This window comes from Ochlerotatus camptorhynchus, unplaced genomic scaffold, assembly GCF_037179485.1.
Source record: "Ochlerotatus camptorhynchus isolate MF236.1 unplaced genomic scaffold, CSIRO-AGI_Acam_v1.1 ptg000248l, whole genome shotgun sequence".
NCBI classification, from domain to species: domain Eukaryota; kingdom Metazoa; phylum Arthropoda; class Insecta; order Diptera; family Culicidae; genus Ochlerotatus; species Ochlerotatus camptorhynchus.
Window position 1 is genome coordinate 564,322 of NW_027040738.1, and position 487,587 is coordinate 1,051,908.

General features: G+C 42.0%; 8 protein-coding genes across 9 annotated transcripts; 6 read left to right on the forward strand and 2 right to left on the reverse strand.

Moving 5' to 3' along the window:
* Positions 1-4,661: 4,661 nt before the first annotated feature.
* Positions 4,662-34,929, reverse strand: LOC135704811 (histidine--tRNA ligase, cytoplasmic-like). Of its 2 annotated transcripts, none has more exons than XM_065226329.1 (3): positions 34,751-34,929; positions 5,479-6,747; positions 4,662-4,902 (listed from the first exon to the last, which is right to left on the reverse strand). In XM_065226329.1, exons 1-3 carry the CDS (start codon positions 34,838-34,840, stop codon positions 4,699-4,701), a joined length of 1,563 nt encoding a protein of 520 aa, XP_065082401.1. In that variant the 5' UTR covers positions 34,841-34,929; the 3' UTR covers positions 4,662-4,698. The 2 variants fall into 2 exon arrangements, with proteins under 2 accessions (XP_065082401.1, XP_065082399.1); XM_065226327.1 differs by lacking the exon at positions 34,751-34,929 and adding an exon at positions 6,830-7,084.
* Positions 34,930-36,229: 1,300 nt separating this feature from the next.
* Positions 36,230-46,443, forward strand: LOC135704783 (RING finger protein 141-like). The gene is made up of 2 exons (XM_065226285.1): positions 36,230-36,571; positions 45,329-46,443. The coding sequence occupies exons 1-2, from the start codon at positions 36,414-36,416 to the stop codon at positions 46,053-46,055; spliced, it is 885 nt and encodes a 294-aa protein (XP_065082357.1). The 5' UTR covers positions 36,230-36,413; the 3' UTR covers positions 46,056-46,443.
* A 15,522-nt stretch (positions 46,444-61,965) lies between these two features.
* On the forward strand, positions 61,966-79,626 carry LOC135704810 (protein SPT2 homolog). The gene is made up of 3 exons (XM_065226326.1): positions 61,966-62,171; positions 77,416-78,907; positions 78,941-79,626. Exons 1-3 carry the CDS (start codon positions 62,103-62,105, stop codon positions 79,273-79,275), a joined length of 1,896 nt encoding a protein of 631 aa, XP_065082398.1. The 5' UTR covers positions 61,966-62,102; the 3' UTR covers positions 79,276-79,626.
* A 22,968-nt stretch (positions 79,627-102,594) lies between these two features.
* Positions 102,595-104,737, reverse strand: LOC135704784 (sin3 histone deacetylase corepressor complex component SDS3-like). The gene is made up of 3 exons (XM_065226286.1): positions 104,317-104,737; positions 104,146-104,227; positions 102,595-104,082 (listed from the first exon to the last, which is right to left on the reverse strand). Exons 1-3 carry the CDS (start codon positions 104,552-104,554, stop codon positions 102,915-102,917), a joined length of 1,488 nt encoding a protein of 495 aa, XP_065082358.1. The 5' UTR covers positions 104,555-104,737; the 3' UTR covers positions 102,595-102,914.
* An 11,257-nt stretch (positions 104,738-115,994) lies between these two features.
* Positions 115,995-117,047, forward strand: LOC135704785 (small ribosomal subunit protein eS10B-like). The gene is made up of 3 exons (XM_065226287.1): positions 115,995-116,088; positions 116,404-116,847; positions 116,934-117,047. The coding sequence occupies exons 2-3, from the start codon at positions 116,404-116,406 to the stop codon at positions 116,967-116,969; spliced, it is 480 nt and encodes a 159-aa protein (XP_065082359.1). The 5' UTR covers positions 115,995-116,088; the 3' UTR covers positions 116,970-117,047.
* Positions 117,048-141,232: 24,185 nt separating this feature from the next.
* On the forward strand, positions 141,233-443,128 carry LOC135704807 (serine-rich adhesin for platelets-like). Its single transcript, XM_065226324.1, has 10 exons — positions 141,233-142,153; positions 268,809-269,231; positions 281,547-282,222; positions 370,405-370,826; positions 370,909-371,048; positions 412,089-412,773; positions 441,488-441,609; positions 441,668-441,933; positions 441,992-442,083; positions 442,148-443,128. Exons 2-10 carry the CDS (start codon positions 268,932-268,934, stop codon positions 443,093-443,095), a joined length of 3,651 nt encoding a protein of 1,216 aa, XP_065082396.1. The 5' UTR covers positions 141,233-142,153; positions 268,809-268,931; the 3' UTR covers positions 443,096-443,128.
* LOC135704828 (uncharacterized) lies at positions 217,218-230,327 on the forward strand. The gene is made up of 2 exons (XM_065226343.1): positions 217,218-217,298; positions 229,977-230,327. Exons 1-2 carry the CDS (start codon positions 217,218-217,220, stop codon positions 230,325-230,327), a joined length of 432 nt encoding a protein of 143 aa, XP_065082415.1.
* A 17,443-nt stretch (positions 443,129-460,571) lies between the features above and the next one.
* On the forward strand, positions 460,572-485,355 carry LOC135704786 (sodium channel protein Nach-like). The gene is made up of 3 exons (XM_065226288.1): positions 460,572-461,212; positions 484,155-484,658; positions 484,737-485,355. Exons 1-3 carry the CDS (start codon positions 460,572-460,574, stop codon positions 485,353-485,355), a joined length of 1,764 nt encoding a protein of 587 aa, XP_065082360.1.
* The last annotated feature ends 2,232 nt before the right edge of the window (positions 485,356-487,587 follow it).

The following is a 487,587-nucleotide window of genomic DNA, read 5'->3' on the forward strand; positions in this document are numbered from 1 at the left end:
GGAGTGGCGTCTGTAACAGAGTCGGACGGTGAAGCTAAGCGTGACGGTGGGAATCTGAGTCAGTTCTGGTGGATTCTCGATTCAGGCGCCTCCGAACACATGCTGTAGTCAGCGGATTGCCTTCGAGACGTGGTGAAGCTGGACAATCCGGTGCCAATCGTGGTGGCCTCCGGGAAGGTCGTGTACAGCTATCACTCTGGCACGGTAAGCATGGTCTCGATGGTCGGAAAGCGTCAAATCAACAGCGTGGTGAATGACTTCCTGTACGTGCCGGAACTGCAGTACAACCTGTTTTCCATTCGGCGCATCGGCAAGCTTGGGATGCGTGTGACGTTTGGAAGAGAAGCACGGCAGCGAAGTGGTTGCCACTGGTAAATTGTCCGGCAAGCTGTACGTGCTGAACGCCACCGTGAAGCGTGGACCAGTGGATGGAGCGCTGGTAGTCTTGCCGGTGAACGAGTACGAGCTGTGGCATCGGAGGTTCGGCCACATTGGCAAGAGTGGTCTGAAGACTCTGGTGCGCAACGAGATGGTCAACGGCATGGTGCTGAGGAAGGACGCATTTCAAGACAACGAAGTGTGCGAACCTTGTGTGCTTGGGAAGCATGCGAGACAGCCTTTTGGAGACGTACCAGTTCCGAGATCCAACAAGCCGTTGGAGCTGGTACACAGCGACGTGTGCGGTTTCCTGACCCCGACAGCCTGGAACGGAAAAAGGTATTTCGTTACATTCGACTGGCTATGCGGACGCGAACTGGGCTACGGATATCAACGACAGGCGTTCGGTTTCGGGAATCCTGTTCAAGCTGTACGGAGTCACAGTCTGTTGGAGTATCCGGAAACAGAGCACCGTATCCTTGTCGTCGACCGAAGCGGAATGTTCCGCTCTAGCAGACGCAGCGTGCGAGGCCATTTGGATCGGCAAGGTCTTGAAGGATTTAGGTGTTGCTCGAACCGCAGTCGCCACTTTTATATGAAGATAATCAATCAACCATTGCTATCATGGAATCAGCCGGACCTTCGAAGCGTTTGAAGCACACCGACGTCAAGATACATTTTGTGCGGGAATGTGTAGCTTCGAAGAAACTTGAAGTTCGCTACATTCCAACGGGTGAGCAGCAAGCTGACTTGTTGACGAAAGGTTTATCGACGATGCCGTTCCGGAAGCACTGTTCGAGTATCGGAGTTTTCCCACGATCAGTTTGAGGAGGGGTGTCAAGAACGAGCAAACCGATCGTAGTAGCTCTATTAAGATGTGTTAGATCGTAGTAGTCATGAGTTTGAGTTTGAAGTTAAATAAAGCATTCTTCTAATTATCCTTCGACAGAAGTAGTCGTCTTTCCATAACTATCTACTATCACGACATCAGTTTGCAAAACTATGGGGATTTCAACATTCTACGTCTGCACCACACCACCAACAGGCCAACGGTAAGGCGGAGGCCGCTGTAAAAATCGCCAAACAGCTTATCCGTAAAGCGAGTGAGTCAGGACAGGATCTTTGGTTCGTAATTCAACTTTGGAGAAACACACCCAACAATATCGGAATTAGTCCTGCATCCAGATTGTTCTCACTGACCCGACACACAACGAATCTATTGCAGAAAGTCGTGGAAGGTGTTCCAGAAGCAATCAGGAGGAATCGTCCAACTTTAGGCACAATCATCTAAGGTCTGGTCTCCGGGATTCATCAGTAATCAACTTAGTGATCGATCATACGTAGTTAATGTGGGACTAAAAACTTCACAGATATTTTCTGCTCTATTGCTCTCTCGGATGATGTACGTTGGAATACTGCTGTGCAGTCTGGAGCCCGAACTACAATAATGGGGCTGAACGAATTGAATCTGTGCAACGACGTTTTCTTCGCTTCGCGCTCCGTAGGCTGCCTTGGAGATACCCACTTCATCTTCCAAGCTACGAGAATCGGTGCCAATTGATCAATGTCGAGCCCTTACGTAACCGAAGAGATGTTTTCAGAGCCTTAACCATCGCCGATACTCTGCAAGGAAGCATCGACTGCGAAGCTATTCTGCAACAAGTAAAAATTAATGTTCAACCTCGATCACTACGCAACGATCTAATGCTGAGACTTCCACTTCTTCGAACTAATTATAGCTTAGGGATCGCTATTTACGGCTTGCAGCGAGCGTTCAACCGAGTAGCATCGATGTTCGATTTCCACTTGACATGGAATATGCTTCGCCGAGGATTCTCTGCCTTTTTTGCTGATCGAAGGCGCTTGACGACCAACCGCTAAGTGTAAAATTTTAGGCTTATACATTTTCAGTTGTCGACTCTTATGACAATACCTATTGGCAAAATTGGGGCTGTTCTTTCAAATAAAACGACTGACTACTTCTTAGAAGTGCAACAAAATTAGGTGTAATTCATAGCAAACGGTTTCATAGGTGAGTTATTACGAGTAAAAACATTATCGAAGCAGGCTACAATATATTTCACTGCCAGAGCCTAACGTTGGACAACAGGAAAACTCAACATACGACACCAGTGGGAATAAATGCGGGAATATTCACGTAAACAGCTTGTTTATTTGTAGCTTCGGGAATCGATACATTATCGCTTTGATGGAATAGGCTCAATGTGATTAGAAGGATGAGAAAATGGATGTTAGTACGACGCCTTGTTCTCTGAAGAGTTTCGAAACTTTGCCAGTAAGGTTGGACTTCATTTCACCGAAATAATTACGTTCTGTGTGTTCGATGAATGTAAGTTTGAGGTTATGTATGAAGTTTCCGAGGGTTTTATGTCCAGTCCAGTCGAAACTTAGTTCATGTTAAGAGACGCGTGCAGTCCACAGAGGAATCAAAATGCAATTATTTTGGGGGTCAGTGAACTACGCCGTTTCTCTCCCAGAGTCTTACAGGACTTTCTTTGAGAACCCTTTACAATGTTAGGAGAATCTAGTTTGAAATGTTTTATTAATCCACTTAAGTTACCAAGCTATCAGCTATTTGAGATCATCGTTTAAAAGTGTTACTCCTCATTCATAAAACGACCAAGTTGGACCGAGTTGGAGCACGGAACTATGCTCGAAAAGCTTCCCTGAGACTTGGAGAACCTGTTAATCACTTGAAGTGATACGATCCAGCGTCCACCAATCATCGACAGAATGATTCTTTTGCAACGGCCACTCCCTTACAAGGTTTGTTTACAAAACTGGGGTTGCGGCCTTTTCAATTGTTGGTCGGCATATTCAACTGTCTTCAGTGTGAAATATTTCAGACCACGAATAATTGGCTGAGGCTTCAGTAGGCTTGGGGTGAGAATCGTGTAAAGTTCAAATAATAGATCCCAGAAGATCCGCTGAGAATTCTACAACCACCCCTATTCTGTATTTCGTTCGAAACGAAATTCCTATACAAAAAAATATTTTTTTGTATGAGAATTTCGTTTCGAACGAAATACAGAATAGGGGTGAACATCTCACATCAGAACCTACAAGCCTACGTGTCTTTGGGCAAGATAACCTGAAAGAATTTTAGAATGCTAGAAAGCACATATAATTTACCCGAAGAGGGGCCAGTTTTGGCACTAGACAGTTGATTCATAGTGCAATTTCACTGGTTCTGATCAATCACGGAGTAGCAACCATTTGATATGGGCAGTCAGTCGGTGCTCCAGTTTTTGGTCCTAGGTCCTAACTCAAATTTGAAATATATTTTCATTGTATTATTTGCATAGATAGTGTGAGGTGACTCTCCATTTGATTTACACGGAAAGTCACCTCACACGAATAAGGGGGTTTATCTCTCTCGAAAACTTACAAAAGCTCCTACTAGATTGATAGCGCACTGCGTCAACCTAAGATTTGATATGACTCCCTTCGAAAATAGGCCTTGCTTCCACGAAGGAGATCTGAAGATCCTTGGAGCGTAGCCATTTTTCGTCAGAACTAAGGCAAACATTTCTCCACCTGCTTTCTTGTCTCTGGCAAATTGCGTACTGCCCTCGGTGCTGCCTAGATGGTGTTTACTCTTTTTCGAATTTTGTATCGATTAGGGCTTGAAAAATGTTAACACTGAACTTGCGTGCTCAAAACTTGAACACCGATATTTCACATCCCTAGTAGGCGTTGAGCTTCGAAATTTCGAAGTAGTTTCCCGCTAAATTCCCTCACGTTTTGTAAGGGAACATAATATCTCTTATATAGACATTGTTAACTACAGACATGAAATTCTGATATCCAGGATGCCACGAATAATTAGTGGATTAGGTCAGTGACAATTGTCACTTCACTGTCTCCTCACCTCACACGCCGCGCAGAACAGACCTAGATACATCCACCCGAGCTATACGAGTGGCGCTGATTTCTGGTCGCTCAAATTTGCCAGAAGTGGTGGAGGTGGTCTGCTCTAAAGCTAGATCACCATATGACTCGTCATGCTGAAATCTCCCCTCGTTGCCATCAACATACACATAGGAACTAGGTTGTCCAGCAAATTCATTCGACGGAAAATCGATGCAGTCTGGCAACACTTCCCTTTATGCTTTGCAATTGCATAACTACGATAACTGCACATCACAACTGAGTTGCCATTTCTATTCAAAGCTGCGAAGAAAATTAAGCGTTCCAAGCAAAGGCATTCAACGGAAATTCGATATATTCCTCGAACGCATCTTTCCCCCCGGCATCACATAGCAAGTTTCCTGCTTCTCCCGGACAAAACTATCGAGCTCAAACGTTCAACCGTTTGCGGATCTCCTCCGCTAGCGATTCCAGTGGAACTTCATCCTCCTTGCGGGTTGCGATCTCCCTCAGCTTCACAATGCCCCGCGCCAGCTCCTCGTCACCCAGGACGATCGCGTACGGAATCTGATTCTCCTCGCAGTACTGCAGCTGGGCCAACAGCTTCGGATTCTGCTTGTACGGATGTTCCGCCTATGGATCGAAAACAAACCGAAAGTTTCAGCACATAATAATACCAGTACTCGACCTGAGCAGTTCCAGGCCAATAGCGAAAAAATACCTTCTCCGATTTGCATGAAGATTTGCGTAATTGTTTGTTAAATGGGCAATGATTTACATTTTTGCTAAAATTCGGCCATTTTGGATCTTGTAAAATTTTCAAAATGAAGTGATAGATAATTTTCCGTTTCCGTGCTAATTTTTTTTAAATTTTCAGATAGGCCCTTTTGAAAATGTTGCAAGATCCAAAATGGCCGAATTTTAGCAAAAAATGTGAATCATTGCCCATAAGAAACAATTGTGCAAAGTTGAATGCCAACCGGAAAAAACCAGCTTTTCCGATTCGTCATTTCTCGACTACTTTTTCGAAGGGACGTATCAGCTTTTGTAAACAATGCATTTGATCGTCGATTTGGCGTAACACCACTATCAGGTAGGGTAAAGTTTCTCCAATCAAATGCATTGTTTACAAAAGCCGATACGTCCCTTCGAAAAAGTAATCGAGATTTGGCGTGGAACTGCTGCTCACTTACACCTCTCGAAACGAACCTTAATGCCGGCATCCCACAGCTTGTTCAGCACTTCCATCCGCTTCAAATGCAGTCCCTTGTGCGCCGAAGCCACGTAGACCTCGATCTCCGTCGTGCGGATCTTCTTCTGCTGGTTCTTGGCTTCCAAGATCGAGAAGATCCGCTCCACGCCAATCGAAACTCCCACGCAAGGGACCTGTTTCCGCTTCGGATTGAACATACCTACCAGATTGTCGTACCTTCCGCCACCGGCAACCGAACCGACGCTCACTTCCTCCTCCTTATCCTTGCCCTTACCCTTACCACCAGCACCGCCCCCGTTCAGTACCGGTTCCGCCTTCAGCACCGCTTCGTAAATCACCCCCGTATAGTAATCCAACCCTCGAGCTAAACTCAGATCGAAGATGATCTTATCCTTCAGCCCGAAGACATCGCAATACTGCAACAAAAGTCGCATATCTTCGATACCCTCCATAGCCGTCTTAATGTTCTTCAACTTCTCGTCCTCGGCCAGTGTATCCACCAGCTCCGCTCCACCGTTCATCCGCACATACTCCCCGATCCGATCAGCTATCTCCCCATCCAGACCCTTTTCATCGATCATCTCCTTCCGAACTTCCTCCCACGGCGTTTTGTCCAGCTTATCCACCGACGAACAAATCGTCCGGAACTTATCCACCGGAACTCCGCACGCCTCGAACATACCATCCAGAAGTTTCCTGTGATTCAACTTGATCACAAACTCCCCCACTTCCAACTCGGTCAAAATCTCCACCACCACCTTCACGCACTCCGCATCCGGTAACATCGGATCGTACGTTCCGGCGATGTCGAAATCGCACTGGTAAAACTCCCTGTAGCGTCCCTTGGTCATGGACGGATTGTCTCTCCGATAGACCTTGGCAATGTGATACCGCCGGATGTTGAACACATTTCCCATCCCGACGAACCTCGCAAACGGCACAGTCAGATCGTACCGCAGGGCCAAAATCTCCCCACCCTGATCCTTCAGATCGTAGATCAACTTGCTGTCCTCGCCGTACTTTCCCGTCAGCACCTCCTTCAGCTCAAAGACCGGCGTGTCGATCGTTTCCGCTCCGTGCTTCTTGAACACGGTCTTAACCCGCTCCAGAATGTCCAACCGGAGGGCCATCGCTTCCGGGCCATAGTCGCGGGTACCTTTGGCTGTTTTCAGTGTGATATTCTTGTTGCCACGCTCCGGCTCGCCTTCATCGAGATTCAGCAGTTGGGCCTTCAAAGCCAATAGCTTTGCAACCTCCTCATCAATCTGCAAATAAGACCAAAGATAATGAAAGCGAAATTAGTGTGCAGTTCGGACAGTACCAAATCAGGACGAAGGTGACGCGAACCTGAACGATTTGACGTGAGTTGTCGTCGTCAGTGGTCGATCGCTGCAGCGAACAGAAGCGACAATTTCGGTGGCCAACGGTGGTGTTGATCCGACGACCAACGACAGACGCTGAATAGTGGGCACGATCAAGCCGTCCAGCAGCAGCGGTGGTGGGTTTGGTGATTGATCGTTGAAGCATGGTTACTGCGGAGACGCCGCCCCGACGCAACTGACAAAGCATGGCGTTTCTTCGGTTTTGTTAATAAAGTAAATTAAAGTGATGCGCGACGGTTACGCCCGGCGCTTCCGCTTCCAAGTCCGACAAATCGATTATTCCTCTTCTGGTGTTTTTTTTTTTTTGTTTTTACTGTACACGAAAGATTCAATAAACGCGATCGCGACGCGAGTCTAACGTGTCTTTTTAACTCTATTTGGCATGAGGTGATTGACTTCTTACTGCAGTTTGAAGGAGAGGCAAGATTTGCGATCATCATTGGCAAAAGTTGAAGCGAGACGCATAGAAGAGAAAGAGAAAATTGAAATCAAATGAGCAAAGTGTATTCTTGGCGGCGCGAGTGTCGGGACGATTAACAAGCGGCGTAAACTTTCTTAAAATTTGATTGCATGCTAAGTTGTTTTTTGGTGAGTCACAATTTTTTTTTTTTCACAATAACACATTTTTTTGAAATCAATAACTTTACGCGAGTTAAGACAATACATCATAAGCCAAAAGCAGAGTACTTCCCACACAGACACAACACATAAGCATTTTCATTTAATTCTTTTAATTTGGAGTACTGCCCATAAAAGCATAGCAGTCGCATCTTGATAGCATGATTTCCTGTTCACATGGGACTGTTATGCGTTTATGGGTAGATTCAGGATAGAAACTAGGGACACGCAATATTCTAAGTTCACTGCAGTTTTGTAATTGTAATTGTAATTTATTTAGCTTACGATACCCTGTTGGTTGTACCATGTTGTACCCTTTGTCAAGTCAAGGAAAACATATTTATAAAATATGAACTTTGGAAGCTAGAGAAAGTACAAGTTTTACATTTGATTTAATAACCCCGAAGGGCAGCCTTAAAGGCGGAGATGTTGTTTGATGGCTATCGACAGGTTATTCCAGGTGAAGGCACCGTCGACGAGCACACTTTTCTTTTCGGAAGTAGTGTGCCTCGGGATGGTGAAAGATAGAGCTCGATCCATTTGGCCCCTTTGAAGGTGTTGTAGCAGGTACTCAGGTAGGGATCCCAAGTACCCTTGCCGCATGAAACAGCTAATGCGGTTTCGGTAGTTGATTGCTAGTTCGTATCCTAGGGTTCCGTTTCGCACCGCGGCCGTTGATTCTCTATGCTGCAAGCGGTACACAAACCGAACTGCTGCCTTGAAGCACCGTTTCAGCCGTTCTTTGTACGCCGAAGACAAGGCGACAAGCCGGGATGATACACGACGTCGCAGAATGTGAAAAATGTCATGACGACAGCTTATATGAGCTTCTTCCGTGTTGGTAATGATAGTACAGGAGCGAATTTCCTGAATGTGTGCAGCGTTCCGAGTACTTTCGCAGTCACGTTGTTCACCTGAGCAGACCATCGCATGGTTTTGTCCATGTGCAGCCCTAGATTTAAGACTCTATCGGCTGCAGCTATGATTTCAGAGCAGAATACCTACAATGTCGGTGTTTGTTTCTACCGAGCCCTCCTTGCAAAAAAATAATTGTTTGTATTTTCTTCGGGTTGGGGAAAAGCGCGTTTCATCGTGCCCAACATTCGATAATCGCCAGGTCCGAGTTAACTGTTGCAATAAGTACATCAACTTGGTTCTTGGGATCTGAAATGTATATTTGTCTCTGCATAAAGTTGATATTGACACTTCAAATCCCGTGGCAGGCTATTGATGTACAAACTGAAAAGGAGAGCGCTCAGACAGGAACCTTGTGGTGTGCCATTGGTGACTGGATGCTCGAAGGACGATACATTGCCGAATTTTACGGTTTGGCTACGGTGACGAAGAAACGATGCAATCAGTTGAACGGCTTCAGATGTAAAGAAAAATTCATCGTGTAGCTTATCCTTCAGCTTCTGATGGTTTATACAGTTGAAGGCAAGTGAGAAATCTATCAGAACCATAACAGTACATTGATTACCATCAAAGCTACTGTAGATGTCATGGGTTATCTTGGTCAGGGCTGTTGTTGTGCTGTAGCGTTTCCTATACCCAGAATGATTCTTTGCTAATAGCTGAGGGTCTTGGAGATGACAGGAAGGACGGTGATAGATCGGAAGTCCTTCGGTTGTGTGGGGTTCGCTACTTTCGGAATCGGAGTGACGACTCCTTTCTTCCAGATGGCAGGAAACGAGTTGTTATCAATAACTGCATTACACACATTCACCAGTAGCGGCAAGATGAACGGGCATAGTAACTTTACGAAATATATTGCGATGGCATCTGTACCTGTGGCGTTGGTTTGAATCTCCGCTATTCTTCCTTCAACTTCTGTAGCATCAGTGTGTCGACAAAGTAGACGGGTGGACAGTACAGCCGGCCAAACCACTTCCAACGCTAACCGCCCGTAGAAGACGTGCACACGCACTGGTCACAAAACGGACTCTTGGACAGGAATTCAGCGTAGTCGCAGGTAATTTGCTGCATAAAAGATGGCGACGATGATGCTAACATGTTCGTTTTAATTAGGCACTTTTCAAATCGGCTTGAGCCAGGAACAGTGATCAACCGGTCGCTACACGGACCGCACGGAAAACGACTGAATTGGAACGAGAAAGAAGCGTCCCGATCCGAGGGTGAGTTTCACGGCACAAGTATTGTCTCTGCCGATATTAATAGAAAGCCTTTTCAGGGCGCTTTATTTTTCCACGGTCTCAAGATTCGGGAAGTGCGGGAAGGCCGACTGACGTCGACGGAATTGGACCACTCGATGGTCAAAGACGGTAGTGCGACGAGGACCGACTACGGAGCTCCGTGTGACGGCAAGCGATTGGACCGCTCGACGGTCAAAGACGGAGGTGAGACGAGGACCAACTACGGAGGCCCGTGTGACGGCGAGCGTTGGTACCGTGCGGCGAGTGACCAACAGGACGTCGGTCTCAGACGGAAGCGTACGACGATCGTTCGTCGAGTTGCCGACTAGACGCCGGCGGGAAGCTAGTCAATCGCGAGCCCCTCAGTGGCAACAACGACGGCGAGCAGGAGAACATGTGAGTACGTTCCAATGTACGTAGTGGGCGGAAGCTTTGCGACGCCGAAGAAAGAAAGGAAAAAAGAAGAGTTATGTTGTTTAGCAAGCATTAGACAGGTCCAGGAAGAGTAACAAGAGTAGGAGAAAGAGAGAGAGAGGAGCAGGAGCTAGGAGGGGAAAATATGTGGGCAATGAGAATACACGTTTGTTAACAAGTTATGTTCTCATGATTTTGTTTGATTTGTTGGTGCACATTGCCTTAAGTGTTTGTGATTAGTCCGCCCTATGGTAGTTCTGCTCTACCGCAACCGGGGAACTGTAACACTGGCGCCCAACGTGGGGCTCGAACCCACGACCCTGAGATTAAGAGTCTCATGCTCTACCGACTGAGACTCTTAATCTCAGGGTCGTGGGTTCGAGCCCCACGTTGGGCGCCAGTGTTACAGTTCCCCGGTTGCGGTAGAGCAGAACTACCATAGGGCGGACTAATCACAAACACTTAAGGCAATGTGCACCAACAAATCAAACAAAATCATGAGAACATAACTTGTTAACAAACGTGTATTCTCATTGCCCACATATTTTCCCCTCCTAGCTCCTGCTCCTTGTCCTCCGCCTTGGTTATTGGCCCCTCGTTGTTCGGCTGAAACAGTTGCTGGTGCTACGGTTTGAAGTTGACGATGACCATCGCAGAAGAAGCGATTGAGTTGTTCTGGTTCAATTTCATCCATATCGTTTCTTTGCAACCGAGATAAGTGAAGCAGCTCTGTCACGTTTACGGATGTAGTCGCACCAATGTTCGTCACCTTTTCTGCGGTTCACATATCTCATGGTTACATATCTGAAAATCGGCTTGGAGTCTAACAGTATCAATAGCACGGAAATCTCTTACTATAACTCGTTGCGCTTACTGTTTTCTGATTCGAACATCAGATATTAGGAATATTGTCTCGTGGTCAGAAATGCTATTGGCGATTGCTTTAGCAGCAACGATGGTTTGTGGACAGTCAGTTACCATGAGGTCAATAGTAGTAGCGGTCCTATCCGTAATCCTAGTAGGTGTTGTAGGGAGGACAGAGAGGTTGAAAGCGTCGTGGATACGACTCAGTGCTGCATGATTCCCTATCGGATGTGGCACAGTCTCCTAGCAGGAACAGCCTGTCGAAAACAATCTCCTGTAGGTCGAAGAGTAGTTTTTCATATTATCTCGCAAAGTTCTGGTTGCCTACGTTGGGATTGTAGATGACGGATGTTCAGGTCATGTATTCTGGTTTGGACGACGAGAAATTCGAACCTCTGTCCGACAGGAACATCGGGATTGAGGGTAGACTTAAGAATTGGTGTAGCTTTTATCCCTTTAAAAACATACAGACCAAGCCCTCCACAGCATTTACTACCGCGGCCTTTGGTTGATGGTAGACAATGCTTAATTAAGTTGTAACTTGAGCTTGCTTGAGCTTGAGCTTGATTGACCGCCCACGGTTGCTACTCTGTTACTGCCAGATCAGCTGTAATTACACAGAGAACCAATAGCAGTGCTGCAAAATCTCGACAATACACGGTAATATTGACAATTTTGCTTTGGTCACTCATTTGAGCTAACAGTCATAGTCAAGGCAAACCATGTCAATTGTCAATGACAATGCTGTCAGTGACGAACATGTGTAGATTTTTATATTAACCAAAATTGTAACAAAATTTACTAACTTGAGCAACACAATTACATGAAGCCGTTAATGTGAACAAGCATCTACCTCCTGAACTACTTGGTTAACAATAATGTGACACAGAATGTATGAAATTACACTTTTTGTTACCAGGTGAATCTTTGTCATTGACGAAAAAATGAATGAGATTTTGACGAAGGTTTTTTTGAGGATCAAGTCTGTCAGTGACTATGTGAAGAACAATTTTGTCAATATCGCGCGAAAGTCTGTCAATGACAATGACAAATCTCAGCACTGACCAATAGACGATGCTTGGGACTAGCAATCATCCTCAATGTGTAAAAACTGGTGATCTTAAATTAGGCAATACCAGCGCCGGCCGCGCCCGAACACAGGTCAAGAAAGGAATGGGAAGGATTGTGTTGACATGACACTCGCTTTGATGGAAGCCGAGAACACCTCTGCACTTCCACGAGGAATCACTGGGATGTTGGATAAGAGGGTTGGGTTTGCAGCAGGGTTCGTTCTGGTAAACGATAAGCTGAATTGATGTCCAAACGATCATATAACGCGAAGGAGCTTGGGACTAAACCTACGGTCTTCTGCTCAGTAAGCAAAAACGTTTGCCACTAGGCAGACGAGCACCTTTTTAATCACCGAGTTGCTGTTATTACCATGTAGTCATATTAACAAATAAAACGATTGACGAATCTTGAATGTGGATGGGCCTGAGATTAGACTCATGATGTTCTGCTCATTAAGCAAAAACGGTTGCTCTAAGGCCACCGAGCCCCTCATATCACATAATACCGTTGCTCAAATTTTTGTATCCATTCAAACCCGGAACCAACGACAACAACGAGTTTCGCAAAATACACGATACACAAGCGATTTTACCATTTCAAATCCGAAAACTAAAAACTACGAAAAAGTACTTAGGCCTTCATTAAGTTCCACTTTCACGCGACGTTCAATGACATGGTCCTATCCAGGATTACGTCTGAAAAATCCAAATCTGGCCAACGCCCACCCTAAACCTGTTCTAATCCACCTGAAATGACTAACGAATGGAAGACTTTCACTACCCAGCCATGTAATAGTCTCATTCCGTGCCTTATGGCAACTTGATGATTCTATTGCGTTCATCTTTTGCCACCACCCAGGGGAGACTTGGTCCTGTACCCAATGCTTAACTTATCTCCATTCCACTCAGCTACTCGCAATTCCTTGTGATATAGTGGGCGGAATATTATTATATGAGACAATTCAATGCAGACGTCTTTCCAAATTTGGCAGATCGACAGGTAATCGGTGAGTTACCAAGATAGTTGCTATTCAACAACTCGACAACGTCCCATCGTCAACGCCTGCTATGAGAATTTCCCATTGCAGACGTCAACGAAATGACGTCATCGAGCTATCGATCAACTACCCTGGTTATCGCCTGGTACCTTATAGCACGATGCTAGGAGGCGAACCGGAAGAATCGATGAGCTACCTCTCCCCCCTTTGAGCTTAGTTTCTGTAACGCCGAAGAAGTGGTACTGATTCCTGTGTAGTAGAAGTTTCATGCCATCGATGTGGCATTCAAGGCCACGGACGTTAAGATGGCCGAGTCGCATGTTGGTGTAACTGTTATTTGGCATATTGTAGGAGGTTGTGTGTATCGTTAGCGCGTTGGTAGTTACTCTTGGAAAGAACATTCGGATTCGGCGTCGAAGAATATCGAAGATCCGTCGAGATGAGAATCTGTATTAAGCAGCTTGAGGAGATGATCGGTGTCTACGATTGGGGTATACTTTTTCTATCCTGGGAGTCGAATAGAGTGCTATCGTTCTTGACGAACACAGACTGGATTAACTTCTGCTGTTTCATTCTTATTGCCAGGTTTCGAATCCGGAAGCTTTTGATGGATAGCATTATTTTAACGGGAGTCCGGATTTCAAGTTACACAATTTAGCTTCTCTATGTTTCTGGATATTCCTCAGAACATCTGATTTTAGTTCGACGTTATCGAATGCCACCAGGATGGTTGGCGTGAGTGATCGATCGCTCCATTTGGACGGTTTCACGGGTAGACGGAAGCAAGCAGTTACATGGGACATGACATCTGGGGTGCCTAGGAAACACAGGAAATACTGTACGATGGACCGAACGTTTTAGCCTACTTGATACGGTACTTTGTTGATAGCGATACGACAGCAGTTGACACCTTGCGAACAAACTCTGGCAAGCCTAACTCCGGATTCGATCGCTTCAAGTTTCTCTACTACTCCCTCGACTAGTTTCGTAGATGCAACCTGTTTCTCCAGTTGGGCAGCGACGGTGTAGTTTATTTTGGATCCTGCCAAATTGTTTCTTCGTTCTGTTAGAGTGTTAAAGTGACTATAATAAAAAAAAAGAAAATGAAAGAAAAACATATCGAGTGGAACAATTTCAGACAGGAATCGCAACACATCCATCCGATTTCAGTGTCCGTCTTCTTAGCTCGTTTTCTTGTCCTTTTCTTCCCTTCTGGAGGCTCCTCCAGACCGCAGGTTCCACAGATACCATCGCTCATTGTGATACAACCATTGCGCTAACAATTCATTCTATATTTTTATCGCTGCATATCTGTAATAGGCAGCTGATGAATTTACGTTTTCACAGAAAGTTCGCACTGTCCCTCTCCGATCCAGCAGCTGGGTACCCCGACGGTGGTCAACCAGGAACGACTCGTTGGAGACCCCGACGGTGGCCGCAATTTCCAACGACGAGCAATAAAGAACCCCGACAATGGAACTTTGCTCGATGACGACACAGTGAGGTTAGGTTTCGTTTAGGTTTCACTTCGGCACTAGTGGCACGTTATTCGCAAGAATTGAAATCAAATGCGGCAGAACTAGCAGCTGGGTGCCCCGGCGGTGGAAAACCAGCTCTAATAGTTGGGAGCCCCGGGTGGAAGCAGTTTCCCAACGCCATACAACAAGATGCCCCGGTGGTGGCAATCTTGCTACGTATATTGAGTTTAGAGATGGCGGCTGGAAGGTGAAAAACTTCCTCGGGTCGACCGAGAAAAGATTCGTCGATTCCCTTCGAACTTTTACGATTTCCGACCTTCCTGTTTACGGTATATTTAGTCGTGATCGGACGAGAAAATTAAACAAATTTTTAGCAGCAAGCAATAGTTTTATACATTTTTTTTTAATTAGTGCGATAACTATTTGCACATTGGTGCAGTACGTTAATTACTTTGTACGTTTATTAATTACAGTCAAAGTTTCTCATTTAAAGTACGTTTTTAACATGTTCAGTTAGGGGCCGTCTCAACCACCCGGTCCGGTTGGCGAATTAAAACGGTTCCTGCGGAAAGCACTAGACGCGAACCTCCTCCCATATAACCATGGCAAAGGAAGAAAATCGACGTAATTGTTGACGCGCCCATATGGAGAAGTCATGGGTGTGACGATAGAGAGTAGAAGAACAGTCGCGTAATTTACAGTGAATAAAAAGAAAGTTATTATTAATCACAAACGTGTTCTTTCGATTCCATTCGTATCCGTTCGCCACAGAAGTATTACGACAAAGGTAATTGCTATTTATTAGATATGTTTGCAAACAGTGACAGATAGCGGACATGAAGATCCAGTGGAGGTGCCGGGCAGAGGTGTTATATCGTAAACAAATGGGAAGTTTCAAATTCGCTGTTGTCGCCGTCGTAGTCGCACAGCGTTCGTATGAGAAAATGGAAGAGTTGCCAGTCTTCTTGATTTGTTGTCTTCGGCTTAATCCAGTTTGTGTTTTTTTTTTCATCGATTCGGTCACCCGAAAAGCAACGTCGCGAATTTATTTTGCGCAAGCACCTGGAAAATCCTCAACTCTTGTAACGATCAGGAATTTTGCATAAATTTGTATATAACTTAATAGTTTTAAATTGTTTGAATTTAATTCATTAGTGTACGAAGTAGGGGCTACAAAATGGTGAAGGAGCGATATACCCAGCTCCGGTCCTCACAAGTTCCTACCTCACGCCTCCACGAGTCATATGATCACAAAAGACTGCCAGCTGAAACATGGACACATCTGGTTCGCGTAGCCTGGGCAATGTTGTCAATCCGACAATAGCAGAGTGAGGAGGTGCGACGCGAACACTGGCGCGGTAACCATAGCACGGTGGTATAGGAAATGCTGCGCCAACCCGAGCGATTGTTCACCATGGAGGTGCGGCTCAAACAGCGTCTGACTGGCATCCAGCGGCTGAATAAGAAATGCTCTTGACCGGAAGCCAGCCCTATCACGGCGGGTAGGAGACCTTAGGCCAACCACCTACTGTCTCTGAAACCTTTACAATTGTTACAGAAACCAACAGAGAAAGACATCGAACTGATTTAACGGCAACGACTTTTAGCGCAAAACAACGGACACGAATTGGATCATGGAATGTATTGACGTTAGCCCAGCAGGGTAAACTGGCACAACTCGCCAACGAGGCGCGACGTATGAAGCTAGAAATCCTGGGACTGAGTGAAGTTCGTTGGCCAAACTTTGGAGAACACAAACTGCCGTCGGGACAGGTACTACTATACTCTGGAATTCGAGGTGAAAACGCTCCCGGCCATCGTGGAGTTGGTCTCCTACTTAGCGTCCAGGCAAGTGCTGCGCTCATCAAGTGGGTGCCTGTTAATGAGAGGATAATCGTTGCCAGATTTAGAACACGGGTTCGTAACCTTACCATAATCCAATGTTATGCGCCAACCGATGCTGCCGAGCTACAGGACAAGGAGAATTTTTACAGTCAACTGAATGCCGTCGTGGATAAGGTTCCAAAGGGTGACATCAAGATCTACACTGGCGACTTCAATGCGAAGATCGGCTCCGACAACACGGACTATGAGCGTGTCATGGGACGCCATGGTCTCGGCGAAATGAGCGAGAATGGTGAGCTGTTTGCAGAATTTTGTGGCAATAACGACATGGTGATCCGGGGCTCGCTCTTCCCTCATCGGCCAGTGCACAAAGTCACGTGGGTTTCCCGTGATGGACATACCGAAAATCAGATCGACCACATCTGCATCAGCCGAAAATGGAGACGGAGCCTTCTTGATGTCCGGAATAAACGCAGCACCGACATCGCGTCTGACCATCACCTTCTAATCGGTGAAATCCGCCTAAGCATGGCGCGGATCCAGCGACGGGAGGAGAGACTCAACACACGCCGACTTGAAGATCCAGCGGTAAAAAGGTCCTTTGTTGAAGAACTTGAGACTCGAGCTGCGGACGTTCCAGAAGGTGGCAGCGTAGAAGAACAACCCTAATAAAAAATAACCATAAACGAACGATAACCCAAATCATTGAACTATTCCATAAATGGTTTGGATGATACCCAGAACACGTCGTTAAGCAAATTAACCATACAATTTTTATTAGGGAATGGACGGCCATCAAGAATTCCTTTATAGAAACAAGCGAGAACAACTTGGGTGAGCTGCGCACCCAGAGGAAAGAGTGGATCACAGATGAAACCTGGCGGAAGATTGAGGAGAGTAGAGAAGCAAAAGCCACTATAGAGCGGGCGAGAACCAGAGGAGCCAAGAACGAAGCCCGTCAACGGTACTCGGCTCTAGAGAAGGAAGTCAAGCGCTCTTGCAGACGGGACAAGCGAGCGTGGGTGAACTTCCTGGCCGACGAAGGGGAGAAAGCCGCAAACACTGACGATATACGCCTCCTCTACGAGTGGAGCAAGGATGAACCCGAGGATGCCAGTGAAGGACACGACTGGACAATTGCTTACCGACCCCACTGACCAGCTGAAACGCTGGTTTGAGCACATCGAACAACTTCTTCAAGTTTCGACGGCCAACCAGCCATCAACATCTCGGCATGATCCGCCTAGGGTGCGGCGCATCACTCGCGTCAATTCCGAGGCCCCATCACTGCAGGAGATTGAAGCAGCTATCCGAAGCATGAAATCCAACAAGGCTCCAGGGGTCGATCGCATATCAGCAGAGATGCTCAAAGCTGACCCCATGCTATCCGTACAAATGTTGCATGAACTATTCTGTAATATCTGGGACACCGCGACTTTTCCGGCCGACTGGATGCAGGGCATCTTAGTGAAGGTCCCAAAGAAGGGGGATCTGACTGTGTGCGACAATTGGCGAGGCATCATGTTACTGTGTATTGTTCTCAAAGTTCTGTGCAAAGTTATCCTGAATCGGATACAGGAGAAGATCGACGCGACTCTCCGACGGCAGGATTCCGTGCCGGAAGATCTTCTGTTTACCATATTGTCACGCTCCGCATCATCCTGGAGCAGGTCAATGAATTCCAAGAGTCCCTTTATGTGGTATTCATTGACTACGAAAAAGCTTTCGACCGTCTCAATCACGAGAATCTGTGGGGCGCCCTGAGACGCAAGGGAGTCCCGGATAAAATCGTCAACCTCATCGAAGCGCAGTATAAGGCTTTCACGTGCAGAGTTCTGCATAACGGAGCCTTGTCCGACCCTATCCGGGTAATCGACGAGATCATGGTAGGTGCAATTGACCGTGTACCGAACCGTGGGCTGCTTTGGCAGCCTATCACCATGGAGCATCTCAACGACTTCGATTTGGCTGATGATGTTGCTCTACTAGCACAACGGCGCTCTGATATGCAGAGTAAGCTCAATGACCTAGTCGAACGCTCCTCTGCAACGTCAACAAGACCAAATCGTTGGATATCAACACGGGCAACCCTTCCAACTTTACGGTAGCGGGGCAAGGAGTGGAGAAGGTCGAAAGTTTCCAATATCTTGGCAGCCAAATAGCGTCGGACGGCGGGACCAAGAGCGACATAGGTGCACGAGTCACGAAGGCTAGGGCTGCCTTTGCGAGTTTACGAAACGTATGGAGATCCAACCAGATAAGTCAACGCACCAAAATCCGAAATTTCAACTCCAACGTGAAATCTGTGTTGTTATACGCCAGCGAGACGTGGTGTGTATCAGCGGAGAACACTCTAAAGCTGCAGGTCTTCATCAACCGATGCCTGCGGTATATAATTCGTGCCTGGTGGCCTCACAACTGGATCTCGAATTCCGAGCTCCATCGTCGATGTCATCAGAAGCCGATAGCAACAGAAATTCGTGAGCGAAAGTGGAGGTGGGTCGGCCACACACTTCGACGGGGCGGAAACGAAATCTGCAAGCAAGCGCTGGATTGGAATCCGGCAGGAGATCGCAGCAGAGGCAGACCCAGGGGCTCAATCCGGCGGAGCCTCAATAAGGAAATTAAGCAAGTCGATAGGAATCTGACCTGGGCCCAGGTCAAGGCAAAAGCGAGCAGCCGCCCAGGATGGAAGTTTTTCACGTTGGCCCTTTGCACCGCTGGTGGTGCACAGGACCCTTAAGTAAGTAAGTAAGTAGGAAGTAGGAAGACACAAGAATTTCTGCTGAAATCTTTCCTAAGAGGGGTCCATTAAATTTGTTGCAGATTTCCCGGTATATAGAGCAAATTACCGATATCGAATCTCAAAAGCAAACACAAGAAAACAATGCACCAACTCATAGCAACGTACATATATCTATTTTACACTGGTTTTATTGACTTCCACGTCCCAACATGATATTCCCACTTTCCTATCTCCTTCTTCACTTGCTATTCTCTACGTTTCCTAACTACAACTTGGCTTACATTTCAAGGACGGAGTTACTATTCACTAGCCGCTCGCTTCGCCTAATCCTGCCACACATCTGATTCGACATCCTGCGGCTCACCGTGTCCGTCTCGCTAACGGGAATCCAACGACCAATCCATAAATTGCGAACGCATCCGGCCCACGCCCTTGCAGCGCCGATGATTTGTTCGCGATTGTCTCTCGCATACGTCGCTCTTCAGTGGATGCCTACGTGTGTCGGGTTCCTACCGGACAATTTGCTGGAAGCTCAGTTCCGCTTGCTTTCGACCCTCTTCTTGGCGAGTCACCCGAAGCACCGTCGACCTTTGGAAAAAGAATGACAAGGAAAAAACGACCCCCTTCCCTTACCATCCGTCAATTCTCAAGTGCGACAATGTGTTACTAACCCGTTGTGGGGTCGTCTATTCTGTCTGGTTGATGGGCCTGTTTTTGTTCGTTAGGGATTCGACGTATGTACAATGAGCTGGAACAAATTCAGCTATTAACTTCCATTGCATCTTTTATATAATTGGGCTTACTTGTGCAGTTCCGCTCCGATGGTCGAATAATGATGCGATCGGCGACGGGCAGCGGGATTGATTTTGTGCTGTGTTTTTGCTTGCCGACTAATTATTCTTATCACATAGTTCATGAATAATTACAAACGTAACAAATTTATAGATAATGTAGGGAAAGGGACAGCCGCACGATTAAACGAGTCAAGTTATTTTTCGTGTCTTTTGATTCACAATAGGACACGAAGGGTTTCGGGAAATGATGGACTTCCGATTCGTTCGAGCTCAACTTACAGGAGGTCTGAAATGGGTGCAACTATCTTGCTGTAGCTTCTTATAAAACGCTGATAAAAGCTCGCCAATCTCAGCAAACGTCGAATGTCCTTGACGTTCTTTGGTCGAGCGTAGTTCAGAATCGGCGCTATCCGAGCGTTATCGATGGACACGCCTTCGTCCGTCAGAAGGTATCCCAAATAGGTCACTTGTTTTCTGCAGAATCTACATTTGTCTAGCGATATCGTCAGGTTCGCTTCAGTCAGTCTTCGTGGCGATGACTATGTCGTCTGAATAGACGAATACGTTGGGTTCGAGGTCGAACCCAATGACCCGGTCCATAAGCCGACACATATATAGAGAGAAGCTAAAGACGTCTGTTTTTGGTAGTGGTTAGAGAAGAACTAATTTTATTTAAGACGTTTACAATTAAGTATAAATGTCAAGGCTAACAGCTTCGCTTCAACACTCCTCATCAAGCCGCAGAGATTCCCATCATCGTACGGCTCTCTTCAAACTTCGTCCTCTGCAATGGTTTGGTTAATCCATCAGCGATCTGCTCCTCCGTGCCAACGTAAACCAGTTTCACCACACCACGATCCAAAGCGTCCCTGATGTAGTGATGGCGTATGTCGATATGCTTCGTGCGAGGATTATAACCACCACTCTTGGCGATTGCAATACAGCTTTGGTTGTCGCAGCGAATTTCCATTTCTCCTTCTTTGTTGAATAGCGCAGAAAGTCCTCGCCACCAGAACGCTTCCTGTGCCGCAGCCGAAACGGACATTTATTCCGCCTCACACGTCGATAGCGCCACCGTAGGTTGCTTCTTGCATGACCACGAAATAGCGCCGCCTTGAGCCATGAAAACGTAGCCGCTGGTTGACTTACGTTCGTCCGGATCGGCTCCCCAATCCGCGTCGCAGTAGCCGACTATGCTTGAATCGGCATAAAGACACCCGACAGCTTCCTGATACCGAACATCCTTCATAGCAGCAGATTCCTCGTTATCCTTCGGGCTCGCATCCTTGGAAAGTGTCTCGCTAGTGTTCATCGATACCTTCACTGGTTTGCACCGATCCATGTTGAACCGCTTCAAAATCGTTTCAATGAAGACTTCTTGATTTAACGTTATCCTGTCAGTTGTTCTGCCGATCCGGATCCCAAGACAGTGTTTCGCAGGTCCCAGATCTTTTATCCAGAAAGTGTCGCTTAGCTGTTGCTTCAGCATATTTTTCCATACGTTTCATCGTAGTCGACCCCCTTTCACTGTGAGTAGCCTTTGATGACCAGCCGCGACTTGTGCCGTTGAACTCCTCCTGCAGCATTACATTTCGTTTTGTACACCCATTTGCAATTGATTGCCTTCCTTCCCTTCGGTAGCTTGGTGAGGGTCCAGGTGTTATTGTCCACCAGTGCGTCGAACTCCTCTTGCATGGCACGCTTCCACGCATTGCTATCGACCCGAGCCAATGCTTCTTGATGAGAAACGGGGTCGTCTCCGAATTCGCCATCCATGCCAGATGCTAATGCCGCTAGACCATCGTTGTCGCTCGGTCCACCAGTGCTATCGTCAACGGGGAAACCATGGAAGTCGCTCGATTCATTGGAGATTGGCTGTGAAAGTGAGATACCAGGAAGGCCAGTACTATCAACGTGAAAATCTTTATACTTAGCTGGAAGCACGTGCTCCCGTCCACTGCCCCTCAACATCTTTGACCGAGGTGGTTCTAAAGTTTGTCGCAGAGGGAGCACAAGGTCAGTCAATGTGGATGTGTTGGTATCGTTATCACCGCTTGAATCATCTGCTTCATGGTTCTCGTTTTCTGTATCCGATTCGCAAGGACGGCTCTTGATAGTTACCTTCTTCTTCAGGTCATATAGACGATATCTCTTGGTTTCTTCATCGAATCCCGTGGGATTTGGGGTCCCACTTGTGTCGTTTCTGCTTTGGAACCTGGACCATGGCTTTCGTTTCAAAAACACGAGCATGTGAAAGGTTGGCTTTCTTCCACTCCACGCTTCTTCGGGGGTCACACCATGACCACGGCTAGGTGATCGGTTGATCAGATAAACAGCTGTTGACACAGCCTCGGCCCAGAAGCCTTTCGATAGCCTGGATTCGAATAGGAGACACCGCACTTTCTCCACGATGGTCCGATTGGCGCACTCGGCCAATCTGTTTTGCTCGGGAGTGTAATCGTTGGTCGTCTCGTGTCGGATGCCCTCTTTCTGCAAATAACCTTGGAAACCATTGTTCAGATACTCCTTACTATTGTCAGTCCGTATTGTTTTCAGCTTCTTGCCGCTTTGACGTTCGGCCATCACGTGGAAGTTCTTGAAAACTGCTAACACCTCGGCTTCTGATTTCGTTTTCAGGAAGTACACGAACATGCGTCTAGTTTTGTCATCGATTAAAGTAATGTAGAACCGATTACCGCCAATCGAATTCATCTCCAGCGGTCCACTGATATCCGAATGAACCAGTTGTAACACCTCCGACGCACGGGATCCGCTTTTTGGAAACGGCAATTTCGACTGCTTTCCCATACGGTAAACGCGACAGTCAGCAGCGCTAGCTTCAACATTCCTGTCGCAAGGCCACCAGAAAGCTTCTTCAAATTTCCGACACCAAGATGACCCATGCGTTTGTGCCAGAGATCGAGACTTCCAGCAGCATTACACGACAAAACCTGCGTGTTATTCGCCGTCTGGTCCAGCTTGAATTGATTGTTGGAGTGGCTCCCGGTTGCCACCAGCTCGTCGTTTGCGTTGTGCATTTTGCAGTCATCGTTGTTGAAAGTTACGGAATACCCCTTCTGCACGATTCTGCTGACCGAGAGAAGATTCGCCGTCAACCCAGGAATAAGCTGCACGTCACTCACTGCAACGTTTTCTTGAGCATCCCTGCACACCGACCGACAACGGTTGCTCTTGAAGAAGTTTGATCTTGACAAAATCGCCGGTTATGGCAACTCAAGAGTTTTCCAAGGCCATAATCATGGGTCGGTAATCGTCCGGGAGGCCAGCAAACAAATTCATGCCAATCCAGAGATCCAGAAGCTTGAATCCGGTGCCGTTCAGCTAATGCGCTGTCGAAATTACCTGGTTCACGTATTCTTCCATTGATAAACACGAATCCAGATCCGACTTGATGAGCTTGTGGAGCAAACCGATCTGCCGAGAAAGTCCTTTGCAGCTTCGGCCGATTCCGCGTCCTCAATGTGCACATAGATTAGCGGATCGAGAAGCAGGATCAGTTTCAACCGCGCTCGCAGATCCTTCTGCACATCCACCGGTTCGAATGTTCCGTCTCGTTTTTGCTTCGGCTTCACTGCATCCAAGAGTCCTTCCAGCTGAAGAAAAGTTTTCGCTGCGAACTTCCATGAGGACCAGTTGTCCCGTCCAGTCAACCTCTCGATGGGAGGAATACTTGAGGAACCGCCTTGAGAAACTCCGTTGCAATTCGAACTTGTACTCATTTTTCTATCTTCTGCCACGACAGACTCATAACCTGTAGAGAGTAGCTAAACGCTAAAGACGTCTGTCTTTGGTAGTGGTTAGAGAAGAACTAATTTTATTTAAGACGTTTTCAATTAAGTATAAATGTCAAGACTTGCTTCGATTGCTAACAGCTTCGCTTCAACAACATAGTAAATGGAGCGTTTGTCAACCCGAAAGGACAAACCTTGAAGCGATACAGTCCCTTCGGAGTCCGAAGGGCCGTTTAGTCCCGTGATTCTTCTTTCAGGGGAATCTGAAAGTATGCATCTTTCAGATCCACTACCGAGAAATATTTTGCCTTTCCCAACCGATGAAATATCGCCCCCATATCCCTCATTGGGTAGGATTCCTTTTTAGTCAGTGCATTTATGCTTAGGGAATCTTAGCAGCATACGCGTAGTTTACCGTTCGACTTACGAACGGGAACCAGAGCACTAGCCTAATTCAAAGGTTTTTTCGAAAAGTTGTACCCTAGGATCAAGCTCCTTGCTATTTGTGGTACAATCAACGTCGGAATAACCTTCGTGACTCCCGGAACTCTATCGGTAACTGCGCGTATCCCAAGCTTTCGTGGACCGTCTTATCTGCGGTCACGATCTTAACTGGACTCTGATGCAAAGTCGGTCCATTCTTCTCCGCTATGTCCACAATGCTGGTTACGTTTACGCTTGCCCCTGAGTCTAGAAGGGCGTCGTAGTCCTTATCAAAGATCCTCACCGCTACGTGTGGACACAATGTCCGTGTGAACCTTAACCTCACAACCGTTCTGAAGTGGGTCGCTAAACGGTACCAACTCCGATCCTCCAGGAACATTGATTGCCGGAATGCTGACGTTCCCTGCTCCACATTCCCTACCTAGTTTCCCGAGTTCGAATATTTTGCCCGATTGTCCCTCGAATGGCTTTCGCACGTATACACTTCGCGTTCTCCGTTGTAGTTTTCGGGTCCCGTCCGCTTGTTGAAAGTTTGAATGTTGGGGAGAGTAGTCCACTTCCAGATCGGGGCGACGTCAAGTGACGAGACTGCCCATGAGGATAGATTCTCTTTCGTAGCGGTCTTTTTGGTATGACCGACTCTCTGAGTGATTATCAAAAAAAATAATTTAAGCGGGGAATGGTTGTTGCTCGTGAACATTGCAGAAGTCTGTCAAATCCACCTCAAATTCACTGGACCTCACCTGCTTACACTCATGGATTTTAAATATGTGAATTTGGCTCCAAACATCAACAAACCATCGTTGCTTGTTGTCGTTTGGAACCAGCTATGCGAGCTAGGCGACAATAGTTCGTATTTGACAGTCACCTCCTCCCCTCCCCCCTTGGTGTTCACTGAAAATGAACAAATGACGTAATGCTCGCGTAACTTTAGAAAAGGGCCTTTCAACTTTTACAAACAACTTGTTAGGTCCTTTTCACGTGAACCGAAGAACGTCCACGCAAACCAAGAGCACTATCGGGAAGGGGAAAATTTACCCTTCGACACAAGAATTTCAGATCTTCACCTAGAGGCGAACATTCCAAATTTAGATTTTAAAATTGATGACATAAACACTAAATAGTTTTGTGCAGAAATGCAACACATCTGAACATGCTTTGATAAGCAATTTGTATATAGTAGTTGTAGGTTAGTTGTAGTTGTAAATAGTAGTTATAAGTAGCCTTTTTTCAATTTCAAACAAACCAATTCCACCAAGGTGGAAATGCTCTTAACAGGCTCGATAGGACTAGGAACTTAAATAATAATTATAAAAAAATCAAATTAACTGAACATGAAAAGGCATCTGTGTCACTTGATATTTCAAATATATAAACCACACAAATACAAGAAATAAACATCATCATTCTCTGCTTGACCGTCAACCAGGTCAGTTCGGTTTTAGCTCGCTCTCTCGAGTTATTCGGAAAGTTCGTTGCGATAGTGTTCGCGCTCTCTCTTTCGCGATGGTTGGTGAAGCACCGCACGACTCCAGCATGGGGAAACCGCCGGGTGGTGACGCGGCTGCAATTCCGACCGGAAAACGAACCCGCCGACGCTCAGTTGGTATCGAAGAAACTGCTGGCGAACCACCGCTACGCTGCGCTGTTCTGGAAAATCCGGAGTGATTTGAGATTTGGGCGTAATTGCATATGTAAACAAACACGTCAATCACCGATTTCTCGCGAATAGAAACTCAATCTCGAAAACTAATAACGCTATGAGGTAGAGGAATGATTCATCTATCATTTGGTATAGTTTGTTTATGAGATTGAGCTTTAATTCAAGAGAAATCGGCAATTGACGTCTTTGTTTACAAAAGCAATTACGCCAAAATCTCAAATCACTCCGGAAATGGCAATGAACCGCAGGTGGAAAAGAAAGAGAAACTTTCGCCCTTCTTTGTGAAGGGGTTCCCGCCCGGATTTATGGAGAAAATAGACTATTATATTGGTAAAGGTTTTAACGGCGCCGGTGGTGTAGTGGTAAGCGTGATTACCTCTCACCCCAACAGGCCTGGGTTCAATCCCAGTCTGCGCCGCCGGGATGTTCTGAGGCATAACATCTCTGATCACGCTTCCTTCGGATGGGAAGTAAAGCCGTTGGTCCCCGGTTCATGAGTTGATGGGTCGATAGGTAGGGTCCAGGTGTGGGAGCTGCCTTCCTGGCACGTCGGTAGCATTGGTGCTCAGCACGGAAAACAAGATCGACGGAAAAAACAAACCAAAGGAATTGGTAAAGGTCTCAAATGTACTATCTGCCTTTGCATTGAAGCACACAACATGGCGGTTCAAGCGAGGGTTCAAGTCCTGCTGGACAAACTGAAGGTAGAATATTTCTCCCACGATCTCGAAGCCAGTTGTCCCACAGCTGTCTACAGCAGCAGTCGAATTTTTATTTCGGTGTGAACCACGCGATAGCCTGTTACTCGCTATTATATAGTTGCTCTTTGTTCGTTGCTATCAGTTTGTGCCTTTTGTTGCTACGGTGCAAGATGTGTGAAGTAAAAAACACCATCAAGTTTAGCTTCAGCCATTATGATGCTAAACCAAACATCGGAGAGATTGTAAATTTCGCCAAAGCACTCGACGCGGATCCGGCTGAAATGGAAGCTGTTTATCGCATTGGTGAGGAAAGGGGAGTCTTCATAAAGTTCAAATCAGAGGAAGCGATGCTCCATGCTCTGACATACAATTCGGAGGATTTAATCTTCCATTATGCGAATGGAACGACGGCAAAGGTACGCATGTCGCATGCTGGTGAATTTATCCAGTATGTGCGTGTGTATGACTTGCCACCAGAGGTACCGGACAACGAGCTGGATAAAGTGCTGGGGAAATATGGAAAAATTAAACGCATCATCCGGGAGAAATTTCCATCTGATCTGTGCTTTGAGGTACAGGGATACGCGGTATATACAGGGTGTTTGGTTCCGGGTTTTACATATTTTCAGGGTAGATAGGGCTCCTAAAGTTATGAAAAAATCCCCATGAAACATAGGGTTGGAAATGACTGCTAAGTGAGTTATTCAACATTTTATGTTTTTTTGTATTGCCAACTTTGGTTAGCTATATTTTTTTTAATACTAATGTGGTTTTCTGATTTCAACATACCAAATGAAAGATTAAAGTATAAGCTATCAATGATCTTTGAAAAAGAACTTGATTAAAGTTAATTATCATACATTAAAATTAAAAAGTATGTTGAAAGTACCAAAAAAACTGGTGAAATTTCATACATTTTAGTGTTTTTAAGTTGAAAATTTTCATTTCTGTTTATTTAGTTGTTCTACAAAACATTTTCCATGCAGTTCCCTACATTTGTGCCTTTGGTAGTAACCTTGTAGGTTTTATGGTTTCTTCGTAATTATTGATTTTAAACAGCCAGAAAAACTTGTGACGTTTTCATAAAATGCTCTATAGTCACCCTATTCGGTCGTACGTTCGGCTGTTGCAGTGGACTACGCACATGAAAATTTGGTAGAATGTTATTGTAAATGTTTAGCTACATTCTTAACTTTTGATTACCGCACATCTCCTGCGCCGAAAGAAAACATAACTGCGGAGATGTTCCGCGGTATCGAATATTGCTCAGTCTCAGCAGAAAACACAACGAGAGACACCGAATCAGCGAATTCTGAGAGCGGAAGGGAGAGAAGTAGGTAGTGGTAATAAGTCGATGTCCTTTTTATTTCATAGCACTCGCAGCTCAGCTGCGGTGCTGTTTCGATGGAGGAGCGTGGAGCTTTGCTGCTTCTGTATACACACTTAGATTTTTTTACAGGAGTTAGTATTTTTACTGGATTTTTGGATTACTGACTCGGTTAAAATTCAAATGACTGTTAATCGTAAAGATTCAATAAAATCGATTTTTTCATCATTACACGGGGTTAACAGAAGTTAGTCTGTAAATTTTCGTAACACATTTTCTCAACTTTGAATTTTTTTAATTTTACCGAAGAGTTCCGCAATTCAAAAACTCGGTAAAAATTACTGACTCGATAAGTGTGTACTGATGTATGGTTGGTGAAGAGGCTAGCATGTGGGGGGTATTCTCGGGCTAGTGAATGCCACCCATCCCCACTTATAATTCAGTAATGCACTATTTATTCATTTCTGTTTGATATGTTTACAAAGTTTGCAAACAGAAATGAGCATTGCAGTGTAGTTACCAATTTTCCAAGTCATAGACTTCAGATAACTGTTCAAAGTCCAATTTTTTTTATAACGGAATCATGAACAAAAAACCAAATACCACTATGACAAACGTGATCGGTCTGAAGGGATCTTTACACAGAAATTGTTTTAAGGTGATACGATCCAGAACCTCGGGCTCTGGTTCCACTTCGCTTTTTCCAGGAGTCCATTATCTGCTACCGGGAAACATACAATAACAAAACTGTGATGACAATTTAGTGCCTCAAATCACAATAGTGCCCGAGATAAACTCCCTAGAAAACTTGAAGTGGCAGTGAAATGCCTATGATTTGTGGATACTTAACCATACCATCTTAAGAACTCAGTCACAGTAATTAAATGATAGCTTTCTATGCCAACCAATGTATGAATCTGTGTTATTACAAGCAGAGTATTATGCACAGGGAAGTTGAGAAAATTTCCAACCTGGGAATGGAACATACTGAGTTCTTAAGGTGATACGATCCAGCGTCCACAGGCACTTTCACTGCCACTTCGAATTTTCTAGGGAGTTAATCTCGGGCACTATTGCGATTTGAGGCACTAAATTATCATCACAGTTTTGTTATTGCATGTTTTCCGGTAGCAGATAATGGCATCCTGGAAAAAGCGAAGTGGAATCAGAGCCCGAGGTTCTGGATCGTATCACCTTAAAACAATTTCTATGTAAAGATCCCTTCAGACCGATCGCGTTTGTCATAGTGGTATTTGGTTTTTTGTTCATGATTCCGTTATAAAAAATATGGGACTTTGAACAGTTATCTGAAGTCTATGACTTGGAAAATTGGTAACTACACTGCAATGCTCATTTCTGTTTGCAAACTTGGTAAACATATCAAACAGAAATTAATAAATAGTGTATTACTGAATTGTAAGTGGGGATGGGTGGCATTCACGGGGCTTTACTTAGCTCAGTCGGTAAAGGCGCAGCTACAAAGCAAGACCATGCTGAAGGTGGCTGGGTTCAATTCCCGGTCCGGTCTAGGAATTTTTCGGGTTGGAAAATTTCTCGACTTCCCTGGGCATAGAAGTATGATTGGACTTGCCACACAATCATATCAATGCAAAAATGGTACAGGCATCGAAAGCTCTCAATTAATAACTGTGGAAGTGCATCTAGAACAATAAGTTGAGAGCACGCTATAAAGCTAATATGCGATATGCAATAAGCTTGAAATGCGAAGAAGAATAAAGAAAAAAAGAAGGGTGGCATTCACTAGCCCGAGAATACCCTCCACATGCTAGCCTCTTCACCAACCATACATCAGTACACACTTATCGAGTCAGTAATTTTTACCGAGTTTTTGAATTGCGGAACTCTTCGATAAAATTAAAAAAATTCAAAGTTGAGAAAATGTGTTACGAAAATTTACAGACTAACTTCTGTTAACCCCGTGTAATGATGAAAAAAATCGATTTTATCGAATCTTTACGATTAACAGTCATTTGAATTTTAACCGAGTCAGTAATCCAAAAATCCAGTAAAAATACTAACTTTTGTGAAAAAAAATCTAATAGCGAATTCGTTTATTATTCAGTTCCAACCTGGATCGGGTATCAGGATTGGGTCTGCTTGTTTTCTGACAAACGTCAGTTTGCTCGTTTGTTTTTAAAACCTAGCTCAGGTTGAGGTTCGCACTGACAAAAAGTTCGGTTTCGCACTGGGTTGGAACTGGTTCCAACTCCGATAATAAACGAATTCGCTATAAGTGTGCATCCAGAAGCAGCGGAGCTCCACACTCCTTCATCAAAACAGCACCGCAGCTGAGCTGCGAGTGCTATGAAAGAAAAAGGACATCGACTTATTACCACTACCTACTTCTCTCCCTTCCGCTCTCAGAATTCGCTGATTCGGTGTCTCTCGTTGTGTTTTCTGCTGAGACTGAGCAATATTCGTTACCGCGAAACATCTCCGCAGTTATGTTTTCTTTCGGCGCAGGAGATGTGCGGTAATCAAAAGTTAAGAATGTAGCTACACATCTACAATATCATTCTACCAAATTTTCATGTGCGTAGTCCACTGCAACAGCCGAACGTACGAATGAATAGGGTGACTATAGCGCATTTTATGAAAACGTCACAAGTTTTTCTGGCTGTTTAAAATCAATAATTACGAAGAAACCATAAAACCTACAAGGTTACTACCAAAGGCACAAATCTAGGGAACTGCATGGAAAATGTTTTGTAGAACAACTAAATAAACAGAAATGAAAATTTTCAACTTAAAAACACTAAAATGTATGAAATTTCACCAGTTTTTTTGGTACTTTCAACATACTTTTTAATTTTAATGTATGATAATTAACTTTAATCAAGTTCTTTTTCAAAGATCATTGATAGCTTAGACTTTAATCTTTCATTTGGTATGTTGAAATCAGAAAACCACATAAGGATTAAAAAAATATAGCTAACCAAAGTTGGCAATACAAAAAAACATAAAATGTTGAATAACTCACTTAGCAGTCATTTCCGACCCTATGTTTTATGGGAATTTTTTCATAACTTTAGGAGCCCTATCTACCATGAAAATATGTAAAACCCGGAACCAAACACCCTGTATATGGATGTGAAGAAGGAAATCCCCACGTCATTGTATTTCTTCAACCGCAAAGGAAATATATTTTATGATGGCAACAAAGATAAATGTTTTCTGTGCAAGGCGGACGGACACCGGAAGCTTTCCTGTCCCAAGCGGAAGGCTCGGAAGGAACCGGAGAAGCAACTAAAGGAAAAAGGAAAGCAAAGTGAAAGAAAACAAAACAGCAGCAGTACGTATGCTGGTGTAGTGGTGGAAGGTGCGTCGTTTGTCATTAGCGACCAGGAAACGGACACGGGGTTGGAGATGTTGAATGAAGATAACGAAATGGACGAGACGACCCCGACGACCGACGAGAGTAACGGAGAGCATGCAACGGGAAACGATGTTCAGATGCAGCAGCAGCGATCACGTTTCGGGTTCAACGAAAATGAGGAACAAATTCGGGAAAGAAAGAAGTTGCGTGCACGGGAGAAGATCGCTTTGTCGCCGCTTCGATCGCCACCCAGGAAAATCCTTTAATAATATGCATTTGCACATCTTTTGTTTGTATTTTGAGTACCAAAATTGGTATTCCATGTTACTCGGCTCCGCTAAGTTATTCTTTTAACATTTGAGCCTGCCAAATAAACAAAATGAAAAAAAAAAAAAAAAAATCTCGAAGCCAACAAGCCGCTCAAGATGGTGCCGCGTGGCCTCCCGGACATGGATATCGTCAAACGTAAGCAGCAACCGCTGGATCTCGCAGCTCCCCCCCCCCCTCCCTCCGGGACTATCAAGGCGTCACGATGATTTACCACCACCGAACGAAAACACAGATGCTCTGTCTGTTCACAGCGGAGCAACAGATCCCCGGATCCAGCTTGCCACACGATTGTGCAGTTACGAAACCCATTACGACCAGATTTACACTCTGGGCCTTTTCGTCATTGCGTATGGCCTTTCAAGTGTTGAAGCTAGAGTTTGTTGAGTTTCTCAATAAACGAAACATCGACATTGTCGTAATAATTGAAACCCGAAATTACCATCTACCTTCCCAATTTACGGCTCGTGAGGCTTGATCGAACCAACTCTGGAGGAGGAGGAGTGGCTATTGCCGAGCTTTCAGCTGAAGATTATCGAATCCGTAGGGGTTGAAGTTTCTACTCCTGTCGGCCCCATCACCATCGTTGCGGCTTACTGCACCAAACATTGTCAAGCTAACACGACGCGACGACGGGAAAACTTCATCATCGCTAGTGACCTGAACGCCAAACATCAAGCTTGGGGCAACAGTCGGCGCAACCAAAACGGAAGCATCCTGAACAATGACCTACAGGAAGCGTAGTACAACATCTTGAGTCCGAACACTCCCACCCGGTTGAGTCGGTCCGGTGCAAACGCTACCATCAGACACTTGGCCAACAACATCGCTCAACCTATCACCTACCAGGAACTCAGCTCGGACCACTATCCGGTGGTGGCCGAAGTTGGTTCTTCGGTGAACCGATTCGAAGCTTCCCGGCGCAACTACCATCGTTTCAATTGGGCTCAATATCAACACTGCATCGACTGCAATGTCCAACCGGAGACGTCCGAAGACGTTGACCGGTGTCTACATACCATCGAAGAGACGATTTCCCGGGCCAGGGAAAAACAGGTGCCCATTATCCAGACAGGTGAGTAACACTCTGAACCTTGACAGCGCTACTAAAGAGCTCCTTAGACTTCGTAACACCATTCGTAGGCAGTACCAGCGTACTGGTCTGCCTACCTTGAAGACCAATTGAAATCGATTAACAAAGATCATTCAGGCCAGGATGGTGAATCTCAGAAATAACGAGTAGGGGAAATGTATGTAATGTCGGCCTAAGTGTCCCTAATTTGGGCCCATACATAAATTCAGCAATCGACTAAATTTTCAATAGCAACCAAAAATATCCATTAGTACCGTCCCAATGCGTTCATCTATTGATTATGAATTGATAAATTGCAGATTTTTAGCGATGGGCCCAATCTTAGATCCATAGGCCAACATTAGAGCCATTTCCCCTATGTTAATCAAATCCGTTCTCTCCCAGATTGCGCAAAGCCTCTCTGGAAGCTAACCTTAAAAAATAAGTCCAGACCCATTCCACCACTGATTCCACTGAATTGACCCGATGATTCAGTGGTTCATCTGAAGGCTGCTGTGATTGGCTAACACTTCGTCAGCTCCCACTGCCGTTGCTGAAAGCGCAGTCAACCTTCATTTGATTCCCAACAACTTCCCCGATCAAATCTTCCAAAACTATGATGGCCCCAGGTTTCGATAACATCTTAAATCTAGAGCTAAGACATATGAGCTCTCGATTCTATGATTAGCTTGCACTGATTTTCAATCAGTGCCTTAGGCTTGGCTACTTCCCCTCGTGTTGGAAGTTAGCTAAAGTGATACCTATCCGTAAACTTGGGAAGGATCCTTCCTCTCCCTGCAGCTACAGACCTATCAACCTTCTCTCAGAATTATCAAAGCTTCTTGAAAAAGCAATTTACCGGCGTCTTCTAACATCTGCCGCCGAAAATAACATCTTACTCGAGGAGCAGTTTGGTTTTCGACAAGATCGGTCGACTTCTCACCAACTGACTCGAATAAGCAATATTCTCAGGCGGAACAAGTCTGTATCTAAAACATCTGCCATGGCATTGTTAGACGTTGAAAAAGAATCCAGTCCAGGCAATCCTTATTTTTTACAAGAAGTCCTCCGCATAACTGCCTTTGAATACCCATAAGAATTCATTTAGATTTATCCCTAGCAATCTGTAGGAATTATCATCGACATTAATTGCATAAAGCCGAAGCAAGGCTAAATTCTAAAAGGCTTGATAATTGTTCAAAAATGTTGATGATTGTTTTCAAATCTGACATCAAAAATAAGGGAGCTCCCTTAGCTCAGGCGGTAAAGGTGCAGCTACAAAGCAAGACCATGCTGGGGGTGGCTGGGTTTGATTCCCGGTCCGGTCTAGGAATTGTTCGGGTTGGAAAATTTCTCGACTTCCCTGGGCATAGAGTGATTGAACTTGCCACACAATTATCCTGATGCAAAAATGATACAGACTTGAAAGCTCTCAATTAATAACTGTAGAAGTGCATCTAGAACACTGTGTTGAGAGCACGCAATAAGCTTGAAGAACGAAGAAGAAGAAGAAGAAGAAGATAATCAAAACTGAAAACTTACGTTAATCCAAAAAGGATTTCGTAAAAAATCGAAACATAAAATTTTAAGAAATTTCAAGAATCAAGTGGACATAAATTTCAGTGTAAACCTTACCCAACACTAGTTACGTCACTGGCAAAGAGTTTGATCCAAGGTTAGGAAATTGTCTGTCTCATGATTATTATTTCATAAGGATAAGCCTTTCTATATGAATCACATTTCAACTTATCTAATTTCTTAGTGAATAATAGTTACCGAGTAGAAATTTAATTGGCTTGTTTGCTGCGTTCAAACAAGCAATGTCTGCCATTTACAGATATTTCTACCCCATGAATGTGGAGATCTGAGCTCTCAAACTCGCTATGTAAGGGAACGAAAAACCAATAATTATAATTATTTTATGATTTCACAAGCAATGTATTTCATAATGTTGAACAAGCTTAATTACCTATATACCCTTTGGAAAGAGACTACCGGGACGTAATTGAAAGATAAAAATTGCTATTACATTATTGCAGCATATTGCACGAAATTTGATTCCACTTTAAAATTGGAGCTCTCTTGCATGCACCAGTTCCATTCATTGAAGAAAAGCCTGGCACAGTGAAAGCCAACAATTGAATTGAAAGCGAAGCGAAGGTGAACGAGTCCACCTTTTTCCCCCCAGCTGATCCCGCATGCTTGATCAAGATACCGAAGTGGAATCCACGTTGTCAAACCGGAGGCTCGTCACCAATCAAGAACTTCCCCCCAGATACTAACCTTAGATTTCGGCTCCTTGGCTGCCTTTAGCTTGCGAACCAAGTCTCCCTGGGCGGTGATCTCGGCCTGCACAGTTTCCCGACCGGTCATCACTGGTTGCACACGTACTCCGTTCTTACGATTCGATCCGAATAAAATGCAATGATTTACAAATCAAAAGCGATTCAGAAAGGCAGTAAAATTCAACATGCGCTAGCGACAATCCAACGTAAACAGCGAACGTCGACTCGATACTGTTGGATCGAGATTGTATAGACTCAATGACATTTATATAAGGTCTGGGCCAACAGGCAGCTTGCTGGTGTTAGAAGCAAAAATGTTGTAAACATTGCTGAACATCTGCGAACAGATAGAAATACGTCACTGCCAACAGCTGTTTCGTGTAAAAAGATAAACATTGCAATAAAATACAAACACCACTAAACATTTGCACATTTCACTAACACCAATAAGCCCTTTGGCCCAGACCTTATATAAACGCCATTGGTACAGACTGACACTATTGGCCTTTGACAGCAATTGGCGTTGACGGCGACTCTGTATATATAGCTCTTTACTTCTATGAGAAAATCCATAAGCAAACGTCAGACTGTGCGTGAAACATGGCGGACTCTGTACTATCCTTTCACTCAACCGAAAATTCACATAAGAAACTGTCTATATTTGCTGGAAGAACAAATTTTTCGACGGTGCCGTCAACGCCATGAGCTGGATTACCGAATCGGTTATGTTGTGTGAGTGAAACCCTGAAGATACAAGCAATTAGTGACGTCACTAATTGCGTTTACGTTGATTTTTTGGTTTACTAATCCAACTATATTTCACAATCTGGTGAACCTCTCTCTGTGCTCCTTGGGCAGGGAGGGCTGTTCATTTGGTTTACGTTCACGCACGCACACAGTTTTCCGATGTTTTGTATTGGTTCGAGCTGCACATGACTTGTTCAAAACTGATTTATTCTTTAAATTCCGTTATAATTGCTTATCTTTTGACAGATACGCGTATTTCGTCTACTACTTGCAGACTTCATCAGTGCCAAGTACTCAACTGGCACTGATGAAGTCTGCAAGTAGTAGACGAAATACGCGTATCTGTCAAAAGATAAGCAATTATAACGGAATTTAAAGGAAATAAACCAACCCACTCAAAGCTCTTCATAAAGGGATTCCGTTAAGAGGTCCGACAAATTTAAAGGATTGATTTATTCTATTGAATTTTTCTAACCTAACTATATCTTAAAATGTCAATACATTTAATTTTTTGTAATAGTAATTTGATCTTTATTTAGTTGAAGCAACAACTTTTAGTGAAAATTGTCCATCTATCATGGTAAATGGTATCCTTTGCAAACAATACTACGGAAAACCAAATGTAATGAACACGTAATCAAGAACATAAACACGTCGAGAACGTCAAACCTAAAAGTGACATCAGTATGCTCTATACCACTGCGCTGATAACAGACAGAAAAGAATCCATCGGAATCACCGGAACACAAAAGCTAGTGATCAGAAAGTAGCAAAACAAACAAGCATCCATTTACGCTCTCCGTTCCGAAACGCTGCATTGGCCAGTGACCGGGCCGTATAGTGCAATAACAGGGCCAGTGAGAATCCACCGCGTAGCAGTCGCCGCCGCTCCACTCTCCAATCACCATCGTGCGATGGGCCAGCAGGTGTCGAGTCTACCGCAGAAGATCCTGCCGTGCGATACGGTGGACTCGCTGCAGTTCGAAATCAAGAAGCAGGCGCAAATATTCTCCGAAATCGGAAGCCTCACCTACGAGGACTTTCAGAAGTGTCTGGCCGATCTCAACAGTTTGTGAGTATATCTGCTATCGGTGTTAATCAGTCGCATATTCGTCTGCCTGAAAATCTTAATAAAGATAAGCAACCAACCAACCAGTCGTACATTGCAAATTAGGTGGTACATACTGATACTATCATGTGCAATTAAATTTTGATAACGCAATTCGACAGTGAGCGTTCATAAGGGCCTGATTGGATCGATTCTCTTTGTCAATTTTCTCTTTTGTTAATTACTCGCTTGGATTTACCTACATTTCTCGATGCGTTTGCTGTTGCTTTTGATAAAATCTATTACAGCACTGTATTGGGGTGAGGGGGGGGGGCTGAATTTTCCCATGCTTGGTTGGAAGTACTCTGAACCCCTCGTCAGAAGTTCTCTCGGGATTTCATTGATCTTCTCATCGGAAATTCTCTGAATTTCTCGTTGGAAGTTCTCTGAAGCTCTCACCGGAAGCTATCTGAACTACTCACCGGAAGTTCCCTGAACTTTACGTTGGGATTTCTTTGAACTTCTCGTTGAACGTTCACTGAACCTCTCCTTGATAGTTCTCTGAATTCGTCGGAAGTTGTCTGAATGTTTCGACGGAAGCTCTCTGATTTTCTCCTCGAAGTTCTCGGAACTTCTCTTTGGAAGATCTCTGAACTTCTAGTAAGAAGTTCTCTGAACCTCTTGTCGGAAGTTTTCTGAACATCTCCTTGGAAATTATTTGAACTTCTTTTCGGATTTTTTTTCTGAACTCTGTAAAAAAAAGTCTCTGAACTTCTCCTCGGAAGTTGTCTGATCGTCTCGTCGGAAGATCTCTGAACCTATCCTCTGAAGTTCTCTGAACTTCTAGTCGGAAGTTCTATGAATTTATAGTGGAATGTTCTCTGAACTTGTCCTCGGAAGTTCTTTGCACTACAGAGATCTTCCGACGAAAAGTTTAAATAATTTTGAAGGAGAGATTCAGAGACTTTCCCTGAGATTATTTTCGGAAGTTCTCTGAACTTCCTCTGGAAACTTCCCTTTTGGAAGTTCTCTGAACTTCTGCTCGGAATATCTATGAACTTCTCGTCGGAAGTTCTCTGAACCTCTCCTTGTAAATTCTTTGAACTTTTCGTCGGAATTTTTCTGAATTTCTCTTCGTAAGTTCTTAGAATTTCTCGCCAGAAAATCTCTGAACTTCTTCTCGTAATTTCTCAGAAGTTCTATGAACATCTCGTCGGAAGTTCTCCGAATTTCTCATCGGAAGTTATCTGAATTTCTTCTCAGAATTTCTCTGAACTTCTCGTTGGAAGTTCACTGAACCTCTCCTTGATAGTTCTCTGAATTCGTCGGAAGTTGGCTGAATGTTTCGACGGAAGCTCTCTGATTTTCTCCTCGAAGTTCTCGGACCTTCTCTTTGGAAGATTTCTGAACTTCTAGTAAGAAGTTCTCTGAACCTCTTGTCGGAAGTTTTCTGAACTTCTCCTCGGAAATTATTTGAACTTCTTTTCGGATTTTTTTCTGAACTCTGAAAAAAAAGTCTCTGAACTTCTCCTCGGAAGTTGTGTGATCGTCTCGTCGGAAGATCTCTGAACCTATCCTCAGAAGTTCTCTGCACATCCCGTCGTTCTCTGAACTTCTAGTCGGAAGTTCTTCGAATTTATAGTGGAATGTTCTCTGAACTTCTCCTCGGAAGTTATCTGAACTACAGGGATCTTCCGACGAAAAGTTCAAATAATTTTGAAGGAGAGATTCAGAGCACTTCCTACTTGATGTTCAGAGACCTTCTCAGAGATTATCTTCGGAAGTTCTCTGAACTTCCTCTCGAAACTTCCCTTTGGAAGTTCTGTGAACTTCTCGTCGGAAATTCTCTGAACCTCTCCTTGGAAATTCTTTGAACTTTTCGACGGAATTTTTCTGAATTTCTCGTCAGAAGCTCTCTGAACTTCTTCTCGTAGTTTCTCAGAATTTCTCTGAACTTCTGTTCAGAAGTTCTCTGAACATCTCGTCGGAAGTTCTCCGAATTTCTCATCGGAAGTTATCTGAACTTCTTCTCAGATTTTTTCTGAACTCCTCCTCAGAATTTCTTTGACCTTCTCGTTGGAAGTTCACTGAACCTTTCCTTGATAGTTCTCTGAAGTTGTCTGAATTTTCCGACGGAAATTCGCTGATTCTACCGTCGGAAGTGCTCTGAGTTCTCGGATGTTTTCGGAACTTCTCCTTGGAAGATCTCTGAACTGCTAGTCGAAAGTTCTCTGAATTTCTCCTGCATCTTCAACTACTCCTGCCAGTCGCTTGCTTGTTGACGGCACGGCTTTTCATGGACTGAGCCAGATAAACCTTGTTCCCAATTTCCAGTCTCGTTTTCTTGACTTGGTTTTTGTTAGCGAAAGTGCACTTCTGGACTGTGTCGTCGTTGAAGCGCCTGATGACATCGTTCCTCTTGACAATTTCCACCCTGCTTTGGATATATCTATCGCGAACGGATCTCAAATTCGTTTTGATGAAACCATGACTTCCACTCGGCTCAATTTCCGGAAGACCGATTTCCGTTTGCTGAGACGTTCCTTGCCCGGATCAACTGGAACGTGTTGAATGACCTTGATATCGATACAGCAGCCGCTCGCTATAATAGCCTGTTGCGCGACTGTGTTTGTGCTTCAGTACCGAAGTGCCAACCTCCAAGAAAACCGCCTTGGTCTAACGCTACTCTCCTCAACCTGAAACGAGTGCGATCTAGAGCTCTCCGTGCTCTCACTCATCGACGATGTACCCTTACCAAGCGAAATTTTTCAATTGCCAGCAATGATTATCGCCACTACAACAAGCTTCTTTACAAGAGGTATGTAATTCGTATTCAACATAATCTGCAATGCCACCCCAAGGGATTCTGGTCGTTTGTGAATACTAAGAGGAAGGAAACTGGACTGCCGTCAAAAATGTTTCTCGGCAATGACGTAGCATTGACAACTGAGGACAAATGCAGCCTATTTGCTAGGCACTTCTTAAGCGTCTTCTCGAATGACTCCCCATCGCAAGCAGAAATTGAGCGAGCCGTCCGTGATGTGCCAACCGACGTCGTAAACATGGATGTTTTTGCCGTAGATGTACAAATGGTTCTCTCTGTGATGAGTAAAACCAAATCATCATTTTCACCAGGTCCGAGTGTTATTCCATCTGCAGTCCTAAAAAAATGCTCCGATATCTTAGCTGCTCCGTTGTCCTTGCTCTTCAACCTGTCACTTCGTCAACAGAAATTTCCCGCACTATGGAAACGGTCTACTATGTTCCCTATTTTCAAGAAAGGAGACAAACGCAATGTGGAAAACTACCGTGGGATTACCTCGCTTGGGGTTGAATCTAAGGTGTTTGAGTCGCTGATAAATGAGAGATTGTTTGCTTCCTGCAAGCATTACATAAGTACATGTCAACATGGTTTCTTTCCTGGCCGCTCCGTGGAAACTAATCTCGTCAGCTTTACGTCGTTCTGTATGGAAAATGTATGCAAGAAACTTCAAGTGGATGCCATCTACACTGATCTTAAAGCTGCGTTTGATAGAGTTGTGCACGACGTTCTGCTAGCAAAGCTTGAAAAAATTGGATGTTCTGTTTCCTTCTGCAGCTGGCTTAGCTCGTACCTCGTGCAACGTGAAGTTACTGTATGCATTGGAAACTACTCATCGTACTGTTTCTCGAACAGATCAGGAGTTCCACATGGTAGCACTTTGGGACCAATGCTCTTCTCTTTATTTGTGAACGATGTAACGTTTATTCTACTACGAGGAGGTAAATTGTTTTTTGCCGATGACTTGAAGATTTATCTAGTCGTTCGAGGCTATGCCGACTGTTTAGAACTACAAAACCTTCTTGAAATCTTTAATGATTGGTGTGAACGTAATTTTATGGTCCTGTGCGTCTCAAAGTGCTGCGTAATTAGTTTCCGTCGAACTAGGACTGCCATTTTGTTTGATTATAACGTTGCTGGAACTGCAGTTCAACGTGTCGATCACGTTAAAGACCTCGGTGTCATGTTGGATGAAAAGCTCACATACACTCGCCACTTCTCAACCACGATCGACAAAGCTAATCGACAGCTTGGATTCATGTTCAAGATATCTAAGGAATTTCGTGATCCTCTGTGTTTTAAAGCCCTTTACTGTTCATTGGTACGCTCACTACTGGAATTCGCGTGTGTTGTCTGGAATCCCTACCAGGCTGTATGGAGTGGACGATTCGAAGCTGTTCAACGCAAATTCGTCAGATACGCACTGCGCTATCTTCCATGGAGTGACCCGCTGAATTTACCACCGTATGCTGACCGCTGTCGTTTACTGGGTTTGGATACTCTTGCTAAGCGACGAAACATATCGCAGGTCGTCTTCGTTGCTAAAGTTTTACTCGCAGAATATGATGTTCCTGAGTTACTGGCCAAAATTAATCTGTATGCTCCTGCCCGAACACTCCGTCCGAGAACCTTGCTACATGAAGTAGTACATGCAACAAACTATGCTGCAAACAGTTCCTTTGTCGCCATGATTCATCAATTCAACGAAGCCTCTGACCTATTTGACTTTGACATCAATGCCTCGATGTTTCGTCATCGTTTGCTGTTGGCCAATTTTTAATTTTTAATGAGTGACTACATTTAGATTTAAGTGTTTCATTGAGACTATCAAGTCAGATGGACTATAATAATAATAAATAAATAAATAAGGAACTTTTTGTCTAAAGTATCTGATCGTCTCGTAGGAAGTTCTCTGAACCTATCCTCACAAGTGCTCTGAACTTTTCATCGGAAACGCTCCATACTTCTAGTCGGAAGATCTCTGAACCTATCGTCACAATTCTCTTCACATCTCATCTGATGTTCTTGTCGGAAGTTTCATCAGCTTTGTGATCCTATCGTTCCCTTCAGTAGCGTTTTGAACGATTTTACAGCGCTCTCCCACAAACCTCCGAAGTTGGGTGAGCGCGCCGGAATGAAACGAAATTCAATAATGTCTTTCGCTGCTTCTCTGAGCGTGGTCTGGGAATTGATGGTTGATGAAGAGTTTGCGTAGTTTTTGGCTTAGTCGCACGTAATGATGACAGGTTTTCCACTTCGAGACGAAAATCGCTTGAAGGAAGCTAGGAGAGCTTGTGTTGTTGGGGAGACGAACCAGCCCAGGGCTGAAAGTCTCCTTGATAAAGATATAAAAAAAAGCTTGTGTTGTTAGGTCATCCACTAACTCCAGGTGCACAGCTTTTGTGACTAGGCAAATGAAGACCACGACGAAACATTTCACAGGGCGAGTACGGCGCTGAGGATAAGCGACCAGAAATGGACCACAAAGGTCGATGCCAACACGTTGTAAGGGAGTGGTGTTACCCTCTCCGACGGAAGGTCAGCCATTAGCTGCTCATGAACCTTCGTTTTGGTACGAAAGCAGCGTACGCAATCGTGGATTACTTCATTCTGACACTCATTTCTATCCTTAACGAAATTTGGTACGAACTTCTCAACTAGGGGAAATGGCTCTAATGTTGGCCTATGGATCTAAGATTGAGCCCATATGCTATTTATCAATTTTATCTAGATGAACGCGTCATTGGGACGGTACTAATTGATATTTTCGCTATCGCTATTGAAAATTTAGTCGATTGCTGAATTTTTGTATGGGTCCAAATTATGGGCACTTAGGCCGACATTACCATAGAGGTAACTCTAAGACCAGAAGGTCCCGAAGAAACGAGCTCAACTTTTTGGCTCAGCTCTGGTATCTTCGGTCCCAAGCTAATCGATGCACCCCTCGAAACATAGGAAAATCCACTAACCCCTTATTTTATCTGTCAAACTTTCATAGTGAATCAAAACAAACATACACGGCGAATGAGAACGACCCAAATTTGAGTTTAGTTCACTCATAATCGCCAAAAGTGCAGGAACTCAGCGATGAGTAAAATTTGTCTCATGGTTTGCTGTGGAAAACCTAAAAAATCTGCCGGAAAATGAAAAAATTGACGAAAATTTTATTCAGTCCCGGAGTAGTACCAATAGACTGAGTGAATCCAATCTTTACTTTTCTCAAATTCAAGATTTTTTCCCTGGAAAATCCTGGAAAAACCTGGGAAAACATGAGGCAAATTTACTCATCGCTGAGTTCCTGCACTTTTGGCGATTATGAGTGAACTAAACTCAAATTTGGGTTGTTCTCATTCGCCGTGTAGTGTAGTACTGGAATTTATACTAGAATGGGATACGTTAGTCGATTTGCTTGGGACCAATAGGCTAGTCAAGTAGTGAGCCAATTTTAAATCGTTAGTTTCGTATTGATTGTACATCCATTTTGTTGAAGAAAGCGTTCTCGCTTCAATAAATTTCTTAATTCAGCACTCATCACTGATCACCTTCAAAACTTATCAATCAATTGCACTGACACAAAACTATCACAGGATTGACAGATCGACTCGACGTTCCACTTAAGGAATGACCAAAGCAGAGAAACGACCGCAGGGAACTTTAGACCGCGTAGAAAAATACGGAAACTCGATTGATTTTACGAAACGTGTTTATTATTGCGTAAAAGCGAATAAGGAATAAGGTAAACACAAAACCCAAGTTAATACATTTCAAAGTGTTGATAATGTCTCTCTTTGCTTAAGTTCAGTGTGATAGCGCCTCTGACGTAACAGCCACCAACACTCCTGCTCGCTGAACACTGAATTTCCTGCTCTTACTGCTTTCTGATGAGCCCGAGACTCTTCGTGAACTGACCAATCTTCATTGGCCTTCGTGAAAATGTCGGCAATCATGTTTTCAGTGACGCAGTGTTTCAGCTGAATAATTGCTCTAGCACACAGATCCGGAGCATGATGTAATTTAATGTTAATGTGCTTACTGTGCTTGTTCTGCCGCTCCAACGAAACAAAGTCGATGCAGCTTCGATTATCCTCAAAGATAACTGTAGCTGCCTGCTGCTTCTCACCGAGTTCATCCAGCAACCTGCGTAACCAAACCGCTTCGGAGAGAGCGATGTACTCGGCTTCCATCGTAGTTTGCGGCTCGCCCAACTAACCGTTGCATGACCGACTTGAAATAGGAACCCGCTAGTAGATTTCCTGTCTCGCGAATCTCCCACCCAATTCAGGCTCAGCTCGTAGTCCTCCGTTTCGATTAAGTGCCGTACCACCCCCTTCTTTGTTGACACATACAGGAGGGCACCTACCAAACTATGGTATTGTTCATTGTCAGATAATGCCTCGCTGTCCTGCTTCCAGTACCCAACATCCAAAGGGTACTTCGACTGCTTCGCTTTACCTAGCCCAAAACGAACAGCAATCTCGCGAATGAACGCTCGTTGACTGAGGCAGAACACTCCACATTCATCTTTCCTCGCCCGGATGCCGAGGAAATAACCGACCTCACCAAGAGATGTGATATCGATTTTCTCCCGCAAAGCCGTCTAGGCTTCCATTAAGTAGGCATTCTTCACATCTACGTGCCGCACATGATACTTCCGGTGACCTGCGACAGTCAGAAGAACCGTCAGTGTCGTTTGCATAGCCACCGGTGCGAACACCTCTCCATAGTCAACGCTGAGCGAAATCTTGGGCAACTAGCCTTGCTTTAAATAGCATCATCTGCCCACGCGAGTCCTCTTTCTCCTTGAAGACCCTTTTTGAGCTTACGCTTGTCGCCCCGTAGGTAACGGCATGAGAGACCATGTACCTTTGGATAGAAGAGACTGGTATTCCTCGTCCATTGCTCCGACCCACTCCGTTCTGTTGACACTGCTGATCACTTCCTTTTAGTTTTTTGGTTCACTCTCACTCAGTCGCGCCACGCCAACAACGTAATCCTCCATACGCTTCGGCAGCGCACCAGAAGTCAACGGCTGTGATCTTCGTGGTTCGTCAACGCTTGTGTCTTCATCCAGGTCAAAGTACCCCTGATCGGTTGTATCAGTGTCGCTCAAACCGTGAAATGATGGTTCTTCCTGCAGACTCCAATCAGCGCCGCTTCCGGTTGGCCTTGGCTTGACCTCCGCTTGCTGTTGCGAAGCATCCAGCTCTACATCCGGTGGCACTGTGTCCAAATCAAGCGACAACTCTTCCACTTGTTCCGGAACTCGCTCCTCCTGAAGCTGCGAACCTAGCTCCAAAAACTTTGCGTCCCGACTGACGGTAATCTTGTTCGAATGACCATAGCAAAAACAATAGAATTTCTGGCCAAAGCACACTACTGACATCTAATACGCATGCAAAAGCTATGAATTAGTTCGTATCTGATCTATTCTGGACAAATTATTTTTATCTAGATCAAAAAATCATATGGTTTTGACAGTTCGGATTACTGCACATTTAAATCGGCCGTTCATGATTTTCGGGCATAAGTCAGAATTAAATGTCATGTCGATTTGTCGTTGATCCAAGTTCAATTGATCTCGTAGAAGTGCAGTGAACTTTGTAGTAGTGCCACCGACAAACCAACATGAATGATCATACAAATTACAAAGAAATTTCTGATCAAAGCACCAAACTGACATCTGCCGCCGTGTTCACGGAAAATATTTATCCTAGCCACGAACACGCATACAAAATCTATTAGTAGGTTCGTGTCTAATCTATTTCGGACAAATTATTTTTATCTAGATAAAACATTTCTATGGTTTACATTTGAATCGGCCGTTATCGATTCTCGACCAAGAGTTAAATTTAAGTTTCATGTCGGTTTGTCGGTGTTAATAGACCCTCTAACAAGCTTCGGAGCATGCCCTTGTCTTCTACTAAGATAACACCAAATATCGCATTCCGTTTCTCCCGCAGATCCCGCAAATGCCTGGACCCGAACGGTAAGCAGCTGGTGTTTGCCGTCAAGAAGGGAACGGACAGTAGCGTCCTGTGGAAGGGTACGGTGCGCATTGCCTGCGTCAAGGTCGATCCCACCACCAAGAAGGTCGAGTGCTACAAGCTGCTGAACCTGAAGCAATTTCTGCAGGTATTCCGCACCTTCCAGACCAATCTGCACGCGATGGTGACCGTTGAGACGCAACGGATTCGCACCCCTAACTCCAGCCCAACGCACTCCAGCTCCACGTCGACGACCGGGCGGAATGGCAGTTCGTCCAGCGGAACCGGTTCGTTCGAACGGCCTGACATCAGCCCGCAGACGCCAAACGCGCTTGTATTCCCCCAGGCGGCAACCACGACGGCATCGATTCTGATGGAACAGGTCGATGCCATCAGTAGCGGCAGCGCCGGTTTTAGCTGTGAAGACGGTCTACGCGGTGCCCAAGATTGTTACCTTGAGTGTAACGAGTGCTGCATCTGCTTGGAGCGGAAGCCGGAAGTGTCACTTCCTTGTGCTCACAGCTACTGTACACCGTGCATCGAGCAGTGGAACATTCACCAGAAGAAGTGTCCCATCTGTGATGAGGAGCTGGCCAGTACCGACGAAACTTGGGTCCTCTCGGAGATGCCCGAGGCGGAGGAGATCAGTGAGGAAATCTGCGTCACGCTGATGAAACTGTCCGTCGATGAGCGCAAGAAGTGAATGCAATTGAGCTCTCTAGTTTGCAGTGGGATGGTTCAGAGAGGAATGATTCTTCATTGTTTTTCAGGGAATGAGTACCTGCATTGAAGTGTGTGAACCGGAAAGCGTGATGTGATCGATCAGTGGCACTGGCTGCCACGGCTGTTGGGCATTGTGATTTGTGATGTGTAATTTGTAGATTTTATTGATTATTTTAAGCCATTGTTTGATACAGTTTACTAATTTAAGACCTTACTAGATTGACATATGAAATCAGTTGCAAATGATAATTAACGGATAATCGAATATAATGACGATAAATGTTATGAGTAATTCATTCTATACACCCTACAAATATCTTGTAATTTCATGTGCTAATGCTTGATAATAAAGTATCATGAGAATAAAATGATCGCATCTCATTAATGAACGCCGATATTGCAGTCTAATAGTAACGTTCAGACTATGCCTGATATCATGTAATATAGGCTGTCTTGCAATGAACACCACGGCTGGTAGCGAGTAATGCTGTAGAAAATTGTGATGTTGGTGACCATGTTGAAGAAATAAGTGACCAAATAGTGACCTATTGTTGTAAAAAAAAGTTACTTAAGAGAAGAAAGGTAGTCGATCTGATGGCACACCAAATAAATATTTGATGCCTCAGACTTATTCAATTAGTATATCATTAACACTTATGTACGATATGCACCTTCAATCGAAAGTTTATGACCAGAGCGGACGAAAGGTTTGAGACCATCGAAGTTCATGGAAGAAGAGTGTCTGTCAATGTGCTGCCCATGCGGATTCTCCATGATATTTCCGTAGCAATCGAACCATCGGTGACGTAAAATCTGTTGACATACAACGACCAGAAAATTCCGATAGCAGGTGAAGTTTCTCGACAATGCCTCATCAAAGGTTGTGAAGGAAGACGTCACTCCAGCGCGAGGCCGCAAAACTTGCATTGTCCTTCATCTTTTTTAGGCCAGGATTAACACTGTTGAAATAAACGAAAGTGATCTGTACGAAGGCCTGGGATGTTTGCGAAATTACGTTTATGATATTGATCTCGTCGGTAATCCAGCATGGAAAATCCGACCATCGAGAAACGTACCCCACAGCATCAGAGAGGATGTTGAGAAAGAACTTTCTAGTGTGTAAATATTGGAAGTGATTGCAAAGATAAGATTGTTCGAAAGAAGGGAAAACTGCTGATCGCAGGTTAATCAGAATCTCTTAAGAACCCACTTACAACAAATTAGAAAATCCCTGCACGTTTTAAACATTCTAGTCGGTTCACAATCTTGGATTGTACAAAAGGTTTCTGACAGATACAAGTGAGTGACCGCACATTAAAATGCCTCACGTTTGGAACGCCGTGGGGCCGTTATCGTTGTTAGCTACTACCATTTGGCCTGGCAGTGGCTCCCGAGGTATTCCAAAGCAGTATGCTAGAGGCGTTGAATGCTGTATGGATGATGTATTGATTCATGCCAGGAGCTCAAGGGAGTTGCAGGAAATTACAAGTATTGAAACGGATCCATACTGCAGGACCAAAGTTGAACCGTGAGAAGTGCTTGTTTGATCCGTCATCAGTAAAGTCCTTGGGACACATCCTGTCGTCCGACGGATTAAAAGCAACTGATGATAAACTTGACGCAATACGGAATCTCCAGGAACCTACTAATAGGCAGCAGCTGCAGAGAGCTCTAGGCATGATTACGTACCTCGGTAAGTTCATTAAAAACCTGTCAGAGATGAAAGGTTGGAAAGCAAGAGCGTTCAATCTTAGGAAAGAACGTTGCGTAGAATTTCTCCGCCCATACTAGCCTTCTACGACGTCAATGCACCTGTTACGTTGTCGATGGATGCTAGTTCGAAAGCGATGAGAGCAGTGTTATTGCAAGGTGGTCAGTTAGTCACCTACTTAGCAGTAAAATTCTTCTTTATGTTTGATTTGTTATGTCGTTTACAATTGCTAATACAGGGCAAGAGGTTAGCCGGAAGGGCTCTTCATCTTTGGTGAACTTTTTGATTTTATGTTGTACATGTTGTGTTTTACTGTGTAATGTTTTTCATGTTTCTTCTTGTGAAGTATGTTGTTTGAATGTTTTAATTTGTTATTCTACCTACTTAACCTAATTTAACCTAATGTGCCAGATCCCTGACGATCTGTTGGTCGGATCGCCTACAGTAATCTCTGAACCTTGCGATGGAGGCAGCTCTCCGTAATTCTAGTGTCTGACGATCAGCCAGGCGGTGGACCTCAGAGTTTCTAGTCCGTGGTGGACTGTTGAGGATCATTCTCAGGATCTTGTTCTGGATTCTTTGAAGTTTAAGATGGTGGCTTTTTGCGCAACTCTCCCAGATTGGCATCCCGTATTCTATTACGGGAAGGATGATTTGTTTGTAGACAGCAAGCTTATTTTTCAGGGACAGGGTAGACCTCCTGTTGATGAGTGGATACAACGATCTTATCAAGATGTTGCACTTGGTTTTGGTTTTGTCAACGTGCTCCCTGAAAAGAAGCTTGCTGTCTAATGTTAGCCCGAGGTACACGACCTCTTTGGACCATTTCACCACTGAGCCGTTTAAGCAGATCTTATTATTTTCAAACGGAACAAGTCTGGGAGATTTTGAGTGTGGAAAGATGATGACCTGGGTCTTTGCCGCGTTGATACGGATCTTCCAGCTGTTGAAATATTCACACAGAACGTCCAGGCCTCTCTGAAGTTTGGCAGTCAGAGCACCGATGACCCTACCCTTGTAGACGATGGATGTGTCATCTGCGAACAGAGACAACGATCCACCATCAGGGAGAGCCGGCATATCGGAGGTGAACAAGTTGAATAGAATGGGGCCAAGGATGCTTCCTTGTGGAACTCCGGCTCCGATGTTGAAAGCATCCGATGTGATGCTATTTAGAGAGACTCGGAACGTCCTGTCCGATAGATAGTTGTTTATTATCTTTCTTCACTAGGAAGATTGGAAGACCGTACTGCTGCAATTTGAACACAAGGCCATCATGCCAGACATTGTCGAACGCTTTTTCAACGTCCAACAACGCCATGGCAGATGTTTTCGAAACAGACTTGTTCCGTCTGAGAATATTTGTCACTCGAGTCAGCTGGTGGACGGTCGAACGACCTTTCCGAAAACCAAACTGTTCCTCGAGTAAGAAGTTGTTTTCATCGGCAGATGTTAGGAGCCGGTGGTATACTGCTCTTTCGAACAGTTTTGATAACCCTGAGAGAAGGCTGATTGGTCGATAACTTGAAGGTGAGGACGGATCCTTCCCAGGTTTCCGGATGGGTATGACTTTAGCTGACTTCCAACACGAGGGGAAGTAGCCAAGTCTGAGATGGTTGTAGAGTCTGGAACTGGATGTTGTCGAAACCTGGGGCCTTCATGTTTTTAGATGATTTGATATAGGCCAACAGTTCGTCAGCCGTAATCTCGGATTCCTCTAGAAAAATGTTAGGAATCTGATGAAGATTGGTTGCATTTTCAGCAACCTCAGATTCATGAGGGCTGACGATGTTTTGTCCGAGATTATGGGAGCTGACGAAATGTTGACCTACCGCTGCAGCCTTCTCTTCAGGAGTTATCAGATGAACCACTGGGTCGCCGGGACGATCCAGTGGGGTCAGTGGTGGAATGGGCCTGGGCTTGTTTTTAAGAATTTTCGTTAGTTTCCAGAAGGGCTTTGCACAATCTGGGAGACAGCGGATTTTGTTAGCAAAATCTTGATTTCTGAGGTCCACCATCCTGGCTTGGATGGTTTTTGTAAGACGATTGCAATGGGTCTTCAAGACACGCAAACCAGAACGCTGGTATTGCCTTCGGATGGAGTTACGGTGTCTGATGAGATCTTTGGTAATTCTATCAAGGTTCAGAGTATTGCAACACTGGCACGTGTTGGTCCCTGGCCCGGGATATCGCCTCCTCGATGGAACGCAGACACCGGTCAACGTCTTCGGGCGTCTCCGGAAGGACACCGTAGTCGACAGTGGAGTCGTCACAGTGTTGGAACTGCTCCCAGCTGACACGATGGTAGTTGCGTCGGGAAGCTTGGAATCGGTTGACAGATGAGCCTACTTCGGCCACCACCGGATAGTGGTACGAACTCAGCTCCTGATGGGTCACAGGTAGCGATTGTGGTTGTCTCCCATGTTGCTGATGAGGATGTCAATGGTGGAGTGAACACCAGATTGGCTCAACCGGGTGGGAGAGTCCGGCGCTAATATGGTGTAGCGAGCCTCTTGCAGGTCGTCGTTGAGGATGGTACCGTTTTGGTTGCGTCGACTATTGCCCCAAGCCTGGTGTTTGGCGTTCAGGTCGCCAGCAATGATGTACTTTTCGCGCCGTCGAGTTAGTTTGATGATGTCCTTCCGCAGGTCTGCTGCCGATCCGTCCCTGATGGTAATTTGCTTGGGACAGTACGTCGCAATGATGGTGATAGGACCGACAGGAGTGGAGACTTCTACCCCTAAAGCTTCGATGGTTTTCAGCTGGAAGCTCGGCAGAAGCCGACAGCAGATGTTTCTCCTTACAGCAATAGCAACTCCTCCTCCCCCGGAGCTGGTTCGATCTAGTCTTAGAAGCCGGAATTCAGGAAGGTAGACGTTTACCTCCGGTTTCAGGTGGAGTTCGGTGATAACGGCAATGTCGATGTTTTGTTTGTTGAGGAAGTCAATGAACTCGATGATCTTGCTCTTGAGCGAGCAAGCGTTCCAGTTGGCGATCTTGATGGTTTCACGGTCCATAATTTTCGATGAAACGTGATGCAGCAAGAATCTGCTCGGTTCTGGTTCTGCAGGAGCGCTTGATGATGATCGCTTCTGCCATGATGGTAATAAGTTCCTCTGTTGTGAGTAGCTCTTCGTTTTCATGCGATGGTAGGGCATCATCTCGACGCCACGATAGACCCGGGGGAGGGGACGAAACCGTTGCCGCAAAGGACTGACGGCTCGGATTAGCCGGATGGTTTGGCACCTCAGCAGTTGGCGGGACCGATGCAGCAGCAGCAGCAGCCAAACGGTTGTTGAGCAGTAGTGGTGGAAGAATCGGAATCGGACGCCGTTGGCTAATGGCGGGGAAATTCTGCTCATTGCGTGCCGGTACCTTTTTCCGACCCGGCTGGTTCTGCGTGGACGACCTTTTGCGGATTTCCATGAATTCCGCACGTTTCGGACAAGACTTGCTGGTAGCTCGATGTGCTGCACCACAGTTGGCGCAGTGTGGATCGGCGTTCCCCATGCTCTCGCATTCTTCGGGTGTTTGAGTTCCAGATTCAGGATGTTGTCGAAACCTGGGGCCTTCATGTTTTTAGATGATTTTATGTAGGCCAACAGTTCGTCAGCCGTAATCTCGGTTTCCTCTAGAAAAATGTTAGGAATCTGATGAGGATTGGTTGCATATTCAGCAACCTCAGATTCTTGAGGGCTGACGATGTTTTGTCCGAGATTATGGGAGCTGACGAAATGTTGACCTACCGCTGCAGGCTTCTCTTCAGGAGTTATCAGATGAACCACTGGGTCGCCGGGACGATCCAGTGGGGTCAGTGGTGGAATGGGCCTGGGCTTGTCTTTAAGAATTTTCGTTAGTTTCCAGAAGGGCTTTGCACAATCTGGGAGACAGCGGATTTTGTTAGCAAAATCTTGATTTCTGAGGTCCACCATCCTGGCTTGGATGGTTTTTGTAAGACGATTGCAATGGGTCTTCAAGACACGCAAACCAGAACGCTGGTATTGCCTTCGGATGGAGTTACGGTGTCTGATGAGATCTTTGGTAATTCTATCAAGGTTCAGAGTATTGCTCACCTGTCTGGATACTGGCACGTGTTGGTCCCTGGCCCGGGATATCGCCTTCTCGATGGAACGCAGTCACCGGTCAACGTCTTCGGGCGTCTCCGGAAGGACACCGTAGTCGACAGTGGAGTCGACACAGTGTTGGAACTGCTCCCAGCTGACACGATGGTAGTTGCGTCGGGAAGCTTGGAATCGGTTGACAGATGAGCCTACTTCGGCCACCATCGGATAGTGGTCCGAACTCAGCTCCTGATGGGTCACAGGTAGCGAGATGTTGTCTCCCATGTTGCTGATGAGGATGTCAATGGTGGAGTGAACGCCAGATTGGCTCAACCGGGTGGGAGAGTCCGGCGCTAATATGGTGTAGCGAGCCTCTTGCAGGTCGTCGTTGAGGATGGTGCCGTTTTGGTTGCGTCGACTATTGCCCCAAGCCTGGTATGATGTACTTTTCGCGCCGTCGAGTTAGTTTGATGATGTCCCTCCGCAGGTCTGCTGCCGATCCGTCCCTGATGGTGGCTTGCTTGGGGCAGAACGTCGCAATGATGGTGATAGGACCGACAGGAGTGGAGACTTCTACCCCTAAAGCTTCGATGGTTTTCAGCTGGAAGCTCGGCAGAAGCCGACAGCAGATGTTTCTCCTTACAGCAATAGCAACTCCTCCTCCCCCGGAGCTGGTTCGATCTAGTCTTAGAAGCCGGAAGTCAGGAAGGTAGACGTTTGCCTCCGGTTTCAGGTGGATTTCGGTGATAACGGCAATCTCGATGTTTTGTTTGTTGAGGAAGTCAATGAACTCGATGATCTTGCTCTTGAGCGAGCAAGCGTTCCAGTTGGCGATCTTGATGGTTTCACGGTCCATAATTTTCGATGAAATGTGATGCAGCAAGAATCTGCTCAGTTCTGGTTCTGCAGGAGCGCTTGATGATGATTGCTTCTGCCATGATGGTAATAAGTTCCTCTGTTGTGAGTAGCTCTTCGTTTTCATGCGATGGTAGGGCATCATCTCGACGCCACGATAGACCCGGGGGAGGGGACGAAACCGTTGCCGCAAAGGACTGACGGCTCGGATTAGCCGGATGGTTTGGCACCTCAGCAGTTGGCAGGACCGATGCAGCAGCAGCAGCCAAACGGTTGTTGAGCAGTAGTGGTGGAAGAATCGGAATCGGACGCCGTTGGCTAATGGCGGGGAAATTCTGCTCATTGCATGCCGGTACCTTTTTTCGACCCGGCTGGTTCTGCGGGGAGGCCCTTTTGCGGATTTCCATGAATTCCACACGTTTCGGACAAGACTTGCTGGTAGCTCGATGTGCTGCTCTCGCATTCTTCGGGTTCGTGTTGTTTGCCACATTCGTTGCAGCGATGAGCCATGTGGCAATTTTTGGTCCCATGCCCAAACATGAGGCAGTTTGAGCATTGGGTGACGTTACGGGGGCGAGGTTGGTAGCGTTCCCACTTAACCACGATGTGGAAAAGCGCCCGAATACACTGCAGGTCCTTCAAACACGTTGTGTTTCGCTCGAGGTGGACCAAATACAGCTGGTCACGGTACTTGCGGGAGGCGTCGTGCCGATTCATCCTGAAGACTTGCGATGGCCTTAGGCCGTTCTTCTTCAGCTCATCCGACAGCGCGGCGATTTCCATATCGGGCAGACCACGCACGACCACCTTGAGCGGCTTGTCCTCCTCGATGTCATGAGAGAAATACTCCTATTTTTTCTGCTTCAGCAGCACTTCAACGGCCTTGTAGTCCTTCCTTGCTGGTACATCAGCATGATGCCTTCAAAGCACAGGCGCATGGTGCACTTCAAGAAGCCTTTCTCGATGTAGTATTCGATGTTTTCCCGAAGTCCAAGCGGGAATCCCTTGACAAAAAAGGGTGGTAGTTTCTCCTTCTTCTTCATCACCATTTTTCAGAATGGCGTACCGGTTGTTGGACAGCAGCTTTTTCGAGGCCGACTGAGCGTTGGCGATTTCCTGACGGGAACGCTTCCCGGACGCGCTTGCAACCGCATCACCACGCGGCGGTTTTCCCATACTGGGATCGAACGATGTTTCACTTATCACCGCGAAAGGGAGACGCGAACGGACTGTCACAAAACTAATACTCAAGAGAGAGATCGGACGAAACCGGACTGGACTGCTTGACGATCAAGCAATGAATATATCACCTAGTCACCTACTTTCGAAGTCGTTAAGTTTAACAGAACTCAATTATTCTCAAATAGAGAAAGAGGCTGCAGCAATTCGTTTTGCATGTCAAAAATTTCACCATTACATAGACGGCAAAGAACTGACCATCGAGAGTATAGTAGTATAATCCACGTGACGTCTATTTAAGAGGCAAGGGCATACCAATCCCAGATATACTATGCCGGGACGGCCTGAATCAACATAATGATGAGTTTGATGAAGAACTCGAGGTCACGTCACGATTGATCATGAATTGCAACTACTGAAACAAGTGATAATTACTGGTTGGCCAGATCACCGAGACGATGTAAATTCTGGTGTTTCCGCGATGAGCTTGCGGTATACGAGGGAATAGTGTTCAAGGCTCATCAAGTAAATTTTCAGCCGCAGGCTGGTTCATCTCCGGGAGCCCCAGAAAGGGGCTTCCCTAAGTACATAGTTGAGAGTTTGGAGAACCCAGAAGGGGTTCTTCTAGGGGTTGGTGGGGCTCCAAAAGGGAGTCCCCTTAGTAAGTAGTAGTTTTTTTTAACAGAGTTCATTACAGTTCCTGCTTTGGTTCTTAGCGTGGTTGCCGGATCATGGTGTGAATGGCGGTGGTCGTTGTCGAAGGTAGTCAGGTAATCGTCATGTGATATCCAGGCTCATTCCAGTGGTGTCCATGTTCGAGGCGTGGTCATTTTGTATATGTATATTGATTATATTTTATAGAACAGTATCTTTTAGGAAAACTATTAGGGCTGCTTCCGTGGACGGGTCGTTAGAGAGGGCGTTACGTATGCTGTTCGGTATTCCATAGAGGAGCCGGATGTTATGGAAGCAGGGACATTTAACAATCAGGTGTTCGACTGTCATAATCGTGTTGCAGGAGTCGCAAAACTTGTGTCCGGATCGAAACCGGAATAAGACTTGTTGTTCCCATCGGCTCGTAATGTCATTCCATTTGGAGGAGTCGCCCTTTATTTTTCTCAGGAACGGTCCACTCCCGGGCCCAGGCGTCTCGGAGGGATGCTTTCACCCATTTGTTTACGTCCGGACTGGGTACAACTGTGGTGGCCATCCGGCCGGAGCGACCTGTGGCAGCGAGATGATCTGCTTCACAGTTGCCCCGGATACCGCAATGGCCGGGTACCCAAACAAATGAGGTGTTCGGCGGCGCGGCCTTTTGGATCCCTTGTATCCAGGGGTGTCTGGATGTTGCTGAATTCAAGGCGTATAAAATGCTGGCGGAGTCTGTTAGGACACATATGGGTTTATTGGCGGGTGTCGTTGTGGCGTGCTGTGCTGAAGATAAGTCAGATACACAACTAGCATTACTTTACGCCAGGAATACGCTGAGGTCTACTGGATTGCCTGCCCCATTGTGAAAGATTAATGGGAAGATTTTTACGCAAAAAATTACCGGTCACTGATGAGAAGCTGCAGCCCTAGCTAATCACCGTAGTTTCACAGGCATTGTCAGATGTACGCCGATACACAGAAAAAAATTCTGAATTTTAACTGTCGCGTAAAATCTTCCTTCGTACAATTTTGTGCTATACTTGGCATAAACAGCGAAATCGTTTGCAAGCTTGTATACAATATTGCTTATTTATGCGATATTGCGCTTAAATTTACACAAAATATCGCGTAAATTTATGCCAAATATAGCGTTAGTTTTATGTGCGCTATATCTCGCAGAAATTTACATGAATTTTTCGAACGGTGTAGAGGAGCTGTGGAATCAAGTCAATACCAGCCAGGAGAACCAGTATTGCTTCAGAATCTTCTTCTTCTTCTTCTTTCCTTTATTTTACGTCGGTCTCTGTTCAGCAATCTAGTGCCAATCACCGACGGACATCGATTGCCATCCATTGAGGGCAATCGAATGTGCAGGAAGGCAGCTTCCACACCTGCGTAGGAAATCGCACCCATTTAAACACACATGGGCCGGGACCAACGGCTTTAGATTTTTATGCCTCATAAAAATCCAGGCCAGTGACAAGGCCTATACCAACAGCAGCGTTTGACAGTAGGCAGCATGTCCCGGGCTCAAATCGTTTATTTTGCTGTGCTGGGCCCACTGTCACTGTATAACATGTTGGCTACGTGCCTGCCACTGGGCTGGAAAAATCCCACCGACCTCGGCTGGGATTGAACCCATACCCATAGGGATGAGAAAGCAGTCACGCTTACCACTACACCACAGGCGTCGGCACTTCAGTCTAGTCTAGTCTAGTCTAGTCTAGTCTAGTCTAGTCTAGTCTACACATACACAGCCAGTACTTGAAAGAATCCTGGAAAATGATACATCTATCATTTTTCTTGTCATTATTAATGCCTGCTGCACATCAAGGATGTGAAACAAACAATAAAGCGGCCAGGCCTACTGTGTAGCGTTTAGTTAATTTTTGTGGAAGTGAATGTTTACCATGTCTACTTAATAAGTATAGACAGTGGTTAACATTTAATCCACAGGTAATCAAAGAGCGGGGACATACCGTACCAACCGCTCCGTATGCAGGATTTGAGAATAGACTATATAAATCGTTGGGAGTGACAGAGCTAAGAAAGTTAATGTACACTCCTTGGTTGTCCGATCTCCTGGGATGGAACACAGGTATTTACCCCTTGTGTTCGAGCGTACAGTCCTCCCTCCGTACAAGCGTGGACGGCACCGCCCATCCACTGCCATCCCTCAATCGATCCAGCCGACCTCAGTCGAAGGACAACAGAGAGCGGTGTGCGGACGTAACCCATACGGAGGGAATGCTGTATTCGCCTAGGTTATAGCGCCCTTGCTCGCTATTCGTTATTCGCTGTCTACAATGAGAAGAAACAATGCATGAAATTTATAGTGAGTAATTTTATAGAATATATATATATATATATATTTGACTTAAATTGATATATATATATTAGCCGTCACGATTGAATGCGCATGTTTAAACAACGTTGATCCAGGTACCTATCATATAAATTTGCCTATAATCTAGTTATGATTATTGTCAATAATACTTACATTTCGATAAAGATGATGCTGCCTACTTTACCTGTTATGTGATATTTATCATCACAGAGTCCAACCTTGAATCGCAGACCAGGTCCACTAACAAAACAAGGGGTTTATGGTCTTCTTCTTCTTCTTCAGGTTCGCTCACCACCCGGAATGAAGGCACGGTGCGGTTTGTAATATCAAACAGTGTTACATGCAAACGAAAAAACGAAAAAGAGATACAACCAGGATTAGTTTTTTAAAGTAATAGTTTCATCTGAATACCCGACTAACCATATCTCAGTGACATTGTACCACTCTGCACCCACACCTAAAGCTATTTTGTGATTATATGGTTACTTTGGTATTCACATGAAATGTTGTGCAAGTACCAGAGGTTCAACAACGCCCAACTATGGACAGCTCAATGTTAATACCATTTACTCTTTGAATCAGCTTACACCAACATGATAATCTACTTAGAAACATCTAAGAATGTATAGAGATAAAGTTCAAAAATACAGTTTTAACTGATGGTACTTTATAAACGTCAAACTGTTCAATATTGGACCCTGCCAACACACGGCGCCTGCACGACAATGTGGGCCGTCAGAATGGTTCATCGGTTGCGAAGTGAAGTGCTTCTTAAACTGAAGCGATACATTTCTCAATATTTCAACGTTATCCTAACGTAAACTTAATATTATCACCCATATGCCTGTCCACGCCCGAAACCCATCCACTACACAAAATCAAATAAAAATGTTTCTGTATGGCAAACACGTCCAGACATAAACGAGAATATGGGCGTATATCTTCACTGTAACAACTACGGGTAATCATCGAAAATACTTGCATTTTACTCAGGCACTTTTGAGCAAACTGCAATCACTCTCTCATACTCGTAATGTGCCTACACCACAGGCGTCGGCACTTCAGAATCAAAATACCAAAACATGAAGACCCGAGTGAAGACCAGCAACAGTGATGCATTGTATCGACGGAAGAATGTCGTATGCTGTAACCGTTGTAACCGACGGAGAAACTGTACCACAGACTGTACTGAGGAGAAACACCCACCATTTGCGACCAGTCACAGCAGTAGAAAACAAGGAGCGTTGAAGCCACGACCCGTACCAGGAGAACAGTTCGCATCCACTAAGGATGTTGCTTCAGAGATCAAATGGTTGGAAAGCAACAGCGAACAACACACGAAGTATTCTAAGTATAGTCTGGTGATATTTTCTAGATAATTCAGAGAAGCGTTCCAAACGAATTTCTGGAATAATACCATGAGAGTTTCGGAAGAATACAAAGCAAATGCTGAGGAGAACTCTACGTGAATTTTCATGAGAAATCACCGTTGAATATGGAATGAATTATTCTGAGGTATTCTGAACTACTTGAATGTCCCCAAAAATTTCTTAAAGTTACCCGCATAAACAATAACCATAAGAAGCGCCTAACCACCAATTCGGGATATCATCCCAACTTTATGTGGGATAGTCGTACCATCTATGATATCGTTAGAGTATGGTACCCGTTCATTAGGGTAATTAAACTGCCCTGAAGTGCTTTTGTAGTCTGAGAAACTGATGTGATGCTCACAATACTTTTCATACAATTTTTAAGCTTCCCTGATTTTTTTCGGACTTTCTAAAGTTTCCTCAATTTTCCTAACGATCATGGATCTTCTCTAAAGTTTTAATGATTCGCTAAAGCTCTCGAAGTTTCTTTAAAATGTATGCAATTTCTCTAATGTTAACGGAACTGTTCTGAGGTTCTCTGTTCTTTCCTGAAGTTCTCGAGACTTCAGTAAAGTTTTTGCAGTTCTTATTCAGCGTGTTGTACTGCTCTGAATTTGATTGAACTGTCCTTCCGTGAACTTCTGAACTTATGTCAAGACCTCAAAATTTTCTAAACATCTCTGAAGTTCTCTGAAAATCTGGGAACTTTTTAAAATATCCGGCCAATTTTCTGACTAAATTTTTTTTGAAATGCTCCCGCATTTTGCTAATGTTCATGAAAATTCCTGAAGCTCCCGGATTTTCCTTTAAGTTCCATAGACTTTTATCACCGACAAACCGACATGAATGACCATAGCAAAAACGATAAAATTTCTGACCAAAGCACACTACTGACATCTGGCTCCGTGTTCGCGCGAAATATTTAGCTAAGCCATCAACCCGCATGCAAAGGTTAAGGCCCAAGCGCAATGTGGGCGGAAGCGGAACGGAAACGAAAAGTTTGACAGTTGTCACAAATGACATCAAAAAGCCTAACCGAAGTCGATTTGGTTCTAACTAGTTTTCAATCCGACAAGTAGGCTTACTTAAATCGGGCTTTTCCGCTTCCGCTGTCATTGCGCTTGAGCCTTTATGAATTGGTTCGTGTCTGATCTATTCTGGACAAATTATTTTTATCTAGATAAAATAATCATATGGTTTTGACAGTTCGGGTCACTGCACATTTAAATCGGCCATTTACGATTTTCGGGCATACGTCAGAGCGAAGACATCATATCAAGAAGACTGGCAACTTTGCCAGAATCCAAGCGATAGATACAATAGCGCTGCGCTTGAGTGAAGGTGGAAGCAACGCATAGAAAAATGAGCAAATACACAAACCTTTCTTCTGATCATGTAATCACAGACAGGTAGTACCCGAGGGGGACGACTCTATCTACGATGCAGAAAATATTGTGTTTTGCTGTGGCTAGCTGCGCGTACGCTGAGTAGATAGCAAGAAGATTTATCACGATTTTGAAGATTTCCTGCAAAAAAATGATGCGCGATGCAAGTAGATGCGAGAAATGAAAGAAGATTTTTCGAAGATTTATTCGCTAGTGTGAGATTTTTTGAGCATCTAGAATCGAGATTTAGATGTTTCGCCCCTCTCGGTAGTACCATAGAGGTAACTCTAAGACTAGTAGGTCCCGAAGAAACGTGCTCAGCTTTTTGGCTCAGCTCTGGTACTATCTTCGGTCCCAAGCTAATCGATTCACCCCTCGAAACATAGGAAAATCCACTAACCCCTCATTTTATCTTTCAAACTTTCATAGCGAATCAAAACAAACATTGTGTAGTAGTAGAATTTTAACTAGAATGGGGTACGCTAATCGTTTGCTTGGGACCAATAGGCTAGTCAAGTAGTGAGCCAATTTGAAATCGTTAGTTTCGTATTGATTGTTGGTAGTACCAACAATCAATACGAAACTAACGATTTTAAATTGGCTCACCACTTTAGTAGCCTATTGGTCCCAAGCAAACGATTAACTTACCCTATTCTAGTCGAAATTCTAGTACTACGCAATGTTTGTTTTGATTCGCTATGAAAGTTTGACAGATAAAATGAGGGGTTATTGGTTTTTCCTATGTTTCGAGGGGTGATTCGACAAGCTTGGGACCGAAGATAGTACCAGAGGTGAGCCAAAAAGTTGAGCACGTTTCTTCGGGACCTACTTGTCTTAGAGTTACCTCTATGGTAGTACCATAGAGGTAACTCTAAGACCACTGGGTCCCGAAGAAAATCATTATTATTTTTGGCTCACTCAGTACCAGAACAACGGTCCCAAGCAGTCCCAAGCTATTTCACTCACCCCTGCATGTTCTGCATGAATCCACACACCCCTGATGTTATCTGTCAAACTTTCATAGCGAATCAAAACAAACATAGTGTAGTAATAGAATTTCAACTAGAATAGGGTACGTTTATCGTTTGCTTGGGACCAATAGGCTACTAAAGTGGTGAGCCAATTTAAAATCGTTAGTTTCGTATTGATTGTTGGTAGTACCAACAATCAATACGAAACTAACGATTTTAAATTGGCTCACTACTTGACTAGCCTATTGGTCTCAAGCAAACGATTAACGTACCCTATTCTAGTTGAAATTCTATTACTACACTATGTTTCATGTTTCGATCATATATTTTTCAAAATTAAAGAACCCAATTTCATTGAAGATATCTCGGTTCTGCGCTGAAATAAATCGAATTCTCGTAAACACCTTTAAACTTCCATGAAATACTCTGGACTTCTGTGAAGTTCCTGAAATATTTCTGAAGTTTTCATAATTTCTCTGAAGATCTCTGTACTTTTTTGAAATGCTCGGAACATCTTATGGTATCTCGATTTTTTTTTGCAGTACATCGTGGAACTATCCTGAATGTTTCTAATCTCACGATTATAGATCTTTAAACTGCTCCAAAAGTCTGGACTAAAGTTAAGCGAACTTCCCTGAAGATCTCTGAAATTCTGCAAAGATCTCTAGATTTACCTTTTCTGAAGCACTGCCTAAAAATGTCCACAATTTTCTTCTAGTTCTCTAGCTTTCTGTAGTTCTCTCACACCGGTGAAGTTGTCTGAAATTATAAGAACTTCTTGAAAATTCCACCAATTTTTCGGAAGCTAATAGAATTTCTTTGATATTCTTAAAGCTTACAATAAGTTGCCCATATTTCAGGACGTTAACTTCCGTTATGTTCCCGTAGTTTACGCAGCTTCACTGAAATTCTCAGCATTTCCTTTCAATCCTCATAACTTCTATAAAGTTCGTACTATTTTTTATAGACTTCATGAAAGATCTCTAATCTTTTAAAAAGATAATTACAAACCACCCAAGCCTACTAATGCAAAAAGTGCAAAATAATGCTGATTAATATAAAAATTAATGCCGTATATCAGCCTTATATTGCAAAAATCGTAAATTCAAAATTAATCCTGATTTGCTGAACGCACCCTATACTCGTTTTAATCACCTGAATCCACAGACAAAACCAAAACAAAGATGCTGTCAGTGTTCATCCGAAACGTCCAAAACTGCACGCACGCACTCACACACACCCATCCAAATCAATCTGTCAAACTCGCTCGACAAGGCTGATGCACTTTCGTTGTTCATTTCTGTGCCTTTTCTTTTTGTTCACGCTGCGTGCAAAAAATTATTCATCACCCCAGTGTCAATCTTCATTTTCATCATGGCTTTACGTTTCCAAAGTGTGTCATAGGAAAAAACACGATTTCCGCGTAATATCTGTGAAATTCGGTACGGAAAGTGATCGCAACTGCGCGGCGGTGGTTCCGGACATCCGCACGAGATGGATTTCGGCAAATTGCTGAGCGTGGCTCAGCGCAATGCCTCCAATTCGGAGCAGAAAAATTCCGAGGTATGTAGACGGGCGCGAGCTGCTCTGTTCGCTAGTCGAATCTCTCGACTGTTCCAAAAGGAAACCTACACGGTCATGTTGGATGGGTGGAAAGGGATGGGGGCGGTGGGAGGTTTGAGTTCACAGATGGCTGGGGCTAGTAGAAGGGAAAGAGGAGTACAACTTCTCCCTTCTGCATACACCGAAGTCTGCTGGGGATGATCAAATCTGGTCGATCGGTAATGCTCGGGGGAAGGTCACGAGAAATTCAAATAGATCTGGTTTGGCTGCAAAACGAAACAGTGTTTGCTCTGTTTGATAAAAGATCATTGCTACGTAGTCAGTTTATCGTACAGGAATTTTCCAATAGATGACAAACTGTCGCACTAAAGCATTGTGTGTATAGACACTAGTGCGTGTCTTCGTTGTTGTTTTAATACAAAGTACGAGTGTAATATGTATTAACGACTGAATGAAGTCATTGTCAGAAACATGGGGCTGATGCCTCCCACTCTCCTTGCTCTCTTGATACTTATTGTTTGTATCGTTCCAGCTGTTACGATCCAAACATCCAGCCATTGATAAAGATTTTATTGATTTTAGCAGCAATTTTATTGCACTGGTTGTGATTTGGTTATTCGTATGAGTAATTTTCCATATCTTGAACCTATGTTGAAGAAAGCTTAGGATGTGGATTACTTAACATATGCCTCTAAGACAGGGTTGTTAATGACGATAACGCCATTAACTATACCCTGCTCTGAAAGCATCTTGCGACTTGCCTGTGATCTTTTGAACAAGCTTAGGAAAATTTTGATACTTGATTTCAATGATGGTCGTCTGTGTTCTACGTGCTTCTGAAAAACCATTGACAAAGTCCAACTCAAGCACGTAGATTTGCTCGGCGGTTATCAAATTGTGAGTCTTCGATCGTATCTGTTTGATTGCAAAACTCTTCGGTACGCTAGTATTTGTTCTATTCGTCAACGATCTTCCTTCTACCTCAAATCGGACGAACATATGTAGGTACGCTGAAGATCATCCAGAGCTATAAGATTATACCTGGAGGGCAATTTAAAAAAAATACAAACAAACTCGTAGGTAGAGAACCTTTGGAGCAAGTTTAACGGTCAACACATATTAGAATGTTCCACTCCAGTCTAAGGTAGGTCAATAGAATTTTTGGAGTAAGTTTAATCAGAATCCAGGGCAGATCTAACCCGTACATACAGAGGGATTTTAGGGTAAACTCAAAGTACCTCAAAAGCAAGTCAAACAACTCCTGCGACAAGCTCATCGACTATCCAGGGATAGCCATACCCTCTTGGCGGGAAGAGTAAGTAAAGCGCAAGTCTAGAGAACCTTCAAAAACTTCCCAGAGCACAGCCAGGGAATCTACAGAGTAAGTCCAGGGTAGGTTTTGATCAAATCTCAAACGCAAAGCTCAAGAGGCTATCAACGAATCTTCCGGACAAATTTAAAATACTTCCAGATCAAATCCGGAGTTCAGTGTATACTATCTCCAGGAAAGTCCAAGAATCTCCTGGATAAGTCATATGTTGGTTCCTGTAAGGGTTTTGTATGTTTCGTAACTAATAGTAATCCACGCCAACTGACGAATCGATTTTATTTTGCCCTCTCCGAACTCCATGAAATTCACAAAGTCATTCGATAAAGGAAGTGTCCTCTTTCAGATGCTGGTGTTAGATTGCGACGATGTGTTTTGATGCTCGAGAAATTTACGTTAAAAGCCATTGTTTACGTTTGGCTGTTCCGCCTTTGATAGATTCGAGGGCAAATAGCAAAACAAAACGTAAATTTTTGACTCAACCTTCGCCGATTTGCATGAAACTTTGGATAGTTGTTTATTGTGGGCAATCATTCACATTTAGCCATTTAGAATCTTGCATTTTTTCATTCAAAATGGCGTATTTGACATTTTTCAATAAATCGTTGCACAAAACAGTCACGGAAAAATATACCCAGTAAATTATGTTTAGTAATTTTGAAAAAAAATCTAATAAAGTGTTTAAATTTTAAATAACAAAAATGTCCTTGTTCAATATTTAAGATTAAAAAAAAGGTTACGAACAATGCAAACTTTTGAAATATTCAAAACCTTGGGCTAGGGAGTAAATCATTCGGCTACATCTTGCTAACACCCACAGAAACACACTTCAAACACCCTTCCGCCGCATGCTAAGCAAATTGTTTCATCAATTCTGGCACCACTGAAAATAATGTTTACATTCGATTTTTATTTTGTTGTTGCGAAAAAAAACGAACTGGAAACTGTCGTCGCCGGGGAAGAAAAACATTCTAGATCTGGATTGAAAACCTCCAATTCGAAGAGAAGGAAATACGAAACCGGTTGGGATGTCTTGGAAGAAAACCAAGACAAACGCAACGGAACAGTTTCTGATTGTACACTGATAGGCACAATGGGTAAGTCACTCAGCACATTGTGCCGGAATTAGATTCGACACAATCTTGTTGGCATTGGATTGTTGTAAATAAAATGGGAGCACTGTTCGACAACTGTCATTGAAGTTGTTCACAACATTTCGTGCTGTTTGACTGTATATCAAACAACATCTGGAACATCCTCTAATTGAATATTCCAGAGGAACTCAGACCAGCTGTTCACTTATAGATTTAAATTCGAAATGTAGGTTCTAGAGTGGGTTCAAGATTAAGAGGCAGTTAATCAGCGTTGACGTTGTTATGATATACTTTGTGCGACACTCACGACTCTTGAAATTCTGAGTTTGACTACTTTCAGGAATAATGCTGCATTGATTCTAATCTAAATAAGAATACCAGAAGCATGACTGTCGCTATTCCCGGCCACGCCCATCTTTACCATAACTAGGGATAGGGAAGGAGATGTTGATGTAGTACTTACTTAACGAGAGGCCACCGACTTAGCGACACTCTCATATGTGCTACGGAGTTGGAGGGTTGGGTAGGGTATTCGGTTAGGATTCGCCTCAAGTTGGCCATGCAACCAAACGCAAATATTGTTTATGTATTGCTCATTGAATCTCTCGATAGCCGACTATCGAAAGAAAATATTCATTTTGTTTAGTGATCATGCATTTTAAGAGTCATGATGGAGAGCTTGGCATTAAAACCATGATTTTCTGCTCAGTAAGCAAAAATGATCCCTCCAGGGTCATCGGGCATCTCACAATCCACAGCGCGTCGTACGATTAAGTTCTCTTTTAGTATGTAACGAACGATTAAGATACGCGATAATTCTTGTATTTTCTACGGTTGATGGTTAATTCAAAATATATGAATTGTACTGCCAACGACGACGAAAATAGCGAATTTGGAGCTTACTTTTTGCCTAGGATAAAAACACCTTGGCATCTCCATTGGTTCTTCAATTCTTGTTCTTTGTTTTGCGGTGAAAGTTCTTGCCGTAAAATCAGTTCGTAATATTTCTCTGTTGGGTTCTGTTCTCCATGGTGGACGCTCGGGTTGGCGAAGTATTTCCTCTAATATTGTCAACACTGATTCCGCCATCACTGCCAGTCAGATTACTGTGATCCCTCTGCCCGATTGTCAAGTCCCGTCCCAGATTGCAGCTTGCTCTACGATCAGCACAATCGGCACACTGACAAAAAAGATGACCCAAGACTGGTGTGCGGAGCGGCTCCAGAAGAGATAAATTAAAGTAAAAGAAAAGCATTTTAATACTTAATGTGTCCTCCTTTGACCTTCAGGACCTGCTCTCCACCAGGTTCTTTAGGTGCTGTGGATCTAGCGCTCCCCAGGCGCCATGCAGGGCTTCATAATAGTTATTTTTATTGGTAGCGCCAGTTTTGTCAACCCTGGAATCGAGAATCGCCCACAAATTCTCGATGGGGTTGAGGTCCGGGCTTTGTGGAGGTCATTCCAGCGATTTGATCCGACAAGACCGGAAGAAAGACTTGGTCTTCTTGGCAGTATGCTTCGGGTCGTTGTCCTGCTAAAATACGAACTTCTCTTCAAGGTCCGTCTGAATCAGCGAAACCTCCAGATTTGGTCCTACAGGATGTTGATATAGGAATCTGCCGTCATTATCCCGTCGATTTTCACAAGGCATTCCACCCCACAAAAACACCCCCAGAACATCACATTTCCACCTCCATGCTTCACCGAGCCTTGGATGTGGAGCTCCTGAAGCTCCTCACCCGATTTGCGCAGCACACGAACCAGCCGGTTTCGGTTAAACAGCTCGAATTTTAATCCGTCCGTCCAGAAAACCGTTTTCAAGAACGCTAGGGGCTTATCAGCATGCTCCTTAGTAAAACTTAAGCCGTTTGCCTTATTTGCCTTGCTGATAAATGGGCGCTTCCGGGCAAGTTTGCTATTCAACCCCTGTTCTACGATGACGCGACGAACAGTTCGACAGGAAACTGATAGCTGGAGGGTTTCCTGGATACTCACAAGACGCGTCGCGAGACAAGACACAACACATATCGTTCTTTACCTTTCTGTCGACCGGCTTCGGGCGTGATGTTGTCCATCTACGGGACAATGTCCGACTGATTACTCAGGATGTTCATACGTTGTTCCGTACACGTCCAATAAGAAGAGAAGAGAAGCTACTGGATTCTCAGATTTGTCAGCTTGAAAAGGCAGGATATATTGGGGGCGATGATGATTCCCATGCGTTTAGATGGGAAGCTTTTCTGACGGTTTTGACGAGTTTTGCACCTTTCCAGTCAACGTTATGGTCTAAGCTAATTGTGTGTACCGCAACATTGCTCTAGAAGGTGTAATGCGACGAGCCGGGCTCACCAGCCGGGGTACGATTTTCACGAAATCCGGTCAATTTGTATGCTTTGCGGCCGACATGGACATTATCGCAAGAACATTTGGAACGGTGGCAGAACTATACACCCGCCTGAAACACGAAGCAGCAAAGGTCGGACTGGTGGTGAGTGCGCCAAAAACAAAGTACATGCTAGTAGGCGGAACCGAACATGACAGGATTCGTCTAGGAAGTAATGTCACGATAGACGGGGATACTTTCGAGGTAGTGGAGGAATTCGTTTACCTTGGATCCTTAATGACGGCTGACAACAATGTGAGTCGTGAAATACGAAGGCGCATCGTCAGTGGAAGTCGTGCCTACTACGGGCTCCAGAAGAAACTACGGTCAAAAAAGATTCACCCCTGCACCAAATGTACCATGTACAGAACGCTAATAAGACCGATGGTCCTCTATGGACACGAGACATGGACTATGCTCGAGGAGGACCTGCAAGCGAAGTGTACTAAGGACGATCTTCGGCGGTGTACAGGAGAACGGTGAGTGGCGGCGAAGAATGAACCTCGAGCTTGCTGCACTTTACGGTGAACCCAGCATCCAGAAGGTGGCCAAAGCCGGAAGGATGCGGTGGGCAGGGCATGTTGCAAGAATGCCGGACAACAACCCTGCAAAGTTGGTGTTCGCTACTGATCCGGTTGGCACAAGACGGCGTGGAGCGTAGAGAGTACAGATGGGCGGACCAGGTAGAGCGTGATCTAGCGAGCATTGGGCATGACCTAGGATGGAGAGCGGCAGCCGCAAACCGAGTATTGTGGCGTACTATTGTTGATTATGTCTTATCTTAAATGTGATGTTGTACAAATAAATGTATGTATGTATGCTAACATACTTTGATCGTCACTAATTCGATGGTTACTACGCCAACATCCTCCTTAACCGAGAATGCTTTTAACTCCAATAGCACGTCTTTCGGTTTCGAATTTGGGAGCCGGAATCACCTTGGTTAGAAGATCCGCCACTTGCTGTTGACTGGCCACGTGCTGCAAACCTATCATGTGCTCCTCAATTTTCTCACGAACGAAGTGATGACGAATATCAATATGCTTGCTATCTCTCTTTCAGCTAGATGTATCGCACTCTTATTTTCACAACACATCGTGACCTTCTCAGAAACGCCGGATAACTCCTGTCGTAGTCCTCGCCACCAAAATGCTTCCTATACTGCTCCAGATACTGCCATGTATTCTGGTTCCGTTGTTGACAGGGCTACTGTGGATTGTCTTCGGCAATTCCATGAAGTTGGTCCACCTGGCTTCATAAAAACGTGACCAGTAATGGACCGTCACCTCTCGATGTCGTTTCCCCAATCCGCATCACTGAAGCCAGCTTGCTGTAAATTATCTTCATATCCTTAGTACCTTTAAGGTACCGCAAAATGCGCTTCGCCGCTGTCTCGGTGTGGTTTCCCCGGATCACTACAAAAATGGCTGACTACATTAACGGCAAAACTAATGTCCGGGCGCGTGCATTGCGCTAGGAACTGTAAACCTCCTACCAACTCTCGAAATGGAACTCTCTGCATTTGCTCTCGTTCATCCTTGGTGCTTGGACTCATCTGTTTAGTCAGCTTCTGGTTGTGGTCCGCCGGGGTTGCTACTGGATCACAGTCCTCCATGCCAAATCGTTCTAGTAGCAAATCAAAATATTGCTCCTGATCTAAACATACATTGCCTTTTCACCTCATCACTCGGATTTCAAGGACTTTGTTGGCCAATCCGCTGTTAATTGCTTCTTGAGCTCGTTCACCCATCGCTGGTTGTTGGAAAATATCATCGACATACACTGCTACAATCAGGATCTGCTTGTTTTCAATTCTGAAGTATGCACATGTGTCGAACTTGGACCGCGTCAGTCCAAAATTCTTCAGTTCACTATCCAATTTCTGGTTCCAAGCACTGCTAGCTTGCTTTAGTCCTTATTGCGCTTTCTTCAGTTTGCAGATGCTCCTTGGATTAGCAGAGTTGACAAATCCTTCCGGTTGCACCATGTATATTTCTTCCTCTCCCAGTTCACCTTGCAGAAAGGCGGTAACTGCATCCATCTGGTGAATTTTTTGGTCCAGCCTGGCAGCTAATGACATCAGATAACGAATGGTAGCATACCGGACCACAGGCGAGTAGGTCTCTACGTAGTCGATACCGCTCGATGGATCCGTCGGGATTTGTCTTCAGTTTATACACCCATTTGGCAGCGAATTGCTTTCCTCCCAACTGGCAAATCGGTGAGCACCCAAGTCTGGTTCTTCAACAACGATTGATACTCCGCAACCATGGAATCTTTCCAGCGATCGCTTTCCTGGCAAGAAACTGCTTCTTGGAACGTTTGTGCCTCGACATCGCCTGGTACCATCGCATAACTGTGAACTTTGGGGGAGTATCATGAGGAAGAATGCTGAAACCCAAATGAAAATTTTGGTACTTGCCTGGAGTTGTGGCATCATCTGCTTGCAGAGTTTGTTTTCTTTACCATCTATGACTTGGTCATTTCTAGCCTCCATTTTGTTTTGCACAAGCACAACCATTTCAAAAAGTGCCTCTCGCATCGAGGGATCTGCTTCGCTTGAAGTAACTTTTTCTTCATCCAAGAATATGACATCACGAGTAACTGTCCTGTGTCTTGAAGTTGACACTGTAGCCTATGAAGATGCAACGTTCTGACTTTGAAGCACCATGACGTTGCTTCCAAAAACACGTAGGTGGGATAAGTCTGGACATTTACCTGTGAACTTTTCCTCGGGAGTCACTGGTAGACCCTTGGTCGGTGAACGATTAACGACGTAAGAAGCAGTGGCTACTGCTTCTGCCCAGAATCGCTTTTCAAGCTCGGTATCGAACAACATGCTTCTGGCGCGATGCTGTCTCCATTGGTTCCACTAAAAACCGGTTCATCCGCTCTGCCAATCCGTTCTGCTCCGGATTATACGGAACCGTAGTTTCATGGTGGATTCCAGCGTGAAGAAAAGTACCTCCGCATCGCACGATTAACGTACTCCTCTTGCCGTTGTCCGTTCTAATTCGGTTTATTAGCTCACTTGTCTGGTTCTTAGCATACGACTTGAAATCTTCAAAAGTTTCTAAAACATCCACCTTTGATTTCAGAAAATAAGTAAACACCTTCCTGCTAGCATCAACGATAAACGTTAGGATGTATCGGCTTCCTCCTAACGATGCTGTCTCCATTGGTCCACAAAGATCGGAATGGCTCAACGCGAGCAACTGACTAGCTCGGTGTCCTTTCTCCTTGAACAGATGTCGGTGATGCTTGCCTTGTATCAAATACATCAAATCAAGAAGACTGGCAACTTTGCCAGAATTCAAGCGACAGATACAGTAGCGCTGCGCTTGAGCGAAGGTGGAAGCAACGCAAAGATAAATGAGCAAATACACAAACCTTTCTTCTGCGGTTGTAATCTTTGCTATCAAATTCGTTCAAAGCATTTACCTTTAAGTGGAAGATGACGCGATTGAGAAAATGGAAGAGTTGCCAGTCTTCTTGATACGTTGTCTTTGCTTGTATGCACGGAACGCATTTCAAAAAACTCAGTTTCGAATTTCATTCCAGTTGGCATATTTCTGAGTCGCTTCATGCCGTCTGCCGAAAGATGCCCCAATCGTCGATGCCACAATTGAAAACTGTGCTACATGGAATGATGGATTCTTCATTAATTTCAGCATGTACAGACCATTCGAATGCTGTCCAACCGCTACTATCTGCTTCGCGGGACTAATGACCTTACACGAATCTGCATCAAAGATAACCTGATATCCACTCTGGCACATCTTGCTTACACACAGTAAATTCAATGCTAAATCTGGAACGCATAGCACATTACTCATGGTGATTTCACATGACTATCCTACCTGTTAGGAACGATGATAAGTGGACTGTATTTTTTCTATAGGTAACTGTTTCCCGGATAGATGAAGGGAGATTTGGTTTTCTCTCGCGCAAATCGAAACACTTAATTTTTATCGAAACATTCAACACCGTTTATTCTCGGAACACTTTTTTACTCGGGACAATTAGTTTAACGTTTACTGTAGTTTTCTTTACCAACTATATTTGAGCGAGTTTTTATAAGCAAGAAGCTCCAGAATGTTAATTTCCCTAGCTTATATAGGTTTGGTTAGTGGGAAATTACTAGCCTTTTCTCTGTCTAATCGTATACTCATCTTTATTCCGCGTAACTCGTCTAATTTTGATTAGTCATATTCGATTTTCTTCATCAGTGGTCGTCAATGGATGTTGCTACGCTGGAAATAGGTCGACTCGTTCGGGACTAGTTGATTGCGTCTCGTACATTCTCCCCCCGTTGAAAGGGAGCTTTCAACACCTTATTACCATCGGTACTGTGGACTTATCGAAACTTCTCGGGACTTCGCCTTCACTGTTATTGATTCAAGTTGCTTGATTCTTGCGGTTGGTTGTCCTTGATCGGCAGCATACTAAGTCGTAAAACCGACCGCTTGTAGACACCTCGGGCTGTTCTCACTGTCACGACTCTAACGATGTTATCGTTACCAGGAAAAAGTTGCTCAATTCGCCCCAGTAACCATTGTTGAGGAGGAACGTTGTCTTCTCGTACTATCACTAGCTGTCCTGCTCTCACTGGAACCTTGGTGTGCCATTTCGATCGTTGTTGGAGTTGATTGATGTAATCCACGTTCCACCTGCTCCAGAAATGCTGAACATATTGTGTGATTCGATTCCATCGGGACAGGGTGTGCATGTTTTCATCAGTCAAGTCAGGTTCAGCAATAGCGTTGAGTGGTCGGAAGATTAAGAAATGACCAGGCGTCAGAGCGTTATAATCGGTAGGGTCGTCCGATAATGAACAAAGTGGTCTGGAATTTAATGTTGCCTCTATTCTCGTCAACACTGTGGTCATTTCCTCGTAAGTCAGTATCGCTTCACCAAGGGTTCGACTTAGATGGTACTTCAGCGATCTGACTCCAGCTTCTCACAAACCTCCAAACGATGGCGCACGAGGAGGAATGTAGATCCACTTAATGGTCTTTTCTTCGACAAATTCTTGTAGTTTCCGCTGGAAGGGCTGCGAGTTGAAGAGTTCGTGCAGTTCCTTTAGGTTGTTGTTTGCTCCAACAAAATTAGTCGCATTGTCGGACATTAGCTTGGCACACTTTCCTCGTCGGGACACAAACCTTTGTAGCGCAGCGATGAAAGCAACTGAAGTCAGGGATCCTACTAACTCCAGATGAATTGCCTTTGTTGCTTGGCACACAAATACGCAAATATAGGACTTCGCACGGGTCGTTGATCGAATTGTTGGCTTCAGGTACACCGGTCCACAAAAATCCACCCCTGTGTTGTAGAAAGGGTAGACTAACTCTACCCGGTCCAATGGTAGGTCGCCCATGTACTGTTGCAGTTGTTTCGGCTTGTGACGAAAGCATCGTAGACAGACGAATCGTTTTACAGAAGTCTTACCACGCTCAATCCAGAATGTGTCCCGAATCATCGACAGAGTTAGCTGGTTGCCGGAATGTAGGTTTTCACGATGATACTCACGAATGACGGCTTCCGTAAATTTGTGGTACGGAGGTAGTATGCACTGATGCTTCATGTCGAAATTACAGTTTTTGTTCCGCAGTCTACCGCCGACACGTAAAACTCCATGCTTGTCGATAAATGGTGAAAGGTTGATCAGTTTGTGCTTTGAGTCGATCACCTTTCCTTGCTGCAACTGGTGGATCAGCTCGGAGTAGGCCTCCCCCTGCACTAACTTCACCAACTGTTGTAAGGCGGCTGTCTTCTCCGCATTACTTATCTCCTCTGTTCTCGGAACTTCAGGCTGCTTCTTCAGGATACTGATGAATCTCTGTATCCATACCATAACACGAACCATTCGTCGATAAGAGCTGATGTTCACGAATACAGGGAATGATTCAATGGGTTGCTGGACACTAAGGTTGACAGCTACTCGAATTTCAGAGATTTCTTCAGGATCTTGGAACTCCTGTGGCCACACAGCTTCAGTACTTGACAGGAACTCGGGACCATTCCACCACAAAGATGAATTTTGGAGATCCTTTGGCATCAATCCTCTCGATATGATGTCCGCTGGGTTGTCGTTGGTGCCTACGTGACGCCACTCCATAGTCGATGTCAACGCCTGGATCTTTGTGACACGATTTGCCACAAATAGCTTGAGTTGTTCTGGACGTCGATTGATCCAAGCAAGAGCGATTGTAGAATCGCACCAGAGTACGGTTTGATCCGTAGAAATGTTTAATGATTTAATGGTAGCAGTGACTAATTGAGCTAAGAGCAGAGCACCACATAATTCCAGCCTGGGTATTGTAAGATCAGGCTGCGATTTTTTTGGGTTTGTGGATTTCTTGATAGGGGCCACACGTGACTTTGAGCATACTAGCGATACATTGACCTGACCGTTTTCTTTAGTGGACCTCAGATAGATGCACGTACCGTATCACAAAAACCATGGATTTGGATGGAGACCGATGCAAATGGCAGAATGCAACGCCTCACCTTGACCTCTCGTAGACACTCCAACTGCGACTTGAAATCTGCCCATTTTTCGATGTCTTCTTTGTCAGCATCCTCATCCCAATTTTTCTCCTTCTTCCACAAGCCTTGCATGATGAGTTTCACCACGATGATTACTGGCCCAGCCAAGCCAATTGGATCGAAGAACTTTGAGATGCTCGATAATATATCCCGCTTCGTAGTCTCCGATTTGCCGACGATGATGGAATCAACGTTGAACATGAAAACATCTTCGTCAGGTTTCCAAACAATTCCAAGAGCCTTAACCGATTGTTTCTCACCAACCAGCAATTTCTTCTCAATGCTGTCCTGAGGGAGGGTTTTCAGAAATTCACTGCTGTTCGAGCACCACTTGTGAAGCTCGAATTTGCCGCTTCCAAAAAGTCCGATGATCTCATCTTTCAGCTGGATCGCTTGATCGAGTGTTTCTGCTCCTGTTAAAACGTCATCAATGTACGAATCTTCAGCTACAACCTTCGCCGCCCAAGGAAAACGTGCTGCTTCGTCGATACAAAGTTGCTTCACTGCTCGAACCGCTTGGAATGGTGCACTCGCTAGTCCGTAAGTCACCGTTGTAAGTCGATACACGATTGGATTTCTTATTTCCTTGGGTGTCCACAGAACAAGTTGAAATTGTTGATGCTTATCTGCAGTTAATACCTGTCGATACATTTTACCAACGTCTGCCGTAAACGCAATCTTCGGAACTCGGAACTTCATCGATATTTCATTTAGTTTGGATTGTATCACCGGTCCAACGAGCAGGTTATCGTTCAGTGATTTTCCGTTGCTAGATAACGCTGATCCGTCAAAAACAACGCGGCATTTTGTCGTGCTACTGTCCGGCTTCTCGACTGCATGGTGAGGAAGGAAGTAATCGTGTCCAGGTTCAGATACGTAAGTTTCCAAAGGACCAACTTCCACCATATGCCCTAGACTGATGTATTCATTAATGAAGTCCTCGTAATCTCCAGCCAGCAGCCAATTTTTGCTTAGTCTCCTGTCTAGGGTTTGAAGTCGTTTCAATGCCATCTGCTTCGAATCACCAAGATTAGGACAGCCTTGCTTGAAGGGTAATTCCACCACGTATCGACCATCCTCCTGACGACGGTGAGTCTCGATGAAATGTTGTTCTGCTTGATCTTCTTCAGTCGTACACTTCGATTCAGTACCACAATCTTCCACTTCCCAGAAACGCTTCAGCAATTCATCCAGATCCTCGTTTGTGACCAAAGCAGAAACTAGTGGCTTCTTGACTTCCACTTTTCCACCAATCACCCAACCAAAAAACGTTTGTTGCACAACACGGCTACCATTTAGCAGAGGAATCCGGTTGTTCTCCAAGATCTTCGTGTATACATCCATACCAATCAAAACATCAATTTTATTTGGGATGTTGAAAGATGGATCCGCCAAAATTAGATTTTCAGGAATCATCAAGGTATCTACCTCAAAACCTTCGAGAGGAAGATCTGCTGTTATCCGCTTAGTAACGAGACATTCGATTTCGGTCTCGTACCTGGAGGTGGTAGAACGAATCGTAGCGTGAACCTTGTACTGGACAGCAGAAGTTTTACCGCAGACCCCAGAAACATGTACATCTCCCTTGGTTTTTCTCAGCCCAAGCCGCTGAACGCAGTCTTCGGTAATAAAGTTGACCATGGATCCAGAATCCAAGAGCACTCGGACCTTATGTAACTTCTTGTGGTAATCTTCGACGTAGACGACGGCAGTATTGAGCAAAATTTGACGACGAATCGGAATGGAACGACAAGTTTGGGAAACGGTGGTATTCGACACAGGAGGTTCGGATGGCATCGGTTGTTCACGTTGACCTTTGGGCAGACACCCTTGGCAATGACGGCGTCTTCAGTGCTGTTTGCGACATTGATGTTGGCCGACATACTCTCTGCTTTCCTCAAAAGCTCCTTGTTCCGGCACAGATGCGTTGTTGCACTGGAATCGAAAATCCAATCGACATCGTCTTTTGTCGACTGCACTGCGTTGAATGCCGCGAAAAATGCAGCACGGGCTTCACCTCGGACTTCCTTTTTCTCACTAGGCTTTCTCTGGCATTGTGACGCATAGCGTTCTTGTTTCTTACACCGGTAACACTTGACCATTGACATGTCCACCGATGTCTGCTCCGGTTTTGAATTACTGAAGAACGCGTCCTGCAGTATGTTTGCCTTGACAATGTCTGCCGTATGCTTCATTCCAGATGACTCCAATCCCAGTATCATCGGTTCGTACTGCTTCGGTAGGCCCTTCATCAGCAGACTCGCCAACCAAGTATCGTCCACTTTAAATCCTAACCACCGAAAGCTGGTGACTCGTTGTGAAAAGCTCGTTCACGTACTCCTGAGTCGTTTGACATAATATTATGACTTCATCATCACGTTCAGCGCCAACTAGTCGAATTCCCGTCAGCCGTCTCAGCAGACCGATCTTCCTTGTGGATCCGCTGTGTTCGTAGGTTGTCCCAAGCTTCTTTTGCTGTTTTGGCACTAGTCGTCCGTACTAGTTCGCAGATCTAGGAGTCGATGCTCAGGCATATCGTAGCTAGAGCCTGCTCCGTTCATTTCCTTCAGAAAATTTCTTAGCGTTTGAAAAAAATCTCAATTTGTTTCCTTAGCAACTGTTTGGGCCCTAACCTAATGGGACAATTGATGAAACACGTTTGGTTGATAGTGGTGTGAAAGATGAACTAATTTATTTAATTAACATAAAGTGCTGACGTACTTTGATCATCACTAATTCGATGGTTACTACGCCAACAAATTCCAACCCTTTTATCCAACATCCTAGATATCTCGTGGAAGTGCAAAAGTGTTCTCGGCTTGCATTAAAGCGAGTATTACGTCAACATATTCCTACACATTCCTTTCTTGACCAGCATTCGGAAGTGGCTGAGGCATTGAGGCTGATTGCTAGTCCCAAGCAACGTCTATTGGTTCTCTGTGTAATTACAGCTGATCTGGTAATAACGGAGTTGCATCCACGGGCGGTCAATCATGCTCATGAAAGCCTTAAGAAAGTTTCAAGAAAATTCAGCGCAGAATTCCGTAATAGCTCCGTACAAAATTTTGAAAAGGACTCTGCTGAACCCTCACTTAATCTAGCGGTGCATCGGAGATAAGTCATATAGATCTGTAGGTTATGTCTTAAGTCTCCAAGGCAAGTTTATCAACTGCTGACCCATTTAAAGGAAAACAGTTTCTTTATTAAAGAGGCTTTCTTCCTTTGGCTGGTTCGTCTTTCAAGCAAAGTAGGTCTAAGAGAACATCCATAAATGACATAGCTTGACGCCCCCCTCGTAGCGTATTTGGCTATACTTAATACATGGTCGGTCACAACTTCTTCTATGGATCTTCCGTAACGACGAATTCAGATTACCAAACCTACGTTCCTGGACGAGAACTCCTGGGTATTTGCAAAGTAAATCCAGGTGCAAAGTACCATAGTGTCTTCAAGCTAAGCCCAAAGGGGGTGCGGCTTTGTATTAAGAGTACAGTTAAAATAGTCTCTAGTATGTACCTACTAATGCGGAAGTCGTCAGTACAAGTCCTTAGCGCAACGAAGGCAAATCTAGATCCTGTTACTAAACTTCCAAGTACATCCCCGGGGCAATGCCCAAAAAGCTTACAAGAGAGAATCTTCGAGAACTTTCTGCTCGAATATAGAGTAATCCGAAGAGTTTAAGGACGGATCCAGAAGTTCATTGGGCTTTGAATACGGAGATATTTCAAACCAAAGATGCGACCCGTAATACCTTCTTAGGAAATATTCAAAGTCCAATGAACTTCTGGACCTTAACATTCTCATCAAGTCCTTTTGACTTATTCCTGAAGTCCGTTTCCTTCTGCAGACTAAACCACACTTTCCACATTTCTCTCCCATTTTCAATTCCAGTCCCGCTACTACTCGACCAAGTTCGCCCCGCCCAAGAAGGAGAACAAGGAAAAGAAGCTATCGGCCAACATTCAGAAGTTTCTCGCCAAAAAAGAGGAGGAGGAGCGCCAGAAGACCATCGAAGAGAACCGCAGACGGGAGGAGCTGATGGCCAAGCGGGATCCCAAGGCGAAGCGGAAGATCGAAAAGATGTTGAAGGTGATCAAATCGGCCAACAAATCCGTGCTGGACGATGCCGTCGATCAGAACGACACGGCCGTGACACTGCAAGGGCCGGACCAGCCGGACGAGGACGACTACGGTTACACGTCCAACGTGGCGTCGCAAATCTATCAGCAACTGATGGACAAGTACAAGAATAACCCGGAGGAGAAGAAGTTCAAGGATGGCGCAAAGCGGACCATGTCCAAAGAGGATATGGACCGGGCGAAGGCACGAGTGAAGGACGCACTGAACAGAGTTCAGGAAGAGGAGAACGCTCCTAGGACCAGGAAGCGAAAGGAAGGCACCGAGGGAAGCACCAGGGATGAAGAAAGTGGTAGTAGTAGTAGTAAGAAGCTGGTAGGTCCGGACAAATATGACCCGGAGGAGGATCGAAGGAAGGAAGCAGAAGCCAAAGCGAAGGAGGAAGCAGCCAGGAAAAAGGCTCGCAAATCAACCGGACCTGCGCCTCCGGACTTCGCCACCCTGCTCAAACTGGCCGAACAGAAGCAGTTTGAACCGGTTAAACCTGAAGCTCCGGTCGAAAAAGTCAACAAAAAGAAGGAACCGGACCGTCTCATGACCAAGAAGGAGAAACGAGAATACGAGGAACGGCAAGCTTATCTCGAACAGAAGAAAATTCGCGATCGAATACGAAACGATGCTCGCCTATCGGAAAAAGAGAAACAGATCAAACTGGCACAGTACGATGCATTCAAAGCCGGAAAGGCACCACCGGCAGCGAGTGTCAGCAAACCCGGAACAACCACTACAAATGTAATGGCTCCAAATGGCAGAATCCCCAAACTGAATTCAGCTGGCTCTGGAAGGCCTGCTGCTGCCACGCCGTCAAAACCGACGAGTTCCTCCTCCAGCACAACACCCAGCAGTACCAGTTCGAAGCCGCCAGCTTTCCGACCGGAAGAAAAGCGGCCCTCGTCACTCCAGAAACCTACTTCCGAACCGTCGTCATCAAAAAGCAAGCTCGAAGCTGCTCTCATGGCAGCCAAAAAGCCACCAGTCAGTGCCCAACCTTCTTCCATTAGGAAACCGGTATCATCTGCCCATCAAAATGGAACTTCTAAAATCTCATCGACCACGTCGTCGAAGCCTGCTGCGCCAACCGCAAAATCCGCACCCTCATCGACGGCCAACGGCCAAAAGACTCGACCATTCCCACCGACTGACGTCCAGAAGACCCGCCAGTTCCCGCCACCGGACGTACAAAAAACGCGACAACTTCCTCCCCAGGATATGATGCGGAAGCGACCGATAGATGCCCGCGGTGGTGGTGGCGGCGGCGGCGGCGGCGGTGTCGGTGGAGGAAGAGGTGGATCGTCATCGTCCAAAAAGCGTCGGCCCGTCATCGAGGACAGCGACAGCGAGTACGACTCCGAAATGGACGACTTCATCGATGACGGCGACGAGGAAGAGGACTACTCGTCGCAGATCCGTGCCATCTTCGGATACGACAAGTCCCGCTACCGGGACGAGGACTTTGACGACCGGGAGATGGAGTCCACCTTTGCCCAGCAGATGCGCGAGGAGTTTATCAGCAAGAAGATCGGACTGATGGAAGATCTGGAGGATATGCGTATGGAGGAGGAGGAGAAAAAGATGAAAGCACTACAGAAGAAGAAAGAGGCCAAGCGGAAGTGAGAGTTGGTTGGTGGATTATTTTGATTAATTTTAACCTTTAGGGGACATCTTATTTATTTTTTAAAATATCATTATGAAGAGCTCTTTAGTTGCGTGGGTCACCTACAAGTGAGTGCTGCTAGTTCTAGGTGGTCTTTTAGAAGGCTTATTTTTTTTTGCAACAAAATGATTGGCGGATTTATCTACCCCCATTAAAAAAAAGTAGTGCAAACGTTTAGATTGAACATTGTGACATTGTGAGAGACTATTTTTGTCTTGAAATATTTTTTTTTTGGCTAATATGAAAAATTTCTCATTAGAAGAATCCTTATAAGCAGACGAAAGTATATAAACGGAATAGTTGCAAATGATATCCAGCTGGGAACGAGCGTTTTCCTTGCTATTGTGGAAAGAAATTCCAAGTTTTGTTTTCCGTACTGAGTACCAATGCTAGCGACGCCAGGGAGGCAGGTCCCACACCTGGACCTATCGACCCATCAACTCATGGACCGGGGACCAACGGCTTTACTTCTCTTCCGAAGGAAGGCGTGATCAGAGATTTTAGGCCTCAGAAAATCCCGGCGGCGCCGACTGGGATTGAACCCAGGCCTTTTGGGGTGAGAAGCCACTACACCACCGGCGCCACTAAGAAATTCTTAAACGACCTACACTCTAAAAAATCTTCACGTCTGATTTACATGAAATATCACGTACCTGATCTGTATTTAGAAAATCTAAAATGTTACGTGACGTTAGTAACTTTGACCTGAAATACACGTCATGTCCCATAAAAATGTTGGTGAAATTGACCGTATATTCACGTAAACAGATTTAGTGTATTTGTGTTTGTGTGTTTGGGACTTCGATATTTCTGTGAAATGAGATTTACGTGATTTTCATGTACGCAAAAAAAAATTCAATCTGGCGTCACCGAGCGTGGTGGAAGAACTCCTCAAAGATTCAAAATTCCTCAGCGCTTGCTGCAAATGTTGGACGGTAATTAGATTCTTTTACATTAATTTATTTATGATTACATGTAGCCTTTTTCAAGTTTTATAATTTCAGACGGTGACATCAGCATTTTGAATCTGCAAACAGGTGTTAATATTTTGTCAGAAATAAAAAACTCATACACGTTTCTACCTTATCTAATCATCTAGTCAATATTTTACAATTTTATGAGTAAATATAAGTATTAATTTAAACACGTGAAATTTATATCTCCCCGATAAAATTGCATAATATTGACTGCTTCTATATATAATGCCCACAAATTACATGAAAAGCATTTTAAACAAAACGGAATGTCACGTAAAAGTTACCAGATGTCCAGTAGTTTTCACCGCGATTTCACGTAAGCTGAACGTGGAAATCAGGTCTTATTTACCTGACTAATCACGTAGATAATTGAAGCTGAATTTTATCGGCTATGTGCAATTCCGGTAAAAGTTACGTGAAAAATAGGGTGAACGAAAACCACCTATGTTTTCACGTCAATCGGACGTAAAAAATTTTCGGTTTCGTGAAACTAGGACCAGGGAAGCCGGTGTTGCAGAAAACAACGCTGGGCTGGGTAGTCTCCGGAAGAGTTGGTCTGCGTCAACCATCTAATTCAGCAGGCGTCGCTCACGTTTGCAGCATACAATCCTCACTTCACTGAAACAACCACTAGGGACGAGGATGGTCGGTTTGTTGTTACATTGCCGAAGAAGTTGGAGGTTTTGCATCAACTTGGCAAATCCTACGATGTAGCCAAACGTCGGCTTTTGTTGCTGAGTCGTCGTCTCGAAGTAAATCCTTCACTCAAATCAGCTTATTCGGCTTCATTGAAGAATACCTCGAGCTTGGGCATATGGAGGAAGTTCCCAACGAGTCATCAAGTCCGTCGTTTACATACTTTCTTCCACACCACTGCGTGGTTCGTTCAGATAGTCTTACCACCAAATTACGGGTTGTTTTTGATGCTTCGTGCGCCACGGACTCAGGAATATCCCTCAATGATGTATTGATGGTGGGTCCGGTAGTGCAGGAAGACCTAGTCTGCATTACCTTACGTTTCCGATTTCCAAAATATGCCATTATCTCTGACATTGAGAAAATGTATCGTCAAATCTGAATGAACTTCATTGACCGACTTCTTCAGCAAATTCTGTGGCAAGACAAACCTGGTGGATCAATCCGGGTCTTCAAACTCAAGACTGTCACGTACGGAACATCCACTGCACCCTACCTAGCCACTAAGTGTCTTCAAGAGCTTGCCAAACAAGACCAGTCGTCTCATCCACTTGCCGCAAGGGTTCTCGCCAACGATTTCTACATGGATGATATGATTAGCGGAGTTGACGACGTGGACGAAGGAAAAACTCTATGCACTCAGCTCCTTGAGTTGTTGCAATCCGCCGGTTTTAGTCTCCGTAAATGGTCGTCAAATTACCCAGAAATTCTGGAAAGCATCCCCGCTGAGCTCCGCGACGAACGTTCCGTTCTTGACTTAGATTCCACTTCATCGGTTAAAACCCTGGGACTCAAGTGGACACCAACCTCCGACAAACTCGGTTTCCACGTACCGAAGTGGAATGAAGAGGGTGCCATCACCAAACGCTTAGGACTCGTAGGCCCTGTCATCGTACTCGCTAAATGCTTTATGCAAGAGCTCTGGGAAAGTAAGAAGACCTGGGACGAACCGTTAGAAGAAGAACTGCAACATCGCTGGCTGCAGTTCAGGGGCGAACTTGCAGCTGTTGAAACCATCACTGTTCCACGGCGAGTCATATCGATTTCCGAACCTATCATTCTCGAAGTACACGGTTTCAGCGACGCTTCTTTACGTGCGTACGGAGCCTGTATTTATTTACGTGCAGTATCATCCAGTGGGGAAATCTCTGTTCATCTCCTCACTTCCAAGTCGAAGGTCGCTCCTCTGGGAAATAGTAAGAAGCAGAAGAAACTCAGTCTTCCACGCTTTGAACTCCCCGGTGCATTGCTATTGAGCCACCTCTTCCAGAAAGTACAACAAAGTCTGAAATTGAACCTCAAATCCTTCTCTTGGGGTCGATTCAACCATTGTGCTACATTGGTTGGCAGCGACTCCTTCACGCTGGAAGACATTTGTGGCTAACAGAGTCTCCGAAATCCAGCACCTAACAACGCATGGAGTTTGGGGAAACGTATCCTGATTAGAAAACCCCGCAGATATTATTTCGCGTGGAATGCTGCCTACTCAACTGATGGAAACTGACCTTTGGTGGCACGGCCCTCCCTGGCTTCAGCAAATCTCTAGATTCTGGCCGTCACACATACGTACATCCAACGACGATTTCCTAATTGAAGATCTGGAGGAACGATCGATTGCTCTTCCAGTACAAAGTCAGCCGCCAAACCCAATCCTCCGTCTACGATCGTCGTTTCCAGCATTAGTTCGTCTAGTGGCACATCTTCGAAGGTTTATCCACAACTCTAAGCGTGCGAACCGGCAGAATCGAACCACAGGGTTTATCAAAACATCAGAACTTCATCAAGCAACACAAACTCTCGTCCGTATAGCACAATCCGAATCGTTCCAAGAAGACCTCCAATCACTTCGGACTAGTGAACATGTAAAGACAAATTCAAAGCTAAAATCTTTGCATCCAATCCTCGTCAACGGGATCCTGCGCATCGGTGGCCGGCTTCTAAACGCACCTGTTTCAGAAGACCGGAAGCATCCGATGATCCTCGCCACGCATCATCCACTAACTGAACTCATCATGGCGTCCTACCATCAGAAATTGTTACATGCTGGACCGCAGCTGCTGATAGCGAGTGTCCGTGAGAAATTCTAGCCACTACGAGTACGCAACCTGGCGCGGAAAGTAGTGCACGATTGTCTGCAGTGCTTCCGTTGCAAGCCCACTGTAACCGAGCAGCTCATGGGAGACCTACCTGCCAAACGCGTTACTCCAGCTTTTTCATTTCTCAACACTGGTGTAGATTTATGTGGCCCGCTCTTCTATCGACACGCTTTGCGAAAATCGGCTCCTGTCAAGTGTTACGTTGCAATATTCGTATGCCTTGCAACAAAAGCGGTACATGTTGAGCTTGTAGCTGACCTTTCGACTAACGCTTTCATCACTGCACTGAAGCGTTTTGTAGCCCGGCGTGGCAAACCAGCAGTGATCGAATGCGATAACGCAAAGAATTTCCTGGGAGCATCAAGGACGTTAGCGGAGCTCTACGAGCAATTCCGTTCACAACAACATAAACACGCTGTCACCGCTCACTGTGCTGAAGAAGGAATTAGCCGGTGCCGGTGGTGTAGTGGTAAGCGTGACTGCTTTCTAACACCCCAATGGGTCTGGGATCAATCCCAGCCGAGGTCGGTGGGATTTTTCTGAGGCATAAAAATCTCTGGTCACGTCTTCCTTCGGAAGGGAAGTAAAGCCGTTGTGTTGTTGAATGGGTGCGACATCCTACGCAGGTGTGGAAGCTGCCTTCCTGCACATTCGATTGTCGTCTACGGAAGGCAATCGATGTCCGTCGGTGATTGGCACTAGATTTGGAAGCCCCTAGTCCCTCTAACACGGTCCTGCCAGTACCAGCCAGCGTTCTTCACAGTCGTCCTGGTCCTGTTGTTAGTAGGGGTTCGGGGGTCTTCCAGCCTGCTATGCCAGGCAAGTACAATGATAACTCTGAACATTCACCGCCTGACGCCATTCCGAATTTCAGCACTGTATCGGTACTCTCTAACACTCGAAGTGTGGGTTGCACCACTGGATTCTCCGATGCAGCCCCACCTTCTGCTGCCTTTGATCATCGAAGCTGCCCTAATGCTGTTATCAGAAGTGAAATTAGGATGCCCAAAAGTTCCCTCTCAGGCGAGGTGTACACAGATTCTCAACGTCTTGCTAGTACTAACCAGGACGTCACTATTTACTATCAGAACGTAGGCGGGATGAACTCGAACGTTAAAGACTATCGTATATCCGTATCTGAAAGATGCTATAATATTATTGCTCTCACAGAGACTTGGCTCGACTCCCGCACGATCTCCAATCAAGTGTTTGGATCTGAATACGAGGTTTTCCGTTGTGATCGTAACCCCCGCAACAGCCGAAAATCAACGGGAGGTGGTGTCCTCTTGGCTGTCGGTTCTGAATTGAAAGCCAGAGCAATTGAAAATGATCTGTGGAACAGCGTAGAGCAGGTCTGGGCAGCTGTGGACCTAGCGGATCGCACGTTGTTTGTATGTGTGGTCTACATACCTCCTAACCGAGCTCGAGATATAGATTTCATCGACGCCCACTGTCGTTCAATTCAAGCTGTCTTGGAAAGCGCAACTGCTATTGACGAGGTTATTGTCTTGGGAGACTACAATTTACCTGGTATCTCGTGGCAACCATCCCATAGCGGTTTTCTGTATCCGGATCCAGAACGATCAGTGTTCCATTGTGGAGCCACTATGCTTATTGATAACTACAGTACGTCTACGTTATCGCAAATCAATCATGTAGTCAACGAGAACAACCGCAGCTTGGACCTTTGTTTCGTCAGTTCTCAGGATGTCGCTCCATTCATCTCCTGTGCACCCGCTCCACTAGTGAAACCAACTCCACATCACCTTCCTTTGATTGTGACTGTGGAGAGCAAGTTACTTCACGATTTCGACGAAACGCCCGTTGCTGTTTCCTACGATTTTCGAAAAGCAGATTACCGCAGCATCTCAGTGTTGCTCTCCAGCTTGGACTGGGAAAACATCCTCGATCATCACGATGTTGAGGTAGCCGCAAGAACGTTTTCACACATTTTGGCGTATACTGTCGACAGACATGTCCCGAAGATAAGTCACCAGAAAACAGCTCATCATCCATGGCAGACTAAGGAGCTCCGTAGACTGAAATCTACTAAAAGAGCTGCACTACGCAAATACACCAAGTACCGTACGTTCCAATTAAAATGCTATTATGTTCGACTAAACCATCAATTCAAACGGATCAGTCGCCAAAGCTATTCGCGATATCAGCAGGGAATTCAGCGCAGGATGAGATCACATCCGAAATCCTTTTGGAACTATGTAAACGAGCAGCGAAAGGAATCCGGTCTTTCATCGTCCATGGTGTTCAATGGCGAAGTAGGATCCATAAATCAGGCGATTTGCCGACTGTTCTCTCTCAAATTTGCCGATGTTTTCACTGACGAGAGCCTATCTGACGAATATGTTAACCTCGCAGCAAGCAACGTTCCAATGCACGGCGATACATTAAATGGCATCGACATCAACGATATGACTATTTTAAGAGCTGCTTCCAAACTGAAATCTTCTTGCAACCCTGGACCCGATGGAATCCCGTCCGTTTTTCTCAAGAAGAATATCGATAGTCTATTGACTCCGCTCTGTCACGTGTTCCAATTATCGCTTCGCTGTGGTATTTTTCCTTCTTGCTGGAAGTTTGCTCACATGTTTCCTGTTCACAAAAAAGGAAACAAACGAGATGTCAACAACTATCGTGGAATTACCTCACTGAGCACCGTATCGAAGCTTTTTGAACTAGTCATAATGGAACCGCTACTTTCTCACTGCAAGCATGTTTTGAGTGATGATCAGCATGGCTTCATGTCAGGTCGTTCCACCACCACCAATCTGCTATGCCTCACATCTTATGTAACTGATAGCATGGTTGACCGAGCTCAAACGGATGTGATTTATACCGATCTGTCAGCAGCGTTCGATAAGCTAAACCATGCTATTGCTATTGCTAAACTAGACAGACTTGGGATCAATGGTAACCTATTACAATGGTTTCGATCGTATGTAACCGGTCGCCAACTGATGGTTGCCATAGGCGATTACCGATCTGATACTTATCCTGCTACATCGGGGATACCCCAGGGTAGCCACCTTGGCCCTTTGATCGTCCTGCTCTACTTCAACGATGTGAATTATGTGCTTGACGGACCTCGACTATCGTATGCTGACGATCTAAAAATCTACCTTCGGATTCGTTCCATTGCCGACTGTCACTTTCTTCAACGCCAGCTTCATGCTTTTGCTGACTGGTGCACCTTGAACCGAATGGAAGTTAACCCGGCGAAATGCTCAGTAATCTCCTTTTCTCGGATAAAAGAACCAATCATCTTCAACTACAACCTATTGGGTTCAGCAATTGAACGAGTGAGCCACGTGAAGGATTTGGGAGTCATTTTGGATTCGCAACTCACATATAAGCAGCATATTTCGTATGTCGTTGATAAAGCTTCCAGAACACTAGGCTTTATCTTTAGAATAACCAAAAACTTTACTGATATTTATTGCCTGAAGTCATTGTACCAACAATCAATACGAAACTAACGATTTTAAATTGGCTCACCACTTTAGTAGCCTATTGGTCCCAAGCAAACGATTAACGTACCCTATTCTAGTTGAAATTCTATTACTACACTATGTTTGTTTTGATTCGCTATGAAAGTTTGACAGATAACATCAGGGGTGTGTGGATTCATGCAGAACATGCAGGGGTGAGTGAAATAGCTTGGGACTGCTTGGGACCGTTGTTCTGGTACTGAGTGAGCCAAAAATTATAATGATTTTCTTCGGGACCCAGTGGTCTTAGAGTTACCTCTATGATTGTACTCCTCACTGGTCCGATCAGTCCTTGAATATTGCTCAGCAGTTTGGAATCCAAGCTACAACAATGGTGTTGAAAGAGTCGAATCAGTCCAGCACCGATTCTTACGCTTCGCCCTTCGGCGATTGCCTTGGAGAGATCCTTTCCGTTTGCCTAGCTATGAAAGCCGATGTCAGCTGATTGGTTTGGAAACTCTTTCGACCCGAAGAGACGCTGCAAGGGCTTTACTTGTTGCCGATACATTGCAAGGGAGAATCGATTGTCCTACTATCCTCGAAAAAATCGATTTGAATGTACGACCACGTGCACTAAGAAACAGTCTTATGCTGAGACTTCCCTTTCGTCGCACGAACTACGGAATGAATGGAGCAATAAACGGACTGCAGCGAGTTTTCAACAGAGTTGCCTCAGTGTTCGATTTTCACGTACCACGTCAGACGCTTCGCCGTAGTTTCACCTCGATATTTTCGGGCACAGGTAACCGTGAATAGCAGTGTAATGTTTAAGTTTTAAGCACAGACAATCATGTTGTTTTTTTGTATTACTTAACATCATTGGGGCTTATTGAATCCTGTTGATGGAATCAATTAAATAAATAAACAGAGACCGACGTTAAATAAAGGAAAGAAGAAGAAGTAGGAATTTTCTTCAAATTTATTCCCCCACGCTCTCCCAATCTCGGCGACCTTTGGGAGGCCACAGTCAAGTCTTTTAAAAAGTACTTCAAGGCGACAATCGGAACCACCATTCTACTCAAGGATGATCTAGTTCCAAAGGTATATCAACCAAAACATCTGCTACGTCTGAGGTCCGTCGCCCTATCATCAACCAAGCCACCGCAAGTGCAAGAAGCCATTCCCGTATCCAATTGAACGAAGCAACCAGTCGGCAACCGCCGAACGAGAAGATATCGATGTCCTACATGTCAACAACCGAAGAGACCAGCAGCTCGAACTTGTATACGAAGAAGCACGTGTTACGAAGATTTGTTTATGTTTGAATTAGATCCGATAATCGACCGGTCCACCTAGTAGTTAAGATTCAGGCATAACATTTGATAACGGCACAAAAGCATTTGTAAACAAACTTTCTAAGGCCCTTTACACTCGAACCAAAGTACGCCCACGCAAACCAATACCACTTTCGGAAAGGTGATAGTTGCCCCTATCCGATGATGTTGTTGGTTTGCGTGGGTGTATTTTGGTTCGCGTGTAAAGGGCCTTAGAAAGTTTGTTTACAAATGCTTTTGTGCCGTTATCAAATGTTATGCCTGAGATAATAGGGTCTTTTGAAAAACAACCATTTCAACGGTGGCCGGGTATGTTGAGAATTTAATTATATCCCAATGAAATACCACAAACGAAGTGACAGACGGCTAAGTGGCGAAGAAATCCATTAAAATAATGTGGTTCACTGTAATAGAATTTTCTTGGAAGCTTGTGCCATCATCCACCAGATGGGGTAGTTTTTTTGTTTTGATTTGAACAAAGTTGATTTTGTGTATAATGATTCTTTGACAGTGTGCAAAGATAGTGTGTGGGCTACAAAATGGTGAGTGACAATCTGGAAAGAGCGATATACCTAGCTCCGGTCCTCACAAGTTCCTACCTCACGCCTCCACGAGTCATATGATCACAAAAGACTGCCAGCTGAAACATGGACACAGCTGGTTGGCGTAGCCTGGGCAATGTTGTCAATCCGACAATAGCAGAGTGAGGAGGTGCGACGCGAACACTGGCGTGGTAACCATAGCACGGTGATAGAGGAAATGCTTCGCCAACCCGAGCGTCTGTTCACCATGGAGGTGTGGCTCAAACAGCGTCTGACTGGCATCCAGCGGCTGAATAAGAAATGCTCTTCCCCGGAAGCTACACCTAAGATGGCAGCCCCATCACGGCGGATAGGAGACCTTAGGCCAACCACCTACTGTCTCTGAAACCTTTACAATTGTTACAGAAACCAACAGAGAAAGACATCGAACTGATATAACGGCAACGACTTTAAGCGCAAAACAACGGACACGAATTGGATCATGGAATGTATTGACGTTAGCCCAGCAGGGTAAACTGGCACAACTCGCCAACGAGGCGCGACGCATGAAGCTAGAAATCCTGGAACTGAGTGAAGTTCGTTGGCCAAACTTTGGAGATCACAAATTGCCGTCGGGACAGGTACTACTATACTCTGGTATTCGAGGTGAAAACGCTCCCCGCCATCGTGGAGTTGGTCTTCTACTGAGAGTCCAGGCAAGTGCTGCGCTCATCAAGTGGGAGCCTGTTAATGAGAGGATAATCGTTGCCAGATTTAGAACACGGGTTCGTAACCTTACCACAATACAATGTTATGCGCCAACCGATGCTGCCGAGCTACAGGACAAGGAGAATTTTTACAGTCAACTGAATGCCGTCGTGGATAAGGTTCCAAAGGGTGACATCAAGATCTACACTGGCGACTTCAATGCGAAGATCGGCTCCGACAACACGGACTATGAGCGTGTTATGGGACGCTATGGTCTCGGCGAAATGAGCGAGAACGGTGAGCTGTTTGCAGAATTTTGTGGCAATAACGACACGGTGATCGCGGGCTCGCTCTTCCCCCATCGGCCAGTGCACAAAGTCACGTGGGTTTCCTGTGATGGACATACCGAGAATCAGATCGACCACATCTGCATCAGCCGAAAATGGAGACGGAGCCTTCTTGATGTCCGGAATAAACGCAGCGCCGACATCGCGTCTGACCATCACCTTCTAATCGAGCCAGTGACGGGAGGAGAGACTCGGGCGGCGGTTCAACACACGCCGACTTGAAGATCCAGCGGTAAAAAGGTCTTTTGTTCATGAACTTGAGACTCGAGCTGCGGACGTTCCAGAAGGTGGCAGCGTAGAAGAACAATGGACGGCCATCAAGAATGCCTTTATAGAAACAAGCGAGAACAACCTGGGTGAGCTGCGCACCCAGAGGAAAGAGTGGATTACAGATGAAACCTGGCGGAAGATTGAGGAGCGTAGAGAAGCAAAAGCCGCGATAGAGCGGGCGAGAACCAGAGGAGCCAAGAACGAAGCCCGTCAACGGTACTCGGCTCTAGAGAAGGAAGTCAAGCGCTCTTGCAGACGGGACAAGCGAGCGTGGGTGAACTCCCTGGCCGACGAAGGGGAGAAAGCCGCGAACACTGGCGATATACGCCTCCTCTACGATATCTCACGACGCCTGAGTGGAGCAAGGATGAACCCGAGGATGCCAGTGAAGGACACGACTGGACAATTGCTTACCGACCCCACTGACCAGCTGAAACGCTGGTTTGAGCACTTCGAACAACTTCTTCAAGTTTCGACGGCCAACCAGCCATCAACATCTCGGCATGATCCGCCTAGGGTGCGGCGCATCACTCGCGTCAATTCCGAGGCCCCATCACTGCAGGAGATTGAAGCAGCTATCCGAAGCATGAAATCCAACAAGGCTCCAGGGGTCGATCGCATATCAGCAGAGATGCTCAAAGCTGACCCCATGCAGGGCATCTTAGTGAAGGTCCCAAAGAAGGGGGATCTGACTGTGTGCGACAATTGGCGAGGCATCATGTTACTGTGTATTGTTCTCAAAGTTCTGTGCAAAGTTATCCTGAATCGGATACAGGAGAAGATCGACGCGACTCTCCGACGGCAGCAGGCAGGATTCCGTACCGGAAGATCTTGTGTGGACCATATTGTCACGCTCCGCATCATCCTGGAGCAGGTCAATGAATTCCAAGAGTCCCTTTATTTGGTATTCATTGACTACGAAAAAGCTTTCGACCGTCTCAATCACGAGAATCTGTGGGGCGCCCTGAGACGCAAGGGAGTCCCGGATAAAATCGTCAACCTCATCGAAGCGCAGTATGAGGCTTTGACCCTATCCGGGTAGTCGCTGGTGTGAGACAAGGATGTATACTATCACCGCTACTGTTTTCATCGTAATCGACGAGATCATGCTAGGTGCAATTGACCGTGTACCGAACCGTGGGCTGCTTTGGCAGCCTATCACCATGGAGCATCTCAACGACTTCGATTTGACTGATGATGTTGCTCTACTAGCACAACGGCGCTCTGATATGCAGAGTAAGCTCAATGACCTAGCCGAACGCTCCTCTGCGGCGGGTCTCACCATCAACGTCAACAAGACCAAATCGTTGGATGTCAACACGGGCAACCCTTCCAACTTTATGGTAGCGGGGCAAGCAGTGGAGAAGGTCGAAAGTTTCCAATATCTTGGCAGCCAAATAGCGTCGGACGGCGGGACCAAGAGCGACATAGGTGCACGAATCAAGAAGGCTAGGGCTGCCTTTGCGAGTTTACGAAACGTATGGAGATCCAACCAGATAAGTCAACGCACCAAAATCCGAATTTTCAACTCGAACGTGAAATCTGTGTTGTTATACGCCAGCGAGACGTGATGTGTATCAGCGGAGAACACTCAAAAGCTGCAGGTCTTCATCAACCGATGCCTGCGGTATATAATTCGTGCCTGGTGGCCTCACAACTGGATCTCGAATGCCGAGCTCCATCGTCGATGTCATCAGAAGCCGATGGCAACAGAAATTCGAGAGCGAAAGTGGAGGTGGGTCGACCACACACTTCGACGGGGCGGAAACGAAATCTGCAAGCAAGCGCTGGATTGGAATCCAGCAGGACATCGCAGCAGAGGCAGACCCAGGGGCTCATGGCGGCGGAATCTCAATAAGGAAATTAAGCAAGTCGATAGAAATCTGACCTGGGCCCAGGTCAAGGCAAAAGCGAGCAGCCACCCAGGATGGAAGTCTTTCACGTTGGCCCTTTGCACCGCTGGTGGTGCACAGGACCCTTAAGTAAGTAAGTAAAGATAGTGTGTCATTTTGTCATCTTTTTATGCATTTCAGTTTTGAGTAGAGTGAAAGAGATAGAAATAAAACATTCTAATACATTTGGCGAAAATGCTAGTACAATACAGTAGTAGCAACAATCAATCCGAAACTAACGATTTTAAATTGGCTCACTACTTGAGTAGCCCATTGGTCCCAAGCAAATCGTTTAACCATAGAGGTAACTCTAAGACCACTGGGTCCCGAAGAAAATCATTATTATTTTTGGCTCACTCAGTACCAGAACAACGGTCCCAAGCAGTCCCAAGCTATTTCACTCACCCCTGCATGTTCTGCATGAATCCACACACCCCTGATGTTATCTGTCAAACTTTCATAGCGAATCAAAACAAACATAGTGTAGTAATAGAATTTCAACTAGAATAGGGTACGTTAATCGTTTGCTTGGGACCAATAGGGTACTAAAGTGGTGAGCCAATTTAAAATCGTTAGTTTCGTATTGATTGTTGGTTTAACGTACCCTATTCTAGTCAAAATTCTAGTACTACACAATGTTTGTTTTGATTCGCTATGAAAGTTTGACAGATAAAATGAGGGGTTAGTGGATTTTCCTATGTTTCGAGGGGTGAATCGTTTAGCTTGGGACCGAAGATAGTACCAGAGCTGAGCCAAAAAGTTGAGCACATTTCTTCGGTACCTTCTAGTCTTAGAGTTACCTCTATGGTAGTAGTGTTGCCATGTGGTACAATCCAGTAGTAGTGGTGTTGCCATGTGGTACACTGAAAAATTGAAATAGCAGGTTAGTCACCAAAGTTTTCGAGCCGCTCCGCCTGTCACTTCGTTTGTGGAAATACTCTATTGTAGTACTAGAGCCCTTAGCAATACTGATCTCTCTCTCTCTCTAGATTTCCTTATCACCGAATGATCACACGAGTAACCGTAGGTAGGGTTTTTAATTGTATTCGATCATGAGCATCTCATATAAAGGTTATACAAGAGCCAGATCAGTCTCAGTCGCAAATAAGTAGCCAAACGAAAAGCATCTACTCCGATATCAGTTCATTATATTGAAGCGAGCAATAAAGCAAACCTTTTTCTTACACCGAGACCGGACCAAATAAGTTATTTTTCGGTACAATTTCACTTTTTTTTTTAATCTTAGTCCAATAATTAATCGGAATTCATCAATTGTACGTCATTTTAATTAATTAAGAGTCATTTAGCTGGCTTCTTTTTCCATAATATGCCAGAATTCGTTCCATAATGTGTGGTGCTTCATCAGCCAAAGATTTTACAGTAGCGGAGCTCCAACAACCGATCTGAGAAAAAAAGTTGTTTTAGTAATTCTGAATGAATGAATGGCTTAGTTGCCATCGTTCGTGGTCTTCCACATGGATTGTTAGACGATCTTCCATCAAATCATGAGATTCCTATGGTGAAGGAATTTCATTCATCATCTGGTTCAGAAGCAGTAGGCTGCCAATCTATTTCGGATCGCGGTCGGTAGAGTTTTCTGATGACGAAACGGAAAAATCGGAAGATTTTATACAAGCAGAATTTTTCGAAGGATACGATGAATGATGTTCCAGATCGGTATTTATTATCTTATTAATTCAAGGTAGACAAGACTGAGAACATCCTATCTTTTTTCAGGAGCCTTCGAGTTACGATCAATCGGCAAAATTTCATGACAACATTCGTGTCAAAGACATAATGTTTATGGCACTGAATTTTTACATAAGGCACAAGCTTACCCAAGGAGGTTTGGAAGACTTTATGAATATGTTGAATGTTTTCACCATAGGCAAAACTTTTCCTAATGGGATATAAGCCGTTTATGATTTAAACAGTCTTTTTTTTTTCAACAATCATTCGAAAATTTTATCATTTCTTACTATTTATGCACAGGATGCCTCTAATGATCGTCACTTAGAAACAGAAAATAGTAAATAAACTTATATTTTGGAATCATTAATCCATATTTTATGTATTGATAGTAATTAAAACTGACATTGTTATAATTCTGATATGATGAGAAACTTCGCACAAACCCCTTTTCACTAATATATCAAAATATAACACACGTTGATATAAATATCAACCATTGATATAATTGTGTTATGCCCTTCTGATCGGGAGGCCGACATCACATCCATTTCCCCAACATGGTTAATTTGAGAAAGCGTTGCTGCGCTGTAGTTGTCGAGAAGGCTAATAGCTCCTGCGTGAAATGCCATCTATCCGAGCTATCGTGAACTCCACGAAACGCCTGGCAGATTGAAGTTACCCAAAATGAATATCTCATCAACTGGAGTGGCACTTTCGATAACTGTGAAAACTGACCGATGAGTATCGATGAGTTCATTGTCCCGGACTCGATCAGGTGGAATGCGCAGGTGATGGTCACCCAGATTGATGGCTGTCCAAACCTGCTCCACATTGTTCCATAAGGCGTTCTTGATGGCCTTTGCCTCCCACCCGCCTCGGACTTCAGGTGAATCATCCTGTCGTAAAACGATCACTCCTCTATCAGATCCTTGGCTTTATTCGATTCTTAAGGAAGGGAAGATGCTGAATCTTACAGTGCAGGTACCTGTAGACATTCACCCTGATTTCGTTTTGAGGTCGTATCGACTAAAAGTTGTAAATTTTGCATTCCCGTTTTCAAACAAATCGTTCGGCAATGTACTTCGGTAGGCCCAGGCCTTCTAGATGATCAGTAGTTCAGTTGATAATTCTCTCACTAGATGGAGCTAGTGTGCATATGAACTTCCTGTATATGTCCTATCTAGAGTCTCTCCATATAGAATGTTACTGTCTTCAGCAAACTTGTTCTGGTGACCAAATCCATCCAGATGATGGTCAGATAAGTTTAGAATTATCTCACTACGCAGCGCTAGTGTGCATTAGACTGATGCAAAATTTGACTTTTTCGCTCCACAGTGCTTAAATGGTTTCAAATCGGGTCGTGATCAGCCTCCAAAAGTTACCACTCATTTGGTTAGAAACAGACTTCGCACAAACCATTTGAAGTTTACATGTAAATTACTATGGGAAATCTCAACTTTTTGTTAATTGCCTTCTAGTCTTTTTTTCCATATTGAGCTGCAAAACAGCTCGATAGCTATTCTTATAGAAAATTTTCTCAGCTACAACTTTGCTGAAGATCGTTTCTATGTCAAACGAGACAGGAAATAGTTATTAATTATTTAAGAGATTGGTAAACTTATGACATGATCAAGCAGCTGCTCTGTAAGCAACACTGTATTTTGCAGTGTGACATAGTAGCCATAATTTTTGTGTCCTATTGAACGCCTCAGAAACACCAATTTTGCCTGCTGAGCAGTTGATTGAGCATGATCATAAGACATCAGTGCATTGAACCATCAATAACTTTCGATCCTAGCATTTAATCAAAAAGTGGTCTTCAGCAAAGTTGTAGCTGGGAAAATTTCCTACAATTAAAGTTGAAAGCTTTTGAAGCAGACCGATATGGTGAATTATTAGATATACATGAACAAAAATCTTGGTTTTACCATAGTAATCCCATACAAACTTCAAATGGCTTGTGCCATCTCAGTTTCTCACCAAATGGGTTCAAATGTTGAGAGGTTAGTCAGGATCCGATTTGGAATCGTTTAAGTATTGTGAAGCGAAAATTTCAAATTTTGCATCACTCTAGTGTGCATGTTGACTTCCTGAATATACTCTCATCTCCTTTAACAAACTCCCCTGTTGGGGAGGGATGGTGAGGGGAGAGTACTGTTGGGTCGCTTTCGAGAAGCATTTTCAGTGGGTCGTCGTACGGCATTCTTACGACGTGCCCAGCCCAGCGTAGTCGCTCAATTTTTGTAGTGTAGACGATGGATGCTTCTTCCAGCAGCTGGTACAATTCATGGATCTGTGGCATCGCCCAGCAACACTGGTCAGCCTGGCTTCCATCGGGTCGTCGTCAAAGAAAAAGAACTCAAGCTGTCAATCTTTGCTACGCAGCTATCAACGCGCGAACGTGGTTGTTTTTCTATTGAAAGTAAAAATAAAGATTTTAAGTATTTCGTAACTAATCGTTCTTTATTCCGTGTCCGATTATTACATTGGTGACCCGCGACGTCGCGAATCTAAAAGTTTCGGTCCGATTTCACGGTTATTCGCCGATATTTGATCTCAAAGCCGAAACTAACCTCAAAATGCCGGACGATAACGGGAGCAACGCAGCAGCATCTGTCGCGGTAAAACTACCGGATTTTTGGAAAACTGATCCGGCTAAAGGCTGATACGGTCAAAATTTGGTCAAGGGAAAACGCGTGTAAATCGGTGAAATCGTTTATTTAAAAAATCAAATTAAATTTCTTTTTCAAGTTCAATTAGTATAAAATTCAGGAAAAATATTCAGTTAGGCTTCCGCTTTTCCAAATCTGAATTGCCGGGCCTTACGCTTGACCCCTGCCATCAGATTTTGTACAGCCACCTTGTCCACCTTCTTCGCCGCAGAAAGCCAGTTTGCCTTGAACTGCTGCTCGCCCTTAGCAGTTTTTTTGGTCTTCTTTAGGTTCCGCTTGACAATAGCCCAGTATTTCTCAATTGGGCGGAGCTCTGGCGTGTTGGGAGGGTTCTTGTCCTTGGGAACCACCTGCACGTTGTTGGCGGCGTACCACTCCATGGCCTTTTTACCGTAATGGCAAGATGCCAAATCCGGCCAAAACAGTACGGAACAACCGTGTTTCTTCAGGAATGGCAGCAGACGTTTATTCAAACACTCTTTCACGTAAATTTCTTGGTTGACAGTCCCGGAAGCTATGAAAATGCTGCTTTTCAAGCCACAGGTACAGATGGCTTGCCAAACCAGATATTTCTTTGCGAACTTTGACAGTTTCATGTGCTTGAAAATATCTGCTACCTTTCCCCTTCCTTTTGCCGTATAAAACTCCTGTCCCGGAAGCTGCTTGTAGTCGGCTTTGACGTAGGTTTCGTCGTCCATTACCACGCAGTCAAACTTCGTCAGCATCGTCGTGTACAGCCTCCGGGATCGCGCTTTGGCCGTCGTATTTTGTTTATCATCGCGATTTGGAGTCACTACCTTCTTGTAAGTCGATAGTCCGGCTCGTTTTTTGGCTCGATGCACGGTTGTAGACGATACACCCTGCTTATTTGCGGCATCTCGGAGAGAGAGGTTAGGGTTTCGCTTGAAACTACCGGCAACTCTCTTTGTCGTCTCAGCGGCTTCCGGTTTTCGATTTCCCCCCGATCCAGACTTCCTGGCTGTCGACAAACGTTCCCCAAACACTTTAATTACATTTGTAACGGTTGATTTGGCAACTTTTAGCGATTTTGCCAACTTTGCGTGCGAGTAGCTCGGATTTTCGCGATGCGCTAGCAAAATTTTGATACGCTGCTCTTCTTGCTTGGACGGCATTTTGACAACTGAAGAGTGAATTTCAAAATCAAAATAGGAGCAACATTCTACACACACACACACCTTCAAAATGAGGGGTGTTCAGGTTTTTTAAATGCAAAATTAAAAGAAATACGTCAAGTTGATATTGACCAAATTTTGACCGTATCACCCTTTATGTGGTTTGCGCAATCGGAAGCGCAATTCCACCTTGCGAAAATCGTCAATGTTGAAACCAAGTTTTACCACATCGTGGCCAAAGTGGATCAATCGGTTATATGTCACATAGCCGATTTGGTAGCTGCTCCTCCAGCGGAAAACAAAACAGTGAAAGATCGCCTAATTGCTCGCTTCGCCCTGTCTGCTGAATTGCCTCAGGCTAAAAATCTCTAAAATAAAGATTTAAAAAAAAAAAAACCTGTCTGCTGAAAGCCGCTTCGAACAGCTGCTGGGGGCCCACGATCTTGGCGATATGCGCCCAACGCATCTGTTAGCAAAGATGAGAGAGTTGTCGACGGGTTTGGGCGTGGATAACAATCTGCTCAAAATGATTTTCATTCAACGCCTCCCGGCAAACATTCGACCAATTCTCACATGCCACGATGGTACCATCGAGAAGTTGGCTGAAATGGCAGACAAGATCACCGACGCCTCCAACGGTCAGTCCTCCGCAGTTGCCATGGTGCACAACGAACCAACGTACAGCAACAGTGGTGAAAGGAAGCTAGCAGAGCAGATCGAACTTCTCACAGCGGAAATCCGACGCCTGAAGGCTCCCAACCCTGAGCGAGGCCGTTCGTTTTCGCGAAACCGAAGTGGTTCTCGTTCGTCATCACGATCCGGACTGTGCTGGTACCATAGGAAATATGGAAACGATGCTCAGCGGTGCCGAGAACCGTGTTCATGGAGCTCAAAAAACTAGCATCCTCCCCACCATCATCGGCGGTGGTGGCCGGAGTGTCGGAAAGTCGCCGAATGGTAATTTTTGACAGGACGAACAATACACGCTTTCTAATCGACACTGGATCGGACGTCACAATATTGCCTGCCTCCAGAAGAGATCGATTGAACGGTACCGTTATACAACAGCTCCACGCAGCCAACGGAAGTAGAATTCGGACATTTGGAACGAAATTTATTCCTGTTGACCTAGGATTGAGACGAAGATTCACCTGGAATTTCCTCGTTGCTGAAGTGACGATGCCAATAATCGGTGCTGATTTTTTGGCGCACTTCGGCATACTCGTCGATTTGAAAAACCAAAAACTGATAGATGGCCAGACAGGATTGAAGTCTTCTGGAGGTATGATGACTGCTGCTCTGCACAGTGTAACACTTGTTGGTGCCGATCATCCGTTCCACGATTTGTTAATGGAGTACCGGGAAATAACTCTGCCATCGACGCTTCGTTCTGTCACGCAGTGTGACGTAACCCATCACATAGTTACTCGTGGACCACCCGTGGCGTCTAAAGTTCGACGAATGCATCCGGACAAAGTTAAAGCTGCTAAGGAAGAGTTTCGCCTTATGTGTGACCTAGGAATATGCAGACCATCGAGTAGCAGTTGGGCAAGTCCTTTGCATTGTGTGCTGAAAAAGAACGGGAAATGGCGTTTCGTTGGTGAGTACCGTCGCTTAAATCATATCACTACACCTGACCGTTATCCGGTACCGCACATCCACGATTTGCTGCATTCGCTTCATGGTAAGTCCGTTTTCACAACTCTTGATCTGGAGCGAGCGTATCATCAGGTTGCGGTGGAGGAAGCAGACATTCCCAAAACGGCGGTCATCACATCGTTTGGCTTGTTTGAGTTCACCCGCATGCAATTTGGGTTATGTAACGCAAGTCAGACGTTCCAGCGCTACATGAACCGAATCTTTGGTGATCTTGATTTCGTTGTTGTCTTTATAGATGACATATGCATCGCTTCTGAATCCCTTGCTCAACACCAGCAGCATCTACGAATAGTGTTTGACCGCCTACGCCAGCACGGACTCGTTCTAAATTTGGGTAAGAGCGTGTTTGCCCAAAAGGAAGTGGAATTTTTAGGATACCTGATCAGCAGTGATGGAGTGCGGCCGCTCCCGTCACGCGTCCAAGCCATTATGGACTACGAGAAACCGACAACAGTCAAGGAACTCCGTCGCTTTCTGGCACTCGCCAACGGCTACAAACGCTTCGTTCGTCATGCATCCGACATCCAAGCTGAGTTGCAGAAGCTTATTCCCGGGAACAGGAAAAACGACATACGTAAACTACAGTGGACAGATGCAGCTTCATCAAGCTTCGAGCGTTGTAAAAATCATTAGCGGAGACAGCACTGCTTCACTATCCTGACTCGTCGAAACCATTAGCTCTGACGATCGATGCCTCAAATATTGCTGCGGGGGCTGTCTTGCAGCAGCTAAATGATCAGAATTGGGAACCACTCGGATTTTATTCCGAAAAATTTTCGATGTCCCAAACGAAATACTCTACTTTTGGCCGTGAACTGACTGCGATGAAAATGTCTGTGAAATATTTTCGGCACTTCCTTGAAGGACGCAACTTCACGATCTTCACTGACCATCGCCCACTAACATACGCGCTAACAACCGATTCCAGCTCTCGGCTACCGCATGAAGAACGATACCTACGTTTCATCTCGGAATTTACTACGGATATACAACATGTCAGTGGAAGTGAAAATTACGTCGCCGATGCATTGTCTCGTGTGGAGAGTATACTAGCGACTACTTCGGTGGACTATGAAGAAATCGGACGAAAGCAGAAAAACGTCGCGGAGCTTCAGCAGTTGATGCAATCCAAATCTACTTCGCTGAAATTTGAAGCAAAACGGATGAGTGGTTGTTCTCAACCGATCTACTGTGACGTCTCGACCGGAAAACCACGACCTTTCGTTCCAAGTACTCAACGGAGAACCATCATGGAATGCCTACATGGAATTTGTCACCCAGGAGCACGAGGCAGCAGGAAGTTAATCTCCGAGCGATTCGTTTGGCCAGCTATGAACCGTGAAATAAATGAATTTGTCAAACACTGCGTCGACTGCCAACGGTCGAAGGTGCATCGACATACCGTCTCTCCGTTGGGAAAATTTGACCTACCGAAGGCTCGTTTCCAACACCTTCATATTGATCTGGTTGGTCCTTTGCCGCCGTCACAAGGATACCGCTACCTACTGACCATGATTGACCGTTTTACCAGATGGCCCGAAGCGGTTCCACTTGTCGATATGACTGCAGCATCTGTGGCTCAAGCACTGTACTCAACATGGATAGCAAGATTTGGAGTCCCAGAAAACCTGACAACCGACCAGGGACGGCAATTTGAGTCCGATCTCTTTCGGGAGTTAACGCGAATGTTAGGTGTTCACCATATTCGTACGAATGCCTATCACCCACAAGCGAACGGCATCGTAGAACGTTTTCACCGAACATTGAAAGCATCGATAATGTGTGTAAACTCTAAGAATTGGTACGACGAACTTCCAATGATTCTTCTGGGACTAAGGGTGGCATTTAGGGACGACCTGCAGTGCTCGGTTGCGGATATGGTTTACGGTCAGGCTTTACGGATTCCTGGTGAATTCTTTCAGTCTGCACCTGGAGATATCGACCGATCGGAGTTTGCCCAAATGCTTCACCGTACGTTCGACAATATAAAACCGCACGATACTAAACGTCATGGAGAACGACAAGTTTTTGTCAACGCCAATTTGAAAACATGTACACATGTATTTGTACGAGTGGATTCTGTGAAGCGACCGTTGCAGCATCCTTATGAAGGTCCATTCAAGGTAATAAGACGAGATGATAAGTTCTTCGACGTACTTATTTCTGGAAAACAGCAGCGCATTTCAGTCGACCGAATAAAAGCGGCTTTCACTTGTAATCCGGATTTGCAGAAATATCCTCAAGATGATCATCGTACGAAAGTTACACAATCTGGACATCGTAAGATTTTTGGTGTAACTGGAGGGGCCCTGTGGCATCGCCCGGCAACACTGGTCAGCCTGGCTTCCATCGGGTCGTCGTCGAAGAAAAAGAACTCAAGCTGTCAATCTTTGCTACGCAGCTATCAACGCGCGAACGTGGTTGTTTTTCTATTGAAAGTAAAAATAAAGATTTATTATTATTATTATTATTTAGCTTTATTTAGGAGGCTTTCAGCCTTAGGCTGGTTCGCCTCCAATAAAAATAAAGATTTTAAGTATTTCGTAACTAATCGTTCTTTATTCCGTGTCCGATCATTACAGATCATTCACCTCCTACACGTTTTTTCATCTATCTGCACTCCACCGTAGATGGTACGCAACACCTTCTGTTCGAAAACGCGGCGACGGAAGTCCAAAGTAGGCATGATTCCCTGCCATGCGTTTTTGAATTTCTCCGCTGGAATCATATTCGGCGGTCACCAGTGAGTCCAAACACACGAACTCGTGGACCACCTCGATGTCGTTACCGTCAATCTGAACTCGGGCTGGAAAGGCTAACATTGTCTTCCCTAGAACCTCTTCCTCTCCTGTATTTCGTCTGCGATGCGTTGATGGCAAGTCCAATTCGCCGAGCTTCAGTCTTCAATGTGATGTACGTTTCCGCCATCGTTTCAAAATTCCGTGACACGATGTCGATGTCATCGGCGAAGTTAAGGAGCTGAATGAACTTCCTGAAGATCGTGCCACTCGTATCTATCCCAGCTCTTTTTATCATACCTTCTAACGCGATGTTAAATAGCAGACACGAAAGTCCATTCACCTTACCTTGCCGTAACCCCCATCGAGGTTCAAAGGGACTCGAGAGTGTCCACGATACTCGAACAACGCACATCACTCGATCCATCGTCGCCTTGACGAATCCGTACTCATGCATAATCTGCCACAGCAGATCTCGATCGATTGTGTCGTATGCGGATTTTAAATCGAAGAACAAATGATGTGTGGGCATGTTGTATTCGCGGCATTTCTGCAAAACCTGGCGAATCCTGAATCCTGTATTCCTGAAAACTAAGTTTATAAATAAATATGAAAGTTCCTTGAGAATTTTTTAGGTATAAAATTCATTTAGATTACATGATTTCCAGAAAGTAGACTGAAGCTCGATATCTTTTTTGCCCAACAGAAACGGACGTCGTACCCGTCAAGGGCCGACAGGGAAAGCGACATATTACCCAAGCGCGGATTGAGCTATTTTTAATAGCATCATTTGGTGGAAACTACTAGCCACTGCAAACTTCATATATTCTTCGAATGACACGAAAAGCATTTGTCCTGATGGCCATCATAACAAAAAAAAGTCTTCAACCTCCACGACGACGATTTCCCTATGAAAATCAGCAGTACTTTCAACCCCTGTCTGGACTTTCACAATATTACCTTCTGCAAGAAAACAACAACCATCTTCAATACAATTTAAAACATACTTATTCTTACTATTATTATATTATAGACCATTGACACGGCAAAACTGCTTTCTTTCTTCTCCTCCTCCTCCTCCTTCTCTTGAATTCCCCCCTTGTTTTCAACCCCGATTATTGTGTTGAAGTAGCAATTTTTAATCCGTTGAAAGTAGGCATTGTGCCCTTAACTTAGATCGATAGAAAAGAGTGCAATAATTGCTTAGTTACCTATTATGCATCTGTCATTGTTTAGTGAAAGCTATTCCGATCTGCATCCCCTTTCCCCTCCACACAGCAGAGGACAAGACCGGCAGAAAAATACGATTAAAAGATTGAACAAATTAGAGAAAAAAAAAGCGATTCAGACCGTAGTAGGTAAATGAGATCCATTTGCAGCGCGCTACTTACTCACAGCCGGGTGGGAGGACTCAGGATTCAGTTGGCACGTCGCTTGATCGAAACCTTGCCGCGGCTGAGCTGGTTGGTGAAAATGCGCACCTTCTGACCGTCGGAGGTTTTTTTGACCCAGATCGCTTCGCTACCGATGGCGGAAATGTTGGCCGAGAAGCGCGGAATATCCTTCCCCTCGACGTAGACCGGTTGGCCCCGATGGAACCAACGGCGCTCGTACAGGAGCTTTCCGTCTTCGATCTTAGTCTCGACCAGCGGTGTCGGCGGTGGTGGCGGAGGCGGCGGTGGCTGCTGTTGCGGCTGGGGCTGTTGCTGGACTGGTTGCGGTGGCTGCACCGGCGGTTGGGGCGGTGGATTGTTTGGCGGTTGTTGACTACCGGATGGCGGAGGAGCTTGCTGCTGCGGTTGGGGTTGATGATTGTTTTGGTTGAGGTTCTGACTGTGAGTTGGAGTTGGAGAAGGAGCGATCGTTGCCAGCTGAGAAGGAATCGGATGCAGGGAATTCAATGTCGATGAGGGAAGGGTGGAAATACTGATCTCGTTCGTGGTGCTGGAAGATGCTGCTCCGGTTGTGGTGGCCGTGCTACTGTTGTTTATTTGGTAGCTGTTGGCTACTGGGCTGACCATGCCAGTGGCCAGTGATGTGCTGTTGGCATTCTGACTGGAACTACCGTTGCCAGCATTGGAGGTGCTGTTTGTGTGTGTTCGTATGGCGTGAACCGGTTTCCCACGGCTGATCAGTTTGAGATCGTTCTCGACCTCTTTCTCGTCCAGCAGAAGGATCAACTGTCCGGTCGTCGGCTTGCGACGTTTTTCCGGAACCGGAAGTGGTTCGTTCGGTCGTCGTCTCAGCTTTCTAGTCACAGTCGGTTTCACATCAATCGAATCCCCAGTCAGTTCCATCGTAGCCCGTTCGCTTTCGATCATCTTGCGACGGTCCTCAAAGTCCGTCACCAGATTCTCCTGCAAATCGTTCTTCTTCTCCTCGTACTCCTTGACGGCGGCATTCTTCTCCAGGATGTAGTCACGCTCAACGCAACTGATCAGGTACTCCCGGTAGATTTCGTTCAAGCGGATCCGCTCGTTGTACTGATGCTCCAGTTTCTTCACCCGCCGGACATACTCCGGATGCGTTCCGGCACGCAGCTCCTCCAGCTGCTTCTTCAGCGACGCCAACTTGTCCTGGTACATTCTGTGGAACGGCCGAAATAATAACAACGGAAATTTTCCAATTAAAAATCCACAAAATACTCACTGCTCTTTGATCTCGATGGGTTCGTCAATGTTCCGATGGTTGCTGCTGGAGCCCAACTCTGTCTCGCTTGCCTCCTCCGTATCTACCAAACAAAAACAAACCATTTTCCCTTTGTTATTGCATCATAAAATCCACTTAAAACTCAAAACAAAAAAGCCCAACGGCACAAACCTTCCCCACTGTCGTCCATGTTCTCATCCTCGGCAACCGGTCCGTCGTCGAACAGCAGTTCCTGCTGCTGCTGGGTCTGTTCGTTGTCCACATCCTCGAACTCGTCGTAATCCGGATGGTGCTGCTGCAGATTGTTGTGATGCGCCGGAGCGATACTGTTCTGCGTGGATCCGCTGCCGCCGATGTTGTTGTTGTTCAGATGGCTGAACGGCGATGGATGATGGGACGAAGAAGACATTTTCACTTTGGAGGACAAACACTCAACTTTTAATTTCACCACCAACGACCGACACTGACGGTTGTTGCTTGATTTCCACGCAAATCGGGAAAAGGAATTACTGAAGCGAAAATGTCGACCTCGGCCAGAATCCGGGAACGGGAACGAACGGAACGAAACTCTTATTTTCTCGCGACCGATATACTACTCTTCTTCTGTGTGGTATGACGCGCGTCCAGAAAGCAGGCACCCTCTGTCCTTTTGTAAATCGGATGACTCTGGATGACAGCTTTTTGAAAGCCGCTGTCCGGGATGAATCCCTTCCAGTGCGGATGAATGACAGTGGGATGAATTTTCCCAAGGAACAGCTCTACGCGAACGCAAGGTTTGTGTCGAAGGAAACGCACAGTTTTGAACAGTGCTGCTAGCTTTCAGGTAGAACGAATGAATCAGAGGATTCGAAGAGTTTAAAATGACGTTTCCTGCACTCAGAAGCTAAGTGAAAGAGGAGACAATGAGGGGACTTCTATGAACCAATTTTCTGTCAAACGCGAACCAGCGCCTGATTGGTCGGGCGAATGTATAGAAACCCGAGAATTGACCACTTTGTCAAGCAGTTTTGGCGTGACTTTCTACCAGCGTTTTCACAAAACTGGACCAACTAATTTATATTTTTTTATGAAACGCACAAACGTTGGCTACTTTTCTCGTGATTCTTAAAGAAAAAATCTCAAAATAATGTTTTATTTCAAAGTTCGAGTGGTAGTAAATGATGATAACCCAAATAGTCGAACTTTTCCACAGATGTTTTGGATGGTAAGGCACTCTGCCACCTTGTGTATGTGCTTATTGTGTTTCATGTGTGTTTTTGGGTGTTGGAAGGTGTTTCTGGGTGTTTCATCATGTTAACCGAGCTGTCAAAACTTCAACCGAAAAAATATATTTACTGGCAATCATATCCTCAACCATAACAAAACGCTGATAATGGCAGGTTCTCCTGTGACTCCTTTGTTTTGTTGCAGATGTGCAGATTAGTAATTGAAACGGGAATCGGCCCTCTCACTGCAGGAGAAAGACGAAATGCGTGCCTAATATCAATATTATTGCGTCCAGGGAACGGTCGAACACAAGATTCTTCGTGAAGCGAAAAATGTGGAGTTCGAGAATCGGCAGGTCAAATACATGAGTTTCAGTGCTCATGCAGACGCGAAAAACATCATGCAGCTGACCCAGTAGTGTGAACCCCAGGGATGAAGCTAAAAAGAAAAGTGCCAAGCCACCAGATTCGAAGCGTAGACGCGTCACCCACGAGTTGTTGGTGAGGTAGTATAACAAAACCTCGCTGATAAGCGTCGATTCAATCTTCAACGAATGTGGAATCAACCGTCACGTAATAAGGTAAACTTTATGCCATTTTATCATGGTATTCAAGTGAAATGTAGTTTTAATGCTTGTTTCAGATTCATTGCGAAGGTGAAAATTGACGATCCGGGACCAACCCTGCGCACAGTTGAGAACAAGATTGAGAAGCTGTAGAATCTGCTAAACGAGCGCTTCGCGGGATGGACCGTATCGATGAATGAGAAGGGCTCAATCAATGTGGAATCGGTGAATATTAAGATCGAAGGCGACGTGCCGATAGCCGTACCACCGGAATCGGCTTCCGTTCCACCACCACCGCCAGGCATTTCAACGAAGCATAACATTTGTAGCGTTTTGTGGTTAACCAAGATGAAGATTTAAGAAACTACATCCTCGGCAAAGCCTAAACACAACAATTCGTACCTATCGGCAAGACGTTGTTGACTTTTCTAACAAATATAAAATTTATATGGAAGCCAAATAAAGCTGGGAGTAACTGGAAGAATATTTTTTTTTTATTAACTGTTCCAGGTGCTTGTAACACAATATTCAAACGCATGCATTGGTTGACATAGAAAAAGCCCTTCATTCGGAATTAAATTCGACGTCTTGTTCCTCGGCGGACCCAAGATGCATTAGCGCCCTGACTTGCGCTTTTTTACGTGCTTTTAAGAACGGCTTAATGCCATTTGTTCACACAATATCCGCAAGATCCAGAATGCACAGGATCTTCGCCTGCATGAAACTAAACTCATGTGGTCGATTCGGCAAGCTTTCGATAGATGGTCCACCAATGGCTGACTTCTCTGCCACGTCCTGTGCCATCTCTCGCATATCTCTCTGAATAAGTTCGTCGTAGATACAAAACTACTGTTAATAAACATAACAAACGAATGCTTGATCGAATGTAAACAGTCATGAAAGTGGTGCCAGAATTAATAGAAAATTCTGGTGGAATTGTGTTTGGATTGTGTCGAACTGTGTTTTTGGAGTGTTAAACACAAGGTGGCAGAGTGAGTTACCCCTTGATGGTACCATAGAGGTAACTCTAAGACCAGAAGGTCCCGAAAAAACATGTTCAACTTTTTGGCTCAGCTCTGGTACTCTCTTCGGTCCCAAGCTAATCGATTCACCCCTCGAAACATAGGAATATCCACTAACCCCTCATTTTATCTGTCAAACATTCATAGCTCATCAAAACAAACATTGTGTAGTAGTAGAATTTCGACTAGAATGGGGTACGTTAATCGTTTGCTTGGGACCAATAGGCTGGTCAAGCAGTGAGCCAATTTAAAATCGTTAGTTTCGTATTGATTGTTGCTTTCATGGCCGCGGATAGCTTCCACGCCTCCGTCGAAAATGCAATGCGACGAGATTCACCAATTACGTACCCGGATTTCAAAACCGCTGTTGGAAACGCTAAAGGAAACGTTGAGGTATTCGACATGCTGCCGGAACATTTTTTCCCCAGTGTTTTCAACATTTCACAATACATTCTCGCCCGTAATACATGCTTTCACAATACAGGTCAAACCTCGCCCGTATATCGACAATATTAGGCATGTTGTCGTAAAAAAAGGTTTATGGAATTTGCACTACAGTTGCTCAGTAGATGGCAGTGACCTGAATAGCTGCAAGATATTTACAAACAAGCAGGAAAAGCTTATTTCGGCTGATGGCTTCAATTTGGAAGACCACTTGAAAAGGAAGAGTCAACCTCGAGGAATCGACTCTGAAAGGAAAAGCGAACTACTGAAAACTATTTTACCATTGTTGGAGGAAGAAAAGAAGGCATTCTGGATGGAACTACCCCAAACCGAAAGAGAAAAATGATTGGCAAATTTTGAACTTTTTTTTTGTTACGTATAATTTTGTTTTGACATTATTGTTCTTGTTATTTAATCTATTAATTTATAATATCACTAAGAATGACACTGAAATACAAAAAATAAAATAAAATAATCATTATAGACTTTTTTTTAATTCTTTATTAAATAGATTTTTAGCCTTAGGCTAGTTCATCTCTAATCATTATAGACAACCCAACTAACAATTTTAGCTGCAGATAAGCTTATACAGCCAAAATTTGCCTTATGCAGCTAATTTTTGCTTGTACAAGCTGGTCGGCAGCTAAAATTGTTTGTTGGGAATTGACATTATTATTCAACTAGTATTGCAATAATGGGACTCATATGCGGTTACTTTTAAGATAGGACAAATCGACTTGATATTTTTTTTGACTTTTTCTAGAACAAAATACTAAATTTTATAATTACATTTTAAAATACGATAAAAAATAAGGCCAATGCTACATCTAACTCAAAAACGACGAAAAGTCATTTGGGACTGATATGCGGTTACAGGCAGAATAGGCTAGTCAAGTAGTAAGCTAATTTAAAAATCGTTTGTTTCCACCGGTTGCTTGTAGCGTGCATCATCTTTTTGCAGGAAATCTTTATCGTTATCAATCTTCTTTCTATCTACTCAGCGTGCTTGCAGCTAACTACAGCAAAACAAAATCTTTCCAGCATTTAAGATAGAGTCATCTCCTACTGTGTTACCTGACTTATAACGATGACGTTTGACTCGTCTAATTTTGTCTTGAATTTTGTATAGCATTTGCAATGTAAAATTAGACGAACTATACGTTGTATTCGGGGTACTCGTCGAGGGGGGCGACACATCTAAATCTCGATTCTAGATGCTCAAAAAATCTCACACAAGCGAATAAATCTTCGAAAAATCTTCTTTCATTTCTCGCATCTACTTGCATCGCGCATCATTTTTTTGCAGGAAATCTTCAAATCGTGATAAATCTTCTTGCTATCTACTCAGCGTACGCGCAGCTAGCCACAGCAAAACACAATATTTTCTGCATCGTAGATAGAGTCGTCCCCCTCGGTACTCGTATACAACGTATATTCGTTATAGGTCAGGTAACACAGTAGGTCACCTCACTCGGAATTTTCCGTAAAATTAGAGATTAACGGTTCCAAGATCAAAATTCCGCATAGAAATGTGCCGAATCTTCAGAATTAATTTTTTTATTCAGCTGTCAGTAAACGAAATTGCAAAACTCACACCAGTAAATCAAATTGATTGCGTTATTTCCATGCGTATACCAAGCTCGCGTATTTGTTTTCGAAAATGTGAAGTGAAAAATGTACGATAATATTGCTGATTGCATCTGAAACTGGACTGTCCCAAAAATGCAAAAAGTGTGATAAAAGTGCACGTTTCCGTCAAATCGTTTTGATGTCTTGGGAGCACTTATTGCTTGCATCATAAGGAATAAGTGCACCCAAGACACCAAGACGATTAGACGTAAACTTGCAGTTTTATCTCACTTTTTAATAAGTGAAAACGCGCTTATTAGTCCAATTTGGAATGAAACACGCAATATAAAGAGCTTTTAAGAAGATTCACGAATGGTTGGCCGGGCGGTGATTATATTGCACATTTTTTTGCACTCCTCTGCAAAAAATAATTTAATATTAAATTTTGTGTACAGGTTTGAAAATTGAAAAACCAACTTATTTCAAAGCAATATTTTTGGTTGATAAAAAAAACTGTCATTCCACATCGAACGCTCGACTGTTTCGGTCAAGTATTGCTTGCACTCCGTAATCGGTACTAGTTTTTTTCCCCTATTGAGGTTTTTTTTTTCAATCCGCTTTCATACTGAGTGGTGTTGTAGTATACAACAGTGCAGTGAGCATCGCGGAATTGTAATTGCCGCTCAATCGTTCGAGAAAGGAAGCAGTCATTTCCGGCCGAGTCCGGCAGATGAGCTGTACATCTCTAACCAACAAGTTTCATCGCATCACGAAACGGCAAACTCAAGGTCATCGAGTTCACCAGCCGGCGAGCCAGCCGGTGCTTTGTTGCAAACACTCGAGGGCAACAATAGAACGATCATCACCATCATTCTCACATCAGGATAGATCATCGTCATCAGCCACACTCCGTGCGCTTGTGTGGAGAGTTAAGTAACAAACGGTTATCTTCCGTTCTCCGCAACCTGATTAATCTCCATACAGTGTTGATTAACTTTTCTGACACCTTTTTGTTTTTTCCTGAAAAAATTTTCATTTTTTTTTTCTCTTTTTTTTTCATTTACTGTTTTTTTTTTCAAGTTGATTAATCTCCCTATAGTGTTGATTAACTTTCCTGGCATTATTTTTTTCCATTTTAAAGTTTTTTTTTTTTTTTGCTTTGTTGGATTAAGTATTATTTTTACCGTTATATTTTTTGGATAAGTTTATTTTTTTTCTTATTTTTTTTTTATTTATTATTTTTTTTTCTCAACGCATATATATATATATATAAATATATATATATATATATTTCCTTTTTTATGTCGAAATCTGTTGCGGAGGTACTTAAGACCCCGCAATGGATGAAACCAATGATGGCGGGGGTATTTCGCTAGCAGATATCTCCGATGATGAGTCTGTTAAATCTCCATCATTCGAAAATCTGCTTCTCACTGAAGAGGAAATGGATACCTCAGGGGATTCTACATCGGACCCCAAAACGAGCACTGGAGCTTACCCAAAGGTGATGTCTAAACAACAACCTCCTTCACCCCCTGTCCCCCCTTCTCCACCATCGCCCCCTCGTCCACCTGTTCCCCCTACTCCAACCGTTCCCTTAAAAATTTCTGCGACCCCCCGCCATAAAGCTTACCCAAGCGACTCAAAAGGTCCGTGGGTTGTTTTTTTCCGGCCCAAACAAAAACCTTTGAATATTTCTCGGATTTCGAAGGATCTGACAAAACATCTTTCGGCCGTAACCGATATCTTTAAGGTAACGTCAAACAAACTGCGCGTTACCGTTGATGACCTGAAACAGGCAAACCGGATTGTTGCCTGTGAGCTTTTTTCGATCGAATATCGAGTCTACGTCCCCAGTTGTGACGTAGAAATTGAAGGAGTGGTCACCGAATCGAGTCTGACTTGTGAGGATTTCCTGCAAGTCGAATCTTTCGGCATTTTCAAAAACCGTGCCCTCCCGAAAGTCAAGATACTGGACTGCATTCAACTGCAGTCAGTGTCGCACATAGGCACAAAAAAAAAGTATACCCTCTCAGATTCGTTTCGTGTGACCTTTTCAGGATCGGCATTACCTGACTACGTCACAATTGGGAAGGTTCGACTACCTGTACGCTTGTTTGTACCGAGGGTAATGAATTGCTTGAAATGCAAACAACTAGGTCACACCGCGGACTTTTGTTCCAACAAACCGCGGTGCGATCAATGTGGGGAGGAGCATACGGAGGGTCCTTGTCATGCTACCCCAAAATGCGTTTACTGTAAGGATGCTCCGCATGCTCTGAGTGATTGCCCGAAGTACAAACAGCAGGGAGAAAAACTAAAGCGGTCTTTGCAAGCTCGCTCTAAGCGCTCGTTAGCAGAAATTTTAAAAACGACCGCTTCATCTTCCCAAACCACCCCAAAAAGCAACAACACATTCCACCTCCTGCCAGATGATGATCAGGGCTCTGACTCAGAGGTGGGTGAGAGTAGTCCTTTTGTCTTTAATGGCAACACGAGGAAGCGGTCCAAAATAAACGTCACCCAAAAACCTCGTAAGGCCTCTCGTATGGACTACCAACCTACCTTGACAAATTTAAGAGGTAGCGGAAATGTACCGAAACCCCCACCACCGGGATTTAAATCTTGTAATTTTAACAAGGACTTTCCGCCACTTCCGGGATCATCTAAAACCCCAGATATCCCAGTTTTTCAGCCAGAAAAACAGCTGAATAATCAGCAAGAACATGATGCCATGTTCACGTTTTCTGAAATTGTGGAGAGCATCTTCAATATATTCAACGTCTCTGACTCAACTCGGAACATTATTAATTTAGTGCTTCCATTCGTGAAAACTCTTTTGAAGCAACTAGCTTCTAGGTGGTCCTTCCTTGCATCGATCATATCCTTTGATGGATAATTTTCCGAATGAGGTCGGGGATATGATCTCTGTTCTTCAGTGGAACTGTAGAAGTCTTATACCGAAACTTGACACATTCAAATTTTTAGTTCACAACTCACTTTGTGATGCATTTGCTCTTTGTGAAACATGGCTTTCTTCAGACACCGATCTCCCTTTCCACGATTTTAACATTATTCGCCTTGATCGAGCAGATTCGTATGGAGGGGTGCTTCTCGGGATTCATAAGCTCCATTCCTTTCATAGAATCGATCTGCCTTCCGTGACAGGCATTGAAGTTGTCGCATGTCAGGTAAATATTCGAGGTAAAAGCCTCAGTATTGCCTCAGTATATCTTCCTCCAAGAACTGCGATTTCTCGCCAAGGTCTCTCAGATATCTGCTCAGCTTTATCTGAGCCTCGGTTGATATTAGGAGATTTTAACTCCCACGGTACAGGCTGGGGGGAACTGTACGATGACAACCGCTCAACCCTGGTATACGACCTTTGCGATAACTTCAATATGACATTATGACAATTCTAAACACTGGGGAAGTAACACGAGTGGCCAAACCTCCAGCAAGAGAAAGTAGATTAGACCTCTCCCTCAGTTCGAGTTCACTATCGTTGGATTGCTCGTGGAAAGTAATTCAAGATCCCTACGGTAGTGACCACTTGCCAATCAAAATTTCTATTACCAATGGTTCATCTTCCACTCGCTCGGTTGACATCGCGTACGACCTCACGAAAAACATCGACTGGCAAAAATTTGCGTCCGCGGTTCTCGGTGGTACTGATTCGGTTGACATACTCCCTCCACTGGATGAGTACTCCTTTTTATCGCGACTTATCGTTGACTGCGCTCTTCAAGCACAGACGAAACGCGTTCCGGGTGTTTTCGTTCGCAAACGACCTCTCACTCCGTGGTGGGATAAGGATTGCACCGACGCGAACAGCGAGAAGTCCGCCGCGTTTAAACGCTTCCGCAAACACGGTAAGGTCGAGGATTTCGAGCGGTACACCGACCTCGAGAAAACTTTTAAGAGCTTGATTAAAGCCAAAAAACGCGGTTACTGGCGTCGGTTCGTCGATGGTTTGTCGAGAGAGACTTCGATGAGAACACTCTGGAATGTCGGCAGGAGAATGCGCAACGCGTCATCACCGGTCAACGAAGACAAGGAGTACTCAGACAGTTGGATATTCAGCTTCGCGCAGAAAGTTTGCCCGGATTCGGTGTCGGTTCAAACCAACGTTCGTGATAGTCCGTCGGGTAGTAACGAAATAGATTCTCCGTTTTCGATGGTGGAATTCTCACTTGCTCTCCTCTCATGTAACAACTCAGCTCCAGGAATGGATAGAATCAAGTTCAACTTGCTCAAAAATCTCCCAGATGTCGCGAAGAGACGCTTGTTGAACTTATTCAATCAATTTCTGGAGCACAACATTGTTCCGGATGATTGGAGGCAAGTAAGAGTTATCGCCATTCGAAAACCCGGTAAACCCGCGTCGGATTATAACTCGTACCGTCCCATCGCGATGCTGTCCTGTATACGGAAATTGTTGGAGAAAATGATTCTTTTTCGTCTAGACAAATGGGTCGAGTCGAATGGTTTACTTTCAGATACGCAATTTGGATTTCGGAGAGGCAAAGGAACGAGCGACTGTCTTGCGTTGCTTTCAACTGAAATTCAACTGGCCTATGCGCAAAAACAGCAAATGGGTTCAGTTTTCTTGGATATTAAGGGGGCTTTTGATTCTGTTTGTATCGATGTCCTTTCGGATAAACTCCACGATAGTGGGCTTTCACCAATTATGAACAACTATTTGAGCAACTTGTTGTCTGAGAAATATATGAGCTTTTCTCATGGAAACTCGACAACTTCACGAATTAGTTACATGGGTCTCCCCCAGGGCTCATGTTTAAGCCCCCTTCTTTATAATTTTTACGTTAAAGACATTGATGGTTGTCTTGATGAAAATTGCTCGCTAAGGCAGCTTGCAGATGACGGCGTTGTGTCCGTTATAGGGCCAAGTGCACCGGACCTGCAAGGACCATTGCAAGATACCTTAGACAATTTGTCTACTTGGGCTATGAAGCTGGGTATCGAATTCTCTCCGGAGAAAACTGAGTTGGTTGTTTTTTCTAGGAAGCATCATCCTGCACAGTTACAGCTTCAACTAAAGGGTAGAACAATCACTCAAAGTATATCTTTCAAGTATTTAGGTGTCTGGTTCGATTCCAAATGCACATGGGGAAAACATATTGCGTATCTAAAACAAAAATGCCAGCAAAGAATCAATTTTCTTCGTACAATTACCGGAACTTGGTGGGGAGCACACCCGGAAGATCTTATCAGGTTGTATCGAACAACCATCTTGTCGGTTCTAGAGTACGGTAGCTTCTGCTTTCAATCCGCGGCGAAAACACATATCTTGAAGCTGCAACGAGTTCAATACCGTTGCCTCCGAATCGCGCTTGGCTGTATGCACTCGACGCATACGATGAGCCTCGAAGTACTCGCGGGTGTTCTCCCACTGACAGATCGTTTCGCTGAGCTGTCTTTCCGGTTCCTCATCCGTTGTGAAGTATTGAATCCTTTGGTAATAGAACACTTTGAGAAGCTGCTCGACCAAAATCCTCAAACAAGATTCATGAGTTTGTACTATGAGTACATGACGCTGGAGGTTGGTCCTTCTTCATTAATCTCCAATCGTGATTGCTTCCAAGCCTTCTATAGTTCCTCTGTAAATTTTGATCTGACCATGATGCAAGAAATCCATGGAATACCAGATCACCATCGGTCGATGGTTGTTCCCTCAATTTTTGCAATCAAGTACCACCATGTAAGTAACGATAAAAGATTTTTCACAGATGGGTCAACCATAAATGCTTCCACTGGATTTGGTGTATTTAATCAATTTCATAGCGCCTCCTATAAACTGCAGAAACCATGCTCCGTATACGTTGCGGAACTCGCAGCTATATTTTACGCAGTAGAGCGAATTGCCTCACTACCTTCTGACCATTATTTCATTTTTACGGATAGTCTTAGCTCATTGGAGGCTATTCGTTCAATGAGGCCGATGAAGCACTCCTCGTATTTCCTGCCTGAAATACGATCTAAACTGAGTGCTTTATCTAACTGCTCCTATACTATCACCTTAGCTTGGGTCCCATCTCATTGCTCAATTCCGGGTAATGAGAAAGCGGACTCATTGGCTAAGGTGGGCGCTATGGAAGGCGATATTTTTGAGCGACAAATCGCCTTCAACGAATTTTTCTCCATTGCTCGCCAGCAAGTCCTCATCAGTTGGCAACAAAAATGGAATGATGGTGAATTGGGAAGATGGTTACATTCTATTCTCCCACAGGTGTCGAACAAACCATGGTTCAAAGGGTTGGACATGAGCCGCGACTTTATACGCGTTATTTCAAGGCTTATGTCCAATCACTGCTCGTTAGACTCGCACTTCTATCGAATTGGGCTCTCAGGCAGCAATTTATGTGCGTGTGGCAGTGGTTATCACGATATCGAGCATGTTGTTTGGTCGTGTACCTTACACCGTGTTGCCAGATCTGAGTTATCCACATCCCTCAGGGCCCGAGGAAAACAACCCGCGATACCCGTTAGAGATGTCTTGGCGAGCCGAGACCTTGACTATTTGAATTTAATTTATGTGTTTTTAAAACGGATAGATTTGAGGATTTAGAAGTTAGTGTCATCTTGTGTTCTCCCAAGTTGTTAGCTACCCATCGGTGTACCCCCATGTTTGTCTTTTTCATCAGAGTGTCGCCTAGTTCGAGATCAAGAGCACATTGCTCTCCAAACCTTGTGTTCACAATCCCTACCCTGCCATCCATTTGTTACAATTTGTTACCCCTAACCTCGAGATAGCCGCGAGTAATCGGCCCCCGCTTTACTAACGTTAGTTTTAAGTAATTTTGTTATCTAAACAATGAATATCGGCTCCGCAAAGCTACAGCAAATGAGCCTGGAAAAATAAACGAATTATTAAAAAAAAAAAAAAAAAAAAAAAACTGCTCGAAAATCATTATAACTTAACCACTTAAAATAACCACCAATCCCACTATCCACCAGCTCGCACCGGAAACGCACTTTGCGTTCTGTTGGTGCGTTCCATCTGTCAGTGTCTCTCGGGCGAGCGAAAAAGCTGTCACCATCTGTCAACCCTAGTGAGCCTTCGCTCTTTCTCTTTCCGGCAATTGTATGGAATTGTTGTAACACATTTCGTGCAAGGTGAATTTTTGTGATTTTTTCGTGAAAAATGGCTTCCAAATCGTCGGAGATTAGTGTAAAACAGTGTTCGGACGCACGGTTAATGAAAATCGGTGATTTTCAGTGTGATGTGTCGTGTTATTCCCGGTGAAAAGCGGGTTCCAAGTTGCAACCGACTGCCGTCCGATCGTCGCCCACAGAGCAGTGTCAATATAAGAGCTCAGCTCTTGTGGGGTTCATTGATTTACACTAACCTCTTATGTTTTTTCCGAACCGAACAACTGCAGAAGAAGTCGAAATGGTTCTAACGGTACTGTTCTTGTGTTCTCTCGATAGATGTTTATGCCCAAAGCCCATCGCGTCGCCATCTATGAGTACCTCTTCAAGGAGGGAGTCCTAGTGGCCCAGAAGGATTTCTATGCCCCGAAGCACCCGGAGCTGGAGAACATCCCCAACCTGCACGTCATCAAGACGATGCAGTCGCTGAAGTCGAAGAACTTCGTTAAGGAGCAGTTCGCTTGGCGCCATTACTACTGGTATCTGACCAACGAGGGCATCGAGTATCTGCGCTCGTACCTGCATCTGCCCCCAGAGATTGTGCCGTCGACTCTGAAGCGTGCTGCCCGTTCGGAACCACAACGCGCCCGTGCCGCCGCTGGACCACGCTCCGGCGATGGCCCCAAGGGAGGCGAGGACCGACAGGCCTATCGCCGTACCCAGCGCGAAGGTGGCCCAGACAAGAAGGGCGATGTCGGCGCCGGAGCCGGTGATGTGGAATTCGTAAGTTGCTTTTCATTGTTTACCATTTCTATGTGTGGTGGAAGGCCTAACCGATTGTTTTCCCTTTGCCTCTTTCCTAATTTTAGCGCGGAGGATTTGGCCGTGGAGCGAGACCGCAGTAAGGCACGGACAGTTTCCATCTGTGTATATTTAACAATAAAAAGTATGATCTAAGAAACACACATTCGCTACAAATGGAATTCAGTGTTGATGATTTTGGAAAGAAACATTTTGTGAAGGTTGTGAAAGCTCGTTGAGGCGGTAAGTATTGAACAATGGTTTCGTTTGGATCAGTTCGGATTTGTAGCTGCACAGGATATTGTTGTTTTCCTGTTCACATTGCTTTAATAGTTAAGGGCATGTTTGATCAGCTGAAAAATGCTCAGAATTAGCAGGAAACGGTCTGATTGTTTCCCTTTTTGCAAGTTATGTTTAAACGTATATAGACAACATCTTATCCAGCTTAGAGGTCTTTCGCAGGGTTGGTTACTTGTTCTCTCACTGCTGTAATTCGACTCTAACTGCAGCTTCCATCACCGGATTCAACGTAGACCGATGGATAGGCGATGAATATTTCAGTATTGTGTGACAAGCAGTGAATAAGGTTTGTATAGGAAAAACGTGACGAAAGGGGAGGGGTTTAATGTTTCTGAATCTCGCGTGACTTAAGACCCAAGCGAATGACAGCGGAAGCGGAACGGCAGCCCGATCTAGGCAAGCCTACTTGTCGGATTGAAAGCTAGTTAGAACCAAACCGACTTCGGTTAGGCATTTGTGACAACTGTCAAACTTTCCGTTTCCGTTCCTCTTCCGACCATATTGCGTTTGGGCCTTTAATGCTCAATGTTGCATGCTCCCTTAAAAGTTCTGAGTTGAACTCTTGAATAAGAACTTCTTAGGATAGTTCCTTGGGGATCGTGAAGAGAATTCCAGAAGAGTTCTAATTTTGCGGCATTTTGAGAAAATTTCTAACCGAAACACTCGAAAGAAATTCAGAGAATAAGTTTGGGAATTATATCGATGAAACTCTGATGGATATTCCAAGGGTTTACGAAAATTTCAGAGGGAGTTCGGACTAAGGCATCCCAAGAAAAATTTCAATTTAATTTGCTTAACTGTTCGGATTGGGAAGGAAACACGTCCTGATAGCAGCTTACACGCAACTTCAAAGCTGTAATGTATTTCAACGATAATTTCAGTATTAATAAAATATAGGTTAAACTTACATTTTCGTTTTCTTCTTCCTTTTTTATCCGAAACAAAGTATTCATTCAAGTATTCGTAGTGTCCTAGATTTATCAAATTCATTAGCTTAGCTTAGCGATTTTATCGTAGGTGGAACTTACTTATGTTTATAATTAGTATCAACTTGCAGGAACTAATAAATCATCCGTATTATTAGCGATAGTATCTATAATAGATTTCCGTAAGAGTATTCACATAGTATTTAAGATAATTGCATGCTTTATTTATAATCACCTAGTCCAGCATAGCAAATTCACTTTAACTAATTAACACTTTAATTTTATCAACTGTAGGAATAACTTTTAGTAATAATTTAGGTTTAATTCAATTCACATCAACCATTCAATCATGTTGGGTTTATGCTCCATGGGACAGTTCTGGACACGATGTTATGTTCCTTGAAGTTTCTCCCACTGACGTCTATGAGTTCTGGCGTCGACTGCTACGGGCGGTACCGAACTCACCCAACTGTTGTCCGAATCAGCCTGTCCGTGAAGTTCCGGACCGTCTCCAGGTATCTGAAGATCCAGAAGTGCTAACTTTACTGCAGGTCTATTGAGTAATCCGTTCTTCGTCTGCACAACTGCTCGCCGAACTTGTCCATCCGCTGCCTTGGTCACGTCCATGATCCGTCCTCTTAACCAACCGTTCCGTTTGCCTTCGTCGACGACGAGCACGAGATCCCCGGGTTCTAGAGGCTTGACTGGTTCGAACACACTTAAATTTTTTCGCCGAGATTCCAACAGCCGAGTAGTTCTGCAATTTATTTTGCTGGGATTCAGTAAAACAATTTCCGAGACTCAATGGGGCGGTGGTCACTGCCCAGAGGGTCCTCAAGGCAGGACCATATTAGGCGCTTCGTTATATATCTACTGGCCAATGATACATCGATTGCAGTTTCCGTTTGCCCCCGCATAAAAGTGGGCGTTCCATCGTTTAGAACAACTAAATCGTAGTCTTCAGCTATCCCTGCGCAGATAGTTCCTCTGGAGTCCCGAGACATCTCGACGCCCTCGCTGGCGTTACGATCAGGCGGATTGGGCCGCATTTGAAACGGCCATAGAAACAAGTCTAGATGTCAATAACCCGTCTAGTATCGATCAACTCACCACCACTATCTTCGACGCTGCTAAAGGTTCCATACCTAGGACTAGTGTCACCCCCGGCCGTAAAGCCCTGCATTGGTGGTCCCCGGAGACCAGGGCAGCTATCAAAGCTAGAAGGAAGGCAATGAGAGCAGTGAAGAGACTTCCGCCTGATCACCCAGAAAAAGGAAGAATGATAGCAGAATATCGGTCAAAGAGAAATAAATGCAGACAAATCATCAGAGATGCCAAACGCAGGAATTGGGAAGATTTCATCGACGGGATCAATAGTAACCAGTCTACTACCGAACTGTGGGGTAGGGTAAACTCCCTAAGCGGAAAGAGAAGAACAAAAGGAATAGCCATCAGACATGAGAACGGGTTATCGAGAGACCCCTCGGTTGTAGCCGATAAACTTGCAGAATATTTTGCCAGCCTTTCTGCCATCAGTGGCTATAGCCAACTTTTCATCAGAAGCAATGCTGCCTCCTTAACGTCATTAGATAGACTTCCCATTCCACAAGACGTCTCCTCTCTACCGATCAACCAACCTTTCTCCATGTTGGAGTTAAGCTTTGCCCTTGCGAACAGTAATGGTAAATCTGCTGGCCCTGATGAAATTAGTTACCCATTGCTGAAACACCTACCACACAGGGGCAAGCAGATCCTTCTTTCACTTCTGAACCAGAACTGGACCCAGGATGTTTTCCCAAAGCAATGGAGACACAGCTTGGTAGTTCCCATACCAAAGAATGGATCATCCTCGACGGATCCAAAGGACTACCGGCCTATCTCATTGACAAATTGCACTTGTAAAGTTCTGGAACGTATGGTCAACCGCAGACTTACTGACTTCCTTCAAGACAACAATCTGTTGGATTGCCGACAACATGCCTTCCGTAAAGGTTACGGAACGGGAACCTACTTTGCTTCCCTCGGTCAAGTTCTAGATGACGCCCTACAAGCCCAACAGCACGAAGACAGCAGCTTTGGACTTGTCTAAAGCTTATAACAGGACATGGACACTAGACCTGTTCATTTTAAACGAAATGTTCGGAATGTAACGGGTCAACCGTGATTACTGTTCGTCATGTTAATTTGTACTTCTGTGTAAATTTTCAGCAAAATCGGTGATGATTTTGAGGTGCTTCAAGTTAATTTTATGTTTTTAAGGTAATTTACGGCTTACAATATTTGTATCTCGAGACTGAAATAACGAAAACTGCTGTAACAACTTTCATAGCAAAGTTTAATGTGTCATGTATCAACTTTGTGACCAAAGGTTGACTATTAGAAGTGATTTTATTGAAGTTTGACTTAGTTTCATGCTCGAAGATATCTTAAAAAGTGAAGAATTTTAAAGTATTTGTTCTACGAATTTTCCACCCGTATGATATAAAAATGTGTAGTGTACGGCATAATGTTCCTCATATTGTTCTAGAAGTTTCATTCCAACATAATTTTCGTGTTTATTTCATAGATTGAGAGATAAAAATCAGAAAAGAGGCCGTTTTAGCTAAAATTCACAAGACAACAGAACCAATAAAAGTCAATTAGATTGACAGAACATAGTTGCATTGCTTTTCAATGACGACCGATGACTGTTTCATTGATATATGATTTTTTCATAAATATGAATCCTCAGTAGACGTGTTTTTTTTTATCAAAGGCAAGACCGCCACCTCAACTTCCAAAAACATTTTAACACGGTCCGAGAAGATTGTCAATCAAGAATACGCCTATTACGCTTGATAACGAACCGTCGGAATCACAATAACAGCGATACTGCGCTCCGAGTTTCCACGGCCATCGTAACCAGCAGACTGTTATACGGTATAGAGCTCACCTGCCGATCTTCAGACGAGATGATGCAGAAACTAGGACCAACCTACAATCGCTGCATAAGAATAGTCTCTGGTTTGCTACCATCCACGCCGGCGTCGTCAGCGTGTGTCGAAGCTGGAGTGTTACCTTTCCATTACATCATGGCCATAACCACCTGCTCGAGAGCTTTGAGCTTCATGGAAAAGACATACGGAGATGAGGAGGGAGTGTTCCTCCTAAGGGAGGCTAACAAACTCCTTCAGAAACTGGCTCATCAGGAACTCCCACCGGTAGCTGAATTAGACCGGATCGGAGGCCAAGGATGGGACTCTTCCAAACCGAAGGCCAACTGGTATTTTCAATGTTCTTATAAAGTCGGAGAAAGTCAGGCTGGAGTTATAAGTACTTTCAATCGTATGAAAGCGACGACGTTAGCTGAATATGATTTAATATACACCGATGGTTCCAAGGCCAATGGCAGAGTAGGTGTTGGTGTGTCAGGAAGAGATCTTGTGATACACCAGCGGCTACCAAACATGTGCTCAGTCTTCTCGGCTGAGGCCATAGCTATTCATCAAGCAGCGACCAATGCAAAGGCAACTTATACTGCCATATTATCAGACTCCGCGAGTGTCCTTAAAGCCCTTGAAACGGACCGTATACGTCACCCATGGGTACAAATGATCCGGGCGACAGTGAAACCTAACACTCTTTTCGTTTGGATTCCCGGACACTGCGGCATAACGGGCAATGAAAGTGCAGATAAGCTTGCGGCCTCAGGTCGAGATTCGCACCTACTCACCACACAGGTACCCTTTCAAGATGCCAAAACCTGGGTTAAAAACATAATTTCGGTAGCTTGGGCAGTACCATGGCAACAAGAGAGAGACCTTTTTCTTCGTAAGGTCAAAGGTGAGACTACCAAATGGAATGACCAAAATAATAGAAAAGATCAACGAATCCTATCTAGGCTGCGAACCGGCCACACACGAATTAGTCACTTCCAGTCGGGACGATACGATCAAAGCCTATGCGATTTTTGTGGGATTCGGCAGTCTGTCGAACACATTATTGCTGTTTGCCCTCAGCATCAAGATTCGAGAAGAATATATGGACTAGAAACTGGTATAAGAGATATTATTGCTAACGACCCTTCAACAGAAACAGCTTTGCTCTGTTTCCTTAAAGACACAAAACTGTACGAACGAATTTAGCTGACATCAACCACGGGAACTTCTAAACAACAACAAAGTGCGCCAGTACAGGACTACGATTAAGGTTTTTTGATTAACAACTTTACTGACTTGATGAACAACGCAACTAAACCTGACATTTCAATTTATGGAACTTTAAAAAATTATTGTTATGAAAACATATGTTTATGCTTTGCCAAGGGGGCCTCCTTCGATGCCTCTTCTGTTAAATAAAGAGACGAACCAGCCTAAGGCTGAAAGTCTATATAATAAAGACAAAAAAAAAAAAAAAAAAAAGAAATTGCCGAGACTCAGAAGACAAATATGATTTTGCTGCAATGTCAGCAAAAGTAAATGCCGAGGTTATCGGCTGTTGGAGATTTTACCGAGCTAGATTAAGTGTGAACCACTTGGTGCGTCTCGTAATAGCGGGCAAGTACTCACGTATCCATCGACACCAGAACTGGTCCACCAAGTGCTTCGCAAGGCGCCAACTGTCCTTCAAGCTGCTGCCGACTGAGTTCACCGAAGTTGCTGGTTGGTACCGAACAGCAAGAAATGATTCGGCGTTAGAGCTTCTTGCTCCGTAGACTCCAGCGGAATGTAGGTGAGCGGCCTGGAATTTACAATCGCCTCCGCTTCTGTGACTACCGTCTGTGATGAGGATGATCTGCAATCGCTACTTTCATTGAGCGCACCATGCGCCCCCACAGGGGCCTGGCTAACAGCCATGTTTTTGATGCTATAATCTGCCCTTGTCTTTCTGCTTCTAACACGATTTCCCGTCCCTTTCCACCATGTATACGTCAGGCGGGCCGTTTTTAAATAAGGCCCGTGATGTTGCCTACTGTCAAACGTATAGGATTGATATAAGGTTGCCAGCCACCTGCGCTCCCACGATCCGCCCATTTTGGGTCGCCGAATTTGTGAACGTCACCGCGCAGTTTTCATGGATATCCTGGATCTCCTTGGTCAACAGGTTGCTGGCCCTCAGAAAGTTTGTTCCGTTGCCACTGTGTAAGGACTCCGGGGAACCTCGACGAGCCACGAATCGCCTAATCGCCATGATGTAGGACTGAGTTGACAGACTATACACCAACTCTACGTGTATGGCACGTGAATAGCGCCACCCACCTCTTCACCAAACTGCGTCCTTGCTTAACCTGTATCAATAGAGCTAATAAACTATAGAGAAAGAATAGCTCTACCGTCGCTGCCGAAACATCTTTTCCTTACATCTGATAGAGACACAACTGTCAAAGCGTGAAAAAACTATGCAGTTTGACAGTTCTGTACCCGGTATTATTCAACATCGGAACAAAGGGAACACCAACGCTATTCTTCCTCTACAGTATATTAGCTCTATTCCTGTATCGGTCCGAAATAGTCCACTCCAGTGTGCGTGAAGGGTCTAACTATTCCCGTGACTCGCATCTCGGGTAGTGGCGCCATCATGGGTGATTGTGGAACAGCCTTCCTAACACTACAGGTCACACATTCCCCCTTATTCTGCGAGTCACGTGACTCTCTCTCACCGGTGAGGTGACAATTGTCACCTCGTGTGAGGTGACTCTCCATGCAAATCAAATGGAGAGTCACCTCACACGAGGTGACTATTGTCACCTCACCGGTGAGAGAGAGTCACGTGACTCGCAGAATAGGGGGGATTGCTTCGATACCTGGCGCGTCACGTTTCGCAATCCTGGTATGTAGAACCGTTGACGCATCTCGTTGTGAACGGTCTGTCCGTTGCCATGCAGGATTCGCCGATGATAGTCCTGCACGAGAAGATGGACCGCAGCGTGCTTCTTCGGTAACAGGATCGGGTACTTCATATCTGTCGAGACGGCTCGCGCCGCGGTGAGCCTACTATTCATCCGAATGACGTCGCTCTCATCTACGAACGGTGACAGCCGGTATAGCTGACTGGACTTCGGAATTGAGACTGGATTGCTGGGGTTCTTCTGGTTACGTTGCAAAATTGCGTACTCGTCAGGATACATTTCTGCTTTAACCTGCCGCCAGAGCAAGTTTTCTGCATCACGCAGCTCCTTCTGCGTCAAGAGATCCGGTTTGGACTCCTTTTCTCCTCCCAATCTGCGCACTGCTCGTAAAACGTAGGCTGTTGTCCTCAGGAGTCGATTCCAGTACGAGAATCTGGACACGGCGATCAACGGTTGAGGCGTAGTTCCATGGAACAAGAATTCAGTTCGCAAATCGATGTCAGTTTACTTCTGCTTCTGAGACGGTTCCTTTGGCTTATACAGAAACTCTGGCGCACTATACCAAGGGTTCTTCGGATCGAAGTTGGGTCCGTCTTTCCATTTCATGGCCGCGTCAGCAATGTTCAGTTTGGAAGGCACGTGGTGCCACTCATACACGCTAGTAGATGTGAGTATCTCTCCCACTCGAAAGGCCACAAATTGGTGATATCGTCGGCTATCGGATCGTAACCAACACAGGACGGTTGATGAATCCGACCAAAGGAAGCGTTTATTAACCTGGATATCCATGAGTCGAGCAGTCTTGTTCCGATCATAGCCGCTTGTAACTCCAGACGTGGCACGGAGAGGGGTTTCAGCGGAGCGACTTTTGTTTTAGCCGCCACCAGCGTGCATCTAGGAGAACCATTGTCCACGAAGCGAAGATACAACACAAAAAAAAAGATTTTAAAAGCGCTAAGTATGAATATTTACACCCTTTTTTTCTCAAAAACAAAAGAAGCGCTGCGACCGGATCAAATTTTCCGTTCCATTTTTAGCTTCATGGCCAAAGTGAATCCAATGATGTTTCAATACGTTAGTACGAAATTAGAATCCGTAGGCCGAGTTTGGAATCACAAGAAGCCGAGTTAGATTTTTCACAATATCTCAACAAATTATGACTCTTTATCAAATCTGACGGTACGTACCGGAAAGGTAAATAAATTTGGAAATCATCGATAGTAGCAACACTCCTTTCTGTAGTAGGCCAAATATTAGATCTAAATCCTACTTGGGTTATGAAATTCATGGTGTTTTGAATAATGAACTTGTTAAATGGTAACTTTATGATTTCCATAACAAATCCTTATGTTATCAGGAAATTTCCAACTTCCAGTTTTTAGACATGTCTCCATACAACTTGAGTAGAAGTGACTATAGATATATCTTTCTCTCTGAGTTATTCTCATTGGTCGTTCGGTTCTAATGGAATGCTTATAAACTTGTTTTCCTCAATAAAGAAAAAGATTTAATTTCACTTTCCGCCACACAAAATGCTAAGCGTCCTATTGCTAATGTAATCTATTAATTCATGCATAATATAATCAACCGTGCCGTTCTCTGGCTGATATGCTGTTCTCGCGTCCCACTCGTGTGTCCATTATTTACATCACAGCAAGCGCAAAACATGCAATTTTCCGTTACCACGGCAGCACAGCCATGCTCGCATTCAAACATCACTCGCTTGCCTTACATACCTTCTAGGCATGTACCCTTCTACATACGTACGCGAGTGATTCAACGATGGTGATACTGATAAGGATTTGATCAAATTTTCCGTTTTTTTTTCTAGCGGGAAGCCCTATTCCGTAGACGTTTTTTGTGTGTACCAACGACGGGGCCTCCGATAGCCTAGTCAGCAAATTTACGGTATTGAACAAGCCGGAAGCGGCGGGTTCGATTCTCGGCCCGGTCATGGGCATAGAGTATCACGAAATCATGCATTGGTCAACATAGAAAGCTCTCAATTAATTACTGTGGAAGTGCATCTATAGAACACTCTAAGTTGAGAGCCGGCAAAACGCTCGCTACAGTAGCGTAAATAGCCTTGAAGAAGAAGAAAAAGAACTCGAACTGACGACAGGAAGATGGTTCACGTGTTGTATCAGATTGGACTAAATTGACTTTTGCCCTGTGGCAAGCGAACCAACCGATCCTGAACCTGATGATGGTGAACTATGATTAGGTAGGGTAGAGAACTAGTACGGCATAAGTGCTCATTTCTGTCATATCGAACAGAAACAACAAGTATATCAATAATTTCGACGTGAACGAATCAAACATCAAGCTAAAACACAACGCATTTTCCTGTGATTATACAGAAGATCAGAAAATTTCAAGAATATTTTAATAACTTCCAGCGAACTTCCGGAAAATTCTTAGAATTTTAGAGATGATCAGCAAATTTCACGGAAATTCTAAGAACTTCAGAGAACATCAATCAACTTCAGAGAAAATCAGCACACTTTCTGAGGACTTCAGAGAAGATCAGGAATCTTCAAAGAAAATCAGAAAACTTCAGAAAATGTCTAAGATCATTATAGAAAATCAACATAAATCAGGAACATTCTGAGACCGTCAAAGAATATCAGCATACTTCAGAAATATTCTGATACGTTCAGAGAAAATCAGTGAAGAAGATCAGCAAATTCAGGAAAATTAAAAAAAAAATAAATCAGCGAACTTCAGACATTTTCTGAAAACATTAGAGAAGACCAGGAATTTTCGGAGAAAATCAGCAAACTTCAGCAAAGTTCTGAGAACTTCAGAGAAGGTCACACAAATTCAGAAAAATCTTGAGAGCTTCAGGAAAGATCAAAAAACTTCAGGAATATTCTTATAACTTCAGAGAAAATTTTTGAACTTCTGGAAAATTCTCAATGCTTTAGTTCGGTTTCAGATTTTCGATCAGATTTTACGAAAATTCTAAGAACTTCAGAGAAGATCAGCAAACTTCAGAAATATTCTCATCCTTTCAGAAAATATCAGTGAACTTAAGAAAAAAATCTGAGAATTTGTAAGAAGATCAGCAAATTTCAAGAAAATTCTAAGAACTTCAGAGAAGATCAACCAACTTCAGAGAAAATCAGCGAACTCCAGAAACTTTCTGATGACTCAAGATCAGGAATCTTCAGAGAAATTCAGCAAATTTCAGAAAAAATTTTAAGATCATTATGGAAAATCAACATAAATCATGAACATTCTGAGAACTTCAGAGAAGATCAGCAAACTTCAGAAATATTCTGATACGTTCAGAGAAAATCAGTGGACTTCAGGAAAAATCTGAGAATTTGTAAGAAGATCAGCAAAATTCTAAAAACTTTATAATATGAATAAACTTCAGGAAAATTTACAGAACATTGGAAAAAATCAGCGAACTTCAGACATTTTCTGAGAACTTTAGAGAAGACCAGGAGTTTTCAGAGAAAATCAGCAAACTTCAGGAAAGTTCTGAGAATTTCAGAGAAGGTCACACAATTTCAGGAAAATCCTGAGATCTTCAGGAAAGATCAGAAAACTTCAGGAATATTTTTATAACTTCAGAGAAAATCTTTGAACTTGTGGAAAATTCTCAAAGCTTTAGAGAAGTTCGGTTTCAGATTTTCGATCTGATTTCACGAAAATTCTAAGAACTTCAGAGAAGATCAGCAAACTTCAGAAATATTCTGATCCGTTGAGAGAAAATCAGTGTACTTCAGAAAAAATCTGAGGATTTGTAAGAAGATCAGAAAACTTCCCGAAAATTCTAAGAACTTCAGAGAAGATCAACAAACTTCAGAAAATTTTCAAAAGAAAATCAGCAAACTTCATAAATTTTCAATTAGAGATGCTCAGAAATCTTAAGAGATAATCATCAAACATCAGACAAATTTAGAGAACTTCACAAACAACTTCAGGAATATTTTGATAGCTTCAAAAAAAATCAGTGAACTTCAGAAACTTTCTGTGAATTTCCTATAAGTTCAGCAAACTTCAGAAATATTCCAAGAACTTTAGAAAAGATCAGCAAATTTCTGGAAAATCCTAAGAACTTCAGAGAAGATTATAATGCTTTAAAAATATTCAGATAGCTTCAGAGAAAACCTGGGAACTTCAGGAAAATTCGGAGAGTTTGAGAGAAGTTCACAAATTTCACAAAAATTCTAAGAGCTCAGAAAATTTAAAAAATATTCCAATAATTTCAGAGAAAACCAGCGAACTTCAGGAAAATTCGGATCAACTCGAGAGAACTGCTGCAAATTTCTCGAAAATTCTAAGATCTTCAAAGAAGATCATCAAACTTCAGGAAAATTCTGATAACTTCAGAAAAGATCAGCGAATTTCATGAAAATTCTGCGTATTCTAGAGAAGGTCAACAAATTTTTCGAAAATACTTAGAACATTAGAGAAGATCAACAACCTTCTGGAAAATGTCAGAAGAAAATTAGCAAACTTTCTGAGAACTGTAGAGAAGACCAGAAATCTTCAGAGAAAATCAACAAACTTCAGGAAAATTTAGAGAAATTTTCAAAAAAAAACTTCAGGAGTATTCTGATAACTTCAGAGAAAATCAATGAACTTCAGAAATTTTCTGTGGGCATCCAAGAAATTCAGCGAACTTCAAAAATATTCTGGGAACTTTAGAAAAGATCAGCAAATTTCTCGAAAATTCTTAGATCCTCAGAGAAGGTCAATAAACTTCGAAAAAATCTGGTAACTCCAGAGAAGATCAAAGATTTTCCGGAATATTCTGATAACTTTAGGGATGATCAAAAAACTTCAGGATTATTCTGATTGCTTTACGATACTTCACGAAAATTCTGAGAACTAAAAAGATAATCAGCAAACTTCAGGAGAATTCTGAAAACATTAGAGAAGATCATCAAACTTCAGAAAAAAAACTGAGAACTTCAGAGAAAATCAGTGAGCTTTAGAAAAGACTAAAAACGTTTAAATTTTGCTGACTAGACCAACAAAAAATACCCATACTGCACGATTTATATAAAAGTCTAGTAAAAACTGCTTGGCGCAAAGTGGCCAATCTATGTATATAAAATTCCTTATGGACTCGGAAACCACTGAACCGATCGGTGTGAAAATTTGTATGCAGGGGTTTTTGGGGCCGTGAAAGGTTCTTAAATGTTTCGAGACCCTACAGATTATCACAGAACGCATAATACCTATGTAGATGTACATGCATTCTTCTCAAAAATAAAAGAAGCGCTCCTAGAGAATCCATTTTTCGGCCTTCATCCGTATGCCAAAGTGAATCCAATGACGTTCCAATGTGTTTGGACGGAATTGACTTTTGTATGACGGAATTGGAATGTAGATGCAGAGTTAGATTTTTAGCAATATCTAAACAATGTGTGACTCTTTGTCACATCTAAAGGAAAGGTATATACATTTAGAAAAAGAGGGATAAACTGCGGGCTGTACTTAGCATGACAGAAATTAGTTCTTAACCCTATGTGGAATCAAAGAGAAGCGTATCTCTCTCAGGGTATGCTCACATGCGGTTAGAAATTGTAATCTGAGACGAAAGTTTCTGGGAACTGATGAATTGCTTCGACATTGATTACGGGAGGTTTTTTTTTCGCAAGTTCTAATCAATGAACAACAATAAAGTGCCACGCATGGGAGACATGATGGTAGTGTATTATTACGAGTGCAGCCAAGCAAATTACTGTTATTTTCTCCATCAAGTGCGATAGCTTTCCCCGAAGCTCGAACCACTGCTGAGTGTTTTTCCACGCTACGTTTGAAACATGGGTGGGTCACACATACACACACACACACATACACTCACAATATTCGATAGATGCTATCCATCATTTTCCTACAAATTGTCTGGAATGAATTTGCTCCGGTCCTGATTGCACGATTGCGTGACATATATGCGACGGCCGCAGAGTTGCAGCCCGTTGGGGTGACCCAATGTTTGCACTGCATGATGAGCGTTTGAACTGACCCAGCTCTTCACTGTACATATGCACATATTCGCTGCAAACACAGCTTTTTGTGCAGATTATCAGTAGATCTATATTTCGTTGATATTTTTCATATTTTCCGGCCTTGAGCTGAGCTGAACCAGCTATATTGGCTGTAAATGCGCCGTGCAATGCTTCTTTGTGCCTGATCATCTTTTCTGACTTAAATATAATATAATACCTTATTTATTAGCGCATTTACGGTTAAGATTTAATTTCCGTCATACTACACACAACCTCTCTTTTTCGAACGGGTTTGAACAAAAAATTTAATGTTTTTATCAAAGATAACTTCCAAATTCAGTAACCTTTCCATATGCACCGTTAACCAGCCAAAGGCAGGAAAGCCTCTTTAATGCATAAAACCTTGGATAAAACTAACTAACGAGCTGGCATCACACGTTTTGACAAAACGTCAAATATTTGGCAAATATTGGGTTTGTATTTGTCATTCCATTTATTGGACGATTTGTCAAATAGTGTGATGGTCTTTTTTATTTTTGAAATCATGTTTGCTCAAAACAGCAAAATAACTAATTTGATACTCTTGAAATTCTTGAGTAGCAAACAACATCAAATAATCGTCGCTTGCTGTGATCATACTTTACCCCAGGACTAGACGATTTATGTGATATGACACATCAATTCAAATGCATTTGAGATTGAGAAGCGAACGATATCCAGCGCAGATCTTTTGAGAGTTCTGGATCAAGTCCAGTAGAGTAAAAAATGGTTGCGATGCGGCTTATCATTTTACACGAATTTAATATGAGAAATCAAACTAAGGTACCTACCGGATGCCGGACTGATTCCCCTGAAATCTGATTCGGATCAAATAAACTGGAGAAAAGGATTTATTTGATGCAAGCAAAACGAGCTCGGAGGAGTTCATAGGACTTCTCGGATAGTTGTTACGATGTAACAACTATCCGAGAAGTAAGTAAGTAAGTAAGTAAGTAAGTAAGTAAGTAAGTAAGTAAGTAAGTAAGTAAGTTGTGTACACGAAACGAAAATCAATTATTTAATTCATGTGTTTCACTTATACATTTTTGCCAAAGCATCAGCCTTATACATTCCATAAAACAAACCACATAGGTCCTATTAGAATGCATAAAAGGTATGTGTGACCGTTTATACATTTCATTTGACACATGATCTTTATTAACTTTTTGCAAGGCGTCTGCTTATTAGTTGACTTATACATTTTATGAATAATCAGCAATGGAAATTTGCCAAAAGGTATAAGGAGATTTCTATCCGTGTAAGCCTGTTAAGTACGTTATTTTGAAAATGTACGCTACTACGTAGAAGAATAAAACTGGCTCTTGCTCAATGCACCTCATCATGAACGGCAACGGTCAATTAAAAAAAAAAAAACGGTTACTACAGGCGAAAGGCCTATTCGAAAAAAAGCACCGCTGCTCGATTGTTGCGAAGTAGCGCGAGTGAAAAAAACGAACGCACACAAGCAAGCCACGGAACAGGCGAGATTGGCAACAACAGCAGCAGTCAGATGGTGTTTTGCTAAAGTGGACAAAGCGTCAACAAGAAAAAGTGTAGAAATTGCGGTGAAACTCGCAGCCATTTGCTGTGTTTTCTGCGAGGGCGATTTTTGGCATCAACGGAGCTTGATTCTGCAAGCGAAACGTTGGGTTTGGATGGCAGCTTTTTCGGTGTGGGAAAAACTTCACGTAAGCGGAAGAGAACCAAGAAAGAAACTAATAGCGAATTTGTTTACCATCCAGGTTGGAACCAGTTCCAACCCGTACGAACCTGAGCTTATTGTCAGTGATTGTGAGAGTGTGATCGGCTTGCTAGTTGTGAAAACGCGCGAACAAACGACGAACGATACAAACGACTTGGGCACTTGGATCCCGATCAGCGTTGTGAACGGCAGCAGAGTAGCTGAACTCCCAATCGAACCAACTCTACAAATTTTGCGCAGTCGGTAGGATCATGGTGAGTATAATTGAACTGGAAAATGAAACAATTTTTTTATTCGATTTGTGGAGTGAAACGCGCAAGGAAATAATCTGGAAACGGGATAGATTAACCGAGGGATTAAGCTATTCCATGCCGAAACGGAATTGAACAGTGTGAGCTCCAGCCAGTTCCGAAGCCAAAATACAACCCAACAAACAATTGAGAGCTCTTATAAAACACCTGAGTTGATCAAACGTTGAATAATAGCTTCCAGAGTTGAACAAGAATGTAGTTGTATTGCCATTTGATTAAAAGTTTTAAAAGCTATTGGAGCACTCCTAAATGATTATTTACGTTCGGTTTAACTATATGCTTTATAAGACCTACGATAACTTTTATAGCACCTTAGTTAAACTGATTCACAAAAGCTATACAGAACGTGGAATAAACGCATCACAACAAACCATTGGGAGCTCTTATACAACACCTGAGTTGATCAAACGTTGAATAATAGCTTCCAGAGTTGAACAAGAATGTAGTTGTATTGCCATTTGATTAAAAGCTTCAAAAACTGCTTGGAGCACTCTTAAATGATTGTTTACGTTCGGTTAAACTGTTTGACAGGAGCTTCTATAGGATGTGGAATAAACGCATCAAAACAAACCATTGGGAGCACTTATACAACACCTGAGTTGATCAAACGTTGAATAATAGCTTCCAGAGTTGTACAAGAATGTAGTTGTATTGCCATTTGATTAAAAGCTTCAAAAACTGCTTGGAGCACTCTTAAATGATTGTTTACGTTCGGTTAAACTGTTTGACAGGAGCTTCTATAGGATGTGGAATAAACGCATCAAAACAAACCATTGGGAGCACTTATACAACACCTGAGTTGATCAAACGTTGAATAATAGCTTCCAGAGTTGTACAAGAATGTAGTTGTATTGCCATTTGGTTAAAAGCTTCAAAAACTGCTTGGAGCACTCTTAAATGATTGTTTACGTTCGGTTTAACTATATGCTTTATAAGACCTACGATAACTTTTATAGCACCTTAGTTAAACTGATTCACAAGAGTTATACAGAACGTGGAATAAACGCATCAAAACAAACAATTGGGAGCTCTTATAAAACACCTGAGTTGATCAAACGTTGAATAATAGCTTCCAGAGTTGTACAAGAATGTAGTTGTATTGCCATTTGGTTAGAAGCTTCAAAAGCTGCTTGGAGCACTCTTAAATGATTGTTTACGTTCGGTTAAACTGTTTGACAGGAGCCATATAGGATGTGGAATAAACGCATCAAAACAAACCATTGGGAGCTCTTTTACAACACCTGAGTTGATCAAACGTTGAATAATAGCTTCCAGAGTTGTACAAGAATGCAGTTGTATTGCCATTTGGTTAAAAGCTTCAAAAGCTGTTTGGAGCACTCTTAAATGATTGTTTACGTTCGACCAACCACAATTTTGTTGCTAAGAATAGCACAAGTGATAGGCATGTTTATATAACCATAAGGCAATGATTATTCGTCTGCAAGAGAAGTTACTCAAGATGAGCTTGATATACTTCTCTCATATGATCAAAATATGTATTCAAGAATAGAGCAGATGGAAACAGAAGCGGCTGGCAATCCGGGATCATGAGTTCGAATCTTGCTTCGAGAAACCTTTGGTGGAGTTAGAGGTAAATTATATATAGGTGTTATTAATAAATGCAAACATTAATTTAAGACATATATCATATAATCAACGATAACATTTCTAGATAAATTCTCTCGATTAATGATTAGAGAGATTAATTGAAAGAATATCAATCAAACATTAAACAGATGCTTGTTACTACTTCCTCCATGATCACAGAATGTGAATTATGGCATAATTACATATTTTTTCAATGTGCACAAATAAATTAAATTAATAAAAACTGTACAAGCAATTATTTTGGTGTACCACGACAATTGTTAAACTAATTTTAATCTGTGAATATTGTGAGTACTTACACAACGGTTATTAAGGAGTCATTAAAAAGTGCTATAAACGCTTTTCACCGCTTGCTGTATAGTGATTATTTAGGAGTCATAAAAGAGTGTAACAAACGCCTCTCAGGTTCAATCTCTAATACATTTCGAAGCAGCTGTTAGGAGGTGTCTACAAACGTTGTATTAGAGCTTTCACCAAAACAATAAAGCTTGAGTTTAAATATGTATCTATAAACGTTGTATAAAAGTTGCTTCTACTCCTATACCGCGTATACATATAATGCTGTAGTTGAACAGGTTCTCCAAACCAGTGTAAACAAGAGTTTTACAGAAGTTGTAATAAACAAATTGTACAGTTATTATTCAGCATGCAGTTGAATAAAATCACAATGGAAGCGTTTCTTCAACAAGAAATTGATTTTGGATAAACGTTTTACTGAATACGTTAGACAACACCTTTGTGTTGCAGTTGTATAGGTTCTCCAAACCAGTGTAAACAAGGGTTTTGTAAAAGTTGTGGTGAACACATTGTGCAATTATTATTCAACATGCAGCTGAACAAAATCAAAACGAAAGCGTTTCTTCAACTGGAAATTGTTACTTGGGAAGCTGATGAAGGAGATGAAGGAGGTAACCAGCGATTTGGTAGACAGTGAACAGTTCGGCGAGACAGGCAGGGTGACAAACGTTCCATGGGTGAATGCAAGCGATGCGGCAGCATCGCGAGAATGTTTTGTATAAGGTGCGACTTGCAACAACTGTGGACAGCGAGGCCACTACGCCAGGAAGTGTGGTAATCGTAGAGTGCAGCGTGGAATCCGCTCATCGAAACGCGAGCCGAGACGTCATGGCTTTGGAGAAGCGAACTCCGTGAACGCATCGGAATCATGGAAAGAAGAAGTTCCTCGCCGTCCAAACACCGATGACATCGCTGAGGTACATTGATTTCTTTTTTTATTATAAGCAATTCTAACGGCTTAGTAAACTTCTTGAATTGAAATAAAGGCTTAAACTACAAATCATATTTTTTTTACATTAGGTGGAACCACAAGCCCTCAATAGTATGCCAGAGTGACAATGTGCCAGTGAAATTTACTATTGGTCTTCCATTAACGCCATCACCGAAGATGTATGGAATGAGTTGATCACAAAGAAAGCAATAATGTTTAGGAAGAAGTACCATGATCCTCTGAACGCGTCGGCTATTTTTGGAACTTGGATATCTGTAAACCCAACGAAGCCCAAGAGCTTTGCGGAATTCTTTGTGATCAAAGATGAACAAAAGTCTCTTCTAAGAAAGCGAACATCAGAGGATCTGAGGGTTTTGAAAATCGGGCTCGATGTTCTTCATGTAGAGCGACACAGCGAACCAAGTACCTCGCCTAACCTAGCGTCTTGTGGCCCTGCCAATATTCGCACAGATTGGACCGTATATTATCAAAACGTCCGAGGCTTGAGGACAAAAACTAACGCTCTACTCCATTCGCTGCTTTCTTGTGATTTCGACATGGTGGTATTCACTGAAACCTGGCTTCATACCGACACTACGAATGCTGAACTCGCAAGAAACTACACAATCTACCGCTGTGACCGGAATTCTCGCACCAGTGCACTGCGACGTGGCGGTGGCGTCTTAATTGCCGTGAAATCCGAGCTGAAGTGTAAGGCTGTGCATCTTGTGGGCGTTGAGAGCCTCGAACAAATTGCTGTTCAAGTCGATTTACAACATATATCGTTCTTCCTGGGCTGCATCTATATTCGACCAAACAGTCAGCCCGACATTTACACCAAACACGATGAGTCCGTGCAACAGCTCCTTGGTATGGCGAACCCTCACGATACAACCATACCCAAGTAACAATTTTGGTTTTATGCGAGTTCTGTAGACCATGATTTAGACTTGTAGAATGCTATAAAACCTCTATAAAGCTTGCAATGTTACTTGGGTAGTTGTGGGCGATTACAATCTGCCAAATTTAGCTTGGGACTTCGATGAGGACCTCAGAGGATTTCTGCCTCTCAATGTTTCATCAGAACAGGAACTCGCTGTAGTGGAGTCCATACTGTCTGCTAGATTGAAGCAAACCAACGATCTGGGGAACACGAATGGTAAGCTTCTTGACCTGGTTCTCGTCAGTGACTCCGATTGCATCGAGCTGTTTGAACCACCCTCTGCAATTATGAAAGTTGATTGTCACCACAAGCCGTTGGTTCTAAAAGTTGACTCCCGTTCGAGAGATCATCCGCTCCCGTACGCAGCAGCCCGCAGTGAGTAGAATTTTGCACAATGTGATTTCGATGTTGTTAACACGAGGATTGCCGCCTTGGATTTGGTACAAATACTTAACCAACCCACCATTGATGCCGCCGTCTCTTTATTCTACGACAACATCTATAAAGTAATTCAAGATACTGTTCCGGTGAAGACACGAAAATCTTGTTTGCAATTCCAACAACCTTGGTGGAATCCGCAATTGCGTAATCTGTGTAACCGTCTTTTCGCTGACTTTTTCAGAAGTGTTTTCGAACCCGATCAAACTCCTCCACCGCAGCAATACATTGATCAGCTACCAAGATACGACATTCACCTGCAGCAGCTCATCTTCAGTCAAGACGCTATTCTCAAAGCCCTTTGCTCAGTCGATCCATCGAAAGCTCCAGGCCCGGACCGTATTCCACCGTCTTTCGTCAAGAACTGTTTGGCATCGTTGGCCACTCCCGTTATGTCTATTTTCAATCGATCGCTTAAGAATGGTGTTTTTCCGGATGCCTGGAAGCTCGCCTCAATTAAACCAATCTTCAAGTCCGGTAACATGCACAAAGTGGAAAATTACCGACCTATCTCGATCCTGAACTGCTTGGCCAAAGTTCTCGAAAGTCTTCTGCATGAGAAGTTGTATCCAGCTGTTCAACTCATAATCTCAGAGTTTCAGCATGGATTCATGAAAAAGCGCTCGACAGTCTCTAACTTGATGACTTACACGAACACTCTTATAGGTTGCATCGAGAAGCGTCAGCAAGTGGACTCCGTTTACATCGACTTCTCTAAGGATTTTGACAAAGTCCCTCACGACCTAGCCATTATGAAGCAAAACCGCCTTGGTCTTCCACCGTGGATCGTTTGTTGGTTGAAATCATAATCATAATCATTATGGATGATAAATCCAGGAAGGCTTTCGCTAAGGTACGTGATTCCAGATCCAAGGTATTCAATATACCATCGGGGGTTCCACAAGGGAGTCACCTAGGACCGCTCATTTTCGTTCTGTTTATCAACGACGTGTGTGATATGCTAAGTTCCTGTAAGTTGATATATGCGGATGATCTTAAGCTGTACCGTATGATCAAACCGATCGTGGATTGTTGCGCACTACAAGCTGATATAGAACGATTGTCATCCTGGTGTCAGATGAATGGAATGCAAGCCAATGCTGCCAAATGCAAAGTGATTACCCTTACCCGCTCTCACTCTCCGATCATTTTTGATTACTCTATGAATCAATCGCCGCTGGAAAGGGTTAATGCCATTAAGGATCTTGGGCTCATCTTGGACAGCAAACTACGGTTTAACGAGCACATATCCATGACAGTTGCAAAGGCCAACTCCATGCTAGGATTTTTGCGCCGCAATACTGCAAAATTCGACGACGTGTACGCCCTGAAAGCACAAACGAAGTGACAGATGACTAACTGGCGAAGAAATCGATTAAAATAATGTGGTTCGCTGTAATAGAATATTCTTAGAATCTTGTGCCATCATCCACCAGATGGGATAGCATTTTTGTTTTGGTTTTGCACAAAGTTGATTTTGTGTACAACGATTCTTTGACAGTGTGGAAAGAGTGTATCATTTTGTCATTTGTTTATGCATTTCAGTTTTGTGTAGAGTGAAAGAGATAGAACCAAAACATTCTAGTACATTAGGTGAAAATGCTAGTTCAATCCAGTAGTAGTGTTGCCATGTGGTACACTGAAAAATTTCAATAGCAGGTTAGTCACCAAAGTTTTCGAGCCACTTTGTTTGTGCTGAAAGCGCTGTACTGCTCTATGGTCCGCAGTGTTCTTGAATATGGAGTACAAATTTGGGCTCCATATCATGCTGTTCATGTACTGCCCATCGAGAGAATCCAGAAACAGTTAATAAAGTTTGCATTACAACGTCTGCCATGAACAAATCCAGATAGCTTACCTCCGTACGAGCATAGATGTGCGCTTATTGGACTGCAAACACTAACAAATCGCCGAGTCTTTCTCCAGAGGATGTTCATAATTGACATGATTAGTAATCATATTGACTGCAGTTGTTTGCTCGGGAACATCAATTTCCACACTCCAGCTCCCCGCATAAACGCGAACCATAAATTGACCGTACCTAAAATGGTTAAAAATTGTTTATAATCCCTGCTAAACTTTAACTGAAATGGCTATGGAACTTTACACGAACGTTTAATGATAAAGTTTCAACCTTATGTATTATGGTTTTTTGGAACTGGACCTTACAAATAATGGGTTGTTAAGAACCATTACCGTTCCAAATTCTTGTTTTCTCCATACATTTTCGGAAAGAGAACTATATTAGAACCTTTTAACTTATGGTTTGAGAACTTTAATGGTAATGGTTATGGTAGTCAGTAAGGTCCACGAATGGTTTTGTAACATCTATCAACTTTATGTGGAATATATCGCGAATTGGTTGCCTGTAATTTACTGATTACCAATTCACGATATATTCCACGTAAAGTTGAGCGATAATACAAAACCATTAATGGACCTTACTGACTACCATAACCATTACCATTAATGTTCTCAAATCATAAGTAAAAACGTTCTTATATAGTTCTCTTTCTGAAAATGTATGGAGAAAACAAGAATTTGGAATGGTAATGGTTCTTAACAACCCATTATTTGTAAGGTCCAGTTCCAAAAAACCATAATACATAAGGTTGAAACTTTATCATTAAACGTTCATGTAAAGTTCCATAACCATTTCAGTTAAAGTTTAGCAAGGATTATAAACAATTTTTAACCATTTTAGGTAAGGTCAATTTATGGTTCGCGTTTATGCGGGTCGCCGTCTCCGAGGTCAACCCGCCAACTAAACCGTTTCCGAAATTTCCTGGTATCCAAGTGAAGTTATCCATTGATCATACAGTACCACCAAAGAAGATCGCATATTTGAGAGTCCCTTCTGCTTTGGAACAAACGGTTGACGATAAAATTCAAGTAATGCTCCGCAGTGACGTAATCGAAAGAGTGAAAGGTCCCGCCGAATGGGCAATTCCAAAGGGCAAGGATGATGTTAGAATATGTATTAACATGAAGCATCCGAATGAAGTCATCCAGCGGGAGCATTATCCTTTGCCCGTCATCGATACTTTTGTGAACAAGCTTAAGGGGTCCACATTTTACTCACTATTGGACGTAACATCTGCGTACCACCATGTCGAGCTTCATCCCGAATCAAGAGGCGTAACAATATTTATGACCGGAAAGGGTTTGATGCGGTTCAACAGCCTAGCGTTCGGAATCAACTGTGCACCCGAAATTTTCCAAAGGATTATGGCGGAGTTACTTGCCGGTATCGAGGGTGTTATCGTCTATATTGACGATATCATCGTATCGGGCAGGAACAAAGAAGAGCACGACAGGCATTATCAGCAGGTTTTAGCGGTGTTGGAGAGTAACAATGATACGCTCAACAAATGTAAGTGTGTCTTCAGAGTTGAGAAACTTGAGATCCTGGGTTTGAAGTGAGCGCGTTCGGTGTAAGTCCATCCGAAGAGAAAATAACGGCTATCAAAAACATTCGGCCACCGTCATCCAAGGAAGAAGTCCACAGCTTCCTGGGACTTGTCAACTTTGTCGGTCAATTTATTCCAAATCTCTCTACGAGAACAGAATCTTCGAGGAAGCTCCTTCGGGGTAAAGTAGACACATTCGGTGTGGATCAAATGAATTCCTTCGATGATTTGCGGCACAAGCTGTGTAATAACGTTCGCAAACGGCACTGGCCATTGTATGGGCGGTTGATTTTTTTTATCTGTATCTTTTCGGCCTCTTGAGTATATATACGAAGGGAAACATCGCGATGGAAGACGTGCGTGCTCAGGAGCAGAAGGTTGGGCACTCCGCCTGCAGCCGTACGATTTCGAGATCAAGGTATATTCCTGGATCGACGAACATTTCAGATGTACTATCCCGTCTGGTGATTGAGTCCGATAAACCATTCGATGAGTATGCAGATCACTTCCTGTTTGCAGTAGGTAAAGGGCCCTTGGTGATTACTTTAGATGAGATAAGGCAAGCAACGATTAAGGCTGTGGACACGCAATGTTGGTCACCGGAATTGTTTAGATACCAAGCTTTTGAAAAAGAACTCGGTGTGATGTAAGAGGAAGAGAAGACAATACGGGGGCGAAAACGAACCACTTTTCTGTCAAACACGAACCAGCTCGTCATTGACCGATTTAAAGTGCGTAAGATAGAGATAAAAGAGTATGAAGCCAGTTGTCTCCTCTTCCTCTTTGGGTGTGATCGCCGGCATTATGATAAGAGATGACAGGATTATTCTCCCAACGTCAGAGAGCATTGAAAATTGTACACCGAGGCCATCCTGGAGTGGTTGCGATCGTTGCGATGCGAAGGAATATAAGCGAGAAAATTTGGTGGCCATCCGGATTACAAAAGACTAAAAAACGATTTTAAGGTGGTCCTGACAGAAATTCAATTATATCTCACAAGGGTTATGCCATAGAACTTGGTGTCTTCAGCAAACGAAATATTTATAACTCTACAACTTTACTGAAAACATAAACCAATTACCTCATAGTTACAAAAAGTTAGTTTTTCTAAGTGTAATACCACCTTAATGAAAATTCCAGTGCATATTTTGAAAGATGCAGAATATCACTTCAAGCAACTTCTTTGAGGACACCTAGGTGCTAAATCATCGGAAAAAGTGAGATGCTTGCCCTTAGCGGAGTGGTCATTAACTTGGAGAATGTTGGAGAAATGTGTCATATCTAGAGCACGTGGAATGTCATCAACAGGACAGTAACAGCTGATTCGGTACTAAGTGCATGAGCACTCACAGCCTAGAAGAGGCAACCACTAACCAAACGCAGCAGGTACACATTCCCACTCGCAATCCTTATCAATAGCGAGCAAATGCAGCATGTTATAGCTGCGGACAATCCAAACAAACATTCCTCAGGTTGCCATCAGTGACCACCACGACACGCCGATCCGGCGGACATCGGCTCTGGGCTTCGTGTCCCCTGCAGTGGGAACGCATGCGCGCCCTCAAGCTTCGGGTCGGAAGCTTTCCCGAGGGAAAGCTCCGTTTCTGATAAAACCAAGCACGGCTTCGGGGTTCGCTCCAGTTCGTCGGTGAAGTTGCTCGGATACGGAAGTTCCCCCCTTGAAAAGTGAAAGACTTGAACGCGGTGGAAGGAGGCGTGCGTGGTTTTCTTTCTACACACGTAGGGAAGTGTTCTTCTTGCTGTCGGAACGGGGATAAGTGCAAATATAGCGCATCCAGATCGGCAACGGCCGGAGAGGATATATTTATTGGCAAACACATGTGCGTGCAGATGTGGCCCTGTGTGGGAGCCCCGCTGAAATTATTGTGTTATCGGCCAAAGTGAAGAATAGTGTACATTTATAGGACGATCAAGAGGCGGAGGTGTGGGAGGTTCAATCATCTGTTGTTTTATTTTTTTTGCTGGAAGGAAACTTCCTTCGTTCATACGGGGACCACTAATTGTCTGTCGAATTGCAGCCTGTTGCGTTGTCCGATGTGTTATTGGTGTTTGTGTGCGATGGCCTAAATTTAGGCCAAAAGGTTAGGCGAAATCAACCAAGTGCACCGGGGGAGGCCGTGCAGCGCCTACTGAGTGATTGAACAAACTACGACGCCACGCTACTTACCTACTGTGTGTATAAGTGCAACTTGTTTTTCCTCCTCGGTGCAGTGAATATTGAAAAATGGAAAATTGCGCGTGTGAAAAATGTGAAACCATTATTAGTTATTGAATCAGTTTGTTCAACGTTCCGCTCTTCGCCTGCCTTTTAGTGTGCATTGCACTGTGTCCAGCCTATCTGTGTCTGCTTGTTTGCCGCGCCAGTTCAAAAAGGATTACAACTAATCGCATTTGATGGGGCAACACCAGTAGTGTTGGTTGGCCGGTGTATCCTGGCTCGCTTGGCCACAAAGGGAAAAGCCACGTGGACTGTGGACGACGAGACATTCGCCTATCGACGGGAGAGAAGGATTGACATGCTGAAGAAAACGACAGTAGTAACAACAACAACAACAACAACAACGTAAGTGCCTTTCTTTTCGTTTTTCCTTTCTTCTTGGAAGGCTCCGACACGGGTTTTGCGACGATTGTGGCACATTGGGGACGTGGCTCAATTTGTTCGAAAAGTATGACGATGTGCAGTGAACTGAATTGCTGATTCCGCCACGGCAAGATGCAGCAAACAGGGGAAATATGGTTCGTTCTGGGTGAGGAATTCATTTCCCGGAAGTCAATTCCTAAAGGAATTTTAACCATTTTTGTGGAGAATGAGAAACCTTGCTATTGAATAACCCCTTGATAAGGGAAAAAGATGTAATGTCGGTCTAAATGCCCCTAATTTGGGCCCATACATAAATTCAGCAATCGACTAAATTTTCAATAGCGACCAAAAATGTCCATTAGTACCGTCCCAATGACGAGTTCATCTAGATAAAATTGATAAATAGCAGATTTTTAGCGATGGGCCCAATCTGAGATCCAGCCAACATTAGAGCTATTTCCTCTATATCCCTATTACTAAACACAATCAGCCACAGGGCTACAACAGATAATGCCAACTGTCTGGCATAACGTCTGCTCGGGCCACGATTGTGCAGTGAAGTTAAGCATGGACTTTTTTGCCGTAATGGTTGAGTAATGCTGAGCTAGTATTGTTGATACAGTGTTCATTTAGTTTAAATTTTAGCAAAAAAGTGAATCATTGCCCATAGCAAACAATTATGCAAAGTTTTTTTTTTACAAATCGGAGAAGGTCGAGTTTTTTTCGATTCGTCATTTGACGTGGAACTGTTCAATACCGTCAAGTTTTGCTTCGGGAATGGAAGAGCTAAACCCACCATGGGCGAAGAAGCTAACTTCGTGAAAGCACTGGATGCGAATCCTGTTCAAATGGAAGCAACATACGGGAAAGCTGTAGAAAAATCCTTTTTTCATAAAGTTTAAGTCCAAAGAATCGTTGACGTTAGTTTGGAAGTTTTAATTTTCCATTATGCGAATGGGAAGGCAGCGGATGTAAGCATGTCGCATGCGGAGAATTATGATCAATATGTGCGAGTTTATGAGAAGTTTTTAACCACGTTGGTGCTAGAGAAATACGGTAAAGTGAAGCGCGTCAGCCGGGAAAAGTTCCCAGTTTCGACAAGCACATTGGGGTGCTTCTACTTAATTTTGAGAAAAGTGATAAATTTATTATAGGACACCCTCTAGCTCGGTTCAATATACCAAAATATGAGTATGCACAAAATGGTAATGAATCATGAAGATTTAGAGATCACGCAGAATTCCTCAATTCGTAAATTTTTACTGAGTACCTGATCCTCTAATGTTTTAAGGTTAATACGCATTCTTCCATTCAGGCTACTTCAAGTTATCATAATACTATTCGAACATTAACTCTAATTTTCACTGAGCAGCTGATCCTCTTATCCTACTATACTTATAATATCCCACCGAAAAAAGAATAAAGAAAAAAAGTGAAACAATTATAAATGAACATACCAATTAATTCAATAGTGTTATTCCACTCGATATATAATTCTGCTATTTGAACAGTCTCATAATTCAAATTTCTGATTGGCTCATAAGTTCACAATGAAATTATCAAATTTATAATTATACAAAATTATATCTCTAGTAGTTAGTTGAATGGTGCTACGTCACCACCTAAATGTTTTAAATATTCGTATTGATTTCGACATTTGACACCGTGGTCAAGCCTCACAAAGCTCTAATCTAATGATTAGACTTGAGATCGATATAATTTAGTTGGTATACTGTCACTTAGCAAGCTCACAGAGCTTGCCAACCTTTTTAATAAATCTTGAATTACTTACTTCAATCGTGATGAACAATATACTTCTTTTAAGCGACTAGAAAATCGCTCCGATCAATCGAAACAATTTTCTATATTCAAACTGTTTCGAGCTTTTTCGTCGCAAGCTTCACTGTTCCTGGAGTATGAATCATAGGCGTAATATCGAAGTATCAAATGCACGAGAATTTTGATAACCATATTGAATCACCTTTTCGAGGCTGCTATGAATTTTCTCCGAGGATAGTTTTACCAACCGGTGGAAACTAACGATTTTAAATTGGCTTACTACTTGACTAGCCTATTGATCCCAAGCAAACGATTAACGTACTCCATTCTAGTCGAAATTCTAGTACTACACAATGTTTGTTTTGATTCGCTATGAAAGTTTGACAGATAAAATGAGAGGTTCGTGGATTTTCCAACGTTTCGAGGGGTGCATCGATTAGCTTGGGACCGAAGATAGTACCAGAGCTGAGCCAAAAAGTTGAGCACGTTTCTTCGGGACCTTCTGGTCTTATAGTTACCATAGAGGTAACTCTAAGACTAGTAGGTCCCGAATAACCGTGCTCAACCTTTTGGCTAATTTAAAATCGATAGTTTCGTATTGATTGTTGGTATTACGTCTAAAATAGACGTCACATTTAGTTTGACATTTCGTTGTCATAATTGGTAAGGGGCACTCGAATGGAATATTAAGTGTCAATAGAAATAAATTTGAAATTATTTTCATTTCGCTTTGAAATCAAGACTTGTATACGTTTTTAGCGAAATCGTGAAACGTGCGCATTCTAATGCTGTGAAAATAACAATAACAAACTTGACACTGCTTCAATTCAATGCACGTGAGTTTTGTTTTGAAATTGTTTTAATTGCAAACAAACGAAATTATCAATTCTTTATTAGATTCAAGCGATTCGAAGAGATTCTACAATATCCTAACAATCTTCATCGTCATCGAAGCTTTCTTTCTCTGGAAATTTTTTGTCCAGAATCGATTATTGATAGGACAACATCTAGTAGTGATTGTTTCCTGTTCCGGTCGATTCCACACGCTTGTTATTTGAATTCCAAAGTAGATTTCAAGTCAAAGCTATTCGAGGTCACCATTTTGAGTTGCTTCTGCGCATTCTTCTGAGTCGCCATACAAAATCAAATAGCTTCCTTTTCGAAAGGTGACCTGTTTGATATTATCCATGCACGGACGAGGATGCATGTTGTTCAGCATGTACTGAGATACTTTCAGGCGTGTTCCAAAAAAAATCCTCTGGATGCATGTCCAGCACTGCCACGAGTGCCACGTTCTTCACTGCAACTTGCAATACATCCTCGAAGTCGGGGAATGTCACCAGTGGTCTGGCTTTCATGGCTCTCTTAACTGCCGCAGTGAAGAAACAAACTCAAGTTTTCACCCTATAACCGGGAAAGATCTTGCATATTTGCCAACGGGAGCAGAGGTCTGATTAAATGCCAGCAGTCGTCGCGAAAAGATGATTGTTTTGAAGCCTTCAAAAGTCTGGGAAGCCTATTGCATGCTCTCAACTTAGTGTTCTAGATGCACTTCCACAGTTATTAATTGAGAGCTTAAGTGATCATCAAACAGTATGCAGGATGGACAAGTATCTTGAGTGGTCTCAGGATGACCTGACGTTTAACGATGTTGGACTGCAGTGACACATATCTCACATTCTTCCTTCTCCAATTGTACTAGCGAGATTTTTCATTTCCCGCATTTTCTTGCAGTAAAGAGCATAAAAGCCCAAACGCAATGTGGACGGAAGCGAAACGGAAACGGAAAGTGTGACAGTTGTCACAAATGACATCAAGAGGCCTAACCGAAGTCGATTTGATTCTAACTAGTTATCAATCCGACAAGTAGGCTTACTCAGATCGGGCTTTTCCGCTGCCGCTGCCGTTCCGCTTCCGCTGTCATTGCGCTTGGGCCTTAAGTATTTAGCTTTGAGTTCGTGCGTTTCCTGAAAATTCTCGTACATACACGGTAAGAAAAAGTACCCAACGGAAAATTCACTATTACCTACTTTTGACTAGTTTGTCTCCTTTTCTCCTTCTAATGTTGTCAAAAACGGAGGAGCAAAATCACCCAACAGGGGTAGTAAAGTGTGGGAACCCAACGTTGAGTATAATCATATTTACCTACTGTTGGGTACAACTAACTTACTTTTGGTTAAAAAGCCAGTGGAAAATTCCATACGAATTGCACACAAGTAAATGAAATTTACTTTGACCCGCTTTACCTACTTTTGGGTTCCTGCCCTATAGTGCCGAGATGAGTGAAAAGAACTTAATTTTGGGTACTTTTTTCTAACCGGGTAGACTTCTCAGTTAGATCTGATGGAAGATATAATCTGTTTGGGGCGTGCTTTCTACGGTAATGTGACACTGTTGGGCCGTACGATAGAATGTGCTTTTCAATAGCGTTACGCTTTTCCGCGTTACGTTTGTACTTTCCCCGCTGTGATTTCTTCAGCTGATCACCTTCAACGCAACGATAAATGATGTTGCTGTGGAAGTAATTATATGCGTAGAATATCGGCACTACTATGATAAGATAAAATGTACTCACCCAGAGTTGTCACCGTAAACGAAGGTGTTTCAAAAGAACTTGTGACAAACTTTAACAGAAGTACCGTTGGAGAAAACAAGTTGAAACACAAAGCTCTTGAATTTTCTAGGCTCATCTTCGCTGTACCTACTGTACCGGCGTTTTCTTGATTCAGCGTCCATAACATAGCGGTCAACTTGATCCGATCGTCTTTGTATATTTCATTCCATCTTGCAGCCGCAATCAGCAAATTTTACTTGGGAAGAAAGACGACGCTTCTTCGCAATTTTTTCTCGCATTGAGTTCCTTTTTGGTCCATTTTCATTTTTTTTGTAGCCTCACCAACAGCAGTGCAGCTTCTTTATCGGAGTTTATGTCGCTTTCTGCCTCTGAATCTTCTATAGATTTAATGTAGTTTGCCCACGACTCTGGAAATTTCTTAGTGGGGAAATGATCGAGAACCAGGTCGAGAACACTACCATTGGATTCAAACCCAGCAAACTTTCACACTTAGAAAAAATAACCGACTTCGGTAATTCATTTACCGAATTCTCAACAGCCGAACGGTCGGTAATGTAATGTAAAATCTGTAAACTGAATCAGCAAAATTAGCTGTCAAATCTACCGAACGATCGGTAACTTTTACCGAAAAAATAAGCTTGATTTGTAATCGACTTTACCGGAGAACTGTAATTTTGGAGTCGATGTGGAAAATCAAATTTACCGAAAGATCTGTAGTTTTTTAAAAGGTTACCGACTCAACTGTTATTCGCTTGATGAAGACGCAGTAGGCTCTGCCCGCGAACGGTTGGTTTTGTTTTCGCTGGCGCTGATAAATTTCATCTGTTTTTCGCATATTTTTTAATTGTACCAAATCAAACAAATATTAGTTTTCGCGTGTGGATAAGTGAATTATTAAAATCTATCACGTCTTAAGAAGTTTTTTTTTTAGTGATATTGGAAATTAACGTGAAAAATCTGGGACAAGAATTTGTTTTGAGTAGCTGTGGTGCTGTGGTGTCGCGTCGATCGGTTTTTCATTTCGCTTGTTTTTGGTGCTTTGCCTACCTCCCAAGAAGAGTTTTACCGGGTATTTTTTTTTCTTTTCTTGGTGCTGGCGTTCTGCCTTCCGGAGGAAGCACGCGAATGAGGTGTCAAGCAAAAATTCGGTGCAAATGAAAAACTTCGAATGTGATACATAATGTCGTGTTGGGTTGTAAAAACAACGCGGAAGATTTTTTCGATTACCGCGAGTGAACAAACCGGTCCTTTTTCGGAGGCAGAATTTGGTGAGATCCATCTGATTTATAATCAATCATAAATGCATATTTCCATATGTTACTAAATACGCGCCAGATTTCAAAACATCACATTTCGAAATCTGGAAGTGTGTTTGCAGTACCATTATTCATATGATAACGGTAGTGTTTACATGAGGGGCTTATTGTATGTGAAAGTAACCTCGGAATGGACGTGAATTACCAGGCATTCTGAAATGGGTTGCTGAATCTGCAGTAGAGCTATCGCTTTCTAACTCCCGGATTAAACTTGCTTCAAATTATAACATCAAGGATTGTTGTAATCAAATTTCTTCCATAATACCACTGCCGGCCAGTGGGGGTTAGATTGAATACACACACACACCGACTCAACTGTTATTCGCTTAAATATTGTTTCAAGGTATTTTCTTGGTTTTATCAATTAAATTAAATACATTTTTCCTTATCCTTTATTTTATTTTATTCTTACCCAAAACTTACTCGTACCACTGCGGTCACTGCACTCCATGCACATATTTGGCTCCGGTTGTGGTCAATGTATTTAAGTTGAAAATTGCTGACGGTATAAAATTTCTTTTTCATGTGGTTATTGAGATGTCGGTGCAGTCCGGTAACATAGCCTGGAACTTGCGACCGACAGAAAAAAAAAACAAGCAATAACATCGGCCATCTGTTACAATGGGTGTTTATTTAGATAACGAAATATCATTACTTACGGAAAATATCTACGATATCTACGATTCGCTCATCTTTTGGCGTTGCAGCTGGTCCATAAAAGCCTCCATCATTTCACTTTTTGTTTTTCATGACAGTTTCCACTTACAAACTTTTTTTTTTTAAGTTGAAAACACATTACGGCGGATTTGACGTTTCTCGCTGTGAAAGCTACTGAACTCGATAATGGAACGCTTTGTTTACCGAAACTTCAGTGAAATATTTCACCGAAGTCGGTGATGAAGCTGATTTACAGATGTGCCGGTAATTTTTTTTTACCGTTTTCGTTGAATTGAAATGAAATCACCGAAATTCGGTAATTTTATTTATAGTTTTCAGCAATAGAGCGAGAAAATACCGAAACATCTGTAATTTTTAGGATTACCGATCTAAGACTAAGAGGAAGAGGTGGCAATTGGCTTCTTCCTCTTTTATTTCTATCTCTATCTTTATCTTTATCTATCTCTATCTCTATCTAACGCACATGAAATCGGCCAATCAGGAGCTGGTTCACGTTTGACAGAAAAGTGGTTCATTTTCGCTCCCGTATTGTCACCTCTTCTCTTAGATCTAAGACGGTATTTTTTTTTACCGAACTCAGGGTCCCTGTTTAAGTGTGTTCGTCATCGGACATTACACCATCTGAGACACTAGGAGTTTCACTTCGAACCGGTTCCTCATCGTAGGATCTATCGCCACTTCCGTTAAATTTTAAATAATCGAGAGCAAACATTTTCGAAACGTTACACTCTAAAAAATCCTCACGTCCGATTTACGTGAAATATCGCCTAGCTGATCTGTATATAGAAAATCGCAAATGTTACGTGACGTTAGTAACTTTGACCCGAGGGGGGCGACTCTATCTACGATGCAGAAAAGATTGTGTTTTGCTGTAGCTAGCTGCACGCACGCTGAGTAGATAGAAACTAGGGGGACGACTCTATCTGCGATGCAGGAAATATTGTGTTTTGCTGTGGCTAGCTGCGCGTACGCTGAGTAGATAGAAAGAAGATTTATCACGATTTTGAAGATTTCCTGCAAAAATATGATGCGCGATGCAAGTAGATGCGAGAAATGAAAGAAGATTTTTCGAAGATTTATTCGCTAGTGTGAGATTTTTTGAGCATCTAGAATTAAGATTTAGATGTGTCGCCCCCTCGGATAGAAAGAAGATTTATGTCGATTTTGAAGATTTCCTGCAAAAAGATGAAGCACGATGCAAATAGATGCGAGAAATGAAAGATGATTTTTCGAAGATTGATTCGCTAGTATAAGATTTTTTAAGCATCTAGAATTGAGATTTAGATGTGTCGCCCCCCTCTCTTTGACCTGCATTACACGTCATGTCCACTAAAAATGTTGGCGAAATCGACCGGTTATTCGCGTAAACAGATTTAGTGTAAATATTTGTGTTTGTGTGTTTGGGACTTCGATATTGCCGCGAAACGAGATTTACGTGATTTACAGGTACGCAAAAAAGTCAATATGGCGTCACCAAGCGTGGTGGAAGAACACCTAAAAAATTAAAAAAAAAATCCCAGCAGCTTGCTACAAATATTGGACGGTAATTTGATTAATTTAAATTAATTTATTTATGATTATATGTAGCCTTCTTCTAGTTTTATAATTTCAGACGGTGGCATCACCGTTTTGAGTCTGCAAACAGTTATTAATATTTTGACGAAAATAAAAAATCTTATAAACATTTCTACTTACCAAGTAGTCAATAATTTGCAATTTTATAAGCAGATGTAAGTATCAATTTAAACACGTGGAATTTATATCTGCCCGGTGAAATTGCATAATATTGACTGCTTCTACATATAAGTTCCATTATTCTCATTCAAAATTCACGTAAAAATTATGTGAATATCATTTCAAACGAAACGGAATATCACGTGAAAGTTACCAGTTTTCCAGTAGTATTCACCCTGATTTCACGCAAGCAGTACGTGGAAATCAGGTCTTATTTACCGGAATAATTACGTAGATAGTCGAAGCTGAGTTTTGGTCGGCTACGTGGAATTCCGGTAAAAGTTACGTGAAAAATAGGGTAAACGAAAACCGCCTATGTTTTCACGTAAATCGGACGCGACGATTTTTCAGAGTGTAGCACCGACCACGTGAACCGTCAAAACAATACACGTTTTTTTGAAGCTACTCAGTGACTTGGTAGATCGCAATCATTTTCGCAATAATGACTAGAAAGTAAGCATTTTTTAGGGAATCTGGGACTACCCATTAGATGAGTAAAATAAACCCATTTATGAATAATTACAACTACAAAAATAAGTAGTAAGTATTCATTTTTGAGTACCAAATACTCATAAACGGGTAATATTTTTACTCATTTAATGGGTAGTCCCAGTCTCCCTCTAAAATACTTACTTTGTAGTCAATATCGAGTTTTTTATAGTCATTATTGGGTATTTTGCGGTTACCGTGTAGGGATTTGTCAAATTTGATTCTGGGTAAATGATTCTGATATCATTTTTTCCGAGGGGGCGACACATCTAAATCTCAATTCTAGATGCTCAACAAATCTCACTCTAGCGAATCAAACTTCGAAAAATATTCTTTCATTTCTCTCATCTACTTGCATCGCGCATCATCTTTTTGCAGGAAATCTTCATAATCGACATCAATCTTCTTTCTATCTACTCAGCATGCGCGCAGCTAACCACAGCAAAATACAATTTTTCCTGCATCGTAGATAGAGTCGCCCCCCTTGATTTTTTCCCAAGTTCAAAATGGCGCACTTTGAAGTTGCGAACAGGCAATTTTTACGCAGTGAGTTTAAAATTAGTTTTTATAAGTGAAACAGTTACGCGATGACCTGGATGGTGAAAGCTATCGGATGCTAGTAAGAACATTTATTTTTCATGGTTGCCAAAACAGCTTTTTGTGCATCCGCTTATCTATGGAATCTATAGTATCTATAGTATCAATAGACTTCTCTGACGTTTGGGAGATGCACAAGTGTTAGTGCAGAACTTTGGGTAAATTCAAAGGATTTCTTGCACTAATACCTATAATTTACCCAAAGTTCTGCACTAATACTTGTGCGTTTCCCAAACGTCAGAGAAGTCTATAAATACAGAATTGTCATTCTCACAATGCTTTTTTTTATAAATATTCTTCCGCAATGGGTAAGGTTTACTCAGTTGACGAATGTCATAATCTGGGTAACTGTTACCCAGTTTCCTCTATATACACGTGCTTCTCGGTAACACCACTAAAGAAGCTTTTTTTAAGGCTTTATTATAGAGATTTTTAGCCTTAGGCTAGTTCATCTCTAAAACCACTAAGGAAGCCACCCTTTTGCAGCGGAACACTTTCGTGGCATTCTTCAGTAGGTACATAACCTTTGCCACCTCAAACCGTGCATCCATGTTGTCCCGGTTTTCTGCCAGGTAGCCATGTGATCTCCGCAGCCGATTTTGATTCCCGAGTGTTCTAGCGATTTCAACATTAGCAGCAACTTGATCCGGCGGCTGTAAATTCAGAATGCCATCAGATGTGTTTCGATGCTATCTTCCGGTCGGGTCAGTTTGTTTAGCCAAACTGCCTCTGGATCATTGCTTTTGTTTGGATTCCACTGATTGTTGTGTTGTTCCTTAAAACAAAACATTCAAACTGTCAAATTAACTGGGTTGCCGAACATGCCATTCCCAAGTAACATTGCAAGTTTTAACAAGGTTTTAAAGTATTCTACAAGTCTAAATCATGGTCTACAGAACCCTCATAAAACCCAGATTGTTACTTGGGATTATTCACAAGCAAACTAAAGGCACTCCGATGATTGGCACCCTTGACACTGCTGTCACAGCCAAGGTTGCAAAGACTCATTTCAGCTAAAACAATATTTTTCTAAATTATGAAATAATTAGATGCCATGATCAAATTTTGAATTGGTAGGATACAAGAAGAGGTTGCAAAGAATGTGTTTGACATATTAAACCTGTTTATTTCACTTCATGAGAGTCACAATCAGCGATTTTTCACAAACTCACTCACTCACTCACTCACTCACTCAGCGATCAGCAAATCGCTGATTGTGACTCATAGAAAGCAAAATTTACAGGTTTTATGTTTCCAACGCATACTTTGTAACCTCTTCTTGTAAGTTACAAGTAAAACATGCCATCATACCATCTTTTGGTTTTATTATTCCGAAAAACATTATTTTAGCTGAAATGAGTCTTTGCAACCTTGGTCACAGCTGCGGCACACGGAGAAAAAATGGCATAAAATAAGTGTGTAGAGTGACCATCCCTTGATTAGATTTTAAATATCCCCAAATATGTTTTTACAGTATTTACCGCTTGTGCGTAGCCATTTTTTCTCGCTTCGTAGCTGTCACATTATAAAAAAGTCTGCTTTGATGAAGCGGGTAATGAAAAATTATTCCCAACTGCCATGATGACCTGGAATTTGCCAAATAATAATAATTATTGATGAGTGTATCGAAGAATTGTCGTGACTTAAAGCACTAGAAATAATAAGCACTTATTATCGTGCTGAAATACGTCAGAAGACTGATTTATTTTCGTTTGACTTTCTGTACTTTGATCAAACTAGATTAATTTATCTGTTTCTTATAGCGAATTCGTTTATTATAGGGGTCGGAACCAGTTCCAACCCAGTGCAAAACCGAACTTTTTGTCAGTGCGAAGCTCAACCTGAGGTAGTCTTTAAAAAACAACCGATCAAACTGACGTTTGTCTGTAAACAAGTAAACCCAATCTTGATACCCAATCCAGGTTGGAACTGAATAATAAACGAATTCGCTATTAATTTTCTATAATTTGTCAGTGTTCGTTACTTCCTTCTACTTTATCCGTTCTTATTTCCAACAGATACAACCGTCAATTATTATGTTATTGAATTCTCATGTGACTTGCACTTCACCGATGGCACGCACACATCCGAAAGTAACAAAAGAAATTCAGGTAGTTAGTCTGGAATATTATTGACCATTTGGTGAGATGTTAAAATTTTAACGAGTTTTTGCTTTTCCGAAAATGATGCACTGTTTGTGGTATGTCGCATAATTAAGATGTTCCGAACAGATTTGTGGAACCGGTTAACCGATTTTAAACAATACTACAACAATGATTGTGCTTCAATAGCATTCTATGGGACCATAATAGGACTTAGATCTAATTTTGGGCCTTTCTAAGCACAATCCGCCCTTTTGCCTCTATTTTTCGAGTGTATTTTTTTTTCACAAACTGGAATGTTTTCACTGCATATGACTTCTAAATTTATTTACCTTTCCGTACGTACCAAGGGGTTATCAACTCTGCACACTGTGCCAAAACACAGCACGGCACAATGTTTGGCACGTTAGGGCACACTTTGACTAGTAGGAGACAAACGATATAATATAAAATGGCATCACAATTGGGTGTTGACGTTTTACCAATCGTTGCTAAGGTTGACGTAGAATACTTTTTTCACTCAAAAGTGAAGCTAGTGAGAGAATTTGTTGTCATATATAAAACTGGTAAAACAACGATTCAATCAAGAATTTAAGAACGACAAACCGGTTTCGAGGATCGCTCCGAAAAATCTGTAAGTATTCTCTGAACCTCGAATCTCTTTAAATCTAGCAAAACTCATCCGATTCACAGCAAAATTCCCAGTGGCTCGTGATTTCATCTAGAACAGCTTCTATTCGGGATTTACTTCAATCTAGTTTATCCACACCATGGCCGGTCGAGAGGGTCTTGTCAATACGGCAGTTAAGACGGTTGAAACTTGTTACCTCTCGTGACCGACACGGTTGGTCAAAAGCTACCTATGGTGCAAACTGGTTGGATCCCGCGATCATTAAAATCAAAAACAATCCTGGAGACAATGAACGTCAGTTTATAAACGTTCGCAGTCATTGGCCTCAATTGATATTGGCTACGATGGGATATCCACAGGACTTTATAGGGATGTTCATATAATTTTGAATGAAGTCCCAGATTGCGCTTGGAGATCTCTATAGCGCTTGGCACAGCTTTCGGCACACCTCAATCTTTCGGCACGGATTAAGGTGTGCAGAGTTGAATACCCCTTGGTACGTACCGTAAGCTTTGATAAGAGAAACAAATGCTTGAGATATTGTTAAAAATCTAACACTACTTCTTGACCCTTAACTCGGCCTACGGATTCTAAATTGAATTCCCTTCGGCATATCGGATGAAGATAAAAATTGATTCGGTCGGAGTGCTTCTTTTGTTTTTGAGAAAAAATGGGTGTAAGCTTTCATATCACGCGTTCTCATTGGCTTCGTTCAGTAGCTCTTGAACTAAAGTGCAATTTCACCTTACTAACATGATAGCACACCAAAGTCAGATTTATGGAAATTTCTCTCGGATAATAAATATGGGAATTGTGTTGAAACTGACATGTACAGGTAACAAGCAACTCGACTCATCATCTAGCTGTGCCGTGCGTAGCTCCGTAGCCATGATCTTGTGGTGACTGATTCATGTTATTGGCTTTAGATTTACTTCTAAAACCACAACTATCTTGTGTTGTGTACCAAACCAAACCAACCAGACCAAACCAAACCGCATCCATGTGGCACTAAACCCAGCCCCAAAGCTGCCATTTCCAATACATTAACCTCGAATTAGAGAAATTATTCCAGAGCGGCGTTCGCTGCTCGTTCGTTCCCAAGTCTTATTATCCGACTCAGTGGAAATAATTCCCTCCACTCATGTATACCTATGTAGTCCTATCTATCTTACTACTCGTTTGGTTGCCGTCGACTAACTCTGGCAGCCAACTACGCGATTCCCCACCTTCCTGTCTTTGATCTCATTCCGCCCGCAGTGCTGTTCGGTTTGGTCCGACATAAATTGCCAACGACTGTGTCGACTCCCAGGGGACCCATCCTGGGCCGGGTCGGTAAACAGATCCTTAATGGAATATTTTACGACGGTTAATACCGACTTTCCTAAAACAAACGCGCAGATGGTGGCTAGCGTCGGAAAGCAAGAAACATGACAATGCTCTCGGTTTCGTTTTTCGCATTACCCTAGTAGACTGTGACTATCGGTGGAAGACAAAGTGCTCATCATCATCGTCCCTTGGTATAAATAAACTGCCTACTAGATCCTGCTCTTTCCTTCTTGACCGGGAGTCGGATTGCATACACTTAGTGATGAGGCAATCAAAATGTCAACCTCGTTGCGCCCGACGAATAAATTGCTATCTACAGATTTAATCCTACCATATTTGCCGCTGATAAATTGCACTCGTACTTTTACTTTGGCCCAAGCTTTGGTCCCGTTCCCGAAGGAGAGAGTTTTAATTAGCGGTGTTATTCCACTAAGACCCTACCATACACTCACTCGGTAGGGCCCTTTCGGTCCTGGACTATTCTGGGGTACACTGATAACCGTTCCGCTTAGGAAAAAGGTCGGCTGCGTCATTTAAAATTATGTTTTTATAATGCCACAAAGTCCAATCGTAGTTCACTGTGGCAAAGAATGTCATTCATCCAGAACCTTTTTCCCATGCCAACTGCGATCCCGGCCACAATCGATTAGGCAGTCTCGGTTGCACATTCTAGGGGTGGCAAAAAAAAAACAGCGTGGTGTCGCTGTTTGTAATCGTGCTGAATGCGCTGGTTGGGAAAAGTTCGACTTGAGCACGTAGCAGTCGTTTTCCATCTCGGTCGGGTGCACAGGTACAGACATGTACCAAGAAATAATGCAACCGAGCAAGTGCCTGTGAACAACAATATCGAACTCGATTGCTGTTAATTGATTGCGAAACGTGCTCCGCCTTGGCTGGACTGAGAAAAATGTGCACTGGCGGCTTAAGGTTACTTTTTCGCTACACTAAATTTGCTTCTGGCTGAGGTATGTTTTTTTTCAAACACCACGTAGTGTTTGACAAATGCATTATGAAAACCGATGAATTTTCTATTTTTGAGTTCATGTGGGAGAATTGTTAAACATAAACTATTGGAGTTTGTCAATAAGCACGATTTGACTGTTGGCATTTCTTGATACAGTAATTCTCGCGTCACTTTTCAAATAGACTAATGTAACAAATGTAAACAAATCGAGTTAAGCGATACAAACTATTGCTCTTCTATCATTGTATGTGATACAAAAAACATCAATCCAAATTTACTTTCATTTATTTAAGATAATCATTGATCAAAAATTGTCCAATGTACAGTTTGAAATGATGGGTACATGATTGTTACTCATTTTCGAAAGGCGGGGCCAATCTAAAGTTAGGTAGTATACTCTGAAATCTGTGAAAGGGAATCTAGTATCATGTAGACAAAACGTCCAATGTAACACTCATTGATTATGTCATTGAGAAAAATCGTCCAATGTAACATGTCCGATATTCAACTCGAATTATCAAAACGTCCTATGTGGTTTTTACTATGTTGTAGCACGAAATTCAAAGTAAAATTGTGATTTTACCGTTTCTTATGAATTTTCAACGTTATTAATCACTGACTACATTAAAAATAGTATTGCAAAATGTATTGTTTTTAAACAGTTACAATAATAATCTGTCGAACTTCAACTTCGATTTTCTCAAAATGGTGGATATGTTAGATTGGTCTATTTGAGAAGTGACGCGAGAATTCATCGGTTTTTTCTTTGTTCAACTCAACCAGACAACACTGTCGTTGATGGTTGACACGAAATTTTTATCGTCCGCTTATTATTTATAAATTAGTTGCGTTTCAACTCAATTTTATTTTCAATAATTGTATCTTTTGATAGTGATAACGTTGCTGCTGTGAACTAAGTGGTGAAATACTATTAGACTAATCTTACTTAACATATAGTAGCTACCCGAGCAAAGCTGAAGATCAAATTGAAATCAAAATTTGCTGTTATGATGTAACTTATTTTGAATACTCCAGTTGATCTCATTTTGGTTGACTTAACGGTTAACACAGCAAAAATGAGAGCAAAATTTTACACTGTTGAAGCAAACGGAAAACTAATCCTGCTTTCAATGAAATCAATTTGATTACTGATTTTGCATTCATAATGTTTAACTGAATACGGGCCTGGAGTAAATGGTTACCATTCATGTTTCTCAAGCTGAAAGACTTGGGCTCCAATCTCACCCCGGGCAAGTCACGAATGACCTAAAATGTGTTAAACAAATCAAATAAACAATAATTATTAGTTCAACGACAGATGAATTTCAATTAAATTTTTAAAAAGACGTAAACAGCAGAACTTCAAGTTAAGTTGCTTTCATTTAAAAAGTCTTGACTGCATAATGAAAGCACAATATGATATCAGACTTATGTCGCAACATTTGAAATCAAAATTAGTTTTCATTATGATAGGAACTGCACACTTTAATATCGATTTGCTTTCATTTTGTTAACCAACTTTGCTCGGGTAGTGCAATCGTTTCCGAAAGGGGTCCATTGTTTGGCTGTTTGGTCGTGCATCCACTTGTGGTTGCTGCTGTTGCTGTTGTTGCTGTTGTTGCCGTTGTCGCTGTATTGAGTAAAGGAACCCACTTGGTGAAATTATTTCGAATAGAGTAGAAGTTCATTGTGAGTACACCTATAGATACATTTTGTGATATCGTAGTTTCTTCCAAGAGCTTTTCGTGCTACCCCTTGCCACCTAAACGGATACTTGACAAACGAAAAAGCAATTGTTGAAAACCAGTCTGGTTCACATTTTGGTCTCGCTCCCGTGACAAGAGCATATATTTGTGATACCCATTGCCTCCCAAACGGCTACTTGACGAACAAATTGCTTTGGTTGTGGTCAGTGTTGGCAAAATCAGAAACTAATTGATATTTTTCCGCACTCATGCACTCGCAATATCACGCGTGATATTGGAACAAAATATCATGCTTGATATTGATTTTTCAAGCTCCTTTGATATTGCGAGACTATTCACAACGTGCAAAAATCAAGCTGAGAGTTGTCTCGACACAAAAATGATTCCATTACACATCGTTTTCTTAGAAAGAGAAGAGAAGCATAGTTTGCTATCTCTTTTTAATCTTCTCCGATGGCAGACGCGAAGGGACTGCTGCAAGCCGTTATGGAAGTTTCGGTTGCATTCGGGTGTAGATCAAAAATCATGAAACTCAATCGCACCACAGTTTGGTGAGATTTGGAGTTGGTGAGTTTTGTTAGCTTGATATTCCGAGCTGCGATATCACAGCTTGCAAAATCAAGCTCAGTTGTTTGTTTGTTGATTTTTGTCTACGAAAATCAAGCGTGATCTTGGGCGTTGGGGAGATTTGATTTTTTGATATTTTCCCAACACTGGTTGTGGTTGAGTGAGTTTAGTCTGGTAGGCTGGAAAGCAAACTTCAACGTTCGTTATATTGAGTAGCCGTGGGAGCTGAAATTCATCTACAGTAACATCTGCTAATACTGTTGTAAACTTGATACTCACACTAAGTTAAAAGGGCAGTATTTTTGATTCAAAGCGCTTAGCAACACATGTCTGTTATTATTCTAGTACTATTTCTCCATTGACTCAGCTTGGCCATAGTTGATTTTGTTGTGGCTTTTACTGATTTGTTTGAGTGCGTTAGTGTTGCTTTCATAGTCATTCGTTTGTTTACATTTTTTGTTTATATATAGAATTTAACTTCAGCTTGCTTCCCATAGTCGTTCTCAATGGATAAGGATGATGAATTTGTCTACACCTTTTGCAAAAAAAAGAAGTCGATAGTTCAAAAGTTTTAACGTGCATGTACTGCTTTTCGAGTGCCCACTTCAAATGTAAAAATATTGTTGGTAATGCGGTGCGTCGTTTGAGAGAAACCAATTACTTTTGTTCATCAGATTGTTCTTCGATCTACCAGCGAATTGTAACGATGCAGAATAGTAATCATTCCCTGGTGGCTTCTCTTGCTGCGGAGATGAAGGCAACCATTTCAGCCTCCGTCGCTAAGGAAATGCAATCAGCTACAGCTGAAGTCAGGCAGATTACTGCCACAATCGAAAAATCCCAGGAATTCTTATCTGCTAAGTTTGATTGAGATTGTTACCGATTTTAAGGACCTGAAGTTTAGCGGCGCCGGTGGTGTAGTGGTAAGCGTGATTACCTCTCACCCCAGCAGGCCTGGGTTCAATCCCAGTCGGCGCCGCCGGGATGTTCTGAGGCATAACATCCCTGATCACGCTTTCCTTCGGAAGGGAAGTAAAGCCGTTGGTCCCCGGTTCATGAGTTGATGGGTCGATAGGTAGGGTCCAGGTGTGGGAGCTGCCTTCCTGGCACGTCGGTAGCATTGTTGCTCAGAACGGAAAACAAAATCGACGGAAAACAAATCGAGGAAAAAAAACAAGGCCTGAAGTTAGAAAATGAAAAGGTAAAAGGTCAAATAGGGGAATTTACGTATTCTCGTCAACCTAAGCAGCAACCTTCTTTCTATAGCCTTTTTTCTCTAAGAAACGCACACATATGCAGTATTGGTTTGTTTACGATCTTTTGCTGCCAGCTGCTCTAACAATTTCAGTCGAAAAAATTGTCAAAAACTGTTTTGAAACGCTTTTACAAAGCTCCAATCTTCTCTAGTGAGAGCGAGTATTGTCGGCAACCAGTTTTTCTTCGGCAACCGTTCCATTTGAACTGCATGTTAATCTGCTGTTCTATTATCGGCAACTCGAAATCAGCTACAATTTGTAGTGCGTGTGTTTCATTTCAAGAAAACCTTGCTAGATTGCTTTTTCTCAGTGGTAAAAATATAGTCAAATTGAAGCTGAAAGCATAAAGAGTCGTTTGCATGCATTCAGCGAAGTGTTTTCGTAAGAAAATCCAGTGAAAATAGTGTTTCAATTTGGGTTGCCGAAAATAGTCTGGCATGCCGAAGCCGTCATTTCCCCTAGATCATTTGAAAAAGTCACAAAATTTGTTGCAGGGTAATGTTCATAAGCTGGAAGCCAATGTCGACAAGTCAGACAAAGCTGCCATATGTAATATTTAATGCAGTAGTATGGGACATCCCAACCACTCCCGATGAAAATGTGCCCCGGCCAATTCAAAAACTACTCCTGTGTTCAGGGCTGAGTGAATGTTCTGGACTTGTGGCATCTGCTGAGCGGATGTTTTTATATAGCAAAACTAGTAGTGCTCTGGTTCCTATCAGAATTGTTTTCCGTGATAAGGATTCGAAAGAGGTAGTGTTAAACAAGAAAAAACAATTTGGAAAATTATTCTGTGATTATCGACTGTGATTGATGCAAAATTCATTGTTAACGGAAGAGCAATGAACGTGACCTTGCGTGATGAGGTAACTCCGCTTGCTCTGGAATTACTCAAAGATCTTAGAGATTCCCAAGAACTGCTGAATATAAAGTACGTTTGGGTGGGTAGTGGTGGCGTCATATTGGCTAAGAAAGATGACAATAGTGTCGTGACCGGACCGAGGTTTCCAGCCTCGGTCACGGCTACACGAATCTCGGTTGCTACGGCCGCTCCGCTTTCATTACTGCTGCTCTGGGAGGGAGAAGCAGATAGCACACACGGAATTCATTGTATAGTTGTTCTTCTTGTCATGAAAATTTGTGCCGTTGAAATCAAATCAAAACAGGCTTAGCAAAATAGCGTACTTTGCTTTGAGCGTGTAGTGTTTGTTTGAGATTGTTCAGTGTGCAGTGAGAAACTGTACTTTTCTGTTTGGTATTTTACTATGCCACTAGATGTTTTGACAAAACCTTGGCTAATGGTATCTTTCAATATTGATTTGTGTGTATTTTGAATGAATTAAAAAGAAACGGTGTCCCATTGAATAAAATAGCTGGAAACGACAGTTTGTCACAAATTACTTTACGCAAGATTTCAATACCGCCTTGTGCATTCTTGTTCAACTGTAAGAAAAGCATCATAAAATTGCTTGGCTCCAAATGACAGTTCGTGACAGCAGCCGTCTGGCTATTGCGGTCTCGATTGCGGTATCATCTGCGAACAGGAAAAACGCGCAACCGTCTCCAAGGGGAGGAATGTCGGAAGTGTAAATGCTGTAAAGCAAGGGGCCCAGTAGACTGCCTTGCGGGACTCCTGCTGGGATGGAAAACGTGTCTGAAAGACAACCATTCAACGATACCTTAAACGACCTTTGCTGGAGGTAGCTACGGGTGATTTTAACCAGATGTAATAGAAAGTTGAAGTTACAGAGCTTGTATACAAGCCCATTGTGCCAGACATTATTAAACGCTCTCTCAACGTCTAACAAGGCCATGGCTGTGGACTTGGATACAGCTTTGTTACTTCGCATGTTATTCATCACCCGCACTAGCTGGTGATTGGTGGAGTGCCCCTTTCTGAACCCAAACTGTTCCGGAAGGAGAATGTTATTTTCCTCGACAAACTTGAGCAAACGATTGAGAATGAGTTTCTCGAACAATTTGCTCAGCGCTGAAAGGAGGCTGATTGGTCTGTAGCTTGAAGCTAGCGTTGGGTCCTTCCCGGGTTTGCGGATAGGTATGATTTTCGCTGTCTTCCAGATACTTGGATAGTAGAGCAGTTCCAAGCATCTGTTGAAGACAGCAGCCAGCAGAGAGTGAACCTTCATGCTGAGATTTTTCAACACTAGGTTGAATATTCCGTCAAACCCGGGGGGCCTTCATGTTTTTGGTACATTTCAGCGCTGAGCAAATCTGTTCCACTGTGATTCTATCCTCCGGAGGGATGGCACAAGGGGAGGAATCAAGGTTGAGTACGCATTGCTCAACCTGAACTTCGAGCAGACTTTGGATGTTGGAGCCAAGCAAGTGCGATTTGGCAATATGCTCACCAATCGCATTTGCTTTCTCCTGAGGGGTGATTATGAGCCGATCGTCATCATTTTCATCTTTTAGTGGCGGAATGGGTTTAGGGTGCGTTTTTAAGACCTTGGCAACTTTCCAGAATGGTCTGGAGCGGTCGTCCAGATTCTGGACAAGCCGCCCGAAACTTTCGTTCCGGAGTGAGACCATTCTGGAAGCAATCTCCTTGTTCAGATCGGCCATTTCACGTTTCATCGCTTGATCTCCAGTCCTCTGAAACTGGCGTCTACGAACATTTCTCAGGCGAATTAAGAGTTGGGTGTGGGAATCAATAGCAATAAACTTACCCCTCACAGGAACTCGTCGGACGCACGCCTCGTCAGCCACGGTTATGGCTTGGTGGAGTCCCTTCAACGCTCGGTCGATGTCCTCCACGGTGTCAAACGGCGGGTTGTCGATGATGTGCCTGTCTACCACGCGTCCAAACTGGGCCCAGTTTACGCGATGATAGTCCTTGCGCAGGGTTGAAGCAGGAACCACGTTGCAGCCCAGCTCAGACACCACCGGTTGGTGGTCGGAACTGAGTTCGTTCAAGGCTACCGGCTTGGACAAGCCGATATTTGTCAGGAACAGGTCTAGCGTCGATGGGTTGCCCGCCGGTGAGATAAATGTTGGCTCATCCGAAAACCAAACGGAGTACAGCCTATCCTGTGAGTGGTCGAACAGCAGACGACCGTTCTGGTTCTGCCTGTAGTTAAGCCAGGCCTCATGGCGAGCGTTTAGATCTCCTCCTACTACGAAGCGGGAACCGTTACGGGTGATGGTGGAAAGGTCCTTCTTGAATTTAACCGCTAGTCCACTGCTGGCGGCACACTGTCGAGGGCAGTAGACGGCGATGAACTGGACGTATCCAGTCGACGACTCCACCTCCACACCAAGGGCCTCGATGATAGTGGTGCGGGTATGGGACAGAGTGTGGTATTTTATTCCTTTCTTGACGACGACCGCAACACCCCCCCCCCCCCCCGTGGAGCTGGTGCGATCAAACCGGATAATGTTGTGGTCAGGCAACCAGAAGCTGTCGCCGGACTTTAGATGGGTCTCGGTTAGAAGGCCCACGTCGATGCTGTGCTTGCGGAGGAAGTCGGTAAGCTCAATCTCTTTTGCTCTTACAGAGCAAGCATTCCAGGTGACGATACTTAGCAGTTAAGACGCCATACTGGATGATGAACTTACCGAGCAATTGGATCTGTTCGGGCTTATTGCGGCACTTACGAAGAGCACCGGATATGTTGACGAAGATTTCCATCAGTTCATCCGCTGAGAAGAGATCGGGGTTGTTGTTTTGCGCTGTTGGTTATCTCCAGAATCCAGGGGGATGGAGAGCTTTGGCCAGCAGAATCACCGGAAGTTGCTTGAGCGGAATGCACCCGCGAATTCACTTGCCTTTGCTGAGGAGCACGAAGGGGCGGGAAATCCTCCGTCCGAAATGCCGGGACTTTGTCCTTCTTGCGTCCTGGTTGGTTGTTAGTTGCCGCCTGTTTTCGGATGCGTTTGAAGTCCTCGCGTTTGGAGCACTGTCTGTCGGAACCTTGATGAGCACCACCACAGTTGGCGCATTTTAACGCCACGGCTCCATCCGCAGGGCAGTTGGAAGTGGCGTGTTCTTGAGCGCAATTGCTACAGCGTGGCTTGATGTTGTAGTTGCGAGTGCCGTGTCCAAAGTTCAGACACCGTTGGCACTGGGTCACATCGCAATGGCCTCCACGGTATGGCTCCCATCGTACGATTATGGAGTAGATTGAGTGGATAGCCTGCAGCGCATTCAGCGTCACCGTTCTCTTCTGGAAGTGCACCAGGAAAAGACAATCCGGGTACGTCTTCACGTTTTCGTCTCGCTTCGTCATCCGAAAGACAGCGATTGGGGCCAGCTTGTACCGGTCCTTGAGTTCTTCTTCGATCGCCTTGGGATCAACATCCGGTAGACCCCTGATGACTACCTTGAAGGGCTTTTCACCGGGGATGTTGTACGTGAAGTATTCCGCATTGGAATCCTTCAGGAATTTGACTGCGATTTCGTATTCCGCTTTCGTCCGGAGCATCACCTTAGTGCCGATCCTGCTGATCTTGTACTCAGCTGCGATGCCCAGCGATGCGAAATCGCCAATGAGCGTCTTGAGTGGCACTACCTTCACCACCAGTGGAGGAAGCTTGACTTTCGCCAGAATTCTCGGTTTCGACGGCGTCGCCGAAATCACCAATGTCGCTGGCGTTCGTCGCGGTAACATCGTCGCGTCCGCTCGTACCATTGGACTGTCCTTGGTTCTTCTTTCTCTTTTTCGTCCGCTTCACCGGGACTGGGTTGGTATTTTCAACATCGGTGGGTAGAGTAGCGTACCTATTTGAGGTAGGTACCGAGCTGCCCTCACCACTGTTCTTCTTCTCCGCTTGGTCACGAAGTAGGCTCCGAGAGCGCTGTCTTCCCATCACGCGATGCGACCGACACTACTGACGACGCGACGTGCAGTACATCCAACCGGTGAACACTCGTGTTTATTTCAGTTACCATGGAGACGTAATTTGAGATTAGGCCCGGTCCCTTTCAAATTGTATCATTATTTATGAACGGCCTTATATTTGAAATGACGTTTCACATTCATCTAGTGATGTCCGATTTTCATTCGAATAATCGTTTAATCGATTAACGAACCGAAAAGTAAACTATTTATAATCGGTTAGATCATGCCGATATAAGCATTAACATCTCCACAGGATCATCACCGATCGTTTCAAACATGTGCTGCACTCTCATTGGTGGGTAAAATGGCAGCACAGCGAACAAAAAATAATCGATTAGTTGTTGATCGAGTAATTAAAAAATGCGACATCTCTGATTTTGGTGTGATTGTTTTGATAAAAATGAGCGCAAAATTTCATCTCTTCCGAGGGGGCAGCAAAACCACAAAATTACCTTGAATACGGGGATTGGATCATTGGATGAAAGGGACCGTGAAAGAAGACACTTAAATAGAAAGATTTTCTTCCGACAGTTTCATCTTAGTATTCATCTTTGGTATATCTGCGAACGTTTGTAACAAACTATAGATTTATCGAACAACTCGACAAAGCGAGCAATGACCGAACTGAACTGCTTGACGTTCAAGCAGAGAATGATGAATATGTGATCACTTTTCCTCATTTCAGTGCCAACATTTCAAAGGGGCGTAATTGCTTTTGTAAACAATGACTTTAGCCATCAATTTCTCGCGAATGAAATCTTACCTCTTCAAAATAACAATGCTAGCTGGTAGAGGAAACATTCCTCTACCTAATGGTGTCATTATTTTTCATGAGTGAACTTTTATTCGCGAGAAATCGATGGCTAAAGCCATTGTTTACAAATGCAATTACGCCCCTTTAAAATGTTGGCACTGATTTATTCAGCACTGCTTGCTGTGTCAGGATTTCCTTTCACATCTGTCATGCTTCACGCTAATTTAGCTCAACTCAAATGGAGTGTTGCATTACTTGACACAACTCTCAAGTATTTTATTTATTTATTTTATTATTATTATTATTATTCCGCATCAACCTTATCTACCACAAATAGCAAACCAGAATTGGTAAAAAACAGAGTAGATCTTAGCCGTGTCAAAAGTCTTTTTATGAAACCTGCACGTGAGAATGAATTTCCTTCGCCCAAGCGGAGTTTAACACCAAACGGAATGTTATTATCACTGATGGCTTCCTAATTTATTTACCTTGCCGTACGTACCGTAAGATTTGATAAAGAGAAACCAATCGTTTAGATATTGTCAAAAGTCTAACACTGCTTCTTGACGTCAAACTCGGCCTACGGATTCTGAATTCGGCCTAACGTATTGAAACGCAATTGTAACGCCAGTGAATTCACTTCGGCCTATCGGATAAAGATAAAAATTGATTCGGTCGGAGCGCTTCTTTTGTTTTTGGGAATAATGGGTGCAAACCTTCATATCACGCGTTCTCATTGACTTCGTTCGGTAGCTTATTAACTAAAGTATCGTACCAAACGCATTATTGACTTGTTAACTCTGAAATCATGGATTTATTTGAAGTTTTCTGCTCGATAGGCCCAAAATGGGTGATTAGGCCGAAGCAGTTCTCTACCCTACACATTAATATCAATTTGCGCTCTTTGTTTTTGATTTCTGTTATGTTTCTATGTGAGTAAAATGGATTCTACACCGAATATGATTTTGAATAAATATTATATTATATTGCATGATTTTCATAAAAAATGCGATGTGGATGGCACTAACCGTTTGAATATAATTCAGTGGAATGTTAGAGGGATAAATGATTTTGAAAAATTTGATGAGGTGATTTATTTTGTGAATGACTGTAAAATCGATATTGATGTTATTGTTGTCGGTGAAACTTGGATGAAGAAGGAGAATAGCAGTATTTACAATATTCCAGGCTATCGCGCATGTTTCTCATGCCGTGATACATCTTCAGGTGGTTTAGCTGTATTTGTAAAAAGTTCTTTGGATAACAAATTGATAGATAGTCAAACAATCAATGGCCTGCATTACGTCCATTTAGAGATCAAGTTCCGGGGCCATATGTATAACGTTATTGGTACTTATCGCTCACCTTCGTTTGATTACAACGAGTTTCAGAATATTTTAGAAGGCTGGCTATCTAGTGCTACTCCGTCTAAACCTTTTTTCATTGTTGGTGATGTAAATGTCCCAATTAATCTGCAAAACAAGAACGTAGTAGTTAGATAAAAAAAATTATTAGAATCTTACGGCTATGTAAGCACCAATACTTTTCCAAAACGTCCAGCAAGTAACAATATTTTAGATAATTTTATTTGCCCGATCGAACTTGCTGTGAATCTGCAGAATTATACTATTTTCAGTGATATTAGCGACCATCTTCCTGTTATTTCGTCCCCCCCTGAGTAATGGAAAGAGGCAACAAGAACTGAGAATAACATTATCGATCGTGTTAAGCTCCAACATAAATTTTCATGTTTTTGAATGATCTTCAAATTACTGATGATGTTGAAGCTACTCTAAATATTCTGATTGCAACCTATAATAAACTGTTAACTGAGTGCACCAGATCATTCACTAGAATTGTCAGAGTAAAAGGTGAGCATTGTCCTTGGATGACATAAAGCATTTGGCGGCTGATCCAAATAAAACATAATTACCTCGAAAAAGTCAAAAGCAATCCTAATGATGTGCATGTTCGTGACATGCTGGTTCATGTTTCTATAAAAGTGAAAACTGCTAAGCAACGGTGCAAAAAAGAATATTATGAAAACATAATCAATAGCTCTAGTCATGTTTGGTCGCAATAAAGATAGTGAAAAAATAAAATTACGAGCTGATGGGATAATCTTGGACTCAGATCACGATGTTGCTGAAGTTTTCAACAGCTTTTTTTCTGGCATTGGCAACAGTTTGGCCGAAAAACTTCCAAAGAACAATTTCGATTTTTTGAAACCTGTAAAGTGTGTTATAGGTATGATAATCTTCCGGCAGATTTGATGAAAGCTAACATTGGTCCACTCTCTAAGATTATTGCCAAGCTCTTCAATAGCATAATAGTAACTGGATCTTATCCTAATGTTTTAAAAATCGCTAAAGTCACGCCAGTGTTTAAATCTGGCGACACTCATGACCCTTCTAACTATCGACCAATTTCAACCCTGTCAGTTCTTAATAACATTTTGGAAAAACTTTTAACTAGCCGGCTTCTAAACTTTTTGTGTTCTAATAATGTTCTGTATAAATTCCAGTACGGCTTTCGGGAAGGCTGTGGAACAATGACTGCTATTACCGAACTTATTGATGCGTTGATCTGTGATGTTGACCGAAAAAAGATTGTTGGGGGCTTATTCATCGATCTAAAAAAAAAAGCATTTGATACCATTAACCACGAAATTCTTCTGAAGAAACTTGATCGATACGGGATTAGAGGAGTTGCCAACGATTTGATAAAAATCTATCTCTCAGATCGAAAACAATTTGTAGCAATAAATGGTGTTTGTAGTAGCTTACGCCCGGTTAATATTGGAGTTCCTCAAGGAAGTAACATAGGTCCTTTGCTGTTTTTGATATATATCAACGATTTGGGAAATTTAAAACTTCTTAGAACACCAAGACTTTTTGCAGACGACACGGCTTTATTCTATCCTCGTTCTTGTATACAATCCATTGTTAATGACATCGAATCAGATCTGGAGAGTCTTAGAGAATATTTTAACGGCAATAGTCTTTCTCTGAATCTGACGAAAACAAAGTACATGGTTTTCCACTCGTCACGGAAAAAAATCTCGCAATACCCCGATCCATGTGTCGGAAATTTGTGCATTGAAAAAGTTGAATCATTTAAATACTTAGGGTTGCATTTAGATTATTGTCTTTTATGGGATACTCACTTAAAGCATGTATCTAGCAAAGTTTCATCTTTATGTGGCCTCATGAAAAGAGTACGCTGTTTTGTGCCCAATGAATCATTGCTGCGATTTTATTACGCGTGTATTCATTCCATACTTCAATACCTAATCAGCGTTTGGGGTCATGCTGCTAAATCAAAACTAAAAAAAAAAAAATCAAACGTTGCAGAATAGATGTGTTAAAGTAATCTTTAATTTACCTCTCTTATTCTCAACAGTTTTGCTTTATACTAGTTCATGCCACAGAATTATACCCATTCTAGGTTTGCGCGATTCTCAAACAATTTTGTATGTGCACAACACGTTACATAACCGTAATTTTTTTTCATTCCGTCCCGCACGCTGAGCCGGTCAAGTCGCATCGGTCTCGTTGTACGACACTAGTATTTGAGTTTTTGAGTTTTTCCCCACGCGAGGGTTTTTTCTCGCCAAAGTTAGTTGGCATAGTATTAAGACAACTAGTGCGCGAGTGAGGAAGCCGTTAATCATACGCCGAGCGCTTTGATTACGGTCCAGCTTTAACATCAACATCTGTAAAATCATCACCATCACCACTATCGGCTCATTGATAGCAACAACGAAAGCACGTTAAATTGCCTACCGAGGCGACCGAGGCATACCAGCTGCAAGGTTATCGACCCAACAGCCGTTGGGGCATACAATAGCATCGCACCAGTCATCTGCCGCCTCAGTGCAATAGGTATACCGTGTCGCTTTGTTTTCACCAGTATCGCACCTCCCCGCATGGTCCAGTATTAGATTAGGTTGGGTCATAATTAGGGTGATCCAAAATCTTGTAAATAGTATATATCTATAATTTTTTTTTTCTTGTACTATTTTTAAGTAGAGTATAGTTAGGGTAATCCATTTTTTTTTCAGTATATATATATATATATATATATATATATATATATATATATATATATATTTCTTTTCTATTTTTTTTCTTGTTTTTTTTTCTTTCTTTCGTATTACTCTTTAGTAGAGTAAAACTATATCAATTTTTTTTTAATTTTTTTTTTATATTTTTGATATTATTTGAAATTACTGTAATTATTTGTAAAATATTTACACAAAAACACCATTGCGGCGATATTTAACCGCATTGGATGAAAATGATAAAGGCGGGGGATGGTCGCTTTCCATCTCAGACGACGAAACTCTTAATTCCACCTCACACGAAAGTCTCGAGGAAGTTGTGGAAATGGAAACTCTTGACGTTCCAGTTGACTCGCTCTCCAGCAAAAATACTGAAGCCTCGAAAAACCCATGGGTTGTTTTTTTCCGGCCCAAACAAAAACCTTTGAACATTCCGAGGATCTCTAAGGATCTAACAGCACATTTTTCGGCCGTTACCGATATTTTCAAGGTAACACCAATAAAACTGCGCGTTATCGTTGATGACCGGAAGCAGGCTAACCAAATTGTTGCGTGCGAGCTTTTTCATTGGAATACCGAGTCTACATACCCAGTAGTGATGTAGAAATTGAAGGAATGGTCACCGAAGCGAGTTTGACTAGTGATGATTTCTTGGGTCCCGATTCCTTCGGAATCTTTAAAAACCGTGCTCTGCCGAAGGTCAAATGCAGTCAGTATCCGTAGTAGGCTCCAAAAAAACTTATTCCTTGTCAAACTCGTTTCGTGTGACCTTTTCGGGTTCAGCGTTACCTCACTACGTCGCTATAGGCAAGGTTCGGCTGCCTGTCCGTCTGTTTCTACCTCGGGTAATAAACTGCTCGAAATGTAAACAACTTGGTCATACATCGGACTACTGCTCGAACAAACCACGCTGCGATCAGTGTGGCGAGCAACATCCTCCAAAATGCGTGTACTGCAAGGAAAGCCTGCATACCCTGAGTGACTGCCCCAGGTATAAACAGCAGGGAGAAAAACTTAAGCGGTCTCTGCAAGCTCGCTCGAAGAGAACACTAGCAGAACTCTTGAAGAATACCGCTTCATCTTCTCAGACCACACCAACAAGCAGTAACACGTTCTCCATTTTGCCAGTTGATGATCTAGACTCTGACTCAGAGGTCGGTGAGGGTAGTCCGTTTGTCTTTAAAGGCAATACGAGAAAACGAGCAAAAAAACACAACACCGAAAAGCCTCGTAAGGCCACTCGTACGGACCATCCTTCCACCTTGGAAAAATCAAGAGGTAACGGAAATGCACCGAAGCCCATTCCACCGGGTTTTCAACCTTGTAATTATGACAAGAGCTTTCCGTCACTTCCAGGATCATCTAAAACCCCAGATGTCCCAGTTTTTCGGCCAGAAAAGCAGCTGAATAATCAGCAAGAACATGCTCCCATGTTCACGTTTTCTGGTATTGTGGATAGCTTCTTCAGTATATTCAATATCTCTGACTCAACGAGGAGCATTATTAATTTAGTGCTGCCAATGGTGAAAACTCTTTTGAAGCAACTAGCTTCTAGGTGGTCCTTCCTTGCATCGATCATATCCTTTGATGGATTATTCTCCGAATGAGGTCGGGGATATGATCTCTGTTCTTCAGTGGAACTGTAGAAGTCTTATGCCAAAACTTGACACATTTAAATTTTTAGTTAACAACTCACTTTCTGATGCATTTGCCCTTTGTGAAACATGGCTCTCTTCAGACATCGCAAGATCGATTCCACGATTTCATCATTATTCGCCTTGACCGCGCAGATTCGTATGGAGGGGTGCTTCTGTGGATCAACAAGCTCCATTCCTTCTATAGAATCGATCTGCCTTCGGTGACAGGCATTGAAGTAGTTGCATGTCAGGTTAATATTCGAGGTAAATGCCTCAGTATTGCCTCAGTATATCTTCCACCGAAAACCGCGATCTCTCGTCAAAGTTTCGCGGATATCTGCACGGCTATGCCGGAGCCACGGTTGATCTTGGGAGATTTTAACTCTCACGGTACAGGCTGGGGGAAACTGTACGACGACAACCGCTCAACCTTGATATACGACATGTGCGACTTCTTCAAAATGACAATTCTAAACACCGGGGAAGCAACACGAGTAGCCAAACCTCCAGCAAAAATAAGCAGATTAGACCTCTCACTTTGTTCGAGTTCACTATCGTTGGATTGCTCGTGGAAAGTAATTCAAGATCCCTACGGTAGTGACCATTTGCCAATCAAAATTTCTATTACCAATGGTTCATCTTCTACTCGCTCGGTTGACATCGCGTACGATCTTACGAAAAACATTGACTGGCGAAAATTCGCGACCGCGGTTCTTGATGCCAGTCAATCGGTTGACGTACTTCCTCCGCTGGACGAGTACTCCTTTCTCGCGCGTGTCATCATCGATTCTGCGCTGCGAACACAGACGAAACGTGTTCCGGGTGTTTCCGTCCGCAAGCGACCTCCCACCCCGTGGTGGGATAAGGATTGCACCGACACGATCAGCGAGAAGTCCGCCGCGTTTAAACGCTTCCGCAAACACGGTAAGGTCGGGGATATTGAGCGGTACACCGACCTCGAGAAAACCTTTAAGGACTTAATTAAAGCAAAAAAAAAAGCGGTTACTGGCGTCGGTTCGTCGATGGTTTGTCGCGAGAGACTTCCATGAGAACACTCTGGAATGTCGGCAGGAGAATGCGAAACGCGACATCACCGATAAATGAAGACAAGGAGTACTCGGACAGGTGGATTTTCAGCTTCGCGCGGAAAGTTTGCCCGGATTCGGTACCGGTTCAAACCAACGTTCGTGATCGTTCGTCGGGTAATAACGAAATAGATTCCTCGTTTTCGATGGTGGAATTCTCACTTGCTCTCCTTTCATGTAACAACTCAGCTCCAGGAATGGATAGAATCAAGTTCAACTTGCTCAAAAATCTCCCAGACGTCACGAAGAGACGCTTGTTGAACTTATTCAATCAATTTCTGGAGCACAACATTGTTCCGGATGACTGGAGGCAAGTAAGAGTTATCACCATTCGAAAACCCGGTAAACCCGCGTCGGATTATAACTCGTACCGTCCCATCGCGATGCTGTCCTGTATACGGAAATTGTTGGAGAAAATGATTCTTTTTCGTCTAGACAAATGGGTCGAGTTGAATGGTTTACTTTCAGATACGCAATTTGGATTTCGGAGAGGCAAGGGAACGAGCGACTGTCTTGCGTTGCTTTCAACTGAAATTCAACTGGCCTATGCGCAAAAACAGCAAATGGGTTCAGTTTTCTTGGACATTAAGGGGGCTTTTGATTCTGTTTGTATCGATGTCCTTTCGGATAAACTCCACGATAGTGGGCTTTCACCAATTATGAACAACTATTTGAGCAACTTGTTGTCTGAGAAATATATGAGCTTTTCTCATGGAAACTCGACAACTTCACGAATTAGTTACATGGGTCTCCCCCAGAGCTCATGTTTAAGCCCCCTTCTTTATAATTTTTATGTAAAAGACATTGATGGTTGTCTTGATGAAAATTGCTCGCTTAGGCAGCTTGCAGATGACGGCGTTGTATCCGTTATAGGGCCAAGTGCACCGGACCTGCAAGGACCATTGCAAGATACCTTAGACAATTTGTCTACTTGGGCTATGAAGCTGGGTATCGAATTCTCTCCGGAGAAAACTGAGTTGGTTGTTTTTTCTAGGAAGCATCATCCTGCACAGTTACAGCTTCAACTAAAGGGTAGAACAATCACTCAAAGTATATCTTTCAAGTATTTAGGTGTCTGGTTCGATTCCAAAAGCACATGGGGAAAACATATTGCGTATGTGAAACAAAAATGCCAACAAAGAATCAATTTTCTTCGTACAATCACTGGAACTTGGTGGGGAGCACACCCGGAAGATCTGATCAGGTTGTACCGAACAACCATCTTGTCGGTTCTAGAGTACGGTAGCTTCTGCTTTCAATCCGCGGCGAAAACACATATCCTGAAGCTGCAACGGGTTCAATACCGTTGCCTCCGAATCGCGCTTGGCTGTATGCACTCGACGCATACGATGAGCCTCGAAGTACTCGCGGGTGTTCTCCCACTGACAGATCGTTTCGCGGAACTGTCCTTCCGGTTTCTTATCCGTTGTGAAGTAATGAACCCATTGGTAATAGAAAACTTTGAGAAGCTGCTCGACAGAAATCCTCAAACAAGATTCATGAGTCTCTATTACGAGTACATGACGCTGGAGATTGGCCCTTCTTCATTCAATTCCTCTCGTGTTTGCCTCCAAGACTTTTATAGTTCCTCTGTAAATTTTGATCTGACCATGTTGCAAGAAATCCGTGGAATACCAGATCACCATCGGTCGATGGTTGTTCCCTTAATTTTTGCAAACAAGTACCACCATGTTAGTAACAATAAGAGTTTTTTCACAGATGGGTCAACTATAAACGCTTCCACTGGATTTGGAGTATTCAACGAATTTCATAGCGCCTCATATCAACTGCAAAAACCCTGTTCCGTATACGTTGCGGAACTAGCAGCCATATTTTACGCAGTAGAGCAAATTGCCTCACTACCATCTGATCACTATTTTATTTTTACTGATAGCCTTAGCTCGTTGGAGGCTATTCGATCAATGAGGCCGATGAAGCACTCCTCGTATTTCCTGACCGTAATCCGAGCTGAATTGAGTACTTTATCTAACTGCTCCTATACTATAACCTTAGTTTGGGTCCCATCTCATTGCTCAATTCCGGGTAATGAGAAAGCGGACTCGCTAGCTAAGATGGGCGCAATGGAAGGTGATATTTTTGATCGACAAATCGCCTTTGCGGATTTTTTTTCAATTACCCGTCAGCACGTCCTCACCAACTGGCAACAAAAATGGAATGAGAGTGATCTGGGAAGATGGTTACATTCTATTCTCCCACAGGTATCGAACAAGCCATGGTTCAAAGGATTGAACATGAGCCGTGACTTTATACGGGTCATATCAAGGCTCATGTCCAATCACTACTCGTTAGACTCGCATTTCTTCCGAATCGGGCTCGCAGGCAGCAATTTGTGCGCTTGTGGTAGTGGCTATCACGATATCGACCACGTGCTTTGGTCATGCACCCTACATTGTGTTGCTAGATCCGCATCCCTCAGGGCCCGAGGAAAACAACCTATGCCTCGAATATTTTAATTTAATTTATGTGTTTTTTAAAAGGGATCGATCTGAGGATTTAGTAGTTAGTGTCATCTTGTGTTCTCTCAAGTTGCTAGGTCTCCATCGGTGTACCCCCATGTCTGTCTTTTTCTCCAGTATGTCGCTTAGTTCTAGATCAAGAGCACATTGCTCTAAAAAACCTTGTGTTCTCAATCCCTACCCTGCCACCCGTTTGTTACAATTTGTTACCCCTAACCTCGAGAAAGCCGCGAGTAATCGGCCCCCGCTTTACTAACGTTAGTTTTAAGTAATTTTGTACCCAAACGATGAATATCGGCTCCGCAAAGCTACGGCAAATGAGCCTGGAAAAATAAACGCATTAAAAAAAAAAATTGTTTTTTTGACTAGAGTTAACCTCCAGAGAACTAGACATGCAAATGAGTTACTGAGAAGCAGAGCATGCACGAACTTGGGTCTAGGTCGCATCACAAACTACGGTCCATTAAAGTTCAATATACTTCCCATAGACTTGAAAGCAATAATGAACAAAATTCTCTTTAAAAGCAAGCTGAAGCAGCATATAATTATGAACGTGAATGAATATATTCTCTAAAAGTGTCTACCATTTGCATATGTAGGTTTTTCTGGCTCCTGCTATTTTTTTTTCCTGCATCACTAATTATAGTATAGTTTAATAAGTTAAATTTTTTATGTTAAGCCACAAACGTTATAACTCTTTAAATTATTTAGAATTTTCTGTTGAGTAAGTGAATCCCTTTAAAGGAACTATGTTCCACTGGGATTTACATTGTTTTTAATTGTAGTTTTTTCTCCGCGTTTTCTTTGTTTTTTTTAGTAAGTGTCCATTACCAGGGGGCTCTCTGTGCGAGCTTCTTGGTGTGGGGGTTAGTGGAGGGGATTAAAAAAAAAAACCAATGACTGAACACCGCTGAAGTTGGAGTGCATCGAGTTTGGTTGGGTTTAAGGTGATTCAAATATGACGTCCAAACAAGGGGTAGGTCACTCCGCACACCAGTCTTGGGTCATCTTTTTTGTCAGTGTGCCGATTATGCCGGTCATATAGCAAGCTGCGATTGTTTGTAATGGTTTGAAATTGCAAGGATAAATCGGATTGAGGATGACGCGGAAAGGGGCGGGTGTGCGAAATCTTGTTTTTTGTGTTCATAGGATAATAAAAGTTCTGTGATTTAGGGTTTTATAATGCCCTCAAAGGCAGACCAGAAACCTAGCCTTAGGTGATGTGAAAAGCAACGGTCTATCAGGAGCCGGAAAGAGTTGGAACCAGTGGGGAACATAGCTAAAAACCAACTTTAGAGGATGATGAATAGACTTCTGTAGTTTGTTTTGTGTGAGTTTTAGCATTACTTGAATTAAGGGTATTAATCAGTAACGTCCCGTAACCTCACTTTTTACCTGTGGTCCAACTTTCAAAACCTGATTTAATGCCATATTCACACTCGTATATTCGTTAAACGCCATGATCATTGAAATTGAGCTTTGTTTGCTAGCACACAAGGGCAAGCAAAGAGGAAGGAAGGGTTGAGAAAATGTCATGCTTCACTTATCACTCGGGACAGCTTGCGATAATAACCGCTGTTGAAAAACCTGGAACTTTTCCTCACTCAACGTAGACTCGTACTAACTGAAACTCCACCCGCAATGTCCGTATGTCGGAACGGAAATGTCCATCCTACTCAGATTTCGAAAAAGAAAACAATAACAAGCGCTGCTAAAATACCGGGTTGCCAAACAAGGCAGTATTCACAAACAAACAAAAGTCAGTTCAATGACTTCTCGGCACTGCCGGCACAGCTGCGGCACAGAATGACCACCCCTTGGAGTTGCTCATATTTACTCAAAAATGAACAAAGTAATCTCGTATTTTCATCAAAGGAAGTTCTGGAAACAACCGCCGTCTGACAGAATGTTTTGTTTAAATATTAAGTTTTCATGCGCTAAAAGATCCAAGTTAGATTGCTCTTGTCCAGGTCAGAAGATACCTAGGCCTCTTTTGCTTTCTAGGAATTGATTATCTTCGAAGTTTTTGATGATGTGGCGGGGTGATTTCAAGGAAGTTGAAATTTGGCCTAATGTTATGAGATCATGAAAATTAATACCCAATATCTTAAAATCGGTGAAAGAGGCTTCCCATCTTTTTGAATTAGTTTCAGACAGGAGGAAATTCTGCATTAATAATAATTATTTATAATTGAGGTGTACAATGACCAGCAACACTACACACTTAGAAATACCTAATTTTACACGTGACGGAATCCATCTTTGACATAAAGGATGAGACGTAAACAAACATGTCATGTAAAATTAAGTGCTCCGAGATTGAAAAGTTCGGTACTCGACGAAAAGTACGTTTGATTGAGCTGAGTTTTGGGTCTATTACGACTCAATTTTATGTCAAAAATGACGCTCGTATATGTCAGTCTCAGAACACCTAAATTTACATGAATTTTTTTAAGTGTGTATATTAACAAGCTTCCACAACGGAAGAGGGATATCAATCCCTGAGAATATTTAGCTAGAAAAAGTTAGAGTAATGGTCACCTGTTACCAGAATCTTCCGTTGTTTCCCGTAGTACTCTTGGATAAAGATAGTTGAAAAGGGTGAACAGAAACGGGTTAAATTTTCATCGTCTGGTGTTGTTGTATGTTCATTCCAGGTCACAATAGATTAGTTCTGGCTAACTTCAAAGTTGACTCTATTCCGAAATTTAAATGAAATTTGTCAATGAGCGATCTTCGAAGGGATTCATCTTGTTTTTTTTGCATGCTAGAATTGTCCAGAATCCCTCATTTGGATTGACTGGAGTCCTCCCAGAGATTGTCCAGAATCTCCCTGGAATTGTCCGGAATCCTTTTTGCGATTGTTCATCCATCGGACTAGACAATTGAAATCCGTCGGACTAGAGAATCAGTTTCCGGATTAGAAGACAAACTTATTCTTAGCTCGGATCTCTTTTGCAACCAGTACTTCGTCCAATGTTATGCTTTGTTAAAGTCTGGAGATAAATACCAGCGCCGAACAATAACTAGGTCTCGCTCAGGATCATCCACTTTTGCAACCTTGCTTGGCGTTTCCGGTAGCGACAATATCGGTAATCACGGTTCACACGGGCAAAATTGAAATGAATCGTGACAACATCACATAATCACACTGGAAGCAAAACCGCTAGTTAACTAAAATGAATTCCTCCACGAGTGCCTGAGAAAAGATTAGATTTGCTTTAAGGAGCGATTTTCCCTTGGAGACTTTTGCAACCATCATTCAATAACAGTTCAAATTTCGAAATGTAGCTGACGAAAGTTCACAAAAGATTCACTGCAAGACGCCTAAACACAACTTGAGGTTGCCTACATGAAATAAGGAACGCATTTCTGTGTAAGAAAAAAGTTACTTTGATATAATCGTTAAAAATTCAACATTACGCCTCTGCCAAATAAGGCACACAATCATTCATCAGTGTCACACGGAATATCGAAGCAGGCCAGTTAACGTTCCGCCGAGGAGCGAACCAAATGATCCATCTCGTGGAATGCTACCTTCTTCGTCTACTTGGAGCAAGCAAGCGGACGGACGCGTCGGAGAAGTTTTGAACGGCAGCTGACCATCCGGTCCCCCTTGGGTGATGGATATCGATTACTTCCAACTTAGTTGTTTACGTTTCTCTTCTAGGATAACACTGATCGAAGTAGTAAAAATATTGAACTGGCAGCAACCGGAGGGCTGAACAGCTGAACAAACAATAATGCCAGGTTTACATTAGGGCTAGGTCATAATGCTGCTTAAGTTGTTTTTAAAGCATTATCAGAATGATTTTCAGCCGTGGGCCAAGTTTGTGCTAATCAGCTGCGAAAAACTGTTTGCATGATGCTGATAAGCACTATTGAATCAGCACCAGTGTAAACCGGGCAGAAAGTTGATGGTGGGAATGGGCAGCAGAACAGAAGTTGAAAGAAAATTTTCTTCTTCCCATCAAGGTACGAGTGTGAGAGGAAAACTCTTCCAAGGGTGAGGTGGGCACTGGCAGGCAGTGATAAATGATTTCCTCCACGTGACACGACCTAGAAGGATATCGAGTTCTCTTGTTGTTTTGTCTGTCCGATATGGTGAAACACTTTTACTGAATGCCATTGTGTGACGAAGGTATTTCCTTTACGGTTCGGTTCGAAGAACACAAGACAAGGAATGAGGGCATTACTGCTGCTTACTGCTGCCGGCAGACGGTTGCTAAATCGAATCGTACACATGCTTTGATGTCCGTTATGGACGGATGTCGGTCCGGTTCGGTCTTTGTGCCGGGGGGGACTTCATTTTTCTTTGTGGTGAACAGCAGCTGACAATCGAGTAAATTGATGGAGACGATTGATCGGAACCGATGACGCTGTCTGGAGCGATAAAAAGCTAAAGAAAAATTCCGATGATGTTTTAAAGCGGTTGAAGCAAATTTCCGGGTACAACGCAAGGATTCATCTTTCCACAGCAACGTAGCTCGTCGCCATCTTCGTTCAACTCAACGCCTCCTCTTGGGAGGATTACCATGCGGAACCCTTTTCAAACATAATTCAACTTGACGGTAGGCAATATTGTTTCATTTACCGGCACTTACGTCCTATTTTGTTCCGTGGGCGGAGTAGATCGTTTCCCTTTGGGAATACTTAATTCGAAAACGCAACGTTTCCAGCGGGTTGTGGAAAAGCCGCACCGAGAGAAAGGTAACGAACGCATAACTTCGTACTCAATTACAAACGAGATGCTGCCAAGAACGACAGTCGAATTGAATTGGATTATTGAATGAAACTGTTGAACCTGCTGAAGTATTTTCGGATACAGAATATTAACAGCAGAGGAAACCTAACGCTTCTAACGTACCGTGTTTTCCCTGGCGTGAAACGTCATTCAAAGTGGACGCTTGGTAGTTTGTAGTTTCGATGGAGCGTTTGATCGCAGCATGTCAGTAGTTTCAACAGCATGGTTGCAAAACGGTATGGAGTTCCATGTTTACAAAAGTAATGTCAAAATCTGTAAAAACTAGTGAGGGCCTACGATAATGCCTTGCTCAGACTACAGATGAAATTTTTCTTGTCGGCGTGGTATAATAGAGGAGCAAGCAACCATTGCGTATAGACGGCTTCTAGCAACACTGCCAATGGAAACAGGACAGTAACTGCTTGGCTGCTCCTAGAAACAAATTGTCAGTCTGTGCGTGAAAATTGTCGGTGCTGTCATCGTGAATTTAGTTGAAAATAGAACGTTGTTAGGTGTACCGTGCTCTGCTCTATTGAGGTTAGAAAGGCCTGCCAGAAGAGAGGCGTTTTTCCGCTCGGAAGCATATTTGCTAAATCTTACTTGTCAATGCATTTTCAAATGAACAAGATCCGTGTTGAAAATTAATCACATTTCATTGGATATCATCTGGCAATGGAACGGAATTGCGAGAAGTGTAGGTAATCAGCTTTGCAAATGGAATGTAACGTATAGCAGCAAGATAGAATCGGCAACGCGAATACGGCAGGATCTATTGAAATGCACGTATGGTAATAGTATGGCGAAAGTGTGCATTAGTTCCACTTCCTCGAATGGAATAATTAACCTGCAGTCCGTTTTAGGAAGGAGATGCCATATGCATTACCTGATAGGAACGTACGTAGCTGTTTTGTTCGATGTTTCTGAAGATTATATGAGTTATATCAGTTTCTGGAGGTCCGTCCACGGTGCATTCTGATTGAGCGATTCTTTAAATTTCTGTGCATTTTGCATAATTTGAGGTTTAGTTAGCGTAATCAAAACTGCAACTGGCTACCCAACTAATAATTTAAACTGCAGATTAGCTAATACAGTCTAAAATTTGCTTATACAGCTAATTTTTGCCTGTAAAACGTTTCGGTGCTAATTTTTGGTTCCAGGGCACTATCGAGCACAACGGGAACACATAAACATTGTTCGTCAGTTCTTTCAGAATTAATTATCTTTTTTTAAGGCACTTTTCTGACACTTGTTAAACGGTAGCTCACACTTAAATGGTTCAATAGTCACAAATTTATTATTAAACAGCTAAGCTACAATTATTTAAAATACACATAAATACAATTCACTTTCACTTTCATCGTTAGTTTTGTTCTGCTAGTTCACTGATGACGATGATGGTCGATGACGCCGTTGAGTTGTCGACACGAAAAGAGAACGAGCACGATGACAAGTCGGCCTTTTATAGAGGGTTGCTCCATTTTGGCAAGGTAGGCCTGATAGAGCGAGATCGACAATGCACTTTTCCGCCGGGCGCCATGATCGACAAATGAGTAGACTGGTGCTAACGGTCGATGAAGACCCACACACAAGGGGAGCGTCAATAGAGTTCTCTACCACCGTTAATATTTGTAAGCAGTTTCACTAATACAAGCGTTTTACTGGTTGAAAATATAAAACAAACAGCTGTCAAGTCGAACACTTTGACAGCTGATTTCGTGGTTGAAAATAATAAACAAATCGATTGTACACGGCTTCACTAGCAACGTTGTATTGGTGAAATCTTGCGGCAAGAAGTCAATGCACTTTTCGTGCGATGCACGAACAGAAGCTAAAATTGTTTGTTTGTTAGTGGAACAAACAATAATTATGAATGCCTTCTTCAGATTACAGCATGGTTGACGTAGATTACGGTAAGCTGTTTAGTGAACTTCTCGTGTTAATTTTTCTTGATATTGATTTAAAGTACAGTAGAAGTAACCTATTATATCGGTCCTATGTACAAATTTTGGATTTTATACAAGTAAAACTAGGCCAAATTCGTGACCTCATGAAAATGCGTATACATTGTCCATTACGTTTGGTCCCTAAATTGCGATGAGATATGATTATTAAAATTAGGAAAATGACGAACTATAAACAAGTCCCTCACCTTAATTTTTGATTTCTGGAGGGTTGTGAACAGGGTTCTGCATTTTCGAAACAAAGAAAAGAAAATGAACTCTCCACAGAATCGCTTTATTGGGAGCAATATCATTTTCGTGTAAGTTAATGTGTTTCATGCTGTCGAGTTACGATGAACATTGCTCCTATTAAACATGACTTGGCTATCGCTTGTTTCGTTCGTCAAGATCATCAGTTCATTTCATTTGACGCAATGAATGACTCGAAAACTGCTTCCTTCGTTTTTCCACTGTCACTTCAATTCGGGTCTCATTCGGCTTGTCACGCGTTGCGTCGTCAGGCATCAAGATATCCGGATAGTATCCGTTCAATATCGGTTGCCGATAGGAATGGCATCCGGATTATATGGAGTAATAAATTGTTATTGCTATTGTTATTAATTAAATTAACGAGGCCATTCTGAAGTCCAAGATGGTGCCCATCGGGCTGAGGAAAAGTCTCAACTACCCTACAATATAGGTATTTTCGGAACGGGAACAACGAGTAGATGCCGACATTAGATATCCAATGCCATTCTGAAGTCCAAGATGGCAGCCATCGCGATTCAAAAAAGTGTCAAATACCTTACAATATGGGTATTTTCTAAACGGGAATGACGCGTAGATGCCGAAAATCGATATCAGACGCCATTTTGGATGATGTCAGAGATCGGGTTTCACAAAAAGTGTCCAATATACTAAGGATCTGGGTATTTTCAGAACGGGGACAACGCGTAGATGCTGAAAATCGATATTCGACGTATTTGTAGGGTATTCGACACTTCTTCTGAAATTGTAGGCCACCATCTTAAATTTAGAAATTACGTCGCACATCGATTTCCAGCCTCTAGATATCATCCCAATTCCAAAAACATCCAAATTGTTCGGTATTTGTCAGTGTTTCACACTTTTTGTAAACCAAATCCGCCATCTTAGATTTTAAAATGGCGTCAAACATCGGTTTCTGGTCTCTATACGTTACTGGGATTTTGAAAATATCCATATTGATGGGTATTTGACAGTATTCACCATTTTAGATTTCAAGATGACATCGATTTTTGGCATCTACGTTACATTCCCGTTTCGAAAATACCCATATTATAGGGTATTTGACACTTTTCCTCAAGTAGAAATCCGTCATCTTGGAATTTTAAAATGGCATCAGATATCGATTTCGGGCTTCTAGACGTTACCCAGATTCTAAAAAAAACGGTATGTATGGGTATTTGATAGGATTTCTCACTTTTTCTTAAACCGGAAGTCGCCATCATGGATTTCAAAATGGCGTCGTATATCGATTTTCTTTCTCTAGACGTCATCCCGATTCTAAAAATACCCATATTTGACAGTATTTCCCACTTTTTCTGAAACCGGAAGCCGCCATCTTAGATTTAAAAATGGCGTTAGATAACGGTTTTCTTTCTCTAGACATCACCCCGATTCCAAAAATTCCAATAATGATGGGTATTTGACAGTATTTCCCACTTTTCTGAAATCGCAAGCCACCATCTTAGATTTCAAAATGGCGTCAGGTATCGATTTTTATTCTCTATACATCATCCCGATTCTAAAAATATCCATACCGATGGCTTTTTGACAGTATATCCCACATTTTCTGAAATCGAAAGCCGCCATCTTTGATTTCAAAATGTCGTCGGATATCGATTTCTGGCCTCTAGACGTCACCCCGAATAAACAAATTTTTCCAAATTGATGGGTGAACAAACCACCCGTTATTGATAAATTTGACATCCACGTGCAAAAATCTATGCGCATGCACAACAGAGTGAACCGAGTGAACAATCAACAAAAGTAAAAAAAAACTACACGAATTTGGATCGACAGCTTCGCTTAAATGCGAAAGTAAATTCATTTTACAATGAAAGGCGAAATAAACACTAGCCAAACCAAAACAAACAGCATGAAAACAGATCGAAAGTGGTTCTGTTGATGTTGAATGGGATCTGCTCGAAAAGAAAACAGCATGACTTTCAATTGAAAGTGATGGTCAGGCATGGTAAATCATTTGCATTCATTTTGTGCATTCATTTACATTCATTTGTCCCTAACTTTTTTCATCAACAGAATTCCACAAAATGATGTATTGAATTTTTGTAGGCTTTGTTATTAGCTAAATTTTTTGTTAACAACTCAAATTCGTATCTCTTATGCATGACGAACCAGAGCGAACAGAAGCCACAACTGACTTTCAGTGAATGTATTTTACATTCACTGAAAAACAGTAACAAGTTCTGCCCGCTCTAGTTCGTGATGCATAAGAGATACAGATTTGAGTTATGGGCAAAAGTTGTAGCTAATAACAAAACCTACAAAAGCTCTTTACACCATTTTGCGGAATGCTGTTGATGAAAAAAGTTAGAGGCAAATGAATGTAAATGAATGCATTAAATGAATGTAAATGATTTTCCATGCCTGGTGATGGTTGACAGCTTCGTCGTCACATGACGATTTTCGATTTTCGATTGAAAGTGACATTGTTGGGCCCTGGTTGTGAACCTGATCCTGTTAACCTTCATACTGAGATTTTTCAACACTAGGTTGAATATTCCTTCGAACCTGGGGGCCTTCATGTTTTTGGCGCATTTCAGCACTGAGAAAATCTGTTCCACTGAGATCCTATCCTCCGAAGTGATCCCGAACATTTCTGAAGTGATTCAGTGCATTCTTAAGTAATTCAATTATTTCCGAAGTGCGAATGTGCGTCATCAGAATACGAATCAAATCGAATGTGCGTCATCAGAATACGAAAGTGAGGAGCCTGAAGTAGTGGACGCGATAGAGGCTAGGCCTACCACAGAGATCGAAGACCAAGCCCGAGAAAACAACCAACAATATCGAGGACAGCACCAGCGAATCAACAACAGACGACACAGGCAACAGTAATCGAAACAAAAGGGAAATATGTCAGAAGAAAATTAATTGAAGCCCCCTAAAAGCATTCATTATTACCTGGAGAGAGAAGCAGATAGCACACACCAAATTGATTTTATATCTGTTCTTCTTGTCATGAAAATGTTAGCCATTGAAATCAAATCAAAATAGGCGTAGCAAAATCACCTTTTTTGCTTTGATCGTGTAGTTATTGTTCCAGAGATTTTCCAGTGTGCAGTGGGAAAATGTTCTTTTCTGTTCTGTATTTTTTATGACACAAAATATGTTGACAAAAAACCTTGGTTAATGGTATCATTCAATATTGATTTGAGTATATTCAATAAATGAATTTAGAAAACAGTGTCCCATCGAATGGAAATGACAGTTTGTTATACATTAATTTACGCAAGATTTCAATATCGCCTTGTAAGAAAGGCACCATCAGACTGTTTGGTTCCCAACGACAGTTCGTGACAGCTTGATTGTGGCTCCTTTTGACGTTCATATTTTTCGAGTCTGCTTCTCCCTCCCCAACATTATTACCAATAAGCTTTGCTAAAACAATATGGCTGATTCCACATCTCCATTCTTGAAGCGACGCAACCATGCCTCCAATATCAAACACAATTCCTCCTATTCTGATGGATACCGTGCGCCAATTTGGATAATGTTTTAATTCCAGCAGCAGTCTGGTAATTAAGTCACAACAACCCATATTAATCCTGTCCACATCACGCTTTTGTTCTGCCGACAGCGCCTATTTTAATCAATATGGAAACAAATAGCAGCGCGTAGAACAATAATCAAAATCCACTCGCATCCCATTCAAAAGCTCCGAACCTCTCCGGACCAACCACACTCGAACGTTGGCATATTCGTTTCAATTTTCATTTTCACCTTCCATCGCATCGTGGTCTCCATATTTCATTTTGTTTATGGCCGGGTTCGCTAGAGCACGCAATGGAATGAAATGAGTTCCGTTTGAGAGCAGCCAGCGGTAGACACTCAGTGAAATCCAATTCCATTTGCTCCCATCGCCATTTACCACAGTCAGCGGTCGGACTCATCCTTAGCTTTCCCAATCAGCGTTGAAACACTGCCCAGTTCTACCACACCCGCACATCTCCGGGTACTTCCAGGTATATATGTATGCAAGCTATCTCCCTCGCCAATAGAGACCCGACAGCTACAACACTATTGAAAATTAATTATTCATCCGTTTCCTGCTGCACCACTTCTCGTGCGGTGTCTGCTTCCGCTTTAGTGTCAACCAACTTTTCTTCCGAGAGAGGATAGCTTTTCCTACTGCGTGTATACCACACTATACAAAATTAATTAAAAACAATTACACTCTCTCGCTTTCGTTCCCCCATCTGGGATCCGGACCGGAATCGTTTGACTGCTTCACACTAATTTTATCATGAATTTCACGATTTGATTCCCATTAGTGTAGGTTTTCACAACATTGTTGTTAAGCTGTATGAAATGGCTGCGTGGCGTAGCAGGCTCTGGCGATTCGCTGATTGCTGCGATCACAATAAATTTCACACGGCTTGAACGTGGATCCACGTGAACTTTGACCTACATGCATACATATGAACTGTGATATGACGACGCGTTTCCCATTTCCATCGCGTGCTATGGCGTCGTCGAAGGGATTATCAATTCTGGACCCGCACGCTCCTATGATTGATGACTTGCGTGTGTGCGTGTGATTGTGAAAAGCACAATATGTACCGGAAGATGCTGAGGGGAGGGAGGAGTAGAGAATACCTATCGTGTGAAATTCAGCAAACGACGCCGCCAACGCACCTGGTGATGTGACTTGCTTTCTGATTTTGCCAAGTGATCCATCAAAGTTTTCGATTTGTGCTTGGGCGGAATTTAACCTAGATTGATATTGATGTGTTTGTTGTATTGCAGTTGATTGTTCAACAACTCTCCGATATAGAAACGTCCACTGAAACAGTGATGCCATACCGATTGATCACTTCATCGTATCAAATGCCACTTTCAGGTTGGTTGTTGTGAATGGGACATGTTTGTGAAAAGAAATGGGTAACACCGATTTCCATAATAAGAGACAGGGATGCCAGAAGGTTTAAGAAAAAGTCTTCAATCAGATCGAAAATAAAAATTCGCCGACGCCGGTGGTGTAGTGGTAAGCGTGACTGCTTTCTCACACCCCAATGGGTCTGGGTTCAATCCCAGCCGAGGTCGGTGGGATTTTTCTGAGGCATAAAAATCTCTGGTCACGTCTTCTTTCGGAAGGGAAGTAAAGCCGTTGGTCCCGGCCCAATGAATGGGTGCGATATCCTACGCAGGTGTGGAAGCTGCCTTCCTGCACATTCGATTGCCGTCAATGGATGGCAATCGATGTCCGTCGGTGATTGGCACTAGATTGCGGAACAGAGACCGACGGTAAATAAGGAATGAAGATCGAAAAAATATTTTCATTTGTCTTCACCGCCACTTGTAAACTTGGTTTGTGGGGCGTGGGACTCAGAGGTGGTAGGTAGAAACAAATGCCACCCTATCTGATTGCCTCTTAAAATATTTATTCAGGATTTTTAAAATTTCAAAAATTCCTGAATTTTGTCTAAGGGGCTGTCTATTAACTACGTAAGTTTATCGACAGCCCAAGGGGTGTTCACTCTACACACTTGTTTTGCGCCAAATTTTTTCTCAGTGTACCTCAGTGTGCCGCAGCTGGCACGGCATTGCCGAGAAGTAATTGAACTGACTTGTGTTTGCTTGTGAATAATGAATTGTTTGGCAACCCGGTATTTTAACAACTCTTGATTTTGTTTTGTTTTTCGAAACCGGAGAACTCAATTGACGACGACGATTTTGGGCGGCCGGAGCCGGAAAGCGACAGCGGTCAAGAAAGTGGTGGACACTTTGTGCTAGTCATGACTGTCGGATCTTCGTAATCGAAAGGCGCTAAGTGCAAAGCCATTGCAAGCGACGGACACACGAAAAACACCAACGGAAGATCAAAGCCATTAAGCAGCTGTACAAACCGCCGACGGTAGAGGAAATCAATCGGTTGAAGGAAACGGAATATTTCTACCACTTGAATCTGTTCCGGCTGCAGGTGGAAGAGATGCTAAGCGAGGTGAAGGTGAAATTCAAGGTGTTAAATTATTTTGAGCGTTGGTTGGATGATTTTCGGAAGTTTTTGAGGACGGTAAAAGATGCGGACAATGAACGATCTCTGAAGGATGTAGATTAAGAAGGGGTTGATTTTCCACTGGCATTTCCCGACGGCTCGCATGTTCTCGCCAAGGAAAGCTTCAAATTCGTTCAGCAACGGATCGTGCACCATATTGGATCCAGTCATTTGGGAACATCTTATGGCAAGCCACTGATAGTAGATTTACTGCTGGAGATCCCGGACAAGTGTTTCCGAAAGAAAGATTACCTCAACTTAATTACCTTAACTCACATGAAGCGGGCACATTTCCTGAGCCATCTGGCGGGTGGAAGCATTGGACAAACAGTCGAAGTATTTTTTGGCCAGTGGGATGCGCTTCATTCCGGGTTCATGATGCAATCCGGGTATTCTTCTCGAATCTTCGAGATCAGTAGCGTGCCCATGCCTGTGAAGAGGAAGGTATTTTTGCTACTGAATTCCGCCAACGTTACAAAAGATTTAAAATTTACTTTAGCCAGTTCCACCAACAATCAATACGAAACTAACGATTTTAAATTGGCTCACTACTTGACTAGCCTATTGGTCACAAGCAAACGATTAACGTATCCCATTCTAGTCGAAATTCTAGTACTACGCAATGTTTCTTTTGATTCGCTATGAAAGTTTGACAGATGAAATGAGGGGTTATTCGTTTTTCCTATGTTTCGAGGGGTGAATCGATTAGCTTGGGACCGAAGAGAGTACCAGAGCTGAGCCAAAAAGTTGAGCACGTTATTTCGGGACCTTCTATGGTTCCACCATAGAGATAACTCTAAGACCAGAAGGTCCCGAAGAAACGAGCTCAACTTTTTGGCTCAGCTCTGGTACTCTCTTCGGTCCCAAGCTAATCGATGCACCCCTCTAAACATAGGAAAATCCACGAACCCCTCATTTTATCTGTCAAACTTTCATAGCAAATAAAAACAAACATAGTGTAGTACTAGAACTTCGACTAGAATGGGATACGTTAATCCATTTGCTTGGCACCAATAGGCTAGTCAAGTAGTGGGCCAATTTATAATCGATAGTTTCGTATTGGTTCCATCGCCTAGCGAGTGCTGAAAACTCTGCAGACAATCGCAACCCTCGGATTCCTTACGGACAACATCCAGCACAGAGTCCACCAGTTCGGACCCTTGGCGTAGTGTCCTTTGACCCAGTTGTTACCAGCACCGGACTTCCCGGTCGGAACAGCTGTCCAAATGGTCCCGCCCGGACCGAATCCATAGCTCCCGGCTCAAGGTTGAACCGCTCGCTCGTGGGACGTACTTTCCTCCGGTCACGGGAATCAGAGAAACAACTTAAATAATGGATCTGGAGCCGGTAATGCTGAGATTGATTCAGTGGTGTTGCTATGCAAGCGATTGATCTGATTTTTTCATGTACCTAACAGCAAAAAAAAAATGTAATATCGATCAACGTAATTCAAGCTGATGTATGAAATAATGATGTAATAGCAAAAAGCAGATACAAAATTACATCAATGGATGTAATTTTGTTCGCAAAATCGATGTACATCATACAATGTGATATTACACAACCGATGGATTGACCTGGTTGCGGCAGTTTCGATGTAATATTCAACAACTTTTTTTGCTGTGTACTTCTTCGGACAGGCAATAGGATGTGCGCTGACTGTACTTTGTAACCATGGGTGCCAAACACCGCCAACGTCTGCGCCCGGGTGTGCCCAAGTTTGATTTTGGCACACTGTGTAGAGTGACCAACCCCTTGGGACAGCCCTTAAGATCGCAGCTAATTATCCAAGTCCTGAAGTTAAGTTTGTTGTGTAGATTTTAAATTTTGTTGACTTACAGAATCATATTTTTTTTTTCATTGAACCTTATGAGCGATATTGACCTAATATCGGAATATTTTCATGGTTTTTGGACTTCAAGGAAAACCCATCATTTATGACTTTATCTAAAGTATTTCGATGAGAGTTTCAGAAGAGTTTTGAGACTTATGTGCCAGTTATTGAGAGAATGGATAAATGTAAAGGAATTCTGAAGAGTATTGAAATGTAGCTAAGGAGAACTTCAACAAAAATATAAGGATTGCTGTAAAGGTAGTTCTAAAAACTTTCTGGTTCCTGCTGAAACACTAGAATAAAGGAGAGCATCGAATTAATACCAACAATCAATACGAAACTAACGATTTTAAATTGGCTCACCACTTTAGTAGCCTATTGGTCCCAAGCAAACGATTAACGTACCCTATTCTAGTTGAAATTCTATTACTACACTATGTTTGCTTTGATTCGCTATGAAAGTTTGACAGATAAAATCAGGGGTGTGTGGATTCATGCAGAACATGCAGGGGTGAGTGAAATAGCTTGGGACTGCTTGGGACCGTTGTTCTGGTACTGAGTGAGCCAAAAATAATAATGATTTTCTTCGGGACCCAGTGGTCTTAGAGTTACCTCTATGTTAATACTAAGAGGAATTCCAATGTAGCTCTGAGGAGAATTCAAAAAAAAAAAAAAAATCTGAAGAGAATTGCAGGAGCTTTCTAAAGGAATTATGTAAGCATGATTTTACGGTAATTTCAGAAAAATTGAAAACATTTAGGGAATGATAACTATGAGGCGAGTTTGGGGGTATCTTATAGCGAATTTCAAAAGAATTCTGAAAAGAACTCCAAAGAAATGTGGACTAGAATTTCAAGATGTATACAAAGGGTGTCCACAGTTAAATTGCATCACTTAGAAGTACTCGCCAAAAATAAGTCTCTCAACCGATTGTCATGAAATTGTCAGGAAATGTAACACCATAGAGGTAACTCTAAGACTAGAAGGTCCCGAATAAACGTGCTCAACGTTTTGGCTCAGCTCTGGTACTCTCTTCGGTCCCAAGCTAATCGATGCACCCCTAGAAACATAAGAAAATCCACGAACCCCTCATTTTATCTGTCAAACTTTCATAGTGAATCAAAAAAATTTTTTTTTGTAGTACTAGAACTTCGACTGGAATGGGGTACGTTAATCGATTTGCTGGGGATCAATAGGCTAGTCAAGTAGTGAGCCAATTGTGTGGAACATTGTGTGATTTGAGAAACGGAATCAGTCGTTTCTTCAGGCACTCATTCATGAAGACTTGGCCATTTACGGTTGCAGTTGTTACGAAAGGCTTGCGCCGTTTTCCGCACGAACAAATCGCCTGCCAAATCAAGAGTTTCTTGAGGAACTTCGACATTTGTTGTTTCATGAGGGACTCTGAAACATCGAACTTGTCTTTCGCAGTCACATAGTGGTATCATGGAATTTATTAATGTCTAGTATATTCTACAGATGATTACAGAATAATTATCAAAGTTTATCATTCAAGTTAGTCAAGAGACCCTGACAGTCTCCATCTATACTCAATGTCTCCGAAGTGAAACAAAGGCCATACAATTGACAGCGAATGGGACCACAATTTTCCTTAGAATCAATTAAACCATTGGCAATCCGGTACTATTGAAAAGATATGAATGTGTGTGCAAGAGAGCCAGAGTTGACAGCGAGAAAATTGAAACTTATTTCCCGCAGCATGGGGATCCAATATCTTTGCGGAGGAAAATGAATGATCTGCTTTGCTTCCCTCACCCTAGTCGTTCCCATTTGCACATTCCGAGTAGATTGAGTGTACATTGCTCGCCGTTTCCAAGGAGCATATGCTTCAACCTGGTAGTGTTGGAGAATCCACGCTAGCAAAAAAAAAAAAAGGTATGCGGAAAAGCATTTACCCGCGTTCAACGTGGAGCAAAACTTTGTTGCCTATCGCCATCGTTGCCGGTGCCTATAGTTGCGAGAGAAATTAACTTTTTTTTCATTCGTTGAATGAAGACTCTCGCCGTGAATGGTGATGTGAAACGACGCTGAAGTTGAGAAATGAGTCCACGGCGCGGGGCGGACGGGTAATAAATTGATTTCTGTCTGTACTCTTGTCGGGTAAGACGAGCATCAGAGGGGTTTTACGGGGCGAGGCGAGTTACCTGACAAGAATCAGGTTTCCAACGGTGTTGCCGCGCCCGGCTATCGTCAATCGGATCGCGTAGCGAGTAGCAAAAATGGATGCAATATACCGGAAATAGTTCTCCCGTTGGGAGCATGATTGAAAAGCCAAATTACAACAATCCCGGTTGTTGAATAAGAACGGTGCGGATTAATCATTCGATTCGAAATGAAAAGCCCTCAGACTTCGGTAATGGAGATTGAAAACCAATGGCATTTAATGAAGCATAAATGTCACTCAAGACCTGCTGTGATTAATATGCATTGTTTATTTTTCTGAATATCATCCAGTTATGAGCAAAGTTATGGGTGTAATTGACTTTCTCACAGCTCCATCCATCTCGAATTGGCTCGGACGGCAACTAGTCAACAAGCTGTCGGTAATAAATGTACCCAACACATGAAACAAAACAAGCTTCATTTCCATGATCCATGCTCCATGACGGTCGGACGATAGTGTAATTGGTTCTAGTCCTACTAGATTGTGTTCAGTGTATACTAGGGTGCTTCGTTTTGGAAAATGTGTTAGATTTCTTGTAGGTCACCCTCCAGTTTGATTCATAACCCCAAAATATGAGTCTGTGCATAATATGTTAAAAATTGATAAAGGTTACTGAGATCCAGCAAAATAAAATGTCGAGCTGCTCGGTGGTGCCCATCTCGGCGAAAAATCTAAGTGTGTAGATTTACTTGGGACCAATAGGCTAGTCAAGTAGTGAGCCAATTTCAAATCGATAGTTTCGTATTGATTGTTGGTTTGGTACTACTTCGGACATGTATTAGGACGTGCGCTGCTGGAGAATCCAACTCAGTTTCGTGATATTTGTGGCTGGTCTTGGCAGAAAATTCACGGTTGCGGTTGTATGACAAATTTTGTGACCAACAGTTCTTTGACACATGCGCTGCGTAGGCGCAGATATAGTACAAGGTAGCCAGTCACTTCAAAGAGCTTGACAATTTCTACTCATGGGTGCCAAACAGTGCCAATGAGTGTGCCCAACTGTGCTTTTGGCACACTGTGTGGAGTGACCAACCCCTTGGTTGTATCGAACGAGGCGAATCCATCTAACTGCCCGGAGCTAAGTCCTATCGAACGATATTGCGCTCTCATGTTCTGTCATGTCCTGGCGGTTTTTGGTACAAAAACAACGTTATTGTCTCTGTACCAATCCAACGTCGATCGCGCGTAATGGCATGATGCCAGGTCCGGCCAAAATAATGTCTCACCTCCGTGGGACCGCAGGAAGGGCAACAGACGCTTCTGGAGGCACTCGGTGCGGTAAATTTCGCTGTTGATGGTACCCATTGTGATGTTCCGGTTACTTAGTTTACCGCATTGGCATATGTCCTGCCAGAGCAAGTATTTTGTGGCGAATTTGTCCACTTTCTTCTTCCTTAAGTCTTCCGGAACATCAAACCGTGATTTGGCAACGTAGAACTCCAGCCCCGGTATCTGCTTTGCGTCTGCCTTGATGTAGGTTTCGTCATCCATAGCCACACACATCGGTTTCGTTTACCACTCTCGATACAGCTTCCTTGCACGGGATTTGGCCGCCGTGTTTTGTTGATCACGCCGGTTCGGTGCCTTCCGGACCTTTAATACACGAAGCCCAGCTCGTTTCATGGTTTGCTGAACGAACCAGGCGGAACACTTTGCCTTCAGAGCCGCGTCGCGAATCGAAAGGTTCGGATTACGCTTGAAATAATCCAACACCTTCCGGGCCTTCACAGGGTCAGCTGTCTTCGATTTTCTTCCACTTCCAGCCCGCCGCTCGGTCGTCTGGGACTCCTTAAACGATTTTACCACCCGAGACAGACACGGCGATTTTCTTCTTGTTTCGATGACATCTCAATAACCACTAAACCGATTGTTATGAAATTTTGCACATGTAAACAATTCACTCCAAACTAGTTATACTCAGATTTTCATCAATTTTTACCCACAGATAAAAAAGTTACACACGGATAAAAATGGTGCATTTTTTTTTCGAGTACAAGCCTTCTGTTGATTCGGTGGATGTTCTTTAAGGTCATTTAGTTACAGATGTAATCATGGTGTATAAAACCATTTTCAGGACATGCTGGTTCATTCGGGACAGAAGGCGTACAAGTGTGAAAACTGTGGAAAATATTTAAGGCAATCGACTTTAGATTCACGTTAGAACCCACTAAAGCTTTTCAATGAGAAGAATAATCCAACAACCCACATGCGAACTAATTCACTCGTCTGCAAGGTCTATCGAACGTAGTTTCATCATCCAACAGGACTGGCCAAACACGTCCAGATTTACTGTGCAGATCACGTGAAGGAGCACAATAATAACAAGCTAGATCTGCCAGGAAACGTTCACCTAACTACTTGGAGTTCAATTTGACGGCGTTTCGTGTCCTTGTGTGGGATCTGGATCATAACCATGACTGCTATGTGGATATTCCGCATCGGTTCCTTACAGTTTGCTATAGGATAGCGATTCCACGGTGGACTGTAAAATAAATATCATTCTTTGGAATGAATCCTGCTCCTGCTTTGCTCGATTTTGTAGAGTACTTTTTGCACCCTTTCAAATGTTCAATCGCCTCAAGCAATATTTAAAGATTTGCCTTGTCTTTGTCGTTCTTATCCCGAACCAACAGCTTCACCGACGGAATGCCCTCCTTACCGTCCTTCTCGATCTTCTTCTTGCTGGCCAGGAAAAAGATGGACTTTTCACACAGCACCGTAATCGTATCGGTCAGCTCGTATCCCAGCAGTCAGGCCAAAACATTCAAGCTGTCAGAAATACCGGGTTGCCAAATATACCATAACAGTCGTATTTTACAAAAAAATCGCAGCTTGCTATATGACCGCCACAATCGGCACACCTGCGGCACACTGAGAAAAATGTTGACCCAAGATTGGTGTGCGGAGTTACCTACCCCTTGGCACAGACTCATATTGTGGGTTTATGAATCAAACTGGAAGGTGGACTGCAATAAATCTAAACGTTTTTTTTTCCCAAAATGAAGCACCCTAGCGTATACCCTACAGTCAAGCAGGCTACTACTAATCTACTTCGAGTGGTGGGGAAAGGCATCAGCAATCTGAGTCGGAACGGAAAAAGAAGGTAGCCGGTGGCAGCCTGTAAGGACGAGTGTAATTAAATCAATCAAGTGGCATGAAAACGGCACAGCTCTCCCATCCCAATCGGGGTTTTCAGCTAAACGGATGTATCACAAACAGACAGACGGACGGTCCGCCAGACAGACACAAACCGGAAGAAAGAGCCGCAATGATGTGCGAACTTGATTGTACACAATTGTTCTGCTCCTAGCTACTGCCGGTGCCCGGACGGGACCGGCTGGTGGGAGTGTAAGTGATAATTTAATTATCTCCAAGTAGCTGAAGCGATGATTCCGAACTGTTTGCTCGAGCTTTGTATGTGAAAGGGATTTATAATTGAATTCGGTAGATGCTAGACTTTGCCGTATGGGTTCCAATTAAGACCCAGTCGGGTTCCATTTTTGAACTCATCTACCACGTTGTGCAGGACTAGAAAGTGAGGTTAGAAATGCATATTGAGGTTTCTTAATGCTAATGTTGGAGCAAGTTGTGGAGATGAAAAGATGTCACGGGTAATATAGACGGTATCAACTTGGTAATGTAAAAAGACCTGGGATGCATCCCACGATCAACAGTGATAGTGAGTAAAACCGAACCCCTTACCGGGCAACATATAAACAAACAACGACCGTCTCGAAAAGCAGTCATCAGTGTTTTTCTGGATCGAGCATACGATCAGGGGCGGGATGTGCTGTCAAATCGACTTACTGAAAATCCATCAATGAGATGTAAATATGTAAGGCTCAGGCGATGGATTAATTTTGAAGTTTAATTCAAAATTTTCATCATCCTTCCCCAGGACAATGGTTTTTCGATCCGGATCGTAAACAACGGTCTCGACGCGGTCCGTCGGTTGCGAAAGTGCAAAATTTAATACCCAACCATCCCTCGCGGGCCTTCCACGGAAGCCACAATCCCCAGACCGTCTTTTCCTCTTATTCCGCTCTTGCCACGTTCTGTTGTTATTTAACATTTCGAACCTGATACCTGTTGAGCTCCTGGGGAAGCACCCTTTTCCGAGCAATCTTTCGCAAGAAGAAGTGTAGCGACTTCTGCCACGCCGGTGAAACTTTTGCAACATTGCAACGGGAAGACACCAAACGGGGTTCGTCTTTAATTAAATTATCTCATATTTCAATGCAACGTGCCGGTCTCGGTTGCAGCGGTGTTGCTATGCAACGACGACGACGACGCCTACTAACAGTTGCTTCCGTGATTCTGTTAGCGCTGAAGACTTTAATTACTTCACGCCAAATTGAATTTGTTCGAAATGTTTTTCAAACTCAAGCAGCAACGTCACCTCCGGTGTCCGGGATTTAAATTGAATCGCTGAAAATCACGTTTCTCTGGCATTTCTGAATGAGGTGGTGGTGGTTCGCCGGGGGAGCCCGGACGCCATGCTGCCATGTCCTCTCTGCTGCAACGTCAGAGGCAGCTCAAGCGACTAAGAATACAATTTCCGTTCCCATCACGGACGGATGTGTCCGATATGGTGCGATTCGAAAATAGCTTCGAGCTGGGAAAAAGCGCTTCAAGTGGCCATTGAAAGTTTAAAGTTGCTTCAAGTTATGTGGTTTCTATCGACCAGTTTCCCCTTCCATTTCATTTACCGTCATCATTTCAGTTTGTAAGCACATGTGCCCTGAAAACACTACAAACAAAGCAAAACAAGCATTACGAGCAAACAGCCAGCCAGCCGATCACAAAAAAACAAAAACTTTTCCAGCTCAATGAATGGAAAAATTAGAGCATGCAAGGGGAAAGGCATTCATTACACTGTTCGTCGTTTTGATAGAGGGCACCTTTCTAAAAGAAAATGACACAAGGTTTTCCACTGATTGCTTCCAAATACAAAGCATATTAGAGCATATCCACGCCAAATAGCAAATCGGTTGGTCATGACTCTCTTCGATTTGAAACTCTTTGCACATATGTTGGTTGCTACTCAAGATGACATTTTCCATTGAAAGATTGAAATTTTTTTGCGGAATAATTTTTTATAAGGGCCTATGTAAAAAATTGGTTTTATTTTTTTTCAAAAAATCATAACTTCAAAACCGTAAATTTGAACAAAATGTCATCTGAGACGTATCTATAAAAAAAAAAATACACTGAGAGAAAAATCACTGTTAAATCCTGTTTCAAAGTTTAGTTGTGAATATTCACAAATTCGTTTTTTAAAATAATTATTAGTGAAGAAAGCTGAAGTTATTTTCTCAAACTGGGGTAGAGTGTTAGGTGGTAAAATGTGCTCAGGATGTGTTCGACGGTGTAGGGTACCCCGTAGATGATGCAGTTTCTGCGGAACGGCAGGCCACCATAGTTATAGTGGAGTTTGGTGTGCCCGGACCGAAGCCGCGAAATCACGCGTTGATCCCTCAGGTTGTCCTGTTCACTCCATGCTTAAGTTGACCCTTTTACTTTGTGGATGAAGGCAGTTCTGTTGCGAAACCACTCGGCATGATCCACCGTCTCACGTCCTGTAGGGGTACCTTGTCGGTGAGTCTGGCCCAAGCAACACATATCCATCAAAATAGGTTGTTGTAACTTGATTGTGACTGAAATAAGGTGCATTCAAGTAACCACAACTGTTATGTAACAAGTGTGTTGCTAGGGGGGACCCAATGTCCCGGTGGGTGTTTTGGTGCTTCCGAGGTGATCGCTTGAACGACGCTGTGTGAGTCGGTTAAGATAAATATCGGTTTGTTGGCTGGCGTCGTAGCCGCACGGAAGATCGCTGCAGCCTCGGCCGAGAAAACACCGAGCAATGTGGAGGAAGACTGCTGCTTTCCGCAGTACCGTCTCCGAAAATCCCGATACCTACTCCGTTTATCGATCGGGAGCCGTTGGTGTACCGGAGTACGCTGTCGGCATAGTTGCACCCAAGTAACTCGGCGACCGACCTGTGCAAAATCACGGATGTATCCCCTGCTTTGAAGCGGTTCTTGATCCGGTTGTCCAATTGGATTCGTGAAGAGTGCCAACTTTTCTCTCCATGCCAATGGATTTTGGCCACTGGGGGAGGTCGATGTCGGTGGCCGTGCGGAGGACTCTGTTCCCTTCGTCGAGGAAAAAGATCTTATTTTTTCCGGAGGTCTTGGCGGAAAAGGCGGCGGTTTTTGTGGCAATATTTGCATTTAAGCAGAACCGGAAGAAGACCCGCTTCGGCAACGCATATTCATCATTCGCTGCCAGACTGTTGAGCAGTTCAGTCGATTTTTATTCTCTCTCGTTTCGTTCGTTCGTTCGTTCGCAAATCGAATTAGTTCCGCGTTGTGTAGTGACGCTCTCGCTGACCCAGCCATGGGTAAGAAATCGCGGGGTAACGCGAGTGCCGGTTTACCGGGAAAACAGCCTTTCCCAGGAGACGGCGCGACCACCGAGCCAGCCTAGAAGAAGCAGAAGAAAACCCCATTGCCCGTCCCGACGGCCGTTGCGGACCCACAGCCGGAGCCTCCCGGAACTAAACGACCCAGACCTGAAGACAGCAGCGCCACCGCATCGGCAGCAAAAAAGCTGCTGAGCAACAATCCGTTCTCCGCCCTGCAGAACGGAGCCCAGCCGCAGTCGGACCCTGAGACGGTGCCTAAAAAAGTTAAGTTGCCACCCTTCTATGTGAAGGGCTTCCCTCCCGGGCTATGGGAGCAGCTGGATTTCTACATTAAGCAGGGCCTTCGCTGCACCATTCAACGGTGCACGGAAGGCTACAAACTGATGGTCCCGGCCGAAAAACACTTCAACGCAGTTCAGACCCTCTTGGACAGAATGAAGCTGGAGTACTTCTCCCACGACATCGAGGCCACCAAGCCGCTGAAAGTGGTGCTGCGCGGGCTCCACGACATGGACACCACCACCTTAATGGACGAGATTAAGGCGAACGGCCTCAAGCCGGTCGAAATCCACAAGATGACCCGCAGCAAGGCCATCAAGTATCGTGACCAGCTCTACCTGGTCCATCTGGAGAAGAACTCCACAACCGTGAAGGATCTCCAGACGACACGCACAGCCCAAGTAACCAAAAGTTCCGCATTCAACGATTAAAATCACTTCCAAGTTCCGTAAAGTTCAAATAAAGCTCCGACCGAACCTTCAAGTTTCATTAAGCTCAAATAAAGTTCCGACAGAACTTTCAAGTTCCATAAAGTTCGAATAAAGTTCCGACAGAACTTTCAAGTTCCATAAAGTTCAAATAAAGGTCCGACAGAACTTTCAAGTTCCATAAAGTTCAAATAAAGTTTCGACAGAACTTTCAAGCCACATGAAGCAATCCGCACATAACAAAATTTAATGTACGTAAATATTAAATGATCAGCGGCCCGAATAAATCATAATTCTTATATTTATGCAGTGCATCAACATTCTATTCAAACTTAAAAAAAAATAATTAAAAAGTTATTTCCTGGATTCGAACCCGCGTATTCGGCATGCGATCTACGAACGCTAACCACTGCGCCACAAATTCGTTGGAATAGAATGCGGGCAAACATCAATTTAAAATTCATCAAGGTGTTGTGTTTCGTATTCAAGTCAGTCAGCTGGCACTGAAAACTCCAACAGTAGGCGGGACAACAGCTCATTTTATTATATCTCAGATGATGCAGCGGTTCATGCTCAGGGCTCTCACGCAAAAGGACTGGGTTTAATTCTTCAAACAGCTCCAATTCTATTACTAATGCTGATAAATCAATACACATTAATAATAATACCTGCCTTTAGAAATAACTTTCATAAAAATGCGAACTGGTGTAGATAGGACAAAAACCTTTTTGAATTTATTTTCTGAAAGTTCCGTTCAAGTTCCGCCAGAAGCTGCTTAGAATGCTCTTCAATTATGATATCGGAACTTTCAAGTTCTTATCACGACTTAAAAATGAGGCTGCTTAGAATTCTATAGACCACCACCAACCAAGCTGCTTAAGCCACAAATAGCCTTTAATCAGAACTTTTAGTTACTTGGAACTGTTCAACATCGTAGTGAAGTGGGAGCGGTATAAGCCGACCCACCGTGGCGTCACTCAGTGCTCGAACTGCCTATTGTTCGGGCACGGCACCAGTAACTGCCGCATGGCCACCCGCTCCATCAAATGCGGCAAAACCACAAGATCCACGACTGCGACAGCATCTAGGAAGCCGCTCCCACATGCGCCAACTGCGGTGCCGCCCACAAGGCCACGAGTAAGGCCTGTCCGAAACGGGCCGAATATGCCGAGATCCGGAAGAAGGCCTCGTCCAACAACCAGCCCAGTCGCAAGAAGGTTCCGGAAAACAACGCGCAGAACTTTCCTCCGTTATCACCGGTCCAACCACGGCCAATTCCAGTGTTGCCGCCGCTCCCGCTCAACCAACAGTTGGCTGCTGCCCAGTCGGCTGCCGCTGCAGTACCCGGTCAAGCCTCCGGGCGATCGACGGATCCCCCTGCTCCGGGATTGGCCGGAACAACCGGCGAAGCTACAGACGATTCTCCGCTGTCAACGGATGAGATCGTCACACTGTTGGCGCAGGCCATCATCATCAAGCGCACCTGCGCTACAAGAACACAACAGGTCCAAGCTATCATCTCCTTCGTCGCTAATTATGGACCTTGAAGCCATAAAGATCGACAATTGGAACGCTCACTCCGTAGGGGCGAAAAACATTGAGCTTGCAGACTTCCTCCGCAAGCACGACATCGACGTGGGTCTTCTCACCGAGACCCACCTCAAGACCGGTGACAGCTTCTGGCTGCCCGACCACAGCATTGTCCGGCTTGATCGCACCAGCTCCAGGGGGGCGGTGTCGCGGTCATCATCAAGAAAGGCATCAAGTACTGCACCCTACCCCACTACCGCACTTCCATCATCGAAGCCGTCGGCGTAATGTACCGTTAGTAATGGTACAGCACAGCAGTTCAAGAACGACCTTGCCATCATAACCCGCACCAATGCCCGCTTCGTAATCGGAGGGGACATGAACGCCCTGCACGAGGCCTGGCGGAACTACCAGCAGAACCAGAACGGCCGCCTGCTATTCGACCATTCCCAGCATGGTCTCTATTCCGTCTGGTTTCCGGACGAACCAACCTTCACATCACCGGCGGGCAACCCATCGACGCTGGACCTGTTCTTGGCAAACACTGGATTAGCCAAGCCGGTTGCCGTCAACGACCTGAGTTCGGACCATCAACCGGTGCTGACCGAGCTAGGCTGCAACGTGGCCCCTGCACCGTGCCTGCGGAAGGACTACCATCGGGTCAACTGGGTCCAGTTTCGGCGCGTGGTCGACCGCCACATCGACGAGAACCCGCCGCTTGACACAGTGGAGGACATCGACCGGGCCCTGGAGGGTCTCCATCAAGCCATATCCGTGGCTGACGAAGAGTGCGTTCGGCGAGTTCCTGTGAGGGGTAAGTTTCAAGCAATTGATTCCCACACCAAACTCTCGATTCGGCTCAGAAATGTTCGTAGACGCCAGTTTCAGCGGACTGGGGATTGCAGCGTAAATACGAAATGGTCGATCTGAATCGGCAGATGGCTTCCAGAATGGTCTCAATCCGGAACGAGAGTTTCGGGTGGCTCGTTCAGAACCTGGACGACCGTTCCAGACCATTTTGGAAGGTTGCCAAGGTGCTGAAGTCTCACCCCAAGCCCATTCCACCACTTAGAGTCAATGACGAACGGCTTATCACCAACGAAGAGAAGGCCAATGCGATTGGGAAGCACATTGCCCAGTCGCATTTGCTTGGCTCCACAATCCCAAGTCCACTTGAGAACCAGGTTGCGCAGTGCGTCCAGACGTTAGATGCCTCCCCTTGTGCCGTCCCTCCTGAAGAACGGATAACAGAGGCTGGCTGCCATCCTCAACAGATGCTTGGAGCTGCACTACTTTCCAAGAATCTGACAAAAATCATCCCGATCCGCAAACCTGGGAAAGACCCTTCACTACCGTCAAGCTACAGACCCATTAGCCTGCTCTCAGTGCTGAGCAAGCTATTCGAAAAATTGATCCTCAGCCGACTGAACAAGTTTGTGGAGGAACATGACATTCTTCGTCCGGAACAGTTCGGGTTCCGTAAGGGGCATTCCACCAATCATCAGCTAGTGCGGGTGATGAATAACATCCGAAGTAACAAAGCTGTATCCAAGTCCACAGCCATGGCCTTGTTAGACGTCGAAAAGACGTTTGACAATGTCTGGCACGACGGACTTATATACAAGCTTGGTAACTCCAACTTTCCACCATACCTTGTGAAAATCACCCGTAACTACCTCCAGTAAAGGTCGTTCAGGGTGTCGTTGAATAGTTCCCTTTCGGGACAATTTCCGATCCCAGCAGGAGGAAGGGAGTCTGCTGGGACCACTGCTTTACAGCATCTACACGTCGGACATCCCTCCTCTAGGAGACGGTTGCGTGTTCTTTCTGTTTGCAGATGACACCGCGATAGCCGTCAAGGGTAGGATGCCTCGTGAAATTACGAACAAGCTCCAACGATGCCTTGACACCTTTACTGATTATGCCACCACGTGGAAAATCAAAATCAACGCCTCGAAAACCCAAGCGATCATGTTCCTTCACAGACAATCATTAAAACTTAAACCGTCTCCCTCCTGTACCGTAATAATGGATGGTACAAGGGTCGAGTGGTCCACTGATGTTACTTATCTCGGGATGTTGTTCGATGAGAAGCTCCTGTTCCGCTCGCACATAGAGAAAACCCTAGTTAAGTGCTCCGCCTTGGTTAGGTGTTTGTATCCGCTCATTTGCCGCAGATCTCGCCTCTCAAGGCAAAACAAACTGGCAGTCTACAAACAGATCATAGCCCCCGCGATCTTCTATGCCGCCCCGGTGTGGGAATCGTGTGCTCAGACCCACAGGAACAAAATTCAGGTTGCACAGAATAGAGTGTTGAGCATGATCCTAGTTCGTCCATTCGACACAAGAATAGCAGACCTCCATCAAGAGGCAGAAATTCCCAAAGTAGATTCCAAAATTGAGGATATGACAACCAAATTTATCCAAAAATTCAATCTTTCTGAACATGCTTTGATAAGCAATTGGTACATAGTAGGTTAAGTGTATATAGTAGAGTAGGTAAGTTTTAAGCTGTAAATAGTAGTATTAAGTAGTTTCTCTTCAAATTCTAAAAACAAAACAAACCAATCCCACCAAGGTGGTCGACCGTGTACTAAGTCTAGGACTAATTTTGCCCATACCTAAAGATGAAGAAAGCAATTAAATCACTTAGAAAAATGTATATGGTAATCATCCAAGTTGAACTGTATTGGGCGGACTACTTTCGGAGAATAAAAACACCGGAATTAACGAATTCTAAACCGCGTACTTTATTCGTGTCTTATCTTACAGAGATCTGAATTTGGAATGAATGAAAACAGCGCTTGGCGCGCAAAAGAAAAAAAATAGCATTGGGCGTTAAAAACAAAATACATCGAGTACACACTGAGAAATTGTATACCTTATCATCCCTGCTCAATTTCTGATAGTTGAGAGGTTAAGTTCCCCCCGCAATCGACAGAATGGCCCACCTGGTAGTGACTTCGTCATGATGTCTGCTACTTGCCGCTCCGTCGGAATGTACTCCATTCGTATGCGTCCCTGCTGAATCATGCTTCTGATGTAGTGCAACTTCACGTCAACATGCTTCAGCCTACCGTGGTCCTTTTGATCTTCCACCACCTTTATGGTAGACTGGTTGTCCTCAAAGAAAGTTACAGGAACAGCAAACTTGTAACCTACTTCCTCCAGAAGACGGATCAGCCACACTCCTTCACAAACCGCTGTGCTGAGCGCGACCAGTTCAGCTTCAGTGGATGACAACGAAACAGTTTGTTGCTTTCTGGTCAACCAAGTCGTCACGCAGCCGAACACTTTAAACACGTAACCCGTCACCGAACGCCGGTCGATGACACTGTTCGCCTAATCCGCATCGCAGTAAGCCGCAACAATATCCACATTGTTATCACCTCTGTACTCCAGTCCTATGTCAACAGTACCCTTAATGTACCGTAGAAGCCGCTTCAAATGTGTCCAGTGCTCCTCAGTCGGACAACTCTGGAACTGACTGTAATAGTTGACTGAAGCGCAAAGATCTGGACGAGTTGTTAAGGTTACGTACATTAAACAACCAATTAGCTCCCTGTACGGTTTCGATGTGCGCTGCGACTCTTCTCCTTTCTGGAGTTTCAGGCGACACTCCATCGGTACCTTGCTTGGTTTGCAATCTGCCATGTTGAATCGATTCAACAAACCTTCGAGGTACCTGCGCTGACTAATGCACATGATCCGCTTTTCGACGTCTCTTTCAATCCGCATACCCAAGAAACTGGAAACTTCGCCAATATCGGTCATGTCAAACTCCTTAGAAAGACAAGCTTTGATGATTTGAATCTCCTTCAGGTTGCTTCCAATGACCAGAATGTCATCCACGTATAGGATCAGGTAGATCTTCCGCTCCTTCTCACCTCGCCAATACAGACACTGGTCACTGCTGCTCCTCTTGAACCTTAGCCTAGCAATGAATCGATGGAAGCGATCATTCCAAGCTTTCGACGCCTGCTTGAGGCCGTACAGTGACTTATGTAGCCGACAGACCAAATCTGCTCCTTCCGCAAAACCCTCCGGTTGTGAGATGTAGATTTCCTCACTCAGATCGCCATTGAGGAAGGCCGTGCGAACGTCCATTTGGTGAACGAACATTCGCTCTTGATTAGCCACAGCCAACATAGTTCGCAACGTGTCCAGTTTAACTACCGGTGAGTAGGTTTCCGTGTAATCAAAACCATACCGCTGGCTGAAACCCCTCGCAACAAGCCGAGCCTTATATCGATCTGGACCACCTCCTTCGCCTGGCTTTACCCGGAACACCCACTTGCACGAAATCGGCACTCGACCTTTCGGTAGCTTCACCAGTGTCCAGGTTTTATTCCGCTGCAAAGAATCCATCTCGTCCTGTATTGCCGCTTGCCACTTCAGCCAATCCGGCCTCTTCTTCAATTCCGCGATGCTTCCCGGTAAGTTCTCGACATACTCCATTGCACCTAGAGCCACACCAGCAAACATCATGTCGTAGTCCTTCGCCCACACTGGGGGCTTCGAGATGCGCCCCGAAGATGTCACACCAGTTGTCTCACCACCACTTGCTTCCTCAAGAGTATCATCACCTTCTTCCGCCAGAGTTTCATCGCATGAATCAAACACTTCGGACGCTTCTTCCCGATCAAACTCGTTCTCACATTGTTCGTTTTTACACACTTCTTGTTGTCCATGTCCATTTACACCTTCTTCGTCGGAGTCCCCTTCATCCTCAACGTCCGCAATCACTGAGGGGCCGATGACTCTTTCAGTCCACTTAATGTCTTTCATAAAATCACTTGCCCTCATTTTCGATATCTCGTCAATAATCACATCCCGAACAGTCACGATTCTCTGCTCCTCGGGATTCCAAACTCGATATCCGTTCGTTCCATATCCCACGAAGACACCTTTCCAACTCTTCTCGTCGAGCTTTCGTCGCTTTTCTTTTGGAATGTGGCAGTAGGCCATGGATCCAAACACTCGCAACTTTGACACATCAGGCTTTCTTCCCTTGAACAGTTCATACGGTGTCAGTCTCTGACCGATAGCGCTGGCCGGACTCCTATTCGCCAAGAACGCAGCAGTTTGGACCGCCTCTCCCCAGAAATCGCGGTTGATTCCGGAATCGAACATCATTGAACGAGCCTTCTCAACTAACGTACGGTTCATCCGTTCGCTAGTGCCGTTTTGCTCAGGGCAGTAGGGCACAGTGAATTCCATTTTGATACCCTTTCGCTGGCAAAACGATCGCATTTCCTTGCAGGTATACTCCCCGCCGTTGTCGGAACGAAAACGGGAAATTTTCGCACCAAACTTCGCTGTCATCTGCGCTTCGTATTCCTCAAACCGCCGAACCACCTCGTCTTTCGAATGGATTAGATATACCACCGTGAACCTGGACCAATCGTCGATGAAAGTGACGAAATACTTATGGCCATTCCTTCCTGTCGGCGTAACTGGCCCGCAGACGTCGGAGTGTACGAGCTCCAGTACCCGACTCGACCGCCGCTCTTCTTGCAGCGTGAACGGATTTCTCGTTTGTTTAGCTGCTACGCACGCCTCACAAATCACCATAGATTTATCGCTACCGCTTTCTTTCAGGTTATTCACCATTCCATTCTTGATGAGGCACGACAAATTGCGCTCCCCGAGGTGTCCATAACGACGATGCCACAACTCTGTCGCTTTACTAATCTGACCCGAGAAATAAACGGAACTGCACTCAGCTTTTGCTGCGTAAAAGTTGAGTTCGTAGAGCTTATCACGCCTCTGGCCGGTGGCAACTACCTTCGACCCTCGCTGGATTTCAACTCTACCGTCCTCGAACACGACTCGCATACCTGCAGCTTCGATCTTGCTAATGGAAAACAAATTACAGCGCGCTTCCGGGATAAAAACCGCTCCTGCCACCGTCGCTTTGACAGTTTTTCCACCAACCACCGCCAACACCGGAACATCACCAGCGTACTTCGCAGTTACCCACTCTCCACTCTTTGCAACGGCGATCCGCATCGGCTGCTTCAACGGAACGAGCTTCGAAAATAATCGCCGATCATTGCAAATGTGCTCCGTGGCACCGGAGTCGATGAACCACTGGATCTTGCTCTGGTTGCTTGACATTTTGTCACTGGTCAGAAACATCACACCGTCATCGTCCTTTTCAGCCACCTGCGCTTTTCCGGAATACTTGTTCTCGGTCTTCTTCTTATTCGGGCAGTCACTCGCCTTGTGGCCTTCCTTCTGACAGCTGAAGCATTTGAAGATCTTCTTCTTCTTCGCTGGTCTCCGCTGCGCACCGCCAGAGAAAGCCGCTTCACTTTTCACATTGCCATTAACACCGCCACTTGTCGCCGTTGTGCTCTTCCGTTTAATTTCCTCGTCGAGCAGCCGGCACTTCACAAAGTCCATTGTAAGATGCTCCTCCGGCTGCGACTCGATCGAGGTCACCACCGCTTCGTACTCGGATCCCAACGACAACAGCAGTCGGCAAACAACATCAATATCATCCATCGTGCCACCAGCGTTACGATACAGACGAATCAAACGATCGAATCTGATGAAATGATCCTGCAACGAACCTCCCGTGTACCGAAGATCGTGCATCTCGCGATTCAAGTGTAGCCGCTTCGCAACGCTCTTCCGCTCAAAAATCCTCACCAGCGCATCCCACATCTGCTTGGGAGTTTCACGTCCTTGAAGGTGCTCCAGCTGGTCATCGTGTATACGTGATACTATCAACGATTTGCATTTTCGATCCCGCTTCTGGCGCTTTTCCAATGCCTTGGATTTCGTGAGTCTAACCTCCGTCGAATCGCCCGGCTCGACCTTGAGCTCCGCCACATCGCCCACTTCCGTTTCGATGCACTCCACCAACTCATGCTCTTCCAGCAAGGTGAGCATCCGGAATTTCCACGCGACAAAGTTCGACCCGTCGAAAATGGCGACACGAATGGTTTCCTCCCGTTCCAAGCTCATTTTTCCGCACTTACGACCGAAAAACACTTCACTCGACCAAAACACAACCAGGAATCGTTCCTGGGCCCATAACCTATTGGGCGGACTACTTTCGGAGAATAAAAACACCGGAATTAACGAATTCTAAACCGCGTACTTTATTCGTGTCTTATCTTACAGAGATCTGAATTTGGAATGAATGAAAACAGCGCTTGGCGCGCAAAAGAAAAAAAAATAGCATTGGGCGTTAAAAACAAAATACATCGAGTACACACTGAGAAATTGTATACCTTATCAAACTGAAATAAAGATCATTTAAAGTAAAGACCCGCGGCGTCTGCTGGAGTGGATGGCAGGAGACCAGATATTATGTGGATGTAGCTGTTGTAGACCGGTGCTAGGGCTCTAACCAGCTTCTCGGAGACAATACAAGTAATTTCCGTCCCCTAAAGGAACCTACTGTCGATTATGGCTCCCGCCACCCGGAACCGAAAATCGCGGTTGTTGGATCGGTGAGGCCGAGAGATCGCTATAACGAGGTTGAGTCTACTGAGGCAGTCCTTTTTGACCTGTTGGGAATGCTGGTCGAAGGAGAGCGTTCGGTCGATCAGTACGCCAAGAACGCGAACTGTTTTCCTGGTTGGAATGGCTTGGTCGTGGATCGTAACTGGAGTGCTATTGACTCGATGATGAGATGGACATACGTGGCATCGGATGCTCTTCCTGGCGGACAGCTGAAAACCCATCGATTCGATACGTTTGACGACGGTAGAGACTGCCGCTTGCGCTTGCCGTAGGATTCGGATATAAGTGGGACCGGTGGCCACAATCAGCACATCGTCAGCGTAATCAAATATGTAAATGCGCCTAGGTAGCCGGTCAAATACCCCGTTTATTGCCACCAGAAACAAGGTGACTGCGATAACGGAGCCTGTTCCTCACCAATACACGGAACGACCGGTTGGTCAAGAAGTTTCGTATGAAATACGCCCATATGCCCCATCAAGCCCCAGTTCGTAAGTTTTGGCGTCCACGTTCGGTTGAAGGCCTTGGAGATGTCCAATGAGATGATTTCAACGTGGTGTTCCTGGTCGTAAGCTTCCTTGAGGACGTCCCCCAAAGTGGTAGAGTACGTGGAGGTACCGAAACCTTGTCGAAAGGCATGTTGTCGGTGGTCGAGCAAGCTGTTGGTCTCAAGGAACATCTTGAGTGGACGGATGCAGGATGTGAGAGCGATCAGCCGACGAGACTCTCGTTCCACAGCGTCGGGTAGGTATCCGATACCCAGAGTTGGTTGAGCTTCTCAAGCATGCAACACTTGCCCTCAACTACAATGGATAGTAAGGAACAGCTACGGAGAAAACGAAAAATAATGTGGAGAAGATATCCTGAAGAAAGAAGATGGTAAACAGAGAAGACGATGAATATATAGAAGAATTAGAGATGAAATTTATGGAGAAGATGTGGAAAAACAAGAGATGAGCAAGTAGAAGATGATCAAGAACGAGACATAACGAGCAAACGATAAGAAAAACTAAGCGAAATTGTAAATTGTACTATAAACACTAATACTCACCCTCCCATCACTCTAAACACAGCCACAAACTCTCAAACGAAATTGCTTCAATGCTCCATAACTTTTTAAATTATTTGATAATAGAACTGATGTGTTTTGAATTTCATCCTTCTAGTGAAAGAGTGTTCATAAAGTTTTGCTGGTTTATGAAACATATAAATGAATGTCTCAAAAGGAAATTTAAGGAATCCATGACTGGTTGAAAATTTCTCCGTATCATTATACATTTGTTTAAGTTTGTTAAATTTAATTGTGCAATGAAATTCTTCTATTATTTGTAAATTATCACGCAGTGATTAATATCCTTCCTCCTTCAGTAATAAACAACTTAAAATGTTCCTAGTCCAAGACTTAAAGAATTTTCTAACATTTCGAGTTTTCGGAAGTTCAATCTGAAGTTCCTTTACATTATAGAGTAATAGCATAGAAGTAACTGTAATAGTAACAGTAATAGTAAGGTAATAGTGTACTCGAAAAAAAGTGAGACAAATTGATTAGTTTGTAACTTTTTAGCGTGTGATAAAATTTGATGAAATTTTGACTGAAAATAATCAAGAGTGTAATGTTTACGGTGGCAGCATTTCATCACAATCCGTCAGATTTCTGTCGACTAACAGAGTTTCTCCATAGAAGTTCCTATCAACTTAATTATTTTTGCCCAATATTTGAAACACAAGTCGCTTAAAGCCCAACCAGAAAACAACAACGGGCTCCAAACGGACAAGTTGATCTAACCTCATTATCATCGGAGCATGGTCTCCTCTCACCCGCTGCAAGCAGCCACTAACTGAATCAGTTCAGTAGTGCTGACGGACGGGAGACTATTCGAACCGAAACCACTTTACGCCTCCACGTCACGCCGCGCCAAAATCGACGAGAAAGAAGAAATTAGGTCGACAGCTGGCTGCCAAGTAAGAACCCAATTTCCGCTGTTATTCTATTGCTTCATCATCACCGTTGGCCATGCCGTGAGTTGTTTTATTATTGCATGATGAGGGCAGACAGCCGCATAAACGGCCGAAGCTATACAAACTATGGGGTCGCTTGGTCGTTTGTTGGATCGTTGAAGGGAATCGCCCCGTAGCCTACTACCACGTCTTCGCTTCTTACCGGGGTGAGTGAGCAGCTGTCAAATTGTCAATGTTCAACACAGGATTGAAACTAATAACATGCTGTCAGATGAATATTCATGTCAATCCAAACATCAAAGCGCAACCACAAGTCAAAGTTTTGCCGAAGAAGTATGCAGCAAGCTGGATTCAATCAGCAACATTGAATGAAATTAGAAAAGTGCATCCTAAGATCGTACCGGTTATTAAGTTCTAAAACTGTGCAAATTTAACTCAATTTCGCCTGAGCTCGTTCGCAAAGGGAGAACCTATCACACTTCCACATGAGAACGGAAGCACGAAGCTGCTGGTAACATAATATTTGCATGCACAATGGGGCTGCCGAGAGCAAGCTCAGTTAGCCAGTTAGTGGTTTCCAAGGGGAAATAAACTAGCTGTTAGCAGCTGGGACTCGTTTGATCTCACCTGCATCCCATAAGGCAAGAAGTCTTGGGAAGAAGAGTTTCCCGGTACAGAGCAAGTTGCAAATTGAATCATCCGCATTCTGATTTTTCGTTTGCACTGATTTGAAATGTCACACTCTCTGGACGAGAAACGGGATCGATGACAAAAGTTTAAAATCAAATTAGGTAGCTCTCTTCATCGTCGGTGTTGGCCGTCGTTAAATTGGATTATAACTTTACGAACACCTACTGTGAAGGAGTAAAAGAAGGATTTTTTTTTTCATTTTAACATACTAAAGTGAACCTCTTCACAAGGAAAGTCACGTCCTACCAATGGAATTCCATACCAAGAATGGCTACTTCGATTTCCATTTATTGTCCGTCGTAAAAGAAGAATGCTCGGTCAGCATCCTTTTCATGGTTTGCTTTTCGGTAAGAAGGAATCTCATAATTTCGTACCGGTTGAGTTGAGGTCTTACTTGTGCCGAACAATCAAAGAGTGAACACCCCCGTCAAAAAGCAACCCGAAACCGCATTCTGGCAGATTAACCTCCAAGCAGATACCTATCGTCTTTGTTTGCCACAAAGGAAAGTGGATACAATCGTGTCCACCCCCTTTGGTTCGGACAAGTTTGCACTCTCCAGCACGAACTCATTAGCCTATTCATTATTTGACGGGAGTTTCTGCGGTGCTCGTTGAGTAGGGGAGCTGTGGGTTTGACGGACAGTTTGTTGTTTGGTGGTCAGACTTTTGAATAATTGATTCCTTAATTTAGGGCATTTAATGCATGTCATAACATTCGCCCTTGCATGAGAACTGCCAAATGGAAAATTTGCACAGAACTAAAACAAAATTGCTTGCTAAGATTTTATTACTCTAAACCAATAAAACTCCTCCACAAATATGCACTATTCTATATCTAGTTCACTTCTGCATTGTTTGCATCATATCAGATCTTGGCCACTTCACAGGACACACCCGGAACATGAACGGTTGTGGCTAATGTGTTACTAGCTCCTTAATATGACCACTAATGGTCGTGTTCTTGATTGCTCCTGTGACGCATGATGAGTTTTGGCATATATTAACTACGAGAGAGTGTGGCCAATGTGGCCCTGTCCACATACCCGCACTTCCCCTAATTTTAACTAGCCACTAGAAAGAAACCCCACGAATGACAAGTCACGTCATGGGGATGTAACTACTTTGGGAAAAATAGCTTATATAATAAAGTTTCGAACGGAGATAGGATGTATCATCCATCACCAGTTGAGACGTAATCTGAACCCTCCGAATCTCGCTGAAAACCTATTTGCATTCCTGATTGAAATGAATGTCAAAGTTGAAGGACATATTTTAATAATTTCAATACACAGCCACTGAGATCAACCTAAATTTGAGTACAGTTTACTCATAAATCGCAAAAAGTGAATGAATTTACCTCATGTTTTTCTGTGAATGAGGATAATTGACATTCGACTCTATCTGCGATGCAGGAAACATTTTGTTTTGCTGTGTTTAGCTGCACTTACGCTGAGTAGATAGAAAGAAGATTGATGACAATTCCGAAGATATCCTGCAAAAAGATGCGAAAAATGTTTTCGAATATTCATTCGCTAGTGTGAGATTTTTCAAGCATCTAGAATTGAGATTAAAATGTGTCACCCCCCTCGAGTATTTGTTGGTACTATAATTGGTTTTATGATTCAATTAATCTGCAATCTCTGTCGAAATCGTCTGCACCATTGTTACCTCCCAGGCCGCTCCGAAGGGAATTCTCTCAGGAAGGATATTCGCAGAGCACGGGGTCGTTTATTCTTGAACACTGTTACGCAACTTCAACCTTGGCAGGAGCCACACAATTGTCGGTGGACAGTTCCTGAACGAATAGCAACCAATCAATTTTTAGAAACTAGGTGGAGATGATCCAAAGTAGCGGTTCTAAAAGCGGACCAAAAAGAGCGAGGCTTGTATACCCCTTTGTGGGCACGAGAATCGAGAACAAAGAAAGAAGGAACTTAGGGAGTGCTTTCTGAAGTAATAGTAGCCGACAAATATGTTTACATGCTAGATTTATTCGTCCCACAATGGGCTCTAGAGAGAGTTTTTAGAGAGACATTCGGGTGTACTTGTGCTTTTTTTTTGATGACGATAATCTACGTTGGCATGCATAGACGATGGCGGACGAAACGATGAGCGGGCCTTCCCAGGGCAACTTGCCGTTGTCCGGCCGATCCGGGGTCGGTTCAATCAGTGGTGGTGAACGGGGGATGCATACCGTAGGACTAGCGGCACCAGTTTGACACCAGCTGGCAGAGGGCGTCTCGTCTGACCACCGGGGAGCCTAGCCTGGTTCCACAACACCGTCTTCGTTGCTACCACTGGTTGAATCTGGGCACGTGGTACGATGACTTGTTGAAAACGGCCGAGCGGTGCTCGAAAATCAACCTTTTGTGGAGATCCACTCAAGCTTCGTCTGAACACCAACGTGCTTTGGGCGTCAATCCGTGATCGACGGATGAAACTTCCGCAATTCTGGCCTATTCTGTGAAGAAATATTCTGCAGGAATCGATCCCGAAGGGGGGGCAAGAAAAGGCCCGACTACGGACCTTTTCTTACATGTTCGCACTTTTCGTACCGTGTATCGACGGCTTAAGCGTTCGGACGATAATCCGTTTTCAACACTGTTCACTAAACACAGCCTACTTTTAACGTGTTCGAGGCTTTCTGCTCACTCACACGAAGCACTTCTCTATTGTAGGGCTTACAACGTTAATTTTACAACCGACGCGCACTTCCACTCTCTTCAGTGGTCACCGCCATCGGTCATCTATTATATATTTTTTTGCTTCTATAGTTCGAAGACCCGAAGTTTGTAAACCAGACTTCGTAACAGTTGGCAACCATTCCGACCAGGATGTCGATTAATGCTAAACCGTTTGGAGTCCGGACTCAAACCGCTGTCAATAAACGACAAAGGTGAAATGCGTAACGGGTGCTTTTTGAACGGACAGAGGAGTTTCGGCCACCAGTAAGGCTGTCCAATATTTTAATGGGATTTGGGAATTGGTCTAAGGTGCTCACTGGCAGGAGGGCCAATTGAGATGAGGAAACTTGTGGAGGAGCCCACAAGTAACTATTAGGAACCACTGGTTACACCATCTCCCGTTGAAATCGTCTGGAACCTTCATTGACAGCATCTGAAATCTGCACCGAATCGTCTAAAACCTACTCCATCACAAACATTAATTTGCTGAGATTCAGCCAACACATATTATTTTGCTGAGATATCAAGTAACAAACACATATTTTGCAGAGATATCAGCAAAAATAAATTCTGAGGTAATCCACTGTTGGAGATTTTACCGAGCTAGATTAAGTGTGTATTCCGTTGAAATTGTCTGGAAACAATGTAAAAATTGCATGGAATCTCTTGGAACTTTTGACAGCATCTGAAATCTCCACCGATATCGTATGGAACCTTATCCATCACAATCGTGTGGAATCTCTGTCAAAATCGTCTGGATCCTTCTTCGTTGGTTTCAATCAAGGATCAAGGTTTCCAGCCTCGGCCACGGTTATAAGAATGAATGGTGCAGCTTTTACGGCTGCTGCTGCTTCCAATCCTGCTGCTGTTCCTGATCGTGAGCAAACTCTGTAGAACAAGTCGGAACAGCATCTAAAATCTCATTCAGTAGTAGGTTAGATTTCAATCACCGGAGCAAAACCGGTTGACTCATCTTTTGACAACTCCATACTATAGTCGCTATATTCCTCGCTATATTCATAGTCTGGCGGATAGAATCTCGGGAACCAATTGAGCTGTCAAATAGCGGAACCAATCGAGCAAATCACGACCAACAACAGAAAAGAGCACATCAGCTATTGCGAACAAAACTTCGGCAACCCCTTTCTCGTGACTCAAGGCTCGCCTACGTAAACTAACACCATCTTTGGGTTGGTGAAAGTTTCCCCTATCCGATGATGCCGGTAATTTGCGTTCGATTGGCGAGGAAAGAATAATCCACGTTTTGTTTATAAAAGTTCATAGTACCTTTTCTATGAATATAGCGACTATACTCCATACAGCAGGCAAAAACGAGTGCGATCTACCCTAAGAGGAAGAGGTAACAATTGGCTTCTTCCTCTTTTATTTCTATCTCTATCTCTATATTTATCTATCTTTATCTCTATCTGACGCACATGAAATCGGCCAATCAGGAGCTGGTTCACGTTTGACAGAAAAGTGATTCATTTTCGCCCCCGTATGGACGAGTGCACCGATGGATTTGAGTTCACTCACTCGAGAAAAAGTGACACAAATGTTCATTATTAATTATTCATGAACATTTACTGTTCATGATTAGTAAACATTGCCCGCAGCTTGTGTCACTTTTTCTCGAGTGAGTGAACTCAAATTCATCGGTGCACTCATCCATTGTTGCATCTTCTCTTAGTCTTTATCTATCTCTATCTCTATCTTACGCACATGAAGTCGGCCAATCAGGAGCTGGTTCACGTTTGACAGAAAAGTGGTTCATTTTAGCCTCCGTATTGTCACCTCTTCTCTTAGGATCTACCCTATTAGGTTCTGCAGCGTGACGTCACAAATGAACTCAGTGTTAAACGGCTGAACCTTTTTGACAGTTCAGTGGTACTGTTTACAAGCACTTAGTCGTTTTTTAGAAAAAAAATTTCTAAAGTTTCTGAATTTTAACTTGAAAGTTGTCGAGGAACAGCGCGTTGCAAGGATGTTGCTCGTGAACATTGCTGAAATGCTGTGTACATCTCACTGCAGTCTGAAAAATTATCGAGAAAATCCACCCAAGAAAAAAAATCGACTAAGTCCATGTAAACAGTACCACTGAACTGTCATCAGATTGAGGTTAACCCCGACGGTGCAAAACCTAATTAGGTTCTGCAGCGTGACGTCACGAATGAACTCAGTGTTAATCGGCTGAACTTTTTTGACAGTTCAGTGGTACTGTTTACAAGCACTTAGTCGTTTTTTCGAAAAATATATATTTTAAAATTTCCGTATTTTAACTTGAAAATTTTCGAGAAACAGCGCATTGCAAGGATGTTGCTCGTGAACATTGCAGAAATGTGGTTTACATCTCACTGCAGTCTGAAAAATTATCGAGAAAATCCACCCAAGAAAAAATCGGCTAAGTCTACGTAAACAGTACCACTAAACTGTCATCAGATTGAGGTTAACCCCGACGGTGAGGAAGAGAAGACAATGGACGAGTGCACGGATGCATTTGAGTTCACTCACTCGGCAAAAAGTGACACAACAGCGGGGCCATGTTTACTAAAAATGAACACATGAATAATACTCACGTAACATTTGAAACGGGTCTATCAACTTTTGTAAATAATTTGTTAGGTCCTTTTCACGAGAACCGAAGTACACCCACGCAAACCACTGACTACTCCAGAACAATACACTATCCTTCATTTTTTTTTCTGTTTTAAACGTGTCGAAATCAATTTTTCTAATTGATGAATTTACGTTACGGTCAACCAGCAGATGGAAATGATGTGAAAATGATAATGACGTTTTGCTACCTGTCAAATCGTATGAATTTTTTTTAGTACATCATCACTTTTGTGGTTTCGGATATCAAACCTAGGTGTCGCATGCACTTGTGCAGTTTCGCGTAAATTCATCAATTCTAATCTAAAAATCTGTGACTCTCGGTAGGAAAAGTGAAACATCGGTAGTTTTGAACCTTTCATCTGTGAATCGGTAGGCACCCCGAAATTCGGTAGGTCTGGCCACCCTGGCCTGATGGTCGGGCGAACGTATAGAAACTCGAGAACTTTTACAACAGGGAATCTAATTTCTTGTATTTTGACAGCCGACTGCGTCGCCTATAATGAAATAGTTTTTGCACGGTCGTTTCCGCCTGGGACGGACTTGACAATTCAGTGCCAACATTTCAAAGGGGCGTGATTGCTTTTGTAAACAATGGCTTTAGCCTTCGATTTCTCGCAAATAAAAGCCCACCCTTCCAAATTACCAATGCTGGCTAGTACAGGAAACATTTCTCTACCTGCTGGTGTCATTCATTTTTATGAGTGAGCTTTCATTCGCGAGAAATCGACGACTAAAATCATTGTTTACAAATCCAATTACGCCCCTTTGAAATGTTGGCACTGAATTAATTATATGATTTGAATAGTAGCTATACTGAAGATCCGAGAGATGTCACCCCTTCATTAGTAGGAGTATCATTTTTGCAGTACGGAGAATATCAGAAATTCCACGATTTGTGACTAAACATGCTTTCACAGAAGGAAACAAATTAACGAGTTTTTACCTTATCACCATAGTAATGTACTCGTGCAATTTTTGTGCATCTAAAACTGCTCATAAAGAAGATAATGAATAAAAAATGAAAATTTCCATGCATTTCCAAATGGTTTCCCACCATTCCCATACATTCGAAAGTAACTGGCCCTCTGGATGTGGATGATGTCAAAAACAACAAAACATTATTAATTGATGAATTTAAGCAAAGGTAAAACTGGCCATGTGACACCTAGTTTTCAGATTTGAAATTACAAAACTGATGATGTACTAAAAAATATTCCATACGATTTGACAGGCAGCAAAACGTCATTATCATTTTTCACATCATTTCCATCTGCTGGTCGTTCGTCACTTAAATTCATCTACCCGAGCGATTTCGAGCCAATTTGCTGTCAAATCCGAACCAGTTTCTGATAAAGCCCTCTAGTTAAAGTATGGACGACTGTCACCACAAAACTGAAAAAAAGCTGCTCGAATCCAGCAAAGCGGTGCATTTTGACGGTTCGATTCTGGGGGTAAGACAGCTATCAATCATGAGTAAAATCGGAGTTAATTTTGAGTAACTCTGAGTAACTCGTGTTGCTCAATACCTTATTCACATAGCAACCTGATTGTTATATTGAAAACAATGTTGATACCGATGCTGTCAAGCAAAGTAAGTTGACGTGCTTTCCAGTTTTCAATGATGAATCTCGATGTATGTATTAATTAAAAAAGGAAAATGATAAACTATAATCTATAATCTTTAATATTTCAGAGATATAACTTTCGACTGTATGGGTGTTTTATGCATGTTAGTTGGTAGAAGCAGAATGTGTGTAACAGTTTATATGGACAAAGGACTATATCCTGGGTGGTAGAATCTAAAAAAGTGCCAACAAACTCCCAATCCATGAAGTGGGATGAGGAGAAGATGAACGTCGTAGATGGCCACCTAGATAAGCCACCATTGCCTTATACTGTATGAAACTAATGTTCTGCTCGACAACGACTCAGCAGCATGAAACTCTACGAACTGTGTCGCACAGTCGGTGCACTACCGGGAAAACTGGAGGGACTTCGTGTACTCAAGCTTTCAAATGAATTAAAACCCGGAGTGGATCAACTTAACCATTATATTGTCCAAACATTCCTCAATACACTTAGGAGTGAGTAGTGTCGTGTGTGGGATACGACAACTACGACAAATGCAGTCCAGCGAGCGCTCACTGAAATTTCAGAACGATTCTGGCGATAGTGGACGATGAATGGCTGACTGGTCTATCAGCGAATGGCGGTCTGACTAGCGCGTCTACCGTTCGTGGGCTGTCGTGCAATGGCGGTTTGGTTTAGCGGTGTGGTGTTTTGATAATTGGCTGGTATGATGGATTGTGGAGCTGGTCCCGATACACAGGTGCTTCCTTCAGACAAAGCCGGTCCACGACGGCAAGGGTACAGTCTGTCAAACCGGGAAGGGAATCTCTCCTTAGCTATTAGGCCCGTCTGCTCAAAAGCGGTGTCCAGACTTGATGAAATTTCTCAAACTCACTGGAGGTTTTAAAGAGATGAACTAGCCATATGGCTAAAAATCTCTATAATAAAAAAAAAAAAACTGGATGTTTTAAAATACTCTTGCCCTGTAACTTAGGCCAGCCCTCGCCTAGAGTGAGATGTGCAGTGTACGGTCACCTGACTAGATATCATTGCGGAGTATGAACTGAAAGATAAGATATGGATTGGCGGGGAAACTACTGTTTGTTTTTGTTGGGGTTTTCTTCGGCACGTACCACTGCTACCTTGCTGCTGATGCCGACGATCTGGCGACGAACAGCAATTACTCGCTGCTACTGCTGTCGACGAACGGTGACTGGTGTCTTCCGAACCAATGGGGAATGGTGGTTTGACTGCACGCCGGTTTGACGGGGCTTGTCATTCGTGTGTGACTTGGAAGCCTTCCAGGCGTCTTCCCTCGTTGGCTAAAATTGACACGGCCTATGACGATATCGGAGTGACCGTGCCAAAGAGGGAATGTTCCTTTTCGGTTAGAGGTAACATTTCCGAGTTTCAAACCTCCAGTCGGACCAGAGGTTGGTATTGGTCTCTGATTGTTAAGCGAAGTGAAGCTTGATCTGAGTTTCTGATCAGTCCAATATGGAGGTATTTGGTGTATAACACACGAACGCCTGATACATGTAACCGTTCTGTTACAAACCTTCAACTCGATGTTTTTTTAATCGTACCATGTGAAGGAGATCACCGCCAGGCTTGATAGGGCCTCACTCACGAGTCTTAAATGAGCCGAGCGTAGCATTTTTCTGAGGAGTAGAATTCCTACTCTCAAATCATAGTATCTAGCCTCGCAGCTTGTGCGGGAAGGGGGGTAAAACGGGAGTGAGGTTTGCTGCCACTCATTGTCATGTTTTCTATCACACGCTCTTGCTCTCATCCTGGGTGAACTCTGAGCTTTTTGCCTTGAACAAAAAAAGTCATCCGGAGCATCTCACGTCAAATTATCCTTCGCTTGAGTCTCTCTCACCCTCTCTCTCTCGAGGATTTTTAGTATACTTCTTCCATATTGCTGGACTTGTTAACGAAGTCCCTTGGACTACCAAGCAATAAGTAAACCCTGAGACCAAGCTCGAGGAGTTTCCTGCTACTACACTTGCCGGTACGAACGAATAGTTAAACGTTATGACTTTAGAACCTACACGGGAAAAAAAGAGTTCCCATATTCGTGAACCACAGCCGTGAACCATAGTTCACGGTGTATATTTGAGAAAATTTTGTTCTGGATAGCTGGCCGTGATTTTTAGTTCACGGTCCGTTCCCGTTTTCGGGAACGGATTTTTTTCCGAGTAGTTGTACTTTTCACTATATACCTTAACATTTATGTTGGATTTCCTAATGTCTGAAATTAGTTCAACAAGATAAGAGGGATCTTTTACAGACTGTGCAAGCTATTTATGTTCACAGGGCAGAAAATTCTCAAATATCTGGTCGACTACCAACATGTAGTCCTGAAATAACACCACCACATCATCAAAAATCTTCAACGACAACACTTTAACCAATCGATTACTGGTCTGCTTTGAATCTTTTAATGCTTGAAAACTGTGTTTATATTGAAAATATAATAATATGCTGTCAGACGATATTTTCTTTGATCAGAAAATCGAGACTACTTTGATTATTTTTGAGTAAATGTGAGTAACTCAAATTTACTCGCCGCAAATAAATTTACTCTGAGTACAGCTGTCTTGCCCCTAGCTTCGATTGGAACAACTTTTGACAGACATCCATACTTTTACTGTACACTCAAAAAATATTGAAATCTAAATAGTATAAAAGCTACGCTAAATCTCAACTCTCCGTACCGACGCAAAGGTCGGTATAAAGGGAGAGAATGCAAACTTAGTATAAAAATGGTTTATGCGTGCCATAGTATAAAATCGAAATATTCCTACAATGCATAGATACGGTTTATTCGAGAGAATGTATTTTTCGCTTCTTTATTTCATTTATGGTAAATATTATTGTTTTCAAATGAAAATAAAAATTGTCTCAGGAAGCTTTTTTCATTACTTTATTTTTTATTAATAATATTTAAAAAAATACTTACAATTTCGATGCTGCCCAGCAGATTACAGGCGCAGTAGAAATCCGCTGGGACAAAGACCTTCACCAGCACAAAGCTCCGAAGGGAATCCAGATGTTCTTATTCCTGTCATTTTAGTAAACACTGATCGAATTCCACTCCGTTATTTGGACTTAGTATAATTTTGACGAAAATTTTAATCGAACCAATGTATAAATTTTGAATAACCATAAAATGCATAAAATTTAATCTATATTCGTTTTGTAATACTTTTGAGTGTAGGGCTTTAGTTTATGATTGGTCGATTTGACAGAAGCAATCGTGGAATAAAAAGGACAGAGGGATCGCATCAATCTGGCTGGTAGTGATGCCAGCATAAATGTGGCGTTGCTAATTGTTTATATTTGCGAAAGGAAAGTTGAAATATTGAGTGCACTGCGTGTTTTAAGCGATGGATATTATTGATTGTTCATGGTTGTTTTTATTTTGTTGAGCAAAAAAGGATGTACAAGCTGCTAAACTGCGGTAGAATCTCCGGATAAAATCCAAATTAAAATAGAAAAAAAAAATACTTTCCTGGCATCATTGGTCAAATCCTTGGGGCAAGACAGCTTTCGATCTTGAGTACAATCGGAGTTAATTTTAAGTAACCATGAGTAACTCGCATTTCTCAACAACATTTACACATAGCAACCTGGTTGTTGTGTTGAAAACGATGCTGTCAAGCAAAGATAATTCAGTGGCAACATTTCAAAGGAGCGTAATTGCATATGCAGATTTGTAATACGTATTTCAACATTTTAGGCGGAGCCCTTTCTAACTAAAGTTTAACCGAGAAGATATTTCGGCAATGGAAAGGCAATTGCACTTTCGTATAGCAGGCTGCAAAACATTAGCAACCACACAAGGGGCGATCCATTTATTATGTCACGCTAAATTGAGGAAAAATAACCCCCCCCCTCCCCTATCGTGACGTTTTTCCTATACCTCATGCATTGTTTGCCACAAAACGATAACCCGGGTGGGAGGGCTCCCCCCTTAGAGCGTGACATAATATGTGCATCACCCCTAATATGGATTCTGATTGACAATCACAAGAAGGATTCAGGACAGGCCCAGAGGGATTCTGGACATTCCCTAGAAGACTGTGGACAATCTTTGGAAGGATTCCAGTCAATCGAAAATGGGATTTATGATAATCTTCCTTCTGAACTAGGCTAGGGGTGATTCCAGATAATTATCAGAAAAGATTTCATACAATCTCAGTACGGCTTCCGGACAATTTCAGAGAGGACTTCGGGCAAACCCAACAGAGAGGATCCCAAACAATCGCAGAAGGGATACCGTACAATTCCAGGGAGATTCCAGGCCATCTCAGGGAGGACTACAGTCATCCCAAATGGAGGATTTTGAACAATTCTAAGTAGCATGAAAGAAAAGAGATGAAGGGATTCCTGCATCCCTTCGACGATCGCTCATGTAGGTGTCGGAATAGAATCAACTATGAAGTTGGCCAAAACTAGTCTATTGTGACCTGGGATGAACAGCTACATAAAAGACCATATTCGCTAATGTTCCATTTGTGCTAAATGTGAATTACACAACAACACCAGGCGATGAAAATTTAACCAGTTTCTGATCACAATTTTCAACTGTTTTTTTTCTAAGAGTATCAGGGGAAACAACGGAACTTTCTAGTGACAGTTGAACACGTCACAGACTAAAAGAAACCAGTTGTTCCTTAGGATCTACCCACTAGCCTCACAATAGGTAGTGTATAGATTACGGAACAAAGATCGACGTGAAATAAATGAATTAAGAAGCTCTCTGAACTATCAACATATTTTGTTGCCGACCTCATCATGATCCATTAAAGCACACAGACAGTATTATTCCAATCTAATTTGCCATGTAAATAAATTCCACTTCGCAAACACTATAACTGGAAGCACAATTGAATTGACCACATTTTCAATTTGTTGAGTGTTAAAAACCACTGGGCACGCTCGTAAACAAGGGGAATATTAACATAAATCATAAAACTGGATTTTATACCCTTTCCATCACACTGGGACGTCGACTTCCGTTGTAATAAATGAGCTCAGGTTGATTGAATAGTATCACGCTATCATTTGTGTGTTTGTTTTGGGTAAGAGGGCTGGTCTTGAATAAAACCTGGTAATTACGTTGAGAGAGAGAGAGAGAGTGAAATTCACGTTCAACACTCATAAAACGCACAAAGTGACCCATGGCAACCCATGAAAGCCCGGATCTCAACCTCCCACATAGCATGCCCAAAATGGTTTCTACACTCTGATTGTCATTTTATCACTTCAAGGAAATCGATAAATTTAGCACTGCAACCATGGCGCTACTAATCGCCCTAACTCGCCTAGGTGATTATCACCGCCATGGCCAGGCTAAACCAAACAGTGACACCAGAAGAGCTCAAACGCCTAATTATAGCACGCGACACGTCGTCGGTCGGAGTCGTTATTCGCTCATAATCGATCGTTATCGCACTTCCGACCGACCTTCCTCCTTCCCAACGGAATCCTTTCCGTGATAATGATTTAATAACTCCACTCATCAATATTATCATTACTTGGAAATTCCACTACCACGTGGCTACTGCTGGTCGCAAATTTGGTGGGTCTAACTTTTTGTTTTTCACCTCGCCGTCGCTTTCGTGGCATAAGCCTTATCGTCATGTGTTTAGTTTCCCACAGTAAGGAGCGGAAATTAGGAAGACCGTGTTGTTGGGAAATCTTTAGAGCTTCAGATTGCAGTCTGTGGGGATGATTTTTGTTTTTCTCTCTATCTTATCAGACATTTATCACTGATAACATGACACTGGCAAATACGCTGCTGCCGCTACATGGAACACGTTTTAATGGTATCATCGCATGTTGCGTTTGTTTGCATAGGGAAATTGCAAAAGCATTTTAGCTGCATTAGTCAGTGCAGTAATGGAGCAACGAATATGGCTGGTATAAACCAACAACAACTTGCATTTGGCTTAATCCTTTGTCTGGTCCATCATGTATTTTTTTTCTGCTGCTCGTGCACTTTCTATACCGTCTGTTTGACTATCTATTTGTTCGACAGCAATTCTGGTCACCACAAAATTGAAAAAAGTTGTTCCAATCGACACGAAACGAAAATTAATTATTTTAGTCATGTGTTTCACTTACACATTTTTGCCAAAACATCAGACCTATACAATCCATAAGACAAACCACATAGGTCCTATAAGAATGCATAAGCGGTATATCCGGAGTGATTTGAGATTTGGGCGTAATTGTATTTGTAAACAAACACGTCAATCGTCGATTTCTCGTGAATAAAAGCTCAATATTATAAACAAACTATACCAAATGATAGAGGAATCATACCTCTACCTCGCAGTGTTATTAGTTTTCAAAATTGAGCTTTTATTCGCGATAAATCGGCGATGGACATGTTTGTTTACAAATACAATTACGCCCAAATCTCAAATCACTCCGGATATGTGTAACCAGTTATAGATTTTATTTGATATATCCGGAGTAATTGCTATTGTAAACAAGTATGTCAATCGCTTATTTCTTGCGAATAAAAGTTCAATCTCGCGAACAAACTATTCCAAATGACAGAGGAATCATTCCTCTACATGAGTGTGTTGTTAGTTTTCTAGGCTGAGTTTTTATTCGCGAAAAATCGGTGATTGAAATGTTTGTTTTCAAAAGAAATTACGCCCAAATCTCAAATCACTCCGGATATGATCTTTAGCGGCTGCTTATTAGTTGACTAATACATTTTATGATGATGGTTCCACCTCTTACCCCTACAAAGGTTTGAGCTGGACGACTTATCTTTAAGATAATTAAATATAAACATTTTAACCAGGTTTGCAAACAAAATCGAGCTGGTTACAATTACATTCAAAGGTGTAACTAGTTATCAAGAGTCCAAGTATAATTCTCGACAATACTTCCATTTACACGTGACCTGGGATTTACACATTTAAGCTTCCGCAGTGCCAGGACTATATCCAAGGAAACGACTTCCAACCAACTCTTTACTAATTCAAGGCTTTTGCCACAATTTCGACGTATTAGTAATTTATACCTGTATTCCGCGCGCGAAGCTCAAACCATTGTAGATTACTCAAAGCTATTTTTACTATTACTACTACAAAATCAAAAAAACTAAAAATTCGTCATCACCATCGATGCAAACAATATAGTTTTTTGTATATGCTACACAAATTACTAAAATGTCTTTATGACAGTCTCCATGCAAAATAATCCGTTAGAGATAACTTCGTCAAGATACATGATTTATCCATTCATAAAAATTTAACTGCTCAATAAACAGCTTTTACGTGTGAAATGCAGCGTCTGTTAAATTCTGTAAGTTTAGTTGCACGCTTGATGTGTCTAGGCATCGAATTGAAAACATTTATGCCTTTGAAAAATAATGATTTTTTTTTTATTAATTAATTTATTTGTACACGCTCAATCGAATAAACTTTACAGAGCCAAGTTATCATTTGCGTTATACATAATTGATGTCTTAAATCTAGATTTAAAGGAACTGAACCGATTACTCGCGGTCATCTCGAGGTTAGTAGAGATTTACAGTTTTATGGATGGGGAGAAGGAGGAGGAGGTTTGAGTTATGATTTACGATACAAATATTTCATTATTCCTAAAACATGAACTTATTCCTATTCAATTTGGTATCCACAGTGTAATTATACAATTATTACAGAAACAAACATTGAAAAAACCCACACGAACAAAACAAAAACTAAACACAAGGTTAGTCAACCTTACAATCTAAGGTTAATATTCTTAATGAAAACATATACAAGTTTCATAAACTCCAGATCGCGTCTACCCAAAATATCTCGAACTGGAACATTAGGTTGTCTATCTCGAGCCCGAAGGGAATCGTACAGTTCAGATCTGAAGCCGCGATGCTCAGCACAAGACCAAATAATGTGATCTGCGTCCTGGTCACCTTGTCCACATTCACAGAGATTGCTGTCCCCCAGCCCAACACGGAACAAGTGAGCGTTTAACGAGTAGTGATTGGACATGAGGCGAGACATCATACGAATGAAGTCTCGACCCACATCCAACCCCTTGAACCAAGAACTCTTCGACATCTTAGGGATGATCGAATATAGCCATCGTCCCAAACTTCCTTCGCTCCATTTATTCTGCCAGCTGACGAGTGACTGTTGACGATAAATGAAGAAAAATTCATCGTAGGCGATTTGTCGAACTTAAATATCGCCTTCCATAGCGCCCACCTTAGCAAGTGAGTCCGCCATCTCATTGCCCGGAATCGAGCAATGAGATGGGACCCATGCAAAGGTGATGACAAAAGATCTTAAAGATAAAGCTTTTAGAAGCTCTAGTATTTTCATGAGAAAATACGAGGAGTGCTTTACCGGCCTCATAGAGCGAATATCCTCGACAGAACTGAGACTATCCGTAAAATAAAATAGTGGTCTGGTGGAAGTGAGGCGATCGTTTCTAGCGTATAGTATATAGCCCCAAGCTCAGCAATATATACGGAACAGGGAGCTTGAAGCATTCGAGAGGCGCTATGAAATTCGTTATAAATACCAAAACCAGCGGACGGCTCTATTAGTGATCCATCTGTGAAGAACGATTTTGCGGAATCAACTTGGCCAAACTTTGCAGCATAAATTGACGGAACAATCATTGAACGATTGAAAAACAGTGGTGAGGATAGCTCGGTACCTACCTCAAATAGGTACGCTACTCTTCCCACCGATGTTGGGGTTACCAACCCAGTCCCGGTGAAGCGGACGAAAAAGAGGAAGAAAAGGGCGTTGCAGCTGAGTTTAAGCTCGGCAGGATCGGCACCAAGGTGATGCTGCGAACAAAAGCGGAGTACGAAGTGGCCGTGAAATATCTGAAGGATTCCAAGGCGGACTTCTTCACGCATGACATCCCCGGTGAGAAGCCCTTCAAGGTAGTCATCAGGGGTCTACCAAACTTCGACCCCAAGATGGTCGAAGCTGAAATCAACCGGTACAAGCAAGCCCCAATCGCTGTATTCCGAATGACAAGGAGAGACGAAAACGTGAAGACGTACCCGGATTGCCTCTTCCTGGTGCACTTCCAGAAAGGGACGGTGACTCTCAATGCGCTGAAAGCCATCCGATCGATCTACTCCATTATCGTACGATGGGAGCCATACCGTGGCGGCCATCGTGACGTAACGCAGTGCCAGCGGTGCCTCAATTTTGGACACGGTACCCGCAACTGCAACATCAAGCCACGCTGCAGCAACTGCGCTCAAGAACACGCCACTTCCAACTGCCCTGCGGATGGAGCCGTGGCGTTAAAATGCGCCAACTGTGGTGGTGCACATCAAGGTTCCGACAGACAGTGCTCCAAAAGCGAGGACTTCAAACGCATCCGAAAACAGGTGGCAACTAACATCCAGGCCAAAGCTCTCCATCCCCCCTGGATTCTGGAGACAACCAACAGTGCAAAACAACAACCCTGATCTGTTCTCAGCGGATGAACTGATGGAAATTTTTGTCAACATGTCCGGTGCTCTTCGTAAGTGCCGCAATAAGCCCGATCAGATCCAAGTGCTCGGTAAGTTCATCATCCAGTATAGCGTCTAAACCGCTAACTATCGTCACCTGGAATGCTTGCTCTGTAAGAGCAAAAGAGCTTGCCGACTTCCTTCGCAAGCACAGCATCGACGTGGGCCTTCTAACCGAGACCCATCTAAAGTCCGGCGACAGCTTCTGGTTGCCTGACCACAACATTATCCGGCTTGAACGCACCAGCTCCAGGGGGGGGGGGGTGGTGTTGCGGTCGTCGTCAAGAAAGGAATTAAATACCACACTCTGTCCCATATCCGCACCTCTATCATCGAGGCCCTTGGTGCGGAGGTGGAGTCGTCGACTGGATACGTCCAGTTCATCGCCGTCTACTGCCCTCGACAGTGTGCCGCCAGCAGTGGACTAGCGGCTAAATTTAAGAAGGACCTGTCCACCATCACCCGTACCAGTTCCCGCTTCGTAGTTGGAGGAGATCTGAATGCTCGCCATGAGGCTTGGCGGAACTACCAGCAGAACCAGAACGGTCGTCTGCTGTTCGACCACTCACAGCATGGGCTGTACTCCGTTTGGTTTTCGGATGAACCAACATTCATCTCACCGGCGGGCAACCCATCGACGCGACCTGTTTCTGACGAATATCGGCTTGTCCAAGCCGGTAGCCTTGAACGAACTCAGCTCCGACCACCAACCGGTGGTGGCTGAACTGGGCTGCAACATGGCTCCTGCTTCAAGCCTGCGCAAGGACTACCATCGCGTAAACTGGGCCCAGTTTGGACGCGTGGTAGATAGGCACATCATCGACAAACCGCCGCTTGACACCGTGGAGGACATCGACCGAGCGTTGGAGGGACTCCACCAAGCCATAACCATGGCTGACGAGGCGTGCGTCCGACGAGTTCCTGTGAGGGGTAAGTTTATTGCCATTGATTCCCACACCCAACTCTTAATTCGCCTGAGAAATGTTCGTAGACGCCAGTTTCAGAGGACTGGAGATCTGGGCAAAAAACGTGAAATGCCGATCTGAACAGACAGAATGCTTCCAGAATGGACTCACTCCGAAATGAAAGTTTCGGGCGTGTTGTCCAGAATCTGGACGACCGCTCCAGACCATTCTGGAAGGTAGCCAAGGTCCTAAAAACTCATCCCAAACCCATTCCACCTCTCAGAGTCGAAAATGATGACGATCGGCTTTTAATCACCCCACAGGAGAAAGCAAATGCGATCGGCGGGCATGTCGCTTGATCGCATTTGCTTGGCTCAAATATCCAAAGTCCGCTCGAAGATCAGGTTGCGCAATGCGTTCAAAACCTAGATGCCTCCTCTTGTGTCGTGCTTCTGGCGGATATGATTACAGTACAACAGATTTGCTCAGCGCTGAAATGCACCAAGAACATGAAGGCTCCCGGGTTTGACGGTATATTCAACTTGATCTTGAAGAGACTCAGCATGAAAGTGCAGTCTCTTCTAACCGCTATCTTCAACAGATGTTTGGAACTGCACTACTTTCCAAGCATCTGGAAAGTAGCAAAAATCATACCAATCCGCAAACCCGGTAAGGATCCAACATTGTCTTCAAGCTACAGACCAATCAGCCTCCTTTCAGCGCTGAGCAAATTGTTCGAGAAACTCATTCTCATTCGTTTGCTCAAGTTTGTCGAGGAAAATAACATTCTCCTTCCGGAACAGTTTGGGTTCAGAAAGGGGCACTCCACCAATCACCAGCTAGTACGGGTGATGAATAACATCCGAAGTAACAAAGCTGTATCCAAGTCCACAGCCATGGCCTTGTTAGACGTTGAAAAGGCGTTTGACAATGTTTGGCATGACGGACTTGTGTACAAGCTTTGTAACTTCAACTTCCCATTACATCTGGTTAAAATCACCCGTAACTACCTTCAGCAAAGGTCGTTTAAGGTATCGTTGAATGGTTGTCTTTCAGACACGTTTTCCATCCCAGCAGGAGTCCCGCAGGGCAGTTTGCTGGGCCCCTTGCTTTACAGCATTTATACTTCCGACATTCCTCCCCTCGGTGACGGTTGCGTGTTCTTCCTGTTCGCAGATGATACCGCAATAGCCGTCAAGGGAAGGAGGCCTCGTGAAATAACAAACAAACTTCAACGATGCCTTAACGCCTTTACTGATTATGCTACCACGTGGAAAATTAAAATCAATCCCTCCAAAACACAAGCGATCATGTTCCTCCATCGGCAATCGCCCAAACTGAAACCGGCTCCATCTTGTACTGTAATCATGGATGGCACAAGGGTTGAGTGGTCCGCCGAAGTAACCTATCTCGGGATGTTGTTTGACGAAAAGCTCCTATTCCGCTCGCATGTGGAGAAAACTGTAGTCAAGTGTTCTGCGTTGGTTAGGTGTCTCTATCCGCAGATTTGCCGCAGATCCCGCCTCTCAAGGGTGAACAAACTGGCCGTCTACAAACAAATCATAGCACCTGCGATCCTCTACGCAGGTCCGGTGTGGGAATCAAGTGCACAGACTCACAGGAACAAAATCCAGGTCACTCAGAATAGAGTGCTGAGGATGGTTCTTGATCGTCCTATCGACACTAGAATAACAAATTTACATGAAGAGGCAGGCATTGCCAAAATTGATTCCAGAATTAACGAAATTAAGACTAAATTTGCACAAAAATGTAATTTATCAGAACATGCTTTGATAAGCAATTTGTATATAGTAGATTAGGTGTATATAGTAGTTGTAGGTTAGTTATAGTTGTAAATAGTAGTTATAAGTAGTCTCCTTTTTCAAATTTAAATCAAACCAATCCCACCAAGGTGGTCATACTTTAAAATTGGCTTGATAGGACTAGAAACTGTAAATAATAATTAAAATCTCACTGTACTAAAGTTGAAAAGACGCATCTGTGTCACTTGAAAAATTCATACATGTAAACCACACAAACACAAGAAATAAAGATCATTTAAAGTAAAAACAAAAAAACTACAATGGCTCGTACTAAGCAGACCGCTCGCAAGTCTACTGGCTCCTCGCAAGCAGTTGGCAACTAAGACCGCCTGCAAGAGCGCTCCAGCCACCGGAGGAGTAAAGAAGCCTCATGGCTACCGGCCAGGCACCGTCGCTCTGCATGAGATCCGTCGTTATCAGAAATCGACCGAACTGCTGATCCGCAAGTTGCCTTTCCAGCGTCTGGTCCGTGAAATTGCCCAGGACTTCAAGACCGATCTGCGCTTCCAGAGCTCAGCTGTTATGGCTCTACAGGAAGCTAGCGAGGCTTATCTGGTCGATCTGTTCGAAAATACCAACCTGTGTGCCATCCACGCCAAGCGTGTCACAATCATGCCAAAGGACATCCAGCTGGCTCGTCGTATCCATGGTGAACGCGTTTAATTTTCCCGTCGAAAATCTTACCAAACCGGCCCTTTTCAGGGCCACTAAGTTCATGTAAGAAAAGAGTTAGAGTAGATTTTTTAAAGAACTACAAAAAATAGTTTTCACCATTAAGTCACGGCTTTTTTTCTCATTGATGGCGCTGTTCCATTGATAGTAAGATAGAAATTTGAAAAAGTGGATGGAACGCTTTGGATGCATATTATGGTCACAAGAAATCATTCATTATCGTTTAGTTTTTTCCTAGAAATTTTTAATGAATAGTATTTTCTTGCAGAATGTTCAAAGGGAAGGAATTTTTATGCAAAATATGCTTCAAATGTTAATCTTCCCTTCCCCACCAAATGTTACACAGTGTCATCAAGGTACATGGAATGTTGAGATATTGAGAGTGAATTTTCTCTTTCAAATTTTAATGTTTTGGCTCTCTGGGGATTGGTAGTAAAGCGGTTGAAAATGTATGGGAATAAACCTTTTTTATTTTATTCTAGCTTATTTAACAAAACGTTTCAGGAAAAAACTGAACGACAAAGTCCGTAAACGATTTCTTTAGGTTGTCGTCAACTTTTTTTTGGGAAAGCTAAGTGAAATTCACATGGATTTCATGCATTACATATGTGATATATTTTTTGAGTGTATCCCCTGTTTCCAAGTTTGGTACAAGATAACACTCTGGAGAGCATTTTGTGTGGTCGTTGGGAGCGTGTGGTTCTGAGTATGGCGATTAGTGTGCAACATATTACGCAATTCCATCCTCCCTATTCACACGCGCCCGAGAATCGCAGGCGAATGCCACTTCGACTTGTTTCGTCTACTTACTACTCTCTGACGACTGTGCTAGGGAAGCAGCATATGCATGTAGGTAATTGGTGGATTTGTTAGTTAATTCGACGCTTTTGGACAATGCTGGACATTTATCAGTTTTTCAATATTTTCTTGTTGAAAATCAACATTCGGAAGCGATGCGTAGCCATATTTCGGATCGATTGGTGATAAAATTATTGAAATTGGACTAGGGGCAGCTGAGTTATTAACGTTCAAAATCTTTCTTAATTTGTTACATGTTCCATTTTCGGTTTTCACAAAGTGTTCCCCCATATAGAAATCAAAGACGTAGTCCTACGTCAAAAAATTACACCAGATTTTTTTTTGTATTCACCAATGGGGTGCAATTTTTTAACCCAAAAATTTCATTGAAGTTTGTCCCTTCATGCACCTTTGTGGTGCAATTTTCAGGCAGCATCTCAAAGGAATTGACGCAATAAAAGGGTTTCAATTTTACCTTCAAATCAAGTTATCAAGAAATCTAGATATTTTTTATCATAACTTTGAAAATGTGGAAATAAAAATCTTATTTATAAAAGGTGGGGCAATTTTTAGTCATCATTCAGTGCGGACGCGTTTTCAATTTGCTCGTAGCCACGTGCGTTTTCGTGGTATAGCACATTCTGTTTTTTTGCGTGTTCTTCGGTTTTTTTTTATTCTTGTGTGTTATTTTTGTCAAAATGAACTGCGAAATTTGTTCACTGGAAACTACCGTCGATACGGAATTGTGGAGCTGCATCGGGTGTGCACGCTCATTTCATGCTGCCTGCGTGGGAGTCTCAGTTCAACGTGGTTCTCTACGGAAAAGGGACAAAAAGATTGATGTTCAATCCTACGTGCTACCGTGCTGCAGTTCTTGCCAAGTGCTCGTCACGTTGGAATTTGATCTTAGATTGCTAATTGATCAGCAAAAGGCCTTCGAAAAACAACTGGATACCAACACGCAAGTTTTGCATCGACTTGCAAGCCAGAACGAAAAATCTGATTCAATTCTCGAAGCGATAGCAGTCCTGGAAAGTTCACTGTCCACCATAATAGAATCGGTGTCAACTGTAAATAACAACACAACGTCGAAAGTAAAAAATGCGGTGTCGACATTGTCGCGCGGTCTTGAAGTCAGCTCTTTAAACAAATCCGATGAGGTCGCTGGCATTAAAAACCACCTGACCTCATTATTCAATATATCCATGGAGACAACGAGAAACCGTATCGAGGACTATGTTCGTGATCTTACGGGGGATTTGTCACGTGAGCTGACGAAAATATGCGATGAAGTGACAAATTTGAGCAGTCTAACCATGGACATGGCTGCTCAATGCACTGAACGGTGTTCTACATCAAATGTGTTGACTGGAGAGCAATGTCTTGCGGACGCAGTTGGTGGGGACATTTTAAATGAAATTAAATGCCTTGCCTCTGTAATTAATACTATGGACGCACGTTTGCCGTCCCCGCCCAGCCTAATGGGCGAATTGAACAACAAAAACAACCGAAATAACAATGATGCCGCCGACTCCGGTTGGAGGGTTTTGGGCGACAGGAAGGTATGGAAAGCTGATTGGACGGAGTACGATGCTCGAAAATCGCGACATCTGAGCCAGCAAAAATTGGCTGCAAAGGCTAGTAAGCGGAGGAAGCAGAAAAGGGCCTACCAAAAAATGTTCAACAAAAACAACAACTCACACAATCGTAGCAGAAACAACAACAGCAACAACAAAATCAACCACAACAACTACAACAGAAACAACGACGACTACAACTGCAACACCAATCACGCCAACTACAATAGAGACATCTCCAATAACTATAACAATAACTATAACAACTACAACAATAACTGCAACAATAACAACATCAGCGCTCAGGGTAATCACATAGTAAGCAGAAAAAATGGCAACCACTTGCTTCCGCCTGACAGAGTACTTCTTGCGGCAGCGAAAGATCAGTTTTCGCGACCGCCGGTTAACTATCGGCCTACAATTCAATTTCGAAGGGGAGAGATATTGAACCCGTACCCGACGAGTGCTGAATTTCCACCTTCTATAACAGCACATCCAACCAACCGGTCAACTTCAGCTTCATCGTATGAGGCGTGCTCATGCAGGCACTCGTGTTTTCAACACAATTGACGCACCCTTTGGAGGAAGAAAATGTGTTTCTGCTTAATCTAATGCTCTCTTCAGAAGTAGTCTGTGACGTACCGGATGCGGCTGAGAATGAAATTGACGAGGATCACGACGTTTCGCAGGAGATGAACCTGACGCACTTTTCTGAGGCAGACTGTGACGAACCGGATGTGACTGGTAATGAATCTGATATTTTTAATAATATTCTAAGCTCTGACGAACAAACAAAAATTTCATCTGAAACACATTCTACGGAAATTGTGGTATATTGTCAGAATTTTAATCGTATGAAAAGCGCAACAAAAATGAATGAAATTTATAAAAATATACTGAGTTCCTCTTTTTCAGTTATTTTGGGCACTGAAAATAGTTGGAACGAGAACATTAAAAGTGAGGAAACATTTGGAAATGATTATAATGTTTTCAGAGATGATCGTGACTTACTCGAAACCCAAAGAATGTCAGGTGGTGGAGTTCTTATTGCTATTTCTTCAAAATTTATTTCAGAACTTATTGTTTCATCGAAAGTAAAAGAATTTGAGCATGTGTGGGTAAAGACAAATATAGCTGGTGAAACTCATATTTTTGCCACAGTCTATTTTCCCCCAGACTACGCTTGTAAGTCCTCGTATGAAAAGTTTTTCCAAATAGCTGAAGAAATCGTATTTCAATTTCCCCCTGAATTCAAAATTCATATTTATGGAGATTTCAATCAACGCAATGCTGATTTTATTCCTGATTCAGATAATGAGAGTTTTCTTCTCCCAGTCATTGGGGAAAACGAAACATTACAATTTATTTTTGAAAAAATGGCGTCTTTAGGATTAAACCAAATAAACCATGTAAGAAATCAACAGAATTGTTTCCTAGATTTCTTGTTAACGAATATACATGAAGATTTCTGTGTAAGTAAATCTATTTCTCCTTTATGGAAGAATGAAGCATTTCACACAGCAATCGAGTATTCCATATTTGTTCATGAGAGTCAACACCCCAACGACAGTGAGTATGAAAATGTGTTTGACTACAAAAATGCTAATTATGATAATATTAAAACTAAATTCAATGGACTAAATTGGAAAACCATTTTGAAGGATCAGGTATATGTTGAATGTGCCGTGGAGGTTTTTTATAAAATTCTGTTTGACGTAATTCACGAGGAAATTCCATTAAAAAGGAGACGACGCAATTATTCCTCCAAATATCCGGTTTGGTTCACTAATCATATCATTAACTTGAAAAATCATAAACAAAAAGCTCACAAATTATACAGAAAACATAAAAATCGTGATAATCTCGAAAAGTATTTAAGGATTTGTGATCAACTCAATGATGCAATTTCTTTGGCACTTTCTGAGTATAACATAAAAACTGAGAATAAAATTAAATCATGTCCAAGAAACTTCTTCAATTACGTCAAAACTAAAATGAAATCGTGCAGTTTTCCATCAAAAATGACATTGGATGAAAAGGAAGGTAATAATTCTGATGATATATGTAATCTTTTCGCCACTTTTTTTCAAGAAACATGCACGAAATTTTCAGATAATGATCGTGATTATGAATATTTTTCTTATTTTCCTGACTTTTCAACTACTGTTGGCGTTAATAACATTTCGGTTCATGATATTTGGAATGGCCTACGAGATTTGGACGCCACTAAAGGTTCAGGACCAGATGGAATCCCACCTACTTTTATGAAAAACTTAGCAACTGAACTCACAACCCCTTTATTCTGGCTGTTTAATATGTCGCTTGAATCCGGTATATTCCCGAAGGTATGGAAAAAAATCTTACTTAATACCCATATATAAATCAGGTAAAAAATCCGATATTCGAAATTATCGTGGGATTGCTATCATTTCGTGCATTCCAAAACTCTTCGAATCAATTATAAATAAAAACATTTTTGGCCAAATAAAACAAAGAATAACTAGTGCACAACACGGATTTTTTAAAGGCCGTTCAACCACCACAAACCTTTTGGAATTTGTGGACTTTGTATTAAATGCAATGGACAGAGGTAACCAAGTAGAAGCTCTATATACAGACTTCAGCAAAGCGTTTGACAGAATTGATATCCCAATGCTGATTTTTAAATTAGAAAAAATGGGAATTGAGATGGAGCTCATCACCTGGATTAGATCGTATTTAGTTGATCGCCAGCAAATTGTAAGATTCAACGAGAAAACATCTAAGCCAATTCATGTCACGTCAGGGGTTCCCCAGGGATCACACCTAGGTCTCCTTCTTTTTATTTTGTACATTAATGACGTCTCTCTTATTTAAAAAAAAAAAAAAAAAAAATCGGAGGCGAACCAGCCTAAGGCTGAAAGCCTCCTAAATAAAGCTAAATTAATTAATTAATTATTTTAAAAAATATCAAGGTACTTATATACGCTGATGACATGAAGCTATTTTTAGAAATAGGAAGCGATAACGATATGAATGTGTTTCAGAATGAAATACATGTTTTTTACAGATGGTGTAGTAAAAGTTTATTGAAACTAAATATCAAAAAATGTAATCTTATAACGTACAGTAGAAAACTAAACAAACAAAATCTTTGTATTACATTAGGTAATGAAAATGTTCAAAAATGTGAAAATGTAAGAGATTTAGGTGTTATTCTAGATTCTAAATTGACATTTGTGGACCATTATAACACAATAATACATAGAGCAGGCAATATGCTTAATTTTATAAAACGTTTCGGTCTCCACTTTAAAGATCCTTATACAATTAAATCACTTTACGTTGCTTATGTGAGGTCAATTTTAGAATATTGTAGCGTTGTTTGGTCACCCTATATGAAAAAGCATGAAGAACGAATAGAGTCAATCCAAAAGCAATTTTTATTATACGCATTACGTAAGTTAGGTTGGACGGCTTTTCCTCTCCCGTCATATGAAGCACGTTGCTTGCTGATCAGCATTCAAACATTGAAAGGACGTCGGGATTACGCAAAGATTTCTTTATTAAACAATATCATTTCGCAACGCATTGACTCAGCTGATCTATTGTCAAGGTTAAATTTGTATGCACCTTCCCGACAATTACGCAATCGACAGTTGTTCGCAGTAGATCGCCATCGGACCAATTACGCTAAATTTGGACCGGTAAATCAGATGATGACTGTTTATAATCATCATTGTGAAATGATTGACCTAAATATGCCCTCAACAGAATTAAAAATATATTTCAGAACCCTGCGAAGTCATAGAACATAAGTCTTAATGTTAATATGTAGTCTACGATTTGATTGATTGACGAATAAATAAATAAAATAAAAAATAAAAATTGCCCCACCTTGCCTCACCCTGTGCACGCCAGTGGGATGTGTACTGTCACTTTAGATAATTACATTTCACCCCAACAGTTGCAATGAATTTAATGCGCTGTTCTCAAACAAACCATCCCGTTTAAAGCTTCACATGTATTCCAAATTTCGTAGCTCATTTTGTTGGATCACATTGGTGGAAGGAGATTCTCTTATTCCCGTGGGTTTCGCGTAAGTTACGTCCAACCCTTTTTGGCCCTTCATACAACAGTATGTTGAATGGAGCCGCATGCGGGGCAAAACCCAAGCTAGAATGGTGGCTTCTTACGAACATACATACATAGAACGCGAGATATTGATAGCGTACTACATGAGAGCGGAAAAATATCATTTGACTCATGATTTTGCCAACACTGATGACGGCCATTTGTGAGCTCTGTCAGTCAATCAACTGAAAATGCTACTATCGTTTGCGAATTGAATCCTTCAAACGGTCACGTTTGCCATCACCGAGATAAGACAGGTAGAAAAGTACATTTCCTTTCGCCACAATTCACAACCATTTATTTAGCCAGTCACAATCATCGCATAAATCTTAGTAGAAAACATTATCCCCCCAAGGGGCACACCATAACGTTTTGATCCCGACTCGTTGACATCCTGTAGGACATCTGCCGCAACAGTCACGCTCTTTAAGGTGATCAAAAAGTCATGAACATCATCAGCCAGCTTCCCATTCCACCGTTTAGGTAAGTGTGCGAAAAAGCGTGCCCGTATATGAAAGCACGTGGCAGTCGGCGGACCAGTAAATAATTCGCCTTATCGAGAAAAAGAATCCCGGAGAAAAAAAAAAGCACCACAAAAACTCCAAAGAAACGCGTTGAAAAGTGATTTTCACGTCCCGATGGTTGTTCGCTCTTGTTGATGATGTTGTGATGGGCATCCTCTGACATCCCGCCGCTGTCTGTTTGCTTTGCAGTCTCGTCGTCGCTTTTCGAAAAAGCGACTAAGCGGCTTCCGTTCGGTTGGTTTTTCATTTCGTTTCACCGCTTTTTTTTGTTATTTCTATAGCTCGAAGGCAGCAAACGGTATTCCATTGAAGGCAAACAATCCTCGTGGCGCGGATCGACATCAATTCGATTTGTTTTGGCAAGGTTCCGTTTCTAATGATTCCGTACGTTTGGCGGATAACAGCAAAATATAGGAACCAATACTCTGGGGCGTAGATAGGTTTCGAAATAGGTGGGGATAACCATTTCAAAATTCCTCTAAAACAAATTCAAGAATACAGTCAACTCTCTACAACTCGATATTTTCTATGACTCGATGGATTCAGTGGTCCCTTCACCAAACGGAACACAGCCTTAAGGTTTGGAGTTAAAGCTTGGACATTTTTTAAATGCCCCTTTCTGGCTACGCCTATTTATATACATACAATCGCTGACATTTGCAGTTTAATTTATTTTCCTAACGATTTCGCAGTAAGCTGGGCACCTTCGACGATTGGCAGCGAAAATCAAAGGATTTGGGGAAAATTTATGGCATATCGACACGGCCGATGAGATCAACATAAAATGGAGGGGTTTTTCCCATAAAATTGCAAAAATGCAGGTTACTCATAGACTGAGTAAAATTTGCCTCTCATATTCGAAAAGTTTTTCCTGGAAAATCGAGGAAATTTTTCTTAGTCTATGAGTAAGCTACGTTTTTGCAAACTTGAGTGAACGAAACTCAAATTTGAGTTTGTTTAATCGGTCGTGAACGGGAGCAAAAATGTGCCATCGCCAGCGGAACGAAGTAAACAAGCGTTCGGAGAAAAAGGCCTCCCGTCGAAGTGGGCTGAAGAGTGAATACATCGAAAAGGAGGAAACCAACCATAACAGGGCAAGTAGGTATATGCAAATCAATCGAATGGTGAAGTAAAGACGAAAACAGTCGCAAAACCTGGGCCTGTGACACTGCTGGGAGAAGGTCAATGGGACTGGGAAGTGTTGATTTTTATATGATTCTGGGAGTTCTCACTTGCCTTTTTCTGGCTTTTGCTCTGGGGTGTCGTTACTTATGAAAATAGATTTGATAAACGATAATTTGGAGGAAGTAGGATTTTCTTGGCGCAATCAAATGCCAGATATTTATTGCTAGATAAAAATAAACTCGTTAAAATATGTTTTACATCATTTTTCAGCGTTGATTGAATAATATTTTCTGCTCAAAATAAAATTAAGGGTTGTGTCTCTGATAGCACCTTACAACCCGATTATGTATTACGAGCGACGACTGTCAGCACCAGTCAGAAGTTCCAGTGGAAAATGGACAATTAAGAGCTGGTTACTCACTGATTTTTCATATGTGCGCCCGACCGTCTCAAATTCATGTGTCCCCTTTAAGGAGCCACTAGAATTGTAATTTCTAATCTAATCTAATCTAATTTAATCTAATCTAATCTAATACAAACGCAGCCAGTACGAGAAAGCATGTTGGAAAATGATTAGGTTAGATGAGGTTTAATCATTTTTCTTGTCTAATTGATGTTTACAGCATATCTGAGATATGATATAAACATCAATACGGCCAGGCCTACTGCGTTGTATTTGCCGCAAAGATGATTCTTGGAAATGAATGGGAACATTTCTTGAATCTACAGGATTGGAAGGATGCGTGGACATACCGTAACGCTCCGAGTTACTGTGTGTAGTTGTATGTAATGTGTAAATATTTGTACAATATTCAAGAATCAAAAAATAATGCAATGGAAGGATCTTACCGATTTTTTTCCTATGTTGGTAATGATTCGTTGGATGCATCCGCTCCTTGTTTATCATGGGGTTTGGGATGCAGTTCTTCTTCATTGCTCGTGGTTATGTTTAGTGATGTGATGGAGATCATTTCTTTCACTAGAAACTACTACTCCTGGCTGATCCGCCAGCCTTGCATCGAGCTGGAACCGCAAGCAAGCAAATCAATTGCCTCCTCGCTCGAATCCTTCGCTGTGAGTGGTTCCGATACATACGCGCCCATTTTGGCTTGCAGGCAGCAGCACTTTGCAGGAGAAAATTTTCACGTTCGATTTTAACCTACTTCCACTGGATATCACCTCCTGGACTTATTTTGTAACTTCCGGCTTCCGGGTCGTTATGCACTTGTAACTAAACCCAAACGGACACGATTCAAGAGCGTACATTAGAAAATTCAGCTGAGATCTGCTTTTTCGCAACGTTTCACGGCGGTGGCGAAGGAAGAAAACTCGGTTTGTTCACTCGCGGTAATTTTAAAAACTCTTTCGATCCTATTTTTTTTAAATAACCAAACACAGCATAAATAAACACACGCGAAATTATTGAAAAAGTTTTCAGGTGTCCAAAATGCACCAGCTAAAGGACTTATTGCACTAAATTTTCAATAAACATTTCGGAAAATAAAGCAGCAGCAAATTCAAAACACGTCAGTTTCAATGCACGGCCTACCTCGATCGGGGCCACTAGAATTGCAATTTGGGAATTTACAAATTCTCCTATTGGACTGGGAGCTGTATTAGTTCAATATGATCATGCTGGGGTTGCCAGAGTAATATCGTGTGCTTCAAAAGCATCAACAGATGCGGAGAGGCGATATCTTCAAATCCAAAAGGAATCATTAGCGATGGTGTGGGCAGTTGAAAGATTTTCATTTTACCTGTTGAGCAAATCTTTCACCATAAGAACGGATTCGGAAGCGAACGAATTAATATTTGGCAGAGGAATTAAAGCAGGGAAGCGTGCTGTTTCTCGTGCAGAGGCCTGGGTTCTCAGACTTCAGGCCCATGATTTTAAAGTAAAACACATACCTGGTCGTTCTAACGTTGCAGATGCATTATCTCGTCTTATAAAGAGTACACAATGTTACGAGCCATTTGATGAGGACAACGACAAACATATTCTTTACGCTTTGGACGCAGGCTCACTAGAAATCACATGGAAGCCATAGAAAAATCTTCAGAAAACGATGCTGAGATAATCGCTATACGATTTGATCTAGATAAGGGAAGATGGCCAGAGAATTGTAAACGATTTGAAGCTCATGCGAAGGAATTCCGTGTATTGGAACCGAAGGTTTTCAAAGGAGATCGAATTGTTCTGCCAAGAAATCTACGACACGTGGTTCTTCAAACAGCTCACCGTGGACACATAGGATGTGCAGCAATGAAGCGAATAATGCGAGAATTTTTTTGGTGGCCAGGTATGAGTAATGAGGTTGAAACGTTTGTTAAAACCTGTAAAACTTGCCTGGTTATATCAAAAAAGAGCCCACCAATACCGCTGGATAGTCGATGGGGTTTACCTCTAGTGCTTCAGAGCGATAATGGTCAACGCTTTATAAGTAAGGAATTTATTGAATACTGGCAAAATAAAAGAGTTAGTGTAAGGAAATCCATTCCTCTTAGTCCCCAATCAAACGGAGCTGTTGAACGTCAAAACCAGGGGCTAATAAAAGCAATAGCTGGGGCCAGACAAGATGGTCAAAATTGGACGAACGCTCTACAAACTTATGTCCTCGTACATATTACAGTCAAACAACATTCAAGATTGGGGATTACACCATTCGAACTTCTTGTTGGATGGAAGTATAGAGGAACTTTTCCGGCTCTTTGGGAATCTGAATCTGGAAGGTTAGATCGAGATGAAATAAGGGATAGAGATGCAGTAGCGAAGTTGGACAGTAAGAAATATGCAGACAAGCACAGGGGAGCGAAATAGGGTTAAATACCCCGTTTCCGGCCTATTAAGCATAATCCGCACTTTGTCTTTCTTAATCTAGATCAGTTTAGCACCAAACGGAATGTTAGTATTACTGATGGCTTCCAAATTTATTTACCTTTCCGTACGTACCATAAGATTTGAAAACGAGAAACCAATCGTTGAGATATTGTCGAAAGTCCAACACTGCTTCTTGACGCCAAACTCGGCCTACGGATTTTAAACTCGGCCTAACGCATTGAAACGCAATTGAAAAGCCAATGAATTCACTTCGGCCTATCTGATGAAGATAAAAATTGATTCGGTCGGAGCGCTTCTTTTGTTTTTGGGAATAATGGGTGCAAACTTTCATACCACGCGTTCTCATTGACTTCGTTCGGTAGCTTATTAACTAAAGTATCGTACCAAACGCATAATTGACTTGTTAACTCTGAAATCATGGATTTATTTGAAGTTTTCTGCTCGATAGGCCCAAAATGGGCGATTAGGCCGAAGTAGTTCTCTACCCTATTCCGATATAAAAACTGGAGATAAAGTTGTTGTTGCTGTACAAAGGAAAACCAAAACAGAACAGAAGGTGGAAAAATTGTTGTAAGAAGTGAACGTGGGGTTCAGTGTGCTCGAAACATTCAAGATGTCAAGCTAGCGTCCTATGAAGTCCAGTCAGATGATGTTGGAGAATCAGATATGATCCACCATTCTTCAAGAATTAGTAATCAAGATGAATTGGGTATAGATCAATAACAAATATAGAAGTAGGTATCTTTAAAAAAGAATCATGTCTAATATAATTTTTCAATTAAAATAGCTACGGATGTTCCAAAAGATCATAATTTGATCAATACTGAACACAGTTTGAGCAATCTTCTACCAGACGAGGTAGTGATGTGAAGCCTACTAATAGACCGAAGAGATCAATTCAAAAACCATCTAAATTTAATGACATGTTCTTGCATTGTGTATATGAATAAAGAGTAGATAAGGAAAGGGATGTAGAGAATAGGACAAATCAAGATCAACAATTGAAAAGGCCTTGTTAGGTACATTACAAAAACCTTCAGATGCGTTCCTTCCGAGCGCCCCCCGTGTAGCATAACTTCTCTTGCTTTCGGTTGTCTCTCTTGGATGTCTACACGGGAAAGCTATTGATACTGAATTGTAACGCTTCTCGATTAGATACACACATATTGTAGTTTTTTGGTGATATGTTTTGCCTTTTGCCGTTGTCGTAAAATTAGGAAAATATAGTTTACATTTTTGTTGCAATAAAGCCTCTCTTTTCTTTTACATTTTGATCGCGAGTGTTTTCTTTTCAATAACGTTTCTCGACAATTCCACGGCCATAAGCGCGACTTTATAACGAAGTCAAGAAACAGAAGTTTGCAGCAAAACGGGTGTCCATGGTGCGTTCTTGAAGGGTCCGAACATTGGTGCCGTGACCAGGATTGTGCCGCGGGTAGTTGCTTGTTGGACACCATTTTTCTTCCAACGTGTTCGCCAAAGCTTTTGTGCACGGAGTGCTTAACGTTTTGAGTAGCAAAGACCTGGAGAACAGTTCATCAACCCTTTTGCTTTCGTGACTGTTGGATGGTGTGGTCTTTGTATCGCACACTGCTTGGGACAAATAATAGCAACCTTGCTAAGTGATTGCTATTGTTGGATGGTCACGATAAATTTGAGTTCACTGGTGATCGATTAGGCGACAGATTCGACCGAGAGTCTGGTACTGGATTATAAGATCAAAACGGTGGTCTTGTGCATTGACGATTCAGCGTATAGCTTGTTACCGGAGGCGCGTATTTTGATACATACGGTTGCAATACATGGCCTGTCGAACCAGGCTCACCCGGTGAGTACTGAGCTGATATTTTACTGCTTCGACGGATATATTGCAACCAATTTCTTGCTTCTCGGTTTCCGCATTGGATGAGTTCTGCTACATTGGAAATCACCGCAAGCTGCTGAGGTTATCGCCAAAAACCTCAGAGTTTGTAGTGGACTCTAGACGGAGAATCCTGTTGTTCCTGTTGGGAGATAAATAAATACAAGGCCTAATTAATTAGGCTCACAGGTGAGCCTCTCTCCAATAATTGTATCCCTCTGTTTTGTGGTGCTGTGCTTCGTACTTTCCACAGTTTCGCCGCCGCACTGATACGCTATGGGGAAGAAGCTGAAGCCTAAACTGCAAGTGCGGGACAACATCGTGGACTTTCTCCATCGCACGGCGCGGTTTCTGAAGCAATACGATCCGGCTATTCATGCTCTACAGGTGCAACCTCGCATGGACAAATTAGACGAGAAATGGGAGGAATTCGAGGACGTCCAGATGCAAATAGAGGAAATGGAGGAACATGAGGAGAACGCGGATCAACACAAGCAGACTCGGTCAGAGTTCGAGGAGTTGTACTTCCAGGTAAGGGCAGGGTTGAAAGCGAAGTTGCCATCCACCACTCCCTCACCCTCCCCTTCTACCTCCACTAATACACGTGTGGAGGCATGTGCTGGTGTACAACTACCAAAGATAAATTTGCCAGAATTTAATGGGGAATTCGACAAATGGTTGCCTTTTTTCGACACTTTCAAGTCGCTGATCCACACCAATCCAGATTTGAGCGGGATTCAGCGCTTTCATTACCTGCGAGCGTCTCTAAAGGGTGAGGCACTTAAGGTTGTTGATACATTCCCAATGAGTGAAGCCAGCTACGGTGTTGCCTGGTCTGCTTTGACCAAACGTTATTCGAACGTTTATTTACAGAAGAAACGGCACGTCAACGCTCTTCTACAGTTTCCGAAGATGAAGAAAATTTCTGCAAGTGGGATCCATGATGTTATCGATACTTTCGACCGGCACACAAAAATCTTGGATCAATTAGGGGAAGTGACTGCAGGCTGGGGAGCGATGCTGACACAGCTATTAGTATCGAAGCTAGACGACGTTACGCAGAAAGACTGGGAAGAGTACGCTTTGAAAAAGGAGGATCCTGTATTTTTGCACGTGATGGAGTTTCTGGAAGGCCAAACCCGCATTTTGGATGCAATAGCGGTTGATCAACGTCCCGATGGCCAACGTATTCTACTTTCCAGTCCACTCGCCCCGTTCAAGAAGCCAGCTCATAAGTTATCGGTTCACGTATCATCGGAGACTTCGTCGTCGAAGTGCGTGTCCTGTGGCGGTACGCATTATATCACCAACTGCCCTTCTTTTGCGAAGCTGACTCTGGATAAGCGGTTCCAGGTCGTAAATTCCAAGAAGCTGTGCAGCAATTGTCTTTGGCGTGACCATTACAGTAGAGATTGCACATCTACTTTCCGCTGTCGTACGTGTAGCAAAAAACACCATACTTTGCTCCATCCGGGATTAGCGGCAACTAGTACTGGGTCAGTGGTCAGAGATCAAGTCCTTGAACAATCGCAAACGGGCGGTTCCAGCATTTCTACGGCAGTTGCAGTTGGGACTCCACAACAATCCCTTCAAAGTTCTGTAACTTCAATCTACGCAGCTAATGTTGCATCAGAGCTACGCGACGTACATGTGTTTCTGTCGACAGTTCTAGTGTCGGTGAAAGATTGTAACGGGCGTTTGCACACGGCGAGAGCACTTCTTGATAGCGGATCGCAGGCGAATCTTATCTCAGAAAGGCTGTGTCAGGTCTTGAAGCTACCAAGGAAAGGCACTAGCGTGCCAATATCAGGAGTCGGTAGCGCGCGGATTCAGACAAACAGTTCTGTGTCTGCAACTATTATTTCGCGTATAACGGACTATGCGGTTCCGATGAGTTTCTTGGTGCTGAAGAAGGTGACGGATGATCAGCCATCGACGACTATTCCGATCGGTAGTTGGAATCTCCCCTCTGATATGGTCCTGGCGGACCCTGGTTTCAACAAACAGGCTCCAATAGACATTCTACTGGGTTTGGAGTATTTCTACGAGTTCCTGTTATTGAATGGAGGTCGGATCCAAATTCAGCGGATAGGTGAGGGTCTACCGCTCTTCGTTAATACCGTATTTGGGTGGATAGCAGCTGGCAAGGCGGATTTGGGCAGTCTGAACCCAGTTCCATGCTGCCACGTGTCGGTTGACCCGACTCTAGGTGAGAAGATCGAACGGTTCTGGAAAATTGAAGAGATGCCAGATGTACCACGGCGGACCAAAGAAGAGCAGGATTGCGAGGAGCACTTTGAAGCTACTTTCTCTAGAGATACCACGGGGAGGTACGTTGTGCGTCTGCCAAAACGAATGGGATTTGAGCGGATGGTCGGTGAATCAAAGGATATGGCTGTGCGAAGACTGGTGCAACTAGAACGGCGGTTGGACAAGAACGAGGAATTGCGCAGGAGTTACAACGAGGCGATGCAGACGTATTTAGACCAGAAACATATGGTGATGGTACCGGAGGAGGACCTAAAGCGTGATAAACGGCTCTCTTGTTACCTTCCTCATCATCCGGTAATCAAAGAGTCGAGTGCGACCACGAAAGTTCGGCCAGTTTTCGACGGTTCGGCTAAAACAACATCCAACTACTCTCTGAATGATGCTTTGATGACGGGTCCAGTGATTCAGGATCCGTTATTCGATCTGGTTCTGCGATTCCGGAAGTACTTTATCGCTTTAGTTGGTGACATTGAGAAGATGTACCTGCAGGTGAAGGTACATTTTGATGACGCTGCTCTTCTGCGGATTTTGTGGAGATTTTCGTCAAACGAGCCCATAGCAACTTACGAGATGTCCAGGGTCACGTTTGGTTTGGCGCCATCATCGTTTCTTGCAACGAGGTGTTTGCAGCAGCTAGCGCACGACGAAGGTAGTCAGTTTCCACGAGCGAAAGCGGCGCTTTTGAATGATTTCTACATTGATGATTTTATTGGAGGGGCAGACTCAGAAAGCGAAGCTATATTGTTGCGGCAAGAGTTAGAGCAGTTGATGTCTAAAGGTGGTTTTAGACTACGAAAATGGGTCAGCAACGCCAAGAGTGTGTTGGCGGGTCTAGCCGCAGATGAATTGGGAACTCAATCCTCACTGAATTTCGACCAGGAACTGGTGAAAACCCTAGGAATTAACTGGCAACCAGGGCCAGATTTGTTGGGTGTAGACGTATCGGGTCTCGCTGTAAACGGACAGTGGACAAGGCGCAAGGTTTACTCCGTCATTGCTCAACTATGGGATCCTTGCGGTTTCACGGCTCCAGTCATCTCGTGGGCAAAGATTCACATGCAGCTATTGTGGGTAGCCTCTCAAGGTTGGGACGATCCATTGTCGCAGGACTTAGCTAGTCGCTGGACGGATTTTTATCAGCAGCTGCCCAAACTCTCGGATATCAAAGTGGACCGGCACGCATTCACGAATCATCCAATTCTGATCCAATTTCACGTCTTCTCGGATGCGTCCGAAGCAGCTTACGGCGCGTGTATCTATGCTAGATCCATCAGCCAACTGGGGCAGATAAAGGTGGAACTCTTGGCGGCAAAATCTCGTCCAGCTAGTTTGAAGAAGACTACTCTCGCAAGGTTAGAGTTATGCGGTGCCTTCATAGCAGCAAAACTATATCGTTCGACCGTCAAGGCACTCGGGATGAATGGAACCGAAACTTGGTTCTGGTCAGATTCGACAGTTGTGCTATCGTGGCTGAAGCGGCCATCGTACGTGTGGCCAACATTTGTTGCGAATCGTGTTTCGCATATTCAGGAGCTAACGAAAGGTCACCGATGGAACCATGTCAAGGGCACGGAGAATCCAGCCGATCTTGTGTCTCGGGGAGTAATGCCAAAGGATCTCGTCGATATGCAGCACTGGTTCCATGGGCCACCCTGGTTATCCTTGCTTGATCAACATTGGAATACCGAACAAAACTTGAAGTACAAGGAACCATCGGAGGAGTTGCTGGAGAAAAAGAAGAACGTTTTTGTGGCGGTGGGTTGTCCACAACCTCACCCACTTTTGGATAATTACTCATGCTATTGGAAACTTTTGCGGATTACGGCGTACTGCATAAAATTCATCCGTAGCTGCCGTAAATCATCTACAAAAACTCGGAATGTCAGCGTGAAGGAGCTGCAGGCGGCCAAGTACGCATTGGTACGGTGTGTTCAGCGGGAGCCATTCGCTACGGAGATCAAAGCCCTCGCCAACCATCGACCCGTTCCTGCTCACTCACCCTTGAAGCTGCTCCATCCGTTCCTAGATCAACAAGGCATAATTCGGGTTGGTGGCAGGCTAAATCTCGCCGATGAATCATACGCCGTCCGACACCCTATGATTATCCCTAGTAACCACTCTTTCTCGCGGCAGGTAGCTGTCGCATACCATAACCTGTATTTATTTATTTGTAGTTTGTTACAGTCAACAGGTTAAAATACCCAAATGACAATTAAAACTTAGAACTATCGCACTATTGCTACTGTGACATAAATCTCAAGAAATTCTGCCTATTGGACGCACGTGAAAAACTAAAGTCAAATACATGTTGACAATGATTGAACACACGGCACATGCTACGAACTGGCTCATTCAAACCATAATTTGTCCTGGAAGTATCGATGAACAAAAAGGCGTGTGTACGTAGCTGACGTCTCCTAATGTTTATGTTTAGCTGTGTAAGTAGCGAAGGGCAGTCGATGAGAGACGTTAACAGATCACTGACAAAGCAAGCTTTTGCAACATCACGTCTAACACTGAGTAGGTCCAGATGAATGAGTTTGCAACGACTCTCGTAACTAGGAAGATCCAGACGGTCAGTCCAGGGAAGGTGTCGTAGAGCATAACGGATGAATTTCCGTTGAATCTTCTCAACGCGTTGAATTCCATTTTGGTAGTATGGACTCCAAACAACGGAGGAGTATTCAAGTATGGGTCGCACCAAGCTGCAGTACAAGGCCTTTAAGCAGTATACATCTTTGAAGTGCTTGGCAAAGCGAAATATGAAGCCTAGCTGGGAAGATGCTTTCGAGATGATGTATGTCAGATGAGCGTTAAACGTTAGCTTCGAGTCCAAAAGCACTCCCAGGTCTTTAACCAAGGATTCTCGTGCTAGAGACACTCCGGACAAGCTGTAGTTATGGATGAGCGGTGAACGTTTGCGAGTGAAGGAAATCACTGAGCACTTGGATGTGTTTAATACCATACGATTTCTTCTGCACCAATCAGCAAACGTTTCGAACTGATGTTGTAAGAACTCGGCATCGTCTAGTTTCTCGATGATCGCATAAATCTTGAAGTCGTCTGCATAGGATTTCTTGTGACACCTTAGAACTGAGTTGACGTCGTTCATAAACAACAAAAACAGAAATGGCCCCAGATGACTTCCTTGCGGTACACCGGATGTAACAGGAAACGAAGTTGAAAACTGGTTGCCGAGCCGTACACGCATGTTACGCCCCATCAGATATGAACGTAGCCATTTGAGTAGCCTAGCATCAGCGCCTAATTTATCATACTTGGCCAGAGCGATTTCGTGGTTCATCTTGTCAAAAGCTGCTGACAAATCCATGTAGATTGCGTCAATTTGGCAGCCACGCTCTATCGAGCGAGCAAGAAATGAAGTGAACGTGGTTAAGTTTGTGGTAGTAGAGCGCTTGGGCATAAAGCCGTGTTGATCTTCCGAGATGTAGTGCGAGCAGCCGTGTGAAAGGAAGTCCAGAACAATCAGCTCGAAGAGTTTTGAGGTTGCACATAGAGCGGCTATGCCACGGTAGTTTGAAACTGTTTGCTTACAACCTTTCTTATGTACAGGAAACACGTACGATTCCTTCCAAATAGTCGGGAACACGCCTGATTCCAATGAGAGGTTGAACACAGTAGCGAGAGGTGCTGAAAGAGAGTGGATGCATTTATTCAGCACTATAGACGGGATACCGTCTGGGCCGACTCCGGTAGTATTTTTCAATCGTCTGCTAGCGGAAAGCACCGTGTCACTTGATATCGGAGGAAGTTCACCAAGCGGAGGAAGTACAGGCACATTACTCACGGCATCAACAATATCCTGCGGGCTAGTTGGGTCATTGCAAAAAACTCCGCTAAATTGTTTCCTAAACAAGTCAGCGATGTCGTCAAGGGCAGAAGCTTCTGTGTCACCATTACGCATAGTGGAGGGAAGTCCCACTTCTTTCCGCTGGCCATCTACGTATTTCCAAAAGCTTTTAGGATTGAGTTTGAGACTTCGCTGCAACCTCTCTTGATAAGAATTGAATAGGCGTTTGTTAAGGATCTTGTAGCGTTTGTTTGCTTTGGTGTAGCGTGCTCTGTTTCTTGCGGTTCGGTGTCGAATGAACTTCCTTAAGGCACGCCTTTTAGCCGTTTTGAGACGTTTCAAGCGTGTGTTGCTCCAGATTGGGAAAGCCTTCTCAGGGTTGGTCTTTGTCGGCACGTACTGGTCAATAGCGTAGAATACGATGTTCGAAAGGGTCGACGCCGCCAAATCGGTGTCACAATCACGAAACGTAGTGTTCCAGTCTATACTCGATAGGAAAAGATTCATGCCATCGAAATCAGCTTTGTTGAAATCCAAAAGCACCTCTTCGGTAGTATCCTGAAACTGGCAATTAGTGCAGTTGTTCAGAGACAGCAGTAGAGCTGGATGATGCATGCAGTCTTTGACTAGAGGATGAGGAGCTTGTGTTACAGAGCAATTGGGTCGGAGGTCTTCACTGACAAATGCGAGGTCTAACATGCGGTTGTTGCTATTAGGTACCACATTTATCTGCTGCAGGTTAGCGGTGCTGTATCCATCCAGAAGACATGTGGTTGTTCGTCCAAAATTCAAATAACGGCAATCGGGGTACGAAAATCCATTCGAATCGACTCGCCAGCTGATTTCACGCAGATTGAAGTCGCCGAGGATGAGAATATTGTCTCTAGCGTCCATACGTGAGACGACCCAATCAATCGCGCAAAGATGTTTGTCGATAAGTTCATCATCGTTGATGCGGTCCGGAGGGAAGTAAACGACACAGACGAAAATGCACATGCCCTCGAACGATAGTTGCACCCACACTTGCTCGATTTCAGATGTGCTGGGTGGATACAGCTGGTGACTTTTCAAGCTGGAGCGAACCGCTAGCAGAACACCTCCACCAGTACGCTTATGGCTGTTGAGCGGGGAACGGTCTTGACGGTAGACGGTAAACGAGTCGTCAAAAATCTGCCGAGAGGTTGTGCTACTATTCAGCCAAGTTTCGGTGAAGGCATACCAGTCGTAGCAGGCATCAGAACAGGCAAGCTGATAGTCTACTATGGAGGTGTTGATGCCACCGACGTTCTGGTAGTATCCCAGCAGCGAACGGGGGGCTTGGGCTACCTTACCGGGACGTTGAGGTTGGGAAACCCCGTCATCATCACTAGAGACAGGACAACCGTGAAGAGCGTAGGCTGCAGTTGGCTCCACGAGCTCAAGGGCGCTCATCTCAACGTGGGAAGAAGTGCGTCCTGCTGATGTTTGATGGTGGTCGTTCGTATAAGCTGAGGGCTGACATGTTGACATAAGTGGCGGGCTGACCTTCGTAGCAGTCACATGTTTGCTGGAACAACGGAAGTCATCAGGAAGTGAATGCTCTAACAAATTTGAATACTTGCCTTGAGAAGCAAGTTGGAGAACCTCTTCAACAGAACCAGATACAGGACCACGACGGCTAAGATGAGCGCAGGCGGCAAGAGGCAGGACCGATCCGGTCTGAGAAGAGGTCTCCAAGTTGCTATATGCAGTGCGTCGTGGTGCGTCGCTCCATTCTGGCCCCCGAATGACGCTCGCTCAAATACGGCAAGAATTTTGGCCCCTACGGGGTAAGGCACTGGCAACTTATACTTTCCGAAACTGCATTCGCTGCTTTCGAAGCAACCCTGTCCCTTTATCCCAACCACCTGGTCAACTCCCAAAACCTCGTACAACTCCCACTCGTGCATTTGCGGTCACTGGTGTGGATTATTGTGGTCCCGTCTACCTAAAGCCCGCACATCGTCGAGCAGCTGCGCTAAAAGCCTACATCGCAGTTTTCGTGTGTTTTAGCACGAAAGCGGTCCATCTCGAGCTGGTAGGGGACCTCACCACGGCTGCTTTCATGGCGGCTTTGCGACGATTTGTATCCCGTCGAGGGTTACCTACTGAGATCCACTCGGACAATGGTCTGAACTTCCAAGGGGCTAGCAACCATCTACGAGAAATTTACGACCTTCTATCCGATCCAGTTGCAACCTCAGAAATCGCTAATGAAACTTCTAAGCGTGGCATCGTTTGGAAATTTATCCCACCAAGAGCACCAAACTTTGGTGGCCTCTGGGAAGCCGCCGTGAAATCTGCCAAGACGTCATTGATCCGAGTCTTGGGCCAACGAAAATTGTCGTTCGAAGACATGACCACCATTCTCACCCAGATAGAAGCGGCCATGAATTCTCGTCCGCTTACGCCACTGTCGGAAGATCCTGATGAGCTAGACGTGCTCACTCCCGGACATTTTTTGACTGGATCATCTTTGCTGGCGATTCCCGATCCGGACTACACAGAGGTTCCTACAAACCGGTTACAGCACTACCAGGAACTGCAACAACTAGTACAGCAGCATTGGAAGCGATGGAGGCGAGAGTACATCTCACAGCTGCACAACCAGAATCAACGATTCCCTCAAGCAACCCTGCTGAAGGTGGGTCAAATGGTGGTCCTGAAGGAGGATGGATCCGCAGCCATCGAGTGGCCTCTAGCTCGAATCATTGAAGTCTATCCCGGTCCCGACAGTGTAATCAGGGTAGTGAAGGTACGCACACCGAACGGCGCCATCTATAAACGACAGGCGTCACGTATCTGTTTGCTGCCATTCGAGAAGGCCTTGACTGGGAAGCCCACCAACACCTGCTATTCTCAACCGTCAGGTGCAACCCCGAAGGATGTAAACGCTGCAAGCCCGGAAAGCGCAACGTAGTTCCTCAGAAGAATACAGTATCATATTGTGAAACTTCCAGCATCTTTAATCTTAAGCAGCTTAGTTAAGATTTTTGAATTCATAAATCCCTTAACAGAATTTAGGTGGCCGGCATGTTAGGTACATTACAAAAACCTTCAGATGCGTTCCTTCCGAGCGCCCCCCGTGTAGCATAACTTCTCTTGCTTTCGGTTGTCTCTCTTGGATGTCTACACGGGAAAGCTATTGATACTGAATTGTAACGCTTCTCGATTAGATACACACATATTGTAGTTTTTTGGTGATATGTTTTGCCTAAGTCAGTACCAATAAAAACGCCAAGTCGATCGGTCACCGTTGTCGTAAAATTAGGAAAATATAGTTTACATTTTTGTTGCAATAAAGCCTCTCTTTTCTTTTACATTTTGATCGCGAGTGTTTTCTTTTCAATAACGTTTCTCGACAATTCCACGGCCATAAGCGCGACTTTATAACGAAGTCAAGAAACAGAAGTTTGCAGCAAAACGGGTGTCCATGGTGCGTTCTTGAAGGGTCCGAACAGGCCTCAACTCCATTTTGTAAACAAACCTTGTAAGGCCGATTTATCGCGAACCAGAGTCCGCCAACGCAAACCTACAAAATAAACAGGTAGGGGAAGTTCTCCTCTACCCGATCGTGTTTTAGGTTTGCTAATGTAGATTTCGGTTCATGAGAAAATGGCCTTACAATGTTTGTTTACAAAATAGAGTTAAGGCCTTTTCAATTGTTGGTCATGAAATATATCGGTTGTTACGCTGAAATTCATTAGAGATCGATAGTAGGCGAAATATATCGTTTGAGGTAAAGAAAATGATCGGTGAAATCAATAGTAGGCTAGTTGATAAAAAGGACACAATAAATCAGTCTTAAGAGTGAGTTCGTAACGAACGGAAGCAAAAAATTAAAAATCGTCTATTTAGCGAAAACTAGAAAAAAAAGAAAAAAGGTTCCAGATAAAGCCGCTTGGAAATGGATGGTCCAGAAATCGAGTCCGGTCACGACAATGAACAATGTGGTTAACAAACTTAAGATCTCTGAGTTTCCCAGGAGATCTCTAGAACTAGCTTTCTTGAAAGTTTCCGAAACTCTTCTAAAATTATGCAGACTTCTCAGATGGCTTCTTAACATCTTTGAGGTTTTTTGGATATCCCTGAAGTCATAGAACTCTTTAAAAGTTACGGCTCATGAATCCGCCTTGCAGTTGAAGCTGATATGCTTAAAATGTTACAGATATTCCGTTACTATCCCGCAGTCTGCTCATGACACTTCCCCGAAATCCTCGGTGTTTCCTTTCATTCCTCGGAACTGCTTCCGACATTTTTTGTGAACCCTTTTGAAGATCTTTAATCTTTCCTGAGGTTTTCACTGCTCTTCTGATAATGTTCTGTATATCCACTTTCCGCAAGATTGCATGCAATTAAAAAAAAATATAGGTCTCCAGGCCTACTTTCAGAAATTGACCATTTTAACGGTGATTTCGAATTTCCAGAGAACCATTTTCAGGCCACCCAGTAGCAGAATCGATATGGCATATTTTCTCTATGCAGATGATTGTGCACTCCAGTTTTTTTTACGACGATTCAAGAAATAACGGTTTAAAAAAATCTATTTGATGGGTTGAGTTCGATCATAAAGTTTGATAATTTTTCAATGGTGTACCACCGACAAACCGACATGAAACTTAAACTTAACTCTTGATCGAGAATCCATAGCGGCGGATTCAAATGTGCAGCGATCCCATCTGTCAAAACTATAGAAATTTGCTATCTAGATAAAAATAATTTGCCCGGAATAGATTAGACACGAATCAACTCATAAATTTTGTACGTTTTTTCGTGGCTAGGATAAATATTTTCCGCGAACACGGCGGCGGATGTCAGTTTTGTGCTTTGATCGGAAATTTGATGATACTTTGTATGGTCATTCATGTCGGTTTGTCGGTGGGTGTACCATTGATATACAATTAATAATTTGATACCGAAAATCTCTGGATAAATTTATCGTTGAATGACATATTTGCCATGAATGCTTTTGATAAATATGCGTTTGAAAACTTCTCCATTTTCGTTACATGTCTCATTTTCAATTTTGAAATGTGATGATGATAATGATGATGATGATGATGATGATAATGATGATGATGATGATGATGATGATGATGATGATGATGATGATGATGATGATGATGATGATGATGATGATGATGATGATGATGATGATGATGATGATGATGATGATGATGATGATGATGATGATGATGATGATGATGATGATGATGATGATGATGATGATGATGATGATGATGATGATGATGATGATGATGATGATGATGATGATGATGATGATGATGATGATGATGATGATGATGATGATGATGATGATGATGATGATGATGATGATGATGATGATGATGATGATGATGATGATGATGATGATGATGATGATGATGATGATGATGATGATGATGATGATGATGATGATGATGATGATGATGATGATGATGATGATGATGATGATGATGATGATGATGATGATGATGATGATGATGATGATGATGATGATGATGATGATGATGATGATGATGATGATGATGATGATGATGATGATGATGATGATGATGATGATGATGATGATGATGATGATGATGATGATGATGATGATGATGATGATGATGATGATGATGATGATGATGATGATGATGATGATGATGATGATGATGATGATGATGATGATGATGATGATGATGATGATGATGATGATGATGATGATGATGATGATGATGATGATGATGATGATGATGATGATGATGATGATGATGATGATGATGATGATGATGATGATGATGATGATGATGATGATGGTCCCACCTCTTACCCCTACAAAGGTTTGAGCTGGAGAATTTATCTCTAAGATAATTAAATATGACAATTTAACCAGGTTTGCAAACAAAACCGAACTGGTTTCAGTTACAGATATAAATTCCCTCTAGAGTTTACAGTTGTTTCACAGCGATATGAATGTGGAAAAGCTCAGGCATCCACCTCTTAGCTCGCCTTTATGTCCACCTAAAATATTCATAAGTATTACAAACAATCAAGAGTTAATGAACAATCAACCAAGCATCCTATTACACTAGCAACCCCGCAATCTGATGCTATCATAATTTTCAGCAATGTCAGGAATGCTCACGATCCCCCAACATTTGCCAGAAAACTTACTACTAACTCAAGGTATCTTCCAAATAAGCTTCAAAACTGCATTTTTTTTTTATCAAATGTCAAATTCAGTCCTCTATATCCGTAATACGCGCGCGAGGCTCAAACCTTTGTAGACTACTTTTTTTTTAATTAATCTCCATCATCACCATCGTGGCGAACAGAAATAGTTTTTGCAGTGATATAATAATTATTAAAACAGTCGTTATGACAGCTATCCATATAAAATAATCCGTTAGAGATAACTTCGTCAAGATACATAATTTGTCAATTCATAAAAAAATCACTGGATAACTGTTCAACAGACAGTTTTAACGTATGAAATGCAGTGTCTTTTAAATTCTGTAAGTGTTGCTTAACGGTTTTATATGTCTAGGCATCGAATTGAAAACATTTATTTCTTCATAATATAATGAATTTTGTGAAGCACAAGTCAAGAAATGTGGTGTTCTTATTTCAACCGCGTTTCTAGTATTATATCTATGAAAGTCACTTCCTCTTTCAATTCGATCACACAAATATCGAGGCAGCAAACCGTTAACTACTTTAAAAATGAACACCATAGTCAAATATACAATTCTTTGCTTCACTGACAACCATTGTAAGGCGTCTAGCATCAAAGTTGAGGAAGTGAATCTATTACATCTCAAAATCAAACGCATTATTTTACTCTGCAAGCGCTGTAATCTCGATATTTGTGTTGCATTGGACAGAAATAAAATGGATGGGCAAAAGTCTAGATGAGGAGAGATGATTGATTTGTATAGCTGTATTTTACTGGCAAAAGTTAAATCGTTTTTCAGTCGACATAGAATTCCATACTTCTTGCCAATTGGCAACTTGTCAATGTCAGTTTGTCATCAATAATCACGCCAAGATATTTAATCTCCTGAACGCGATCAATAGTCTCATCATCAATTACAACAGAGACGTTCTCATTTACTCGATTCCGTGAAATTACCATAAATTTAGTTTTACTTGTATTCAATTTCAACTGCTTATACTTCAACCATCTACTTAGAGAACGCAAATCTTCATTCAAGTGTAAAACGGCATCATCTAAATCCTTAGCTGCAATGAATAACGCAGTATCATCTGCAAAAAGATTATTGTCGCAAAATTGTAAAACACGTCGCAAATCATTAATATACATAATAAATAACAGGGTCCCTAATACACTTCCCTGGGGCACTCCAAGGTTATTCCCCACGGGACTGGAAACAGAATCATGACAAACAGTCCGTTGAGTTCTGTCAGACAAATAGCTTTCAAACCATTTATATGCAGTACTCGTAATTCCAAAGCGCTTGATTGATCTCAACAATAAGGGCCTATAAATTGTTTCAAAAGCGCGTTTCAGGTCCAAAAAATCGTATCTTTACACTCCCAGTTATTTTTCCACTTCGCTAATACCAAATTCAACGCGGTTTCACAAGAATGACCTTCCCGATTTCCCGATTGTTCTGGTATCAACAAACTATTACTATTTAAATACTCCAACAGCTGGCCTTTAACAACAAGTTCTAAAATTTTCTCTAATGTGTGCAACATGTTGATTGGACGAGACTCTTCGGCTTTAATCGTTCCAGCAACTTTTTGAATAGGAACCACTAAGGATTCCTTCCAAATTTGTGACACATGTCCAGTTTGTAATGATTCATTAATAAGGTCCAGCAAGATGTGGCCAATGACATGAAAGTAATCTTGAATAACTGTAGCATTAACATTATCTACTCCAGCCGATTTTCCTAATGAAAAACAAATAACTCTAAGTTCCTCCAATGTAATTGGGTGAAAAACTTCAAATCTACAACTACTAATAACTGGCTGTTTTATTTCGTCAGGTTAATCAATGGATTGATTAATCAATGAAACGCTGTCTACAAAATAATCATTAAACTTAGCTACAATTACTTGTTCTGACTGTTCTAATGTGCCAATAAAAGTTATGGACCGCGGTTTGCAATTACTAGGTTTTAATAAAGATTCCAAAATTTTCCATAACTTCTTGCTGTTGTTTTGATGCTGATCAATCTTCCTTTGAACATATTCACAACGAGTTTTCTTTATCGATTGTGAATACTTATAACGCGCGATTGTGTACCTATTCCAATGATTGTCATTATTTGATCTACAAAATTTTTTGTACCATTTGTCCCTTTTCCGTTTAAGACGCAAAAGATTCAAATTGATTGGTACATGTTTTGGTTTTCAAAGCGTTATTAAGAACAGCTGTAGATTCATTTAAGTTACCAGCCGCGAATGGAAAATCCACGCTCCTCTCAACAAGATTCGAAACAGCCTGTTTCGAATATTTCCTCCAGCACTTCAATTTTACAAAATTATCGTTATCGTTAACATGGTCTAAGACATTAATCACTAAAGTCTCATGATCGGTTACTTTCAAATCAGTATCCGTAACTGAACAAATGGAATCAAAATTGGACCAAACGTGGTCAATTAAAGTTCTACTGTGCCTGGAAATACGCGTATATTCAATTACCGTTTGCTTTAAATAAAAAAAAAACTCAGCTAAACGCTTCAAATGATTCGAATTATGGTTATCACGCCAATTAATATTAAAATCACCAGCCAATATATTTAATTTACTAGAATCAAGGAATGTCTCAAACCAGTTCTCTAAAACTTCAACAAAACGCTGGTCACTAGAACTGGGAGAATGATACAAAACACCATAATTACCCATCTTCATGCCACGTACAACTGTAATGCCCAAGAACCAGTTGCCATCAATAACTTCGTTGGTACGAAGGTTGAATTGAACTGATTTTTTGACATAAATAGCAACACCGCCAGTGTGTCTAGAATGTGATAAACAAGCAGCAACAATATATCCCGGAATACTATACTGATCAAAAGCTTCAGTTTCTACAATATGAGTTTCAGATAAGAAAACTAAAAGAGGACGTTTTTCCTCAACAATCTGACGTAATGCTACGTAGTTTGTTGACAACCCCGCAATATTCAAATATAAAAAATCGAATTGATTCACATTCCTGGAACTTGGCTGCTATTTATTGAAACGCAAGCTGCTTTTCTTCTGATCAAAAAGTCTTTTATAAAGCAAACATTCCGAGCTAAATGCGGCATGGTTGACGTTCAAATTCATTTTTCGTTCTTTATTCGTTTTCAAACAATTAATACATTTCAATACAGTTGAAGTACACTCCGACGTTTTGTGTTGTTGGCTGCACCTAGAGCATCTATCACAATTTTTGCAATCCATGCTCTTGTGCCCAAATTCTCCACATTTGAAGCATCTCAAAACATTAATCACGGGAACTTTCGAGCACCGATCAAACCCTACATTTACTTGTTTCGCACATAACAAACATTTATACGTATCGACATCGACTTCAACTACAACACTAAACTTGTTATAAGTGAAGCGTGGATTTTCAAACATGTTCACTACTTTAACATCATTTATAGCGATGTCTTCATTTTGACTTTTTAAGTAGTCAATGAAGACATCGGAGGAATACTGATCGCTCATGCCCACTATTTTCAATCTTGGCACCGAAGTGGGAACAACAGCACTATATTTTTCACCCAGATTGCTTTCATTACCATTTTTATTCAGATCATTTAGATTAGCTCCTGTTGCACACTCAACAATAATGGAGCCATCTTTACCATTCCTGAAATTACTGATTTTGTGTGTTTTTGGATCTAACTGTGTTTTCAAAAACTTACGAGTCTCTTCGCAAGCTTGTTTGGGCTCTTTTGGTTTAATCACAATGACCGGACGAGTCTTACGATTACTCTGTTTGTTACTGTTACTGTTAATGTTACTGTTACTGTTACTAATATTTTTACTTTTACTTGCACGACTATGTCTTTTTACAACATCCGCAAAACTCGCATTTTCTTGAAAAACATTATCATCATTATCACTATTACTATGTGACCCTAGTATAGTAAAGAAAAGCGTAGTCCTACGTCAAAAGCCATGCTAATAAAAAGCGCTAACTCATTAAAGTTCTAATCCATGATTATCTCCTCGCCTTCTGCACATTCATTTCACATGCATTCATGTGAAAGACAAAATCTAGTACCAAACAATAATCAATTGCCATTTAATTCAGCAACACATTAAGTTAACCACAAAATATGGATCTCATTTCGCACGTACCCGCACCGAGTCCTGCCTGGCATAGTTGTACGACCACCCACCCCCCATGCAACTAGGTACGTGTCAAAGCAAAAACTCTCATGGCATACTGATGTCGTTCGTCGTCGTTGGCTGGCTCTAATGTACCATCTTGATTGAGCTTACACCGCACCGCTCGAACGGCATGCAAGCACACATGGAACATTGCAAATCTCGGGCAATTTCCATTCCTGGCGTGCCATAATGATAAATGTATGACCTACTGTGTGAGCGTTGATAAGTATAGAACGCACATAAAGGCGTGAGTACCACGCCATCGGATTACGGCACTACTGGCTGCTGTCATTTTCACTTTGTGTACATTTCATCAAGTCATCCTAGTAGGCACCCGCATCGCAGTTTAACAAATGACGAGTACTAAAAAAGAACGACCAGCACGATAAGTAGACGAGGGGGTCTTCTTCTTCTGCTTCTTTGGATTTATTACGTGCCTACTGGCACTTTACGTCGGCCCTCAAAACTTAGAGCACTTTTACAGTTGTTAATTGAGAGCCTGTAGCATTTTTGCATTAGTATTATTGTTTGGCAAATAATATTATGCTCTATGCCCAGCTTCCTTGACCGAACCGGGAATCGAACCCAGCTGCCTCCAGCATTGTCTTGCTGGACTAAGGGAGGCCCCCCTAAAGAAACTCGGTGGTGTGGGGAGTAATTATGTTGGATAAAGTTAATTTCTCTTACATGTCGACGTCAGCAGCAATGGGGAAAAACCCTCCGGGGTATCATCATTCGTCGGTCGCTGGCAAACGACCGGAGGAAGAATGAATTTTAAATATTTCCAACGGGTAATCCGATAGAAGTATGTGCGCGTTCCTACGAGGTCGATGCTGGATCCAGACATGCCGTAATGCTGAAGCGTAATCAAATCATGGTGGAACGCAGATCGACTGGTTCACCAGATCACGTTGTCTGATAAACCATGCGATGTGATGTACATGCGGGAATGCTTCGTCATGGATCTGATGAAGCTCTTGGGATGAGAGAATACGGGATTAGCTTCCCTTGCTTGTAGTATGTTATTTTTTTTTGCTCCTCCTTCCTTTCGGACCGGGTGGTAGATGATATGGTGTATGACAGACAGATAGGATGAAAGGATCGTTTTCTTTCGTCCATTAATTGGATTCAGACACTCAATTGGAATACGGCCGCCGGTAAGAACATTAGTAGTTGAGGTTAGATGGAAAATTTTACGATGAACGCAATTCAAATATTGTCCTTCGGGGAAAACGATTTCCGTCAGTAAATAGTAGGTTTGTATGAGGATTGCGAGTCATGCTGTTTATATTATCCAAATAATTTATTCATGTTGACCAAACTACCCCTTATGTGGGCAGACATTTTCCATCCCTGGAAAAACTGAGTTTGATTTATTTTCCATTCAATATCCTACTGTTAGCAAGATGCCAGATCTCAAAATAACTGTCAGATAAAAAAGATTCGGTACCGAAAATATCTTTCTGAGCGCAAATAAACAAATGTGATTCATCGTAATTGAAAAACTTTTCGCTTTATTTGCAAGCGCTTTTGCAAACTTTGGGCTACACTGGACGCGAACCAGCCCCTTTGAGCCTTAATAAAAAAAACTTAAGTTAACTTATTAATTTTTTCCATGATTTGTTTTCCCTGCTGAGCACCAATGCTACCGACGCCAGGGAGGCAGTAGTAAAGTAGTAAAATTCTTCTTTATTTTGATTTGTTATGTGGTTTACAATTGCTAATACAGGGCAAGAGGTTAGCCAGAAGGGCTCTTCATCTTTGGTGAACTTTTTGATTTTGTGTTGTACATGTTGTGTTTTACTATGTAATGTTTTTCAATTTTCTTCTTGTGAAGTATGTTGTTTGAATGTATTAATTTTTTATTCTACCTACTTAACCTAACTTAACCTAACGTGCCAGATCCCTGACGATCTGTTGATCGGATTGCCTACAGCAATCTCTGAACCTTGCGATGGAGTCAGCTCTCCGTAACTCCAGTGTCTGAAGACCAGCCAGGCGGTGGACCTCAGAATTTCTAGTCCGCGGGGGACTGTTAAGGATCATCCTAAGGATCTTGTTTTGGATCCTTTGGAGTTTGAGGTGATGGCATTTGGCGCAACTCTCCCACATTGGCATCCCGTATTCTATTACGGGAAGGATGATTTGTTTGTAGACAGAAAGCTTATTTTTCAGGGACAGGGTAGACCTCCTGTTGATGAGTCGATACAACGATCTTACCAAGATGTTGCACTTGGTTTTGGTTTTGTCAACGAGCTCCCTGAAAAGAAGCTTGCTGTCTAGTGTTAGCCCGAGGTACACGTCCTCTTTAGACCATTCCACCACTGAGCCGTTTAAGCAGATCTTATTATTTTCAGACGGAACAAGTCTGGGAGATTTTGAGTGCGAACGGAGACAACGATCCACCACCAGGGATACCCGGCATATCGGAGATGAACAGGTTGAATATAAAGGGGCCAAGGATGCTTCCTTGTGGAACCTCGGCACCGATGTTGAAAGCATCCGATGTGATGCCATTCAGAGAGACTCGGAACGTCCTGTCCGATAGATAGTTGTTTATTATCTTCACTAGGAAAATTGGAAGACCGTACTGCTAGGCCATCATGCCAGACATTGTCGAACGCTTTTTCAACGTCCAACAACGCCATGGCAGATGTTTTCGAAACAGACTTGTTCCGTCTGAGAATGTTTGTCACTCGGGTCAGCTGCTGAACGGTCGAACGACTTTTCCGAAAACCAAACTGTTCCTCGAGCCAGATGTTGTTTTGTTCGGCAGATGTTAGGAGCCGGTGGTAGACTGCTCTTTCGAACAGTTTTGATATCCCTGAGAGAAGGCTAATTGGTCGATAACTTGAAGGAGAGGACGGATCCTTCCCAGGTTTCCGGATGGGTATGACTTTAGCTGACTTCCATCACGAGGGGAAGTAGCCAAGTCTTAGGCACTGATTAAAAATCAGTGCCAGATGGTTGTAGAATCTGGAACTCAAGTGTTTGAGTTCCATATTCAGGATGTTGTCGAAACCTGGGGCCTTCATGTTTTTAGATGATTTGATAAAGGCCAACAGTTCGTCAGCCGTAATCTCGGATTCCTCTGGAAAAATGTTAGGAATCTGATGAAGATTGATTGCATTTTCAGCAACCCCTGCCTCGTGAGGGCTGACGATGTTTTGTCCGAGATTATGGGAGCTGACGAAGTGTTGACTTATCGCGGCAGCCTTCTCTTCAGGAGTTATTAGATGAACCACTGGGTTGCCGGGACGATCCAGTGGGGTCAGTGGTGGAATGGGTCTTGGCTTATTTTTTATGGATTTTCGTTAGTTTCCAGAAGGGCTTTGCACAATCTGGGAGAGAGCGGATCTTGTTAGCAAAATCGTGATTTCTGAGCTCCACCATCCTGGCTTGGATGGTTTTTGTAATACGATTGCAATGAGTCTTCAAGACACGTAAACCAGAACGCTGGTATTGCCTTCGGATGGAGTTACGGAGTCTGATGAGATCTTTGGTAATTCTATCAAGGTTCAGAGTATTGCTCACCTGTCTGGATACTGGCACGTGTTGTTCCCTGGCCCGGGATATCGGAGTGACAGTGGAGTCGACACAGTGTTGGAACTGCTCCCAGCTGACACGATGGTAGTTGCGTCGGGAAGCTTGGATTCGGTTGACGGATGAGTCTACTTCGGCCACCACCGGATAGTGGTCCGAACTCAGCTCCTGGTGGCGAGATGATGTCTCCCATGTTGCTGATGAAGATGTCTAGCGTGGAGTGAACGCCAGACCGGCTCAACCGGGTGGGACAGTCCAGCGCTAATATGATGTAGCGAGCCTCTTGCAGGTCGTCGTTCAGGATGGTGCCATTTTGGTTGCGTCGACTGTTGCCTCAGCGATGATGTACTTTTCGCGCCGTCTAGTTAGTTTGATGATGTCCCTCCACAGGTCTGCTGCCGATCCGTTTCTGATGGTGACTTGCTTGGGGCAGTAGGTCGCAATGATGGTGATAGGGCCGACAGGAGTGGAGACTTCTACCCCCTAAAGCTTCGATGGTTTTCAGCTGGAAGCTCGGCAGAAGCCGACAGCAGATGTTTCTCCTTACAGCAATGGCCGCTCCTCCTCCCCCGGAGCTGGTTCGATCAAGTCTTATAAGCCGGAAGTCAGGAAGGTAAACGTTTACCTCCGGTTTCAGGTGGGTTTCGGTGATAACGGCAATGTCGATGTTTTGTTTGTTGAGGAAGTCAACGAACTCGATGATCTTGCTCTTGAGCGAGCAAGCGTTCCAGTTGGCGATCTTGATGGTTTCACGGTGCATAATTGTCGATGAAACGTGATGCAACAAGAATCTGCTCGGTTCTGGATCTGCAGGAGCGCTTGATGATGATTGCTTCTGCCATTATGGTAATGAGTTCCTCTGTTGTGAGTAGCTCTTCGCTTTCATGCGATGGTGGGGCATCATCTCGACGCTACGATAGTCCCGGGGGAGGGTACGAAACCGTTGCCACATAGGACTGACGGCTCGGATTAGCCGGATGGTTTAGCAGCTCAGCAGTTGGCGGGACCGATGCAGCAGCAGCAGCAGCAGCAGCAGCAGCAGCAGCAGCAGCCAAACGGTTGTTGAGCGGTAGTGGCGGAAGAATCGGACTCGGATGCCGTTGTCTAATGGAGGGGAAATTCTGCTCATTGCGTGCCGGTACCTTTTTTTCGACCCGGCTGGTTTTGCGTGGAGGCCCTTTTGCGGATTTCCATGAATTCCTAACGCTTCGGACAAGCCTTGCTGGTAGCTCGATGTGCTGCACCACAGTTGGCGCATTGTGGATCGACGTTTGTCTTATGGAATGTATAAGACTGATGTTTTGGCAAAAATGTATAAGTGAAACGCGTGAATAAAATAATTGATTTTCGTTTCGTGTACTTGACTAGCCTATTGGTCCTAAGCAAATCAATTAACGTACCTCATTCTAGTCGAAATTCTAGTACTACACTATGTTTGTTTTGATTCGCTATGAAAGTTTGACAGATAAAATGAGGGATTCGTGGATTTTCCTATGTTTCGAGGGGTGGATCGATTAGCTTGGGACAGAAGAGAATACCAGAGCTGAACCAAAAAGTTGAGCACGTTTCTTCGGGTCCTTCTGGTCTGAGAGTTACCTCTATGATATTACCTCCGCTTCCCCTTATAATCACATTTCAACTAAGGATAAGAATAAAAATCGTTCAGAGCGAAAACTTTGAGAATTCATGTTTAAAACTGAAAGTAAAGGGTGTCCCACAACAAATTGCATCACGGAAAAAACGCTGTAGAAAATTACCCATTGGGTAGTTTCTCTTGAAAATGTTGGGTAGAAGTAGTTTAGAGTGTATTTTTATCGCTGTCAGTTTTTCGAAAGTTGGAAAAAATAGCGTGACTGCTTTCTAACACCCCAATGGGCCTGGGTTCAATCCCCAGCCGAGGTCGGTGGGATTTTTCTGAGGCATAAAAATCTCTGGTCACGTCTTCCTTCGGAAGGGAAGTAAAGCCGTTGGTCCCGGCCCATGTGTGTTGAATGGGTACGATATCCTACGCAGGTGTGGAAGCTGCCTTCCTGCACATGTGGTTGCCGTCAATGGATGGCAATCGATGTCCGTCGGTGATTGGCACTAGATTGCGGAACAGAGACCGACGTAAAATAAAGGAAAAGAAGAAGAAGAAGAAGAAAAATAGCGTCACCCGAAAAGTAACGTCGCATATTGATTTTGCGCAAGCATCTGGAAAATCCTTAACTTTCTCATCGGGACATCGGAAAACAACTCGGAATCGTGCAGTCAACGGTGAGTCGTGTGATTAAACTCTGGAAGGAGAAATGCGGTCAGAACGGATGTTCTATTAGTGATCAGGATCACAAGCGTGTCGTGGAAGCGTTCAAGCGGAATCCCAATGCTTCGGTCAGGGATGTGGCCAAAAAGTTGAATCTGTTAAAGTCTTTCGTTCAGAGAGCCAAGGACCTGCAAGGTCTGCATACGTACAAAGTGCAGAAGGCTCCAAATCGTGGCGAACGGCAAAATACGGTGCAAAAGTCACGGGCCCGGAAACTGAACACCCAGATGCTGACGAAGCCTCATTGTATGATGAGACTTACGCAAAGGCGGACTTCCGGCAGCTTTCGGGGCTATTGTTCTTCACCGCCCAGCACAAGTTTGATGTTCCGGAGCAAGTAAGGAAGCAGAAACTTTCAAAGTTTGCTAAGAAATACATGATTTGGCAAGCGATCTGCTCATGTGGCAAATGAAGTGCGCCGTTCGTGACTACCGGAACTGTAAACGGGGAGATTACCTCAATGAGGGTCTACAGAAGCGTCTGCTTCCTCTGTTGAAACAACACGAGGGCCCTACGATCTTCGGGCCGGATCTAGCTTTGTGCCACTGTTCAAATGTTGTGCACCGGAACTAAGGCCCATAGGAAAATACTGGGCTATTATGAAGCAGGCACTACGGCAGCATCCCAAGGAGGTCAAATCTGAGGAAGACATGAAGAAAAAGTGGGTTTCGTACAGAAGAAGCAGCAGCCAGATATTGTACAGAACCTAATGAGTGGAGTTAAGCGTGAGGTGCGAGCGTACGGTTATGGTATTGAAGTTGATTGAAATAAATATGCCTAAAGCTTACTAAGTTTGAAAAGGATCGGTCAACTAGGCAATTTCCTACAGCATTTTTTCCGTGATGCAATTTGATGCAAAATGATGCAAAATCGGGAAAAAAGTTGACAAGTTGACGGGGGTAGACAAAATCGGGAAAGCACTGTACTCCATTGCAATTAACTAATCAATCGTCATTTTTCGATTGGTTTTGCTTGAATATATAAATTTACCATACTCTATATGGTTGGTCACGTTTGAGTAGCAATCGGGATTAAAAGTTAACGTTCCGGTGATTTGCTGTCACGTCAATAATTCCGACAGTACACAGCACATGATCAAAGCCAGCCATCCGGAAAATCTGTGAATGATGGTTCCTATTGACAGCTTTTGAAGTGGAAAAAACGCTGAGAATCAAGCCTTTTACGATTGGCAATGATTTTCAATGTTGTTTGAAGTATGATGTATGCTTATAGTTTAAATTGAAATGGTAAGGGCGGATTAATCACGTTAATGAATAGTCGGATTACATTTATCATTTAAACGTACCTTTAGAAATTTATTGATATAATAGATGTAAACTAGATAATATTTATAGACAAACCTCGAGGCCGATAAACAGACAGAACTAATATTAAACGTAAACAATGGCTTGTAGCGCTGATGTTCCGCAAATCGAAACACCCACGCAATCTAACTACAGCATCTGATACTAGAGCAAACTTCCTTCACCGGATGACGTTCTATGTCTGCGATGTGCGCTATAGAAATCTGCGTTCACAGCCATTATTTACTTTTGTCTGTTCCGGCTATTTCACATGTTGGTTTGGGATGGTTTGTTTACGAAACAAGATTGCTGTTTAATGATCAATGGTCAATGGTCAGCTGAAAAAATAAAAGCTCGCTTCATCCAAATCCAAGCGCTTTTAAAACAGTTAAATTTTTCTGCTTCGAAGTAAGTTGCAGCAAGAGTACAAAGTACAAAACTACACCCAACCGGGTAATGTAAGATTCTATTACAGATTTGTATGAAAAGTATGCAGAATTTGCAATGTTCGTGACATTAACAGATTCTGTAATGTGGTCGTCGGAAGATTTTTCGAACAACTACAACTACTCACCTTCACACCGACCGGCACCGTTGCAACCCTTGAAGACGAAATCACTTTCCAGCCTACCTATTGATGCTATCAACTCCCACGCCGAGACCACCTACTACGATGCCGGTCTACTAAATAGCAGCAGCAGAAGCAAGGCTTGTTTCAATATGTAGACACAGCCAGTCTCTCCGTCCGCCAGACAAGTGCCCTTGAGGAACTCCTCTATTCACACCGGTCTCAAAGTGCGCTGCAGTGGTGCATTTCAGGTTCTCATCGCTTAGCTACAATAAACTGGTTATTATCCATCTCCCGCTCCGGGAAGGGGGCACATCCGTTTCAAACTAGCAAACAATGACGACGATGTTATGACGATGATGATGTCGACGATGATAGGTGTGTTCTTGAACTTTGCCAACGTACTCTTGTCGTTGGTTCCTGAGCGGAGAGAACTTTTTGACTGGTGTTGTCTGGCCTCTGTTATTCCCCCTTTTGTATCAACATGCCAAACGGATTGAAAGGAGGTCAAGTAGGCGTTCTCCGACACCTTCCGTTTCTAGCGAAATGACACCTACTGGTTCTACTAATCTACGTAGCTATGCCAACTATGATCAACCGCCGTGCCAGCCACCAAGCGTCTCCACCATTTTGGACGGCAGAGAAGGAGGCTCATGATGGAAGACATCAAAGCTTATGACTCGTTCTGCTAGATTCACCAGCAGCGGACTGGCGAACGATGCTAATTAATCCTTTATCAGGGCGGAAAATCTTGCCCACCGGGGGGGTTTCCGTAAATGGGTTCAAGTAGGAATGAAAGAAGCTGGATTTTTTGCGCTGGTTTCTGGAAAAAAAAAATAACATGAAAGAAGAAAGGCATGAAGTCAGAGATGTTGGCCTGCCGCTTGGTTTCAGCATAATATGGGACACTCGTCGAGTGCTGGTGCTGCTGGTGATAATTAATTGCATTAGGATGACAGACACGTCTTGTTATGGGTTGCCGCTGGCGTAGGCGAGCGTCTAGGGGAAATTAAGTGTGAAGCTATTTCGGAGACCGGGGATTTATGATGATAGGTTCTGCTAATTAATGAGACTTGTGGCTGACAAAGTTCGGTGACTACAATTTTAAGATAAATTGCCTCTATATCGCTGAAAAATTGCGGAAGAAATTCATTAATCATGCTCGAAAATGAACTATCTGCAAGCATCATTACCCTGAATTAAAAAAAAAACGAAGCAGGCTGCTAATGAATATGTTTATGCAAATCGGCGGCCTACTTCGGTTTTGTGTACTGCCGCGGGCGCGTGTAATACTGCTAAATCGCGATAATCTCCGGCAGACAGCAACCGAAAAGCTTCCTGATTACAACAATAAAACGCTCGCAATCCCTCTCCCCCCTTATTGCATACATAACCTACACATCAACGCCAATATAGCGAACGCACTCACCTACAATTTCCGTTTTTATTTCTCTTGTTTCATATTCGCCACCACAGCGACAAACAGGAGCAGCCAGTCCCGTCGACCCGTATTAAATCAACGTCATCAGGGCTGGATCCAATCCAATCCGACGACGCGCGATAATGTGAATGTGAGCGCTTCGGGAAGTCACACAGGAGATGACCATCATGGACGGTGGCAGCGGGGGTGTTAGGCAGCAGCAAAATCAACTACAACTACAACAACAACAGCAGCAGCAGCAACAACAACAACATCAACAGCAGCATCAGCAGCATGAACAAACAGCGAATCAATTCGGTAGCAACGGATGTTCGCCATCGATTGGATCGTCTACTTCCGGTGGGACCGGGTCCGGACAGTTCCCCGCCTCGTTTCCGGACAGTTTCAAAGACTTTTTCGCCATGCTCAACGAGGAGGACGACCACGTCGATGTGTTCTCCAACATACTAGAGGATAAGGTAAGGACGAAGGGTGGTGTTATTGATGTTATGACGCTTTGCTACCATAGACAAAGGACGCTTTAATGTTGGTCATTGCACACGCATTTAGCGATTTAGGAGTGGTTAAAGCACCTGAGAGTTCCCTCAACATTCCAACTAGAGTAAAAACCTGTAACTTGGATTGTTACCACAATCGTAGAGGGTGTGCACGATAAGAAAAAAGTACCCAACGGCCAGTTCACTTTTACCTACGTTTGACTAGTTTGTCTCCTTTTAATGTTGTCAAAAACGGAGGAGCAAAACCACCCAACAGGGGTAAGTAGTAAAGTGTGGGAACCCAACGTTGAGTACTAGTGCAAAATCAGAATTTCACACAACTAAATGAAAACTACTTTGACCCGCTTTACCTACTTTTGGGTTCCTGTACTATAGTGCTGAGATGAGTGAAAAGAACTTACTTTTGGGTACTTTTTTTTTACCGTGTGGTAAACAACTAACAACTCAGGGGAAACATGTCAGAAGGGTATAACTCGAAACGTAAACAATGACTTTGAATGTCGATTTTCGCACACCCACGGAATCTGACTACACCAGCTCATAGAACGAGCATTTTTATATCAGATGATTTAGTTAGTTTGAGTGGGTGTGTTGTCATTCGTAAGAAACCGACGATCCAAGTCATTGTTTACGTTTCGAGTTAGACCCTTCTGACATGTTTCCCCTGAGCTGTTTTTTTTTTTTTAACTTAAAAGTGATATTCAGTGCGTCTGGTGCAAGGGTGTCAAATTCACTGTATTCTACCTTTAGACTAACGACGCGTGTATCCATTTATGGTGTTCCAAAGCTCCAAAAGAGCGCTCAATTGAACACAATCTGGGACAGGACTTGACAATCAGGTAGCGATTTCGAGCCAATTTGCTGTCAAATACGAGCCAGTTGCTGATTGGTCGATTTGACAGTAGCAATCGTGGAATAAAAAGGTCAATGCCCCAAGTAACCAAAAGTTCCGCATTCAACGATTAGAATCACTTTCAAGTTCCGTAAAGTTCAAATAAAGTTCCGACCGAACCTTCAAGTTCCATAAAGTTCAAATAAAGTTCCGACAGAACTTTCAAGTTCCATAAAGTTCAAATAAAGTTCCAACCGAACCATCAAGTTCCATAAAGTTCAAATAAAGTTCCGACCGAACTTTCAAGTTCCATAAAGTTCACATATAGTTCCAACAGAAGTTCCATAAAGTTCAAATAAAGTTCCGACAGAACTTTCAAGTTCCATAAAGTTCAAATAAAGTTCCGACAGAACTTTCAAGCCACATGAAGCAATCCGCACAAGTCTTTATTAGTAACAAAATTTAATATACATAATTATTAAATGATCAGTGGCCCGAATAAATCATAATTCTTATATTTATGCAGTGCATCAACATTCTGTTAAAACATAAAAAAAATTAAAAAGTAATTTCCTGGATTCGAACCCGTGTATTCGGCATGCGATCTACTAACGCTAACCACTGCGCCACAAATGTGTTGGAATACCATGCGGGCAAATACCAATTTCAAATTCATCAAGGTATTGTGTTTTGTATGCAAGTCAGTCAGCTGGCACTGAAAACTCCAACAGTAGGCGGGACAACAGCTCGCTTTAATATATTTCAGATGACGCAGCGGTTCGTGCTGGGGCTCTCACGCAGAAGGACTGGGTTTAATTCTTCAAACAGCTCCAAAACTACTAATGCTGATAAATCAATAAACATAAATACCTGCCTTTAGAAATAACTTTCATAAAAGTGCGAACTAAACATAGAATTGGTTTAGAGGGCAAAAACCCTTTTTAATTTATTTTCTAAAAGTTCCGTTCAAGTTCCGCCAGAAGCTGCTTAGAATTCTCTTCAATTATGATACCGGAACTTTCAAGTTCTTATAACGACTTAAAAATGAGGCTGCTTAGAATTCTAAAGACCATCACTAACTACGCTGCTTAAGCCACAAATGGCCTTTTATCAGAACTTTTGGTTACTTGGGTGGTCAACTCCGTCAAATACCACACATTCATCAAAAACATCAGGAAGAGTGAGAAGCTGGATTGTCAAGTCCCGTCCCTGAACAAAATGACTGACGTGGGCGGAGGTTAGGATGCTCAGTGCTCTTCAAGCTATTTCAAAACTACCCAAATTTGGGTAGAATCCACCCAGATCGGTCAAAACTGAACCTACCTAAAAATGGGTAAACTATGTTGGGAGTGACAAGTTGACAAATGGACAACATCGACATGAATCCAATCTACTTGCCATGAAGAATCAATATGTTTTTCCTCCTCGGATGAGCGATACGCGGAGCCACTGGTTGCTCACCCTGCTTGAATAATCAGGATTCGTTCAACAAATATTATGACAATCACCTGGGGATCCACGATCTCAAATGCACTCGGCAGCTACATCGCCGAGAAAACGCGAACTAAGCAGCTGATCATCTTGAACAACGGATCGCACACACGAATGGACCCAGCAACTGGTTCATCTTCAGCTATAGATACCTCGATCTATTCAGAGGTGCTAGCTCACAGATTTAGCTGGTGAACTCTTCCGGACACCCACAGCAGTGACCACTTGCCGATCACCGTCTCTTCACCTTAATGCTCACAGGTCACAACGAAGCGGATTGGTCATCGTTCGAACGGCTGACTTCCCGCAGCATCAAACCAGACGACGAGCTTGGCGTTGATGAGTTCGTCGGTCGGGTATTATCAGCAGCATGCATCCCTCGAACATCAGGACGAATTGGTCCCAAATCGGTACTGGAAGTGAAAACAGCGATTAAACCGAGGGGGACGACTCTATCTACGATGCAGGAAAGATTGTGTTTTGCAGTGGCTAGCTGCGCGCACGCTGAGTAGATACAAAGAAGATTGATGATGATTCTGAAGGTTTCCTGCAATATGATGATACGCGATGCAAGTTGATGCGAGAAATGATTGAAGATTTTTCGAAGATTGATTCGCTAGAGTGAGATTTGTTGAGCATCTAGAATTGAGATTTAGATGTGTGGCCCCCTCGGATCAAGCGGCGCCGAAAACTTCTGAGAGCACTGAGCGCATCAGAGAAGCAGGATTAGACACGACTGATGTTTTGATGCAGTTTCAGAATGCGAAGGCAGCGGCTAAGAAGGCAGCTAAGGAACGTTCATGGGAGGACTTTGTCGCAAAAATATCTCCGAGCAGCACAAAGGCAGAAATGTTGCGGACGATGAACACCCTGAGAGGTAAGCGGCAGCTCAACAAGGCTGTTTTTGAACTACCCGATGGTTACACGGATAAGTCAGAATAACTGACGAAGCACTACTGCGAGAGATCGGTGACCTCTAGCTATCCCCCACTGTTCCAAGCAGTGAAGGAAAGAGCAGAACGGGATCACGTGGACTCTCTTCCAGACACCAACGACATCTATAATTCGGACTTCACCCTTGAAGAGCTTCTGTTCGCACTCGACAAAGGACGTAGTGTCTCTACAGGTCCTGACTCGGTAAGGTATCCGATGCTCCGACGTCTGCCTGTATCCGTCAAGATCGCGTTACTGGAGCTTCTAAACAGAGTCTGGTGTGGTAGTGGTGTACCCTATCAGCTGGAGAACCGGAATAATAGTGCCGATTTCGAAGCCGAATTCATCTGAGTCTGGTCCTGCAGCATGCCGGCTATCACTCTGACTAACTGTATCGCGAAGGTACTGGGCGCTTTTAGAGCTGGGCGCGGGGTTGAAACTTACTTGGACATCATGATGAACACTGCTTGATAGCATCGCTCGAGCTATCGAAGACATATGATACCACCTAGAGGTACGGCATTTTATGCACTCTGCGCGGAAGTGGCAGATGCCCACCAATGTTTTGAACAGTTTCTTCGCCGACAAAACATTCCGGGTGAACGTGGAAGAGCATTTATCGAGTGAAATGCCAATGGAAAACGGAGTTCCCAAAGGGTCGGTGTTATCGGTCACGTTGTTCCTCGTCGCGATGCAGCCAATCTTCAGAACGGTGCCTCATAAAGTCTGGAACGCACGAAAATTGGTCAACTTCAAATTGGTGTATTTCTATTAAAAATTCATAAAAAACCTGAAATGCTGCATTTGGAAGTTGAGTGTATATACAATGGTTGCTATGATGAGTTTTCACCGTTTGCTCTCCAGTTTTCAAAATGACGTCCAAGCAAGAGGAGCAGCGTGTCAAAATTTTGCTCACCCAGCAAGAGATTCCGACGTTCTAACACGCCAAGTTGGCAAAATTGCTGGATGTGGCCAAATAGACCGTGGCAAACGTTTTAAAAGTGTTCGGGGAGCGTCTGTCGACCGCCAGGAAGCCTGGAAGCAGCGGCAATCGTAATCCGGACGAGGCAGCGACGACGAAGAAGGTGGCGGTGAAATATAAGCGGAATCCTAACTTCTCCAGCCGGAACGACGCTGGAAAGCACAATGTCTCTCATAGTAAAGGGTGATACGGTTAAAACTTGGTCAAGGGAAAACGCGTGTAAATCGGTGAAATCGTTTATTTAAAAAATCAAATTAAATTTCTTTTTCAAGTTCAATTAGTATAAAATTCAGGAAAAATATTCAGTTAGGCTTCCGCTTTTCCAAATCCGAATTGCCGGGCCTTACGCTTGACCCCTGCCATCAGATTTTGTACAGCCACCTTGTCCACCTTCTTCGCCGCAGAAAGCCAGTTTGCCTTGAACTGCTGCTCGCCCTTAGCAGTTTTTTTGGTCTTCTTTAGGTTCCGCTTGACAATAGCCCAGTATTTCTCAATTGGGCGGAGCTCTGGCGTGTTGGGAGGGTTCTTGTCCTAGGGAACCACCTGCACGTTGTTGGCGGCGTACCACTCCATGGCCTTTTTACCGTAATGGCAAGATGCCAAATCCGGCCAAAACAGTACGGAACAACCGTGTTTCTTCAGGAAAGGCAGCAGACGTTTATTCAAACACTCTTTCACGTAAATTTCTTGGTTGACAGTCCCGGAAGCTATGAAAATGCTGCTTTTCAAGCCACAGGTACAGATGGCTTGCCAAACCAGATATTTCTTTGCGAACTTTGACAGTTTCATGTGCTTGAAAACATCTGCTACCTTTCCCCTTCCTTTTGCCGTATAAAACTCCTGTCCCGGAAGCTGCTTGTAGTCGGCTTTGACGTAGGTTTCGTCGTCCATTACCACGCAGTCAAACTTCGTCAGCATCGTCGTGTACAGCCTCCGGGATCGCGCTTTGGCCGTCGTATTTTGTTTATCATCGCGATTTGGAGTCACTACCTTCTTGTAAGTCGATAGTCCGGCTCGTTTTTTGGCTCGATGCACGGTTGTAGACGATACACCCAGCTTATTTGCGGCATCTCGGAGAGAGAGGTTAGGGTTTCGCTTGAAACTACCGGCAACTCTCTTTGTCGTCTCAGCGGCTTCCGGTTTTCGATTTCCCCCCGATCCAGACTTCCTGGCTGTCGACAAACGTTCCCCAAACACTTTAATTACATTTGTAACGGTTGATTTGGCAACTTTTAGCGATTTTGCCAACTTTCCGTGCGAGTAGCTCGGATTTTCGCGATGCGCGAGCAAAATTTTGATACGCTGCTCTTCTTGCTTGGACGGCATTTTGACAACTGAAGAGTGAATTCCAAAATCAAAATAGGAGCAACATTCTACACACACACACCTTCAAAATGAGGGGGGTTCAGGCTTTTTAAATGCAAAATTGAAAGAAATACGTCAAGTTGATATTGACCAAATTTTGACCGTATCACCCTTTACTGTGCAGCGGGTCAAGAAACGAGCCGGGTTGTCAACGTTTAAGAAGGTGAAGGTGGCGAACCGAGATTACAAACAAAACACGTCGGCAAAGCAGCGGTCCCGAAAGCTGTATACGAATCTGCTCACAAAGTTCGACTGTGTCGTCATGGACGACGAAACTTATGTGAAGGCGCATTTCAAGCAGCTTCCGGGACAGGAGTTTTATACCGCATCAGGAAAAGGGAAGGTGGCTGAAATTTTCAAAACCATCAAACTATCGAAGTTTCTGAAAAAAAATATCTCGTCTGGCAGGCTGTATGCACGTGTAGTCTAAAAAGCGGCATTTCAATTACTACGGAAACCATCAATCAAGAGATCTACGTCCAGGAGTACCTGGAAAAGCGGCTGCTACCATTCCTAAAGCAACATAATAGATCTGTGCTGTTCTGGCCGGACTAGGCGAGCTGCCACTATGGAAAAAAGGCAATCGAGCGGTAGGATGCGAACAACGTGGTTGTGGTACCCAAAGACCACAACCCTCCCAACAGCCAAAAGCTCCGCCCTATCGAACGGTATTTGGCCTTGATCAAACGGAATCTAAAAAAACTAATAAATCCTAAAAAAAATAATGGAAAGGGTTAAGTGGAGGCACAAACCAAACCAAAAGAATAAACGAACATTTTTTCCTTTAAATATATGAACTCAACTACCAAAAGAAAAATAATATGATTTTTGTGATATGAATTTTGACTGAAAGAAACGATTTTTTTGTCGACCAATTTTTGCGCGTTCCAGTCTTTACTGTCACCGTGCTCTTATATGCGGACGATATTTTGCTGGTGGCACGGATAAATAAGGAGCGACCCCTTTATCGCGATCTGCAAGCCGCGGTGAAAGCTATCGATAAGTGGGCAAAGAGCGTTGGGTTCGAAATATTAGCTACTAAATCGAACATCTTCTACGGCAGTCCCAACACCCGTTGAGAACTTAGCAGCAATATCTGCATCGATCGTGAAGCTGTACCGAAGACGAATAGTTTGAAGGTCGCTGACTTTCAAGCAGCATTGTAAGACTGTGAAAACTACATGCGGCTCAAGGCTGCGAATTCTTAAAATGATTGGGGCTAAACTTTCACGAGGGCAACGCGAGTCTCTTCTGTGTATCGGATTGGCAATCGTTACGTCACGCGTTTTCTACGGCATCGGACTCGTCAGCAGAGCGAAGGATTCGGTTGTGCAAACTCTCGCACCCATCTACACGGACCCACCGGACACGTTTCGCCAATCGAGTGTGGCATACTCCCTAGCCACGCATTTATAGGACGTGATCATCAAGATACAGTGGAGGTCATCAAGATACAGTGCGTCCCATCGTTCAGGAGTTGCTGGCAAACCGGTTTCACCGTGCTACGAACCGTGCAAAGAAAAGAAGATACAGCAATAGCAGAACCGATGAAATCTGGACCGAAGCAGTAAAGAAGCTAAGTGTAAACTTAACAATTAACACTAACACCACATAATAAAACACATTGTACACTAACATTTTGTAAAGACACAAATGCATCAGCAGATGTGAAGTGTCGGCTCTTTAATAAAGAAAGATAAGATAAGATGTAAAGTGTCGGTAATAAACAACAAAACAACAAAACAAATAAAGAATCACTGACGTCATTAAAACTTCAGGGTTGCCAATCTCATAGGATACTCGATTAGCACGCTTCGGCACATCTAAAACATTCGGCACAGTTTGAGTAGAAATATGCCATTTTAAAGTGTTTTCGGAGGGGTTATTTACATTTGCGTGCCTAACGCCTAAATTTGCATAGATTTCAAAATTCAATTAACTCTAAAAACATAATTTCTCAATCTTTTCCTTCACAACAAGTTGCATTTCGTCGGGAATCTATTGAAGTTTTTGAATCCATCTGAAAACATTTAGATTAATACATGGTTCCGGAGTTATTCCGGTTCCCGTTGGGGTCACTTTTGGTCGGCATTCGGCTTTACTGTTCTGTAATAAGTATACACACGATGAACATCATGTTTTTTTTCTCTCAAATGATGTAATTGAACCAATGGCAGCTACACTGACGTTCCACGGTCACATTGGGCATCCCGGAAATGTTCCTGTGTCCCCGACAAGAACCAAAACCTATCGTGCGACACATCAAACTTCATGATTTTACAAATCTTGGCCGGTAATGGCCTTATTGAGAGTCCACGGTCACACTAGCCCTCCCGGGCATGTCCTGGAGCCCCTGGGGAAGTGGCCAATTCTCAGTAAGAACAAAAACCTATCGTGCCACGTATCAAACTTTATGATTTTAAAAATCTTGGCCGGTAATGGTCTTACTGAGAGTCCACGGTCACACTAGCTCTCCCGGGCATGTTCTGGTGCCCCCGGGGAAGTGGCCAATTCTCAATAGGAACAAAAACCTATCATGCGACATATCAAACTACATGATTTGACAAATTTTGGCCGGTAATGGCCTTATTGAGAGTCCACAGTCACACTAGCCCTTCCGGACATGTTCCGGTGCCCCCGAGGAAGTGGCCAATTCTCGACAAGAACCAAAACCCATCGTGCAAAATAAAATTCATGATTTTACAAATCTTGGCCTGTAATGGCCTTAATGAGAATCGACAGTCACACTAGCCCTCCCGGGAATGTTCCGGTGCCCCCGGGTAAGTGGCCAATTCTCCACAAGAACCAAAACATGTCATGTGACATATCAAACGATCCCATTGGCCCTCCCGGGTATGTTCCGGTGCCACCAGGTATATTTTCAATTTTTAGACAAGAACCAAAATTCGTCGTGCAACATATCAAACTTCATAATTTTGCAAGGCCAGCAATGGTCTTAGACAATCCACAGTCCCATTAAATTGGACCTTCCAGGCATGTTCCACTGCCCCCAGAATTAAGAGTGGAATAACTATGAACAACAAAATCAGGCGTTTTTCTGGGTCCTGACCATGTAATGCGTGATTAACGAAAATTTTAAGCGTCAATTCTTAATCCGTTGAATTAAATTTTAATAACCTTTGCGGACTAATAAGAGTGCTTTTGAGGACATTTATTGTGTATCTTCATGTTGCAAGAATGTGATATTAATTCATGCTGAACATTGCATTAGGTCCCAATTAACATTGATCGATTCTCTTCGTCGACTTTCTCTTTCGCTAATAACTTGAGCACATAACGGTTTATTGTTGTGTTTGTCATATTAGATGCTAGATAAAAGCTTCTTTTACCGATATGTATGTTGAAACTACCTGGGAACGTCTTAAAATGGCCGTGGGAAAACAAAGATAAAATCGACAAAGAGAATCTGTCAATGTTACTTAGGACCTAATGCAATGTTCTGCTTGAATTACTCAAGGTCTGACCCAACTAGCATCAACTCAAATTAGGTTCAGTGGTTATCGAGATATGTGGACTCTAAATAAGGCCAATACTGGCCGAGTTCGGCACAAGCATGAAGTTTTATATGTTTCACGACGGGTTTTGGTTCTTGTCAAGAATCGGCCACTTACCCGGGGACACCGGAACATGTCCAGGAAGGCCAATGTGATCGTGAACTCTCTATAAGACCATTACCATCATATAAAATGTTATATATCACACGACGGATTGCGGTTCTAATCGGGAATTGTCCACTTCCTCGGGGTACCGGAATATATGCGCGAGAGCCCCAATTTGATGGTGGGCTCTCAATGAAACCAAAACTGTCAGAGTTACATTAAGGTGTTTCGCTGTGAGATCCTTATTCTCGTAGCCACTTCTAAACTTTGACTGTAAAAATATTAGCTTCTACGGTACGTACCACAAAGAAACTGTTACTCCACGTTTGCTGTACTGCAGCATACATGAAGTAGCAATTTCAGGTGAAATGGGGCATTATTTTCCGATATGTGTGTAATTGAAAATTCGAAGTGGAAGTGCATGTATAGCCTACGTGGTGGCCATTTGAGGACTCTACAAGGAATCACTCTAAATCTTGAAGTTTGATGTATGGCGGGTTATGGTTCAGATCGAGAATTAATAATTTCCTTGGGGCACTTGTACATTGCCGGGGGCACTGGGACATTCCCGGGATGGCGAATATAACCATGAACTATCAATTAGACCATTACTGACCGAGATCAGAAAAATTATGAAGCTTGATGTGTCGCACGAAAGGTTTTAGTTCTAGCTAAGAATTAGTCACTTCTCCGAGGTCACCGCAGCAAGGTCAATATGACTGTGGGGTTCTATAAGGTCATTGACGGCCGAGTTTTGAAAAACCATGAAGTTTGATATATCGCAAATCGGGTTTTAGTTCTTGTCGAAAATTGCCTACTTCTTCGGGGCACCGGAACATGCCCGTGGGAGCTAGTGTGACCTTTGACTGTCAGTAAGGCCATTACCAGTTTTTTTTGATCTAGTTGAGAATTGGCCACTTCCCCGGGGGCACCGAAACATGCCCGGGAGGGCTAGTGTGACCGTGGACTCTCAATAAGGCCATTACCACCCAAGATTTGTAAAATCATGAAGTTTGATATGTCACACGATGGGTTTTGGTTCTTGCCGAGAATTAGTCACTTCCCCGGGGGCACCTGAACATGCCCGGGAGGGCTAGTATGACCATGGACTCTCAATAAGGCCATTACCGGCCAAGATTTGTAAAATCATAAAGTTTGATGTGTCGCACGATAGGTTTTGGTTCTTGTCGAGAATTGGCCACTTCCCCGGGGACACAGGGACATTTCCGGGATGCCCAATGTGACCGTGGAACGTCAGTATGGCTGCCATTGGTCCAATTACATCACTGATTATCCTCATGAAAAACCATCGGTTCCTCCGTCTCCCATCCCAGATCCTTAAGAAGCCTTGTCAGCCATATTGCATGGCACGCCACATTGCACAAAGCCATCAGCTCCACTTCCGTTGAGGACAACGCCTCTGTTTGTTGCTTAAAGGGTGTCCACGATGAAATTGCCACACTATGAAATTGCTCTAACTTTTTAACCGTTGGGTAGAATTTAATGAAAATTTGGGTGGATTTAGTTCATAGTGCATTATTTACATCCTGCAAGTTTTAAAGTCCTGTGATCAAAACTCGCGGAAATGGAGTCGAAAGAACAGCTCGTGCGTGATAAAATCTTGCGCATTCATCACGAGAACAAGGATCTCTCGCATCGTTCCATCGCTAAAACGTTGGGAATCGCGAATTCCACGGTGTTGCAAGTGATTAAGCGGTTCGAGGAACGGTTGACCACCGATCGGAAGCCCAGAAGTGAAGGAAAAAGTATTCCGTACAACACCAAAAATCACAACCGCGTAGTTGGGGCCTTCAACCGAAATCCGAACGCCTCCGTTAGGGATGTGGCTAAGAAGCTGCACCTAAGCCGAAGTTTTGTCCAGAAGGCCAAAACTAAGGCTGGGCTTCGAACGTTCAGGCCCCTAATCGCGACGAGAAGCAGAACAAGTCCGCCAAAACCCGTGCCAGGAAGTTGTACCTCAACATGCTGACGAAAGTTGAATGCTACATCATGGACGACGAAACATATATGAAGACCGACTTCAAACAGATCCCCGGCAACCTGTTTTTCACGGCCAAGGATAAGTTCAGCGTTCCGGAGCATGTCCGCACTCAGAAGATGTCCAAATTTGCGAAGAAATTCCTGGTTTGGCAAGCCATCTGCACGTGCGGGAAGCGGAGTGCACCTTTCGTGACCCAGGACACGATGAACAGACAGGTGTACATAAAAAAGTGCCTCCAGAAGCGGCTGCTTCCTCTCCTGAAGGCCCACAACGTCCCAACAATCTTCTGGCCGGATTTGGCCTCATGCCACTACTCCAAGGACGTGCTGAAGTGGTATGCGGACAATAAGGTCAATTTCGTGCCGAAAATGTTCAACCCTCCCAACACTCCGGAGCTCCGCCCCATCGAGAAGTACTGGGCGATTATGAAGCAGCACCTTCTTAAACGACCTAAGGTAGTGAAGACAGTCGAGGAACTGAAGAAAGTATGGGTTTACATGCAAAAAACGGTTGATTCACAGGTTATGGCCGGGGTTAAGGCCAAGGTGCGGGCATTTGCGTATGGACTGTAAATAAAATACGAGTAAAATGGTAAAATGAAGTTTAATAGTTATTTCTCAATCCCTGAAAATTTGATGGCAATCGGATGAAAACTCGAATTTTGCGAATCAATTTTGTGTGTGGCAATTTCATCGTGGACACCCTTTACGCGTCATCCATCTTACAGTGCGTTTACGGTTGCATAAAATAGGGGAAATGGATGTAATGTCGGGCTAAATGCCCCTAATTTGGGCCCATACATAAATCCAGCAACCGACTAAATTTTCAATAGCGATCAAAAGTATCCATTAGCACCGTATTAGTGGGTTCGTCTAGATAAAATTGATAAATATCAGATTTCTAGCGATGGGCCCAATCTTAGATCCATAGGCCAACATTAGAGCCATTTCCATTATGTAATGCTTTTTGAACCAACAAAATTCGACATTCAAACCAACCAAATTCGAGTTTATTCATGCGTGTGTGACTCTCCCTTTCTCCCTCTTTCCAGGACATCCCCCGCAGCACAAAGTGTCGCTACAATCGGTCTTCCAACGCTGCCGCCGCCGCATCCAGCGGAAGCAGCACCAACACATCACCATTCATCGCCTCCGGCACCGGTCCGGCTCCGCATTCCGCCTCGTCCTACAGCGGAAATCGGTCCTTCGGGCTGGGTTTCGCTACCGCCAACAGCAACTACAACTTTGGCCGGTCCAGTTCGTTCCGATTGCACCGGAACAAACCGGCCTACACCGAACATCGGCCACCGTCGGCGACCGTCGGGTTCCATTCGCTTTCCGGAAGTAGCAATCAACACCAGCAGCAACAACTGCTAATCAACAACATTCGCAACCAGCTGGGTGGGTCCGGTAGTGACATCGGGTTCGGTGTTGGAAGTGGTGGTGGTGAAGAAGACCAGGGTATGAAGAATTTAAGTTTGATCAAGAGTGCCATAGTGGATCGGTCGCCATCGTCGTCGGCACTGGTGGGGATCGCGGGCAGCGCGGGTGTCAGTGGAGGTTTGACAGTGATCGGATTTCCCGGACCGGCATCGATCAATCGGTCAAAGTCGAACTCGAAGATCGACGATCGGTCGCCAACGTCGTTCGAGATGCAGAACTTCGAGTATTGTGCTAAGGGCGGCGGTGGGAGTGGCAGCGGAGCCGGTCGGAATTACAAAATTAGCGGTAAGTCTTGTTTTGTTTTTTTTTTTGTTTTTATAAATTTATCGTGACATTCTTGGATGAGCCCCATTTTCCTGCCATGTAATCGAAAATGTCGGCGTTCTAAAATTGGATGGTGAAAACGTGTGCCACGTGAAAACGGTGTAACATCTGTACTAACGAGCAAATTTTGCCTGTTGACTTTCCTGCGTAAGAAGCTTGAATTTGCATGTTGTAGGCACTTTTGTGTTGTTCTTGTTGGAGACTGGAGAGCAATGTCAAGTAGCGTTGATGGTACGCCGGTGGCACCGGAGAAGGTGAAGTGCCAACGTCGTCGTCAGCATCGTTATTTTTTTCTGCACCGATACCGATGCAAGAGTACGGGAGGGGGGTCGGTTTCCGTTAGCAGAAGCATAAAGGATGAGAGCAACTTCCGATAATTGAATGGAAAAGCGGTTTATTGATTGCGAAAGATGCTGATTCAGCACAACAAGGAGAAAGGATACACACCGGGTGGATTGGAGTCGGATTTCTGCTTTCGTCATATTTCAAGTGTGCTTTATTTGCTTTTGAGATTGATGAGGCAGTTTCAGTTGCTGATGATCAATAGTCGTGAATAATTTGATTAGAAAACAGAGGAATTTGTTTGGTGATTTAAACTGTTGGCTTTCGATAAACGACAAGATGAGGTTGTCAAATATTGAAACAGGGAATCGAAGATTTCAAGTGGCATATTTCAACAGAAGAGTAATCACTGTTTGAAGGCGCCTCGATTTCAAACAAAAGACAGATATGCTGCTTATTTCGCAATATTGTGGTGGGTGGATGGGGTTGATTTATTGCACTAAAATGTTACCCCTCTGTTTTGAAAGTTTGCCAAGGAAATGCCGTGGATAAAATGTATGATAGTCATTTATTTAAGTAGATTTCGGCACCAATTTACGGCCTAAAACTCAGAAATTGCAGCAGCTTGCTTTCTATAATAAATAGTTGATAGACTTCAAATAGAAGTCAGGACCGAGAATAAATCCCACAGCTCCATTATTAAGCAAAATTCATCCACCTTCCATTTGGCCCTGCGAGCCGTTCGAAAGCAACCGTTCTTCTACTTTGTTGATTAAATGCCCCAGCGCGCAAATAAAACTGTCCATTCTGGTAAATGACGACCGTTTAATGTATCGGAATAATCCTCCACTCTGCGCGCGGACGACGACGACGAATAACGACAATGACAAAGCTAAAGAATTGGTTTCACATTCTCCGCTACAGGAATACTTCTTCAGCCCAGCAAAATAAACGAAAAGACCAAAATTTATATTCCCATCGAGAACAGAGAGCTTTTGCTCCTCATTAAGGTCAAAAGCCATCATCAGCATTGGTGGTTTTCTTGTGTCTGTGTCTTCGCTCCTTGAGGGACTTTCCTAGCCCTATTGTTGTGATGACGTCTCGGATCTGTTCTAGTCAAGAATTGAAAAGGAAAAGCAAATATTAACTTCAAGAGGAGGACAATCTTTCTCAGCTGAAGCTGCCTGCCCCTTGCCTGTCTGACCTGCAACCCACCACCATTACCAGCGTAGGATATTACTCTTGCTGGGAAAGTGTCATCCGAAGGACAAACCGTTCATTACGGTTACTGCATCTGCGTAGGACATTTCCTTCCCGCCTTCTGATGTTGCTGAGAAAGGCTGATCCGAAATAATTTCCGACAAATCATAGAGTGGGCAGTGAATTGTTATATCGATTGCTTGCAAAGGTCATCCGATATTTTAAATGCCAAATGACCCTAGCAGAATGCCAAATTATGGCAGCCCTTACCTTGCTAATCATGACCGAATTATTGTGTGACGACTGTTAATCGTAGCGACGTTTCTCGCTGGCATCACTGGTCATCCGAGTCCGACTAGCGCACTCGTTTTAGTGCTGGCGCCACTATATCATTATTGTGACTGCTGTGATTCCGTTTCAGTATTGGGGAAATATAAAAAAAACCAAATCTCACCAATACCCAATGTCACGCTTGATTTTCGTAGACAGAAACCAACAAGCAAGCAACTGTGGATGATATTACAAGTTGTGATATCGTAGCTATGAATATCAAGCTAACAAAACTCATCAGCTACAATTCTAGCCCAAACCGTGGTGAGTTTGACCTGACACTACCGTCACTGCTGGCAGCAGTAGCTTCGTGTCTGCCATCAGTGAAGAGTGAAGAGAGATAGCAAACTATACTTTCTCTTTCTAGGAAAACGTTGTGCAACGGAATCATTTTTGTGTCGAGTCAACTCTCAGCTTTCTTTTGAAATTTTGTTAATAGTCTCACAAAATCAAATGAGCTTATAAAATCAATCATCAAGCATAATATTTTGTTCCAATACCACGAGTGATATTGAGAGCGTAGGAGAGCGGAAAAAAACATCATGTGGTTGATGATTTTGCCAACACTGCTCCGTTTTGATTTATTTTGCTTCAAGAATGTTTTTAGACCGTTTCTGGCCTCGGCACGTTGGATGTTACTCGTTGATGTTCCCAATGTTCTCAACACTCAAACAGAGGCACTCTTCTTATTGGGGGCAGCTTGGGTGCTCTTCCGGTCCCGGTTTCCGATCAGATTTCGGTGAGTCCTGCTAATTATCCTCCTCCCCCAATCTTCCAGATGATGGTTCGGGCTGGTCCGATACTTACTTACTTCGCCAATTTCCTGAGGGCTTAGTCATGATATTGGAACATGACCGTTGGACGGCGGCCACATCGTTTTTCCGGATGCAGCTTTTGATCCTGTTGGTGAGTTGCTGGGTGTCCTTGACCTTCCAATTATACTCCGGCACTGCGGCAAAGTTGTCGGATTCCGGTCTTTTGGCACATATAATGTTGGCTTTCCGCAGTACTTCCGGGTCATCCAGCGGCATTGGCATCTCACGGTTTGGATTTGCTCATCAGTGTACTCTGGGGATCTGATTTTTTTTTCCACACACTATTTCCTCCTTCTTTAGAGTCTTGCAGATGTGTGACTTCTAACTACGGAACCTGCTGGCCGCTTCCCGTTGACTTACCGAATCCTTGGTGTTGAACATGTTGTGCGGCGAACGAAGCGTCTTCTGATTCATTATCTTTGTTAGACGACCATGCCAGGATACGATATACGGTGAACACCGGAACATTTTCCCTCATAAAATGGTCCACCGTGTACTTTTTTCCACGATCTTCGTTCGCTTGAAAGAACGAACAACTGAACAAGTTAGAGTGAACTAAAGCGTTTCTGGCAACAATTTTCTGGCGGGTGTAAGGATTCATTCACCTAAGGTGACATTTCTCTGCGAACATGTCTATTCTGTTGAAAAAGTATTGGAATCATTCTCATCATTCTCACGTACCTGCGACAGAAACGTAACCGTTACATTTGATAACAGGGTAAACTTTACGCATTTTAATAGAAATTAGTTGATATGACCACTGCAGTAGCTCTATCAAACATAACCTCTCCTCTAGCCTGTTATTGATTTTTGAGTTTGCATTGTTGGAAAAATATATAACTACGGAATACGACATTGAAATAACCAGAAAACGGTACCGTTACAAATGCTAACCATTTATTAAGATCTGATTTTAAATTAGTTCTATAAATTAGAAACAACAACAAATATTTGGCATTGTGAAAAGCGTCGCAGAATATCTCGATAACCACGAATTAGGAGAATGCAAGACCAACAATTGAAATGGCCTTAACTCTATTTTGTAAACAAACCTTGTAAGGCCGTTTTTTCGCGAACCGAAGTCCGCAAAGGCAAACCAACATAATGAACAGGTAGGGAAAATTCTCCTCTACCCGATTGTGGTTTAGGTTTGCGAATGAAGGTTTCGGTTCGCGAGAAAATGAACTGATAAGGTTTGTTTACAAAATGGAGTTAAGGCCATTTTAATTGTTGGTCTTGAATGTTCAAAGCTCAGTAACTAACAATATAGGTACTTACTAACTATAGCTGCTGGTAGCATTCGCCATGAAAACAGTTCCATATCTGTAAAGTTTTTAGCATCAGATTGATATATTTTAAGTAACGGGTGTTCAATAAAAAATGAGATTTTTTTCAGTCAAAGCTAGTAAAAAAAACGAATTTTTGTTTTCAACGATTTCAGTATTTTTTTTATTAAAGTCATAATGTTTATTCTTCAAAAAAACGTCAATGAATATTGGAGAAGGGGCCCTGTTCAGCCGTACGACGCAACTTAGTTGCGATGCTCTCACAAGAGCGCTGGACTTCAGTGCCGTCATTCTCATTTTTTATTGAACACCCGTTATTAAAAATTTCACTGGCAGCGCAGCAATCTCCTTTTTATACCTGCGCCATTTTTTAATTCCGGTAAAATTTGGATTAGAACTATTTACCCAGAATCTGGGTGGATTTTTCTCATCATAACACAACTAGTTTACCCAGATTTTGACAACTCCTTACTAGATACAAGAATGGGTGCCATCCACCCAGTCACTGGGTAGATTCAGAAAAGCGTGTAGAAGTGTGTATGAACACAGTTGTTGGAAGCCTTTCATCATTCATTTACAACTTTGAATTTTCTTGAACCCTATCTGGTTATCACTTAATGCTAGATACGAAAAACGCCACTCAATGTTTATTGCAAAGAAACAAACACAAGGATTTGTGGATGATGAGATTAGAGCCACTGAACGAGCGAAGTGTATAAGCCCACGCACAATTAATCATTTTGTTCGACCATTTTCCACAGAGATGGCGCAGTTCCGCTGGTAGGAAGTGATAAAAATCCCAATATATTTCTAATTGAGAGAAGTGGGAATAATTTGCTTTCGGTGCATATTCAGGTGACAAAAGTGAACGACAACCTAATGAAATTAGTCAGGGACTTTGTCGTTCAGTTTTTTCCCGGAAATTATTGTTAAACAAGCTACAATTAATTAAAAATGATTTTTCCTCATACAGTTTCACCTGCTTTACTTCCAGTTCCCAGAGAGAAAAAAATTTCAAATTTGAGAGCGAAAATTTGCTCTCACGACCTCAATCTCTCAACATACCATGTATTATGTTGACACTCGATTTGTGATTTCCCTTTCACAGATTATACAATAGAGTACCTGTCACTACAAAACATGTCTGGTACCTCTATATATGCATTTACTTTAACATTTGAAATCCCTCCTTTTTTACATATTCTGCGCAAAAGATAATTTAGGCCCCGCGCATAAAAATCGGCGGGGAATTCTGTGAGGGGTGAGCTATTTTGTGTGCAGAATGTGTTAAAAAGGAGGGATTTCGAATAATAATCTAAATGCATATATAGAGGTACCAGGCACGTTTTGCACTGCAGTGTCCTCTGTGAACAATTAACGGAAAACAGATTGTGTGTAGTTTCCGATATATGGCACCGCAAACAACAGCAGTGACATCTGATGGAACATGAATACAGAAGCTTGACAAAATGATTAATTGAGCCAGTTTGGATCCGATCCGGCAAATCTGACAGTTAGTCCGGATCAATTCAAGCTGAACATTGCATTAGATCCTAAGTAACATTGACAGATTCTCTTCGTCGACTTTCTCAAGGCCATGTAAAGACATTCCCAGGTATTTTCAGCACACAGATCGATAAAAGAAGCTTTTATCTAGCATCTAATACGACAAACACAACAAGAAACGGTTATGTGGTCAAGTTATTAACTAAAGAGAAAGTTGACGAAGAGAATCGATCAATGTTACTTACTGGGCCTTAATGCTTCCATCAATCATGTCCTTAAGATCCAAACCTGAGAATCCCATATGTCAAATAAAATGCGAATTCGTTTAATTCGGACCACCGGTAAGTCATTTTGTTGGCAACTGTCAAACTTTTCGAAGTCGCTCTGCTAATGCAAATTTTAGCAACAGTCCATAACTATAATGCCATTTTACAAAGATGCTTGAATTTCTACGAAGTTCTCTGAATTTCTTCGGCGCGTTCTGAATCTCTAAGAAGTTCATTAAACTTCTACGAACTCCTAGAAGAAAGCCAAAAGAAGTTCAGGGAGCATTCCTGAAATTCAAGGAAATTCATATAATTTTGGGAACTTCGTATAGGGTTAGAAACAAAGGCGTAGCCACAGGAGGCAGGGGGGGAACTGTCCCCCCCCCCAAGCTCAGCAACACAAAGGCTTTCGGTGAAATGGCATTAGGCCAAATTTTCCATAGTAATTTTTTTTTTCGCCCCGCCCTAGCTCGAAACCTGGCTACGCCCTTAGTCAGAAACATTCGTATAAGTTCAGGAATCATTTTAAATACGCTGAATAGTTCACGAAACTTTGCTGAAATCAGAGAAAAAACTACAGAACTTGCACGAGCGTATTTTCTGCGTGAAGATCTCCGAACTTCATCGAAGTTCCCTGATATATCTTCTAGAATGTTCTCTAACATTATTTCCTGAACACTATCTCTAAACATGTACGAAGTTTCCTATCATTGAAGAACTACGAAGTTCTCTAAATTTCTTCGGAGCGTTCTGAAGCTCTAAGAAGTCCATTAAACTTCAACGAAGTTTCCAGAGCTTCTACGAGTTCGTAGAAGGAACTTGGAAGATGTTCATGAAGCATTCCTAAAGTACAGGGAAGTTCATTGAATTTAGGGAACCTCGTTCAGGAAAATTCTTATAAGATCAGGGATCCTCTTAGCAGTTGACGGAACACTGTATTCAACTAAACTGAAAATCAGGGCAATTGAAAATCCTACAGGGAACTTGGTAGAGATTATTTTCGGTACGAAGATCTCCAAACTTCATCGATGTACCCTGCATACTTAGATTATTTAACAGGAGTTAGTATTTTTACTAGGTTATTAAATTACTTTAAAAGTCAGTTAAAATTCAAATGACCGTTATCCGTAAGGAAGCAATGAAATCGACAAATTTTATTTTATATAATTAAATAAGGTTAACAGAACTAAGTCTGTACAAGTTCGGAATAAATTTTCTCAGTTTTGAATTTTCCACAGATTCTTAAACTTTTACCGATTAACCCAGTAAAATCTTACTGACTGGATTAGTGTGTGACGTTTTATTAAATTCTTTGAATTCCTACAAACTCTCCGAAGCTTCTATGAAGCTCCTCAAAATTCTTTAAAAACCATGAACCGAGCCATGAACTTCTACGATGATCGCTGAACTTCTAGAAAGTTGCATGAGCTGCAATAAACCTACAATATTTTTTAAGAAATTTTGTTGAAGTTCAGGTAAATTCATAAAAAATCCAAAATAGAGCTCAGGAAACTTGTTTGAAGTTCAGCGAACATGATGTTTCCATAACTCCTGGGACTTCAGCGAAGTTCGGAAAATTTTGGAGGACGTCATAGATTTACGAAGTTTCCTTGAGCTTCTTGGATGTTCATTAAAATGCAATCCTGAACACTCCTCTGAACTTATACGAAGTTTCCTTTCAATAAAGAACTATGAACTATTACAAAGTTGCTTGAGCTCGTACGCAACTATAAAGACCCACGCACATTGCTTCCGGTAGTTATCACGACAAACTGACAGCTAAATCTATTGTCTAATTCTCAGATTTTCCGCAACGGATCACTACCGGATGAAATTTGCTGGAGCTTTTCAACGCTTTTTGACATTCTAAGATATCCTCCGAGTTTCTATGAAGTGCTCTGAAGTTCTGCATATTTCATAGAAGTTTCCCAATCATTAACGAAAATCTCAAAGCTTCTAGAAAGAACCCTGAAATTCTACATACCATGTTTCTTGAACTGTTTCCAAGTTCCCTTAACTTCAAAAAAGTTATATTAAATTCTACGATGTTCCCTACACTTCTTAAAAGCTTTTTGCACTTCATAAACTTTTGCGGACTCGGTAGATTTTCCACAATGCTTTTTCGATTTTTGCTTAATTTCCAAAGCTTTCACGAAATTACCTGAACTTCTATGAAGCTCCCTGGAATTCTACGAGGCTCACCGATTTTCTACAAGGTTATCTGGTTGTTGTAGAATTTCTCTGTTTTTCTTCTAGGAAAGTTTTTACAAGTGCCTCTACCAATTGCCCTAACATTTGCACAAAGTGCTTTGAATTTCTACGAAGATCTCTTAATTTCTTCAAGATTCAAGAAATACCTAAAACACAGACAAACAGACGTTACCAAGGGGTAGGTCACTTCGCACACCAATCTTGGGTCATCTTTTTTATCAGTGTGCCGCAAGTGTGCCGATTGTGCCGGTCATAGAGCAAGCTGGGAATGTTTGTAAAATACCCATCCCCGCAACCTGGTATTTCTGACACCTGGTTTTTTAAGCAAGGATAAATCGGATCGAGGATGACGTGGGAAGTGGCGAGTGTGCGAAATTTTGGTGTTTTGTGTTCATAGGGTAATAAAAGTGCTGTGTTCTAGTGTTTTATAATGCCCTCAAAGGCAGACCAGAAACCTAGCTTTTCGTGATGTGAAATGCATCGGTCTATCAGCGGCCGGAAAGAGTTGAAACCGGTGGGGAGCATTATAGGAAACCGACTATAGAGGATGATGAATAGACTTCTTTAGTTTGTTTTGTGTGATTTGCAACATTATTTGAATTAAGGGTACTAATGGGGTCTGATTAACTGCCTCTTTCTCTAGAGCCCACATTAGAACCTACATTTCGTATTTAGATCTATAATTGAACTGCTGGCCTGAGTTCCTCAGTCAGTCAAACAGCACGTAATGTTTTGAACAACTTCAATGATAGCTTGAACTGAATTGTAGCATTGTTGAACTTGTATGTAGCATTGTTTGAGACTTGGCAAGCAAGTTTTTTTTTCCACGAATAGCTCGCGAGATGTCGTTCTATGACGATATTTTCAAAGAAAATGTATTCAAATAGTTACGTCTGTGCCTAACATTTTCACAAGGCGTGAGGCAGCTTTACTCGGAGTTGCGGAGTTGTTACCTAACTCAAAATTTAGTCGACCTTCATCGATCTTTCTGTCTGTATACTCCTCGGCTTACTCCGTTTACCGGCATCACATATTTGGCGTCTGTCTCACTTGTAAACAAAATAGAATTCTCACGTCACTTTTCAATAGGTGCTTTATACATTGATCGATTCTCTTCATTGACTTTCTCTTTGGATCACCATGGTCGTCTTAAGATATTTCCGGATATTTTCGACACACAGATCGAGCAAAGAAGCAACAGTTTGGTATCTAATACGACAAAAAAGACAGGAAACGTTTTTGTAGCCGAGTTATTTACGAAAGAGAGAGTCGATTTACAATGACAAGATGTAGCAAACGTCCGTTTCGGTTCGGATAAAAGTTTACTTGAGTAAACCCGTGTAAGTTAAATCCGCCCAAAAGAGCACAGGGGTAATCAACTCTGCACACCTCAATGTATGTCGAATGTTTTAGCGATGTCGAAAGCTGTGCCATACGCTGTGCCGAAGCGTTCCAATCAAGTATCCCATGATTTTGGCAACACTGAAGTTTTATTGACATCTGTGATTGTTTGTTTGTGACTGTGAGAAAGAAGCGCGATGAATTGATGGATTCAACCTAAAATCACTGCTGCAGTACGGAAATTCCATCCGAATAAGCTAGCTGAGCAACGTAAACCAAATCTGTTCCTAAACTTGGGCCGTTTATCACCAACAAAACACTGATTGTAGCCCTGGTGGAAGCCGGTTCCGAAGCACAACTCCGGCGGATCCTCATAAATCCGGAAACGCTCGTCAACCGCAAGTACATTATGGCATAGTTCGAGTTTTGGGTGACTTCCGGCAAGCTGGACGCGGGTCTTCGTCCGTTGTGTTGATTATGAAGCAGTAGAACCAACAATCAATACGAAACTAACGATTTTAAATTGGCTCACCACTTTAGCAGCCTATTGGTCCCAAGCAAACGATTAACGTACCCTATTCTAGTCGAAATTCTAGTACTACGCAATGTTTGTTTTGATTCGCTATGAAAGTTTGACAGATAAAATGAGGGGTTATTGGTTTTTCCTATGTTTCGAGGGGTGATTCGACAAGCTTGGGACCGAAGATAGTACCAGAGGTGAGCCAAAAAGTTGAGCACGTTTCTTTGGGACCTACTTGTCTTAGAGTTACCTCTATGGTAGAACCAACAATCAATACGAAACTAACGATTTTAAATTGGCTCACCACTTTAGTAGCCTATTGGTTCCAAGCAAACGATTAACGTACCCTATTCTAGTTGAAATTCTATTACTACACTATGTTTGTTTTGATTCGCTATGAAAGTTTGACAGATAACATCAGGGGTGTGTGGATTCATGCAGAACATGCAGGGGTGAGTGAAATAGCTTGGGACTGCTTGGGACCGTTGTTGTGGTACTGAGTGAGCCAAAAATAATAATGATTTTCTTCGGGACCCAGTGGTCTTAGAGTTACCTCTATGGTAGAACAGCGATAACCACTGCGAAGCGACAGTGGAACTGTTCTATCAGCAGCAAGAGGAAGTCTTTCCCTACCCAATGAGGATGTTGGTTTGCGTGGGCGAGCCTTAAATTTCAAGAAATCGTCAAGAGAAGTCATTGTTTACAAAAGCTTCTAGGCCCTAATACCAGCTCTATCTAGATATCTAATTGATGATCACGTGAGAAGTGGCGGGTGTGCGAAATATTGGTGTTTTGAGTTCATAGGGTAATAACAGTCCTGTGTTTAAGTGTTTTATAATGCCCTCAAAGGCAGACCAGAAACCTTGCCTTTCGTGTTGTGAAAATCATCGGTCTATCACCGGCGGAAAGAGTTGGAACCGATGGGGAGTATTGTTGGAGACCGACTATAGAGGATGATGAATAGACTTCTTTAGTTTAAAAAATATAAATAACCCTTTTTGCTGTTTTATTTAAGTATTTCGCTAACAACCCAATTTAATTACATCATTCTTTAGTTTGTTTTCTGTTAGTTGCAGCGTTATTTGAATTAAGGGTACTAATGGAGTCTGATTAACTGCCTCTTTCTCTTGAGCCCACTCTAGAACCGAACCAACATTTCGTATACATTATAAGTGACCTGCAGGTCTGAGTATATTCAACTAGAGGATGTTTTTGAATATACAGTCAAGCAGCACGTAATGTTCTGAACAACTTCAATGACAGTTGTCCAGCAGTGTTCCGATTTTATTTACAGCAATCCAATACCTACGAGATTGTGCCGAAGGCGTGTCGAAGGTAATTTCTGCACAATGTGCTGAGTGACTTACCCCTTGGTTTCGGCACAGTGTGCAGAGTTGATTACCCCTTGGTATGCAACTCGTTGTATATTTCCACAGAAGAATTTGATTTTAACTAAAACAAAATATCCAGTAAGATTAAACTACTACAACCAGTTCGAACATATATCTTGCTAACTATTTCCAATTGGCAACTGGAATATGCTTATTAGTGTTTGCAATTTGTTTCGAGCGCACATTGTGCACTGGGTGCACATCCAGCCGGAAGGCGGCATAACCGGAGCGCAATAAGTGCTAGATGTTTGTTTGGAAATTCCTCTTCGCTGCCGCATGAACGTCGCTCTCGCTCAGTGCCAGCTAATGCATTATTTCGACAGTCTTAATTACCACCTGCGGGGTTGGTTGGTTGGTCGATTGGTCGGAACGGAACCGCATCGACGATGATGACGAAGAAAGGACGATAATTATGCACTTTATAATCACTTGTATTAACGATGGCAGCCACGCGCGCGGTAGCCTCCTGCTCCGCCTTGGCCATTTGACCCACATGGAGGATCCTATCAGATTGAGCTCCGTTCAATCAATGTTGACGTTGGTAATAATGGATTTCCTATCTAATTAGTGGAACGCATCGAAGTAGGCTGCGTTTCTATATCCTCATGCACAACAGCACAGGAGCATGCAGCACAGATCGCTCAGTCGACTCAGTAAGCCTTGAGACCAGGGATGCCGGGTGTATTTTTTTTTCCTGGATTTGTTTTCCGTCGATCTTCTTTTCCGTGCTGAGCTAAGAGAAGAGGTGACAATACGGGGGCGAAAAAGAACCACTTTTCTGTCAAACGTGAACCAGCTCCTGATTGGCCGATTTCATGTGTGTAAGATAGAGATAGAGATAGATAAAGATAGAGATAGAGATAGATAAAGATAGAGATAGAGATATAAACAAAAGAGGAAGAAGCCAATTGTCACCTCTTCCTCTTAGGTGCTGAGCACCAATGCTACCGACGCCAGGGAAGCAGCTCCTGGACCCTACCTATCGACCCATCAACTCATGAACCAGGGACCAATGGCTTTACTTCCCTTCCGAAGGAAGGCGTGATCAAAGATGTTATGCCTCAGAACATCCCGGCGGCGCCGACTGGGACTGAACCCAGGCCTGCTGGGGTGAGAGGTAATCACGCTTACCACTACACCACCGGCGCCGCAATGCCGGGTGTATTTGGAAAAGAATCTTCATCGAGATGAACGAAATCGAGCTGAACATTGCATTAGATCCTAAGTAGCATTGATCGATTATCTTCGTCGAGTTTCTCTTCCGTTAATAACTTGAGCACAGAACCCTTTCTTGATGTGTTTGTCATATTAGATGCTAGATAAAAGCTACTTTTATCGATCTTTGTGCTGAAAATATCTGGGAATGTCATGGCCGTGGGGATACAAAGACAAAGTCGACGAAGAGAATCTGACAGTGTTACTTAGGACCTAATGCAATGTTCAGCTTGAAATGTCTTTACATGTCTTCACCTAAGAGGAAGAGGAGACAACTGGCTTCTTACTCTTTTATCTCTATCTCTATCTCTATCTACCCCTAACTCTATCTTACACACTTCAAATAGGCCAATCACGAGCTGGTTCGCGTTTGACAGAAAAGTGGTTTGTTTTCGCCCCCGTATTGTCTCCTCTTCTCTTAGGTCTTCACCGCAACTATTCAAATTTGTTATCATGGAGGGGGGAGGGGTTGATTTTGAAATCTTCGTACCTAACAACATTTTAGCATCAGATCAGCTTATACAGATAAATCCAAGGGGCAATCAACTCTGCACATTGTGCCGTAACACATCGTGGCACACTGATCGGCGCGTCATGGCACACGATGACAAGAATGACACAAAATCTATCTATCTATCTATATATATAAAAATGAATTTCTGTCTGTCTGTCTGTCTGTCTGTCTGTCTGACTCTTATAGACTCGGAAACTACTGAACCGATTGGCGTGAAAATTTGTATACAGGGGTTTTTGGGGCCGTGGATGGTTCTTATGATGGTTCAAGACCCCTCCCCCTTCTGTAAGGGGGGGCTCCCATACAAATGAAACAGAATTAATTAATTAATTTAGCTTTATTTAGGAGGCTTTCAGCCTTAGGCTGGTTCGCCTCCAAAATGAAACAGAAATTTCTGCATAACTCGAGAACTAATCAAACAAATGGAACCAAATTAGGCATGTGGAGGCGAGTGTGGAGGTATAAGGAGATAATCATAGGGGGTAGCCCCTTAGATAATAGGGGGGGGGGGGGGCTACGTACAATATAGCATGCTTTTTTTTAAATCGGCGCATAAACTCAAGCTAATATTGAATCCCGAGCAAGACCGGGCACACTCAGCTAGTATAATATAAAATGGCATCACTGTTTTGTGTTGACATTTTGCCAATCGTTGCTAAGGTTTACTTCAAAGTAAGGGGGAAAGGATTTTTTTGTTAGTGCCATTTTCCAGTGAAATTGTCCCCAAATCATAATAAGAGATTGTATAATTGACGAGACTTTGTCCTTATGTCTTCGGGGGGATGAACCTCTACAGATAGTCCACACGGCTTTTGAGAGATACCCATTGTTTCAGGGAAGTCCAAACGAATTAACTAGAATTCAGTATTAACTTGATGCTCATAGGATCCGGACCGAGAGTCAATTGTATAGGAAAGAAGCATTGCAGCGATAATGTAAGATGTTAACAACACCCCGATGCCGAACGATCCTACAATTCTTCAGATGTATCTGCAATCGCAGCTGTTTCTTCCGGTACGATTGATGGTTTACCAATCAGTCAGCCGTACAGTTCAGCACCTGTTCGTATCACCGATGGCAACAGCCACATTAAGAAAGATGCTGCTAACAGAATTGTGAGGGTAACTACACCGGAGGTAACAGAGCCAATCTGAATCGCGGTCTTAATGAATCCAATCGGAACCGGCAGCAATTTCAGGGAGATTAATATGCGATTCCAGCATGAAAAAATATGATGGAACAACAGGTAGATACAAGGAGGAGGTAATCATCAAACGACTGCAACCAGTATCGAGATTCTGGACCGACATTTGGATAAACCATGGACGAAGTAGTTTGAGTCAGACGAATTTAGTACCTAACCACGACTGCTGACACTTGGAAGCTACTGCAGGTCTATTGCTGCTACTACTACCGCCGGTGGGCATTTTAAGTCGAGTCCCTCCTATTTTTCAGATTGTAGCATGACGATACTGCAGACAAGATTCATGTTCCACTTTCCGGTTGGGTTCTTGATTTTGGCAAACGTCTGCCAGAAAAACTCACAGTAGAGAACTGCCTTCTCCTTGACGAACAGCTTCTGCCATCGTGCACCCTTCTCCTTCTCGCGGAGGGGCTAATCTTCGAGTGGCACTTCCTTGCAGCGGATGACCGGCAACCAGCTCGTTGAGTATTATCACGACTTTTTGTCCGTCCTTGACTTGAAAATGTAAACACACAATCTCAAAAGTCATAAGCGCAGGTTAGCCAAACCCATGGGTTACTTAGACTGTTAGCTTGATTGCCACACTTCGGCACGTTCAGCACAACACTTGACCTAGCTTTTGGCACAGATAAAGTATTCGGCACAGATTGGTATATCCAGAGTTGAATACCCCTTGGATAATAAATCTATATATATAAAAATGAATTTCTGTCTGTCTGACCCTTATAGACTCGGAAACTATTGAACCGATCGGCGTGAATATTTGTATGCAGGGTTTTTTGGGGCAGGGAAAGGTTCTTATGATGGTTCGAGACCCCTCCCCCCTTTGTAAGAGGGGCTCCCATACAAATGAAACAGAATAGGGGGTAGCCCCTTTTTTCTCAATTGGCGCATAAACTCAAGCTATTATTGAATCCCGAGCAAGGCCGGGCACACTCAGCTAGTATGTTATAAAATTGAATCTCTACAGAAGTTCAGAGAAGTTAAAGAAAAATCATTTGGTTTCAGGGATCTTTGTAGAAGTTCAGGGAACGTTATTTTATTTATTTAGTTAGTTAGTTAGATAGTTAGTTAGTTAGTTAGTTAGTTAGTTAGTTAGTTAGTTAGTTAGTTAGTTAGTTGGTTAGTTAGTTAGTAAGTTAGTTAGTTAGTTAGTTAGTTAGTTAGTTAGTTAGTTAGTTAGTTACCCTAGTAGCACACATGTTATTGAACAATTGTGGTTACTTGTGTGCAACTTATTCCAGTCACAATCAAGTTGCAGCAACTTATTTCGATGGAAGTGTGCCGCTTGGGTAGTTAGTTAGTTAGTTAGTTAGTTAGTTAGTTAGTTAGTTAGTTAGTTAGTTAGTTAGTTAGTTAGTTAGTTAGTTAGTTAGTTAGTTAGTTAGTTAGTTAGTTAGTTAGTTAGTTAGTTAGTTAGTTAGTTAGTTAGTTAGTTAGTTAGTTAGTTAGTTAGTTAGTTAGTTAGTTAGTTAGTTAGTTAGTTAGTTAGTTAGTTAGTTAGTTAGTTAGTTAGTTAGTTAGTTAGTTAGTTAGTTAGTTAGTTAGTTAGTTAGTTAGTTAGTTAGTTAGTTAGTTAGTTAGTTAGTTAGTTAGTTAGTTAGTTAGTTAGTTAGTTAGTTAGTTAGTTAGTTAGTTAGTTAGTTAGTTAGTTAGTTAGTTAGTTAGTTAGTTAGTTAGTTAGTTAGTTAGTTAGTTAGTTAGTTAGTTAGTTAGTTAGTTAGTTAGTTAGTTAGTTAGTTAGTTAGTTAGTTAGTTAGTTAGTTAGTTAGTTAGTTAGTTAGTTAGTTAGTTAGTTAGTTAGTTAGTTAGTTAGTTAGTTAGTTAGTTAGTTAGTTAGTTAGTTAGTTAGTTAGTTAGTTAGTTAGTTAGTTAGTTAGTTAGTTAGTTAGTTAGTTAGTTAGTTAGTTAGTTAGTTAGTTAGTTAGTTAGTTAGTTAGTTAGTTAGTTAGTTAGTTAGTTAGTTAGTTAGTTAGTTAGTTAGTTAGTTAGTTAGTTAGTTAGTTAGTTAGTTAGTTAGTTACTTAGTTACTTAGTTAGTTACTTAGTTACTTAGTTAGTTAGTTAGTTAGTTAGTTAGTTAGTTAGTTAGTTAGTTAGTTAGTTAGTTAGTTAGTTAGTTAGTTAGTTAGTTAGTTAGTTAGTTAGTTAGTTAGTTAGTTAGTTAGTTAGTTAGTTAGTTAGTTAGTTAGTTAGTTAGTTAGTTAGTTAGTTAGTTAGTTAGTTAGTTAGTTAGTTAGTTAGTTAGTTAGTTAGTTAGTTAGTAAGTTAGTTAGTTAGTTAGTTAGTTAGTTAGTTAGTTAGTTAGTTAGTTAGTTAGTTAGTTAGTTAGTTAGTTAGTTAGTTAGTTAGTTAGTTAGTTAGTTAGTTAGTTAGTTAGTTAGTTAGTTAGTTAGTTAGTTAGTTAGTTAGTTAGTTAGTTAGTTAGTTAGTTAGTTAGTTAGTTAGTTAGTTAGTTAGTTAGTTAGTTAGTTAGTTAGTTAGTTAGTTAGTTAGTTAGTTAGTTAGTTAGTTAGTTAGTTAGTTAGTTAGTTAGTTAGTTAGTTAGTTAGTTAGTTAGTTAGTTAGTTAGTTAGTTAGTTAGTTAGTTAGTTAGTTAGTTAGTTAGTTAGTTAGTTAGTTAGTTAGTTAGTTAGTTAGTTAGTTAGTTAGTTAGTTAGTTAGTTAGTTAGTTAGTTAGTTAGTTAGTTAGTTAGTTAGTTAGTTAGTTAGTTAGTTAGTTAGTTAGTTAGTTAGTTAGTTAGTTAGTTAGTTAGTTAGTTAGTTAGTTAGTTAGTTAGTTAGTTAGTTAGTTAGTTAGTTAGTTAGTTAGTTAGTTAGTTAGTTAGTTAGTTAGTTAGTTAGTTAGTTAGTTAGTTAGTTAGTTAGTTAGTTAGTTAGTTAGTTAGTTAGTTAGTTAGTTAGTTAGTTAGTTAGTTAGTTAGTTAGTTAGTTAGTTAGTTAGTTAGTTAGTTAGTTAGTTAGTTAGTTAGTTAGTTAGTTAGTTAGTTAGTTAGTTAGTTAGTTAGTTAGTTAGTTAGTTAGTTAGTTAGTTAGTTAGTTAGTTAGTTAGTGAGTTAGTTAGTGAGTTAGTTTGTTAGTTAGTTAGTTAGTTAGTTAGTTAGTTAGTTAGTTAGTTAGTTAGTTAGTTAGTTAGTTAGTTAGTTAGTTAGTTAGTTAGTTAGTTAGTTAGATAGTTAGATAGTTAGGTAGTTAGGTAGTTAGGTAGTTAGGTAGTAAGGTAGTTAGGTAGTTAGGTAGTTAGGTAGTTAGGTAGTTAGGTAGTTAGGTAGTTAGGTAGTTAGGTAGTTAGGTAGTTAGGTAGTTAGGTAGTTAGGTAGTTAGGTAGTTAGGTAGTTAGGTAGTTAGGTAGTTAGGTAGTTAGGTTAGGAAGATTAGTAAGGTCATTCCATGGCAGGTGACGAAGTGCGTAACGTACGAATTTTCGTTGGACGGCTATGATTCCATTTATTCCTATTTTGATAATACGGCGCCCACACACAGAATACTCGAGCGTTGAACGCACTAAAGCACAATACAATGCCCTCAATCAATACACATCCTTGAAATGTTTACCAAATCGGAAGATGAATCCCAATTGTGGCGAGGCTATTGAAACGACGTATGATACTTGATGTTTGAATGTCTGTTATTCACAGAAAGGCTTTATTTATTTCTCTTTTCAGCTTTGTCTTAGACGTCATTTATCGCAAAATTAGAAAGACGGCATTTGGAACAAAATTAAAACATCCAAACTGGCCGAATTTTTGAAAAAAAACATGCAACAGACAATTATGCAAAGCTTTATGCAAATCTGAGAAGGTCGAGTATTTCCGATTCGTCATTTGACGTGAAACCGTTCTTTACGAACTCTTATCTCGCTTATTAATATCGACTCTGGTTCAAAACTTACCATTCAGCATTTTTTTTTTTAAATGATTTCGATGCAAACGCTTCGCTGCACCATCTACGTTAAAATTTGAATGCAAAACGCCAATTTCCAAATTAATTAATGATTGTCCAAAAATACAAAATGATTCATCTCGTTACAAATAAATGCAATTAGGTACCATGCCAACTGGCAGCGCCATTTTTCCGTTTCCGCATTGTCCACACTTGTTAAATAACAACAACGACAAAGTAGGCGCCAACTGTGGTAATGCCAATGCCTTAACATAGCTTGCACCCAAGCAGCAGTGGCTCGTAAAATTAAAAAAGTAAGGAAAGCTGTTAAGAACAGGAAACGGTATTCACAGCCCTGCGAAAAGGAAAACGAAGTAATTCCAGTCCCATGGAACGGGTTCAACAATCGAAAAAGAAAAGGAACGTGGAAGGTGACACGTGGTGACGTATACGAGGATGAGGTTAATGTGTCGTTCCATGGGTTTTCCGGTTTGGCGGCAGGGAAAGGCCATTAAAAACTGTGCTCTTTTGATGCTTTCTAGACCGGTCGTTCGTATTCAGTCAGCAACAAGAGCCGGAGACCGCACTTTGAATGAATGTAGGGAAAAAAAAAAATGAAAACACTTGAAGGAACCCTCGTTGTGAAGTAAAATAGAAGGCAGCGGGTGAATAGGGACTTGGCTAATTAAAAATGGCTGTCTCGTTTTTTGTTTTCTTTCACGGTTGATGATAATCGGTGGGAATCTGTGAAAAGTGCCATGACGCGCTCGGTGAATTAATTGCTTTATTCGCCTACTTGAATCGTTGAACGTACACATAAGCAAAGATGGATGATTATGAGAAGCAAAACTGGCACCCCTGTTCAACTGTCAAAATGGGCGAAATCAAACAATCAAGAGCTTTTTCAATCGCTTTACTCCGCTCGGTCTAGTCAAAACTAACTTTCGGAGCAAGATTATCATTTAAATTCCAGAACAACATGTGAAAAGGGCATACAAGCTTTTTGTAAACAAACCTTCTTATGCCCTTTTCTCGCCACCCATATGACACCAACGCAAACCTTTAACATCACCGTGTAGGGGACACTTTCCCCTTCCCGATGATATTGCTGGTTTGCGTGGGCGATCCTCGGTTGGTGAGAAAAGGGCCTACAAAGGTTTGTTTACAAAAAGCTTGTATGCCCTTTTCACATGTTGTTCTGGAATTGTGTGTTAAAAATTAAAACTGCCATCACATTCGGCAATCGTAACTTTTAATTAGCATCAGGCGGACGGATGATGTACCAGGCTACCGTTTAATGTTTATGGCCGGAGAAATACAGTTGCGGCATGATTAAAATGGGCACATGTAAAACCTACCACCCGAATGAGTTCACAACACTGACATAAAGTTGCACAATGGACACTGAGAATTTTAATTACAAATTTCTGGCCCTTGGCGGTCGCTGGTGTAGGTGAAAACGATACTACATAAGCATAGTTGCAACAGCCATTGCACATTTTTATTTTTATTACCCTTGCAGGACAGCCCGGACTGGTGTCGCCCGACCGGAAACGGTCGTAAAATGTCACAGCGTACATTTTTGATCACGATGGTGGTGAAAGAGCCATAAATTAATGCGAAACCAGTGGCTACTAAGTATAAGTGATGGTAATAAAAGCAGAAGTGTTGATTCAATGGGTGCGTGAAAGTTTTACGATGCATACTTTGAGAAACATTTTAATTTAAATGTCGGTGAATGTTGCCGAGATCGGCGGGAACATTTCAACTGAAGCTTTTCGCCGTATTTGGAGGCAGGCATTACAGAAGAGAAGACATTGGCTTCACTCTGTGAAGTTTATGTCGTGAGTAAGTTTTGGCACGATATTACACTTGCAATGGCTTGTTCAGACTACAAAGCTATAACATTGACATGAAAAATTTCATCAAGATAGGCTTTAATATAACACATTATAACTGCTGAGTCTGACCAGTGTTTATGAAACAAGAAGGCAAATGGTGCCAGAATCAAATTTAAATTAAATAAACAATAACACTGTTCGACAAACTGGGACATTTCTTTCTAGGACAGATTTTTTTTGCCATATTGAGCAGACCACGCCAAATGATGAATCGGGAAATGTCGACTTTCTCTGATTTGCATGAAACTTTGCATAAGTGTATGCTATGGGCAATGATTAACCTTTTTGCTAAAATTTGGCCATTTTGGAGCTTGCAAAATTTTCAAAATAATGGCTTTGTAATTAAAAAAAAAAAATGTTGCACTGGAACGGTACTTTTTATCAAAATGACGTCTGTGACAAAGTTGTAGAGGAAAGAATTTTTTTTTTTGAAACAAATACAATGATTTTCTTTTATAATTTTTAGTAAAAATTAAAAAAAATATAACTTGAAAATCTAAATGTCTAAAAATGTCCCTGTCCAATTATTATTTTTAAAATCATGAAAAATGCATTCCTTTTAATATTTAAAATATTTAAATTTGGTGACTTATTTTTAAAACGTTTTTTGATGTAATTTACACAAGAAAACCAATTTTGAACCATTTTAAATCATTTTCTATGAAAAAAAAATATAAATTAGCGTACTAACAAAAATATCAAACATTTGAACAAAAGTTCTTATTATACGATTGTTGTCAGTTTTCAAGTGTCCATGGTTTGGAACATTTCAAAAATTCACATTTTTTTCCTTGGTTTGTTTTTCATCAGTCTTGCTTTCCGTACTGCGTACCAATGCTATTGATGCAAGGAACCTTGATAACTTGATAACTTTAAAAACATCTGAAATCAGTGGTTCAAAGAGTATACATTTTTGAAAAAAGTCATTTTTGAAAAAATCGATTTTTTTGACCATATACCTAGTTGGAAATGGTTCCCAAGGTCAAGTTTTTCTTCAAGTCCACAAGCAATTTTTGTTTTGTTTATTTTCGCAGAAGACATTATTTTTTTCTACAACTTTGTCTTAGACTTTTCGACCAGAAATACCGTTTCCGTCCTACAATTGTTTAAGAAATTTCGAGGACGCCATTTTGAAAATTTTACAAGATCCAAAATGGCCGAATTTTAGCAAAAATGCCCACTTAAGTGGACCCTACACGTTTGCTTTTATTGACAATAATCGTATTGTCAATACATTCTATATTGACGTCAATACATCGGTATTGACAATAATTCTGTATTCAAATCATCAATATTATTGTCAATAATTCCCCTTCGCGACAATATATTGATGTGTGTGGGGTTTGCTTAAGGATCAGTGCTGCTAAAAATTATTTCATGTACACTCAACCAGCCATGGAAAAAACATCGAACCCTTTTGCAGTTTTGCCTACAAACACACCACCAAGACCATTGAGTTTTACGCTCGTTACCAGTGCTCGATAGAAAACACCAAACGTAGCGAATAAGGCACCGATACCGGTGCCCGTGCATAATTGTTTGCACCGGTGTATGGATGCTTCGGCAAACACCAAAGCCGAGTGTTTCTGTCTTCGGAAATACCGGAGCCACGTGTTTCTGACTTCGGAAACACCGGAGCCGAATGTTTTCGATTTCGGAAAACACGCTTGCTGCTCGTAGGAATTTTCTGTGGTCGACTTATGAAAGATAATCATCTTACACAAGGTAGCTCTTATACGCCTTTAGCAACTGAGGGCTGGTCAAAGCATCGGTCTCATAATGCTAGTGTCAATGGTTCGATCCCAATCTGCCCTCGTCAATGTTTTTGTCAACATTATGAAATTCATTTAGATTTCTTTTGGCTAACATTGCGCAATCTTATGAATCTTTTGAGCTCAAGGGATCATCTACCTTACTTACCTTACCAATCAGGCTAAGGCCTTGTTGTCCTCTGCTGTCCGAAGAAGTCATCTCCACTTTACTCGATCCATGGCCACAGTTCGCCAGCCTCGTAGTCTGCGAAGGGTCCGCAGGTCACCTTCTACTTGGTCGATCCACCTTGCCCGCTGCGCGCCTCTTCTTCTTGTTCCTGTTGGGTCGCTTTCTAGAACCATTTTCACTGGGTCGTCGTGCGGCATTCTTACGACGTGCCCAGCCCACCATAGTCGCCCAATTTTTGCAATGTGGACGATGGATGGTTCTCCCAGCAGCTGGTGCAATTCGTGGTTCATTCGCCTCCTCCACATTCCGTCATCCATCTGCACTCCACCGTAGATGGTACGCAACACCTTCCGTTCGAAAACACCAAGGGCGCGTTGGTCCTCCACGAGCATAGTCCAGGTCTCGTGGCCGTAGAGCACCACCGGTCTAATCAGCGTCTTGTAGACAGTCAACTTCGTGCGGCGGCAAATTTTATTCGACCGGAGTGTCCTCCAGAGTCCAAAGTAGGCACGATTCCCTGCCATAATGCGCCTTTGAATTTCTCTGCTGGTATCATTTTCGGCGGTCACCAGTGAGCTCAAATACACGAACTCATCGACCACCTCGATTTCGTCACCGTCAATCTGAACTCGGGGTGGGAGGCTAACATTGTCTTCCCTAGAACCTCTTCCTTTCATGTATTTTGTCTTTGATGCGTTGATGGCTAGTCCAATCCGCCTAGCTTCAGCGTTCAGTCTGATGTACGTTTCCGCCATCGTCTTAAAGTTCCGTGCCATGATGTCAATGTCATCGCCGAAGCCAAGAAGCTGGATGGACTTCCTGAAGATCGTGCCACTCGTGTCTATCCCAGCTCTTCTGATCACACCTTCTAACGATGTTGAATAGCAGACACGAAAGTCCATCACCTTGCCGTAACCCCCTTCGAGATTCAAAGGAACTCGAGAGTGTTCCCGATACTCGAACAACGCACATCACTCGATCCATCGTCGCCTTGACCAATCGCGTCAGTTTATCCGGAAGTCCGTACTCGTGCATAATCTGCCATAGCTGATCTCGATCGATTGTGTCGTATGCGGATTTGAAATCGATGAACAAATGATGTGTGGGCACGTTGTATTCGCGGCATTTCTGCAGAACCTGCCGAATCGCGAAAATTTGGTCCGTGGTAGCGCGGGCACCCATGAATCCCGCCTGGTATTGCCCCACGAACTCTCTTGCATATAATGACAGACGGCGGCATAGTATTTGGGAGAGTACCTTGTAGGCGGCGCTCAGCAGTGTGATCGCGCGATAGTTGCAGCAATCCAACTTGTCGCCCTTTTTGTAGATTGGGCATACGACACCTTCCATCAACTCCTCCGGTAATATCTCCTTCTCCCAAATCTTGGCAATTACCCAGTGCAGCGCTCTAGCCAGTGCTTCACCACCGTATTTTAATAGCTCACTTGGTAGTTGATCTACACCAGTTGCTTTGTTGTTCTTCAGCCGACCGATCTCCTCCTCAACTTCTTGAAGATCAGGGGCCGGTAGCCTGTCGTCTTCTGCGCGTGCTCCAAAGTCTGTTGCCGTGCCACCTTCGTTTTCTGCTGCTTCACCGTTGAGGTGCTCGTCATAGTACTGTTTCCACCTCTCAATCACCTCACACTCGTTCGTGAGAAGGTTACCGTCCAAGTCATTGCACATATCGGCTTGCGGCACGTAGCTTTTGCGCGAACTATTTAGCTTCTCGTAGAACTTCCGTGTGTCGGTTACGCGGTACAGATTTTCCATCGCCTCGCGATCTCGGTCTTCCTGCTGACGCTTCTTCCTTCGGAAAACCGAGTTTTGTCTGTTCCGCGCTTGTCTGTATCGCTCCACATTCAATCTCGTGCGGTGTTGCAGCATTCTCGCCCGTGCTGCATTCTTCTCCTCTACTAACAGTTTGCATTCGCCGTCAAACCAGTCATTTCTTCGGTCCGGGATTGCAGTACCTAGTGCCGCTGCAGCAGTACTACCTATGGCTGAACGGATGTCCCTCCAGCCATCTTCAAGAGAAGCTGCGCCAAGCTGCTCTTCCGTGGGTAGTGCAACTTCCAGCTGCTGCGCGTAGTACTGGGCAACTCCGGCGTCCCGTAGTTGCTCAATGTTGGGTCGCGGCGTTCGACTTCGACGTGTGTTATGCACCGTCGAGAGTTTTGAGCGCATGCATACTGCAACTAGGTAGTGGTCCGAATCTATGTTCGCACTGCGGTACGTGCGGACGTTGATAATGTCGGAGAAGAATTTCCCGTCGATTAGAACGTGATCGATTTGGTTTTCTGTGTGTTGGTCAGGTGATCTCCAGGTGGCTTTGTGGATATCCTTGCGGGGGAAAAAGGTACTTCGAACTACCATAACCCGAGAGGCTGCAAAGTTCACGCATCGTTGGCCGTTGTCGTTCGATACGGCATGCAGGCTGTTTGGCCCGATTGCCGGTCTATACATTGCTTCCCGTCCTACCTGAGCGTTCATGTCGCCAATGACGCTTTTGACGTCCCGTTGCGAACAGCCGTCGTACACCTGGATCATCTACCATGATTATTAAAAATACGCAAATCACCCTCAAGAGCGTGTTCCAGTTGCCGTCCACCCACTAGTATTTATTGGCTTTGTTTTAACTAACTGAGCTGATTGTTTTCACACGATTAGGGATCGTCCATTAATTATGTCACACTTTTAGGGGAGTGGAGGGTGGTTTGGAAACTGTGACGAGCCATACAAAAAAAATTATGGGCCATACAAAAAATGTGATAAAGGGTGGGTGGGTTTTGAAAATGGGCCAAATTTTATCTGTCAAACTTTCATAGCGATTCAAAACAAACATAGTGTGGTTCTAAAATTTCGACTAGAATGGGGTACGTTAATCGATTTGCTTGGGACCAATAGGCTAGTCAAGTTGTGAACCAATTTAAAATCGTTAGTTTCCACCGCATGGTATTACCAAAAAATGAGGGGTTCGTGGATTTTCCTATGTTTCGAGGGGTGCATCGATTAGTTTGGGACCGAACAGAGTACCTTAGCTGAGCCAAAAAGTTGAGCACGTTTCTGCGGGACCTTCAGGTCTTAGGGTTACCTCTATGGTAATACTTTGCACCATCAAATCCAACAGATGTCGCTCCGACAAATCCGTAAATTTTCTACGAATATTGTATCCTTCTTTGTACAAATTGCTATATCTTATTCGTTGCAGTAATAGCAATATTATGTAGAAATAACAATTATGTGCAATAATTATCGAGAATTTGAATTAACAGTGAATTTCGCCATACATTCTCAAGTAAGTTTTCTACTAGCCCATACGATTGAAGGTGGTAAGTGCTGCCTGCAGCAGTATACACGCTATTTTGAGGCAACTCAGTGACTGGATAGATTGCACTCATTTTTGCATGCTGTATTGAGTTGTCAAAAAATGAGTAAACTGCTTTTGCTCCGATGAGTGGGATCTACTCAGCTTATGGGTAAATAGTTCTGGTATCAATTTTTCCTAAGTTCAAAATGGCGCACTTTGAAGTTTTTCTCCTTGATTTGTTTTCCGTCGATCCTGTTTTCCGTACTGAGCACCAATGCTACCGCCGGCAGGGAGGCAGCTCCCACATCTGGACCCTACCTATCGACCCATCAACTCATGAACCGGGGACTAACGGCTTTACTTCCCTTCCGAAGGAAGGCGTGATCAGAGATGTTATTCCTCAGAACATCCCGGCGGCGCCGACTGTGATTGCACTTTGAAGTTGTTGGCAAGTGATTTTTGTGCAGTGAGTTTAAATTAGTTTTTAGAAGTGAAGCAGTGAAAATAGAGCCGCTACGTAATATCCTAGATGGCGAAAGCTATCAGCAGCTAGTTGGTAAGGTATACAACTCTAACAAATAGTTCGTTGGTTTCAATAGATACAGAATTATCATTTTCATAATGTTTTTCTAATATTGTTCCTGGACGAAACAATTTATATATAAATCATTCATGTGATGTGTGGGGCCTCCCTTAGCTCAGTCGGTAAAGGTGCAGCTACAAAGCAAGACCATGCTGGAGGTGGTTGGGTTCGATTCCCGGTCCGGTCTAGGAATTTTTCGGTAGGAAAATTTCTCGACATCCCTGGGCATAGAGTGATTGAACTTGCCACACAATTATACTAATGCATAAATGGTACAGGCATCGAAAGCTCTCAATTAATAACTTAATTAAGTGCATCTAGAACACTAAGTTGAGAGCACGCAATAAGCTAATATGCGATATGCAATAAGCTTGAAATGCGAAAAAGAGGAAGAAGAATTCATGTGGTATTCACTCGTTTCTACCGAAATGGGTAAGGTTTACTCAGTTGACAAATTTCATAATCTGAGTAACCGTTACCCAGTTTCTGCCATAGACACGTTTACTCAAATTTGAGTAAAAGCATGTTTAATAATTTGTTGGGTAACTTCCATTTTGGCTGGACTGAGTGATTTTCGACTCAAAAATGAGTAGCCTCAAAATAGCGTGTAAAGCACTCGATTCAGAAGTATAGTCGCTATATTCATAGTCTGGCGGACAGAATCTCGGGAACCAATTGAGCTGTCAAATAGCGGAACCAATCGAGCAAATCACGACCAACAACAGAAAAGAGCACATCAGCTATCCAGTATTTTACGATCGCTTATGGCAACCACAATCTGGCTGAGTTTCTGGTAAGGAACATAAGATTTGAAATTTGGCTTGGGTCGTTTGACGTGTAAACGATCAAATTTTAACGTTTACATGTCAAACGACACAACCCAAACGTCAAATCATATGTTCCCTGCCAAAACCTCAGCCAGATTGTGGCGGCCATAAGCCCTCGTAAAATGCTGGATTGCGAACAAAACTTCGGAAACACTTTTCTCGTGACTCAAGGGTCGCCTACGCAAACTAAAAATATTTTTGGGTTGGAAAAAGTTTTCCCTATCCGATGGTGCTGGTAATTTGCGTTCGATTGGCGAAGAAAGAATAATCATCGTTTTGTTTACAAAAGTTGATATTACCTTTTCAATTGTTGGTCTAAAATATATTGAATTGGTTCCGCTTTTTGATAGATAAAAATTCTATCTGCCGGACAATGAATATAGCGACTATATTCAGAGGCTCTGCCTTTGACATATCGAGTTATACACGCTATTTAAAAACAACCCAAATTTGGGTACAATCCACGCAGATCGGTCAAAACTGAACCTACCCAAAAATGGGTAAATTGTGTTGGGAGTGACAAGTTGACAATAAACAACGTCGATCGGATTCATGTCAATGTTGTTCATTTGTCATCATGTCACTCCCAACCAGAGATGCCAGATTTTTTTCTGAAGTCTGCGAAAAATGTCTGTGAATTTCAAAAATATATATGAATTTCAGAAATGTATGTAATTGGGTTGCAAAAAAATTTGCAGAAGTTTTGCGTGTGACAGTGGGGGGGGGGAGTGGAGTCGTGAAATAGATGTTTTAAATATTTTAAATGTCAGTAAAAGTCATGTTCGAGCCAAAACTACCTGCTTTAAACGAATTGAACCTAATTGGAGTTGGGAATGCATCAATTTACGCCGTATACGTTAAAAGCAATTCATAAAAAAGATAAATTACGATTACACGACAAATGAGGTCGACTCCAAGTTGAGATTAGTTCACTCATATTCAGTGTTGGAAAAACATAAAAAACAAATCTCACGAATACCCAAGATCACGCTTGATTCTCGTAGACAAAAATTAACAAACAAACATCTGCGATTGATTTGCAAGCTGTGATATCGCAGCTCGGAATATCAAGCTAACTAAACTCACCAACCGCAACTATCACCAAAATGAGGTGGGATTGAGTTTAATGATTTTTGCTTTACACCCGTATGCAACCGAAACTTCCATAACGGCTTGCAGCAGTCCCTTCGTGTCTGCCATCGGTGAATATTAAAAAAAAAGATAGCAAACTACGCTTTCTCTTTCTAAGAAAACGATGTTCAACGGAATCATTTTTGTGTCGAGTCAACTCTCAGCTTGATTTTTGAATGCTGTGAATAGTCTCGCAACATCAAAGGAGCTTGTAAAATCAATATCAAGCATGAGAGCGTATGAGAGCGGAAAATATTATTTGATTGATGATTTTGCCAACACAGCCCATATTCTTGACAACGTAGTTAGCTCATAGACTAAGTAAAATTTTACGAGATTTTACAGGAATATGTCTAACGTCTCGATCTACATATGAAATCTAGTACACGGAAAAAAAGTTTTCATGTAGTTTCCATTGGGAATGCACATTACATTTTTCCATTAATAAAACCAATGATATCTATCTGAATTTCACATAATATTCATGTGATCATATGAGTTCTATATGATAAATCACTTAAATTTCATTTGACATATAAGGTTCATGTGATTTTGTGATGCAATTCACAATTATGATACCACATGAAAGTTTTGTGAAATTCTAATGAATATTTTCCATTAGAATGAGTTAGTTGGAAAGGTTAGTTGCCTCCCTAAGCGGACCCCCCACATCCTAATTCATTTGTTATGCTACCTAATGTTATTAGACTTTCTGAATTTTCTTATTTAATAAATTAATGGAATCTCTAATTCACCTAATCAATCATAACCCATAGCTTTATTAAGTACCTGCACTTGTGCTTGTAATCTAAAATTAAACGTGTTTCAAGTACTTTTGATTTTGACCTATACCTATCTATTATATCTTAGTTCGACCCAAGTGACACCTTCAAGTGACTAAAATGCTTCACTTTGAAGTTAGTTTCCTAGCTGATTTTTAAATTATATAGGGTATATGCTCCAACTATGCTCACACGTTTCCACTATGTCGCACCACAAAAATACGTATGAGTGAGTATGTCACAAAAGAAGCACGCCACAGTGGAAATCCCGAGCCATAGTTCAAACACTTATCCCAAATCAAAATGAAGTACATAAAAGATTAATTACAATACCATGTAAAAAAATTGTGTTTAACATTGTTCCCTGAGTTTGCACTGTTGGGCGCTTTCTGAAATATTTCAATAGTATAATTCTCTTGAAAACCCAAATAAATCTATCTGCGTAAAAAAAATAAGAGTGATTTGCGGCAAAACCTGCCAGTATCGCACCCAACGTCAGTGCCTATACGTAAGCGTACTACGACGCGGCTCACAAACAAAGGAGTAACAAGTGTGATACTATCACTGCTAGACTAGATCATTGGTTTTCACATGTAGTGGTTCATCAGAGAGAGGAAGCTTAGTAATCCCTATTGCCTGCCCATGACGACATTCTATCGCGGCATGAGCTAGCAACGCCGGCCATAAACCTACCGTTTCCAACAGTCCAATATAAAGCATGAAATTAAGCCCGCCCACCAACAGCAAGGTGCAAAATCTAGCCAAGGAGAGGGTATTATCATTGACAGACTTTCGCACCATATTGACAAAATTGTTCATCACATAATCACCGACAGTCTTGATCCTCAAAAAAACCTTTGTCAAAATCTCATTAATTTTTTAGTCAATGACAAAGATTCACCTGGTAACAAAAAGTGTATTTTCGTCCATTCTGTATCACATTAAGCAGTTCAGGACGTAGGAGCTTGTTCACTTGAACGGCTCCGTGTAATTGTATTGCTCAAGTCATTTAATTTCGTTACAAATTTAGTTAATAATAAAATCTACACATGTCCGTCACTGACAGCATTTTCATTGACAATTGACATGGTTTGCCTTGACTGTGAGTGTAAGCTCAAATGAGTCGAAATTTTGCAGCACTGATCAGGCATGCTGAGCCGATTCAGATAGGAAGGAATATCGAAATAAAGATCATCGAGAAATGGAGAGTACTAGACAACGAAGCCAAGTATGCTGAATTGGCGCTAAACACTAACACTGTTGTGAAGATTTTATAAATACAGTTTTAAAATAAGATATATCAAGCAACATATTCATAACATTTTGCAAAATAATTACACACCTGGGGAGAAAACTTGACTAAAATTAACACAATTTGCTGAAGATATGCGCCAAAATGCATCGTGCCATACCTCGAAATCACAAGGAACTCAACATAATGATTAGTGCATGTATTTTTATTGATTTTCCTTAACTTATAGTTTACCTGATCCTTTGAAAAAGTTCGTTATGAGGTTTTACGACTCTTCTTCAGGTACAAAACGGCGAAAATGGCTGCTTCGTTAGGCACTAAAACCAACAATCAATACGAAACTAACGATTTTAAATTGGCTCACCACTTTAGTAGCCTATTGGTCCCAAGCAAACGATTAACGTACCCTATTCTAGTTGAAATTCTATTACTACACTATGTTTGTTTTGATTCGCTATGAAAGTTTGACAGATAACATCAGGGGTGTGTGGATTCATGCAGAACGTGCAGGGGTGCGTGAAATAGCTTGGGACTGCTTGGGACCGTTGTTCTGGTACTGAGTGAGCCTAAAATAATAATGATTTTCTTCGGGACCCAGTGGTCTTAGAGTTACCTCTATGCTCAAACTGCAGGAAAATAATAAACAACTTTACACGGCGATGCACCCGCTAGTGTGCGTACGTTAAACGTCACTTATCTCGTTCGTTTGGTGGATTTTAAAACGCGCGTATTTGTAATGCGTGTTGAAAAATGCATCGCACGTGTACTATGATTAAAGATGGAAAACAGTGTAATCAAATTTTAAAATTTTTACTTGATTACAAAAGTCTGTAAATGTCTGTAAAAAAACCTAAAAAAAAAAACTGTAAATGTCTGTAACGAAAAAAATGTATGTGAAAAAAATAAAAGTCTGTAAATTCACAGACATGTCTGTAAATCTGACATCTCCGGAGTGATTTGTGATTTGGGCGTAATTGTATTTGTAGACAAACAGGTCAATCGCCGATTGCTCGTGAATAAAAGCTCAATCTTATAATCAAACTAAACCAAATGATAGAAGACTCATACCTCTACCTCATAGTGTTATTAGTTTTCAAAATTGAGCTTTTATTCGCGAGAAATCGGCGATTGACGTGTTTGTTTAAAAATACAACTACGCCTAAATCTCAAATCACTCCGTATCTCTGCTCCCAACACAGTTTACTCATTTTTGGGTAGGTTCAGTTTTGACCAATTTGGGTGGATTGTACCCAAATTTGGGTAGTTTTGAAATAGCGTGTAGAATCAAAATAACACTTACATAGAACATCAACCAAAGGAGGCATCGACTTGTGGAAATATTAATATATAGAGGGTGAAGAGACCACCGAATCCATCGAGTTATAGAATATGGATTTGTGGAGTTGACTGTACTTAACTCTTCGATTTCCCATCCATCACCCAGGGGACAGAAACCTGTAAACTTCTTCGCTGATTTCCCTCCGAAGTGTTTTCGAACTCGCAGCAGCAGTACATCGACCAGTTACCGAACTACAAAATTCGTCTGCAGCAGCGTAACTTAAGCCATGACGCTATTTGCAAAGCCCTTTGCTCGTATTCCACCATCTTTCATCAATAATTGTGCAGCATCATTGAACACACCCGTTATGTTTATCTTCAATCGTTCACTCATGGATGGCGTTTTTTCAGGACTCCTGGCTTGCATCAATTACACCGATCTTCAAGTCAGGTAACATTCACTGCGTGGAAAACTACCGATCTATATCGATCCTTAATTGTTTGGCCAAAGTTCTCGAAAGTCTTCTGCATGACAACTTGTATCCAGCTCGACGATCCTCAACTTGATGTCCTACATCAACACTCTTATTGGTAGCATAGAAAAGCGTCAGCAAGTAGACGGCGTTTACATTGACTTCTCTAAGGCTTTCGACAAAGTCCCTCATGACCTCACTATCTCAAAGTTGTGTCTCCTTGGTCTTCCTTTACCGATTGAGCTAAGGATGGCCCCACAAGCAATATGTTTAAGATATTTTCAAACGGAGCCGCAGAGCATTTTATGCCCGAAATCTGTTTGCTGGGCACACACTTTCACACATACACCATAATCACCATAATGCATTTAACTCAAGTGTCCTAGGGCGATCGATCCGGAGCTTCCTAGATTTAGGTCAAGAGATACACAAGCACTTGATTGATTTACAGCCACAGCGGGAAACCCGCTCCCTGTCTATCAGCGAAAACGGGCCATTTACGAGGAAAACCCCTTTCTTTGGCCCCTTCTCGGAACGAACGGTTTAGTCCCCGAGGAGAAGAAGGAAAGGCCAGAGCTACTTCATTATGCATTCGTTTCCATAACCTGCTCCGTTTCTCACAAATCGAGCCACGCTCTTTAACCGTTGGGATGGCTCCGGCTTCCTTTGACGTACACGAAGACACGATCTTCTTGGTGGTGAGCAATTTTCGTTCTGTAATCTAATTTCCGCCCGAAAGGAACTCTCGATTCCCGACATCCGTCCGTCCGTCAGTCCATCCCGGTCAGGAATTTTTTTCCTTCTTTGCCCAATCATCCATCCATCACTCAGAAGTTCAGGACGCTCTCAACGTCCGGTGCCTCAGCAGAAAACATAAGCCGATGGGGCACGAATGTTGGCACCAAGACCTTTCGGAAGTTGAAAATGGCAGAACACGAGTTTATTTTTGGACAAATTGGTTTCTTTGGAAATTTGAGTCGATTCATTGAGTTTCCTATATTTAAACTCTCTTTGAAACCGGAGGCCCAGGCGGACTTTAATTTCTATTGAAATTTATAATTAGCGCATTCTTGGCAATGAATTCATTTCAATTTGAATGCCTTTCTTTCGGGTCGTTTCTCGCCTCTTGATATTTATCTCCCAAGCTTGGGTGGGAAACGAACCCACTTTATTAATTTTCTTCCTCCTGCACAACGTCGTCGCCCCCGTGTCAACCCCGACCATTTTCTTTCGAGGAAGATCCGGTAAATAGCACAGATAGCGAAACCCTTTTCAAGTTGGTGTCGATTTATGGCAGCATCGCATCATCCGGTGAGTGGAAAAGTAACTGCTCATAATTCCAATATCTGTCCGTCCGCTTTTCCGGTGAAGATGCGCGACTAGGCAAAGCTGCTGTCATACCCCGTTGATTAAAGTGACAGGTGTGACAGATTTTTAATATTTCAGAAAGAATGCCCTGCCCCGCGCGTTCATCTTGTCTTTAAGATTGGATCATTGTTGTTGGATTCAACGGTGCGATTCTTGCCCACCTTTTCTTTAGGTAGTTTCCGAGAAAACAGGATTCTTCAAGATTTAAATGTTTGGAAATTTCTGTGCAAACTGTTCGACAATAAGAGTACGGCTGTTTTCATACAAGCGTTCATCCAAATGTACTACATTATATTATTAACTTAATTAATTACTCTTTTATTATTCCTGAGACACGATTTTCAGCCAACAAGCGCGCCTTTGCGTCAGAAACGGTAACTAATATATTCTATAAAAATTATGCAACGTTTGTCGAGTGTACGGTGTCCAGCAGTCCACAAGAGGTACGAATTGCTGAGACAACAGACTGGAGCAAGGAAGTTGATATCCCGGAGCACACTACTGCAGTCAATATGATTACTAATCATGTCAAAAATAAATAGTCTCTAGGAAGATTCGGTGACTCGATAGTGTGTGCAGTCCAATAAGCGCACACAAGCTGTTGTAAGACGAATCTGACAAAACGTTTCTGGATTCTTTTGATGTGCCCAGCATGATATGGCGCCCAGATTTGTACTCCTTGCATATGAACGCTACTAAAGCGTGCACATCATCGAATTGCGCAGCGTTGCGATGCAGGAATCCAAGCAAGGAATTGGCCTTTCCAATTGACATAGATATATGCTCGTTGAATCCAAGTTTGCTATCCAAGATAAGTCCAAAATCTTCAATGGAATCAACTCGTTCAAGCGGCAATTGATTCATCAAATAATCAAATCTGATCGGCGAGTGACTACGGGTGAAGGTAATGACTTTGTATTTGGCAGTGTTTGCTTGCTTTCTGTTCGTCTGGTACCACGGTGTTAACCGCTCGATGTCAGTTTGTAGAGCACAACAATCTACGTAACAACTTACAGGAACTTAAGTGGAACTTTAGTGGATAGCCGTCGTTGATTTCCGAAGCCAATTCAGATCATAAGTCACGCTTATGAAATTCATATATGTCGTTCATAAGTCGAGCCTTTGAAATTCTTATGTTTATTTCCCTCAATGTAAGATTACGTGCTCGGTATCAATATTCGGCGACTGTGTTAGGGAAACCATTGTTTCTCATCACGGAAACGCCTCGTTTTCTGATGATAAAATTACGCATTTTCGTGCACAAAACGCACGGAATTTTTGATTTATTCAATAAATAAAAAAAGGAAAAATTGATTGGAGGAATTTCTTGCTAAAATTTTCCAATCGTGAGATATGCGCGATCAATCATATAAGTTCGGGATTTATTTTTTTTTTCTAGCGTCCTGGAGAAAACCCTATCTTAATTCAGAGTATTTCTTGTTAATTGACAATGTCATGTGGTATTGGGTCATTGCGAGAATTTTTATGCAACTCACGAAGAGCTACTAAATGCGATCAGTAGTGGTGCCAAATCTTCCTCCTTCTTCGGTGAATGGATGCTCGTGTGGGCTGCAGCTCGTTGTGCACTGGAGGACAATGTTCAACACCACGTGCTGCTGCTGATGACTACCGAGCGTATACCAACAAACACGATGGTTGAATAAGCACCGTTCGGCTAGACCAAAAGGAATTCGATTTTGAACACCATCGCAACAGTTGGGCATTTGTGTTATTTTCAATGACCTATTAAAAATTGACAAAGTGTTTATTTTAACAGATTTGTAGAAAAATTTCCAGTCGATTTGCTTGTTTAGAATTAAAATCTATCCGCTATTGACAGAGTTCAAAGTGGTTAAAACCTGACCACTTATCGTTACGCGGTCGATTTTGTTTTTTTGACATTGCACCCCCAATATGTTGCCGAAAGACGTAATCCTACATAAAAAAACTGGACCTTGAATTGAGCTGTCAAATTAACCGGGTTGCCAAACATGCCATTATCGGCAATCAAACAAAGTTAGTTAAATGACTGGCACACTCGGCACAACCGGCACACTGAGAAAAAAAAAACATAATATGTGTGTAGAGTGACCACCCCTTTCCACAACCATAGAAATCAGCAATTCCATAGAAAAAAAATAACCCGGGTCTTAGAATTTCGTAACAATTGGTTATTATTTTCGGATTAACCACGTTTTTCGTGAATATTTTATCAAAATCATGATAGTATTGGCCACAACCAACTCAACAAGTATTCGCGTCTGGTTAGTTTTCATTTGAGTCCATGTTAAAATGCGATCGAACTATCGTTAATACAGTACGCAACGCAAGGGGGTGAGGGGTAGTTTGGAAAAGCGTTAACCGCCATGTATTAGGCATAGGAAAAGTGCGTGATGACGATGTGGGTGATATTCAAAAATCCTTTTTCTTGCGTTACATATTATTTGAACGCCATACCTCTAGGATGCTTTATTGAAAAGATAGATTCACGCGCCATCTCTGCGACAGAGTTGCGAACTAATTCAGTACAATGTAAGAAACGCCTCACTAAAACAAACAACTTTGCTCAAATCGGCAGTTCGCTGAATTGCTTCATTTAAGAGTTATTAATTGAGTGTGCGGCGCTGCTATTGGCCATTACAAAGTTTGAGATTACCAGGTGAAAGCTAACACCAAGCATCATCTGGTACTAGATTATACGAGTAAAATGGTAATACTAGGTATGTCTGTACAAGGTGTAATGCTGAAATAATGCCACATAAATATATGCTTGTTGGTTACTTGAAACATGCAGTCTTAGTTGTCCGAGTAGCAGTCTGCTGCAATTAAGATTATCAAACATGAACCCGGATATTTTCCAACTTATTGCTCGTTTCCAAAGTAATCGAAACCTACACGGAAGTAAAATATTACCTGCTTCCGGTAGGATCCATCAATGAAATTTATTTGCCTAATTGAATTAAAGTGCATACCAAAATTGACCGTTTCAAGAAATAAACAAGTAATCAAGAAAATTGAAAAGTTCTTCGCACAAAAGCTCCTGGCAGCAGACATCCTGTCTGATATCGAACCATAATTCCTTGCTTTTTTGTTCTTGCTTTCTGCAAGTTATAGTCCGACTATGTTTTTCCACTTCAGAGCCAGCCAAATAACAGAGCGGACCCGTTTCCGTTGGAGACAAACGAAACGTAAAGTTATTTCATCGCTGCATCCGTCCGTCGTCGTCGTCGTACTCTCTTCCAGGGCTAGAAACAAGCGCAAACGAAGTAGGTACCTAGGTGGCCGTAGAGTGGAAAATCGGTTCAGCGGTCATTTGCCTCCCGCCGGCGGTCCGGGCTACTGTATTTCCTAAAGAGACTAGAATGTATTTACAAAGAGACGCCATCGGAAACCTGTGAAAACAAATCATCTAGCAACCATGGTAGCCGATGCGCGCAGCGCTGTCATTGTTTCAAACTTCGCTTGAATATTGTTTATTTGCGGTGATTCGATTTAGAGTTTCAATATATAAAAAGCTTGATAAAGCAGATAGTAATACTTCTCCAATAACACCTAATAAAAGTGGTTTAGCAGGTCTCGTGCTCGATTCGAATTCCAATCATGGCGTCTCTTGTATATTCTACCATAGTCTCTTTAGTATTTCCCTTTCATTACAACTGTACGGACGGACACGGTCGGCGTTATCAACTTAGTGACCCTTTTCCCGAATGCTTTTTGTTGCTCCTGACGTTGGTGCTTTTCATTTGTTAAAGCATATGGAATTATGCTAATGTGTGTGCGGAAGGTTTCCTTTCCCGGACCGCAAAAGCAATAAGCAATAGGTCGGTATGTAATGGAGCCTAATTCAATTCTGTTTTTTGCAGATGACACCGGTACCCGTTTAGCGTCCATTTATTTCGTATTTTCTCAAGGGATACTGAAGGTTAAATGTTAACAGGATAATCTACTCATTGTTTGCGATCTAGGACTCGAATCCAATTTCCAAATCAAAGCATAACGCAAATAACATATTCACGTTCAAATTGGATGCCGTTTGCAGTGCCCTACACAGGAATGGAGAAATGTCATTACTTTCATCCAATTTGTAAATTATGCATATTTCACTTTGCTAGAGTGCAGTTCCGTTATGGCTCTCTTTATTTTTTCCATCTACAAACAAAAAAACGCGCAACCCCTTTCGATCTAGTTTTCCTCCTCTATTGTCTCCATAAATGATGCAACGCAATGTGCCATTTGCATACTTGAAGGAGTTCGCCACAGCCATCGCAAAGACAGTTGCATATCAGTTTTTGCCTTTGTTTACATCAATAGTTTCTCGTCGAGATGCGATAAGAGAAAAAAAAAAATCAAACTGAAACTTTTTTGAACTGCTCTTTTCTGTCAAATATTATTTATCCCACATCCAAGTAGTCCAAGTTGATTATTCGCTGGTGTAAGGCACCGAGGACCGATATAACTAAGGTGAAGGAAATTTTATACTTTTATCGAACTTGTTCGATACTTTCGGATGACGACGATGATGTTCGTTAAATAAATTATTTCAGAGGAAAACGGTCGGAAAATGCGAGGATAAGGAAAGAATATAAATGGGATAATTGACTCGCCCTGGCCGCTCTTCTTTTGCACTTTTCTTCTTTGATAATTTGCGCCGCTTGCTTCGGTTTGTTCACGACACGCTTCATTTGCTGCTCGATACGACACGACAAGGGAGAGGAAAATATTGAACCGATATCGTCACATTCCTTTATTTAACGTCGGTCTCTGTTCCGCAATCTAGTGCCAATAACCGACGGACATCGATTGCCATCCATTGACGGCAATCGAATGTGCAGGAAGGCAGCTTCCACACCTGCGTAGGATATCGCACCCATTCATCAACACACATGGGCCGGGACCAACGGCTTTACTTCCCTTCCGAAGGAAGACGTGACCAGAGATTTTTATGCCTCAGAAGAATCCCACCGACCTCGGCTGGGATTGAACCCAGATCCATTGGGGTGAGAAAGCAGTCACACTTATCACTAAACCACCGGCGCCGGCTCGATATCGTCACATGCACGAGCGAAAATTGAATCTTTGCTAACAATTGGAGTAATGGCCATTAAGGTTAGTTTAGTTTTCTTTATTATCGAAACTTCCAGCTGGGCGGCTATTAAGTGTACTGCTTAGATCTAACGAAATACAGTGGTGACCCGATTTTGTCAGCCACCGATTTTGTCTACCCCCGATTTTGTCCACCCCCGATTTTGTCAGCCTATATGATTCAATTAGTTTTGGTTGAGGTGGACTGTTTTGTACAGTCGTATTCGTATTTTATTGATTGTCGAGCTCAATAATGAAATTTTTCGAGAATTAAATGTGCAGTGGTGGCAAGATCAAAACAGGGGGGAGGGGGGATGAGGGGCTAGTTGAAAATTATGTACGTTATGTATGCTTTTTTTTTAGTAAGGAAAGCTTCAAAAGCCTGGCCTGTCACTGTGCTGCGTGTTTGTTTTCCTTCTGGCACAGTGTGGAACTCTTAACCACTAAAACCTTACTCGCCTCTAGCCACTATCCTCCCGGAACTCCCATAGAGTATTTCGTCGGGGGGGCTGTGCTCAAGCACATCTCTTTAGCTTAGCTAGCCGGCGTTTCTAACTCGCTGAACATCTCTCCATTTTCGCTGCACCACAGACAAAATTTGCGTCACTGCCCTGCTGACGAAGCTCCACGTCCTCTCATCCCGGCACATTTCACTGACGACATTTCTCGCGCTAAGGGCCGGCATCTCCACTCGCACTGCCTCAAATCTTGGGCAGTCGAAAACCACGTGCTCCGGCGTTTCGTCCACGTTGCCACACTCCGGACAGAGGGGTGACGTTGTGTGTCCAAAGCGATGCAGGTACTTCCTGAAGCAGCCATGACCAGACAGGAACTGTGTCAAATGGGAGTTGACTCCTCCATGCTTCCTGTTCACCCAGGTCGAAAGAATCGGTATTAGCCTGTGTGTCCATCTACCGTTCTCCGCTGCGTCCCATTCGGTTGACACTTAACCATCGACTCCGTTCTCACCAATGTCCGTACTCCTCTGGTATCTCTTTGCATATAGCAGTCGGTGTCCTCCGCCAAGGTGATGACGATGGGTATCATACCGGCGATAACGCATACTGCTTCCGTCGAAATTGTTCTGTACGCACTCACGACTCGCATGGCCATGAGGCGGAACGTACTGTTCAATTTTCTTAGGTTCTTCTTCGTTTTCAGCGCTGCATCCCAGACTGGACCTCCATACCTCAGTAACGATGACGATACACTAGCCAGAAAACGCCTCTTGCTGCTGCTTGGTCCAGAGTTGTTCGGCATGATTCTAGCTATCGCATTGATGGCCTTCGCCGCCTTCTAACATGCGTAGTCGACGTGGCTATTGAAGCTTAGTCGGTCATCGAGTATCACTCCAAGATACCTCAGCACGCGCTTTGATGCTATGGCGTTCTCCCCGACGATAATTTCTGCTCGCTGAACAGCTTTACAGTTACTGACCAATAGCACTTCCGTTTTGTAGTGGGCTATCTGCAGCTTCCCGTCTTGCATCTAGTTGGAAACTAGAACCCGGTTCTGGAAGTAACTCCTTATAATGCTACACGGGGAATCAGGAACCCTCATTCCATGCAGTGCTTCGGCGATGGCCTCCCAGCTGGCGCTGTTGAATGCGTTCTTCACGTCGATCGTTATCACGGCGCAATATCGATCTCCTCTCCGCTTCTGTTTAGACGCTTTCTCGGCACTCTCGACCACTGTCCGAATTGCATCCACCGTTGATCTCCCTTTCCGGAATCCGAACCGCCTCACCGACAATCCATGCTCACTCTCCGTGCATTTCGTTAGCCTGTTGAGGATGATCTTCTCCAATAGCTTTCCGACTGTATCCAGCAAGCATATAGGCCTATACGATGCTGGATCCTCCAGCGGTTTTCCGGGTTTCGGCAACAGCACTAGCTTCTGTATCTTCCATCGGTCCGGGAAGTGACCTTCATCCAGACACTTCTGCAGCACTATCCTGAACATGTCCGGGAACACCTGGATCGCCGTCTTCAACGCCACGTTGGAGATTCCATCCGGACCGGGAGCTTTCTTCGTCTTCAGCCCTTTCGTCATTGTAGTATAAAGGTGCGATGAGCAAATAAAATAAATATATAAAATCAAATTAGAAAATCATAATTATGTTTTAATATCCAGAATAGAAAATACGCAGTCATTTCCCCATTAATCAACTGGTAACCGCCATACTAATTATAATAATAATAGTAATAAGAATATTTGAATTCTCCTTCGCAATCTCTGATTGGTTGAAGTGTAAAAGCCTTCAGTTATTTAAAGAGGGTGTACTGTCCATGTGGGTCATTCTCCATTCAGACGCTGAAAAGGTAGCATCTACCTACTTTGAAAGCAAGAAACCCGACCAAACGACGGTACCAAGGCAACCCGGCTGAACCAGCAACAACCGACCGAACCGACCGAACGACGAGCAAGCGAGCCCTCTCCTTCTTTTGAAAGCGAGAGTTCCCAAGCGAGCCCTCTGTCGTTCGACGGTAGCCAAGGCAACCCGGCAGCACCATCAAATCAGCCAAGCAACCAACCGACCCAACGACGAGCAAGCGAGCCCTCTCCTTCTTCTTCTTCTGGAAGTGAGAGTCCCCAAGCGAGCCCTCTGTCAACGGTAACCAAGGCAACCACCGAGTACCGATCACCAAATACCAGCAGCCTACTACGACCGAGAACTTGGCACGGAAAGCCCTCTTATTTTGAATAAGTAGCGCAATCCAGCCAAATCTCGAAAATGATGATGCCCAGTTACGACAGCCATTGCTACGAGTTCCTCGTTGGAGACTTGTCTGCCTCTGCCTCGCCGTACGGTGTTGGTGGCCAGGTTATTTGGTCGTGCTTCGGGAAAAGTCCCTCCACGATGACTTTCAGCTTGTCTGGGCACATTTCAATGGGCGTTGTTGGACCTCTAATCTTCGCCATCGCGACTTGGTGTGCGTCACCCCAGGGGTTGGCATCAGCGTCTCGGCACAGCTCCTTGAAGCAGTTTGACTTGCTCAGCTTTATCTCCTATTTTAGAGCGGCCTCCAAACACCACCCTTCGCTCTGCTCTGTCTGCATCAGTTCTTGCCCACTGAACGCGCCTTCTGGTTCGGAGACAACTAGCCCGGAGGGTGCTAAGTGCCTCGTTCCACCAGTAAGCTGGGCGCCGTCTGTTCCTTGGTTCCGATTTCCTCGGCATAGTTGTGTCGCATGCCCTCGTTAACGATTCGGTCAATTCATCCACGCTTTGGTCTGGGACGCTGCTGTCTACCCGGAGAGCTTCTACAAAGAGATCCTTGTCGAATGCCTTCGTCTTCCACCTCCGCTTGCTTACTTTCGTTTTCCACATTGCCGTAGGTATCCGTTGGCCAAAGCTGTACCTAATCGCCTGATGTTCACTATGAGTGTACTCCTCACACACTCTCCAGTTCATACTTGCCACTAACGACGGACTGCAGAAAGTGACGTCGATAATGGATTCCCTACCATCATTGCAACGTCGCACTTTGTTTCCGTTGTCGACTGCCACAACAGTTGCTGTGCTGTGTCACAATGATTGAGATTTATTTGGGTTATCTCCATTACTATTGGCCCGCTATCGTCTTTTTGTAAGCTGGGCACCTGAAACTTCCCGTCATATGATCGTTTCCGTCCTCCTTTCTGCAGAGCATGCACCTCGGTTGCTTCATACAGTCTTTAGCAACGTGTCCCGTGGCCTTTGCAGTTTCTCGCCTGGTGACCAAAGTTCATGCACTTAAAGCATCTCTCCATTTGCTTGGTAACCCGAGGGATAGCTTTCAGGGGACATACTGACCTCCCAACCTTGACTCGTCCTGTCTTCAGCAACTCGTTAGCTGCGTCCGTCGCAAGTCGTATCGACGCCGTTTGTGTACCACCGTACGCCTTCATCAACCGAATTGTCATAGGCACATCTCCCAGATTGCATTGCACCTTCAGCGCACATCGTACCTCGTCTTCCGTTGTGATCTCATCCAGATCCTTGCACTCGATCACTGACTCCTGCGATAAGGCTCTTAAGTTCGCGTCCTCGCCAAGAGATTTTTCGACGAGTTCCTTGCAGGCTGAACTCCTCACCGACGGGTCCTTTTTTAGCTCGAAGAGCATCTCGCCTTTCTGGGTGCGCCTGGTTTTCACCACGTTCTCGCCTAGTTGCTTCAACTCCGGATCCTCTCTCACTTTCCGGAGGAGTGCTGCGTATGTCGTTTTGTCTTTCGCCTCGATAACCAGAGCGTCGCCCCTACTTCTCTGCCTACGATGCCTGGGGTTTTCCTTCTTCTTGACTTCCTTCTTCCTCTCTACCGTCTTCTTTTTCTTCTCTTCCTCTTCATTCTTCTTTTCCTTCTCCTCCTTCTTCTTCTGTTCCTTCTTCCTTTGTTCCTCTGCCTTCAGTTTTTTCCTCTTCTCCTTCTGGTTTTCGACTTTACGTCAATCACTGTCTTCTCCATCTTCTTGCTCATTGTCCCCGTATACGTCGTCCTTGTGTTTTTTTAGGTCCTCTTCGTCTCCTGGCGTTTCCCTATCTCTTTTCTCCGGACGTGGATTCGTTGGTCCCTTCGGCGTCTCCTGCGCTTCAGCCAGCTTTGTATTCTCCTTGGCCTCAAACAGAGCCTTTTCGGCCGCTTCGGCTCTTCTTCTCCATTCTTCCGTTCCCGATCTGCCACAGCTATGCCGGATTTGATGACCGTTGCTAGTAGCTTGACCTCCTTGTGTATGTTGTTCTTATCCTTCACGAACACATAGAGTTCATCGATCTTCCTCCTAACCTCCGTTATTTTGGTTCTCCCAAGCTGCAATTCTTGCTGTTTGCCACTGCTGGATTTCGGTGTGAATATTTGGCATGGCACCGCACCTAGCTGCTCTCTTTGGGGTCCATGCTGTTCCACTTGGGGTATGCTGCTATTGGAACTCGCTGTGGTCACCTGGTTTGACGCTGGTGATCTCTGCAGCTTTCCACTTCTTGCGAACACGTTCGCTCCTCCGTTTTCACTATCTGGCGTCTTGCCGTCGTCCTTCATTTTTTTTTTGGTTTTTTTCATTTTCTTTTTTTTTTGTTTTGTCTCCGATTTTCTCCATGGCTTAAATAATATGACCACCATCCGAAAGGACTTGGTCACCTGGCCAACTTTGCTGAAGACAACAACGTTCTATATGACCAGGTTCTCGAGATACAGTTTATATAGAAAGTTCACATGCACACTAGCGCTACGTAGTGAGAGAGTTCGTAACTAATATGGTCACCATCCGAAAGGACTTGGTCACTTGAACAACTTTTCTCAAGACAGTAACTTTATATATGGCCAGGATCACGAAATATTCTATGTTGGACCTATGATCCATATATTATAGCACCCGTCATAAGTAACATAAAAGTGAAGCGCCTCTAGCGGCGTAGTTCCCAATCAAACCTGAATCCAATGACACAGGCTTGTTGGTCTATCCCAGTACAACAACTTTGTGGAAGACAGTATAGCTCTATATATTGAAACAAATGAGATAATCCACCACAGCCCCTATTAGTGAAAATCCCATAAGCTGTGGGTATCCTTATTCACGCCCCTGTTACCCCGGCAATAAGGATTTCTGACTGTATGCATTGAGTGGCCATTCAATTCTTACCTAAGTCCATCTAGCCTCACCCCCCTCCCCCCTCCACACCATCAATGTAAGAATGTCTTTCCTTATATGACACTTACGAAAAGTTTGAAATTCCAGCTCCCCCCGCCCCCCTAAATGGGCTCGTATATATTGAATGATTCCTAAAACATAAATCTTGCATTATCAAACAGCATTTAAAGATATTATGTTAAAACAATTAAGCGAAAAAAAATGTCCCGATTTTGTCAGTGTCCCGTTTTTGTCAGCCCTAAATTCATCATGGGGCTAACAAAATCGGGACATTACTGTACTCTCATTTTGTGAAGTAGTCACATTACACAAGCTTTTTCAATTCAGGCTAATGTCCCGTTCATAATACAGCCTTATATTACGTGAAATAGCCTATCTTGATATCAGAATCCATGCATGTAGTACATATGTATGACGTTAGATATCAAGATACTCTACGCCACGTAATATCGGCTGTAGTGTGAGCGCAACCCGGGTGTCCTTTGCTATACCCAGAAATCGACTTCATTATAGTCGCTATATAAATAGTCTGGCGGATAGAATTTTGGGAACCAATTTTAGCTGTCAGAAAGCGGAATCAATGAAGCAGCACTGAATTTTCCACTAGAAGTAGGTATAGTGATCATGCCATAGTTTAATTTTTTTTTCAGTTGCACAAATTCGTAGGTGGTACAAGTTACCATAAGACCGAAATTGGGGGTTTTTCTGGACCTCTTAAACGGAGGTGTTACCCTCTTCAACAATCGATAACTGACCTGGTTACATCCTTGCAACTGCTGGGAATGGGAACGGATTGTTAGTTGAACACTTGGGGTTGATTCATATATTATGTCACGCTCTAAGGGGAGAGGGGGGCTACTCATTTGTGACAAACAATGCATTAGGTATAGGAAAAACGTGACGATAGGGGGGAGTGGGTAAATTTTTCCTCGATTTAGCGTGACATAATTAATGCATGGGTCCTTAAGAGAGATGCAGAGAACTCGTAAGTCTAACAAAAGTTTGGGGGCTTGTCAGTGGAAAAGCCACATGATACGTTTTGGTAAAAGTTGCTGGTGGAATACGATGGCAATAAATCATTTATAATCAGATAGATCTCTCTAAATGCCGCGTCTGAAATACCACACGCCACTCACGTGAAATTGTTGAAAACTTTTTCGGGTGCCAAAAATCCATCAGCCAATTGTAGCAGAGACGATGGTAAATAAGAGACGCGCGAAGATTGAAACCAAAAGTTCCATCGAACCGTCAAACGCGGTTCCATTCGAGCTATGTGCATAAACAGGATTGCTTCACGACTAAATGCGTGAGGAGTATTGAGATTGAGGTTGAAATTTATTTGTTGAGATTTATATAATTATAAATAGGTTTGCGTATGAAAAGTATGAATCAAGAATCAAGCCAGTTCTATTATAATCTTTTACAAAATCATAAATTTCATTCTCTGTTCCTTTGTTTAAATCCGCCACTACTTCAAAAACAGGAACTGCACCCGGAGCTGCTAATAGTTTTCCGCTATCTGATGACACGTATAAATCTAAATCGTAATTGAGATGAAGCTGAAATATAATAAATCAGTTTAAAATGGACTTTCATCTAAACGACAATGCAACTATCAATATGGTAGATTAATTACGTTACATAATCGAAAGTTTTTCTTCACGCTTTGAATGTCTAGAATAGAGATTTAACTGTGTCGCCCCCCCGCATTTTGTAACATTTTATTCGGTCTATTTTTACCGAAGGCTGCCGTGCATTTCAATGGATTTTAAGAGAATTTAATTAGTACCGATACGGTTAATAAAGTATTCGTTTTACCGTGACCCTGATGCAGACGACAGTCACACAAATTAAAAGTCACTCGAAGTGAACACAACATTGCAGATTTGCCAAACCTTGCACATAAAATAACTTAGTTGGCCGTGCAAGCGATTTACTTATACCTCTCCGCGTGGCTCTTATGAAAGATCGTCTCTGAATTGTAGTACAAAATGAGCACAGATAGTTACAACGGTGGAGATGGTCTAATACGCGCGACGTTTGGTACGTTACAAATATTGAAATTGAAATAGTATAAAAGTTACGCTAAATCGCAACTCTCCCTACCGAATGTTCATTAGGTCAAACTCGCACAAACGCAGTCTAACCAAAGAAGAACTAACTGCCAAGCTGATCACATGCGTTGTAGAAATCCTGCTTACCGATCGGGACTTTCGTTAAGGTACGTTTAGACTATCTGATTTGTTGGTCTGATTCGAGCGGACTGCTCGATAATTTTGTCGGATGCAATGTTCGGATGCGTTCACACTTTTTCGACAGGATGATTAGATTTGACGTTTGATTTTTCGAACGAAATAGGGTTGCGTTTAATTTTCATCCGACTTATCCAGTAAAATAACCGCAAGTTGGGTGAACATATTGATGTTTTTTTTTCTAAAATTTCACGGATTTGACCCGCTAAAGAACGCTTGATTTGTGTTTTGATGGCATCCAGCAGCAACCCTAATATAATATGTATGGTTATTTTGTTTAACGACGTGATCAGGGTATCATCCAAATCATTTGTGGAATAGTTCAGTCGTTTGGGTAAGGTATTTTTTATTAGGGAAAGTAAACCGATTTCACTATTCAATAATGTCCTGTGATTGACAGAAAGATGCCGTAATGAATTTGATCATGGTATGGTCAACAAAACAGTGTTTATATAATATGTATTGTAAAGAATAAGCATGCTATAGACAGCAGGTCTGAGAGCCTACTAAGATTTTTTTTAGAGCTTCAGAGAGGTTCGGGGATCTACTGAGAAATTTTTTGAGCTTCAGAGTAGTTTGTAGTAGTAGTAGATCTTGAGAACAGAACTACAAACAAATTAAAAGAAATTTGCAAAAAATCATAATAAAAATCACAAGAGAGATCGTAGATCTTCAGATAAATGTTCAAAGAGATTTTCAAAACTTCAAGCAAACTGAAATGTTTTCAGATCAATTTGTAAAACTATAAGCGAAATTTTGCAATTTCAGGCAAGTCCAAGAATCTATAGTGAAATATAAAGTATTTCATAGAAGTTTGGAGATCTAATGAAAAGTTATTCATCATCAGAAAAGTTCGTGGATCTTCAGAACAAAGCTGCAGAACTTTGAAAAAAATTACAGAACTTCTGAAAAAATCACAAGAATGACTGATGCAAAATGTGAAATTTTCGCTCCATGGTGCTCAACTGTTTCCAAATTGGGTACTGATAACCTTCCCAAAATATTAAAAAAAAAAATATTAAGAAACTGGCTTGGCATAGGATGGGAATAGGGTATTATCACCGGTTGGAAACGAACGATTTAAAATTGGCTCACTACTTGACCAGCCTATTGGTCCCAAGTACATCTATAAGCGTACCCCATTTCAGTCGAAATTCTAGTACTACACTATGTTTGTTTTGATTCGCTATGCAAGTTTGACAGATAAAATGAGGAGTTCGTGGATTTTCCTATTTTTCGAGGGGTGCATCGATTAGCTTGGAACCGAAGATAGTACCAGAGCTGAGCCAAAAAGTAGAGCACGTTTTTTCGGGACCTTTTGGTCTTATCTATGGTATGATTGTGCTTGCAACACACATACGAATGCAAAAATGGTGCAGGCTAAGAAAGTTCTCCATTAACATCAGTGGAAGTTCTCAAAGAACACTAAGTTGAGGGGGTTAGAGGCAAATGGGGTGATTTTGATCGATTCTCTTCATCGACTTTCTCTTTTGATAATCACGGCTTTACCAACGGATTTCACACTATTTCTGCTACATTGTTTGATAAAGGAGGTTATCATCTGTCATGCAGGATAGCAACCGCATCAAGAAATATGTTTTTTTTAACTAGTTCGTTTATTTACTAGGCTCAGTCGTGTGTGACACTTTGCGAAGCCAAAATCAGTAATGTTTGATTTACATTTTAAATAGCAGTATTTCTAGGTTAGTATTGGGTACCAATTACTCGTGGCGGGCTCGAGGTTAATGGGTAACAATTTCGATTGGATGGATCTAGCTAGGAAACTGGTTTCTGAAGCCTCCTTCAGATACTACCCTCAGACGGTTGACCAAATCCTGGCTGGGCAGGGGCAAGTAGCACAGGAACAGGAGGATAATAAGACTGGGACACAATGGCGGGAAATTGTTTGGAAAGGAGGAGATAGTCACATCAAACTCTAACATCAGACAACCAAAGGAATTCGTAGATCGCTTGCATGTAGGGAAGATCACGTGTTCCCAATACATCTCTTACTTCACGGAAGGGTTGTCTACCTCGGGCCACTAGGGTATCCAATAGTCGTGCTCTGGAGGCGTCATTACCCGGGCAATACCAAACTGCGTGATCGACGTCATCATAACCGGTTCTGCACCTACATATATTGCTGTCAACAAGGTTTATTCTATAGAGATGTGCGTCTAGCGAGTAGTGGTTGGACATAAGTCTTGACATCACTCGAATGAATCTCCGACTTACATCCAGACCTTTGAACCACGCTCTCGAAGAAACTTTTGGAATAATGGAATGTAACCACCGCCCAAGAGAATTACTTGTCCAATCGTTTTGCTAACTTAAAAGGGAGCTCTGACGTACTAATGGGAAAAATTCATCATGTGAAATTCTTCTATCATAAATCTCGCCTTGTTGTGCGCTCACCTTTGCGAGAGAGTCTGCCTTCTCATTGCCTGGGATTGAGCAATGTGAGGGGACCCATACAAAGGTAATCATATATGATCTTTCGACCAGCAAACTCATCTGCTCCCTTACCTTTGAAAGGAAATAAGATGAGTGTCTACCTTGTTTCATCGACCGAATAGCCTCATTCGAACTGAGACTATCCGAGAAGATGAAGTAATGGTCTATGAGCATATCGGAAATCATCCCCAATGCAAAGTTGATTGCTGCTAGCTCAGCAACATAAACGGAACAAGGTTCCTGAAGTTTCCGAAAGGCGGTTGAGTATTCATTGAAGACGCCGAAGCCAGTGGATCTATCAATGCGTGATCCATCAGTGAAAAATCTTCTATTGAAATTGACTTGTTGATACTTTTCAGCAAAAATGCGGGGAATTGAGATAGGTCGAAGTTGATCTGGAACTCCTTGAATAGCCTGTTTCATGGAGAGATCATAGTCAATGGGGGAACTGTAGTTAGTAAAGCATACACGAGAGGGGCTATAGCAAGGAAGGCTAATATCCGATGACATATAATTAAGACAGATTCGCACGAATCTAGACTGGATGCTCAATTCGAGCATTTCTTCGAAGTTTTCAATCACAAGGTTGTTACTGACACTACATTTAATCAATATTCTTAATGAGAGCTCCCAGAAACGGTTCTGCAGGGGTTTTACGCCCGCTAGGACCTCTAGGCTCATATTGTGTGTTGAATGCATACAGCCAAGGGCAATACGAAAAAAACGATATTGAATACGTTCCAATTTGATTAGGTGGCTTTTTCTTGCCGAGTGGAAGCAAAAAGAGCCATACTCAAGAACTGAAAGAATAGTCGTTTTATATAGTTTAATGAGGTCTTCCGGGTGAGCACCCCACCATGTCCCGGAAATTGATCGTAGAAAGTTGATCCTTTGTTGACACTTTTGTTTCAAATACGTAATGTGGGTACCCCAAGTGCATTTTGAATCAAACCAGACTCCAAGGTATTTGAAGGTTAAAGATTGGGTAATGTCTCTGCCCAAAAGATTTAGACGCAGTTGGGCTGGAAACCGCTTTCTTGTAAACACTACCAATTCAGTTTTTTGCGGTGAAAACTCATTTCTTGCCCAGAAAGACAGATTATTTAGGGAATTTTGCAATGGTCTTTGTAAGATTTCCGCACGTGGACCTCTCATGGAAACCACGGCATCGTCTGCAAGCTGTCTAAGCGTGCATAGATTATCTAAGCAGTGTCTGACAGTATGTCTATGGAAACCGAATCAAATGCGCCCTTAATATCCAAAAAGACTGAAGCCAATTGCTCCTTGTGCGCAAAGGCCAGTTGAATATCAGATGAAAGCATCGCTAGACAATCGTTTGTTCCTTTACTCTTCCGGAAACCAAATTGCGTATTTGAAAGTAGATTGTTTGATTCAACCCAATGGTCAAGTCTTAATAGGATCATTTTTTCTAATAATTTCCTCAGGCATGATAACATAGAGATCGGACGGTAAGAATTGTGATCAGACGCTGGTTTCCCAGGCTTTTGAATAGCTATTACTTTAACCTGTCTCCATGCTGGTGGAACTATATTTAATTCCATAAATGAATTATATAGGTTAAGTAATCGTCTTTTAGCGATATCGGGGAGGTTTTTTAGAAGGTCGAATTTGATCATATCGCTTCCAGGAGCAGAGTTATTCGATGAAAGAAGTGCCATTGAAGATTCCAGCATTGTGAATGGTTCATCCAGAGAACCGTTATTTCGGACTGTATCCCGTAAAGTTGGTTGTGCTGGAACAGAATCTGGACAAACCTTTTTAGCGAAGTCGAATATCCATTGGGAGGAGTATTCTTCACTCTCATTGGAAGATGAGCGGTTTCGCATATAGCGAGCCTTTTTCCAAAGCGTTGTCATCGAGGTTTCTCTAGAAAGTCCCTCGATAAAAGTACGCCAGTAATTTCGTTTCTTTGCTTTTAGTAAGTTTTTAAGCTTTTTTTCAAGATTAAGATACTTTTCAAAAAGCTCAGATCTTTCATGTCTACGATAATCTTTAAAGACATCGGATTTCTCAAGATACAACTTTGTGCATTCGTCATCCCATCCAGGGGTGGAGGGTCTTCTTTTGAGGAATGCACTTGGAACACGTCGTTTCTGAGCTTCTAATGCGCTTTTGTAGGATCGGTAGAATCAATACCAAGAGTTACCGCCGATACAAATTTTTGCCAATCAATGTTCCTTGTGAGGTCAAAAGGAACTTGAATTGACTGATCTGTCTTTAGACGACCACTTTTGATTGAAATAATAATTGGCAAGTGATCACTACCATGGGGATCATTGGTAACATTCCACAGACAATCTAATGATAGTGAGTTAGAGCACAAAGATATGTCAAGACGGCTCTCTCGAGCAGGAGGGTTTGCTATACGTGTTGCTTCGCCAGTGTTCAAGATAGTCAAGTTGAAATCGTCGCACAAATCATAGAAAATACCCGCTCTATTGTCATCGTATGATTCGCCCCAACCAGTACCGTGTGAGTTCATATCGCCCAGTATTAGAACTGGAGATGGAAGGATATTAACAGAACTCCAAAGCTGACGGCGGTTTATGGAAGTCCTTGGAGGGACATATACAGAAGCTATGCAAAGATCTTTGTTCTTCACATTTATTTGGCAAGCGACAATTTCAATGCCTGAAATTATTGGGATTGAGATTTTATAGAAGGAGTAGCACTTTTTCATCCCCAAAAGTACGCCACCATATGAATCATCTCGGTCCAGGCGGATAATGTTAAAATCGTGGAAGTTTAGTTCATCTTCAGAAGAAAGCCAAGTTTCACAGAGTGCAAATATTTTCACAATCAGAATTGTGAATCAAATACTTGAACGAGTCTAATTTAGGTATTAAACTACGACAGTTCCATTGTAATAAAGTGATCATACCTTGATCCTCTCTCGACGAATTAACCATCGAAAGATATGAATTCACCAATGAGGGGCAATGATGCAGTCAATTGCTTGAAGTAGTTTCCGACTATAGGAACAAGCAGGTCAATAAGCCCTCGAAGTGGCGATTCGTCGGGAAGGCCGAGGGCATTCAAAATATTATCCACAATGTCCTTAAATTTAATCTTTCCTCGCTTGGACGGGAGAGTTTTCTTTGAATTGCGAGTAGACGTGGTGTTTATTTTTGATAACCTCTTACGATAACCTTTATTAGGTAGCGGCGGGGTGGAAAAGCTGCAGCAAGGATCAGATGGAGCAGCAATTACCGATTTTTCGGCTTTTTCAATGAATCCCCGCTACCTTCAGATTTTTGCATGCTTTTGAGAGTGGTTTTATTTTTTTTTTCCGGCGCACTCCCGGGGAGCTAGTCGGCTTCCTTTTACCGGGGGCGTGTACCTCCGGAGACTCACTCTCATCTGCTATGTCAGAGTCCAGTTCATCGGAAGACAAAATCTCAAACGTGTTTTCATTTTGAGCGGCTGATGCCAACGAAGCAGAGGTTCCATTTTGCAACTTAACCATTTCTGCAAACGTCAGCTTGGAGCGTTCTTTTATTGAACGCTTCACATTGTTGGTACGCTTCTTGTACGCGGGGCAGTCCTGCAAAGCATGAAGAGGTTCTTTGCCACAGTAAGCACATTTAGTTGCTTCCTGTTGGCAAGCACCCTCCATGTGGTCTTGGCTACATTTGCCACAACGGGGCTTGTTGTCACAAAAAGCAGCTGTGTGTCCCAACTTTTTGCAGTTGGTACAATTATATACCCTTGGTACAAAAAGTCGCACCAGGAAAAAAACATTTTCAATTTCTAAAAACTTTGGGAGAACCGATCCAGCGAAAGACACCTGTAGTGAGTCTGAAGGGGAATAAGTCTTTTGACCATCTACCGTGGTCGCTGAATACAATATCCTGCAACCCAGAACTTCCACGGTAGATGTAGCAGCATTTTGAAGGCGCCCCATACCTTCCATGACGTCATCACACGTCAGGCTCACTGCAGAGACCACGCCGTCTATCTCCACATCTCGAGATGGGATGTAGACGTAATACTCTTCATTGTAACCCTCGTCGTCAGCAATCTCATTTGCGACTTTATATGTGAGCGCAGTTATAAACATTTTTGTGCGCTTCAAAACCACAGTTCATATTAAGCAGGATGAACTGTTAAGCTAACGGTCATTTCAAAACGTAGTCAGAAATTATAGGATTTTATACCAAATTGAACTGACATAAACGAACACGCTAAATATAAAATGATTAGCAGAAGCAAAAATCAATGTTGTCAGAGTAAACACTTTCTGGATCAGCGTTTGCATGAAGTTGCTGTTCCTTTCTTTGCACAAATCCTATGAAGTTTATATGGAGATCACTATGGGAAAGCTAATTTTTTTGTTCATATCTCTCACTGTGCTTTTAAAAATGGTAACTATGATTGTAGTAAATTTTCTCAGCTACAACTTTGCGCAAGACCACTTTTCGATCAAATGTAAGGAACAAAAGATATTTATGATTCAAGTCACTAATGTCTTATGATTATGCTCAATGAACTGTTCAGCAGGCAACATTGGTGCTTCTGGTACGTAGAATAGAGCACAAAAATCATGGCTACTATGTCACACTGCAAAATACAGTGTTGCCCACAAAACAGCTGCTAATTGCTGCTAATAACAATTTAATTTGAGGTTTGGCTGAAAAACGGTCTTGTGCAAAGTTGTAGCTGAGAAAATTTGTAATACAACCTTAGAACTTTTCGACAGTGCAATATTGAAAATGCCTAGAAGACAATGAACAAAAAGTTTGGTTTTCCCATAGTAATCTCCAAATAAACTTCAAATGGTTTGTGCCAAATCAGTTCCTTACCAAGTGAGTTTAAATTTTGGGAAGTTAATCAGAACCCGATTTGGAAACAATTGAGCACTGTGGAGCGAAAATTTCAAATTTTGCATCAGTCTTATGGTCATAGATCTTCAGATAAATTTGAAGACCTTCAAGAAAGTGTGCAGATTTTCTGATACTTTTTACGAACCTCAGAAATTGTAATGGATCTTCAGTAAATTTTGCAGAACTTCAGGGAAGTTCGGCAATTTAAAAAAAAAATATATTTATACGATTTCAGGGAAATTTGTAGATCTTTAGAGAGATATTTAAAACTTCAAGGAAGCTCAAATATTTTCAGATAAATTTTGAGAACTTTAGGTAATTTAGAAGATCTTCAGGGAAATTTTCAGATCTTCAGGGAAATTTTCAGATCTTCAGGGTAGTCCGAGAGCTTACAGAGGAATTTACAAAACTTCAGAGAAGTTTGCAGATATACTGAGAAATTGATTGAGCCTCAAGGTTTTTTTTTTCGTAGATCTTGAGAATAGAACTACGGAGCTTGAGTCAACTTTACAGAATTTTATGGAAATCCAAGAATACACAAATAAATTTTCAGAACTTTAGAGAAGTTCGGAGATCTACTGAGAAATTTATCGAACTTGGGCAGTTCGTAGATCTTTGGAGCAGAAAGTTTACAGTACTTCAGAAAACTTTACAGAATTTGTAAGAAATTTTGGGAACTTCAGAAAACTTCAGATGGTATTTTATTGAGGTTCTTAGATTTTAAGAGAAATTTACAGAACTTCAGGTAAGTTCGCTGATCTTTAGAGACATTTGCTCAACTTCAGAAAAAATATTAAAACTTCAGAAAACTTCCGGTGCGATCAAAATCTTTTAATTCTTTAGGAAATTGTGTATATGTTCAGAGATATTTGCAGATATTCATTGAATCATGAAAATCTACAGAACTTTTGAGAAGTTCGTAGATTATTAGAAATTTTGTAAACATCAGAGATAATTGTTGATCTTTGAGGATCTTAAATCTTTCGAACTTTGTAGATTTGTAGGAAATTTTGCAGAACTTCTGAAGAACACATAGAACTTCAAAGAAATCTGTAGAACTACAGAGAAATTTGCAGACCTTCAGGAAAGTTTGTTGATATTTAAAGATATTAAAGAAACAAAACTTCAGGGACGTCCGAAGGTCTTCAAAGAAGTATGCAGAATTGAGTTCTTAACAGAAATTTTCAGAACTCAAGGAATCATGTATTTAGATCTATGGAGAATTTTTCCCACTAGCATATCGCAGCTCTTGAAAGACAAGATGAGCCAGATCCCTGTCGGTGTTCCTCCTGAGCAACCATTTCCTACTCCACAAAGTTCACCTTCTCCTTCTCATTGTATTTAAAATAATAAAAGCAAAAACGCCTGCCGAAGCTAGAGCAATTTTCCGATAATTCATGATGGAAGCATTTACTTTTGATTCCTGATACAATTTTGTTTTGAAATCCTAATTGACAGTTCTTTGGATATGAGGGGGATTCGACAAAGTGTGTCGAAAGTAAATTCGAGCAGATTTTTCATTATGGCGGCGGTCAAAATCAGACCAAGAAATCAGATAGTCTAAACGGACCTTGAGTCAAAGCTCTTCACCAGATCTCACGGACACGTTCCCACCATATGCGAGCCCAATAAGTCCAACCCACTGTCCTCATATTCGGTGGTATTATCGACAGAGCACCACTAATCTGATAAAGCTTGCGGTGTTTCAATGCGTTTAGTACATTGTACTTGAGCAGCTTCTGTTAGCAGAATCCCACCTTGACCGGATGATTCGTCGACAGTGCTCTAAGAACCAGTTTTTGACCAGTGGGATATCGATTGCTAGGTGGTAACGTCCGAAGCGTGAAGGTTGAACGCCCCCACAGAAGCGATATTCCATTCGCAGTGTTGTCCGTATACAGAGATGTATCATGTGGATAGGCCTCGATTGATTTGACAACATGACGATGGGCGATCGGATTGATCACCAAATCGAATTCTTCCATCTTGATGAAGACCACGTTCGGAATGCGATATCTGGGGATGAGAAGTGAAGCAGGATCTTAAACACAAGATTTTCTCAGAAACCAGAGATTACATCCTATGATCTTTGGAAAGCAATCAACCATCGTTAACCGATGGGGGTGATGCAGGAAAGATTTTGTTTTGCTATGTTTAGCACTAGTATGAGATTTCTCGAGCTTCTAGAATTTCGATTTAGATCTGACGGCTTCCTCACACCCATTTATTTATCGCTGAAAAACAAGCATACTGGATTTTGTCAAGCAAAGCAAATTTTCACAGCAATCCATCCAGCTATGTGTTTTTGCTGGAAAACCAGCAAATTGATCCAGTACCAATTTGACAGCACTTAACAGTTAAATTATCAATGTTTGCCCAGCAAAACAGAAAGTGAATCATTTTGCTGGAAGGACAGCAATTAATTTTTTTAATAGTTAAAAAAACATATTTTATAACATTTGCACTATTTCACGTTAAAGGCTGACCAAAAGTAAATTGGTACGCACGTCGCTAGCACGCCTCTAGTGTTGGGAATCGAAAATCTTTGACAGTGGTTTGTTTACACTTCTATATAAAATGAAGTATTGAAATTGGGTTGTTAGCGGAATGCTCAAATAAAACAGCAAAAAAAGGTTATGTTCCATTTAATTCCACTTAATTAATTTTGGCATCCATGACAGATACGTATTTCGACTACAATGTGCAGTATTCATCAGTGTCATTCCCTCTAAAGAACTTATCAAAATCTAACCGCCTTAAGTACTCATCCCATAGGTAAAAATGTCAAGATCACAGGTATAAAAATGAAACTACTATGTGTAGAATCGGAACCTACCTAACTAATAATAACCAAAGGTCTTAGTAAAGTAAAGGAGAAAAATCTATTCAAATCTCTAATAAGGAAAAAAATCCCAAAGGCTTGGTAGCCATCATAATGAAGTTATGAAATTAGGTTGTTAGCGGAATGCTTAAATAAAAATTATATTTTGATAAGTTCTTTAATGGGAATGACACTGATGAAGACTGCATATTGTAGTCGAAATACGTATCTGTCTTGGCTACCAAATTAATTGAGTGGAATTAAATGGAAGATAACCTTTTTTTTGCTGTTTTACTTCTATAGAGAAAGACTGGTGCAAGTTTGATCAAAGTAGTCGATCGCGTTCAGAAATAACGTCAAATGGAGCTCGAAAGAAGAACAAATATTGTGCACAAACATCTGGAAAATCTGGAGTGTTTCGGTTCCATGCTGGCTAAAGTGCTGAAGATACCGAAAACAACAGTTTGTCGAGTGCTCAAAACATACAAGGAAACCCTGAATGTGGAAAGGAACCTTGGTCTTTCGATCCGAGAGATGTGGCCTGAAGGTACAATGCCAACTTTCAAACGGTGTGGGACATCATTGCCAGGGAAGGACACAAGTCGTACAAAGCCAGTAAACATTCGAACCGGAACATAAAGCAAAATTCCGTGGCCAAAAAGCGTGCAAGACGATAGAGACATAGCGTCTTTTACATAGTTTTTAGTTATGAAGCAACCTACAATGTTGCTGAAGACTGCCAAACTAAAAGGTTAGATTGTGCAGCGCCACCTGTGGTGAAGTTTAGAACTAAATCTTAACTTCATTCTATGGGTCTTGTCATTTAGAAAAAATCTTATGTAGACACCATATTAAAAAAAACCTGTGAAAGGCATTGGCGTAGCTACTGGGGGTGCCAAGGGGGCCAGAATAATCTAGCCCCCCCAGAACTTTTGGTGTTTTTTTAAAATCACCGGTATTTTGTCAAGTTTGTCAAGTTCGATGCTACTAATCTTTTTTTAAAGTCCTTTATAATGGTTTCTTTTCTTACGTTCTGGACTAGAAGAAGCAATTTTGATAAATTTTATTATATCGATATTTTATTGATGGCAGGCTCTACAAATTGGTAATGAGGCCAGGAATTTTTCTTTAACTTCTGGAAGCTTTGTAAAACTTCAAGGACTTCTAAGAAGTTCAAGGAACATCGTAGAAATTGAGGAAACTTATTAGAAATTTCGGGAACTTCATAGATCTACATAACATCGTAGAAACAAGAAACATGGGAAAGTTTTGAAAACTGCGTAGAAGTCGAGGGGGGCGACACATCTAAATCTCAATTCTGGATATTCAAAAAATCTCACACTAGTGAATCAATCTTCGAAAAATCTTCTTTCAATTTTCACATCAACTTGCATCGCGCTTCATCTTTTTGTAGGAAATCTTCAGATTCGTCATCAATCTTCTTTCTATCTACTCAGCGTGTGCACAGCTAGCCACAGCAAAACACAATTTTTCCTGCATCGTAGATAGAGTCGTCCCCCTCGGTAGAAGTGTTAAATTTATTTGAGTTCGAGAAGCTTCGTAGAAGTTAAAGGAACATTATTTTATTTCAGGGAAGCTCATTATTGATCGGAAACCTTTATATAATTTCATGGCATTTTTTTTTTGAAGCCTCATGGTCTTGGAATAGTTGTAGAAATTACGAACAAGTGCAAGAAATTTCTTTCGTGGAACTTCGCGGAAAATCATCGAGAAACCTAGAAGTACAACAAACTTTGTAGAAGTTTTGTGAATTTCATAGCATTTTGAGGATCTGTATAAAAATTCATATAAGTGTTAGGAATTTTGAAAAAGTTCAGAGATTTTTTTTAGAAAATCTAAAGATAGTTCAATAAAATTTCAGGAACTTCAGGGATCCTCAGGGATCGTTGTAGATTGTCAGAGATCTGAATTCGAAAAAGCTTAATGAAATCCTTGGGGGTTTTTGGGAACTTCGTTAAATTTCAAGGAACCTTCCAGATGTTCAAGATCTTCGTACAATTAAGAAAGATTGACAAAATATGAAATTTTAAATAAGCTCAGGAAACTTCGTAGAAGTTGAGGAAATTTAATAAAACTTAAGGGAGTTAAGTTACAGGAATTCTTTCAGACATTCTTCCTAGACAGCAGGAAATATTGAAAAGTTCTCCATATAGACAAAGATATTAGTACAGTTCTCTGGATATTTTTCCAGGACGTCAGGTTTATCAAGTTCTGAGGATCTCCAACTGTTTAAAAATTTAATGTTCTTTCAAGACTGTAGGTTGTTCAGGAAGTACCGTAATCCGGATGGAAATCGATCACCGGGGTGAAATTGATCATAATGCGTTATATTTTTAATTGTCACGTATAGCATGGTCGGTGATAGATATCAAAAGAATTATTAAAAGTATATCATCATGAGACTCCAATGATTGCCTTGATGTAAGTAGCATCCAAACAAATGATCATGGGACTGCAACGATTGATGTCATACCATTGAAGTATCATGTTTTCCTAAACTAAGGGTCAATGAATCCGAATTATTTTAAAAATTGCGGTAGAACGTTTCAAATTTCAAGAAATCCAGGGTTTCTCGCAAAATTACCAGTGATTATGAATGAAATTGCCTAAATTTAGCCTAACTGTGCATTTAAGGCATCTATTTTTGGCGTTTCTGCTCAAAACACTTTTCACACAAGCTCGTGTAAATAATTAATTGGATTCAAATAGGTATAACCAAAACTTTATTAAAAAAATCCCAATGGTTTTATAAAATAAATTCAATTATTATCTATTTACAAACAGGGACACAATCATTCAAGTTTCGAGTTCCTTCCATTCGATTAGAATTCAGTAAGCTTTTAAGGCTCCCCCAATCGAGGTCCCAATCATTGCTATGAAATAAATATAATCAAATTTATTGTTTCACCATTAAAATAAAAGTACACCTCAATGTCTTATTATTCGTCACAGAAAAAAATGAACCCAAACACAAGTATCTTCGCGAGTTTTTATTTAACCGTAGTTTAGAAAAATAAAAAAGAAATCAGATAAATTTTCTAGCTACGCCAATGGTGAAAAGTGCTAATGAAAAAAGTTCCTGGATTTGGCCTTTCACACCACTGTGCGTTGACTAGATTTCTTTAAAAGGAATGCTTCATATGCTAAGGGCATATAAAAGGAATTGACTTTGAATGGATTCTATGCGCTTCTCGTGTATGACAATATACGGATTCCATACTAGGGTACAATCTTCCAGAATTGGTCTTACGTTTGTAATCTATATACAGCCAGGAATCCTTATTGCCAGATTCCTTATTGTCGGTATGCCTTATTGCCGGGCTATCCGCGAATAAGGATACCCAGAGCCTATGGGATTTTCACTAACAGGGGCTCTGGTGGATTATCTCATTTGTTTCTATATATAGAGCTTTACTGTTTTCGACAAAGTTGTTGTACCGGGATAGACCAACAAGCCTGTGTCATTGGATTCAGGATTCAGGGAACTACGCCGCTAGAGGCGCTTCACTTTTACGTAACATAAGACGGGCGCTATAACATATGGATCGTGAGCCATATAGAAAGTTACTGTCTTCAGCAAAGTTGTTCTGGTGATCATGTCCTTCTGTATGGTGTTCATATTAGTTCAGAACTCTCTCACTACGCAGCGCTAGTGTGCATGTGAACTTCCTATATAAACTGTATCTCGAGAACCTGGCCATATAGAACGTTGCTGTCTTGAGTAAAATTAGTCAGATGACCAAGTCCTTTCGGATGGTGGTCATAATATTTAAAAACTCTGTCACTACGCGGCGCAAGTTTGCACATGAACATCCTTAATATGTTATGTCTGGAAAGCTTGTCCATTTAAGTTGTTGCTGTGCAATGTGAAGACACGAAACGGAATAGGGATGATGTGTAGAGAGGCTGGAAATCTATGCCAGACGCAATTTTGGAATCCAAGATAGCGGCCGTCGGTTCAAAAACAAACTGTCAAATACCTTACAATACAAAAATTAATTTCTGTTTGTCTGTCTGACCCTTATGGACTCGGAAACTACTAAACCGATCGGCGTGAAAATTTAAATGCAGGGGTTTTTTGGGCAGGGAAAGGTTCTTATGATGGTTCGAGACCCCTTCCCTTTATGTAAAGGGGGGCTCCCATACAAATTAAACAGAAATTTGGAAGCTGCCTTCCTGCACATTCGATTGACGTCAATGGCAATGGAAGTCCGTCGGTGATTGGCACTAGATTGCGGAACAGAGACCGACGTTCAATAAATAAAGGAAATGATAAAAAGTTTTCTGCTAAATACTATTGCGCTACATTTGTTTTTACGTTGAGTTGGAGTAGACTTTTACTACAAGTGTAAAATAAGTTGATTTCATTCCGGAATTCTTCTGCATCGCTATCTACAGGTCTTGTTTAGATGGATGGTTCCCGTTTTGAGCAAAGTTGTTCAGATGCTCGAGACTTATTCACTCACAAGGCAGCGCTAGTGTGACATTTATTCTGAATTGTTTGCCCTAACCTATCAAATGTACTGGATATAAGTTTACCGTCTTCGGTAAAGTTGTTCAGATGGACAAGACCTATCGTAAGGCCATAAGTTTAGTTCAGAATTCACACATCAGACAGCGCTAGTGTGACATTCATTTTTAATTGTTTGCCATCTTGTCTACACACTTAAAAAAACACCGACTTCGGTAATTTTTCAACAACTGAACGTTCGGTAAAACGATGTCCCTGATTTTTAAGCTGTTTCACTAAATTTTGATTTAAAAACTTAGTTTAAAGCCTTATTTAGCCTTTTTTAAATAATCGAGTCTTGCCATTGCGGTGTAGTTTTCCCTATTTTGATGCTTTAGATCAAATGAATTAAAATGCCTGAATTTTACCGAACAGTTCAGCTGTTCAGCAGGGCCCCGCATTGGCAAGCTTTACTTATGAATTCCAGCTCTTGAAATCTTTAAGAAGTTCAATATTTGAATTTTCAAACCAGTAAGAAAATTTGACTGTATACTTAGTTTTAGCATAGAGGTAACTCTAAAACCATAAGATCCCGAAGAAACGTGCTCAACTTTATGGCTCATCTCTGGTACTATCTTCGGTCCCAAGCTAATCGATGCACCCCTCGAAACATAGGAAAATTCACGAACCCCTCATTTTGACTGTAAAACTTTCATAGCTAATCAAAACAAACATAGTGTAGTACTAGAATTTCGACTAGAATAGGGTACGTTAATCGATTGCTTCTAGTCAAGTAGTGAGTCAATTTAAATTCGTTAGTTTCAACCGTTTGGTTTTAGTGCAGGTGTCTAATAGGGTGCGAAATCTGCCGTATAGTTTGCCCATACATTGTTTTACGAATCAACCAGAAATATAGATTAAATCAGTGCGTCCAGTGTTGCCAATTGGAGCGATAATGTTCAGATGCTTACGGCTTGAATGAAAGTACCGAATTAATATTCGTGGAAGCAATCTCCAGCACAGCCGTGTATCAAGATAGGCTCGGCTTCCACAGAACTGGAATTTCCAACAAAGCACATAACATGTAACAGCTTTTTTTACGCCCCAATCGAAAAAAAAAACTTCCTTCATAAAAATAAACCAACCTCATTGCATTCTTGGAATCTCACTCCGGATCACGCCCGTCGCCTCGGATTCCCCGTAAGGGAGCGTAATCCAATTCGGCTGTTGTTGTTGTTGTCGTTAGAGCTTACCAGTTTATCAACAGCAATTTCACGACCATCCGCCTCACTGTACCGTGGCCTGTGAAGACGCACGAACATATCGAATTATAAATAACCCGGCGTCTCCCTTCCCTGATGTCGTTGCAATGGCGACGGACGCTAAAAGGGTTGTCAGTCACCGCGAGCACGAGCTGATGCCCCTAAATTGAGTGCTTGATAACGGTATAACGTCAAAAAGATGACACACAAAAAAAAATGAAACGTGATCCTCTTTTAGGTTGCTACCGAGGAACAAAGCAAGCCTTGACTGCTGGAGCAGCGCGAAGCGAACGAACACAAAGGAGGGGGCGCGGAGGCAAATCAGTTTATTCAAAATTTAATTGGATCCCTGCACTCTCTCGTTCCTCATTCATGCTTATCCGAGTGGTAGTTGCATTTTTGGATTTATGGTTCGCGTTAGATTACAAAAAGCGGAATCCGTAATCGATGCTAAATATTGATGTCGGCGAATCGGCAAGCAAGTAAATCGTTTCACATCCCCGACAGAGTGAGGTTAGCCACGCTGCTCGGTTTTGGGCGGTGAAAACACAATTAATGATCGTGTGTGTGTCCGTTGCTGTTGCTTTTCATATTTTTTTTTCATGTTCATCCAAATGCACTTGATTGATGTGTCACAAAGCAATTAAAACTTTCCAATTTCATTGGTAACTGCCAACACGTGGGATATTTAATATTCAACGAAAGACAATCAATTTACGATGGAACAGAAGGGATAATTGACAGCGAGACAGCGCGGAAGTTATGCCATTCGATATTGTGACGAGAGAATTGGAAAGTTTTCCGAAAGCAATTTGCTTGCAATCCACGTAGACACGAATTTTCAACAACAGTTATCATTCACTTGTTGGGGGTTTTGTCGAATGGGCTGCTCTTTAGTTGGGATATCGCTGTCGTCCCAACTACAAGGTAGTCATTCCGTCGGAAAATTGTGTCAAATTGAGACATTACTTGGGAATAATCTAGTGAGCTGTTTGGCATGAACAAATACTGCAGAAAAATCATCCCAACGAGTGAATGGCATTCGGTAGATGGGATGAGGTTGCGTACCAACCAGCGAATGATGACTGTCGAATGCCTTTTCGCTTTTCCTGCGACTGCACAGATGAATATTTGGGTCGAACAGCTGGTCAAAATAGGAAAACTCAAAACGCTCGCGAGCTCCTCACATTATTGTACGCCGCTGTGCGTTATGTGGCAGTCATTTTGAATTCATTTTTGTTGTTGTCAAGCCACATCAGCTGTCAAAATATTGCTGTTAGTAGCATGGCAAGATATCATCAAATAAATTAGTGAGAATCATTCAAAGTTTTCTAGAATTTAAAAATAGTTATTAACCTGCGTTCGAATCGCTCTTCAAAAGGAAGTGATTTGGAATATTTCGAACTTGATGAGAACAGTATTTCTACCCAAGGGGTAAGTCACTCAGCACAGCTTGGGCACATCCATCGGCACACCTTCGGCACAATCTCGTAGGCATTGGATTATTTAGACCCCATTAGTACCCTTAAACAAATAATGTTGCAACTCACACAGAACAAACTACGGAAGTCTATTCATCATCCTCTATAGTCGATCTCCAACAATGTTCCCCAACGGTCCGGCTGCTGATAGACCGTTGCTTTCATACCACAAAAGGCTACACTAATAGAATTCCACACATTTTTATTGACGAATTTATATGTAAAATTCCACATGATTTTCATGTGACCACACATGAAAATAATCCACCCAGAAGCACACATGAAATTTATGAGTCAAATGAATAGTATGTGTGGGTTTTATGTGTACACATATTAAGTTTGTGTCCGGCACATAACATTCATGTGTGGGACATATAAAAACAATCATTGAAATTTTATCAGTGTAGGTTTTTGGTCTGCTTTTGAGGTCATTATAAATCCCTAAAACACAGGACTTTTATTATCCTATGAACACAAAACACCAAAATTTCGCACTTCACCCACTTCTCGCGTCATCCTCAATCCGATTTTAAACCAAAACATTCAAGATGTCAGAAATACCGGGTTGCCAGGATGACTATTTTACAAACAATCGCAGCTTGCTCTATGACCGGCACAATCGACACACCTGCGGCACACTGACAAAACAGATGACCCAAGATAGAAAATTACTGTCTTCGAAAATCGATCTGGTCAGGATCTCGAGATATATCACAAGCGAGAATTTCACATTTCACTAGCGCTACGTAGTGAAAAAATGTTGAACAACTGTCCACGAGCAAAAATTTTGTGATATCCTGAACAACTGAATTTTCCTTAAGATCTTTGAACTTACCTGAAGTTTTATAAAGTTTCTTGAAGGTCTTGTAAAGTTCAGGAAATTTTCTTGAAATTAATGAAACTGTCGTGAAGATCCAAAACATACGGATCTTTAATCTTCCTCAAAGTTCGGAACTTTTTTGTAGTTCTTGGAACTTTCCTTGAGTTTATGAAACTTCTCTGAACGCTTTGAATATTCATTAAGTTTCTTGGAACATCTTTGAAGTATTCTAAATTAATGTAAAGGGCTTGAAACTTTCCCTTTTTTCTGGAGTTCCCTGATTTTATCGGAACTACTATTGAAATTCAGGAATTTATCTAAAATTTGCTGCTGTTTACTAAACTTCAATGATACTCTTTGAAACAGTCTGAAGTTCTCCGAACTTCTAAGGAAACTTTGAGATGATCAAAGATCTAATGAAAAGAAGAAGCTGCGAAGGTTAAACAATTTTTGAGAGGTTTGACGAGCCGTAGATAGATTCAGTGAATTTTGAGGATCTTTAAAGTGTTCTACAAACTTCAAAGCTGCTAAGAAAACTTTAGAGACATTCAGAGAATTTTGGAGACGACCTTTGAATGAGAAAATACACCTCAATAAGTTAGTGAAAATTCTGAGAGGATTTAGAGATAAATAGAACATAGATAAAGTTCTAAACTTTCCTGAAGTTTATGAAGATTTTCTGAACGCTTCGGATATTCGCTAAAGTACTTGGAACATAACTTAAGTATTCGAAATCGATGTTAAGAGCTCGAAGCTTTCCTATTATTTGCTGGAGTGCCCTGAATTTATCAGAACTTCTATTGAGATTCAGGAAATTTATTTTAAATTTGCAGGTTCTAAAATTTGCTGAAGTTTACTAAACTTCTATGAAGCTCTCTGAGCTTTTCTGAAGTTCTCTGAACTCCCAAAGAAACTTTGAAATGATTAGGAAGCGAATGAGAAGAATAAGAAGCTTCGAAGACTGAATAACTTTTTAAAGGTTTGACGAGCTATAGACAGGTTAAGCGAATTTCGAGGATCTTTAAAGTGTTCTACATACTTCAAAACTGTTAAACTAACTTTGAATAGGTTCAGAGAGCTTTGGAGAGTTAGTGCAAGTTCTGAGAGGTTTTTGGAGACAAATAGAACATAGATAAAGTTCTGAACTTTCCACTAGTTCTTGGAACTTTGCTGAAGTTTATGAAACTTCTCTGAACGCTTCGGATATTTACTAAAGTTCTTGGAACATCATTAAATTATACGAAATTGATCGAAAGACGTCAAAACTTTCCTATTTTTTTGCTGGACTTCCCCGAATTTATTCTATTGAAATTCAGGAATTTTATCTGAAATTTGCCGGTTCTAAAATTTACTGGAATTTTATAAATTTCTATGAAGATCTTTAAACTTTTTTGAAATTACCCGAATATCTCAGGAAACTTTGAAAGCGCATAAATTTTGAGAGGTTTGATGAGCTATAGAGAGATTCAGCAAATTTCAAGGATCTTTAAAGTGTTCTTCAAACTTCAAAGGTGTTCAGAAAACTTTGGAAGGGTTCAGCGAGCTTTGGAGACGACCTTTGAATGAGAACATACAGCTTAATAAGCTCTGAGAGGTTTAAGAGATTTCAGAGTTATGAAGGATTTAAAATAAGTTTTGGGAATTACAGAAACATTCTGAAAACTTTAGGAACCTTCGAAAAATTCTATCAAACACTGCGACTTTATAAAATAAAAGCATTTGTATAATTTTGTAAATTTATCTCTGTTTCTGTGTGAAGTCTGTATGTATGTTCAAATGTCTGTAAATCTGGCATCCCTGTGTCAGTCATGGGAAAAGTCATTCCAATCGAGCAGACAACCTGTCAAACAGATGCGATGTCGCCTCTTTACCCAATTCAGCCTCTTTAGTCATTCAGATACCACACCGATCTCATTTCCCAATCTAACCACGCTCTGCTGCCACTTTTCTTCCACACACCTTTTCTCGCTGAAATCCAAAACCTCTACGAAAAGATTTTTCGAAAACCAAAACAAAACCCAAAATCAATTTTACCGACCACGCAGCGCATCGACCTTCGTCCGAAACGAGAAGCGATATCGGTAAAAAAAAATCAAACCAGCGAAAATATAGAAACAATGCTCCAATATAGTAAAATTATCTATCTGGTCAAGAACTTGAGATATTTTGTATGCGAGAATTTCACATATATACTAGCACCATGAAGTGAGACAATTCTGAACTACAGTCCACCAGCCAAAAGACCTTGACCTCCTGAACAACTTTGTCGTAGACAGTAACTTTCTATCTGATCAGGATCTCGAGATATAGCATATGCGAGAAGTGTACCTGTTTAATAACGCCACGTAGTGAGAAAATTCTTAACTACTGTCTACCAGCCAAAAAGTCTTGACCCCCTAAACAACTTTGCCGAAGACAGCAACTTTCTAGCTGATCAAGATCTCGAGCTATTGAATATGCGAGAAAGGCACGTATATACTAGCGCCGCATAGTGAGAAAATTCTGAATTATTGTCACCCAACAAAAATATCTTGACTTCCTGAAAAACTTTGCCGAATACATTTACTTTCTATCTGGTCAGAATCTAGAGATATTTTATATACGAGAATTTCACATGTATAGTAGCGACGCGAAGTGAGAAAACTCTGAACTACTTTCCACCTACGAAAAGGCCTTGACCTCCTGAACAACTATGCCGAAGACAGTACTTTTCTATCTGGTCGAGAACTCGAGATATTTTATATGAGAATTTCACGTGTATACTAGCGCCGCGTTGTAACCAAATTCTGAACAATATGAATAGACTTTGACCTCCTGAAAAACTTTGCGAAAGACAGTATCTTTCTATCTGGTCAGGATCTCGAGATATGTCACATGCCAGAATTTCACATGTATACTAGCGCTACGTAGTGAGAAAACTCTGAACTACTGTCCGCCAGCGACAAGGCTATGATCTCCTGAACAACTTTGTCGGAGGCAGTAACTTTCTATCTGGTCAGGATCTCGATATATTCCATGTTGTAATCAATTAAGTCAAATCCCACGTAGTATGGTCACAGTTTACGCGGTTTCCATTAACATTTTCCCTATTATCCGCATTTTTAGGTGTTTACTGTAATCAAAGTTTAGCTTGTTTAGATCAAAACAAGTTTTTTGAGGAATACTCGTTGGTTTCCGATCGATTGGTAACTCAGCAACAAAATGGCAATGGAAAACTCATGTGTGTTGCATAAAGTACAACAGCGCGAGTAACGAAGGGTTAAATTGCACCCCCAATATGCTGCCGAATGACGTAATCCTACGTCAAAAAAGGCCAACACATCACTTCTAGGTGGATAGAATCTATTATTCAACAATCATATGTTATTATAACATGATGCATGAAAATAATTTTGGACAGCTTTTCGACCTCAATACCCCTCGGTGGGATGTCTAAATCGACCTGAATACCCCTCGCCGCGGAAGAAACGAAAGCACCGCTTACTGCGAGATTAGAAGGAAGTAAATTTTACTTTCAGTCGCTCTCGAGGTCGCTCTATAGCTCCCTACTGCCTAGCTGGAATCGAGTAGACAAGGGATGAATTCAAGCAATCATGGAAAAGTTCGTTTCATTTTCTGGGAAGGCAAAAGAACGATGAAACCCGCAAAATTCCCGCTCGGTTGCCACATTACGATAATACCGATAATACCTTTACTGTTTTATTTGAATCTCGAAAACTTCGAACCGTATAGAACTGGCTGCCGTACGAGAATAAACTTTTCTTTTCCAAAATGATGCAATCTACTTTGGAAATTTCTCTCCGAGTGGCCCGGGGCTTCTGGCAGGGAATTTTCCGATAAAACTCAAACTCGGAGAAGCGATGAAATTTTTTTCATTTCCCCTACCGTTGTCGTCGCATTGGATGAAACAGGTAAACGCGTTGAAAAAAAAAATAAACTCAAGCGGGAAATGAATATTTGAACATCGAACGACGAACCCTTCTTTTTTCGTTGAAAATTCGACTAGAATTTTAGCTAGGTTAGGTTGTTTGTGACAAACAACAACAACATTATCAAAGACGGCGGCGGCGACGACGACGACGACGTGACGCCATATTCTGTCAACTCAAGCTCAAGCGACGGCTTCATTGGGGAAAGATTAATAATTCAACGTTGCACGCCACACACACCAAGTAAACCGGAGCCGAGTTGATTAATATTCATAAAGTGTAAAATTGTGGTCGCTTCGTTTGCGACAGTATGATGCTGCGACAGCTAGGAAAAATGGGGGAAAAAAGTTAATTTGAAATGTTTTATTTTCGACGTTTTATTGTGCAGGGAGAAATTCATCATCATACATGACACTTGCTTAATTTGGAGTCGGTTGCGAGTTACGAACGTGAAACGGTGATAGTGACAGGGATGCCAGATATACAGACATGTTTGTATTTATACAAACTACTCCATTCATCTTCCGCTAGCTTTTTTGATCTTCCCTAATATTCTCGAATCTACCATGGAGTTGTTGGTACCGCCCAGAAATTCATGGAACTGCCCTAAAAACCTTTGAACTTCCCTGAAAATCTCTGGACTTCTGTAAAGTTCCGAAAATATGTCTAAAGTTTTATCAAATTTTCAGGATTTATCTGGACTCCCCTGAAATTCCTGGAACTTCTTAAAATTTCTCGAAATTTAGCTGACATTCATGATGCTGTCCTGAATTCATCAGAACTAACCATCACAGATCATTAAAATTGCCCGAAAGTCTGGACGTTCCTGAGAGCTCAACACCTAGTTTCGCACAATTTTTTTTTTCAAGCTTGTTGTGCTAATTGGGTTCTTTAATTTTGAAAAATGTACTGTTTTTTATAAATCATCCGAAAGAGCTTCGTTTTCTGAGCACAGCGATATTTTTTTCGAACCCACATACATTCATCTTGATTTTTAAATAAAGATTTAAAGCAAAATAATAACTTCACTGTTTGACACTAAACTAACCAACTGACAGCTCACTCCCATACAAAGTGACACCGAAGGGCGCTAATAAGGTGATTTTTGCTAATGTAATTGTACTTATTTAAAATAGTTCCAATGTACCAAAATTGATGATATTTTGGGTTTGGGTTCCATTTTTAATGCAGATTACGAATATGCATTTACCTTAATACTCTTAAAGAACCCGAATTGAGTTGGTTGGAAATGCTGTGTAAAATAGCTTTAGTGTGATAATTTATTAGCTAGAGAATTGTCTGAAGAGGGTAGGTTGATAGTTTCGCTAGAGTCCGGCAGTGTGAAAATTGAATAGAAATCATACTGCTGTACTCTAGACGAGCTATCTACCAACCCTCTCCAGACCATTCTTTAGCTAATAAATTATCACACTAAGGCTTCATGTTAGATGGCATTTCCAACCAACTCTGAAAATCGCAAGCTTCGCGTATTCAGAAACCAAAAACCTTTTGAATGTTGTTGTGCTAAATAAGGAATTCCCGATTCAAACTCGCTTGTGGTGCAAATATGCTCAAAGCTTAAAGGGTTATTTATTTTTAGAAATGACATATCCCGAATTTAACATTTACTTACATTTAGTCAACGTATAACAAATATCAACAATTAGTCCAAGATCTAGATTTAAGGTAGATAGATAAAATTTTAGTATAATATAGATATAAGTTTTACATTTAAGTTACTTTAAGGCGTCACTTTAGAACCCGACTGCAACTCATTTCTATGGCCTATCGTTGGACAAAATAATTGTTCCCTACTTGTATGCGTGTGAGTTAGTAGTGCATTCGAAACTGCACTTATCATCAAATTACCCTACTTGTGTTCGAAGGGCGTTCGTTCCTAACAAAACTCTTTGGACATTCCTGAAATTCACTGGATATATCTGAAGTTTCAAGAGCTTTTTAAAGGTTCTTGCAGTTTACGCGAAGCTGATGGAAGTGCCTTGAAGTTTCTGAAGCTTCATTTAAGTGCACAACATTATACAGAAGTTTTATTATTATCCAGCAGTCTTCATGAAACTTCTCCGAAATTATCGGTATTTCCTTTCATTCCTCAGAACTTCTCTAAAGCTCTTACAGGTTTTCAGAACTTCCCTTAAGTTCTTACTAACTTTCCTGAAGTTCTTAATAACTTCCCTTAAGTTCTTACACATTTCCCTGAAGTTCTTACTAACTTCCCTGAAGTTCTCACTAACTTCCCCGAAGTTCTTACTAACTTCCCTGAATTTTTTAATAACTTCCCTGAATTTTTTAATAACTTCCCTGAAGTTCTCACTAACTTCCCTGAAGTTCTCACTAACTGCCCTGAAGTTCTTACTAACTTCCCTAAAGTTCTATCTAACTTCCCTAAAGTTCTATCTAACAACCCTGAATTTCTTACTAACTTCTCTGAATTCCTTACTATCTTCCATAAAGTTCTATCTAACATCCCTGAACTTCTTACTAACTTCCCTGAAGTTCTTACTAACATTCCTGTAGTTCTTTATAACTTCCCCAAAGTTCTATCTAGCATCCCTGAATTTCTTACTAACTTGCCTGAAGTTCTTACTAACTTCTCGGAATTTCTTACTAACTTCCCTGAAGTTCTTACTATCTTCCCTAAAGTTCTATCTAACATCCCTTAATTTCTTACTAACTTCCTTGAATTTCTTATTAACTTCCCTGTAGTCCTTACTAACTTCCCTGAAGTTTTTACGAATTTCACTGTAGTTCTTACTAACTTCCCTGAAGTTCTTAATAACTTCCCTGAAGTTCTCACTAACTTCCCTGAAGTTCTTACTAACTTCCCTGAAATTCTTACACACTTCCGAGAAGTTTTTACTAACTTCCCTGAAATTCTTACTAACTTCACTAAAGTTCTATCTAACATCCCTGAATTTCTTACTAACTTCCCTGAAGTTCTTAATAACTTCCCTGAATTTCGAACTAACTTCCCTGAATTTCTTACTAACTTCCCTGTATTTCTTATTAACTTCCCTGTAGTTCTTACTAACTTACCTGAATTTCTTACTAACTTCCCTGAAGTTCTTACTAACTTCCCTGAAGTTCTTACTAACTTCCCTGTAGTTCTTACTAACTTCCCTGAAGTTTTTACGAGCTTCCATGTAGTTCTTACTAACTTCCCTTAAGTTCTATCTAACAACCTGAATTTCTTACAGACTTCCCTGAAATTCTCACTTACTTCCCTGAAGTTCTTAATAACTTCCCTGTAGTTCTTAATAACTTTCCTTAAGTTCTTACACACTTCCGTGAAGTTCTTACTAACTTCCCTGAAGTTCTTACTAACTTCCCTAAAGTTCTATCTAACATCCCTGAATTTCTTACTAACTTCCCTGAAGTTCTCACTAACCTCCCTGAAGTTCTTATTAACTTCCCTGTAGGTCTTAATAACTTACCTTAAGTTTTATCTAACATCCCTGAATTTCTTGCAAACTTCCCTGAATTTCTTACAAACTTCCCTGAAGTTCTCACTAACTTCCCTGTAGTTCTTAATAACTTCCCAGAGATGAACTAGCCTATGGCTAAAAATCTCTATAATAAAGGAAAAAAAAAATAATAATAACTTCCCTAAAGTTCTATATAACATCCATGAATTTCTTATAAACTCCCCTGAAGTTCTCACTAACTTCCCTGTAGTTCTTAATAACTTCTCTAAAGTTCTATCTAACATCCCTGAATTCCCTTTTCTGCGGTTCTCACTAACTTCCCTGAAGTTCTCACTAACTGTCCTGAAGTTCTTACTAACTTCCCTGTAGTTCTTACTAACTTCCCTAAAGTTCTATCTAACAACCCTGAATTTCTTACTAACTTCCCTGAAGTTCTTACTAACTTCTCTAAAGTTCTATATAACATCCCTGAATTTCTTACTAACTTCCCTGAAATTCTCACTAACTTCCCTGAAGTTCTTATTAACTTCCCTGTAGTTCTTACTAACTTCCCTGAAGTTCTTAATAACTTCCTTGAAGTTTTCACTAACTTCCCTGAAGTTCTTAATAACTTCCCTTAAGTTCTTACACCTTCCGTGAAGTTCTTACTAACTTCCCTGAAGTTCTTACTAACTTCCCTAAAGTTCTATCTAACAACCCTGAATTTCTTACTAACTTCCCTGAATTTCTTACTAACTTCCCTGAAGTTCTTACTAACTTCCCTAAAGTTCTATCTAACATCCCAGAATTTCTTACAAACTTCCCTGAAATTCTCACTTTCTTCCCTGAAGTTCTTATTAACTTCCCTGTAGTTCTTACTAACTTCCCTAAATTTCTTAATAACTTCCCTGAAGATCTCACTAACTTCCCTGAACTTCTCACTAATTGCCGTGAAGTTCTTACTAACTTCCCTGTAGTTTTTATTAACTTCCCTAAAGTTCTATCTAACAACCCTGAATTTCTTATTAACTTCCCTGTAGTTCTTACTAACTTCCTTAAAGTTCTATATAACATCCCTGAATTTCTTACTAACTTCCCTGAAATTCTCACTTGCTTCCCTGAAGTTCTTATTAACATCCCTGTAGTTCTTACTAACTTCCCTGAAGTTCTTATTAACTTCCCTGAAGTTCTCACTAACTTCCCTGAAGTTCTTACTAACTTCCCTGAAATTCTTACACACTTCCGAGAAGTTCTCACTAACTTCCCTGAAATTCTTACTAACTTCACTAAAATTCTATCTAACATCCCTGAATTTCTTACAAACTTCCCTGAAATTCTCACTAACTTCCCTAAAGTTCTTATTAACTTTCCTGTAGTTCTTAATAACTTCCCTAAAGTTCTATATAACATCCCTGAATTTCTTACAAACTTCCCTGAAATTCTCACTTACTTCCCTGAAGTTCTTACTAACTTCCCTGTAGTTCTTAATAACTTCCCTGAAGTACTTAATAACTTCCCTGAAGTTCTCACTAACTTCCCTGAAGTTCTTACTAACTTCCCTAAAGTTCTATATAACATCCCTGAATTTCTTACAAACTTCCCTGAAATTCTCACTTACTTCCCTGAAGTTCTTACTAACTTCCCTGTAGTTCTTACTAACTTCCCTGAAGTTCTTAATAACTTCCCTGAAGTTCTCACTAACTTCCCTGAAGTTCTTACTAACTTCCCTGAATTTCTTACTAACTTTCCTGACGTTCTCGCTACTTTTTCGATGGTGTATCTGGAAATTTTCCTGAAATTAATAAAATTGCCCTAAACATCTCTAAGCTTCTCAACGTTTTCTGCAGTTACATGAATTTCTCGGTACTTTTGTGAAGCTTCCGTCATTTATCTTAAGTTCTCTTTCCTTTATGTTCTCTAGCTCTATCTTTAATTTTGGAACTTCTTCTGAAAGGTTCTCGCTATTTACCTGATAATAATGGAACTGCCCTGAAGCACTTTGATCTTCACTGAGGTTCTCGAAATTTACTTGAAATCTACGGAACTGCCTTGAACTGTTCTTGACATTCTTGAAGTTCTTGGAACTACCCTATAGTTTTTGTAATTTCCATAAAAATTAATCGAATTTCCCCGAAATTCAAAGAACTTCTTGAAGGTTCCTAAATTTTTTCTGATGTTAGTGAATCTAAAATAAAGCTTTCAAAAATTGTCATAAGTTCTTGGAACATCATTAAAGTTCCCGAAATTTTCCTGACCTTTTAAGGGTTAAAAACTTACATTGTTTCTTCTTACCATAGGCAATTGCTTGAAATTTTCTTCGTACACGGCCCATCATCTTTTGCACGAGCCCTGTTCCCACTTGTTTGGCCGCCAAATTCCAGTTCCGCTTGAAATCCTTCAGGTCAATTGCAGTTCCACCTTTTCTCTTCAGTATGTGCTTCACAATTGGCCAGAATTCCTTATTCCCAATTGGCCATAGTTCCAGAGAGTATTGGCCATAATTCCAGAGAGTATTGGCCGGATTCATCTCCTTGGGAACCACTGGGACACCATTTTCGCTATACCACTGTTTGGTGAGTAGTGGCAGCTTGCCATGTCCGGCCAGAATAGGCAATCCACCTCATGCTGCTCCAGAAAAGGCAGTAGTATCTTCCGTAGGCACTCCTCTTGGTAAATTTGCTGGTTCATGGTCCCAGAAGTAACGAAAGTTTCGCTTTTCAGCCCACAAGTGTAGATTGCTTGACAGACAACTTTTTAGGGATTTTCGACTACTTTTTGATTTTCCATTCTTCCAGGGCACTCTTCCGGTCAACCGAGGTATAACCAAGGGGTAAGACAGCTTTACTCTGAGTTGCATTTTTGCAGCGAGTTACCTGTGAGTAACTCAATGTACCTCATAAATTAAATCGACGTGCATCGATTTTTTGCCGTTTACCTCCTTCACATATTAGGCGTCAGTCTTGCTGGTAAACAAAATAGAATTGTTCAGACCGGCTATTGACGTTGACGGCACCCGATGTCAATCATTCAAGGTCTGGAACAACAGGCAGCTTGCTAGTGTTAGAAGCAAACGAAGCTTGCTTGTGTCAAACGATATTAATTCCAGAATTCGTTTAGAAAACGGCTCCACCAAGGAGAACGAGAAATCCGAAAATAATAAATAATAGTTAAAAGAAAAACAAATAAAACAACAAAACAATTTGTATCCTGCTGGACGAAATATCTTCTTTAAAGTAGTTATGTTAATCTTTAACAAGCACTTCCGTCGACGGCTTCAGAAGAATCAAGGTGGTGTATCGCAGAAAGCGAACCAATTCACGATCATTCAGAAAGCACAGCAGTAGCACCAGAAGTGGGAGGATGTCCCCTCGCAGCAGAACGGCGCCATGGGAATCCAGTGCTTGGTTCGTAGTTCCATCTAGCGGCAGGTTGTTGAGCGATGGGAATGGGATCGCTTCGACGAGTATCAGAGGACGTGCAGGGTACGTATAATTTGCCGGATGTGAAGTATTTGGTCAGGCGGATCGAGTTCTTTTACACAATCGAGTCGGATGTTTCCTTTTTGTCGTTGTTTTGCATGACAGCAGGTTTTCGGCTTCACACCTCCATATGTTGCTGTGATGCGAAAAGTGAGAAAGCAAATGACAGTGATCTTGCTCACTGAGCAACGTGAGTTACTCGAGGTGCCTCAAAAGCAACTCTGAAATTGCTTATGATCAGGAGCTGTCTTACCCCTTGGGTATAACATTCCTGCCAGGAGCGGATAGACCGGGATTTTCGTTTCGAGCGTGTTAGATCGAATACCGACTATAGTCGCTATATTCATAGTCTGGCGGATAGAATTTCGGGAACCAATTGAACTGTCAAATAACGGAACCAATCGAGCATATCACGACCAACAACAGAAAAGAGCACATCAGGTTTTGTGACCTAAATTCTGGAAACACTTTTCTCGCGATTCAAAGCTTGCCTAGTCAAAACAACATCATAATTTACTTGGGGAACGTTTTCCCTATTCCATGGTGCTTTTAATTTGCGTTCAGTTTGCAAGAAATGAACTATCTTAGTTTTGATTATAAAATTTGAGCCCCTTTTCATTTGTTGGTCTTCAGTATCTTGAATTGGTTCCCTTTTTTGCTAGATGGAATTTCTCTCCGCCAGACTATGAATATAGCGACTATAATACCGACGTACTTGCTCCGGTAAAGTTATGATGTAAATAAATGAACTTATCCTGATAACCAATGCCTACTGTGATTCTATACACGCTTAGCATCATTCAGTGAAAATTTGAAACAAATTACTCGAAAAATTTCTTAATGGCAGCGTTTTTAATGTGTCCGGATTTTTTCGTGTTAAACCTATATGTGACTCCCAACGTAGTTTAAATTTTCTGGACGAACGAACGAGCTGGAGTGCTCAAAATGTTCCTAAAGTTTCCGAACATCCCTCCAGTTTCTACTATTTTCCGAATGTTCATGGAACTACCCTAAAGTTCTCAGAATATCAACGAAGCTCTCTGAACATTTTTAAAGATATTTGAAATTACCTGAAGTTTTCTGATTTTTCCTGAAGATCTTTTAAAGCCCCTGAAATTTTCTTCGCGTGAATGGAACTGTTGTGAAGTTCTCTGATCTTCATCATACTTCACGAAATTGTCCTGAAGTGTGTTTAATCTTCACTGAAGTTTCCTGAAATCTATGGAACTGCTATGAAGCTATCGGATTTTATCCTAAAGATCTTAAAACCTCCATGTTGTTCTGGACGTTCGTGAAATTATCGGAACTACCCTGAAGTTTTCGAAACTTCCTGTAAATTCTTGTAATTTCCCTCCTCGGAACTTCACTAAAGGTTCATTTTATGTTTCAAACTGCATGATAATTCTACATTCTTCGGTTGCATGAATAAATGGAAAACAAGTTTCCACAAACAATGCAAATCTGTGCGCAATCTCCCAGCGGTTCCATCGTCGGTTACAGCTTTCATCAGAAAGCTTGACGAGCTAGCACTCAGCTTCCCGGTTCGCTGTTTGTGAACATTGTTGAAAAGTCACTGCTCAGCTGGGAATTCAACATAAATTAAATTCTCCTTGCAAGCTATCTGTTGTCGTTTTCGTCGTCGTCTTTGCGGTCGTCCCCGATACCCAAAGGAACGTGTCTAATATCGGCGACAGCGGTGCTGGTTGGTCGTAAACATGGGTGACTTACTGCACGGGGTTCTCCCTCTCATGCAGGACCGAGGAAAACAAAAGAAAAACATCGAGAAAGATGCTGCTTCTTATGCCGTGAGCATTTTTTTTTTTGAAAAGCAATAACATTTTAAATTTACTGTCACTAGTGCAAAGACCGTGGGGGACGAAAATCCGGGACACCTAATAAATGAATCAACATCCGTACATTTCATACTAAACGTCTACTTTTTTTATATGAGATGTGCGGCTTTCGGTCCCTCACGGTATCTACTCCCCAGTATCGCTTTCATTTTTATGACAAGGGGAAATCTAAGCAAACTGTGGAGTGGAGTGTCTCCTGGATCGTTGGTGTTTTTATTTTCAACACAAACAAAGCAGTTTACTTCGACTCACTCCTTGATACGGATTGTTAAATATGTATTTGCACAGTTTATTGGAAATTTTGCAGCACTTTAGAGTTCTGTGCGAAAATAATTGCGCCACATATTTTTCGCAAAGGTCAGAAAATTTAAAAAAATACATATTTGAAGAAATAGGTGCTTGAGAATTGGCAAGCTTACCCGTAAATCATTATGGTGAATGGCTAGGACGATCACTTCGACAAACATCACATTTTCCATAGTAATTCCCATATGAATTTAAAACGGTCAGTGCAGCATGAGATTGCAACTAAATGAACTCAAATTTCGAGGAAATTGTCAGGATTTAGGATCTATTGGAGTAGTTGTCTGTTAATGTTGTCGATAGCGGCCCACTTTTAAAAATTATATAAACTCGCGACCCTCCAATATTGAATACACGTATTGTAAGGCCAATATGACCTTAAAATCTAATAAAAAATGGATTTGAAACGCAAAAAACTACAAGGGACAGGTTGGGGTTTTACGCAATGCTGACGTAGGGCTACGTGGTCTTATATAATCTACCTGAGTATCTGATGGGCGACGACTCGTTGAATTCGCGTGGCCTACCCCGAAGCCGACGTCCTCTTCCGGGTTCCCTGCTGAATATTGACTTCGCTTGACGCTCTTCTGGCATTCGTGCCACATGCCCAGCCCACTGTAGCCTGCCGTGTTTTATAAGCTTCACAATATCCATGCCGTTATATACTTGGTACAACTCGTGATTCATGCGACGCCGCCAGATACCATTTTCCAATTTACCGCCGAGTATTGTTCACAGCACTTTACGCTCGAGGACACCAAAAGCTCTCCGATCGGCCTCTTTCAATGCCCACGATGCGTGGGTATAAAGGGCTACCGGCAGAATCAACGTCTTGTACAGCGCGAAGTTCGTCTTCGTACGCAAGCTGCGGGACTTCAGCTAGCTACGCAACCCGTAGAAAGCCCTGTTCGCGGCTGCAATACACCTTTTCACCTCGCGGGTAACATCATTATTGCACATCACTAAAGTACCAAAATAAACAAATTCGTCCACAACTTCAAATTTTTCGCCATCTAGCACCACTTCACTACCAACACCACTATTGCTCCCACGCTTTCTACCGGTGACCATGTACTTCGTTTTGGTAGAATTTATCGTGAGACCAATCCTCGCTGTCTCCCTCTTAATAGGCGCGCACGCCTCTTCCACTGCTCTACGGTCGATTCCGATGATGTCGATGTCGTCCGCAAAACCAAGGAGCATGTGCGACTTTGTGATGATGGTGCCGTTCCTCTGCACGCCAGTTCGAAAGAGCATCTCCCTGCTTCAACCCATCTAAGGTCTCGAACGAGGCCGAAATCTCGTCTGCAACCCATACACATGATTTCGAACCATCCAGCGTTGCACGAATCAGCCTAATTAGTTTCTTCGGAAAACCGTTTTCTTGCATTATCTGCCATAGCTCGTTTCTCTTTACTGAATCGTACGCTGCCTTGAAATCTATGAACAGATGATGAGTCTGCAAGTTGTATTCCCGGAACTTCTCAAGGGTTTGACGCAGGGTAAACATTTGATCCGTCGATGATCGACCCTCACGAAAACCAGCCTGGTATTCGCCGACGAAGGATTCCTCAAGCGGTCTCAATCTGTTGAACCGAACACGTGATAATATTTTGTACGCCGAATTCAGAAGCGTGATTCCTCTGTAATTGGCGCACTCCAGTCTGTGTCCCTTTTTGTAGAGGGGACAAACGAGACCATCCAACCAACCTGCGGCCAATTCTTCCTCCTCCCATATCTTGAGCAGTATACGGTGGATCGTCTGGTGCAGCTGCTCACTTCCGTGTTTGAGAAGTTCTTCCTGGAGCTCGTCCTTCCCCGCAGCCTTACTGTTTTACAGCTCTCGCATCACCTTTTTCACCTCTTCTAGCGTTGGTGGTTCCACAGCTTGACCATCGTCGGCGATGTGTGTTCTGTTTGTAGATGCTCTCTCGTTCTCTCCGTTCAGCAACGTCTGAGCTGTACATATCACCTCTCGTGCTGTTGTGCTCACCGCTCCGTGGACAGCTTCCCACAGATTGTTGAGATTCTCGTTCACGTTGATTTCCGCTATCCGCTCATTCAGCTTCTGGTGGTACTCTGCAGCAACACCATTTACTGTCAAACGCTGGATGTTGAAACGCATCGATCTCCGTTTTCTCGAACTCGTAACGGTCGATAGACGCGCTCGAATTTTCGCAACAACGAGGTAGTGATCCGAGTCGATATTAGGACCCCTGAAGGTCCTGACATCTACGACATCCGAGAAATGCCGACCATCCACCAACACGTGGTCGATCTGGATAAAACTGAGTGCCCTAAACACGACGTGAAGATTGTCATCGGAGATGCAAACGCGCAGGTCGGAAGAGAGGAATTCTTTCGCCCAATCATTGGAACAGAAAGCCTTCTTCACTCTGCAACGAATGATAACGGCCTGAAGCTGATAAACTACGCTGCTGCTCGTGATATGGCCATCAGTAGCACCCACTTTGCACGCAAGGATATCCGAAAGCACACCTAGAGACACCCTAATGGTATAGCAGCCACACTCACATTCACCTTTTGCAGTTCACGGGCCAGAAGGCCCACTCGTCCAGGTTCATTTAACGTTCTGACATTCCAAGAACCGAGTTTCCATTCATTGTCCTTAGTTCGTTGCCGTTGGGTCGGTTGCCGAAAATTTCGTTCGTTTTTTCTTCTTCTTACTTCATTTTTCTGAGTACATTTATAATTCAGTATGCTACCGTACCAGGGTCGCGATACCTACATCGTGTTGATGGGGCTGCCATCTTGGATTTAGCTGACACAATACAGCATTTCTTTTTCAGCCGCTGGATGCCAGGCAGACGCTGTTCGAGCCGCACCTCCTGGTAGACGGACGCTCGACGATTCGCACCTCCTCAGCCTTGCTATCATCACGATATGGGATAATCGTGATGACATTGCCCACACCCCGTTACCAGCACATATATGGGCATATACTATATGTCATCATCCGACACGTGGAAGCGTGAGGTAGGAGCTTGTGAAGACCAGAGCTATGTTGAACGCTCTTTCCCCTGTGGTCCTCACCATTTTGGGTCTTAATAATAAATGTTATTTGTTAACTGCAGCAGGAGCTTGTGTTTTGTGTAGGAATAGGAATTTGAGCGAGGTACTCTTTAGTAAATTGCCATGAAAAGAACGTTTTGATATGAATTTTAGTTGCGACATGTTCAGAAATTTAACTCTGTTGGAAAGTCTTGTTGGGGAAGCAGCATACACACTGAGATTATTTAACCGAAATCTGTGAAATTTTACCGAAATCTCAACAGCTGAACCAACCGGTGAACACTCGTGTTTATTTCAGTTACCGTGGGGACGTAATTTGTGATTAGCCCCGGTCCCTTTCAAATTGTATCATTATTTATGTACGGTCCTTATATTTGAAATGACGTTTCCCATTCATCTAGAGATGGCCGATTTTCATTCGAATAATTGATTAATCGATTAACGAACCGAAAAGTAAAATATATGTAATCGGTTATATCGTGCCGATATAAGCATTAACATCTGCATATGATCATCACCACCGATCGTTTCAAACATGTGATGCACTCTCATTGGTTGAAAAATGGCAGCACAGCGAACAAAAAATAATCGATTAGTTGTTAATCCAGTAATTAAAAAATGGGACATCTCTGATTTTGGTGAGTTTGTTTTGATAAAAATGAGCGCAAAATTTCATCTCTACCAAGGGGGCAGCAAAACCACAAAATTACGTTGAATACGGGGGGTATTCATTGGATGAAAGGGACCGTGAAAGAGGACACTAAAATAGAAAGTTTTTCTTCCGACAGTTTCATCTTAGTATTCATCTTTGGCTGAACGTTCGGTGATTGTTCACAGATTTCCTGTAATTTTTCACTGATATTCGGTGTAAAATTACAGGAAATCTGTGAAAAATCACCGAACTATTTACCGAACGTTCAGCTGTTGAGATTTTGGTAGAATTTCACAGATTTCGGTAAAATAATCTAAGTGTGTATGCATGTTCGTAATTGGTGGATTGTTAGTTATTTCGAAGCTTTTGGACAATGCTTGCAATTGACCAATTTTTTTATAGTTTCTTGTTAAACAGTCGGCCGCTATCGATTGGAGCATTGCTATCGATGCGTAAAAATATTTCTGACAAAGCTGATATTCGGCTATGCATTATCCGCGACTGAGTAATCAAATGTCACTTTTGCTGAGATCTCAGTGAAACTTATTTTACCGAGATTTGCACAGCCGATCTCGGTAGAAAAAACTTAGTGTGTAGGGGAAGAAGGGCATAGTGAACAGGTGGGGCATAGTGAGCATCCCGCACTTTGGATCTGGATCTCCAGCTGCATGAAACAAATCAACTGGTAGCAGGATCAATATCATTTCCTATCCCTAGTTACGGTAAATATAGGCGTGGCCGGGAATAGTGACAGTCATGCTTTTGGTATTCTTGTTTAGATTAGAAATAATGTTAACTTCCTAGCATTATTCCTCGTCGCAGTCTGACTAAGAATTTCAAAAGAGACGTGAGTATCACTAGTATCCGAAGCATACCATAGCTACGCTGACGCTAACGCTAATGTGTTAATCGGAATTACATATAAAATCCTTCTCAAGATCAGTTGTTGTCGACGTCGGTAAGATCACCGCTGGGATCGAAATCTAGTGACAGCAAGTTGAACGGGAACTTGATCGTAATTTTTAGGTGATTTAAGGAGCTCGTTGGCCTTGTGGCGACCAATTTTGCTTACTGAGCAGAAAATCATGGGTTCGAAAATTTTAGGCTTAATTTTTTTTCTGTCATTGATCATCGCGTTTTAGCCCGAAACAATGTGCCACTCGATAACATAGTTCTAGAAAAGAACTTTAGTGAAAAGCAAGTGCAAGTGATCGGGTAGAATGCATTTCAAAGTGTTTTTTTTTCATCAACATCCTTTTCGTCAGAGCTGTTATTAAGCGATTGGATTGGAAGCGGATTGTGCAAGAGTTTCTTTGAAGATCCGATTGAATGGTTTGAAGTGTTGAGCCCGAACTAGGAGATGCAAAAGTCTTTCAAGTTTTTGCTTCATGGGCAAACCATCGTTCATCTGGTGAAATCGTTCCTGATGATATATTCACATGTTTCGGTTTCTACAACTTTGTCTTAGACATCATTTCGAAGAGCCGCTTTGGTGCTGTATTTTGATGAGAAATCAAATGTCGAGTGCGCTATTGCCACAGGTTGGAAACGAGTGGGTGGGCCAATTGGTTCATTCGGCAAGAGAGTCGTCCGCTTTTTTTCTGGATTCAGACGTTTGATGTTTTGTACCTTAAAGTTTCATTTTTGTGATTATGATTTGCCTGAAGAATTTTTTAACTAGTTTCGCAAAAACCCGCAAAAGTCTTGGAAATGCCAGTAGTGCAGCAGGACAGTACGAGTACAAAATTAATGAAACTAGCTGAGATCCTCCCTTTATTTCCATTTATATGTTTTTAAATTTATAAAATATTTTCGTTCTATTGCTCTCTACTGAAATCTAGCTCCCACCTGTTCGTGTTCAGCGTTGGAAAATTTTGCGAGGCTTTATGAAGCACACAAAAGGAAAAGTTCGCGAGTCATTGTGAGTTTTAGCGAACTTTTCCTGTAGATTGATTAGAGACCCGTTTTTTTCAGTTTTTACACAACGGAAGATAGAACTAGGGTTCCTTCCTTCTTTTCCTTTCTCCTACGGCCTTTAATTCCATTTTTTTCTTTTCAGAAAGCGAGTGATGGTACTATAACCATAAGCCATACACAGCAAAAAAAAATGTAACATCGATCAATGTAATTCAAGCTGATGTACGAAATAATGATGTAATAGCAAAAGGCAGGTACAATATTACATCAGTGGATGTAATTTTGTTCGCAAAATCGATGTACATCGTACAACGTTATATTACACAACCAATGGATTGACCTGGTTGCAGCAGTTTGAATGTAATATTCAACAACTTTTTTTTCTGTGTATAGGGCTAAGACAAGAGCTAATGCTCATGTCCTAACCACTCGAGGAAAATGGAGCATCATTTAACTTTTTTAGATTAGATGCTCCCAACGACCAATCATTTATAACAACGGAACACACGGTACGATGTCCACGTTTCATCCATTTATTGGATTCTGAAGCATCGTGTTTAAATCTTTGATCTAAACAGGCCTGATATTTCTGAATCATCTTGTCCCTTAAGTGCTGCTAGGAATATCTATCATTTTCCAGGATGCTTTCGTGAACTGGCTGTGTTGGTGTTAGATTAGATTAGAATTCGGCCATTTTGACTAACACCTACTTTTTCAAAATGACGTATTCGATATTTTTCAATAAAACATAGCCCGAAAACGGCTCATCTAATTGAAATGAAGTCTGAGACAAAGTTTTAGGAAACTGGATTGACTTGAATATTCAAATTTTACATAGGTATCTTTGATTTCTCTTCAAATATTGTTTGTAGCTGTCAGAAAAATAATATATTTGGTTTTTTTAGTCACATTGACGTTTTATCGAAATGATATAATTGATGTATTTAACACTACACTTAACACTCCACATCTCGATGTCCAATAACTCAATATCGAGTTAAAAAACCATAGCAAAAATGATTTACATGAAATGATTTTGAAGTGCCAAAATATTTGAACAAGAAAAATCCTGATTCAAAGTTTACATTAGTTTAAGAAAATATCAATGCTTCTCAAATATTTTTAATAATAGGAAATTCAATAAATTGCAACTCTAGTAAAACAAAAATCATTAATTTGTTACATTAAATCAACGAAATTTTGAAAACATGACTAAGTTGTCTGAATCTCTGGGACCTACCTACGATCAAGACAAAATATAAACCCAAGGGTGGCTCTAAGGCACTAGCGTGCACAGGAATCTTTTTTAAGGAGGGGCAATTTTTTCTATGGTGCATTCAACCTGGGTATGGGGAGTACTCCAAAGTGCGTGGTGGATGGTGCTATCCACCCACCACTGTTTTCTTACTATTCAATTTAGCTAATTTTATTTATTTTTTGCTCTGGTGGTGGTTCATCTTCTTCAATGCAAACTGCTTTCAGACAGCCAATGGATATTGGCAATTTAAGTTTCGTTAAAAAGTTGCGATAGTAGGCCTTTAACCGAAATGATACATTTGCTGCAATATTGTTGCCTTGGTGGTTGGATTCAGCTGAAGTCACGTCAGATGGTGGTAATAGCACCGACAAACCAACATGAATGACCAATAAGAATCGCATTCTCCTTTCGCATGTAAACAGTGCGCATAGCAGTGAACAAACAAAGTTTATGGTTTTAAAAAATTTCCACGCTTCCATACTACCAACATGGGAATCACTGCGATTTTGTTTGCCCAGCAAGTCAGTCGCTGTCTTCCAATTTCTGAACCCTGTAGGAATCGGATCTTTCGAAAAGACCGGCAGAGAAATGTTTGATTGAGTGGAATTGGTTCTAAAAATCCAGAATAACATAGAAAATAGTTTTTGAAGTTTTTACAATTTCTTGGAAGTTACATATAGTTACAGTTCCAATAATATTTTGATAGAAAAATATTGCAATAATTTTTTGCGTCATGCTCTTCTTTCCAGGTTAAAAATATAAACAAATGAAAATATAATCTTCAGTTACCTTTCTAAAAATTTTTGCAGTGCTTGGAACTGTCCTCAGAATTCAATTTCCTGAGGTTCTTCTAGGATTTTTTAGAACTCTCCTAAGAGCTCTTTTTAAATTCTTCTCAGAGGTCCACTGGAATTATATTTTTTTTTTTTGTTTATTAATTTATTTGATAAGGCTCAACCGAATTAACTTTACAGAGCCGAGGATTCTTGGTCACTATACAATACATTTTAAAACTATAGTCAAAAGGTACAACACAATAAACACTTTATCTTCCGCTATCCAAAAAGCCTCCTCCATCAGAACTGGAGCCGCTTCCAGTAGTTTCATTGTATGGCAAATTGTTGTACGCCAACGAGGGTCAGAGCGCGTCCATTGCAGCAATGGACGCAAAACGTGGTCAGCACTCACACACTCATCACGAAACGGTTGCTTTCCAAAGTCGACGACGCATCGACCGAAAGAACTGCTGATGAAGAACAATGAGGAGGACCACACAATGGTTGCTGCCGAGAAAACAGACGATCGCGTAGCACACATCGAGAGGGGCCTGCTTTTGTCGACAGCCGAGTGAACACTGAATTATATTTAGAACTCTTCACTTTTCTCAGAACACTTTTAGAGTTTCAGAAATTTTTCCTGGAATGAACTAGAAATTATCCTCGGAATTCGCTTGAAATTTTGCTTAAAATCCCTTTGAAATTTCATTCAAAATTTTCACGGCATTCTTTTCGAAATTTTCTAGGAATTATCTGCAGGATTAACTTGAAATTATTCGCAGAATTTTCATGGAATCATCCCCAGAAATGTTTTATTTTGGAATTCAGAATTCAATACCCTGAGGTTCTTCTCGGAAGTCAAGTTTAAGTTGTCCGTCCATTCACCAAAACGTTGTAGTTTTTCTACCAGAAATGTTCAATAAATCTTGCCCCTCCATTCACCAGAACTGTGCAATTTTTACATCAGGAATTTTCAATTCAGCTTGCCCCTGCAGACAGCAGATTGTTGCAAATCTTACACCATAAATTTTCAATACAAACTTGCCCCCAGGAGATTTTACACCAAAAAATTTCAATTGACCAGAACGATGCAAATTTTCCACCGTTAATGTTCAATAAAAATTGCTTCTCCAATCTTCTGATTGGTGCAGATTTCCTTTTCCCATGTTCCATCAGACATTTTCAATAAAGCTTGCTTCTCCTATCATCAGAATGTTGCAGTTTTTTCTCCAAATAAAGCTGCCCCTATTTACAGATTTTTTATCAAAAAATTTCAGTAAAGCAGCTTCCCTGCAATTATCAGAATGGTGCAAATTTTACACCAGAAATTATTATCAAAGTTTGTTTCACTATTCAGCAGAAGAATGCAAATTTAAGACCAAAAATTTTCCGAAAAGCTTGCCTATCCGTTCATCAGAACGGTGCAGATTTTCCACCAGAAATTTTCAATACAGCTTAATTTTAAATAAAGCTTGTGCATTAATTTACCAGACCAGTGCATGTTTTCCACCAGAAATTTTCTGTTCATTTCATTTATCAGAGTGATACAAATTTTGAACCAGAAATTTTCAATAAAGGGTGCACCAAAAATTGTCAGTGAAGTTTATTTCACCAGTTTGTGCAATTTTCAGGCTTTGCCTCTTCATGCACCAGAATGGTGCAAATTTTCCACCATAAATTTTCAATGAAGCTTGCACTCATCAGAACGATGCAAATTATGCACCCGAAAAATGAATAAACCTAGCTTCTACATTTACCACAGTGATGCGAACTTTCCACCAGAAATTTTCAGTTAAATGTGCACCTCCAAATTTTTAGAGTGATTCAATTTTTCCACCAGAGTTGTTCATTTATGTTACATCACAATTTTGTAAGTGTGGTTATATCATAATTTTGTAATTGTGGAAATAAAAACCTTGTTTATAGAAGGGGGGCTATTGCCCCACCTTGCTCCACCCTGTGCACGCCAGTGCTCTAAGGGGTTAGTAACTCCGTACAGTGTGCCAATAACGCAAGAAAACATCTTGAAAATCTTTCGAAGCTTCATTTTTTTTGCTGAAACAGCTCACGAAATCGTATATACATGCTGTCAAATCTCTTGGCTTCTCCTTCTCTGTTCCACAAATAACGTATACATGGTGTTAGGAGTGCAGTTCCTCACAAAGCTCACATGACTCTTATAAAATTTGATTAAATTCTTGTTTCAGCTATTCGTAATTCTTAATTTGTTTTCAGTAGGTGGCAATACCTTTACTTGTGGTTAAAACAGTAACCACCCACATGACTTCTGAGCTCTTTTGAATGTTTGGCTTCCGTTTGACAGTTCGACTCGGCTCCCAGATGACAAACATTTTGAGTTAGTTCGCAATACTCAGGTTCAACCGGTCTGGACAGAGCAATGAATTGAATAGTGCAGTCGTGCAGTGCTCTCACACTCAGCCTAAGCAGTCAATAATTTTACGCTCTGCCCATGGTTATACATTATCATGATCTTAGAAGTTACTGGTAACACTCATTGGCGTAGCTAGACAATTTATCTGGAGGGGGCCTGGCCCCCCTGGCACCTCCATTAGCTACGCCAATGGTAACACTGTAGGGGACAATGGTCATAATTGACAGTGCTATTTCTTTTTTAAGGGGCTCATGTATGAACAATTTGGATAGTTGCTAAAGGATTGTGATGATCAACCAATTTTCAGCTTGACGGCTCAGTCCAACTAACGAAAGTCTTTCATTAAGTGGGCTACAGGTTTAGCCCAACGAGCGAAAGTTGACTGTTTCTCTGCCCCTGCGCAGCGCATGTCTCATTTCATTGCTGTTTATAAAATCAATTTTTGCGCATGGCCAATGACAATAACTCAGAGAGAGGGTCACTTTTGCTCAGAGGAATGTTGTAATTGCTAAAAACTGCAAGAACTCAGCGCTGAGTACCGGTAGGTTTTATAAATTTCTCATACAACTGAGTAAAAGTGACTCTCGCTCTGAATTATTCTCATTGGCCATGCAAGTTGAAACAAAACCTCAAATTTTCGCCTAGTTCCTGTGGAATAGTGTACTGTGATGCGTGGATACCCCAAAATCGTGATAGATTCCCCACGAAATTCCTCAACAGCACACATCATAATTCCTGTCCGAATTATTTTTGTTTATTATTATTAAAATTATTTGATTATAAGAGAAAATCTGAAAACTTTTTGAAAACTTAGGGAAGTTTGAAGATTAAATGAAGTTCTGTGAGCGTCAAACAAGTATCAAAAACTTCTTATCTCATCTAATCTAATCTAATACAAACGGAGCAAGTAAGCACGTCCACCTTTCTAGACAGAACCGGAAATCGAACTCGCTACCTCCAACTTGACAATACAGTGCCTTGACTGACTAGGGTATCTGACCCTCCGCCAGGCTAATCAAAATACCATAACACGGCGTGACACACTAAGCGTCTCCATTTAATAATCAACTCACTTAAGCTCAACCTCACTCGCCGTATGTGTTCCTCGGCGCGGCAGCGAAAACCCGTCAATGTGTAATCATTCCTGCTCTCGACAAGTACAAAAGCCTGCCACTCAAAATCACTTTTCCCGCTTTTCTACTCCGCAGAGAACAGTGACGAAGTCGAGGAAGACACGCTGAGCTCCAGTGCCAGCAGTAGCAGCAATAAAAACCTCTCGTCAAAGATGACAAAAACAACCACTTCCTACTGCTTCATGCGGCACCATCAACAGCAACAACAGCAACAACAAACGCAGCAATCCACGACGATGAAGTCACATCACAGCAGAAACAATTCATTAAGGGTGCACCGTTCGACGGCTTCACCGTCGCCATCTCCATCGTTGGCCCTGGGGGTAGGATCAATCTCACCCTCCCCCTCGATTGTGTCAGTTTTCAATCAAGGTGCCAATAAAGCCCCTCTGAGTGGCTCCTGTTCTTCCTTTTCGTCAACAACGGCTGTCACTGCTACCAACTGTCCCACCTGCGGCAACTGCCTGCAGCTCGGAAGCTGCTGCTGTTCGACACAGGTAAACGACACCCACCCACACATATTTACACACAACAGCACGTGCTTGCTCACATCCGTTGTTCTATTGTTTGCTTTCAAAGGACTTTCTCAAGCACCAAAAATCACCCGTTTTCAACCGGAGGCGTTCGTCGTCGATCAGCGTGGCGCGTCCCACACCGGATCTGTACCGGTTCCTGAAGACGGAGGTGCCCTCCCAGCAACCACTGTCACCCGGAGCGAGGTAAGTGCGCTCACAAAATTAATGCAAATTACATGTCACCCCGGACGCCCGCGTTCATCCATCAGGAATTACAAACCATTGCTGTGTGAGAGAGAACGCATGTTCTTCGAAAATCATCCTTCCATCGGCAAAATAGTAGGCCGTTGTAAAAGCTTCTTTATTGTGAAATCCCGTCGATTTACGGCCTCCCGAGCAGGAGGAAATAACTTATGGAAATTTTGTGTTGATCAGCCTGACATGAGTGGTAAAATCAAAATACTTCGTCAATAACAAAAATTGATATTTGAATACCAAAAGAATACCCTGGGTGGTCTTGTTTTGGTATTGCATTTGCATAATTTGGTATTGGAATGGTATTGTGGGAACATTTTTTTGGTATTTTACCTCAGGCTTAGTTCACACCAATTGAAGGTATCGAGATATTCCTTCCTGCTCGGGCTACTACGATCAGAACGTGCCCGCCGGAGCAGGCAGCTAAATAAGCACATTGTGCACACCCGGCGTAGAATCGTACGATATTTTTAGCGATGCAAGTTGCTTCCACGTAGCGTCGCGCCGTCGGATACGGTTCTGCGATGTTTGTTGTTATTCTAAAATTGGATCACGTTTTCGCTGTCAGTTGGCTGGATCAACCAAGTTTGAGTAACATTTGTTTATCTATCGGTTTTAGCGAAGTTGATATTTCAGTGCCAACATTTCAAAGGGGCGTAATTGTACTTGCAAACAATGGCTTTAGCCGTCGATTTCTCAAGAATAAAAGCTCACTCATGAAAAATAATGACACCAGGTAGATGAATGTTTCCTCTACAACAGGTAGATGAATGTTTCCTCTACCAGCTAGCATTGTTTTTTTTTTAGGGGTGAGCTTTGAGTTGCGAGAAATCGACGGCTAAAGCCATTGTTTACAAAAGCAATTACGCCCCTTTGAAATGTTGGCACTGATTTGTTTGACCACGTAATGGTTTGTTTAGCGGATTTCAGAATAAGAGTGGCACAAGTCCATAATTACAGAATTAGGTCGCGATGGATGGGTTGCATGTATTCAGACGGCCTGATCATTAGGGTGGTTCTAAATATCTATTTTGCTCCATTACGCACAATCGATTTCAAATCCGGTCCTGATTATTCTCCAAAAAATTAAGCTCATTTGGAACTCATACTGCACTTGTCGTTTGAAGTTTGTATGGGAATAAGCTTGATGGATCAAATTTGATATTTTGAACCACCCTACTGATCATACGTTTTAGAATTTTGTGGAAAATTAATTACGCTTTTCCATGTACAATTTGGATTTGCTTCTGGTAAAACAAATTCGATTGCGCTTTTCCAAGTAAACTTTGACTTCAATTCTGGTAATCCAATTCGATTGCGCTTTTCCAAGTAAAATTTGGCTTCGCTGCTCATAATCCAAATTCGAAGGCACTTTTTCAAGATAAATTTGACTTCGCTTCTCGTAATCCAAATTCAAGTGCGCTTTGCCAAGTGGCTTTGCTTCTGGTAATCTTTTCGTCATTTAAATTCGATGCGCTTTTCCAAGTTGAAATTGACTTCACTGCTCATTAGACTGATGCAAAATTTGACTTTTTCGCTCCACAGTGCTTAAATGGTTTAAAATCGGGTCCTGATTAGCCTCCCAAAGTTACAACTCATTTGGTTAGAAACAGACTTCGCACAAGCCATTTGAAGTTTCCATGTAAATTACTATGGGAAATCTCAACTTTTTGTTCATCGCCTTCTAGTCTTTTTCCATATTGAGCTGCGAAACAGTTCGATAACCATTCTTATAGAAACTTTTCTCAGCTACAACTTTGCTGAAGATTGTTTCTATGTAAAACGAGACAGGAAAAAGTTATTAATTATTTAAGAGATTGGTAAACTTATGACATGATCAAGCAGCTGCTCTGTAGGCAACACTGTATTTTGCAGTGTGACATAGTAGCCATGATTTTTGTGTCCTATTCAACGCCCCAGAAACACCAATGTTGCCTGCTGAGCAGTTGATTGAGCATGATCATAAGACATCAGTGCATTGAACCATTGATAACTTTCGATCCTTGCATTTAATCAAAAAGTGGTCTTCAGCAAAGTTGTAGCTGGGAAAATTTCCTACAAGTAAAACTGACAGCTTTGGAAGCAGACCGATATGGTGAATTATTAGATAGACATGAACAAAAATCTTGGTTTTACCATAGTAATTCCCATACAAACTTCAAATGGTTTGTGCCATCTCAGTTTCTCACCAAATGGGTTCAAATTTTGAGAGGTTAGTCAGGATCCGGTTTGGAATCGTTTAAGTATTGTGGAGCGAAAAAGTCAAATTTTGCATCAGTCTACTGCTAATAATCCAAATTCAATGGCACTTTTTCAAGATAAATTTGACTTCGCTTCTCGTAATCCAAATTCGATTGCGCTTTTTGAAGTAAAATTTGACTTCAATTCTGGCAATCCAAATTCGATTGCACTTTTCCAAGTTAAATTTGACTTCGCTGCTCATAATCCAAATTCGATGGCACTTTTTCAAGATAAATTTGACTTCGCTTCTCGTAATCCAAATTTGATTGCGCTTTTCTATTTAAAATTTTGATCTGCTTCTCGTAATCCAAATTTGATTGTGCTTTTCCATCCATCTGGTAATCCAAATTCGATGCGCTTTTTCAAGTTAAATTTGACTTTGCTTCTGGTAATCCAAATTCGTTGTGCTTTCCATGTAAAATTTGGCTTTGCTTCTCGTAATCCAAATTCGATTGCACTTTTCTATTTAAAATTTTACTCTGCTTCTAGTAATCCAAATTTTATGCGCTTTACCAAGTAAAATTTGACTTCACTTCTCGTAATCCAAATTCGATTGCGCTTTTCCAAGTTGAAATTGACTTCACTGCTCATAATCCAAATTCGATGGCACTTTTTCAATATAAATTTGACGTCGCTTCTCGTAATCCAAATTCGATTGCGCTTTTCCTTGTGAAATTTGGCTTAGCTTCTGCTAATCTAAATTCGATTGCGCTTTTCCATGTAAAATTTGGCTTTGCTTCTGGTAATCCAAATTTGATTGCACTTTTCCAAGTTAAATTTGACTTCGCTTTTCATAATCCAAATTCGATAGCACTTTTTCAAGATAGATTTGACTTCGCTTCTCGTAATCCAAATTCGATTGCGCTTTTTGAAGTAAAACTTGACTTCGATTTTCGTAATCCAAATTCAAGTGCGCTTTTCTATTTAAAATTTGGCTCTGCTTCTGGTAATCCAAATTTGATTGTACTTTTCCATCCATCTGGTAATCCAAATTCGGTCAATTTTTCAAGTAAAATTTGGCTTCGCTGCTCATAATCCAAATTCGATTGCACTTTTCCAAGTTAAATTTGACTTCGCTGCTCATAATCCAAATTCGATGGCACTTTTTCAAGATAAATTTGACTTCGCTTCTCGTAATCCAAATTTGATTGCGCTTTTCTATTTAAAATTTTGATCTGCTTCTCGTAATCCAAATTTGATTGTGCTTTTCCATCCATCTGGTAATCCAAATTCGATGCGCTTTTCCAAGTAAAATTTGACTTCACTTCTCGTAATCCAAATTTGATTGCACTTTTCCAAGTTAAATTTGACTTCGCTTTTCATAATTCAAATTCGACGGCACTTTTTCAAGATAAATTTGACATCGCTTATGCTAATCCAAATTCGATTGCGCTTTTCTATTTAAAATTTTGATCTGCTTCTCGTAATCCAAATTTGATTGTGCTTTTCCATCCATCTGGTAATCCAAATTCGATGCGCTTTTCCAAGTAAAATTTGACTTCACTTCTCGTAATCCAAATTTGATTGCACTTTTCCAAGTTAAATTTGACTTCGCTTTTCATAATTCAAATTCGACGGCACTTTTTCAAGATAAATTTGACATCGCTTATGCTAATCCAAATTCGATTGCGCTTTTCTATTTAAAATTTTGATCTGCATCTAGTAATCCAAATTTGGTTATGCTTTTCCATCCATCTGGTAATTCAAATTCGATGCGCTTTTTCAAGTTAAATTTGACTTTGCTTCTGGTAATCCAAATTCGTTGTGCTTTCCATGTAAAATTTGGCTTTGCTTCTCGTAATCCAAATTCGATTGCGCTTTTCTATTTAAAATTTTACTCTGCTTCTAGTAATCCAAATTTTATGCGCTTTACCAAGTAAAATTTGACTTCACTTCTCGTAATCCAAATTCGATTGCGCTTTTCCAAGTTGAAATTGACTTCACTGCTCATAATCCAAATTCGATGGCACTTTTTCAATATAAATTTGACGTCGCTTCTCGTAATCCAAATTCGATTGCGCTTTTCCTTGTGAAATTTGGCTTAGCTTCTGCTAATCTAAATTCGATTGCGCTTTTCCATGTAAAATTTGGCTTTGCTTCTGGTAATCCAAATTTGATTGCACTTTTCCAAGTTAAATTTGACTTCGCTTTTCATAATCCAAATTCGATAGCACTTTTTCAAGATAGATTTGACTTCGCTTCTCGTAATCCAAATTCGATTGCGCTTTTTGAAGTAAAACTTGACTTCGATTTTCGTAATCCAAATTCAAGTGCGCTTTTCTATTTAAAATTTGGCTCTGCTTCTGGTAATCCAAATTTGATTGTACTTTTCCATCCATCTGGTAATCCAAATTCGGTCAATTTTTCAAGTAAAATTTGGCTTCGCTGCTCATAATCCAAATTCGATTGCACTTTTCCAAGTTAAATTTGACTTCGCTGCTCATAATCCAAATTCGATGGCACTTTTTCAAGATAAATTTGACTTCGCTTCTCGTAATCCAAATTTGATTGCGCTTTTCTATTTAAAATTTTGATCTGCTTCTCGTAATCCAAATTTGATTGTGCTTTTCCATCCATCTGGTAATCCAAATTCGATGCGCTTTTCCAAGTAAAAATTGACTTCACTTCTCGTAATCCAAATTTGATTGCACTTTTCCAAGTTAAATTTGACTTCGCTTTTCATAATTCAAATTCGACGGCACTTTTTCAAGATAAATTTGACATCGCTTATGCTAATCCAAATTCGATTGCGCTTTTCTATTTAAAATTTTGATCTGCATCTAGTAATCCAAATTTGGTTATGCTTTTCCATCCATCTGGTAATCCAAATTCGATGCGCTTTTTCAAGTTAAATTTGACTTTGCTTCTGGTAATCCAAATTCGTTGTGCTTTCCATGTAAAATTTGGCTTTGCTTCTCGTAATCCAAATTCGATTGCGCTTTTCTATTTAAAATTTTACTCTGCTTCTAGTAATCCAAATTTTATGCGCTTTACCAAGTAAAATTTGACTTCACTTCTCGTAATCCAAATTCGATTGCGCTTTTCCAAGTTGAAATTGACTTCACTGCTCATAATCCAAATTCGATGGCACTTTTTCAATATAAATTTGACGTCGCTTCTCGTAATCCAAATTCGATTGCGCTTTTCTATTTAAAATTTTGATCTGCTTCTAGTAATCCAAATTTGATTGTGCTTTTCCATCCATCTGGTAATCCAAATTTGATGCGCTTTTCCAAGTAAAATTTGACTTCACTTCTCGTAATCCAAATTCGATTGCGCTTTTCCAAGTTGAAATTGACTTCACTGCTCATAATCCAAATTCGATGGCACTTTTTCAATATAAATTTGACGTCGCTTCTCGTAATCCAAATTCGATTGCGCTTTTCCTTGTGAAATTTGGCTTAGCTTCTGCTAATCTAAATTCGATTGCGCTTTTCCATGTAAAATTTGGCTTTGCTTCTGGTAATCCAAATTTGATTGCACTTTTCCAAGTTAAATTTGACTTCGCTTTTCATAATCCAAATTTGATAGCACTTTTTCAAGATAGATTTGACTTCGCTTCTCGTAATCCAAATTCGATTGCGCTTTTTGAAGTAAAACTTGACTTCGATTTTCGTAATCCAAATTCAAGTGCGCTTTTCTATTTAAAATTTGGCTCTGCTTCTGGTAATCCAAATTTGATTGTACTTTTCCATCCATCTGGTAATCCAAATTCGGTCAATTTTTCAAGTAAAATTTGGCTTCGCTGCTCATAATCCAAATTCGATTGCACTTTTCCAAGTTAAATTTGACTTCGCTTTTCACAATCCAAATTCAATAGCACTTTTCCAAGATAAATTTGACATCGCTTCTCGTAATCCAAATTCGATTGCGCTTTTCTATATTAAATGTTGATCTGCTTCTATTAATCCAAATTTAATTGTGCTTTTCCATCCATCTGGTAATCCAAATTCTATGCGCTTTTCCAAGTAAAATTTGACTTCACTTCTCGTAATCCAAATTCGATTGCGCTTTCCGAATTAAAATTTGGCTTCACTGCTCATAATCCAAATTCGATTGCACTTTTCCAAGTAAAATATGGCTTCGCTGCTCATAATCCAAATTCGAAGGCATTTTTTCAAGATAAATTTTACTTCGCTTCTCGTAATCCAAATTCAAGTGCGCTTTCTATTTAAAATTTGGCTTTGCTTCTGGTAATCCAAATTAGATTTTGCTTTTCCAACCAATTGGTAAGCCAAATTCGATGCGCTTTTCCAAGTAAAATTTGACTTCACTTCTCGTAATCCAAATTCGATTTCGCTTTTCGAAGTGAAATTTTGTTTCGATTTTCGTAATCAAAATTCGTTGCATTTTTCCAAGTAAAATTTGGCTTCGCTGCACATAATCCAAATTCGATTGCAATTTTCCAAGATAAATTTGACTTCGCTTTTCATAATCCAAATTCGATGGCACTTTTTCAAGATAAATTTGACATCGCTTCTCGTAATCCAAATTCGATTGCGCTTTTCCATGTAAAATTTGGCTTTGCTTCTGGTAATCCAAATTCGCTTGTGCTTTTCCATTCATCTGGTAATCCAAATTCGGTCATTTTTTCAAGTAAAATTTGGCTTCGCTGCTCATAATCCAAATTCGATTGCACTTTTCCAAGTTAAATTTGACTTCGCTTTTCACAATCCAAATTCGATAGCACTTTTTCAAGATAAATTTGACTTTGCTTCTCGTAATCCAAATTCGTTTGCGCTTTTCAAAGTGAAATTTTATTTCGATTTTCGTAATCTAAATTCGTTGCACTTTTCCAAGTAAAATTTAGCTTCGCTGCTCATAATCCAAATTCGATTGCGCTTTTCGAAGTTGAAATTGACTTCACTGCTCATAATCCAAATTCGATGGCACTTTTTCAAGATAAATTTGACGTCGCTTCTCGTAATCCAAATTCGATTGCGCTTTTCTATTTAAAATTTTGATCTGCATCTAGTAATCCAAATTTGATTATGCTTTTCCATCCATTTGGTAATCCAAATTCGATGCGCTTTTCCAAGTAAAATTTGACTTCACTCCTCGTAATCCAAATTCGATGCACTTCTCCAAGTAAAATTTTGGCTTCGCTGCTCATAATCTAAATTCGATTACACTTTTCCAAGTAAAATTTGACTTCAATGCTCATAATCCAAATTCAATGGCACTTTTTCAAGATAAATTTGACGTCGCTTCTCGTAATCCAAATTCAAGTGCGCTTTTCTATTTAAAATTGGGCTCTGCTTCTGGTAATCCAAATTTGATTGTGTTTTCCATCCATCTGGTAAGCCAAATTCGATACGCTTTTCTAAGTAAAATTTGACTTCACTTCTCGGAATCCAATTTCGATGCACTTTTCCAAGTAAAACTTGACTTCACTTCTCATAATCCAAATTCGATGGCACTTTTTCAAGATAAATTTGACGTCGCTTCTCGTAATCCAAATTCGATTGCGCTTTTCCATGTAAAATTTGGCTTTGCTTCTGCTAATCCAAATTCGATTGCGCTTTTCGAAGTAAAATTTGATTTCGATTTTCGTAATCCAAATTCGTTGCACTTTTCCAAGTAAAATTTGGCTTCGCTGCTCATAATCCAAATTCGATTGCACTTTTCCAAGTTAAATTTGACTTCGCTTCTCGTAACACAAATTCGATTGCGATTTCTATTTAGAATTTGCTCTGCTTATGGTAATCCAAATTTGATAGTGCTTTTCCATCCATCTGGTAATCCTAATTCGATGCGCTTTTCCAAGTTGAAATTGACTTCACTGCTCATAATCCAAATTCGATTACACTTTTTCAAGATAAATTTGACTTCGCTTCTCATAATCCAAATTCGATTGCACTTTTCCAAGTTAAATTTGACTTCGGTTCTCGTAACACAAATTCGATTGCGCTTTTCTATTTAGAATTTGGCTCTGCTTCTGGTAATCCAAATTTGATTGTGTTTTTCCATCCATCTGGTAATCCAAATTCGTTGCACTTTTCCAAGTAAAATTTGGCTTCGCTGCTCATAATCCAAATTCGATGGCACTTTTTCAAGATAAATTTGACGTTGCTTCTCGTAATCCAAATTCGATGCACTTTTCCAAGTAAAATTTGACTTCACTTCTTGTAATCCAAATTCGATTGCGCCATTCGAAGTAAAATTTGATTCCTACGACCCTCTGGTAACCGCTCTGGAAAACGTTCCGGAGCAAGATATGAAAATCGAAATCGTTAAGCGGCGGTGGTTGACTGAAGATATGAAGCGTCAAGAGCGAAATGGAGAAGTTGGCGAGGCCAAAGGGGCCGCTCTTTCCGGTGACAAAACAAAAAAACCCTTCAAGTTCCCCGGTGGTGACCAACGAGGCGGTCAATCGGCGGAAAGCGGTAAGTTTTGTGGCGAGCTGGGCCAACGTCAAAAAGAAGAGTGACAAGCTCGTGTTCAAGCTTGACTCGGGATCCGGTGGTCCGAAAACTGAATCCTCCGATCGTGATCAACGTGGCAAAGGAAGGTCAATCCATTCTTGCGAAGACGGTCGGTGAAATCCAAGGCAACAGCAACAAACAGTTCCCGTTGCACATGAAGGAAATGCTGTACATCCCGGAGTTGCGCGACAATTTGATGTCCATGAAGAAGCTCGTCACGGCCGGCGTGCAGGTGAACTTTGTCGGCAAGATCGCAATGTTGAAGAAAGACGGGGAAATTATCGCCACCGCACAGATAAGAGGTGGCCCCTACGAGCTGGAGATTGACCTGGAAGGCCCAACCACGGAATTGTGCAATTAGGAGACAGATGAGCTCGGAAACTGCAGCGAGCAAGGAATGAAGGCGATGGCACCGAACAACCTGGTGATTGGTGCTGAATTTCGTGAGGGCAAGCTGAGCTTCTGCAACGCTTGTGTGCATGGGAAGCAATGCCGTGACCCTTTCTGTGGAACTCGTGATCGAGCGACAAGGCCTCTGGAAAGGATCCACTCGGACGTGTGTGGTCCTATCGATCCCCCTGTTTGGGACAGATCCCGATACTTCGTGAGCTTCATCGATGGCCATACCCACTGTTCGGCGCTGTAGATGATGCAGAGAAAGTCCAAGGCCTTCAGCATGTTCCAGGCGACGACGAAGTTCGGTTCGGTTTCAAGATTGACGGTGGACCACAAAAAGATTTCTATTCCAGAAAGGACATCCATTCGAACCGACGGTGGCATACACGCCACAGCAGAATGACGTTGCGAAAAAGGTCAACCGAACTGTGGTCGAAAAGGTTCGCACTACCGTGGACCCCCGCTAATCTGAACGACACCTCTATCAGCGTGTTTCTGGTTGACTTATTTGCTGTTTTGTTTTGATTCTGCGTTTCGTTTTGCAATGTTCCATTTCGCTTTACTCCGTTCCAAGTGCAAAATGACGTTTAGGCAATTTTAATTTGCACGCCATGCAGATAAGCGGGGTTCAAATTAAAAAGTGTTCAGATTAAAACCGGTCATATTACCGGGGGTTCACGGTATGCTGATCCAGTCAAGACATACACACTTCCAGGATTGAAAATATTCTTTGCAAACCTGGCGCGTATTTAGTTTAATTTTGATACCTATTTAATTTATAAAGAATAATTGGCCCGGTTTTACCATGTTCCGCTAGTCTGCAGCCGTTGATTGCTTCTTTTGGAATACCTTGTATTTTTTTCCGAACGCTTCGTTTTTCATTCCGTGCTTCACCGGCAATTTCCTTCCGTAGATCGTTCTTGGTCGGTTCTGACATGAGTCCGCCTTTTCCGGGTTTTTCTTGTTTTCCGAGGGAGATAAATCCGCACTAATTTCCGTTCCTGGTTCGATGTTAACTCCTTCCTCGCTGATTGGTGTAGCTGCTAAATTCCGATCCACTCGATGCGACCTTAAAGGCCCAAGCGCAATGTGGACGGAAGCGGAACGGAAACGGAAAGTTTGACAGTTGTCACAAATGACATCAAGATGCCTAACCGAAGTCGATTTGGTTCTAACTAGTTTTCAATCCGACAAGTAGGCTTACTCAGATCGGGCATTTCCGCTGCCGCTGCCGTTCCGCTTCCGCTGTCATTGCGCTTGGGCTTTCACGGTCGAAATCGATGGAAAATACGCATTCAGTCCATTCCTCTGTGCCCGATTCTTGCGTGGGCTTAGTTTGGTTCGCGTGTAAAGAGGCTTAGAAAGTTTGTTTATAAATGCTTTTGTGCCGTTATTAAATGTTATGCCTGATTTGCTCCTTTAGTGATGCACTTATGGGCATTCGTATAGTGCATTAGTAAAATGCATGCTCGTTCCGTATGGCTTTAACACCTGGCCACAACGGGGGGAATTAAGTTGAGACGCTCGGCAGCTTGGCACCGTACTCGCTGACACTTTGAATGTCACTGGCCAATCCGACACTGTTGTTATCATTCTCTGGAAGGGATCGGTCGATTATAAGAATTGTTAAAGCATACAGAGGATCACTATCCGGTGGTTTCATGTTCTGACCAAGGGGGGAGGTGGCTGTCAAATACGAACAATTGTCGCCTACCTCGCATAACTGGTTCCAAACGTAAACAAGCCATAAGAAACCTACAGGGTTTGTTTACGTTTGTAACCAATTTCATACAAGAATGATCAGTAGACTGATTTGACAGCACGTCACACCCTAGGTTCTGACAACACTGGCATTATAGTCCTTCAACATTTCATTTTCATTTTCTCCAACATTAGATCCTGCTACGCCTTCCGTTGGATCGTGATGTAGGTACCGGATTTTTCTTCTTTTTGAATCCTTGAATTTTCAACAGCTTTCGAATGACGGCAGCTCACTCAACGGAGGTGGAAGCCGCCAATTCCTAGGTATCGATCCGAGTTTCAATCTTCTACTTGATCCACCATGACAAGTTTTTCGGTTTGAAGTTGGAAAACCACCGGCTTGCTGTGATTAGGATACAAATTGCCTTGAAATTTTGTAGAGCAAAACAAAAACAACAACGAGTACTTTGTTATGATTATTCGTTTCGGTGACATTAGGTCACACACACAGTCACTGTTAATAAGCAGTCTCACTAACACTTGTGCTTCAAAGTTCGACCTTTGACATTTGTATTGGAGAAGGGAATAGTTGCCAGTCTTCTTATTTGTAGTCTTCGGTTTAGGCCTTTAGGCTGCGTTCCATTTGGTGAATTTTCACTTAAATTTGACAGATAAAGAATTTAAAACAAACCTGCTATTGTACCAGACTTATTTCTGACCGACAAGAAAAAATTTTTGACACACACCTTTTCGAAAATCGGAAGATCAACAACAGAGGGATTTTCGAACATTATAATTTATTTTCGAAGTGTCAAATTTAAGTGAAAATTCACCAAATGGAACACAGTCTTAAGCTCTGAACCATCTGGTGAATTTTTTTAACTTTTGGTTAAAATTTTACAGATGGAATGTTATCGATTAACCCTGCTATCCGAACATGGTTATTTCTGACAGAAAAGAAGTTAAATTTTGACAACCGTGGCTCGAAAACCGGTCGATCGACATCCACATCCCTGGCAAGACTAGTACTCGCTGAAGCTGCCACCGATGGTGGTGGTGTTAGTGTTGATAACACGTTTTTAAGCTACATTCATGTGTACCGCATGGTTATATCGCTTTAAAAGTTTTTACTAATGTAGTAATGCTGCTATCACATCCAATTATAATGCACTTCTTTTTTAGGTAACGATAATTCTTGTTAAACACAGTAAACAGCGCCTATGGCACAACAAAGAGTAAAAAAAAATCTTCCCCCCTGCTCGCGACAAACTTTCCTAACAACGTATCACGCATGAACAGAGCTTGCTTGCGAATATTTGCAGCAGCTGTCAAATGTTGACGTAAAATCGAACCAGAGAACCAGGATTTTTCGGCTTCACGCAAAGTATATGGGAATGACGTTTGTGTCATAGATGTGTCGACATCACGAAGATTTTCGAACATAGAAAATAACTTTCGAAATGTCACTTTTAAGCACGAGTTATATTTAAGTCAGTAAATGGTTCACAGCCTTAGCCTGTGTTCCATATGGTTAATTTTCACTTAAAATTTGACAGATGGAAAATTTTCAAATAAACCTGCTATTGTACCAGACTTATCTCTGACAAACCAGGAATCAATTTTGACAAACACCTTCGGAAGATCAATAGCAGAGGGATTTTTGAACATTATGATTTATTTTTGAAGTGTCAAATTTAAGTGAAAATTCACCAAATAGAACACAGCATTAGCAACAGAACATATCCAAACATATTCCTTTGTTTATAAGATGTTCTAAGTTCTTCAAGTCGTCCCGGGGTTTAAATCATTTGATCTATTAGATCAACCAAGAATGTAACAATGTCCCTAGCATTGAAGCACGTCAAGTAGATTAATTAAGTAAATGAGCCATCATCTATGTACCCTTTCTATGTATATCACATGTTCTGGGTTCTCCAAATCATCCTGGAGATCGCATCAAACGATCTACAAGTTCAACTACGACTATGACAATGTCAATAGCATCAACATATGTCCAATCAGATTCAGAGAGTCTATACGTATCATTTGCGGCCTATCTCCATGTATATAAGATATGTTAGGTTCTTCAAATCGTTTGAAAGTTCAGATCAAATGATCTACTAAATCACCCACAACTTAGAAAACGCTCTAAGCAACGAAACATGTCCTAAAAGATTCATAGCGTCTATGCACATCATTTACGATTTATTCCAAATCGTCGTAGGGTTCAGATCGTTCTATTGAATACTTCGATCACAACTGAGACAATATCCCTAGCAGTTATTTATGGAGTATATGCGAGTAGCTTACAATCCACTTCCATGTAAATAAGATGGTCTAGGTACTCTAAATCGTACTGTAGTTCAGGTCAAATGATCTACTAGATCGACATCGACTGAGACAATGTACTAAGAAACGAAAAATGTCCAACCAATTTCATGGAGTCGATGCGAATCTTTTATGATCGATTTTCGTGTATTTAAGATGTTCTAGTTTCTGCGAATCTACCTAGAGATCATATCATGTGATCCTTAAGATCAACCAGAACTTTCACGACAACCTTGGCAGCAATTATCTAAGCTATTTTATAGAGTTTATGCGCATAATTTAGGTTCCACTTTCGTGGATAAAAGGTGTTCCAACTTCTCCAAATTATCCTTGATTTCTGATCATTGGATATAGTATATCAATAATCTGAACTCCAAGACAATTCGGAGACCCTAGACTTATGCTGAGTTATGAATTTAAGCTTAATGAACATGCCATTGTGATTTTATACAGTTAATCATGGGAGGTGCTTCAAAACCAACCGTACTTGAAAGAGTTCATAATACAAACATGCCGAATTTTTGTTTCGGTAAAATGACCCAATCGGTGAAATGACCCACCCTCTTTCAAACATATTCACAAAACATTAAATGTGTTCAAAATGTCAGCGGAAAAATGTATTCACCAAATGTCTTCCAAATGAAGACATGTCCTCAACTTTGGCCTCCGAGTTGACACTGCATTCAGTGTTGCATAAAAAAAAAACTTCTTCGGACTCAACTCTGCTTGCTCCCCGAAAAACAACTCCGCTCAGAACCAACACATGCCTATCTATATAATGACCACATGCCACTTGCAAAATATCTATAGGAGATAAACGACGCAATCCTCGTGCAGCAAAACAAAATATCAATCATCGGTGTCTCTCGCCAACACCGCCGTGTCGCCGTCAGATGGGGCTGACACGGGGCGGTGAAAAGTTTACAAATCACTTTTCGATTATGACGATAGCGGTGGCGATGATGATGAGCACGCTTTCACCTATATCTTTGCAGCACAAAGAAATGGGCTAACGAATAGTTTGGGCATTTTCCCAGAAAACATTTCGATCGACCTGGTTCATGAGCTCAGGCTCAGTTTCAAACTAGAACCGTTTCCAGACGGACGGAATTTTTTTTACCCGAATTCAGCATGATTCAAATTAAAGTAACAAGGCCGTTTCTACCCAAACTGCTGCATAGCGACCGCTTGGATCCTCCGGACTTCCATCAACATCACCATCATCATCATCCGAAGGCATCCAAGAAAGTGAGGTTAGTTTGTGTATTACTTCATTCCTTAGGGCAAAAAGTTCTCCTACGGTGGAAATTCCACCTGAAATGCTCGAAAGTCAAACGACAGCAACGGAAAAGAAGGGTGCAAAGGGTGTACGACGAATGAGGAAAAACCGCCAGTGCATGCCAAAGACACGAAGGAAATGAGTGAAATTTGTGTGGTTTTGCTTGTGGTGAAAAGTTTGCTCGTCAACAACAACAGCAGCAGCAGCAGCAGCTTTGGCCATGTGTAGGAAGACAAATTGTGCGAACGTTGGGGAAAAGGTGGGGGAAAAGCGGCGAGTGGCAGCAATAAGTAGGCTGTGCGAGATGAGGTGGGAAACAATGTTTTGTGGAGGTGGAATCAAAGTGAGCCGGTTAGGAACAACAATAACAGCAACATCAACAACAGGGCAGATCGGAAGGCTCGGTGAATGTTTTGCAAACTCTAACGATGCGGTCAATGAACTTTTGCGGTTTTGCAATGAATGACAGCTGGAAATAGAATGAAATGAGTGGATATTCTGGGCAAATTCCGGAAGAAAGTTTTTGAGAACATTCCTGGCGACATGTTAATGAGAAATTGTGAAGACGAAGTACAAGGAAATTTTCGAATGAATGAATGTTAGAAAAATGCCCGGACGCAATCTGAAGATAATCATAGAAAATCATGGACAAATTTGAAAAAAAAACAAATCGTTAGATGAATGTCACTGAAATACCTTGGTAAATTTCAGGGGATTTCTGGAAAATTTACTGCAGGAAATCAGTTGAAATTTCTAGAAGAATTTCATTACAAAAATTCTACATGAAAATTAAGGAAATTCTTGGGCAAATTTCAGTCAAATTCCTAGATGAGTTTCAGTGATATTCGTAGACTAAATTAAGCGAAATTTAGGTTAAAATGTTGGAAAATTCTTGATATAATTTCAAGAATATATTCTGACCAGATTTAAGGAAAATTACTAGAAGAATAGCAGGAAGCTTCTATAACGAATTTCGACGTATTCCAGGCTGATTTTCAAATAATTCCTGACGGAATTTCAAGACAATTTTTGGACCAATTTCTGAGATACTCCTGAACAAATTTCAGAACAATTTCTAGATCAACATGTGAAAAGAAAAAAAAAAACGAGTAAACAATTACTCACAGAAAATGACTCGCTCCGGCAAACTTACACGATCTGATAGAGGAAGTTTGCTTTATCAGATGGTGTAGTTAATTTGCGTCGGTGTGTAGTTATTCATGAGTAATCGTCACTTAAACTCTTTGTTTTTATTTGGCTTATGTTGCTCTAGAAATTTCCATGAAATTCTTTCAGGAATATCTCATAAAATAAACCAGAAATTTTCTTGAAATTTCGTCAGGATTTTCCCTGAAATGCAACCTGGAATATCTTTGAAATTCGTTTTAGAATTTTCCTTGTATTCTTCTAGTAATTTCCATTCCATTTGATCAGGAGCTTTCTCGAAATTTAATCGGGAATTTTCCCTTGATCATAAATTTCCCTTACATTCGTCCAGGAGAATCGTTTCTGTTCTATCTAATTTGTTTATTAGGAAGGCTCAATCGCGTTAGCTTTACGGAACCGATAATTCATTGTTCATTGTTTGTAACAAAATTCACTAAATTCTATGTCTATAGGGTGTCCCAGAATGTCTGAGCACGATTTAAAAAAAAAAACGATAACGTAACTCTGTTTACATCAAATTTGATTTTTAATTCGTATTCATGTTCTCTATAGTATTCTCTTACAGTTAAACGTATACAATCCAAGATCCGATCAGTCGTAAGCCAATGAACAGATTTTTGATCTCACGTACTCATCCCAAGTAACATTGCAAGTTTTATGGCGGTTTTAAAGCAAGCTACAAGTCTAAATCATGGTCTACAGAACCCTTACAAAACCGAAATTGTTACTTGGGATTAGCTTCAGCACAGATGCCTTTCCAACAATTTTGGATACTTTTTCCAAGTCTTTCGCAAATTTTGTAACGGAATACGCTACCTTTACATGTTTCCGCAAATATGCTTTGGTCAGGGCCCAAAATGTTTCGATTGGCCTGGCCTGGGGACAGTTAGGCGGATTCATCTCCTTGGGTACAAATTGGACCTTGTTGACTTTATACTAGGCTACCGTGTCCTTGGAGTAATGAACCGACGCCAAATCCGGCCAAAAAAGTACTGAGGCGTCGTGCTTGCGGATCATGGTTATCAGACGCATGGAAACACTCACGCACGTAAACATCGGTTGTCATTGTCTCCGTTTTCACAAATGGTTTGTAAAGCATACCACACTCACAAATGGCTTGCCAAACCATAGCCTTTTTACCGAATTTTTCGGTGTAGTACTGATCACCAGGAAGAGTTTTGTAATCAAATTTAACGTATGATTCATCGTCCATAATCACGCTCACCGATTTTCCGCACACTGTATAACTTCCGAGCCCTCGGTTTGACAGATGCGGCTTGTTTTTCACTCCGCTTTGGCTTCTTCTGCTTCTTATACGTCTTTAGATCCATTCTTGCCTTGGCTCGCTGGACATTATTTTTCGAAGAACCCACTTTTGACGTAGGACTACGTCTTTCAATTCTATATGGGGGTACACTTTGTGAAAACCGAAAAAGGAACATGTAACAAATTAAGAAAGATTTTGAGCGTTAATAACTCAGCTGCCCCTGGTCCAATTTCAATAATTTTATCACCAATCGATCAGAAATATGGCTACGCATCGATAACAATGCATCCGAATGTTGATTTTTTAACAAGAAACTATTGAAAAACTGGTAAATGTCCAGCATTGTCCAAAAGCGTCGAATTAACTAACAGATCCACCGATTACCTACATGCATATGCTGCTTCCCCAGCACAGTCGCCAGAGAGTAGTAAATAGACGAAACAAGTCGAAGTGGCATTCGCCTCCGATCCTCGGGCGCGTGCGAATAGGGAGGATGGAATTGCGTAATATTTTGCACACTCATCGTCATATTCAAAACCAAACGCAAATTCTTCAAGATAACCACCATCCGTCGTCTGGCTCGCCGTGCGGTGTCTGACGTATCTCCGGTCTGATTTACGAGGTGTGCTTAAGGTGTTCCTAAAAAGTGAGATTCGTGATGCTGTCACCTACACTAAACACGCCAAGCGTAAGCGGCCAAGGATGTCATCTACGTTTTGAAGTGACAGAGACGCACTCTGTTTGGTTTCGGAGGTTAAATCAACACCAACTTTGGCAAAAAAAAAACGGCTATTTTCAGGGCCACCAAGCTAATTACAGTAAAGAGTAGGAATAGAATTCATCTTCCTGTTTGTCCATATTCAGAACCAACGATCACACAAAATGCTCATGTAAGCAAACTGGAAGCAGGGGTACAAATTATTTTGATCAACCTAGATCAACTTTGATTCGCCACGGCCGGATATTTTCGATGGAAGAAGCAACAATCTAGCATCTAATTCGACGAAGACGGCAGGAAACATTTGTGAAGCCGAGTTATTCACGAAAGAGAGTGTCGATGAAGAGAATCGATCAATGTAGATAGGACCTATTGAAAAGTGACGCGAGATTTGTTTTCCGTACTGAGCACCAATGCTACCGACGCCAGGGAGGCAGCTCCCACACCTGGACCCTACCAATCGACACATCAACTCAACCGGGGACCAACGGCTTTACTTCCCGAAGGAAGGCGTGATCAGAGATGTTATGCTTTAGAACATGCCGGTATCGCCGACTGAGATTGGACCCAGGCCTGCTGGGGTGAGAGGTAATCACGCTAACCACCGGCGCCGATATCTTTCAAGGTGATATCACGGCGAATGAGATCGACCCAAAATTTGAGTTTAGTTATCTCAGAAATAAGAATTAAAGTGCAGGAACTCAGCGATGTGTAAATTTGCCTCATGTTTTCCCAGGTTTTTCCAGGATTTTCCAGGGAAAAATTCCCGAATTTGAGAAAAGTAAAGATTGGATTCACTCAGTACTACTCCGAGACTGAATAAAATTTTCGTCAATTTCCTCATTTTCTGGCAGATTTTTTAGGTTTTCCACAGGAAACCATGAGACAAATTTACTCATCGCTGAGTTCCTGCACTTTTGGCGATTATGAGTGAACTAAACTCAAATTTGGGTCGTTCTCATTCGCCGTAGGAAAAGAGTCAGTGTCGCTACTTGATAGCAAACTACTCATAATGGGAGGAGTCTTTGTAGCTTTAATACCACTTGGTTGCACATCATTCTGTTTTAACCTGAAAAGATATAAAAGAGCGCCGCTGTATGGCATTAGCTCATTTTCGCTTCGGACGGCGTGGTGAACAGCAATAGCAGCAGTTGGAAGGTGGTGGTCGTCGGTCGTCTGGCTCACCGTGGTGGTGTGAAACGTATCTTGTATGCAATATTGTCTTGTTTTGAATGTAAGTAAAGGGTGATACGGTCAAAATTTGGTCAAGGGAAAACGCGTGTAAATCGGTGAAATCGTTTATTTAAAAAATCAAATTAAATTTCTTTTTCAAGTTCAATTAGTATAAAATTCAGGAAAAATATTCAGTTAGGCTTCCGCTTTTCCAAATCCGAATTGCCGGGCCTTACGCTTGACCCCTGCCATCAGATTTTGTACAGCCACCTTGTCCACCTTCTTCGCCGCAGAAAGCCAGTTTGCCTTGAACTGCTGCTCGCCCTTAGCAGTTTTTTTTTTCTTCTTTAGGTTCCGCTTGACAATAGCCCAGTATTTCTCAATTGGGCGGAGCTCTGGCGTGTTGGGAGGGTTCTTGTCCTTGGGAACCACCTGCACGTTGTTGGCGGCGTACCACTCCATGGCCTTTTTACCGTAATGGCAAGATGCCAAATCCGGCCAAAACAGTACGGAACAACCGTGTTCATGTGCTTGAAAACATCTGCTGTCTTTCCCCTTCCTTTTGCCGTATAAAACTCCTGTCCCGGAAGCTGCTTGTAGTCGGCTTTGACGTAGGTTTCGTCGTCCATTACCACGCAGTCAAACTTCGTCAGCATCGTCGTGTACAGCCTCCGGGATCGCGCTTTGGCCGTCGTATTTTGTTTATCATCGCGATTTGGAGTCACTACCTTCTTGTAAGTCGATAGTCCGGCTCGTTTTTTGGCTCGATGCACGGTTGTAGACGATACACCCAGCTTATTTGCGGCATCTCGGAGAGAGAGGTTAGGGTTTCGCTTGAAACTACCGGCAACTCTCTTTGTCGTCTCAGCGGCTTCCGGTTTTCGATTTCCCCCCGATCCAGACTTCCTGGCTGTTGACAAACGTTCCCCAAACACTTTAATTACATTTGTAACGGTTGATTTGGCAACTTTTAGCGATTTTGCCAACTTTGCGTGCGAGTAGCTCGGATTTTCGCGATGCGCGAGCAAAATTTTGATACGCTGCTCTTCTTGCTTGGACGGCATTTTGACAACTGAAGAGTGAATTCCAAAATCAAAATAGGAGCAACATTCTACACACACACACCTTCAAAATGAGGGGTGTTCAGGTTTTTTAAATGCAAAATTGAAAGAAATACGTCAAGTTGATATTGACCAACTTTTGACCGTATCACCCTTTAAATATGTACTCCCAAACCAACGGTCCAATTAAAAATTGTAACCCAGTCACACCAACAACACATAACACATAACACATAACACATAACGGGAAGGAGTAAGGATGAAGGTGGGCGTTGGAAACAGGAGAAGGATATGGACAAGGGCTGGTGGAAAAGTGGGAGGGAGGTGGAAATGGGCTTAGGTCAAGGGGGATGCTACTGGGTCAACCTGAAGAGAAGCTTCTCTTTCACTTCAGCCATTGCGCGAGATAGTTCGATCTGCCAAGTTTGCTTTAAGTTTTGAAAAAATAGTGAAGAGTTACCAACAAATACCGGCTAATACCACCAAATACGGAGTCAGGTAGGACCCAATCAATAACCCGGTAGCGGAATTCCCAGCCCTAAGACCACCTCTCATATTCCCTTCAGGACCCAGGCTAAAACACGCCAACACCCGTGTAGCAAGCGACCATTGGTAATACACCGACAACCACTGGGAGACCACCGTCGATCACCCGATCGAGTCCCAGTGCAACATCCGTCGTGCCACACGGTGACAACCGTCGAGTACTGGCATCCACCGTGAACAGTCCGTTCATCCGCCACCGAAAAACCCCACCCGCTGCAGAATCCCGTCATCGCTCGCCAGCACTACACACACATACACACTACAGACACCGAAATCGTAAGTAATAAACGAGTTAAGCTCCAGGGTTTCAAGCTCGAGCTAGCCAAAAAAAGAGGCGAGAGAAGCCCACCCCAGACGATCTCCGTGGCTAGACCAGAGGTTAGGAGAATCCCTGTAAACTAGCCCATCTGGCTAGCGATTAACAGTTCCTGGAAAATGAGGTCCGTGATGCTGTCACCTACACTAAACACGCCAAGCGTAAGTGGCCATGGATGTCCTCTTCAATAAAACGGCTCTTTTCAGGTCCATCAAGCTTACATCAGTAAAGAGTTGGAATAGAATTTATCTGTGTTTGTTTGTCCTTATTCAGAACCACAAGCCCCCAACGACCACACTAAATGCTCTCCAGAGTTGTAATCTGTAACTTGGAAGCAGGGGTGCAAGTGATTTTGATTGATTCTCTTAATCAACTTTCTCTTTGAAAAAAAAAATACTACAAATTTGGTACACCTACAATTCAAACACGGAAAGAGTTGAGATAATAGATAATTGATCAATTAAAAGAACTAAATACTCTTCACATTTATTCCGTCCATTAGCGATCCTACGTCAAGCTTCCGTTCGTGCGCCTAGGCACAGACCCTTCTACTTTTTCAGCCACGTCTCGATCCGAAGCCCTTTTCTTGCGAGTGAAAGCTTATCAGATTTTCCGGTCCAGATTTCGGTCAACAGGGTTCGAACGGCTCCGATGCTTACACCTTCCAATTTCGCTAATTGACTCAGATAAATGTTTGGGATAGTATACCATTTGTGCATGATCTGTTTGCGCTTTTCCGGAGAAATGCTTAGCATTGTTACGGATATGTAAAGAACCAACACTTGCGATACACCAAACTGTTAGTCGAAATATAAACAATGATTCATCGTGATAATCAGCTGTTTAAACGTCACCTGAAACAAGCAGGGGTGTTCCAAAGTCGTGCTTAGACATTCTGGGACACCCTATAGTATTTAGTAGTTGGGTCGAATACTTGTGGCTTACATGAGGTTACATTGTCGAAGGATAGCTTGGGGGTGGGGTTTCGTTGTCTCATCAGAGCGTATGGACGATAGTGCGGTTCTAGATTCGTCTGGAGTTCAACCGGCTATGGTGATGATGAGACTCATCGAGACGTGGGGACAAAACAAACTAAAACTATTCGACAGGAATACCATTACACAGGAATTTCAGTGCAATTTATGATGTGTTTTGAGGAAACAATACCTTATCAGATTTAAGAAGAAATACAGTACTGGACAAAATAAATCATGCACCATATAATTTTTCTTTGGAGCTCGATATATCAGGTAGATTCAAACATAAAGGGTGATACGGTCAAAATTTGGTCAAGGGAAAACGCGTGTAAATCGGTGAAATCGTTTATTTAAAAAATCAAATTAAATTTCTTTTTCAAGTTCAATTAGTATAAAATTCAGGAAAAATATTCAGTTAGGCTTCCGCTTTTCCAAATCCGAATTGCCGGGCCTTACGCCTGACCCCTGCCATCAGATTTTGTACAGCCACCTTGTCCACCTTCTTCGCCGCAGAAAGCCAGTTTGCCTTGAACTGCTGCTCGCCCTTAGCAGTTTTTTTGGTCTTCTTTAGGTTCCGCTTGACAATAGCCCAGTATTTCTCAATTGGGCGGAGCTCTGGCGTGTTGGGAGGGTTCTTGTCCTTGGGAACCACCTGCACGTTGTTGGCGGCGTACCACTCCATGGCCTTTTTACCGTAATGGCAAGATGCCAAATCCCGCCAAAACCGTACGGAACAACCGTGTTTCTTCAGGAAAGGCAGCAGACGTTTATTCAAACACTCTTTCACGTAAATTTCTTGGTTGACAGTCCCGGAAGCTATGAAAATGCTGCTTTTCAAGCCACAGGTACAGATGGCTTGCCAAACCAGATATTTCTTTGCGAACTTTGACAGTTTCATGTGCTTGAAAACATCTGCTACCTTTCCCCTTCCTTTTGCCGTATAAAACTCCTGTCCCGGAAGCTGCTTGTAGTAGGCTTTGACGTAGGTTTCGTCGTCCATTACCACGCAGTCAAACTTCGTCAGCATCGTCGTGTACATGTTTATCATCGCGATTTGGAGTCACTACCTTCTTGTAAGTCGATAGTCCGGCTCGTTTTTTGGCTCGATGCACGGTTGTAGACGATACACCCAGCTTATTTGCGGCATCTCGGAGAGAGAGGTTAGGGTTTCACTTGAAACTACCGGCAACTCTCTTTGTCGTCTCAGCGGCTTCCGGTTTTCGATTTCCCCCCGATCCAGACTTTCTGGCTGTCGACAAACGTTCCCCAAACACTTTAATTACATTTGTAACGGTTGATTTGGCAACTTTTAGCGATTTTGCCAACTTTGCGTGCGAGTAGCTCGGATTTTCGCGATGCGCGAGCAAAATTTTGATACGCTGCTCTTCTTGCTTGGACGGCATTTTGACAACTGAAGAGTGAATTCCAAAATCAAAATAGGAGCAACATTCTACACACACACACCTTCAAAATGAGGGGTGTTCAGGTTTTTTAAATGCAAAATTGAAAGAAATACGTCAAGTTGATATTGACCAAATTTTGACCATATCACCCTTTACAATAATGGTTTGTTCTGCAATACTTCTGTATGTTTTTCGCTAAAACTGTGCAGGTATAGAATATTCAATATATTGTATGACTTTCTCAATCATCATTTTTAAGTTGTAAAAGGAGAATTTCGAGTTGGACAAAATAAATCATACACGATTTCTTATTGAAAATTCTTGTTTAATTCAACTTTCAACTTACATTTTAACTCTCAGTATTTGGTATGACCACCCTTTGCTTTCAACACTTTCGACGAGGTTTTGTAGATATCCTGAATCGATGTTCTCCCACACTGCTTCAAGTGCTTCAAAATAAACGTTTTTGTTGGAAACCGATGCTTTATCCACTTTGTTGTCCAAGTAAGACCACAAATTCTCAATTGGGTTGAGATCGGGAGATTGGGGAGGCCATTCCAGCGTTTTGATCCGATTTGATTTGAAAAATGCCATTGTTTTGTTCGCTGTGTGCTTTGGGTCGTTATCTTGTAGGAAAATGTAATTGGATTCCAGGCCACTTTTCAGTAGCGAAACTTCCAGATTTTCACTTAACAAGTCAATGTACACATCTGCAGTCATTATTCCCTTTATATTAGCCAAGCTTCCAACACCAGACCACGCAATTGCTAACCATACCATAATATTTCCGCCTCCGTGTTTAACCGTCTTTTGAATGTATGGTTCCATAATAGCGTCGAACCTCGCCAAACCCTTGATCGCCTTTTCTGTCCAAATAACTCAAATTTGCTCTCATCCGTCCACAGAACTCGTTTCCAGAAGTCCACAGTCATTCCGGCGTACTTTTTAGCAAATTCCAGTCGCTTCCGTTGGTTCCGCTTGTTGATAAAAGGACGCTTCGATGCCAAACAGCTTTTCGAACCGCTCTCATTAAATCGCCGGCGAAGAGTACGTCGACTTACATTGAACTCCATCGATTCCACAATATGCCTCGACGAATACTTCGGATTCGGCATAGCCATTCGAACAATTCTGATGTCATCACGATTACTTATAGCACGATGACGTCCTTGTCCGGATAAATTCCTCACAATTCCTCGTGTTTCGTACTTTTTCCATATGTGCTGAACAGCTCCAACTGAGATCGAGTACTTTTCCGAAAGGAATTTCATTTTTCACGATCGCGAATCACCAAATTTCTAACATCGAGCGAAATCTGCTTCCCCGACATTTCTCACTTTTCAAATGACGCAAACAAAATACAATGGTGCGACGCGCACGCTTCCCGGAACAAGAACTGTCAAATATTACGCCGTGATGCCAAATCTTCAGATTTTGTTTTTATTCGATGGCTAAAAAATAAAATCTTAGGAGTGTATGATTTATTTTGTCCAAGCACAAAAGTGAGCATATAGGGGAAATGTAGGTAATATTGGCCTACATGTCCCTAATTTTGGCCCATCGCTAAAAGTCTGCTATTTATCAATTTTATCTAGATGAACGCGTCATTGGGACGGTACTAATGGATATTTTTGGTCACTATTGAAAATTTAGTCGATTACTGTATTTATGTATGGGCTAAAATTAGGGACATGTAGGCCGACATTACCTACATTTCTCCTATTTATTTAAATTTGTAACAAAAATAGCAGGATACTAAAAGAATTTTCATTCAGCTAATTGAATGCACCATGAGAAATACTTAAAATTTTCTGAATATACTGCTGAAATTGCGTACAAAATAGCAAACATATGAGGGTCCTCATAGCCTAGTCAGTAAAGGCACGGTATTACCAAGCCGGAGGCGGTGGGTTCGATTCCCGGTCCGGTCGAGGGAATCTTTCAGGTTGGAAATTTTCTCGACTTCCCTGGGCATAGAGTATCATTGTGCTTGCCACTCAATATACAAATTCATGCATTGGTATTGGCATCGAAAGCTCTCAATTAATAACTGTGGAAGTGCATTTAGAACACTAAGTTGAGAGCACGCAATAAGCTAATATGCGCTAAGCAATAAGCTTGAAATGCGAACAAGAAGAAAGAATGATGTAATGTACTTTTCTGGGTTGAGCGTATGATTGATTTTGTCCAGTACTGTACATCAGAAAAAATCCAAAATTAATTTTAACTATTTTCTATGATGCAATTCAAAGAAATAAAAAAAAACTGGTGAAATTTCAGAGATAATTTCCAAAGAATGACTTTCGGGGAATTTCCTTCAGACGAATTTCAGTGAAATTGCTGAACAAATTCCCAGAAAGTTCCTTGAGAAAATTTAGGGATGTTTCCGGAATGAAACATTCCTTGCATCTAAATCCATCTACTCGCATCGTGCTCCATCTTTCTGCAAGAAATCTTCAGAATCTTCATCAATCTACTCAGCGTTCAGTGCAACAAAAACGTTTCTACATCGTAGATAGAGTCGTTCCCCTAGGAGAAACACCTGTATGAATTTGAAGGATATTCCTGGAGGAGTTTCAGACTTACGGAAATATTGAATTACTATAAGCATAAGCATTGACCAAGTTGCACATATTCGTAGGTGATGCTTGTCCTACATTATTGTACAAGTGCTGTATACGTCCATTCATTAACTTTAGACAGTAATTTACGATTAAGCACTGATTCTTAGATGGGATTTCAAAATTTTCAAGTGGAATTTGTGAAGAATTCCTTAAATTTTAGGGGAATACGTGCTGGAAATTTCTTGAAAAACGTGTTGAAGATGCTCATGGTGGACCGTCAGAGAATACCCTGTAGGAATCGTAGACTCCAAAGGACATTCAGAGTCATTTTCAAACGGATTTAAGAAAAAATCCAAATTAAATTTACAGAGGAATTTTACGGAAAGCTTCATAAAAAGGTCAAAGATATTCCTGGACGAACTTCAAAGAAATTCCGAAAGAATGTTAGAGAAACTCTTGATAAATTTTCACATAACTTGTACAGGAATCTCAGAGAAATTCATGGAAGATTTTCATAGAAATTTAAGAGAAAATCCTGCAATTTAAGCAAAAACTCGCGGTGGAACTTTTGTGAACATTCTGAAGTACTTTCTTGGAAATTACCAGAAGAGCTTTAACGAAAATTTTGGAACAAACTACAAGCAAACGAATAAATTTCAACAAATTTTCTGGATGAATTCAGCGACATTCCAGAACGAATGTCAAGGAAATTCCTGAACAAATTTTGATGTAATGTTGATATGTCGGGGCGTGTACTTTGGGCCAAGTACATGCGGCATCCGACAGCTTCTCGGTATGGTACATCCTTCATTGCTTCAGTCTCCTCCGCAGTTGATGGACACATGTTCTTTGTCAACTTCTCGCTCACGTTCATCGCTGCGCTCACCGATTTGCAGTTCGTCATGTTGAATCTGCTTAATACCGCCTCCACGTACGACTCTTGGTCCAGGGCAACCATCGCGTTGGTCTTTGTGATTCGGATTCCCAAAGCGTGTTTGGCCGGACCCATGTCCTTCATCTTGAACTCCTGGCTGAATTTTGTTTTCATCTCTTTCTTCCAGCGCTTGCAGTTTGTGAAGATGAGAACGTCGTCCACGTACACCGCCATGAAGAGCACTTTATCTCCGACGATCTTGTAGTATACGCAAGGGTCACACACGGTGCACTCGAGTCCAAATTTTCGAAGTGCGGCATCCAGCTTCATATTCCAGACCCGGCTAGATTGTTTCAAACCGTATAGGGCCTTATTGAGACGGCATACCTTGGCTTGATTCTGCCCATCCACGAAGCAAGGGGGTTGCTCCAAGTATATTACCTCCGAAAGCTCACCCTAGAGGAAAGCTGTGATAGCATCCATTTGGTCTATCTGCAAATTCCATCGTGCCGCCAAGGCAAACAGATACCGCAAGGAACTATGACGGACAACCGGGGCGTAGGTGTCCTCGTAATCCACTCCCTTTCGTTGCGAGTATCCTTTCACGACCAGTCTCGCCTTGCATCGGTCGATGTTACCGCTACAGTTTAGTTTCGTCCGGTACACCCACTTGCACCTGATTGCCTTGCGTCCTTCTGGCAAATCAGCGAGTGTCCAAGTACCGTTGGATGTTTCCATCGTTCCGCATCGTCACGCGATAGTGCTTCCTGATGGGTCGTTGGATCATCCATGACTGACCGTTGAAAATCGGCACCAGTATCTGAACATTCAACAATATTATTCAAATACTTGCCTTGGAGCAGGCGCCCCCTATCGCAGAGCATCAACCCTCTTTGCATTGCATCGCTAGTAGATCTTTGATTTTAAGACGAGGGGGGCTGAATTGTATAACGCCTCCGATCATCTGAAAATTTCAAAGACGGCAATCCTTTGGTATCTAAATGATAATCTTTGTACTTGCCTGCGAGAAAGCGCTCCCTACCACTTTGCCTCAACGCCTGTGACTGGGGCGGATTTGAAACTGTGCGCGGTGGGAGCGCAGGATCTGTCACGGTGTCAGCAGCATCCACAAAGGATTCATCATTTTTACCTCCGAAATCGTTAAATCCGGCCAAACAAAGCTGCGCTCTGGACCGTTGAACTTCACTGCTACTACCACTTCATGCTCACTGGATCCCTCGTCAATGAAGGTTACGTCACGACTTCTGAAGATTGTGGCTGTCTTCAGATTGTATAAGCGGTACGCTTTCGTTTCGTCGTCGTACCCAGTCAACACGCACTGTTCAGCCTTTTGGTCCCACTTTTGCCGCTTTTGCTTCGGCACGAGGGCCATCACAGTCGTACCAAAGATTCGGCTTTCGTTTCGTCCACGCTTCCTCTGGTGTCGTATCAATACCCTTGGTTGGCGATCTATTGATGAGGTAGACTGCTGCTGCTACGGCTTCTGCCCAAAACGATTTTGGCAGCTCCGCTTCGTACAGCATGCACCTCGCTCGCTCCACTACCGTCCGGTTGACACGCTCGGCAAGGCCGTTCTGCTCCGGGGTGTACTCCGCTTAAGTTTGGTGACGAATTCCTAACTGCCTCAGAAAGTTTTCGAAGCTTCTGTTCTGGAACTCCCAGCCTTCATCCGGAGCTCAGATGTCCCATCCGCTGATGCCACTGCTTCGCCGTTATTCGGGGTGAGCACGCATACGCCTGGGAGCTCTTCTGCTCCAGCTTGTATAACTCATTAGAACGGCATCCAGTAGTGAAGGAGATCGAAGCAACTCGGTGAAATTATAATAATTCTAGTATGCTATAAATGTCAGCATCAATAAAGTTTAGTTTAGTCTCATGTTTCAACCCAACCGGTCGTATTAACTCCCTCCTCTAAGAGGTTATGGGCCATTGCTAGAGAGAACGTTACCATATCACCGGAAAAAAAACAACTGAAAATTTTTTCACGATGGAGAGATTGGGAATAATGAAGCTCAACGGAGCGCACTACAGCGTCTGGAAAACCAAGGTTGAGTTCCTGCTAATTAGAGAAGACCTGTGGCAGTACATTACCGGTGACGGACCGATGGACACCACAGCCAATCCGGCCACTGAAGCTACCAGGGCAGCGTGGAACAGCGGTGACCAGAAGGCGCGGGCGACGATCGGCCTCCTGCTAGAGGATAACCAGCTGAACCTAATCAAGGACTGCAAAACGGCGAAAGTGACCTGGGAGAAGCTGCGAGAAGGCAACACTGACGTCCAAAGTGTCGATTCTCAAACGAATCTGCGAGAAGCGGTATTCCGACAGAGAAGACAGCGAGCAGCACATTTTTGAAATAGAGGGTCTGTTCGAGAGGCTGACGCTGACTCGAGAGGAACTGAGCAAGAGTCTACAGGTAGCTATGGTGCTCCGGAGTCTTCCGGAATCGTTCTCGACTCTGACCACGACGTTGGCAAGCAGGTCCGACGACGAGTTAACGCTGGATCTGGTCAAATCCAAGGTAGTCGACGAGGTGGCAAAACATTGCTTGAGCGGCAGACTGGACTCGGTGCTCAAGACCAGGCATGGACAATCATTTGCATTCATGAATGATGCAAAATGATGTATAGAGCTTTTGTAGATTTTATTATTGGCTACAACTTTTGTTAACAATTCAAATCCGTATCTCTTCTGCATGACGAAGCAGAGCGAACAGAAGCCACTACTGTTTTTCAGTGAATGTATTTTACATTCACTGAAAAGCAGTAACAAGTTCTGCCCGCTCTAGTTCATGATGCATAAGATATACAGATTTGAGTTATGAGCTAAACTTGTAGCTAATAACAAAACCTTCAAAAGTTCTATACATCATTTTGTGGAATGCTGTTCATGGAAAAAGTTAGAGGCAAATGAATGTAAATGAATGTATGAAATGAATGCAAATGATTTTCCATGCCTGCTGAAGCGGAAGCAACTTTCGTCTCATTTTTGCCTACAACCGGGGCACAAGCAGAAGGATTGTCCATCTCTGGCCGAGTAGCGGACAAGCGAACGGAAATCATCAGATGGCCAGCGTGATAAGCGAAACCAACCACGGGTGCGAGCAGCTCGCGAAGAAACCCCGAAGAAGGAGTATTCGTTCGCGACGAGAGGAACTGCAACGGTATCAAATTCATGGATCGTTGATTCCGGCGCAACGGATCGGGATTGTTGAGCTGAATGAGAGTCATAAGCAGGACGTGATTTTGGCCGATGGTACTGCGACGAAGGCGGAAGGCATCGGTTCATGCCAGGTAACTATGCTGTCTCCGGAAGGTGAGCCATCAATAGTAACCCTCAAGGAGGTGCTGCTGGTACCGAATTTCGAATCGAGCTTTCCGTGAAGAAGCTGACGGCAAACGGAGCTACGGTCATTTTCGACGTCAACGGATGTAGAATCTTGAAGGACAAGAAGGTGATTGCGGCAGCAACGATTTCTGGGGGACTGTACTCCCTGAAGGTACCCCAGGAAGCACTGGCCGTGAAGCACCATACGTCAAACTGTCAGCACACTTGGCACCGTGTGTTGGGGCATCGTGACCATGAAGCCGTCCGTGAGCTGGTGACCAAGGGTATGGCAACTGGAATCGAGATGGAAGAGTGCGGCTGCCTAGTCGTCTGTGAATGCTATCTTGAGGGCAAGCTGACACATCTTCCGTTCCCCAAGAAGTCGAAGCCAAAGTTCAAGCAACCATTGGACCTTATTCACACCGATGTGTGTGGACCCAAGCCCATGCCCAGAAACGACGAGTTCCAGAGCCTGGCGGACGTCACCATAAGCGCCTCAATTCTGGGCCGCAAGGTGAGTCGACCAACGGAAGCAGACTGGACCGAAGCAAAACGGACGCTCCGGTATCTCCAATCAACAGTAGATTGGAGCCTACGTCTAGGTTCATCCGGACCGCTGGAAGCATACGTCGATGCAGACTGGGCTGGTGACAAGACAGACCGGAAATCAAACACCGGTTTCGTCTTCTGTCTTGGAGGACCAATCAGTCGTCTACCGAAGCGGAGTACGTGGTGCTTTCCGAAGCCAGCCGCGAGCTGATGTGGCTGATGAAGCCACTGAAGGACGTCGGAGAACAAATTCTGGCGCCTGTAGTTGTATACGAAGACAACCAAAGCTGTATTGCAATGCTGAAATCTGCCGGCGGTAGCAACGGAACAAAACACATCGACACTTGCTATAATTTTGTGAAGGAGTTGGTCAACAATAGTGTAATGGACGTTCACTATTGCCCCAGTGAACAAATGGTTGCCGATGGTCTAACAAAACCATTGGCTCGCGTCAAGATGGAGAAGATGCGCCTGAAAATTGGTCTACAGCCCGCCGAGCTTGAGGAGGAGTAATCGAAGCTTGAGGAGGAGTGAAGGAGATCGAAGCAACTCGGTGAAATTATAATAATTCCATTTTTTTTTTCCTTGATTTGTTTTCCGTTGATCTTGTTTTCCGTGCAGAGCACCAATGCTACCGACGCCAAGGAGGCAGCTCCCACACCTGGACTCTACCTATCGATGTCATCAACTCATGAACCGGGGACCAACGGCTTTACTTCCCTTCCGAAAGAAAGGAGTGATCAGAGATGTTATGCCTCAGAACATCCCGGCGACGCCGACTGGGATTAAACCCAAGCCTGCTGGGGTGAGAAGTAATCACGTATAATAATTCTAGTATTTTATAAATGTCAGTACAGCATCAATAAAGTTTAGTTTAGTCTCATGTTTCAACCCAACCGGTCGTATTAAATCCCTCCTCTAAGAGGTAGCACGAGGGGGACGACTCTATCTACGATGCAGGAAAGATTGTGATTTTGCTATGGCTAGCTGCGTGCACGCTGAGTATATAGAAAGAAGATTGATGACGATTCTGAAGATTTCCTGCAAAAAGATGATGCGCGATGCAAGTAGATGCGAGAAATGAAAGAAGATTTTTCGAAGATTGATTCGCCAGTTGGAGATTTGTTAAGCATCTAGAATTGAGATTTAGATGTGTCGCCCCCCTCGAGGTAGCAATAACCTTTCCGCTGGGATTCACCACCTCGCAACAAGCGTTCTGAAAAAAAAAACAGTGTGGCCTTGGTCAACTATCTTACCTACTGACAGTAGGTTTACTGCCAGCTCCGGAATCAGCTCCACGTTTCGCACTTCTATCGCATCGGGGTTGCAGGTGGGCTGTAGCTTGGTAGATTCTTCCGCAACGATTTTCATCACGCCCTTGTTCGCCATAGATACTACCATTCGCTTCGTAGGTTCTCCAACAGTTGTTTGTTGTTGGTGAGATGCTTGGCAGAACTCGAATCGAAATACCAACTGTTGTCCGTTGCCGCGTCTTGCACTGACAACACGGTGCAAAAGGCGTCTCCTTTCCGATCCGATCCGCTTCGTTTCGATGGTTCTTGATCCCTGGTCCTGGTTTGACAATTCTTCGCAATGTGACCAAATTGTTCACACCGCTGGCATTTCGGTCCTTTGTCTTTTCTCTGCTCAAGTTTTCTCGAGCTCACTGCACTCTTCACAATAGGTAAAAACTCGGTTTCTTCTAGAAATTCCCTGCAACCGAAAAATCCGCCTGAGAATCACTAAGCACTTTTTTCTCGTCGCCAGTTATAATGTATTTAGCTAATCTTAAGGTAAGACTTCATTCTTGGCGTATTGTTACAATACGAATGGGTTCAGCCCATTTACCGCGTACGTTACTCATTTTAATCGCATCGTGGTACGCTACAAATCTCAGAGAAATTCATGGAAGATTTTCATAGAAATTTAAGAGAAAATCTTGAAATTTAAAGAAAAATCCTGATGGAACTTTTGTGAACTTTCTGAAGTACTTTCTTGGAAATTACCAGAAGAGCTTTAACAAAGTTTTGGAACGTACTACAAGCAAACGAATAAATTTCAACAAATTTGCTGGATGAATTCAGCGACATTCCAGAACGAATGTCATGGAAATTTCTGATCAGATTTCATGGATTTTTTTATCAGACTTCAGAACTTGTCTTGCAGGTTTTTAAAGAGTAATTTCAGGGAAATTTAAGGGGATCTCTGGGAAATTGCTGGATGGGTTTCAGTGATAGCCCTGGAGGAATTCCAGAGAAATTATTTGAGGAATTTCATGGACATTCTTGGAGGAGCTTAGTGGAAATTCATGAACAAAATTAAGAGAAATTTCTGGATTAATTTCAGGAAAATACTTGGAGTTTGGGGAAACTACTGAGATGATTCCAGGGAAATGTTTTAAATTATTTTAGTTAAAGACAAGAGGTATTGCAGTTAAATTCCTGGAAAAATGTCAGGGAAATAACTCAAGAAATTTCAAGGAAATTCCAAAGGGAAATTCCTGGAGAAAATGTGGGGAAATTCCTGGATGAGTTTCAAGGAAATTTCAGAGAAAATCTGGAGAATGTGAAGAAAATTCATGGCAGAATTTTAATGTAAATTACAGAACGAAACTACCCAAGTAATCACCAAGTCCGTTGATAGCCCGATAAGGGCCCTTTTGTAATAAAAGACTGATATACGGCTTCAATTTTTATATTAGCCTTACATCAGCATTGCACTTTTTGCATAAGCGAGCCTGATAGTTACTTGGGTAAGGAAAATCGTCGGAGAATTTGACAAAAATGGCTGGAGGAATTTATATGAAATTCCTGGAGGAAATTTAAGGAAACTCCTGGTTCCTGGAGGAGTTAAAGAAAAATTGTTGGAGAAGTTTTTGGGAAATTTCGGGAAATATTCAAGGAAAATACCGATAAGATTTCATATTGCAGAGAAATTTAGAGACGCATTTTTGATAATTTCTGGAAGAATTTTCTACAAAAAAAAACAGAGAGTTTTAAGATAAATTCCTGGAAGAACCAATAGAACTTTACGGACAATCTCCAAGAACTGGAAGTTTACTGAAGAATAAAATCAAAATTTAAAAAAAAAATGGAAAAGTCTTTAAAATAAAATCTAGGGAAACGAATAAAGGAACTTCAAGAAAATTCCCAACATAATTTCAGGAAGTACTTCAAAATCGTTCAGGAAAATCTCCAGAAGATTTTTTTGAAAATTATTAACAGCTCTTTTCATCTCAATGCAGAAGAATTAAAGGAAAACTCCCCGAGCAGTTCCGGAAATTTGTTTAATAGATTTCGATGAAATATACAGAAATGTTCAATTTATGTACTTCACAAAAAAATTCTAAAGAATTCAGAACATGTTCAGAACAATCTTCTAAGATTCGGGGAAATTTTCTTATTACAGCTGATGCACATTTTATTTTTATATTAAAGGGGCAAAACAAAATTTAGCCCTATTCGAAATTGTCATTCTCTTTGCTTTGTTCGTAATACAATTTTTTTTTATTATTAACGACCTATTTGAGTGATGTCAAACATAAAATGAAAGTAATATTTGCATCGACCTTATTAAAAAAAAATACACAAAATATTGAGAAATTCATGGAAGATTTCCAAAGAAATTTCAGAAAAAAATCATGCAATTTCAGGAAGAGCTCTCAATGGATTTTTTGTTAATGTCCTGCAGTAATTTCTCGGAAATTACAAGTAGATCTTCAACAAAATTTTTAAACGAGCAGCAAGCAAATCCATGCTTTTCTGGATGAATTTTAGCGACATTCCTGAACGAGTTTCAGGGAAATTCCTGTGATTTCTATATGGGGGTACACTTTATGAAAACCGAAAATGGAACATGTAACGAAATTATGAAAGATTTTGAACGTTAATAACTCAGCTGCCCCTGGACTAATTTCAATAATTTTATCACCAATCGATCAGAAATATTTCTACGCATCAAAAGCAATGCTTTCGACTGTTTTATTTTTTTAACAAGAAACATATTGAATAGGTGGTAAATGTCAAGCATTGTCCAAAGGTGTCGAAATAACAAACAATTCCACCAATTACGTACATGCATATGCTGCTTCCCCAACACTGTCATCAGAGAGTCGTTAGTAGACGAAACAAGTCGAAGTGGCATTCGCCTCCGATCTTCGGGTGTGTGCGAATAGGGAGGATGCAATTGCTTAAAATTTTGCACACTCATCGCCATATTCAGAACCACAGGCCCCCAATGACCAAAATGCTCTCCAGAGTAGTAATCTTGTAACCAAACTTGGAAGCAGGGGTGCAAGTGATTTTGATCGATTCTCTTCATCGACTTTCTGTTTCGTTAATAACTCGACGGTAAACACATTTATTGATACGTTTGTTGTTCTGGATGATAGAAGAGCATACCAGAAATAGTGCGAAATTGTTTAGTGAAGCCATGGTCATCAATCATTGACTTTCACCCTTCTGCTTCTAAGCCTCTTAACTCAGTCGTCGTCATAGCAATGAAAACTAGCATCGCGCCGCTTTTGGTTCTTGGGTAACACTTGCTGGTTGCAATTCCGCTGTTCGACATTTTCGAAGAACCTCCAAAAGCATGAAATTACACTATTTTCTAGGGATGCCTAAAAGTCCAATTATTCCATTGACGATTAATCAGAAAGATTTTCCCAGCTATTCGATGAAATATTTATCGAATTTTCAATTATTTGAGCACGTAACCGACATCCCTTCTTATTTCTACTCGTTTGATTAAGCGCAATGAATAAAAGTACTAATTTATCTGAACAGGCATAGAGAAGAACCATGACGTGAAACAGGATCATAATTTGCCGAAAAAAGTGTTAAGCGTCTTTCTGCTAATGGCTAACATTTACCATCTTGTTAAGAGAAGGAGTTTAACGAGAAACACTAAAAAGGGGAGGAGCTTTAGCTAGGTGGACACTGATATTCTGTCGCATACACCAGTTCAACCCCTGTCCAGCTGCAGACGGGCCGAGACTCTTGCGAGTGCCCAATCATTGAACCGAAGAATATGGGATTGTCCGGTCCGATTTGCTGATCCAGCTGAAACCAAGATTTTTCAAAAGAGTTAAATTTCTGAACATGTCCCAACTAAAAATCATATTCGAAGGTTCTTTTCAGGGCAATCATAGTCATACTAAAAAGTATAAACAGAGAGAACCCCGCTCAAACTTCTATTCCTACACAAAACACAAGCTCCTGCTATAGTTAACAACTAACATTTATTGTATAAGACCACGTAGTCCTACGTCACCATTGCGTACAACCCCATAAGGCAGTCCCTTGTAGTTTTTATTAGGATTCAGAACTATTATTGCGGGTTTTTAAGGAAAATTCCAGGAAAAATTTAAGGGAAATTTAGAGAGGATTTCAGAGAATTTTCTGGAGGAGTTTCAGCGACAATCCTGAACGAATTTCCGCATCAGATTTCAAGAAATTTTCGATTCAACATCAGAGCTTGTCTTGCAGGATTTTAAGGAAAATTCCATGAGTGATTGCAGGGCAATTAAAGAGGAAGAATTTCTTGAGAAACATGCGAAGAATTCTTGAAGGAGTTTCAAGGAAGTTTAAGGGTAAATGTGGATAATATCAAATAAATTCCTGGGGAATTTCTAGGAAATTTCCTAAAAAAAAATGCGAAGAATTCTTGGAGAAGTTTCATGGAAATTTGAGGGAAAGTATGGAGAATTTCAGGGAAATTCAGGGCAGAATTACAGGTAAACTAAGGAAAATCGTTGAGGAATTTAAGGAAATTGCTGTAGGAACATTTGGGAAAATCGTGGAGCAACTGCAGGGAAATTCTCAGAGGAATTAAAAGGAAATGCAACGAGGAGTTTACTGAAATTGTGGGAAGAATTTAAGGAAAATTTCTATATGGTTTGATTCCTGATTTTTTGGAATTATTTCAGGGAAATCCCTAAAAGTATTGCAGTTCAATTTCTGAGAAATTTCTGGATAGTTCCTGGGTAATTTAAAGAAAATTTCCTGAGGAAAATATGAAGAATTCATGGAGGGATTTAATGGAATTTTCTATTCAACATCAGAGCTTGTCTTGCAGAATTTTGAGGGAAATCTCTGGAGTGATTGCAGGGCAATTAAAGGGCAGAATTTCTTAAAAAACATGCAAAGAATTCCTGGAGGAGTTTCATTGAAATTTCAGGGAAAATGCGGATAGTATTAAGAAAATTCCTGAGGAATTTCTAGGAAATTTCCTGAGAAAATGCGACGAATTTTTGAAGAAGTTTCATGGAAATTTGAGGGAAAATATGTAGAATTTCAATTAAATTCAGGGCAGAAGTACAGATAAACTTAAACAGAATTTAAGAAAATTTCTGTAGGATCATTTGAGAAAATCGTGGAGGAACTGCAGGGAAATTCTTAGAGGAGTTCAAAGGAAATGCATCGAGGAGTTTACTGAAATTGTGGGAGGAATTTTAGGAAAATTGCTATATAGTTTGATTTCCGAATTTTTGGAATTATTTCAGGGAAATCCCTAAAAGTATTGCAGTAAAATTCCTGGAGAAATTTCTGGAGCATTAAAAGAAAATTTCCTGAGGAATATATGGAGAATTTTTGGGGGGATTTAATGGAATTTCCTATTTAACATTAGAGCTTGTCTTGCAGAATTTTAAGGGAAATTCCTGGAGTGAGTGCAAGGCAATTAAGGGGAAAAAATTCTTTAAGAACATGCGAAGAATTCCTGGAGGAGTTTCATGGAAATTTCAGGGAAAATGTGGATAGTATCAAGGAAATTCCTGGGGAATTTCTAGGAAATTTCCTGAGAAAAATGCGAAGAATTCTTGGAGAAGTTTCATGAAAATTTCAGGGAAAATATGAAGAATTTCATGGAAATTCATGGCAGAATTTCAGGTGAATTATAAAAATAAATTAAGGAACATCGTCAGGGAATCTAAGAAAATTACTGGACAAACTTTAGGGAAATCTTTGGAGGAATTTTAAGGCAACTTTCAGGGCTGTTCAATGGAAATGCTTCGAGGAGTTTAGGGAAATTTTTGGAGAGATTTTGGAAAATTCCGAATTGATTTGATTTCTGAATTTTTGGAATTGCTTCAGGGAAATCCCTAAAATTATTGCAGTAAATTTCCTGGAGAAATCTCTAGGAAATTCCTGAAGAAATTTCAAGGTAATCCCTGAATAATTTCAAGGAAATTTCCACAAAAAAAATTTAAATTTGAACATCTTAAATATTATTTGTCTAAGAAGAATGAAGAGATATTTACAAAATAACTTTTGAGATATTGCAGAAAAATTTCTAACAGACATTTATAAGAAGAAATTTCTGGAGGATTTCAAAACAAAAATCTCGGAGCAATTTTAAGGACATTCTTATTATAATTTCAAAACAAACTTCAGAGCGCTTTCAAGTGAATCTTCAGTGAAAACACAGAGTGTGGCTCTGCGGTGCGGATATTTTGAATTTAGATAGGAAGAGTATTAACATTAAACTATCTATTTTAAGATGAGTTAACTGAAAATTGTATTGAATTTAACGTAAGAATTCTATATTAAAAAGTAATGAAAAAGTCCCAAAAGAGCAATCCATGCCTGCTCAGAAGAAACTCAATGGACATTCCCAACAATAAATTAAATAATAAATTTAATTTGAGCATCCTCCAAATGGAATTCCAGCAGGATTCTTAAATAATGTGTATAAATTGTTGGAAGAATTGAACGGAAATTCCGTTCCGAAATTCACATACATTTTCAAAGAGTTTGGTGTTTTCGAGTTTTCGAGTTTTAAATAAAAAAAATCAAGAAGTGACGCAAGGAAATTCCCACAAGAAATGTGAAATTTCCAAAAAAAAAAACATGGGAAATTTCTGGAGAATTCAAGAGAAATTTTTATTTTTCCTGGAAAAAATATAATGCTCGGATGATTTCCGGTTTTCCTGGTATTTCTAGGTTTTTCAAGGTAGTATACAATACACCCTATTTACGCAAGATTTTCTTAGAAAATTCTAGTCCATTTCCAAATTGATTTCAGGGAAAACATAACGAGTAAAAAAATCAGAAAAGACAGTCCAAATCTACATGAATTACAGGAAAATTTCCGGAAATCTCCCGGGAATTTGTCGAAGATATTTCTGGGAATTTTCCCGAAGGTTCTTTTAGAATCCCAGAGGACTTCGTAAGAAATTAATTGAAGAATTTTAGTGAAATTCCTGGATGAATATTCCCTCAACCCGTTAATTCCCGGAGGAATTTCATTCTACTTTTCTTCAAAACAATTTCAAGAAAATTCGTAGATACATTTCTGAACAACTTCGTGGATAGCCTTCAACTGAACACAAATCGGAATAGTTTTCGGAGAAAATTCTCACAAACTTCTTGCACTATTCAAAATTCATCCAACCCATCGTGTGCCACCGTAGTGACAATCAACGACTCCACCGCCTACTTTGGTGTTCCTGATTCCTGTTTAGCACTCTTTCTCTGTCTCTCTCTGTCTCTCTCTCTCTCTCTCTTACTCGAAATGGGATTCGGAAGCCGCATAACAATAGCTTGTAAATTGCAAAGTACCCTCCAAGGACTTTTCCTTCACCGGGATTCCATTTCGCTCCTTTGTTATCTCGGCTCGGCTAGGTAGGTATTTGTATCCAGAGAGGTGCTGGAGAGCATTTCCACTTGAACTGGAAAAACCAAAATTTTAATGAGATTCTCCTGTATTCCTTCTTGTGCTTTCCCGGCACCGCAAACACGTGTTCATAAACATGGGTGCGCTGTTAAAGGTGTGCTGGCGTGAGCTCGCTGACATGATCTCGATTAACGATAAAGAGGATGGCCCCAACTTCGTTACCCACCTACTCCCTCTCCCCCTGTGTAACTACATAAAAGGCAAGATTACTTATATTCCGGTTCACGATCGCGAGTAAACGCGCTGATTTGAATATTTTGCTTCAAACCGCGCGTTTGCCGGATCATCATCGCCGTTGTTGGTTGGGTCCATTTCACACCGCGCGATAAAATGTGGCTAAAGAGTTGCTCCTCATAAAACTCAATCCCTCAAGCGCAGAAGTAAAAGAGTGCATCGCTACTACAGGTTGGTAGTTTCCCACTCAGTCCTAACTATGGCAGCTAGGCAGGTACACAAGCAGTCGCAGTTTGAGAGATTGCACGTTTTAAAATTCATGACTTGCTACGACGATGATGCTTCTTTTCTCGCCTCGCCTCTTATTAGTCTAGCTCTGGAGATGGCTTTGCCGGTGACGGTATGATGAGGGAAATAGCTTTGCAGTCGTCCTCCTGTGCCTGTGACCTTCTCGGATTCTCATCCTGGTTGGTTATCTCCCGAAACCAACTCGTCGTCGTCGTCGTCGTTTGAGTTGAGACCAGTCAGTAGTGTCTTCTTAGAGCAGGTTAGAGTAGAGCCAGCGGGCGCATCTAGGACGGGGACGGGGTTTGAACTAGCATAATCTGAATTTTCCGTGCATTCATTCATTTTCCCGTCCGATTTGCATGCCGCATCGAGGGGGGGCTATGGTGATAAGCTTTATTTGCGCAGTTTTTTTTCCTTTATGGTTTGGTCACACAAGCTTCTCGAGAGGAATATAATCAAGTCCGGAAAATTTGATTCGAGAGGTATGTGGGATGGAATTCTTTGATTTGTTAGTAAGTATTAATAAAAGTGTTTGAAAGCTTTGTTCTGTTGGAAATTTTTTTTCTTATGTTAAAGTGTGACTAAATCTATGAATTCCATCCATCTGGCATTTGCAAGTCTGGCATCTCTAACTCTAGCAATTCTAATGTATGCCATAGTTTTTAAACAAGCTTTAACTTTAACCCTAACGCTTCCTACTGCCTCAAGCCAAATGGAAATTAACCATTTTCCTTCGAATTTTCCCTATTCTTAAATAGAAACCAACGCACCCGACAAAGCTTTGATCGCTTCTTACTCTGTTCACATGTGTTCGATTCGCTTCCAACTGTGAACAATTTTCCACTTCATTTTCACTCCATTTTGCTTTCTTTGGATCGGTCTTGGTGCTAGAGGGGGAACAGCAGGAAGAAGTGAAAGGAGTAAAACCTAAGACGTTTGTTCCTCTCCGCCTCGCATCTCAAACAGGGTCAAACACAGCTGCTGTCGGTGTACGTTCGCTCCCCACCTTCAGTCAGTTCACGAGCGAACGCCAAAGTCTTCGAGAGGATAAATGGAGCCGAAACCTATCCTATAGTCTATATCCTTCTCCTTCTGTGTTTGCATATAGGATATCGTTTGAGGTTGGCTACGTGTCCCTTTTTAAGTTTCCCACTCTTCAGCCGGATCATCTTCGTGATATGCCGCACCTCCTACGTGTTTTACAACCTTACAAAGGCAAGACTATCCTTTTAAAGCATGCTAGAGCAGCTCACTCAATTCGCCTTTACGGTGGATTCATTTTCTATCCAGCAGTTACAAATCTTGAAAGTGGAGGTGGTTTTTTCGGATCAAGCTTCGTAGCAGCTAGCCATTTACATGATGTTTCAATTTGAAGCACGAAACGATGTCATTCATCAAAGTATAATTCCCTTAATTCCTAATAGAGATATTGATTTTCTGAAAACGTATCCTGTACACTGAACTGGAACTTGTTCACTTTCTCAACACAACCTTTCGAATATTTTCTTCTTTTTTTTCAGATTCGAACCACGTGACAAGTTTCCGCCGCTTACTGCGAGCGTCAAGGGGAGCACTCTGGCATCGTCAACGTCCACCATGTCCACGCTGGTCGAAAGCGTCAGTGGTGTGAGTACCAGCACCGCAGAAGGCGGCAACCATGCTCCTTTGGCATCCAGCTTGACAGATCCGAACGAAGCTTCGCTGGTTGAACTGTTCGACAATACCCCCACCAATAATGGGAACAATAATGGCAACAACTCCAAACTGCTGCACCAGCAGCAGCTCAACTTCAACTTTTGCACAATGACGAAAGATGGCGCCGTAGTCGTCGGTAGCAATCTATCATCGTCACCGTCCACTTCGCGACTGAAACATGGCGGTGGTGCCGGAGGCGATGGTTCCACTTCAGCGCCTCCCCATAGTAAATCGGGACGCTTTCAGAACGAGGAAAACGACGGCAATTTCAGCAATCTACAGCAACAGCAACAGCAGCAGCAGCAAACGTATCATCATCATAATCCGTTGGGGCACCCCTCGGCGCATCGTACCGTCAGCATCAGCACCACGGCCATTGTGTGTGGCGGACGGGATGGCAGCAGGACACCGGTGCCATCCGGTGTCGGTGCCGGAGGTGGTGGACCGGGGCCAAGCGACTCGTCCAGGCAACGGATGCGAACGTCTAGCATGCCGGTCGAGAATCGTAAGGTGAGTTTACTGGAAATATGCACCTATAGTGGTGACACGTTGGTGGTGCCTTTTTTTTTCTTCTTTCGAGAGAGTGCTGCCTGTCAAAGTTAAAAGCACTTTACCAGTGTTCGCCTCTTTTGCGCTACGGTGGGTCGAGACAGGAGTGAAGAAATTGGAGAACGTGCTCCCTGGTTGTAATTTCCCCTGCAGCGTGTTGCGGTCGGTGGAATATAAGTAATGTGCATTTTGGGAAATACCATTTCCGAAGAAGAAAATTGATTTTTGATCGAGAGCTACATTACAGCTTGCTATGGTACCATATGTTTCAATTACTGACTAGTTTACTGCTTGAACGGCAGAAAGATAGATAGGTTAGACAAGACAAACTGAAAGGACGAAAAGATATTCAAAACAGACAACAACCCAAACTATCAACAACATTTTAAGAAAATTCCCACAGCCCATATTCAAAGAAATTCTTGATAAGTTTTCGGAAAATTGAGCTATGTGGAAATTTATGAAGGAATTTCAGAGACATTTCAGAGCAATGCCCGAGGCTTTTTTTTTAGGAAATTCGTAAGAGATTTTTTTTTCAAAAGATCTAAAAATAATATCCTAAGGATATGCTGGGAACTACCCGCAAGAAGTAATGGAAACCAGTGCTGATAAAAATCATTCCTTCTCCGCTAAACTTAGCTGAAAATGAAGACAACCTTAACAGATAGACCAACTACCTGCATGAATTTGAATTTTGACATAACAACATTCTTTTGATCAAGGCAAGCTCTGAGTATGGAAGTCAACATTTGTGTTTGTGCATTCGTTGCGAGATCTTCATTATCGCCTGTGTTGTTGTCAATATTAACATTCGTCTTCATCTTGGTGAGGATTATTTTGAGGATCAATTGCAAAATTATTATTTTCACTTTACACAAATATAGCGCTGTGGAACGGGCTGTGTTGATTTTGACACACAAATCGATGGAAAAATATTGCCTCATGCTGAATTGATGATAATATCGAGGTATTAAACTCTACGTTCGACAATATTCAAAATATTCGTTTTGCTCGTATGTGACAGCAAAGATTTTCAAAATAAACGCAATTCATCTACACTGGGTTGAAGCGCTACTCTTTGCGTGTGATGGTAAATGATAAAAACAGACACTGCTGGGAGCCTTCTGGAGCACTTGATGGAAAATCTCGAAGAAATTTTTGTGAAATCTCCGTAGATATTCCTGGAAAATTGCAACATTGGGTTCAGAATTTCCGGAGAAATTTAAGGGAAATTCCCACAGACAATCCAGAACCATTTTTGACTTACAAAATGAGTGAATTCAAAGGAATGCCTGCGGACAATTCTAAAAAAAAAGGTCTGAGGATAAATCCAAGGGTTTCAAGTTAATTCCTAGGAGAATCCAGAGTTGATAATAGAAGAGTTACGCAGACTGAAACCAAAATCTACCAATCGAACTGTCAAACCGGCTAGCTATCGAGCATAGTAGACAAGCTGACTCTGTTGGATGGGAAGTATTGTTAACGTGTGAAAATAATTACGATATATTGTGGAGAAAATTTAGAACAACAATTCGACAGTGAGCATTCATAAGGGCGAATACGCGATGATCGATTCTCTTCATCGACTTTCTCTTTGCATTGCTACAGCTATGCGAAACAATTTTCTAGAATTTGTTCAATGCAGAGTAGTAACAGGTTGTATTGGCTATCAAAAGCAACAGCAAACGCACCTAGAAACGTTAAATCTAGCGAGTTATTAACAAAAGAGAAAATCGACGAAGAGAATCGATCTTCGCGTATAGGCCCTTATGCATGCTCACTGTCGAATTTTTATTTCGATGATAGTTTTTTCTGCGCGTTACATCTTCTCAGATACATTTTTAAAGATAAATCTGATTCGATAGAATTGCAATGGATGAAGTTGGAACAATACAGCCTATAACTCGGATGAATAGCACTTTAAAATGGACATAAACGTTAAACTACCATCGAACGGCTATTGTGTTTGTTTGACCGAAACTTGTATGGTTGACAGATTCGTAGTCGAAATGTAACAAAGCGATCAATTATCTTATTCCGAATATCGTGGCATTGTTCTTCAAAAATATCAGTCTTTACTGATTTCATGAACGTAATTAATGTTGATGCAATCTTGTCATTTCTCTGCACAAGACTAGCCACATTATCTGGTAAAGTCTGCAGCCTTCCGCCCTCAGTAGAAAGATATTGATCAGCCCCATAGTTGAAGTGTAACTGAAGTATTCAAAATTATATTTACGCATTTGTTATTCATTTTTTTTTTTCATCTCAACTTACACTACATATTCGACAATTGTCGGTTACTTCCCAATCCGGTGGCAACTGGCAAATAGAAATCCACTTTGCCCTGAACTGTGGGTTACGCGGGAACCGAAAAAAGCTCAAACTTTTGAGCGGATGCTTTTTGTCTTGTTTGTTTTTGCAGGACGAAACTAAACACTTCATTTTTACTTCGTTTGCACAAATCACGAAAACAGAGGAAACTTTCACAACCCGGTGAAATCATCCGAGGTATAAACAAAAACAAAGGTTGCCAAAATAAAAAAAAAATACCCATTGATCGACATCAGTGTTGCAAGCTTCACTCTGCATAACTCTTCTACACAGCAAAAAAAGTTGTTGAATATTACATCCAAACTGCTGCAACCAGGTCAATCCATCGGTTGTGTAATATCACATTGTACGATGTACATCGATTTTGCGAACAAAATTACATCCATTGATGTAATATTGTATCTGCTTTTTGCTATTACATCATTATTTCATACATCAGCTTGAATTACGTTGATTGATATTACTTTTTTTTTTTGCTGTGTATTATCAACTCTGGGAGATCAATATTAGGTTTTGCACCGTCGGGGTTAACCTCAATCTGATGACAGTTCACTGGTACTGTTTACGTGGACTTAGTCGATTTTTTCTTGGGTAGATTTTCTGGATAATTTTTCAGATTGCAGTGCGATGTAAACCACACTTTTACAATGTCCACGAGCCACATTCTTTCACCACGCATGTCCTCGACAATTTTCAAGTTAAAATTCGGAAATTTTAAAATATATTTTTTTCGAAAAAACGACTAAGTGCTTGTAAACAGTACCACTGAACTGTCAAAAAGGTTATTCTTTTTCAATACTGATATATAGATAAAAAAGATTAAAATTCAATCAAAATTTATTAAAATATAATCATATAATCAAAAATGATTAAAATTTATCAAAAAAAAAGATAATCTACAATCTAATCAATCATGATTTAACTGGGATTAATATCAGATGCTTATTTTTTAGAAAGAGAGGATTAATTTTTAATCATTCGATATGGTTAAACCATAGAGGTAACTCTAAGACCACTGGGTCCCGAAGAAAATCATTATTTTTGGCTCACTCAGTACCAGAACAACGGTCCCAAGCAGTCCCAAGCTATTTCACTCACCCCTGCATGTTCTGCATGAATCCACACACCCCTGAGGTTATCTGTCAAACTTTCATAGCGAATCAAAACAAACATAGTGTAGTAATAGAATTTAAACTAGAATAGGGTACGTTAATCGTTTGCTTGGGACCAATAGGCTACTAAAGTGGTGAGCCAATTTAAAATCGTTAGTTTCGTATTGATTGTTGGTTAAACTGAGTTTAATGTCAAATTGATTAAATTTCAAGCAAAATGGGAATAGTTCAATTTATCAGTGTAGGTGAGAAAGAAAATTGTGTGGGTGCAAAGAACGCCCAATGCTTCTTAGTGAAGTGTGCTGAACATTCAGCACTATCTCAGGGACTCGTACACTGATAAATTGAACTATTCCCATTTTGCTTGAAATTTAATTAATTTGACATCAAACTTAGTTTAATCATATCAGATGATAAAAAATTATTCCTCTCTTTTTAAAAAATAAGCATCTGATATTAATCTCAGTTTAATCATGGTGGATTAGATTGTAGATTACCTCTTTTTGAATAAATTTTAATGATTTTTGATTTTATTTTAATAATTCTTGATTGAATTTTAATCTTTTTTGATTAAATATCACTATTGAAAATGAATAAAATTTAATACTGGAAAGATTATTTGGATTTTAATCATGCATGACTACTTCCGAAGTAATCATGGCTCGGACTCAATAAGGTAAAGCGGGAATTTGCATACTTTTTAAGCTTTTTTGATTTAATGTATCTTTGAGTGTAGCCAGCGTTGTTAGGGACAACGAACTGGACACTGCATTCTCGTTACTCTCAATCAACAACCACCGTGGAGGTAAGACCTCCTTTCCTGCTGATGGTCGGTTATTCACAATGGCGATCCTGCCAGGAGTTGCAACAACCCACCTTTGCTGCAACGGAAAATCAGAACCTCGATTAGAAGCCGGAAAAGCCGTCGCGCATTGATGAAATAATGGCCAGTTTCTATCAGCGGATCTTACGATCGCGCATTCAAGAGTGAATCAAAATCGTCGCGCATTAATAGAGCGGATGGAAAAAAAATCGCGCAGTGAATCTTAAGGCCCAAGCGCAATGACAGCGGAAGCGGAACGGCAACGGCAGCGGAAAAGCCCGATCTGAGTAAGGCAACTTGTCGGATTGAAAACTTGTTGAAACCAAATCGACTTCGGTTAGGCATCTTGATGTCATTTGTGACAACTTTCCGTTCCGCTTCCGTCCAAATTGTGTTTGGGCCTTTATGATCGTGTGGACCCAAGAGCGAAGCCTAGAATTACGACTTAGAACAACCACACGCTAATTTGAATGTTTGCGCTTGTCATTTAAGAATAATACAAGGTATTTAAAACGAAAACAAAATGGCGAATGATGGCAAATATATTCGAGTGGTTGACGAACCAACCGGTTGCGCTGAGGGAGATGTTCCAATCGATAACCAATCGACTCTGAGATGATGGATAACCGAGAGATGTCTAGTAGTGACAGCAGCAGCACCTCAGAAAATTATGCTAGTGACTCCGATACCGACACACACGATGAAAAAAAAATCTAACTCGAATGGTGCATCATCTCGCGCATCTGCATATTCATCGAGATCGCCATCGGTTAGCTTATCTACCCCTGAAGCAATCCCCACCGAAAACGCAAGCCAGGACACATTGGAACACACCAGTATCGCCGAACGGATCGAACGTATGGAGAAAATAAATGACGCCCTAAACCGTTTTTTATCTTATTCTGAACCGACGCTGACTGGAAATCCTGATAGCAGCTGGAACTTTTCTAGCTAAGTAAATGCTTGTGCAAGTGTCGGTGGAAGTTCCTCCTCCAGCATCCGCTGGGACCACATGAAACCGTTCCCAGGTGGCATTGCCGCCAATAAAATGTGGGATGAATGGAATCGTTAAGGGCCAACCACATTAAATCCGTTTGCGTTGCGTTGACGTAAATTTGACAGTTAGACAATAGATTCAGCTGTCACTTTGCCGCAACGCGTCCGATCTGGATCTAATGTGCGTGGGCCTTTACATTGATAACTTCGAGATACGTGCGCCCAGTCATCGAAAACAAGCCGTTATAACACGCTTATTTTAGGAATTGACCTATGGAATTTTATTTTACCTCAGTAAGGTAAAATCTCAGGAATTTTATTTTACCTCAGTAAGGTATTTTTCTGAACATCACGTTCAGGGCTTGATTCAGTTTAGTGCTTTTCCGTTGATACTGTCTCCACATCCAAATTTAAAATGCACCAATACCAACAAGCATTGCAAATTATAATATGGGAAGTATTGAAATTTTGACCATATTAGTAAATAGAATATAATTGTATAATTTTAATAATTCCAAGCTTCCAAGTTCAGGGAAGGCCTGCCAAAGAACAGGGAAGCCCTACTGAAGTTGAGGGAAGTCTTGCCGAAAGTTCTCCCGAATTTCAAGGAAGTCCTGCCAAAGTGCAGAGAAGTCCTTTGAAAGTTCAGGGAAGGCCTGCAAAAAATCAGGGAAGGCCTGCCATTTCAATTCTCGAATGTTGGTTTATTTTCACAATGGTGGATCCAAGATGGCGAATGATTCTCAAAATGGTAAGTATTTGATCAAATGTTCGATCTTAATTCGAATATATTACTATTGTATGCTTATAAAAACCGCACTATTGAAATTGGAAATTTCAATTCCAAAATGTAGGATGATTTTCAAAATTTTGCATTAACGATGGTGAGTTTTTGAGAAAATAGTCTATCTTCCAATATTATAGTATGGTTATACCAACAATCAATACGAAACTAACGATTTTAAATTGGCTCACCACTTTAGTAGCCTATTGGTCCCAAGCAAACGATTAACGTACCCTATTCTAGTTGAAATTCTATTACTACACTATGTTTGTTTTGATTCGCTATGAAAGTTTGACAGATAACATCAGGGGTGTGTGGATTCATGCAGAACATGCAGGAGTGAGTGAAATAGCTTGGGCTGCTTGGGACCGTTGTTCTGGTACTGAGTGAGCCAAAAATAATAATGATTTTCTTCGGGACCCAGTGGTCTTAGAGTTACCTCTATGGTTATACCATAGAGGTAACTCTAAGACTAGAAGGTCCCGAAGAAACGAGCTCTACTTTTTGGCTCAGCTCTGGTACTATCTTCGGTCCCAAGCTAATCGATTCACTCCTCGAAACATAGGAAATTTCACTAACCCCTCATTTTATCTGTCAAACTTTCATAGCGAATCAAAACAAACATTGTGTAGTACTAGAATTTTGACTACGTTAATCGATTTGCTTGGGACCAATAGGTTAGTCAAGTAGTGAGCCAATTTCAAATCGGCAGTTTCATATTGATTGTTGGTTATACTTATTACATCTTTAGAGTCTGCTTACATGATTTACCCGCATTATCGTATCATCCCCTGCTAAGGGGCTGTTCATAAACTACGTAGACTCTTTAGGGGGGAAGGGGAGGTTGACAAATGTCTACGGTCCATACAAACCTCTAAAAATCGGTCTACGTAGTTTATGAACAGTCCCTTGCGTCTAGCCATGGCCTGCAAGAAAAGCCAAAAATTAGTGTCCGAGTCTGATCGTTTATTCTGTCGCTGCTATTGTAGTGCTGTTTTCCATGCGATTTACGTCAAGGTCCATCTGTTGCTGAAGGACATGCTGGATGTGTGACTGCTGTGCGGAATTGTTTGCTAACAATGAATTCCGCACCATAGCGAGGATACGAAAGTCAAAGCGCAACATGAAATGAGTAAAACGGACATAGTGGAAATTCACTCAGCGGTTAGTGCTCTCAGTGCTAAGGTGGAATCAATCCCGAAGACACCGGTATCTAATTTCTTGTCCAACCAGTATCGCCGAGACTTGGGTAGACATACACCAAAGTGTCTCCGCACAAATGATGGCACGCCTGCCAAACCAACGGCTCATGGAACTAAGTTGGCTCAGTTAGAACGGTTGACCTTGACGCAGAGCTAGTTTGGGTGTACCTATCGGTATTCGAAACTAGCACAACTGAAGACGATATTGCCACCTTAGCTAGCGATTGTCTAGCACTGGACCCGAACTGCAAGCCGAAAGTGGTGAAACTAGTGCATAAGGGGAAGGATTTAGCAGCGCTGAAAATCGTCGGACGACAACAGTGACCAGAATCACCTCTGCTACTGCTACTACCATGGTTCTGGTCGGGATTCTTCGGATCAGTCGAATTTTTTCGCGCCTCAGGACACCAGCAGCGACACTTGGATCATCACCGGGACGCATGTTAGAAGGCAGTTTGGAGGGCCCCTATCTCACCGACACAGCCGCTCCTTCTGGTGAACAGCGTCAACATAGTCGTCTCGGTCCTGTGTTCGGGAAAAGAGACGGGGTCTTCCAGCCTGCTATTTTAGGCAAGTCCTAAAAAAAATCTGAGTTTCAGCTTCTGCCTACGATCTCATCAACACATCACACCTGCTCTGTTTTGGTCTTCGAAATCATCAAGTTCACATTCAAACTCTTCGTGGGAACCGGGACGCGTGCAACTAAGCATTATGGAAGCCTCTGATCCCTCCGAACCAGTCGAGCTTGAAGCTGTTCATCGTCTTCACAGTCGTCCTGGTCCTGTGTTTGGAGCTTGCACTTACAGACAAGTTTTTTTTTTTTTTTTGTCTTTATTTTAGAGATTTTTAGCCTGAGGCTAGTTCATCTCTTCTTACAGACAAGTATTCACATTATCGTTCCATTCCTGGCCCTGATGGTTTTCCACCTTTCAGCATAGGTCCTTCGTTAAGACAACAACCATTAGCGCATCATGGAATCTGTCATCCTCGCAGAAATTCCCTGAAATTTGTGCAAATTCCCGGAAGATAGCAGAACATAGTTCAAATTCGCAGAAATTATCTGAAGTTTGCAGAAGTTCCTTAAAGTTCAAAGAAATTCTCTGGAGTTCATAGAAATAACCTCATTGTTCCCTGGAGTTCGCAGAAATTCTATTAAGTTAGAAGAAATTCCCTGAAGTTTTGAAATTCCCTAAATTTTGTAGAACTTTTCTGCAGTTCATATAACTTCCCTGAAGTTCACATAAATTTTTGAACCTCGCAGAAATTCCCTGACATTTGCGCAAATTACCGGAAGTTTGCAGAATATCTTTCAAATTCGCAGAAATTCACGGAAATTCCTCAAAGGTCACAGAAATTCCCTGGAATTCGTAGAAATTGCCTCAAGTTCACATACATTTTTTAGACTTCACATAAATTCCCCGAAGTTCACAGAAATTCTTTAATGTTTGCAGGATTCCGTGATGTTCGCAGAAATTCCGATAAGATCGAAGTAGGTCGCGCTGAAGAAGTGACGTGTTTGAAGTTTGCTCCCGTATTTAATAAATTGTGAAGTTTCTTGCGAACATGTGTTTTTGCGTATTGGAATGGTTGAATCTGAGATTGGAGCAGTTAGAGCTGATCGGAACGGGGATCGTGAGCCAACATCTGGAGGTTCATTCTTCCCGAGGCCAGAGCAAGGGGAAACTGATTTTGTTATTATCAGGATCAAAGAGATGGAGCTCCATTTGCGAGAACAATTGATCTTTAGAATCACGAAGAGGCGGGCTAGTTACAGATCATTCGGGTTAGATCCTTTCTTTTCATTTCATTTGTTTGCATTACAATTCTATTAGTATTCATAAAAACTTTGCCAAATTATGTCCCAGGTTTTAAATTGAGGAGCTCGGCTAGCTTGGTGGCTGCCGCTTTTGCTTACTGAGTAGAAGATCGTGAGTTTACTCCCAAGCTACTCCAAAATAAAACAATTCCGAAGGTCGCATCGCCTGCTTAACAGTGATGGGCAAAACACCGGTACAGCACCGGTACGGTTTTCTAAAGCATAACCAATGTGCTGATCTGTTGTACCGAGTGTATGGTGCTGCTGTCGGTTCGGTTTGGTAGTTGCAAGTAACACCGCACCGTGTTCACCAGTTCGCTGCACACGGTGCGGTTCTGATTTTCCAGTACCGGTGTTCTGTGTTCACAAGGATGATGTTTTGAATTCAAGAACCGATCCGGTACTGTTGTGTGTTTATGTGCGTGGTGCGCATTATTCAGAATTGCCAGTGATGGCAGATAACTAAACAGAAATTGTATTTGATGAATAATATTTTGCAGTGTCAAGTCGAAATAGCGGTTTTTGAATACAGAAAAACTGTGAATTCAAATGATGTATTACGCAATGTGGGTATTTCCAGAATCGGTGTGACGTGGAGATCGGAAATCGTCAACCAACGCCACATTGAAATCCAAGATAGCATAGCGGCTTCCGGTTATAGAAAAAAATTTAAACACCTTTAAACACCTGTCAAATACCTTTCAAAATGGGTATTTCCGGAATCAGGGTGACGTCTTGAGACCGGAGATCAATGTCTGCCGCCATTTTGAAATACAAGATGACGGCATCCGGTTATATTAAAACTGGGAAATAATGCCAACTATCATTCAATATGGGTATTTTTGAAATCAGGATGACGAATCGCAAATCCAAGATGGCGACCCAGTTTTTCTATAACCGGAAGCCGCCATCTTGGATTTCAAGATGGTGTCTGACATTGATATTCGTTCTATAAACCTCATCTTGATTCCAAAAATACCCATATTGAAGGGTATTTGCTACTATTTCTCAGTTTTCCTATAACCGGAAGTTGCCATATTGGATTTCAAGATGGTGTCTGACATTGATATCCGGTCTAAATTGGTCATCCCCATTCCGAAAATACCCATATTGAAGCGTATTTGCTAGTATTTTCCAGTTTTCCTACAACCGGAAGCCGCCATCTTGGATTTCAAGATGGTGTCTGGCAATGATTTCCGGTATTTATACGTCATCCCGATACCAAAAATACCCATATTGTAGGGTATTTGACAGTATTTCCCAGTTTTTCTACAACCAGAAGCCACCATCTTGGATTTCAAAATGGCGTCAGAAATTGATTACCAGTCTCTAGACATCAGCCCGATTTTGAAAATACCCATACTGAAGGGTATTTGACATTATTTCCCAGCTTTTCTATACCCAGAAGCCACCATATTGGATTTCAAGATGGTGTCTGACATTGATATCCTGTCTATATACGTCATCCCGATTCCGAAAATACCCATATTGAAGGGTATTTGCTAGTATTTCCCAGTTTTCCTACAACCGTAAGCCGCCATCTTGGATTTCAAAATGGCGTCAGACATTGATTTCCGGTATTTATACGTCACCCCGATTCCAAAAATACCCATATCGAAGGGTATTTGACAGGATTTCTCAGTTTATCTGCAACAGGATGCCGCCTTCTGGATTTCAAGAAGGTATCGGTTATCGATTTCCAAACTATAGGCGTCACGCGGACTCCAAAAATACCCATATCGAAGGGTATTTGTCAGACTTCAAAATGATTTCTAGTTCCTTCGCTACCAATATTGTCTATCAAAATATTTGGCAATTGAATTAATAACTGTCGCTTGGTACAAATATTTTACTCACCTTTTTGGGAGCACTGCTATTTAATTCTTGCCAATGTTCCGAACCAAGAACGGTATACCCGGTTTTGGTAACATATAATTGAACCCTGCACACGGTTTATATCTCGTGTACCAAAACCAAAATTCTAGCACACCGGTTTTCGGTTTTCAAGCTGCGGTTCTGAACATCAACTCGAAAACCGGCACACGGTTTTGATTTAGAACACACTGGTACACTAAAACTCCTGGTTCGGTTATTACACGCTTACATAAACACAGGAGTATTTTTTGAACACGAACCAGCACACGGTGCGCACCGGTTGTTTCAGTTGCCCATCACTGCTGCTTAAGCGAATCTTGACCCAACTCCGTAGCATATAACAATATCCTTCCTTACCCCGTAACGGATAAGATGGGGCTGGCCGGCAATGGCTATTGTCATGCTTTTCCTGTTCTGAATTCTGAATGGAAAGCTATCACTTCCAAATAGTTTTCCTTAAGAAATTAGAATAAGAACTTTAAAGTAGTTACATGACTGTTGCTAGTATGCAATCTACGAATTACTCCGTTGCAAACGCAACGCAACGAATATTTTAGCTTTTAGAATGATTCTGAGATTTAAACTTATTAGAACTTCTGGATATAAAAAATAGGGTTACGGAATGTGAAGGAAGACATTCCGCGCAACTACCATAAAACCGGACTGGTTCATCTAAAATTTGGACTTCTACATCAACACATGTCAGGCAGCCTTCAGGTTCAATTGGCTAAACTTGGTGAGTTCGTTCCATTTTGTAAATTTTTATCTTTTCAAACCAGTAACGTTTGGGAGATCACCTTTTTGTGGTGCGTTACTGGTATAAGATCCTCCAATGAACCCTAGTCGTGACCAAAATCGGAACGTACGGTACGAGATGTCCACGTTTCATCCATTTATTGGATTCTGTATCATCGTTTTTAAATATTCGATTTAATGTTTTCTGAATCATCTTGACCAATAAATGCTGCACGGTAGGCCTGGTCGTTTTGATATGTGTGACGCATCTTTGATGTAAAACGTATTTCAAATAGACAAGCAAAATTATATAGGTATATATCATTTTCCAGGATGCTTTCAAGAACTGGCTGTGTTGGTGTTAGATTAGATTAGATAAGATTCCGTGATGTTCGCCGAAATTCCCTAAATTTCTAAGAACTTTTCTGCAGTTCGTAGAACTTCCCTGAAGCCCACATACATTTTTGAACCTCGCAGAAATTCCCTGCAATTTGCGCAAACTCCCGGAAGTTTGCAGAACATCTTTCAAATTCGCAGAAACTTCCTGAAGTTCGCGGAAATTCCTTAAAGTTCACAGAAATTCCCTGGAGTTCGTAGAAATTGCCTCAAATTCACATAAATTCTTTGGACTTCACAGGAATTCCCTCAAGTTTGCAGAAATTCTATTAAGTTAGAAAAAATTCCCTGAAGTTTTTAGAGATTTTTTGAAGCCTGCGAAATAGCCTTAAGTTCCCTGAAGTTTGCAGAAATTCTTTATTGTTTGTAGGACTCCCTGATGTTCGCAGAAATTCCCTAAATTTCGTAGACCTTCTCTGCAATATGCTGAACTTCTCTGAAGTTCACAGAAATGTTTTTACACCTTGCAGAAATTCCCTGAAATTTACATAAATTCCCGGAAGTTTGCAGAACAACTTTCACATTCGCAGAAATTCTCTGAAGATTGCAGAAATTCCATTAAAGTTCACAGAAATTCTCTGAAGTTCCTAGAAATTGCCTAAAGTTCACATAAGTTCTTTGAACTTCACAGAAATTCAATGAAGTTCGCAGAAATTTCCTGAATTTTTTAGAGATTATTTGAAGTTAGAGAAATAGCCTGAAGTTCCCTGAAGTTCGCCGAAATTCTTTTATGTTTGCAGGATTCCCTGATGTTCGCAGAAATTCCCTAAATTTTGTAGACCTTCTCTGCAATTTACTGAGCTTCTCTGAAGTTCACAGAAATTTTTGACACCTTGCAGAAATTCCCTGAAATTTGCACAAATTCCCGAAAGTTTGCAGAACATCTTTGAAATTCACAGAAATTCTCTGAAGTTTGCATCAATCCCTTTAAAGCTCATAGAAATTCTCCGGAGTTCGTATAAACTGCCTCAAGTTCATATAAATTATTTGATCTTCACAGAAATTCCATGAAGTTTGCAGAAATTCTATTAAGTTAGAAGAAATTTCCTGAAGTTCTGAGAAATTCCCTGAAGTTTTCAGAGATTTTTTAAGTCTGCGAAATAGCCTTAAGTTCCCTGAAGTTTGCAGAAATTCTTTAATGTTTGTAAGACTCCCTGATGTTCGCAGAAATTCCCTAAGTTTCGTAGACCTTCTCTGCAATATTCTGAACTTCTCTGAAGTTAACATAAATTTTTAAACCTCGCAGAAATTCCCGGAAATTTTCACAAATTCCCGGAAGTTTGCAGAACAACTTTCACATTCGCAGAAATTCTCTGAAAATTGCAGAAATTCCATTAAAGTTCACAGAAATTTTTTGGAGTTCCTAGAAATTGCCTCAAGTTCACATAAGTTCTTTGAACTTCACAGAAATTTCCTGGAGTTCGCAGAAGTTCTATTAAGTTAGGAGAAATTCCCTGAAGTTCTGAGAAATTCCCTGAAGTTTTTAGAGATTTTTTGAAGCCTGCGAAATAGCCTCAAGTTCTCTGAAGTTCGCAAAAATTCTTTAATGTTTCGTAGACCTTCTCTGCACTATGCTGAACCTCTCTGAAGTTTACAGAAATGTTTGACACCTTGCAGAAATTCCCTGAAATTTGCATAAATTCCCGGAATTTTGCAGAACAACTTTCACATTCGCAGAAATTCTCTGAAGATTGCAGAAATTCCATTAAAGTTCACAGAAATTCTCTGGAGTTCCTAGAAATTGCCTAAAGTTCACATAAATTCTTTGAACTTCACAGAAATTCCCTGAAGTTCGCAGAAATTCTATTAGGTTTAAAGAAATTCCCTGAAGTTCTGAGAAATTCCCTAAATTTTTTAGAGATTCTTTGAAGTTTGAGAAATAGCTTGAAGTTCCTCGAAGTTCGTAGAATTTTTTTTATGTTTGGAGGATTCCCTGATGTTTGCAGAAAATTCCCTAAATTTTGTAGACCTTTTCTGCAATTTGCTGAACTTCCCTGAAGCTCACAGAAATTTTTGACACCTTGCAGAAATTCCCTGAAATTTGCACAAATTCCCGGAAGTTTGTAAAACATGTTTCAAATTCGCAGAAATTCTCTGAAGTTTGCAGAAATCCCTTTAAAGCTTACAGAAGTTCTCCGGAGTTCGTAGAAATTGCCTCAAGTTCATATAAATTATTTGATTTTCACAGAAATTCCCTGAAGTTCCCAGAAATTCTATTAAGTTTGAAGAAATTGCCCTGAAGTTCTGAGAAATTCCCTGAAATTTTTAGAGAGTCTTTGAAGTTTGAGAAATAGCCTGAAGTTAGCAGAAATTCTTTTATGTTTGCAGGATTTCCTGATGTTTGCAGAAATTCCCTAAATTTCTTAGAACTTTTTTGCAGTTTGTAGAACTTCCCTGAAGTTCACATACATTTTTGAAACTCTCAGAAATTCCCTGAAATTTGAACAAATTCGCGGAAGTTTGCAGAACATCTTTCAAATTCGCGGAATTAAGTTTTCAGAAATTCCTTTAAATTTCACAGAAATTCTCTGGAGTTCGTAGAAATTGCTTGATGTTCCATGAATTTTATTAAGTTTACAGAGATTCTTTGAAGTTTGACAAATAGCCTCAAGTTCCCTGAAGTTCGCAGAAATTCGTTAATGTTTGCAGAAATTCCCTAAATTCACAGAAATTATTTGAAGCTCCCTGAAATTTGCACTAACTACCGGAAGTTTCCAGAATATCTTTCAAATTCGCGGAAATTCTTTAAAGTTCACAGAAATTCTCTGCAGCTCGTAGAAATTGCCTCATGTTCCCTAAAGTTCACAGACATTTTATAAAGTTCGCAGAAATTCTATGAAGTTTTCAAAGATTGTTTGAAGCTTGAGAAATAGCCTCGAGTTCCCTGAAGTTCGCAGAAATTCTTTAATGTTTGCAGAATTCCCTGATATTCGCAGAAATTCGCTAAATTTCGTAGAACTTCTCTGCAGTTTGCAGAACTTCCCTGAAGTTCACAGAAATTGTTTGAAGCTCACAGAAACTCCCTGAAATTTTCACAAATTCCTGGAAGTTTCCAGAATATCTTTCAAATTCGCGAAAATTCCTTAAAATTCACAGAAATAAATTCTCTGGAGCTCGTAGAAATTGTCTCATGTTCCCTGAAGTTCGCAAACATTCTTTAAAGTTCGCAGAAATTCTATGTAGTTTGAAGAAATTCTCCGAAGATCTGAGAAATTCCCTGAAGTTTTCAAAGATTATTTGAAGTTTGACAAATAGCCTCAAGTTCCCTGAAGTTCGCAGAAATTCGCTAATGTTTGCATAATTCCCTGATGTTCGCAGAAATTCGCTAAATTTCGTAGAACTTCTCTGCAGTTCGCAGAACTTCCCTAAAGTTTACAGAAATTTTTTGAACCTCGAAGAAATTCCCTGAAATTTGCTCAAATTCCCAGAAGTTTCCAGAATATCTTTCAAATTCTCTGAAGTTCGCAGAAATTACATAAAGCTTGCAGAAATGTCGGTTGTTCTCAAAAATTGTCTGAAGTTCGTAGAACCTCTAAAGGCCAGAAGTGTCGGTGGAGTATACTTTTAACAGAATACCAAGTGCGAGTAGTGAATCAAGGTGAAGTGTAAATCACCAATTCCGCTGATTCAGGACTTTTCCTTTGGATCAAATCGCTATCTGGTTGGCGAATCAAGGACCGCCATTGAACGCTACGGTCTAGGTGGCGTTTTATATGCCTTGACCTAAACGTAAAGGATTGTCGTTTTTTTGGCTTCCGGTCATCGACCGTCGACCGGCTTTGTCAGAAGGAAGCGCCTGTGCTTCGGAAGCAACCCGTCACCGCACTATATCCAACGTACAGTAAATAGACGCGCTAGTCCGACTGCCATCTCGCTGTAGTCAGTGGTAACGCCATCTTGCCGACCAGATCGGCCATTCATCGTCCGCCATCGACGGAATAGTTTCGGAACCGCAGTCGTCGTCAAAGGTATGTGCCAGAATATCGACTACACCACACAAGCCACACCAACACTATAGTGCTATAGCAAATATATGTATTATATTAACAATATGATCCACTCTTTCGCTTAGTTGGCGAACCGAATTTTTAGCGATGAAAGCACCTCTGTGGTCAAAAAGGCGATCAATGTATTTGTTTATCGTTACGAGGGGTAAACCAAATGAAAATTTGATTAATATTTCAAATGAATGTGTTTCAGCATTTTATTTTATTTGATGACAACAGTGACATGTCAGACAAATTTTAAAGTAATATACACAATGTAATTGATGAAAATAATTTGACTCTTACTTTTGTAATAAGTGCTATATTCGCACCCCTCGATTGTAATTGAATGATTGTTGCTGAGCTTTTTCAACGCTAGATGGTGTGTGAAGCAATATTTTGCGGGTTGCCATTGCAACATTTGGAAAAGGCATGAATGGATCATATTGTTAATATGATATATTTGGCTATAGTGTTAATTTGAAGAAATACAGTGTTTAAGTTGATCCGCTCTGTGTTTCAGTTAATTTGAAAGCTTGACTTCCTTTTAGTCCGCATAGCCCCTCCAGTTTCTGGGCAAACTAGGCCGACTCTCGAACAGAGTCTCGGGCTGCTGAGTTTTTGATGGGCCGAACTTTAGTTTCAATTTACTTGCTGTTGCAGTCATTCCAAGCGAATAAAATATAGTCCCAGGCAAGGGGTAAGACAGCTAAAGATCATGAGCAATTTTGGAATTACTTTTGAGGCACCTCGAGTAACTCACATTGCACAGTGAGTAAGATCACTGTCATTTGCTTTCTCACTTTTCGCATCATAGCAACATATGGAGATGCGAAGCCAAAAAGCAGCTGTCAAAGAAAATAACAATAAAAAGGAAACATCCGGCGCCAGATTCGGTTCCCATCGCTCGAAAACCTGCCGCTAGATGAAACTGCGAACCAAGCACTGGATTACCATGGAGCCGTTCCCCTACGGGTGGACATTCTCCCACTTCTAGAGCTACTGCTGTGCTATCTGAATCATCGTGATATGGTCCGTTATCTGCACTGGGCAGGCGCCTAGGCAACATGTTATACCGTGACAGCACAGCAAAATTAACGATTTGAGTCCGGGACATGCTGCCTACTGTCGAACGCTGCTGTTGGTATAGGCCTTGTCACTGGCCTGGTTATCTGCGATACACCACCGAGGAAAAGTCTATAGCGATGATCCTGTACTTGGTTGGATCGGATTTATTCTTGAGAATCTTCAGATCTCCAAGACCCCTTTCATTCCACTCTTCCTGAACCATCTGCAGGAGCTTGAAGCGAACGCAGAATATTTATGCTTTGTACATATTCCTCACCGGTTATCACTTCGATTTCGTCCGGTAGATCGATGATGGGTCTGAAAACAATTCCTCTGGTTATTTAACGAGAACAAATAGCATATTTCCACCTACCTACAGTTAATTCACATTCAACGTTTGAGACGGAGGAATACGAAAAAAAATCACTTCCAACACAGTAACAGCAGCAGCCAATCCGCACAGAGAAGCAGATGAAAATCCACACCAATGCCGCTGGTGACGGAAGCCCCCTTTGAAAACTTTCCCAGCATCGTTCGAGCCGTTTTCTGAACAAATTTTGGAATTTACATGGCTTCAATAGCTGAACGGAACACGGACTGACGTCTAATTTGTAAAGGGGGTAAACTGAGTAAGCTGAAGAGTAGAAATCGATGAACATCGATTAAATTTTGAGGTACATTGAATTACTCGCGAGTTACTCGCTGCAAAAAAGCAGCTCGGAGTAAAGCTGTCTCACCCCTTGGTCCCAGCTCTCTTCAAGTGATTCCATATTGATTGCAACGGAACGATTGCCAAGTAGGTCGTCAAGGGAGCCCTTCCAAGTTTGCATCCTCCTGGAATTTCGCAGCCAATCCTGCTACCTGTTAATGAACATACAACTATCTCTGTTATATTACCGTCTGTTTACACCCCTTCGATTGCTGGAAAGGTGACAACTATTGTCACTTAAAATCGTCACTTCAATCCGAATTTTGTCACCGAAAAACGACTGCGAGAATAAGGTGAGCGATCATCGGGTTTATCCGAAGTGACTTTTCTCACCTCACTCGCCAGAATAAGCAGAATTTCAAAAGAATTCAAATGGTTCTGAGATGAATTCAAAGTTAGGATCGTTTACAGAGTTGTGTACCTGTACCATTTAGATACTCAGTATCATTCAACGATGATAAAACGCAGAGATCAAAAGTTAATATACATATACTGCAACCACTATTATCTCACGCAACGTCAACGAGCTAAGCTTCCAATAACCATTAGTTTTAAAATTACAGCGTACACCGTAGCAGATAGCAGACAGTGCAGTGCATATTTTGATTCGCAACGAAACTATTCAAACTAACTCAGCTTGGCAAAATATTTAGCCAAACCATGATCCGAAAAAACGATGAAATTTTCGCCTTAATTACATTTTACCCCAGGATTTGAGGATTCAAGCGGGATCGAATGAACGAATGTGTACATGCTAAGCTTAACCCATGCAGCTGAAGCAACCGTCGAAAAAATAAAATAAACGATGATATGAGAAAAGTTTTTCCGTTTGCGATATTCTGAGAGGATGCCATGTCAGGGTAGGGTAAATTACCCAGTGTTTGGCTCAATTACCTTCCAATTGACGTTGACGGCACCACCGAAAAATCGTCTCTCCTAGTAAAGATTGACAGCTTCTTATGGGAATTTTCAGTGAAGTGAAAGGATAGTACGAAGTCCGCCATGTTTCACGCACAGTCTGACATTTGCTTATGGATTTTACCATTGGAGTAAAGAGCTACAGAGTCGCCGTCAACGCCAATGGTCATATGTTTCTACAAGGCTTTGAAAAATTAAGCTCTTCCAGGACAGGCCGATTTTTCAAATCCGTTGAACGGTTGTTCCAAAATCTGACTAATGACCCTGATAGGAAGAACTCAGCAAATCTGTTCTCACCGCTCGCCTAACCAAAAAGCTGGCGGTTCACATATTATTAATTGATGTTGTAAGTCTATAATTACGCCCACAAAGTTTTCGCCGGAGTTATGACGGTCAGGCTTAGCCCCCGTAGTGATGGAGTTTTAACAGTGCACGGAACGGAAGACAATTTTCCCGCGCACACAAGCTAGTAGAACCACTCTAGAGACACACATAATTGAACGCCATCGAGGGAACTCGTAATGAAGTCATTTTTCACGCAGAGACATAAAAGAGACGGAATCCACCGAAAGTCGTAAAGGAAGCGACGTAGTACCTACTACATTCTGCTTTGTTAGCGGAATCATAGTCTGCACTTCCTACCATCACCTCCAGTAGGATTCCTTTGTCCTGCTTTGTTCCGGCTGATGGTTGGATTGCCCACGTTCGTGTTCTGGACGATGACGACAATGTCGACATTGCAAGAAAATATAAATCATTCATCCTTTTGCGTTCATTCTTTACGGCTCAATCGTGACGAAGGACTTTGTTGGATATGAAGCCCGCTCCGGGTGAACATTTTTCACAGATTCAGGAAATAGGCAACGGATTTGATTTGACAAATTAAAGCTTAGCATGCCGTATTTTGGAACATCAGATAACCTGTAAATCTGTGGTAAATATCACGGCCGTCATGTGACGATGAGAAAACAGGTTCTCTCACTGTCACGTTCTGTCATGACAAAAAATTCGATGAGACGAGCCAGAAGTTCCGGAAGCTTCCCTGAAATTCTGAGAATTTCTTTTAATTTCTCAGTACTTCATTTAAGTAAGCTGATTTGCCAGAAGTTCCCGTAATTTTCTTGATGTTTTCATAACTTCCTCAAAGTTCTCGTAACTTCCCTGACATTTTCTAAGCTTCCCAGAAGCTACCGAAATTTTCCCAGAGTTTTCGTAAGTTCCCTAAAGTTTTAACTTCACTGAACTACCCTGAAATTATTGAAGCTTCTGGGACGTTTTCGGAATTTCTGTCAAGTTCTCGAAGCTTCCGAGAAGTTTTCGGAATATTTGGTAAGTACTCGGATCTGTTGATGAGTTCTTGGTAAGTTCTCGGAGCTTTTGGGCGGTTTTAAGAACTTCTGAGAAGTATTCCAAATTTCTGGTAAGTTTCTTAGAATGTCAGAATTTATGGAACGATCTTGATATTTCTGGAAGTTTCTTAGATCTTCTCGGAAGTTTCCGGAATTTATGGGAAGTACTCTGAACTTCTGGGAAGTTCTCACAATTTCTGGAAAGATCAAGGAATTTTCAAAAAGTTTTATGAACTTCTGACAAGTTCTTGGTATTCTTAACACATCCCGGAAATTCTGAAAACTCCACAGAAGTTCCGAGAATATCCCAGAAATTGTCTTAACTTCCTTGAAATTCTGATAATTTCTTTGAATTTCTCAGTACTTCATTGAAGTCACTCACAATTTCCTTGAAGTTCTTAGAGTTCCCTGAAGTTCCCACAATTTTCTTGATGTTTTCATACATTCCCCAAAGTTCTCGAAGCTTCCCTGATATTGTCTGACCTTCCCAGAAGCTCTCAAAATTTTCCTGGAGTTTTCGTAAGTTCCATAAAGTTTTCATTTCACTGAACTACCCTGAAATATTTGGAGCTTCAGGGAAGTTTTAGGAACTTATGGGAAATTTTCTAAATTTTGGGAAAGCTCTCGGATCTTCTGGGAAGTTTGTGGGAAGTTCTCGGAATTTCTGGGAGGTTCACGGAACTTCTGGAAAGTTTTTCAAATTTGTGGAAAGTCCCCGGAATTTCTGGACAATTCTAGCAATTTGTTTTTTTTTTTTAAATTTCGGAGGAATTCAAGGACTTTATATAAATTTGTGGAAGGTATCCGTATTTTCTCCGAAGTTTTCGGAATTTATGGGACGTCCTCTGAACTTCTGGTAAGTTCTCACAATTTCTAAAAAATTCTCGGAATTCCTGAAAAGTTTTATGAATTTCTAACTAGTTCTCGGAATTTGTTGGAAGCTCTCGGATCTTCTGGGAAGTTATCGGGATTTCTCAAAACTACCCAGAAATTCTCTTAACTTTCCTGAAATTTTGAGAATTTCTATTGATTTCTCAGTACTTCATTTAAGTTTTCTATGTTCAATGAAGTTCCCGCGATTCTCTTGATATTTTCATAGCTTCCCCCAAAGTTCTCATAGCTTCCTTGACATTGTCTGAGCTTCCCAGAAGCTACCGAAATTATCCTGGAGTTTTCGAAAGTTCCTTAAAGTTTTAACTTCACTGAACTACCCTGAAATTGTTGAAGCTTCTGGAAAGTTTTCAAAAATTTTGGGGAAGTTTTCAGAATTTCTGTGAAGTTATCGAAGCTTCTGAGATGTTCTCGGATCTTCTGGAAAGTTCTAGAAATTTCTGGGAGGTTCTCAGAACTTCTGGGATGTTTTCAAAAATTTTGGTAAGTTCTCGGAATTTCTGAGAAGATTTCGGAATGTATGGGAAGTTTTCAGAATTTATAGGAAGATCTTGATACTTCCGGAAAGTTCTCGATATTTCTGGAAGTTTCTCGGATCTTCTCAGAAGTTCTCGGAATTTATAGGACGTTCTATGAAATTCTGGGAAGTTCTCACAATTTCTTACTGGCGACATCGCTCTAATGAGACAACGAAACCCTACCCCCAAGCTCCTCCCCTTTTCCTATCCTTCGACAATGTACCCCTCTAACCTCGGGTAAGCCGCGAGTATTCGGCCCAACTCCTACTAGACAGAGAATTAAGTAAATTTTATTCCAAACGAAGAACAATGAACTATCGGCTCCGTAAATCTAACGCGATTGAGCCTTACAAATAATAGTTCGGTTCTGTAAAGATCACGGAATTTCTAAAAAGTTCACGGAATTTCTCGGGATTGTTCTCTTAACTTCCCAGAAATTCTCTTAACTTCCATGAAATTCTGAAAATTTCTTTGGATTTCTCAGTGCTTATTTTAAGATATCTGAGTTTCTTGAAGTTTCCGCAATTTTCTTAAAGTTTTTAGAAATTCCCCAAAGTTTTCGTAACTTCCCTGACATTGTCTAAGCTTCCCAGAAGCTACTGAAATTTTCCTGGCATTTTCAAAAGTCCCCTAAAGTTTTAACTACACTGAAATTATTGGAGCTTCTGGTAAGTTTCGAAATTTTTGGAGAAGTTTCCAGAAATTCTGAGAAGTTCCCGAAGCTTCTGAAAAGTTATCAGAATATCTTGGAAGTATTCGGATCTTTTGAGGAGGTTCTTGGGAAGATCTAGGAATTTTTGGGAGGTTCTCAGAACTTCTGCGAAGTTTTCCAAATTTCTAGTTAGTTCTTGGAATGTCTGAGAAGATCTCGTAATTTCTGGGAAGATCTTGACATTTCTGGAAGATCTTGACATTTCTGGAAGCTTCTTGGAAATTCTGGAAGGTTCTCGGATTTTCTCGGAATTTCTCGTAATTAATGGGAAATCCTCTGAACTTCTGTGAAATTATCACAATTTCTGGAAGTTCTCTGATCTTTTGGGAATTTCTCGAGACTTCTTAAAACACCCCAAAAATTCTAAACATCCCATAAGTTCCGAAAACTTCCCTGAAATTCTGAGAATTTATTTAAATTTCTCAGTACTTCATTGAAGTTCGCGCAGTTTCCTTGAAGTTGTCTGAGTCCCCTGAAGTTCCCGCTTTTATTAATAAAAAAAATCATTGTTTCACTTTTCTACGTGATTGGTGATATCCTTATAGTTTGTAATGCAGTTACGAATAAGGGTTGACAAATGATTCCCTGAATTTAAAGAGTTACGAGGTCAAACATTTAATTCTTTGAGATTTCCTGATTTTCTAGGTTTTTTCCAGGTAGTCGACACCCTGTTACTTGAAGTTTTCAAAACTTCTCTAAAAATCTCTGAAATTATTGTACCTTCCATGAAGTTTTCAAAATATCGCTGAAGTTCTTGGAAGGAGAAATCATAAGAATTTTCTAGTACCAGTTAGAAGAAACCTTCGAGTCTGGAAAAAACGAAATAAACTTCAAGGAGTAGTTGCAGGAATCTTAAAAAGTCAGAAGATTCTTCAAGGAGAAATCATATAAAACATGTTAATTAAACTGGAACAACCTTCAACGGAAAGATGGACAAAAGTTGCGTGGAAAATTCCAAGAAAAGTTAGCATAACATTTCGGGAGTAGTCTTAAGACACTTTCAGGAGATTACAGAAAAAAAATCAGGAAAAGTTGAAGGAATCTTCTGGAGGATGTTTAAAAAGATTCTCCGGGGATGTCAGAAAAATCTTCAAAAAAAGAAATCCGAAGACATTTCCCGAGGTAGTTGACCATTTATTGATGGATTTAAATTCTTTTCACAACCTTTGATGCATAATTGATGTAAGATGTGTTTGGTATGAAGATTATAGTAATTTATCATAAGTAAACTACTGAAATCTTTTAGGCCGCAATCAACCAATAACGTGCTCACTTGCTATGACTATCGAGAGAACAGAGAGACGACCGGTTGCGAGGTTATAAAATAGCTTACCTGTACGTTTTACTTTAAATTTTGCGCTCATTTTTATCAAAACAATCACACCAAAATCAGAGATGTCCCATTTTTTAATTACTCGATTAACAACTAATCGATTATTTTTTGTTCGCTGTGCTGCCATTTTTCCACGAATGAGAGTGCAGCACATGTTTGAAACGATCGGTGATGATCCTGTGGAGATGTCGGCATGATCTAACCGATTATAAATAGTTTACTTTTCGGTTCGTTAATCGATTAAACGATTATTCGAATGAAAATCGGACATCACTAGATGAATGTGAAACGTCATTTCAAATATAAGGCCGTTCATAAATAATGATACAATTTGAAAGGGACCGGGGCTAATCACAAATTACGTCTCCATGGTAACTGAAATAAACAAGAGTGTTCACCGGTTGCTAGTGGTTAGCAAAGCATGCAAACAACTCAAAGAAGACATTAGCTGCTTGTTGTATTGGAATCGCTCCCTGCGCCTCACGTACACACTAAGATTTTGGTTCCGTTTTCGGTAAATTTTACCGAAATCAGAACAGCTGAACCGTTCGGTAAAACTTTGACCTTCATTTTAAAGGCTATTGAATTTGAATAATTAATATCATAATATCAAAACATTTTCAACCTTGTTAAAATGATCAAATCTTGTCATTTTAGTGGAGATTTAGTTTCAAAGTAGCTGAAAAGCAATTGAATTGAATTGCAATAATTTTACCGAAAAGTTCAGCTGTTCAGTTTTCGGTAAAAATTACCGAAGTCGGTGATAATTTCTAAGTGTGTAGTGTACCGCTCATTGTGTGAATCACTTTCCCAAAGATTAGATTAAAAAGAGTGTGCAAAGCAGTGCTGCAAAATTTCGACAATACACGGTGATACTCAAAATTCTGCTTTGGTCACTCGTTTGAGCTATCAGTCATCGTCAAGGCAAATCATGTCAATTGTCAGTAGCATTTTTGTCAGTGACGAACATGTGCTGATTTGTTTATTAGCTAAATTTGAAATGAAATTAAATGGCTTGAGCAAAACAATTACATGGAGCCATTAAAGTGAATAAGCATCTACGTCCTGAACCGCTTGGATAACAATAATGTGTCTCAGAATGCAAGAAACTACACTTTCTCTAACCGGGTGAATCTTTGTCATTGACGAAAAAATTAATTGGGTTTTTACAAAAGATTTTTTTGAGGATCAAGTCTATCATTGACTATGTGAAAAACAATTTTGTCAATATCGCGTAAAAGTCTGTCAATGACAATGACAAATCTCAGCACTGGTGCAAAGCAAATGGGAGAACCATCGTTCGAAGACGTTGACTGGTGTCTGCGCTCCATCGATGAAGCAATTTCCCGGGCCAGGGAGCTACATGTGCCAGTATTCAGACATTTGAGTAATACTCTGAACCTTGACAGGCACACTAAAGACCTCATTAGATTCCGCAACACGATTCGTAGGCAGTACCAGCGTACTGGTCTGCCTATCGTGAAGACCAATTGCAACCGTTTGAACAAAATCATCCAAGCCAGGATGGAGGATCTCAGAAATGCGCACTTTGCAAACAAAATTCACTCTCTCCCAGGTGCTAAGCCATTCTGGAAAATGGCAAATATTTTGAAAAATAAGCCGAGGCCCATTCCTCCCCTTTCCTCTCCTAACTAAAATTCGGATCCATCTTTGCTAATAACCCCAGTTGAAAAGGCCAATGCTCTTGGGCAACACTTTGTGAATTCACATAACCTTGGCCACGCCATGGTGAGTCCCCACGAGCCTGCAGTATCAGAGGCAATGACTAGAGTCGCTGCCACCCCCGTAGTTGTCCCTGACGAAAGTAGAATATCGTCTGATGAGGTAATAGCAGCGATTAAATCAACCAAGAACATGAAGGCCGCTGGTGTCGAAGAAGTGGTCAACCTCGAGTTGAAAAACTTTAGTGTTGACTTCTTCAAGCACCTTGCAGTGGTCTTCAATAAGTGTTTGATGCTTGGCTACTTCCCTGCATGCTGGAAGTTAGCCAAAGTCATTCCAATTCACAAGCCTGGCAAAGACCCTACCAGTTCCAAAAGCTATCGCCCCATCAGCCTCTTGTCCTCCATCTCGAAGCTATTCGAAAAACTGATACTCAGCCGTCTGCTGGTGTTTTCAAATGATAATAACATCTTTCTCAAAGAGCAATTCGGGTTTAGGAAAGGCCACTCTACCATCCACCAACTCGAACGGGTTAGTAACATCATCAAGCGCAACAAGTCCGTTTCCAATACATCTGCCATGGCATTATTGGACGTTGAGAAGGCGTTCGACAATGTCTGGCATGATGGTCTGGTGAACAAGCTGCATAGATACAACTTCCCGATCTTCCTTGTAAAAATCATCAAAAACTACTTGTCGGGCAGATCATTCCAGGTCTTCTTGAACAATTCTCCTTCTGATACGTTCAACGCTGATGCTGAGGTTCCCCAGGGTAGCCTCCTTGGTCCTATCCTCTTTAACATCTTCACGTCAGATGTTCCTCCGCTTCCGGGTGGTGGTATTTTGGCAATGTTTGCGGATGACACTGCCATCATCTATAAGGGTCGAGTGATCCGTGCTCTGACGAGAAAGCTCCTATCAGGCCTGTATGTTCTGTCCGACAATTTCAAAAGCTGGAAGATTTGTATCAAGGCAGCTAAAACACAAATCATACTATTTCCGCACTCCAACTCACCTCGGCTTGTTCCGCCTGGTAACTCAAAAGTCCACCTTGATAACACTCCCATTGAATGGTCGAGTGAAGTCGTCTACCTTGGTCTCACTCTTGACAGCAAGTTGCTATTCCGGTCCCATGTGGACAAAACATCCACCAAGAGCAACATCTTGATTAGGTCGCTCTACCCACTTATAAACAGAAAGTCCACCCTTTCCCTTAAAAATAAGCTTGACTTCCACAAGCAAATCATCCTCCCCACCATTGAGTACGGAACGCCAATCTGGGAGAGTTGTGCTATGTGCCATCACCTCAAACTCCAAAGGATCCAGAACAAATCCTTAGAATCCTTAGGATGATCCTAAACAGTCCTACACGGACCCGAAATTCTGAGGTCCACCGCCTGGCTGACCTTCAGCCTCTCGAAGAGCGACGAACAGTCTCCTTGGAAAGGTTCAGAGACACCTCTCTGAGATCAGATCTTCAGATCATACGTGATCGGCACGTTAGTTAAGTTAGACGTGTAGTTAGGTAGGTTATCGAATTTTTCAATTAAAACAAAACACACTCCCAAGGGGTATTCTGTTAACTAGATGAAATACGCAAATACTAAATTAGAATATCCAATGAACAAAGATGAAGAGCCAGATAGACTAATCAATTGAAATGTAAAATCAATGTTTACATCATAATCAACAGAAATAAACGAAATTTTACTGCTACTAAATGGGTGTATTGTGCGATGCATATACAAAGTTGCTTTGCAAACGCTCTGAGGCGCTTTCCAGCCATGATTGTGCCAAATGGACTGAGACATAAATGCTATCCTACATTTGGTCTTCTGACGGACTAGGGTCATTTTTGAACACCCTACGTCTTCAAAAATGGAATGGTATTAAATCCCCAATCATTTTCACTTACGGACTAGGATTTTTTCAGGAATCGCTTAATCTTGAAAACAGACTGGAATGTTACTACATTCCCTATGTTCCTCATGTGCGGACTAGAATTGCTAGATTCCTTCGTTATTTTACCAGGTGTAAGGACTGGAATATTTCCCTGAGTCACCCTGGGTTTTCCGTAAGCACAAATAACGAACTAGAACATAGTTCCCTTCGTTTTGTTTTGCTTTACTTGTACGGTCTAGAAATTTTCCCTTGGTTTAAGTCAAATCGTTTTCTTATGCTGAGTAATAACCCAAGTTTATCAATATTTACCATCGGCATCTTTGATAACTGCACCGTTTCGACTGCGTCGTTTTCCACAGGCTTCGATTTGCCTCCTCACCAATGTAACAGTGCTAAATAAAACTCAACTGTCTTGCTCTAGAAGTACGATCCAAGTGCCAGATTTATTATGCAATACCTTCTACATTTGTACAATCATCGTAGCCTACTACGCCGGGTACCTGGGCAATCCACAATAACTTTTATTAATTGGATGGATCTCATAAAATTTGGAGCCGGATGGCTCCAATTGTTCCAACAGCAGTGTTATAAAACCTCTGGTTACGCTTTAAACAGCCAATTACTCTTTGGTGAATCATCGAAATGGATATCTCAAAACACGACAAATCACTCAAAGAATGCTTTAAGAACAGTTGAAACCTAATTACAGCACCAAATTAAACGCTTTTCATGCAAAAATTTCCAAAATCGCAGAAGAAAAACACGCAGCAAAAAATAAACATGCCAGCTTTCCAGCGTGGCCTACTCAATTTTTTCAACAAAATTTCGTCAGGAGTACTATGATTATTATCAGCGGTACAACTTGCATGCAAGCTGATTGATCTTCGAACCATTTCGCAGCAAGTGAATCGTCAATCAGCGATCAAAGCGAAACATTTTCCAAAAAGCAATTTTTCCACAAAAGTGTTTTCGCCAGGTCCTTTCTTTGTTGCAAAAATGAGCAGATTTTCCGCACAGAGACTACAGAGGCATACAGAAAGCGAATTATGGATGGGGAGCAAAAATTGGAGAACATGGCTGAAAAATGGGACAGTTACTAATTAATCACTTAGTCTAGCAGTTTTGGGACGTCCTTCTGCCAGGGATTTCAAACAAATGAGGCAAGAAATTTCAGATTTCAGAGTGGTTTAAACTGCTCGAATATGATACGATCCATTATAGTGAACATTTGCTGGTTTATGAATCGAGCTGCAAGTCATCGCTCGTCTTAATACCCCAGGCAATCATTTCAAATAAAGCAAATATACGTCCCGATTAGCACCATCAAAAATGTGCTCTCCGTCCGTTTTCCAAGTGTGGAATGTTTCGTAAATTTTTAACAAGATTTACTCTCTACCGTTTCCGACTCGAGCCTACACAAAGCTACATCGCATAGGCAACCCGCACAGCATACCATCACATACCATCTGCCATCCGGCTTTCAGTTGAAACAATTTAAATCGATTTCTCCATTTTTCCTTTGTTCTCACACAGCCCCGCCTGGCCGACACCCGCCGGTCGGCCATCCACTGCGCCGATATGGACCTCGAGTACTACCGGCTGCGAAGCTTCAGCATCACATCGCACGGGATTTGCAATCTGGGTGATTCGATGCGGTTAGCGTTTTAGATTCGATTTCGGAAATTTGAATTGATTTTAATTTTGGGATTCCAGAAGTCGTCGATCCCGATCGATTAACTCGGTTACGTCGGTCGGCTCAGCCGGTGGAACCAAGAACCGGAAGGGAAGCAGCAGTTCGCAGAAGCAGGACGTTCCGATGGCAGCTTCCGGAGAAGGTAGCGTGGACAACTTGGATGCCGAGAAGGAGAAAATTCCAGCCTTCAAGGTGGCCATGCTGGGAGCCTCCGGGGTAGGCAAGACGGCGCTAACCTATCAGTTTACGACTTCCGAGTACATCTGCGCGTACGACTTGAGTTTGGGTAAGTCTGGGAATGAACTTAATTCAAGTGGTCGGGAACTCACTGGAGTCGATTTCAGATGACGACTACGGTCAGAAGACGGTTTCGGTGCTTCTGGATGGACAGGAAACCGACCTGGAGATTATCGACCACCCGGCGTGTGAGATGTCGGTAAGTAGCGGGTTTTGGCTGTGTTATTAAAATGTGCAAATTTTAACGACCCAACTTCAAACAGGAGGAAGCATTCTGCTCAACGTACCACATCGACATCTTCGTGGTCGTCTACTCGGTAGTGGACCGAGGTTCGTTCAAGAAAGCCGAAAAGATCCTGCACTTTCTGAAAGAAACGGAAATGCTGCTAACTCGCGGTGTGATTCTGGTTGGCAACAAAACTGATCTCGAGCGTCAGCGAGAAGTTCCTACACAGGCCGCGAGGCGGCTTGCAAAAGAAACCGGGGCCAAGTTCATCGAAACCTCCAGTGGCATGGACTACAACGTGGACGAGTTGCTCGTCGGAATCGTAGCCCAGGTGAAGCTGAATCCTCAACGAATTAACCGACTAACCGACAAGCAACGCCACAGCATAGCCGGATCAGTTGAACCTCCGGTCAAAACACCCATCAAGGGTCGCAAAATGGCCATGTCGATGCGAGAATTGCCAGCTCGGGACGCCACGAACCGTATACGGCGAATCGTGCGGCGTAGCAGCATCGGTAAGCTCGGTTCCGAAGATGACGATGACTACACTCTGGACGATAAGCGGCTTCGCAAGAAAGCTCAGGACTTTCCCGATGAGGATGATGCCGAAAGCGACGACGAACGGTCCACGGATAACGAAATGAACCTGCTGCAGCGGAAACGCTATGACCTTCCAAGCACGTCGACGCAGAACCTGAACAGTGCGAATGCGCGCTACCAAAAGCGAATGTCCTTCGACGGCCAGATGCAGGAGGATCTCGGCGCTCAGCAGCAGGAGGCACGCGAGCAGCAACGAGGCTCGCCGCAACCGAACGTCCGGCGGTTCAACTTCATAGATGACAAATCGTGCTCGGGAAGTTCGACCGCTGCTAACAAATTCGCCAATCGCACCAAGCTGCTGTTGACTTCGTTTTTGAAGTTCAAGCGGAATCTGCGCGTCAAACGGCGCAGCTCCGGCAGCTGTAGCGATCTGTTCGTGATTTAAGTGTAGTGTGAATGAGTCGGTAGATGTTGCACCAATATACGTTTAAGTGGGTGTAAGTGTGTTTGTTTGTATATATTTGTGTGAAGATACACACTCATGAGCACTCTTGTGTGTTTTCGGGGGGAGAAAAAAAAACAAAACACAGCACGTCAACAAAAGGGATCAAAATTAGCGGTTTTCAGTTTACGATATTTCAGTTGGTAGGCCCAAAGAAGGCCAATATACAACGAAATATGAGCGATTAGAAGAGAGTAGTAAAAAAAGCCAGAAGTGTGAGTGGTTAATATATACATAGTGAGTACTACTTAACAATTAATGAAAAGTTTGTTTTTATGCTTGCAATCTTAGTTATTCGTCTGCATTATGTTTAAGGGAGGTGAGGGATGCTACTATTTAGATCAGATTCTAGCAGAGTGTAAACTGGCAACACGGTTTAAATGTTTTTATTGACTTTTTGATTGTTGGAATTGAGCAAACCTTAATAAAAATCTATAATCAAAAGAAAATACACGAAAATATAAATTTGTTGGTGAGGAAACGAAACTCAATAAAAGTAAAAGCGAATCAAAAAAGAAAGTAAACACTATTACTGCATACACTTAGGGAGATAAACGTTTATCAAACAACTTCTCTTTACATGTTGGGAACTTTGTAAAATATGAAGCTTGGGAATTAACTTTAAAGAACAGATGGAATACAGAACACGAATAAGAAAATGATTGGTATAAGGTTTTCAATTTACAAGACTCGAATAAAAGCGCACCAAAATCGTACACATTTCCCTGGGTTTACTTAGGGCTCAAAGGTCTGAGAAATATTGCTATAGCAGGTTGAATGAACAAAATGCGCCGGAGTAAATTACTTTTGCTTATCTCACTTTCGGCAGCCGTATCTTATGTCCAACCCACTCCAAATATATGGCCTTATTACGAGTGTCACGAAGTGAACTGACCACTTGTCACTCACGGTTAAGTGATTCCCGTGTAAATCAAATGGGATTCATTTCACCGTGAGTGATAAGTTGTCACTTCACCGTGAAGTGACATCGATAATAAGGGCCATAATATCCATTCTGTTGCTACTTTTGAACCGACTGTTAATCATGACTGATTGACTAATTGAATTGCGAGCGGGGAGTTGCTCAAATGATGGATTTTGATTATCTTATTGAGATTTGAGATTTAGGATATATTTAATGAATCAAGTTATAAGTGATTTGCGAGCTGGAAATTGCTCAATTGAAGGAGAACTGGTGAAACAGTTCCATGATCTTTGAAGTGTCTGGCAACTTTGTACTATCTCTGCGCCTGCACCCATTTCATATCATCATATCAAACCATTTTTGTTGATACATATCAATTTTTCGATTCGGGTAATGACAACCACGGATTTTCGGCGCAGACCTGTCATAGATTCCCCAAAACCAAGGTTAGATTCCGCAGCAGCCGACATCCGAAAAATATTTAATTCCACGCATCCACATTTCACAGAGTATGGATTGCGATATGAAAAAAATTGAAAAAGGCGTTTATTGCAACAGCTTACGAAAGGTATTTCCTATTGATTGGTGTATTTGGATTTTAATTTCATCTATAAATGACAAAGTTATAAGCATTCAAAATCTTACACCTTTTCGTGGCGGTCGTAATTTTAGATTTTCGATTTACCCCCAGTACCTTCCCGTAAGATGTAGTCTACGTCAAAAATACTGAAATTGCAATCGTTTCACTGTAGCTTTGTGTGGGAGGTAACGCAAGAAAGGAAGAGAATCGGCCCTTTACCAACAGATACCCTGTTTGTGTTTTAAATCGGCTTGGCAACTTCTAACTGGCTTTTATGCGGGATTACGACTATCGATCGTTCCGGTGGCAGTGACTGGTGGTGAGAGGCAACAGCGATGAACACAACCGCCAGCGGGAATAGATTTTCACTGAATTTGTTTGAATACACCTGCTGCTTGGTGACACCGTTTCCACATCCACCGATGTCAGCAACTGAACCACTTCGCCTCGTTTCTTCTTGTTCAGTTCGTACCTTGGCCACCTTAAACCGTGCATCCGCGTTGTCCCTCTTCGCTGTCAGGTATCCATCGTTGATGTCCGCAAGAGTTCCAGCGATTTCAATACCAGCAGCTTGCCCCGGTGGCTTTGGATTAAAGTGCAATAAGATGTGTTGCGATACTGCTTTCTACCGAACTCTTTGTCAAATATCTGCAGCGGTTGGAAGAACTCGATCGTCTTCTCGAGAAGATCCTCCGGTCGGGCCAGTGCCTTTGAATCATCGTCTTGGTTCTCGTATTAGCTCGGATTCCATTGCTTGTTGTGTTGTTCCTTCTCATTGAAAACAAAACATTTGAAGTGTCAGATTAACCGGGTTGCCAAGAATGCCATTACTCACAACGACAAAATTCAGTCTGATGACTAACACTCTCGGCACAGCTGCAGCACACTTAAAAAAATGCCACAACATGAAATAACAATAGGTACACTACCAGTCATAAGTATGGAATCGCTTAGAAAAGTATTGCAACACTCATTTGAATATTGCATCACGTCCTAAAAAGTATAGCATCACCTATATCTTGAAATCCTGGTTATCTGCAAAGGTGCTGTCTTTGTGGGAAAACCGACCACCACCAGGTTACCACAGCGGAAAATACCCGACAAGAGGAGGACACTATACGGGCAATCGCGTTTCGAGGGAAGAAAAATAAACAACGGACTGCGGTCAAAGTAAACATTATGGTATCGCGGTACATTGGAGACTATTTATTTATCACGTATGCTTTCTGTCTTTGTCGACTCACACTCAGTCAATCTCGACGCAGTGGTGGCGTGCCTAAATATCGCCCCGACCAACACTTCTCCTCGATATTGGCACTTCGACCAATCGATCGTTGATCAGTCCAAAATCGTTAGAAAAACTTTTTCTTCACGTGTTCAGTAAGCTCGGTCAGAAGAACGATGAGAAGATTGGAACCCATCTTCACCGCCACAAAATTCTTCAGGATCCAATCGTTGAACCGGACAATCATGAAAAATCTCATCCGACTCTGAATACTCCTCCTGAACCGGTTGCTCCGTTCATCACCGAGTCATCAATTTTCGAAACATTCCGACAATCCGGAATCATTCCAGGCCTGTGCTATGCAAACTGACAGCTTTCCGTATAACGAGCTTCCTTGGTTAGCCTCGCACCCTGCGCCGGGTGTTCAGCTTGTACAGGTTCTCACTTTCCCTTTCGAACTCACAACTGTGCACTTCGAAGAATCAAAATTCATCCTCAGGCCTTTCTGCGTCGTCTTTCGCACCGACAGCAAGATGCTATCCAGATTGGGAATCAATAACACATCTTTGAAGGTTATGTCTCTAACGCATCGGTCACTATCGACGCACTTCACAATGCCTTCACCGATGCCGACCGATTTCGTAACAGTTCCATCGGCAGATCTGTCCAAGTTTCGAAAGAACGCTTCATCGTTCGTCATGTGGCTCGAACCACCACGCCACCACTGTCTATATCCCACGAACTACTGCACCGATTGCTTCCGATCGTGAAACAAATCGGGCTTTCGTTCTTCTCCCGTTGCATCAATCTGCAATCACGACGAAAGTGACCAGGCTTCCAACAGTAGCACACTTTTTTCCTTTCGTTCTTTGTTCTGCATCAACATCGCTTTTATACCAAATTCACACAAACGTTCTCCAAGTCGTTCGACTCGTCGCAAATTGCCGTCACCAATCCGCCGTATGATTCTGGAAGGCTGCGATAAATCAAGATGTTCCTCCACATTCCCTCCTTCCACCATATTCAAGCTGCAGATCTTCCGAAGCAGTGACATACGAGAAGTCATCGACGCTTTGGTGTGGAATTTCTTCAGGGCCGATTTGGCGTTTTTCACTATCGTCAACTGATAATCTTCAAGCAACAGAACGACAGTTGCCAACGCCTTTTGATCAGCCTTCGTCCAGGTGGAAGTAACAGGTTCCGCCCAACAAACAATTGAGAGCTCTTATAAAACACCTGAGTTGATCAAACGTTGAATAATAGCTTCCAGAGTTGAACAAGAATGTAGTTGTATTGCCATTTGATTAAAAGTTTTAAAAGCTATTGGAGCACTCCTAAATGATTATTTACGTTCGGTTTAACTATATGCTTTATAAGACCTACGATAACTTTTATAGCACCTTAGTTAAACTGATTCACAAAAGCTATACAGAACGTGGAATAAACGCATCAAAACAAACCATTGGGAGCTCTTATACAACACCTGAGTTGATCAAACGTTGAATAATAGCTTCCAGAGTTGTACAAGAATGTAGTTGTATTACCATTTGATTAAAAGCTTCAAAAACTGCTTGGAGCACTCTTAAATGATTGTTTACGTTCGGTTAAACTGTTTGACAGGAGCTTCTATAGGATGTGGAATAAACGCATCAAAACAAACCATTGGGAGCTCTTATACAACACCTGAGTTGATCAAATGTTGAATAATAGCTTCCAGAGTTGTACAAGAATGTAGTTGTATTGCCATTTGGTTAAAAGCTTCAAAAACTGCTTGGAGCACTCTTAAATGATTGTTTACGTTCGGTTAAACTGTTTGACAGGAGCCATAAAGGATGTGGAATAAACGCATCAAAACAAACCATTGGGAGCTCTTATACAACACCTGAGTTGATCAAACGTTGAATAATAGCTTCCAGAGTTGTACAAGAATGTAGTTGTATTGCCATTTGATTAAAAGCTTCAAAAACTGCTTGGAGCACTCTTAAATGATTGTTTACGTTCGGTTAAACTGTTTGACAGGAGCTTCTATAGGATGTGGAATAAACGCATCAAAACAAACCATTGGGAGCACTTATACAACACCTGAGTTGATCAAACGTTGAATAATAGCTTCCAGAGTTGTACAAGAATGTAGTTGTATTACCTTTTTGGTTAAACGCTTCAAAAGCTGCTTGGAGCACTCTTAAATGATTGTTTACGTTCGGTTAAACTGTTTGACAGGAGCCATAAAGGATGTGGAATAAACGCATCAAAACAAACCATTGGGAGCTCTTATACAACACCTGAGTTGATCAAACGTTGAATAATAGCTTCCAGAGTTGTACAAGAATGTAGTTGTATTACCTTTTTGGTTAAACGCTTCAAAAGCTGCTTGGAGCACTCTTAAATGATTGTTTACGTTCGGTTAAACTGTTTGACAGGAGCTTCTATAGGATGTGGAATAAACGCATCAAAACAAACCATTGGGAGCTCTTATACAACACCTGAGTTGATCAAACGTTGAATAATAGCTTCCAGAGTTGTACAAGAATGTAGTTGTATTACCTTTTTGGTTAAACGCTTCAAAAGCTGCTTGGAGCACTCTTAAATGATTGTTTACGTTCGGTTAAACTGTTTGACAGGAGCTTCTATAGGATGTGGAATAAACGCATCAAAACAAACCATTGGGAGCTCTTATACAACACCTGAGTTGATCAAACGTTGAATAATAGCTTCCAGAGTTGTACAAGAATGTAGTTGTATTGCCATTTGATTAAAAGCTTCAAAAACTGCTTGGAGCACTCTTAAATGATTGTTTACGTTCGGTTAAACTGTTTGACAGGAGCTTCTATAGGATGTGGAATAAACGCATCAAAACAAACCATTGGGAGCTCTTATACAACACCTGAGTTGATCAAACGTTGAATAATAGCTTCCAGAGTTGTACAAGAATGTAGTTGTATTGCCATTTGATTAAAAGCTTCAAAAACTGCTTGGAGCACTCTTAAATGATTGTTTACGTTCGGTTAAACTGTTTGACAGGAGCTTCTATAGGATGTGGAATAAACGCATCAAAACAAACAATTGGGAGCTCTTATAAAACACCTGAGTTTATCAAACGTTGAATAATAGCTTCCAGAGTTGAACAAGAATGTAGTTGTATTGCCATTTGGTTATAAGCTTCAAAAGCTGCTTGGAGCACTCTTAAATGATTGTTTACGTTCGACCAACCACAATTTTGTTGCTAAAAATAGCACAAGTGATAGGCACGTTTATATGACCATAAGGCAATGATTATTCGACTGCAAGAGAAGTCACTCAAGATGAGCTTCATATACTTCTCTCATATGATCAAAATATGTATTCAAGAATAGAGCAGATGGAAACAGAAGCGGCTGGCAATCCGGGATCATGAGTTCGAATCTTGCTTCGAGAAACCCTCGGTGGAGTAGAGGTAAATTATATATATAGGTGTTTATTAATAAATGCAAACATTAATTTAAGACATATATCATATAATCAACGATAACATTTCTAGATAAATTCTCTCAATTAATTATTAGGGAGATTAATCGAAAGAATATCAATCAAAGATTAAACCGATGCTAGTTACTACTTCCTCCATGATCACAGAATGTGTATTATGGCATAATTACATATTTTTTCAATGTGCACAAATAAATTAAATTAATAAAAACTGTACAAGCAATTATTTTGGCGTACCACAACAATTGTTAAATTAATTTTAATCTGTGAATATTGTGAGTACTTACACAACGGTTATTAAGGAGTCATTAAAAAGTGCTATAAACGCTTTTCACCGCTTGCTGTACAATGATTATTTAGGAGTCATAAAAGAGTGCAACAAATGCCTCTCAGGTTCACTCTCTACTAAATTTCAAAGCAGCTGTCAAGAAGTGTCTACAAACGTTGTATAAGAGCTTTCACCAAAATAATAAAGCTTGAGTTTAAATATGTATCTATAAACGTTGTATAAAAGTTGCTTCTATCCGGTTGTTAAGGAGTCATTGAAAAGTGCTATAAACGCTTTTCACCGCTTGCTGTACAATGATTATTGAGGAGTCATAAAAGAGTGCAACAAACGCCTCTCAGGTTCACTCTCTACTAAATTTCAAAGCAGCTGTCAAAAAGTGTCTACAAACGTTGTATAAGAGCTTTCACCAAAATAATAAAGCTTGAGTTTAAATATGTATCTATAAACGTTGTATAAAAGTTGCTTCTACTCCTATACCGCGTAGACATATAATGCTGTAGTTGAACAGGTTCTCCAAACCAGTGTAAACAAGAGTTTTACAGAAGTTGTAATAAACAAATTGTACAGTTATTATTCAGCATGCAGTTGAATAAAATCACAATGGAAGCGTTTCTTCAACAAGAAATTGATTTTGGGCAAACGTTTTACTGAATACGTTAGACAACACCTTTGTGTTGCAGTTGTATAGGTTCTCCAAACGAGTGTAAACAAGGGTTTTATAAAAGTTGTGGTGAACACATTGTGCAATTATTATTCAACATGCAGCTGAACAAAATCAAAACGAAAGCGTTTCTTCAACTGGAAATTGTTACTTGGGCGGCTTCACATCGTTCACCGCGATCCACAACTCGTCCCTCTTCAGCAACATCTCCATCCGCATTTGCCAGCTGGAGTAATTCTGGTTGCTAAGACGCGGAAATATCACTTTCTCATTCATTTTTCTTACTATTCGGAGAAACAGCACAAGAGCTGTTTATCAACACAAGCGATACACTCTTCTGCCTGCGTACACTATTATACGAACAAAACTGTTTATTTCTTTACTCAACCCGGTGATTGCAGCAATTGGCGTTGACGAGAGCTCTGTAACTCTTTACTCCTATGGAAAAATCTCATATGTAACTGTCAGTCTATGTGTGCAACATGGCGGACTTTTTCTTATTCTCTCACTCCAACGCAAAATCCCATAAAGAACTGTCAAAATGTGTGTGAAGCAACGTCACTTCGGGACTGGTGTCAAGGCGAATTGAATTGGCGTTGACGGCGACTCTGTAGCTCGGTAGCTCTTTACTCCTATGAGAAAATCCATAAGCAAACGTCAGACTGTGCGTGAAACATGGCGGACTTTGTACTATCCTTTCACTCCACTGAAAATTCCCATATAAAACTGTCTATATTTGCTGGAAGAGCAAATTTGTCGACGGTGCCGTCATCGCCAATCCAGAAACTATTTTTCGATCCCGCTTCGCACCGGCCAATAAACAAACGAACACAGCCCATCAACTGTTCCACCGACGGCACTGACACCAACAATCAATACGAAACTAACGATTTTAAATTGGCTCACCACTTTAGTAGCCTATTGGTCCCAAGCAAACGATTAACGTACCCTATTCTAGTTGAAATTCTATTACTACACTATGTTTGTTTTGATTCGCTATGAAAGTTTGACAGATAACATCAGGGGTGTGTGGATTCATGCAGAACATGCAGGGGTGAGTGAAATAGCTTGGAACTGCTTGGGACCGTTGTTCTGGTACTGAGTGAGCCAAAAATAATTATGATTTTCTTCGGGACCCAGTGGTCTTAGAGTTACCTCTATGCTGACACTACCGTTTCTAACTATAGCGCTCTTCTTCACGAACAACACGCAGTTTTCAACAGATAAACACTTTTCTTCGAGCTCATCTGGGTCCATAACCTGTGGGAAAACCGACCACCACCAGGTTACCACAGCGGAAAATGCCCGTCAAGAGGAGGACACTAAAGAGCCTGAATTTATAAAGAGGCGACATCTTATCCATTTGACAGGTCTTCTGCTCGATTGGAATGACTTTTCCTATGACTTTGATAGATAATCGATTGTTCCAATTTTGACATTTCGTCTCTTTATAAATTCAGGCTCTTTAGAGGACACTATACGGGCAATCACGTGTCGAGGGAGGAAAAGTAAACAACGGAGTGCGGTCAGAGTAAATTCGATAGTGAGCATGCATAAGGGCGTAAATGCAATGATCGGTTCTCTTCGTCGAGTTTCTCTTTTGTTAATAACTCGCTAGATTTAACGTTTCTCGGTGCGTTTGCTGTTACTTTTGATAGCCAATACAACCTGTTACAAATCTGCATTGAACAAATTCTAAAAAATTGTTTCGTTTGGCTTAAGCAATGCAAAGAGAAAATCGATGAAGAGAATCGATCATCGCGTATACGCCCTTATGCATGCTCACTGTCGAATTTTATTGTATCGCGGTACATTGGAGACTATTTATTTATCACGTATGCTTTCTGACTTTGTCGACTCACACTCAGTCAATCTCGACGTAGTGGTGACGTGCCTAAATATCGCCCCACCAACAGTCTTCAGCAAAGTTGTTCAGAATACCAAGGGCGTCCGGAAGGTGGACAGTTTGGTTCGAAATTATGGCACTACGTGGCGCGACGACCTAGAAAGTTTGTAGAGATGAACCAGCCTCTGGCTGAAAGTGTCGCTAATAAAGATAACCTAACCTAGAAAGTTTGAGTCTTCAGCATAGTTGTTCAGAACACCAAGGGCATCTGGAAGATGGTGGGTATGGAATTCTCTCACTATTCGAGTCTTCAGCAAACTTGTTCAGAAGGTCATGGCTGAGCGGATTGTGCTTAGTTCGTTTCGGAATTATGTCACTACGTGGCGCTTGAATATGAAGTGAATATGAAGTGAACCAGACCTGAAAAACTTGGTTTTTTGGAGTGAATTCGAACTGAAAAGTTTGGACTTACTTAAATATGAAGTGAACCACACTTGAAAAGTTAGGAATCACTCAAGGGGTAGGTCACTCCGCACACCAATCTTGTGTCATCTTTTTTATCAGTGTGCCGATTGTGCCGGTCATAGAGCAAGCTGCGAATGTTTGTAAAAAACCCATCCCGGCAACCCGGTATTTCTGACACCTTGAATATTTTAGTTTTTTAAGCAAGGATAAATCGGATTGAAGATGACGTGGGAAGTGGCGAGTTTGCGAAATTTTGGTGTTTTGTGTTCAAATGGTAATAAAAGTCCTGTATTTTAGTGTTTTATAATGCCCTCAAAGGCAGACCAGAAACCTAGCTTTTCGTGATGTGAAATGCATAGGTCTATCAGCGGCCGGAAAGAGTTGGAACCGGTGGGAAGCATTGTAGAATACCGACTATAGAGGATGATGAATAGACATCTTTAATTTGTTTTGTGTGATTTGCAGCATTATTTGAATTAATGGTACTAATGGGGTCTGATTAACTGCCTCTTTCTCTTGAGCCCACTCTAGTTTTTTATCACTTCCGTAAGTACTGCATCGCTTTGTAAAGTACTGAATAATTTAAGAAGAGTTTGGAAGCACTTCAGATAGTAATGAATAATTTCAGAAAAGTTCGGAATCGCATCGGAAAGCAACATTTCGGAAAGCACTGATTCACCTCAGAAGAGTTTTGAATCACTTTGGAAAGTGTTGAATCGATTCAGGAAAATTAAAAATCACTCCTGAAAGTACTGAACATTTTTATAAATGTTTTTATCCATTTCGGAAAGTACTGAACCACTCCGGAAAAGATTGGAATTATTTCAGAATTTTCGGAAGAGTTTGAAATCACTTCCGCAAGTGATTCACTTCGAATAGAAATTAATCACTTAAGACAAGTTTGGAATCACTCTAGAAAGTTCTGAATCACTTCATTTAAGTTTGGAATCACTCCAGAAAGTACTGAATTACTTTAGAAATTTTGGAATAACTTTGGAAAATTCAATTCTTTCCAAAAAAGTTTGTAATCACTTCCGCAAGTACTGCATCACTTTGGAAGGTACTGAATAATTTAAGAAGAGTTTAGAAGCACTTCAGAAAGAACTGAATAACTTTAGAAAAGTTTGGATCACATCGGACGGTACTGAATCAGTACTTCTGCAAGTACTGAATAACTTCAGGAAGTACTGAATCAGTTCAGAAAGTACTGTATCATTTCAGACAAATTTGGAATCATTTCAGAAGGTCCTTAATTTTATCAGAAAAATCGTAAACATTTCGAAAAGTACTAAATCTCTTTATAAAACTTTGGAATCACTTAAAAAAGCTCAGAATCACTTCTGATGTCACTAAATTGCTTAGAAATTTTCGAATCACTTTGGAAAGTATTTAATCATTCCAAAAGAGTATGTTATCACATCCGCAAGTACTGAATCATTTTGGAAAGAACTGAATCATTTAATAAAAGTTTTGAATCACTTCAGATAGTATTGAATAATTTCAGAAAAGTTCGGCATCACTTCGGAAAGTACTGAATCACTTTAGAAAAGATTTCAATCACTTCGGAAAGCACTGATTCACCTAAGAAAAGTTTTGAATCACTTCGGAAAGTGCTGAATCGATTCAGCAAAATTTAGAATGACTTCTGAAAGAACTGAATCTCTTTAGAAATATTTGGAGTCACTCCGGAAAATATTGGAATTATTTCAGAATTTTGTGAGGAGTTTGAAATCACTTCCTCAAGTGATTCACTTCGAATAGAAATTAATCACTTAAGACAAGTTTGGAATCACTCCAGAAAGTTCTGAATCACTTCATTTAAGTTCGGAATCACTCCGGAAAGTACTGAATTACTTTAGAAATTTTGGAATCACTTTGGAAAATTCAATTCTTTCCAAAAAAGTTTGTTATCACTTCCGCAAGTACTGCATCACTTTGGAAGGTACTGAATAATTTAAGAAGAGTTTGGAAGCACTTCAGAAAGAACTGAATAACTTTAGAAAAGTTTGGAATCACATCGGACGGTACTGAATCACTTTATTCAATTTCGTAATTGCTCCGAAAAGTATTTAATCAGTTCATAAAAGTTTGAAATTACTTCTGCAAGTACTGATTCACTTCTGCAAGTACTGAATCAGTTCAGAAAGTACTGTATAATATCAGACAAATTTGGAATCATTTCAGAAAGTCCTTAATTTTATCAGAAAGAACGTTAAAAGTACTTAATCGCTTTATAAAAGTTTGGCATCACTTAAAAAAGTACTGAATCACTTCAGAAAAGCTCGGAATCTCTTCGGAAAGCACTAAATTGCTTTAGAAATTTTCGAATCACTTCGAAAAGTACTGAATCACTTTAGAAAAGATTTCAATCATTTCGGAAAGCACTGATTCACCTCAGAAGAGTTTTGAATCACTTCGGAAAGTGTTAAATTGATTCAGCAAAATTTAGAATGACTTCTGAAAGAACTGAATCTCTTTAGAAATGTTTGGAGTCACTTCGGAAAGTACTGAACCACTCCCAAGAAGATTGGAATTATTTCAGAATTTTCTGAAGAGTTTGAAATCACTTCCGCAAGTATTGATTCACTTCGAATAGAAATGAATCACTTCAGAAAAGTTCAAAATCACTCCGGAAAGTACGGAATTATTTAAAAATTTTGGAATCTTGCAAAGTGAATTGAATTATTCCTAAAAAAAAGTTGGTTATCACTTCCGCAAGTACTGCATCAGTTTCGAAAACAATGAATAATTTAAAAAGAGTTTGAAATCACTTAAGAAAGAGGTGAATAGCTTCAAAAAAGAACTGAATCACTTATGCAAGTACTGAATGACTTAAGAAAGTATTGAATCACTTCAGAAAAATTTGGTATTATTTCAGAAAGTCTTTAATCCCCACTCCGCACACCAATCTTGGGTCCACATTTTTCTCAGTGTTCCGCAAATGTGCCGGAGGTATACCGATTGTACCGGTTATAGAGCAAGCTGTGATTTTTTGTAAAATACGAATATTACGGTATATTTGGCAACCCAGTATTTCTGGACAGCTTGAATGTTTTGGCCTGACTTCTGGAATACGAGCTGACCGATACGATTGCGGTGCTGTGTGAAAAGTCCATCTTATTCTAGACAACCAGCAGGAGCAGGATTTTTTCCAAAGAATGACATTGATTTTACAGTCCACCGTGGAATCGCTGTCCTATAGGAAAGCGTATGGACCGATGCGGAATATCCACAGATGGCCACAAACGGAGAATGTTACTGAAGACGATTCTTCACCCGTGTGGGTCCGGACGTGAGTCTTCAGGTTAAATAAATTGTTTTCCGAATAGTTAAACGGCTTCGGTGTTGAATTTACCAACGAGTGACGGCGGACTTCTTCCTCGTTTGGAAACGAACGCGAACTCAAATATTGAAACAAATACTGGAATATGTGCATATTCGTGTGGGTTTTCATGTTATTCGATTTAGTGAACGTTTTCTGGCAGATCTGACTTGTTATTATTGTGCTGCTTCACGTGATCTCCCATATCGTCCACATTCATGAAGACTTTGATACAGCTGGTACAGATGTTGAACTTCTGATCTGCACTGTAAATCTGTACGTATTGGGCCAGTCCTGTTGGATGATGAAAATACGTTCGATAGACCTTGCACACGAGTGAATTAGTTCGCATGTGTGTTGTTGAATTATTCTTCTCGTTCGAGTGGGTCCTAAAGTGAATCTAAAGTTGAAAGCCTTAAGTATTTTTCACAGTTTTCAGACTTGTACGACTTCTGTCCCGAATGAACCAGCATGTCCTGAAAAAGGTTTCAAACACCAGGATTACATCTGCAACGAAATTACCGCAAAGAATATCCACTGAATCAACATAAAAAGACTATTCCTTTTCAGAGCTTTGTGGTGCACTGTTAGCTTTGCAGTTGTCTAGAACATCTGGTATACAATGCAATCAACCAGTTTTCCATCTCCCTCCGTTCGATGATTCCGGATCCTTTCAAAAGAATTCTATTTTTATCTCACCTCGTCTCACCTCAGTCTCACGTAGTTTTCAGTAACAGTCTCTCGATTCGTTCTTCTCATTTTCCCCGTACTAGTTCCAAGTATTGATTTCATCAGTAGCTTGAGGTTCAATAAATGAAGAAGGACGAATGGATTCAGATTCATCGACGGCCTAATGTACTGCGAGTATACTGATGATCCAACGTGATGACGGAGATCTGAATTATTCCAGTAACATTTAACACTAACATCTAAGTAATATGATCGCTTTTTTTTCACACATTTAACGACCAGAAACCGATATTTACTTATGTAACTACCGATTATAGTAAGTTCCAGCAAGATGTCAATCTCCCATGGAACGAGAAAAATAATTTATAAATTTTGCAAATATGTCAAAGAAAAATCAGCGATATAGACTGAACGAATTCTTTGCCATTATCCGGACTTATTAGACATTTGAAATAAATTTTAATCAAATCAATATATAAAGATTGCTTAAACATAAAATAATTATATTTTAATCATTCATTGGTTAGTAATATTTTTGAGAGAACAACTTCAATGCCAGCTGTCCAGCAGTGCTCCCATTATAGTTAATGAACAACCCAGTGCCTACGAGATGATGCCGAAGGTATACCGATGAATGTGCCCAAGTTGTGCCGAATCTACTTTCGGCACACTGTTCTGAGTGACTTACCCCTTACTTTAATCTCTTCCGAAAAAAATCGGAAACGCTTCGAAAAGTACTGCATCGCTTCATACAAGTTTGGAATCACTTAAAAGAGTATTGAATCACTTCAGAAAAGTTCGGAATCACTTCGGAAAGGACTGAATTGCTTTAGGAATTTTGGAACCACTTTGGAAAATATTGAATCATTCCAAAAAAGTGTGTAACGACTTTCGCAAGTACTGAATCATTTTGGAAAGAACTGAATCATTTGAGCAAAGTTTGGAATCACTTCAGATAGTATTGAATAATTGAGGAAATGTTTTGAATCACTTCAGTAACGCTCGGAACTGCTCCGGAAAGTACTGATTCGATTAATAAAAGATTATAATCACTTCCGTAAGCACTGAATCACTTCAGAAAAGTTATCACCATAAAGGTAGCTCTAAGACCAGAAAGTCCCGAAGAAACGTGCTCAACTTTTTAGCTCAACTCTAGTCCCAAGCTGATCGATGCAGATACCGCCAAATGGTTCAGAGCCTTAGGGCCCAAGCACAATGACAGCGGAAGAGGAACGGCAGCGGGAGCGGAAAAGCCCGATCTGAGTAAGCCTACTGGTCGGATTTAAAACTAGTTTGGGTCATTAGTGAAAGGCTTTCGTTAGTTAGGCTGAGCTGTCAAGCCGAAAATTGGTTGAGAAATACATCGATTGTTTATTTTCATCACAATACGTTAGCAACTATACAAATTGTTCATCCATGAGCCCCCCTCGAAAAGAAATCATCACTGTCAGAAATGACGTTTGACTTCGATTTAGATGGGTTACAGCCCAACTAAAACGTAGCCCACTTAAAGAAAGCCCAATGAGCGAAATTTGATGCACATCTTTGGGCATTATATCACAAACAAACCGACATGAAACTTAAACTTAACTCTTGATCGAGAATCCATAACGGCCGATTCAAATGTGCAGCGATCCCCTGTCAATACTATAGACACTGTATATAGACCGGACAATGTAAAATCATGCAATCTGGTAGCCCTGATAAATGTCATTAATTTGAAAAATAAATCTGGCATCACTTGAATTTGTTCAAACTTTCAGGGAGCAGCTCAATAAGCCAAGAAAAAAAAATTGTTTTCGTTTTTCCTTTGCTTTTGTTTGGATTCCGTTCGTGCATAGAAGCTGTTAAATAAAAGTGCAATTTTCGTCTCTGAGAGTTGGAAAATCTTCCATAAACAGTTCATTGAAGTGCTGATGCGTATCATCCTTCCCGGCAATGCTAAAGTTCTCGAGTCAATCGCCGTTACCGAAGCACCGAGGCAACAGCAGCTTCTTGCTTCGATGTTAATGTAATTGGCATCCAAGAATCATCCAAAACTACGCGGCAACCATGGTTTCCAGTGGGTTTCCGGTACTCCAGTAATGTCTCCCCCACTCGTTTTTCAGTCGTCGTCTCTACCGTGCTCTACCGTACGTTTTTCAGTCTTATTGAAACTTATTGATGGATCGAGAGCAGAGATTCAAATGCCAGTGGCCGGATGTTGTTTTAAAACATATAGCTGGGTAGAGTAAACGCAACCCGTAGTGGATGTTGAAATCGTAATCCTGTTGAGAGAGAGGAACCGTTTCACTATCACAAATCCAGCCACGTACAAATAATATGTTGGAAAAACTTACATAGAGAGAAACGAAATTTTACTAGGAGTTCGCCTCTTTGTTTATATTTTGCTGTTTGTCAAAACAACACTAGATCACAATACTTGCTCCTTTGAAGCAAACCAAAGGATGACAGTCCGTTTGGTTACACTTTTTGACAGTTCGTTTGGCTGCATAAGACAAACGTTGTCCAGTCTATATACAGTGTTTATAGTCAATACCATAGTATTCTTTTTATCGATATAATTTGTCCGGAATATATTAGACACGAAACAACTCATAAATTTTGTACCCGTGTTCGTGGTTAGGATAAATATTTTCCGTGAACACGACTTTCTCTTTTGATAACCACTGCTATGTAAATAGATTTCGGACTATTCTAACCACATAGTTTGATAAAGGAGGTTCTTATCTAGCGTCCAAAACGACAAATACAACAGGAAAATGTTTTGCTTCTGAGTTATCAACGAAAGAGAAAGTCGACGAAGAGAATCAATCAATGCAGATAGGACCCTTTGAAATGTTTATCTAGATTTACGATAGTTCATCGAGATTTAATAACGAATTTTGTTCATTCAACCTGTATGCAAAATCAAGAACTTTTCCAATCTTTCCATCAAACCACTAAACACTGAAGTGAATTTTCTTGAAAGTCTTCCACTGCAGAACTAGAACGAATCAATCTTAAACCACCAAATCTTCAGATAAAACCCGAACCAAAGCCCGGTTGCTGAACCGGAAAGGAAAACCAAAACACCCCACATCAATATGTGTTCGTAAAATTATCGATCGAGTCACATATCAACACAGGATTCACCCAACATATCCGCTGCATTTTCCGAAACGTTTCTACCGTTTATTCACCAACCAAGATCAACCACACGCCACACAAAACAGACTTAAAATCAAAACTGTAAAATTAGAAAACCAGAGAAAATTGTCTCAAAAACCGTAACTCCTAATAAAGATATAAAATTGTACACCGCGATAACAAAACAAAATGCTAATTGAAAGTCCCGTGAGTGTTCCATTTTTTCCTAAATCCGAAAGCAAATTCCTCCCTCTGTCGTCGTCAGTCAGACACGCCACTCTATGTCGGTCAGTCGGACAGCGCTGGCAGAGATTCATGCCAACAACGGGAAAGATTTGCATCTAATTGCATTCTAATGACCGCCGCTGTCAACGATGATATACACACCGGCACGTGGTGGACCCAATCCCGTCCTAGCTTCTTTAATCCTCTTACGTGCAGTTTTCCACCAGTGAAGGTAAAATCTTTCAAAAGCGGGGTAGGTATCACGGAAAGAAAATCTCAGCAACCTACTGGTTTAGTGTGCAAACAAACCAACCTTATCATGATACAACGAAGTGCATTCTACAATTCTATGTTGGGTGTATGACGAACAACGTAACTACACCCTTAAAACAGAAATCATGTCCTACAGTCACGATACCACCAGTAAGTAGATTCGGCTACTCCCTCCCAATTAACAACACCCACAAAAAAGGTGTAAATTATGTCCTGTGGTCACGCAAAACGAACAAACCCTGCACCGGATTGCAACCATTTTTCGCTACTCGACAGTACTTGACCCGGTTTTCACCAAGCCGTAACGAAAAACAAAAAACATCAATGCCATCACTCACCTTCCTTGGACTGCTCCGGGCGAGCCTTCTGGTCCAGCTGCGAGAATCCTTCGCTCAATCCACCCTCCACGGGGTACGCTACATCGCCGAACGGGGTCAACCGTTCTGGGAGAAATTCTGCTGGTTCTGTATGGTTTCCACCGGTACCGTCACCACGTTGGTCATCATTTTCAATCTGTGGCAGCGGTTTCTGACCAATCCGACCATCACCGGACCCGATACCGGATTGCGCCAAAACTGGACCATCTTTCCAACGGTGGCAATGTGCCCGATGGATCCGCTGGATCGTGGCAACGCCCAACGGTGGTTGCAATCGATTGAACCCGCGGAAAATTTCACCGAAATGGAACCGTTCCTGCGTTTGATGGCGAAAATTTCCTATGCTCAGTTCGATGCGATTGTATCGGCGATGAAGGAAGATGTTCCCCAAACGTGGTCCAGGATGGTGGTGGGGAAGAGCTTTCGGGACTTTGTATTCCAAGTGGCGGTCGGTTGCGACGATCTGTTGGCAGGATGTTGGTTCCGAGGTGAACCACTGGAATGTTGCAGCCAATTTTTACCGGTTTTCTCCGAGCATGGGTTCTGCTATGCGTTCAATTCCAAGTTTATCGATGCACCGGAACGATGGTAAGTAAAGGTTGATCACGGAGAAATCCGGGCACGAAAATCTTGCTGGGGTTAAAAATGCGTTTTATTTTTCATTGTTCAATGCAACAGTTCTATGCTTCCTTCTTTTGAACATGATCAGTTCTTTCGAGTTGTACTGAATTCGGACTTTTTTTTAAATGATCAATGTTTTACATTTGTATTTAGAAATGTTTCTTCTTTTAAACATGAACAGTTCTTTCAAAATGTGCTGATTTAATAAATTTGTCAAAAATCAACCCGCATAAACAATAACCATAAAAAGCGCCTAACCACCACTTCGGGGTATAATCTAAACTTTATGTGGCATGGTTATACCATCTATGATATCGTTAGTGTATGGTACCTGTTTATTAGCGAATATTTTTTATTTATAGGAATGCTTCCTTCTTTCAAACATGACCAGTTCTTTCAGTTTGATTCAAGATAAATGTAAGATGCGATTGAATAAATACTTCCGATACACCCTGTGTTGTGTTCTACTCACTGCACTACTCACTCAATGACGTTTGCTTGTAGTTGTGACATCGTGTCTACAAAACAGCATTGCGGTCTTGCATCGCTCTCTTTCTCTGTTAGTTCCTCTAGCTGTTCACATCGAAGAAGGTGAGTCAATAATCTACTACATAAAATGGTCCTTCGAACCGGATCGTAAATCGGATCCTAAAGTGTTGTGGAAACAAATCAAATTCAATTCAGTGTTTGGAGTAAGAAGTCTGGAGTGTAGGAAGTGGATAATTCAAATGAGAACAGGACGGAAAAGAAGCATTTGTATGTCGGATATCTCAAACGCAAAATTCAAAATGGCGTTGTCGAAGATATGCAACATTTTTATTAGAACGACACGAGGGTCGTCAAATATTTATTTACGCTTAAATACGAGTGACACACGGGTCAATACATTCCAATAGGAATTGAGAATGCTAACACGAGGGTTAGCATTTAGGCTCTGAACCATTTGGTGGATTATTTTAACTTTTGGTTAAAATTTGACAGATGGAAAGTTATCGATTAACCCTGCTATCCGAGCGTGGTTATTTCTGACAGACAAGAAGTTAAATTTTGACGACCGTGGCTCGAAAACCGGTCGATCGACAGCACGGGGATTTTCGAACATAGAAAATAACTTTCGAAATGTCACTTTTAACCACGAGTTAAATTTATCTCGGCAAATGGTTCACATCCTTAGAACAATGCAAGGATTGCTCAAATTTGGATTGATACGTTTGAGGATCAGTGACACGCGGGTCACAAAATTCCAATAAGAATATACGTGAAAATTATGCTAATACAAACAGTGTAAACAAAGCTAACGCGTGGGATAGTATTTTTGTAAATGGGTAAATAATTTGAAGGCGCCTGGGCCGTGAAATATAATTACCACTTGTTGATTGTAAAATGGAGGTAAAAATAAAACCCAAATTGATAATATCATGTTTACTTCGGCAGGCTAAATCATGTCAACCGACGAAGAGGAAATTTATCCGTTGGCTAACCAACCGATCCTAGTAGTTCAATCAGAACAGGAACGCTATGCTATGCAACGAGATCATGCAGTCGCGCGAATCAACGCAATAATTGAAAATATTGCTGTATTTAAGACGATGTCTATTCATTGGAAACAAGGAGAGAAATGTTGAAGGAATGCTACAAGAACTTTGACCAAGCGCAAAGTTGGCTGGAGCAATGGATCCCGGAAGAATTCACTAAGCGAGATACGATTGACATGCAGTACGTAGGTGGCCTTGCACTGTTTGAAAAAAACCATAGCAAGCAAGAAAGTGGCAACGTCGGAAACTCTGGGTAGAGACAATGTGCGCCTTCCGTCAGTTGATTTGCCAATTTTCAACGGAGGCAGTGAAAATTGGCTTGAATGGTACGATAAGTACAATGCATTGATCCACAGTCGCTCCTCTCTGGCAGTCATCCAGAAGTTCGAGTACCTGAAACTATCGCTTAGAGGAACGGCTCTGGCAATCATCGACTCACTGCCAACAATAGAGTCAAACTACGCTATCGCATATGACCTTCTAACCAAACGGTACAACAATCCGAAGTTACTGGTACAGAAGCATACACGAGATCTATTCGAATTGAAAACTGTGGAGGAGGAGTCTGCAAGTGCTCTAGGAAATCTTTTCGATTCAGCCAGAAAACATCTACGATGCCTGCAAATATTAGAACAACCGGTGGAGTCCTGGAATGCCGTCCTTATTCATCTAATGGCCAACAAACTGGATGCAACAATCAGGAGAGAATGGGAATCCTCAGCGTCTGGAACCGAGCCTCCTTCATATGAAAAACTGGAACAATTTGTGTTGGACAGGTGTCAGATGTTGGATTCAATGCCAAAAAAACGTAAAACGACAGTGGAACAGTTATCCCAACAGAAAAAGTACAGAACAGAAGTCCGAACCCTGACTGTTAGAGCTGATCAGGTGCAACGGTGTATTGCCTGTGGGGATGAACACTACGTTGGAAAATGTCATCGATTCGAGCAAAAATCATTGGAGGAAAAAGTGAAGCTGATTAAACGATTCTCGTTATGCTTCAACTGTTTGAAGTCGAATCACACGGCTGACAAGTGCCGCAACAGAGGTTGCTTTAAATGTGGAGGGAAGCATCACACGTCCATCCACCGCGAGAAACCAAAGTATCAGCGAACAAACGATCAGGAAACCCGTCGTTACGAGAGCCGTGAGTAAAGCGAAATCTTTTTGATAAACATGTAATTGCTAACAAACTGTTACTTTGAATCTTTAATAAAATTTCACAGAACATCAAAGGTTGTCTGATCATTGGTCGAGCAAATCACTACTTCCAACAGCTTCAGTGGTAGTTACATCTAGTGACAGAGCACCGATCCCATGTCGAGTCCTATTAGATACTGGTTCGCAATCTAACATAGCAAGCTCAGAGTTGATTCAACACAGTGGTGCTCTAGTAACTAATGCTACGGTAAAGGTAGTAGGATTCGGGAATCGTGTACAACGGATCGAGAAACAGGCATATATAACCATTAAAGCAAGGGTATCGGATTATCAGAAAACTATTTCGGTATTGATAACAGACTCTATTACTGGCCCATCACCACAAGAGGATGTAGATATCAGTGAATGGGATCTATCTGAAACTAATTTAGCAGATCCAGAGTTCCATTTAAGTCGACCGGTGGACTTACTGTTAGGAGCAGAAGTAATGTTTGACATTATACGCGACGGGAAAAAGAAACTAGCGCATCATTTGCCGTCTATTCAGAACAGTGCACTAGGATGGCTTGTAGGAGGAGATGTAACACGAATGAGAGTAAATGGAAAGGTTACTCAATTCATAAATGGAAACACTACTAGTCTACACGTACGAAGATGGTCAGAAGAGGAAACGCTTTGTGAACAGCTGTTTGTTGAAACCACTGAACGTGATACAAACGGGCGCTTTGTTGTAAGACTACCTTTGAAGCAAAACGCTCATGAGCTGGTGAATCCAAAAGCACGGCGATGAAAAGACTGTTCCAATTGGAAAAAAAGATTTCAACGAGACCCACTACTTCAAGCGGAGTATGTATCATTCATGAAGAATTACTTGGACTTGGGCCACATGGAATTGATAAGAGATGACGAAGAAACATCGAACGTACCGAAGTTTTATTTCCCGCATCATCCAGTTATAAGGCCCGAAAGTAGCACAACAAAACTGAGAACGGTATTCAACGGTTCAGCTGAAACTTCAAGCGGTATTTCATTGAATGACGTATTAATGACAGGACCGTCGATCCAACAAGATATTTTTGATATTCTTATAAGATTTCGTTGGCCCCGGTATGTATTCACAGCAGACCTCAAAAAAATGTTCAGGCAGATTATTGTCAACCAAAAGGATCGTTTACTACAGTTGATACTATGGCGTTTCTCAGCTAACGACACTGTTGGTACATATCGCTTAAACACGGTAACGTACGGTACCTGCTCAGCTCCGTTCACTGCGGCACGGTGTTTAAAGGAGTTGGCGAAGCTGTTCAAGCAGCAATACCCTGAAGCCTGTGAGGTCCTTGAAAACGATTTTTATATGGATGATGTTCTCACTGGACATGACGATATCGAGAAGCTTATCCTGATCAAAGAACAATTGGATACCATATTAAACTGTGCAGGATTTGAATTGCACAAATGGGAATCAAACTTCTCTCGTAAAGAAATAGGAGACCCAGAGGAGTGTTTCGTTAAAATTTTGGGCCTACGATGGAATCCACAAGCTGATTTAATCGGTTTCTCAAATGAAGTAATTGATCACGACGAAATAACGAAACGTAATATTTTGCCTGAGGTTCAGCGGATATTCGATCCACTTGGAATGCTATCCCCGATCATTGTAAATGGCAAATTATTAATGCAGGATATATGGCTCGAAAAGATAAGTTGGGATGAAAGACTGCCAGATGCAATTGTGAAACAATGGCATTGGTTTTATAAGCAACTGTCAATGTTGAGCGATATCACACTGCCGCGTCGGGTTGTTGCTGGAAATCATCGTGTAGAGCTACATGGATTCGCTGATGCAGCTAAACGAGCTTACGGAGCGGTGGTGTATGTAAGGACTATTAATGGAGAGGAAACTCATACAGAGTTGTTATGTTCGAAGTCAAGGATCGCACCTTCAAACGAGAAAAGCAAAAACGAGTATAATACAGCTCCAAAGTTAGAGTTGAGAGGAGCTGCACTATTAGTAGAGCTGATGGAAAAGGTGAAAGTAGCTATTAATACTCCGATCCATGGAATTCACTATTGGACTGATTCCCAAGTAACATTAGAATGGATTAATAAACTGGCGAACCGATGGCCAAAGTTCGTTGCTAACCGGGTCGAAGCCATCCAGCAGAAATCCTCACCAAGCGACTGGCATTATGTTCGCTCAAAAACTAATCCAGCGGATTTGGTCTCAAGGGGTACATCTACCCGAAAGCTCATCAAGAGTTCGCTCTGGTGGAATGGACCGAAATTCTTGTCAGAAAATAATCAACCCTGGAATCATGAAACCCCGCGAGCCATACTGGTTAACACTACGGAACCAACAAGTGACAAGGAGGACGATGATGATTCGCTGATCAATCGCTTTTCGAGTTACGGTAAACTTCAGCGGGTTACAGCATATTGTTTGAGATTTGCACATAATTGTAGACGGCAGCCTGTTGAAAGGTTGTTGAAACAGCTAACCCTTTCTGAACTCAAAACAGCGGAGATCCGGATAATCAAAATGGCGCAAATGAAGCATTTCTCTGTGGAAACCAAAGGACTGGGAGCTGGCAAATCTGTAGCAAAGCAAAGCTCACTACTCACTCTCAATCCTTTCTTGGACAAAAACGGAGTCATTCGAGTGGGAAGAAGGCTTCAGGTGGCTGGAATAAGTTATGATCAGCAGCATCCAATAGTACTTCCTCCTAAATGCAACCTAACTGTTCTGATTGCAAGGGATTATCATCGAAAATTTTTGCACGTCGGTTTCCAGAATTTGCTGTATTTGTTAAGATTGCGATTTTGGCCTCTTCAGGGTAAAAACCTGGTACGTAAAGTTGTGCACCAATGTATTACATGCTTCAGGAACAATCCTAAGACATTGCAGCAAATTATGGGACAGTTACCTAGTGAACGGATGAATCCTTCTAGACCTTTTCAGTTCTGTGGAGTTGATTTCGGAGGACCCTTTACTATCAAAGAGAACCTAGTTCGTACCAGCAAATGTTTGAAAGTATATGTGGCATTGTTCATTTGTTTGGGAACACGAGCAGTTCACATTGAACTGGTGAGCGGGTTATCAAGCGCGTGCTTTATAGCAGCACTTCGAAGATTTTGCAGCCAACGTGGGGTCAGCAGTACCATCTTTTGTGATAATGCCACCAACTTTGTGGGATCAAAAAACGAATTAAAGGCCATTGCGGAGAGGTTTAATTTTCAAGTGGAGCCCGAAATTAAGCACTTTTGTGCAGCTCAAGGAATTAACTGGCAGTTTATTCCTCCCCGTTCACCAAACTTTGGTGGAATATGGGAAGCTGGTATAAAGAGCGTTAAACACCATATGAAAAGGGTGTTAGGATCAACTGTACCCACTTATGAAGAAATGCTAACGCTCCTGAAGCAAATCGAAGGATGCTTGAATTCAAGGCCTATTTCGCCTATGTCCAATGACCCAGGAGACCTGGAGCCTTTGACTCCTGGACATTTTTTGATTGGTGGACCTATTACCGCGCTTCCGGACGAAAATTTATCGCAAATTGCAAACAATCGACTTTCGCGATTTGACGAAATTCAGAAAAATATGCAGTTGTTCTGGAGCAGATGGAAACTGGAATACCTAAACAACCTCCAGCAGCGAACAAAGAAACTCTCTGTCAAACAGCCCAATCTGGAAGTCGGACAACTCTGTTTGGTGAAGGACGAGAATCTGCCCCCGTTTTCTTGGATCTCGGGACGAGTGATAAAGGTATATCCCGGTCCTGATGGTAATACACGTGTTGCTACTTTATTGACATCGAAAGGTGAAATCAAGCGATCAATTGGAAAGTTGTGTTTATCCTCGATTTAGCGCGACATAATTAATGCATGGGCCGCTTAGCTGATAACTCAGCAAAATGATATTTGTTAGCTGAGTCTCAGCAATTGTTTTACTGAATCTCAGCTAAATAAATTGCAGAACTACTCAGCTGTTGGAATCTCGGCGAAAAAATGTAAGTGTGTACGTTGGTGGTACATTAAATACGCCTATTAAAATATCGAAACATTGACTTCTCGACGCAATATCTCACTAATACAACCTACACACTTAAAAAATACTGACTTAGGTAATTCATTTACAGAATTCTCAACAGTTGTTTTCGGTAATCGAAATTATTATATCGAAAAATCTGTAAGCTAAATCAACAACATGGGGGCTCTCAGGCAGCATTTTATGTGCGTGTGGCAGTGGTTATCACGATATCGAGCATGTTGTTTGTTGATTGATCATGTACCTTACACCGTGTTGCCAGATCTGAGTTATCCACATCCCTCAGGGCCCGAAACAACCCACGATACCCGTTAGAGATGTCTTGGCGAGCTGAGATCTCGACTATTTGAATTTAATTTAGTTTTTTTTTTAAACGGATTGATCTGAGGATTTAGTAGTTAGTGTCATCTTGTGTTCTCCCAAGTTGTTAGCTGTCCATCGGTGTACCCCCATGTTTGTCTTTTTCATCAGAGTGTCGCTTAGTTCGAGATCAAGAACATATTGCTCTCCAAACCTTGTGTTTACAATCCCCACCCTGCCATCCATTTGTTACAATTTGTTACCCCTAAACCCCGAGATAGCCGCGAGTAATCGGCCCCCACTTTACTAACGTTAGTTTAAAATAATTTTGTAATCTAAACAATGAATATCGGCTCCGCAAAGGTACAGCAAATGAGCCTGAAAAAATAAACGAATTATAAAAAAAAAAAGAATCAACAAAATTAGCTGTTAAATTTACCGAACGATAGGTATTCAGGGACGCCAGATTTTTTTTGTATGTGCAACAAATCTGAACTTTTTTTTTATAGGACTGAGAAAGTTGACCATATTTGACTTTCTTGTGGACCCCTGAGTAAAAGTCCTGAACATACCTATACCCTAAAGGTCCAATTTGAAAAATCACCCAAACCAGGGGTTAGACGGCGAGATATCGTTTTTAAATGTTCTAGAAAAATGTTACTCTAATCGTTTCCTACAAAAAACTCTTCGACAGCAATATCGTAACATGATTTAGTTAGGCAGTATACAACCGACATCGGGACAACATACCAGCATTCATAAAGAGGGCGGTACCAAAAAATAAGGACGTGTTAGGGTATAAGTTTGTTCGAGACTTTTACTCAGGGGTCCACGAGAAAGTCAAATAAAGTGAATTTTCTCAGTCCTAGAAAGTCTTGTTGCACCGTGTAATCTGCGTTATGCGTGTCACCGCATGGTTTCGCTGAATCACTAATCGATCAAGATATGATTGCAAGTTGGCGTACACTGGTTGATCCTGGAGAACCTCCTGTTCAACGTGTTCCTCGTTGCTCCCTTCGGCTGGTGAATCTTCGGAATCCTCAATGGTCTGTTAAGCAAGTTAGTCAACGAAATTAGAATTGTAGCATCTTTAGTGGGTAAAACAGTCCGTTTGTCTTCTTCTTCTTCTTCTTCGCATTTCAAGCTTATTGCATATCGCATATTAGCTTATTGAGTGCTCTCAACTTAGTGTTCTAGATGCACTTCCACAGTTATTAATTGAGAGGTTTAGATGCCTGTGTCATTTTTGCATTGGTATAATTGTGTGACAAGTCCAATCATACTTCTATACCCAGGGAAGTCGAGAAATTTTCCAACCCGAACAATTCCTAGACCGGACCGGGAATCGAACCCAGCCACCTCCAGCATGGTCTTGCTATGTAGCTGAGCCTTTACCGACTGAGCTAAGAGAGGCCCCACAGTCCGTTTGTGTTTCTCTTTTATATTCTAAATTACAGCTCCTAGCCCCAACTTCCTACTTTTCATTTTCTAGTATTTGTTTTGTGCTTACGTTAATGAAACGTTTCCCGCGCGTATCTTATCTATTTTTGGTATTAACACAATGACCATTGCTGAGACTGACTAAATTTGTTCCGGAAACTAACCTCAAATTGTTAGCCAACTTTTTCATTCCAACCCAAGTGTCGGATAGTTCATGCAGAAGGACCCAAGCGTCATTCCTAACCCCAAATCTCAAAATGACCCAAATGTCGTTCTACTTATTCCGATGGATGTGCTAGCATAGAGGTAACTCTAAGACTAGAAGGTCCCGAAATAACGTGCTCAACTTTTTGGCTCAGCTCTGGTACTCTCTTCGGTCCCAAGAAAATCCACTAACCCCTCATTTTATCTGTCAAATTTTCATAGCTAATCAAAACAAACATTGTGTAGTACTAGAATTTCGACTAGAATGGGATACGTTAGCCGATTTGCTTGGGACCAATAGGCTAGTCAAGTAGTGAGCCAATTTAAAATCGTTAGTTTCGTATTGATTGTTGGTGCTAGTACTCTTAAAATAAACTCAACGTGCTTTCCTGTATAATCCAACCCAAGCGTTGGAGAATCTAACCGAACGACCCGCATCGTTCCACTTCAGTCCAACCAACGTTTATGTTAGTTCCGTTAATACAACCCAAGAGCCGTCTTCATTGTATCCAACCTAAGTGTTGGAGAAATCTGTTGGTTAGGTAAGTTCCAGTAATACGACCCAGGCGTCGTTCTCTTTGCATTCAACCCGGGCGTTGGGAAATTATAACAGCACGATTTGTGTTTTTCTATTACCGAAGGTTTCGCTGCTAAAATGCTAAAAATGCTAAAAAGTTATAAAAAATTACCTTTTCAATCGACGAAAAATCCGACTCGAAGGACCAGAAAATGTGTATTACTATTGCTTTGTGAAGAAATCGGTCTGCTCCGATTGCCGGTTGCGAAAAAAGTGAATTTGGAGCATCATCGCCGGTAACAGTTAACGGTGACGTACCATGGCCTTGTTTAAGTACTAGAAGAGCGTCAAAAGGAATGTAGTAGTAGACAGTTCTTACTGCCCAGGGGTGATGCGATGGACTACACTGAAAAACTAGTTTTGAAAAACTTGTTTATGAGTAATAGGGTTTATTCAGCATTATTCATTCCTCAACAGTACCATCAACAATCAATATGAAACTAACGATTTTAAATTGGCTCACCACTTTAGTAGCCTATTGGTCCCAAGCAAACGATTAACGTACCCTATTCTAGTTGAAATTCTATTACTACACTATGTTTGTTTTGATTCGCTATGAAAGTTTGACAGATAACATCAGGGGTGTGTGGATTCATGCAGAACATGCAGGGGTGAGTGAAATAGCTTGGGACTGCTTGGGACCGTTGTTCTGGTACTGAGTGAGCCAAAATAATAATGATTTTCTTCGGGACCCAGTAGTCTTAGAGTTACCTCTATGGTACCATTGTCGAAATGATAGAACCTATCCAAATCTTACATGTTTAGAAATGTATCATACATTTTTGTAAAAATATTGGCAAAATTGAAACACTTTTAGTGGAGTATAAAAATGACAATAACTCAAATTGGCTTGCAAATTACCGCAAAAAGGAGCAAGATTTGTTTATAGGAGTCGTTAGTGTAAACCTACACGAAACGAAAATCAATTATTTTATTCATGTGTTTCACTTATACATTTTTGCCAAAACATCAGCCTTATACATTCCATAAGACAAACCACATAGGTCCTATAAGAATGCATAAAAGGTATATTTGACTGCTTATACATTTCATTTGACACATGATCTTCATTAGCATTTTGCAAGGCGTCTGCTTATTAGTTGCCTTATACATTTTATGATTAATCAGCAATAGAAATTTGCCAAAAGGTATAAGGAGATTTCTATCCGTGTAGTAATATATTACATTGGGCATATTACAATAGGAAACAGCAGGCTCATTTGAATATATTTTCTTTAATTTTAAATATTCTAATGACAGTTCATTAATAACTCTGAATAAATGTGTCCGTCCGTCGTAATTTCCCTTCGGAAGGGAAGTAAAGCTCAGGTTTGAGAGGTGCCTCCCTGGCGTTGGTAGCATTGGTGCTCAGCACGGAAAACAAGATCGACGGAAAACAAATCAAATTTCGAATTATACATGTGCTAATTAGTTGGCCATCTTCAACCAGCCCGTAAATTTCCGGCAAGAGCTTCCAATAATTTGATATTACGTACACGCAAAATTCAGCATATTTGTAGATCTGTGTCAAAATTTCATCATAACAGAACATAGTTGCAACATGCCAAAATTGGCTAGTTTGTATGAAAATCGGCATATTGTGCTAATTTAAAGGCCATTACTGTAGGTACTTATACCACCGAAGAACTTATACACGGCAGGATATAAGGCTGCCTGAAGGGCTGTCCACGAGACAGTTGCAGGTCAGTTGACTTTTGACGTAGAACTACGTCTTTGTCGACTATACTGGGCACTAGAGTGATGCAAAATTTGAAATTTTTGCTCCACAATACTTAAACGATTCCAAATCGGATCCTGACTAACCTCTCAAAATTTGAACCCATTTAGTGAGAAACTGAGATGGCACAAACCATTTGAAGTTTGTATGGGAATTACTATAGTAAACCAAGATTTTTGTTCATGTCTATCTAATAATTCACCATATCGGTCTGCTTCAAAAGCTTTCATATGTTCTTGTAGGAAATTTTCCCAGCTACAACTTTGCTCAAGACCACTTTTTTATTAAATGCAAGGATCGAAAGTTATCAATGGTTCAATGCGCTGATGTCTTATGATCATGCTCAATCAACTGCTCAGCAGGCAACATTGGTATTTCTGTGGCGTTGAATAGGACACAAAAATCATGGCTACTATGTCAGACTGCAAAATACAGTGTTGCCTACAGAGCAGCTGCTTGATCATGTGATAAGTTTACCAATCTCTTAAATAATTAATAACTTTTTCCTGTCTCGTTTTACATAGAAACAATCTTGAGCAAAGTTGTAGCAAAGTTGTAGCAAAGTTGTAGCAAAGTTTTCTATAAGACTGGGTATCGAACTGTTTCGCAGCTTAATATGGAAAAAGACTAGAAGGCAATGAACAAAAAGTTGAGATTTCCCATATTAATTTACATGTAAACTTCAAATGGCTTGTGCGAAGTCTGTTTCTAACCAAATGAGTTGTAACTTTGGGAGGCTAATCAGGACCCGATTTGAAACCATTTAAGCACTGTGGAGCGAAAAAGTCAAATTTTGCATCAGTCTACTGGGCACATAGGGGCAGAATGGTACTTTTGTTGGACAAAAATCGTAGCGCGCCACCCCTGCATCTTAGAGGTTTGGTGCCTTTGGCAAAGTTGTTCAAGTGGTTAAGGACTATATAAGGACGTCAATATGTTAGTTCTAGATCACACCGTTCAGGTGGCGCCACCTCTAACTTTTTATAGAAGCATCATATCGAAAAAGTTTTTTAGGCAAAGTTGTTTGTTTTGACTTTTTGAACAACTCTTCTTAAGACGTCAAAAATCCACAGCCTACTTGAAGCGAGATATTTGACATTATTAGTAATATTCATTGAAAAACAGTTTTTTTTTCTTCAATTTAATGTACTTTAAACGCAGATAAAATAAACTTAAATGTTTTTTTTTTAATAAAAATATGCATTTCTCAAGCATTTATTGTGACATACTTATTAAAGTAAATGATTTAACAGTATATTTCATCAAAACAAGCTAAAATTCATGCAAACTTCTATGGTCCATAAAACAAAAATGAGCTAAAAGTAGTAGCTCATTTTCAGCTCACAAGTTCTTCAATGCTTACCGATTGATATCCTGAATAGCCCTGAACAGGGCACTAGAAGGCATTTTTATTGCAGCGTGTTGAAAATACTAGATTTACAAAAAAAGCACCATTGAACTTGTGGATTGCTATTTTCTCTACATGACATACCAAAATAATCAAGTAAGCCTTGAAGCAATTTTGTTTTTTGTTTGAATCTTAAAAATGATTAGATTTCAAGTTCATTTGTTGTTGTTGTAGTAGAAATAAAATATATAATGCATCTGTAATATTTATTATATTATAAAATAAGGTTTAATCTTCAGAAATATCCTCGTTATCAGCATCACTATCGTCTATATCATTAACACTGTTTGCATCATTTGGTAGCTGCAGAAAAGTGCTACCATAGTCGGTTTGAGATCCCTGCGTTTATTGATCACGGGAGTTCTCATCGATGACAAAACAGGATCAGAGTTATCATTAAATCTTCCATTCCCGGAGATTTCAGAAATCCTTATTTCGGGCCTCTTGGTATGCCGATGGTAGTAATGCAATTTCGATTGCATTTGATCCGTGTATAAACACTTTGCTGGCATGGGATACCAACAGCAGAGCTTTACATAAAGTTTTGCTGTATCTAAAGCGAATGTTCGGAAGGTCTCCACATTAATAGCATACCCACAGGACAGTGTTTATAAAATAGTATCAATTCCTGAAATTTATCGAGCAATAAACATTGTGTGTCATAATTTATGTAATTCAATTCGACAACCTAAAACATGAAAATATATGTAAGATATGATACTTGTGATTTCACTTGTCTTCGATGGATTCGAAAAAAATCTCCGCACTGTGTTGCCATCGTTCACCGTTCCGGATCGATCTCTAACGATGTCCACTGACAGCCCACATTCAGCTTTGAGCTTGTTCTGGATATCCGTTTTAGTTTCTCAATAGCTTCCTTCACCAATTGCGTTTTGTGATGCAATATTTATGCAGCCACCTACTTTTTTTTTTTCCTTTGGTTTGTTTTTTCCGTCGATCTTGTTTTCCGTGCTGAGCACCAATGCTACCGACGTGCCAGGAAGGCAGCTCCCTCACCTGGACCCTACCTATCGACCCATCAACTCATGAACCGGGGACCAACGGCTTTTCTTCCCATCCGAAGGAAGGCGTGATCAGAGATGTTATGCCTCAGAACATCCCGGCGGCGCCGACTGGGATTGAACCCAGGCCTGCTGGGGTGAGATGTAATCACGTTTACCACTACACCACCGGCGCCGTTAATCAGCCACCTACTTGATTGCACAGATATATCGTTAATAGCTTCCGATCTTCCCACGTCAAGACATCCTTTCATCCACAGCTCATTACTCTTTTCAAATGTTGGCTGGCTCTAATGTTGGTAAGATTGGGCCCATCGCTAAAAATCTACTATTTTTTCAATTTTATCTAGATGAACGCGTCATTGGGACGGTACTAATGAATATTTGTGGTCGCTATTGAAAATTTAGTCGATTGCTGAATTTATGTATGGGCCCAAATTAAGGGCATTTAGGCCGACATTACATCCATTTCCCCTACGACCACTTTTCTCCCATCTCTTTTTTATTTCTCCACAACACCGAACGTAATAATTCTTTCTTATAAGCTTCAAGATTTCAGGGTTTACCCCAATTAAAGTGGACGTTTGTAATCTCTCGCAGATATATTTATACCTGAGCTTCCAGAAAAGATCTATATTTTCACTCAAGAGATTGAACACTTCTCTACTTGTGAAGCAAACCATTTTTCAATGACAATCACTGTCTGAGAAAACAAACAAACTATTCAAGGCTAACCTGATGATTTCGAAATGTCACGTAGAGACAATGTAAAATGTAGAAAAAATGATTTTTTTGTTATATATGAAAATCAAGTATTTTCAACACTGTGTAATAAAAATGCCTTGTAGTGCCCAGTCCAGTGCTCAGCAGAATAGTAATCGGTAAGCACTGGAGAGCTTGTGAGCTGAAAATGAGCTACTACTTTTAGCTCATTTTTATTTTATGGACCATAGAAGTTTGCATGAATTTTCGCTTATTTTGATGAAATATGCTGTTAAATCATTTACTTTAATAAGCATGTCACAATAAATGCTTGAGAAAATGCATATTTTTATTTAAAAAAAATACATTTAAGTTTATTTTATCCACAAACGAAGTGACAGACGGAGCGGCTCGAAAACTTTGGTGACGCACCTGCTAATGCAATTTTTCGGTGTACCACATGGCAACACCACTACTACTGGATTGTGCCACATGGCAACACTACTAATGGATTGTACCACATGGCAACACTAAATGTACTAGAATGTTTTGGTTCTATCTCTTTCACTCTACTCTAAACTGAAATGCATAAAAAAAAATGACAAAATGATACACTCTTTGCACACTGTCAAAGATCATATTGCACACAAAATCAACTATGTTCAAATCAAAACAAAAATACTAGCCCATCTGGTGGCTGATGGCACAAGCTTCGAAGAAAATTCTATTACAACGAACCACATTATTTTAATTGATTTCTTCGCCAGTTAGTCGTCTGTCACTTCGTTTGTGATTTTATCTGCGTTTAAAGTACATTAAATTGAAGAAAAAAAACTGTTTTTGAATGAATATTACTAATAATGTCAAATATCTCGCTTGAAGTAGGCTGTGGATTTTTGACGTCTTGAGAAGAGTTGTTCAAAAAGTTAAAACAAACAACTTTGCCTAAAAAACTTTTTCGCTATGATGCTTCTATAAAAATTTAGAGGTGACGCCACCTGAACGGCGTGATCTAGAACTAACATATTGATGTCCTTAGATAGTCCTTAACCACTTGAACAACTTTGCTAAGGCACCAAACCTCTAAGATGCAGGGGTGGCGCGCTACGATTTTTGTCCGACAAAGTACCATTCTGTCCCTATGTGTGGGGTACAAATCAAAAAAATATGTGTAGTGAAATAGTGTTAGGTTTTGAACGCTTATAACTTTGTCATTTATAGATGAAATTAACATCCCAATACGCCAATCGATAGGATATTACTTAACAAATCTGCTGAAATAGGTACTTTTCTAATTTTTAATCAAACAACTTTTGAAAAATGCGCAAATGATGATTTTATCACTGTTTTCATGAACTAAACGTTTTCCCCAAGCCCAGTCATCATAAGCGAATACCACTTGGTTGCACTTCATTCTGCTTTCCCTTTAAAGATATAAAACAACGCTGCTTTCCTGCCTCTGCTCATTACCGCTTCGGACGGCGTGGCACTAGGTCCTGCAGCAAGCAGGACCAAGACAGCGGCTAAAGGTGGATCACGGCGTGAATCAATTATGGGAAATTATGTATGTAAAACCCCCTCCCCCCTTAACAACAACCCGAAAAAGACATGAACTTTGACGATCACTTTTTTCCGGGAAATAAATTTTTATCAAACGACAATTAGGGGCTGTTTATTAAATAAGTACAGTTTTTGAGATTCTTGAAAGGGAGTTTCAACATGGATCCCTGCGTAGACAATTGCAGTACATTTTTTTTCAATTTGTATGGGCTGTGGATAATTTCTAACCCCCCCCTTAAACTCTGTCTAATTTTTTACACGCAGAGCCAAAAAAAAACTTAAGATGAGACATACATTCGATGAATTACCAACAACTGAGTGTAAAATATATCTGGTACCTCTATATATTCAATTAGATTAACATCCAAAGTACATATTCTGCACAAAAGAAACATTCTGCCCCACCCCATTCATAAAAAAACGGCGGGAAATCCTGTCAAGTGCGCTTGCACATCGTTCTGCTTGAACCTGAAAAGATATAAAAAAAAGCGCTGCTGTCGTGCCTCTGCTCACGGCGTGGCACTTGGTTCTGCAGCAAGCAGAACTAAGTCAGCGGCTAAAGGTGGATCACGGCGTGTCCACCACAATGAGGAATGAGACATGTTAAACCCCCTCTCCCCCTAACAACTACCCGAAAAAGACATGATCACTTTTTTCCGGGAAATAAATTTTAAGCAAAACCACAATTATTAGTAAAACAAAAATTAATTTCTTCCCGCACCAAAACATTCAAATTTGAGAAAAAATTGCTTGAAAGGCATATTCGATGATTTATGTTGGTGAATTACACACAACCGACTGTAAAACATATCTGGTACCTCTATATATGCAATTAGATTAACATCCAAAGCAGTGGCGTTTCCTTAACCTCAATCTGAGCACCAGCTCTCAAAACATAAACAATTAACAAAATATTGCATGCAATGGATAGACATCGAGTAAACTAGAAGATTATGTGTATTTTTCAACCGATTCGAGTATGAATATGGCATTAAATTTGGTTTTGATAGTTGATTCACAGGTAAAAAGTGAGGTTACGCGACGCCACTGGTCCATCCTTTTTTACATATTCTGCACAAGAGATACGTTCTGCCCCGCCCCATTCATAATAATAAGTATAATAGTCAAAAATGCATAACAAACATCAATTTTGCGTGGTTCTACCATAGAGGTAACTCTAAGACCAGAAGGTCCCGAAGAAACGAGCTCAACTTTTTGGCTCAGCTCTGGTACTATCTTCGGTCCCAAGCTAATCGATGCACCCCTCGAAACATAGGAAAAACCACGAACCCCTCATTTTATCTGTCAAACTTTTATAGGGAATCAAAACAAACATAGTGTAGTACTAGAATTCCGACTATAATGGGGTACGTTAATCGATTTGCTTGGGACCAATAGGCTAGTCAAGCAGTGAGCCAATTTAAAATTATTAGTTTCCACCGGCTGGTAGAACTGGCAGTTTATTCTCATATGAATTTTTGCTTTGTTTATATTTACATTTAGCACCATATTACTCACAGACTCTGGATTTCTAGATGTCAGTTCCACTGAGAAACGTCTCTTGGACCACCTTATTATTTCATATTTATTCATATTTAAGATGCAATTGGTTACTACACCGTTCAATTTTCGTTTCTCAACAATTCTTTTTCATGATAGTATTTCATTAAGTAGTTTAAATAGTAATTTTGAAACGTTTCTCATTAACAAACAATGCATTCTATCACTCTAAATGTACAATGTTATGGAAGCGATAAAATATGCAACTTTTAACTGTTCCTATACATGCTATCAGAATCAGCATTTATTCTGGTGCTGTATTTGGTGAAATTTACTTTAATTAATCATGTTTGTATTACTTCATGCGTGAAGTTAATGATTTACATAGTTGGAGATGCTTAACATCAAATATCAGACATAAAGTGGTCATTTTTATACGATAGATAAGGAGATGAAAGTATAGGGTTGATAGTATAGATACCCCTCACCATCCCTCTCCAACAGGGGGCTTCGTGCTTTCCTCAAAAGTAACCTTTGCTCGCTTTCTACTCTCTATATACAACTTTCAAACGGCGGCGACCCCGGCGTAGTGGTTAGCATCCATACCTCTCACGCCAAAGTCACAAGTTCAAATCTCACCCCCGGACAAGTTACGAATGACCCAAGAACGTTAAAGTAACCATTGAAAAATACCATTTTCAAACTGCCGTACTCTAATACCTTGTACAGACATACAAAGTTCACTGTTGTACTACCGTTGTACTGCTTTAAGGTAGTACCACAAATTATACGTTTTGAGGTACTAGATGAAAGAAGTACAACCATAGAGGTAACTCTAAGACCACTGGGTCCCGAAGAAAATCATTATTATTTTTGGCTCACTCAGTACCAGAACAACGGTCCCAAGCAGTCCCAAGCTATTTCACTCACCCCTGCATGTTCTGCATGAATCCACACACCCCTGATGTTATCTGTCAAACTTTCATAGCGAATCAAAACAAACATAGTGTAGTAATAGAATTTCAACTAGAATAGGGTACGTTAATCGTTTGCTTGGGACCAATAGGCTACTAAAGTGGTGAGCCAATTTAAAATCGTTAGTTTCGTATTGATTGTATGTCTGTCTGTGGTATAACGGAACTATTAACTCTATACTTTCATCTCCTCATCTATCGTATAAAAATGACCACTTTAAATCTGATGTTTGACCATTTCCAACTATGCTTATTTTTGAGTCACTGAATCCGACCCTGAAATCATATTTTGTTAAAATATACAATTTCGTATCATTAAAGTTATGTTATTTGAAAAACAGAACTTAAGTGCCTACATTTAGGCGTATTTTTTAACTATTTTGCTTCAAAATATGCAGATTTTTTGTAAACCACCTCTATCAGCGAACACAAATTAAGTATAAATGCAAACTTCTGAATACTACATTGCATAAAAACCTGCATGATCAACTTCACCCCAGAGTTGATGATTTGAATTTTTGATTTTACTTTAATTCTAAAAATAAACCTAGCATGCAATTTCAAATCTAATTTCATACATTAGAAAGGCATTTGCTAGTTCAGGTTTGAGCGGTATTGGTTTGTGTCCCAATATATCGGTGAAAACCTCCACATGTATTACGATACCTCCTTTCGTGACGTCTGTTTTGCCGGTTCATGCCACATTGGGCAGACAATGATTTTTATAAGTCAACCAACCATGCACCTACACGCAGAACAAATGTCATAAGCATCAAATGTACGTGCGGATTTCTTACATCCTCTGTATGTTTTCTTACAACAAAGGTTATGCCTGTCCTTACAATGGCCTGTAGCGTGTAAGCAAGTTATTTATTTAAGAAACCACCCGACGACTACATAACAGTCTGCATGCTTTTTACGCAAATCTGTAACTGAATCTTACATTTCCCGGTTGGGTGTAGCAGCCCACAGCACTCGCGCCACGGAATCCGTGTCCTCTGGCAGAGATTACATCTCCCGATAAGATTGTTACGTTTGAAATCAATGCGCATAACCAAAATTATACCCATTGAGAGGGCTGTAATCATGGCTAATCACGCAAGCACGACGACGGCACTTTTCTTCCCCAAAACGCTTCGACACATGTACCATTCAGTGTTCAGTTTCAAGTGCCTTTTGTACGTTCGTCCCAGATTACAGGGCGCAGAACGGAAAAAAAATGTAAAACAGTGCGAGAAGGAAGATGGATTCCTCCGGAAAAAAGAAAAGCAAACCGGCCAAGAAGGTCAAATCGAAGAAGGCTAAAAAGCCGAAAAAGGAAAAAGATCCCTACAGCAGTGCCCGGTTGCTAAGGGGCAGCCTACTGTACCAGACAAAAGAATTCTTTGAAAATTCCACCCTTCATGGGGTGCGCTACATCGCCGAGGAAGGGCGGCCATTTTTCGAACGGTTCATGTGGTTCAGCTTTGTGGCCACCGGAGCTGTTGCGGCTATTGTTATCATTTTCAGTTTGTGGGAAAAGTTCCAAACGAATCCGACCATCACCGGGCTGGATACGGATTTCCACAACCAGGAGGTGATTTTCCCAACGGTGATGGTCTGCCCGGATGTACCGTACGATGGACAGGGCGTGCACGATGTGGCCTACATTACATTGGGGAACTACGAGGCCGACTCGGAACAGTACGAACCGTTTCTGCAGATGTTGACCCAGCTGTCCTACGGAGTGATGGACGAAGTGGTAGCGCTCAGTGAGAATGTCTCGCACAAGAAGGCACTGCAGGACAGGGACCTTAGGAAGCTGGTTTTCAAGATGGCGATCGGATGTGCGCAAACCTTCGGCTACTGCCGGTACAAGGACGAACCGATCGAGTGCTGTGCGTACTTCAAGCCGGTCTACTCGGAGCACGGATTTTGCTACTCGTTCAATGCGCGATACGTCTCGCTGCCGGTGGTGGAGTGAGTTATTTTGATTGAAGGGGGGAATTTGGGAGGATGGTGGGATTTTTTGCGAAAGGACCTGCTCTGCCCATAAAAGCATATCAGTTCCATGTGAGAAAAAAAAGCAAGAAGAGAAAAACGCTGTTGAAAATGTATTTGTCCATTGCCTCTTATGGATGGGACAAACTAGTTTTGCCTAGTGTTTTTATAGGCAGAGCTGTCAAAATTAGTTTAATTTGAATGCTCTGCTCTGCTCTACTCTACTCTACTCTACTCTACTCTACTCTACTCTACTCTACTCTACTCTACTCTACTCTACTCTACTCTACTCTACTCTACTCTACTCTACTCTACTTTACTCTACTCTACTCTACTCTACTCTACTCTACTCTACTCTACTCTACTCTACTCTACTCTACTCTACTCTACTCTACTCTACTCTACTCTACTCTACTCTACTCTACTCTACTCTACTCTACTCTACTCTACTCTACTCTACTCTACTCTACTCTACTCTACTCTACTCTACTCTACTCTACTCTACTCTACTCTACTCTACTCTACTCTACTCTACTCTACTCTACTCTACTCTACTCTACTCTACTCTACTCTACTCTACTCTACTCTACTCTACTCTACTCTACTCTACTCTACTCTACTCTACTCTACTCTACTCTACTCTACTCTACTCTACTCTACTCTACTCTACTCTACTCTACTCTACTCTACTCTACTCTACTCTACTCTACTCTACTCTACTCTACTCTACTCTACTCTACTCTACTCTACTCTACTCTACTCTACTCTACTCTACTCTACTCTACTCTACTCTACTCTACTCTACTCTACTCTACTCTACTCTACTCTACTCTACTCTACTCTACTCTACTCTACTCTACTCTACTCTACTCTACTCTACTCTACTCTACTCTACTCTACTCTACTCTACTCTACTCTACTCTACTCTACTCTACTCTACTCTACTCTACTCTACTCTACTCTACTCTACTCTACTCTACTCTACTCTACTCTACTCTACTCTACTCTACTCTACTCTACTCTACTCTACTCTACTCTACTCTACTCTACTCTACTCTACTCTACTCTACTCTACTCTACTCTACTCTACTCTACTCTACTCTACTCTACTCTACTCTACTCTACTCTACTCTACTCTACTCTACTCTACTCTACTCTACTCTACTCTACTCTACTCTACTCTACTCTACTCTACTCTACTCTACTCTACTCTACTCTACTCTACTCTACTCTACTCTACTCTACTCTACTCTACTCTACTCTACTCTACTCTACTCTACTCTACTCTACTCTACTCTACTCTACTCTACTCTACTCTACTCTACTCTACTCTACTCTACTCTACTCTACTCTACTCTACTCTACTCTACTCTACTCTACTCTACTCTACTCTACTCTACTCTACTCTACTCTACTCTACTCTACTCTACTCTACTCTACTCTACTCTACTCTACTCTACTCTACTCTACTCTACTCTACTCTACTCTACTCTACTCTACTCTACTCTACTCTACTCTACTCTACTCTACTCTACTCTACTCTACTCTACTCTACTCTACTCTACTCTACTCTACTCTACTCTACTCTACTCTACTCTACTCTACTCTACTCTACTCTACTCTACTCTACTCTACTCTACTCTACTCTACTCTACTCTACTCTACTCTACTCTACTCTACTCTACTCTACTCTACTCTACTCTACTCTACTCTACTCTACTCTACTCTACTCTACTCTACTCTACTCTACTCTACTCTACTCTACTCTACTCTACTCTACTCTACTCTACTCTACTCTACTCTACTCTACTCTACTCTACTCTACTCTACTCTACTCTACTCTACTCTACTCTACTCTACTCTACTCTACTCTACTCTACTCTACTCTACTCTACTCTACTCTACTCTACTCTACTCTACTCTACTCTACTCTACTCTACTCTACTCTACTCTACTCTACTCTACTCTACTCTACTCTACTCTACTCTACTCTACTCTACTCTACTCTACTTCATTCCACTCTACTTCATTCCACTCTACTTCATTCCACTCTACTTCATTCCACTCTACTTCATTCCACTCTACTTCATTCCACTCTACTTCATTCCACTCTACTTCATTCCACTCTACTTCATTCCACTCTACTTCATTCCACTCTACTTCATTCCACTCTACTTCATTCCACTCTACTTCATTCCACTCTACTTCATTCCACTCTACTTCATTCCACTCTACTTCATTCCACTCTACTTCATTCCACTCTACTTCATTCCACTCTACTTCATTCCACTCTACTTCATTCCACTCTACTTCATTCCACTCTACTTCATTCCACTCTACTTCATTCCACTCTACTTCATTCCACTCTACTTCATTCCACTCTACTTCATTCCACTCTACTTCATTCCACTCTACTTCATTCCACTCTACTTCATTCCACTCTACTTCATTCCACTCTACTTCATTCCACTCTACTTCATTCCACTCTACTTCATTCCACTCTACTTCATTCCACTCTACTTCATTCCACTCTACTTCATTCCACTCTACTTCATTCCACTCTACTTCATTCCACTCTACTTCATTCCACTCTACTTCATTCCACTCTACTTCATTCCACTCTACTTCATTCCACTCTACTTCATTCCACTCTACTTCATTCCACTCTACTTCATTCCACTCTACTTCATTCCACTCTACTTCATTCCACTCTACTTCATTCCACTCTACTTCATTCCACTCTACGCTCTTTCTACTCTACAGGGAACGCAGCACCGAAGTCAACTACCTGTACGAAACGGATAAAAAGTGGGGCCTCACGTTTGCGCCGCTCCAACCGTCGCACATCTTCGTCCACTCGTACAACGAAATCTCCGGCTGGGACTTTCGGCCGCAGGTCAAGTGGGACGTCAACTTTGCCATAGACTTTCTTATCTCGATGAAGGAGACCTACACCACCGAGGACGCCCGGCAGCTGTCCACGGGGCAGCGCAAGTGCATCTTCCCGGACGAGGTCGAGCTGAAGTACTACCGGGACGATTACACCTTTTCTGGCTGCATGAAGGAGTGCCGCATGCAAAAGTGCCTCAAGTACTGCAAATGTATTCCACCGTTTTATGCTCCGCCGGTTTCGCTGCCATTCTGCACGGTCAAGCAGCTGGCGTGTTTGGCTAAGTACACGGCGAACATCACCAGCATCAGTGGGTGTCAAAATTGCGAACTGGGCTGCCACAACACGGTCTACGACATCGAAAAGTACTCCAAAATGTAAGAATTTTACGCAGTTAATATTTCTTTAATACAATTGAAGATCGAATACCCCTTCTTTTTCTTTTTTTGACACAGCATGAGCACGGACGAAAGCAAGGAACCGGTCGTCACCATCGAGTACCTCACGTGGCCCATCATTCGCTATAAGCGGGAAGTCCTGTTCGGTTGGGTCGATCTGCTGGTATCGTTCGGAGGCATAGCGGGCTTATTTCTGGGCTTCAGCCTTCTGTCCGGAGTGGAGATCATCTACTTCTTCACGATGCGGGCATGCTGTATGCTGTACAAGAATCGAGACGAGTTGATTGCCATTGAGCAGGAGAAGCTGAAACGTCCCCAGCACCGTTACGACCTAAGTCTCAGGCCGGACTTTGGAAATCGAGTGCATCCGAGTGGCACGACAGCGCCTTCGGAGCCACAACCGGACGGATTGGTCAAAAGGCTTAACAAAAATATCATTACGGTTGGTTTGATCGAACAGGAATTTCTGACCGTTAAGGTCCCCAGTGGCAAGGGATTGGTGCTGGGTGGGGCTAGTAATCGCTATATTGGCCGGTATGAACGGATGAAGACCATCGCCAAACCGGACATATTTCGGCCGATTCTGGTGGCACCGTACAGCGAGAAGATTAAACCACTCGACAGAAATGTGATTGGAAACAAGGATGGGCTGTTCTACAATGGTTATTTGCCGTGACGTTACAGTGTGCTGTGGATTGTTTAATTTAGTTTCAAACTTACTGTTTTGTGGTAAATTGATATTTGAAATAAAGCTCATAGAGTCCAGCAATGTATTTTTCTTCGTACGAATCTTCCTTACTTACTTATAACTATAACTCGCTGAAATTTAAATTGCAGGAACTCTTGAAACGTATGATAACGATTTTTGTGGCCCACTGAGAACGTGTTTCCTTGTCGATTTTATGACATTATCCCGAATGGCCATTGCGTTGTCTGCATAGATAGATGCGGATGAAGCTGTGGCGCAAAAATGCGCCAACTGTGGTGGTGCTCACCAAGGATCTGACAAGCAGTGCCCTAAACAAGAGGATTATCCGAAAACAGGCGTCCACCAACAATCAACCAGAACGAAGGAAGGATAAGGACTTTCCGCCTCTTTATGGACAAGCGAATTCACGGGTACGATCCGCTCCCCCTCAAGAAACGTCTGAATCTTCTGCTGGACAAAGCTCTCCCCTGGATTCTGCAGACAACCAACAATGCAAAACAACAACCCCGATCTGTGCTCAGCGGATGAACTGATGAAAATTATCGTCAACATGACCGGTGCTCTTTGTAAGTGCCGCAATAAGCCCGAGCAGATCTATGTACTCGGACAAGTTTATCATCCAGTATGGCGTCTAAACCGCTAACTATCGTCACCTGGAACGCTTGCTCATTAAAAGCAAAAACCATCGAGCTTGCGGACTTCCTTCATCGACGTGGGCCACCTCACCGAGATGCACCTCAAGTCCGGCGATAGTTGCTGCGGTTACCGAACCACAACATCATTCGGCTTGATCGTACCAGCTCCAGGGGGTGTTGTTGCCATCATCGTCAGGAAAGGGATAACATCCCGCAGTTTGTCCCTTTGTGTGGAGGCGGAGTCGTCGACTACCCGAAAAAAAATTTACAACGTCTGCTACGGTAGAAACAATAACTTTACCATAATTAATGTTGTCACTCATAATAAACGTTGTTAAGTTACTGTATACAAAAATTCATTAAGAAAACATATTTGAGCAATACAGTATTTTTACCACATTTTTTAATGTAAAAGCGTCTCAAGTAACCGCAAGCCAGCTTAACCGTCTTTCTGGAAATACAAATCGCACATTAACTAAAATCTTTGTATTGAGCTATAAATTATACGCAAATTGATTTAGGTATATGTCAAAAAAGCAAATAAGCGAGGGAACTTGGTGTTTTTTATCATTAGCAAATTGTATTTATATAGTGGCATTAAGAATTTAGGATTACCGACAAGGGGACTTTGTTAGCCAAAGAACTTTGTTTAACCACCTGACAATAATAGGTAAAGGTATTGACGATACTGATAATTGCCTTACTTAATAGTATTAGAGATATTAAAACTATGTTTATTTAAGAAGATGCTTTATTACTTATAATCAAATACAATCATAATTGAATATGTAACAATTACATTTTTATTACTCTTGTCTATTATGTATAAATCAGCAGTTAATCCACCAATAGAATAAAATCTAAAGAACAAACATACATTTTTTCATGAACGGTAATTCGTACGCACTTTTTTAAAGAGCTGTTAACTTTTATGTGCTTAAGATCTTTGTTAATTATTCTTCCGTACAAGGGAAATTTGCTTGGATTACTTATTTCTATTAAAAAATACCAAAGAAAATAATCGTTATCATTCCATAAAATAGTTTGGATAACACCAAAATTATCTACTCCACCAATCTGAATAGTAAATGTTGAATCGTTACAAGTTTGTTGATTGTTATTTCTGGGTTTTGTTTGTTTACAAGCTTTGAAAATATATTGATTGAATTTTAATACTTTTATAGCTCTAAATGAAGTGTTTGGGTATGAGTTCACCACATAATCAGGAATTCGAAATTCTTCTTTAAACTCCGGTTGGTGCTTATTAGAATCACAAAACTGTTTTACCTTTTCTTGGCAAGCTTCTAAATGAGAAGTGTTATGTCGTGCGTGAGATAATACACATTTTGTTGCAATTTGTAAAACTGGTTCTTTGGGTCCTTGCATATACTTTTTTAACATGCCATTAATATCTTCAAATGAAAATAATGAAAAGGCCCAGAGTGGGCCGTAGTTCCTTACACATTCGGAAATATGAAACATCAAATGGACATTATAAGTCATCTGTTCAGAACCATACCCGAGTAGCACACTTCCGTTAAGAAAAGTTGCAGCAACTTGTTTA

Coding starts and splice junctions, on each gene's coding strand:
- LOC135704786 (XM_065226288.1), top strand. CDS start 460,572: ATGCCATCACTCACCTTCCTTGGACTGCTCCGGGCGAGCCTTCTGGTC. Junction 461,213..484,154: donor ATCGATGCACCGGAACGATG/GTAAGTAAAGGT, acceptor TCTACTCTACAG/GGAACGCAGCACCGAAGTCA. Junction 484,659..484,736: donor ATCGAAAAGTACTCCAAAAT/GTAAGAATTTTA, acceptor TTTTTGACACAG/CATGAGCACGGACGAAAGCA.
- LOC135704785 (XM_065226287.1), top strand. CDS start 116,404: ATGTTTATGCCCAAAGCCCATCGCGTCGCCATCTATGAGTACCTCTTC. Junction 116,848..116,933: donor GAGCCGGTGATGTGGAATTC/GTAAGTTGCTTT, acceptor TCCTAATTTTAG/CGCGGAGGATTTGGCCGTGG.
- LOC135704811 (XM_065226327.1), bottom strand. CDS start 7,051: ATGCTTTGTCAGTTGCGTCGGGGCGGCGTCTCCGCAGTAACCATGCTT. Junction 6,748..6,829: donor ACTCACGTCAAATCGTTCAG/GTTCGCGTCACC, acceptor TCTTATTTGCAG/ATTGATGAGGAGGTTGCAAA. Junction 4,903..5,478: donor TGTGGGATGCCGGCATTAAG/GTTCGTTTCGAG, acceptor TTCGATCCATAG/GCGGAACATCCGTACAAGCA.
- LOC135704783 (XM_065226285.1), top strand. CDS start 36,414: ATGGGCCAGCAGGTGTCGAGTCTACCGCAGAAGATCCTGCCGTGCGAT. Junction 36,572..45,328: donor CTGGCCGATCTCAACAGTTT/GTGAGTATATCT, acceptor TTTCTCCCGCAG/ATCCCGCAAATGCCTGGACC.
- LOC135704784 (XM_065226286.1), bottom strand. CDS start 104,554: ATGTCTTCTTCGTCCCATCATCCATCGCCGTTCAGCCATCTGAACAAC. Junction 104,228..104,316: donor CATGGACGACAGTGGGGAAG/GTTTGTGCCGTT, acceptor TTTGTTTGGTAG/ATACGGAGGAGGCAAGCGAG. Junction 104,083..104,145: donor CCCATCGAGATCAAAGAGCA/GTGAGTATTTTG, acceptor GCCGTTCCACAG/AATGTACCAGGACAAGTTGG.
- LOC135704810 (XM_065226326.1), top strand. CDS start 62,103: ATGGATTTCGGCAAATTGCTGAGCGTGGCTCAGCGCAATGCCTCCAAT. Junction 62,172..77,415: donor CGGAGCAGAAAAATTCCGAG/GTATGTAGACGG, acceptor TTTCAATTCCAG/TCCCGCTACTACTCGACCAA. Junction 78,908..78,940: donor GATAGATGCCCGCGGTGGTG/GTGGCGGCGGCG, acceptor GTGTCGGTGGAG/GAAGAGGTGGATCGTCATCG.
- LOC135704807 (XM_065226324.1), top strand. CDS start 268,932: ATGACCATCATGGACGGTGGCAGCGGGGGTGTTAGGCAGCAGCAAAAT. Junction 370,827..370,908: donor GCTGCTGCTGTTCGACACAG/GTAAACGACACC, acceptor TTGCTTTCAAAG/GACTTTCTCAAGCACCAAAA. Junction 412,774..441,487: donor TGCCGGTCGAGAATCGTAAG/GTGAGTTTACTG, acceptor GTTCTCACACAG/CCCCGCCTGGCCGACACCCG.
- LOC135704828 (XM_065226343.1), top strand. CDS start 217,218: ATGGACGACTGTCACCACAAAACTGAAAAAAAGCTGCTCGAATCCAGC. Junction 217,299..229,976: donor TTGACGGTTCGATTCTGGGG/GTAAGACAGCTA, acceptor CCTCGCAAGCAG/TTGGCAACTAAGACCGCCTG.